Source organism: Lissotriton vulgaris, chromosome 5 (genome assembly GCF_964263255.1).
Source record: "Lissotriton vulgaris chromosome 5, aLisVul1.2, whole genome shotgun sequence".
NCBI lineage: Eukaryota > Metazoa > Chordata > Amphibia > Caudata > Salamandridae > Lissotriton > Lissotriton vulgaris.
Window position 1 is genome coordinate 1010825879 of NC_141693.1, and position 566297 is coordinate 1011392175.

General features: G+C 46.2%; 3 protein-coding genes across 4 annotated transcripts; 1 reads left to right on the plus strand and 2 right to left on the minus strand.

Moving 5' to 3' along the window:
* Positions 1-11161: 11161 nt before the first annotated feature.
* ZDHHC16 (zDHHC palmitoyltransferase 16) lies at positions 11162-242589 on the minus strand. 2 transcript variants are annotated; one of them, XM_086922626.1, is made up of 11 exons: positions 242440-242571; positions 115227-115479; positions 97484-97678; positions 91695-91783; positions 89953-89981; positions 64409-64542; positions 56495-56542; positions 44922-45007; positions 34527-34650; positions 30933-31003; positions 11162-16704 (listed from the first exon to the last, which is right to left on the minus strand). In XM_086922626.1, the coding sequence occupies exons 2-11, from the start codon at positions 115470-115472 to the stop codon at positions 16590-16592; spliced, it is 1137 nt and encodes a 378-aa protein (XP_086778752.1). In that variant the 5' UTR covers positions 115473-115479; positions 242440-242571; the 3' UTR covers positions 11162-16589. The 2 variants fall into 2 exon arrangements, with proteins under 2 accessions (XP_086778752.1, XP_086778754.1); XM_086922628.1 differs by lacking the exon at positions 56495-56542 and having other exon boundaries at positions 242440-242589.
* A 1236-nt stretch (positions 242590-243825) lies between these two features.
* EXOSC1 (exosome component 1) lies at positions 243826-376480 on the plus strand. The gene is made up of 8 exons (XM_086922629.1): positions 243826-244010; positions 249459-249574; positions 260476-260550; positions 293192-293280; positions 320524-320557; positions 326397-326447; positions 350406-350490; positions 375991-376480. Exons 1-8 carry the CDS (start codon positions 243983-243985, stop codon positions 376095-376097), a joined length of 585 nt encoding a protein of 194 aa, XP_086778755.1. The 5' UTR covers positions 243826-243982; the 3' UTR covers positions 376098-376480.
* An 85772-nt stretch (positions 376481-462252) lies between these two features.
* PGAM1 (phosphoglycerate mutase 1) lies at positions 462253-483767 on the minus strand. Its single transcript, XM_086922630.1, has 4 exons — positions 483479-483767; positions 468618-468892; positions 466393-466573; positions 462253-463718 (listed from the first exon to the last, which is right to left on the minus strand). The coding sequence occupies exons 1-4, from the start codon at positions 483615-483617 to the stop codon at positions 463549-463551; spliced, it is 765 nt and encodes a 254-aa protein (XP_086778756.1). The 5' UTR covers positions 483618-483767; the 3' UTR covers positions 462253-463548.
* Positions 483768-566297: the final 82530 nt, after the last annotated feature.

The window sequence follows — 566297 nt, forward strand, 5'->3', positions numbered from 1 at the left end:
AAGTGGAGATCGGAGGTCTCTGGTGCACGCTTAGCTCCCTATCAACCTTCTGAATCTGAAGGCCATCTGCTTGGCATTGAAAGCCTTCCTCCTATCCATCAAGTTGAGGCTGAAACAGGTGCTCACAGACAACTCCGCGGCTCATGGACAACTCCACCACCATGTGGTATTGCAACAAGCAGGGTGGGGTCACAGACCCTGTGCCAGGAGGCCCTGCACCTCTGGAAATGGCTGGACCACCAAAGAGTTTTCCTGGTGGTGAACCACTTTGCAGGATCTTTGAATGCCAGAACGGACAAGCTCAGCTGTTAGCTCCTAGCGGAACATGAGTGGCAATTACATCCAGAGGTGGTGCAAGGTCTCTTCTGTTAATGTGGAGATCCTTAGCTCGATCTGTTCACGACTGTTGAGAACAAGCAATATCAGCACTTCTGTGCGTTAGCCTTTTTAAGGCATCTCTTGATCGGAGGCAAATTTCGCCTAGAACTCTGGACTCTTGTGTGCCTTTCTATTGATACCACTCCTGCCCTGAGTTCTCAAGAAAATCAGAACTGACAAACCCGTGTTATCCTAGTGGGCCAAGATTGGGCACCAAATGCGGTATCCAAAACTCCTGGGCTTGAGCATCTGTCCTCTGTTCAGGATGCCTCTCCGTGAGAACCTGCTATTGCAGTAACAGAGCAGGGTTCTGCACCCAGGCCTTCGCGATCTTTACCTTCGTGCTCAGAGATTGAGCTGCGGTAGATGAACACCTTCGACCTTCCTTTAGAGGTGATTAATGTATTCTTGGCAGCCCTCGACAAAAAACTGTATACTTCGGTAAGTAGGACAAATTAGTTGCTTGCTGTGATGCTCAGCAAATAGCCCCCCCCCCACCCCTTCCAGGTGAAGTTATCTGATTTTTGTTTTGTCCCTAGCCCAGAGAGGCTTTGCTCAGGACACAGTTAAGGAGAACTTTCGGCGTTTTCAGCATTCATGGTTTAAGTCTCCAGCTATGCGCTTTTTGAAAGGTTTACAAATTGTTTTCCTCCCTCTCTGCATTCCTCACATTTCTAAGTGCACTCCTTTTGAGCTACTTCACAGTTGTCATGTGTGTGTCAACTTGCCATACACCACCTCCTTCCCAGATAAACTGGTTCAGCAGACGTAAGTATTCTTCTTGCCAAAGGTTGTGTTGTCATTCCATTTCCGTCAAAACATCACTGTGCCTGCCTTTTATGATCCACCTCTCCATCACTTCCTTTGGAGGTGATTGATGTATTCTTTTTTTTAAATATATATTTTTATTGAGAGTTCATATACGTAAAAACACAGTACATATCAATTTCACATAAGATTTAAGAAAAAGTGTAAAATACAGAATACATACAGGGTAAGATAGAAATATGGCATAGTATGACTGCAAGTTCTGGGAGAAGATATTTCTATTAAAGTACATTGTGCAAAATATTGATGTAAACAGACTTAATCAACCCTGTACAAGCGAGGCAGCCTAATATAGCAGAGATCCGATTTCGATAAGATAAAAAGAATTAAGAACCCACAGTGACTAGCTTTCAAACACACTCCAATGTTTATCGTATTTTCTAAGTGCCCCTGACCTCAGTGCATATTTGTTTTCCCTTTCCTGAACCTTAGATATTTTAGCTTTCTATGCGTTAAAGGTCGGTACTTTGTCTGTTTTCTAGAGTTGTAGAATAAGTGATCTTGCTACGAGGGATGCTATAAATAATGACTCATCGTAGGGAGTGGAATTAGGTGAGAAACCAACAACAGAGATGAAGTCATTAATTAAAATTTGGGGATCTATAGTAATTCTAAGGTATTTTTCAATATCCTTCCAGAATTCCTGTATTTTGGTGCATTCCCATATAATAGGTTTCCAATTACCCTTTTCTTCACAGCGAAAACACCTATCCTCTACTTGGGGGTATATATTGTGGAGGAACGAAGGTGTTCTATAGATTAACCATTTAGTGAAGAATTTTATCCGTTTAAAATTAGCACCTCGGAATAGAGATTTATTAAATTTGTTAACTTTGTCCCAGGTGGATCTGTTAATCTCAATATCTTCTCACTTTCTCCACCTGTCTGTCGCCTTACCATATACATTGAGTGATTTATCTTCATTGAAAATTTTAATCCAAGTGCTAATCTTCCTCTGAGTCTGGCTATTTAATGCTTCACTTATATATGTTCTATAAAATAAGTTATCTATATCTATTTCTCTCAGCGAGGCATGGAAGCTGATAAAAGACCAATTTAGAATTATGTTTGAATGCTGAATCTCTCTTTCTACTACTTCCCAGGATTTCCAGCTATTCCCCAGGATGAAATCCTTGATTTTCTCAAAACCATTTTCCTTCCAAAGTCTCAAAATGTTTTTATCCAAAGTACCCATCTCACCTATACTTAAATTCATTAAGCTAGTTGAGCTATTCGTTCTGAAAATATCAAAATATTTCAGGAGCTGGGTTTTTTGTTTAAATAGCCATTGTATAGTCTTATAACGTACCTTCTTTGGGTATTTGGTCACTCTCACTGGGTCGTTAATCTTAAATTCAATTAGGATCTTTCTCATAAAAAAATTATCTGCCTCATAACTATCTAAGAAAAAAAAACTAAAACTGTGATGTGCAAAAGTTGCGTAATAATGGTCTCTAATATTTGGGAGAGATAGTCCGCCCTCTGTGATCGAACAGTTCAAAGTGCTGAGTGCCAACCTCAGAGACTTATTTGCCCACAGAAAAGAAGAGAACATACCGTCCACTTCTTTAAAAAAAGAAGCCTGAATTGCACATGGGGCTGCACTAAAGAGGAAATTAAAAAGTGGTAAGATAGACATGCGGATTAAGGCAGCACGGCCAATTATTGATAGTGGGAGTTGATTCCAGCGAGCTGGTTGGGAGCCAAACCTTTTTAATGGTGGTGTATAGTTTAAGGCATAAAGGTCTTCCAGCTTTTCTGTTATATAAATTCCCAAATATCTCTTAGGAACGGTATTGGATATTTGCCTAAATTCTGTTAATAAAGTATCTACAGTGCAATTGCATAAAATTATTTCTGTTTTATTCGTATTTATCTTATAGCCTCCCAATTTCTGGAAATCCGAAAAGATTTTTAAAATTTCCAACTGACTGGTAGGCTTTGAATTTAAAAAGAGCACAATGTTGTCCGCATAGAGTTTTATATTAGTAATTCCGGGTACTGGAACAGTGCGGGCCTTTTTCCCCCTGACTGCAATAGCCAAAGGCTCAATAAATAGGGCAAATAAAATTGGGGATAGAGGGCAGCCTTGCCGAGTGCCTCTTTTTATATAGCATGTCCCTACGTTTACATTATTAATTATAATCTGTGCCCTAGACCGCTCTGGTCTGAGTGTGATCCTTCAAATAAAAACCTCACGTGTTTACCTATAAGTATGTTTACACCCCTCTGTGCCAGCCCAGATACTGACGAAAAACTGTAACCTGCCCAGCTCTTTAAAAATTTATCGGAGTTTGCTAGAACTCTATGGTGAGTTTCTTGTATAAAAATTACATCAGGGCAGAGATTTTTTAACCAACATTCTATAGCATTTTTTTACGAACATTATTCAGACCGTTTGCGTTAAAAGACAAAAAAGTCAGATTATTTCTCATTAATTTTCAAACTTTCGTACAAAATAAATACTTCTAAACAATCCACAAAGAGATCCCCTTTGATAAATCCTTGCTAGGTGTACAAGATACGCAGCCAACCGGGTTAGGACTTAAAACATCCTTCCAGGTTATAGATTTCCTATGTGCAAGTACGCAAACATTAGATCAAGCAAAAACTGAGTCAATCCGTGCAAGTTAACATCAAAGTGCAAATAGCGCAAAAATGTGCAAAATCCGCCTTAAAGTGCATATAGCATAATAATTCAACATTTTGCTAAGTACAAAATATGCATGCCTTAGATCTAAGAGACAGAATGTGCAAAATCAGTGTTAGAGTAAAAATAGCATAAAATTCAACCGTTATTTCAAGGGGTATACCTTCCATTAGCAGGGGAAAAAAATCTGCATTAATGTGCAAATAACATCCGCTTCGAGCATCCGGCTGTGCAAAACTGCAATAAAGTGCAAAAGGTATTCCAAATATTTGATTGTTTAAGACTTCCAACATACTTTATAAAGTGCTAAAAGTGCCTTAAAGTGCAAAGTATATGCCTGATACCTATTAACTTCTCCCATATAGGTATTCTGCAACATATTACCAGCATGAAAATTTGCGCTATGAACTCTCTTTTTTCCCCCTGCTAAACCCCCTTTCACCAACCCCCCCTCCCTACCCCCCCCCCCCGAAGGGAACGGACATCACCAGTGTCCCACTTCCGTCCCCATCAGTTTGTTTTTCTTCTTTCTGGATGCCATCTTATGGCATCCGTGTGCGCTCCCTGAGTCATCTTGCTACCGCTCCCTTTATTCCAGTATCTGTGTATATATATATATTTATAAGGTCATGGATTTTCGGGATTTTCTACCACCCTTTAGGTATCTCCAGCCAACTTATATATTAAGGCCCTCCAAAAATTACTGTGCTTCTTGAATATCTGTGAATATAAAAAAATGATCCTTTGGCCAACACCTTTAGTTTAGACTGTTGAACAATCATTGCTTGAGCGCCTCTAGCCTTAAAAGAGTCAATCATTTTGACAAAGTCCCTGCGTCTGTGGGCCGATGCCGCTGACATGTCCGAGAAAATCCTGAAACTCTTTACTTCATTAGTATTAAAAGTTCTTCTTGAAAATGCCATATTCAAGATTTTCTCTTTAACCAGATAGTCTGAGAAATTCGTTAGTATAGTTTGCGGGTACTTAAGGTTATTAAGCTTGTGTGCAGGCACTCTGTGTGCTCTTGTGATTGTTAAGTCACCTTGAAGTTCGGGTATTGCCTTTTTTAGGAGTGACTCAGACCAGTTTACGTGTCTGTGCTCTCCAATCTTTCAGGGACGCCTACTAGTCGTAAATTGGACCGCCTGGGGTAGTTTTCTAAATCCTGTAATTTCGCCTCCATTTGAAATTTATCTTTGTTTGCTACGTGGAGGTCTTTTTGCATAATGGTAAGAGTATCCTCCAAAGTTGAAACCGAGCCTCAGCCTCTGTTAACCTTCTAGGCAGGGTGCCGAAATTTTCTTCCATCTTTGCAAGCCTACTATTGAGTTGCGATATTTCCTGCGCTTGGGTGATTTTAAGATCCCTTATCTCCTGGTGAATAATTGTCAGCAAATCCTGTACCGAGCTTTCTTTTGCGACTGATGTTTTCGACAAGGTGCAAAGAGCCTCTTCTTGTGTCTTTTGTAGACTTGGGCCTGACGAGTCATTTAATGGATCCTTTGGGGATGATGTGGTTAGAGAAGGGAAGATATTTCACGTTGCAGTTGCAACTTCCACCTGTACAGCGGATTCCGCGAGCTCATCAGAATTGAGCTTAGTGTGAGGTCGCAGTGCAGATTGGGTCGTAGCCAAGGAATGGTGCTGTGGCATCTCAGTTTGGCGAACCGGGGGATGCACATGGACGTTCAGCGCTGCCACTGCCACTGGCTGTGTTTGTAATACTTGAGCGTTTGTCCCATCCCCGTCTTTCATATGTTCTTCCTGCTCTTTTGACCCCTTCAGCTCCTCGCGACTTGTCCGGGGTGTACTCATGAGTTGCCCTTGTAGAGCCAGAGGTTTGGAGAAAAGAGGGTATTGTTTAGCACTTGGAGAGATGCCATCACTTGCCCCCAAAAAGTGCTGAGGTTTCATATTGATCATACCAAAGAACACTCAATCAATCAGATTTAAAGAGTATGACTGCATCATCCGTGAGGGTCTTAAGGCGCTGAGAGAGCAATCTGCCGGTTCTCCTCGGTTGAACATCCAGGTCTTGAGATCGTTCCTGAGCTGCTGGAGCGATGGAGATGCTCTGAGGTGAAGTGAGCAGTTGTTCCAGGTTTTAGCTGCCAGGTGGGAGAAAGAAAGGCCTTCGCTGTTGGTCTGACGTCTGGCTGCTAGGAAAAGGGATTCCGAGCAGAGTTTCCTTGTGGGTAGGTGGAAGTTCAGTAGAGAGTTTAGGTAGGCCGGTCCTTCTTTGTTTAGTGTCTTGTAAGCGCAAGCAGCTTGAACTGGCATCTCTCCGCAACTGGTAGCCAGTGAAGTTTACTGAGGTGAGGGGTGATGTGAGTCCACCTGGGTAGGTTCGAGGAAGAGTCTGGCCACCGTGTTCTGGATAGTCTGGAGTTTCATCACAAGTTGGGTGGTAGTTCCATCGTAGAGGGAGTTGCCATAGTCTAGTCTCCTGGTGACGACAGCTTGTGTAACAGTTCGCCTGGTTTGGATGGGAGGCATCTGAAGACCTTCCAGAGCATTCAAAGGCAGAGGAGACAGTGCTGACCTGCCTCCTTTCAAAGAAGAGTTCAGTTGGTTTGGGAGTTGGGCCTAGCTCAGGTGGCCACCATTCGTTGTGCCAGAGGGTGTCCTTGCCTTTCCCGGAGAGGAGTACTTCTTTTATGTCGAGTTTGAGACAGTTGTTATTCATCCAGGTGGCTATGTCTTTCATGCATTTTTTGGAACTTGTCCTTGGTGGTCGTTAGCCAGGGAGAGAATGAGTCTGGAGTCTTCCGCTTAGGAGAGTATGTTGAGTCCGTGGCTCTTGACGACATTTTCCAGTGGTTTCATGTATATGTTGAAGAAGGTTGGCTAAGGCATGAGCCTTGAGGTACACTGCAGGTGATGTTCTTAGGGAGCGAGGAGTAGGGTGGGATAATGACCTTCTGCATTCTTCATATGATGTAGGATGCTATCCACTTGAGGGCTGTTCCTCGGATGCCGATCTGGTGGAGTCTGTTAAGCAGTGTGTGGTGAGATACAGTGGTGAAGGCTGCTGAGAGGTCGAAGAGTTTGAGGCCTACTGTTTCCCCATGGTCCGCGGGGGGGGGGGCAAATCAGCTCTTGGTGGTTTTCTCTGGACCCAAGAAGGCAAGACTGTTCAGAAGAGAACCATCTCCTACTGGAGGGTGCTCTGCATTTAGATCTGCTATGCATTGGCTAAAAAGCAGCCTCCAGAAGGAGTGCATGCTCATTGTACTCGGGCAACAGCTGCTATCACTACATTATCGCGCTGAGTCCTTGTCCGGGACATTTGCCAGGTGGCTAAGTTGGCATCTCTCCATACTTTCATGTAGTACTATTGTTCAATAGGTTTGCCAAGAGGGGCATTTTGCCTGCTCAATTTTGCAGGACTGTCTGATTTGAGTCCAGCCATAGGTTCACCTCTTAAAAGCTACTGCTTTGGTATCTCTTTGAAAGGGAAGTAATCTGTGGCTGGAGGTCTCACAGAAGAAACAGTTACTTATCTTTTGTAATGCTCTTTCTGGTAGTGACACTATCTCGCTGCAGATTCCTCACCAACCCTCCCGTCCTTCCGATTCTGTCGTTGGACTCCATCCATTAATAAAATCCAACATCTAGGAATCAGTACACTGGTCAGAATTAATTTGCTATTGAGGCTTTGTGTTAGGGGGTTGCGGACAGTCTCAAAAGCAACTGATATCAGCGCGCAGGAGTGGCAACTATATAGGTGTTCACACGCCATTTCTGGACCAGAACAGCGTCCGGACAAAGATCCACAGAGCCACTTACCAGCACGCAGAAGTAGTGCTGAAAACTTCCAGATCCTGTCTGATGACAGCAGAATATTCAAAAAGTGAGGAATGTGCAGCTAGAAGAGTGTTACAGAAGGAGAGTAATGTGTTCTTCCGAACGAAAACCACATTTTGAAAAGCTCCAATCTTACCATTAAAATTTGGATTGCTGTATGCTATTTTGTGAATTAAAGAAAATATTTAATAGTTAATTTGTTTGATGAATCCTTGTTTCTCTCTTTGTATTGTTTTTTACGGTTCAAATCATAGGAATTGCTTAGGCAGGCATCCCTGGCTTCCAGGAGCATTTCAGTGGGGGTCCACAGAAGCTAAATTGTTAAGAGCTGCTGATCTAGGAGAAGGCCCATGGTAAGACAGCGCAAAGCTTGTGGCTAAACATTCTGTGCTCTCTGGCAGTGGCCCTTGGAGAGTTTTCCAGACAAGCGGTATAACATCAGTGGGGCCAAAGACAACATCTACAGATTGCACCGCTTGCCTGGAGAAGTAAGCGCTATATAAATGCAATTACAATATTACCTGGAGTAGGTATGAATTTCTGCTTCAGAGTCTGCTTATGTGGAACATGTGAATCTGAAGACTGGTGTAACCGGAATGCTGTTAACAGCTATGGCTCCTCCGAGCCTATGAAAGGCAATCGGATAGGCTTAGCGCGTCCCCCAGCTAGTCAGCACTGGTTTCCTTAGGTTTTATGTGCATGCACGTGGAAAATGTGCTTGTGACACAGCATCAGCTTACTATAAATTCTGTTAAATGGTTGCACTGAGCCTTCATAAACTGGACTCCTTGTCAGTGTGCTTTAGGTCTGGACCAATGGACTGACATTGTGAAGACGTTTGGGTTAAATTCTGCTACCGCCATTATAAGACTGATCAATTGATAACCAAGGAAGCTCTGTGGTGTCTTCTGAATACCCCAGCAGAGGAAACAAAGGCATTGTCAATGCTTGCTTTTTATGCTCTGTGACCCAAAATTGCATCTGTACTTGAAACCCAGGGACAGATGTACTATTCTTTCACACAATGCAGTGCCACAAGGCAACTTGTGCTGCATTGGGTGAAAGGGAGAGAGCAGAAATGTGCCATATATACTAAGATATGGTGCACTTCTACCCCCTCATTGCATGATGCACTTCAGGCAGCCTAGCCCTAATGCAGGCACCCTTGCACCAAAGGAAGGGATACCTTCTTGCACCAAAACAATCACGCTAGGCATTTTCCTCTGTGTCACACACAAAGGCGGAACGAGGAGAAAAAAAGATTTTTTTCTTTCTCCTGGTTACACTATCCTCTGGGAAGATTAGCGAATTCACGTAACCCCAAGTTACAAATATTTGTGAATCTAGGATTTTGTGAAAACCATGGCTGGATGCACATGAATGCCCATGCTCCGCGAAAAAAAGCCTACTAGAACGCAATGCAGCGCAAGCCATTGCGTTACATTTCTTTACAAAGCCATGCACTGTGGCACAAATTGCCCTTATCTCCTAGCATCTTGCGTTGTGGCTGTGCCACAAAAGTGGCACAACCATGACACAAAATGTTAGTAAATATGACAAGTATATATCTACAGTTAAATGTGCTACAATAAAGCCTAGAGTAAACTGGACGATCCACGTGCCAAACAAATCTGAAACTAGAAACCCAAGCTACCATAATCTGTACTGCATCATAAGAAATTTAATATCATATGGCACTCAGTCTACCGTAGAAAGTTGGTGCTACCTACTAAGTAAACCTATGCCGTGGCCGCTGCCTGCGTCTGTTTCTTCGTGAGATTAACAGTGCTACTACTGGCCTGATGCTCATCTAAAAAGGGGGTCTGGGTGGAACTCTTGAGTTACTTTCACTATACACCTGAAAAATGAAAGAATCCTCCTCATTCCATATTTCTTGCAATTTATGATAAGGCTACTAACTGGATGTTAAATCAACTATTTATTGCCATGCATACATTGTATTGCATCCATGAACGCTTTGTATGCCGTTTCCATGTTTTTGCCTCTGCCCGTTCACTCAATTCTTCCCTGTATTCCTTCCTCACCTCCTTCCCCCCCCCCCCCCCCCCATGTCTTTGGTTGAATCATTGGAATGCAGTATATTCTGTTGTAGCCATTAACAGGCATTACCAGCAATGCCAACCTCTGGTTTCGCTCATGAATAAACAGCTCTGGTTCTTGTCGCCTTACTTAGTCTCTGATCATTTTTAGGTCAAAGCCTACCAAACAGCACAGTTGTCTGGTTTGCCAATGACATCTTGGGGACATTCGGAAAGCTTCCCTGGGAAACCATTGCGCTCATTGCTTACCATTGGCTTTGTGGTTTGTAACTCACATTTACTTACTTTTGATTTGCGGGCTTTATTTCTTTTTGGCTGTTCAGCCAGTCTTTGTCCATCCTGTGGAGCATCGCCCGTTTACCATTGCTCCTTGTATTCTTCCACCAATGCTCACTTTCAGTAAAACAGGCCTTTATATTTTGGTCTAATCTTGTCACGTTTGGTGTGCATTCAAAGACCAATCAGATGTCAGGCTTTGTCTTGCAAAGAGTTTGGTATTTGCATTTCTTTCTCTAACTTCAAAGTGATTAGATTTACGACACAATCCTGCTGAGTACCCATGTGAGAATAAAGGCTGTTATTCTTTTTTTTCTAGCACACAACACAATGTAAATGTTTGTAAATTAACTGCAAATACTTCAGAATACATTGGAATCAGGAAAGCACAAATGAAGTACATTTTTTGTAATTCTGAAGCATGGCAGAAACAAATATTTTAATACTATCAAAACAATACACTTGTCAAAGCCATTTCCACACAATCCATACTCCACTTGATACCACCTTACTCCACTATAGGCCACTTAATACCCCGCCAATCTACACCACTCCACAACACTTTACACCAACACTCCACGCTTCTCCACAAACTTTTAGCTAAGCTGAAAAGCAGCCACCCAGGTGTACAACAGGACTAAAACACGTTGGCAAAGGCAATACTCGTATCACACTTGAATTACTCGGGATTCTGAGAATTGCTGTGATTCCGTTTCCAGTATTTCCACACCTTCAGGACTTTAAGCAGATTCATGAAGCGGAAATTGGTACTGCAACAAATTTGACACGATAATTCCTCACACTTCAGGAGCAAACTCAGAATAGTGCAGTAATACCATTCCTATAAGTGACTGCACACCAAGTTAATTAAAGTTGTGCGTGGAGTATCGTACATTGGGAAATTTCACTCCACTTAAAATAGGGCACTGAGTGCATCCCTCACACCTAAGAAGCTGTGCAACAAATAACTACATGTGAATCAGATGGCATAATGCTGCTGAAGACCTTTTCTTGAAATTATTTGTGCACTTGCAGCATTATGGGAGTAACGCACAATGGGGGGTGGGGTCAATGATTAAAAGTAATTCACATATCTACTTCATATGGAAAGCTATTGGTGAAAACATTTATAGAGTAACAAAGGTACATGGCAGCACTCACATTGGTAGAAAACATTTATTTTAAAACTACCAAACACTTTAAAAAAAGAAATGTGCTGTTCAGTACGCCGGAGAATGAGATTTTGTTTTACAGCTTTTATAACTTAATTTACCATCTTAAATTTGGGTACAACAAAAAATATAACCAACAAATGTCATTAGTAAAGTACATGGCGTATTACGCAACTAGTTTGCAGGACAGGTCTTGGCTGTGAACGAGGACATAGTACTAACGGTTCTATAGCAATCATTGTAAAACAAACACCTGTGAATGTCACTTGTTCATTGGGGACAGTCTTTATTTTGTTACATTTTACGAAACCAAAGTGATGCCATGATGCAATTCTCCTGATTCACACTTTGTGTGGATCATCCACCAAGAGAGAACAAAAATCCTCAGTCCCTCTCTGGGACCCATGTTTCTAAAGGCAGTGGTACCATCTATGCATTCCTGTTGGTCACACTGTGACCAATCACATTGGTAGAAACATTCAGAAACTTAGAAGAGGCGATGGCAGTGGGGAGACTGAAATCGTAAAGTGATGCGAACATTCGGTCTAGGGTGGCAGAGCCGAATCCAGGCACCATCCTGAATACTCTATGGAAGACAATTAGGCCCTCATTTTGAGCAAACTCTTTGACTGCAATTTATACAGTACCTCCTGGTACCTCACACATCGCAATTATCAGTTTTATGATAAATATCAACAGGTTTAAGATGCCAGTATTTATGGGGGGAATGGCCAGTATTAACTGGAACATGCAGATTTTGTTGCGGTAAACACCAAGACCTGCATGGTATTCCCCCAAAAACTCGTAATTGGGTATTTATCATACCCGTTCTATTCCGATTAAGCAGAGTTAGATTTTGTGGTATGCAGTAATTATCAAACCAGTTCGTTGCTGACCCTGCTACCTCAAAGGGCAATTTATGAAATCAGTACTTGAATGCTTTCACAATGTTTCTGTGTGCTTTGCTATACCAGCTACTTACCAAAACCTAATACTCAGTGTGCTAAGGTACACAATCGAACGGTAGGGTTTTGAATTAAAATGCACCCTGTGATGGATGGTTGGCAGCCAAATGGCAATAAATAGGGACGATTACCCAATTGTCACCAAAGGAAAAAAAATCCCTCCCCTGCACTTAGATGTACCATGCTGTAACAGGCTACGAGTGAGGCTGGCATTTCTAATAGGGGTTAAGAAGTGTCTAAAATTGGAAGTACAGGGTCTTCTGAAAATGTTCGTACAAATCTGCATGGCACAAGGCGTGTGCGGTTCCATGCTTTGAGACTAAAGAAAATGCGGCATGAAGTCCAGGCTCTATATCCAACCAGGAAGTGCATGCCTGGTTACACACACAGTATTGAAAGGAGGTCAAGTTGTTTTTACATGCAGACTGATAACCCGAAATCGTTCCAACCAAACTGTCTACAAAAGGAATTTAAGCAGAGAGGAGTCTCTTTAAATGTCTCTTTGATCGACTATAAGATGTAACAGCCCTGGTTAGAGCAACTGCACCAAAATGCTTGGATCCAGTGCCTCCTTCAGTCGATGTAGTTGTATGTCTAGATGCCACCTATCCTGACTACCCTTTTGCTGGGTTCCAGCCCCATAGGGTTGCAAGTAATCCTACAGCATCACACCAACCAAAGTATGCACACCGAGAGAAGCAAAATCCTTCCAGAAAATCAATAAAGAGAACTGAAACACAAAGAAGAGACTGCAACCAAGACTGAAGAGCAAATGAAACATGCATGATCTGCCAAAAACACTTTGAAACTGCCTTCACATAATTCTAACCTGTGCTTACAAGGCTAAAAGTACCTGAAGGGCGGGAATGGGAGACTGAAATGTTAGGAGTGGTGTCATCAACAGTGCCTGCCTACCCTAAATTAGCTCCATCGGGAAATCAAAGTAGATGGTTTACAAACTGAGTTTTTATTTCAACTTATCTGACATTTTGATGCCATGGGCTGTGACTGCAGTCGCCCCAAAGTATTGGTAATCAAGTTACGGTTTTAGTTTTTGAGGACTAAAGAATGTCAGTCAAACTCACAACCTAGATTCACACTGGTCGTTTTATTTTGGACTGGGCAAAAAATCAAACCTGAGTATCAATACAGTGAAGGGATTTGAAGACTTTCAGCTGGTAGATAAGTGTGCTTATTTGTTGTGCTGTGTTCTATTTGGTTTTGTTTTACATGAAACAAAACCTATCACAAAGCATTTTCCCAAACAACAATGATATTTAGAACATGCCCTATGGCTTACAGACTGACATCAACTAACAGCCACTAAGAGACCTACTGCCAGCAGTAGATGTCATTGCCAGCAGTAATTGTAAGAGCTACGAAGAGTGACTAAACCACTCCGGCAGCACCTCCTCTTTATGTAGTCCATTTCAATCCACACACGTTGGATGGTGGTGTCACTCTATAAAAGCGACAATAAATGGTGCATCCATCCCAGCTATCCAGTATAAAATTATTAGGTAATATTTATCCAGCAAGGAACTAAATGAAAAGTTCCGGATTTATTTCAACTGCACTCTATCCCTTGCCAAAATGATCAGCTTGATTGTCAATGTCTGCATGAGAGACCCTAGGGCAGAGAATACCTTCATTTCTCCAACTACTCCAGACTGTGGACAGTGACACAATAGTATATGGTCATATTATTCAATAAGTGCTTATTCCCCAAATTAGACGAAAAATGGGTCTCTACTACAATACAGAGAAAGCAACCACTGGTTGAGAATACAGAGTTCGCTTCATTTGATTGTTAGTGGTCTCAGCTGTTTCCCAGTTTGGGAGTGAGTAAATACATTGGACACGATTTCATAGTCGAGGCTGGAGAGGGCGCTCAAATCGCAGTCAATTGCCAATCAGACAGTCCTGATCCTTTAGTACATGAATGCTAGTGACATTAAGGGCTGTGTAAGACCGGTGTTCACTAAACATCCGTACCTACAGAACCTTCTTCTATGCCACTACAACCATACCTGCCTTAAACAGACATTGCCCAATCATATTCTCTCAAATCCCTGACTGATTCTGCGTGCCGAGGCTTTCACCAGTGACATTCTGCTACATGCACCAATCTTTCCCCTTATGTGTGACTGTCTACAGTATGACTTAGTTCTTTATTTTTCCTGTGGTGGTCTTGCCAAATGCACACTATAAAATAAATACACAAATAATCAAAATGATGAACTGCAGTACAGAAAAGATAATTTACCGTACTATGTTGTCTAGCTAAGAAATAGCAACACTAGAGGAAGCACCTGTGGCACGGAAGAACTGAGCTTTACATTCCCAACTAATGCTGACGTCATTTGGAATGTCTAGTTTACAATGTTACATTCACCTCATACAATGTCACCCACTATAGGTTCTTACATGATCAATTATACTTTACCAATTACAAAACTCAAAGTACTAGTCAGCAAAAGCGTGTTTGAAGCAACAACAAAAAAAAAAGACTGGAAATAGAGAAACACAGTGGATGGTACTTCGTGTAAGTAATACTGAGGCTCAAGAGTGCACCACTCTTCACTGACGAGTACAGATGGAATGTCTTTTAGCGTCCAGAAGAGCTCAACTATTCAAAGCTATGGTGCCGGTGAGGTGAACTGCTCTCAATATACAACAGAGAGGACTCAAAACCAAGAACTCGGCTCTTGCTCACCAATATATGGTATACACAAGTCCATTGGAATTAGAAGGTGGAATGGCAGATGACGTCTCTTTAGACACATCATTTATCGATTTACCATTTTGAATGTAACACCATAGCAGTTGCTTCAAGATGGAGTCAGCAACAATAGCAAAGGTTATGGCGACTCACCCTTAAATATGGCAGCTACTTCAGCGTCATTATCCTACACAGTAGTGTGCAGGTAAGGGAGTATTTCTGTCTACAGCAAAATGTTTTTGCCTGCACAAAAGAGTCGGCACGTTTGCCATTTTCAATCACTGGGGGAAGGTGTAAATACTTGGTTTCTAGACATATTACCATCTGTAGGCGCACCTATCAAATCTAACTTTAAAGTAGCATACTCCACTTGACTTTTCAATTAATGTATTTCCCAACAGAACTGAACTGGTGTCAGTCCATTTCTGATGGCCATCTACTCCAATTTCATGGCTGACGTTCACTGTGTAAGATACAAGTATACACAACACTAGCTGAAGACAGGAAGAATAAGAAAAAATTCTACAGTTAGGACTTTCCTAATTGACAAAACAGTGATGAAGGAAGCATCAGGTGGTAATGAAGTAGCGAAAGTCTACTGCCAGGAGTTCCCCAACACACACGCAACAGGCAATAGATGCACAGGAGAAGAAACCACAAATCACCTGCTACCACTTCGGAGCAGAGCACACTAGCATCATCAGCACAGAAGTGACGAGACACCTGAGGACTCCAAACCATGTCACTTCCAATGGTCTGTATCATTAGCAGACAGCAGCTAAAACAGCAAATGGAGAACTCAATACTCAGAAAGTAATTTGCAATGAAAAATATCACCGGTGACATGGCAGGGAGAGCAGACTGCTTGTTGTCTAGTGGCAGTTTATAAAGGGCTGTCCTTCAACTGGTGCCCGCTGGCTCGCGAGTCTCATATTTGGAATGCAGGGAGAAGGCTAACAACACGGACTCCATGCTAAAGCACATCTTCAGTGCATTTCACAGATGAAAACAAAATAGCTCTCTTTTCTGATACAGAATAAAACCTCGTTTGTCAGACCATTTCTAAATTAAGGAGGTTCATTAGAAAAAGAATACATCTCAGTGGATGTGTGTAACGTACTTGTTGACCTGGATTTCAATTGACAAATCTGATTTCTGCGATAAATATGTTGGTTTAAAAAAAGTACAAATTAATTAACCCTCCCAGGGAATTCACATAAAGTATAACTAATCTACAAGGGCTTTCCTTTCCAAACTACTCTTTCACCCGAAATAAAACTATTGAAAGTATAAAACAATGCTTTAAAGACTGGCAATGAAAAAGTGCTTTTCGTTCACACATTCGCACTTGTAACAACCCATGATGATCATATTTATAAGACATAAAATGCTGTAGGTTGTTGTGGTGCATTTTCTAGGCCCTCGGAGTACTGTTTTGTGTGGTTTTCTCTTTCAGTACTTAGCCCCCACGTAGCAGGCCACTCCGTCGCAAGGGTTAATGTTCACCTTTATAAGGAAATAACGACAGATAACTTGGTCCTGCGCACGGATGTACAAATAACACATGATTTTTCAATGACAGGATTCAGAGACATAAGCATCCTTGCTTATTTCACAACACTGCAGTAGCACCAAAACCAGCTAAATGCCGGGAAAGGATTTCAGAGACAATGTGTTTAAAGCCGTTGTGAGAGCAGCCAGAGCTCGTCCGCTTTCAAATCCTTGACGGCATCAGATCGCTAAAATGGATGCTGGCTTGGACGATATGCAGGAAGGTGTGTTCCAGACAAGCCCATCTCCATCAGGTGAGTGAGCAGACGGTAGCAGGACGCGGGTCAGCCAGTGCCTAAAAATGACAAAACAACAGATTCACTCACATACAAATGCTGCCCCAATTAAGTGATATTGCTAAAAAATACCTTGGTAGGTCAAATCCCTCACCTATAGAATAGACCAGACGTCAAAAGCATTGCTACTACACCTTTACACAAAAAATATAAAATGCTAAACCTGTTTGACTGTCTTCTCTAGTTCAGTGATCTGTTGTTTCAACACCTACAACTGAAATGACTAGCTTCAAAATCTCCGTACACATTTCTCACCTCCTCCATCAGATCCACCCGCCCGCTGACAATTCCTATCACGGAGCTTACGCTTAATGAGTCTGCAGTGATTTGCCTCAGGACAAGCAAAATATCAATGGGTGGAAAAGCTTTGAATATCTAGAATGCTTGCACTTTTTGTTTTTATCTCTGGGGTTTCTTGTATTACGGCTTCTATGCAAAAAGGATCAGCGGTCCAAATCTACCGTTTTAATACCCTCCAAGAGTGTTCCTTGAAGAAATGAAAGTGATTGCATCCAAGGTGGCGGAAGAGGAGAGACTGCCTGCATGCCCATAATCAGAAGATGTGTTTTTGTGATTTATTTATTTGAATGGCCAACTCAAGCATTCTGTTCAGTACAACACGTTCCCAAATGTGGACACCCGTTTCCCTGGGGTAACTACTGTTACCAGAATGCAGCTTACCAAGGCCAGTGCAAGAATGTTTTGCGCACTCGGCAGGGAAGTTCCTGCAGCCACGATATTGGGCAAACGTTTTCATTGCTTTTATGGGCAATATGGCATCCCCTTGCTCTTAGCACCACAAATGACTGCTTAATTTCACAACTCCCTAGAATTTGCCCGGGAGAGGAGAGTGAACTGAAAATGAACTCTAGTTTTCTGTGTATGGCATATGGACAATGACAAAATGTTAAACGCATAAGTTGGCACCGTAGTCCAGGTCACCTGTGTGAAGAGATGTGTTTTATTAGTCTGAATTACCAGACACCTTTCCTTTACTTGACAGCGAAAATAAATGTAAAATATTACGAGCTTCGGGGGGGGGAGTACACTCTGATATATGTAAGCAAGGTATATTACCGGGAAACAGTTAATCTTTACTTACCTGCCTTTGCATTAAATCCATTTTCTGGATATTACTTGAGATTTAAGATACTGTTGAAGAACAAGCCTTGGTACATGTGGGCTTGGGTCCAACAAAATCCATGTTAACAGATCTCGGAGCTCTAGATGTCTGGTTTTAAATTGGTCAGTAGCTGGGGAAGCACATGGGGGTGTATGGGTCAAAACACGGGGAAGTAAAGCGAGACAAGTCGGAAGGCTTCAATAACCTCATACTCCTAGCAAAATTGCTGTTTAACAGAGGAACCTTTATGGATGACCAAAAACAACAGCATACAAGATTTTAATCTTTGGAGAATTTACAAATCTACACAAAACTATCCTATGTGTAATGTACATTTGCAAAGATGGTCAGCTTAGATCTTCAGGTGTTAGGTTTGCGGCAGAAGGCGAAAAGTACTAGCTCTAGTTTCAAAGGCAGGTGGAAAGATACTTGTGAATAATTAAATGCACCTTTCCAAACGTGCATTAAATTAAATATCAGATTTCCGCCCCCCCCCCAACGAAAAGCACAGGCTGTAGTTCGAAAACCAATTTCAAACATACCTATGAATAAATTACAGCAGACAGAAAGGTTTAGTCGAAAGACCTGAACAATGCGTTACCATAGCATACGCCTCTAGGTCCATTAAGGAACATCTGGGCAGTACAATAAATATGTGAAACAAACTATTTCTGGATAAGGCACAATACTGGAGGCTGGCGTTACACTTATCAAACTATGGCTGCTTTTTTTTTTTAAAGCAAAAGGTTTTACAAGGTTGTACACAAGATGCTTTTGTTCATAAAGGAAAATGTACTTTAATGTTGTGTTGACTTCTGTTCTCACATAAGGCACAATTGAGCAGTATGAAGAGACTGCTAGTTAGCATAGACAATTTTACAGCATTGAGAGGGCAGCAGCCCTTTTTTCTATTCATTTTTAATCTAGTACAATATGAAGGTATACAATTTTATTTTGAATTAAGCTTTGCTTCATAGGTATATATCCCTTGGTAGTGCTCTTCACTGAGACGCTGTTGCATCATGCAATCGAGTCAAAACAGACATTCATCACTTAACCATATTTTTTCAGGCCCCAGTTACTTTGAAAGTATTTGCTACATAATGGAAGGATTTAATAATGATATGATCAAGGAGAATACAACGAGCTTCACAGTTAAAAACCAGATACTTATCGCATATTCCTTACCTTAATAACATTCCTCAGGCACCAGGCTGATTCCTGATGAGGAGGAAGGGGGCAGGTTGCTATCCCTTCAATACGTGGAGAAGTGTGGCTCACGGTGGAGAAGTGTGGCTCACGGTGTAGAGCAGGCAGACCCGGAGGCTGAGGTCAGACCCGGGACCAGGGTTCAATTCCCGACGCGGCAGGGTCTTGAGCTCAAATGTCCACGGACTCAATAATTCTCGCTTCGGTGCCTGCTCTAATCATGGGTTCTCACTCTGCAACTCTGGGCATTAAGCTTGCTTAATCTCCACAACGGCCCCCCTGCGGCGGGATGCCTGGCTTTCACCTTGGGGATGCCCTGTAGGGGCTATCTCACAGGGAAAAAGCCAGGACGGGTTCTCAAGGCAAGCGCCGGGAAACCTCCGGGTAGCTGTGCGCTCAATAAATGCAATAATAATAATAATCATACATCAATGATTTAATGTATGTAAGGTAAAATGTTAGTGGGATAGATGCATTTCCTGAAATGGAGCTAAATTCCCCACTTGAAAAGCAACAGAAAAATGCACTTCATTTGAATCAGTGGTTCGAGGGGCAGCTAAGGCGCTAAAAATGGAGGTGTAGAGTAATCCTCAGAAAGTTGCTCCAGTGCGGAAGAAAGGTGAGATGGGGAGGAAAAGAAGAGCCGGGGATAGTCCCTGTGAACAATCTGTTATATCCATCTTTCAGACGTTGTGAGTCCCCAGTCGGGGACGAAATTATGTATTCTACTTGCACCCGGCCAGGCATGTAACTTAGAGGACAAATTAAAGCGGCTTGGTAGACCTCCTATTAGGGAAGGATGCATTGGAGGATTGTCCCTGCTGAAAGGAATGGTTTCTGATAGTGTACGTCCTCAGCTTCCAAAGGTCTGGGTTGGTTGCTTTACATACAGGCTGGGGGGAATAATCATTCAACCACAGCCAGATTCATCTGAGCTGTGATTGCCATTTAATGAAATCCTTACTGATGCCCTTCTGGCTACATGGTCTAAGTCTTGCTCATGGCCACTAGTCAGTCGACCTGTGGCTAGGCGATACAGACAAGCCCTCAATGACCTGGACTTCCCAACTGAGCAGCTGACACTGTACAGCCGGATTGCTCAAGCCTCGGCAAGTAAGGCTAGTCATTATTCGTTTCTAACCCACCTTCCTCGTAGGAAATGGAGAATAATTTATGTTTTTAGAAAGAAAACACCCTCCTGCCAGTCTAGCATTCAAATCTAGTAATGCTGTGTGTCTTCTTGGAGGTACACTCATGCCCGATGAGACATGGCCAGCAAAATCTTGCAAGCTGTCCTGGAAGACCTCTGGGCATCACTAGCCCAAACTATATAGGATGGTCAGAATGCACCCATGTATGTACTTGGAGCTAGTCTGGACGCTACAGACTGCATTGGCAGAGCTTTTGACACCAGTGTTGAGCTCAGGAGGGACATTTGAATGCGATCAAGCTGGTTTTCGGGAGGCATGCAAGTTTTCTTGATGCACATGCTCTTCAAAGGCTCAAGGTGATTTGAAGGAAAAGATGTTTCAGCATTAGAAAAAGTTAAAGATAGTTGCACCAGAGCACAATCCTTGGGGTTATTGGTGTCAGCCACGCAATTTCTTCATCAATACAGGAAATTCAGAGGTTGTTCTAGGGAGCTTCCTTAAAGACAACGCCATCCCTCCCAACGTGTATGTAAAGCAACCAACCCTGTCCTTTGGAAGCTGAGGACATACACTAACAGAAACCATTCCTTTCAGCAAGGACAATCCTCCAATGCATCCTTCCCTGATAGGAGGGCTACCAAGCTGCTTTAATTTGCCCTCTCAGTCACATGCCTTGCCGGGTGCAGGTAGAATGCAGCATTTCCTCCCCGACTGGAGACTCACAACGTCTGATAGATGGATCTAACAGATTGTTCACAGGGGCTATGCCCGGCTCTTCTATTCCTCCCCATCCCATCTTTCTCCCGCACCGGAGCAACTTTCCGAGGATTACTCTGCAATTCTGATGCAAGAAAAATGTTTTGTTGTCCAAAGAGGTCATCAAATGGGTGCTCGACTCGGAGAGAGGGGAGGATTCTACTCGTGTTACTTCCATGTTCTGGTGAAGGACAGCAGACTTAGGCCTATTTTGGCCCTCTGTCCGTTAAACGCCTTTCTGAGGCAGGACAGATTGAATCTGTTCAATCAGGCTCAAATGCTCCCCATGCTCTAGATACAGGAGACTGGATGGCATCCTTGGACTTGCAGCACATATATTTCCATATACTTTCCTGCAGTTCAAACTGGGCCAGGAATACTGTTTATTTGCCATGCTTCCCTTCAGCCTTACCTCGGTCCCTCAGGTGTTCACAAATGTGATGGCAGTTGTCACTGCCCATCTTCGGAGGTACATATTTTCACATATCTCTCTGACCTGATGTTTCAGGGTCGGTCCTGGGTCTTGGCAAAGACTGGCACTGAGCCTTCTCGTTCTCCTGGCCATTTTCCTCATTCTAAATGACAGGTGGCATATGCGAGTCCTGCAGTGGCACCTAATATCCAAGTGGGCTCAGCATCAGGGATGCTCCAACTTCATCCAGATATTGCAGGAAAAAAAGATCAAGATCTTCTATGGTGGCAGACAACTCCAGTCTGACTAGCAGCAGGCCAATCTCTCTCTCTCACCCAGATCCATATCAATCGCTGGGTGCATTGGGCACTCTGTCTAGTCCTGAAAGTCTTTCTGCAGTCCATCAAAGGGATGCTGGTGTAGGTCCTTATGGCACCATGACCGCTCTATGGTATTGCAACAAGAAGGGCGGAGTGGGGTCCAGGATTCTATGTCAGGAGGTGTTACACCTCTGGGGATGCCAGACAAGCAGAACATCTCCCTACCCGTCAACCACCTACCAGGGTCTCTGAATGCCAGAATTTGCTGAACTAAGCAGGTGTTGTCTGGTGGACCACAAGTGGCATCTTCATCCCCCAGGTGGTACAGAGGGTCTTCAAGCAGTGGGGTACACCGTGGCTAGATCTGTTATTATCGAGAACAAGCAGTTTCAACAATTCTGCATGCTGTTGTTTCCTCCAAGGCACATGTTATCAGATGTGTTCCGGCTGGGATGGAAGAAAGACTCCTCTATGTATTTCCACCTTGCCTCTTCTACTAAGAGTTCTGAGAAAGATCAAGGCAGACCAGGCCTTGTCATTCTTATTGCCAGTCACTTGGCAGGAGAGTGTGTTATCCAGATCTTCTGAGCATTTGCCCTCCATAAGGCATCTAGTTCTCCACAAACTACACCTCTAGGGGTGGATGTTGAGTGGTGGCAGCTAAATGCGTTAGACTTGCCAGCCAGTGTGGTAGATGTCATCCATGTGGTCAGATGCCCTTCCATGGACTCGTTCTACGCTGGGAAAAATTTGTTGCTAGGTGTGGTATTTGAAACTCTAACTCCTTGCAAGCTAGACTTGTATTCCTTTGTTTGCTCCTTCATTAGCCCAGCAAGACCATATGGAGGGCACTGTGAAAAATGTATTGTCAGTCATAGCAACTTTTCTTTATTTACCTGGCCAACCCTCTTTATTTTAGTCACCATTTATAATGCATTTTATAATAGGTTGACTCATGTTTCCCCCAGTCTTCACATTTGTCACGTGCATGCCCTTCGCTCCAATACACACAGCTGTTCCTTAAGACTTTTGACACTTAAAATTGTCTACCTCATTGAAATTACGCAGCATGATTGAACTGAAGGCGCTTTTGGTACAACTGCTCTACACGACATTCTTTCTGGACAAATCTGTACTGGGGACCCAGGTGTTCTTCATACCAAAGGTCATGACTCTCTTCCATATTGGCCAACCAATTGCTCTACCAGCAGTTTTCTTTTTGCCCCACCATAACACTCAAAAGAGCAAGAGAGGCTTCATCACCTGGGCCCTAAGGGGGTGCTGAGCTTTTACATTGACTGAATAAAGGAGCATTGTGTGGATGATTTGCTCTTTGTGGGATTTTCTGTGCAAAGGCAAGGCAGTGCAAAAGAGGACACTTTGAACATGGATAGTTCGCTGCATCAAAATCTGCTAGATACTGATCAAGAAGCAGCCCCCTGATGGCCTGTGGGCTTATTCCACCAGAGCCAAGGCTGCCACAATTACTTTGACAAGTCTGGTGTAGCCATTTGCCAGGCTGCGTTTTGTATGTCAGTGCATATGTTCATAAAACACTACTGCCATGACAGTTGGGTCCAGTGGGAAGGTCACTTTGCCTGTTCAGTTCTGCAGGACTTTTTGTCCACACCTAAAACTCTTCACCTTTGAGAGATACTGCTATGGTATGTATTCTAAAGGTTGGGAATCTGCAGTTAAAAGTATCCCATCAGAAGAATAAGTTACTTGAGTTGGTAATGCTCTATCTGGTGGATACTCTAGCTACAGACTCCTTACTACTCTTCCCACCTCAACAATTCTGTGGAGTGCCTCTTTACCATCCATGAAGGTCCCAAGTTAGGAATCAACACAGTGCCTTGCACAATGTATTTTACTCTCCGTGTCTGAGGGCACCAAAGGAAAACATGCAAAAAACTGACGTCAGCGTTTAGGGCTGGCGCTTTTTTAAGGCTTCCTTCTGTCACCTCTAGTGTGTTAGGGAGCCACATATAGCCACAGGGGTGTCACTTACCAGCACGCCAGAGCAATGCTGAAGAATTCACCAAATCCACTCTGGAACATGGGGATATTCTAAAAGTAAGGAATCTGCAGTAAAAGCATCCATCAGCATGAAGATGTTTAGACTTAAGACAATTACATTCACAATACTGAAATAAAGTCAGACCACCCCCAGTTCTGGTTTCGAGGGCTGAAGCTGTATGTATTTTCTTTGATCATATAGTTATTAATAGCTTCCTTTATTTAACCCCCCATTCACACTAATTAGGACTGAAGATAACATTTGATGAATTACTAATTTGACTAGATTGTACAATGCAATCGTGCCTCAGAAAAGAGACAGGCTAATAATATATACCAATAAAACAAAGTTTAATTAAAAAATCACTTCATGATGTGCTGGATTAAAAATTAATATAATGTAAGTTGGTAAATAAGGGCTGCTGGCCTCACAGTGCTGAGAAACGCTGACTGCTAGATAGTGGTTCCTTCGCCTTATTTTAGAATAAGAGTTAACACAAAATTAAAGCACATTTTACTTCATGAACAAAAACCACTTTTAAAACCTTACCAAAAATAAATAAATAAAAAGCTTTCTTTTTCTGCTTTAAGAAAAACAGCCATAGTTTCACGATTATAACATAAGTATTGTGCCTTATGCCAAATAGTGGTTTACCCCCCAAATGCATTGCACCTGCTCTGGAAATGACGTGCGGAGCTCTTATAGGCGCCACTTTTGTGCACTGACATCAGTTACTTTTGAGACTGTACATGTGCCTAGATGCAGAGCCTCAAAAGCAAATCGGTGTAACCAGTGTGCAGATTTCTAGACCTGGATTCTTATTAATGGATAGAGTCCAATCACAGAACGGAGAGGTTGGGAGGGTCGGTGATGACTCTGTGGCTAGATAGTCTTTACAAGAAAGAACCTTGGCAAAGGTAAGTTACTTGTTCTTCTGATGGAGACTTTCAGCTGCAGATTTCTTACCGTTGGCATAGATACCAAAGCAGGACCTAGATGGAGGCAAATCTGTGAATGGACTCAAACCAGAAAGTTCTGCAGGACTGAGCTCCCGAAATGCCCTTCTTGGTGGACCCAACTTTCCAGACAATAATGCTTGGTAAACATATGGTGGAACACCCAATTAGCTGCCTGGCAAATATCTAGATAGGGATTCCACGTGCCAACATAGTGACAGCAGCTATAGCCCTAGTTGACGTTTTGACAGACGTGGAACAGCATTATGACTTTTGGTAACAAGAATGCTTGCCTCTGCAGAACCAGGTTGTCTGGAAACAAGGTGGTGTATGGAAAGTTGACACAGAGAGCCTAAAGCTCACTCAACTGCCACGTCGATGTAATGGCGATGAGGAACACTCTTTAGGGTAAGAAGCTGTAAAGAGGTTCGAATGGAGTGAACATGAGAAATGTAAGGATCAAGTTATGGTCCCACTGTGGCATTACAACAGGAGAAAGCGAGGACATATATGTTGTAACCCTTTTAAATGCATAACATCTGAGGAATTAAACAATTAAATCTGATCCAGCAACCAGAAAAAATCTGAAAGGTACCCTTTAACTGTGCCCAGAGAAAATCTTGCTGGGCTAAGACCAACACAAATAACAAAAACTCAGACAGCTTTGCCTGGATGGAGTTGTATATGGTGAGTGGTGCACCAAGCCATAAATGAGTTTAAATGGCAGGTGTGTACAGTTTTAGTAGGACTCCTGGCTGCCATTATGCCATCAACTATCTATGGAGGAAGGTTGAATGTGTTCAGCTGTCGCTGTTCAATTGCCAAACATTAAGGTAGAGATTGTGAAGAACAGGTGCAGAACCCAGCTCTGCTGCTGCGACAGCAGGTCCGCCCAGAGAGGCAGCCTGGTCGGAGGACAACATACTCAAGCCCGAGAGTTCTGGACACCATACTCTCTGTGCCCAATCTGGAGTCACTTGGATGACGTGGGCCTGGTCTGTCCTGATCTTCTTGAGAACTCGTGCAGGTGTAGTATTAGCAGAAAAGCATACAGGAGTCCCAAATTCCACTCAAGGCAGAAGCAAGAGACGCCTTGTAAGTTGCAACATCCTGAAGTGCTGACATTGCTTGTGGTGAACAGAACGCGCAAAGGTTCTTCATAAAAGAGATCTTGCATCAGCTCTGGATGCAATTGCCACTTGTGATCCTCTAGGTGGTGTCGACTGAGTTAATCTACCACCCTAGCATTCAAAGAGCCTGCCAGGTGCTTCATCACCCCTTTGTGGTCCAGTCACTTCTACGACCCCACCCCACGCTGTTTGTTGCAATACCATATTGCAGTGGTGGTGTCCATGAGTACCTGAAGCAGGCTTTCCTTAATGGATGGAAAGGAGACTTTTAATGCCAAGCGGATGATCCTCCGCTCCAGAAGGCAGATCTGGAGTGGGGACTCTGACGGAGACAAGAAGTCTCTGATCTCCCCCTCACCAAAATGGCTGCTGCAACCCCGAAGCGATGCATGTGTCACCTCTATCAGCTCTGGGTGCGAAAGGGACAGAGATCTACCGCAGACCTAATTGCGGTCCAGAAACCACCACTACAGATCCTGTGCTGTCTTCTCACATCACAGTAGTTTGGGACGGTCGATGTCGAATGGAGACCACACGCCGAGTTCTCGACAATAAATTCTCTAGGGAAGGCTCAGATGTCACATTAAGCTCCTCCTACATTCAAACTCCGCCTTGCTGATTTTTTTCATGCCCTTTATTGATGACTTGACACTCGTTTCTTGCAGTTACAGTTCTTGGTTCCTCTTGTTAATTTCTAATTAAATCAACAAACTTTTTTGCTCACGTTGAAGACAAAGACTAAAGAGGAGTTTCAGGCTGAACAGCTTTTTAAAGAAATTTGTGCAAAGTGGTCGCTTCCCACTCCTGAAGCTTTTAGTCCTGATGATGACCCCGAAAACCATCTGGGGTTGAAACGCCGTCGACGCCTCCAACATGGCCTAAATCATTGAGGACATCAATACTTTGATTATAATTTGTGTTGATTGTCGTATAAGTCTTTTCCTCTGCCATTGTGTGTTTTATGATTTTTTCACATGTTTGGTTTCATATATTGTGTAGGAGTGTAATTGTTTTAATGATTTTTGGGTATGATTAAATCTCTTTATACATTGTACATGGCTTCTTCTGATATTATGGTTTTCTCTGGCCTCTCATTATCTGTTACTTTATTCCTTTAATTCTTTTTGTATGCATGATGGACATTTATGGGTATCTATTTTAATGTGTGTATGAGTATTGCTCAAGAGCCACTGTTTGGACAATTATCTTTATAACCCCTGGCTCTTGTACTAGGGTTGCCCCAGTGTTTTGGAAAGAGGCAACCCAAAATCGATGCATGTGTCCCCTCTATCAGCTCTTGGTGGGAAAGGGACAGAGATCTACCGCAGACCCAATTGCAGTCCAGAAACCACCACTGCAGATCTTGTCCAGTCTTCTCACAAGTCTGAAAGTAGTCAGAGAAGTCCTCTTGATGTTGGGCTCACTGAGAGTTTAGATACTATGTTACAGCCCGCATATGCCACCAAGGGCTATAATATAGAAGTGCCCCTGGGGGGCGCAATGGGCATTTGCGCCCGCTTTGCGCGCCTCCAGGTCACTTTGGTATTACAAAAGGGGCTGCAGATGCTTGTGCATTCCCTTCTGTAATACCGATAGCGCTGGTGCACATAAAGCACCAGTGCCATCTTCAGAGGGCATTCCCACATTTGCATGGGGGTGTGGCCCCATGTAATAAAGGGAATCTCTTTGCCTTTGTGCATGTGCCGTATTATAGAAAAGGGTGCAGAGGCAAAGAAGCCCTCAGGAGGCGCACTGACACTGAGTCACCTAAAAGATGGCGCACTGTCGGTGCGCCACCTGATTACAGGCCTCTGGGGGTAAAGGGGACCCATAGACCCCCCAGACATCCCCTTGCAGGTGGGTACAGTAACTCACTGCGCCCGCTTGCAAAGGGATCTCTATTCCCCTTCAATGTGCAAGCGGGTTGCCGACTGCACTGTAAAAACACAGCGGCTTCAAAGCAGCCGCCCTGTTTTTCACAGGAATGCCCTGCTACGAGGGCAGCACATGTTTGTGGTTGCCCTGGGGTCAGCATATTCACCATAATGCAGCGATTTTTCATTGTTTGCGCCGGGCGCGCCTTTTAAATTGTGCGCCCGGCCCAAGCAATGAAAATGCGCCGTTTGCACAAAACGGTCCCTGGTGTGCTCGATCAGCAGGATGCAGGAGGCCGGAGGCAATTAAGCCCAGCAATCTCAGAATTAACTTCACTGAAATCCAGGACCGAGGCTGAAAGATGAGGATCATAGCCTGAATGTCCTGAACTCTCTTTCCTGAACGGTGCCCAGATTTGCTCTGAGAAGAAATCAAAGATGAATTTGTCATGTTGATAGTGAACCACAAAGATGACAAGAGGTTTGTCATTGTCTGAGGTGGTTGATGATTGCCTGGGATGAGCCTTCCTTCAACAGCAGTCATCGAGGTAGGGGAACACTGGTACCTCTGACCTCTGAAGTTGTGCTGACATCACAGCAAAAGGGCATTGGTGAAACCAAAGGGGAGCACACCTCGTTTAAAATGCTCTTGTCCCACCACGAACCGCAGTTAGTGATGATGGCCCAGCAGCACAGGTATGTGTAAATAGAGGTGCTGCAGGTCAAACACCACCATCCAATGCAGAGAGCAGACAAAACCTGGACCACAATAAGCATTTTGAATTTCGTCTACTGGAGAAAAGTGTTGAGGGGGCAGATCTAAAATAGGATGTAGGCCTCCGTCCTTCTTGGGCACCAGAAAGTAGTGAAAATAACAACCACTACCTACTTCTGGAACTGGCACCTTCTCAACAGCCCCTCTGGCCAAAAAGGCTTGCACTTCCTGCCTTAAAATGGAGAAGTCGTCCTCTGTCAGTTGCTGGGGTGACAGTGAAAGGTGTGGCGCAGAAGCAAGGGAGGGTAAGGCATTTCACCTACGAATGATGTGCAGGAACCACCTGTCTGATGTTATGGCTTGCAACCCAGGCAGAATCTTTGGATCCTGCCTCCCACCGCTGGCCGTGCTCCCCTAAGGGCACGCTAAAGGGGCTTTGCAGGTGAGGCTGCAGTGGGGGTAGTGGTCAAGGGTCAAGGTTTGGCCCAAGCCCCCAACAAGGTATCAGTTAGTGCCTCATTTATAATTTGAGGGGTTCAAATGATATCTGTCATGGCTGAAGTACTTCCTTCAACATATTAGCCTTGACTTCCAAGGTGGGGAGCTGGAGATCAAAGACTTTGGCCACCCTATTCATTACTATGGTGCAGGATACTGATTCCTCATGGCTGGACCTGGGGTGAGAGAAAGCCCATTTAAGTGGAGGTATCATGACAACTAGCCTGCAAGTCATCATACTAAGTGTCATCTTGATAGGGCTGAGCAAACTCATCTCAGCATCGTAATTACTGTCCGAGTCCGTGCTAAAGAGGAAGTGTACGGTATGTGTTCTCTCTTGTGGAGGCAGCAGATCAAGTAGGGAAAGCTACTCAACAGTTGGAGGGCACAGCTTCGGCTGAGGTTGGCCCGGCACCGACTTGGAGTTGGAAAGTACTATGGGCATCTCCTCGTCCAGCATCGAAGGATTCGGTACCAGTGACAAAGTTCCAAAGCCCGGCGTAGACCGTGGCTCTGAAGGTGGGGTCAGGATTGGAGGTATTGTGACATGCTCTGAGGTCCAACTGGCGCCAAGGGTACTCCAGATGGCAGGACTTTTGGCACCCTGGGGCTTGAAAAAACATCAGAGGAAGTCAGCAAGGGTCCAAAAAGCCAGAGCATGGCAGGGCCGATCTGTTGTGGAGAGGCAGGTGGCCCTGGAGACTCAGGCTATGCTGGAGCTAGCTGCAGGATCAGCTTCGAAGTTGAGTGGGTCTCAATCAATCAGGATTTATAAAGTGTAGTTAAATTACCCAATAGGGCATCCGGGCGTATCTGGTGTAGCGATATCGAACCACCCCTGTGCCTACTCAAAAAAATGTGAGTTGGGGCAGAGTCCTGCTATGATTTTTTTTTTAATGTTTCTTCTTCAACTTACTCATAGATTTAGATTGCAACAAAGACCGACCTCCTGGTGTGAGAATGGGGCCAAGAATAAACCTTGACCTGCACCCTGACTTAGACCGTTTCGTCACAAAGACTTCTTGTGCTTGGGAATGTGAAGCTTTGCACTGTGGTCCAGGAGCGCCTTTGGGTTCATCGACGTGCAGTCACTGCAGGCCTTAGAGTCATGACATGATCCAATGACAAACACTCCTTACGGGGATCTGTCACAGAAATATGTTTGTGACAGTCTCTACGGGGCTTAAAACCTGTAGTTTTTGGAGGTGACATTGCTTGCACTCTGAGAATTGTGGACCAAAAATATTGAGGTATCTCTGAAAGAAGAGAGCGTTGCGGATCCGCATCTGGTGGTGCGTAAAGAAAGGAACTGAAGTCAGGGCCTAAGAGTGGAACCTATTTAGGTTCCTCACTTTATTTCCAGGGTGCAATGGCATAGGTGCAGAGCCATATGGGGCCATCTACTAGCAGGCAGCGGTAATGCTAAAAAGATTTAGAGTCCAGTTTGACAACTGGGGAATATTGAAAAGATGAAGAATCTACAGCTAGAAGTCTCCATCAGAAAGAGCGCTACCAAATGTAAGTAACTTGTTCTACAGTGGTACAGGGACATGTAGTGGGAGGACCAGTGGGTGGAAGAAGTGGTCTACAGACCAAGCATTTGATAGTGGACTGATGAGATCCTGGACAGAGCCACTGCACCGTTTTATGAAATTCTGAGCAAATAGGTTAATCTCCCACTGCTTCTTATTCATCATCCAAAACAGATTAATAGAAACTAGCGATATGAAGGCCCTACTTGCTAAACAACATGGGGATCCTTTAAGTAGTATTACAATAAAGATCCATGCCTGTCCAAATATCCTCTGTTGGACAGATCCATGAAGGTTTTTAATGAGACGTGATTGGACACCGCTCTAACTTTAGGTCAAACAATAGCGCTGTAATTTGAACAATGAAAATGAGGGAAAGCAATGAAGCTCTGCAATCCAAGCAGCTTTTGTCCATAAGTGTTTAAATATGAGCACACAAGTGATTAAATAGGAGCATGCAATGTTGAAAGCTGATGCTGGCTTCAAGTTATGGCACATTACATGTTCAAACAAGTATCAGGAGCCACATACCTTTCTGTCTCTACTCCTAAGAAAACCCTCCAGTTATTGATGCAGCCATAGCTGTATGGATTCTGGAACACCTGCAGCCAGAGACAGAGCACAGTATTAGCCTTCTTCCACCTCAAATCATTTTTGATCATCTGTGAAAGCCCCCTAACACATTGTAGCGTAGTTCCCATTTCCCTTATAGGCTCTGCGCATTGGAATAATATACACTATAGTTTTTGCTTAGGACTGAGGTCAGTATGCCTCTATCAAGTATATTAAACTTAATTACTTTGTGTGCCAGCTAACTCAGAGGTCACTAGAAACTTCTCGAATAAAGAAGGGAGTAGTTTCTGACAACCGCATAATCATTAAAGGTGGGCGGACATTTCCGTTCCGCCCACGGAATGTGCGATACTTTGCGCCTTCCGCAAAGAAGGCGGAAAAACGGGGAAAATTTCCGCACATTCTCGGGCGGAACGGAAGTTGGCCTCCAGCCCGCCTCCCGCCTTATTAAATTAGATTTACAGGCTACAAATCAAGTTAAATAAAACTTACCTTATTGACCTGCAAACTTCCCCATCGCGGCTTCTTCTTTGAAACTGCGCATGCGCTGGAGCCTGCGCATGCGCATTCCTCGCCAGGAATGCGCATGCGCAGGCTCCCGCGCATGCGCAGTTTTAAAGAAGAAGCCGTGATGGGGACGTTTGCAGGTCAATAAGGTAAGTTTTATTTAACTTTATTTGTAGCCTGTAAATTAATTTATTAAGGCGGGTGGGAGGCGGCGGGAAGCGGGAGGCGGGCGGGCACGCGAAACGAAAATATCGCGGAGAGGCACGGAGATTTGTTCAATCTCCGTGCCTCTCTGCGATAATCCCTTCCTCGACTTCCGCCCACCCCTAATAATCATGACAACTTTGTTTCCCTTAGAATCGGAACAGTTCTCAGAATCGTGGAAACAACAGATAACAGTTTCACTCAGTCAATCGTGCATGCTTAGTTTCTTCAGAGTTACACAGAAATAGATAGACAGGCGTTTCAATAAAAGGATTTACTGAACAGTCTTATTTCCCGTGCAAGAGATATGAGCTGTTACAATCGCAAGACAATATGCGAAATATAATACGTACAGCGTGAGCAGTAAGAAGAAATAATACTGCAATTGCATGGTATTTTAGCTATGACATTTATTCAAATAAACATACATAAATAACACAGGCTGAAATGTGAATACTCGTCTTCTAAATAGTTCTATCCCAGTGTAAATAACCTAAGTGTAGTACGAGGTAAGAAGTAGTTGCTGTTTTCTATAGTATAGCCGAGCCGTGGTAAGTAAAGGTATATTTATACCTGGAAGGTGCCTAGGAATGCTAGCATGGACGTAAAGTCAGGCAGAGGAAGAAATCATGAACGAACTCCTAAAGAATAGTTGTTCATGCATAATAAATGAGTTTTTGGAGAAATCAATAATCCAAGCAGGGAAAGTCCCAATGGCTTACGGGTCTGGTTTCTCAGAACTCGTTGTGACGTGGGATGGACGGATATAGGTGACCATGCCTGTATGTGATAGCATGGCTGATGCCTAAATAAGGACTGGGATGCTATGCCTAAATAAGGGCAATGTGAGTTGTGCCTATAAAAGGGCATGATTCGGGAAACCTATGTACGCGTATCTAAATCGAAACACAATAACATCGAAAGGTGACGCTAATGCATAACCTTTTACTTTAGTCTACTGCCAAAAATGATGTATGATCATTTTCAAAAATCTTTCACCCTTCAATGCATTCTTAAAAAGTGACGAACGCACTTTAACATTTGTCAAAGAGTTTTCTCTAAATAAAATACACATACAAAAAGCATGAATACTTATGGAAGTTATCTAAATATGCAATGTATATCTCCCAGCTAAACCCATAGGAAAGTGAAATAATGCATCGTCCATCGTACGTTCAGGGTTACTTCTGCCAAAGCATGCCCTATTAGACTCCCCTTCTATCCTGGTAAGTCAGTGAAAGTGAATTCAAGTCTATGAAAAGTATGTCACACTAAGTAACTGGCACCAATTTTTATTTTAGTTTCTCACTTTCATAGCTGTATTATTTGTAAAACATATTCTTTCTTCCATATTGCAGTGCATGGGGTCAGCAATCACTTTTAGCCTTTATTGTTGAGATAAGAGTTATTATAATGTTCAGAACAAACCGTGAATGACATGAACATTTCGACATAGATTAAAATTGGCAGAACTTGATCTTACTGCTTAAAACAGAGCACTACTCCCTGGCAAATAAACATTTTCAAAAGCTCTGAAGCAAAGAAAGAAGACCGAGGTGTACATTGTATCATTTATTTTAATATATAGACCTGCATGTCAATTTATAGATAGTTCAGAGTAGTGGAAGTGAGTGAGCGTCTGGATATTGTGATGGGGCTGTTAAAGTGCTCTCGGTATGAGGAAGGACTGGTCCAATACTTTTCAATCCCAATGTATGTACTGTGTTAAGAAGATGGCAATAGAAATAGTTTGTTTTTGTCAGGGCTTATGTATACTGCAAACGATAAGGCTCTGCTCTCAGTTATAGAGTGCATTCCATAGTGTAATCTGCACCCCTATCAAACCTTCTTTTCAGCGTTAATAAAGACAGTGGCAATACCCGACTGCCTATACTCTGATCATACCACTCACTCCTACAAAATCTCTAGTCATGGCATGATTTGACTACTGCAATATAAGCTATACGTTCTTCCACAAACTATGTATGGCAACTCTGTTGTGTCTTACCATAACTCATACCAGCTTATACACATCTAGTTTGAAGCACACTTTCTGGTGGAGACACGTGAATATTTAAAGTCCTCTCTATAACACAAATGGTGTAGTCAACCGATAATATTAAATGACTAAGTGTTGGAATGGACACACCAGACACCTCAAGTCTTATAATTCCCAGACAAGCTGCCATGTGAAGATCAAGTGGTTTTACCAGGGCTAGGCTTTAGTAGCAAAAGGTTCAAGTCAATGCACACATTTGATCTTTGGGAGAACAGTCGACCTGACTGTTCTTTGGGAATGTGAATATTGCTCTGTAAAAAGAAGCTTTTTAAAGCAACATTACTGTAAGCTAGAATATCGCTGAATAAAAAGCTCTACTCCCACGCATGAACAAGTCTATCAAATTGATTCACCCCATATTGGTTAAAGATCATTTATGTGTAGACATTAACTTTGGAACGGCCTCAAACTCACAAGTTCATTAAAGTACTTATTTGCTGCAAACCAAAGGGGGGTCTACATTTATTAACTGGATCCGAAGGAGCTAAATATCTTCCTCAAATCAACAACCCTCTGCAGAGCTACTGCATAAAACAATCGGTGCTTGTAAATCTTTGGACCATAGTGACTAACAACGAGAGTCTGCAGTTGGTGAACCTGCAGAGTATTTTGCGTAAAGCAATTAAAGCATATGAGATTACAATAAATCAAAGTCTCAAAAAAGAACTACAAGAATGTTCTGGAAGAAAAAACATTACATCATGTGGCCCAAACCGGGTTTGTGCAATTGTTCTTTGTAGCATTCATTTTTAGTACAGGCAAATCTGGTCATTTGTAATCACCTCTCCTTTCTGCTGGAGCCTCTGCTTCTCTTTCTTGTTGATATGCCTCTCAATACTGGTCTCGCCGCGAGAGACGAGGATGACATGCCAGAGTGTAAGGGCTCCCAGAGCAAATGCCACAGAGCTGAATATTACATGAGATAACAAAGAGAGAAATAAGACACGACTTTTTGAAATACCTTTTGATGATCTTTAAATTAGCTGTAAAAGGTTCTACATTTATTGATTAAATTCCAAAATACAATGAGACTTTGGCAACAGGTCACATCAGTACAGCATACTGCTTCTTAATGAGGCTTTGTATTTAATGAAAAAAAATCCAAGAGTTTCTAATTGTGTGGGAACCTCAAAGATTCAGACTCTCTCTCCTGACCTCCCACAACTCTTCTAGAACATTTGCCCATGCAAGACGTTTATAAGGCAGGACAGGATTATTAGATAAGCAGATACTTTGTAGTCAGCCGAAGGTTATTTCTCCCTAAGATACATACTCTTTAGAACTGCCATTGCCAACCCTTTCAGGTGCAACAGCAGTGACCTCTCTTTTGAGGATCCACGACGCGAAAGGTCTTGTCAGAGTAACTAAAATCAGTTTGTAATAAAAACCTAGTAGGCTATGTAAACACCTAATAGTGATAGATAATTGAAAACATGCAGAATTTGGTTGTTTATCTTATGTAATAAATAAACAAGGCCGGTCTTTAATGTGCTAACAAATACCCACCAACGTGTGGGATAAAGAAACAGTTCACATTCATAGGAAGCACAAAAAGAAGCAAGTTGCAAAAATAAAGGCTCAAATGGAGCACAGCTGTGCATGCCTGTGTTTGCACGTTAAAAAAAGACTTATTGGCTCTGTCAATGCTCAGCAAAGTCAATAGTTAACAAACAATAGTTAACAAACATTAAGAACAGTTCTATTTTGAACAATATTAAAAATGGCAATTTAGCACTCACTTCAAGCACTTTTAGTCCTTAAGCAATGCCATATAGTGCTATGTTTAGTGTCTGTGCAGAAACACATACATTTCTAAACGCCAATAACGGCAAACACAACGCTACAACACTAACAAAAGAAATTGGCAACACAGGACATAATCCTCTGCTGCGTCATTGCAAAGCAAAAATACATATTAAATACATCATATTACCTAAATATGTGATAATATATATTGCCAACAGGGACAAGCAACATGATGTGGATGGAGGGACAAAAACTGGTACCACTCTCAACCCAAGCCCCAAACCAAATGCACAAGATCGGATGTTTGCACATAACTAAAACTAGTAAGAAACAAGATGGCCACCATGTCTATTTCAAATGTGGCAGGAACCTTATAACAGCGTTCATTCTACATGTGACTGACATCTTGGAACAGTGTTGTACATAGTTAAATAGATAATTTTATTGCACAATTAATTAAAATCATTGCAAGCAGGCATATAAAAACAATATAAAGTGCATATTTATATATTTTTTTTCACTCTGTTGTTCTGAATTTCAAAGGTCTTATCACTAATTTAGCAGCTATAAACATGTTGTACATAGTGTATCCTTGATTTACTGTTCCAAAAAGATCAACTAGTCAGGCCAAAGTAGAGACCAAGACAGATAAGATAAGGGTGTTGCTGAAGGGCTTATATACATGGATGGTCGCAAAGGAGCACATGCAAGGTACAGAACCTCGTCAAATAATCTGGCATGACCTGAGAATGCCAAATATAGATAGCAGGTGTCAAAGCAGAGTCAAAGACCCAATCACTGAACAAAGGGCAAGAGACTGGAAGAACTTTCATATGTGCAGTTAAAAACGGTTGCTGTGCTCTTGGAGGACAAAAACTCAAAATGCAAAAACACAGAGCAGAGGGAAGGGGCTCATGTTTCAACATCAGGAGGAAAAAAAGGTTCCCATTTCTCTTTTGAAGAAAAGAGATTCAAGGACCCCTAAAGGAATCACTCCATTTTGATGTGAGGAAGAGCCCACATGTTGTAAATGCAAGACCTTAGAGTCCAGAAAAACCAACAAGAATGCCTCAAACTCAGGCAACACATCAACAGTAAACAATATGCCACATCCAAACACCAGTTGCTTACAGCTTAAAAGTCCAAAGTAGAGTGCAACCGAAGACACAGACAGAGCAGACTTTCAATGCAAATCTTTCACTTTTAGAGAATACAGAAAAATTACTAGAAGGGAAACAAAACTAGTTAAGCTGCAATGAGAGTTTGGATCAAGAAGAACTTCGCTGCCAAAAGGAAAACCCAAGATCTTTAGATGGGTCCAACACAGGCAGAAACATGGAGCTCAACCACGCATTTCTGCCCACTGCAACCCCCAGTGTCATATGCCGAAACCATTGTATCATCATGGTAGAGGGTGTAAATAATCTGAAAGAGGCAATCATTATCAAAACATGCTCATACTAACTATTGTGTGCCAAGCATCCTCAGAGCAAAACAGTTCATAATAAATATTGGCCATGTAGAATGTGGCCACGGGTGATGCAAGAATTAACTCTTCAATAAGGAAAATGCTGATATATAATCCTGTCTAATCCCTCAAAAATGCCAGTGGACCCCATAATAGAAAAATACTAAAAGGAATCTTTTCTTCCATCATCGATGGTCAGATTAGGACTTTGAACCAAACTGAAGAGAATAAGAAAATGGAAAAAGCCTTTCATGGCAAGACTCAAATCATTTAGGGCCTAATGTACTGTTATTCAATTTGCAAAATGTGGTAACAAATTGCTGACTGACTTTTAGAGACTATAATCTTAACGCTTTGCAGCTGGTTTTTTTGTAACTCCGTGCTCCGTTTCGGAGTGCGAAGTTAAGCAAAAACTCTGTGTTCCATGGCGTGGCAGAGTTTACCGGCGCCCACGGGGCACCCAAGTTCTTAGAACTCCACGGAATTGCACTGAGTTTTTCGGTTACTCCATGAAATTACGTGGAATGAAACACTGCGAGCTCTGCCAAGGCATAAATATAATTGTATTTTTCAAAACAAGCTATGTACAAATAGGTCAGCTCGCAAAACACTGAATTGCACGTAACCGAATGACCTCAAAATAAATATTCATTATGCAGGTCGAAATTTAGGACCCCATGCGATTGGTCACCATCAGAGGGATGGTGGCCTGCAAGGGTCAGCAGACAACCATGTCTGTGACTAGGTTTAAATAAAAGAAATACAAATAATAAATAATGCAGCATTAAAGGAAATGGACCACTGCCAATTCTCCCTGAAACGTTTTTTCAAGATTCCAAAAGGGTAGGGAGTATAATGTGGACCCCTCCCCTTTCAGAAACAGATAGATAAGGGTTTCATGCTCGTTTTGAACCTGTAATGCTATGTCTAGAATATCAAGCTCACTGGAATCTTTAAAATGCAGCCAACTCTCTAATGTTTAATAGACAAGCACATACCCAACCTTTGCTGATTTTCACAAGGTTTATGAAACATTTATTGATATGAAAAATGTATTTTGAGGCTACCATGTGCTGCATTGCTCCTCACTCACTGACAACTTAGAAGCTCTCCAATTTGCCCAATTCGTACATGCTCCCATGCATAGGCTTGGACATATTTTGGATCCTATATTTTCTGATTCCCCTAGTGTGAGCGTGGCCTCCCCACTACCTGTGGTATAGTTAACCAACTTTGTCCTTTCTTTCTTGATTATGATGTCCTCTCCTCAGTCATCTCTGCCCAGAAGTCAGCAGAATAAAACGCGGGAGTGGGCCAAGGTTACATCGGCCTCATTTACGAAGGCTCGGACTACTACCCACCCTATTCTTAGTGATTGTGCTAATACAGCTAATGCTCATCTTGAAAACGTGATCAGCGAGGCATTGGACGGTATCGCACCAATGACTGTTGTATGCTCCAAACCCTCGGCTGAATGGTTCAATAGAGAACTGCTGGCACCTAAAAAGACCTGCAAACAGCTCGAGCATCAGTGGTGTAGGAGCTATAGTGCTATAGATAGAATTAATTATCATACGTCCTCGAAGGACTATCACAAATAGATCAGAATCTCACTGGGTCAGTTCTAAGCTCATAAAACTGAGCAGGCCCAGAACTCCTCGTGCATGATCTTTTCTATAGTAAAATCTCTATCCTCAGAGCGTGTCTCAGCTCACACTGTCCCTACAGTGGGCAACTGTAACCAGATCGCCCAATTCTTCTCTGAGAAAGTGCTACATTCCCTCAGGAATCTTAGTTCACTCCCCCTGAATCTCGGGAGGGCTACATCAGAATTTAAGACGCTATCTCTGACAGTATTACAAACTGGTGTACTTAAAGTAAAATCAGGTGCACCGACTGATCCCTGCCTCACTCATGATTTTGGAGAGGAGCATGGAGGCTATTCTTCTAGGACTTTGTATTCTGCTTAACCTGTCCTTTATGAAAGGTCAGGTTCCCCTGAGGAGGAAACATGTCACTGTTGTCCCTTTTCTGAAAAAAACCATGCTAAATCCATCCAGCCAAACCAGGAAATTTCAGACCTAATTCTCTGCTCCCGCTCTTTTCTACAGTAGCAGAAAAATATATAAATCAACAGTTGACGAACTATGGGGAGACCAAAGATCTCAATTTGGTTTCAATCCTCAGTACAGCAGGGAATCTGCATTGCTGTTAGCCTCGGAGTCTCTCGCACTCACTGCAGATGAAGGAAACACTGCAGCTCTGATAATGCTGGACCTAAGTGTAGCTTTTGATACCGTATCCAACTGCCTTCTGCTCAAACAGCTGTGGTCATATGGTGTCAGTGGTACAGCTTTGAGATGGTTGTCCTCCTTCCTTCAGAACCGTACCTTCCAGGTAGTACAACAGCCCTTCTCACCTGAGGTTTTTCCACTGCAGCTGGGGGTGCCACAGGGCTCAGTAATGAGCCCAATGCTGTTCAATTTCTATATGAGCTACCTAGCTGATGTGAGCGATTGTTTTGGCTGTAAAATCGTGTCATACGCCAATGACACTCAGCTGATTGTTAATCTAACTCAGGAAGAGGGCTTTTCAGTTGCTAGTTTCAGATCCTGTCTGGTTGGACTGGCTGAGTAGATGGATCATAGCTGCCTCAAGTTGAAAGCTGAGAAAACAAAGTTCATGGTGTTGGGGAAACAGCCTCTATCTGGTCCACAGCATGGTGGCCTGATGTATTGGAACCTGTTCTGATTCCTAAACAGAAAGTCAAGAATCTCGGTATACAATTTCACATCAATCTCACCTTTGATAATCAGATAACCTGTCTTGCCGGTACCTGCTTTGGCATTTAAAAATACAACAGAAGATCTTAGGTTTCCTACCAGAAGCTGCAAGGAAAACTGTAGTCCATGCCTTGACTACTTCAAGACTAGACTACTGCAATGTACTTTATTTAGGCGCTACCAAAGGCACACTAAGAAAACTTCAAAGGGTGCAGAATGCTGCTGGACATCTGTTATTGAATATGCACAGACATTCTTCTATGGGCCAAGCTCTTGTTAAGCCTCATTGGCTCCCGAATAGGAAGAGATTGGCGTTTTAAAGCTCTACACTTTTGCCACAAAATCTGGAAGGAAAAAGGCCCCGCTATTTTTATTCTCTGATTAACGCCTAATGCCCTTGCAGAAGTCTCAGATCTTCTGATGCAGCACTAATGATCGTTCTAAGAGTGAACGAGCATTTGCGATGCAATAGGTCTCGCATTTATGCAAGTTTGAGCTATTGGAATTGTAAATGACAATGCCTTTTATTTATGTTTTGGTTTTTAATACATAAATAAAAGGCATTGTCATTTCCAATGCCAATAGCTTAAACTCGCGTAAATGCGAGACTTACTGCATTGCAAATGCGTGTTTCCTATTGCATTCATTGGCGAGGTGATGATAAAATACAGATATAAAATTAGACACCTCAGATATTTCAAAAGATTCAGTTTGCCACATGTTGCATGACACACAGATAAGGGCACGCGCTCACTTCCTTAAAGTGCAAAGAATTTCTAGTAACTAAAATAGAAGGCTGTGTTAACAAACTTAAGGGATCTGGTGAAAAATCAATGCGTCTCCTTAAAACAAAAAAAGCCCCATCACAATTTGTAGATTCTATGAAGATGCTGCTGGAGTTCTTGCGAAAACAGGACAAGTGCTTGCAGCTTTCAAACTAAATATTCTATGCCCCACTCGGTAACGAAGAGCACATTTCCATCTGTTGCAGACAGGCCTTTCATCCATCATAAATCGATGAAATTAAAATGACTAAAATTTTTTTTTAATATGTTACTTCTGTGCAAAAATACTTTTTTTGCGGCACGCGGGGTATAAATAATAACAGTGGTTAAAGTACAGCTTGAAGTCAGCTTTTGAAGCTAGCTGACAATTGAATATGTGATCAGAAATTTCTATTTAATTCATAATATGCATGATGTAAATCAAAAGCACACTTGTAGTGACGTCAAGCGAAAGCTACCAGTGCTTTATTGTGCCGCTTTTTTTAGTTGTCATTGTTTTACCGGTTCTAGATTGTGAGTATTTCACAAATGGTGTATTTTTTTCGGTGCTTTCTAGAGGCAACATTGCTCGGTACAATATGAACATACTGCAGGAGAGAAGCAGATTTGGATCTGCGTGTTGTATGCTGCCACTGACGTGCAAACCAAAAGTGGAATCCTGGTAAAGACAGCTCGGCCTTCCATCTCCCCTAGGTCGGTAAATTGAATACCATCAAGTTAGACAGTAGTACTGCCTGTTATTTATATAGTCACGAGACCACAAAAGCGTGGTAGGAAGGGCTTTGTAAAAAAAAATGCGAGACCTACGACACTGGAATACCTCCTGCCATTGTCCTGGCTGCTTACTGCAGGCACGATGTGATTTGCTTACATTCAAACACATTGTGCCTGCAGTAAGAGAAAGTCAATAAAGTAAATAGTGCTCAAAGACTAAAATGAAGGTGGTGGTGTACAGCTGCAGTGCACGGTTTGAACAGAGGAGATGCAGAGCCATGTGTGTGCTGTGGGGTGCGACATTTCTGTCCCCTGCTCTTGCTGGCTGTTATCAGAGAGGCACCGTGTACACAAACACAGCGTGGTGGAAAACTAACACGTCTGCCCTAGAGATATTTCCCTCCGATAAACAACTCTGTGCTGTTTGCTGAGATCCCAAATAATATTTGCCAGCAACCTACACTGTGACTTACGGCTCTTTCACTGCACTTGTGCTAAACCACAATAGGTTGTTTTTTAAACCCTTAGTCATGTGAAGGAATGGAAAGCTTTTATTGTGAGCTAGTTCATGCCGTAGAACAGGGGCACTATAGCAGAAAGTTTGGTGGCATTTCATTTAAAGGCTTTTTGCAGGGTGTGGTCAGCTGTGCAGACAGAGCCTTCTGTGGCAGCTTGTGAGGGCAGTGCACATGCATGTGAAAAGTTCTCCAAGCTCCGCCCTGTCCAGTGTGACTCCATAACTTGAGGGCGCCGGGGGTAGTCCTCGCAGAGGCATCAGTTGCCTGTGCTCTGGCCGAGCCTGGAAGTGGTCTAAGCTTCTGTCTGACGAGACGGCTGTTCCTGTGAGAGCTAAATAAGAAGTGCTTTTGTCTAAGTGGTGGAAATTTACGGACAGCGGATTGCGGGCGGTGGGAGTGGGATGCGATGCAAGTCCTTACCTTTTTATACGGTCTGTGAAGCTCCCGGTGGATAGGAACAAAGCAAACCCGACCTGGGTACCCTGGAGGATTGAAAGCGGCATCGCCTGCATGCCAAGTGTCCTGCTGAATTCCACCGTAGTGTAGCAGAGCTTGTCTGAGGTGAGCTGTGGAAGGCTCACACCGAGTGGGGGTGGGCGGAGGGGAGTGTGAAAATTTACAAAAGGCAGAGACCCCGTTGCAGCAAGCGCGCACCCTATTCGTGCACATCTTCTGTCCAGGGAAAGTGAAAGCGCGCCATGCGCGCGCTGTGTTGAAACGCCGCAAGCCATATGTGCAAATCGCCTGTCCGGGCTGGCAAACCGAACAAAGACAGGGAGGGAACCAAACATGTTTCCCTCCCAATAGAAAGCATGGATTTGGCAGGCGCGCCAATAAGAAGCGTGCGTGGAGCTTCCATCATCGCTTCGCAAGCTAAAATGACGACAATAGATCTCGCCTGGAGTGAACAGTGCATGCGCTGCATCGCTAGGCGAGACCTAAAAATGCACGCTTGGGTGCCGCGCCTTCAGTTTCCTGGCCTCCATACTGAGGAATACTCTTCCTCATAAAAAGTTACAGACGGGCTTTCCATGCAAGTGTAGACTAGAATTCTATATTCCCAGCCCTTCGTGGTGTATGAATCCCTAGAGTGCTGACACTCCAAATGGAGTAACCAAGGGCTCTATAAAATGTTAACGTAACATTTATGTGTTGGATTTTCTTCTTAGAAATTGATAATCTAAAACCGCATTTGTTGCATTTTCACATCCACTTTCTGTCACAAACACTATAATAATTTTTAATTCAACAAACGTGATGTTTGTTTTGTTCATCTCTATGCATTTTGGGGGGAAAATCAGTTTATCAGAAGAACAAAAACTTCACTGTATAAGTAATGTTTCTGTTAACAAAGGAACGGATCTGCTTCATCATGAATGAACAGCATAAACTAGATTTTCTAGCAGCACTCAAGGAAAACTTTGCAACTTTATTACAACTGACCTGGATACCACTGGCATAGGCAAAATGCTGAAATCTTTTTTCTTTTCTTTTTTTACAGAAACATTCTACTCTTACCTGGACCACAGCCCACGTTAAAGCATGTGATCAAATTGCTAACTTCTTGTTTAAGACTTTCTACAATACCTATGTAGTCTTTACAAGTCTACAGATTTGAGTCCTTCATTTGATCCATCTGGTCATGAATATTTAGTTGATTAGTCCAGTCATTTTCCAACCTCCACAATAAATTACTTTTGTCCGCCACACAATTAATTGGAAACAAAGCTGATGTAAAAGGTCTTTTGTCTCATTAAAATGATTAGCCATAGACGGTTTATATTACTTGTTCTTATGTTACTCTAATTTTCTGTTGTTCTAATTTTCACAGTAAGACATAGGTTTGAAGGTGTTTCAAGCGGGAGGCGTCCAGTCAAAACATCAGGAATTTGCTAGAGAGTCCGGGCGATAAGCCCACTGGGGGAATAGGGTGAGGGGGGTCAAAGTATCCAAAGAAGGAACCTCCACTGAACCCCCATTGAATAGCTCAGTATCATACCCCTCAGGCAATCACTGGTATAATGCTTGCAAACTGCTTTATTGAGAACTATCAAAAAGACCTAGAAATTCAACCATGGGGAAAGAGGGATGTGGGTCTGAAAGGCAGTGAGCATGGCAAGGGTGATGTTTGGGTTGCGGGTTGGGCATAGCCTGGCCATACATGAGCTTAGGATTCTAATTTCATCATATTTTTTCTCTGCAAAAATAATTTCCATGCTACTCCACATCGATCTTGATTCTGCAACACTGGAAGTACCAACAGTGTACACTACACGTGCATACATACATTTCATCTGTCAGCATGTATTTATATGAGTTTCTTGTTCTGTGTGCCTAAAATATAAATAAAAAAATTACTATTTTGATCAGGCATAATTCGGATGTACTTCAGGGAAAAGCTTTGCTATGTTCACCCTACAAATACATACATATATATATTCTCCAAGGGCCAGATTATGAGGTCAGGCGGATCCCCACAGACAGGCTGTAGGTGAAGATCCACCCGACATCGGACTCAGCAGTCCGAACTCCGCATTACGATGCGGAATGTCAGATCGATGCGGCCTGGAGGAAAGACCGACACCTCAGACAGGATCGGAGATCCTGTCAGGCCGTCTATCGGGTAGATAATCCCCAAATGGCGATGGCGCCTGCTCAGGCACCACTGTTGGGATTATGATGTCCGTATCCCACAGGCATCGAATGTCGGCCTTTCTGACATGGAAAGGCTGTCGGAAATGACTTTGGGGGCCACTAGCTGGGGCTCCTTAACCACTGGCCCTCCGCTATGGGGCCTGGGGGGGAGGGCACCATGTATCTCTGCACCATGTGGCAGGCACCGCAAGGTGCCTGCCATTCGGTGCAGGGATGTTTGAAAACATCCAATATTCGATTGCAGCTTGTGCTGCAGCTCTTTTACGGTCGCCACACAAGCTGCTATTGAAAAATTAGCCTATGGGCTGTTGCATCCAAATTCGGCGGCTGGAACCGTTGACTTATTGTCGGGTGGTTCCATTCCATAGAATTGATTTCCTTTTAAGGATTTGGAGGATGCACTCCTTCGTACAGTGACAAGGCAGAAACCACAGCAGAGAAAAAATATGAAAAAATGAATATTAGACTTCAATATGCATATTAGGTGCGATATGGGGAGATAACTTACCTGCAAAGGACCCATAGGTAAACAATACACTTATGGAACATTTTTTCTCTGAATGAATACACAGGAGGTGGAGTCTGGTAATATGTCTGAAATACACAAAAACAGTATTTTAATCATCTAAACCATGGGAATTTTAAATATGTTAGCAACTTGAATGAAGGCCATGCTCAGAGACCCCCTAATACCGCTTCCCTGGCCTTCTGCACATCTACTTCAGAACCTCTCTGTAGTGTATCCAGCTACCCCAAATCTTGTTGAATTTACGGAAGCATCTTCGACCTTGGTATACCTCGAGCTCCGCTATTGAACACCAATCAAAATCTTTTCCCAGTCTTGGACAGTCAGGAGTCTGCCTGCCCCCCACGATCTGGCTACATTTCACCTTACGACCCCTGATGCCAATTTGAGCCACAGGGCAGGATACTTGGGCCATTTCACTTTCCCAGTGATGATGGACTTTTAAGCTCCAGTGGGTGTGACGCAGAGATTTTTAGATGCTATTTTTAGAGCTGCTCATACATTTATTTTTATTTTATTTATTTATTTAAACTTGTATCGCGCACAGCTACCCACAATGGGTTTCCCGGCGCCAGGGATAGACTGTAGAAGAAAGGAGGGTATGTCCCCTAACTTGAAGCCACAGCCGACTATTGGCCACGCTGAATAAAAACCAAAGTCTTCAGAGCCTTACGGAAGCGGAGTAGGTTGGTCTCTGATTTAAGTGCCAGTGGGAGGGAGTTCCAATATTTGGGGCCCAAAGTAGAAAAGGAACGGCCTCCCATTTTTGTCAGCTTCCATCTTGGCACTGTTAAGTTGCCCATGTCCGATGACCTTAGTGGGCATAGGGGTCTGTAAGGTGTTATCAGCCCTTGGATATAGGCTGGGGCGCTGCCCTGCTTAACCTTGAACATGTAGCATAGTGCCTTAAATTTAACACGTTCAGGGATGCTCAGCCAGTGAAGGTCACGTAAGGCGGCATTGGCTGAAGTGCGTCTCGGGATGTTTTTTAGCAGGCGCGCCGCCGCATTTTGCACTACCTGCAGCACATGTAAGGTGGCTTTATCTGCGCCCAAGTAGAGAATGTTACCATAGTCCAGGCGAGATGTTACAAGCGCCTGACTGCAAAGGGACCAATTAATCAAATGTGCTATGTGTGTGAGAGATCATTGAATCCAGTACTGTTATTAAAGTGCAACTGATCACTATGCAGGTTATGACATCATCCAACCAGAATACCGATATATTTGATCGGGATCCTATTCTTTGGACTTTAAACTGATTGATATTATTTTTTCCACCGCTAATTTCTTAAACGGTATTAGAGGTTTCTTCATCAGGAAAGTTCGACAATGAGGTAAATCAGCATAAGACGCCTTAATCATCAGTTTTCCTCTATGTGCTCCAAGTCAACTGTAACAGGGCTACATATTTACTTACCATAAAAAGGAAGTATTCTTCGGATTTTGATGCAGACTTGGAATTGGTGAGCCTGAACAACATTTTGGCAATTACACCCTGTGACTTTATTTTAGACTTGTTGTGACTTCACAAGTCTCTAAAAGCAACATTATTTCCAGGTGTTTATTCACAATGAAAAGTGTAGTGAGTCATATGCTATTAAGATAGCATCCTCTCTTTGGAATCTTTTATGTACATTTGGAACCAACAATAGTGTTCTGCTGCTCCAAAACAGTGCTTGCTTCAAGTGAAACAATCATAATAATGTGTGGCTTCTGGAGGGTGGGATGCACCAATATGCTACTTTTACTATTCTGAGAAGCTCGGAGTTGCAGTTAAGAACTAGGCCTATTTCCCTTTTCTCTGTAGCCGTCATCTGATTTAGATAAACGGTAAGCATCTTATTTATTTGCTTCCTTGTCCCAACTCAATATTATCAAGATTGCTATCAACATTTATCCACAAATGCCTTTCAATTCTATGACTCATGCAAAAACAGTAATAGACTACATGCAACAGTAAACCATTTCAGAAATTAGGACATTTAACATTTGAAAAGGGAAAGTATACAGGAAGCAGGGAGGGAAAGGGGAAACAAGCAGAATCTTGCAAGTTACCACATAGTGAACTTAAGACTTAGGAAGAGTTGCGAACATCAAAGACAAGGTACAGGTTCTGCTACCAGAGGCTAAAGAGTTTTAAATAATAAACTGTGGTGGCAGCGAGATGAACTAATAGAAAGAGGGGAGCATACAAGAGCGCGGCGCTATAGTGGAAAGAAGAAGGTCACGAAGAAAAGGATGGTCAGTCGAAATGTAATGATTAAGAACTATTTGAGATTTGCATCCTTTAGTTAAGGTGTACACAATCTTTTAAATAATCTGAGTTTACTTTATTTTTAACTGCATATTTTCTTATTTACGAAGGAGCTTCAAAAATATGCATTCTGATAGAAATTCGAAATGCACATTCCTCACTTTGTGAATACCCCCAGGCACCAGATTAGATCCATAAATAATTCTCAGCAATTGCCGCATGTGCCAGTAGTTGGTCTGGAGGCGACATCGGGCCACATATAACCACCAACGCCGCAAGTCAATGTCAGTTCCTTCATTTCTGCACCATCCAGCACATAGATGGAGAGCGCTCCCTAAATTCTTTTATAAATTTCCTGTGTGGAAGGGACATGCATTCCCTCAAAACTACAAGATTGAAATCCCGCACGGATCACCACAAATGGATGTGGTGACTGCAATTTGAGCACTTTACTTTCGGAGACAGACTCCTTTATGAAAATTAAGCCAAGCTTCACTTCCACCATAGCAATAGTCAAGGGAAGGTGGGAAGATTCTCAATAGTGTGCACGTTGGAGTTCCAAATGTGAATCTCTCTTAGAGATGCCCTTCAATTTTTACGGAACTTGGGACTCCTGAACACCTTCTAGCCTCTAACTCTCGTGTTCAAATTTCTCAAGAAGATCAGAAACGACCGAGCCATCCTCGTGGCTCCAGATTGAACCAGTATAGTGTGGTACCCAGATTGTCTGGGCCATGAGCATCAGTCTCGATCCAGCTGCCTGTTCTAAAGGAACCTCTGGCAAACAAGCAGGGCATGGTCCTGCACCCGAGCCAGGACTATTTACACCACCAAGCTTGAAGATTGAGATGCAACAGTTAACTGCTTTTGTCCTTGGACACCCCTCATTGTAGTGAAATCATTCTGGCAGCCAAGCATCCCCCCACCAACACCATATATGTGGGATGCTGGGAGAAGTTTTCTGTTTTTCTCAGCACATATAACCATTGCTAGCCCAGTTATCTAATGTTCTCTCCGTCTTTAGCCCATTAAGGCCTTGCTGTGGCTGCAGTTAAAGGTTACTTGTCAGCCTTATCTGCTTTTGTATGACTACCTGATCAGCCAACTCTTTTTATATCACCTGCTGTGATGCATTTTCTAAAAGAGCAGACCCACATGTTTCTATCAAAATATTTTGTAATGCCCCAGTGGGATCTGAATTTAGTTCTCACATTTCTGATGTGCACCCTATTTGAGCCTATGCACAGCTGCCCTCTGAAGTTACTAAACCTTGATGACTGTGTGCTTCATAGTGATCATGTCAGCTTGTAATGTACGTGAACTGCAAGCATTCTCTGTCCAGCAACCTTATACTGCCTTCTTTCCGGACAAGCTAGTGCTAAGGACAAGCGTTCTTTGCAACACTGGTGAAGCCTTTCCACATCGGGCAGTCTATCAAACAGCCGGAGTTGTTTGCTCCACCTCGTCCGTCTAAGTGTGAAAAAAAGACTCCATCTCTTGGACCCAAAGAGAGCGTTGAGATCAGTTGCACTAAGGACCATTGGGTTTACAATCAGCTTTTTGTGAGGTTCTCTTAGACAATAAAGGGAAAAACAGCACAGAAAAGGATCATATCCAGATGGAATGTGTTTTGCAATAAGATCTTCTATGGATTGGCCACGAAACAGCCTCCGGAAGGCCTCTGAGCTCATTTCACCTAACCCAAGGTTGGTAGTAGCACGCTTGTACATGTAGAGCTGTCTTGGAAATCTGTCAGGCTGCGAGGTGAGCATCAATTCATACAATCATGAAGCATACTGACTGGCTAGCCAAGTTCGGCGGGAGGAGCACTCTGCCCATTCGGTCCTATAGGACATTTTCGTCTGAGCCATTCCACAGACCCAACACATGGGGCAGGATTACTTTGATATCAATTCACAAGTGGAGGAATCTTCGGTTTGAAAAATGCAACAGAAAAACTAGTTTAACACTTTTTGATGGATACTCTAACCGCACAATCCTCACCAGCCCTCACTCCTCCGCATACTGTGGACTAGACTCTATTTTTTCCTGCTTTTCTAAAAAAAGTTTCAATTTGAGATCTGCACATTGTCAAATCTGATTGCTGAGGGTTCAGCGCCCAATGGCACGGATAGATATCAGAAAGGCACTCACGTTGATGCGAGGAGTTGGTGGTTTTCCAGGGCAGGGCGAACCCAACACAGAGCGGCCCTATGCCATCTAGCAGCGCGTAAGGGGTCTGTTAAGAAAACTCTATGGACCAAGTCTGGAGCCTGGGGATATTCAGAAGGTGAGGAATCTGCAGTTAGGTAAGAGAATCCTCTAGAAATAGCATTAGAGATGGTAAGTAACTTCTTTATTAACACTGTAACCTTACACAACCCTTTCAGTTTCCCACTGGCTGACAAGATCTTTTTCTGGATCATTTGCAAGTCAAGACCAAGTTACCTAAATGTAACAGTGATATTCATACACAACTGTGGTCAACAGGGTATGACACTGCGCCTCCGAACTAAAGATCAAGGGCAGTTTACTAGTAATATTAAAATGTCCAAGAATACTGTGCAACATGACAGTTTATTGACGATCTCCTCCAAGGGAAAACAAGCACTGATTTACTGGCGAGCATGGAAAACTGTTCAAAGAAGGACTGCATCTGTACCACTTAAAAGTAAAAACAAAGCCTTACGTTTGAAACCCAGCACAAGAGAATATATAAACGAAAATAAAAGCAATAAAAGGCATGCACAGAAATTAAAGGTGCACTTTCAACGTCGCAAGTCAACCAGTGGTAGTGATGCTTAAAATACACAGCCTGATTTAGAGTAGGGCAGTAATGGGACCGCTTTCCAAAAAACTGCAGAGGTCCAGTCTGCTCTCGAGTTCCAAACCCAAATATGCCCGCTGTAGTATGCTTAGAGTGCTCAGCCTAATTACAATGAGCCGAAGTTACAATGTGAGTAACTTAGTTATCTAAATGGAATGACTAGTGCCTACAGCAGTGGTACACCAGTGTAAACAATAACTGGCATGGATACTGCACACAAACCACTGAACGTCCAGGGAAATGTACGCATTGAAAATTTATCAATGAAATTCTGGTTTGTTAATGTTTATTAAGTGATCGAAAACATAACAACCAAGATCTGTTTATTGGCATTTATTTAAATGCATCTTACCTTTCAAAACACAAAGAAAATAAATGCAGATTGCATGACTGAATACTAGAATCCTTAGGACTTTGAGGGCTTCTATGGTTCAATACCAAACAATTGTGAATCACCAAACAGAAAACTGATTGCAGGTACATTAATTGGTTCCTGTTGTCCAGAGAACAAAATGTTTTATACATTTGAGTTAGGTGGCATGCTACAAAGAAGTTACTTTAGATTACTGTACTTATATACGTGCTGAAAACTTAGGTAATTGAAATGTTTTCGTTTTCTGACCTTGCTTGCAGCATTCTGTTCCTGAGTTGCAACGTAGTGATCTGGCTCTGGGCTACACAGACTCTCCAAGACGTTGAACGGACACAGTCCTGACATCAAGCAACTTGTTGAAGTAGAGGCTCTTAACGTTGAAGCTGAGGACAATCTGTGTCTCAGCATCTAAATCCCTGACATCAAACCAGATCTTGACAGAAAAAGGTGTCTTAACCTTTACCATCTTGATGGCTGACAAGAGACTCAGGAATGGTGGCAATGGCACGTGGGCGCTGACGAATCTTTACAGGTATCCAACTGGGTCCAAGGTGGAAACATTACTCTTGAAACTGCCTCGCAATTAGATCTTCGGTATGAAGCATTTCTATCAGTGCACTACGAAAAAAGCCCAGTTTTGAGCACAGGCAAAAAGAAAAACCCTGTTTGTCTTAAAATAACAGTGTGTTATATTCTTCTAACAAGGTTGCTGGCTTCCCGATCCCATTTTTCCCATTTTCTTCTCTTTCAATAAGAAATTAAAAAGTGCTCTGAAGCAAGATGCTTGTTTGAGTTAATTTCAATTTGGAATGGACCTGCTTGGAGAAATTTTGCCTTTCGATATGTACATTTGTTTACAAAATGATGTCTATATATTTTCTTTTTAGAAGGAGAAAGTTTGATTTAAAAAAGTATCAATATTCCTCCATTAGGCAGATCAATTCTATGTTTATGAATAATTATGATTATCCCATGATTAAGAATGTACCTAAAAAAGGATAATATAGTAATTACAACAGACCATTTAAGAAACGTTTATTCAGACCCTAAAAACCACGCCAACAGGTGTAATCCTTGCTTATTCGTCCCAACAAATATGGAATTGACGTCTGTATATTGAACATGACAGTATCGTTTCAAATTTCAATAGGTCTTTCAAGTGATGCATGTAATAGTGTATCTCCTAGGATGTCTATCCGTGTACAACAAGATAGACATTCGCAATACCCACAACTTTATTGGGAATTGCATACCCACTAAAAAGAAGACAAACCTCCAATCAAGATATGGATTTAAGTACAACTAGAGAAGCCCTTTGTTTATGAAATTGTTTGCAACTTTTAAGTACATTTAAGTACTGTATTAATCCAGTATTTACCTGTGAATTACAAATACACTTACAGTATATCTAAGTAACATCTTAAAGCATACCAGAAAAACACAGCCTTTAAAGTGCTTCAAGAGCATTTTAAAGGCTGTAACAACAAAGATTGTATGCAAAGCTAGAAAAAATAGATCTTTAAAGTGATCGTCATAGGATTCTTAGGATCCAAAGACCCATGCTAAAATCGGAGTGAATATGGATTTGCCAATATCAAAGTGGGTGCAACAGATGCATGGTGTGTAGGTGCTTGAATGATGGCTTGTCCCTTCAGACCTCTGGGGCAACTTTGATCTTGAAATAAACAACTATGGAATGACAAAGTGCAAAAGTCAACAAAGCCTGGTTTTACTGAATGAAAGTTGGTAGAAGCTAATCTTTGAAACATTTAAAGAGGCACTTCATCCTGGAGCATTTTCCTCTTCTATTTTTAACATTGGTGAAAGTTATTTAAAAGGCCCCAAACATTTACCCAGCTTTTGCAGATTAACGCTGCTCAATAGGTTAATGAACTCTACTTAATGTGCAAAAACATTACATTTCTTTTACTTGACTTTACTTTCTCTCATCTTTATCGTCTTAAAATAAAACAGCAATTGGCCTTATGATTGTATAAAAAGACCAATATAACTGGCCTTCTAAATAAAACCAAGATAGAAACAGGTTTATTTTTGGCGATGAGCTAACAATGTTTTTCTGAAACCAATTGTAATTGTGAGATTGAGCCTAATTAACACCTTAGCTGCGTGTAAACATTTCTCCCCAGTGCTGCGCTGTCCATTAGAACTAGTGCTGAATGGACGTTCAATGGTCGTGCGCAGCACTGGGGAGGTAGCGCTGCTGACGACCATTGGCCGTCAGCAGCACTTAAGGGGTTAAAATGCCTGTTAAACTAACATGTTTTGTTAGATCAATCCACACAAATCACTTACTATTGCTTGGGACTCTGTATTTTAACAAAGTCAATAGTGTTTATTTATTAGTCTAATTATTTTTTTTTAAGTATTGCAATATACTACTTTTAAGCCAATCAATATGTAAGCTTTCATAAAATACTAAGTATAGTAATACATGTATCAAAGTGATAGTTTTGTTTTCAGGATCATGTCCAAACAAATGAAAGAATGTGTCCAATGCAACTGGCAAAGTTTAAGATTAATTTAAGCATTAAAACGTACTCCTTTTTGTGTTTCTCAGTATTTACCCATCAAGGTATGCTACGAAATGTACCCTGTAGGACGTTAGAAGGATTCAAGATGTACCGCAATGAGGAGGCCAAACAAGGCTGAAATACATTTATTTACATTCAGGGATGTATTGGCGTAATGGTTGGGGCTGGATAGCTCTTTTTAGGATGGAGCCAATACAGATTTGCATTGGATTTATGCCTTTGTCTACACAAAACACAATGTCCTGGGTTAGTAGCAGTTCTTATCCAATATCTAAACAATGGCATTAACGTGCAATGGAAATCACTGTGGATCTAACTCCATGCACCAACTATAGCTCCATCCTAGTTGTAAGAGACACCATTAAAAACAGACATCAAGCAGCTTATTAGATAGGAACTAAAGGTAAACAATAGGCAACAATGATCATCAAAAATATATTCAGCATCTGTAATCTCTCTCTCAGCATGGCTAGCATACCCTCACACATTAGAACATGTTCTTGGCAAGCAGTCAATAATTCATTTGGATATATCCTTGTTATCTCCCGCAGAGTAGAGGGCAATTAGGGTCAGTGAATTAAATCATAGAGAAATAGTTTGCATGTTTCAGTACACACTTTGAAGATATCAAGTTTGGACTTGTACACCAAACTTAAATTCATTGCTAGGTGTGAATTCTCTTGTATGCTATATTAATCTCAGTTTCACCCCACTAAAATTTAGTTATCCTATCCTAGAACTGCACTTTAAAATCTAATGAGCATTATTAAGTCCTGAAGCTAATGTCTATGAGACAAGCTCCAATCATGTACACTGTTCAGTGTCCATCATCTTATCTGAGCAACCATATGTATTCTTTCTGCACTGAAATATGCTGCGAGAGACCAAGTATTTTTTCTGGAAGAAAATTATATATTTCTTGGCGCAAAATTTAATTTTTCTCTTCATCAGTTTGGCCACTTTCATGGGTATTAGAGTAACTGACTACATCGCCTCCAACCATCCATGGCAATTTCACTGATGAGTTAAACCCTCCACTAGTATAATCATGGTTTTGAATGTAAAACGGATGAAACAGAATTTATGGCTATGTTTTACTTCCAATCATACAGCTTATAGGAGGTGGAGCCTAAATTCATGCTGTGAGTTTGCATAGACACACACACCTTTTATAAAGCTCCTCACAATCTGGTTGACTGATTGGGCTATGGACCTCAGTTATTGTCGTAGACAACACACAGGATACGGTTTTTTCTGTGTTGATCTGAAAATTTCAGTATACCCTCCCTGTGAAGCTGCATTAATTAAAGGATAACACTGTAAATATTAAAAGGGGTGAAATTAAATTGTAAAAGAACAAAAGAGTGAAATGCATCACACAGACTGAGCCATTTAACAGATGGAGGATGATGAGCTGCTTCAAGTCAAAAGAGGCATGGGAAGAGGCAGCCATAAGGTCACATAAAAGAATGCACCCATTACATGGCTATTGCCCACAACTGCACTTGCCACACGTCCAAACATGATCGAAGAGTGATTAAAAATGTCTCTCACAGGCTTCAAAACTCTTTTGTCTGCATGGTTTGGAACAGGGAACCGCACAGCAGTAAGAAGGTGGAATTAGCTCTTCTTTGCTAACCTTTTGGTTGCACAAGACAAGCAGTATGAAATCATCTGTGAAGGCTCATGCTCTGAAAGCTATTGCATTTTTCATCCATGCATACAGAAATACCTTGCAATTAAACTTTTGTACTTTCGAAACCACTTTTGCCGGTGTCAGGTTTTTCCTTCTAGAACACTTGTCAACCTAGTTCAAACCTCAGATCGGTTAGTTTTGTGATATTATTAGAACTTTGCTAAAACCTTTGGTTGTCCTTGCCTGATCCAGATCACACATTTGAAAAGAGGTAAGCTCGTCTTTAGAATTATAGATTCCATCTTCTTAATTCAGGTCATAGTCATTTCTAAGACGAACTACAGCTACGCTCTGATTAAAAAGAGGTATAGCAGTCTTTGGAATAACATACCTCACAGAAATTGAAGGCATTTACACAAGCTAATCAAATTTTTCACAATATTTATCCGCTCTCAAATCAAAATCCCTTCCAGGATATTATCATTTATATCTCTTTTCAAAGTTTCCCAGGTGCTGGTGGTGTCACAGCCTGTATGCATCTACAAAACCAACCAGGACCTGGCCTCTGTTTAGAGGATATGGCAGATATGCCAAACATATTGATTAGATTGGGATACACACCAAAAGTATTTGTACTCCACTGTATTCCAGATAGTCTGCATTTGTGAAACAAATGGGCCTCAACAAAGTAACATGGATAGAGAATTTGTATTCTCCCTTTTCACAGTGACATATATGGAGATCATTGTTCTTGCTGGTGCTGAATTTACTCTTTTGTGCAATTTTGGTATTAACTTTGGCACCCTATGCATTCCTTGCCTACCTGGTAAAGTAACAAACATTTTCTGCTTTAACAAATGTGAGCCAGAAAGACTTGGTAAGGATGCTTGCTTTAGGAACGCAGAGGTCTCTACAGCAGCTGCACAAGGATTAACGTTTCCATGCAAACATCCACTGGTCTGCTCAAAAAGGGCAAGTGTGATTTGCTGAATGAGACGCATTTAAAACACTCCAGCGAACTTTCAATGCACAAAATATAAGTCTTCCTGTTTCTTAATAATATTGCTGCAATTTCAAGTTGACATTTAAATTGTTAAACTGATTGTCAAGGGAAAATGAAACTTAGTTGTTTTAATGAACGTCTTATCTCCCAGGCCACTAATTTGCTAAATCAGGAGATTTACCTTTTAAAAATATTTTTTACTTTAAATGGTAAAACACATTTCTGTGAGTGAAACTGCTGCCATGTAACCTCTGGCTGATATTTTGTTAGTCAAGTAAGTCTGGGAGTTAACACGTCTGAATACACTTTGTAGTTTGTGATCGGTGTTAACCCGCTACAGGCTACCAGTGGCCGCAGATGAGACCGCGCAAGTTACGCTGGAAACGAGGTTCTACTTTACTGAGGCGACAACAATCAGTAAAGATGTCATGATGGACTGACAGTATGTGGGCTGTGGGTCAGAATGACTATGGAGCAAACACACTGATGACATGTAACACCTGACTAAAACACAGGACTTACAGCAAGGACATGCATGTTTGACAATGGCCAAACTGGACAAATTTATGTTTTAGGTTGTCTATAAGAGATTTCAAGAGACAGAAGGTCACCTGAGACAGTATCAAAAGCATTTAAAGAGCATGATTCCCCTTTTCATACATAATTGATTGACACAAGCAGTTGTGTTTAATAGTTAACTCACTTTCGATGTGTATGTAATTAGGGGCCTCGACATAAAATACACATAACCCCCCATACTGTATTAAGGCAAACAATTTCACAGGGACTAATAAGAATGTTGAAAGAAACAAACAAAGATGGTCTTATTCACACAACCTTGGCCTTAATCGCTGCTTTGATACTGTCTCAAGTAACCATTCTCTTGAACCCCTGAAAGGATAGCCCACCTGATTGGCCGCAAACTGAAGTCTCTCCTTGTCAAGAATTTTCATTTTCTATTGGAGAGGAATAAAATTACTGCAGTTACCATTCATACAGAGCTGTAGGTGGGCTGGTGGGGGCAAATGGTTCCTGCTCATAAAAACAACTGCACACATGTGATTAATTATTGTGTATGTAATATGTGTATGATGGGGACCCTTGTAACAGACCTGTATATCACTTCTTTCCATTTAATGTATTGATAGTCCTTCCAATGTTTTTATATGTTTTAACTGTGTGCTTTTATGGCTTTTGGTAGCCGAATAAAGTATTTTGAGTTGACATCAACTGCACACATGCTGACTTTCATGCACCCAAATACTACAAGCACATCCAGTGAGATGACACAAGTCTGTAAAGTCTGGTTAAGAGAAATATCAGAACTGAAAGTCAATCAATCAGTGTTTAAATAAATGTGTGCCGTCAGTGCTAGAAATTAAAGGGCACCTAACACCTTTGACAAGTCGCTAGGGTCTTAGCCTGTCAAACTGTTCTTTTGTTATAAAACCAAGGTCTTTTTTGGGCTGTTAACAGACACACACATTTCCTCGTTGAAAACACAGCCTGATAATTGACTGTTTGCAACCTCTGACGTGCAAGCAGAAATTAATAGGTTGCAATCGAGGCAACCATTTGCAGCGCAGTTTAGAAAGCATATAGTTAGAAAACATTCACTTTACAAGTTCATGCTTATTTGTAATCTAGAAGGAATGTCATCCTCAGACGCAGCATTTTATTTTTACATGTCTGTCGAGGGCTGCAGGAGTGGTTCCTCTCAATGATCCATAAAAAGGGATGCACATGAGTGATACTACACAAGTAGTCATAGGGCTTTATTTTCTGGCTGAAAAACCACCATAAATTGTCACTGCAATAAATGTATTCTCCAGGCGGTTACGAAAGCATCTGTGGTGTGCAACTGCCCTTACAATTTCTCTGGAAGGACCACTAACAATATATACACATCCATTTAGTTCTCTGACATTCTACAACAATATTTACCTCGCTCATTATTAAAATAAGGCAAAGCATCTCAAATATGGTTGTTTTTGCTAAAATGACTTGTGTCATATGAGAAGACTGCATCGAATTGTATCTACCATAACTAGGTGCGTATAAATTTCGGTAATCATCAAACTAGGCTGTTCTGTAACCAGCATCCACTATCTATGAGTGAGATTCTCTGTCCAAGTCTAGAACTCATGACCCACAGGTTCGATGCTGCAGAATCCGCCAAATCCAATGCACTGTTAGTAAAACACCAGCACAAGTTACTTATTTTCACAAAGTGAATGTAAAAAGGTACAGAATCAACAATTTATATCCATTGTTGGCTGCTAAAAGTACAATACAAGTTTAGTGAAAAAAAGAATTGGATTGTTTCTTAGCTGATTTCACTCCGATCGCTAACGTCTCTATAGACCGCTGCAGTTGTCACCTGCTTTTGCATCCAAAGTTTTAGAAACAAGTGTGAGTGTTTTCTCCTCACTGGCCATAGTCGTGAAACTCATTTCTGGTGGATGCTTCTAACCGCAGATTCCTCACCTTTAGAATAAATCTAGGCACTAGACTGGATCCTGGGAACTTCAACCCCAGAGCTCTTGTGTACAGGCAGTTGGCTTTGTGCTCCTCTTCACTGGCTCCACACTGCCCGGAAGTGATGAAGTAGAGCAGCACACAAGCGTGACCCTGCTTACAGACATCAGTATCTTTCTTACTTCCAACATAAAACCAGAGCTCTGCTCCCAACTTTTGTCAGTTTCCAAACCTATTAGACAGTGTGCGAGGGGAAAATGCAACTCCACAAACAGACTTCAAGCTCTACTGAAACCATATGTCAGTCATGGACCTGCACCAGGTGCCCGGGGTTCAGTAACAATCTTAAGTCATGTGATAAGTGTTCCCTCATGCACTAGAGAGTGATCCAGGTCCTGGAGGATAAGCTCTACACCGTCAAATCCAAGAACAGATTGCACTCGATGCGAAGGTCTTGCTCCCAATCCAAGTTACAGGTCCAGTTTCTGTCCCAGTTCTGTGGTTGCTTGCATGAACGATTTACAGCCAGTTTGAAGTCTGCGGGTAAGCTGAATTCAAAGCACAAACATAAAAATGCAAAGCCGGACTCAACCCCATCCCCTACATTCTATCTTGAAAGAAAAGGCACAAGGGCATCAAGATGAACATTACACCCCTTCAAAGTCCAATGTTTCAGAACATATTACTGGTCTGTTTCCAACATGCAATACGTTACCCAGTTTTGTCAAAGCGGCAGCAGGTTATAGCCACAATAGAGGGCATGCTGCAAAATGTTCATGTTTTTACAGCTCACTGTGGTGCACCTTTGGGCCACCTGAAGCTGCAGGCACTTTAAATACCAGTACACTGGTACAGTCTTACACATCAGCTACAAGATTGACACAAATTCCCACCACACCAATGTTGATACGGACTTCACTGACACTAAAGTCCACGTCAGAGCTAGAAACAACATCAGCCCAAGCGTGAAAGATGTTGCTCTACAAGATCACAAAAACAGACCCCGCTATTGCAATGAAACTACCATCAGAAGGTCCACACTCTTGTTGATTATAATGCTGACCCTATAAAGCAACAAATAGGGCCCCTCAGGACACTGATAAAGAAGGTGATTGGCTACTCCACCCTCAGTAAAGCGATCATTGATTATATTTGCATTTACAAAATGCCAGGTTGCTAGACACCTCCCCTGAAATGGAGCGTGACTCTCCATGTGGGCCATTAACAGAGGAAAGTCCCTAATTTGCAGCAGTGGTCTAGAGGGCAGCTGAGCTACTAGGTCTACAGTTGCCTTCGAATGAGACAAAAAACAAAATTCTGAAAGAAATGTCATTTTTGTCCTTAGTATTATTTTGTGATTTCTTCACTTGTGCTTAGATAGCCACATGGTCCAAGAATTGTTCTTGCCTGTCAGTCAGCCAGCCAGTAAACCGGCAACAAACACCTGCGTCCAGTGATCTGGACTTTCTAATCAAGCACCCTACACCGGAGAGTCTTATCAAGCAGGCTTCCACCAGCAAGTTCAATCCAAACTCCATTCAAGTAATCCTCCGGATAGGGAATCCAAAAGTATTGACGCATTTCATGAAATAATGTTTTTTTTTGTCAAGCTAAGACTTTAATTAATGTAGTCAGTTTACTGGGCAGGTAGACACTTGCTCTGTGAGACATGAGCAGCGAGGCTCTGCCAGCTGTACCAGAACATCTCACAGATTCAATGCTTCAGACAATATAAAATGGGCAGGATGCAGCAAAATATATAATCCATGCCTGCCTGGATTCTACTAACAGCAATGGCAAGGCTAAGGATTGTCAATTGGTCCTCGGAGGTTCATTCTGACGTATGGTCGAAGATGAGGCATGGACAACATGAAGGGTAGGGTGAAGCACCTTTGAATGGTCTGTAAGACCCGTTTGTCTCAAGTATCTGCAGTGGTGGCTTTCAGGTGCCAATCAGACCTGCTGCAGGACACTCTCGCTTCCCTACTCGGAGCTCACAGTTGTGACAGATGCTTCATTGCTAGGCTGGGGGAGACGGGTGTTCACTTAAGGAGATCAGAAGCTTCTGGTCTCAGACGAGAGCAAGCTCCACATCAACCTGATGGAGCTTCAGACGATGCTACAGTCCATCAAAGGGAGGCAGTGCAAGTTCTCCTGGACAACCTTACTGCCGTATGGTACTGCAACAAGAAGGGCAGAGTGGGGTCCTGGCCCTGTGTCAGAAGGCTCTGAGCCGTTGGAGACAGCTAGAACAACAAAACATCTATCTGGTTGGCAATCACCAGAGAGGGTCCCTGTCATCTAGTAGGTCAGGAGTGGTTGTGCAGAGTATCTTTGAACAATTGGGGAAGCCCTGGCAACACCATCAGGAAAGTGCACTGTCAGCAATTTTGCATGCTAGTGTTTCCTCCGGGGCACTAGTCAGACACATTCCGATTGAAATGGAGCGAGGGACGCCTGTACCCCTTTCCCACTGATGCCTCTCTAGCCTCATGCTCTGAAGAAGATCACGACAGATTAGGGACTTGTCATCTTGATTGCCCAGACTGGCCCACTAGAGTGTGGTACCAAGAGCTTCTAAGTCTGAGCATTTGTCCTCCGATTAGGCGTCCTCTTCGGGGCGACCTCCTATCTCAGCAATAGGGCAGGAGTCTGTATACGAATCGCCACAATTTACACCTCGAGGCATGAAAATGTAACAGTGGCAATTCAATACAATTGAACTGCTGACCGAGGGGTTTAATTTACCCTTTCTTCCAGACTCCATTCCACAAAGTCCAACTATACTGAAACAAATGTATTGCCTGGTGTGGCATTCAAGACACCAACCAGAATTTTAGATATTCTTTTGTTTGTTCTCTCCTTATCCCAGCAAGGTCTTGCAGTGGGCACAGTGAAAGGTTACTTATCGACCTTTTCAACCACTTTGTGTATACTGCACCAACCATCGTTGTTTAAAATCACCCGTTGTGATGCGTTTCATTAAAGGGTTGAAACAAATGTTTCTTCCCAAAACACTTTTGATGTCCCAGTGGGACCTTAAGATGGGTTTGACACTCGTTATTTGCACACCCTTCGAACCTGTGCACAGCTGCTCCTTAAGGTTATTGATGCTGAAAACAATTTTCATTGTCGCCATCAAGTTGGTACACACACCATGTGTACAACCACCCTACATTGTTGAGGACCCAGGTTGCTTTCCTCCCTAAGGTCGTAGCAAACTTCAATGTTGGCCAATCAATAACTTCGAAAATACAAATGGAAGTCCGCTGCCTGAATTAAGGCTTTTCTTATAACAGTACTTTATCGGTATTGTAGAAAATGTAAAGCTTCCTTTGCTTTTGTTATACCCTCACCCACTCTAGTAGTGCCATGCTTCATCATCGGATCTAATATGGCCCGTAAAACACAGGATGGGCTTGACCATATTTCAGGGAGTACTTAGGATATTTTTATTGCCAGGGTACCTAAACAGATAAAAATATCCCAAACCAGCCTCAGTTTCCCTTTATTAAGGGCTGTTTGGGTATGCGTAAAAAAAATCTCAAAAAGTGGGAGGGGGTGATGGGCGAGGGGAGTACGGATATTACGGTGCTCTGAAGCTAATAGTTTGTCAACCTATTTCAGCCTATATACTAACACCACTTGGGTCCATGGCGTTCATCAGGACATCACATACACACTGTCCCAGATTCGCAGTCTATTCACTCAGAAGGCATGCAAGGTGACTTATTACTCGGTTTTCAGTCGCCGTAATAGGTCTTGAGTCCCATGATATAAAACAGCTGTACTATCAGCATTAAGTATTTTAGAGGAAAGGGGAGAATCAAATGTGTTTATGATGGTACATCCTTGGTGGTGATTAACCATGCCATCGCACTCTGTGTCATACCTCTGGTACACATGTGAATCCGAGGCAGTGTGTATGTGATGTCCTGATGAAAGACTTGGACCCAAGTGACTTTAGTATAGGGGCTGAAACATGTCAACAAACTATTAGGGTCAGATGACCATAATATCCTTAATCCCCCAAAGGTGGGGGGGGGGGGTGGGGGGGGGAAAATCGGGGGGATTCCCCCCCACCTTTAGGAATTTTTAAACCATACCCAAACAGCCATTATTAAAGGGAAACCGAGGCTTGTTGGAGGTCTTTATATCTTTGTAGGTTCCCCGGCAAAGAAAATATCCTAAGTGCTCCCTGAAATTTGGTCGAACCAATCCTGGGTTTTAGGGACTAGAGGAGACCCGATGATGAAGTATGCAACAACTAGAGGTGGTGAGGGTCTATCAAAAACAAAGAAAGCTTTTCCTTTTCGCTCATACCGACAGGGTACTAGTATATGGAAAGCCTTATATTCAGGTAGGATACTAATCGGTAATTTTTCTGATAGTAATACGGAGATTGTTTACTTTGGCCTATTGTTTAAAGGTCTCTCTTCCCTTTCTTAGAATAGGGGCCGGCGGGGAGCCTGCCTCAGGTCCGTTGTTTTAGACGCAACCAATAACCTTGTCTGCATTCTTCACTAAGCCACATACCTCAAAAGAAGAGGAGAGGCACCATCCAAAGAGGATGCAGAGTTTTTACATAGACCAGACAAAAGAATATTGGGTATATGGTCAGATCTTCAGGTGCAAGAATGGCAAGAAGGTGCCAAAGAGGATCCTGTCAAAGTGAATAGCCCTCTTCACTAACATTTATTATGCAATGGCTAAAAGGCATGACATAAATGGCCTCAGCATCTAATCTATTAGGGTCAAATACACTACAACAGCACTGGCACGAGGGATTCTTGTTCTTGATATCTGCTTGGCTGCAATGTGGGTGTCAGCACATACAATCACAGAGTGTTACTTTCTTGACAGGCAAGGAAGGAGTGCTTGCTTGCTCGGTTCTGCTGGATGTTTTGGCCTGAAATCACTCCCCAGAGCCTCCACCTTTAGGAGGTACTGCTTTAGTATCTATATTCGCAGATTCTTTAATGCCCTCCCACCTCTGTGAAGTGGCCTCTTTATCATCTAAAAAGGTCGCAAATTAGAGACTGGCTTACTGTCACCAACATTTGTTCTGCACTCCACGTCTGAGGGCACGGAAAGTGAGAGAGAAGGAACTGAACTCAGTACACTGGGTGGTGTTTGTGCGCAACTCACTTCTGGGGCGATGCGGAGATAAAGCAGAGCCACACGATGCCACATGCTAACGCACTGGAGCGCTGCTGTTGAAGTTATCCAGATCTAGTTTTGCACCTTCGGATAGTCTAAAGGTGAAGAATCAGTAGTTAGATAGAGCACCCAGCAGAAAGAGCACTACCGAAGGAAAGTAGGTCCCCATCAGACCACTGCGATCATCAAACAAAAATCGTCTGGTTGTTCCAAGATACAGAAGGGCACGATGGGGAGGAACAGCCTCCTCGGTTGCAGCAGGAAAGCTTTGGAACACCTTTCCTTTATCCATATCCAGCTTAGAGTTACATCTTTCTTTCCGTAAGGCTCTGAAGACCTGGTTCTTTGCCTTGGAAAATTGATCTTCCAGACTCTGCCTCACCAGTTAGCTGTAACTGCATTTGCGCCTAGACGCCTTAGGGTATTTGTTCGCGCTATATAACTTGTTCATTCATTCAAAGTAACTTGTTCTTTTTCACTAAAAAGGAAATTCATAGATAAAGGTACACAAAAAAGACCCAAATTATCCAAACAGGTTTTTTTTGCCACAGTCTCCGTTACACTGTTATTTTTCATTGCTCATCGTTGCATTTTATGTCTGCATACACTCAAAACTTCACATACATATGAGAATCCGAACACAACAAATCAGCCCAGCAAGCAAAATTCAACATCGGAAATGGCTAGAACAAAACAAGCAAAGGCATCATTGGTTGTGCAAAAGATTCCAACATGGGTATGTGGGGTTATTGGCCAAGAAAAAGCACGTGTGTTTTTCAATATAGAGTAAAAACGCCTTTTAAACCGTGTGTATCTCATCCAGTCTACACATTTGCTCCACTAGGCATAGTGAAAGAAGCCTACATCCTAATTGCTGTAAGCATACTTTCAACTTCTGACTGTTAACATGCAGTGCTGATGTAAAGAAAGCACACTTTGTGCGTCTTTGTTGCTATCCTATAATCATTCACTTTTCTATATCAAATGCAGAATTTAAATGCCTTGGGGAAATGCAGCTTTTAAGTGGATGGTGAAATAATTTCTACCACTATATTGTTCCTAGAGAGAGGAACCAAATCATTACTCACATGAAGCAAAAGCCGGAATGTAACATGTTATCAACATATTTACCTTCTTTTAGGACAGAAGTAATGACTTCTAATGAAAGGCTTAGGTTTTCTCACCTCGATAGCCGCATAAGCCTCTCGAAACATCTCTCGGCTGCTGATGCTGCAGTACACACAGCCCATGGTCATGAAGACACAGAAGGAAAGGAAGTACCGGTGGTTGAAGTGTCCAACACAGCTGTTCAACCAAGCTGTTGCAAAATGTTAAAGGCAGATAACTGTACAGGAAGGCAAACGTGCAAAGGCTTTGTAAGCCATTCCAAAAATGCATCACCTCCTCCTACAGCAGCAATGACTCAATAACTTGCAAACAAACTCCACTGCTGGAAAACAACAGTACAATGTGTTAATGGCACTTTATCTCTGGAAAGAAGGCAGCTTCATGAATATGGTGGCCTCCTGCTCACACCGCTTAGTCCGCTAGGTGGAAAGTTAAACACCAAAATGCACATTATTCTTCACTGCAGTGCAAACCAATACAGGGGCGTGTTTTTACATGTCCTTACCAAAACGAAGGTATCCCATGGTACTGAGTTATGAGTTGCTTTTTGTACTCTGTCCTTTCCCTTCTCAGCATCTTTGTGTTTCTCCCTACTCCCTCTTAATAGATTTAATTTCATATCAGGATATGGAGTCATTGCTTTATCTGCTTTATTACTAAATACATCATTTATTCATTTGTATAGCTGCAAAATTTTTACCTTCATCAGCTGTCAGAGATTCTAGGTTTATGCTTGATATTACGGTAAAAAGAAAAACACCACATGTGCACAGAAAGGCATGCCCGAGGCAGCACCGCAGTTGATTTGTAGTATACCAACATGACACCTTGCAGCCATTTTACAGCATGTGAAAATAAGTTTGTGCAGATGCAGCACTTTACCTTCAAGGGGACGGGTGGGGTCGGTGACTGGGGTTGCTGGGTTTGATGCATCAGAGCTCCATCAAAGAGGATTTTGAAAATGCCTGAGGGCATTTGATGGGCCCTCGCCCCTTTTTAAAATGGAAAGGAACCAGAAGATGGATGCTGAGTGGATCTATAAAACACATTACGAGGAAACCATTTCTACATTACTGTTTGTACATTTTGCAACTTTTATTTTGGAGTGGAGTGTGAGGGAGTGTAATTTTTATGGCTACAGACCTGTAGCAATATACACTTTTTCAGAAGGCACGTACGAAAACCCTTGTAGGTCTCATCTGGCGTTTCATCTGAAGGAGCAGAAACGAACTTCTCAGCATCATGAGCTGAAGGGTTGAACTGGTATTTACAGAGGTGGCTTCAATCAACTGCAATCCATTGTATACAAGATCCTAGCTTTTCGCATTCTATGTGGAAAGGAGGGTCAACTCAAATTCCAGCAGTGACGTGTATGGGAATAAGATCTTGGGAGGGCCACTAGCTTTCCTAGTCTCAGGGTAGGTGCTGTTCAATCGCAGGTATTTATCCTTCAATCAACAGTAAATAGAATTCCTAGAGTTTGTGATCCTGTTCTAAAGTGCTCTTGGTCCCCAGTCAGATGGGCGTGGTGCAGTCATTCACGTGCATATATTTGGAAACGCAGCAGAAGTAACACTATTGTATATGCCAAAGACAGCACACAGAGGTTGAAACGTTGGAGCCAAACTGATTCCCTATGCGGAACAAAGTAACTGATAGGTTAGGCCAATGAAATGGTAGAGGCAGTTCCAATCTATTGGCTTCTGCCTGAGAAGAAAGAACGGAACCAATGAACATTTGTTTCAGCTCGTCTGTGATATCTGAAGTCTTGATACCCCACAAGGCTACATGGCATTTCAGATCATTTAGCATCTATTCTTACTCATTGGTATGGTCCTTTAGGATGCAGAAGTGACCAAAGAGTGAGTGTATTGGCTATAAATAATGCTGGTGTTGAGCGTGATCTTCACATCTGATGTCACTCTATACTGTCGACCAGGAACCAGATGTGTGCAGATAATCTGAAAAAATATCTTTCCTTCTTATTGTTCAAGAGACGTGGGCCCACATTTACTCTCTTACTAACTGTCCAACTCCAGTCATAATCATTGTAGCCCTTTTATGAAAAAAGTGATTAATTTGCCACAATTGATTTTGCTTCGATGTTCAGGGTTTCTTGTTTGTATCTTGCAGGTGGTCATTTCAATGTACTTCAGTTTACAATGGCCCTTCGATAAATAAATAAAGTCACTGTTACAGTTAGTGTTCACTCTCTTCTGTCAAAGGTGTTTTACTGAACTGTACCTTGCACAGTTCAGTACTGAACTGTGCAAGGTACATTGACACATGCCACAGCTCCCAAATGAAAATGGACTACAAATCTATGCAAATCTATGCAAAATGCATATGTTCAATTCGGTTGGAACCTAGAGTCCAACCTTGGTCCGGCATGAACCAAGTGGTCGCCCAGGTTTCTGCTGTTCTTAAAAGCAAAACACGTTTTTTGATAGCTTTTGATATTTGGATATTTAGAATTCTCTAATTTGTATGTGTAAACTTCATGGGTATATTTGGAGATGACATGAATAAGCTGCCACCTACGATTCCGTCTGTGTGTTTTGTTTGGATGTACATCCAAGGAGAGTTTTCTTGTTAATATTTCTTGTTCTTGTCTTGCTCTTACTCAGTATTCCTCTGGGGCGGTTATTTTAAGCTAGTCCACTAGTTAAACTTTCTTCTTGTCCTTCATACCTTGCTTTCTTAGTTCAATTCCTTCTTATTCTGTAAAAACTGTCCAAAGTACAACTTTTCGCACAGAACTCTTGAATGCTGGCTGTTGAAGACTAATATTGAGTTTTGGTCAGTAGGTTTGATGTATACTTCACTGATAGGTCTATCATCTTTAGCCTGGATCAATACATCAAGAAGATGTATTTCCTGTCTATCCATGGCTAATGTTAAATGGAGATGTGGGTCTAGTACTGATCGAGTCCTCAAACTGTGTTGCCTTTTCCTCAAGCCCTGTCCGGATTACACAGTCATAGTTAATATAATGTATCCCTGTAATAATTAATGTCTGTGTACATTATTTCTGTCTCACATTTATGCATCTACAGGCAGGCAAGGCTTGGAGCAGTGGTACTTCCAATGTCCACGTATCGGATCGCAAATTGGCTCTTCAAACCACAAGATGTTTTTTGTTAATGCTACCGCCACAAATACCATGATTAAACTAATGGGGGTTTCATACTGCAAATCAAAGTCTTGTAGTAACTGTTCCAATACTCTTAGTGTTGCTTGTTGAGGAATACTGTATAGACAGCCTCTACTTCCAGGATAGGAAGGATTTTCTCCTCAGGAGTTTAAGGTTACATCCTTAATGAGGTTTAACCTTATTAGTATCTTTGAGGTAAGAAGGCATTTCCTATACCTACAAAAGATGTCACAGGACAGGGAAAGTGGTTGTAGAGTAGCACCAATGCCTATCAGGTGGGGGGAGACACCTCTTTGTGCATTTTTGGAAGGATATAAAAATGGAGTATGTAAGTTTTTTTTTGCTTTCAGAAACTCCATACTGTTCGGTGAGCCAGACAGCTAGCATCCCTTCAGAAACCAAAATGTGTGTATCAATCCTGATGTCCTCAGTTGGATCTTTTGGCAAATTCTTGTAATATCTTTCATACCTTAAAAAGGTGAAGACATTCTCTTCTACACTCATCAACGGACAGTATGATTATTTTCCCCCAATATATGCTGGTTTTATCATTTGTTTTTATTTTCTTCATATGTACTGATCTCTTTCCTGTAGTAGGATTATTGAAAGTCTTTTTTTCCAAGTTCTTCAATCTTTAAGTACAACCTTTTCACAAGCATTAAATTCCAAAGGAATTGAATGTGGCAGAGGGGATAAGTAGAATGTCTTCCTTGCCTATGTGCACGATGTAGCAGAGTCAATGTTCTCCCAGGAGTACAAAACAAATCCTACTGTGATTAGTCAAAACATTTGCAGAAGTACTGATCTAATACTAAAGTGGTTATCATTTTGGATAGGGACAAACCCAAGTCCCTCGTTTAGACTTTTATATGCATCTCAGTAAGACGTGCTCACATCGACTACAAGGTCTAGTCTTGCAGTTGGGTTGTAGGGTCTTTCCCAATCCCATGTGTCATGAATTAGGAGTCTCTCATCCATTCATTCTGGTATTGGTCATTGGTTCTATTCGAGCCTCTGCCTCTTCCTTCGGCTCATTTCAAAAACACTTCTTGCTGGGAATACCACCCTTGGGCTAACAAGCCCTACCAATACTGTATTGTATTGCCTGACACCACCAGGTGCTAGGATTATTGTCTCTATTATTGCCATTGTTGGAACTGAATGTGGTAAGTCACAAAAAGAAGAATTAGAGTCAATTCCTGAAATTGTCTGTAGTAATGGCGACTGCCATCATCCTACTGTGAATTTAGAAAATGGTACACATTAAAAACAAGACTTTCACAGTGAAGATGATGTTCTACTTAATAACCGAATAGCATAAGCTATCTACTGATTTACTGATGTTATCACAATATATGCCTACAAGGAGAGATCAAGTATATGTATTTTGATGATTAGATGACTTGATTTGAGCTTCCAAAACCAATCAGAGGAGCCAAAGCCTGAGGCCAAGTATTTCATTTTCAAAACCTCCCTGCAAGATGGTGGTCCAGAAGCTTTGCAACACAGCTCTTCAGGATTTCTCCCTTTTGTTTTAATTTACAGCACTCATCCGCAAGGGATCAAATTCTGCTGCAGTCATGTACTAAATGTGAGGCAGATTAGATGAATTGTCAGAGTAAAGACCAGTGTGTTGCAGGAGGAAATCAAAGAGCAAGGAAACGGGAGTGGAAAAGATAAGTAAAGTGCGAGCTAAGAAGAATAGAGAGAAGGGAAGGATTACAAAACAGGAAAAAACGAGTTGGCCAAACGGAGGGAGGTTGGAATAGGAACAGTAAGATAAAAAGCAGTCGAGCTGGAAGGATAGAGAATAAAGATGGAGAATATATGATTTACAGAGAGCAGGAGAGAGAAAGAGAAAGAGAGGAACAGGCAACAGGCAACAAATAGAGAGTGACACAGGACTAGGAAGAGTAGAAAGACAAGAAGGGAGGGGAGAGAATATAAAAAGAAAGAAACAAATAAGAGTAGAAGGCAATAGGAAAGAGGATGAGGAAAACAAATTGGTAGAGAACAGAAAAAGGGTAACAAATGGATGCACAAAAGTGAAGGGAGAAAGGAGGAAAGCTATATTATACAGTTATATACACGGATCAGCCTCTTACACTTATCATGAATAGGTTTTTAAAGGAGGAAAGACACAGTAAGAGACTCCCTTGATCTATTATTGGGAAAGCGGAGACCTTTAAGATCATCTTTCTTTGGGATCAACAAATTCACTGGGAATACTTTTTTTTTTAATAAATTTGTTTTTTTTTAGTATTTTACAAAAAAATTGAGAGGAAAGCAAAGAAATTATAGAAGCAACATTCCCGCAATATTCCCCACACAGGGGGTGCTGTAGTTGGCTTATAAAGGAGGCAAAGGGAGGCAGCATAGTATATCAATAAAGTTCAGTTCTCAGAGTCAGTGCATGCCGAAGGGCACAAAGTAAAACAAGCTCAAACCCCTTCACGGTCAGTCGACCGGTAAAAGTCTTGCAAAGAGGGGTGGCGAAGCCCACATGGGGAAATGGTGCTGCATTAAGCTCAAAAATCTGTCAACCTCCACAGGCTATGCGGTGCCGCAACAGGTAACACACTAACATACCCAACTGAGTCCCCCCCACTCCCCACCCCTCCCCCCCCCCGCGGTGGTGGCGACAACACACACATTCATGTAAACCCCTCAGTCATACAATCTGATCAAATCTGGAAAAGGCGAAGAGCGCGAAACGCGGATGGGCAGACGCAGAGGGCAAGCCCTGTGATGAGAAGCGGACTAGGGGACCCCATCGGAACAGGAAATTCTTAAAGTTGCCCAGGAAGATGTCCGCCATTCTCTCCATGCTCAGTAATCTCCACAGTCTCGCGTGCCATAGTGATATAGCTGGGGCAGTCGGTTTCTTCCATGCTGCAGCTAGCGTGAGTTTGGCGGCTCCAAGGCAGAGCCACAGGATAGGTTTATCCGCTTTTGTTTGATGTTCTAACAACGGGTCGCGGAGCCCCAAAAGGACATGAGCCATCGATTCCGGAATCAGATAACCTAGGATGTCCTTGATGTGGGATTGAATTCCAGCCCAGAACGGGCGGATGATTGGGCAGTCCCACCAAATGTGGCGGAAGTCCCCCAGCAGACCACAGCCCCTCCAACACCTGTCCGAGGAGGCTGGAAATATTCGATGTAGCTTGGACAGGTAGAGGTACCAATCGAGCATGGTTTTAAGGTGAGCCTCTCTGAGATCTACCGAATGGCTGTGTGCCGTGATATCTCGCCAGAGACCTTTCCATTCTTCGTCGGTAATGTCTCAGCCTAGAAGGACCTCCCAGTGTTCCATGTAGCGGGGACGGGGAGATACCGCAGTGGCAAGCAGCAGCCCGTACAAGAAGGAAATCGTCCGCTTCATAGTGGAGGTGCGCAGAATAAAGGCCTCAAATGGTGAAAGCGGTCTCCTAGCGGCATCTCCTATTCCTGCTGAGGTCGCCCAGTGAAGGAGCTGGATGTGACGGAAGCGTTCAGTGGCCGGGATCCCATAGTCTCGCATACAGTTATGAAATGTGAGAGGTGCTGATCCGTGGAACAAATGCGCGAGAGCTCTACATCCTCCCACTCTCCATAGTCGGAAGGGTCCCTCCTGCATCGCCGGCGGGAATGCCGGGTTGAAGTATATGGGGGTAAAGGGGGACGGAAACGTGGTCCAGCGGTCATCACCGATGACCGTATCCCACACCTTCAAGACAGTGCTAGTGGGCGTGCCGATGTAGGCATTCTTGGGCTTGTCCACCCCAGATCGATCTCCCAGCCACACTCCTATCCATATGCAGCCAATGTTTCTCTGAGAGCTGTTGGGACCATTCCACCAGTACTCGTAGCTGCGCGGCCTTATAGTACAGGTGCATGTCAGGGAGCCCTACTCCTCCCTCCTTCCGCGGACGTCGCAGCGTCGTGAAGGAGAAGCGCGCTCGGCCACCCTGCCAAACAAATCTCAACATCAAGGTTTTAAGGCGCCGGAAAAAAATCCACCTCTATTGGGATGGGGAGGGCTTGAAAAAGATATAGGAATTTAGGGAGGAGGACCATCTTGAGAGCATGGATCCTGCCAAGCCATATGTGCCGGCTCGAGTAGCGTTGACAAAGATGATAATGTTCCCCAGGCTCCTCTACTTTTATGCTAACCTTCCGGTGTATGTGCCAACGCGTATATTCAAGGGATTGGAAGCCCTCACCAGGCGCCTGATTTGGAATAAAGGGCGCCCCCGGGTGGCATTGAGGACCCTCTACGCGGCTACGGAATCTGGAGGCCTGGCGGTTCCCAATCAGGAACTATATTACCTAGCGGCCCAACTGTAGTGGGTTGCCTATTGGCTTAGTGGCAGGAACCTGATGGACACAGCCACGGAAGACACTACCCTGACCCTGACTCAGGTGCTAACGCTCTTCCACTCCCTGACGCGGGGCCGGCCTCCCGACCAGATCTACTTAGCTGTCGCAAGACAGTGCTTTGTGCGAAGCCTCAGACTTACTAAAGACACGGTGCCATATGCCCCGAACCTGCCGCTGCTGGGGACCCCCTGGAGGAGTGGCGTGATGTCCTCATCCGTGCTACGCAGTTGGACTGCGGCGGACTTGGACAGTCTAGGTGACTTATATAGTGATGGGGAGCTACTGTCCTTTGAGACTTAGACCGCCGACACAGGTCTGCCGGCGGGACAGTTCCTGACACATGCTAAGCTTCTCCGAGTACTGACGGGGACGTGGGGAGATCTGACTCAGGAACTGACCACACATATGTTAATGCAGTACCTGCACGTGATGGGCGATGGTTCCCATCTGGTGCACTGGCTGGCGCAGGCGCTGCACCATCATACCCAGTTCTCCTCCCAACGACTGAGAGAGAAGTGGACGGCCGACCGGGGTAGTGAATGGTCGGACAAACAATGGGCCGCAGTGCTGGCTGGCGCAAGGAACATTCCTCGTAATGCGAGATTTAAGATCATCCAATATTACATAATACACTGCGCGTACTTGTCCCCGGACAAACTGAATCGCTACTTCAGCCTTGCCTCTTCAGCGTGCCCCAGGTGCGGACTCCTGAACTCTGATCTGCTACAAGCACTCTGGAGTTGCCCTCACCTTACCATGTACTGGTCGGCGGTCACTGACACATTAGCGACAGCCAAGGGCGACACTCTCCCTAAGACGTGGGAGGCATGCCTACTGGGGCTCTACAAGAGGACCAAGCAGACCAAACTGCAGGCACGCTTCTGGGACCTGGGGCTCATAACAGCCAAGCGGCTCATCACGAAACGCTGGAAGAATAATGCCCCCCCGCGACCGGTGGACTGGCGTCGCTCATTCGCCAACTGGGCTAGCGCAGAGAGCGTGACATTACACAGAGGAGACGGCGGGACTTCGTATGTACCCAATTGCCCAAGGGTGGGACACTACTCTGACTACATACCATCAGGCTTGTATCCAGGCTGGTATCACGTGAACGCTTAGTTATGGAGCGGTGATGGACCCGTCACCCTTACATTTCCGGAGTCAGACCCCTTCCCCCCCCTGTTGTTTACCCCCCGCCCCGACATGCCTCTCCCCCCTCGCCCCCCGGCCGCTGGGGTAACGCCCGACAAAGTCTGTTTGCTATTATTCCCCCCTACCGCCACATGGCCGCAGCGATCCTCAATCCATGACCATTCCCGTCCCCACACTGTCCACATACAGCGTTGCATAAAACATTAGTGTCACTGATACACTGCTGTACACGCATACACTAGTCCGATTGTTGTTGATGTGTTTTCCCTCCTACTTCCGTTATTTCCCTGGTATTTATTTATTTATTTTTCTCCTTTATTCTTTTGATTGGCAGTTGGCATTGTTTCTGCTGCGCTCATGATGATGTTGATTTCTCCCGTTCCATTTAACTTTTCTTCAATGTTTATTAAATACTGCCATGATCACACAACTATAGCCCTGTATACCATATGGTAATGTGGGATGTGATTCCTGTCTCTGACATCGTCCGTGCCACCCAGGGAACACAGCCTGGAACAACTGCTGTTGACTATCATGAACACTTTGGCCCTTCTGCAGTGACATACGCTGCAGGCACTGCAACCTGAGATTTCTCCTGAGACTGAGAATTGAGGACTAATGCATCTTCCCTGGCTACGGTTTATTTTCACCTATATACGACCGAAATGTCGAAACTGTTACCGACTGGGTAATGATTGTCGTTTATATGACATTGTATGATCTACTGGCTTGTTCTACGTTTTGATTTGTGAAATTAAAAAAAAATTTGGGACCGTTGGTCTCAAAAAAAAAAAAAAAATGGATCCTGCCAAGCCATGGGATATACTTCGGTTTCCACCGATCTAGGTCCGCTCGCACCGCTGCTAGCATTGGGGGGAAGTTAGCCGAGAACAATGATATTATGGTAGGGTCAGTCAAACTCCCAGGTATAACAGAGAGGTAGACGCCCATGACAAAGGCGTGAGCAAGCGCACTCGCTCCACTTCCGCCGGAGGGAGAGTCAGGTTCAGTATGTATGATTTGTCAAAGTTGACCTTGAACCCGGCCACTGCTTCAAATTAGGATAGTACCGTTTGAATATGCAGCAATGAATGAGCCAGATCCCCCACCGATAACAGCACATCGTCCGCAAAGAGGGATATTTTGTGCTGCTCACCCGTAAAGGGAAGGCCTTTGATCTGTTCCCTCTCCCGCACCGCAAGAGCTAGAGGCTCGATACTCAGGGCAAAGAGGAGAGGGGAAAGGGGACATCCCTGCCTCGTTCCCCGTGAGTGAGGGAAACATGCAGATCGATGCCCGTTAATCACCACCCTAGAACTGGGGCTGCTGTAATTTGCACGGATCATTGTTATGAATTGGTGCGAAAAAGCCGAAGGCGTCCAGGGTGCGGAACAGGAATCCCCAATCCACACGGTCAAAAGCTTTTTCCGCGTCAAGCCCCACCAGTATCGCCGGGATGTGGAACCTAGTGGCCTTCTCTATCAGGTGTATCACCCGCCTTAAGTTGTCATGTGTCTGTCGTCCCTTAATGAACCCGGATTGGTCCGGGTGAATGAGTGCCGGCATCAAGTCCTGGAGTCTGCAGGCGATGATGCAAGAGTATAATTTAATCAACAGAACAAGAATGGCTGGATAGGCAAAGTTATTATCATTAATGACAGTGACGTAGTCGAAATGTACTACGTTACCAAGGCCTTTTGTACCAAAAGCAAATTTATTTAATTTTTGGTTTTTAAATTCATCAAAACATATGGGCAAACCAAAAGACTGTCACGACAGTGAGTACATGAATACAGTATTTACAATTATACACAACTACCACTGTACATTATTTACAAAGTGAAAAGCACACAATTTAAATGAGCACAGTTGTGAAAGACACACCAAGAAAAACAGTAACATTAATCAATATCCAAACATAGATTGTATTTATATACAGTGAAAAAGTTCCTACAAACAAAAATACAACCAGTCCATGGGGGTATGAAACCAAGAGACAGGCGGGAACAGATGGAGTAGTACCCCTGCCTGCCTGACAACCCTGTGGTTGCGATTTATATTGGGTTACACGGCTAGGGTTCCAGGTGGTATTTTGTTTTCACTTCCTAGGTGCACCCTTTTTGAATGACCACAGGGTAGGTATGTCGACGCGTTTCGAACCGGATTTGTTGACGGTTCTCTTCAGGACGGGGACTGGGAACAAAACGTCTGCACGAGGCAATGAATATGCCTTGGTGACGGTAATTCGCCGGTGTAGGGATAATTTCTGTAATTAGCCGGTTATGGTTCTTTCAAGTGTAGTTGTCCGCCACGCGGTACACACACGGGGGTGGAACTGCTCACATAGTGACAGTGTTTCAATTCAGGCTGAAAAAGTGGCTTGTGTAGCGCGTAGCTATAAATCTCAAGGATCACTTCAGGACCGATATGGGGTATGCCTGTACTTTGTCGGGACGATTCAATCACTCGAGGTCTCTCTGGCAGGAACACGCACGGTCTGTCAGTGTGTCACAGCCATGTGAGCAGTTCCACCCCCGTGTGTGTACCGCGTGGCGGACAACTACACTTGAAAGAACCATAACCGGCTAATTACAGAAATTATCCCTACACCGGCGAATTACCGTCACCAAGGCATATTCATTGCCTCGTGCAGACGTTTTGTTCCCAGTCCCCGTCCTGAAGAGAACCGTCAACAAATCCGGTTCGAAACGCGTCGACATACCTACCCTGTGGTCATTCAAAAAGGGTGCACCTAGGAAGTGAAAACAAAATACCACCTGGAACCCTAGCCGTGTAACCCAATATAAATCGCAACCACAGGGTTGTCAGGCAGGCAGGGGTACTACTCCATCTGTTCCCACCTGTCTCTTGGTTTCATACCCCCATGGACTGGTTGTATTTTTGTTTGTAGGAACTTTTTCACTGTATATAAATACAATCTATGTTTGGATATTGATTAATGTTACTGTTTTTCTTGGTGTGTCTTTCACAACTGTGCTCATTTAAATTGTGTGCTTTTCACTTTGTAAATAATGTACAGTGGTAGTTGTGTATAATTGTAAATACTGTATTCATGTACTCACTGTCGTGACAGTCTTTTGGTTTGCCCATATGTTTTGATGAATTTAAAAACCAAAAATTAAATAAATTTGCTTTTGGTACAAAAGGCCTTGGTAACGTAGTACATTTCGACTACGTCACTGTCATTAATGATAATAACTTTGCCTATCCAGCCATTCTTGTTCTGTTGATTATATTGTTGAGATCCGGGCTGGGTAGACGTAGGATCCACAGCCTTCGTTGTTCTACAGCAAGAGTATAATTTAGCATCGATATTAAGAAGAGCTATTGGGCGGTACGACGAGCATTTGGAGAGATCTTTCTCCGGCTTGGGGAGCACGGTTATCATGGCTTCGACCATAGTCCCAGAGGTCCTCCCAGTGACAGCCATTTCATTGAAAAGGGAGACCAGATAGTCGCACAGTTCCGTCGCAAATGATTTATAAAAAAGGGCAGTGTAGCCGTCCGGGCCCGGCGCCTTATGGAGCTTCAGGGCCTTAATAGCGTCCAGCACCTCCGTTCTGGAAATGGGGGCAGCCAAAAGCTCATTCCACTCTTTAGAGACCTGCAGTATGGGGAGGTCAGCCATGGACCTGCCTTGAGCTTCCTGGTCCAAAGAGTCGCCCTCGTAGAGTGCAGCATAAAAGCGGCCAAAGATGTCTGCCTTGTCCTCATCCCGATGCTGCAGGGACCCCCGCCGGGTCCTGGATCCCTCCGATGTATTCCCTCTCTCTCTTGTCCCGGAGCTGACGGGCCAAGTGCCTTCCCACCTTGTTCCCCTGTGAGTATGAAACACGCCGAAGCCTCAGGAGGGTGAATTTGGCTCGATTGTTGTAATGGGCCTTTAATTTTCCCCGCACAGTCGTTAGAGGCCGAAGGGTCGCCCTAGACGGGTTCGATTTGTGCGCCTGTTCCAAGATAGCATGTTCTGCCTCTAAGTCCTCCCGTTCCTTCCTCCTCAATTTATTGAGGTTTGCATTGAGACCTAAGCGAGTGCCCCTCAGCGAGGATTTGCATGCGTCCCACGTGTTGAACACTGATGTGTCCGATGCCGGGTTAAGAGCCAGGAACTCCCTGATGGCTTTCCGTAGCTCCTTACAGGATGTATCGTCCCGGACAAGCGCAGCCGGGAAGTACCATTTCCGCAAACCGTCCCCCCTCACTGACCAATACAGCCCGAGGACCAGCAGGCTATGATCTGACACGGAGAGCGGAAAGACGCTGGAATCGCGGACATCTCCCCTGAGGGCCCGGCTTAAAAAGATATGGTCTAGGCGAGAATAGGAGTGGTGGACGTGGGAAAAAAAGGTATAATCTCGGGCCTGGGGATGCAAGGAGCGTCAGCCGTCAATCAACCCCAAATCACCCACCAGGCGTTGCGTATCGGCGGAGAAGACACCGGTATCCGCCCTCTGGGATCGGGAGCTATCTAGGTCCTTGTCCCAGACCATGTTGAAATCACCCATTAAGAACACATGCCCCTCCACAAAATTCCCCACTTTATCCAACAAGTCCTGGAGAAAGCTATTCTGCCTAACATTGGGAACATACACCAACACAAAAGTGCATAGTCGGCCGTATAGCAACTCCTTAACCATCAACCAGCGACCTTCCTTATCACAACATACCCCCATAGGCTGGAAATGAAGGGTCGCCCGAAAGAGAGGAGCCACCGCCCTGTGTTTAGTGGAGGCAGAAGACCTGTAAATGAGGGGGAAGTGTTTGTGTCGGAACCGGAGCTCATCCTTTCGCGCCAGGTGGGTCTCCTGGAGACCCACTACATCTAAGTGATGGTCAGACAAGTATTTCCAAAGTTTTTGGCGTTTCTGTGGGGAGTTGAGACACTTCACATTCCATGTGCCGATACTAAGAGGCATGAGGAAACATTAGGTCCCATCGCGTTGGCCTCATTCTATTAACCTGCCCTTGCCTCCTCCCCGCCATAGGCAACCAGGCGTCCCCTCGTTCCCCATTCCCTCCCTGCATATCCCCATCCAACCCCCCCCCCCCCTCCCCCCTCCACACCCGCACTCCCGGCACCAATCCCAAAAGACCCGCAAATCCCGGTCCCACAGCAGCAAGAAAGTGTTTTCAGCCATAGCACAAACCCAGTGGTTGCGTCCGCTTAATAACCCGGCATCCAAAGGCCTATGTGACACACCTCCAGAGGGGGTAAGACTCATAGCAAGCACACAGCGGTCGCCACCACCACCCTGCCCATCCCAACCCAGACCCCAACTACCCCCCCACCCAGACCTCCCCCAAAGCCCTCCATTCCCCACCCCCCCAACAAGCAAAGAACCAAGAACAATGTACTTAGCAGTCCCAGTGGATAGTAGTTCGTAGAGTTCTCCCTGGGCTGAGGTCGGGACACCACTGATGGGTCCCCCCAGGGCCACGTTCCGGGGTGTCTTCTCAAAAAGTACAAATATACCCACGGTACCCGAGTTCACGTGCCCCTCTGGCACCATACGGCCATCAGCTCAAGGGTCAGGCCGCTCCGGAGCTCTGCTGGGAAGACGCCAACAGCGCTGAGGCCACAGATGCCACCGCCTCTCCCCTCTCCCGCAGGCTAGTTGTGCGGTCAGGCCTTATACGCTCCGTCTCCGGACCCACTCTGTGCCATGAGGAGAACCGTTGTCGCCTCCGCGATGGTGAACTGCCAGCCTCTGGAGAGGGAGTCGAGTCATCAAGGCCCAGAAGATCTTTCGCCACCTGGAGAGAACGGATCTGCGGCAGTCTATTTTGCCACCTAAAGATGATGCGAAAGGGGTGACCCCACGAGTAGGAAATGTTACGTTCCCGCAGAAAGGCGGTCACTGGGTGGAACTCGCGTCTCTTTTGGAGTGTCGACGCTGCTAAGTCCTGGTAAAGTTGAGGGCGGTGCTCTCGGAACTGCAAGGACGGAGTGTCCCGCGCTTTCCGCAGGATACGCTCCTTTAACTGGAAGTCATGCACGCAGACTAAAATGTCAGGGGGCGGCCCTCCTCCCCGTTTAGGTAGACCTACCCTGTGAACTCTGTCCATCTTAATATCATGCACATCCTCATCGCCCAGTATCTGTAAGAAAAGCTCCTGCACATAGCCTCGTAGGTCCCCTGCTTCGCCGTCCCACGGCACCGCACGTATGCGGATGTTGTTCCGGCGGGAACGGTTCTCCAGATCCTCCGCGTGGGCCTGGAGGTCTAAGTTCTGCTCCGTAAGCCGAATTACATCCTGCTGCAATTGGTGGACATCGTTCGCCATGCTTAAGTCTTGATCCTCCAGGGTAGCCACTCGCTCTCCGATGCCATCCACGTCCCTACGCACCTCGCGGAGATCCGACGCTAGTTGAGAGCGGAGCTCAGAGATGTCCACCTTGATTGAGGCGAAAAGTTAAGTCATAAAGGCCTTGGTCGCAGGGGCCTCATCATCTTTCTGCCCGGGCGATGTGCTATGACCAGGGGATGCCGGTTGTTTGGATCCTTTGGGTGGGCCATCCTTGCCGGGCTTCCCCTTGCGCAGTGTGGAAGACATCACGGCACCCCTGCTCTGTCGAGTATTCAGGGCGGTAGATCGCCTTTCAACAGTACGCAGCTCCGTCGAGGCGACTGCACACTTTCCAAGTCCAGGTCACCGCCCAAGCACTCACAGTCTATTCCAATGGCCCTTCGACAGGTCCGGAAGACCCAGGCGGCATATGGCGTCACCACCTCGCACCCTCTGCTGTCGGCCGAGCAGGACCCTGGAAAATGCGGTCCCGGGCCTACAGTCGCAATCCCAAGGCCTCAGCTACACAGTTGCTCATGGACCAGTAGTACTTCGGTGCAGGGAAAAGCACAATGTCCAGGGGCCTCTACACCTCGCGGCGCCACCAACTCGGTCCCTAACTGCCGTAGATCCGTAGGCCCCAGTTCAAACTACAGCCCGGTAGTACCCCCAGTGCACCGAGCCGTCTCTCCTTCCACAGCTGGGGGGGACGAGGTTCGCTCCAAGAGGGCCGACCGGCCCACCAGCAGTCCGCCACGTGGCCCAGGGTTCTTCGGAGAGCACTCGCGTCTCCCAACCGTTTCACCGCACTGCGCGCAGCGGAGCACCGCGCTCATTCACCACACCCAAACTCTCCGTGGGTGCAAGGAGTCCAGCAGCAGGGTGAGCCGCAACGTACGCTCCTTTCCGGCGTGGTAACCAGGCCGCAGTCCTCGGACTCGCGTAGTTCGTAAGGTCGGGTGGCGCAGTCCCCACCACTCTGGGCCTCGCCTCCTCGCTCCCACCAGGAGCCGTCGAGATATCCCGGGCAGGCCTCCGCTACTCTGGGCAGTTGAAATCGCCTCTTACATGCCCCACGGCACGTTCCGTGCCGCCACTGTGTCCAGGCCGCAAGCCTCGGGGTCGCGTAAGCAGCAGGCCGGAAGGCGTAGTCCCCCTCACGCTCGGGCCCCTTCGCCGCACTTCGGCCAGGATCCGTCCGATCAGGCCATAACCCCGAGGGGCCGCTCAGCGCTACCGCTCGTCTGCGAGGCACGCCCGCTCCAGTCCTGTCGCCGTTCCCGGGGCGCCTCCGCAGCCAGTTCGGGGCCGATAGTTGGACACGACCCCCAGGAGATGCAGGGGTGCCCGGAGAGCCGTAAACTAGCCCGGGTGCTTTACAAGGCTATAGAAGGCCCAGTGCCGGAGGAACTCAAAAGCACGTCCTACTCCGCCGCCATCTTGGCCACGCCCCATAACATACTTTTTTAACACAGACAACAGGAGAAAGGGAGAGGATGCTACCAGTGTCAACCTGAGAGCTTGACCGGAAATGCTTACAATTAATTGTTATCAATCCTATGACACCTGTTAACCTTTCCACTCTTTCTCCCACTTCTACCGACTGCTCTATCCGTATCAAGAGTTTAGACGGCATTCTCAAAGAGACGACTGATTTTTCAAATCCAAGTGCGAGGCCATGCAACTTTTCAGAAAAATACGATTGCATTGCTTTGATGCCAAAATGGATGCTAGAGGTTTCCGAGTTTCCTCCACATTTAATCATCCTACACATAAGATGTAATTTGAAATAAATTCCCCTGAAAATATTTTGATGGAGGAAATATGTACTAAAAGCAATACCTAAGCATCAACGGCTGTTAATTATCCTCCCACAGTTAAGGACTCGAACCTCAGGAGAAGGGGCATATGAAGGGTAATTTGCAGGCGTTATTGATCGGCAGTTAAGGTGAATATGGCTAGCAGCAGCCCTCAAAATATATATATAGATAGCACTGAGGTCGCAGGTACAGACTCTTACTTGAAAAACAGGTTCTCCTCAATCTTTACTGAAGCACCCAGATGATACACGGCTGTCTGTGCTTCTTCCTTGGTTTTTGCTGCGAGGGAAGCCGAATAAGCTAAAAGAATGTAGAAAAGCACCACCTTGAAGTGAAAATAAGGCACAATGAAGATAGCAATAGTGTTACATTGCGAAAAGAAGAACACAAGTGGAGTCTCTTCGCGGACCTTATAATATTTATTTGAAGGGAGCCACATACATCTAGAACTGATTTATTTCTGATTTCAAAAAGGTATTAGGATTCAAATTAAATATACAGAAATCAGAAATGCAGGACTTTAACTATGGACAGGGAAAAAGACATGCTCGAGCCTCATGTGTGCGTCTGTGGGAGAGGTTTGAAATACTTGGGAATTAATTACCATAACCAGAGACATTGACAGTTTATAAAAGTAAACTACCACAGATTGAGAGTCCGACTGACGAAGAAGAAGCACTATATTTCACTGCATAGGAGGAGTTCTGCAATAACAATGTTGATTCTTCCCCACATTCTATACTATCAGGTATGGCCAACAGCCATGCCAAAACATGTGAAAAAAAGCAGGAACGTTTAGGAAAATCAAGATAACACAAAAGGGAGGCTTGGCTTGCAGAAACAAAGAGGAAATTTAGAGCTCCGCATATGGGGATATTAATGGACTGGATTGTCGCAAAGACTAAAAAGAGATGGTTCTTTACGAAGCAGGTAGTTGCTCGGGAATATGGTGGCTGTCAAAGCCCAGCTCGGTTTATATAAACCGAGTTACACAGAGAATGGCAAACTAGAAAGCCTGTGTCATTTTCAATGTTGATTGTGGTAGGGTGTGAAGATTTATATGAAGACGAAATATAAAATCATCTAATAGCTGCATGAAAGTATTTAGTTTACATGAGAACAATAAACACTGTTACTATCAGCTCAGCCACTGGGAATTTTGCCAGGAAATGAGGGATGGGGCAAGAAGGGATGTCACTGTTTGTGAAATGTATTCTAAAATGGGAAGGTTCTAAAGGTTTAAGTCACACATATTGAAATTAACGTAACATAGAGCAGAGCCTTAAGCACTATACAACATCAGGGTGTGAACCAAGGAATTGGGAATGAAAGTTATAAATGTCATCCATAAATGTCCCTAACAGAACAAGTGGGAGAAAATAGACTATCCTAATGAAAATAGCATTAATAATCCATATTTTATGTGCAAAACACTGTCCACCCCAACAAATTCCGAGAGGCCACCAAGACAGTCACATGAATTTGGGATAAGGCACACACTGTACAAATGAAAGAAGTGCCTACTTAGGCAATACCATATAGATAGATATAAAGTTGTTAGAAGTAAACTTGCAAGAGGGTTTTCATAAGTGGGTGATATCATTCATCAGAGAATTATAAATTAATTAAAGATATGCAAACATAATTTCACCTAGACGAAATTCAACTTGCACTTCATCAGGATTCATGGTAGAATCTCTCCATGAAAGTAGGCATACATGACCGTGATCTGCAGGAGGCTAAGACACTGAAGAGACAAAATATAGAGCAGGTTTTCCAAATTTACAATATATTAGTGCACTCCAAACCATGTAAAGCCCAGATGAGAAGGGACAGAATGAATCCCACTAGGAAAACAACAACCAGAAATATGCCCTGTAATACCCAACATAAATAGTCCAATATCTACTTCACATTCACTACTGCTCAGAGAGACTGAAAAATAGGGTGGAGCAAAATCTAAACCGGTCAGTAGTTTCTAGTATAAAAGGGAGATATTTTCCACATGATCTTGTCGTGTACAAGAACACAGCACTGTGGGGAGGTTAGGGTAAGATTAATTTGGAACATTAAGAGATGGAACTTTCAGATAGGTCCCATCAGGGTATCTTAGTACTGCTGAAAGCCATGGAAGTGACAATATAGGTGAAGATCTTTGTTACCTTGCTATTAGAGCTGGCTAAGAGTCATTGACATGACACATAATGAGACAAAACCACAGACACGATGAATGTGGTTGGGAGGCATTGATAGATCATGGAGAAGCTTATCTAAGAACCCAGTGTGCCTAAAACAACTAGGAACTTGGATTGAAACACAGTCACATTATTCAGTGTTCCACACATGAGAGAAAGCTCCAGAGTCAAAAACACATCATCATACATTGATGTATACAGAGGTTCTTCAATACACTTGTATAAAAGTCAATAGATTAACCATTCAATGTAATGCTGACTTGCTCTGTTTTATTAGTCCTTGCTTGTGATTATTATATATGTAGAAAACTCAAAGTTTTTCACATAAAAGGCTGGCACTCTTAATATAAAACTATCCTCAAAGTTATCACAACTTGCCCTGCTAAGTTACAGAGAATTTGCAAGTCAAACACCACCCATCGCTTGACTGATTGGCATCACCTTAACCGAAAACCCCAGAACAAGCATTGGCATAGCGAAAAGGTCTCGCCTTTGGGACCTTATAAGGGTATAGCCAGAGCTATTGGGTTTGCAAATGTTTTTACCTAAAGAGAATATGTTATGTAGACAAACAGTGACCAAAACGTAACTTGTGGTGCCAAATAAATGTTTTAATTAAAGAGACGAGATTCAGAGTGAAAAGAGACAAGCGCTAACAGCGCTATACAAACATGGAAGCCCGGATCATAGCACGCCAAACAGAACTTTAGAACTCATTTACACTATTCCTGAAGTCTCCTTAAGAAACCTCTAAAATGAGGCGTGTTTGCAGCCCCGTGCTCCAGCTGCATTTGGATACTTCAAGTTTCCAAACAATAAACCGGTGCGAAATGTATAATGCTGCTGTGCTTTCTATGCGGGTTACCGGTTTGAATATAGGTGGAACTGACTGGCCTTTCATACGCTGCGGCGACAAACAGAAAGCCTTTTGCTATGGGTATATGCTGTGTTGAGTTGCGAAAGTTCTGCGGCTGTGACAGGAAGCACCACACATTGCTAACTCGGAAGATCTGCGCCAGGAGTTGGCCAAAACATCAGTAAACTTGGGCCTAATCAAATTCAAAGTCCCAGTGTCTGGATAAAATACCAAGAGTACCTCCCTTTTCAAGCACACTCGAACTTGTGCTGGCATCCGCCTTGCGGGAGCGAGCAGCGGTGGCCCAAGAGACATATGTTTTCAACGTGTTGTTATATAAAACTATAGAAAGCCTGCTGTGCCCACCCACTTCTCAGCATACAGAAATCCCAAAATGGCACCCCCACTTAGATTATGTGACAAGATGGTATTGTATCGTATCGTATCGTATCAAATATTTGTATAGCGCATATCTGTCACGCTACAGGTATTCTGGGGCTTGAACATCAAAAGAATAGTAGGACTAACTGGTCTACCATTACAACATGGGGACTAGATATCACCCCTTGGGAACAGCCATGTTTTCAACAGCTTTCTGAAACCGATTAATGTGTGGGACTGTCTAATAGGCTGGGGTAGCTCAATCCAAAGTTGCAATGCTACCACTCCAAAGGCTCTGCCCCCCTTCCTAACTCTCTTAAAACTGATGGTCTTTATCAAATTTGTATTGGAAGAGCGAAGCTGCCTTTCAGTGTTACACCAAGAAAATCTTTCCTGTAAAGGAATGGGGCCCATGTCATGCACCGCTTTGTATACGATGCATAAAGACTTAATGTGGATCCTCTCCTTAATAGGCAGCCAATGTAAATCTCCCAAGGCTGCAGTCGTTGAGGTCCTCCGTTGTCTATTTAGGGCCAATTTGGCTGACATAGACTGGATTCGCTGTAGTCTCCGTATGATATACTGTGGGGCTCCGAGATACAGCGCATTACAGTAATCCAGCCTACTAAGAATTACGCTCTGTACCACGATGGAACGCATGTCCTTAGGCAGGAGCGGGAGGATCTGACGTAGCATTCGTAATAACGCAAAGCATACGTTAGTCGTTTTATTGACCTGGGATTCCATCTGGAGATTACCCTCCAATTGTACCCCCAAGGTACGCACCGTTTTGGTCGGAACTAAGGGGTCATCCTCTGGGGTGAGCTTGAAGTCTGGCATTAATGGTTGGTGCACTCTGGAAGAGGGACAGAACAGCACCTCTATTTTCCCCTCGTTAAATTGTAGAGAGCTCTGCCTGAGCCATCCTGCTGTCTGGCGCATGCACTCTTGAAACTTGTCCATCGATATCGCCCATTTCCCCTTCAGGGAGAACACCTTGTCAATCGCATAATTGGCAAGGTCGACATTGAAGGATTTGATCAAGGAGAGGAGAGGGCGCAGATAGATATTAAAAAGGATGGGATTGATCGCTGATCCCTGCGGAACCCCGTGCGCCACTAGCGACTGGCTCGCCTCATATGGGGGCAGTGACACTATCTGTTGCCTTCCAGTTAGGTAGGAGCGCAGCCATTTCAGGGCACATCCTTTTAATCTCTCCAACAGTACTGTATGGTTCACAGTGTCGAATACGGCCGACATATCTAGTAAAACTAAGACGGAGGATTCTCCCTTGTCGGCTCGCATCCGCAGATTGTCCATAACGGTGACCAAGGCGGTCTCAGTACTGTGGCCCGGACGGCAACCAAACTGATCCCGGTCTAGCAGAAGATTATCCTCCAGATATCCCGACAGGCTTTTACTGACAATTTTTTCCAAGATCTTGACCGGGTAAGGAAGGAGAGATATTGGTCTAAAATTAACTGCGGCCAGGGGATCAAGGGAAGGTTTCTTAAGTAATGGAAAGACTATCACCTTCTTCCATGTTTCAGGAACTACTCCTTCTAAAGATTGAATACAGATTTGGCGCAGCCAGGGCAAGGTCTTGCCATAAGTTTTCCATATTGATGGGGCAGGGGGTCCCTAGGTGAGCCAGAGGTGATACTCATGGCTAGCTCATTAAACCGGTCTTCCGATGGAACCTGGAAGTTTTCCAAACAGGAGATCACTATAAATTCCTCTCCTAAGCTTCCAGCCTAGTCAGGTGCATTGTTATTATTATTGGGGCCTAACTCGCCCACAATCTTACTGACTTTTTCCTCAAAGTGTACTGCAATTGAGTCACAAAGTTTCTGTGAGGCGATCACCTTACTGTTAGTACAGGTAGGGTGTGAAAGACTCCCCACAATGCTAAACAAGGCTTTGGTGCAGTTTGGAGACTGCAGAATATAGTCAGCAAAGTAGTCTGCTTTAGCCTTCGCGATGCCTTCCTTGTAATGAGTCTGGGCTACTTTAAATTCCTTTCTGTCTATTTCTGCATAGTTTCTCCTCCATTTCCTCTCTGCCCTCTTACGATTGGAACGAAGAACTTTCAGTTCTGCACTAAACCATGGGGCAGAGGCTCAATTCCTGTTTTTTAGTTTCTTAAGAGGAATTACCTTGTCCAGGGACCTATCAATAAAATTGCAGTATTCCTGATAGTTTTCCACAGTGGATCTACATGTAATAAACAGATTTTGGGTTTGATTGGGGGGTGTTAGGTATAACTTATCGTTAATTAGCTTAGCCCATTCTCTTCCCTGTCGGAAAGTAATCTGCCTACTTCTGCTTGTCTCCAATTGGGGGATTGTGATATGGAAGTGCACCAAGAAATGATCCGACCAGTTTTGCAGCCGTATATCAATTATCTTGGTATCCATCTGATTTGCGAATACCAACTCCAATACATGTCCTCCCTGATGTGTCGGTTCTTGAACCAGTTGATTTAAATTGCAATTCTTACATAATTGGCTCAGTTCTCTCAGGTGCATATCAGAGATCCCGTTATCCCACACATTAAAATCCCCCAGTATAATCATTCTGGAATGAGCCAGGGAGAGCTCCGTGATGGTGTCGAACAACATTTGGTACTGAGTATCTGATCCTGGTGGTCTGTAGCATATCATACACGTAACTAATCTCCCCTTTGTTTCCTGCAGAGAAAAGCCCAGCATTTCGATTCCTGTCACCGCCTCTATCTCCAAGGGTGAGAAATCCCATCCTTCCTTGAAGATCACCCCAACTCCTCCCCCTCTTCCTCCAGTTCTAGGTTTGTGAAAAATTAAAAAACCCTCCGGACAAGCAAGACCCAGTTCTACCAATGAGTCAGTGCGGGTCCACGTCTCTGTAAGGACCAGGGCGTCTAGGTCCAGGTCCTCCACCAGACAGGAGATATCTGTATGATGTTTTACCACAGACCTACAATTCAGTAACCCACAGTTTAGGTTAGTCTGGTTGTCCCTTGTAACTACAGGAAGTTCAGGTTCCCCTCCTCCCTCCCTCCCTCTTACCGATACAGAGCAGGATCTCCCTAGAGTAAGTTATCCGTCCTTGATCTGACTCTGGTAGGGCAGCGTAACCGGCACTTGGCGCGCCTGGGGCGTGCTTGCATTTAGCCTGTTTAAATATGCCTACTCGCGCCAAAAAAGCGTGTCTCTGCACTAACACTAGTGCGCTACCCCCTGAGCAAACTCCTTACTCAAGATGGCGGCCGGTAAACATTCCCGACACTGGATTCTCGTTAAAACAGCGAGTGGTGTGAATCAATTTTAAGTGCAAGTAAGTGAGCCAGGTAACCAGCAATTTAAACGATAAAAAGAAGCAGCCCTAAAATTAAAAACGAGAATTCTTTCCAGGATTATACAATTAGCTAAAAAAAAGAGCCTCGATATGAGCGTACCCTCGTAGCAGATCGTGGCGCACAATTCAAATCATACAATCTTTAGTTCAGTTGCTATTCACTGTGTATACTTGCTCGTATGTTCCCCTGTTGCATCTACGTGCTCCGTGAAGTATTCTTTTAAAGTCATTCTTTTTATGTCCGCCACCTTCATTGTTTAAAGCGCTACTTCACACTCAGTGGTCAGAGCTATATAATCCACCTAAATAAATAAATACATGGAACTTGTACACAGGGACTGCATTTATAGAAATATACGCCCTCTGTTCCAGAGAAAAAAGAATTCTCCTGAATGCAACTAATTAAAAAGTCCATCTAACTTATTTTCGGGGGGAGGGGGGCGCGCTTCCTGGTCTGCAGGGTTTGGATAAGCGACTTCTCGGAGACCTGATGGGATTATGAAGAGGGAAAAGAAGAGATTTCTGGGTTCTGATTGTGGAATCTCAGGGCCGGCAAAGACCAGAAGAACCGGCGTTGCTGATGCTTAGGTCACGCCGAGGGCCGAGTGTGTGGTGCCACGCGGCAGTTTACGATCGCTGCCTGGGTCTCACCTTCTTCTGGTCCCGGTGGGAGACAGTCGTACACGTAGCTCGAGAGTGAGACAGTTTGACAGCCGTTAAACACTGCTTCAGAGGGAGCCTTGGCCCAACGGCGAGACTTACTCAGAGGATGTGGGCAAAGTTTTAGTGTCTTAATTATTCTTAATTAATTAAGGAAGGCCTGGCACTGACACATGCCGCATAATTAAGGTGAGGCTTAAAACAGCGTAGCATATTGAACGCGTTTGCCTCCTCCTTCTGAAAAAAATCAGGCAGGCGGGGAGCATTGAGAACAAACGTACTTTAAGCTAAAATTGCGTACATCTGATTCATGTTATAAAAAACACAAAATAGAACAGTGGTATCCCAACATATCGCCCTTTAAAAGTTTCTGTTTGAGACGCTGAATTAAAGAAATGTAGCAGTCCCAGATTTAAGACTACAGGTGGTTTTACGGTTGTGCTGAGTGAGACCCCTCACATCCACCCAAAAGAAAGCGATCACAGCTGATATCATTGGTGAAATACACTTCTGCCTCGATGGTATCAGCAAGAAGTCATTGCTTCATAGCATCGCCAAACTTGAAAATCAGAAATGTTCCTGTCTGGTTTGTCCCACCTCTGAGTTGATCAGACCTGAGACAGATATTCATTTCAACGGCAGCTCGAAGACATTGGGTAGCAGGCACATGCGTGGAGTCCACCGCCCGGCAACACAAGGGCTGCCCAGCGCCGGCCACAAGAGTCATATGTTGTGAGAGAGAGGAGGAGCAGGAGGTGAGCCAGCGAGTGGTGCGCGCGTCAGTGAGGGGGGGAGCAGGAGGTGAGCCCACAAGTGGTGCTCGTGCGCACGCTTGGGAGAGCAGTCTTCACTTTTCAAGCACTGCACTCGTGCTTGTGGTGCGCCACTGCTCGCTCCCGCAAGGTGGATGCTGCTACAAGCATGAGTGCAGTGCTTGAAAAGTGAAGGCCGATGGCTAAAGGCCCTCCTAGAGCAGCAAATGCGCGCTGCCTAGGTGAGACCTAAAAAAGCACCCACAGGCAAAACCTGAACATGACCAGAGCTCCTTGCCCTTTGATACGCAAATCCCTGAATCTGCCGAAAAAGCCTCACTGTGTCTAAGTTTTAATTCAAAATAAAGAGCAAAACAACAAGGTAGTAGACAAAGAGGTCACACAGTTTTATACTAGTCTTGCTCATACCAAAGAGAACTCAAAAGCGTGTGCTATATGCAGCATCACAGAAATAGCAGGAGTCAGCTCTGTAGCCCTGTGATTAGTGTGTACCACTGGAATAAACATTTATCTGAATTACTTAGAGTTGTGAAAATGGTCAAAAAGAACGTGTATACATCTCTGAATATGCTTAGAAACCTGGTGACGTTTTAAAAGGATACGACAATGGTGATCCATCTTCAATATGCACCTAAGAGAAAAAACATTGAAAAACGTTTACCACTAGTTTTGCACAAGTTAGTGGATTTTGGTGATGTTCTGTTTCCATTTATTTCAAAGCTAAATAACATTTACATGCAGATATGTTCAATGTTTATATGCTAGAAGAAACAAGTGTACACATACCTGCCTTTACTTGTACTGGTTTATTTAGGGGGAACTGTAAATTCTTGGCAAAAAGAGAACGTTGTTCAGTAAAGTAGAGATGGCCTTGTCCTTTCAGTCTTTCTTCAATTTAAAGAATAGATCTGCCGAATAGTTTCTGTGCATCTCCCTCAGTTTTGCATCCTTCATTTTATTAAAAGCTATCCTGGTGCAGTGTTGTCTAAAGTGGTGTGGTCCCTGGATGTTGCTGAACTGATCCATGAATGCCCATGCCCTCAACTGCCTAAATGGGATAACAATTTCTTAAACCTATATGCATATTCCTTAGAAGCCCACTGTCCCCAACATCATATTCGCTTTTGTAGAGCTTTATTGTGGAACAGTAATGCGTCAACTCTGTGTTTTATCTGCTCTTGCTGGAGTTTTTGTATTTTAGAAGCTTTACTATGTTGGTCTATTCAATAGCATATGCCGATAGCATGATGTGCCCAATATTATAATACTGTATTAATGGGTAAAAATCTTAATAAACATTTATTTAAAAACATGTTTAAGTACATTCTGCAATAAAGATAAATCACACATGTTAATGACAGTTTAACAGGAGGTGTAGCTCTGGAAAGTTCTCAATAATCATATTGGGATGATATTAACCCCTTCCCTGCTCATGACGAGCTCAGCTCGTCATGAGGCACGGTTGAGCTGTGCTTATGACGAGCTGAGCTCGTCAGGTATAATGGTATTCAAAGAATGTTAGCACAGGAGGGGAAAACCATTAGCAGCCAAGGTGTTAACATTACCAATCACACTTCTTTGTAAAGACATGCATATTGTGTGTACTGTTGAGAGGCGACTTGTTCTGGGATCTAATCTTGCTACCTGGTTTTTCATTTTTCTAAATATGCTTTTGAGCATTTTTTCTTTCTTTAAATTTACTGCTCCACGCGTCAGTGGTAAATTAAAAAAAGCCAAACTGGTTGCCATGTGATGATTCATGTGCAGCAACATATGGGCAACCACCTCATCACGCTAGGGTAAAAATCCTAACTGACCGTGGGCATTCGTCATCAGACAAGTGCTTTAATTTTAGCTTTTTTTGCTGATGGTGTTCAGCACTGACAACAAGATTCTATTTTTTATTTTTGCTGATGCTGAAAGGCATCTGCGACAAGAATTGGCAAAGCCAGAAGGTAGTCTAAGGCATTTCAGAGGAAAGACCTATTGACTTTATTTCTGGCTTAGATGGTTCACTTTTATCAATATGTTCCCTCCATTTGTTCTCCACACTCACAGGTCAAACATTTATCTATTTATGTATTTGTTTTTAATTAAATTCTCACTTGACAAACCAACCTGGAAACTAGTCCCAAAGCAACAGATTAGTAGAAATATTTGTTTCCATTCTTTAACACCCTTTCAAACTAAGAATACACAGTGTGAGGGAGCTCAAAAGCTTGGATTGGTTGAAAACCAAAGGAGAAGTCTTCAATTTTGGGGTATTCCGATCCTTAGAAGAACAGTCTACAGAAAAATGAAAAGTGAATGGCAAGTGCATAAACAAAAAAAATCACACACTTACCGGTTGCAGATGCTGCAGTGGTGTGTCCGAGCTGGTTTGGGGGAAATGCATTTTCTACAAATTGACACAGACGGGATCTCGGTCTTAGCCTGAAGGAAACATACAAAACTATTTGCCTTTCTTGACAATAGATTTTGTCTGACAGACCCCAGGAGATGGGACACAGAGTTAAGCAGGTACCAGACAAGATGAAAGAAAGAACAAACTACAGCACAAAATTAAAATATACAAGATATATATGTTTGTTGCGTAGGAGCTCTAAAAGCATTACAGATAATGATACAGTCAGAAAACTTTATTTCGCATCAGTTAAAATGCATAAAAGCACATACAAAATATGTTTTGCTGCTCGATCACTGAGAGCTATACATACAAGTTAAAATAGTAGAAATTAAAATCCATTTGACTATATAAATATACAATAAAATAACATACTCAAATATGCCACCTATTTCGGGAAAGATAATAATTCATCTGAATCCTTTCTTAAACAAATTCAATGCTATAATTAATACAGAACATTGTCCTACTAAAAATTCCAAGCTTTGTAAGGATCGACGGCGTTTTAGAGCTGCCCAGAGAAATGATGCATACCTGGACATCTTCCAATTGCTCTATAAAACAAGCATTTACAATGCAATGGTTTTGCCTTTGGAAAAGTTAGAGCTATTGGCATTGTAAATGACAAAATTTGTATTTATGTGTTGGTTTTGAAAACAGATAAATAAATGGCATTGTCATTTACATTGCCATTAGCTTAATCTCTCGCAAATGTGGACACTTAAGAGGGGGTTAGATACACGCACTAAGGAGGCATGTACCCTAACCGTGCACGAGGGTATATAAACACGCATGGTTGTGGACGGCTACGCAAGAGCAGCCCATGTTGCCCACACACTGGGGAAGCACGTAAGATAGAAATTAGATAAATACAATGAAGCTAGAAGCAGCACATACGAGATACATTAAGAAGCAGAGAACTCCTCCTTGCGTTTTGGAGATACAGGGACGAAGTTCGTGTTCAGATATTTGACAAAAGGAGAGATGGCCCCAACTGAAGCAGAGAGAGAAAGTAGACACCAAGACAAACAACACAGGGTATACACGTGCATGCATGCATGCAAACACAAAGAGCGGCACACTCTTCCCATGCACAGGATATACTGAGGTACATATGAAAAGGTTCCGTGTATTGACACTATGCAGCTCAGAAAGAGAATGACGGTCCCGCGCATAAAGTCAAAATGCCGGCAACTACTGACCTCGAGGCAACCCTCGAGACTGACAGGTGTCCAATGTGGGCATACAAATCACCTGAGACACAACCGCCTCTTCTAAAGCAGCTGCCCACAGCGACCCCTCCTCCCCGCCTTCACACACAACCAAAGCCCCTGCAGACACACGGGTGTGCGCTACAAACAAGCCAGTGCTTTCCCAAGGTAGCCAGATGCGCCGTGCGGTATTTTAGACCACAACATACGGCTTATATAGCATCACGCTATCTCAGATATGGCGGATACATCACCCTCATTTAATCCCAAGCCATAGCTCCTAGAAACAAGCACATGCAAAGCAATGGAGGGGGGGTGGGAACGGAGACACGGACAGCGGGAGGGGGGGGCGGGGGAAGGCAGGACAGGTGGGAACGGAGACACGGACAGCGGGAGGGGGGGCTGGGGAAGGCAGGACAGCACATACACTATTTTATAATGTCTCGCATTTGGGTGTATTTGGATATGTTATCATCTTAATTCTCCTTGGGGTCCTAATGCTGTGATGTTTGGGTGATATAAAACCAACATGGGTGAGATATGTGAACAGAGATCCTGCAAGTTCAGGGAGAGTCGAGCTTTCCTCATGGCTGGGAAGAGCACGCACGCGACACCAGGACCCTTCCCTCCTCAGCAGTTACCCACAGCTCCCCCAGACGAGCCTGTCTTTCGTAATAGCAGCATGCCAGTGGGAGCATCTTTCGAAATCTATGGCGTGTCCCGTAAACCCGGGGAGAAATGCCGCGGCTGCGTGTCCTCGGCTCTGGAAGGCCAGGGAGAAGCTGCAGGAGGTTCCTGACAAGAAAGGAGCATTACGTGAACCACCCGCCCTCCATAGCTCCTAGAAACAAGCACATGCAAAGCAACGGAGGGGGGGTGATAAAGGAGACACGGACAGCGGGAGGGGGGCGGGGGAAGGCAGGACAGCAGCAAGCACTCACCAGAGGTCAGGGCAAATGACAAAATAAAAGGCTGCCCAAAAAAAAAAAAAAAGTAAACGCCCACCGCCGCATGACGTTTAAAAAGGGGCGGGATGAGTAAAAATCTACGGAACGCCCACAAATCTGCTCCGAGACTTACGGACATATCTCTCTTCCAATGGCTAGCCTCCATTTATGGAGCTAGCCAATGGAACAGAGAGGCGGGACAACACACACATACTGTTAACATAAGATTTCGCCTGCGCGAAACGCTGCTGCGCAGCTGTTCGCCAGGCAAAACCTAAAAATAGGGCTGGATCATGACAACGCTTATGAGCAGTGGGGAAACTGCTCTTGAGCTAGTTAAAATGTTCGTGAAATGCATGGAAAAGTCACTGAAATGCAATGGTGAATGCAACAACAGCAACCAGAGACAGGCACAATGGAACAATTGAAGTCAGAAATCTATATTCAGCTGTAGGAGTTGTGCTACTTCAGGGGGCAGGTAGGTCGGTAAGGTGCTCTGCATCTGTTGCATTTTATGTTTCTGAAACAGAGTGTAGTGACAAAGGTGAACAACAAATATGTATGTATCTTAATTGTTTATAACCAAGGACAGAGACTTGAAGATAGTTTAATATAGCTTTTTTTCAGTTTCACGTACAGTTGTTTCTGCATTCATAATTTGAATTAACTCCATCTTGGCACTTATAAGGTTCAAAATACCTTTAGGAGTTAAGCAAATTATGTTTTAGTACCCTACAATTTTCAACCCTGCTACTGGCTGCTACCTATACAAGTTATTATTTTGTGTGTTTTTCATCAATGCAGTTGGTAAACAACAAATGCTTATGTATGCATTGAAGCCATGTGCTCAGGAGGTCACAGACAAAGTGTCCTAGTGAAAGTGCACATTAGATCAGTGGTAAAGAACAAGATAGTGGTATGCGAAGTATCTGACTTTAAATTAGGTAGGAGAGGGAGAGAGGGAGAGAGGGAGAGAGAAAGAGGGAGAAGCCCTTCTGGAATGCCAGTGGCTCAGCTGTGGTTACTGCCATTGGCTCCAAGTCACTACGCTATCCTACTCTTGCCTCTACTGAGGCTATTCCCATGGAGGCTGAAAAGAAAGGGGTTAAGTGTTTAAGTATCTATCTCTCTCTCTCTCTCTAAATATTTGCTAGGGCGGCCATTTGGCAGCCTTATGGCCATCAAAGAGCATTTATTCAAAAAGCGAGTCAGCTTTGGCTATTGTCTCCTTTGCCATGCGACTCCTGGTTGGTGCTTCAGTGACTGCAAGATGGTTTTAATGAGGACTTTGCTGTTTTGAACTTGCACGTGCAGATGGCTGCCTTTTGGGCCTTTTCAACTTCTAGGAGTGGTCTTCCGCTCCGTCAAGACATTGCTGGTTATTTATTCTTTGGTTTTGCTATGTTTAAGCCCAGAGTTCGGGTTTTGCCACCTTCCTGGGATCTCCTACCGCTCTTATTTGCGTTATAAGTTTCTTCCTTGAGCCTTTGGAGGTAGTCCCTTAAACATTTTCAGCCCTCAATGGTTTTTTTTGGGTGAAATTGGCTTCGTAAGGCTCCAAGCTCTGCCATACGTAGGTCTTTTTGAGGACTGTATGGTGTTACAACTAGTTCCAATGTTCTTATCGAAGGTCAGCTCTGCCTTGTCAGTAGACAATGGCCATTAATACCTATTCCCCAAATTTAAGGTGGCAAAAATGGATTGAAATCATCTGTAGCAAATGTGGGTCGAGGGGGAAAACTCCAATTTACTTTGCATACTGTCATGTTGGGTTGTCAATCACTATTTCTTTCAGAACAAAGTATGGTGGTCTCAAGGGTGTACGCTTGTGGGCTCTATTTCAGACATTTGCAGGGTCTCTAGATGTTTTACTGTTTACTTGTATTATCCACCATAGACTTGACGTCTCACAAGTGTGTGAAATAGTTCGCACTAATGCCGTGTCTGGCAATACTGTGCGCTGATTGTTTTTTGGCTTTTTACTGATAACAATGTAATAAAGACTTTTGTCCTGCATTACTCTAGGCTGCTGGTGTGGCTTTCTCAGGTGTGGTGGATCCTGACGAAGGCATGCCACTTCTGAATATCAACACTAACATAGGGAATGGAACGAGGGGATGAAGAAGTAATCGCTGGATTGCTTACCATAAATCTTTATTCATCATATTTTCATTTCTTTCTCCCGGTGTGTACAACAATCACCTTCCCTCCCAAAGGTGCTTCATCACCGATCTAGGCCTTGAGGATTAGCACCATAATGGGAAGTGGCCTCAAAAAACATTTATGGCAATCACAGTTGCCAGTGTGGCGTTACAGTCAACAGGAAAATAAAAAGGTTTGAATGGAGTGTGCTAGGTAAGGGTGGCTCCTCAGCAGTGTTATGACTTGTTACATGGCCAAAATCAGCAAACGGGTAGTGATAGGATCAAAAGAGAACCTGGATACGACTAAATCTTAGGTTTTGGATAGTCTATATAACCCAAGGCCTCTGTTTTCATCAAGACCCTAACCGTCCCATAATGCAGTGCTTAATTTGTAACCTAATGAGTGCCGGTGCACAAAGCACTGCTCAAAAGATAGCGGCCGGAGCTATTAAATGTCCTGAGTCGAATACCATTGCTGCGTACTCCTGAATCCACCTCATGTCTCTTTAATCCACTGCCAGACACTCCCTGCCCCTATTATCTCACTCTTGCAGGCCCCTAATTTCTCCCTTGTTAACAGTTTTTCTGTCTTGTCTTGCTTTTTCTTTCCCATTTGTGTGATTTCCCCTCTCTTATTCTCTGGGAATGCCTGATTAAGAGAAATAAGTGCCGGTGGGGCCCACTGGCCCCAAAAATGAGTGCTCTTGGGCCCCACCAGCAATCACAGGCTCAAATTAAGCACTGCCCTACATACCTATTATTGATTCCAGCATTATAATAATTCTTTGTGGAAGTCTCAACAAGACGTACCAATTAATGGAGGGTTTAAAAAGTATTTCTGTTGTAATTTAATGAACTGCTTTGTCCAGAAACATGTCATTCATATTAGTTGATATCTTCAATAAATGTAAATATACAGATGAGACAAAATATTTCCTGTAATGGTGTAGTAACCATTTCGTTCTTCACTAGTAAGCCTCAATACACACTGTATTCACAGTGGTTCAGAAGATACCAACTGCAAGCCACAGGTAAAAAGCAGCACGTAACCTACCTCGTCATCCTACAATCTCCCAAAATGATGATATCCTGGTCTTCACTCTGACATACATGCCTAAGTTTTAGAATCTCCCAAACTAGCCCCGGTCAATTTTCAAATATTTGTCAGTACACTAAAGAAAAGCAAACAACTATGCCTAGGTTTTTGTTGAGACATGAAGTTTTTAAAACTAAGCAGGAAGGTTGGTAGATTCTTCCCATATTTGTCATTTGCACAAATTAACACGTGTATAATCACCCTGTGCTATATATGTGCAGTTTCAAGGAAGACAGTAAGTGGTTTGTGTACCGCACCATGAAGTAAATAGCATCTGGGCACAATTACATTTCTGATGTTGAATGACAAAAGTAATAATACCCTTTCTTACCTGTGGGGGATAACCAGGGGGAGTGGATATGGCTTTGTAATAGTGGAAGACAATCATAATAAGGTTCCAATGTCCATATGTTATGTGCCAGGAAATCCAGCTGACAGAGTAAGTTTGCAAAATGATGGGTAGAACGCAGAGGTACACTATCAACACAATGGAGCTCGTTAGCACTAGAACCAGAGCTACGAAAACCTGCAAAACAAGTACATGAGTTAGACGGCAGGTGAAAGAATAGTGTAAAACAATAAGAAGAAAAGTTAGCACCAAACTATTAAACTGGACTTTGTTGACACCAAAACAAATGAGTGGCAGAGAACCAATCTGATCATGAGGGAGATTTTGTGTAAAGGATCGGTTAGATTATCCCCATACACAATGAACTCAAATTCAGACAACACAAACGCACAAACCAAACGTCAAAAGTGGAATTTCGTTTGGAAGCACAACAAAGCCTGTGACAAGTCTTCAAAATCCAATCCAACAGCCACCTTTCATGATTTTGAATCAAATTATTGTTGTCAACTGTGAATAAAGTAGATGAAGGTGATTAGATACACTAGAGGGATATAGGATCTGCCGGCTCGGAGTGGACAGCTGTAAGACGAGTTACAAGACCCATGGCGGCAGGGCACTCTTTAATGTTAGTTATTCATTATCCCATTTCTAAACTGAACATTACAAACTTAATAACTTCAAGGAGTAGAAACGAGTGTTTGTCTGCACCTAGCAAAGCAACAAAGTTGGGTGTGAGGGGAAGGGGTGTTAGTTCCAGAGATGAGGAAAGGGAGGTGTGCACAGCGGTTTGCAAAACAGTGACAAAATCTAAAGTTGAACAGACACTGCAGATCAATTTCCACAAATTGACAAGGCTATCTATAGCAGTTCTCGGTTCCTGATGGAGGTCTGCAGGTAGGCCTTTTCTATTTAAGATGACAATATTTGGCTAACATAAATCCGGTCTTTAATGGCTTTCTTAACAGACATGATGGTATAACATGTTTAATATTAACCAGGAGCCATTCCAGGGTAAAAGCCATTTTACTCTCTGTAGACATCTTGAAATTTGTGGACCAATTTGCAGATCTAAGAAGTTGTAGATGGGATCAAGAGGTTGGGGCCCATAGTTGTTTGGAAAGATATCCCCAAATTGTCACGTTTTTTGCCCAACTTGAAGCGTAATGAATATGCTACTTACCAGTATGCATCTGTTCTTGGCATAGAGGGCTGCAGAGTGGTACATTATGAATAGATCGCCATCTGGTGTTGGGCTCGGATGATTGCACTTTGTTTTTCTCTTGGAGAGTCTTTTGTCTCTTGGTGACTCCTCCCTTGGTTGGTAGTGCGCATGGGCATCGGCTCCATCCTTAGATTGTTTTGCCATAGTAGGGTTAGATGGAGTAGTATAGTAGAATACAGATAAGAGTGCCCATGTAAGTGTATCTAAATAAGATAATGTTGGAACAGACACAGGTTTCCGGGGAGGCTGGGAGGGCATGTACCACTCTGCAGCCCTCTATGCCAAGAACAGATGCATACTGGTAAGTAGCATATTCCGTTCGAGGCATATGGGCTGCAGATGGTACATTATGAATAGACTATATAGCAGTTCTCTCCCTAGCGGTGGTCGCCCGTGTCTGTTGCAACTGTCTGAAACAATGTTTTTAATACTGCTTGTCCCACTCTAGCTTGTTGTGTTGTGTGCACATCTACACAATAGTGTTTTGTGAAGGTGTGCGGTGTAACCCAGGTAGCCGCTTTGCATATGTCATCTAGTGGAATGTTCCCCAGAAATGCCATAGATGCTCCTAGTTTACGTGTAGAGTGAGCTCTAGGAGGAACAGTTAATGTTCTCTTTGCCTTTAAGTAGCATATTTGAATGCATTTTACAATCCATCTGGCAATGCCCGCTTTGGAGATGGGATGCCTTTATGTGTGGGAGAAAACGCAACAAATAGCTGTTTTGTCTTTCTGAAAGTTTGTGTTCTTTCTATGTAGTACAATATGGCCCTTCTAACATCCAGTGTATGTAGGGCTCTTTCAGCTACTGTTTGTGGTTTTGGAAAGAAAACCGGTAATTCCACTGACTGATTGATGTGGAATGCTGAAATAACCTTCGGTAAGAATTTTGGGTTTGTTCTAAGAACCACTTTATTTTGGTGTAGCTGCATAAAAGGTTCTTGAATCGTAAAAGCCTGCAGTTCACTTACTCTTCTAAGTGACGTGATAGCTATGAGGAAGGCTACCTTCCATGTGAGGAATTGTATTTCACACCTATGCATAGGTTCAAATGGTGGCCCCATTAGTCTGGTAAGCACTATGTTGAGATTCCAGACTGGGGAAGGTGGTCTTCTTGGTGGAATGACTCTTTTGAGTCCTTCCATGAAAGCTTTAATTGCTGGTACTTTGAACAGTGACAGATGTTGTCTGTTTTGTAGGTATGCCGCTATGGCTGCTAGATGCACTCTGATAGAGGTATATGCTAGGTTACATTGCTGTAAGTGTAACAAATAGCAAATGATTTGTTTAGTAGATGCGTCCAGAGGGTTGATGTGTTTACTGTTACAGTGTATAGCAAACCTCTTCCATTTTGCTGCATAGCATGCTCTGGTGGTAGGACGTCTTGCTTGTTTAATGATTTCCATGCATTCTGGTGGTAAATCTAAATACCCAAACTCTATGACCTCAGGAGCCAGATCGCTAGGTTCAGTTGTGTTGGATCTGGGTGCATTATTTCTCCATGGTTCTGTGTAAGATGCATGGGTAATAACCTTAGCTTTTGATGTGGTACTTGTGAGAGTTGTAGCAGCGTGGTGAACCACGGCTGTCTTGCCCACGTGGGTGCCACTAGTATCATTGTCATTGAATGTTGCTGCAGTTTCCGAACCAGTAATGGAATTAGTGGTAGAGGAGGGAACGCGTAAGCAAATCTGTTGGACCAATTTATCCACAGTGCATTGCCCTGGGACCTTTGGTGTGGGTACCTGGATGCGAATTCTTTGCATTTTGCGTTCTGATGATTGGCAAACAGATCTATCTCTGGTTGCCCCCATTTTTGGAAGAATGGCTGTAGTATTTGGTCGTGCAGCTCCCATTCGTGTACTTGTTCTGACTGTCTGCTTAGGATGTCTGCTATTTGGTTTTGAACTCCTGGTAGGTGTTCCGCTAACAGGTAGATCTTTTGAGGAATGGCCCATCTCCATATGTCCTGTGCTAGTCTGGACAGTTGGAGAGAGTGTGTCCCCCCCTGTTTTTGAATATAATACATTGCAGTCATGTTGTCTGTTCTGATCAGGACTGCTTTGCCTGTTATTTGTATTTGGAAAGCTTTTAGTGCTAGAAATATTGCTAATAGCTCTAGGTAGTTGATGTGCAGTTTCTTTTGCTGCACACTCCACTTCCCCTGTACTGTGTATCTGTCCATATGCGCTCCCCATCCGGAGAGCGATGCGTCCGCTGTTATTATCATTTGTGGAATTGGCTCTAGGAACGACCGTCCCTTGGAAATGTTTTCTGTGTTCCACCACTTCAGAGAGCGATACGTCCGGTCGTCTACCAACACCAGATCTGTAATCTGCCCTTGAGCCTGATTCCACTGTGTCGCTAGACACTCTTGTAGTGGGCGCATTTGTAGTCTGGCATGTGGTATTAGCAGTGTGCAGGAGGACATCATGCCTAATAGTTGCATAAACACTCGTGCTGGTAGTGAGTGTTGTGGTTGAAATCTTTGTATTAACCCGACCATTGTCTGTACTCTGATTGGGTTGGGGTATGCTATTGCCTTTTCTGTGTCTACAGTAGCCCCCAGGTATTGCTGAATCTGGTTTGGTTGCAGGTGTGATTTTTTGTAGTTCACCGTGAACCCTAGGTGGTGCAGCAATTGAATTGTCTTCTGTGTGTTGTGAAGACATTCTTCCTTTGACTTGGCCTTTATTAGCCAATCGTCCAAGTATGGGAAGACATGTATTTGTTGTCTTCTTAGGTGTGCTGCCACCACAGCTAGGCATTTTGTGAAAACTCTCGGTGCTGTTGTGACACCGAATGGAAGGACTTTGAACTGATAGTGTTGTCCTTCTAACACAAACCTTATGTATTTTCTGTGGGCTTTGTGAATTGGGATATGGAAGTAAGCGTCTTTTAGATCCAGTGTAGAAAGAAAGTCCCCTTTCTTCAGTAAAGGGAGTACTTGTTGGAGCGTGACCATGTGGAAGTGCTCCGAATTTATGTAAGCATTGAGAGGTCTGAGGTCTAATATTGGTCGTAGGGACCCGTCCTTTTTGGGGATCAGGAAGTATAGAGAGTATACTCCTGTGCCCTGTTGATCTTTTGGGACCTTCTCTATTGCATGCTTTTGTAGAAGTGCTAGCACTTCTTCTCTTAACAATGTCAGATGATCTTGACTCATTGGACGCTGTTTGGGGGGGATGTTTGGTGGGGTAGCTGTGAGTTCTAGGCAATAACCATGTTGGATAATTTGTCTCACCCACTTGTCTGACGTGATGTTTTCCCAGACAGGTAGGAACTGTGATAGACGTCCCCCGACCAGTGTTATGTGGTCTGGGGGGAGTTCTATGAAGTCACTGTTTTGGTGTTGAGGCGTTGCGGTTGTTATTATTTCCGCGGCCTCTTCCCTTATTGTTGTTACCTCTGTAACTGCCTCTTGAATTACCTCTGGGTGATGTTGGTGTGAAAGATGTGGATTGCTGATTCGTTCCTGTGTTCTTTGAGCCCCCTCTATAGGTGGATCTACGAAAGGAACCTCTGTGTGTTGGCTGTTGCAATGCTCCCATTGACTTAGCCGTTTCCGTATCTTTCTTCATTTTTTCTAATGTCTCGTCTGTGCTTGAACCAAACAATGTCTTCTGATCAAATGGTTTGTTCAGTAGGGCTGTTTGTACCTCTTGTTTGAATCCTGAGATTCTAAGCCATGCGTGCCTTCTTAGCATGACACTAGTGTTAATAGACCTTGCCGCAGTGTCTGCTGCGTCTAATGCACACTTAATGGAAGTATTTGTTATTATTTTACCTTCCTGTATTAGTTGGTCTGCCTTCTTCTGATGTTCTTTTGGGAGATGTGTAAGAAGTTTTTCTAACTCATCGTAATGTGCCCTGTCGTAACGTGCGAGTAGTGCTTGTGTATTGGCTATACGCCAGCTATTCGCTGCCTGTGATGCTACTCTTTTCCCTGATGCATCTATTAATTTTGACTCTTTATCTGGTGGAGGAGCCTCTCCTGTAGATAATGAGTTTGCTCTCTTACGAGCGTTGGAGACCACCAGCGAGTCTAGCGGTACATGCCCTCTAATAAATATTGGGTCCTTTGGGGCCGCTTTGTATTTTTTATCAATTCTTGGGTTTAACACCCTGGCTCTCACTGGGTTTTCGAATATCTCATCTGTGTGAGTAAGAAGACCCTTCAGCATAGGAAGAGTACCTGATGTTCTCTGTGCATTAGGTAGAGTCTCTAACAAGAAATCCTCTATTTGAGGTTCTGTATGTATATCTACCTTATGGTATCTTGCTGCCCTATTAATGAGCTGCACAAAACCTGTGTTATCATCAGGTGGTGAAGGCTTTGAGGGATATAGCTCTGGGTCGTTGTCCTCATCTGACCCTACATCATAATTTTCCCATGGATCCTCCTCATCTGGGATAGTTTCGTCATCCCCTTGAGGTTCTCCCTCCCCCAGATCACTGTCTACCTCTGACTGAGGTGTAGCTGGTCTTGGTGTGGAAGGTGTAGGAATATTTGGCCTATTGTGAGGAATAGGAGAAGAGGGTGTTACTCTAGGACGAGGAGAAGCAGGAGGAGTTATATTCGTCCCCATTGTTCTCTTTTTTGAAGGAAGAGGTTTATCTTCTGACTGTTCACTCTTTCTCTTCTTCGTGACCACTTTCCCAGTTTGTGGATCAATAAACAAGATCTTTTGTTTGGGATCTGTCTGTTGCTCCTGAATCGGAACCGAGGGTCCTGGTTCCGAGAGGTGCTTTTGTTTTCGATCGTCAGATCTTGTTGTTTTCGAAACCGAATGTTTGCTCGATTCCGACTTTCTTGGTATCGAGTGTCTCTTGGGCGATAAGTCATATTTATGTTTCGACATGGAATGTTTCGATCCCGAGCTGTCCTTTGTATGTAGCCTCGGTGCCGAAGTCGATGTCGCCCTTTTCTCGGATCCGACATGGTGGGAGTCCGAGTGTTTCGGTTTCAGTTTCGGTTTCGTTGCCGGGCCTGAAGGCGGGGCGTCGGAAACTTTTTTCAGCGGTTTGACCGGGCCCGAGGGCGGGGTCGTTACCGCACGGGGTCGGTTTTTCGGTAAGGGGACGTCGTCACTCACGGTTTGTTGCTCGATGAGTTCTTCAACCTCCGACTGGTCCCCTTCCGACCCCGACTGGTCCTCTTCTTCCTCGATTTGTTCTTCTCCGAACAGCTCCGGGATCGCTTCCGCCTGCATTCTGGAAACCTCATGTCTTCGAGCTCGACGATTTCTAATCGTTAGCTTGGAGGAGAATGCTGCGCAGGCTTCGCAGTCCCTGGATTCGTGTTCAGGCGATAGACAGAGGTTGCACACCTCGTGTAGGTCCTTGTGTGGGAACTTAGCACCACACGTTGGACATTTTTTGAATGGAGTCCTTTCCATGGACTACGGGCTTGACTGCGTCGAGAAAGGCCTCCTGTTCTTCGACGTAGCTCCAAGTTTTTCTCTTCTATTTTGAATTTGTAACGCGTCGGAATGGAAATGAACGCGTTCGAATAACAATACCGTCGAATTGGAAAAGGAATACGCGCCGAAAATCACTTTCTTGCGAAGTTGATCTGGAGCGTCTCGATCTTCATCCGAACCCGATGGCGGAAAAAAACAATCTAAGGATGGAGCCGATGCCCATGCGCACTACCAACCAAGGGAGGAGTCACCAAGAGACAAAAGACTCTCCAAGAGAAAAACAAAGTGCAATCATCCGAGCCCAACACCAGATGGCGATCTATTCATAATGTACCATCTGCAGCCCATATGCCTCGAACAGTTTGTTTTAATATGTCAAATGGAGGCAGGTAGATCTAGCATGAGCAGAACCTAGAATTCTAGCTCCTATTTATGAAGACAAACATCAGTCAGCCTGCATAGCCTTAATGGTACAGAGGGGAGGCGGGTGGCCAGCCAACAATGAATGTTCTCATTTAAGACTAACATGCACAGATACTCTGTCAGCTCGCATAGCTGAAGGGGGTCAATAGTCTATTCGTTTTTCAATATAAATCACTGTGTGGCTATTAACAGTGCAGACTAGGGGCCTGATTTACATCTCAGCAGACAGGTTACTCTATCACAAAGGTGACGGATATACCGTCTGCCGAAATATAAAGCCCATAAGATATAATGGGATTTTTATTTCGGCAGACGGGATATCCGTCATCGTTGATATGTAGTATCCCGTCCACCGAGATCTAAATCAGGCCCTAAGCCTGCAGTCTTCAACTGAGTAAATGAAAACCATCTCAAAATGGCTTTCAGCTGCAGATCATAATGTGAAGGACACTCGCCTATTATGAAAAGTCAGGTGTTTTTTTCTCTCAAAAAAAAGCATATCAGTCAGTCATTCACTCATTCATTCATTCATTCACAATCAATTTATTCCTTTGCTATTAAATCACTGGATGTAAAAACTGAGCTTCCCTGCCAGTGGTCCGATGGATTTTTTAATGAATCTGTGAGAAAAAACGGTGGTTTTTAAAAGTGTCTATTAATCCTTTTACTATAATACAGCATCACTATTTATTTCATATCCATACCAACCCCCTCTGAAATAAATGCCAAATAATACCAATCTTCTAAAATTAAATAAATAATTTTGCAAAATTTCAATTTCTTTTATAGCACTTAAATAATGTCCTAATGGCATAATTAATTGTTACAATTAAGGACTATAATAAAGATTGTGACTTTCATTTGGGTCCTTCATGCTAGATATGTTTTTTTCTTAGAGAACTTCTGAAAGTATCTTCTCTGGAGCACAAATCAAGGGTCCCCTATTTGTCTAGTATTTATTTCATATCCTTTCAGGTTAGTGCAATTAATAATAATCACCAAAGAGTTCTCAAGATTCAAATGATCAAGTCAATATAATTGGATCGTTTCTACACTCTGTAGAAGAGATCAATTGATTTGGAAGTGCAGTTCAGCTTTACTTTTTTATTCATCATATGTGATAATTTCAGTAGGGCAGAATATTTTCTACACAAATAGATGCTTTCCATATTTTCAAGGTCTCCTCCCCTTGATGCACTTTGTCACATCATTCCCATACTTTACCACCCTCTTGCTTACATCTAGGGGTACCCATCCACTCTTAAATTGGTACCATGTACACACACAAAGAACCATAAACAGGCCTGGCTGGCACTGTTACCTTCGCTTGGCACCAGGTGCCAAAGGGACACAGAGACAAATATGAATGACGCAGTATTTACATTCATTTTTAATTCAACATCATATTAATATCAATTTCTACCCTCACACTCCAGGATTCATGATCAAATATTTTTAGGCTGGCCTCAAGCATAAATCATATTTATTATTTGTCTTGTTTTTTGCATGAAATCAAATCTTTTAGCTTTCTCTGTAACCCTCAGGGATATTTATCTCTCCTTTCCCCAAAAATGTCTAACGTTATCTGCTGAACCAGAATTGTTTGGACGTGAGAAGTTTGCTTATAAGTGTAAAAGAAAAATTACTTAATTAAGTTAGTATTATAATTTTCTCTTTTCCAACATGTTTCCTCTCACCTGTTAAGTAATCTAAGCTAATTGTGGGTTACTACGTTTTTGGGAAGCTTAGTACAGGACTGTTCTCGGGTGCCTATAAAGTCCAGATGAGTCTAGATATTTTTATCAAGTTGGCAATAATTTTAACTATTCAGGACATTCATTTTTCGTGTTCACTCTGAATCCCTTAACCAATTCCTCCATCTTGTCAGACATAAGGCTTTGTATGCGTTTAATATTTTAATATCAGAAATGCATTGTTTCACTTTATCCACCAATTTCACAACACATACACATGTTTCTACTATTTTGTTACATCTTGTCCTGCTAATTTTCTTATTGTCTATACTTCATTCAATGTTTTTTCTTTTACATTAATCACAGCTATAATTGATGTTAATTTTGATTTGTCTGTGCTTTGGGGTGGGATTTGCCTTTCTCATTCATCTCATATTGGGAAGATTCTCTCGTAAGACACCTTCTGAGAAGCAAATGCCAAAATCTCTGCAATCAGTAGTCATGGCATGCACTGTAGCGTTAGGTGTCTTTACTGTGTCCTGGGTACTGGCTATACAATGTTTAGTTCAATTAGTGTTCATGCACTACTAATCACATATGTATGGCCCCCTCACTTAATTCCTATACTTGTCTATCCCCTAGGCAAAAATTATGTTCTATTATAGGAAATGACATGGAAGGATGCTAAACCAGGCAGTTCACTCAAGCTATCTAGCTGGATTCAGAATAAGTAAATTGGGTTCTACCAATAGGCCCCCATTGCAATATGGCCTCAGTTCCTAGATAAGGGGACAAGAAGATTATTTTTTTTCCTATAGCTTTGTTTAGCTATCCTGTATGGACATTGAACTGTGTGCACAAGGAGGCCACAAACACCAATGCCTATGGTATATGGCATGATGAATGTCTACACACAAGAAAATGAAAGCCATATCTCAACCAGGTTCTCCCACCCCAGCTTTTTTTGATTAAATACGTTTTAATGAATTTTCTTTCAATCAAAGATTTGAGAAGCAGTTGTCCTCAATTTCCTATTACAGCAATTAAACAAAAACCTCAACCTTCCACCCATGTCTTGTGGTCCTGGTCTTATGCCTCTATTACCATATAGCTCTGCATCTCCTATGTAGCAAGTAAGACTAGTCTGTTGTCATCCCTCTGTTCTATAAAGGCACACCTGTTGTGTCACTTTATCAACCATGTTACATTGTTGCAATCCCTCATTAAAAACCAGAGCAATGGTCCCCAGATTTTCTGAAACTATCTTTCCCTGGAATCCATCTCATAAGCTAGCTTCTCCGTACTCAGTAATGCCCATATCTTTTGTAACAACATTCTTCATACTGGGGCCTACAACTTTTTACAGATTAAGAGAATTCCTAGTTTTGCAGCTTGAAAGGATGAACAAGATCATCATTACTTTATTTTCATGCAGTGAGTAGATGATTTCTGAAGGGAGTCCTAGTGAGATCATTAAAGAGCTTCTAGCTCCGTTTGACCCACAAATCGCATGCATTCCCTCTGGCACCTCGTTCCAGTATGAATGTAAAAGTAAGCATTCCCACAAGGTATGTGTGATTGTGTCTTGCTGTCTGCACCTCTCCAGAAGGTATTTTGCCTCATATAATACATTTTATTTATTCAGCTTGACCTGAGTTTAATGCCATCTATACATCATGTAGGATAATATTTCCTTCGCCATGTGCATTATGGCAAACTTATTTTGTCTTCTACTGTAATCACTAGTTCTTTTTCTCATTGTTCTGAAATGAATGTTGACTTGGCCAGACGTCTGTGTCAGAACTGTATGTGTAAATAGGATTTCCAGGGTTTGGCTGGTATTTGGTCTCAGCAGATTTTCAAATCTGCATTTTTGCAAATTTGTAGTTTCCCCTCTTCTAGTCTGCAGGTGCAAATGTAAAATCTCATTTGAAGTTATCTGAAACTCTCCCCCTCTTGATTGCCTTAGTCTTCCTTGATCTGATGTAATAACTTGATTGTGCCTTTGTGGAACCGAAACCCCACAGGTGAAGGGGATGGGTAGGAAGTCAAGTTCATCCTAGTACCAGTTTTGTCCTAAATCTTCAAAGGGGCTCCAAATACAGGAGAAAGATAAAAAGCGGATCCTATGGGCCTAGGCTGCAACACCAACTCCTACACCACAAGGAGCAAGAGTATATGAATGTGACCATTCCACCAGATAGCATGAGTGAGCTGCCTGGTAGTATCTAAGCAAATATGGAGTTTGTCACCCACCCTCCTTAAGTTATATGTTCCCTATTTCCATCTTATTATGCCTCATCCCTGCCCAATACGATTCAGGCAAATGCTCTGTAGCTGAATATTGACTTTCAAGATTGCAAGCTTAAGTCTGCGAAAACAAGTACTGTATCATGGGTAGCACGGTCATTCACACTGAGGCTATCTGCCCAATCCACAAGATCTGATTTAACTGCACAGCTGAGCACTGCATGTTTCTCACTATGGTCCCTTGTATCGTATAAGCAACAACTATGCACAAATATTCTATCCCTCTCTCAACCCAACTAAATGGAGTACCGGACTAATGGGTAAACATTGTGTTAGTCATTGCACTAACAGTCCATCCTTCCGATTTAGGCAAGTTAAAATTAACTTGAGAATGGCATCATAAGCAAATGCTGCTGCTTTAAAAATATCCAAGCAAAGTTTCAGCCCCATTACGTTTGGGATATCCCTTATCTGCTGTAGTAGTGATTCAAGTGTCAGTGCATAACACCTGTAATTTTTGACAACCTTGAACAGTAGTTGTGTGGCTGAATCCAAAGTAGATTTGCCCAATTTATTGAGAGATATGGATTCAAGAGATTGAAGGTTACACAGTGAAATGAGTCCTAGCAGTAGAAGTACTTCATTTGGCATCTTAACTAGTTTGCAACTGCTGCTATAACCTTGGTGAAAACCCATAGAGCACAGGTTCATGCAGAAGAGATGCGCTGTGTCCTGAAAGTCAATTGTTCTCTTAGCCACAAACTAGAGGCAATTTCCTTGAGTTTGCCAGATGGTGATGCAGTTAAAAAAACATTCTTCAAACCTATATCACCTACATAGCTCCCTTAACTAGATAGACAATTGGATCTTTATCTGGATGGCCATTTTTATAGGATTCTTGTAAAATAAGAGGCTGAGGAGGAGGCTGGCCAGAATAGTACAAAATCACCAGACCTCTTTTTTACTGCAATGGATCAGAAGAAAAACTCCTGGTAAATTTCAACAAAAAGATCAAGCAGCTTGATTAACACATAAAGGATATTCTTGATGCAAAGAGTCAAATTGAGAAGCTGGACGGGGACATGCGAAGAAGGTGGGAAGAACAGATGGGATCAGAAGGCTATGTCCTTGCCTGTCCGCTGATGGAGGAAGATTAGTACAGACCACTTAGATCCAAGTCTGAAAGCCTCTTGCACTCCACAGATCTACCAAATCACAGTTGTACTTCATTTACTCTCCAGATACAGCAGAGTTGAAAATCACTCCACTGGATCTGCCTGACTCTTTTATGTACTGGCAGACTTACTCTGGCTGACCCAGTGACTGGGAGAGCAGTAAAACCATAGAATGATCTGGATTTGTCAAGTTTATCCAGGCCTTGAGAAGCTCGGATGGCTTGTAAGAGAGGCGTGGGACAAACAAATGAGAGCTAATCCATCACTGTTATACAGCGAGTGAATGCCTCACCTGCTGTGGGCGAAAAAGGATGCTTCCAATAAGTGGCAAGACAACTACCAATCTTTAAGACTTTTAAGTCAGATAAGAGTAATACTGATAGCGCTCCCCCGATCAAAAGAAGTTTGCTTAGCATTTGCTATTTATCAGTCATAGTTCCTCTACAAGTGTGCTGGGGCACAGTGGGAATGTCTCAATTTCCTTCAAAATGTGGAGCTTACAGCAAGGCAAGTCAGGCTCTGCACTGCCTGAAGCAAATGGAAAGGAATTCCAATTGAACCTCTTGTCAATGGCTTTCATATACCTTTTCTTCTCGTGCGCAGAAATGGAGAATGGGTACAACTGCACAAGTGATGGGTGGAGGCCCAAATAACCCAGCAGCAGAGATTCTGATTGTGTAGTCGCATTTTTGGTAGTCGCATTGGAGGAGCTCAGTGTATGGAACAATTTCAATGCCAGGCAGAATACATCACTCTAGAAAGGTTAAATCCATTCTAACTAGAGGTGCCCAGGAGAACTAGGGCCATTGCACCATTGTAATTGTGGTAGGCTCTGCCATCTTAGGACCAATCAAGATCAAGGTGAATTCTTAAGAACATGGACCATAATCACATATCCATCTTGGACAGGTCATCTTGCTAAATCTTGGTTTCAGAGTAAACAGAGAGACAATGAAGGAAGGCAAGGGTCAGAGGGAGTGGAGGAAACAGGCTCCTACTCCTCTTTGCTTTGGATGAGAGGGGTATCAGAAGGTCCAATAAGAAGACAGCGTTGCAACATAACATGAGCTGTAAGCTCAGTGCAAACCCCTCAAATATAGGAGACCTTTTAAAGTTGTACAACAGTTCATCTTCACAAGCCACGTACAATAAGACTTGTGATGAAGTCTCTGGAGGAGTCTTACACTCGCATATTGATAAAAATGAAAGCCTAGGGTCTCTATTTCATAAGTAGTGATTCCTTGTGTTGCAGCATCAGATACAGCTGCTTCTAGCAAAGTATTGGGACTGGGGGATTCTGGTTAGTTCTGATCTGAACCACCCAATCCAAGCACTCCCAGTAGGAGAGTCTGATTGACTTCTCCAGGGCTCACGACGCAGATAAATAGTTCCGCCACGGAGTAGCCTTCTAAGGCAAACAGAGTGACAGTCCCAGATTTGTTATGGCCCTTCTGCAAACCTCTAGATCACAAGAACGACATGGAGGTCTACTGACATGAAGCACAGTGGGTTTTCAAACAGAGTATATGTGTAAAGCAACTGACCAAGGAAATACTCTGTAATAGGCCTAGTCAATCTCCCTCACAGGGCAAAGTCTTGCCTCGCTCATTGCTTTTGCGGGGTGCAACCTGGACAGGAGTGTGTTAGACAAATCTTGTCAAGTTTCAACCACAAAGGAATCAGCATATTTTTCATGAGACGCCTGAGGCTAATCATTTGAATTCTGTGTGGATCACTTTAAACTCCATATCTATGCAGTGTACAATCAGAAATTAAACTGCTTGTTATGAAGATATGTTTACATGGTTCGTATAAAGTTATGCATCTACTTATTAAAGTGCTGCAGTTCTTCTGTAAAGAACTGAATGATAATCTCTACAATACCACTTTTTGCCACATAAAATCTTGGATTTAAATGCCAGGCTTTCTCCTCTCTTTCACGTCCATCTCAATGTAGACAGTAAGCTCCTGCTGCAAGAACCGATCCATTGCAGCAGAGGTAGAATTTATAATTGCTTTTATTTGAAAGGCTTTGCCTTTCTCTTCCCATACCTATTATAAATTATAAATAAATAATTAGGATACAGCAAGAAAGGGAGGCATATTTTTTCTTGAGAACAAATACCATGAGGTCACTAGTGAAAACAGCTAGAGTAGATTTAGAGATACTATTTAATTTTATTACAAGATCAGAGATTTATATAATTTAATATCCTTAACAAGCAGACACTAACAACAGCAAAGTGCAAAAGAATCGACAATTTATATGCACGCATGTGTTCTACATTGTACAAAGACAGCTACAAAGCAACAGAGCGCTGTCACAAAGTGATATATGATGATAGTCCTGTAGGGGGAGGAGAGGCTAATGGGTGAGGCGATGGATGGGATCCAGCAGAGAGGAATGCAGAAAGAGGGGAATGAATTCTAGTAGAGTAGGGAAAAGAGGGTGTGAGGGTGACCTTAGGGACAGAGGAGAGGTGGGGGAACAAGTATTATTGCCACATTGGGAGTTTGAGGAGTAACAGAAAAGGTGAAGAAGGTGGCATTGGTGAATGTAGGGTGAGAGGAGACTACCAGGCAATAGAACTAAGAGGGGATGGAATATATTATGGAAGGGCCCAGAAGCAAAGTAGCTATACTACAACATGGTATTTATTTCTTGCAAAGAAGAGTCTTCAGTTCTCTCCAGGAGTGGAGAAGATATGAGGCTTATGGGACCCTGAATGGGATGGAGTTCCACATCTAGAGGGGCACAGCTTTCTATTTCGTCTTGAGTTCTAGTCTGCCGATTCTGCAATTATGTGTCTTGCATGTTTTACTTGAGGTCATGACATTGGCCAGCATGTATTGCGGGGTCTTGCAGTTCACTGCCTTGTGGATGATGCAGAAGGTCTTGAATGTGAGGCGGGGAGCCAGTAGGGGCTACTGGAGGGCACACTGATTACTGCTGTGATCCCACTGTATTTCATAAGACATTTAAGGAGTGGGTCTGCTCACCGTACGACTCTGTTAAGCGATGTTCGGCAGGTCTCAATGATACCAGTTGGCAGATAGTTTACTCCATTATACTGACATAGTACCAGCTTCAGGACAGCTTTTCTAAAGTTCACTTCTTGTGGGAAGGGTATCACTTTCCAGAGCAGGATCAGCAGTATTACTTGGTTTTCGTCATATATGTGATCAAAAGAGCCATAATTTCGAGTTGTTGTCTATGTAAAAGCCCAATAATGTGGCACTGTCAAGTCATGGAGCAAAGCAGTTTAGATTCATCTTTGAGAGAACTTCTTCTACCTGTTATTTGCAGCTGCTGGTGAGTAGTACATATGCTCGCCTTGGGGGGGTTCAACTTGCGGTAGGTTTTGGACAACCGTCCACAATCCTGGTATTCAGACAGCCATCCTGGTACTTTGACAGCCTCTTATGAGACTGATGTTGTGTCAAACAAGTGATTCTGGTAAATAATTATCTATGCTAGCCAGCTGGACTCTTAGAGGCTTCATATAAGGCTTAAGATAACTGATGAGCAGATGGATCCTCTGCTAATGCCGCATGTTAAGGGGTTGTACCTGGACATGTAAGACAGTTGAGTTAGGATTCTCAGATAAGCTGCAAATGACTGCAGAACAATTACAATGAAGCCCATTTAAAGTTTGAGGATGCAGTGGATGGCACAGTTGTCGACAATTTTTCAGAGCTGAGGAGAAGTCAAGCAAGACAAAAAGACACTGTTCATTATTGTCAGAAACATAGAGAGTGGCATTTATCACTTGATGATGAGTACTATGCGATGCTGCAATCTAAATATTGTTTGGTTGTCTTTCAGGAGGGTGCTGCTCTGGATCTTCTTGGAGAGCTTGTTTGTGACTGCGTTCTCAATGATATTTCAAAGGCATGGTTGAAGAGTTAGTGAGGTAGCTACAAGTTAGTCTTCTTCAGAAGAGAGGGTCTGTCTGGCCATGGCATTCAGGAGGTTTATCTTGGGCAAGTGTTGCTTCCATGTTGTTCAGAAGAGGTGACAGGGCTTCAGCCAACATCTCCTTCAATACTGATAATGGTATGTTATCATGTGCATAGGATGTGATCTTGAAGAAATCGGAGGAGTTGAGCCAGGTCAACATCAGCAAGGGCTTTGTAGGGAGTACCTTAAATGTGATGCAGGATGAGAAAGTTGTGTTTGTTTCAGGTGTGATTGTAATGTGAAAGGGTTGGTAGTTTTGACATGCTTACCTACGAACTCTGAAAATGAAGCTACTAAACATATGACATTAACATCCAATTACCAGTAACATTATAATCAAGTCTCTAATTTAGCTTTTCCGGTTTGCTTTGATGCTGCTGAGAAAAAAACAGCCTTTTTCTACAGTTAATGTATTTATTTGAATTTGTAGGATTTAAACTACAATATTCCAACGTGTGTGTCCAAACAAGCAGGAAAAAGAGACTGAGCCTTAGGAGATCCTGATTACTGACAGGAGGCAGAGTACTAAAGTTTAGACCTAAATCATATGAAAGAGGTACCTTCCAAGAGGAAGAGATCCTCTCAACAATCATGCAAGTAAAGCTAATGGTGTGGCCGCACAGATACCCACTCATTACCTAAAAATCTATTTAAGGTGCATCAGAAATATATTTGAATATTAGCAGCTTTCCCAAACTTTAAATCCTCAGGCCAGGCATGTGCCAAATAGGCATTTGTGGAACACACACTAAACTACATGTTACAGTAACATGTGACAATTCTAATGAGATGCATAAAATCAAACTCTAAATGAACAAGACTAATGGTTAAAATTTAAAAAGTGATCTGCCCTTCGGAAAGGTAGTTTATCAATTACATTTTACCAATAAAAAGCTTACTAATCAGTGTGGACACTGGTCTCTGATTCTTAGTACAGGAGAGAATAACTAACATCAGAGTCTTGAAGCAACAGAAATAAAGGCAGGTCTACAATGTCATAAGCGCCTAGTGAGTAGAAAGAGTTTCGGATCTGTGGCAAATTCTACCATATCTGGAGTAAAAGGATGAACACCAACGTGAAAGCAATAGAGATCAATGGAGTGAAAAAACTATTGGCACTAAGCATTGACGGTTTGGGTATTTGCCCTATCAGCTTGATTTTAAAACATCAAAAAAACGAGCTTTATTAAATTGTAAGATCGAAATGATGTTTATCAATGCTCTAAACATCAATGGAAAAGTCTTTCTTGAGTAATAGGTTTTTTATGTTTTTTTAAGGAGCAACTTGGTCACAATATAATAGTGAGTAGGTTACCTTCCCTTTCTAAAGCATTCTTTAATGTGAATTAGAAAGCTAAGGATTAAAGGGGAAGAACCTGTAACAGAGAAAGGGGACATGCATTGACGTTTACTCAAGGCAATGTGTTTTTTCTACGGTCCAATGAGAAAATTAAGTAATACAGGGAACAGTTTCTCAATTCAGAGAACAGAAATTTCACACTGCTGATAAAACAGTTCAAACTCATACCATTTAATACAGTTGTATTATTAAGAAATACATTTTCTAATAATACTTACCACACCAAACCACCTTGTAACATGATCCACAATCCAATAGATGGGCTCAAAGAGGGAGTCAATGATGACGTCACTGTTGGTGAATGAATTGTACACCAGGGAGTGGTAGGAGAGCCGCCCATACTTCCATAACTCCCGTATATGCTTCAGTAACCGAAGCCTCCGTCGGCGCCCAAGCCGCAGGCACCTCAAGAAGAGGCGCATAATGCTGGCAAAGAAGCGCTGACGGCTTCGCATTCCAACCATTCATAACCTGTGAATAGAGGAGCATCAAGGGTTAAGAACAGTGTGCAAAAAGATTTCCTCTCAAATTGCTCTTCATATTGATAAATCAGGTTTTGTTCAGGAGTGTACCCAGTTCTAAAGCAGGCTTTTCACTACAAGATAGTTCTCTCATCTAAAACTATCTGTTCCGGAAACAAAAGGGGGTATTAGATTACAGAACAATAAATAATTTTACAGACTACAAGGGATGATGGGCACAAAATAAATGTGGTCAGTTTTGCAGTAAAAATACACGCATACAAACATTTTTGCATGTCATATCGATACAGAAAAAATTGGACTGTGGTTGCTATATTTGTTTTTGTAACTCTAACTTTACATGGCAGAAAGTAAAGGACTCCTGGGTACAATTAAAGGTCACACTTATCTCAGAGTTTGCAAACATTTGGATATCTGAAATGCATGCTGCATGCCGTTCTCCCGCCTCGCCCACCACCTTCCAGAGCCCCTCCCTCTTCACAAGACCAATTTAATGAAAGCCACAGGTCACACGCCAAAGGCAAGCCCGTCTGAGCCCATTTGCACCTGGATCGCGCCCAGTGACAGGACCTCAGTCAACCCATTGCCATGACCAGGCGTCCTCCTAGCCCGGAACACCGGACGACCTAGCGAACACTGCTGCCACGTTGCACCGCCCTCTACGGTAGGACGGTTCTGCACCAAATGCACCTTGTCTTACATCAGCATTACCACCGTCACACCGCAAAGCACCACCCTGACCTCTCGCAACACCACACTAGAAGCGACCCATTGACTTTACTGCCTACTCCTCAACAAGCGCTCTATTTGCAAGCACCCCAGCAAGTTATGGGACCTCACTGCCACCCTTGCACAAGACATAATCTTTCTCCCTGAGATCTGGCTCAACCCTGCAATTGCCCCCGACATCGCCACAGCAAATTACGACAGATATATATTCACTCACCAGGACAGGGAGGAGAAATAGCCATCATCAACAAAGAGACAATACAGTGTGCCACCACCTCTGACAATACCACCACCCCCATGGCACACATCAACTTCAAGCTCCACACAGACAACATAACAGAGCCTCCCTCGCATATCAACCCTGGGACAACACTCCAGCCCCAACGGCAACAAAACAACCCACCTCCTCAACAGTATGAGCAGCATCGGACTGACCCCTATCGTCCACAACCCCACACACACACGCAGGACACATGCTGGACCATATTTTCAATTCCAACACCCACGTCAAACACAGCAATGTCACAGAACTCACATGGAACGATCACTCCATCGTCCACTTCAGCGTCTTCAGACCCTGCATCGCTACCCTCCATCTGGCCAGCACCCCTCAACAGAGCAGATGGACACCTTCAACACCTCAAACCCATCTCCCACCGCCAACCTGGAACAGGAAATTAGGAACTTCAATGCCTGGATAACCAACTGCGCTGGCAGCATCACTCCCATCATGAGCAACAATCAGAGAAGATCCTCCATAATGGACAGCTGGTACTCCCAAGAACTCAAAACAGTGAAACATGACAGCAAACAGCTGGAGAGGAGATGGCGCACCAACAAGGACACCTCCGACAAGGCAGACTTCAAGCCTCCCTCAACTTCTACCACTGCCTGCTGAGGGCAACAAAGATGACTGTCCTAGCCGCACACATTGAAACCAGTGCCAACAGGGGCAAGGAAGTTTTCAGCATCGCTAAGCAATTCTCCAACCTGGGTGCCAGCAAAAACAACATCACACCCTCACAAGAGCTGTGTGACAGGATCACTGAGTTCTTCCATGACAAGATCGCAACCATATACAGAAACTTAAAATTTCATCCCAAGGACTTCCTCAACAGATCCACCCACACCACAACAGACACGAACCACAGACTGACCACTTGGAATCACCTCTCCACCCAGGACACTATCTCCATCATGTAATACATCCACTCTGGAGTTCCCACAGACCCATGCCTGCACCACATCTTCAACCTCGGTAACCAAAAGATTGGCCAGGAACTCAGCACCCTGCTCAACATCTCAATCACCAAAGCAACGTTCTCTGATGCCTGGAAACACGTCAAAGTCAGACCCCCTCCTCTAAAAACCCTCTGCTTACTCCAGCAAACTAAAAAATTGCAGCTCATTCTCCTTGCTCCCAGCCAAGACACTGGGAAAGACTAGCAACAAGCAACTCACAACACACCTTAAACAGAACCAGCTACTCAACACCTCCCAATCCAGCTCCCACAGCAATCACAGCACCCAGACCTCCCTGATCGCAGCCACCAATGACATTCAAACTCTCCTCAACTGTGGAAAAACAGGAGCTCTAATCCTCCTCGATCTCTTGGCAGCCTTCAACACCGTATTCCACCATACGCCGATTGAAAGACTCCACCACATCAGCATTAAAGGGGAGACACTCAGATCATTTACCTCCTTCCTCACCAGAAGAACACAGAGGTTCCGCCTACCACCTTTCACCTCCGAACCCAAGGTTATCATCTGTGGTGCCCCCCCAGGGCTCATTTCTCAGCACTGCGCTCTTTAACGCATACCTGACCCCACTGGCAACATTGTCAGATCTCAAAGCCTCAATATAATATCCTACGCAGATGACACCCATCCCATCCTCTCACTCACCAAAGTTCCTACCACTACCAGGACCAACTTCCACAGATGTATGACAAGAATTGCCAAATAGATGAAGAACAACTGCCTGAAGCTGAACACGCACAAGACAGAAGTACTGATCTTTGGCAACAACAGCAACCCATGGAACAACTCCTAGTGGCCATCAGACCTGGGACCTGCACCCACACCTGCCGCCCACGCCAGAAACTTTTGAATCATCATTGATGAGAAGCTCACCATGAATTCACAAATCAACGCCTTCTCCTCTGCTTGCTTCCTTACTCGGCACATGCTATTTAAGGTCTTCAAATGGCTTCCCTTGCAAACAATATGTGCCATGACACAGGCGCTCATCACCAGCTGCTGACCCATGCACACAAGACTCTACACAACCAAGGACCCGGCTACATTAAACAATGCCTGAACTTCCTCCAACCATCAAGAAGATTAAGCTCTGCCTCCCTTTCACTTTCCCACACTCACCGCATCTATCGGAGCACAAGTGGAGGACGCTCCTTCTCCTACATCACAGCCAAGACCTGGAACAGCCTCCCCATGCAGCTCTGGACTATCACCTCCCTTCCAGAATTCCAAAGGGCCCTTATAACCTGGCTGTTCGAATGAGCCTTCCGGGACCTGCAAGCTCCGGGACACCCTATCAGGTGATTAACAGCACTTTATAAATCCGGACTGATTGATTGATTGATGCTTCACAAACATTATTATATCCATATAGATGAGAAGAATATAGACAGAAACAAGCAATGGTATTTTATGTGACAATTTGTTAATGCTTTACCATCAATGTACCCTTGCCCAGGAAATGTTTCTATCTAGTGACAAAGCTCTGACAGCAGTGGAAATTTTTTAAGTCAAGTAATGTGATCAACGTACTCATCCTGAGATGAGAAAACCCAACTCGATGAATCTACCTCTGTAAGAGATTGCAGTCTTACATTAGAGTAGGTTAAATGTGATCAACATTTCAACCTCATTACTGGTAGGGTTAGAGATTTTCATCCAGAGAGTGATAAGGGGAGGTGTCCCTGGAATGTAAACTGTATAGATAGACTCGCACCAACAAAAAACAGGAGAACAGACATCAATAACTAACACCAATAAAGAAAAGAGCTCTAAAAGGCATCTGGAGTCGGTATTAACAAATTGTTTAAAGTATCAATTTTCTGTGTTTATTACTTACTAACTAAGAAGGAACTCTTGCCCAGGCTGCACAAAATATTAGGCCCGGAGTAATTTTGTCAAGATGAAGTTTCCCACTTGAACAGTGTCTGAACAAAAAATCAACTACTGAATATGACAGTCATGTTTGCTAGAAAGCCAAGCCACGACTCTTTGAGCTGATGATATTTCGAGCAAGTGTTATGCATTTTTGGATTTTGACAATGCATCATTAAAATTATTTAAGCGTTGCAGATACATCTGTGCACAATGAAAAATAAGTTTGCATATGACCCTAGGGTTCAAACTGTAATAAAGTAAGAGACAGAGCTGTACCTCCTTTTCCCTACCATTTTTCACTGCTATGGCACTGTGGGGACTGGTAGTTGGTGGTGAAATTAATGTGAGGAAGGACCAGTTCCTTTTTCATGGGGTTTAGCTGTTTTTTTCTTGCTTTTTATGCAATATACCTGCACCACTTGAGGAATATCCCAAAAAGGTCGGAAGACCTCTCATACTTCCCACTAAACTGTTGGAGGACTTAATTAATGCTATCTGTGGCATATATATTTTCACTGAAAGAAAAAAAAAGGTTCAATTAATGTTATAGTTAGGTATGGTAATAAGATCTTAGCTTATGTATAAAAAAAACTAGAAATCCACTGAATAAAACTAAGTTAAAGTGGCGTTCTAGTTAAGTGCTGAAATAAAGTAAAAAGATTACGCTTAAATATAAAAAAAACAATCGAAATTCACCAGTCATCATAATTTACTGAGCTAACCAAAAACTTGGGCCCTGCCGTGCACTGCTTATGACCTCACAAATTACATCACTCATGACATGTTAATTACATTGCTTATGACATCACTGATGACATCAGCGATAGCACTGTAGTCATATACAGCATAGGGTTACTGAGTGTACACATTCCGGTCTATAGTGTGGAAACAACAAAAGTCTTGGAGGCAAGTGTGGTTGTACTTGTTGAAAGTTTTAGTGTGCGCCATTTACAAATCCCTAAAGTTTAGGTTGTAAGTATTAACCCGTTTTAAACAAGGTAAATGGTGAGGATGTGGGTTGCAGAGGTATGTTTCAAAGTAAGCTATGGCTGAAAGCCTATTGTAAAAACGTTGTGAGTAAAGTTAGAGCTTCTATTGGCAACAAATTATTAATCAGTTGCTATCTGGGCACGTGCTCATGTTAAAGAGTTGGACTACAGAGCTATAAACAAATTATATGTAGTGAAGACGTTTAGAAAGTGTGGATATTTATTTACAGAACTTCACTTAATGTTTTAAGGCATTGCAGATTATTGATTAGAGTAGAATATAGGGGTGTCCTAGTTAGAGGGGCCTTACATCACACAGGTCTATTAAGCATGTGTTGTATCTGGCTTCCGTACTATGCATGCTTCTCTGCCTTGCTGCTCAGCCAGAGTGTGTGGGTGCTGTAGAATGTTAGTATGAGTGATGAGGTCATAGAGTGTTGGGATGCCTGGTTGAGTGGCAGTTGAGAGTATGGGCTGAGCAGCAATGAGGCTGCTCCTGGTGGGGTTTCTTTCTGTACCTTGTACATCCTTCTTACCATCTTGCTTAATAAACCACTTGAAGATACCACTTGGACCGGACTTTATTTCAATTACAACACTGGCAACGAGGATGGGATGTACCTTACACACCTCTTGCTATTTGAGAGTGCTTTTCCTGTTTCTTTTTCTTCTCATTTCCTGTTTCTGCTTGCCATCTCCATGCTGGTCTGGCAAACTGGTGTGCCCTGGTGGTTAATTGGAATGTCAATTCCTTATTTTCTGTCGGTTGCGGTACCATTGTTGCGCAATTGTTATCCTTCATTACCTTGTTCGTATCTCCTGCTTTTTTTTCTTCCTCTGCCCTTCCACACACGATTTACATTTGAATCTAAATTTGTATTGTTTCTATTAAAGGGGGAAGAAGGCTGTGGGTTATTCCTATTATTTCCTTGTCAATGTATGCATTGTCTTAATCTTCTATAATTCAGTGTTGCAGAATGTTCTTATTTAGTTACTTAAGTCTTTTGACATTCTGACTGCTTGCTTCTTCCATTGTAATGTCGTTATTTTCCTTATTCCTTGCATCTTCAATTTTGTATTGTTATTAAAGGGGTAAGATGTGTTGTATCTGGATTCAGTGCTATGCATGCCTCTCTGCCTTGCCAGTGTGTATGTGCTGTAGAATGTTAGTATGAGTGATGAGGTCATAGGGTGTTGGGATGCCTGGTTGAGTGTCAGTTCAGAGTATGGGCTGAGCAGCAATGAGGCTGCTCCTGGTGGGGTTTCTTTCTGTACCTTGTACATCCTTCTTACCATCTTACATCTTGCTTAACAAACCACTTGAAGATACCACTTGGACCGGACTTTCTTTCAATTACAACAACATGGCTCTAAGGTTGTATGCCATTGTGTCCATCTGAGGAATGTGGGAGTGCATTTTACTTAACTACAGAGGGTTGTCCAAAGGGTCTGGCAAAAGTTGTCTTTTAAGTGGCAAATATATACTTGCAAACCTCTGGAAGTAAATTTGCAGTCTTTAACAGAGGAGGGTAATTGATAATTAAGGTGAATAGAAAATTGTCTTCAAGTGTTGAATCACTTCAAATCCAAAAAACCTTTAGGACAGTGTCCAAAATGATTGAATGAGGTCATCAGTGTGCATCAATGCCTAGCCAGAGACCATGCCCTATGCCCACCTCTGCTGCACACAGCCTTCAGCCACCCCACCCCTGAGGGCAACCAAAATCCCAGCTGCGCATGTGCTTTGGCTGTACATAACGTAGGGCTGTGGCAGGGCGTGGCCTACAGCCAGACCCTGCACCCAATCTCCTGTGGAAACCCATCCCACTCAGACACCACACATTTCATTTTGAATTTTTTTCAGGTACAGCGGTACTCCTGCAGGTCCGTTGTTCAAGCTTTAGAACATGATAAAGCAGTACCATGCAAACTTCCTGTGCAAGCTTGCGCTGTACTGTGGTATAAGTGTGGATAAAGATTGAGCGGTGGCTCCCGCGGGGTACCATGGTACTTCACCTGTTGGCTGGGTTTGGCCCCATATGAGTACCACAGGGCCCGCAGCACAAAGACGTTTTAATTTTGATGTTGGGGCCTGGTTTGTGGTTCCTCTGCGCTACACTCCCGCATACTCACCAACCAGAGCTTGAATTTCAGGGTGTCCTTCCCCTCCCGCTTACTCCCTATTATAAAACCTTTTTCTGCACATGGAGATGGCTCAAAGTATTGGGCCTTAGGCATGGTAACTGGCTGCTACTACAGGTGTGAAAAAATTAGCCACACATGTCTCTGAAAAGGGTGCGGAAGACCTTCTTCTAATAACTCTTATACCTCTGTCTGGCCCTGTGCTTCCGCTACCTTCGACTTTCAGCTCCATGAAGCCTTTTTTTGTTGCAGTGTAATTTTTAAATGTGGAAACACTAACCTGGTGCCAATGATTCCACAGGAGCAGAAGCACTTTTCCCTGCACCCCTAATAAATACTCGTAATTACCTTATAAGTGAAATTATTCTCCCGTGGGAAGGGGATTGGGAGAGAAAGACGAGAGACTGCTTTGAAGTTCCAGGTAGTGCACTTAGATGCATCTCACTATCTGACTGTGTGAGTTTTCACTGACTGTAATGTTATTCAAATAGACAATACCTCAAGAGAATATCGACATGCATAAATAAGTAGTTCACATATGAAAGCCTATTTCTCAAATTATATGCTTATAATATATACATTAGTCGAAATTATATGCATATAATATATACAATAGTTGTGAAAGATGAATTATGTAACTACTAGTAATACCCATAGAACCTTCAAAAACTAGACGAGAAATAGTCTATTATTTCTTTTCCTTAGTAGAGTTCTTCTTTTTTTCTATTTAGTTTTAAATTGATGAGGGAGACGCGTAGCAATGAGTTAAACACCCTATAATTTGCCTTCCTTGCAGGTACTGCTTAAACACTAGTTCAGGAAATTATAATCTAACTTGGCTGTCAGGAAAATTCAGCACAATAGCAGCACCTTACTTGGTTGTCTGAAAATTCAGGACGGGTGCGGAAGTAGACAACTCACTTAATGTATTTTTTCTTCTGAAGAAATCTTCAAAGAGACAAAGGATCCAATAGCTCATTAAGGCGGACAAATGGAATAAAAAGAATGACAGGAAAAAACCCTCGGGTATGCACAACAGCCATTTTAGTAGGAAGACTGTGAGAGGAGTAGCTTCGGGCAAAAAATGATCTGTGAAGAAATCAGGCGCAAAGTCGAGACACTGCTCTTCAGGCATCAAGTTCAGTTGAAGTGTGCTGTTAGCCATGCGCGATGATACCTAGAAGTCTATTGAGGGCTTGCATGTGGAGTAGAGCGCTGACCAGATTGAGATTCACAAGGACCATGTTGAATTACAGCGAGGCATCGGGTACTCATAATCTTAAAGCGTAGAAGAAAAAGGGAGAAAAATTACTGAAATCTCCAACGGGGATTCCTTTTAATCTTGAGCCATTTTCTGTTGCTTTTCACCTTTTAGCCAGAAATCAAATTTACTTTCCCGACATTAAGCCATGTCATCAAAATCAAATCATATATCCATAGCCAAGGTCAGTCCAATAAATATAAAGAGACTAAACAAGTCTGAAGAAAGAGGTAGAACTTCCTCTGTATTAAGTCACAACCCTCCACTACTATTAGAAATGATCTACACTAAAGAAAACCTCAGAAGCTGCAAGGGTTGAGGCTGTTGCGCGTACTGCCTCCTGCAGAAGACTGATGAAATGCAAAATAGCAAGGAAAATATATGAGAAGTCACTCAAATCATGGACACATCCTAGATCCCTACTTCACATCCTTCAACAATATCACGATTAACACACCAGGATCCCTCGCATGGACAGACCACATTCATAGTCAGTTTCACAATCAATATTTATCAACACAGAAGAGATCACACATCGGGCCCAGCATGCAGACATTGGAACAATATAAGAGGAAGACTGCCTACCAACCCTACCAGAACAACCCAGAACCCATGGGACTGCTGGCACACAACATAGAAAACTTCAACAAGTGGATGACAAACTGCACCAACACAGTGGCCCCCAACAAAAGAAGCAACACAGCAAAACCTGAAACACAAGCCAGCTGGTACAAGGAAGACCTCAGAAGGACCAAGCGTAGCTAGAACGGAAATGGAGAACCAGCAAAGGGGAAATTGAAAAAGATGCTTTAAAAGCCACCCAGGGAAAGTACCATCAGCTTATCTGAGAAACTAAGAGGAAGGCCTAAATCAAACGAATAAACACTAGCTCCAACAACAGCAAAGAAACCTTTGCAATCATCAAGGACTTCACCACAACCTATCAACCTCTCACACTGCTTTTGCAGCAAGATCACAACCATATGCAGCTACTTTGCTGGGTTATCGAACACACTGACTCTCTGCAGAAGACTCCCAGTGATGAGCAAAGACAACACAATCACAACACAGGCCACCATCAGCACAGAGGAAACCACAATCATCATCATGAAGACAATACACTCCGGGACCTGGTGGTCCTCTACCCCAAAAAAGTGATCTTTATCAGCAAAGCCCTCACCCCCATCCTCAACACATCCATCAGTACAAACACCTTTCAAGAATGATGGAAATACACAGCTGTCAATTCCCTCCTAAAGAAACCCTCGGCTTACCTGACCAAACTCACCAACTACTGACCGATATACCTCCTTCCCTACCCAGCTACGGTCTTACAAAAAGCCATCAACAAGCACTCCTCCGACCACCTGTCAGACACTAGCTCCTTGATACCACACAATCAGGAGGTAGACCCAACTGCAGTAAGAAAACCTTCCTCATAGCAGCAACAGATGACATCCAGATCTTCGACAGATGGAAAACCACAGCCCTCATCCTCCAGACTTATCAGCAGCCTTCAACACTGTCTACCATCTCGTTCTAGTCTGATGACTCCACGAAGCAGACATCCAGGGATATGCTCTTGAATGGATGTGCTCCTTTCTCACCAGAAGACCCCAACATGTCCCCCTACTCCTCTGAAGTATGATAACTAATCTACAGAGACCAGCAGGGCATGTCATCAACCCAACACACTTCAACTTCTACAGGACTACACTTGCTGATGTCGTACGGTCTCACAACATACAAGTTCCCACATACGCCGACACACAAGTGATACTGTCCCTCTCGGTCAAAACATCCAACACCAGGAAGAAGTTCACCACATGCATGATTAAAGTGGCCACCTAAATGAAATCCAACTGCCTCAAACTGAACTTGGACAAGATATAAGTGGTGGTCTTCGGGAAAGAAGCCTTGATATGGGTCTCCACCTTGTGATCCAGAGACCTTGGAGCCAACACCACGCCTTGCTCACAATCAAGAAATCTCAGAATCATATAGACAACAAACTGGAAATGGCCACCCACGTCAATTAAGTGGCCTTGTCCTGCTTGAACACCCTACGAATGCTGAATAAAATCTTCACTGCGATACCAGACAACACGAGGAAAACATTCATCCAAGTCCTAATCACCAGAAGACTAGACTATGGGAACACCCTGTATGCAGGGATAACCAACCAGCTCACAAGACAACTGTAGGCTGTCCAAAATGCAGCAGTCAAGACTAGTCACAACCTCCAACATCACACCACTGTAGGGAACTCCAGTGGCGCCAGATACAGAAGCGTATACTGTTCAAAAACCTCACCCACAACTTTAAAGCACTCTACAACACCGGCCCTGCCTACCTGAATAGCTGTATTAAATGTCCAACAACCTTCTGGGCACTTTTGGTTTGCCATTACCTTACTAGCACACACCCACAGACACATGAGCAGAAGGCCACGCCATCTCACACCTGTCTCCTAAACATGACACAACCTCCTAAAATGCATCAATGTCTTCTATTCTCTTAACTTTCACAAGACGCTTAAGACCTGCTGATGTGGAATTTTGGTTAAAAAATATTTTGCTTTCAGCATTTAAAAAAAAATATTGGTGAAGATCTGGCAGTGTTCCCACCAAAGTTTTAGAAAAGCCATGGCAAAAACAAAAACCAAGCTTCAGAAAGCCAAAAGGCTTCCGGCCTACACCAGACCTACTAGCTTTGTCAGTGCTTGTTTGCATTCAGGACAAGGACTGTACATAAAGGTACACCCTGCAACATGGTCTGGCTGAAGCTACCTACTTCTACTTCCCAAGTCTGTTCAGTGCACCAGCGGTCCTGACCACACACTTTATGTATATTCACAACCCCTACTTTAAAGCACCTCTATAGGTCGACTGTTCAAGTTCCCCAGACACAGGAATATTTTGCAGACTGCATTAAGATGGTGTATTTGGGCAGGTTCCTTAACATTACATTCAGTAGGCCTCTGTTATTTAATTCATCCACAAGGATGCCCTCAGTTGTGGGTGCTCTTCTCCGGATGTTATGGTTCATGCATGATGCACAAGTCCTTAATTTTTGCTTTGGCCCTTTTTGTGTTGGACCTTTGGTTTCCTCTGCTTTTGGTTCAGATCTATAACTGGACATTGGATCCGTATTTATTAGCCCCTGGATTCCTACTTCTTTGTTTCTAGGCTTCTGTTTATCAGTTGACAGTCAGAATTTCTCCGTTGATCCCAAACTCAAACGATAGCAACAGCGAGCCCAATTTCCCAAACATCTTTACCTGAAGACTATTTCTTTGCTTCATTCAAACATCAGGGATCAAGTCATCCCCAAGTTTCTTACAAAGTCTCACTGCTCCTGCTGAATTACAAGCTCCTCAGATCAAGAGGATCCATCTCCTGTGATGGATTGCGCACCTTTACAAGATGATATCAGTTCAAAGTGGAGGTCAAGAATTGCCTGCCAATGAGGGAATTGAAAGTGCGGTCAACAAGGCTGACTTCGGAGAACAGGCATTTAAGAGACTAAGATGTGACTTCACTCGGGAGGGAGATTTAAAGAAGATTTTATCAGTAGGGAAGGGACACCCATCTACATTCCAGTCACCTCCAACTGCATTACTGTAGATCGTCAGTGGAAGTAACGTCTTTAACAGCAGCACATATATACAGAAAACCGCAAGAAGATAACGATGCTTAAAAATTTATGTTCCCCTATGCTTGAGAAATGAAAATTATAGCATCTGTGAAGGTGTCACAAAACACAATATGATGGGGCCATGGACGGAATTGGGGTGCCCTGAAGGTTTGAGGGCCCTCTTGTTCCACAGAGGCCGGTGTTACACCCCTGCTGTGTAGGTGTTCTTGGACTCCATTTCCCCCCTCTGACGTAAATAAGAGAGGCTTACAGGGTGGAAAATAGATGGGTTCTGAAAGTGTGTCCCTCAGCTAAGTTTAGCCTTCTGTACAGTAATGGAAGTAAGTATAATACAGGTATCAAATATTGGTTTTATGCTTGCTAACAATTATTTTTCCAGAGATGTATAGGATTTAGTGTAGTAACAATAGCATCACACATCTTAGCTTAAAGTCAAATTCTCGGTTGACACAGAAGCCACAGAAGAAAAGTCACATTGGTGCTGCATGAAGGCATATGCACAGGTCTTTTATTGGATGAACTATAGTATTTTTTTTTTGTTTTGGAATTTGCAAGACATAAGATGTCAACAATCAATAAAACTTACAGACCATTGCCCAACAACATCCTTCATCCTGATAATTAATCTTACATTATACTGCACAGTTTCTTGCATTTCGGTAAAGTCCATACATACAATTAGCCAACTTAGTGTGATTGCAGGTAGTCAAAATTGAAATGTCCAATAATTACTTGGCCGTGAGCCTGCAGGTAATTCTTCCTCATAAGTCAGCAATGTGTCTTTAAGGTACGCTAAATCTCAAATCCATGGTCTAATCTTCGGTACCTTCCTCCCACCCCAACATAGTGAAACTCGTCGTTTAGCCATTAGCAATGCAATTGCACAGAATTTCTTCTTAGTGGCGCGCACATTACGCACCAGGCCTAGCAAACAGACACGCACAGTACATTCTATGTTCGCTCCCACCATAGTACTCAGCACCTGAGACACTTTTCCCAATATTCTGCAATTTCAGGGCAACTCCAGGCCAGGTGTATAAAGTCCGCTATTTCCACCTTGCAGTGCTGGCATCTTGAATCTTGTCTTAGACCATTCCTATGAAGTCTAGCTGGCGTGTAATAGGTATGATGGACATATTTATAATGTAATACACGCAAGTTGCCATTAGGTGTTAATAAACTTGTTAACGAACAGGTGTTTGTCCATTCTGCTACTGTCAGCGGATCAACTAAACAGTCATTCAATTTCTTTAGTGCATTTTGTGTAGTTCCCGCTATATCTTCTTGTAATGCAACATATAATCTACATACCAAGTGCTTGGCTGTGGGAGTGGTAATCATTAGTTTTAATGAGGATAGTTGCTGTGGTTCTGTTGGGTAAGATGTATATAATTTCTTTAATTGCCCCCTGTAGTCTGTGATACGTGAATTTAAATAGCAGCGTTTGGTTGGTTATATACAAGAGATCGTCAAGTGTTTTGAATTGGCCATTATGGTAAAGGTCGTCCATTGTGTCTGTACCCACTTTGAGTTAATTCATACCCACCTTTTGTTGGGCGACTCAAATTTCTGGGTGGTAATGCAATGGCAACGCGGGACCATATAGTGGAAATTTGTTTGCTTTTCGCCACCATCGTTCTTCAAGCTTTGTTTGTGGTGTCTAAGGGATTTATGTCTCATTCATGTAAGGGGGGGGTCCTTGGTGCGTAATGATCGCTGTTAGTGGTATTGATAGAGCATCCCCTTCCTCGAATGCAACATGTGTAAGGAAGGGGACCTTGTGATACCAGAACTGTGCATATTGCGCTTGCGCACATAAGTAGTATAGCAAAAAATCTGGCACTTTTAAACCGCCCTGCAAATATGGTAATGTGAGTGCGCGCATTTCAATCCTGGCCCGGCTATCTGCCCATACTAGCTTCAGAACCATGGCATTGATCCTACGAAACCCCTCCATTGGGGGCTTGATTGGAATATTATTAAAAAGGTACAGCAATTTAGGTAGGATGATCATTTTCACAATGGCCAAACGATCAGCCAACGACGAACAAATCCACCTTTTAATTTTATCTTCCAGCGCACAAATCGCTCTCCCGTAATTGGTGCGGATAACTATTTCCGGGTCACGATGATACCAAACTCACAAATAACTCACCGGTTCCATTTGCCATTCTAATGGATAATCTATAGTATGCGGAATTGTAGAATCTGTTAGTGGTATCATTAGGGATTTGGACCAGTTTATTGTAAGTCCCGACTGCTGTCCAAATGTAATATACTCCCTCAGCAGCGGGTTTAAGTTTTGCGCGGGATCAAGGATTTATAGCATCATGTCAACTGCATATAATGATATATGTAGAAGCCTCTGTGAGAATTGAAGTGCCAAATACTGGTGTCTGTCTTATTTTACAAGCTAGTGGCTCAAGTATTATGGCAAATAGTAGAGGGGACAGTGGGCAACCTTGCCTTGTCCCTCTAGCAATGTGCAGTGGTTCAGATATATATTTATACATTTTTACCCGTGCTGTCGGAGCAGTGTATAGTGTTTGTATCCATTGCATGAACATAGGGGGGAATCCCATGCGGCTCAGCACCGTGTGGAGGTATGACCATTCTATGGAATAAAATGCTTTAGCCGCATCTAATAATATCACAGCACCTTTGGTATTAGGGATTAAATAATGTGACAATCCAAAAAGAATTCTGGTATTGCGCGCTGTAGATCTTGATGGAATGAATCCTGATTGGTCCGGTAATACTAATTTGGACATCAGCAGCTGTAAACGTATAGCCAGTAATTTAGCTAATATTTTTGTATCTACATCTATTAAGGATAGGGGTCTATAGGAAAATATTCAGGATCTTTTTGTGGTTTTAAAAGGGCAATTATCATGGCTTCCCTCAGCGTTGGTTATCATGGGCATCTCCGTACATCTCTATCGGGTAGGGTCCTATCGGATCTACAAACGTTTTATAAAATTTGCACGTGAAGCCGTCGGGGCCCGGCGCTTTACCATTTGGCAATGATTTAATGACTTCGGTGACTTCCTCAACAGTGACCGGTAATGAGAGTGCTTTTGCATTAAACCTCCAACTATATGGTGGAGGTACATATAATGGTATAGCGAGTGAAAGCAACACCGGATTATGATCGGATGGTGTACGAGGGAGGTGTGTAATGGACTCTGTCCACAACGCTATATCATCAGTGCCTAGCCAGTAATCTATACGTGACCAGCTATGGTGTGCTGCTGCTGCGTGTGTGGCCTCCATGTGGCCTGGATGTCGGGTTCTCCAAATGTCATTAAGTTTTATGTCTTCCATGATATCTTTCAATTTACCCTTTATGTGGTTCGATTGATGAAACTGATCTGTCTAGGACGTCATTCAGTGCTATGTTAAAGTCCCCACCCCAAAGTAGTGGGATGCCCTGTAAATCCTTAAGTTTTTGCCATATTTTGTGATAGAAATCTGGATCATCTATATTCGGGCCATATGTGTTTAGCAATGCAAGTTTCTGCCCCCTGAGGACACCTGTTAACAGTACATAGCGCCCCTCCACATCCGTGATGACGTCATTAATATCGAACTGAAGCCCGTTTCTGACCAAAATGAGCAACCCCCTTGAGTATGACGAGTAGGCGGAGCAATGGGATGATTCTGCCCATCTACACCCAATAGTGTGTGTTGCATGCGGGGCACTGTGTGTTTCCTGTAGGAGCGCAACGTCTAACCTCAACCTATCGAAATATGCAAAAATGTGTCTGATCTTTTTTGGATTGTTTAAACCCCTAACGTTTCAGGTTAAAAAGTTAATATGCTTAGGTTGTAACTTGTCAGTGATCGACATTGGTATACATTAACTATCATAGTATAATGTTTCAATTACAATCTGTACGGCGTGTGTGATTGCTTGAAAAAACATAAGAGCAGTACATATAGCGATATTGGATTAGATTTCAGCGATGTTTCTCAAGTGCAATGGTCTATAACAAAAACCCACATCTCTCCCCCCCCCCCCCCCCCCCCCCACTTCAGCATCCCAATTATGCCAAAGACATATCCCTACAAACTCCAACAATAGAACCAATGTTCGACGGGGTGCACCCACTTGGGGGGTCCGCCCGGTACGCACATACGCATCCAACATAGTGGATGTGGCCAGGTAAACATAAATTATGCAGACTAATCATAGTCTAACTGACAAAAGGAGTAATAAGATGTTAAGCTACTCATATATAATACAGACTACCATAATTGTTCATATATCTCCCACAGAAAGGAATCTGCCATTAGGCGCTTATAATTGTAAGGTGAGGTCATATAGCCACAGTCAACCCCCTACACCGTATACATATAATACACAAATTATGGAGTTCTGTAGAATAAACACATGTCTACATTATTAAATGTATCTGACACAGCTTGCAATAAGAGAGCAGTGCATGCATTATATGAGTCTGTTTGTGCAACGCCAGTACTTGTGATATTACCGTTCGGTGCATTGTAAAAAGTCTGATGCAAAGAGTCCCTCATCACGTGTAGTAGGTAGTGATATTTGCAACTTTTAGTGCTAGGTGCTAGATCGGAGTCTAAACATTCGATGTAGCTCAATGTAGCATGTTCTGGACGGCAGAAAGTGACAGAGCTGGCCGTACGGAATGAAACCCCGACTGTCAACATTTATACGGCCTTCTCTTATGTTTGCGAGTGTCAGTAAATCACTTGTGTCTCATTATTTTGCACATCCTCCTTACCAAATTCTGAGTGCTTGGTCTTGGTTTCTCCCACCCGTTCAGTGGCTGTTCAGTCTGAGTCTTGGTGCTGGTCATCCTGGTTCTGTTCTTTGCGTCTGTGATGCAGCTTCTTTATTTATTTATTTTTTTATTTGACTTTACAGATTTGTAAAGCTCATGGCTGCCCGTGAGCGTCCCAGCGCTAGTGATAGATCAGAAGAGTTTGAGGGGGACGTGAATTAGGGAAACAGCCAGGTCTTAAGTAATTTGCGAAATGGAAGAAGGTTGGGCTGGGCCCGGATGTCTGAGGGCAGTGTGTTCCACAGCTTGGAGGCATTGTATGAAAATAGTCGGCCTCCAGAGCGGGCCTTCCTAATCCTAGGTACTGATGCCAAGTTTGAGTGTGAAGAACAGAGGGTTCTGTTAGTTTTGTAGGGGGCAATAAGGTCCTTTAGGATGGGTGGGGCCTTTCTGTGGAAGATTTTATGGGTGGTGCAAAGAACTTTAAAATGCACCCTTTCTTGGATGGGCAGCCAATGTAGTGATTTAAGGGCTGGTTTGGCTGAGCAGCGGCTGTGTGTCCTCGTGAGAAGACGGGCGGCAGTGTTTTGCACAGCCTGGAGTTTTGCCAGCACCTTGTTGGGGGCCCCTAGATACAAGGCATTGCCATAGTCCAAACGGGACACCACAAGGCCCTGAATCAGTAATTTTTGAGATTGTGCAGGGAGCAGAGGGAGGATTTTTCTGGGAGCAGAGGGAGGATTTTTCTGGAGGTCCGTAGGAGACCATAGCAGGTTCCGGACGTTTTCCTGGCTTTAAGAAATCCTGTGCTGCCTTAGGCATTTGTAGTACTATGGTGCGTCCCTCATGTGACACCTTCAGGCGGGCTCGGTAGAGCATAGCATATTCTATTCCCATTTCACGTAGCTTCTTCTTTGCCGGATTGTATTCTTTACGCGCAAGTTGAACTGTTACCGTGAAGTCTGGGTAGAACTCCAGTGTGTTGCCTTGATAATTTACGTTTCCTTTCTCGCAAGCCAACCTAAGGAGAGCGTCGCGATCTCTGTAGTTGAGAAGACGGGCGACAATAGGTCTCGGAGGTGCGCCAGGCTTTGGCCTCGGAGCTAGCGATCTATGCGCGCGTTCGACTATTAGGACAGTTGAGAAGTGCTCTGCGCCAAATATGTTGCGACTCATGTCCTCCACGTAGGTTTCCATTTTCCCCGTGTTGGTAGATTCTGGTATGCCCGTAATTTGGATGTTGTTGTGGCGGGATCTCGCTTCTAAGTCCTCCGCTTTATTCTTGATAACATCCAAAAGTTTATCCAAGTGGCTAAGTAAAGCTTGTAGTTTTCTGCTGGGGAATCTGGCCACGTCGCAGCAATGAGGTATAGGAATATGAGCAGTCACAAGTACCATACGGGTCTCACAAGGGAGGGCGCTTTCCCAAATCCTCCCCGCGGTTGAAGTGAGTCACAGAGTCACCGAATCACCATGTGGAGAGACACATACATGAATATATATTTAAAATCCACCTAGATAGCATGGAGTATGTCGAGTGCTACACACAATGGATAATCAAGGCAAAGTAGACAGGATGTTCAATATGAGGTGATTTCTTTTGGGGTTGGGTCAACAGTGTAGGGTGCTGGACTGTTCCTTAGAGGAAGGAGTGTGTGTGTCTGGCGTGACCGGAGGTGAAGATGTAACACCTTTGGGCATCCATTTTGTTGGATGTTTTTGCCTCACACACCCTTGCAGGTGCCATGCTTCATCATCGGCGTTGCTCCTCGTCGGGGAGGTGGTGCAATCCCCAACGGGCTCACCTCAAAGAGGGGCTCTTTGGCGGAGATCTTTTAATCCAACTGCCTTTTGGTGAAGTGCGGGTGTGAGGGTAATGTAGTATGTAGCCTGGGTGGTGATTTAAAATGTAGTAGAGGGTACCGGAAACAACTTTATTCTGGATGTCCCCTGCTGCAATTAAAAACGTGAATCTAACTCACTAGGTGCCAGAAGGTTAGGTGTACTGGCTCTAGATTAGATTAAGACTTAAAAAGGTTTGGTCGACATGTTTCTCGCCTGGGTAAAGTACCCGCGATTCTTCAGGACCTATGATGGATGGAGACAAGGTCTACAAACAATCAATAACATGCTAGTGTCATGTGCCTAATACCAAAATGCGGATATTATTACCTCTGTAGCTTTATCCTATGCCTCAATGGGGAATAAGAACACAGGGTTAATAACGTACAGTAATCACCAGAGTTACTACATGGTTCAGGACCAATCTTGCACACAGTGTCATGCTAGTGATAGTGAGTTTATACTAGCTCCAAATAAACATGAGTGTTTTGTGACAACGTGAAGTGTACCGTCACACCAACACATTGTGAGTGAAAGAACAGTTTAAAAACAACAGCAGTCCATCAGGAGGATCACTCTCCTTCTCGTTTGATAAAAAGGCGTAGTGTGTGGAGAAATTGCTACCACTCAATGTGCGCGGGGCCGCTATGGATGGAACCCGACTCACCTAATGGTCTGGAATTATTTACCACAACAAGGCTCAGCGGGTTGGTACATCAGGGTGGAACCCATCAGGTATGGCTAGGGAAAGTAGACGTGTAAAGGGTCAGTTTGTGGCATGGTCAGAAATGCAAAAGCCCTCTTCAGGATCCGGGTGGGATCCACAGATACTGCCTTAAGGGAACCACTCCTCTTAGAGAATCCCAATTCGCCCCTTGGGGGTTCTCCTTACCTCTCTACTCCAGTGTCCTTACTTCTTCACCTACCCATCGCCGCCGAGCTCGGATAGATACTGGAGCTCAGTGGCGGTTGCCATTTCAAGGCGGAAACGCCTGGACGGGGTCGTAGCTCCGCCCTCTGTGTTCGGTCAGGTGATTTACCTGGTTACTGTGGCGGCCATTACAGAATGGAGTTAAGGACTAGCGTGACCAGGTGTCGGACTAAGCTAGCTAGTGAGTCCGTGATTTTATAGAGGGGTGGACTATTGGGGCAACGAGGTGTGGATGGCCTCATCACCGTTGCCTTTAGGGGTGATGTAAGGTGATTAAAGGTTTGATGTGTTCGGTAGCGGAACTAACCCCATGTTGGGATGTCATGTCTATAGCATTGTAGTGGTGGCGACTATTATTAAAGTGGAGGAACGGACCAAGTGTGGATTGAGCCGCAGTATACAGGGCTTGGCTACTCGTATCTGGTTCAGTATAAATACATGTATATAGAAGGTCTCGTGCTACAAGTTCATAATGAGTGCCACGGAATGTCCTCATTCAGGCCCCGACTGTCTGATGATAATCGTTGGACCCACCTTTGTTCTTTGTGAAATAAAGCTCGTTTAGAGCAATTGGGACTGGATTCTAGTACCAACCATTTGAGAGAGTCTGCGGTGTGATTGGTCTCCACATAGTGTTTGCACATATTGGTGTTTGTCTTTCTACAGCGGAAGTTACTGCGGTGTTCAGTGATGCGGATTTTGATGGGGCGTGTCGTCATCCCAATGTACTGTAATCCGCATGGGCAGGTAAGCATGTAGATACAGTGTGAGGTGTTACAATTAGTGTGTCCCCTGAGCTCCCAGTTGAAAGTGTCAGTGAGTTGTATTGTCTTATGCACTGCTGTGTATGCACATGCCACACAGGAGCCACATGGGTAGTGACCCTTCACAGGAGGTAAACGCCAGAGTGTCTGTTGGACCACCTTCTTAGTGACTTTGGGTCTCGTGCTGATCAGAATGTCTTTCACATTCTGGGATCTCTTGAACGCAAACCTTGGTTGTTCAAAAGTTAGGTTGCCTGTGTTCAGAATTGCCCAGTGGCGCTTGATCGCACTTTTGATTTTGGTTGACACAGGGGTGAACGTTGTGACACAGGTTATTGGTTGGTTCTCGACTGGTATTGGCTCCCGTTGTTCGAGGAGAGCTTCTCGGTGGTTGTTCCTGGCTCGTTTCTGTGCTTTAGAGACATCCCTCACGGGATATCCTCTGTCCAGTAGATTCCTGGATAGGATTGCTGACTCTTTCTTGTAATCAGTTAGGTCACTACAATTTCGCCGGATACGGAGAAATTGTCCAATGGGGAGATTGGTACGTAAGGCTTTTGGGTGGTGGCTAGTATAATGGAGCAAGCTATTGCGGTCGGTAGGTTTTCTGTACATCGTGGTACTCAGTGATCCCTCTTTCAATTTGATTGTCAGATCAAGGAAGGCAATTTCATTGGGTGATACTGACATCGTAAAGTGTAAATAGGGGTTAAGGGTGTTGACCCACTCAAAAAAGGCCTCGTGCGATGTTGGTGGTCCTGTCCATAGGATCAGGATGTCATCTATAAATCTCCTCCACATCTTGATGTTGTTGAGGAAGGGATTGGACTTATGTTGTATGTGTCTGCCTTCAAAATCAGCCATGTACAGGCATGCCACTGACGGGGCAAAGGTGCTGCCCATCGATGTACCTTGGGTTTGGTGGTAGTAGTTCCCCTTAAACTCAAATTAATTCTCCGTTAACGCCAGGGTAGCACACTCCATGATGAATGCAGGTGGAGTGACTGAGTCCCAGGTTTCAAGCCCAAGTGTTTCCTCTATTACTCCTAATGTGGCCCCCTGGGGAATGTTTGTATAGAGGGCCTCCACATCAAGGGTAATCAAGAGGTTGATCTGTCCGGTATCCTGGAAAGTATCCAGTATGCGCACGACATCAGAGGTATCTTGGACATACGAGGGAATGCGCTTCACTAGAGGCTGCAGAAAGTGGTCACAGAATTGTGAGAGTGGTTCCAGGACAGAATTGATCCCCGAGACGATGGGTCGCCCAGATACCGGTCTTGTCCCTTTGTGGATCTTGGGGAGAATGTAAAAGTAGGGGACCCTGGGATCTTTTTTCACAAGAAAGTCTGCCTCTTTCTTGCTGATCCACTGTTCACATTCTGCACTATCCACCAGACCTGTTATTCTGATCTGTAGGCGTAGTGTCGGGTCACAGGGGATTGGTGTGTAATAGCGTGTGTCACTTAATTGCCTTGTGCATTCAAGGTCATAATCAACGGTGTTCATAAGGACTGTAGCGCCGTCTTTATCCGCCTGTTTGATGGTAATCAGGGGGTCATCAGCAAGGGACTTCAGTGTGCGCATCTCATTTTTAGAGATGTTGTGGTAGCTTCCCTGCCGGTCTAGTGTTCTGATGTCTATGAGCACTGCCTGCTCATAAGTGAGGATTTAATTCGGAATCATCCCATTGTGAGGGGTGAAAGTGGAAGGATTGTGGAGGCCAGAATCTTCCGTTCAATCGCTTGGTCTCCCCTCAAAAAAGGCTTTCAACATGATTTTGCGGAAGAATGACTGTAATTCTCGGATTTGTTGGAAGAGGTCGGTTTTTGGAGTTGGTACAAAACCCAGTCCCTTTTGTAGAACCTTCTCCTCTCTCTCGGTTAAGGGCCGGTCCGATAAGTTTACCACCAAACTCATTTTTGTCCAGACCTGTTCGTGTTCCTCGTGTCCATCCCCTGGGGGGGTGCTTCCTCCCACTGTACTCTTTTCTCTGGTACGTTGCCTCGCTTTCGCCCTCGCCCTCTGCCCCAACCTCTGTCTAAAAAAGGTCTGTTGGAACCTTGTGGGGCATAGTAGGGATTCTGGTATGCCAGTAATTTGGATGTTGTTGCGGCGGGATCTCGCTTCTAAGTCGCTTTATTCTTGATAACATCCAAAACTTTATCCAAGGGGCTAAGTAAAGCTTGTAGTTTTCTGCTGGGGAATCTGGCCACGTCGCAACAATGAGGTATAGGAATATGAGCAGTCACAAGTACCATACGGGTCTCACAAGGAAGGGCGCTTTCCCAAATCCTCCCCGCGGTTGAAGAGAGTCACAGAGTCACCGAATCACCATGTGGAGAGACACATACATGAATATATATTTAAAATCCACCTAGATAGCATGGCGTATGTCGAGTGCTGCACACAATGGATATTCAAGGCAAAGTAGACAGGATGTTCAATATGAGGTGATTTCTTTTGGCACAATCCTGCAGTGGACACTTGCAATACGCACCCCACCACAACGCAAAGTCACAATCATTCGCACTGCAGTGTCACAGCACTTCATATCACTGTCCACATTCCGCGCTTGGACCGCTCTCAGCGTCGCTCAGAGGCACAGTTTGGTGTATTGGTCCGATGCTATCAATATCTTTGCAACCACATAGTCGAGTTATACAGTCCCAGATTCTGAGGCAAAACGCACAACATCACATCGCTGAATACTTGCGGCGTCAGGAACGGAAACCTCCTTCATTGCAAACCGCCATTTTGCGCCGGTTATTCACATACTGCACGTCGAGTTAGCACACAGTGGTACACGGGGTCATCAATTCAATCTGAGCACCCATATGGTGAAGCGCCACACACTCTAGCCAGCCAGCGATGCGGTGCACATGCCACGTAGCGCTACAACGTTCGGTCCCGTACCTTTTCTTCTCTCGGGCAAGTTCACATCAGTGCTCCGCCATTTTGTGCCGGTTATTTACATGCCGCATATTGGGTTTGTGCACAATGGTACATGGTGCCTTCAATTCAATCTGGGCGCCCAGATGATGCAGCGTTACACACTCTAACCTGCCAGCGATACAGCGCACATGTCTCGTAGCACCACAGCGTACAGTCCCGTACCTCTCCGTCTCTCTGCAAAGTTCGCATCAGTGCCCCGCCATTGTATTCGCGCCGTGGTTCGATCAGCGGTCCACCTTTGGTGTAAAATATAGGGCTGCCCCAGCGATATTCCTGCTTCAAATATGCTCAGACGTGAGGCCCTTGCTCACTTTGCCACTGGATTCAAGCAAGCCGGGCTGAAGATGGCTGGAATGCCAGAAACCGGTCCTCGGTAGCTTGTTTCCGGTCCAGGGAAGACATGGCTTGGCAGTTTGGGCTGGACTGTTCCCATGAGGCACAGGGTCAGACTGATTTGCATATAGCCATGTCTGAACTGGGGTGGCAGAGTGGGCTAAAGAACGGTGATGGATTAAACCCAGATTTTTTGACTGGGTGTGAGTGTTTGATTGATTCAGATGCCCCGTCCATCACCACCCCCTTTAGGAAACAAAGAGCATCCTGGAAGAATGAAAAGATCAGCGCAAATGGGAAGCAAACGAAGAAAGGCTTTGAAGGAAAGGGGTGATGTCTCAGTTTTAAAGAGGAGGGCATAAGAAACAACGAGCGAGAAAGAAACAAAGAGAAGGGAAAGGAATTAAAAGTCGAAGAGGGAATAAAAGAAACAAGCCGGTACGTTAGGAGGGAGACAAGCTCTTGGCATTGCTGTGGGGAGGGTGGAGGAGAAATGCGACACGGCCTGGCGGAAGTGAAAAGTGCGAAATGAAAGCCTTTGATGCAGCAGGGGGCGGAGCGGAACCCTTTCAAGTGAAGCTGCTGGTGTCACCACGCTGGGGAAGCAACAGATGGCTGGCTTTCATGTGCACGCGCTTTTTAGGTCAATGCGCTTGCACATTGAGCTTGCTTTTCACGGGCACAGCATCAAATCGCCCGATGGTTAAGCTCTCGTTAAGCCCCAATATCTCTCGCAAGCTCAATGCGCAAGCGCATTGACAGGCGAGACCTAAAAAGGGGAGTCAGGCCAGAGTGTAAGCTACGTCTACCTGTGACAGGGGTGTCCCTTTTGAAGTGTATAATCCCCAGACTATCCTGTTAAGGGAAGGCAGCGTCTACCACACCCAAGGCCTTTTGTCCCTAGGAGCAGTTTACACCTAACCTCAGTGGACCCATGAAGCTGGCAGTTGATGGTTAACTACTCATAGAAAGGCCTCCAGAGGCTTAAGCAGGCAAAGGGTAACTTTTCCAACAAGCATTGGAAATGCAACAGGTCTCGCAATAGGAAAGTTGGAGCTATTGGTCTTATAAATGACATTTTTTTTATTTATGTGTTTTTTAAAATAGCTAAATAAATAGCTTTGTCATTTACAATGCCAATAGTTATAACTTTCGCAAATGTGACACCTCTAGCATTTGTAATGCAACATGTTTTGTATTTACGTGACTTAGAAGTATTGATATTACAAATAACAATGGCTTTTAAATAATTAATTTGTAAATAAAAGTGATTTTATTTTATAATTGCAATAGCTTAAACTTTTTTAAATATCTTTAGTTAATTATGTTTTGTGTATTTTATTGTGACGAAAATCCAAGAACAGAAGTGAAATATTAACATCTTTTTTGTCATTTGTAATAAAGCTTGAAACATTGAGAGAACATATTTGAACCAGTGATGCTGTGGTGATGCTGAGTGAGGCTGTGGTTGCGCTGAGTGAGGCTGTGGTTGCGCTGAGTGAGGCTGTGGTTGCGCTGAGTGAGGCTGTGGTTGCGCTGAGTGAGGCTGTGGTTGCGCTGAGTGAGGCTGTGGTTGCGCTGAGTGAGGCTGTGGTTGCGCTGAGTGAGGCTGTGGTTGAGCTGAGTGAGGCTGTGGTTGAGCTGAGTGAGGCTGTGGTTGAGCCGAGTGAGGCTGTGGTTGAGCCGAGTGAGGCTGTGGTTGCGCCGAGTGAGGCTGTGGTTTGCGCTGAGTGAGGCTGTGGTTTGCGCTGAGTGAGGCTGTGGTTTGCGCTGAGTGAGGCTGTGGTTTGCGCTGAGTGAGGCTGTGGTTTGCGCTGAGTGAGGCTGTGGTTTGCGCTGAGTGAGGCTGTGGTTTGCGCTGAGTGAGGCTGTGGTTTGCGCTGAGTGATGCTGTGGTTTGCGCTGAGTGATGCTGTGGTTGCGCTGAGTGCATCCCTGTAAATCAATATGTGCATGCAAAAGTGTGGGGTTTTGAGAATGTATTACAAATGTTCAACAAAGGAATACTCAAAATGTATTTATAAACACTTGCAAACATCTAATGTGCTACCACTTGCACTTCTGCGAAGGATTACTGCAGGTCAAGGGTCAACGTATTAATGAGAGTGTTTGGGATGTCTGCTGCCACCAAACAAAGTGGAAGCTTGTTTGATAGTTAGAAGGCTGAAGGCAGAAGAGCAACGGAGAAAGCAAAGGTCATGGAGCAATTTCCCTTCTCTGCATGTAATGACCACACGCTGTGAAGCAGCATAACGTAGATACTATGGATCAATACAGCAGATGCCCTGCACATTGTCACCAGTAATATAAACGCAAACAGATCTAAAGTTGCAGTTGTTTTTGTCTTCAATTGACACGACTAATGTGTGGTACAGAGATGAGTTAAGGGATACGTTTTGAGAGGCACACAAACCGCATGTGCTATTATTCTTTCTTACTAACGCAGGCATTTTCCTCTTTCCAAACTTCTAATGGCCCATTTTCGCCATTCTATACTTTTAATTGTAACGTAGATTGTTTTACACTGAAATGTGTCTCTTTGCTCTCCTTAAGAATTAAATTACATAAATGTAGCCACTTGCTCGTTTTAGTTTACGTGTGAAAAGTATTGCTACGTGTCACCGTGGGCTGAGCAGACTGTCTTTGAGATGTGACCAGATATCTATTTGGTTTTTTTCGGTTTGGTGTGCATAAAATCCAGAAGTTCTATGGTGGAGTTGGTCATGCTTCTGTGCTCTCAGGTGAGTTGTTGTCGGCAAAGCACTTAAACACAAGATTGCCTCCCAGTACATCTGTGCGGATGCTTTTTTATAACCAGGCGCCATCACTTAGGACCGTTTGAAGAACGGCGTGTACTGGATGTGTAGGCAAAGGTATGTGCTATGGAAGCATGTGTTACTTATGCCCTATGCTTAGAAATGGTTTCCCCTAAGAAGTTATACTGAGATTTGAAACGTTGCTGTTGTTTTAAGATTTAATAGTATTATTGTTCTCTCACATGAGTCACAGTACAGGTGTAAAATTAACTAACTTGTTGAGCAGCAGCTAGTGACGGTGACCAGTGCCGAAGCACTAAAATTAACAGGCAGCGACGAGCGGGAAGTGGTGGTGGTGGTGGAGGGGAAGGCACGGGGATCTTAAGTGACTGCAACGGGTGCTGCAGCACTGAACAATAATAGGCAGCGATGGGCGCGGAGAGGGGGGACCACGGCATGGGATATTAAGTCACGAAGCATTGAAAATAACAGGCAGTGACAGGCGGAAAGGGGGTGGGGCGGCAGAGGGGCATAATTCCTCAAAAGAAGATTTACAGACATGTTTTCAAGCCGGGGCAAGCTTTGCTTTTGATTGTAAGAAAAATCGCTGCGTCCATGAAGCGGGCTGATACACGAGCCGAGGGAAAGAATAACAAGCAGTAGATTCAATTAAACTCCAGACCGTGTTTCTTCAGGCTGGGGACAACTGCACGGACACTCGCCAGGAAATAGGAAACTGCAATCAAGGAAGACCACTGAACGGAGTGTCACTTGCGAAGGACATAGTTTACCAACAAGCATTGGCCGTGCGGCCGGGCTGAAAGGAAATAAAAATGGCGGCCGTGAAACTGCAGGGAGAGAGAGGGGAGGCGCTGGCGGCTGGGGAGGGGGGAGGAGAAATTCGAGCGAGGGAAAATCCATGCAAGGCAGGCGGCTGGGGGCATGTGCACGCGCTTTCAAGCTCAATGCGCATGCGCATTGAGCTTGAATTTCACGGGCACTGCAAGGAATCGCCACGATTCCTTGCAAGTTAGTTAAAGAGTGTTTAAGCCCCCATAGTCTCGCAAGCTCGATGCGCATGCGCATCGACAGGCGAGACCTAAAAAGGCCACTTCGGCCGTTTTCATTATCTTGACAAGAGTAGAGGTTTCTATGTGTTAGGAGTCCCCAACCTAAAACAAGTATGGTTTTTCACTGGTGCAAATTCTCATTTGAAACAGGTCTAATGCAATGATAATGCCCAAATTGTTTTAACTGTGTCCTAACCAGCTATTTTGCTCGTTGTAGTCAGTTGTGACATGCATTGGTGGCATACCATACTAGTTTTGATTTTTAACATTTTATGTAGTCACACGAAGATCGCAGTCTATTTGGCATCTCATGTTAAGATTCACATTTCAATTTCAAGACAAGTGGTTAGCTGCAAGGTCTTCTGTTTTGTGGGTTTTCCCCCAACAACACAAATATAATTTTGGGTCTGTGGCACTGTTTAATGAGGTCACAGAATGGCTGTAAAGAGAAACTGAAAACAACAGGTGTAACACTTTGGGATATTAGTTGAGGGGAGAGTAGCCTTCTCAAGTAATAATCACATTCCTTATCAGGGTGAACCACTAGAGTCACTAAATAAATCTGAGATCATCCTCCTGATAGTTATGGTGCAGACAGGCTTACATTAGAGGCAATGAGTGAAGTATTTATGTAATACTAAAAATGGTAATAAAGTTGAAATCCAAATCAATAATCGCCTCAGGCCAAGTGCAAGAGTCCCAATGAAGATGATTTACACATGTTTTTGTTATGTCCAAAGATAAGAGAATTTTGGAGGCCGTGTGTAGCTGTTTGTCAAAAGCCATAGGCCTGCAGATCAAGGTAAGCCCTGAATTGATTATAACCGGGAGAATGGATCTGCAATGTAAGGGTACAGATGAGAACGCCAAACTCATGTTCTATGCTATATTGTTGGCTCTGAGAAAGATATGTAAATTATGCTTTTCTTTGGTACCTCCAACAGAACTGGAATGGTTACGAGCCATGAGATCTACTGCCAAGTTAGATATTTCGGATCAGACTAAAAAAAAGATATAGATTTTGGTCCCCATTTTTGTCACGTTTCGGGTGAGGGAGAAGGTTTTTGCTTGATTTTCTGTTAAAATATAAATCCAATGATTAAGCCTTCGCCTATCTCGGCTGGTTTTGAGTCTTCCCAGGCTGGGTAAAGACCTGAGGATAGGTTGCTTACGCTTTGGAGGAAGACTCTCTGTCCCACTCATAAAAGGGGCCATGCCCGGAGGAAGGTTCTGACTTTAAGAAGCGATACACAAGCCTTTTTCCTGTACAGCCAGTATATGAGATAAAAAGCCCAAGGGTGGCTTTGTTGAGTAATGGGCGGCAAGAAGGCCAATGAGGATAATAATAATAATAATAATAATAATAATAATAATAATAACAACCTCAGGATGCGACTTTATATGTTTCTCACGTTTCTCACTGACTGCACGTTGTTGTAAGGGTATAGTCGATAATCAGGGGATCAGAAGTGAGGCATCTGCCTAGGTGGCTGCGCATCACACGTTCCCAAGAATTAAGGCTAGCAAAAGTTCTTAGTAACGCATTGCACAAGAGTTGGTCAGGCAGTTGTTGAGTAGTTTTGTTTAGCCAAGAAGGTTTTTGCATCACAACACTGCCCTTTACTTGGACAACATAGTCTGGTCAGAAGTTGTATGGGTCTTTAAGGCAGATGCCATCAGCAGGAGTGTTACTGGAGCTTACAGCATGTATAACTTAGACAACATGAGATGGTAATATAAAGATTGGTTGCTCTGGAACGGTGGTCATCTAGGGTGAAGAAGGTTCTTTCACTAGGAATCGACAATCCATCTAAAAATAACAACTGTTGGGTACTATCTTCACAATCTGTTTTTTGGATGGCATCTGAACACAAAAGTTCCGACGCTCTGATAACCGGTAAAAGTTTTCATCACCGCACAGCTTTCAGCCAGATATGTGAAATTCCTCAGAGAGGCACTCAAACTACTGAACTTGTGCTATTCAGGTTGCTAAAAGTGGAAATCTTCCTGCTTTCCCATCATTCAGAAGCAGTGCCATCCATGTCAATCCTATAAGGCATTGCAATTTGTGGCATGCAGTGGCTAGGTCAGTGAAGCCTGGTATAGTCTGGTTAATTCTCACCCGACCCTCTTCCATCCCAAAAGAATCGTACTGTTAGAGCAAGCCAAAACCAACCCGCCACATGGTGTATCATTTGCGCTTTATCAAAATCAAACTGACTGCAGCATGCAATTCAGCCACTGGCCTCCCCTCAATAGAGCTCGCCTAAATTAACATTGCAGATGACACTGCACCATGCACTTTATCAAACTCAATCTTAACACTGTCTGCACTTCACTCTCTGGTCTCTTCAGCATAAAATAACCTGGTTGCTAAATAGGAATCATCAGGGCTTGCAAAACTTGCACATTGTGATTGCTGCCTGCATTTTACTCTTTGGTCTCTTCAGTATAAAAGAACCTTGTTGCCTAAATAGGAATCATCTGGGCTTGCGAAGCAAAATAAAATCGCCTAGCACATGGCACCAACTGGCCTGCCACGATTTACCTGACCTAGGACAGCTGGGGTTAGAGCAAGCAAACATTAACATCTCATACAATATGGCAAGCAGCACCTTAGTATAGTCAAAATATTACAGGCTGCACTTTACTCACTGGCCAGTGTCCGGGTGAGGTGAAACCACAGGAAATGCCCCGTGCACGGTAGCCAACGGCTCTAGAACCGGTAGCTCCTGGACAGCAAGCAACAGTGAGTTGAAATCAGTATTTAAAGATACAAGGCACTGGCACTTTTAGGACGTACTAATTGATAGAAGAAATAATGGCTGAGCTAAGCAAGACATCTTCTGACTTCATACTGGTTTCCTATAGGTGTTTGTTATATTGTGATGGTTAAATAACTTTAAACAATAAAGATGTATCAATCCATCTAGCTGATGTACGTTGTCACATGCATGTTCAATAATGTCTTAGTGCAAAAGCGAGTGTTTTTAGTTTTCTGGATCACTATTTATTTGAAGAGGGTAAAGCTGCTTAAAAAATAACATCAAACTCTTGTTGTTTGTTTAAAGAAAAAAAATGGCGACATCTTTTGTGACCTTGCTTTCTACGTTCTCTTCATGATCTGGGGGTGTGCAGGGTTACCCACTACTTCAAATAGGCAGATATTTGCTAGCTACAAGTCTCACAAAGTCACCAGTCCCAATGCAACGAAAAGTTACTATAGCTGGTTCTTTCGATTTGCATGTTTTGGTCAAAAAATTATCATACGCATAAAATCGCATATTTTGATTCAGATAAAAGATATTTTTCTGTCGCCGTTTCTTCCTTTGCCTTACTGAATCCACCGTATCCATTCAGACCATCAGGGAGTAAGAAAATAGTGATAGAACAAAATAAAAGGTTACTCCATGGAGGGTTGTAACAAAGGAATACTTACATGTTAGTGTCTATATCCCAAAAGTGTACAATGTTGAGCGTTTTCAACAATTATCATTAAAAGAAAGAATTTCTCATTGGTCGCTTTTGTAGATATTTACAAAATGAATGTACAACATTTTTCTAGTTTCTAGTTTTATGGTTCTTGTAACGCACCTTGAAAACTCGTGCTTCGGCGTCACTACATTAAAGCCATGAATAAATAATCAGAGTCCCAGAACTGTCAACCACAAAGAAATATGCATTAAATGAGGCTCTTTGTGTGAAACCTCACACCAGAGCTCTGGTAAATGAGTGGCATTCACATTTATTGCTGGTATCACATTGCTCTCTCTCTCTCAGTAATTAGAAGATATGGGTTCAAAAGAGAGGATGGTTCCTCTCCTTTAGTTAACACATGAAATAGATGGGATTTGGAATTTACCCTAACTCCGTGCACTCCATACTTCACTAAGTTGTGCTGGACCAGCACAGACAGTTGTTGTAAACAGTATTAACTACATGTTTAATACGTTCACACATCATCCTTAAATGCACTTTTAAAGTGCAGGGCTCATATTCCAATAGATATGCAGAAGATACACATGAAGACAGCACAGCACAGAATAGAAACAAGTAAAGCTAAAGGCAGATTTAGAGAAATACACAGCTATTAATAGAAGAGCGAGTGAGGGATGGGTACAGAGTTGGCCTATCGAGGGTTAAAGATATAGTTAGAGAATGAGAGAGGGAGCAAGGGAAAAAAGAGAAAGTGAAGAAATGTAGATTAATAAATAAGATATAAAGAAAAAGCAGAGAGATATAGAGGCAGAAATACTTCAAGAAAGCAATGTAAGGGTATATATTTCCAATGAAATAAAAACAGGAGCGCAGGAGAATTGAAGACCCAAAGATAGATAATAAAAACAAAACAGACAGAAAGAAAAACTGACAGACCTTACCTGCAGTCTCCAGTTAGTAGCAATCGCAAACACAGACGAAATGAAGCCTGGAGAGAGGCGTTCAGAGCACATATTCCACCCCACTGCCCTAAACGCTCCACTAACCAGCAGCTCAAATGTTCCACTTCAGCTTTTATCTCATCAAGGAATACCGAGGCGGAGGAAGGTGAGTGAGAGCAGGTAAGGAAATAAGGGTAGCAATGTCTTCGAAGAAACAAGAGATACTATAGACTACGAAGAGGGGATACAATCCTCAGATGAGCAGCTCGATTCCTCACTCACTCTTCTCAGCCATGCGTACGTTTTCTTCCTCATTCCCTATGATCAACTTCATGCCCAGCTCAAAAGATCCACTTATGAACGATCTTAGAATCTTTTTCAAATTCCTGGGGTGAGAGTTCCCTGTACATTGCCAATCTGAAAAATGGATTTACTCCTTTGTGCAAATCCGTCCAGACCCCTTTATTCCTCGGCCCCAATTCAAAAAGCCATTCGTAATTCCAAGTTCCACTTAAGAGAAGAAATAGCAGGGTTTACGAATGTAAATTTAGTCTGGAAGTCAGAAAACGAATTTATACTTGCAAAGTGAAATCTCAAAGTACAATTATATCACTATATGCAGGGAAGTGTGTGTTTCAATGCAAAGATGCCATCAAAGTTGATAAGCATACATAAACCTGCGAGCTTGTGGGTATTCACAAACATTTTCAACCCAACAGCCCCAAAACTATTAAGGAAGTGAGGGTGGAATTTCTGCATCAGGAAAATATTTTCTTTGCGGAGAAAAAGAAATAAAGTAAGGAAATGCATAAGAGCTTTCGCTAATCATTTATTACACAAGTTTATAATGTGCAACTTAGCCAAATTTGTTATTGAGCTAGACAATAATTTACTTATCACTTCTAGATGTCTTAAGTCAAATGGGGTTGCGCAGCTCAAAGAGTCCAGTACGACAAAGTAAATGGAAAAAGTCACTTCTTTATTTTGATAAATTTTAGGAACATTCCAAATTCATAAAATCAGCCAGTGCATTTCGCTCCCATGCGGAGAGCTTCCTCAGGGTGAAAAAATGTTTTGGTAATTTTATCTGTAATCACCATGTATATGTGTTCAGAAAGTATCGGTGCTCTCTGTGTCACAGTTTATGAATGAATGAATGAAGTGTGATTTGTGACCGCGCAACTTAGCCCAGTGGGCTTCCATTTTCGGACTGCTCATGGATTTCCATAGTCTCCTGTTAAATCTTGTGAAGTGTCCAGTAAGGTAACTAGCCAATTCGTAGTCAACAGTCCAGAGATGGTCAGGTCTAGTAATTTCCAAAGTTTCTGGTACCAGGGTGTCACCGCCACTAATCAATTGTGGTAGTCGTAAGTAGATATTGATGAAGCACGCCCCGTTAGTTCTGCATCGGATGTTAGAGCTGAGATTGTTACTTAATCGGTCTAAGGCGGAAGGGTAGAGTGGCAGTCTGTTCTGCAACAAGATGTAAGGGCTCAGTGGGAGCAACACGAGAACCAATATCTAGAATAGGTTCATCAGGCCTCTCCCGACTGCAGCTACCGTTTTAGCAAGGCCACGTGTATTCCATCGTGTCTTGTTGATTGAAAAGTCTGAGAGTCCGTAGTGTCCAGGACCGCAGAGTTTCGATGCCACTTCTAGATCTCTTTCCAAGCAAAAATAAAGCATTTCAAAACTAGGACAGAACTACTGCAAGGGTTGAATGTTAGCAGTTTTTAGGTTTTGCCTATCAGCCTGTGAAAGCTATCATGTTGCGAAAGGCCTATTGTGAATCTACAGTGGGCTTACAGCCTGCCCACTGCTTACCAGTGGTTGGCTTTAAAGATTTACTGTGGGCTTACCAAGAACATAGGGGCCTGGAGACCAACCATTGATTGCCATTGGTTGGCTTTCCTCTCACTCTCATTTTTCCTGCTTCTTATTCCTGTCCTTGTCAAGCTTGTGTTTGACCTTTTATGGAGCCTAGTGTTTTTTTCATCATTTTAGTCTGGCTAGCTTCAGCAGTTTCACTGCTTGCTTTTCAAGCACTGTTTTTTTTACTTTTTGTTTAAGTGCTCTAGGGGTGCAAGAGTTTCCCAGCTGTCTCTCTTATGTAATTCACTCCACCTGTTCTGTGTTGCTCTCTGTCACTGTGTGCTTCTCCCCACTCCCATCCATGTTGCGGTGTTCATCCCAATGTTGCCTTCTCACATGTGTTTCTCCTGCACACGATCCATTTTACTCTCATGCCCCTTGCTTCTCCTCCCCAGCCCCACCATCTGTTTTGCCTCAATATCCCTATCCACCCTTTAGCTTCAACACACCCTCCCTGTCGCCTATTGCTTCTCCACTCCATCACCGACCCCATATTGCGTCCCTCCTCTGCCCTCAGTGTTGTTCCCTTCACCTGTACCCTCCTCTGTTTTCCGGTGCCTCTCTTACCCATCCCCACGTGAGCCAACCATGTTGTTGCACCACCCAGGCTCCTCTCATCCACGCCCTATGGGTTGCCCACGTCTGTGCCTTCCATGTTGCTCTCCACATCCGAGCTTCAAAAAAACAATTTTGAACATTTCTTTATTTGCTGATCCAACTCAGATTGGCAAAAAAAAATGCTGCATCATTTTGTAGGCTAGAACATGCATGGTGCGCATGCCTACAAAATGATACAGCCGAATGCTCCATAGATTTTTTTCCCTTAATTAGACATGCTGCACATCATCGGGAAACCTGAATAGCATGGCTTCATACCACTGAGAAAGCAAATAATTTTACTCCAAATATAGTCAATCTAAAGGAGTCCATGTATATTTTTGTGTGAATTAAAACCTTGGTGTTCAAGCTCACTGTTTTGACTGTATTCAGTGTATCCTAACGGCCGACACCATTCATAAACCTCATGGATGCCACACATATCTCTAACAAGCAGAACTGCACAACTCAACAATCAAGGGAGAAGGAAAGACCGCAGTTAAGAGGGCCACTGATCACTTTGGGTGGGTTCATCTCCTAGTCCAGTAGAACCTAGTGCTTTCCTGGCGAAGCAAAAAAAGAATGTGCAGCACCATCACTTAGGTTAAGGTTTGAGAGAATCAAGGGGGTGGGAGTGGGAGAATGGGGGGAGACTGTAGGAGAGGGGAATAGAGGAACAGTTGGTATTCGGTTACACTACATATTTCCAGCAAGTCAAGACTAACTCAATCAATGCACAACTTGTCAAAAACTCAGAAGTACATCAATGAGAATGTGCTAATGTTTGTTGCCAGAACTGTTTTCTCTATACAAGAAAATCCAATAAAATAAATATAAAACAAAGAATGTCATGGAAGCTAAGCTGCAACAGTGCGCAAACTGTCACTCCAACAATCACTTAAAAAATGTACAAATTAATTTTTTTTATAAAGGCAGAGTAAAGCAGTTGACACTAGTATGTCAAGCGCAGCACAGTTTCCAAACTTTCATACTCCATTTTTTCTACTATTATTAAGTAGAAGAGTAAGTTGCCATTAAGGGTACCTTGGTCTTAATATTGAGTTTATTAAATATATAATAAAGCCAAAGCGCACCTAGATAGAGGCATTAAACAAGACAGCTGTCTTACAGAACAGAGTGGATTAGTCTGAAGGGTAAACCTACTCCTGTTCGGAAATAATTTGATCCTTTGTTTTCCTTCTACTTTTGGATGTGTTACAACCTGATTGAACTAAGAGCTTCTAAAAACATGCCCTCGTTAAATATGTTATGAGCCAGCTTACACGCGCACACTCAGTCATCCCTGTTAATAATAAACATCCAATGTAAAGTGATCAGTTCTAGGTGGTGTGAAGATTAACAAGGGAAACCACAGTCTGATCCCACTCCACAAAGGGCTTTCCCCATCATAGATGCAGGGAGGCACATGTGCCTTTTCGTATTCTCGCCTTCCATTGCACAGTGTGGAACCACCCAATACACTTGACGTAGGGTGGATTTATACGCAAATGGAAATATAAAACAGGCATTTGCTAACCAATACGTTGTGCTGCACTGCTACAACCTGCCTTTTTGTAGGCATGTGTACCATACATGCGGACGCCTACAAAATAACGCAGCTGCTTTTTTTTTAGGTTCAGAGTTGGATGCAAAAACATTTCTTTTTTTAAAAGCAGGTGGGGAAATTAACACTGTTGGGTTGGGGGTGGAATCAACACGGGTACAAGGGGTCGAAGCAACATGGAGAACGGATGGGGTGGGTTTTTAAAGTGGGTAGAGGAAGCACCACAAGGGTGGCAGCAACATGGACATGGTTGGGGGATGGGGGGTGTTGCGTAGCAACATGAGGTGCAGGTGGGGGAATGTTACTATTCTCCCAGACCACCAAGTTGACTAGCTGAAGAGAACAAATTAAGTAATGAGGAAAACAATGACAGAATTAGAACTCAGTAAAAAGTTTAGCATGTCATACTTTATGTTTATACATTAACAAGTTAACACATTTATATATTGTATTCGCAAACTGTGTTAAATAGGTAGGCAGCCTATAAGTGCAAATTCACATTATCTGTTAACAAGGGCAGAGATCACAGACACCAGTGCGGAACACTTAGCTGTTTAGTGTTAAAATAACACTAAATTTTACAAACAAAATTTCCACCCACAGTTTAAAACAGAAACAGTAAGACATAACCATTAAGTTAAAACAACATTGAGGTTTAAAATTTCACATACGCGTCCTCTACCAGTCTGGGGTGCAAATTATGAATCAAACGTTTTTTGTTTATACTAACTGCATTTAGCAAAAGTGAAAAGGTAAAGTGTTAGGGAGTGACCAAGTGCTTATGCATATTTTTTTTGTAGTTCTCGATTGCAGACCTTCACATAGCTTTCAGAGGTTCCTGCTTGCAGTTAGCTTATAAATAAGGTTAAGCGAGGTTAAGCTACCAACCTTTTTAATTCACCTGTACACACCATAACTAATAATAAAATTGTAACTCTGGTGTGTCGGTTGATTTTAAACACTTTTGTTTCATATCAAGGAGTGATTCCTTGGATGGTTTTTGTCTTGTACCTGTTTGTATGCACACGACGCGTATGGTTTTGCGTTTGGACACGTTTTCTTTGAGGAGGTAAGGCAACCGATGATGAGAAAGGGGCAAGAATTGGGTACTCACCTGCCTAAAGGCCCCGAAGGTGTTCTCCCGTGAGGTGCCTTCCTCCTCACCACACATTTTTTACGTTTTACGTTTATTTCACGATAAGTATGGATGGTGTACTGTTTCAGTTGATCAGTCACTGGTGGTTATGTTGAGTTGAAAAACATTTCTGGATTCTCTCCCGTAGTTTTTATGTTTAAAGAAACAATGATTTGTTTTTAGACGGACTGGCATGTTTGAGGACATACGCCTAGAATGACGCTTTCAGTGGGCGGATGCTTAGGAATTAAAGTATATAAATTCCAGCATAATGATATGCCTTATTAGATGAACACTAATCCGAGTCCAGGGTACAGGGATCTTTTGGTATTGAAGCTTATAAACAAGCACAGTATTTTTCACGGGTATTAGCTGCTGTTCGCACCTCGCACGCTTTATCTAATCAAGTGCATACCTTGCTTTGCATAGATGTCTTCCTCGAGGCAAGGAGTAAGGGAGGCAGCCACCTGCACGAGTCACTCAGGCACACACGCCAGTAGATTGCTAATCTTCTTTTTAGCACGGTTAACCAGGTTGAAGAAACATTTGTTGCTGCAATTTTTCCTTTGAGAACCCTCAGACTGTGATATATTAAGACTATTTTCTCCTGAACTAAATTGTGAACACTGATGCTAAGAATTTAGGGCTTATTCCTACTCCTTCCACAAAGATTTGATGCCCCTTACACAACAATCTGGGCTCAAAAGGAAATACCCAAGTTTAGCTGAACCAACGTCTCTAAAATGAGACACCTGTGCAGCCATGGATTAGATTAAGGTTTAGAATAATAATGCTGTTTGTCATTTATTAGAAATCAGAATAAACAGGGTATTGAAATATCAAAAGCTTTTCAAACAATATCACAGACTGTGAACGGTGAAATAATTTATTTAGAATAAGTTGTGACAGGGGTCACTGCCATCATACAGCGCTTAAACTGGTTTGGGGAGAATCTGGACCTAAAATAAAATTGCATAAATCATGTGGGGTCCCAATCAGGTCAACACAACCTGTTAATAGAGTGGGGAAGGATGAGAACCGGATTAGATGGGAACAACAAACATTTATGTGTGTATGGATACAGGTATAACAAGAAGAGCTGGATGGGACTAAAGCACATTTTAGCAGAAGTATTTCAACCATTTGTCCAGCACTGCAAAAGCTGCTGACGCGTGAAAGTAAAAACAAGCAGTTACTTTACTATTTAAAGCCATTATGGGGGCTACCAAAAGAGACCTGGAGGATTTTAGGGAGAAATGAGCAAGTTATATTGGAAAGGTAGTTAGCCACTGAGGAACTGGTTAGTACACTATTGAGTACATTAAAGGTTGTTTTAATGCAAGACTGCTGCAATTTAATTTCTTGCATAGAACCTATTTGACACCAAAGAGACTGAATAAAATGTTTGCACACGGTAATCAGGGTGCTCGAGATGCACTGCACCAGAGGTTGACTCTAAACATACAAGTATTGTAAAAGCCAATATGTATTTCCTTAGAATCTATTTACTTTACCAATGTTTTAAGTATTGCTGTACTTTACAGCAGCGCTAGGTCATTGAGCGCCAGATCAGAAAGAAGCTGGCACTCTAAACAGAGATGCACTGCCCGAAAGGAACAGACACACACCAGATACCCTCAGCTAGGAAAATCAATATAATGAAACGCAGAGCACTCTGCAGGGCTCTCATTTACAAGTGAATCTCGTCAAGCCTTCATGACGGTGCCTGCTCTACTGATAGAGGCAACTATCAAGCTATTTCAAGCAGACCCTGCCATTTAAGTTCCACAGTTCGCAGTCCTGATGATACCCTGAACAAACAGATGGTCGAAACATGTCTACATCAGAACCCAGGCATACTTAGGCATAAAAGGAATTGTAGAAGGTATTAACAGAGGACTCTGACAATTAAACACAGTTTCCACGCAACCCTCCAGCCAAGCTCCTTGGCTTATTTTGTAAACTACTGTACAGAATAAATGAGTAAGAAGGACACTTCCCATACTATCATACAAAACAAAATTGATCTGGAGCTCCATTTTGATTATGCTTCACTACGAAGCAGATGTTTGTCAACCGAACTAACACTACCGTAGTTTACAGTTGGCTGTGCACGGTCTTCTGGTTCTATGGTCTAGCCTCAATCTAACCCCACACAACCAAGCTGTTTTGTGTACCACAAATCGTGTCCAGGATGATCCTGCTCGCATTAAAAGTTTTTATAGCTGCTTCATTGTATCAAATTTCTAAATACATAGTCAAACATTCTAAATGAGACCTGCATATTGCATAAAAAATCCTAGCAATAACAGAAAAGGTAGAAAACAACTAAAACATACCCCACCATAGAAACCATGTCCTACAGTGGGACAATTCCCCTTTAATCAACCATTGGTAAAACTGCCACCATTCCTAAAACCCTTAAAGAATCCAATGAAGCATTTGGTAACTACTTGCCAGACACCTCATCACTTGTTAACCATACATCAGGTCCTATTACCACATGCACCTCCAATTCACACAATCAGATCACTGGCACTCACATTACAAATGATGGGATGTGGACTACCATTTGTTACTTCCAGTACCCATGTCCACCAACAAATGATTTTGAATGTTTACATGTGGTTATCTTCATGATGTGCAGTCATTCTACTCTCTACAAAGAGTTGAACTGGAGCATTCTGATGCTCTCACAGAAGGAAGTCTATATTATCTCCTACAGGGCTTTGGCATTCTCTCTTCTCTGTACATATGTTTGAGGGGGTCAGTTACAAAAAAGCAAATCCACAGACTTCCTGGAAAAGCACTCCTCTAAATTATTAAGCTACACATCTCATTAATGCAGTGCTTTGAAACTCAGGCTGTTTGTTTTCAACACAAAATACAACCTTCATGAATTTCCCTTTCAGCAACATTCATGTTATCTAGAGCGTTGCTGAAAACTATGACGCACCACTCTCCAATTATAGGACACTAAAAACTTGAAAAACTGTGTTAATGCTCTGGTGACAGCAAACAATGTAAGCCTTTGCAATAAATAAGCAAATGCATAACAACAAATGCTCCTTATAATATTGTAATGTTAGACAGTCACTGGGCAGAAATGTTATTTTTACTTGAAAACATCCTACTTTGAAGAATCAAAGGGTGCAGCTGCGAATCAGAGTACCTCGGTGTGGTGGTTAGTTCAAAGAAACCAACTGACTGTTTTATGACCACAATACCAGAGGTTTTAGTACATTTCTTCTTTCCCTCACATCAAACTTAAATGAAGAGTAAAAGTACATCTTTGTATCAGGCTTTTTTTTCAAACTACCTTTAGAAGGATAATTCATTATGGGTACAAAACGACACTGGATTCTGATATTTGGAATAATCTCACATTTACACTAACATAACATTTTGCTGAAAGCCTTGGAGAAGCAATTGTGGCTATAAAGCTGTTAAGGCATGTGCCAACATTAAACTGCTAAAGGCAAAAGGAACAAAAGATGGATAGAATGCTCAACAATGCAAACCAATCACCCCAGTCACAAAGATCTTGGCTTAATCCATTGTTCTTTTGCTCACCACGCCACCCCAGTTTGGACCCAGCCATATGCAAACCAGTCTTGACCCTGCTCCTCCTGGGAAAAATCCAGCCCGAACTGCCAAGCCAGGTTCTCCCTGGACCGAAAACAAGTATCCTGGGACCGGTTTCGGGGCATCACCCCTCATCTGCCAGTCTAGCGTGAATCCAGTGGCACAGTGAGTGCGGGGACCCACGCCTTGGCATACCCTTCCCACTTAGGGTGACAAAAGGAACAAAAGATGGACAGAATGCTGAACAATGCAAACATTCACCCCCTGTCACAAAGATCTGGCTGTATTCAAACTCGGGTGGCGTGGTGAGCAAAAGAACGATGGATTAAACCTAGATCTTAGCGACTGGGGGGTGAATGTTTGCATTGCTCACCTATGAGGCCTTAAAGCATATAAGCATATTGCACATTCCCTTTTATAAATCCTTGTTCAGATTTAAAACGATGCAGTCTGTGCTGCGGAGATGGAGGAACAGCTATACATTGTGATATTATACACATAGTGTACCCCAACACTGCACTCATCCCTGTGTTGCTAATAACGAAGGTTGCTCTTTACTTGCTATAGGCCACACAAAATACCTAAATGCATCACTGCTGTCGTTTTAATATGAGAAAAAGTAAGCAATCATATCGGAAAGGAAAGATTAACATCAGCTTTTGTGGGCCCAAAGAAAGTTTAATGATATTTTGGTGGTGATATTGCCATCAACTCTACAGTGAATAGGAAAACGAATCCTTATGTAACCTCTTCAGCAAACTGAATACTGAGGCTGCAAGAAAGCGGATACCTTCTAAGGAGCAAGCTGTACCTTCTCTAATGAGCCACAATGCCTCATACACCACAGGGAAAACTAAATAAATTACAATTAACACACAAGAAGGTAAATAAAGCCTAAAGAAATTGTTACACGCTTTGTGTGGAAATAAGACCCATTTTCGATACAATTTGTATCATATCATTTTTTTATTTTGAAAATAAATATTAATTTATTTCAAGAAACATTATTTACCGGAAAATGAATTTCTGGCTGCGCTTCTACACTCTCAATGTGCAAGCAAGTCACAGTTTTCAGTTTAAAAAAAAGTGGAAACAAGGTCTAACTTGGGACACTTGGAGTACTGTGTATTCATGCAAGAAGGGTGAACAAGAGGAACATGCTCAATGGCTCATGACTGTGAATGACTCTTGAAGTGCTGAGCACAGCAAGAAGCCCTGCGGGTGGACTCGGCTGATGCTTCTTTGTGAGTTATGTGCTATTCGTTTTAGATTCCACACAAAAAGAAACAGCACAATCATAGACGCATTCAACTTCTCAACAAAATGGACTCAACTTCACTAACAAAGTCAATAGCTAAATACATGAATCAATAATATAACCACAGAATGCTTAGTCATGGCCAGATAATTTAAGAGTAAGGCCAAGAAGGAAAGCAGGATTTGAAACAACTGAAATGCGGGCAATATACTACATTTATAAGCCAGAAAATTAAAAACTAGTGGCGACCAAGATGCACGGGTCAGCTCTTGACACACTCATGGTCTGCGAGGTATAGGGGTGGATATTGGTTTTTGAAGGGGCTCTGTTAGTTGTGACAGATCCTGGTGTTTGGAGGGTATGGAAGCCAGTGATGGGTTGGTATTTTGGGATCAGCCTGTAGCAAATGCATGTCCCTCATCAGGTACAGTGTGTTCCCCATTCCAAGATGGCAGCCATGTTCCTCTTTCACCATAGAACCGATTTGTGGGCTTCCCAAAACAATTTAGAGTGGCATGTCAGCTCTAGAACAGGAATTACATCTGGGTCTTGGTGGGGTTGTCTCAGCTCAAATTCATATTCGCTACACCATGGCCTTCTCCCTGGCCTCATTGTATATTGGTGTTTTCCCCCCACTCGTGCCAGCATGGTCACCTGGCTTACCCTTCGTCTCCACATTTGTTTACGTCTATGAAGCCCCCTCAACCTGTGTTTGTTTCTCTCTGCTACCCATTCCTATTTATGCATGTTTCCTTGGGGTATGATCTCTACATGCTTTATTGAGTGCGAGGTGTCAATGTCCACAAGGAAGCATTAGGAGCATCGTGGTGATCCACTGTCTGTGTACGAGCCCATGACAGTTAGCCTATACCACATTCCTATTAATTGAAAGCTAAAATGCTTGAAATAAAACACACGTTTTATTTGACTATTTCCTCTTCTCCAAACCTTTTTTGACCACCACTATGAATTTCTCTACTGTTAAAGCCTTCCACCATGTCTGCTAATTCATCTATGGTTACTGTAAACATCCACAAAGAGGTCCAATGAAAGCATTACATAGTAAAAGACCCTGTGTAATAGAACAAAACTTCCATCTCAAAACCAAACAGCCGACTAATAATTTACAATATCCTGGGCTGGATGGTGGGATCCTTTAGCTTACAAATTTGAATAAGAAATCTCCAGCCGTTGAGTGTGTATTCTATGCTACTAGAGCCGAGCCTTCAATCCAACACTGGCAACAGGTCGTTCAAGACAATGACCAAATCTGGATCCATGATGACTCCAAATCAACAGCAGGCATTTATTCTGTAAAGGTGCATAATTCAGGTTACTTTAAACAACAGATATTAACTAGTATTTGACACTAAAAAGGCAGTTAGCAATATGGTTGGTAATTACTCTGCTGTATCTGGGGGCAAATATGCCGGTTAGGAGATATTCTTCTGCGGTAGATTTCCCAAAGCTATTTTTAACGCTACTATGTATTTTCTTGACCATAACTGTACTTTGATAAGCTTGTGATAGTGGTAGCAAAGCAAACATTCTAATTAGCCACGCCAACTGTGTACCAAAACTTCCTTGCTAAAACGGAGGAAAGTTATAGAAAAATCCTCGCTGTTGAACAACTAGTTACTTTCACTGTGTCTGCCAATAGAGATAGAACTGCTTATTAGCACATTATGACTCCTTGGGAGTGAAGACTGGAATCAATAAATACAGTAATAATAAGAATAGTCATCTGAAACACGAAGCAAATTAGTTCATACAGTACGTGCCACCAACAATCCAAATTGCTCATTAAAAAAAAAGCCAAATAGTACATTCATAAATGAAGGGCTAATAACCACTAAGGGGAGGAACCTGGGGACTGTAAAGAAAGGCAGCTATCAGATTCAGCAACTGTGCGATTTTAAAACGGTCATGAGTACTGTGGGCACTGGATCCCCATTGCTGGCAGAAAATGACAGCAATGGCCGAGGAATCCACCTGCCAAAACGTGAAGTTGGCCTACTCCAAAATACTATCCTACGTATCTTACCCATGGACTTGAATATTAACTTAAATAAGAGGGGGGAGGGGGGATCACTTGTCCTGTATAACCTGGGTACAGTTCGTACTAGAATGACCCTTGTTAAAAGACCCTCATACACGTGTATTCATGTTGGTATGGGCGGTGTATCTTGATTCTCCGCCTTCGTTTACACGTCTGTGCAGAATCACGGGGTCAGTTGGTATGCACCCTCCACCCGGAGGAGAACACCCTAGGTTAAAACAGTAGTGATCAGTGATTATTTGGTGAAGTGAAGGTGACTTAAAAACAATCCAATCTTGCCGGGAACGAAATAATTTTATTTGACCGGGATTGAATTGATGGTAGAGGATATGGTTGAATACGTTTAGAGAAATTATTAGGATTCACACATATTCAATCCTCCTGTGTACAAAAATGGTCGACATGTTTCAGCCTTATCGCCCAAGGGGTCGGTGCGGCTTTCTTCAGGACCAGGTGAGTTCGGTGTAGGGAGTGGCTTAGGCCTACTCTCTGATAGAGGTCAAAGTTGGACCTGTAAGTGAAGAAAAAGGTAGTATTGCTAGGGTGCGGGTCATAGGGATTAGTGCTAAATTAAGAATAGATTGGTTACTCAAGAATTAAAACTACGCTATTAGACTCCCTGTCTTCGGGGGACATAAACCACATACTCAGTACTGGGGAACAAGTCATGGCTGGGAGCTTTTAATGATGCTTTGCAGGCGGTATAGGTAACACTAGAGTACATGCATCCCTCTAGCGTTCCTTAAAAACACTGATAGTTCAGTGAGATACGTAAAGATCTTAAGTGAAGAAGACAGCTATTCAAGTTACAAATACTAATTTAGGGTATATAGAGTATTGTAACTATTTAACAACCGTGTCAAAAAGCTGTTTTCGTTTTACCCCAAATCCCGAGAATATCCTCAAAAACACATACCTTCCGTTAGTTACTTTTCAAACATTTCACGGGTACCCAGAGGCTCGAAGGAGGGGCTCCTACAGATACATAAGTGAATTTAAGTTAAAAGAGCGAAAGGATACTTATCTCCGTTAAGTTGTTCGGGTGTTCGATCTTTCGGCGCCATACCTCGTAGCTCCACTCGCGAACCTGCAGCTTGTGCTGTCTCTGCCTCTCGCGGTCCCGGATATGGCAGTAGCCTACATTGCCGGGTTAAATGGTCATTTTCCGCGTAGAAATGGAGAAAAGACTCCTAGAGATTAGCAGAGTGATCGCTGATAAAAGCAATTCAATAGAGGCAATATTTAATTACGAAGTATAGAATATATTCGTGAAATAGTGGATTTATGTAAGCTGATGGTAGTTGTTAATTGGGGAATGATATCACCAACTGAAGATAGACTTCCGTATTGGGGTCTGTTATAAGGAATGGAAGGGTATAGTTACTGAGGTATTCTTGGTAGTGTTACGGTTGATGGTATTCAAATTATATTTGTTAGATCTTATTTACAGCTGTTAGTGAAATTCTCAGAGGGACATGTCATCTGTAAAGGCTCAGCCATGGGACACTGTCGTTCAAACCCCATTGGTCTGTCTTCAGACGGTGAACCCATCTCTGTTCTTTTTCGAACAAGATGCGTTCCGCATTGTGATCTTTATTGCTCTAAGTCTCTAAAATGACCCATTTCAGGTCTTCCACAGTGTGTCCCTTCTCCAAATAATGATTGGCCATTTTTGTTGTTGCCTTCTTGCATTTGACATTGCTTCTGTGTTCACAGATTCTTTGCCGTATCTTCCTGCATGTCATTCCAATATACTGCATATTGCAGGGACAAGTGATCATATAGATCACGTGACTGGAATTGCAGTTGGTATGAGTTTTTATATACCATTTCAGATCTGGTGACAGTTGTATCATTTTCGTGGGGGTTGTTAGGGGGCATACCGAACAATTCCCACACGGGAAATGACCTTGGACAGGTGGAAGGTCCCAGAGTTGTGTTTGTTTTGCTCTCTGCTCCAATTGCGGTCTAGTGTGTACTAGAATGTCCTTAAGGTTCTGTGTCCGTTTATTGGAGAATCTCGGTTTAGGCCATGATAGATTTGCCGAGGTAAGGATTCGCCAGTGTTTATTGATTATTTTCTTGACATGATTAGAAGCCGGACTGTATGTCGTGACACAGGTCATGAGATCTTGGTCTTGGATTTTTGGATTAGTCTCTAGGAGGCTTTCACGGTTCTGATTCCTAGCTCTTTTTCTGCAGTTCTTAATCACTCTCCTGGGGTAATCTCTGGCCGAGAGTTTGGTACATAAATCATTGGCTTGGCGTTGATATTCATCGATTTTACTGCAGTTCCTCTGTAAACGCAGAAACTGACTGAATGGGAGATTCTCCCTCAGAGGTCGTGGGTGGTGGCTGTTGAACGACAACAAGCTGTTCTTAGCCGTAGGTTTAAAAAAGGTCTTCGTTTGTAACATGCCCTCTTCCACGTAGATGGTGATGTCCAGAAAGTCTAGACTCTCTTTGCTGGATGTGTATGTGAACTTGAGCCACTGATCTTGTTCGTTCAGCCATTTGTGGAACTGTGTCAGGCTGTCAGCACTGCCTTCCCAGATGAGAAGAATGTCATCTATGTAACGCTTCCAGAAATGAATCTGTTTCTGGAAGGGGTTACATAGATTGTTGACAAATGTTTTCTCAAAATCACTGACGTACAATCCGGCCACACTCGGGGCGAAGGTGCTGCCCATCGAGGTTCCATGTCTTTGTTTGTACATGGTTGTGTCAAAAAGAAAATAGTTTTCTGTTAATGCAAGTCTGCAACACTCCAAAATGAAATGCCTCGGTGTCTTATAGTTCCAATCAATGTTGAATAGGATGTTTTCCAGGGTATCCAAAGTTTTTCCTTGAGGAAGACTCTTATAGAGACTTTCCACGTCTAATCCTACAAGGATCATGGATGTTTCACAGAAGGTCACGGTGGTCAGGTGGTTAAGCAAGTCTCTAGTATCCTTGAGATACGTTGGAGTCTGTTGAGTCAGAGGTTTTAGGTATTCATCTACAAACTGGGATAGAGGTTCCAGAACTGAACCGATTCCGGACACTATGGGACGTCCCGGGGGTGGGCTCCTTGCTTTATGTGTCTTCGGTAGAGAATAGAAATATGGTATTCTCTGGGTATCAGTACGTAGGAAATCCGCTTCTTTTTTAGAGAGCCAGTTGTGTGCTTCAGCCTCTTCAATCATCAGGGTTATGGTTTGTTGTAGCCTGGGTGTGGGATCAACAGTGATGATTTCATAGAAGGTGTTATCAGACAGCAATTCCAGACATTGTTCCTGGTATCTCTTTTTTGTGAGCAAGACAATCCCTCCCCCTTTGTCCGCTGGTTTGATCACCAGATCCTTGTCATTTTTTAGTTCTTGGAGAGCGAGTTGTTCTTTCCTCGAGATGTTCTGAAATGGTTTCTTCGTTAGAGTAGTTAGATCATCAAGATCGTGCATCACCGCTTGTTCAAAAGTCTGTATTTCTATTGGTATCTGTGAGTTCAAAGGACAGAATCTCGACTTTTTTCTGAGTGTAGTGTCGCCATCCATAGTAGCTATTCCTTGTTCTCCAAAGAAGGCTTTTAGTTTCAATTTCCGACAGAATTCAGATATCTCACACTTGGTTTTAAAGACATCCAGGTTTGGTGTCGGTACAAAGCCGAGGCCTTTATTGAGTACCTTCACTTGATTTTGATTGAGTGTCCTTTCTGTTAGATTTACAATCAGGTCGCTGTGCTCGGCCCCGCCTTGGCTTTGGTGACACTCCTGGTTTGTACTTGGCGTGGTTGGTCGGACCATGTCACCCCTCTGCCTCTTGGTCTTTGTGGAGCACGGCCTCCTCCTAAAAAAGGACGTTGGTTGAAATTGGGTCCTAATTGTTGTTGTTGTTGATGATTTATTGGGGGACCTTGGAAGAAAGGAGGCATCCAGTTCTGAAAGTGTGGGTTGTATGGTTGGAAGGGCATTGGAGGGCCCATTTGGTAGTGTGACCACATATTGTTACCTCTACGGTTGCCTCGTCTGTTAAAGTTGCCTCTTCTCCTGTTGTTGTAGTGGTCATCCCCACCACTGTCAGACCCATCCACTGAAGAGCCACTGTTGGTGCTGTGGTTAGAAGCATTATCATTGCTCTTGAAATCTTTGCTACTATACGGATGTATCCGTTCGATCGAAAACCTCTTTAGCTCCTTAGATAGTTTCTGGAGTTTTTGTTGTGTGAGGTATTCCTGGTTATCACTCATTTCCTTATTAATTTCATCCAGCTTCCGTTTGTAGATGCTTATATCTACCATGGTGTTTAGTTTGGTCTCGATTACTTGGATTTTGACTTGTAGTTCGTCTGTTAGTCTTGTAGCTGTCTTAATAATAAGTACTAAATAATCTCTGGTACATTTCCACGAAATCGATGACCAATCTTTCCTAAAGGCTAAGTCTTTAAGAAAGATTCGTGGGCTGTTTGTCACCCAAAGGCCTCTAGGTGCAGCATTTACGCGAAGATATTCTGTCATAATGATACCATGAACAGCGGTTCTTATCTGTTCCTTCTTTAACTCTGTGAGTTCATCCCATTCATCTTTGTTCACCAGGGTTTGAGTCAGATTCGCGTCCGCCAGAAGTTGGGGTCTAGCGAGTATCTCGTCTATCTCCTCTATTGAATAGCTTAGGCCAAAATTAGACGCCATGGTGATCTTGGTCCTGCTATTTTAGAGTCCAGAGTTCTTATTAACACCTACAGAAGTAGTGTGTATCTGTGGATCAAATAAAATTATTTCGTTCCCGGCAAGATTGGATTGTTTTTAAGTCACCTTCACTTCACCAAATAATCACTGATCACTACTGTTTTAACCTAGGGTGTTCTCCTCCGGGTGGAGGGTGCATACCAACTGACCCCGTGATTCTGCACAGACGTGTAAACGAAGGCGGAGAATCAAGATACACCGCCCATACCAACATGAATACACGTGTATGAGGGTCTTTTAACAAGGGTCATTCTAGTACGAACTGTACCCAGGTTATACAGGACAAGTGATCCCCCCTCCCCCCTCTTGATTAACAGTATTCAAAGCCAAGGAACTTGGTGGGATCACAAATTTTCCTTCTCCCCACTTTTTGATTGCTACATGTTCAGCTGCGAACAGCAGTGGGAGCCACAGATACACACTACTTCTGTAGGTGTTAATAAGAACTCTGGACTCTAAAATAGCAGGACCAAGATCACCATGGCGTCTAATTTTGGCCTAAGCTATTCAATAGAGGAGATAGACGAGATACTCGCTAGACCCCAACTTCTGGCGGACGCGAATCTGACTCAAACCCTGGTGAACAAAGATGAATGGGATGAACTCACAGAGTTAAAGAAGGAACAGATAAGAACCGCTGTTCATGGTATCATTATGACAGAATATCTTCGCGTAAATGCTGCACCTAGAGGCCTTTGGGTGACAAACAGCCCACGAATCTTTCTTAAAGACTTAGCCTTTAGGAAAGATTGGTCATCGATTTCGTGGAAATGTACCAGAGATTATTTAGTACTTATTATTAAGACAGCTACAAGACTAACAGACGAACTACAAGTCAAAATCCAAGTAATCGAGACCAAACTAAACACCATGGTAGATATAAGCATCTACAAACGGAAGCTGGATGAAATTAATAAGGAAATGAGTGATAACCAGGAATACCTCACACAACAAAAACTCCAGAAACTATCTAAGGAGCTAAAGAGGTTTTCGATCGAACGGATACATCCGTATAGTAGCAAAGATTTCAAGAGCAATGATAATGCTTCTAACCACAGCACCAACAGTGGCTCTTCAGTGGATGGGTCTGACAGTGGTGGGGATGACCACTACAACAACAGGAGAAGAGGCAACTTTAACAGACGAGGCAACCGTAGAGGTAACAATATGTGGTCACACTACCAAATGGGCCCTCCAATGCCCTTCCAACCATACAACCCACACTTTCAGAACTGGATGCCTCCTTTCTTCCAAGGTCCCCCAATAAATCATCAACAACAACAACAATTAGGACCCAATTTCAACCAACGTCCTTTTTTAGGAGGAGGCCGTGCTCCACAAAGACCAAGAGGCAGAGGGGTGACATGGTCCGACCAACCACGCCAAGTACAAACCAGGAGTGTCACCAAAGCCAAGGCGGGGCCGAGCACAGCGACCTGATTGTAAATCTAACAGAAAGGACACTCAATCAAAATCAAGTGAAGGTACTCAATAAAGGCCTCAGCTTTGTACCGACACCAAACCTGGATGTCTTTAAAACCAAGTGTGAGATATCTGAATTCTGTCGGAAATTGAAACTAAAAGCCTTCTTTGGAGAACAAGGAATAGCTACTATGGATGGCGACACTACACTCAGAAAAAAGTCGAGATTCTGTCCTTTGAACTCACAGATACCAATAGAAATACAGACTTTTGAACAAGCGGTGATGCACGATCTTGATGATCTAACTACTCTAACGAAGAAACCATTTCAGAACATCTCGAGGAAAGAACAACTCGCTCTCCAAGAACTAAAAAATGACAAGGATCTGGTGATCAAACCAGCGGACAAAGGGGGAGGGATTGTCTTGCTCACAAAAAAGAGATACCAGGAACAATGTCTGGAATTGCTGTCTGATAACACCTTCTATGAAATCATCACTGTTGATCCCACACCCAGGCTACAACAAACCATAACCCTGATGATTGAAGAGGCTGAAGCACACAACTGGCTCTCTAAAAAAGAAGCGGATTTCCTACGTACTGATACCCCGAGAATACCATATTTCTATTCTCTACCGAAGACACATAAAGCAAGGAGCCCACCCCGGGGACGTCCCATAGTGTCCGGTATCGGTTCAGTTCTGGAACCTCTATCCCAGTTTGTAGATGAATACCTAAAACCTCTGACTCAACAGACTCCAACGTATCTCAAGGATACTAGAGACTTGCTTAACCACCTGACCACCGTGACCTTCTGTGAAACATCCATGATCCTTGTAGGATTAGACGTGGAAAGTCTCTATACGAGTCTTCCTCAAGGAAAAACTTTGGATACCCTGGAAAACATCCTATTCAACATTGATTGGAACTATAAGACACCGAGGCATTTCATTTTGGAGTGTTGCAGACTTGCATTAACAGAAAACTATTTTCTTTTTGACACAACCATGTACAAACAAAGACATGGAACCTCGATGGGCAGCACCTTCGCCCCGAGTGTGGCCGGATTGTACGTCAGTGATTTTGAGAAAACATTTGTCAACAATCTATGTAACCCCTTCCAGAAACAGATTCGTTTCTGGAAGCGTTACATAGATGACATTCTTCTCATCTGGGAAGGCAGTGCTGACAGCCTGACACAGTTCCACAAATGGCTGAACGAACAAGATCAGTGGCTCAAGTTCACATACACATCCAGCAAAGAGAGTCTAGACTTTCTGGACATCACCATCTACGTGGAAGAGGGCATGTTACAAACGAAGACCTTTTTTAAACCTACGGCTAAGAACAGCTTGTTGTCGTTCAACAGCCACCACCCACGACCTCTGAGGGAGAATCTCCCATTCAGTCAGTTTCTGCGTTTACGGAGGAACTGCAGTAAAATCGATGAATATCAACGCCAAGCCAATGATTTATGTACCAAACTCTCGGCCAGAGATTACCCCAGGAGAGTGATTAAGAACTGCAGAAAAAGAGCTAGGAATCAGAACCGTGAAAGCCTCCTAGAGACTAATCCAAAAATCCAAGACCAAGATCTCATGACCTGTGTCACGACATACAGTCCGGCTTCTAATCATGTCAAGAAAATAATCAATAAACACTGGCGAATCCTTACCTCGGCAAATCTATCATGGCCTAAACCGAGATTCTCCAATAAACGGACACAGAACCTTAAGGACATTCTAGTACACACTAGACCGCAATTGGAGCAGAGAGCAAAACAAACACAACTCTGGGACCTTCCACCTGTCCAAGGTCATTTCCCGTGTGGGAATTGTTCGGTATGCCCCCTAACAACCCCCACGAAAATGATACAACTGTCACCAGATCTGAAATGGTATATAAAAACTCATACCAACTGCAATTCCAGTCACGTGATCTATATGACCACTTGTCCCTGCAATATGCAGTATATTGGAATGACATGCAGGAAGATACGGCAAAGAATCTGTGAACACAGAAGCAATGTCAAATGCAAGAAGGCAACAACAAAAATGGCCAATCATTATTTGGAGAAGGGACACACTGTGGAAGACCTGAAATGGGTCATTTTAGAGACATTGAGCAATAAAGACCACAATGCGGAACGCATCTTGTTCGAAAAAGAACAGAGATGGGTTCACCGTCTGAAGACAGACCAATGGGGTTTGAACGACAGTGTCCCATGGCTGAGCCTTTACAGATGACATGTCCCTCTGAGAATTTCACTAACAGCTGTAAATAAGATCTAACAAATATAATTTGAATACCATCAACCGTAACACTACCAAGAATACCTAAGTAACTATACCCTTCCATTCCTTATAACAGACCCCAATACGGAAGTCTATCTTCAGTTGGTGATATCATTCCCCAATTAACAACTACCATCAGCTTACATAAATCCACTATTTCACGAATATATTCTATACTTCGTAATTAAATATTGCCTCTATTGAATTGCTTTTATCAGCGATCACTCTGCTAATCTCTAGGAGTCTTTTCTCCATTTCTACGCGGAAAATGACCATTTAACCCGGCAATGTAGGCTACTGCCATATCCGGGACCGCGAGAGGCAGAGACAGCACAAGCTGCAGGTTCGCGAGTGGAGCTACGAGGTATGGCGCCGAAAGATCGAACACCCGAACAACTTAACGGAGATAAGTATCCTTTCACTCTTTTAACTTAAATTCACTTATGTATCTGTAGGAGCCCCTCCTTCGAGCCTCTGGGTACCCGTGAAATGTTTGAAAAGTAACTAACGGAAGGTATGTGTTTTTGAGGATATTCTCGGGATTTGGGGTAAAACGAAAACAGCTTTTTGACACGGTTGTTAAATAGTTACAATACTCTATATACCCTAAATTAGTATTTGTAACTTGAATAGCTGTCTTCTTCACTTAAGATCTTTACGTATCTCACTGAACTATCAGTGTTTTTAAGGAACGCTAGAGGGATGCATGTACTCTAGTGTTACCTATACCGCCTGCAAAGCATCATTAAAAGCTCCCAGCCATGACTTGTTCCCCAGTACTGAGTATGTGGTTTATGTCCCCCGAAGACAGGGAGTCTAATAGCGTAGTTTTCATTCTTGAGTAACCAATCTATTCTTAATTTAGCACTAATCCCTATGACCCGCACCCTAGCAATACTACCTTTTTCTTCACTTACAGGTCCAACTTTGACCTCTATCAGAGAGTAGGCCTAAGCCACTCCCTACACCGAACTCACCTGGTCCTGAAGAAAGCCGCACCGACCCCTTGGGCGATAAGGCTGAAACATGTCGACCATTTTTGTACACAGGAGGATTGAATATGTGTGAATCCTAATAATTTCTCTAAACGTATTCAACCATATCCTCTACCATCAATTCAATCCCGGTCAAATAAAATTATTTCGTTCCCGGCAAGATTGGATTGTTTTTAAGTCACCTTCACTTCACCAAATAATCACTGATCACTACTGTTTTAACCTAGGGTGTTCTCCTCCGGGTGGAGGGTGCATACCAACTGACCCCGTGATTCTGCACAGACGTGTAAACGAAGGCGGAGAATCAAGATACACCGCCCATACCAACATGAATACACGTGTATGAGGGTCTTTTAACAAGGGTCATTCTAGTACGAACTGTACCCAGGTTATACAGGACAAGTGATCCCCCCTCCCCCCTCTTGATTAACAGTATTCAAAGCCAAGGAACTTGGTGGGATCACAAATTTTCCTTCTCCCCACTTTTTGATTGCTACATATTAACTTAAATAATCACAGTAGCACTGTGTACATTGGAGACCTGAGCTGAGCTAAGGGATAAGTATGTGAATAGTAAAAGAATTTCTTTAAAACATAATTGCAAAATAATATCAAAACGTGAGTGTTTGGATCTGGAATTCTGAAAACAATGTTCTAGATGGTTCTATTTAATCAGTTGATTTAGTCCCCAGAAAAGATTTTTCTTGCCCAATCGAAATCGTGGTAGTAGGATAATAGGGTAGGTCCATACATTTATATGGTAAAATGAAAATGTTCTTAATTCAAACTTCATGCAGTGGCAGAACTATACGGTCTGGAATATAATTTGTTTTCAGCCAAGATATTTTTGAAGGTAAAATAATAGGAAAATCCCCGAGTCTACTCTACAGCATCAAAAATTACCCCTCAGTTGTTCACAACAATCTTAGGGAAGCTACAAATATTCTTAACCTCGCACCTGCTTTGCTTAAAGTAGACATCAACTTTGAAAAACCAAAGGGGATGATGGACGGAGCGTTGACAATACAAACACTCACCCCCAGTCAACTGATCTGGGTTTAATCCATCACCGTTCTTTAGCTCACTCCGCCACCCCAGTTCAAACATGACCATATGCAAATCAGTCTGACCCTGTGCCTCATGGGAACAGTCCAGCCCGAAATGCCAAGCCATGTCTTCCCTAGACCAGAATCAAGCTTCCCAGGACCGGTTTCTGGCATTACAGCCGTCTTCAGCCGGGCTTGCTTGAATCCAGTGGCAAAGTGAGCAAGAGACTCACGTCTGAGCATACCCAGCCAACTTAGGGCGAACAAAGAAAAACCAAGGGGGATGATGGACGGAGCGTTGACAATACAAACACTCACCCCCAGTCAACTGATCTGGGTTTAATCCATCACCGTTCTTTAGCTCACTCCGCCACCCCAGTTCAAACATGGCCATATGCAAATCAGTCTGACCCTGTGCCTCATGGGAACAGTCCAGCCCGAAATGCCAAGCCATGTCTTCCCTACACCAGAATCAAGCTTCCCAGGACCGGTTTCTGGCATTACAGCCGTCTTCAGCCGGGCTTGCTTGAATCCAGTGGCAAAGTGAGCAAGAGACTCACGTCTGAGCATACCCAGCCAACTTAGGGCGAACAAAGAAAAACCAAAGGGGATGATGGACTGAGCGTTGACAATACAAACACTCACTCCCAGTCAACTGATCTGGGTTTAATCCATCACCGTTCTTGAGCTCACTCCGCCACCCCAGTTCAAACATGGCCATATGCAAATCAGTCTGACCCTGTGCCTCATGGGAACAGTCCAGCCCGAACTGCCAAGCCATGTTTTCCCTGGACCGGAATCAAGCTTCTCAGGACCGGTTTCTGGCATTACAGCCGTCTTCAGCCGGGCTTGCTTGAATCCAGTGGCAAAGTGAGCAAGGGACACACGTCTGAGCATACCCTGCCATCAACTTTGAAACATACTGGGGCGTGGCCGGACCAGAGACCGTAATGGCCGCTTAGAGCTGAAGCTCCGTGCAGACCCTGCGCCTTCTGACCAGAAGCGGCACTTTGCCGCATGTAATTCCCGACATCTGCGGTGATTCAGCAGTCGGAACACCTGGAGAGGATGAGAAGCTGGATACCGACTCCCGATGAAGGTGTGGAGCCGAGAAATATCGAGTGATATGCCGGGACGTCGGAAGACAATATAGCGCCTGCAGAATAATGAACCCAGGCCTGCGGTGTTGGAGACGGATCTGCCCTGCCGAGCTGCCCAGACTGCCGGAAGAAACCCCTGCGCGGATAATCGGCAAGTCTCTCTATGCCCGCCTGAACCCCAGCGCGAACTTTTGGGTCCTGTGTTACTGTGAGGAGCTCTGCTTTGAAGGAGGCATGGTGCCGATACATCACGGTGCGGTGGAGCTGACCGGAGGATATTGAGGACGCCGCATGGAACGACAGCCCCCGCCCCTCTCTGCCTTTGCCCGAGGAATGGGACCCTTTGAGAGAAAACGGTGAGTGCGGGAGCCAGCTGCAGGGGGCCGTATGGGTGCATGGAGAGGTCCCTCTGAATATCTGGGCCAGAGTTGAAAGGCGGAGGAGCCCTGCTAGAGCTAAGAGGCTTTCCCGAACTGGCTCAGTAACTGGGCCTCCGAGTGGTCACCCAGGTCAATATACCCATCAACGATTTTGGTGCACTTGTGCACCCAACTGGCAAGCTTTGCGTTCACCCCCACCGGCACGACACATGAGGGACTAGAGAACCCTGCTAGAATTACCCAAACGGCAACCATCGGGCAGAAGGAGGCGGGACTAACAGGAGGGAGGTGCACACCAACAAGCGAATCCTTGTAATAAAAACACTGGCTACACTGGCAAAAGCAGTTGGGGGTGGGGGGATAATACCAAACCGGTGATAGCCCCCCACTTGCCGGCTAGCCATTACATCGATATGGAGGAGGTGGCTGGAGATCGCACGGAGACCCACTGATTCGTTGGTTGACCTCATGGTAGCACTGTGGCCCACTGGGAATGTTGTGCAAGGAGTTTCGACAGAAACAACTGCAATTCGAAGCGCTCAAGAAACAGGACAACCCGCAACCCACAAAGATGGTGGCGGAAACGTCCACAGGCGCTACAGGAGGAGTGTCCCCATCAGACAACGCAGCACTAATGCTGGAACTTAGCTCAGGGTTGAAGTCATTAGATACTACATTCGATGCACTGGTCCAGCATCTCGACGGCCAGGGGGAACGCATAGACCGACATGACGCCCGATTGGACATAGTGGAGGGACGCACATCGGACCTGGAAGATGGGCTGGCTCAAACTACTAAGCGGGTGGAGCACCTGGAGCGCATCTTGAAGACGGTCGCCGCCAAGAACGAATAATTAGAAGCAAGAAGCCGGCGTAATAACACATGCATAATGGGAATTCCTGAATCTACCAACACTGGAAGATTGGACCAATTTGTAGAACGATTGCTGACGGATCTGTTCGGGACTGAGCATTTTACAAACCCGTTCATTGTGGAAAGGGCACACAGAAAGCTAGGGTCTAGACCAAATCCTGGATGCCCACCGAGACCCATCATGGCAAGACTCCTAAACTTCAAGGACATAGACGCCGTGATCTGCCTTGCTAGAGAGGCTGGAACATTGACATGGCAAGGATCCAACATTTCTATATACCCAGACTTCACTGCTCTAGTACAAGACACCAGGCACAAGTTTAAGGGGACAAAGGCAGCGGTTCAAACACTGAGCCTGCGCTACCCCGCGAGACTCAGAATCGATGTCAATGGAAGGTGAAAATATTTGACAACCTTGAGGAGGTTCAGAACTTTTGTAAACACTATGCAGGAGCTGGCGATGCAAATGGTGGTTCTACCCCAGGTGGAGTCTCGCTGGAAGCCCTATCGGGTACGCGTGCTCACAGCCAATTAAATGCACACAACTGGGAGGCCAAGCAGCAAATATCAGATAACTAAAAACAGACATTGCCAGATCTTATAAGCTACAGGTAGTGATTTCGGACTGCGGTGAGAACACTTGTTATAACTAAACAGAGGCTAGCAGAGACAGGACACATTTTCAGATGGTGATAGTGCTCGGGCCACACGTGGAGTTGCCACCCCCCCTGTGGGTACACAATGTTACAGACTTGGGGGAGATCACCTTGTAGGTGTGATGAGAAACAACAGTTGAAAATGAGGCTCGTAGGAACAACACCTGACGGACAGCTGCCAGGTGAGGGTGGGGGAGGGGTGTAGAGCTGTTCGCAACATTGCAGAATGCAGGTTTTTCGTTTAAGATGTTAGCCAGGTAGATCATTTATAGGTTACAGGGACAGCACATACAAACAACAAACTTGCAATGTCAAACAAGGTAGACGTACGTGGTAGCACAAATATCCCCCTACTGACCTGGAATGTCCATGGCCTGAATAGCCTAAAAAAATGTAGACTAGTGCTTCAGTATATACCTCAGCACACCGTAGACATAGTGTATATACGAGAAACGCATTTATCACCTTCCTTCCCATCTAAATTTGCGTCTGCTTGGGGGTCACACAGATTCTTCTCTAGCTATAGTTCATACGCTCGAGGGGTAGCAATACTGATCAGTCGGAAGCTACCCTTTATACACACTGGCACAATAGCGGCCCGGGGGGTGTGGGGGGGTGGGCGGGGGATTGGGGATTTCTGATAGTGACAGGAACAATGGCATAACACAAATTAGCATTAGCTCCCCAAATTCCGATGAACCAATCTTCTATGAGCAATTCCAGGAGCAATTAGACAATCTAGCGGCTGACAACATACTGCTGGAGAGAGATCTCAATTTTTTGCTGGAACCCCGTTTAGATAGTACGGCAAAGCCCCCAGTTAATAAACCTCGATCCCACACGGTCATAAGGGAAATGTGCCAAGCATAGGATGTGGTGGACGCATGGCGATATCTTAACCCTTCTAGCACTGAATTCACACATTACGCGCAGCAGTATAACACATGGACGAGACTAGATTACTGGCTGATAACAAGATCATTGATCCCATTGGTTCAAACAGTAAGACACATACCCCGCACATTATCAGATCCCTCCTCAGTGACCCTTTCAATACACTTACCAGCTGAGGGGGGGATTCGAGAAACAGTGGAGGTTCCCCTCGATGGCACTGAAAGACAGTTTTTAAAGAACTGCGTACAGCTATAGTGGACTATTTTGCCAACAACACATGGTCAGTCACCACATACAAGACCCTCTGGGAGGCCTTCAAAACATGTATTAGGGGAGTATGCATCTCTACACACACAGGAGTGCATAGGGACCTGAAGCGCCGCTTAGCTAAACTGGAAGGGGAGTTGGCTTCGCTTGATAGAGAAAACATGACAGCTCGGGTTCAAGACAATGTGCAATATATGCATCGTAGGGTAGAGCTATTAGCAGTGTATACAGAAGACGCAAACGCGAAGCGCTCTATCTAGGGAAATATGCGACAGCCCGCAAGTACGGTGAAGGAGAGCGATAGGGCAGAGCTATTAGCAGAGCATACGGAAGACGCAAACCGCGAAGCGCTCTATCTAGGGAAATATGCAACAGCCCGCAAGTACGGTGAAGGAGAGCGGCCGGGTCGCAATTTAGTGCGTCTACTCAGGCCCCGTTATACGCAGAACAACATTACCAAATTGCGTAATGAGAACGGGCAGATACAAGCGGGAATGACTGCCATTAAGCAAACTCTACTGCACTATTACATCGACTTATACACCACCAAATCTGCGGCTGGCATGGATGAGATCAAGAAGTATCTGGAAGGGGTTGCCATGGTTTGGCTTCCTGATGCGCATAAGAAGTTCCTAAGTGAACCCTTCTCATCTGAGGAAATAGAACAAGCCATCAATGCCATGGATGGCTCTAAAGCCCCTGGCTTGGATGGTTTCTCCAGAACTTTCTACAAAACTTATAAGACATTATTAGCCCCACACCTCCTAGAGGTATACGCAGAAGCATTAGAAGTGGGTATAGCCCTAGACTGGATCACCTCCTTCCTCACTGACAGAACCCAGAGAGTCCGCCTCCCTCCATTCCAATCCGAAGGGGGAACATCGTTTACGACGCGGTTTTTAAACCGCAGTGCCTTTACCCAGCAGCTATTACAACGCAAATCGTTACTACGACTTGCGCTGGATGGCGCTGTGGAATAAGGAATCTTGCAATTTTATATTCCAACACCTTCCCTACTGTTACGGGAACTAGTGTTGGAATATAAAATTATAAGATTCCGAAATCCATGCCCTCCAACGCAAGTCGTTGTAACGACTTGCGTTGTAAGACTTGCGTGGTAAAGGCATGCGTTGTTACAACATGCGTTGTAACAACGTACATCCAATCCGAAGCCACCAAGATCACCTGCGGCATACCTCAAGGATCATCCTTCAGCCCGACCCTCTTTAACGTCTACATGACAACGCTCATCAACATCGTCCAATCACATGACCTCAACATAGTCTCATACGCAGACGACACCCAGCTGATCCTCTCCCTCACCAAAGACCCCACCACCGCCAAATCCAACTTCCACGAAGGGATGAAGGCCGTCGCCGAGTGGATGAAGGGCAGCCACCTGAAACTGAACGCTGACAAGCATGGGGTTCATCCTGGACTCCTCCCTGTCAATGACCCAACAAGTCAAAGCGGTCTCTTCCTCCTGCTTCAACACCCTCCGCATGCTTCAAAAGATCTACAAATGAATCCCCACAGAAACCAGAAAAACGGTCACCCAGGCCCTCGTCACCAGCAAGCTAGACTATGGCAACGCCTTCTAAGCAGGAACCACGGCCAAACTCCAGAAGAGACTCCAACGCATACAGAACGCCTCTGCACGCCTCGTCCTCGACATCCCCTGCCACAGCCACATCACCGCCCACCTGAGGGACCTGCACTAGCTCCCCGTCAACAAGAGGATCACCTTCAAGCTCATCACCCACGCTCACAAGGCACTCCACAACACCGGACCAGCATACCTCAACAACCGACTCGCCTTCTACACCCCAAACCGCCAGCTCCTCTCCGCCGACCTCGCCACCGTCCCAAGCATCCCCAGAACAACCGCCGGCGGCAGATCTTTCTCCCACCTCGCCGCCAAGACATGGAACACCCTCCCCACCAACCTACGACAGACCCAGGACCTACAGACCTTCAGGAGACTCAAGCCCTGGCTGTCCGATCAGTACCTGCTCACCCCCCCCCCCCCTCAGCTCCTTGAGACCCTCATGGGTTAGTAGCACGCTCTACAAATTGATTGATTGATAGATAGATATACTCCCCCCTCCCCCCACACGTTTAGAGAGGCGGTTTTGGTACTGCTCCCTAAGCCTGGTAAAGACCCCGAACAGTGCAGATCATACCGTCCGCTCTTGTTACTTAACGTTGACTATAAAATCCTAGCCAAAGTGATTGCGATTAGGCGGTCTCTCTTAATGGAACAAATTATAGCACCTACGCAGACTGGGTTCAAAAGACACAGATCTACGGCTCTTAATCTGCGGACCTTCTTCTCTGTAGTCAATAGGATAAACCCTACTACGACTGTGGTGGCAGCTTTTTTAGACGCAGAAAAGGCGTTGGACTCCACGGAATGGCCCTTTCTACATGTTACACTGGCCAAAATGAGCATCCCGAAGGGATTCGCAGACCTGGTAAAACTATTATACACAGGCCCCTCTGCCCGCATTCGATTTAACGGTACAATAGCAGAACCGTTTGACATAACCAGAGGCACCCGGCAGGGATGCCCTCTATCCCCTTTACTTTTTATAATAGCGATATATCCACTTATTCGATACTTCCAGAAAGAGTATCTGGATAGAGGCCTCCAGTTTAAACATGTTCCTGTACTAGTGACATTATACGCGGATGATGTGGCACTGTATGTTAGGAAAATGAAGATATATTGCAACCCTTATTAACCGAAATAGAACGATTTGGACCATTGTCCGGACCCATATTAATTGGAGTAAATCGGAGATATTCCCCCTAACGGAAGTACAAAACCGCGTCTGCGGAGAATTTCCCCTGAAATGGTGCGAAGGGGAGACAAAGTACCTCGGAATCCACTTACACAGGGACAGAGAACTGGTGTTACGCCTCAACTATGGTCCAGCACTAGACCACCTACAGGTACAAGTGGAGCAATGGGTCAAGCTGCCGCTGTCAATGGCAGGGCAGATAGCCATTATTAAAATGGTGATACTACTGAGCTTGCTCCATTTATTCACTAATATACCTATCCCATTAACAAAGGCGTTTTTTACACAGAACCGCACACACCTAATAAAACTAGCATGGGGAGGGAAGCAGCCAAGAATTAGCTGGGATACATTAACCCTTCCTTATGAAAGAGGGGGTTTTGGGGTGCCAGATATGCAACTCTACTTTCTGGTTGTGCATTGTACGTATGCACACCATTGGTATAACTCCGACGCATTGATACCCTATGCCAAACCTGAAAGAGATCTGGCAGACCCTACGCCATTGAATGCGGTACTCCCCACTTGGATCCAGCAAGACCCACATGACATACAACCACTCTCCACTACTTTCTGGGCATGGAAAAAATTACTATTGAAAACAGGGGGGGGGGGGGGCGACATTATACTCGTCAGCACTGCCACTATCGGCGAATCCCTGGCTCCCCCCCAACTCTGGAAGCTGGGACTCAGCGCACTCTCTCCCGCATAGAGTTAGAAAGCTTTAGAGGGTTGTTCCCTGGGGGGTGGGGCATGTATTTTCTCGGACGGAAGACCCACGTTTTTCAGTGGCCTCATTTATGGATCACTTTGTACTGACCCAAATGCAGAGCGCATTGAGAGAAGCTATTGCAACCTACCCTTTAGAACCAGCAGGTTCGGTCCATTCACTCTAATCATCACAAACACAAGAGGGGAACAGATCACCTCTAGACTATACAAAGCATGCCTCACACTTATGCCACAAAACGACACCAAGATTAGAGAAGCTTGGGCAGTCGATATAGGACAACCGCCTACAGATAAAGTATGGGAAGGGTGTTGCAAACAAACCAATCATGCAACCATAGACACAAACTTCTTCACTTTAAGATTCTCAGGAGAGCTAATGTCACACCACAGCAGATGGTTAGGACAAACAACTCCAACTTCACACACTGCCCTAAATGCAATTTGCAGGCGGCATCTTATACACATGACCTGGTCGTGCAGTGTAATAAATGCCTTCTGGCAGGATATATATGGCCTAGTGCAACAAATGGTTGTGACGCAATTGATAACTTCCCCCTTACTAGCACTGATGGGTTATGTAGACTCACTGCCCGAAAGCGTATGCAGATTTGTAGCAATAGCAATGCTTCTGGCAAAATGTGAAATAGTAACCCACTGGGACACTAGACAGAAGCCCAATATCAAAATATGGCATTGCGACACCACAAGTGAACTTTATGCTTAACTACAACCGCCTACATCACGACCTAGGGACATATGAGAGCCTCTAAGGGAGTACCTCCGGCTTCAGGAGGAACGGGACGCACCGCCAAGTCATGAAGGGTGGGAAACACACCAAGATGTATAATTAATGGGGAACAACCGCAGACCCCTACAGGGGAAGAAACACACATACCGAGACACGGATACTAAAGGCCAGGGAAAGGATACGGGAGTAGAAGAGTGGGGAGACATAAAACACGCATTATGACAGATCAAAAGCTATAACGGAGAAAACGATATAGAGGTTTTGTTGTGCCTGTTATATTATGTTCTTTTTGTCCTAATAATGTACCTGCGTATTAACGTGCTATAATCACTTTGTATGTTGTTGACGAAATGACAAATAAAGTTGTTTTTTTTTTTTTTACTTTGAAACATATTGTTACTATCCAGGGTCGACCCGAGCGAGTAGGTATTGTTATTTTAACACATTTTGAATTAGACGAAAAACACTATGTCCTTAGACAGAGAGTTACACAGCAGGAATCCTATGTAGGAGAACAGAGAAAGTTAGTTAAATAGAATCGTCTTGGGTTCAGAGGAGAACAACGCTGATGGACACAAATTCATTCAATGTACGCCTGTGGAGCCAAATGCCTAAAACACCCATGCGCATTACAATACACGGGCCTTCAGAAGAAGATACTCACCTTTCCATTAAAGTAGGGTCCATGGAAACAAGAAAGAGGCCATATAGGGAAACCAGAGGGTAGCAGGGTCCACTAGGGCCCTCTACAGTGAATTCTTCTTTACTTGTGTCATTGGTCTGCCCGGTGGCCTCCACCCAGTCTTTCCCTGTTGCCCCCCGTGGCCCCTCACTACCCCACATGGCTGCGAATTCAAGACGCATCTAGCAGAGCAAAGGGAGATTTCGCCCTCACGGCTAAGGACAAAGACACAAAACCGTTCAAACATGGGGAAATTGACCGATATATGAAATCAGAAGGACTCCAGCCAGAGGGTCCTAGCGACCCTTATGATATGCCGGACAATGCCGTGCTACTCAAAGCGATCCAAACCTCTAGATTGACTCTAGAATCCAAAATCAGAACGGTGCGATCCAAGGTCTCCCTCTTGAGGCGGGACTTGCACAACATAGCGGAATGAGTGACAACAGCTGAGGGTCGCATATCTCAACTCAACAATGTGATCCACAGGTTACAGAGATCACAAGGAATCTTGTTGGTGCATGGATGAAGCGGAAAACAGAGCACAGAGAAACAATTTGCGGGTTATAGGTTTCCCTAAGGATGTAGAGAGGCAACATGCTGGACTTTCTGTACCACTGGTTCCTTCCCCACAGGAAAGTTCTCCACTTGTTTTGTCATTGAACAGCTGGTGTGAGGCCTCCACTGGGCACCTCTCCGTGAGCCATCATTGCACGATTTTAGAATTTCCAGGACCGTAACATGATCCTTAGATAAGCGAGAGTGAAGGGAACTATTCGCTATGATGCATCTACAATCAAGATCTTTCATGATTATTCAGGGAAGTGCAGAAACAGCGAATAACATATGACGCAATTAAAACTAAACTTCGTGCACCTCAAATATAATATATGAAATATCTATGGCAAGATTTAAAGTGAACTCTCAGGAAAAAAAACCCTAGTCTTCCAAACACCGGAGGAGGCATGACAGTGGTTGGAGGAACGCCCTTTGCTTGAGGCACCGGGAGAAGGGTCCCTGGCGCCCTCAAAATGGATGGGAGTTTGGGCCTGGTTGAAGCTCTGGAGCACAGGGAAGCAGAGGAGGAAGGCACGGGGGCAGGTGGACCAGAGGGGAGGCTGTATCAAGGCTGGGGGACACTTAGCTTGGATGACACCACAGCTTATCCTGACACAGCTGAAAGACTTACAGTAGAGGTGAAGGGTCTTTAGTCCCTTGGCATTTATGTTAACCCACGCAGGGAACTAGGTTGGACTAGGTACCTGGGACAGGTAGCTCAGAATTTTCAAGAACACAAAGAACGGTGGCATGCACTGCCTTTCACGATCCTAGGAAGGGCAGCTATCTTTAACATGATCATGCTCCCAACTCTTTATGCCCTTCAGAACAAATACTACAGCATTCCGGAGTCTTTCGTCAAAATAGAAAGAGAGATGGGAACCCTCTGTGGCAGATGGGACACTCCAGAGTTGCCATGAGGACACTACAGCGCCACTTCTACAATGGTGGATCGCTCTCCCGGACATACAGGCACACTGTTGGGCTGTGCATTTGGTAACCATAAATGATGAGATGTATACACCCCAGGATCACCCGACCTATAGGCTGGAATGAGACCAATTTCTGACAAACACACATATGCACTACATATATGGAGGGACGGGAAGCCAACAGGTGGTGCTGGAGGCATGGACGAAAGCCACCAGATGTATAGGATGGGCAAACAAGGTGACCAGAGAAATGCCCCTGTCAGAGGGGGGGATACTGAGGGAACTGGGGAAACTGCTGGGCTTTGGGGCCTGGGACATGATTGGGATTTCTAACATTGATGACTTCTTGGATGCTGAAGCCCTCATGTCATTCTCCTCCCTTCAAAGGGACGATCAACTACACTCCAACCAATACCTAAAATGCGTGCAGTTGCGTCATGCATGGCAAGCCGAGAGATTAGGCAAAACAGACATACCTTAATATGCTACCTTGGAAGGGTAGGATACTTATGGGAGAGAATGAGGAAAATGTGGTTTTGTACACATATAGAACACTCAATAACAACATGCCGGACACATTGATTAAGTTGAGAGATCGGTGGGTGAGAGACGTGGGAAAACTGGATGACACTGACTGGGAGGCAGCCCCGATGCATACACGAGAAGTAGCTATTAAGTCCCGACTGATACAGTACAAGATACTCCACAGGGTATACTATGACTGCGAATTTCTGTATAATATGGGGAAGGCGCCGTCCCCCGGCCTGTTTGAGATGCAATGACACACCGGGATCCTTCTGAATATGATATGGGGGTGCCCAGCTATTCAAAAATTTTTGATTTGGGTAGTGCAGGAGCTCCACAACATACTGAATGTTGAATTTCCTCTTGAGCCATAATACACTCTCCTGGGGTATTCCGACAGAAGTGGATGTCCCAAGTGCTAAACACCTACTTAGTAAGCTGGTGTTAATTGTGGCAAAGAGAGACGTGGCCAGACATTGGTAGCTGAAGTAGAGTCCGACTCTGACAATGTGAAGAGCGGGGAAGGACATTTACATGGTGGCAGAGGTGGTCACTTATAAGAGGAGGGGGTGCAGGGGGTGGCCACGTATATTCTACAAAGTCTGGGGACACTGGTTACAATACTACGACCTTGAACCCACGGATGACAAGACCTGTATTGTGACAAACCCACACTTGATACTGTAATGTCAATATGTTTCTTGTAACCTGTATTTACCAGTTTCCATGCAGTCGGAAGCCCTGTATGATGTATATCGATGATGATGTGCTATTCTGTCTCCCTCAAATGTTTCTTTATTGTTGTGAGGGTGGATTAATGCCCTACTTTGTTGTGCATATATACAAACTAAATATACATATTAAAAAAATAGAAGAAAAAGTGAAGCAGTAGTGCTAAGTAAGTAAGCAAAGTCAGGGAACATGCGTATTGAGAGAGCTGTGAGAAACTGTTAATTGGAAAGCAAGATTGGACAGGAATAGGAACTATATTAAGGAGGTACTGGATGAGGAAACAAAAATTGAGAGTTGAGAGTAGTAATGGTATAGAAATTGCGTTCTACAAGTTTTTCTGAGACCTATACTCAGAAGACCTAGTTATAGTTAGTCCAGACCTAGAAAGCTAGTTGAGGGACACACAGTTACCCAGGCTCACCTTAGAACAGAAGCAATACTTAAGCCACGTAGAAACAGGAAATGAAATCTTGCTGGCAGTCAAGAAACAAAAAGATGTAAAGCTGTATCCCCAGATGCAATCCCAAATGAGCTATATATTTTATTGGCAGAGAGGGGATTTCCTATTTGGCTAAACCAGCTCAATTCCATATTACTATAGGGTTTACTCAGACCAGGGTCTTGGATGGAGGCAACAAATTACTGATTTTAAAGCCTGGCAAGAACCTAGCAGAGTGTCAGTCATACCATTGACTATTATAACATTATTCACAGCTAAAGTGCTTGTTCACGTTAATTTGAAATATCTAATGTTTATATTAAAGCACTTTAGGATAGGGGACCGGTTCTCTGGTGTATTGTGCCAGATTTACATTCCCCAGTGTGCTTGGGTGTTGGTTAATGATAATCTTACTACACCAGTAAGGATAGAAAGGTGGACCAGGCAAGGGTGCTCCCTCTCCCTTATTCTTTTTAATTCAAGATTGAATAAGGAAATTAAGCCTTTTTCCCCAAACGCACGTTCTTCACTAAAATAGCACGGCATGCCAACGACTTAATGGTTTATGCCTCCGACATGGCGACTGCCATGCCACAATTAACATCAGAGGTGAAGCGTTTCGGGGACTTCTCAGGCTATGAGGTAAAAAAGCTCAAAACAGAGGTCATGACTTAGAATCTAAATTGAGAGGGTCCAGAAAGTAGGGGCGAAATAAGATACATAGGAATAAAAATAGGGCAAGATCCAGAAAAGATCCCAAAAGTAAATCTAGAGAGGCACAGCAACAAGATGGAAAAGATAATGAAAAGATGGCATAACTTGCCTCTCGCATTACACGGCCAGATAACTATGGTAAAAATGTCTAATCTACCTAGATTCACTTATCTGTTCAGAAGATCCCGCTAAATTTCAATATGAAAGAGCTTACCAAAATACAGGGGGAAAGAATATATCTTTTATATGGGCGGGTAAGGGTATAAGATTATCCTGGAAAAGCTGAGGAGGGTGGAAAGAGAGGTATAGGACTTCCTGATATTCATGTGTACTGCTGGGCTTTTCAGCTGAAGAATAGTAGGATGCTGCTTCTTTACCCAGATGAGTCACTGCTGGAAGTTAATTTAGGGGCCATGTTAGCAGACTTAACAGATGAGGGTTTTTCTTAAAAATGTGGGGAACCCAAATATTTTAAGAAGGTGTGGTTAAAGTATCTACAGTCAGCAGCCAAAATATTGTATGGGATCAGGCCGAACCTGGGGATCCCGTACTCTAGTAAGGTGTGAGCAATACCCCTGAAAGATAATGGTAAATCGGGGAAGCTGGTGGTACAGGACTGTCCTGGGACACATGGTATAGGATACTAACTGGGACACTATCAAATGACTGGATGGCTCAGAACCCAGAACCAACGGACTACGAGACAAACACCGTGGACACGGAACTTCAGGAGCCAAAGACAGAGGTATCTTACTGGTATCGGCACTTCCTGAAGGCAGCCAAATAAAGCAAGAAACTTCCACATCAAGTTTGGGATGGATACTTGCCCAACACAGAGCTAGAAGAGGTAAGGTAAGTATCAATGCATATGCTTTATTTCGTAGATAAATCTGCTTCACTAAGAAAACAAAATAACTTCTTTACCCTCCACAGAGCTTGTAGGATCCCAGTGAAACTTTCTAAGAAAGGAGGGAATGAGGAACCCAGGTGCAGGATTCACGAAGCCCAAGATGCCCCATCTGTGCGACAGATACATTGAATGCAGCATGCCAGACAGAATGGTGTTTTATTTGCCTCCGACCACTTGACTCAATTTGAAAACCGACAAAGCAACTTAACTCAACTCGAGTGAACTACTGGAATAACGAGGACTGGTCACTGGCCACCAGGAGTGCCCAGTAATTTGTTTAACAGACTTCATTCCGAGCGCAGCGGACGGCAGGAACCGACTATGACCTCTTCCTGTGCCAGATAATCCACCAATAACACAAATCCCTGCATGCCCATAGAATTCACACTGGCTGGAAGCATCCCTACGCATGAGGCTTGACTACACCACTAAAGAGAACAAGGTTCAACTCTCCCCATGGATAGTGACTCCGTATTGAGATTTCAGATTGCTCACTATATGTCATGAAGATGATCTTAAATAATTAAAAGATCGAAACGCCGTTGACCCTTACAGCAGGAACCCCTTTCATTGTACATAGTCATGTGGAGTTCCAATCTTGTTGTCAATGTGATGTTATGTATTTAGTTCACCCTCACTGTCACATTAGGCACTTTTTCCCTCTATGAGAGCAACTGACAATAATTTGAAGTATCAAATTCAAATCAGTGCAAAATAAACCTCCCATTTTACAAACCTATATGATTCCCTACACATCCTTGCTCCCTTGTCGATTAATTGTCTAGTTTAAATTGAATTAGCACTGCCCCCTTGGGGTTTTCTTGCTCTGGACCAACTAAGGCCAACCTTGAATCATTGTTCTCTTTAAACATACTCTAACACCAGGTTCACATTTCGGGGTACCCTTGTTCTCCTACACTACATTAGAATATGAGGACATAAAAGAGAAAAGATAAAGAACTCCATCCCAGTGTAAATCCAACAACACTACCCCTCATTCAATCCCAGAAGGAACTGAAGGCATCTGTTCAAGCAAGTCGCATCTGTGTGTAATCATTTTTCAGACATATTGGATGATGATGGATGAGACACCCCACGACCTATATTGTCCATTAATTTATCACTCCCTCTTGTACACTGCACTGCTGTGTTACAGGTAGGCTTGAGCTGTATTTATACCTTTCCTGAGGTCATATCACCATCAAACTGGCTGGTTTTCTGTCAAAGTCAGGGCCATATACAAGCCATTTTCACTTGAATACAAAGCAACTAATGGCACTGCCCCTCCACCCTACAACCACACCCATATCCTATTCTGATCAATTTCAGCACAGAACCTAAGATAAGCTAGCCTTATTCTCCAAGTCACGCTGAAGTATAAAGTGATCTAGCTCTTGATTTTTTTCCTTTTGCTTTCTTGGCTCTGTGCTGCAAAGGAACACTCTGACACTAAGATGTTTTGTGTATTTTCAGATCAAAAAGGCATTGAAATATTTTCTCTTGATATTAGAAGGGCAAGAGTGAATACTTTCTACTTGTCCCTAATCTCAGTCTTTTTTTTTAAATGTCTGCCTGTATGGTCTAGCTACTGATGTGAATTTAAAGGTGTGCCCGTCTTCACCTGTGATATCCACATAATTAGAAAATATAACCCTCATCTAAATGGTTAATGTTGGGTAAATGTCAAGCTTGCTACCAGCTTTGTTCTACATACCTGCACTCAGATCTTCTGTACAGTGTTTCTGATCAGAATGTAATGGCTGCTAACTAAATTTAAAAAGGAGTTACATAAAAGGGTGCACAAGTATCTGTAAAAACTTTTAAACATTAACTGAATTAATGCAAACACAAATATCTTGATTTATTGATTGGACGGTGTTAGAAATGGGGGTCTCTAGTAAATGTCTATGTCTTTGTACTTGTATAGCGCACAGCTACCCGCAGTGGGTCTCCCGGCGCTTGTACGAATACCACAAGGGAACCCTTCCTGGTTTTCCGTGTGAAGTGTCCACTCCTCGGCACCCCCATGGTGAAACCAGGCATCCCCGGCGCTGTGGGGGCCGTTGTGGAGACTAAGCAAGCTATTGCCCAGAGTTGCCGCGTGGGACCCATGATTAGAATAGGCACTGAGGCGAGAATATCCAGTTAAAGGAATTTATGAGCCCAAGACCCGCCGAGGCGGGAATCGAACCCTGGTCCCTGGCCGGAGCTCTGCATCAAGGTCTGCCTTCTCTAACCATTGAGCCACACTTCTCCACAGTTGTCAGAGGTAGGTACCTTTGTCCAGATAGGGACCCTTGCTTCTAGTCAGGTTAAGGGGGATACACACTTTAGATAACCCCTGCTCACCCCCTTGGTAGCCTGTCACGAGCAGACAGGCTTATCCCAAAGGCAATGTGCAAAGTATTTGTACCAACACTCACGGTAACACAGTGAAAACAGCACAAATGGGCACCACACCAGTTTAGAAAAATAAAATATCTTTATCTAAACTAAACAAGACCAAAACAACAAAAATCCAACATACAGAAACTCAGTAGAATGTCTTTAGAAAGGCTGTTGCAAAAATAAACTTGTAGATGATGAAATGCGACACTTTACTCATAAAGTACCTGGGATGCGTAACGCAAAACAATCAAAAAAGGGTCGCAGAGAAGGCGATGCGTCAACTCTTCCTGCACTCCGGTTCAGATGCGACAAGATGGCGCCTCAATGTGTTGCGACAATCCGGTGCAATGCGAGAAAATGGCGTCTTGACTGCGATGTGACAACGTAGAGGTGAAGCGTGAACGCCTGACGGACGTGCGGCGAACTCAGTGGTTTTCTGAGCCGTGACAGGCCCTGCAACGTGCTTCTCCGGTGAGGAGACGACACCCTCTGTGATGGCGACACGCTTCTCCGGTGTTGCAGCGACAATCAGCAGCAGCGCGCTTCCTCATCTATGCAGCGGCCCTGCGACACACTTCTCTGGTGATGCGACTGCACCCTCATTAGGGCGGCACGCTTCTCCGGTGATGCGACAGCGGCTGCTGCAGCGGCGTCACGCTTTACCATTGCGTCGTACTTCCAGCTCCCTTCAGCAAACAAGCATTTACAATGCAACGGTCTCGCCTTTGCAAAAGTTAGAGCTATTGGCATTGTAAATGACAACATTTTTATGTGTTGCTTTTGAAAGCAGATAAATAAATGGCATTGTCATTTACAATGCCAATAGCTTAATCTCTCGCAAATGCCACACACAAACACACAGACCCACACCCACACACACACACACACACACACAGACCCACACACACACACAAACCCACACATAGAGCCCCAGACACAGAGCCCCAGACACAGAGCCCCAGACACAGAGCCCCAGACACAGAGCCCCAGACACAGAGCCCCCCCCACACACACAGAGCCACACACGCACACACAGAGCCACACATGCACACACAGAGCCACACACACACAGAGCCCCCCCACACACACAGAGCCCCCCCCACACACACAGAGCCCCCCCACTCACAGAGCCCCACACACAGAGCCCCCCCCACACAGAGCCCCACACACACAGAGCCCCACACACACAGAGCCCCCACCCACACACACAGAGCCCCCACCCACACACACAGAGCCCCCACCCACACACACAGAGCCCCCCCCCCACACACACAGAGCCCCCCCCCACACACAGAGCCCCCCCACACACACACACAGAGCCCCCCCCCCCACACACACAGCCCCACACCACACACACAGCCCCATACACACACACAGAGCCCCCCCCACACACACAGAGCCCCCCCCACACACACAGAGCCCCACACACACACACCGAGTCCCACACACACACACACACACCGAGCCCCACACACACACACACACCGAGCCCCACACACACACACACACCGAGCCCCACACACACACACACACAGAGCCCCACACACACACACAGAGCCCCACACACACACAGAGCCCCACACACACACACAGAGCCCCACACACACACACAGAGCCCCACACACACACACAGAGCCCCCCACACACACACAGAGCCCCCCACACACACACACACAGAGCTCCACACACACACAGAGCCCCACACACACACAGAGCCACACACACACACAGAGCCACACACAGAGCCACACACACACATACACAGAGCCCCACTCATATTTCCGCTATGTATGAAGGTGTGCGCTAGGTTACTTAAACCTCTTACAACACTGGCATGCTCAAGTGCATCAACGAGCCCGCTGCTACACAGCTTGTACACATCTCTGACCTTTATCCCGCAGAGGCCAACTCCACTGTGCACGCATTTCTGGGCACTAGGGCAGTTCTTTCCACCCTTTCCACTCAAGCAGCTCCGTCACCACACAAACAGCTTTAGATGTAGTAACTTACCACAGACGACGGGGGCACTAGAGAGACACCAGACAACTTGAATTGAACTTCAAAGCGGCGAAGAAAGGAAACAAACATTTGCAAGATGATCGAGAATCGGAGACTGCGGATCACACCAAAGGAGGGGCTACATCTCAGACGTCGGATATAAACAGTATTCTACAAGAAGTAAGGCAGGGATTTGCGACGGTGGTAGACAAAGTAGATCGGCTGTCGTCCAGGATGGACGCAATAACACACAATCTAGATGGCCACGAAGAACGCATCAAAGAAGCGGAACGACGCATATCTGATAACGACGATGTCACCACTAGCCACACAACACAAATCACGAGATTGGATAAACTATTGCGTATAATAGCGGCCAAGAATGAGGATTTGGAAGCTTGCAGTAGGTGCAATTACATCCGCGTAATAGGGATTCCAGAATCAACCGTGGAGAAGTGTGGCTCACGGTGTAGAGCAGGCAGACCCGGAAGCTGAGGTCAGACCCGGGACCAGGGTTCAATTCCTAACGCGGCAGGGTCTTGAGCTCAAATGTCCACGGACTCGATAATTCTCGCTTCGGTGCCTGCTCTAATCATGGGTTCTCACTATGCAACTCTGGGCATTAAGCTTGCTTAATCTCCACAACGGCCCCCCTGCGGCGGGATGCCTGGCTTTCACCTTGGGGATGCCCTGTAGGGGCTATCTCACAGGGAAAAGCCAGGACGGGTTCCCAAGGCAAGCGCCGGGAAACCTCCGGGTAGCTGTGCGCTCAATAAATGCAATAATAATAATAATAATAATAACCAATACTGGTAGAATGGAAGACTACGTTGAAAAAAGGCTGCACACGGCTCTCGGGAAAGACGAATTCTCCGTGCAGTTTATAGTAGAACGGGCCCATAGATCGCTAGGACCAAGACCGATGCCAGGTAACCCCTGCGACCCATCATCGCAAGACTGCTGAATTATAGGGCCGGGATGTGGCTCTTCGAGCAGCCCAAAATAAGCAGACGCTTACATATGATGGCAACACTTTCTCGATATACCCGGACTTCACGCCTATTGTACAGGAGGAGAGGCGCAAGTTTATTAATGTCAAAAAGAAACTGAGGGCGGCATAAATAGATTATGCGCTACTGTACCCAGCGAGACTCAGGGTAACGCATCAGGGGAAGCAAAGATTTTTTACTAACCCACAGCAAGTGGAAGACTTCCTTCGCTCGGTGAAGCGTGTGAATCAGGGTGGAGGAAACAAAGAGGCCCCGCAGCAAGCCAATTCCGACACACATAATGATGACTCGCAATGATCATCCCACGACACCGACATTATACGCCACAAGGTGATGGTAAGCAGATTGAAGCGTGATGGCGAGCATACCGATTGTTCAGAGGTGAGACACTTTCCAGTTGACTCATTTGACCTACCAATACTGAGTTCCAGGCTCCACTCCCTCCTCCGAGCCCTGAAATGTCATCACATGAGGGCCTGAGGAGAGCGGAGTGTCTGCGCTGATGGCTAGACATGACCCCCAACGGGTATTCCCCCAAGGATGAACACTGCACAATCTGTGCGGAGACTGTAAACCAATGTTTGAACAAGTTGGGAATTGGGGTGGAGGGGTGGGATTTGGTTTCTGGCAAAATTGGGTTGCTTCAGTGGGTGGGGGAGGAGGGGAACACGTGTGGGGTGTTAGGTTTTTGAATACAAGGAGGGTTCGGGCCACCTCCTTTAGGGAGGAACCGTCGGAAGGCGGGGCGGAGTACGGCATCAAAAATGTGATGCTTACAATGTAAACGAACTAAGGCCAGATTGGTGTGATATTGCATGGTTGGTAATAGAGATGCAGACAGTGATTAGTGATTATGGCTGAGGCACACGTGGGTACAATTAATATTATTACATGGAATGTACGAGGTTTGGGTGAAAAGGAGTAATATACTTTCATACCTAGACAGACACAAGGTGCATATCACTATGCTGCAGGAAACTCATTTCGACCGCCAAAAACCGCAAACCTTCGCCATCAGATGGGCGGAATATATAATGTTCTCCTCCTACTCCACGTATGCATGAGGATCAGCGATACTGATAAAAAAGCAGGTCCCCTTTCAGATGGAGGGAGCCTCATGGGATTTGGAGGGAAGGTATTGTATAGCGTGGGGTAGACTGGACACCACAACCGTCATGTTGGCGTGCTGTTATGGGCCGAACACAGATGCTCCAGGGTATTTTGATACACTGTGGGCTAAGATATTTGAGATACACTCCACCCATGCTGTGTGGGGAGGTGACTTTAACGTGACTTATTGCCCCGGATTGGACAGATCGCACCCCGCACCACACCATTACACCAAGGCGCAGGCAGTGCTAAGAGATATCATATTCGCCTACCAGCTAACCGATGCCTGTCGACACACACATCCAAATGCACAGGAGGGCACGCATTTCACAGCGCAGGCATGGGCAAGATTAGTCTATTACCTAGTGACCAGAGGGATGACACTTGCGATACAGGCAGTGAGGCATCTAGCTAGAACTTACTCGGATCATGTGCCGGTGGTGATGGAGCTCTCTTCTGCTGAATTTAATGCACTGCGCAGCCCATGTCGACTCCACGCTTCCACAGTATTCCAGGAGGAACTGCGGGAGGAGATAACTGACTTTTTTCAGCGCAATACGGACTCAGTGAAACGTGTCGAGACCATTTGGGAAGCATTTAAGGTGACAATCAGGGAGTATTGCATAGCTAAGGGGGCCGGGGTCCTTAGGGATATAATTCATACCCTCCAGAAACTAGAAACAGAGCTTAAAAAATTGGAAGAGGAAATTGCAAGGGAGCCGAGGGGCACCGCACAAGAAGCATTTAGGGATAAACTAACAGAGTATATGGAAGATGCTCGCACAGAGGCGCGGTTCCGGGGCAAACACTGGGTTGCACGACAATACTGAGAAGGTGATAGGCCTGGGAAGGCATTGGCGCAGAAAGTGAAGCAGCCTCGCTGCAATAACTGTAATGGCAGTAGAAGATATGGAGGATAGGACATGCCTGGAAACAACTAGCATACTTAACGCCTTCCAGAAGCACTATAAACAACTCTATACCACAACTAGAGCGACAGACCTTGATTTAGATGGATTCTTGGGTGATGTAGCGCTGGGCTGGCTCAGCGATGTGAAGAGGACCTTTTTATGTGCGCCATTCTAACTTGACGAGGTGAAGGATGCCATAATGGGGCTGCAGACGGGGAAGGCCACCGGTACCGACAGAATCCCAGCAGAATTTTAGAAAACATATGTAGACCTGATGGCCCCTATACTCAGAGAAGTGTGCACTAGAAGTGGGTTATCTGCCGGCCTCAATGAGGGAAGCGCTTATACTGTCGTTGTTAATGCCAGGGAAAGCACCAGAATAATGTGACTCCTATAGACCGCTATCGCTCCTTAATTGTGATGCGAAAATTTTGGCTAAACTGATCGCGACACTCCTGAGCTTGCTTATGGAAAACTTGATCTTGCCCGATCAATCGGGATTCGTGCCAGGCAGGGCTACTTCTCATAACTTGAGAACGCTATTTGCTGTTCTAAACAACGTCTCACCAGATCTCCTAAAGGCGGCCATCTTTTTAGACGCCACCAAAGCGTTCGACTCCATAGAGTGGGACTATATTTTTGGAGTGATGTTGCACATGGGGTTCCCCCTGCTGTTTTGGTCATGGATTGAGCTGCTATACTGCAGGCCAGTGGCGAAGGTCCTAGTAAACGGGCATACGTCTCAGACTTTTAGCATTACTAGAGGGACACGGCAGGGGTGCCCCCTTTCCCCAGTGCTTTTCGCAATAGTGACGGAGCCGCTAGCTGCGGCACTACGTCAGCGCCATAACGACAAGGAACTAATATGTAATCTGTGCCAAATACTGGTCTCACTATACGCAGACAACATCACTTTATACGTGCGTGACCTAAAGCAAAACCTCAATCCGATTCTATTAGAATTAATAGTTTTTGGGCAGCTTTCGGGGGTCCAGATAAACTGGGGAAAATAGTTTGTTTTCCCGCTAACAGCAGCTACAACACGTTTCTCACTGGACTACCCACTTGAGTGGTGTGAGGAGGAACTGAAATACTTGGGCATTGGAGTCACCAGAAATAAAGAGGAACTCATGCGAATGAACTATGGAACGGCCATGACTAAAATAGAGGACTGTGTCGCGTGCTGGGTAGCGCTGCTCCTCTCCATGGCGGGGTGCGCGTCCTTGATTAAAATGGTGATACTCCCCCGGCTGCTATACCTTTTCTTGAATATCCCTTTTTATCCAGGAGCGCACTTTTTTTGATCACTTAAAGCGGAGATGATACGACTGGTGTGGGGAGGCAAGCAGCCCAGAGTGCAGTGGGAAGTGATGACAAGGGTTTGATATACCGAATTTTGAGCTTTATTTTTTGAGTGCACAGGCCCATTACTCCTGGTTCTGGGTGAAGCAGCCGAAATACATGCCACAAATAGCAGCGGAACACTGGCTTTCGCACCCCACGCCACGGGAGGGAGCGCTATATGTCGCGATAACAGACAGAGATAGAGCACCCAATGCACTCACGTGCACGATCACGGCAGGGCAGCGTATAGGACGTATGCTGGATGTCCCTATGGTATAATCTCCTTTGCTACCTCTCGCCTACCACCCTGCTATGCCGTTGCTACAGGAGGGGTTTTTAAAAGTTTCCAAAAACGGACTTGTGCCCATACGTGGGGGGGGATCTATACCACGAATTCCGCACAATTGATCACATGTTCCAAACAGAATAGAGGACGCCACTGGATGTCTTTGTATATATTAGATTGAGACAGGGGATAAGAGCACTCACTCCTGAGTTCCCAGCGGAATCGCAAACGCTTGCTCCACTGCAACGCATCTTAGAGAGAGATACAGCTAAAAGGCTAGTGTCAATGATATATAAGCTGCTGCATTCACAAACAGCTGCCTCGCCCCCGCGAGCGCGTAAGAAATGGGAGGAGGAACTTGGCCACGAGCTGACAGACGAACAGTGGGAGGAATGCTGTAGGCAGACCGAGCGGGTATCGGATAGTAGCAGGCTACAGTTAATTCATAATACATTTTTACACAGGATGTACTCTACACCAGCCAAGATGTACAGATTCAAGTTGAGGACCGATGATAGATGTGATCAGATTTCGAATGACGGGCGCAGATTTTCTACATCTAGCATGGTGGTGTCCTGCGGTACAAGGATACTGGGATCAAGTGTTTCATGCATTGCACAAAATGATCGATACGCCTGTAGAGGCCGCGCCACTTATGGCGTTACTAGGATATGTCAAAACACTAAGGGCTGAGCATCGTAAATTCATTCTGCTGGCGCTACTCATGGCTAAAAGAAGGGTGGCTTGCCGATAGGGCAGGGGACGGGCGCCCAAGTTCAAGGAATGGCTTTCCGACTTAATAGTGTGCCAGGAGCGGCTCTCAGACTATGCAGAACTGTTGCCCATGGCCTCCAGGCCCAAGGATGTATGGGCCCCACTAAGGTGCTATTTGTTAGCTCAACCACGGGAAGAGGGATAAACGGAGACAGAGTTGTTGGAGGGAAGTGTGGGGGGGAAGGTGCTCCGAAAACATGTAATGCGGGTAAGGGGGAAGAACAGGCAAAGTTGCACATAGGATGTTGTTAGACCTGGCATCTTTGGTGTGGTTTCCCCTGTCTTTTTGGCCTCTACCTCCTGTATTTTTTGATGCTGTGCTGGATTTCGTTTTTGCTGGTTTAGATGCTTTGGACACTCTGCCACTGCTGATCAGTCCCAGAGTGTAAGTGCTCCCTGTGTAACTTATTATTGCGATTGGATCTACATGATTGGCATATTTGTATCACCATGAAGTCTCTAGTAAAGTGCACTGAGTGTGCCAGGGCTGGTGATGACAAATGCTACTAGTGGGCCTGCAGCACTGATTGTGCCACCCATATGAGTAGCCCCAAAATGGTGTCTCAGGCCTGCCACCGCAGTGCCTGTGTGCAGTCTGTGAACTGCCATGTCCTCCTGGTCAGTGTCCCCACTGACCAGGCCTATCCCTTCCCTTTTTGTGCACATTGGTCACCCCTATGGAAGGCCCAAGGTACCCCCCTATGCAGGGTGCAGTGTATGTGAAAGGTAGAGCATGTACTGGTGCAGGTGACATGCTCTGGTAGTGAATTACAGCCATTTTCCTTTTTCACTGCTGCAAGGCTATCTTGCTCCATAGGCTATCGTGGGGGATGCTGGCTACAGTGGCTACCAGCATATCTTCCCATATGAACAAGATAGGACATAAAAGTCTGGTATCCCTGAACTCAGAATTTAATAACATCTTTTAGGAAAGGTTGTTTTTAAATCCTGTGTTTGAGAACAGCACTTTTAGAAAGTTGCTGTTCTCTTGTCTGACCTTTCTGTGTGCCTTGGCCTGTTTGTATATTGACTGTCTGGTTTGAGTGACAGGGGCTGGGAATACCCCAGGAGGCTGGCTGAGTCAGCCCTAGGCTGAATGACTGCATTTGCAACTTGAGTGGTGGGAGGAGTAGCACCTGGGCCTGAATAGGGCTGTGCCTGCCTTCCACAATGCTGGCTCCACCTCCTGCTGGGCGGCTGATGACCCTGCCCCTCACTCCGAAAGGAAAGGAGAAGCCAGGAAAACAAAGTGCTCAAGAAACACCCAGAACTGGTTCAGACCGGGCTCAGGGCCCACTTGCACAAAGAGAACAGAGACTTTTAGGGGTATAAGTACAGTACCCCTGACAACAGAAAATTAGATCATCCTGGAATCAAGAAGGAACCTCTGCCAAGGAGAAAGCTGAAAGTGAAGAAAGAAGATTGTCCAGCTGTTGCTCTGCTCGATTGCCCTCCTGTTGCTTTGCTGCCAAGGAGAGGGGAAGGACTTTGCTTTGTGCTGTGTCCCCTTGCTTGAAGGAATCTCCAAGGGCCTAAGAAGAGCTGGCTCCCTGTTTTGAAGTCCCAGGAACAAAAGGACTTAACCCTCAGCTTCCCCTGAGCTCTACTGAGAGAGTTCGGTCCTTCCTGGAGTGCGTGGCCCATGTGTGGTGCCTCTGGAAGTTGTACCTTTGCTGGAAACCAGGAAACCAGGATTTGAGAGACTTTGCTACAGAAAAGTTATTGCATCGCTCACTGCGTAGCGCATCCCCGACAGTACGAGGAAATTCCCGCCGCTACGAAGGCCGAGATCGTCGCAGCGCCTGTTGCCGCTGCCAGAGCCGTCGCATCCTTCGTTTGCGGGACGTACCAGACCGGTGCGGGAAGACTAACATCGCTGCGAGTGTCGTCGCAGAGCCTGTCGTTGCTGGGTGAGATCGCTGCACCGCTTGCTTGCGGACCGCATCACGTCGATGCGAACATCGTCGCAGAGCCATCGCATCGAGGAGCTGCGAGAGAGAGATCGCCGCTGGATCGCGCATCGTCGCCCCGGAGATCGCCGCGGCCCCTACGAGATCGTCGCATCGTACCTTTGCGAAAACAAACTTCCTACGGAACCTACGCACCGGAATCCATACAAGTGGCCTTCCTCCCCATACAGACCGGATTCGTCGCAACACGCCCGCTGCTGCAGCAGGGCTGTCGCATCGCCTCACCAGGGTCTCAGGAGCAAAGCATTGCTTGTTTTCTACCGCACCAGCTTCTGCTTTTGGAACTTTGTCGCAACTAAAGGTACTGTGTCTGAAACGTGACGCGACTGAACTTTTCACGCAACTGTGGATTATTTTATCGCAACCTAAAGAACTTTTATTGCAACCTTAAGAACTCTTTTGAAACCATATTCTTGAACTGTGTATGTTGGATTTTTGTCGTTTTGGTCTGGTGTAGTTTAGATTAAATACCTTTATTTTTCTAAAATGTTGTGGAGTCAGTTTGTGGTGTTTTCACTGTGTTACTGTGAGTGTTGGTACAAATACTTTACACATCGCCTTCTGATTAGCCTTGACTGCTCGTGCCAAGCTACCTAGAGGGTGAGCAGGGGTTATCTCTGAGGGTTTCCTCCTTACCCCGACTAGAAGCAAGGGTCCCTATTTGGACAGTGGTACCTACCTCTGCCAACTAGAGACCCCAGATCTAACAGATGTGAAAGACGGTGGATCAAGGGGAAGGATAATTCAGATGGAATAAGATCAAATCATCCAATATGTTCTAGATATGAGAGACGTAATAGGAAAATATATTGAATAAATGTAGAGATGGGATGCCTAAATGCCTTACGATACGCACAGCCCTGTCAATAATGCTGTACCACCACCGTCAACTGCATGTAACAAAGAGAAATATGTTCAATATTGCTATGTACCTACTCTGAGCCAAGGGAATTTGTAAGATGCTGATAAAGTATTGTTATCATGTCTTGAAAAAACAATAAAAAGAGGTTTTAAAAAAAGAAAAAACAAAAACTTACCACAGACAACACAATCAGATCACATCTTCTGTCCTCATGGATCACGACATGCTCGTCACACACAGAACATCTCCATGCAACCATGCACCTCCAATGCACCTCGTGTTGATCCAGCTACCTTCTATACTAGCATGCTTAGCTTCGTATACTTCAAAAGTATGGAGAACTCTACATCGGCACAAACACTATCAATTCATACCATACACTTCCCCTAACACTGATTTAGACTCTAACCTGCACCCGTTTCATGAAAAAGCAACAACGCAAAGCAGTGAGATATACAGATAACAGAAAACATAGCATAGCGACACGATTTATGTATGGTAGTATCCTCATATGGCCACCGTTCAGTGCGTGAAAGTACCATCACATAAGCTAAGGAATAGTTACGTTCAGTACAGCGGAGCTTAGGAAAGCCACACGCCCAGGGTGTGGCAGTGCAATCACACAGGTATAACAGTTTTATTGTTTTTTTTTAGTTACAGTTGTCAGAGTCGGTGTACTAGCGAACCTCCAAAGCATAATTGCACTTAAAGCAAGGCCCTGATCAGGGTACAACTGCTGTTTGATGGTGCCCTTACACGGGCACTTATGGAGCCTTTTAGTCCTTCCTTGGGACAAGTGGCAGCATGGACGAGCTTCCACGATTTGGGGAAGGTGGGGGGCATGGGGGAGTAGGAACGTTTTAGGAACACACCTGCCCGCGATTGGCTGCGGTGATACCCTGTGGGGATGCTGTACTACGACATACCTGCAGAACAAGAGGGTCCAGGCCGTGATCCCTCAGCGCTGAGCGACTCAGCTTCTTGGTGTGGGGATGGCAAAGAGCTTTAATCGCACACTAGCCATGCACTCACTTTTTTACTACACCGGTCTTGATCTTAATCTGCCTGATGCGTGGGTCTGCCATTTCTGTGTGGAATAATGGTTTGAAGAAACGGACCGTACTGCAGTGAAGCTAAATGAGTGCACAAAACGTGGAATATCGAAAGTACCTCAACACGCACCAGCGTCTGAGCATGGGCGTGGCAGTGTCACTAGAGTTGCCACCTTAAGGCCAGGCCGTTTTCATTACAAGGAATCAGCAGAGAACGATCGGTCTGCTTGATACTAACATGGCATCCGCGTCAACGCTGTGCCGTCGATGTGCGTGAACTACTGTTTTAAAGCCTTCAATGGTTTGCATATTGCATGGAGTGTGGGATTAGCCTGCATGCTGCGTTCAAAGTGATTAACGAGCGTTCAGTCAAGTCAATCAATCACACAGCCTTTTGTCTGTAAGTCCCGTCCTTTTCAGACTGGGGGGCGTGTTTTTGACTATTGTTTACATTCTTTGATGTTTTTAGGTCTTCGTCAGCTCGACTGCGCATGTGCGCAGTCTTTCGTAGGCGGAGACCTAAAACATAGAATGTAAACAACAGTCAAAAACGCCCCCAGTCTGAAAAGGACGGGGCTTAGATAGAAAGAAGAACATCACTAAGACCTCTTCTCCAATGGCTGGCCACCGTTAAGGAGGCCAGCCAATGGAGAAGAGGGGCGGGGCTTTCTTTCGTAGGCGGAGACCTAAAAAGGCCTCACACTCAGTTACAGGCCCTACTGGCAGACTGGAACTCCCAGCAAGGAAGTTCAGGGAAGCTTTTGTGCCTGGGACTTCAAAAACAGGAGGCCAGCTCTTCTCAGGCCCTTGGAGACTTTTCTTCAGAGGGACACAGCACACAGTACAGTCCCTCTTCAAGCAGGGGATACAGCAAAGTCCTTTAGTTCTCTCCTCAGTAGAATCAGCAAACTGCAGGCCAACCCCAGACACACAGCAAGGGCAGTACTTCCCCTCAGTCTCTTCAGCTGATCTTCTTTGGCAGGGACTCCTCTTGATCCCGAAGTAGTCTAACTTTCAGGCGTTTCAGCTCTCATATTTATACCCCAAATGTCTTTGTTCTCAATGTGTGAGGGGTCCAGGACCCAGTCCAAACCAGTTCTGGGTGCACTCTGCCAGTGCACAACTTCTTCCTTTGTTAGTGTGGGCCAGGGTCATCAGACGCACCACAGGTGGAGCCAGCATTGTGGAAGGCAGGCACAGCCCTATACAGCCCCAGGTGTTACTCCTCCCAACACTCCAAATGCAGATTGGTTTATTCAGCCTAGTGCTGACACACCCAGACTCCTGGAGCCACACCAGTCCCTGTCACTCTCAAACCAGACAGTCAATCCACAAACAGGCAGAGGCACACAGAAAGGTTGAACAAGAATATAGGCACTTTCCAAAAGTGCTAGTTTCAAACACTGAATTTAAAAACCACCCATCCTAAAAGATGTGCTATTAAATTCTGAGTTCAGGGATACCAGATTCCAATTTGCTATCTTGCTTCTATGGGAAGATATGCAGGTAAACATATTACACAGCATTCCCCATGCTGTCCTATGGGCAAGATAGCCTATCAATAGTGAAAAACGAAATTGGCAGTATTTCACTATCAGGACATGTTACCCACACTAGTACATGTCCTAACTTTCACATACACTGCACCCTGCCCAGGGGGGGTACCTTGGGCCTACCGTAGGGGTGCCCAATGGTTAAGAAAAGGGAAGGGTAAGGCCTGGCAAGTGGGCGCACTGGCCAGGTTGACATGGTAGTTAGCAAACTGCGCACAGGCACTGCGGTGGCAGGCCTGAGGCCTCTTTTCAGCGCTACTCATGTTGGTGGCACAATCAGTCCTGCAAGCCCACTAGTAGCATTTGGACTACCAGCCCTGGCACACTCAGTGCACTTTAATCGGGACCTACTGGTAAAACAAATAAGCCAATCATGGATAACCAATCACAATAATAATTTACAGGGAGAGCATATGGATTTTAGTACTGATCAGCAGTGGTAAAGTGCCTAGAGTCCTATAGCCAACAACCACGGGTTAGGAAAAACAAAGGAGGAAGAAGCAAAATGTTTGGGGATAACCCTGCAATAAGGACCATTTCCAACAGGCGGCAAGAGCAGAAACAAGATTACTGCTTTGGGACAGCTAATGGGTAAACGTAGAAAACAGAATCTACTTATTCCATGAATTAAAAGAGGAAAATATTTAAATTCGCTAAACAACGTGCCCAGAATGCAGCAATCCAGGAAGGATTTCCTCTTACCCAGATGTGATAGGATCCAGTGCAATGTGGATAGTAGAGGTGAAAGGGATGGTGCACACATGACACCATCAATCAATCAAGTGGGTAGAGTGCTACTTGCCACCCGTGAGGGTATCCAGGCGTTGGCAGAGTTCCGTTGATAGCAGAAAAGCCAGCTTTTCAGGAACTTTCGAAAAGATCAGGAGGTCCATAGATGAAAGGGTAGCTCATTCCATGCCTTCGCTGCTAGGTAGGAAAAGCAGCGACCTCTCCATCTGCTACATCAGATGTGGGGAGGTGAGGGTTAGAGAAAGGGAAGCGGAACGGACGTGTCTGGTGGGCTGATGGAAGTTCAGGAGGTGGTTCAAGTTGTGAAGGGCTTTGTATACATGGGTCAGGAGCAGGCAGGGTTGCAAGAAGGGAATGAGAAGATTAAATTATTTGTTTTCCTCACCCTCAAACAAAAAAACTGAAATCACCTACTTGAAAGTGACGGTGAATAGCCCAATGACCATGGTCAGTCATTCTAATAAAATGACATGTTCATCCATCAACTGTCTGGTATGCTGTGCCCAGTATGCAAACCAGATAGAGAAAAGAGACTTTTCGGTCACACGACGACTTGGATAGAAACCTTAAGAAACCTTAAAGAAATGGGTCCCTTTTCATGCAATTGGGCACCACAGCTCAAAAAGTAGGGAAACGTTGGTAGTGCTCATTATAGGTTTCGACATTTCCTCACCAACAGATTAGCAGATCCTTTCTGAATAATTTGACTTAAACAAACCATGTGCCACCCCACTGAGTCAAAGCCACATATCTGTTATTGGGGCCTTGTGCAGAATATCCTTAGTACATGTAATGGACAAACAGGTATTCCAGGCCAACAAAATAAACAATTAAGTCAGTTGACACACAAACGATCAGTGTGTGATGGTTTGAGGAAACACTGATCGGAGCCACCCAGTTACAGCTTCCTTATCAGCCAATCTCGCCTTCTCCCAAGCTCCACTTCAGATGGCAGAACAGCCGGGCTGAAGTGTGGTTGTTGTGCTTTGAACACCAGTCCCAAACAAAAACCACCAACTGAACAGTATTTGAACCCACCTCAGGATTCTTGAAAGATAACTATGGCAGGAGTTTGATTGGGGACCAAAAGATGGCCAAGGAGCCACTCTCGTGAAGAACTGGTACTACTAGTCGCAATTCAGCACATTGCGCTTTAGAGAGCTATTTGGGAACATCAGTAGTGAAGAGAAGGTCCCAACACAGCAGGGTTCCCTGCTCTGGGTATCATGCAGATGCAGTATGCACCAGCAACTTCAGGATCTACCTGGCCACAGAGGTGGAAAGAAATGCTCTTCCGGTCCAGATGGTGACAGCAAGGAAGACGCGCACGACAAAAAGGGGCACAGTTGCTCACCACAAGTCTTTGAAGTGCCAAACTCCCCATGGGACTTTGCAGTGAAGATGTTCCTAGAAGTACTTGATCAATCCTTTCACTGGGCAGCTCCTCTAATAGGTATTTTCCACCAGTCCCCCCTCTGGGCAGTCTCATCCTGCAAAACCACCTCCAGTACTTGTGCCTCAATAGCAAAGATGTCTCTAATCAACACTAGCAGAAATCCTTGGATTCTTAGGTGATTTGCCCTCGCCTGGCTGAGTAGATGGCCGTCAGCAACACCAGCACTGGGTCACAGAAGTTTTTCCAACACACTAAGGGGTTCTTTGGTGGCCCTGGACAGTGAAAAGCCTTCGAACATTGACTCTGGGTTTCAAGCCCATCATGAACCATATTTGAAGGCCGGGTTTATGAAATCTAAAGGCACAGTTCTAAGAATGGTTCCAATAGCTCTGCCATTTTGTGTATGCCTCTCCAGACAGGCCAGCCACAGTATTTGTCTTCAACTAGAACCAGGACGAAATGGTGGGGCTGGGAGGTCCCCCTGCTTAGAGAAACCTAAAATATGGGCTCAATAGAGAGGTAATCTTCACACTCTACACCTATAAACCTATTGGTGGCAACACCTCTTGGGAAACAAAAGGGCAGGACATGGGCTAAGACTGCACTTCTACATAACCGGATGTATAAGATTCTCTCCTAGCCTAGACTCCGGCTTCTAGGAATGAGCAGCAGGAGGCCTGAAATATATATTGCTTACTTAGCAGGCTACCTCTAGCCTCAATATTGGCCACCATCCTCACATGAGGTATCTAAAAGGAATTCCACTACACCCATAGACAACAATGACATGTATACTCCCTGGTTCATCCTGCCATGCACATACACAATCTATGTACATCTGGATGCAACAAAGGAGTCGGTTCCCTTCAGACAACCTGAAGGGAAGTAGCCAGCAGCTGACTATCCTTGCCCAGATCACATGAAAATGAAAAACATTATTGCAACCACTGTCAGTACACTGCAGCCTTACGAGAACAGTGGTCAGAGTCCTCGAAAACAGGGGGCACTTGGAATGTCCCTCCAAACTTCAGAGCTCAGCTCTGGGTCGCATATTTTTTAAACAGCCAGCCATAAGAGTTCACACATGATGGTTGTGTGCCGAGGCCTAGAAAAGGGCCAACATTTTTGACAGAAGTACTCTCTGGGTCACTCAGAGCATGTGTGCAAGCTCGCAAAACACTGTAGGGAGCATTCTGCTTCCAATAAGGGGAGAGGATGTGGCCGAACGGGCTATGGCGGTCGATCTCAGATCTGGGGAGCATTGTTTCCAGTCTCCGCAATGAAGCTCAACATCCAGTGCCCAACAAAAAGGAACGTGTCCATCTGATACCCGATACCGTTGGGTCAAGTTTGCGCTACATAAAACTCCGAAAACAATAACCAAACAGGTTTTGTGAAGGAGTGTAAAAAGGGAATTTTCCAATCGAGTTAATAATGTTTCAGGCAGGCCTTAAGCTCACAGACTTTCTAAATCGTAATGCAAATATTGTTAAAAATAAGTATTTCAGTTGCAATTTTAGGTCTCAGAGCTGGGACATTTAAAATGCAAACTTTCGTAGCATCCTAAACAAGCTTTGGCATTGTCAGTTGGTCTCGCCTATGAGACCGATTGGCAATGATTTTTAATCACCATACTATACAGCAGTGTACAGTGTAGTTGTGAGCATGACTAAAAATAACGTTAAACAAGCATTTGCAATGCAATAGGTCTCGCATTAGTTAAGTTTGAGCTGTAGGTATTGCAAATGACAAATTATTTATGTTTTGTGTTTTTTAAATTAAATGAAAGTGTGTGGCCTGGTCCCGATGGGTCACCAGGACTCTAACGCGCACAGCAATTAATTCAAATTCTCCAATAATATGTTTCAACAATTTTATCAATAAATTCAAAAAGCATTTAAAGTTTTACTTCACTGGCATATACATTGATTGTTTTCAAAATCAACAATTACATTTTCATCATTTCAATATACATTCAAAACATGATTCCAAATAAATGCGTTAAAAAACCCAATGCATTTCGGGGCTGGAGCCCCTTCGTCGGGGGTCTGTTAGAGAGAAAAAAGAATAAAAGTAAGGGAACTCAATTACTGATGGTGCTGCGTAGGTTTTAGTTTGTATTTTTTAATTTAAGCGATTCTTACCACGAATGTAAATTAAGTCCTATTTCGAGGTGTTTATTCTCATAAGTCGCGGTCAATCTATGAAAAAAAGGATTGCATAGGCATCTTATTTTATAAAATATATATAAAGAAATAAAATTTCTGATATTTCATTTTTTGGATTTGTTTACCTGAGCCTTTACTTGAGTACTCTTTATCTGTAAAAGAATAGTCATTTACAGAGGATGTCCGAATTTAGGGTATCATTAACATGATGCATTGTTTGAAAATACCAACATATGCTCACCTGCGATTCTTTTTTGGATTAGGGATAGTATCCTACGGAAAAGAGAAAGTGCGTGTATACTAGTAAATATCGTGCTGTTTGTTAAAGATCTCACACTCTAAAGAGTATAAATGGAGGTATTTACCTGCGAGCCTTAAAGTCAGTTCAAACGGTCTCGCTTAGTTATCCGAATGATATGGCTGCGGATAAAAAGTAATAGGAACATTTAGAATCCTGAATCTAGGTTCGGGAACGGAAAAACGCATAATAGTGCGTAATCGAAGTCTTACCGTTGCGGTGTTATCAGCGGGTATGTCGACCGGAGGTAAACCACTCTGTTGTTGGTCCTTTTTTTATTGTTTATCTATCGCTACTGGGTACATAATAGTGAACGAAGGACTCATATTTTAACGTTCTGTGGCCGCCATTAGTAAGAGGTATTCTATTTAAAAACGGAAGTTCTAAACCTGGTCAAAGACGGAGGTTTAAACCAGTTTACACTGAACGGCAACACCCATATTAGTGCTTTCTCAAAGTCTTACCCGTTCAATGTTTTCAGTGGGTATGCCGACCGGAGGTGAACCACTCTGTTGTTAGTCCTTTTTTTTTTTGTTTAACTATCGCTACTGAGTACATAATAGTGAACGAAGGACTCATATTTTAACGTTCTGTGGCAGCCATTAGTAAGAGGTGAAAAGTGATTAATAGGTATTCTATTTAAAAACGAAAGTTCTAAACCTGTTCAAAAACTGAGGTTTAAACCTGTCTACACTGTGTGAATCACACAATAATGTTACACGCAAGTGTTCTTTACATGTGGGAAACATAGAAAAAATGTATCAACAATATCCAAATCAGAGGGGCGTGGCTTGGGCGCCGATGGCGATGGTCGCCTGAGAGCTCGGCTCCGGGACTGAGCCCGGATTTATCCTGTAAATCGGTGGCTGCGGGGCACCTCAGACCCCGCACTCGGCTGAGCGGACCGACGGAGACCTGCCGGGGCCCTTGGTGGAGCTCGGACGAGGGTTGCTCCGGAGCGCAACCGAAGTTTGCGGAGTCGCGGAGTGCGTCCCAACATGGCGCCCGGACTTCTTTGTCCCCCTGGCCGGACCCACTGACTTGGAGGAGCGTAGCGAGCGGCGACTTGCGCCCGACTTCGCCATCCCTGACTGCTCTGTGCACTGGCTGTCTATTGGATCGGATCTCTCACGACGACTTTGCACTCGGCTGGGTGGCCGGGCGGGTGCCCACGTTGTAGGGGACCCCGGGAGCGGACGCCCTGTGCTCTGGGCGGTGGCCCGTCTCGCGACTCCGCACCTAGCTACATCTTCCCGGCCAGCCCACTTCCATGGGAGGCGCGACACCTTGGCGCTACACATCGTCCAGTGGAGTTGGGGACCCTCACCCTGGATCCCTAGCGGGTGAGCGGGCTTGCCTGGCACGACGACGGCTGTCTCCGCCCCCTCATCGGTGCCCTCGGACGCCGTGGCGGTGGCGTGAGTCGAAGCGGAGAAGTCTCCACAGGCCCTGGAGACGGAGATCTCCTGTATTCGATCTGAGGACCAGGAGCCGGGAGGGTCGTGGTCGACACCTGCGCCCGGAGACGCCTACTCCGGGACTTTCACGGAGTGCCCCCGGCGACATGGGGAAACCTAGGGGAGCCAAGGGGCCCACCCCGACCGCCTCGGACTCGGAAGCCCAGGACAAAGAAGAGCTTGGGGACCCAAAGAGTTCTGATGGCGCGCCGATGCAACGGCAGTTTGACCGCGTCCTAGAGGCGATAACGACTACGAGATCGGCCCTCCAACAAGACATCGCCCAGGTGGCGACGAGCCTTGGTCTCCTCAGAGCGGACCATGGCAAACTTTCGGACCGGGTCAAAGAAGTGGAGGGCTCGGTGAAGACCTTGGAGCCGGCGCAGCGAACCTTGGCTGCGACGATGAAGGATGCCCTGTCCCGAATTGCGTCCCTGGAGCAGAGGGCGGAGGATGCGGAAGGCCGCAACAGGCGGAACAACATTCGTGTCGTGGGCCTCCCGGAAAAAAATCGAAGATGGCGATATGGTGACATACTTGGAGGCCTGGCTCCGCGACACGGTGGCTCCGGAGGGGCTATCCTCCTTCTACACTCTGGAGCGTGCCCACAGAGTCCCGGCGCGGCCGCCGCAACAGGGACGCCCCCCGAGGCCGGTGGTGGCGCGTTTATTACATTTTCGGGACAGGGATTTAATCCTCAACGCCGCCAGGCGTGATGGTCCATTCAAAGTAGCGAACAGTCAGGTGAACATCTTTCCGGATTACACCTACGAGACTCAACGCAAGCGTTTCTCCTTCCTGGCGGTCAAGCGCGAGCTCAGGAGCGAGGGCATCCAGTACTCACTTCTCTACCCTGCGAGGCTCCGCATCATAATAGACGACAAAACTCAGTTCTTCGACACCCCGGAGGATGTCTGTGCCTGGCTCGAGCTATATAGGGCGGGGAAAGATGGTTTCGGCTCCTCGTCCCAACAGGCAGATGAGCCGGAACAGAGGCGACGATCCAGGAGGATCAGGAATCGCCGCGGCCGCACGGGAGGGCCCTCCACTGCAGAGACATCATCGGAGCGGAGGGGAGTGCTGGAAGTGTTGTCGGAGTTGTCGGGTGCCCGGGACGAAGCCATCGAGGAGGAGGAACACCCGGGTGAGGAGGTGGCACCATCGGACTCGGAGGACTCAGTAACTGATAGTGCCCATACTCCGGTGATCACACCGAAATCGGTGGAGGACCTTTTGGATGGACAAGGGTAACGGGGGTTTGCTGCCTTCTTTTGGGTGGGGGCCCGGCAGGGGGGAGGCGGTTGCCGTCTATAAGTTGCTGACAACGAGGGGGGGGCCCTGCTTCTGCCCCGGGAGAGGTTGTCGACACTGTTTAGGGCTTGCAGTGGTCCTGGTGGCCTAAGCGTCTAGGGCCCACTGCCTCCGCCCAGCCCGCACCTGGCCCTTAAGGCCTTCCCACGGTGGCGACCGTGGGATTAGTTGGGGTTATTGGGTTGCTGGAAGGCGAGGTTTGGATGGGATCTGGATGGCATAGTTTGGGTCCTGTTCTGGGGTGGGTGGGTGAGGGTTTGGTTCGTTCTTGGGTGGTTTGGTTTTGGTTGGGGGAAATGGCCGCCATCAGCGCTGGGAAGAATGATGTTTTTCTATTGTGGGGACCCGGATGGGGAGACTGTGCGAGAACATTATGGGACAATGGCTGATGTTGCTAATTTGAAATGTGTCACTTGGAACGTAAGGGGGCTTCATACTATGTCCAGGCGCCACAAGGTCCACGCTTACTTAGTGCGTAGGGGAGTGCAAATGGCGCTGCTGCAGGAAACTCATCTGAACAAGGCGGAAGGGGCGGCGCTACAGCGTAGATGGCGGGGGCAGGTCTTCTCCACCTCGTACTCCGCTTATGCCAGAGGGGCGCTAATATGGATCAGGGCGGGGGTCCCCTTCCAGGTCACGAGAACAGTGGTAGATCCAGAGGGGCGTTACGTGGCCATCTCGGGAACACTGGGAGGGAGGGACTTGAACGTTTGCTGTGTGTATGCTCCTAACGTGGACCAGACTGCCTTCCTTTCCAGGTTATCGGGCTCGTTGGCCCACTTCTTCTCCGGGCCCCTTCTGCTTGGCGGAGACTTCAATTCCGTAGTGGACGTAGACATTGATCGCTCGCATCCACCGCTTCCCGATTCTCCGGTTCGTCGCACAGCTAAGGGCCGCCAGGATTGGCAGACTCGCTGGGGTTTGACGGACATCTGGAGAGCGCATCACCCCGCAGCTCGGGATTATTCGTATTTCTCGAGCCTTCATGAGCTACATGTCAGACTCGATGGCTTTCTGGGGTCGCCCGAACTGGTCTCGGCGGCGCTCCGATCCGAGTACCTATCCAGGACCATCTCGGACCATAACCCCCTCCTGCTGGACCTTCGCTGGTTCCCCGGGAGGCCGGCGGTGCCCACCTGGAAGCTGCAACCCGAGACCCTTGAGGACAGTGTTTTCAGGGCGGACCTGGGGGACAAGGTGGTGGAATTTTTTGCGTCCAACGGCGGCACCGCGAGTACCAGAGCGTTAGAGTGGGATGCTTTTAAGGTAGTGGTGAGGGGTTACTGTATCTCTAAAAAGGTGGGCATGAGGCGGGTTATCCTGGCTGACTTAGATGCAGCGGATCGGAAACTCCGCGAGCTTGAACTTCGGCGCCCCGGGCACCCGGAATTGCAAGTACCCACGGCGGAGGCGAGGGAAAAGGTGGCGGCAGAGGTCGAACGGCTCCGCTGTTTTGACTATAAGGCCTACACGGTCCGATCCATTGCAGAGGGGGACAGATCAAGCACGTTGTTGGCGTGGTTGGCGAATCCTACGCGCCAATCCCAATCGACGACGAGTATGCGACAGGCGGACGGCACCGAGGTGCACACCCAACCCGAGATTCTTAGCTGCTTCCGGCATTATTACGAATGTCTATACCGTAGTCGCTCCACTCGAGACCCTGACCGACTTGAGGATTATTTACGTCCACTGGAGCTCTGCACGGTGGAGCAGGAGGTGGCGAAAGCCCTGGGATCCGACATTGAGTTGGGAGAGATCCGTGGGGCCATCAAACGGATGGCGAGAAACAAGACCCCGGGCCTAGATGGCCTGCCGGTAGAGTTTTATGCAGCTTACGCTGACCTCCTAGCCCCTCGGCTATTGGTGGTCTACAGGGAGGCGAAGAGGCTGGGGCGACTCCCGAGCTCGATGTGTGAGGCGTTGGTGGTTCCTCTCCTGAAGCCAGGCCGCGACTCATCCGACCCGGGGTCTTACCGTCCTCTATCGATGCTGACGGTGGACTATAAAATATTGAGCAGCATCCTGGCCTTGAGGCTGCTGGGACACATGAGTTCCCTAGTACATGTGGACCAAGCTGGTTTCATCCCACGACGGAACACGACTATGAATATCCGCAGGTTGTTCCGTTTGCTAGGGGAACCTTTTGTGGATGCCCCATCCCCGGTTGTCCTGTCGGTGGATTTAGAGAAGGCTTTTGATAGCCTGGAGTGGGACTACCTCTGCGCGGTACTGCGGAGATTCGGCCTCGGAGAGGGCTTTATCAGGTGGACCACGGTTCTGTATGCCTCCGCGTCGGCCAGGGTCCGGGCGGGGCCGCTGATCTCCTCGCAGTATCCGGTAGAACGAGGCACGCGGCAGGGGTGTTCGCTGTCCCCACTTCTCTTTGCGCTGGCGGTGGAGCCACTCGCGCTGCATCTTCGATCGGGAGCCCATTATACGGGCTTGTGGACACCTGCGGGCCCGCATTATGTTTCACTGTATGCGGATGACCTGTTGCTCTTCCTGGAGGACCCGATCGACGCTTTACGTGGAGCGGCGGAGGCGCTTACGGAGTTCGGGGAGGTCTCGGGGCTCCGTGTGAATTGGCCCAAGACCTGTCTTTTTCCGGTGCGCAGGGGCACTCCTGCCCCTGCTCTAAGTAGGGAGATTAGGTGGGAACCCGACTGCTTTAAGTACCTTGGGGTGTTTGTCTATCACGACCAACCTGACCTCCTAGATGGGAACATTGCCCGCAGCATTCGGGCACTCCGAGGCTGCATGGCCTTTTGGGCCACGCTGCCGCTTTCGGTGGCGGGACGGATCGCCCTGCTTAAAATGGTGGCGCTTCCTCGGCTATTGTACTATTTCCGGACTCTACCGATCTGGGTCCCACCGGCCACGTTTCAACTGTTACGCTCCATGGTGGTCGAATTCCTCTGGGGATCGGGCCGCCGGCGGGTGGCCCTCAAGACCCTGATGAGACCGAAAGACGAGGGGGGGCTCGCGGTGCCGGACTTTGAAAAGTACTATCTGGCGGCACAGCTCCAGACCTTCACCCAGGAGGTCGCCAGGGAATTCCGGGGCCCGGAGGATGGGAGGGGGACGGGCATGGCCAGGCATGTTCTATCCTTTATAGCGCTGCGACAGCGACTGGCCCTTCGGGACTTGTCGATGGAGGAGCGGACTATCCGCCTGTGTTGGAACCGGGCCCACGCCCGGGGCCAATTGAGGATCCCGTACGCGCCTGAAATACCGTTGGGGATGTTGACGGCCCTCCCCCACGGCGGGGATTGGTCGCACTTGGCGGCCTGGGAGGATGCCGGTTTACAGCTGGTTGGGGATTTATACGAGGACGGAGCGCTCTTATCCTTTCAAGATCTTATTGACCGCTTCGAGATCCCCCGTGGTGACTTTCTGCTACACTCGGCCATTACGAGAGCGATCCAGGCCCACTGGAAGAACGGGCAGGAGGAACCCCCCTTATCTCAGGTGTGCCAGTATGTGATGATGTCGGCGGGCACGGTGAAGGCGGTCACTTGCCTCTACGGCAGGTTGATCAACGAAGGGTTAGCCCCTCTCACCACTCTCAGACACCGCTGGGAGGAGGACATTGGTAGGGAGATCCCAGAGACGACTTGGTCCCAGTTGGTGAGACGAGCCTGGAAGGGCACTCGCAACGCCCGTTTCCAGCTGGTGCACTATTACGTTCTCCATAGAGCGTACCTAACTCCGGTGAAAATCCGGCGATATTTTGCCACGAATTCGGCGGCATGCCCTAGGTGTCCGGCGCCGGAAGCGGACCTCCTACATATGTTATGGGCCTATCCAGGTCTGTCATCTTACTGGCGGGAAGTGGAGACGACCCTGGAGGAGGTGACGGGGAGAGCCTTGTCATTCGATGCGGCGGTGGGGCTCCTGCACTGGTTCCCCCATACCCCCAGAAATAAAACTTCTAGTAAATTTATCGACCTAGGGCTCCTCCTGGCTAAGCGAGAGGTGACCAGGAACTGGAAGGCACGGGTTGGTCCGACAGGCAGCAGATGGCACAGTGAGCTTTTGAAATGGGCGGCGGGGGAGAGCGCGCTGAGGTATCAACTAGCTTGGAGGCAGCGTAATGAGAAGGCGCAGGAGGCCACGTTGGAATGGGAAATGTTGGTTCAGGCCCTCAGGGATTATTGTGCCCCCAGCGACTCGGAAAGTGAAGAAGCGACTCGCCCCGAGTCCCAGTAAACGATTGTACTGATGGTCCTATTGCTTTCCCCGTGGGTCCCAAGGCAGATCCTATATAGGTGACTCCCTAGCGCTGGTGGTGGGGTGGGGTTTCTTTGCTTAGAATTTTGTGGGTGGGGGTTTTCTTTCCTTTCTTTTGGGTTTATAGGCTTGTTTAGAAAAGCAGATGACGGACAGTGTATCATCCGGACCAGCTCAAGCATCCTACGGACCCCCCTCTGTTTTTTCGCCGCCCGACCCCAGGGTTGTGGGCCGGATGGCTGTGTTTGGGATTGAAGGTGGGGGGCCAAGGGGTTTTCTACTGTTGATACTGCCTATGATACAAAGCTGGTCGATACTGTAACGATTTACTAATTCCTGCAATAAAAATATATTTAAAAAAAAAAAAAAAACAATATCCAAATCACTGTGCATTGTGAACGATAGCTCTATCAAAACAAGGAGAGTTGCAATACAACCATAAGCGAATTTGTTGTTTTCAAATCCAAAAACATAACTTACAAAAAATAATAATTACTATATTTATCCATTCCTGCCTATTTACAATCTTAAATAGATGTTTTCGCTGATGCGCTTATGTGTGTGAAGGATATATCAATCTCCCCTTGTGTCATCTATATCTACGTATCACTGTGGATTAGAAGCCCGTGAGGATCTCTTAGGTTATAATCCAGTTAGTTAGGGGCCCTTGGCGATTTATTAAGCTGAAATTTAAGGATTTATAGGAAACATATCATTTCCATTTTGTCGTTTAGCCCATTTGGGCCCAATGTCTGTAATTTGCGTATCCAGAAGGCTTCTCTTTGGAGCAGGATTCTAGCATTATCCAATCCTAGTCTTTGTGGAACGAGTTCAATGATTTGAAATCTTAATTGGGCTATTGTATGACCCGTCTCCATCCAATGTTTTGCAAGAGGTGAAGTAAGATTCTTATTTCGAATTCGACTTTTGTGTTCTGAAAGTCGTAACTTGAGTTTTATTTCAGTCTTGCCAACGTACAGTAATCCGCAAGGACATTTGATGGAGTACACTATATGCTCAGAATTACAGTTGGCGGTATGTCTGAGTTGTATTTTTTCTCCTGTCCGAGGATGTAGTAAAATGTCACCTGATATAACATTATTACAATTCTTACAATTGTAACATCGCGTGGTGCCTTTATACATTTCTTTTTCTTGACGACTCTCCTCGTATCCTGCTCGTTTACTAAGTAGCTCTTTCAAGTTCTGCGCTCTTTTGTAGGCGAATAAAGGTTTGTCCAAAAACAATGATCCAAAGTCTCTCTCGACCTGTAGAATCTCCCATCTTTTCTGTATGATTCTCTTTATATCCCGCGACGCTGTCTAGTATTTTGAGACAAAAACCATCCTCTTGTTTTCAATTTTCAGTTTCTTCTGCAAAAGTTCAATCCTTGGTATGGTTTTGATTTTCTCTATTAGTGCTTCTAGCAGTTTTTTAGGGTATCCCCTGTCAAGGTTTCTTTGTTTCTGTTCTTCTAGACTCTTCTCACATTTTGTGCTGTCTGATGATATCCTTTTTTTTTCATGAATTGTGATATCGGGAGATTGTTAATTAGGTTGGCCGGATGGAAACTTCCATATAGCAATGCTGTATTTTTGTCGGTTGCCTTTTTATATAGTCTTGTTTGAATGGTATTCTCTACTATTTCTACCATGGCGTCCAGCGATGTTGGGCTTGTATTACATGTGAATTGAATTCTTGGGTTGGCTAAATTTAGACTTCTGATATTTTGCATGAGTTCTGAAACTGGCCGTTTCCAAATTATGAAAATGTCATCTATGTATCGTTTATAATACACAATGCCTTCTTGCCAAGTGCAATCTTCTAAAATGTAATCCAACTCGAATTTTGCCATGAAAATGTTAGCATATATACATGCTCCAGGAAAGCCCATGGCTGTTCCACTAAGTTGAGTGTAGTATTCATTTTGCCATGAAAAATAGCTATTTTCTAAACAAAATCCCAAAAGTTGCATGATCACATATTTGAGTTCTTCAGGTTTGTCAGTTCTCAATAGAGCCCATTCCATGGCTTCCAAACCTTGTTTATGAGGAATCGACGTGTATAGGGAAGTCACGTCTATAGTGCATAATGTCCAATCCATACTCCCTTCAGTTTTAATAGATGAGAGGCTTCTTAGGAAATCTGATGTGTCTTCCAAATATGTTGGCCAGTCATGAATGAATGATTGCATGTGAGCGTCAATGAAGATTCCTAGGCTTTCAAAGATTGAAGAACATCCAGATACTATCGGTCTGATTGGGGGGATTCTTTAGATGCTTATGTACTTGTGGCAGAAAATATATTTTCTGTCTTCTTGGATAGATTTGTTTTAGGTAGCGTCTCGTTGTGTTATTGATCCAACATAATTCTTCTGCTTTTTCCAGAATCTTGTCCAAAGTTTGAGAGATTTCCACCGTTGGATCTCTCTCCAATTTAGCGTAGGTGTTCACATCTTGGACATGTTCATTGCCCTTTTGCGTGTAGAAGTCCGAATCCATAATGACTAGTCCTCCCTCCTTGTCCGCCTTCTGGATCACAATATTTTTGTTCCTCGCCAAGGATTGTATGGCACTACGTTCTGCTCGTGTTAGATTGTTCAACTTTCTCCTATATTTTATTTTGCTCATGTCAGCTTTGACTAAGGTCTCAAATGTATCAAGGCTTTTGTGCGAAACTGGAGCTAAAAAATTGCTTTTGGGTTTGAATTTCTCTGTTGTACTCTCCGTTGTGTCAATGGGATTTAATATTGTGAAGAAATGTTTCAAACGTAAAGTTCTCATGAATTTGAAAAATGCTACTTCGGTCTCTAACTCATTTGTGTGGTAAGATATTCCTTTATTTAGCAGTCTCTCTTCAAATTTAGATAGTGGATATTTAGAGACATCGATCACTAGGTTCTTGTCTGGCTCCGTAAGCCCGTCTTCTTGGTCTGATCCTTTTCCTTTTCCTTTTCGCGTCTTTTGTCGCTCAATTGATTTGACAATTGATCCTGAAGTTTGTTTTGGGCTTGGCCCTTCTCTAAAAAAAGCATCAGATGGTGATGTAGATGCTAGATCAATCGTGGTGGGTGCTTGGTGTCCCGGTTTACGACATTGCTGCTGAGCAATAGGTTGTCTCGAGGCACTTGCACCGCTATCTGAAACCACATTCTCCTCGGATGAGGTTGTTTGTTGTTTTTTACCAGTGTATCTTCTTGTCGCATAAACCTCGGCCCAAGTATAGGCTTCATTCAACTTATAGTCGATAGTGTCGCGCTTAAACTTACGCAATTTTGTTTCCTGGAACTATTTTCCGTATTTATCTAATTTCATTTCCACTTCTTTCTAGATACTTGCTCCATGCTTCTTCTTCCATCTTAGCAGATAGTTCTTTCTTTACGTTGAATATTTCCTCTTCTAAGTCTCTTATTGTTTTAGCAAGCTCTTCAATCAACAATAATATCAAATCTAAGGAGCATTTATTGAGCATCGCAAACCACTTTTCCATAAATTGAGGGTTATTGTTTAGTCTGTAGAGCATTGGACGGATAGCCAGACAGTAAATGAGTTCCCTTACTTTTATTCTTTTTTCTCTCTAACAGACCCCTGACGAAGGGGCTCCAGCCCCGAAATGCATTGGGTTTTTTAACGCATTTATTTGGAATCATGTTTTGAATATGTATTGAAATGATGAAAATGTAATTGTTGATTTTGAAAACAATCAATGTATATGCCAGTGAAGTAAAACTTGAAATGCTTTTTGAATTTATTGATAACATTTTTGAAACATATTATTGGAGAATTTGAATTAATTGCTGTGCGCGTTAGAGTCCTGGTGACCCATCGGGACCAGGCCACACACTTTCATTCATTACAGTAAGCAGGCACTAATCTAGCGCAGCATGCTTACCGAATAAACATATCATTAAAAAGAACAAGTAGAGTGCAGTACCCACACACATTCATTGTTTTTTAAATTAGCAAAATAAATTGCTTTGTCATTTACAATGCGAGTAGTTTTAACTTTTGCAAATGTGACACCTGTAGCTTTTGTTTTTTGCGCTGGTGTACTTTGTGCTAACACGCAGATGTGCGTATTATAATCCATACAATCCATTCATGTTATCGACCTCAGAAGGATGAAAAGTGTATGTGTCTTCCATATTTGAAAGTTGAAAGCGCAGAATGCGTGCTGGCTAAAATGAAAAGGTTTTTTTTTCAAAGCGAGTGCAGTGTGACAGATACAGCATGTGTAGTCCATTGTTTTCTAAAAGCATATATAGTTGTTCCCAGCTGCAAAGGAGAGATAGGCGAGATGCAGGTGTGTGTTTTATTTGTGTGAAATGCGTCAAGTGTGCTGAGATATGCTTGTGGCGCTGTGAATATTTATTTTTTTGTTGCTGAATTACCGGGGCTCATGTTATCGACCTCAGAAGGATGAAAAGGGAATGAGCGTGGCATATTTTACGTTTGAAAGCGCAGAATGTGTGCCGGGTAAACTTTAATTTTTTGTTTGAGACAAAGGAGTGCGTGCGAGCAGTGCCTGTGTGTGTGAGCAGTGCCGGTGTGTGTGTGAAGTGCCTGTGTGTGTGTGTGAAGTGCCTGTGTGTGTGAGCAGCGACTGTGTGTGCGAGCAGCGACTGTGTGTGCGAGCAGTGACTGTGTGCGCGAGCAGTGACTGTGTGCGGGCAGTGACTGTGTGCGAGCAGTGAGCAGTGACTGTGTGTGCGAGCAGTGACTGTGTGTGCGAGCAGTGGCTGTGTGTGCAAGCAGTGGCTGTGTGTGCAAGCAGTGACTGTGTGTGCGAGCAGTGACTGTGTGTGAACAGTGCCTGTGTGTGAACAGTGCCTGTGTGTGAACAGTGCCTGTGTGTGAACAGTGCCTGTGTGTGAACAGTGCCTGTGTGTGTGAGCAGTCTGTGTGTATGAGAGCATTTGTGTGTGTGACAGTAACTTGTGTGTGTGAGAGCAGTGTGTGGCAATGCAACGGGGCTCATGTTATCGGCCTCAGAAGGATGAAAAGTGTATGTGTCTTACATATTTGAATGTTGAAAGCACAGAGTGCGTGCTGGCTATAACAAAAAGGTTTGTTTTCAAAGAGGGCGCGGTGTGACATAGACAGCATGTGTAGTCTATTGTTTTCTAAAAGTATATATAGTTGTTCCAAGCTGCAAAGGAGAGATAGGCAAGAGGCATGTGTGTATTTTTTGTGTGAAATACGTCAAGTTTGCTGAGATATGCTTGTGGCGCTTTGAATATATATATTTTTTTTGTTGCTAAATTAACGGGGCTCATGTTATCGATCTCAGAAGGATGAAAAGTGTATAAGTGTATGGGTCTTCCATATTTTAAGTTTGAAAGTGCAGAATGCGTGCTGGGTAAACTGAGTGTGTGTGAAGCGCCTGTGTGTGTGAGCAACGTCTGTGTGTTTTAGCAGTGTCTGTGCGTGCGAGCAGTGACTGTGTGTGAACAGTGCCTGTGTGTAAACTGACAGTCTGAAGAAGAGTGGCACTATGTTTTGTAGTAGGGGCACAGAAGCCTTCTCATTTTAAACAAAAGGATACTCTTATAAGTATTGAAAAACAAGTGCAAATTTCTTTGAAAACCATCCCTATTTATACATTTTCCTTGGCACCCTTGGCTGTGTGTGTGCGCGCAGTGCCGGTGTGTTCGCGCAGTGCCGGTGTGTGTGTGATGTACTTTTTAATTTAAAAATGGCGGACGCAATTTTGTTCCTAAATGCTAATTACATTTTTTATGTTAACGTTCTAGTCTTTTTTTAGTTTTCCTTTTTTGTTTTGATTGACGTTTATTTAACCCAATCTCATTGCTACGTTTTGTTACGTAGCGTTGCGATAGTTGTGCGTCAACGAGGAAATTCCCAGATCTTCGAGAACAGTCGTGTGTGAAAGGCGTCATGTTTCCTGTGTTGTTGCTGCGTCGTTTGACATGTAAGTTTTCATTTTAATATTTTTATTTTGTTTTTGGGTATGTATTGTGTTTATATTTATTGTACGTTTATTATGTGTTTATAATGTTTTATTACCTTTGTGTATTCCGACTATCTGGGTTTGCGGATGTACTTATTGTATAGCTATGGAACGTTTAAAATTTGATGTGATATGTGTTTATGTTGTTGTTACTGAATATATTGCAATGTATTTATTGTATTTGATGTACTCCCGCCTTTTTTTGTAATACTGTTTTTTATTGACTATGAGTTTGATCGAACTGTTGTATTATATTCACTGTGTCTTTCTTTCGCTTTATTCTTTCTTTAAGTTGACAATGATTTTTATTAATGAAGGGTGAGATGAATTTACACACTATCGGTATGCAACAACCTTGATGCTTTGGTTTTTTTTTGCTTTGAGGTAAAAAAAAAAAATTGTAGAAGTCGTTTACAAGGATTTAGGCTATGTTAGTCTGTGAAGTGTTTTGGCCTTGTGAATAGGTACTTTTTATTATTTTTAATAATTAAGGGTGAGATGAATTTACACAGTATAGGTATGTAAGAACCTTCATTAATTTGTGTTTGTTTAGCGTTGTGTTTGAGGTAAAGACTTTTTTGTAGTTGTCGTTTATTTGGATTTACGTTGTGATAGTTTGTGAACTTCCTTGTGCTTGCGATTAGGCACTTGTTTATTTTTTGTTTCTTTTGTGTGTAATTTTGGTTGTTGTTGATACGTATACTTTGTGTTTTGATCCCATTTGTAAAGTTGTATACTTATTGCAATGCTAAGTTGTTTAGATATTTCTTGTTGACTTTAACAGGATAGGTTTAGATGTGTTTGATCTTAAACTCCATATTTGTTTCTTCTGAATTTTTTTTTTTTTTAAAACAGGCAAGTATTGTTTTTAAGCTGAAACGCGTCCAAACATGTATGTTTCAAATATACCATAAATGTAATCAAATATGAACATTTGGGGGGTGTTAGGTTTTTTTTGCAGTAATAACATGGAGCTGCGCCTAAATCCCAACAGTGCAAGAGACTTTGACTGTTATGCTTTTATCCACTGATTATCGGCCCAACTGTGTGTCTTTTTTGTGGGTTTGGGTCATTTGACCGAGTTGAACATGTGTGTGTGTGTGTGAGAGTGTGTGTGTGTGAGAGTGTGTGCGTGAGAGAGTGTGTGTGTGTGAGAGAGTGTGTGTGCGTGAGAGAGTGTGTGTGCGTGAGAGAGTGTGTGTGCGTGTGAGAGTGTGTGCGTGTGAGAGTGTGTGCGTGTGAGAGTGTGTGCGTGTGAGTGTGTGCGTGTGAGTGTGTGCGTGTGAGTGCGAGTGTGTGCGTGTGAGAGTGTGCGTGTGAGAGTGTGTGCGTGTGAGAGTGTGTGCGTGTGAGTGTGCGTGTGAGAGTGTGTGCGTGTGAGTGTGTGCTTGTGAGTGTGTGTGCGTGTGAGAGTGTGTGCGTGTGAGAGTGTGTGCGTGTGAGAGTGTGTGCGTGTGAAAGTGTGTGTGTGAGAGTGTGTGTGTGTGTGTGAGAGAGTGTGTGTGTGTGAGAGAGTGTTTGTGTGTGAGAGTGTGTGTGTGAGAGTGTGTGTGTGAGAGTGTGTGTGTGAGAGTGTGTGTGTGAGAGTGTGTGTGTGAGATTGTGTGTGTGTGACAGTGTGTGGGCCAGGTGTAAAAGCGTGGATTGACGGCTGGTGGTGTGTGTCTGGTTGAAAAGCGTGCACTGATGGCTGACGGTGTGTATTGATGGTGGAAGCGTGCACTGCCAGCTGTGTGTGTGCGTGGTTGAAGTGTGCACTGACAGCTGGTGGTGTGTGTGCCTGGTGGAAGCGTGCCCTTACAGTTGGTGGTGTGTGAGAATGTTTGAAAAGTGTGCACTAGCGGCTGGTGTTGTGTGTGCCTGGTGGAAGTGTGCACTGACAGCTGGTGGTGTGTGTGCCTGGTGGAAGCGTGCACTGACTGCTGGTAGTGTGTAAGCCCGTTTGAAGCCTGCCCTGATGGCTGTTGTTGTGTGTGCCTGGCGGATGCGTGCGCTGACGGCCTGGTTGTGTGTGCGTGCCTGGTGTAAAAGCATGCACTGGCTGTTGGTGGTGTGTGTGCTTGGTGGAAGCATGTACTGTCGGCTGGTGGTGTGTGTGTCTGGTGGGAAAGCGTGTACTAGCGGCTGGTGTTGTGTGTGCCTGGTGAAGTGTGCACTGACAGCTGGTGGTGTGTGTGCCTGGTTAAACCGTGCACTGACCGCTGGTGGTGTGTGTGCCTGTTGGAAGCGTGCCCCGACGGCTGGTGTTGTGTGAAACTCCTAAAATTTTAAGTTAAATAAGTCCGTCTAAAGTAACAAAAATTAAAGGAGGAGTATTGTCTTTTTTTTCTTTCGTGGCGCCAAGAGTAACTTTACTTGTAACACTTGTAAAAGTGCCTTTGTCAAGCATCAGCAGGGACCTGGCGCCAGCAACATTTGTGAACAACCACATGCACTTGGCATCAAGTTCACCCAACTTAAATAAAACAATGATTTTTTCGGCGAATATCTCCTGAAACAGTTAAACTGTTCTTAATGCCTTCCTATTTTTAAAAAAAAAAAACGCATTGAAACGACTTACGTTTGTTTCTGGGAAACGTGGAAAAGGTAAACGTACAAAATTATGTACTTAGTCTTTGTTCAATTCCTTAACATACTCATTTTGTAAAGGCAGTGTGATGTTGTAGTGTAGAAAAAACATTGACGAGATGGAAGCCAGTGTGAGGTTGTAGTGTAGTGGTGTGTGTGCCTGGTGGAAGCATGTACTGACGGCTGGTGGTGTGTGTGTGCCTGGTGTGGAAATGTGCACTAACAGCAGGTGTTGTGTGTGCCTGGTGTAAAAGCATGCACTGGCTGTTGGTGGTGTGTGTGCATGGTGGAAGCATGCACTGATGGCTGTTGGTGTTGTTGCCTGGTGGAAGCATGTACTGACGGCTGGTGGTGTGTGTGCCTGGGTGGTGTGTGTCTCTGGTGGAAAAGCGTGCACCAGCAGCTGGTGTTGTGTGTGCCTGGTGGAAGTGAGCACTGATGTTGTGGAGAGCAAGACGCGCACTGGAAAGGAGGGAGGGGGAGGACTGCCTGCAACTGTAACAAAGAACATAGGGAGGAGGGCTTGTGTCACGTTGCAACAAAGAATGGTGTGCGCTGGGGAGAGAGTCTGTGGGCTGAGTGTTGGCGTTTGTAAACAAATGGAGAGCGAGGCGCGCGCTGGAGGGGGAGGGGGTGGGATGACTGGGAAGCTGAATGGAAGAGAGGCTGTGGTCTGCGTGTTGGCGCGCTGGAGAGGGAGGGGGTGTGATGAGCGAGAGGCGCGTGCTGGAGAGGGAGGGGGTGGGATGACTGGGCAGCTGAATGCAGCGTGCACAAAGTGAAGAGCCAATGAAAGCTCTTGAAAAAAATGCCCGAGGGGAGAATGCGTGTGATTGTGTTCACATGAACTGTACTAAATCCGAATGGTTCAAGAGCTTGTTTTGCCTACTATACTCTCGTCTATTTATCCCTGCGGGATAGAATAGTCGAGACCAAAAAACAGCAACTGGTGGATGGAGGGAGGGCAAGGGGAGAAAAAGACAAGTGAAAAAGAGGAACATGAAGTACATAAGGGTGACATCTGCAAAACATGCACTATCAAACAGTGCTTAACAACGAAGAAAAAAGAAGCACCTGAAGAGGTAGCAGTGGAAGGACCAAAGTACAAAATGGGTCAATGCTCTAGAGGATGGACAAATACCAGAAGAGAAAGGAAAGACGACAAAAGCTACAGAATAAGAAGCAATCAAACAATGGTGATAATAAAGCCAACAAATGGTAAGCAATGGATGGACTTTAATCCCCTGTAAGCTAACAGTGTGTCATGTAACGGGCAGGGCAAGGCCTGTCTTAGGAAAGACCTAAAAACAACTGAAACCCTCACTCTATCACTAACATGGGCTAATATCCATCAGTGCCAGGAAGCCAGAGGGCAACAAGTGCATCAATACTATTGAGGATGTATCTTTCTTACTTCTAGAAAAGGTGAACACAGAAGCAAATAGAAGATAGTTCATAAAAACAGGAACATGGGTCTAACCTACCGCTAGCAAAACAATTCTCCAGTTATTCAAATTGAAAGTGTTGTTTATTTTTTTTTATTTTATTTTATTTTAAAAAGTTTTATATAGAGCTGGCTAGACCCGGAGGTATCAGAGCGCTATACATGAGCATCAGATCATAGTTACAGGTTACATCGTTACAAAGGATACACAGTTCTTAGAGCATGGCAACATAGTTACTTGTAAGGTCGAGATAAACAATAAGCACAAATACGTAAGGGGAAAAGCAGGCAAGGTGAGAGATTCAGGGGAGGGGGGGTTGGAGCAGGGGAAGTAGACAGATAATGAAGGCGGGAAAGAGGAGGGGAGGGTGATCGAACCCAGCATGGGGAGAGGAGGGGAAGAATGACGGGGACACAAACCGGTAGACGAGTCAAAGCAAAGTCCAAAGTCCAGTAAGCTGTGATCCCCGGGGAAGTGGTATCCCTTCCCTATCTCTATTGCGAGAGGCTCCCTTTACGCAGTGAACTCTCTCAGAGGGGTCTCTGAGACTCCAAGGCCTACATACTGGATCCTTCCCCAACAAGCATTTGCAATGCAATAGGTCTCGCATTTACGAGAGTTTAAGCTATTGGCATTGTAAATGGCAATGTCTTTTATTTAGGTTTTAAAAACCAAAACATAAAAAAATGCATTGTCATTTACAATGCCAATAGCTCAAACTTGTTTTGTTTGCTGTGTGAAAACTGTGTCCTGGGGCAGGGCAGATCCCCGTAGACAGACTCTTTACTGGCGTATTTTCAGCAATCTTTGTCGTCATTTCTTTGCGTTGTTTGAGCCCCCAGGAACCCGTTCCTTGGCAGCCGTTCATGAGTTGTTGCTGCTACGGTTGACTTGAGGCACATACATCCCTGTTCTTAGGGCGCAGCAGCGCTCCCGGAGCCACGCCTCTTAACAGACCAGACAGAATTCATATACGGCCTGTCGCCAGGGCTGTAAGTGGGATGAATAAACTGGGGGACTCAAAGGTACGTGTCCGATGTCATTAAGGGTGTGGTTTAATGACACATAAGCTAAAAATCTGTGCTTAGCATAGTGTGCCACCCAACGGGTATTTTGCTGCTTCCGTTATTGCATCCAGATGTATAATACAACACGTAACATTGCACTTACAGCGAGCCAAGACTAATGGCTTTATCAATGGTCGTTAGTTGCATAAGACAAATAGGCAAACACTATTGCTTCGTTGTATATAACGTGGAAAAGGCTTACGTTGTGAAATGATGGGACTGTGGAAGAACTATAGCGAGTGTCGATGAAGTTACATCAAAGGCAGCGGAGGGTAGCACTGCTGCAGAGTTCAGATTTTTTCCACCGAGAATGAGGGCAAAATGGAGGGCCAGTAGGGACCCGTCTCAGCACCTGGGTTTTATAACTGCTGCTGCTCCGCACCAGCAGGACCCGGCCCACTTAAATCGCTGCCTGTCATTAGTGACGGTTGAACCGGTTATTACAGTTGCATATTAAAAGACTCCCCAGGCAAAGTAGGGTGCCAGCCCCTTCCTAGCAAACTATGATAGGCGCATTTCACCATCTTCTGGCTGTAGCTCGAGTTGTGGAGCCAGAGCGCAGTCTGGTGAGAAAGAGACCTCTGTCAGATACATTTGTCCCTTTAAAAGCAGCGTAGTAGTCTCTTGTCCTACTGTTAATAGCTGCAGAAGCACTCACCATTTTGTCCCTAAACGCCCTAACGTCCCTACTTATCTGCCGAACACTTGTACTGCCCCACTGACCCATTTCTGTAATACCACACTGGCCCTCCTATCTTCTCCTCTCTACTGCCCCACTGATCCATCTAGTTGACAACCAGTCTTTTGTTCCACAATCCAACGCTCTTGACCTATTTCCCCGTTATTGACTGTACTGCCCCACAGCCTATTACCCAGGAATGCTATTGTATATATTGTTTCCCTTCCACCTCGTGCTTACTTAAGAGATGAAAAACTGATGCACTGTCCAAAAAGAGAGGGAGGAGCGACCAGCATGTGGGAGATGGGAGCAGCCACGGACATACCTAGCGAAATGTTTCTTGCACAGATAAATATGGGAAGGAGGCCACGGTCATTTTTTTAGGTTTCGCCTGACCCAGCGAACCATTAGGGGGAGTCGTATACCGTCTGCAGATGTCTAGCAATCACTCCCTTTGAATAAAATCTTGGTTTGTAATCTACCATGAGCCCAGACCAGCAATAGACATCTTACACGAAAATTACTCCAAAAAAATTGAAATTGGTTCCTTCTCTGTGGAAATATGCTGACTGCGTGGTCCGAGATGTAAACAGAAAGGGAGAACAAATGTTGGTGGTTAAGTAGTATGACAGTTCCCCACAAGTCACTTACAATGGCCTACTTAGCAGCACACCAACTTGTTTTCTTTTTTACACCTGCATACACCACACATTAAGTCCTCACTTTACGTGTGGCATGCAGCACTCGATTCTATTAGGTGCCAGAGCAGACAACGTTCTGCGAACTCCACCCCCATCCTCCCTCCTCCGGAAGGCGCGAGCAAAACAAACCTCCAAATCCCTGGAGCATAATCGATGCAATGCACAGGTGGACTATGTAAACAACGCCATTTCCATGTCTGACCTCGAGGCTGTCAACAACGTTCATTCAATACCAGGTCTGTGTTGACTGAAAAGACACTAACTTGTAAACTCCTCTCCATGTTACTAGGGAAAAGAAGTCTGTGTAAAATTCAAAAGGAAACGTAAACAAGCAGGCTTCCACACTAGAAAGCACCAGAGAGTTGATGGTGGCGTATAAAAGTGCCCATCAATCATTCATTCATGGACTCAGTTTCTAGAAATAAAACTTGATTTTCATCATGTAAAGATGGTCAAATAGTGTAGCTACTCATCCCCGGGAATCGGTTATGATCGTGCGAAGCTGGCAACACTGCAAGCTACGTCTCAGAGAAAAACAAGACGTGAGCGAAACAGAAACCTGTTGTGGGGCGGGACTTCCGTCTTCTGAAGCCCGCGCCCACTGAGTGGCTGACACAGAGAGGAGCAGTGGTGACGCGGGGCTCCCATGCCCGAAGGAGTGCCCCGCGGAGGCTGCAGAGTCCGGAATGGCGCCGATGCGGTGAGTGGGGTTAGTTGTAGGGGGGGACGGGGTGTCTCTGTATGTGTGCGTGTGTGTGCTTGTGTGTGTGTGTGGAGGTGGCGGGGGGGAGAAAGTGTGGTGTGTGTCTCTGTATGTGTGCGCTCGTGTGTGTGTGCGCGCATGTAGGTGCGCTTGTGTGTGTGTGTCTCTGTGTGTGTGCGTGTGCGAAAGCAGGGGGAGGTGTGCCTGTGTGTGTTGGAGGCTAAAGGAGACAGGAGATGGTGAACGAGCGCGCGACCTGATCCGACAGGCTGCGCGTGCACATCTCATCTCCTCTTGCCTCGTTGTAAGCTAAGCTGACGGCTATAGGTCTAGCGGCGAGAACGCACTTTGCGCGCTTTCGCCAGGGCGAGACCTAAAAAGGGGAGAGGGTGTGCTTTGGCAAGGGGTGCCATACCATACCTCAAGTGTGAGTGGCTCCCTTGGCGCAGTGGACTCACTCAGCGGGTTCGCTGAGACTCCAGAGTATAAATATTGGATCTTTCCCCAACAAGAGGAGGATTGCTTAGTCAAAGGGCACAAAGGACAGGGGGGTAGGCAGAGTAGCAGGCAAGGGGAGAGATTTAGGGGAGAGAGGATAGGAGCTAGGGAAGAGACAATAAGGAGAGACGAAAAGAAGTCTGTCTAAAGACCGACTAGGTAGGTGACGACCAAGCAGCTAAACCAGGTAGCTCCAGCGGGCATCAGACAAAATAGATCAGTCTCAAGTGGCGAGGGAAGAGGTTCACAGAAAAACAGGGTGGGGACAAAGGACAAGGGCATGTGAGGGCAGAGGACAGAAGCTGGAAAGAGTAGGAGCGGAGAGGGGGGAGAGTTGGGGGAAGGTAAGGTCAGGAGAGACGCGGGCGCGTTAGCCCGAAGTCCGGCGGGGTTGGTGATAGTCAAAGGAGGGAGCCCAAAGTCAATCTCCCCCATAGCTAGCGAGGTAGCTCCACCGGGCATCATACAAAAAGTATGAAGGTGGCCCCTCAATTCGTATGCCCAAAGTCCAGCAGTAGAGCTCCAGTCTGCACTCATACATTTGCATAGGAGATGACAATGAAATAAGTGTTTGTCAAAAATTCAACTGCTTATCCAGAATGACCATTTATCAGAGAAGGACAGCTTTTTCTCACTCCTACTATTTGTGATTCAGCAAGAATGGATTTTATGCATTGCACACAGATTTTTTATGGTCTAAATGCCTGCGATTTCACGTACAGCAGCCGAGTGACCTGCTAAAATCTTTGTACATCTTGCCCAGCCCTTTTATCAGCAATGATAAAGATGCAGAAAAAAGGAGTACTAATAGCTTGGTAAAAATGTGCACAAATCCATTGAAAAAAAAATGTTATGCTCCATTTTTAATCCAAAAATCTATTTCTGGTACAAATCTAATCAATGACGTGCCACAATACTTATGCTGAGGACTTTTAGCACCCCATTTAGTCCAAAATTATACATGAGGCACTTAGTATGGTGAACTGCGAGCAAATGGATTTTAAACTATAGAAACCCATTCAAAGGGTGCCATAGATAGTAATTGTGCTAAAAATGCTGGTCAGAAAGGATTATATATATATATATATATATATATATATATATATATATATATATATATATATATATATATATATATATATATATATATATATATATATATATATATATATATATGAAAGCTCCAAGGTACCCACAGGTAAGGAATGCACTCATCCAGCTGCCCTTATTTAAGCGGGTAAAGGACATCACTGCATCCCAGTCTGCAGCTTCTCATGTCTCGATTGAAAGCCTGACGCGTTTCTGAGCCTACGCTCGTCTTCAGAGGCTCGACTTGAGTTGACGCTTTGACACTCCCACTCGCACTGCTTTGTGGGACTTATAGTCCGTGTCTCTTCCCTGTATGGGTGCGTGTTCTGCCATTTCACAGCCCTGGATGGGCCCCGGGATGCAGATGTCCATTGATCCCTGGCTGCTGCTTCACAGTAGGCTCGGCGACTTCCGGCCCATGACCCCCTGTGGTTTTTGAGCGGGGGGTGCATACCTTCGCGGCTGGGCTGCCGCGTGTAAATGAAAGCTCCAAGGTACCCACAGGTAAGGAATGCACTCATCCAGCTGCCCTTATTTAAGCGGGTAAAGGACATCACTGCATCCCAGTCTGCAGCTTCTCATGTCTCGATTGAAAGCCTGACGCGTTTCTGAGCCTACGCTCGTCTTCAGAGGCTCGACTTGAGTTGACGCTTTGACACTCCCACTCGCACTGATTTGTGGGACTTATAGTCCGTGTCTCTTCCCTGTATGGGTGCGTGTTCTGCCATTTCACAGCCCTGGATGGGCCCCGGGATGCAGATGTCCATTGATCCCTGGCTGCTGCTTCACAGTAGGCTCGGCGACTTCCGGCCCATGACCCCCTGTGGTTTTTGAGCGGGGGGGTGCATACCTTCGCGGCTGGGCTGCCGCGTATAAATGAAAGCTCCAAGGTACCCACAGGTAAGGAATGCACTCATCCAGCTGCCCTTATTTAAGCGGGTAAAGGACATCACTGCATCCCAGTCTGCAGCTTCTCATGTCTCGATTGAAAGCCTGATGCGTTTCTGAGCCTACGCTCGTCTTCAGAGGCTCGACTTGAGTTGACGCTTGAGTAGGCGTGATGAAGGTACTGCTATCCTGTCTGTGTGCGAGTGCAATCCGTACCAGTGAATAAAGGTTAAGGGTCATACCTTTGCAGCTGTTCGAGTGTTTCCTTGTTTGTGGGTAGACCCAGGAGCAGGAGATATATATATATATATATATTTTTTTTTTTGGGGGGGGACCAGCAGATCCCCAAATACTGCTACCTAGATGTCGCTTCCTCTCTCCCAGTGTGCAACATCACGAAAAAGTAGCTCAACAGTCACTAGAAACGCAAAAGGAGCTCATCCTTTTTAAACGTATTTTTTTATAGAGAACAAGATTCCTATTCTCAAGAGTTTACCTTACTAATACCAGTTTAAAATAATAATGGTAATGCAGTTACACCTTCTAAGTGCCCAGAAAGACATCTTAATGGCCGTCAGATAGCCAAAAGAATTCTTCATCTTGAACTGTTTAGTATTTCTCAACAGTTTAAGGTGAAAATAGAGCCACATTCTACAACTGCAGCATTACACTGCATTAAAACATATTTAAGGATTCATCGCCCTTGTGTAGCAGCTTAGGGTGAGCACAAACTGCACTGTAACAAAGTAAGCTAACACGCTGGATTTTCTTTGATTTCGCTTACTTTCTAAGAACTAATGATTATACTTTTTGGACAAGAGTGTAAAAATGTAGAACTTAGTTACTTCCTGGTCTCAAGCAATGTCATCTAAATTACAATGATGTAAAGCAGTACATTGTAGTTACGCTGATTTCATTTGACATGTGAGACAAGCACGTTACAGCATATGCTTGCAAAGCAATTAATACCCATTTGCTAAGGTCAGGACTACTGGCTTTGTCAATACTTGTTGAAGAAGTTAGTTAGATTGTAAAATACTGCTAAACGTTCTATAACAGTTCTAAGGACTGATAAGAATCCAAAAAAGTAAACCTGTAACATACATACTATGATATACAGTGCATTCTTGTTGGAAAAGGATGCTTATAGCAGATGCACAGTGGAAACATAGAATTTAAAACACATTTGGCCAGAAGACAGTTTAAAATGTAGCTGTCTTGGTTCTTACATAAAATATATCCACGGTAACGCCTCAGTCGTGGGTTCATCTAGCTCTTTCCTTCCTAGGGTCTTTAGTCAATTATTCCAATCATAAGGCTCTTTTACCAGGGCCACATTTGGTAAAAACAGTTAGGGGCCAATTACGACACAGCCCGCAAAGGCTCCCGACCCCGCATCGTAATGGGTAGGTCGGTTTACTTTCTGACCGCCTCATTATGTTGGAGGAGGTCAGAAAGTAAACCTGCTGGTCTTTTCGGCTGGCTTCCGACGGGCTCGGAGAGCCTGTCCGCCAGTCAGAAGGCAGCAAGTAATCTCAAAGGCGGGTCTTTCCGCCCCTGAGATTACGATCACGGTTTCCGACATGGTTTTCATGCGGTCTGCTTGGAAAGCTTGTCTGGGGGCCCACAGCAGGGCCCCCTTTGGTGCAAGGCCTCCGGTTGAAGGCTGAAGGGGCACCTAGGGTGCTCACCAGTATATCCCTGCAACTTGAGGTGCCTGCCACGTGGTGCAAGGATGAACCGCACCTCCCATTTCACTATGGGAGCATGCATTATGGCCGGTTTACAGCTGTAATACATGCTCCCATAGTGAAATATAGGAACACGACCGAACAGTGTTTGGTCACATCCTAATGAGGTGGCTGGGACCGCCGACTGGGTGTCGGTCGGTCCAATGACCAAGTTGGTGTTGGGCAGAAATGATTCCGCCTAACATAATAATAGCCTCCTTAGACTCTTCAGAATATGAACCTAAAATTCCAAGGATTGTTTGATTCGTATGTACATGTAATCAACATCCATTTCAGTTTATTATAAAACTGGACATTAATCATGCAAATATCCATAAACAAACTATTCCATTACCATACAAGAGTGTAAAATGAAAGAACATAGCTGATAGTGAATATTAAAACACTAGGAACGACTGAGAAGATACCAGCAGCAATAAATTGAGTACATCACCAGTGTCCACAGAACAATATTAAAATAACCTCATTACTTCACTAAATATCATTATGTCGTATTTGATCATTCACATCTACTCAGTTAACTATACTGAAATGTGATCACTCTTATGAGCTTTAAAACATTACAATTGTGTATATATCAATTACTTCTGGTTGACATACTACATGTTTGTTTTCTATACAATCTTGGCCATCATCATGAACATTCTGCAAGTCGAGTCTTATGAGGTTCTAACTCTCCTCTCGTACTTTTGATCAATCACCAATTAAGGGGTGAAAGAGTAAAGCTATAAAAATAGTCTAATTGTGGAAAACGTGTAGTATTTTATTTGGCATAAGCAGCAGCCATTTTGGCTGTGGTGTCCATTTCCTTTCCTTCGTAATTCTCCCGTCCTCTGCTGCTCGTCTTTTTCTGCCTGTGCTATCTATTTTAGTTAACTTCCTGACTCAGCTAAAAGCAATGTGCCTGCTGAGAGTTTGTACCTGCCAGTACATCTGTTGTCTGTCAATAATTTCTGCTGCCATAAGCACACCTGCTCCCCCTCCCACTTCACTGACCATGTAGTTGTTATCTGCCCTTGTTTGCTGATAACTATTTCTAAAACGGTTCTTTCCATTTCTGTTCACATGCTTACGGAGCAGAAAGCCTGTATAAAATACCTGTGTTTTATGACTTCAGTGTACTACCTCCTCCAGCACTTGAGAGTGCTGTGTGGACGTGGTCCCACTCATGAGTGATTAATAAACTTGTTATTTATTCCTACTTCAGTGTTGATCTCTACTTTGTTGGTTTTTGAACCAGTGGACAAAAGGGTGACCCTGCACCAGTGTACCCCTAAAAAAAGGGGTACATTTCCACATCATAAGCAACCCCTTCTACAATAGTCTCCTTTTGATCCAGTTTAAAGCAGCCAAGTCGTCTTCAAGTTGTTAAGTGTACAATTTGCCTCTAATAGATCATCTAGGTAGAGTTTTTACAAGCATCTATGTAATGGGTTGCATAGATTTTGGTCATGACTGTCATGATTAGCAGCCTGAAATGCAAATGTGAATTAAACAGTCCCAGCAACAGAACACACCAAGACTACAGGCTCCTAGACCAAAAGAAAAGGCACAGTGCGTCTGTCTAGTCCAAATCTCAAAACATAAGAATATTAAGCAGGATATTAGCAAAATGAGCATGGACAGAATGATGGATGTCCACTTTTTATGGCAAACTGTACGTAGACGTGGGTTGTATTCCATGCTTTACAACTAATTTACCCTGAGAGGAATAGAGGTCTTGCCTAGAACAGCATTCAAAAATTGATGTTTTATTGTTTCCTTACAACACAAAATTATTAACTATTGGTGGATGATTATTTTCTATATTATTTAACATTACCAAGTAATAACTGTCAAGGGGCCGGGCTCAGATTCAGACATAACATATGTAGCCATTCATGACTCTTTAGCCACCAGTACCTCCATGCAGGGATTGTTAAACTTACGCTTATAATGCTGAAACTGAAACTACAAATTTCCTGCAAAGGGCACAGGGCTATAAAGCCAGGACTGGCTGAAGGTATCACACTTAAGATTGTTTCACTTGTAACCTATATAAAAAGAAAATAGCACTGAAAATATGTTTCCAACAATGCCAGAGACAGCAACGCATAACTCCCAGCCTGGCAGGTTCGTGTGACACTGAAATACATGTCCAACTTGAACTTTTTCTCACTGACCCCTGTGCATTTTGCAGGTCGTAAGAATTTAGACATACCAATGGGCGAACTGTGGAACCCCCTTTTCTGCTTGCATTTCACAGCCTTCTATCCCAGTATGATAATTAATTGGACTGGTTTACTGCTTCAAGAGAAGTAGGGTTGTGAGAGAGAGCGCAAGAGAGGGAGGGAAGCAAGAGAGGGAGGGAGAGCTAAAGACAGAGGAACGAGAGAGGGACAGAGCAAGAGAGATGAGAGATACATTTGTTTGTGAGAAGTCACAGAGAAAATCAAAAAAGAGGGAGAACAATGGGAACCTAGGCAATTACTGACAAGCAAATTACACCTCTAACATGCAGATACGGGTTACCAGAAGGAGTTACAGTGCTAGAACTTAGGTTCTTTCCTTTGATGTAAATAACTGTGCACTCAAGCGATCATATAATGTGTCCTTTAAATCCTGCTTTACTAATATCCTTAACTACATTTCCAAAAATATCCTTCGAGAAGTATTTAGGTAGACTTGCTTTTACCAATCTGCCCAAAAAATCCAGAATGTTCCACCAAAAACAGCCGAGTAAACGCTGGTCGCGGACCCTTGCAAACTAACATTTCCCGCCGGGGAGCCGCGAGGCCACGCCCACTCTGAGGCCACGCCCCCCCCCAATCTGCTCAAAAGCGCCAATCTCTGCGCCTGCAGTTAGAAGCACGAATCCTCCTGAGGCGTTAGCCGGGAGTTTCCCTGTTGTATTTTTAAAAATTATCTGTCACTTTTGCTGATTTTAAAAGTACTCACTTGTTTGTAACTTCAGGACTGTCTTCTAGCGCACTGTACAGCCGAGTAAACGCTGGTCGCGGACCCTTGCAAACAAACATTTCCCGCCGGGGAGCCACGAGGCCACGCCCACTCTGAGGCCACGCCCCCCCCCCAATCTGCTCAAAAGCGCCGATCTCTGCGCCTTCAGTTAGAAGCACGAATCCTCCTGAGGCGGAAGCCGGGAGTTTCCCTGTTGTATTTTTAAAAATTATCTGTCACTTTTGCTGATTTTAAAAGCACTCACTTGTTTGTAACTTCAGGACTCTGTCCTCTAGCGCACCACACAGCCGAGTAAACGCTGGTCGTGGACCCTTGCAAACAAACATTTCCCGCCGGGGAGCCGCAAGGCCACGCCCACTGTGAGGCCACACCCCCAGGCCACTAGCACTCCTTCTTTAACATGTGCTTGTACCGTAGGCGCAGCGGACGAGCGCAGCGGGCGCGCCGTCTGCGCGCCGAAGGCACGCCTAAGGCAAGCCCGTCTGCACCCGTCATCGCCACGACATCGCCTTTCGCCAGTCCCCCTGGTCGAACTCTGCCTCAGGTACCCCTTCATTACGATAGAGAACGCCTCCTTGCCTTAAACCCTGGGCAGAGATGTGTTGACATTACAGATATTCTTGGCCACACGAGCCTCCAATGTAATTCCTGCCATTTTACCGCTGCTAGCCCTCGTCGCACTCAAGAAAAACGATACTTACCTACAACTTCACCCCTCACGATTCTTCAACTCAATGTCAGGTCGCTCATCAAACATCATCTTGAGGTTAACTCCCTCATACTTGATGAGAACCCTGACATTCTTTTCCTCTGTGAAACCTGGCTACGGAACGGCACGTCTGCCATTTCCAACCTCACGCTCCCAGAAGACTACAACATGTCAACTTTAAATCGTGACGTGAGAGGCGGTGGCATCACGGTAATTTACAAAAAGCAATTCTCTTGCTCATTCACCAAAGAAGATCTTCCTGGCTGTGAATGTGCCCGCTTTAAAATTACAACTAGCCCACACTTTGCCTTGTCTGGCCTTTACATCTACCGCCCACCTGGATCTGCCTCCATGTTTATCGAAGCCCTTCTTGAGGTAGCAAACACACTAGTGACCAAATCTGCTAATTTCACCATTCTAGGTGACCTCAACCTTCACTTTGATCTGTCTAGCGACTCCACTATTAAAAATCTTCAGCAGATCTTTCTGCCCTACAACTTAATTCCCTTATTCAGGCCCCAACTCATTTAGCCGGACATACTCTAGACCCGGTTTTTACCAACATCCAGGAGGACACAACAGAGATGCCTATACCAATGGGATGGACGGACCACTATCTCATTAAACTGACTATCCTAGTCAATGGTCAAGCGCATAAAATTGAACCAACCCGCCGCCTTAAAAGACCAAGGCACAAACTATCCACCGTTGACTTCCACGCCACCCTTGGTGAATTCCATCGGGGGGCCAACCAAAACATCAATACGACCTATAGCGCCTTTAATGACTGGATTACGGGAGGTCTAGACGCGCTCATTCCAGCTAAATGGTCCAAAGGGCGCACCTCACTTTCCAACCCTTGGTACAATGGCACCCTTAAATCCATGCGCAAGGAATGTAAAAAAGCCGAGCGTCTCTGGAGAAGAGAATTCAACAGTGGGGACAAAACCAACTATATATCAAAACAAAAATTGTACCATAAAGCTATCCGCACGGCACGCGCAGCTTTCTACGCAGACAAAATCAATTCGAGTCCCAACCCTGCTAAAATAGTTTTCAAACTAGTTCAAGAACTTCAGAGCACTAGGTCACCTTCCCCCAATATTTCGTCTGCGCAACAATGTGAGGAACTCGCCACGTACTTTATAGAGAAAGTTCAAAATATTTACAAAACATTCTCTCAGCACCCCCTCAACCCTATCAATCCCATCAATTTCACCTCTAACTCAAATCCCTGATATTTCTCCTGACGACCTTACTAAACTGTGCGGAAAGGTGAAATCAGGCTCCCCTGCGGATCCTATGAGCCCTACTCACTTCATGGACTCGCTCGATTTCTTCTTGCCTCCCATGGCTGCCATACTCAACCTCTCCTTCTCCTCTGATAATGTTCCGATAGCCTGGAAACAAGTGTGGGTTTCACCCATTATCAAAAAACCCACCCTAGATCCATCTAAGCCGGAAAACTTCCGACCGATATCTCTGCTCCCATGGCTGTCCAAAATTGCAGAGGCCCACGTAAACAGTGTCCTGTCCCAACATATGGACCTCAATAACATCCTGGACCCATCCCAAAATGGGTTCAGACCGGGCCACAGTACGGAGTCTGCCCTCCTGGCTACTTCCGAATATCTCCGGACGATCTTAGATTCCGGTCAAAGTGCTGCGCTGATCCTTCTCGACCTCAGCGCAGCCTTTTACACGGTATCCCACGACATCCTTCTTAAGCGTCTGGAGATGACTGGAGTTTCTGGCCTTGCTTTGACATGGTTCCGCTCCTTCCTAGAGGACAGATCCTTCCGGGTGTCAGCTCCTCCATTTTTATCCAAACCCCGCCCCATTGCACAGGGAGTCCCTCAGGGCTCCGCGTTGAGCCCCTCCCTCTTTAACCTTTACGTGCAGCCACTTGCAGCAGTGGCCAAAGAGTGGGGTCTGACGCTGGTGTCGTATGCCGACGACACCCAGCTGGCCATCACCCTCACGGAAAGCCCCTCCATCTCGGCCTCCAGATTCAGGGATGGCCTTGCGGCAGTGGCCCAATGGATGACGGATAACTATTAACAGCTTAACGCGGGAAAAACGGAAGTGCTGCTCCTTGGCAAAAACACCAGCCATTGGAATGAGCACTGGTGGCCGTCATCCCTAGGCCCCATTCCCCCCCCTAAGTCTCTAGTAAAAAATCTAGGAGTCTGGATGGACGCATCACTCAGTTATCAGACTCACACCAAGAAAGTGGCCGCCACTTGTGTTGGTCTATTGAGGAGTCTCAGCCCTATACTTGGTTTTTTCGACGCGAAGGTCCGCCAGCTTATCATCCAAGCGACAATCCTTTCTCGCTTGGACTACGCCAATGTCCTCCTCCTAGGCGCCAACAAAGGAGAAATAGCAAGACTGCAACGCGTGCAAAATGCGGCGGCAAGAGCTTTAGTCGGCCTTCCCCGCAGATGCTCAGCCAGAGCTACCATCCGCAAACTACATTGGCTACCCGTTGACTCCAGAATTCAATTCAAAGCCCTCATCATGACTTTCAAAATCTTTAAACTGGGAAGTCCTACTCTCCTACAAAATCTCCTCACTCCTTACGTTCCACGACGTGATCTGCGTTCCTCCAACCAGTACCTCCTGAACGTTCCCCGCACAAAGCTTTGCCGCATTGGAGGCCGCTCCTTTAGGGTCTTAGGACCTAAGCTTTGGAATGCTCTGCCTCCTAATATCCGTTCCCTAGAAAGCCTCCCCACTTTCCGAAAGGCTATTAAGACCCTCCTGTTCCCCTCTGTTTAGTTCACCTTTCTCCCTCCTTCCCAGCTTAGGTGGGATTCTGTGATTCTTCTTAGCGCCGGGACGCCTCTTCGCTGGGGCAGCTGTTTGCGCTTTACCAAAACCTTAGAATAGAATAGAATAGAATGCCTCACACACACTTCTTCCTCCTCTCTTTACCGTTCTCATTTACTTCCTCTTTAGCTATGCAAAATGTCAAGAAAATCCATGCATGTACTTAGGAAGGAGCCAGGTTCTACCGTTTAAAAAAATTACCTTCGTTATGCTGACACTGTGGACTAAATAGCGGTGGTGAATGGGACAGAATAAATGAGTTACAGTTTCTACAGACACTACATCACATTTTAGCAAACATGTGTGACAGCATCAGGAAAGATTTAGAAAAATCTTTCATCCAAATTATGTGTGAAATGCAAACATATCCAACCACCACCCCACCCTTCCCAACCCCACTGCAGAGGAAAAGAGAAATTGAAATTTTATGTCATACACTGGGTTTAAATCCCACCTGAAAAAAAATGTGATCATGGTTTCTAACGTCATCCTGCTCAGCGATGTGGCTGAGCTACCTTTAGAGAGCTACCTTTAGATAAGGGGTCTGAAGAAATACTAGGCTAGAATAAAAGTAATAGTTATATACAACTGTTTTTCGGTATTATGCTTTTACTTGATACAGTGAAAACCGCCACCAACTATTATTGTTTCTGAAAGGATTTACAAAACAAAAACGTGAAAGATTATACCAGGCGAACTAGAGGGAGAGGGTATGTAGCATCATGTCTTTCTTCACTTAATAATAAGCACTGCGTAACACGTGTGTGTGAATATATACATTCATAATAATAATTTAAAACATGTGCAGAGGTTTGTGGCTAGCACGTAACTGACTGAATATTTTTCAGCATCAGAAATTGTCACTTAGTTGCATATTACACCAGTATTCCTACAACAACTGCATAAACCCACTGAACTATCTCACTAGGATTTGAACCTGAGACTTCCAGGACACAGGTATTGTTGTGCAGAAGACACATTAACATTGCAGCTAAATTGCATGTCTATGGGCAAAAGTTGTCTCAATATCCCTTGATTTGGGGCCAATCGCTTAAACTTCTGTGCTCAGTCAGTCAGTCAAAATACTTTATTTTGATAATTCAATATTATAAAAAGACGGTGAAGCATACTACACAATCAAAGACACTGTAAAAACAATTACAATTCATATATTTAAAAATATCCCACAAATTTCATAAAATTGTTAAATCATTTTACAATAAATATAGCTGCCATATTACATTACTCTATTAAAATACCAATATATACAATGCAGAAAGTCCAACTTTATAAAAATACAATCACTTACAATTTATCATTCTCTTGTTCCTAACCCTAACAGCACCCACCAAATAGCTGGCAACATGGAAAATGATCCTGGGGCTGTTAAGTAATTGCAGATATAGGAGAGCGGGCTTAACTTGAAAAAACCCTGCCTCCTTCAGGATAGGAACAAGAAACTTAGTCCTGATTACCGTGTAATGACCACAAAACATAAAAAAATGCATTGTGTCCTGCGTCGAAAAATTATCGCAGGAACACAGTGGTGCCTGTTCAGGACTACTCCATTCAGAAAAGGGACTTAAGTTCAAGTGGATCATATTAAAACGAAAACGTGTTAAAGGAAACCTGTGGTAAGAACAATTAACTAAAACAAGGTAAAGTTCAGGTCCTGGGGGGATTAGCAACAATAAGGTTGGCCCTTACAGTGGGTTTTCTAAGCTCAACTACCTCTCTGTTTAACATCAGTATTTGTAACATATCCCCCTTTATTAGTGCTATGTCCTTGCGAGTTATTTTGTCAGGTGAGAAAATGAGCTCAGGTCTCCCTAATTTGTAAAACCAATGTTTGACATAAGATAACCACTTAATTTTATTTACATTGTCTAATGAGAGGCAATCTTTAATAATGACATGATTCAGAGAGAGTTCATCATTCAACCAAGTCTTCAACCAGGATATTAAGGGGGCCACTCTTATTGCGTCTGTAATAAAACCAGCCCCTAGCTCTGAGTGAATCGTATAAGATGGGGTAGACTGTGGCACTGATAAAATAGTTCTCATAAATTTATTTTCAGTGACTTGTAGACAGTCTATTGCACTGTACCCCCATAGTGAGCACCCATATGTGGCTACCGTCAAACATTTCGCTTTATAAATGTTCAGCAAAGCCTTTATGGGCCTAGCCCCCAGTTTTCTACTAAAACCCATGATTGCGGAGGAGGTTCTAGCAAAGGCCGCATTTCTGTTTTTAATCTGCGGTCCCCAATTCCCCTTTTCCTCGAAGGTAATCCCCAGGTACGGGAATGTAGGGACTCTGCTAAGTTCCTCCTCACAGCAGAAGAACGTTTTCAGGTTTGTCTTTCTTTTGCCCCTTCCCATAATCATGATTTGAGATTTCTTTACATTTATTTTAAGGTCCAGGGAGGTCATAAAAAGGCCAAAAGCGTCCAACAAACGTTGAAGGCTGTCACCGGTCCGCGCTAGAAGGACAGCGTCGTCCGCATACAGAAGAACCGGTATGCCAAGTTCCCCTATATGCGGTATATCAGACACGGCCTCCCTAAGCACGGGTTCAAGGGCGTTTATATAAACTGTAAACAGAAGTGGGACCATGATACACCCCTGCCTGACCCCCCTTTCTGATTTAAATGACTAGAACAACGCCCCTCTGCGTTCACCCTGACAGAGGCCAAAAGACCAGAATGTAGATCAGCTAAAAGGTTTACCAGGGCAGGGTCAAGACCTAAATCAATTAGGATCAGCCAGAGTTTAGTACGATTTACAAGGTCGAAGGCCGAGGACAGGCCCATGAACTCCAGGTATAGTGACCCATCCAACGGCCCCTCGCGGCGGGATGCCTGGCTTTCACCATGTGGATACCCTGCTGGGGTTATCTCACAGGGGAATACCAGGACGGGTTCCCTAAGCAAGCGCTTAGATACCGACCTCGGTCAGTGATTTGCGCTATATAAATACATGTACATTTTTACATTTTTTTTTTTGGTATATTTATCCACCAGCAATTGTAAATTAAGGCACTGATCCAAAGTACCGCTTTTGGATCTGAATTCCATATTGCGCGTTTGACAATATCCCTTGATCGTCAAGCCACTCCTGCAATTTGTGCAAAATGACCCGCCCCAAAATTTTAACAGACGAGTCTATTACAGAAATTGGTCGGTAACAGGCTGGGTCTACCCTGTTACCCTTTTTAAAGACTGGGACGATAATGGATTCTTTCCAAGATGGTGGGATATTATCATGATTTAGTGCATTAAAAACCTTGCATAGGATCTTCGACCACAGTTTTGGGGCATATTTGAAAATATCGGCAGGGACCCCATCAGGACCAGGTGCCTTGTTTATCAAGGTCTGATCTATCGCCCTTTCCACTTCTTGCACATCGAAGGTAACACAAGAACCCTCTTTTCTATAGGTGGTGTCATTTAATGGGTCCTGATGGGCAGTGTTAGCGTATATATTCCCAAAATGTTTGATCCATGCATCATCAGGAATATTAGACTCAAGGGGGCGATTTTCCTCATTTGAGAAAAGTGGCTGGTTTACTACTTCCCAGAACTGACTACTATTTTTTAATGTCTCGGGATCAAGTAGCTTTAACCAGGCCTTTTCTTTTAGCTCGTTCTTCCTAGTTTGCATAGTATTTTTATAACATACTCTTAACTTAGCTATTGGGGCGCGGTCTTTTGGACTAGTCTTCAAGGCCCTAAGTAAATCAGCATGGGCCTTTGAGCACGAATGATCAAACCATCTCTTTACATGATGTTTGGGGGGCCCTTTTGCCCCAGTTAAACTTTGGTTGATCTGTTTGCATATGTTATCGAACGCCACAACTACTTGAGTACTTAGTGCCCCCGAGCCAAGACAGATAGCTACGTCATCCTCCGCCCTAGCCAGAACGTCCTTTACAATAATTTCAGGATTAATATTCGACCACTTTAACCTACGGCCTTGGTCTATAGGGATTACATTTTGGCCACCCTTATGTAACAATAATTTCATGGTTAAGAAATCCCTGGACAATACCTCCACCACGACTGGGTTATGGTCACTAAAGACTGAAACCACTGTTTTATACCTTACCACTTTACGTAATATGTAACAGGACATAAAAATAAATTCAATAATTGTGCCATCACCAGATCCTTTAAAAGTAGGGACCCTATTTTCACCCTCACCGCATCCAGATTCATACAGATTCCACACGGCCAAGAAATCCTCAAGTGCCTCCCCTCTTTTTGAATGTTTAAAGTGCGTACCTGTAGAACAGGGCGGACCCTCTTCTACTGAGTTGGCACAAGGCTGATTACAGGGGTGAATATTAAAATCACCTAAGAGAATTATCTCAAAACAATTTACTTTAGTTCTGTAAACCGACAAAAAATTATCAAGGTAATCCAGGTTATGTCTGGTACTTTCATTAGCATTTGCATTATAAAAATTAATAAACAAAATATTTGATGAATCGGGGGAATTCAGTTCAACAATTAAACAATTTTGACAACCTGAATCAAGCTGGGTTAACACTCCTTTTAAATCAAGTTTGAACAAGCTTAGTAAACCTCCTTTTGATCTACCTGCCACGCTAGTTGTGGCCGGAATAGAAAAATGTCTATAACCATCTAAGGAAAAGCTGTTCGATATGTCCCAAGTCTCCTGAAATGCCAAGATGTCAAAAGATTTCAAAAAGTCAATCCATATTTCCTTTTCACCTTTGCCCCTAATCCCGGCAATGTTCCAGGTCATATTTCTGCAGGACTGTGGATTAAGCCTTGAGTTGTTTACCAGTCAGTCATTTTCCTCCAAAGATGCTAAAGGCGCAAACCGATTACAGAGTGGAAGAATTTGTTCAGCTTGAAAATTTGGCCTACACAAAGTATAACAATAAGAGTCCGATGACAAAGAATTTTGATAACCAGGATGGGCACACAGGCCAGTGCCCTGCATAAAAGGAGATGTTAATGGATTTTGTTGAACAACATGGGGTTTAGAGAGGTTACTAAGATGATTGTAGAAAAACCCAAGGGGGCGCGCACATATAAAATCATCTATAATTGGTAAGGAGGCCGCCCTCAGCAGAACAGTGGCTACATGCTGTGGGTGCCTAAAGTTTACAATGATGCAGTCCCCCTTGGTCGTTTTTCTAGAGTTGCCTATCCGGCCCACTCTGCGTGTCGATATAATGTCATTTCGAAATGTAACAGGAAAACCACAGTATTTACTCAGCCATGCCAATACTTTATAGTTCAAGGAATCCATTGTTTCCCCCCTTGCGTCATTTAACCGTGAGTCTACCCCAGGGACATTTGTTAGCACTACTATATATGGAGCGCAATCTGGTGGTAGATTAACTAGGGGTCTTTGCTTGCCTTCCCTCAACCCTAAATTATTTACTGCAACAGTAGGGACCGAATTAACCTTCAGAATGGGAGGAGGAATAGGTTGATTACCTGGGGGCAGTGCAGGTGTTACGGCTGGCACTATGTTTGTTGCATTGTGACCCCCACTGCAAGAGCTTGTGGCCCCCTCATTTACGGCAGTGCCCGTGTTAGTGTTCCTATCTGCTTTGGATGATGACAAATGTGCAGATAGGAGAACACCCAACCTAGAAACCTCCTTTGAGACCTGATCCATTTTGTCCCCAACCCTTTACTGAGAACTGCAGTCTGGATACCTCTTTTGTAACCTGTTCAACTCTGTCTGCCAATGGTCTGAGCATAGTCTCCATTTTCAATACAAACATGTTGATCAGGGAGTCGAGTTGATCACTATTCAATTTAATCGTACCCCCCTCATTTGGACTATCAGGGAGGACTCCCCCTTCATCGTCCGGTGTGATGGCCACCTTCTTGACTCTCTTGTACCCTCCTCGTTTATTTTGTGACCCTCAACAGGCTCTCACTTTCCTTCGTGCCTGTGGGGGTACCGGAGAGGGTTCCGGGGGCGAGATTGGTAAAGGTTGAGTAGTGGAAGACAGGGAGTTATCTAGTAACGCCGCAGTAGGTGCTAGGCTGACAGATGTGTCTATATCCACAACTGTTTGAGTGCTTGGAGTGCCCCCTGGAGCTAGATCACAGAACTCTGTTAGTACTGAACCATTTGTAGGTGAAGCAGGCGGGCTGAATCGGCCTAGAGACATGCGGCGTGCTGTATTGATCTTGCTCACCACTTTTACCATATAGTTATCTAGTGGCCCAGACAAAGAAGGAGTCTTTGAGGAACGCAGTTTAGCCATGACAGACCGACTCAATTAGCAACCGGTAAAACACACTCAACAATTAACACTCACGGTTCTTAAAAGTCCCAAAGTCCGTGGCCCAGCCCGGCCTCCTCTGGCCTCTGACGGCTGCAGACAGCCCCGCCCTTGTCCCGGCGCGTTCCCGCGGGACGAGAGACCGACACTGCCTTTATGCGCCTCCTGGCGCTGCACAGGGCGTCACTGGTGGTGGGAGGGACCCGGCGGAGCCAAGCCCGGCCGGGGAACAGGCGGAGCTAAGCCCGGCCCTTTGCTGATGGTGCTGCGGCTCAGTCAACGCTGGAACCGTGACAAACAACCCCATCTATTTATTCCAAATATTCATTTATCCAAACAGAAGAATCGTGCTATTCCAATTTGATTATTGGTTGCACAAGTGTAACACAAATCACAGAATATCAACTGTAGACATCATCCTTCTATACAGTGCATATTGACCCCGATGCATTTCGAGCCTAGCTTGGCTCTTCTTTAGGGGGTTAGATGTCAATGCACAGTGTACGAAGATAGTAGAACGCCCTGGAACAAACCCGGATCCAGGAAGCGTGTGGAATCTTCTGTGATCATAAAAAAAGGAATCTGACATTGTGTAGTGTAATCTGGTGGTCATGTAAAGTACTCCAGTGCCCTTTGGCTGTGTTCGCACTATATAAAACTGATATATATATATATATATATTTATTAATTCTAAAATGCACTACTGAACCTCGTTATAACACAAAAATGGGTATGAACCTTTCACCATACTCTGCTGCAGAAGGGGTGCCTCAATTTAGTTAAAATCACTGGTATCAACACGAAGACTTTTCATAAGCCTCGTGGTTTTAGAGAATAGATGCCACAAGCCAGCACCCACAGCTGATATGTGTCCCAGCTCCAGGATTGAGTGCAGTACACCATCTGCCACTTTTATGGGCAGATCAATACCTTGGCAACAGTTCTAAATCAAATGGAATGATCAAGGTTGTGACTTTTACAAACAAATGCTGTTATTATATTTTTTTAATTGCCAGTCTCCGGTCTATTAATGTTAGATGGGTTGCAAAAGTTTGTGATTATAAAATGTTTGAGAAGCACTGCTAAAATGCATTGATATCCCAAAACTGACACTGCCTGATTTGCAAACTGAACCTACATAAAACGCCCTAAACAAAAGCCATTCCTTTTTTGATCAATTACTGATAAATGGGACTGAAACATGCACCATGGGGGCAGATTTTGGAGATGAATCCCTGGAATCCTCCTTGTGAAAGATATGCTCAGTTGTGTGACTCATTGACTGGCAAAGATATTGTGACCTTCCGCACTACAACCATGAATATAGGTGATTCCTGTGTTCTATATGGTTCCACGTGAAAGCAATGGGATTTGCACTTGATATTTGTAATTTGCATTTGCAAAAATGCACTAAAACTGTATTAAAGTGGAAATAATGAAGTGTTCTCACCAACGAAATTACATTACTGCGACCAACGAAACCAAACAAATCTCCAGCAAAAAGGATGTTACTAAAACTAAAGGCACTCCCAGAACTTCGACTAGAAGGTCTTCTTTAATTCGCTCACATGTTCCTATAAAATATACAACCTTTCTTTGGTGACCATCCTACATTCGTCCTCATTTGACGCCAAATGGATAATGGGTATATTAATCCAATTGCAGCACCAATGAATACCCGTTAAACCCTTATATCTTTGACTGGGCGGAGCAATTTAAGGACCCAGGTTTGACACAAGCCTACCTCAGCTGCAGACTGTTCCTCACATGTTTCCAACCTCCGAACCGCCTGCTGTACCCACATACACCGGGTATGGGGTACCCATAAAAGCCATTACCTCTCGCCTTCAGTAAGAGCCGGCTACGGCTTAACCTCAAGGAAGAAGGACTACAAATAGTGTCAAATGGAATATGCACTGACACCCTTGCCAGGGAGGCGGCCATCTTTGAAGAGAACAACTACTTAGAGAAGCGGAGTCCACAATAAGTAGACTAATTATTTGGGGGGGGGGGGGGACTAGTTAAACTATAAAACGTTTTAGAAAATGTAATGTATACATTCATAAGTCTGCAATGAATGCACCCGACTAACAGTTGTGCTCAATATTTAAAGAATTATAAACTGCCAGTTTTAGTATACATCTGAATATGACAAGTATTTTATAACTGCTCCTTTTCTACTGGCAGTGTTGTGTTAGATAGCTTGTCCTTTTACGGTATTTAATTACTTACCATTTTTTTGATTGCTTCTATTCGTGCTAGACGGAAGAGATCTCATATGAGCCTAGATGGAGTTAATGTAAATGTATGTCCATACCTGGTAGTATGAATTAACTTCCAAGCTCTGCTCCATCTTTCATATACTCTTAAAAACGGGTTCATGAATTATTTAAATATAACAATGAAATTCCTGTGCACTGGGTCATATATGCACTGTTAATGAATTTTAAAATGTACAGTATTTTTAAAGTTTTGTATGATGTTTTATGTACTTGTATAGCATACTTTTATGATTTTTATTTAATCGAATAAAGTGATTTTTGACTTGACTACTTACCAGTACGAGTTTGTTCATTATTTTTGCACGCAGCAGGCAGTGAACGAAAAGGGCTAACTGGTTTACATGAGTGGTATTATTATGTAATATTTACTGGAGGAAGATTATTAATGACTGTCATTATTTTGTCGGATATTCATTGGTCTGCCAGGGAAACCTTACACGCATGCGTTACGCGGTTGTTTCCTGGTACTTTCAAGTGACTTTTTGGATGCCGGGGTTAGAAACAAAAACATCTAGAGCCAACACAAATTAACTGGGTGGGTCTGTCCTGGTGTAGGCAACGCTTAGCTCTGTTCAGAGGTCATCCAAGACTCAGCCAGGCATTTTCAAACTGACCAACATAGATGTGTTCCTTAAGATCGACGTACAGGAACACGCCAATGAAAACACTATGATTTAAAGCTATAAAAGCTTACATTAAGGCCTATAAGTAAAGTGTACATTTTATTAAGGTGAAAACGATGATTTTTTTTATCGAGTTTTTAATGAAAAACTGCATCATTCACTCCCTTTCCTCAGAATAATACGTAGGTACTCTATTATAAAATGGCCGCCACCATGTAAGGTGCCACACATCCCAAAGTATGTGAGTCTAGCAGGTTATGTGACGTTTTAGCTAGAGTGTTGCTTTGGTATTCATCCATTTACAAAGTGGTTGTGTGACAGAGCCAATCACGTTGGTTTATGCTCGTTAGAGTGTTTGGGACCAGCAGAGCGGTTTGTGGTCATGGCTCCTGCACGGTACTGTATACCTGGTAAGAATGTTTCTTACTAAATTGTCCATCAAGTTGGGCTCGAAGTTAATCTGGTAACGAGTAGTGCAGGAGGTGGCTTCGCGGCCAGGTCATGATGTGCCTTTAGATCCAAGCTTTCGAATGGTTCCCAACGATGTGGCGCTGTCAGCAAAAACACGTGTGGTGGTCATCAGTACACCGCGTTTTATTGAATAACATATTCACCTTCGCTACAAGCCTCACTTGGTTGCCTCGCATACTTCCTTGCCATTTGAGCTTGATTTACAACGTACGAAAGACGAACGTTTCTTGGGACGGAAGCACCCACCCCACATTTATAGATTCGTAAAATTAAGATTTGCACAAAAAGGAGGGGATTTAATTTCCCCATTAACTACAATTTGAGTGGAGTTGTTTTTACAGAAGGAAGGTAAAATAACTTTTTTTTAGCTTTGATCTTGAGTTTCCCGCGACATAACACTGACGTTGAAGGTTTTTCATTGGGACCCTTTAGCGTGTTCTCTCTCTCACGAAATATGTTTTTTTATTTTTCTAGGAAAAAATATAAAGTTAAAACGAAGTTAGGGTTGATGGGGTTGTCACTAGTGGCTACAGCACAAAACTCAAATCAACTAGAAATTCACAAGTTGTACTTTCCTGTCGCCCAACCCCATCATACTATTTTATCTCTCGCCCCTGCACCTACTTGAGAAAGGTCAAACTGAGATGTTAATGAGAGATGGAATGAATTTGTACAATTTTGTATGATTGTGTCAATATGAGGCTGGATTTACATGTTACTTAAATACCAATTGCAAAAAAATGTTCTTTGAGAGAAGGTATTGCTATTTTGTAAAAGTATCTAATATTGAGCACCTGATTCGTCAGTTTGTAGTTTTTTTGGTCTCGTCTGAGCCAGCGCATGTGTTACTCTGGCGAGACTTTTAGTAAGTGGGCTTTGAGAAGCAGACCACAGCTTTTTGTGTGGCCTAGTGTGCGGTTACGCGCACAGGCGCCATGTGGCTTTCGTCTCAGGGCCTTTAGCCGCCGCTCTTCTAGGCGCGCGCGCACCACTCGTAGGCTCACCTCCTGCTTCCCCTCTCAGTTAACAGTTAAATTTTGCGGCCGCGGTGCCTCGCTTGTGTTTTAGTGCTTGTTGTTGAATACTCCTTCTGTCAGCTAACTCAACATATAGGGCCATATTCCTATTGGGCTACGTTTTGAAATCAGTAATTGTATATGCATCATCTTTAGCTAACAGAGCGGCCAAACAATTGCTCAGAATCATATGCCCCTGATGCTTGCTTTTTATTTTCCTTTTTTTTCCTCACAAAGTCAGTCGCTAGTTGAAGTACATTAACATTTGCCAGGCGCCCGTTCCTTTTTACATAATCAATGCAATCAAGCCTCCTCTTCTCTCTGGCAGCCTGTTGTTTATTTACATTTATTCTGCACATGTCAGTTCCCATCAAGAGCGAAGCCGATTTTTCTTGTCCTGCACGTGCTCCCGGAATCACCTTAATCCACGTGAATACATCTCTGCCTCCAGTAGTACGTATGGTATTGCCTGTTGTTTGTTCCTGTGTTTAAAGGCCTGTGTGTCGAATTTTTTGCCTAGTGTGTTGGTGTGAGTGCCTAGAACTAGTATACCCTTCAACTCACTCTTGTTTGCCGGGTGCACCTGCCCAAGAATTGTTTCACCCCCCAATATGCCAACTTCTTCTCATGCCCGCAAACCTTCCTCGCCCTCCAAAAACGAATTCCTACCTTTTGACTTCAAAAGACTCCCCCACCACAAATAAGTCACTTTATTCATTAACAGGTATGGTGTGGTGTATCTGTGTGTCTAAGTCTGAAGGAGAACACATATTTGTAGGTATGTGCCACTGTAGATGCACTTGTATATCGATTTGCAAGAATGCTGGTGTGTTTTTGAGATTACATATCTGCTTTCGTGTGTTTGTGTGTATATCTGCCCATGTCCGTTTTGCATGTGTTTGTGCATTTGTGTGAGGTTTTGTATATATGCGTACCTGAATATCTGTGTGCGTTTAGGCTTGTGTATGAGTTTGTGTGTGTGTGCTGTCTGCAGATACAGTCTTTAGTGTAATAAAGTGTGAGTGGTGAGGCCGCCTTCTTTGATGATGCTCCCAGCAGCAGACCACCTCTGTTTATGATGTGATGCATTTGTGCCCCCCCTCTCCCTCACTCATCAAGCGCATTATTCAATGGGTACATTTGTCAGAACATGCGTGTGTATCGGGGGATAATGACCCGGATGAAATGAATGGCACCATAAAGAAGAAAAATCTCCTGTACATGTTGCTGTGACGGCGGCTGCGGATATTTATAAAGCGCAGCAGAAGCATGGCCCTGCCCCCTATCCAGACTGCATCTCTCTGAAAAGGCACTCGTACACAAAGTTGGTTTTATTAAAACCGATTAATTCAGTCATTAAGGGAATCATACGGCAAGTGTCTCGCAAAGTTGGGACCTCCAGTGTAACACATTGATTAAATGACTGTGTAATAGTCTCTTTGGAACCAATCTACTGTATACCTGGTAAGAATGTTTCTTACTAAATTGTCCATCAAGTTGGGCTCGAATTTGTTAATGCATGGTTTGTGTATCCATTGGTTTCGTAAACCTTTAGTGTTGGTGTAACTGCTGGGCTCACAGCAGTATTAAAAAAAAAAAAAAAATAGCTCAAAGCAAAACTATATTATTCAGATCTCAAAAAGCATATAATGGATTGGTAGTCAATGGCACTGAAGGGAACTACTTTGTATATGGATGTGTTTCTTGTGAAAGAGCAGAATGTTGTCACGCACAGTGAAATTAATTAATGGCTAAAATAGGCTAAACCATTGACCCTTGCTGTCTGCAGTAATAGGCACAAGACAAATGTGAATGGGCCAACAGACCACTGAATGAAGAGTACAAGCTGAAAGTGTATTGTCTGTATAATATTAGTAAAAATCAAAAGTGCTTGGTTAGCACCAGACCTATACAAGCATTGGCATAGTCAATACGTCTTGCCTTTGGGACTTTATAAGTGTTTAGTCATCCAGCACAATATCCTTGGTGCAACAACATCAACTGTTGCATGGCTAAACACTTATAAGGTCCCAAAGTCGAGACCTATTGGCTATGCCAATGCTTGTTTATGAGGTGTAATCAGTTGTCGAAGTGGAGGGGAAAAAAGTAGGGGGACTGTGGGCGGAGAATCGGAGAGTAGGAATAACCTGAGGATTGGGTCAGTGGGCGGAGTCAGAGGTGCGACCAAAAAGAGCAAAACGTCCCAAGTTTTAGTATTGTTTGTCATTTCTCCCGACCAGTTACATCTTATTACGTTATTTAATTCTACCAATGGATACACATTTATTTAAGGTTTAATATGAGTTATTGACATTATAATACAGTCACAAGGTGGGATATGTTTCCAATCACAGAATATCCCAAATACACTTAAAAGTAGAGTATCAGACAATTTGTCTCCGAGCCATGCAGTTTCTGTCATCAGCACTTCTCCCTTTTTCCACCAGAACAGTTCAAACATGAATGGCAACATTTTCTAGTTTGCAAATGTTTTCCACATTATTATGGCGCTGCCACATAATAGCTCATTTGTTGCATAATCTGGTAATTTTAACAAAAAAATTTTGTAGCTCAAACTGATGAAAAGCTACTTAAAAATGTGACTTGTGTTTCTTTTAATTGGAGGGCCCTCTGCAAAGGTTGACTGGTCACCTTTCTCACCGCTGTATTTGCATATTACACTGGTATTAACCCCTTCTATGCTCATGACGAGCTCAGCTCGTCATGAGGCACAGTTGAGCTGTGCTGATGACGAGCTGAGCTCGTCATGAACAATGGAAAATCTGGGAATGCAGCGCAGAAGGAAAATAGCGCTAGCAGCCAAGGTGTTAATAAAGCAAACTCTTTTCAGCAACTGTTAGTATGTGTAAAAATAATAAAGTATCAAAAAATGTACCACATTACGCTGCAGCTTTTTTTTCTTTGTTGCATAATTTAGGCAACAATGCAACATAATTTTGTCCTCCATTGCTGCATAATTCCAGTGGCCCCAAAGCTGTCCGCACATGTTAAAGGTGCTTGTGTATGAAGTAAGGAGATTCTGAAGTTTGAGCACTTAGTTTGGCGTGTGTGTAAATCCTGCATTGCTGACCCCTGGTGAGTTGCACTACTACTGCTGAAACAAGGCCAATGGAGGTACCAATGGGTGAGGCGGACTGGTCTCAAGGTCCTGTGACATCAGTGACAGTCACTGTTGCTCTGGGGTGTGTTGCTTCGTATGCCTGTCCGCACAACTGGAGGTGAACTTCGATATTGTTTGAGGTGGACAGGCCTTCATGGTTAACCCACACGTGTCACCACTAGGATCCACCTGCTGGTGCTAAGACACCAGGGCTTCTAAGGTCTAATGGGGCCTTCTAAAGTCTAGCATGGGAATGTACTCTCTCAGGAAAGTGGTCTGGTGGACTTGTCATGAAGGCTAAACCTGGTTCTCCAGTTCAAAATAGGGCAGCTCTGGCCATAGTACCGCATCCTCTCCCCCACTGAACACCATACTGCCCCACTGAGAGCAGTATAGTTTAAAAAGATCACATCCATGAACACTGTTACCTAGTTGAGTGAATTTAAGGTCTATTTTTAAGGTGTGTGCAATGTATTAGGTAACATCCTGGCAGGCTAGAACCAGTCTGCAGAAATGAATACATTGAGTTAGTAATACTTACACTTGATATGTGCAGCCCCATAACATTTTCACTAGACCACTGTTGTAATAAGCGCTATGTAAAAAGCTGTTAACTCAGTTTTTACTTATTTTTTTGATTTGTAAAGCATTGACCTATGACATTACCACTTTGTTTTTAGGGATGTAACGTTGAAAACAGAGCAAAGGTTTTGCCACAGTTTGCACGTTTAGGCAAAGATCAGTAGAATTACCTTACCTTTGACAAGATCACTGCCAAGTAAGATCAGTATATATATATATATATATATATATATATATATATATATATATATATATATATAGGTTCTGCTGATTTCCAGTGAAACACTGTCTGTGTTCTATAAGGTAAAACTACTTTTATATTTTTATAATAATCTGAGAATGTAATATTTATCTAATTAACCGAATTCAGCCTTGTTCAACTCAAAATATGACTCTTAAGATTCTAAAAGGTGCTGAAAGCACCCAACTTATCCTAGTGTCAGGTTTGCCTATCGCATGATGCAGGCTGGTAAATATCTCTTTAATATTCACAAGGTTTGAGTCTAGAAATGATCAAAGCAAAATAAATGCTCACATTTAAAAATGGTAGAAGGTGTTGGAGAGGAAATTAGAATTGATGACCCACTTGTTTTGACAGTAGCAGGAGTTTTGGCCCCGTTAAAAGTCTGAATATCCTGGTCTCTGATACAATTTTTTTGCAATTTTAGGAGAACGGTTGTGCAGTCTTGAAGACTTTTACCCTGGCAGTGGGACATACAGCAGGCATGGGTATATTTATGCCTCCCTCTCAGGGTATGTGATGAAGAAAAGTGATAATGGAATGGTAAGTAAAGACCAATAGGTTTGTTGTGCTTTGAGTCTGTAATTTGTGTTGGTGGGTAGGTGCTTATGAATCGGTTATCCACCTATGTTCTGTGTGTTGTCTGTCATACTTTGGATGAAAGCTAACCAAAGAGAACCAGTTTTGTGTGGAAGGCCGATTTGGGGTACCAAGATAAAACGTCGTTTTTAAATAGTTCTTAATACCACACTTCTGCGGTTTGAAAATGCTGTAAATACGATTTTCTCTTTCCTTGCTCCCCAACTGAAGGATGCTTCTCTAGCATTGTAAATACATTAGCCATTAATTAAGAAGTAATAAGACATTAATATCTGTTATCACATATCTGCTGAAATTCATTTGGATAGTTACACCAAAATAAGAAGAGTGTAGTTGAACTGGATGTCACTCTTTAGTGCTAAAAGGTTTAGACAGGATTGTGGTTGTGCCTTTGAACTCCACTAACAATAGAAAATCTCACAATGGGATATGTTCACAAAAATCGCTATTACACAATAATTTCATTCTTCATCTGGTAATGCCATAATGACAATAAATAAAAGGGCAACTTCAAAGATACAACTGGATTTAGCCCTATGTACTGCTGGAAACGGTCACAGCCACCATGTATGTTGAGGATGTCGAGGTGACTACTTTTCTAAGCTTACTATAAGTTATAATATTGGTTTGATGTATAAGATCCCTGGATTTCAAGTGCCACAATCTGTGATACGTAACAACTGGATTAGCAAAAACCTGCAGTTTATATCAACAAGTAGACCGGGCGTGACTAGGAAGATAACATGACTAGTTGACTCCATTTATTAGTTCTTAGTTCAGGTTCACTTCAGTTGCACTGCAATTCCTAGTGCTTCATAGGAGAACATGCTGGACTGGCATATGGTTTTCACGATGACAGTCATGTTGTTCACAGAGAGGTAGGAAGTGGTACTTTGGGTTTTCATTCCAAAGGTCTAGCAGACACTAGGCAGTGCTTACTTGCTACTGTCTTTGAGCGATAAGAGACTGTTTCATACCTGCACATTGTCTTTTCCTTGCCTCCTCTCCACATCCCCATATACACTCCCTCCCTCTTTTCAAACATAAACTGCTCCTCGATGAATGGGTGTGCAAATTTGTATATTGAAGTAAAAATTCTTTGTACTCCGTATTCTCAAAATAAACAGTTATCATAAACACCCATTAAACTATAATGCATCAAATACAGAAATGTAATTACATTGAGCAACCAATTATACAATTAACCAATGTGTAAACATTATGAATAGAAAGCTTCATTGCAATCAATCGCCATTTGTTGAGTGCAGCACTGTCACCCTTGGGAGGGTGGGAGGGGGTGTATCTGGATGTTGGGGTGCAAAGTCTCAGTCCAAAAGCCAGGTCTTGTGGAAACTGTGGGAAGAGGGTCGAAACAAGCAAAAAAGGGAAAACCGAGGGCAGAAAACGAGCAGAAAGGCACAACAGAGGGCAGAAAAACGAGCTGAAATAGGCAAAACAACAAGAAGAAACGAGCAGAGGAGGTTCAAACGGAGGGCAATAGGTCGGCAGGCAGCAAAGGGTACCGGCTGAACAGGAAAACAATCGCAGTGGGAGCTGGCATGACCTGCTCAATGGGGTTGCACTGCAGCCTCCGTTAAGTAGGTCCTCGGGGAGGGTGGGGTGGCAGGAGGAGGGAAACTGCTGGAAGAGGAAAGAGACTAGCAGAAAAAGGCAAAACAGGGGGTAGAAAAAGTAGTGAGCAGAAAAGGCAAAACTGGGGGCTACAAATTAGCAGAAAAGGCAAAATAGAGAAGAAGAGGGCATAACAAAGGGCAGAAAACGAGCAGAAAAGGCATAACAGAGGGCAGAAAAACGAGCTGAAATAGGCAAAACAAGAAGAAGAAACGAGCAGAGGTGGTTCAAACGGAGGGCAATAGGTAGACAGGCAGCAAAGGGTAGCGGTCTGCAGGCGAGCTGGACAGGAAAACTGTTGCAGTGGGAGCTGGCACGAGGACCTGCACAATGGGGTTATTATGTTTCTTATTATGTTTCTTATATAGCGCCAGAATCGACCCCCGAAGGGGTATCTCTGCGCTTGCCTTGGGAACCCGTCCTGGCTTTTCCCTGTGAGATAGCCCCTACAGGGCATCCCCAAGGTGAAAGCCAGGCATCCCGCCGCAGGGGGCCGTTGTGGAGATTAAGCAAGCTTAATGCCCAGAGTTGCAGAGTGTGAACCCACGATTAGGTCAGGCACCGAAGCGAGAATTATCGAGTCCATGGACATTTGAGCTCAAGACCCTGCCGCGTCGGGAATTGAACCCTGGTCCCGGGTCTGACCTCTGCTTCAGGGTCTGCCTGCTCTAACCAGTGAGCCACACTTCTCCACCATTAAGTAGGTCCTGGGTGGTGGGAGGAGGGAAACACCTGGATGAAATGAACTGAAAAAGCTAAACAAAGCAGTAGAGGGTAAAATAGAGGGCAGAAAAACAAGCAGAAAGACAAAACCGAGCAGCATAAGGAGCAGAAATGGCAAAGTGGGTAGAAAAATTAGCAGAAAAGGCAAAACTGAGGGCAGAAAAAGGAGCAGATCTGGCCAAACAGAGGGCTGAGAAACAAGCAGAAAAGGCAAAACAAAGGGCAGAAAAGGCAATACGGAGGGCAGAAAAGGCAAAACCGAGCAAGAAACGAGCAGAGGCACAAATGGAGGACAGCATGTAGACAGACAGCAGAGGGTAGCGGACCGCAGGCAAGCTGGACAGGAGAATTATCACAGTGGAGCAGGCATGAGGATTATTTCTGTTTATAAAAGATATAAAATATGTATTTGTGCATGCCTATTTGAAATTGTTCCTCTTAGTAACCAGACATTGCATTAGACCTAGCATGGTCTTAACCAGAACTTACAGTCTGCCCATTGCTTACCATGGTTTACTTTATTATCATTCATTTAATTGCTTCTTTCTTGATGGCTTTTCTTGCCCAAGCTTGTCCATCTTGTGTTTGTCCCTCCTCTGGAGCATAGCCTCGTTACCATATCTCCGACTGATGGGCTTCTGTCCTTCCACTGTTCACTTTTATGGAACATTTCTTTTATCTTTTTGCTTATGCAGTCCAATAGAGTGTATGCGTGTTCCAGCTCTCCATCGTGTGCCTCTCCCATGCCAGATGAACACCCATGGTGCCATCGCCGTCATGTTATAAACAAATTGGTTTTTCCCTTCCAAGCTCCCTCCCTCTTACACACTCCATGTTGCATTTTCACTCATGCACTTTTTCCACACCTGCGGGTGGCTCTCAAGTGTTTTTCTCCCCCCACACACACTCCCCATTGCTACCCCAAACCCACTCTGCTGCCCTGTAAGAAGCTGGCTCTCATTACAGTCTACCAAAATGAGGTACACTGTGCAGAGTGTCCAGGCAACCCTTATTGGTTTACAGAGGCAAAAAAAGATAATGCTAAATGCTCACTTTTGTGGAAGTGTGGGTGAGCAGTTTAGGCTTATGAGAGGGTAGTGCTAAGCATTTGTTGTACTCACAGAGATAATAAATGAGACACACCAAGAATAAATTCAAGACCAATTTAGAAAAATGAATCCTACTTTTAAATCAATGTTGATACCAAGGCTTTCTTAACCAATTAAGTATTTTTTTTTAAAATATTTACTTTTACATGTAAGTAAAATGTTCACTTAAACGCATCTTTACAATGGAAATTTATAAATGTTGCAGCGAGGAACTTCTACCTACACTTTGCTCAGTGATCAACCAAATTGGAAACACAGGCAAAATCCCTAAATCCTGGAAAACTGCTAAAATCTTTTTTTAAAGAAGGGTAAATCACCTGTGGAGTGTGGGTCTTATCGGCCCATCTCCTTGATAAATGCTGACGCCAAGGTTTATTCAAAACTACTAGCTATGAGATTAGCCCTGCTAATGCCTAAATTAGTTAGCCAACCCCAGCACGGCTTTGTGATGGGTAGAGACACGACAGCACATGTCAACACTGCCATTACTGCATTTGACGTTGCCAACACCAATACCTCCCCACTCAGTATGGTGTTATTAGATGCAGAAAAAGCCTTCGACCGAGTGGGGTGGGATTATCTTTGGGCTTTATTAAGGAGGATGGGCTTTGGGAAACTGTTTCTTACCAGGATTCAAGCCCTGTATGACTCACCTAAAGCAAAAATAGGTTATGCTAATTTAATCTCCAATAGTTTCCCGGTTCTAAGAGGCACACGTCAAGGGTGCCCCCTGTCGCCCCTCTTGTTTGCTCTCGCAATGGAGCCTTTTATTAATTCAATACTGACCCAAGAATGTATTATTCCATTTACGCATGGCAATAACTCCCTCAAAATTACTGCTTACGCAGACGATCTTGCAATTTATACAACCGATGTACCTAAAGCCATAGCTGGGTTCATTAAGGAAGCTGACGAATTCGGCTTGGTCTCTGGGTACAAATTAAACTTAAACAAAACGCAAATCGTTGTTAACCAGAAGCTCCCGGCTCCAGTTTGGGGGTTTGCCACACTGCGAACTACTTGGGTATTAAAATAACATCCAACTTAAAAGAAATTATGACCCTAAACTACGATACACTATTGAAGGTGACAACAGGGACCCTTAAAAAATGGCATAAGGTTCCCTTAAACTTAATAGGACGAATCAACCTTATAAAAATGAACGTTCTACCAAAATTTTTGTATTTGTTCAGGTCCATCCCGCTATATGTCAACAACTTATTTTTTTTTAAACTGGATGGTATTCTAGGAAGCTACATTTGGGGCTACAAGAAAAATCGCAGAGCTCTGTCTCTTCTCAAAATAACTACTAGTAAAGGTGGCCTAGACTTCCCCGAATTTAAATTTTATTTTTACGCTTCTTTCCTGGGTCGGATACGCAGCCTTTTTTCTCAGAAATATGGATAGTTAGATCACCAATTTATGTTAGGCGCAAATTCTGTACAATTTTTAGCTAGAAGCAACTACCCAAACTACTTTAAACGAGTGAAGTTTAAGACCGCGAAAGATGTAGTACATATATGGTATACTATTATGGCTATTATTAAAACTACGTTCTTTCACCCAAAGCTAAGCATATGGTATAATCCGGGTTTACCTGAGATTTTTAGTGATCCGATAGTTAGAATATGGGCTAATCACGGTATAAACCACCTCTCCGATTTATACGGATCATCAGGCTTTTTAACATTTGATACCTTAAGAACACTTTATAAACTACCTGCAAATGCTCTTTTCAAATACACACAGATACGTGATTTCTTCACGAATAGAATGAAACTAAGGGAAATTTTAGACTCAGAAATATGGATTTGCATTTACGGGGAAACAAATAGCGAACTAATCAGCTTGGGGTACAAATGTCTCTGTCTATGATGACTGTGTCAAAATCGCACAGAAGTGGACTACTACTTTAGGACTGCCCATTTCTTCAAATAATATTTCCACTTTTTTTCATAACAGTAACTCTTTAACTAATTCTGCTAGCTTAAAACTTCAATCTTACAAGACTGTATGCCAGCTATACTACACGCCGCTTCATTCTTTAAGTGGTCAGGGAACAATGCATTACCCGAGTGTATAAAATGCCCAAAATGCGATCTACTAGCAGCAGATATAGTACACATAATTTTTTCATGCCCTGCTCTACAAACATTATGGGATGAAATAGAAAAAGTGCTGAAACTGCATAAATTGTTCTTTGGTAAAATCTCCGCCGAGATGATACTTCTGGGAATACAACCAAATACTGCTATTTATAAGGACCTAATGTTTATTCTAATTTCTTGTGCAAGATTGATAATTGCTAGGGCTTGGATCTCTGATAAACCACCAGTGGTAACCGAATGGTGGCTACTGGTAAATGAGATATATGATATGGAACTTTCAACTGCAAGAATTCGAGGGATTGGTTCTTTGAAGAAAGTTGATAAAATTTGGGGTAACTTGTTCCCTATTCACGATTTGTGAATAGTTCCTGGTGTATTCTTTTTTTAATTTTTTTAATATACTGTAGATCTCCTTGCCTATTTTTTATTTGATTAAGTTTTCAAGGAATTCATGTACTTTAATTTTCTTCTTTACTTTACTATTGTGTAAAATGTTTTATTTTTGAAATGTAAGTTTGCTTGTGCTGTCAATAAAAAAAGTAAAAAATAAATAAAAAATAAACGCATCTTTACACGTAATGCTTTCCTATGGGAGAAACAGACCTGTACGGTATACAGGTACTTGCAGTATATTTCCGAGGGCCCCCTTCAGGACAAAAGGTGGTAAGGTCCAAAGTGCTTCCCGCGGTTAGTATTCTTCTTTTTTTTTAATAAACTTTATTACATTTTTTGCATAATAACATAATACAGGTGTGCATTCGTAGCCAGCAGTTGGAAGTTGTGAATACATACCTCATAGTGGTTGCAGTCCCATGCATTGGACCATCCGCGAGCCCCTCCCTCCCGTCCAACCAGCAGTCCGGATTGGACTTAAACAGGCTTTGGTTGCTGCAAGGGGGCCGGTACCCGGTAGGTCCTGGCATTTTCTCACTTGGTGGAGAGACTGATCTGACTTTCCAGAGCACGGTAACCTCTTCCTGTGCAGCTGCGACGTTGGTATGACTGGGCAGCGGCAGCATGGTAAACCGAACTCTGCTGTTTTGGTGCAGACATCAAGGGAGTATTTCCTGTACTCCAATAGAGGTTGCTGACAATTTGCTGAGGGCTGGCAGTCTATGGGTGTTTTTGGTAGAGATTAATCTGCAGGATGAGTCTGTTTTTTCACGATTGTCGAGACTGGTGCAGGCAGGCAGGGTTTGCCGCCAGAAAGTCCACGGCAAGTCTTCAGTTCTCGTTCTTCTTTGTCCTCTTCTTCTGCGTTAGTGAAATCTGAGTTCCTGGCATCAGAGGTGCCACCTAAATACTCAATTTAGGGGCATTAAGGGGAGTGACCGGTGGTAGTCTATGGGCTACTCCCGTTTAGTGTAACCACATCCCCTATATGACCACTTCCTGTAGGAAGTGGCATAATCCTTACTCGGGGAATTTAATTCCACCTAAAACCAAGATAGCAGAATTTTAGTTTTCGTGTTCACATTAGGTAGCCCACATTAGGGGTGAAACTAGCCAGATAGTGAACACTCCTCCTGACTAGCTGATTTTTCTGCCTGTCCTGGTGCCAAATAGGCCCAGAGTAGGGGGTGGCATTTCCTCTGTCCAGGGAAGATGGAGTCTTTCATCAAAGGAAGCAGAGGCTTTTGAAAGCTCTTTCCTTGATATGCTGATTATTATCCATCCTGCTTGAAGGAGGTGACAACACCTCCGGCTGAAGCTGGAATTTTTTTGTGCCCTTGGAGACCATGGGCTGTCATCTGCAGGGAGTCAGAAACTTGTCTGTGGTGGCAGGCTGGTTTACACCAGTCAGCCAGTACACTAGAGGTTTTCAGGGGATACCTCTAATGAACCCTCTGGGTGCTTGTACTAATAAATCCATCTCTGGAATTGGTGTGAGCTTTTAATATGAGCTGTTTGATACTAAACATCTTTGGTTTCAGTATTTATTTATTTATTTATTTATAGTTTTGTAGAGCGCGTAGTCACCCGATGGGTATCCCAGCGCTGAACCTTGTTACTCACTGAGGGGTGTAGTCAGGAGAATGCCAGATTAGGGGAAGAGTAGGGTTTTGAGTGCTTTTCTGAACCGAAGGAGGTTGGGTTCTGTTCTGATGCTCAAAGGGAGTGCATTCCACTTCTTGCCAGTGTTAACCGAGAAGCGGCGGCCACCTATGCGGGCCTTTTTCACCTTAGGGATCATGATGAGGTTTCCATGCTCCGAGCGAAGCGCTTTCGTGGGTCTGTAGGGACTGATCCAGTTGTTAAGTATAGGCGGGCCGGTATTGTGGAGAACCTTGTGGGCAAGACAGAGGGCCTTGAAAGCGACCCTTTCCCTAATAGGGAGCCAGTGCAGCTTCCTAAGAGCGGGCTTGGCAGATGATCTGGCCGGGGTGTTTGTTAGGAGTCGGGCTGCGGCGTTTTGGGCTTTTTGCAGGGTTTGAAAGGTGGATTCAGGGGCGCCCAGGTAGATGGCATTGCTGTAATCCAGCCTGGATAAAATTAGGCCCTGGATCAGCATGAGACGCGACTGGAAAGGTAGTAGTGGGATTACCTTCCTGCAAGACTTAAGTAGACCGTAGCATATGCCGGCTGTCTTTCTTGCCTGGGTCCCAAAGGTAAGGTCCGTCTCAAGCCACACTCCGAGACTTTTTACCTCCTTCTTGGGGGTGGGGGGTTCCCCCATGCAGGCGGGCCAGATGTTAGAGGGGAGGCTCATAGTTTTTTGTCCTAGGAGCAGGATCTCCGTTTTGGAGCCGTTTAGCTTCAAAGCGGAGTCGCTCATCCACTTATGTACGTTGGAGAGGCAGTCGTGGAGATTGGAGGGCTCAAGCTTGGGGTGGGAGAGTGTCACCACCAGCAGTGTATCGTCCGCATAGCTGACGATAGTGACTCCAAAGGGTGAGACGAGTTCCTCCAGTGGGGCCATGTAAACGTTAAACAACGTAGGGCTCAGGGAAGAGCCCTGAGGCACACCACACTGGAGAGGGATAGAGGAGGAGCGGCTTTCGCCTTCCCATACTTGGTAGGAACGTCGGGAGAGAAAGGACGATAGCCACTTCAGTGCTCTGTCCTTGACCCCAATATTCTCGAGACGGTGGGTTAGGACCTGGTGACTGACCGTATCAAAGGCCGCACTTAGGTCTAGGAGGACCACTGCCACTGATCCTCCTGTGTCGATGATTTCCCTAGTGAAGCCATCATGTAACTGTGGAACTTGTAATCGGCAGTACATATACTCAAGATGGCTTGACTGTTCACTGGCAATGTTTTGGAATAAACATGGACATCAACGGGTCATATCTGCTCATGCACATATGTTCTCACCTGTAATAAACTGCTCCCTGTGTTAGGGTTGAACGGCCTGCTGTAGAAGTGACTTGCATATATTGAATACAGTGTTTGCAGGCATAGTGCACAGGAGGTGTGCCATGTTGTGTCTTTACTTTTATCATGCAGCCTGCAATGGCAGTTTGCCTTAGTGTAGTGAGGAGTCCCTTAGGGTGTCACTCTTCATGCTGCGTTCCCTAGGGTCCCTCCTTAGTCTCCTTGCCCTAGGTACCAGAGGTACAATTTACTAGGGACTTGCAGGGAGAGCTAAAAGTGTGCCAATTGGGGAAGCAATTGTACAGTTTTGCGGTAAGAGATCTGGCACTGAGGACCTGGCTAGCAGGAACCCAGTTCTTTTCTGTCAAAATTGCATCATTTACCAGGTAAAAAGGGTGACACTTTCCTACATGCTCCCGCCATGTTTATACATTTCTTTGTTATGGGAAGGAAACACTCAGGCAGCAAATAGCTGTCAGCCTCTCCACCTTAAATTTGCACTTTTACATTTATTTTGTTTACCAGATCTATCTCGGGTAAGTAGAAAGAAAAGGAACCAGAGTTATTTTGTAGGCACACATGCGCCGTAAAGAATGCACACATCTACAAAATGGTGTGGCTGCATCTTTTTTTCTTTCTTGAAGTATTGACAATGCTGCACAGCATCTTATCGATGTTGTAGAGCATTGCCAAAATGAATTTACAAAGCCAATAAGTCCCAAAGGCAAGACCTATCGCTTTGCCAATGCTTGTTCTACTTGTGCTAGCCTGTGGTAAAAATGAAGTGCCAATGCAGCATATATTCATCCCTGGGCTCTTTTGCAATATAGACTTCAGGCTTGTTAAAGGGCAAACGTAATCATGAGTGAGAGCACATGGATTTCTTGACCAAATGTTGTAATTTATAGTCTTCTATTTCCAAGCAACATTAAGCTGTACTTTGCTGTTCAGACGACTTGTTACACAGGAAGTCCAAAACTAGAAGAGAAATGTATTGTTTTCGTAACTGGGTTCTGTGATGGCTATTTGTGATTCCAAACAGCCTTAATATCCATAGTAAATGTTAAAGCTCTACGCAATACAGCATCTCCGCAATACAGCATCTCCATAAACTGTTATCTTTATTTGAAATTCCTGCATTTTCTTTTTTTATTTTGAAGTTCGTTTTTACCTGCTTCTCCATTTAATTTATTTGTATAAAATGGCAGCCATTTAGCTCTGTGAAACGCACAAAAGATGATAGGAGGCTGCTTGCAATAAGTCTAACCACTGGCAGTAGCTTGGAGTAGCACTCCAACCCATCTTCTTTTTCTCACTATGCCACCTCAGCTTGGACCCAGCCATGTGCAAATCAGTCTTGACCCTGCTCCAAGTGGAACAGTCCAGCCCGACATGCCCAAGCCAGGTCCGCACGGAACCGGAATACAAGCAGCCCAGTAATTTAGCTCTCACCGTCACTTAAACTGGATTTTACTATTTTTTTACATGCAATGTGCTCTTTATAAACTTATATGTTAGGTAGCACTTTTACCCATTAATTAAGACTTATTTTGTGTTCTCCTGTCTGGTGATAAAAAACCCTTTCTTATGTCCGGTATCTGTATTTTACTGCCAGTTTTAATAGTGCAACTTCTTTGTCTTGTAATTCATGACCTTGTCTCAAGTGAGAAGTAATTTCCACCTCCTACATTATTAAAGTCAGAGTTCCCTCATCCCCTTGCCAATTCTTTTCGTAGACCTGCAACATAAATTTCTTCATGCAGGATGTCGTTTCTCCCAGGGCTTGTTAGTTTGTAAAGTGGAGCTAAAGTGTTGCTAGAATTATTAAAAAATAATATTCAGACGGGGAAGGCTCCAATTTAAAGGCTGTGCTCCTAGTTGATAAATGTATTGTCTTAACTTTGTTACTGTTTAATGCCACTCATTTTGTCTGTCTCTTATTTCCTTTATCAAGTTGCCTACAGTTTCTGTGGTGAGAGATGCGCAGTCTCAGCTCCTACCTGATGTGGGTGCAACTGTCACTTGTAAGGTAGGTCTCTTCCTAAGAACAATTCATTGCATGTGTGTCAGTTCGGTCACAGTATCAACAAGAATTTTTCATTCGATCAAATTAGTGGAAGCAATGCCGTTCATTACGTATGTCTGAATTATTAAGTAGGAAATGTCTCGATTTTGTACTTTTGCAGCAGTAAAAGAAAAAAGAAAAATCATTTGATAATAACCTCTAACGTGTCTGTGGGTCATGATGAGAAAGGAGACTGTATAAAGGAGAAATATACTTAGTGTGGTCATAGTGATACAAACACTAATATAGGGAGTATTTTATTTTTATTCCTTATCATTTCAAATTATTATACATACCGTATAACCAAGGTACCATTTTCGTATTTGAGTCTATATTACCCAGGTACCGTTTGGTCTAATGGGTTTCCCCTGTCATACATAGAGCAGTACTTTTTTATGCCATGAAAAGAGAATGTAAGTATTTCAGAAGTTAACCCATTTTATTTCTGATCATTTTTGTGTTATGTCCTCCAACGTGTCTCTCTTAACCACCCTCCTCATTTGTGCAGTGGATTTTATCCCACCATCCATCTGAACCGGAAATATCACATTTTCCAGCATACATGTCACAAGAAGACCCACTACTAGTTTCTTGTCAAACCAATCTTTAAAAGAAGAAGCCAGGCAAGCAAACATTAGTGCCTAGCATCCGTCTGAACAGTAAGCCACCTCCGAGCATCCACCTCTACAGGAAATGACTACTGCATTTCCCAACATCAATCTCTGCAGGAGGCTTCCATGTTTCATGTCCTGACTCCTCCGATATTTTAATCAACTCTTCAGGGTGTGCCACTGCTTGTGCTTTTTCAGGTAAGTGCGGACACAGACATGACTGATTTGCACCTAGAAGGGACTAAGACCAGAATACCCACTTAAGGTAAACTAGCTTTATCACAGAAACTATTCTAATGCATTGACCACGTTTGCCCACCGAACACTTCTAAACTCGTTAACAGAAAAATTTGAAATATAGCCTTCCATTCCCATCTGGAAAAAAAATCGATAAAGAACTAAACAACCTACCAGGACCCGTCTTGCCTACCACAGATCTCAGTACTCTCCTTGACATCTACAACACCACTATGAGAACTAATGTTGAACCGCATGTTTACTTTAATACCAATCTACCAAACCAAAGCATTCTTTCACCTGTTATATGCAAGAGCTTAACAGAAATACACCTACCATGTATAAACAGGAAAAGAAACAAAGAAGCTCATAAAAACTCTCAGACGATCTCACCCTACTCAATTGCTCCACTCTAATCACTGATCATCCTCGCATCTGAAGCTTCTTTTTGCCAGACCACCATTAGTGAGGCAACCAACAGAAGCAATGCAGTCCTCAAGGCTGTCGCTGTACCTGTCATCTCCCAGAACCCACAGTTCCTGCTTCATTTGACTCATGCAATGCCATCAACTACTTCTCTAAGATAACCACAAAATCAGATCCAGAATTATCACTTACACCACCCCCTCAGTTCCAGTCATCCCCCCTCAGTTCCAGTCATCCCCTATCGCCTCACCACCTGAGGAAATATAAATTTTATGGTCAAGTGATGTTCCCTAGCGTGTACCCCACCGTCTCCATGTACCAGCTTAAAGTGCATGTAACTTCCCTCCTGTGCCAGCTATGAAGACGCAAATACATTTGCGTCCAACGTTAACATGTCCTCTTTCAGATCCACCCTGAATGGGTTGAATATTCCGTTTCTAAGTATGCTATGCCAACGTCTTTTTGTAGTGTACTTTACACGTTTTTCAGCTCTGGCGAAGTAGGCCCTGAATTCTGCCATCGAGCCTTTTTCCTGGCTTCTGACTCTGAAAGCCTCAGCCCAGGCTGTCTCTGTACCCGTGACCTCTGCCTTACTCCCTGTGCGGCTCATGGCGCTTAGCTCAGCCTGCTGCCTGCCAAGACTGACTTCAACCTTCGAATTATCTGTTCCGCTCCTCGAAAATGCATTCCTGCCTACTAGTTTAAGTAAACATCCCCCCCAGCTGCAGAGCAAAGGGCCCGGCCTCACTGTCTCCATGCAAGTAATTCATAGCCTCTGTTACCATGGTAGGCCCATGCCCCTCGCATTCTCATGTAGACACTTAGGCGCTTATACACGCACTCACAGTCAGTATAGAATAGCTTCTGCCCCAGAGACCTTTTCCGTTTAGATAATATGGTTCCCAAACATCAGATATCAGATATGATAGAAGTACAAGTTGATCTGACATGCCAGACTTCTGTCTCTTTCCGTCAAGTGTAAATGTCAAGTCCCCTGCACCCTCCAGTTTCCACGTCAATCACACGTCATGCAGCTGCGCGCGCATCCAGGCCTCAGATTTCTGCTGACATTACAAGATTCTGCTTTGTTGCCACCCACTTGTGACACCTATCTGTGACGTTTCTAGCACACACCTCTATGTTCACGCCTAGTTCACGCCTTCTAATTACGTATCACTACCACGTGGATGCTGTTATCTTGTTTCTCTCAGCTGTTACGCCTACTGTATTGGTTTCTATAATATGAATTAAGTATATAAGCTATGTATTGTCAATAAAATATTGCTCTATCCCTTCCTGAACCCCTGTGGTTGCAGGAACATGATATCCAGTTCTAGAACCATTCCTTTTTAAGGAATAAAACCCCTAAGAACTCTAACACCACGGACTCTGCCTTTTTCTTTCCGATTGAGTTATTATTGATTAAGTACTTACCTGCATAGAAATTAAGACGGTAAATCAAATATTTACCACACACCAAACGAGCCTTCTTCAATCAAGATTTGTGACTGTATCTCTCAGATATCCTGAACTTTCTATGCAACCCCTTATGAAGAAGACATTCTTTCTTTAGCAATCAAGAAATCACTCCAGAGAAAGCCCCCTCACACTCCTTCACATTGTGAATACCACCCTAACCTAAGGAACATTACCAGATGCACTCAAGATATGTCTGGTCCTTCCCTGTCAAAGAAAGCATCTCGCCACTCCACTCATATCACCGGCTTCTATCCAGTTAACCCCTTCTCATCATCCAGAAAGCAGTCACCATTCAGGTACAGGGCTCCAAGTAAGGCTTAAGACCATGCTACAGCACTGATAAAGCCATAATCCAGGTAGTAAATAATGCACTTCTCAACAACAGGAAAACTCTGCATTCTGTTCCTGCCTGGCCTCTTTTCAGCTTTGAAATGATTCACACCCTACCTCGCCAACAAACACTGACTCATTCACATTGCTTTCACAACATCCGGGACAGTTACCTTCTACTTTAGAATATCCCAGTGCTCCACTCTGTCTCTTATTATCTTTTACCTCTACACAGAACCCCTCTGATCTGTTTTTTTTTCTCACATAACAGCATCAAGATCCATCAATATGCAGATAATGGCCAACTCTACCTAAAACCATCCTCACACAACAGCATACAGAGACTGAAATCCAGCCTTCATTTAATCTAATCCTGGACGTCCACTAACCAGGAGGTAGCCTTACGGCTAAATAGGTCGACGTTGAATCTGGGGAACCAGGTTCGAGTCTCGGCAATGACGCTCAATAGTCATTGATTCTGGACAACTCACATAATCTCCCTGTGCCTAACAAATGAATGTGTCCTTTTTGTAACAACTTTTGCTAAGTAAAGCGCTCTGATACCCGATATCTTCAGGACTAGTTTGCGCTATGAAACTCTAAAACAAAAACCTCCTGAAGCGAAACCCCACAAAGACTGAATTCCTCCTGTGCCATCAGCACCAAACAACTTCCGGGTCCAGCCCGACACTCCAACCTAAATCTACCTGGCCGTTATAATCTTCACACATTTTCTATTGTAGATATCCCTCTTTTTTGAAAACTACATGTTCATTTATTTCGATGTGTATTTCAAATATAAATGCACAATTACTAATGTCATTATTCTTTGCCGCATGATAATTCAGCTTGATTGAACATATTAATGTTTATTTTTGCACGGATTGCATTTCTTTTTCTACTTATTGTTTTTAAAGAATGTTCAAGCCTTCATAGAAATAGATATTTGATTTCTCAGTTATTGTTTTTAAACCATAAGCAAGGTTTAGGAGAATATAAGTAACTGAAAAGTTGGAGGGGAGTTAATGTTAAATATTTATTTTGAAAATGTTCAAACAGAATATATTGAGGGATATTGTAAAGAAAACATACTGCATCATTATATCACAATAGTTTCTATTATTCTGCCTTCTGATAAGTATTATGACCACTATAGCCGTTACTATTCATATTGTGTGCACTAGGAAAGGATTTTGAGTTTTAATAACGCTTGAAATTATAATCCTAGTGTTCTTGAGTATGCCTGTTCGTGATGCACAAGGGTTTAGGTTCCACTAACTACCCATGTGAAGTCGTACAGTTCTTTAAAAAAAAAAAAGTTTTTATTTTTGTTTTGAAGATTGAACATAATATCAAACAAATCATGAGTACACAATACAAATTAGATGTCAATCCATAGCATTCTTGAGGGCAAATATAGTAGCAACATTTACTCTGAAGGTGAGCATGTAGTTGGACTCTAACGCCGTATGCGTACAAGTACAGAGGGTCACATTTATGTTATTCACAGTTATCAACAGTAGGGTCAAACGTTACAGTATTTAAGGCTCTTCACCCGATCTTCCCAGTGTCAGTCCCCTTCCCACCTCTTCTCTCTCTCCCCCCCACTTCCAAACCATAGTATTTTATCCAAGGAGCCCATATCTTCCGGAATTTCCGAGGGCAACCCCTAGCCCTTTATGTCACTTGTTCAGCAATCATATATAAATCAAGACTTGTCCTCCATTCATTAAGTGTAGGACGTTGTTGGGCACCCCCGTATTTGGCTATATCCCGCTTAGCTACCACCAACCCCAAGTTAGCCAATGTGCGATTATGTCGTGGGATGTCCACTTCCATAGGGAGTCTCAAGAGGAGAAACGTAGGTTCCAACTCAAGTGGGACCTCCAGTATACTATTAAGCTCTCTCACCATCTTTCCCCAGTAGGTTTGAATTCTGTTGCACTCCCAGAGGGTGTGTATGAATGTTCCGCACTCAGTGCGGCATCTGAGACAATCCGGGTTTGCAGAGTGCAGCATCTGAGACAATCCGGGTTTGCAGCTCTCCCTATTTTATGTAACCTTGCTCTATCAAAGTAAGTAACCAGCGGTTCGACGTCGTACAGTTCTGATCATTACCTGAAACACACCTCATTTAAGTAATGATCGGTGGGTTGCAGGGTGGTTGCAGTCCACTGGTTTCTGTTGATTGCTGGTACATTGACTACGTCCTTAGTGCCAGAGGGTCTAGAAAGCTTTATTCTGGGTGTTCTGGAAAACGTATGAAGGCTTGATCCTTCAGTTGATAGTCTAGGTAGGATCTTTGGGCTTCATCCTGTGCACATACCTCACATTCAAGCAAAACATCCCCAGGAAGACCAAGATAGCTTGGTTGGAATTATCCCTCTTGAAGAACGTGAAAAAGTTTATTGAGCAAGACCGCTTCAGAGCAACTTTGCAAGTCTTAGTCCTCTCCCCCTTGGATGGAACCTGCTCAGTGGTCTTGATGATGTGAACCAAGGCTGTAAAGGTATCCTATGCACATTGGCACCACTAATGGAAATTCAACCACATCTTTCCGCTGTTAAAGTACTTACACTGCCTCCCCCCCCCCCCCTCCAACCCGATCATCTTCAAGACGAGGGGCATCACTTAAAAATCTCACAACAACAAGACCCCAGCTCACCTGGCAAGCAAACTAGCCATTCCCTGAGGTACAGTGCCTGACCAGGGGCCTGGCTATTGCCAGACCATAGACCAAATATTGTAAGAAGGAATCATGTGTTGGAAAAGCCAATGGGTCTTATTCTTGGGACCTATTGGATTTTCCACTGCATTTTGGTGATGATCTACAGTTTATGTGTTTTCCCTTTGTTGTGTAACATAGTTGAATACAATAAAAAACTAAAATTCCCACTTCTGACAGGTGCGTTATTCCACTAACACGTGTATTTGTTTGATCGGTAAATAAAGACATGTAGATATTTTTTCACAAAATTCCAAATAAAAAACAAAAAAGATCATGTGAGTTGGGAGGGTAATGGAGCAGCAAATGTGGGGAGCAGGTGGAGGTGAGGAGGGGGAAAGCATTGCACGAGTCAGACGGCAACAATGGTGGGTGGGGGGGGAAGTGGCAAGAAGAACACAACACTGGCAGCAATGGAAAAAAAACAGAGCCTGGGGGTCCAGGAGATAAGGTCACTAGCAAGTAAATGAATGCAACATCAACATGGGGAGTGGGGTAGAAGCACATAGGTACGAGCACAACAGAGTGTGAGGGGTTTGGGGGCAGAAGCACATGAGGGAGAGAACCACAGAAACGCAGAATGTGGGGGTGGCCATTTGAGGGGAGCACATGGGTGGGAGCCGGAGAGAGCTGGAAAAACCACGCACCCTCATGGAGTGATTAATCAAAAATGGGAAAAAAGTGGGGGCGTGGCCAAGGCAGCCAGCATGGCGGACGCGTCTTAAGTGAGCTCCGTCCCTCCGTTTTGAAATCCGACTGATTCTCCTGCTCCTCCCCTGCCCTGACCCGTCCCGACGGAGTGCCCAGCTGTTCCGGTCAGTCGGCGATTCTCTGGAGAGGTTTGGGGTCGTTAGGAGCACCGGACGTGGCAGAGCGGAGCCTAGACCGGCGGGGCCTGGCTCGCCTTGAGAAACTGAGACTTCGAGTGCTGGAAGACTGGGTGGCGGAGTGGCGCAGCTGCGCGGACCTCGGGCTCAGCCGCAGAGATCTGGACTGCCGCCGCTGTGAAACGGCCACTGGGGAAAACGGCCGAGCGGCGCAGGAGGCAGGGAGGCAGTGCGACCTGGAGGATACGACACCGCTGTGACCTCAAGTGGGTGGCCGGAGCGCCCTTCATCAGGCCATCTGGATCCCCCCACGAGGTGAGCGGGCTGAGAAGGAAGACGTGAGACCCAGTAAGGTGGTGGCCTGAGCGGGGGAGGCACTAGCTTGTCGGCGGGGGCCTTCTCTTGCCCCCCCCACCCCCGTGTACGGCTGGGTGCCCGGACTGCGCGACCCCCCCCTCGTGGCTTCATAAGTGACACAGCAGCCTCGGGGACCTTTTACTTGGCGAGCCTACCTAGACCGTGGACTTCGGAAATAGGACAATAACAGTAGCGGCTGTTGCACAACCCGCCAGCCTTGTACATAGGGGATTACAAGCTCCCCATCTGGCATCAGTGGAGACGGGCCTTGCTGGTGCTAGATCATTGGGACATGACATTTTATGATTGCAACGCCATTTTGTGACTGCTGAGGGGAAGCTGTGTGACACTGAAGGTGTGGCTGGCTGGCGCTAGCAAGGGATTACTGAGGCAGCAAGCCTTGAGTGCGACTCGGACGGCGGGCTACGGCCGCCCTTGGAGCCCACGAGCAGTGTTATAACCCTGGGACGTGACCCCCCTCAAACGACACAGCCGAGGCAGAGTGCTACACCAGGGGAGGCCGAGACGAGGATACCCGACCGAGACCAGCCATGACCAGAGGAGGAAATAGCGGTGGGGCTTCAAAACAGGGGCCCATGGACAGGTTTGCGGGCCCGAGCGGGGGATCAGGAGCCTCCGGAGGCCCCCAGACAATGTGGCCCTTATGGCGGCGATTACGCAATCCAGAGATATGCTGGACGTAAAGATCGGGGCGGAGGGGGCTGACGTTACCCTCTTGCGCCAAGACCTACGGAATGCTGTGACCCGCATTACCGAAGCCGAATCCAGGCTTTCGGAGGTGGAGGATAGCATAGTGACCTTAAAGAAAAAAGTGGCCAGTATGGTGGGGGTTCAAAACGGCCTGGTGCTCCGAGCCGAAGATGCAGAAGGGCGGGCTCGGTGCAACAACTTGCGATTTGTTGGCTTTCCAGAAGGCTGCGAGAAGGACAACATGGAGGCCTTCCTGACCCGGTGGTTGGAGGGTTGGATGCCGACGGACTCCCTCTCCCGCTGCTTCACAGTCGAGCGGGCACATAGAGCGCTCCTCAAGAAGCCACCGGTTGGCGCCCGCCCAAGACCTGTGATAGCTCGGCTACTCAACTACCACGACCGGGACACTATCCTGCAGCAAGCACGAGCGAAAGAACCCTTCATGTACGACAATCAGAAGATCCTAATATTTCCGGACTATACTAAACAAGTACAACAGCAGCAGCAATCCTTTACAGCGGCCAAGGCGCGGCTGCGAGACCTGAAGATTCAATACGCCTTGCTCTTCCCGGCCTGCCTACGGGTGGTGTATCGGTCCCGTACCCTTTTCTTCAACACACCGGAGGAGGTGTTTACCTGGACCGACGAAACTGTTAGAGTTCGAGCACACACTCCACCTGGACACGACTCAGATTCATCCTCGACGGCTGCGCCACGGCAGCCATCCCAGAGATCGCGGAGTGCGAGCAACTGGAGGTCCCGGCCCAAAAAACGCTCTCCTTGTCAGGAGGGGCTAGACGAGAGGCCTGATGCACCAGACACTCGGAAGCCAGATCCTTGAAAACCTGGACGGACCAGAGGACACTTTCTACATTCAATCATATATGGTGGGCAAGTGGTATTACGTAGCTCCTACTGGAGACGACGGAAGGATTGGGGATTCACCACATCCGATGCTACACTGTTCCAAACAAACTAAGATGGGATGGGGATGGGTATGGGGGGGGGGGGCAACGATCTGACGGGCGGACACGTTCCTAGAGTTCAGAGACTTTTATTGCCCCCAGGGGGTAAGTTGGGAGTTGGGTGTGTAGTTCATGGGGATCCATTGGAGTGGGTGGCCTCCGGCCTCCCATTGGGGGTCGGAGCGCACTACGCCGCGACAGGTACTTCAACGTTGCTGAGGTATGGGGAGGGGGGGCTGGGAGTTGAGAAGTTCCTGGGTTGGGGGTTGATGGGGGTGGGGGGAGGCAAGGGCTCGGGGGGGGGGGCAGTTCTATACAGCACGATGGCTCATCAGGTTCTTTTATGGGCATGTATGCAGTTACAATCCCTGACACACGGGGACTTGGTGTTTCAATTGATAGATGGCGGTTAGAGGTCCTGAGCCAGAACTCCCCAGGGCTTCGCTGCGAATAGTGAGCTGGAATGTAAGGGGCAAGCTGGATAAAATAAAGAGGGGCGCTGTTCTGCGACAGGGGAAGAAAGAGAAGGCAGATATCCTGCTGTTGCAGGAGACACACCTCCTGGGCACCAAAACCCTTAGTTTGCAGCGCTATGGATATCAACAGGTGTACTATGCCGGTTTCGTTAGGGGCTCCCGGGGAGTGGCTGTTTTGATTCACCGCAGGGTGTCTTATGTCCACTCGACACAATGTGTAGATGCTCAGGGCAGATATGTCTTTGTCAAAGGAACGATTGGGAATAAACCCATGGTTTTCGGAAGTGTGTATGCTCCTCCCCCGCTGCAGTGGTCGCTTGTTGAAAAACTATTCACCATCTGGGCCGAGATCCCAGACGTGATGGCTGTCATCGGGGGTGACTGGAATGATGTTATGAATAGTCAGATGGATCGCCACAGACCTGGCGGTGAGCAGACGATGGGCACCTCTACCAAGTTGAGCGATATGGTGGGAGGAATGGGCTGGATAGATGCATGGCGCTATCCACATATGCATAGCCGGGAATACACATGTTTCTGCGGTACATAAATCCTTCTCAAGATTAGATTACCTATACGTCACCTGCGCTCGGATTGGGAGCGTGGACTCGACGGCTATACTGCCACGTGGTCTCTCTGACCACTCCCCTATCACTATTAACCTCCTTCTGAACAGGAGGCGGCAACCGTTTCGATTGCGTCTCTCCACTTGGCACCTGCAACAAGACGACTACCAGTCTCACATGAGGGAGGCCATATCCCACTATTGGGAGGATAATGATGGGTCTGTGACAGATGATGTGACCCTCTGGGTGGCTCTGGAGTGGATATAGCTTGATGTGCGGCGGCCCGTAGGACGCGTGGGGAGGGCCTGGAGAAGGCGGCAGATCGGGTCCGCGACTTAGAAGAGCGGTGCACGGTGACCGGGGAGGACGAAGACGTGCGACGGCTGTTGCAGGTGCAGCAGGATTCCGCATCTCTACACCTTGAGGAGTCACGGCAGGTGTGGCTTGCTACGCAAAGCAGAATATACCAATGGGGGGATAAGTCCAGCACGATGCTGTATAGGCTCTGCCAGGACACGTTCCAGGCACAGACCCTGCCGGCTCTTCGAAACGAGGCCGGAGATCCTTTGTTAGCCCCGAGGAGCTTGCAGACAGTTTTGCGCGCTACTATGCTACGCAGTATGCCCCTCGGGAATCCCTCCCAGCAGAGGCTACTGATAAATTCCTCGCAGACCTCCCGCCACGGGCGATATTGGAGGAGGGGCGGGATCGTCTCGAGCTTCCGTTGTCAGCAGAGGAATTAGGAACGGCCCTTGGGGAATTGAATGCAGGGAAGGCCCCCGGACCCAACGGGTTCCCTTGCTAGTTCTTTAGGAAATACCACCTCCAGCTGGGGGCGTATTATAAGAGCGCTGGATGTGGCCAGGGAGTGTGACCGCTTACCGGCAGATTGGAGACATGCCGAAATAGTGGTCTTTTGTAAGCCCGGGAGACCCCCCGAACGTCACAAATCATATGGACCCATATCGCTTCTAAATGTTGAGGCGAAGATATTGGCTAAGGCCCTCGCCAATCGCCTCCTTCTATATATCACTGACTTGGTCCATCCGGACCAAGCAAGATTTATGCCGCATAGAGCGACGAGACACAACATTAGGCGTGCTCAGGTGGAGGTAGAGATGATGCGGGTCACAGGCACCCAGGCGGCACTTCTACTGGCCGACCTAGATAGAGCCTTTGACTCGTTGAGTTGGGTTTACTTGCGTGCGCTCCTGCCTCGCCCGAATCTTGGACCCCAGTTTTTATCGTACCTAAAGCTGCTGTATACTGACTTGACGGCTTCGGTGAGAGTGGCTGGGGCTGTATCCGGCGCCTTTCCTATCGGACGGGGCACCCGACAGGGGTGTCCCCTCTCACCATACCTGTTCGCCCTTGCCATGGAACCCTTGGCGGCGTGGGTGCGAATAGACGCACAGATGAGGGGCCTCGAATGGGAGGCCGGGCCATCTGACAGGATCGCGCTATACGCCGATGACGTGCTTTTCTTCCTCACGGACCTCAATAGGTCAGGACAGAGGGTCCTGGAAATTATGCGGGTGTTCGGGGAGATATCGGGGCTCAATCTAAATGTGCGGAAGTCCACACTGTGGACACTGGGGGACGGTACGGAGTTGGGTGCCTGGGCATTGGCGTTGCAGGGGGCGACTGGGGGCCTTAAGTATCTTGGGGTGTTCCTGACTGACATACCTGGAGTCTCGTGGGAGCGCAATGTTGTCCCGGTCTGGGACCGGGTCCGGTCGGAAATGAAAACATGGTCCCGTATGCCCCTGAATCTCTATGGCCGCTCGGCCATTTTCAAGATGGTGGCCCTCCCGCGCCTACTCTTATCAACTGCAAAACCACCCCTACCCTATATCGGTGCAGTGGTTTCGTCAGGTCAATTCGGCACTAGGTCAGTTCCTCTGGGCCGGGGGTGCGGTGAGAGTGGCGCTCCGTACCTGCTTCCTCTCCACATATTGCGGTGGATTGGCATCTTCGGATGTCTTGTCCTATTATCAATTTACAAAAGGGGGTGGTGATGAACAGAGTGTCTGAATTGAGCAGACCACTCTTACCCAGTCCAAAGATCAGGGCTTCATCCATCACCGTTATTTATCTCACTGCCCCATCCCAGCTCAGAACATGGCTATATGCAAATCAGTCTGTCCCTGGCCCAGTGCATCATGGGAACAGGGCAGACTAAACTACCAAGCCAATTCTTTACCAGAAAGGAGACAAGCTACCGGGGACCGGTTTCTGGCATTTCAGCCTCTTCGGCCCGGCTTGCTTGAATCCTGATGGAGCAGTACCCTAAGCGTGGAAGGGTATTCTCAGATGTGAGACCCTTGCTCATTGCACCATCAGGATTCAAGCAAACCGGGCCGAAGACGGCTGTAATGCCAGAAACCGGTCCCCGGGAGCTTGTTTCCTTCCCAGTGTTCCACCCTAAGCGTGGAAGGGTATTCTCAGATGTGAGACCCTTGCTCATTGCACCATCAGGATTCAAGCAAACCGGGCCGAAGACGGCTGTAATGCCAGAAACCGGTCCCCGGGAGCTTGTTTCCTTCCCAGTGTTCCACCCTAAGCGTGGAAGGGTATTCTCAGATGTGAGACCCTTGCTCATTGCACCATCAGGATTCAAGCAAACCGGGCCGAAGACGGCTGTAATGCCAGAAACCGGTCCCCGGGAGCTTGTTTCCTTCCCAGTGTAAGAATTGGCTTTTGTAGTTTGGTTTGCCCTGTTCCCATCATGCACTGGGACAGGAACAGACTAATTTGCATACAGCCAGGTTCTGAAACTGGGATGGTGCAGTGAGCTAAAAAACGGTGTTGGATCTAGCCCTGATCTCTTGACTGGGTGAGAGCTTTCTGCTTAATTCAGAGACTCTGTCCCTCACCACCCCTTGTTGTAAATATTTTTGTCCTATTATCAGGCGTCCCACTTGTTGGTATTGAATGAGTGGTGGTATGGGGATCGGGGAGATCCGGCGTACGCCCTGGAGAGGTATCTGATGGAGCCGGACACCCTACATACTATATTGTATTCGGCTGGGAAGAGGAAGAGGCTCCCGGTGGTCACACGGGTGGTATTCCCGATCTGGTGACGGGCGCTTCACCACATGGGATGGTGGAACAGACTGACCAAGGAGACTCCATTGTGGCAGAACGGTCGTTTACCGGCTCTGGCGTCCTTACAGGGGTTCCGCGGCTGGGACGCGATAGGAATCTCGGCGTTGGGCCATGTAATGAAAGGCACAACCCTAAAATCATTCCAAGAGCGGAGGGAGGAATATAATATGCCCCAAACCCAGTTCTTTAAATATTTGCAGTTCCGACATGCCATCTCCCCTGCCCTAGAGGGTCTAGCCTCCTTACCTGAATTCAGCCCTCTGGAGGCTAAGGTATTCATCGGAGAATTGGAGGATAAGAAAATATACCGCATTTACCAATCATTGGTTACACACTGTTCCCCCTCGCTTGATAAGCTGCGGACCACATGGGAGGGTGACGTTGGTGAACTAGAAGAAGAGGATTGGAGGGAGGCCCTTGCTGCCCCTAGAGGTGCGGCCGTTGCCATACGATTACGATTTATCCAATTCAAATATCTACATAGAGCTTACTATACTAGAGAGAGGCTGTGGCGAGCGGGTTTGATTGCGTTCCCTGAATGTCTGAGATGTGGTCGGGATGTGGGCACCTTCCTGCATACAGTATGGTCCTGTGGAGCACTGGAGAGATTCTGGACAGGTGTTTGGGACTGTATGTCTGAAGTATTGGGTTGGGAGCTCCCCCGTACGCTGCAGCTGGGCCTTCTCCATGTAATGGAACAAGTGGGTGGCAATATTTATAAACGGCATTTACTGCTCCTTGGCCTTACCATGGCCAGAGGGATGTGGCCCGCGCCTGGAAGGACCCCAGGGCCCCCCCGATGGGAGTGTGGAAAAAGGGATTAGATTACTGTATGGGGTTGGAGTGTCCAGTGTTTGAGGCCCGAGGCTGGCCCAGGAAGCACTACAAAATCTGGAAGAGATGGGCGGAGTACAGGGGATTGTGGCTGGAGCGGCCAGCACAGCGTGATGTGGATGCAGGACAGATGCATTTAGAACCTGGGTGAGGGAGAGTATACATTACCTGTTTCATAATTCTTTTCTTTCTTAGACCTGTGTGGACATCGTGCGAGGGGTTAGGGTGGGATCCGGGAGGGGGTAGTTAATAAGGGGGCAGGGGGGTGGGAGGGTTGTAGTAATTGTGCTTCTTTGAACTACTGTATTGATTGCTATTCAGTGCATTTTGATTATATGCTAGCAGCCCCTCCGGTGTTCGGAGTACTGTGGTTTACTTGCAATCTCTCACAAGAAAACAAGAAAATCTTGTTCTGAAAAAAAAAAATGGGAAAAAAGTTCCCTAAAAATGAGAAGAGAGGTGGTAAAGAGGCTATGTTCGAGGGGAGGGACAAATATAGAATTGGCAAACTGGGGCAAGGAAAGCCATCTAATAAGGAAGCAAGCAAAAAAGTAAGCAGTGGGGGGCTGAAATCCTCTATACGTTCTTGGTAGTCCCACAATAGGTCTTTTGCAACCAGAGAGCTTGCGCTGTCTGGTAGACTCGACCTAAAAACCAGAAGGCAAGCCTTCTCCAGTTATGCGCCCAGTATCTGCAACAGCATCCTGTTGGCATCAAATTAGCTCCAACTCACTAACAATTCAGAAAAGAAGGCACACCTCTTCAAGGAGCATTACCGCTGACCCGACAGTCTTTCCTTTACCCTTCCCCACTGTAAGAAAGTGCCCTCTTTTTGCATGGTTGCCCCCACCTTTTGCTAAACTGCTGATGTGCTTTGACTGAGTGTGCCCCAGGTTCCTGCCAAACAGGTACCCATGGCCTATGTTCTTTCCCTAAACTGCATTGCAATAAAATCCCAATTGTACTCTTTGGCCACAGGTCAGTCCCTTGTAAATGGTACCACAGTTCCCAGGGCACTGTGGCCAGGGAAGGCCTCTAAGTGCTGCAGCACATATTGTGCCACCCTTAGAGGCCCTCTACCTTTCCACACAAACACTACCTTTGCAGGCTGCTTGTTTTGTTGCAAAACAAAGTGAAGCATTGACATGGCACACATCCCTGTGTGCCATGCCTACAACCCACTGCCCTGGCATAGGTCATCCACCCCTGTAGCTGGGTGCACTATACCAGTGGTGAGGATACAAGTGCATGAGCCCAATACACCTTCAGTGTCTAAGTCAATTCTTAGACATTGTAAGAGCAGTACTGCCATTAAGCATTGATGGTGCTGGTAGTTTGTCATTACGAACTCCACAGTACCATAATGGCTTTACTGAAAACTGGGAAGTTTGCTATCAAACTTCTCAGTCCATTAAACCCACACTGATGCCAGTGGGGGATTTAATGAAAAATGCACACAGAGGGCATCTTAGAGATGCCCCCCTGAAACACGACCTAACACTCAGCTGCTACCACCAGACATGTTTCTGGACCCCTGGGTCGAGAGCCTGCTGCTCGCGGGGGTCTGAACAGTTCACATCCTGGGACGAGGTGCCAAGCCTCCTCCCCTAGGATGGACAGGGTCCATGAAGGGGAAGCTTCATAGGCATGCCGCCTTTGTGAGCTTCCCCAGGCCTTCTGCTGCTTCCAGCAACTGGCCCCTGCCGGTTCTGACCCCCACTTTGGGTGGGAGACTCGACGGGAAAATCAAGTGAGGAAGGGAGGTGTGCCCACCTTTGCCAACCCCACCCGCAGGTGGGGGAGGCGAAGTGAAGCACAACTCTCAGTTCTCACCATCTTGCAGATGGGAGGACCCAGCCAACCTGGGTAGGCATGTGCCCTCTCCCACTAGAGGGTGGCATAATAGGGGGTGTACCCACCCCAAGGAAGGGACCCATTGGTCCCAACCTTTACCTACCTGTAACTCCCGTAAATCTAGTATTTAAGGGCCACCCCAAACCTTGCTTCCTCAGACCAGAACCGACCAAGAAGGACCGAAGAGCCGTGTTGAAGCTATGAAGAGGAGGACGCCCACTGACTTTGCCGCAGCCTACCGGCCTGTCCCCACCTCGAACCTGCCGAAGTGAAATTCCGGTGTGTCCTGCAGCCAGCAACCTCAAGAACTCCGAGGACCTGCCCTTCCTTCCACAGAAAAGACTTTATCTCCCCTGAGCACTGGATTTGCTCACCTACAGACTCTGGCTCCGGCTAAATCTGTGAGGCTGCACCACTCTGCACCCAACACCTACGGCCTGAGTTAGAGTGGCCCAACATCACGAGGCGGTCTTCCTGGCAATCCTGACCTGAGATAAGGTGATCTCTGACCTGCCTCAACTCTCCCAGCAAAGCCTGCAGCCTCTTTCTGGAGGATCCCTCCGACCGCGACCAAAGCTGGTAAGACAACCCGACGTCCAAAGACACCCCTGCACACGAAGTTCCACGGCCTTGGGTGGCCCAACCAACGGTGTCCCAGGATCCCCAGGTATCCCAACTTACCTCTCCAACCGGTGGTCACCTTGAGAAGATCTTTGTCCCCGAGCCTGCAGCCTTTGTGGAAGACCGGAGAATCCCCATTGAAATCAACAGTGCACCCAACACCAAACCAGCACCCTCTGCCCATCCGCAGCTGCTGGTGTAGTTTGGGTGCTAAAACGGGTCCCCCTTTGCCCTGAGCAAAACCCCAGGAGCTTTGCTCCCACAACCTTGTGGTCTGCTTGTGAGCAGCCACCAACCGGAGGCCCCCTATCCCCCATTGGATAACATGGGGCCTCAGCACTCTGCACCCAGCCGCCCTAGTGCCACTGAGGGTGCTTTGAGAGTGCATCCTTGACCCTGGGGGAACCCTTGTTCTAACCCCAGAAATTCAGCACCAAAGACCGAGTACTTGCCTGTTAACCAATAACTTCATTTCCCTCCATAGGAATACATAGCCTGTTTTCCCTTGAAAAAACTTATACATGTGGAGTTCGTTTGTATGAAAATCTGAAAAACTACAACTGTGCAAAACTGATTTTACTTACCTTTTCTCTAGGAAATGCCCCAGAATGATATCTAGGCATATCACACTGAGTAGAAAAAGTAACTTAAAAAGTCATCTGAAAAGTAATTTTGACTTTTTAACTTGCCTGTATTTCAATCCATTGCATTTGAACCTTGTAAAACATTGCATAAGATTTTGCAAAGCATTTATTTCAATAACTTAATGTTTTTTATACAAACAAAATTGGTCTGAGTTTAGTCTTTTGAGTGTATGACATCACTTGCTGATTGAGTATGTACAACAAATGCTTAACACTACACTCTGATAAAGCCTTACTGCTCTCCTACACTACCACAAATGGAGAGTAAGGTGCTATCTACTTTTACCTCTGTCTATCTTTGGGGTTCCACTGGACTCTGTGCACACTATACCTCATTTTGGTATAGTATATACAGAGCCAGCTTCCTACACCCACTGAGTGTTTCTTCTTGGGGGGGGGGGGCTATGTCTCCTGTTCAATGTTCTGCTGCTCTCAAGCTATGTTCTTGTTTACAGGCCAACCTGTATATAGATCTGATTTTTATCTTGACTATAAATATTCACGTGCCTCATCCTCAAAATGTAGGACTACCTCTATTTTGTTTTGGACCCCAAATTGTACAGAGCTGCATTGTATTTTCTAGAACCATCAAGCAATATAATCTATCTGTTGACTATATTCATTTACATTTCAATGTTTATTAGATATCTTTAGCATTCTTTCATCTTGACCTATTGTTTCACTGTTTTTTATCAGCAGATATCCTTTCTGCTCATACTAACAGAGCATTATGGATGGGGCAGAAATAAATGAAAAGCCTCCTTACTTGTCTAGCTGCTAGAAAGACAACAATTGAAGCAGTTTTGTTATGCATATATATAGTTGCAGGATGGTAAATATATATTCTTGTATAATCAAAATAGGGGCTCCTGGCGCGATGTAGAAATTGGGGTGGTTTGCCCTCTATTTTGAAAGTTTAAACATAAAGCTTCATGGGGAACTAAAGAAGTATTAGTCATTCTAGTGAAAGATTGTAGGCAAATGATCTGTTCATTTCAAAACGTGGATGTTTTTGTTGTAATCCATAATTCACTTAAGGTGGGGACTAGGAGCATCTAGAGGTCCAGCATGTACGTTCCTAAAGGGAAATCAATAAACTAATAGTTTATAGTTCCTATAGTGTTATAGAGAAAGGGAGCTCCTACGGTATCGCCCTATTGTAAGGCAGGTCGAAGGAATCTGATAATTCAGAAGCAAAAGCCCTCACCCACCCAATTGGGTGGCATACTTCATCATCGGGCAGCTTCTCATTTGGCCAGTGCTACTCAACAGGCCCCACACGAGGGATCTTTGGGATAAATCTTTTGAATATCAGCCGTGATGAGTCCGTAGTGGGGATACTGAGAATGTAGATTGGAAAACAGGAGTAAGAGTTACCAAAAATATTTATGAGAAGTGTCTCTTGTCCTAGTTAAAAACAGATTAAAGCAATAAAGGAAATAATAATGATCCTTCAAGGCTCCAAGTGTGTGTTATAAGAAGAAGGTCATCATGTTTTTTGCAAATTAACAGCCACAACAGGCCTAGGCAATTAGTCAGAACCGTAGTGTACCTAATGTACATATGGATGGGTCAGTAATTGAGTAGGTGCCCAACCCAAAATCACCCAGTTAGTGTGGTGAGACCAATACCTTGTGTAATTTAAACAAATCAAGATCTTATTGGAGAGTAAATCTTTCCCCTTAGGTTTTACAGAGGAATCACACTAAGTACGGCTAGTACTCTACAACCCTTCTTTGTTATTTATAATTCAACATATGAAAAGATCACAACTTTTCCCATTGATTACCTTATCAGATTTGGCAGCATCTATAGTAGAGTTCCTCTTTGCGGGCCTTAGCCACTAGGTACAGTCATAGGCTTAGGGGGAGATGGGGATTTGCCTGAGATTTTTCTATATGAGTCAGACCGCTAGGGAGGTCAAACGCAGGGCGTGTAGGGTTGGCCTTAAACACGGGAGATCAGTGGAAGGCACAGGTGAGTTCCACAGCTGTTGCAGGAGTTAAATGGGATGTTGTTTGACCCAGTTGCGAGCACTAATTGATAAAGCATCAAGGAACTGCTCTAACTATATCTCTCTGTTACTTCTTCTACACTAGAGGCGTGAGGTAATAGCCATCTATTTACTAGGTGTCGGATCCTATAGTAGAGAGCCCTTGGATTTTCCCCTGTGAACCATCTTTTTTTTCTGAACTTGGCCTGGTAGTATTCTGGGTCACACTCCAGTCTGTCTAATATAACTGTTTTAATGTCCTCCTTGGCAGTATTGCCTGCCGGGTTGGCTGCCAGATAGGTGGCCTGCATATCCCCTAACAATAAGCTTTAAGTGTCTCTGTCCTTCCGCTAACTGGGTTATTATCCCCTCGATAGGCATGGGCTGTATCATGATGCGACACAATAGGACTTGTCCCCCTTCTGACACCATTGTTTCGAGTTATGCATATATTTATTAGACACAAGAAGAACAAAAGAGTAAAGGACGGGAGTACATTTTAAATCAGTCTCTCAAGGCTTCAGTTGTTGGTGATCAGTCTCCTTTCCATCAGGAATCGTCACGTCTTTCAGGGCTTCCAATTTAAACACACAAAAAAAGGAAAAATACAAAACAAGGAATTAGAATGGGTTACTCTTTCTAGGGAGTTCACCAGAGAGCCACCGTCACCAGGCAGGGGTGTTTACGTACAATACGAAGTTGTGGCTACAGCCTTTTGGTGATGGGATTCCCCTCCCTCCCACATGCACTTCTCTCTGCCCCAAGTGCCTGCTATTTCTTGCCGCCCGACCAGGCCCACCAAAAACCAATCGTGTTCCTAGGTACTTGCCTCCGACCACGACCCGTCTCCTGGGCTGTGGTATGGGCATCTGGGGCGTTCGTCTTGTCCCTCGAGTCACTGGGACCGTGATTGGCACAGCGCAACCATCAGTCTTCGGCTCCCCTGCTCCGGCGTCTCTGGGGTCCACTATGTTGTATACTCCTACCAATAAATCCTCCTCAGGAACCGCAGTCGCAGTTTCTAGTTTCGAGCCGCTCGCCTTTACGTCCTCCTGTACGACTCGTTCTAGAGTCTCTCCTTGCTGTCTTTTTCTCTCCTCTTTACGAGCCTCTTGTCTAAACCTTACCAGGGGCTTGGCAAGCCCCCACCCCCCCCCCCTTTGTTCAGGGAGTGCTCTCCGTTGTTGGGGCTTGGTCGAAGACGTTGGCCATGTTGGATTTCCGATCTTCCTCACACACGGGCATTTTGCTACTAACCTAGCATTTTTTGCGGCCACGCACTCTGGGGATCCTCTGCTTGTGCTTTTACACACCAATATCAATGAATGTGGATTTTCAGTTCTGTGTACTAGCCAAAACAAACTTCTTGACCTTCTTTCTGATACTATTGTTTCCCTCCAGGCACCTTTACCCTATATAAAAAATGCAGTAGGCCTAGGAGGCCAGTGCTTGAAATCTGTTGTTAGTTTTCAATGCCTCAGTTTGGGACAGCGAATTAAAAAACGAATTTGTTTGGAAATTCATATTAAGTAAACATATTGTTGAAGTTACTATAGAAATCTAATCCATTTACCTATTGGGGGGCTGGCGAGAAGCTGCATTGACACAGGTGGGAAGGAAAGTGGGGCAACAGTGGGTGTGTCCATTGCAATAGGGCACCAATCTGTGTTTCTAATTACGATGTCTATTTCTGGTTAAATAATAGAGATGTGATTTTAGATGATAGTCTGAGGTTATGATAATCTTATTTGACCCTTCCTCTATGTCACTTCTTCCAAGTGTGGTTAAAAAGAAAACAAAAGGTCTGCTTGGATTGCGTTGGATCCCCTTTCAGGGGTCCACGGGCATGCAGGGGCTTCTTGGCCCAACCTTGTGGTTGAGTCCTTTTACTCCTGATGTCCTAGGTCCTGACCTACCATGGATCCTGAGTAACTGTGCCAAGTACCGCTCTGTTCTTGACTCTGAGTGGTAGCTGTGGACGAGTAGTCAAAGGATCCCTGGCCGGGGGAAGGAGGGTTGTAGATAAAGGTGAGTGATCAGGACTCACAACTCAAAGTGCACACAGCTCTGTTAACAAAACATGCCCAGTCACAAAGTTGCTTTTATAAGAAAAGTATTCTAACTACACATTCAAAGGAATAACAACATTTGAAAACAACAATAACAAGCCTCTTAAGAGCCAAGCTCTAGTGTTTGTTAGGCAAATCTCTGTCCCACCATCTTCTGAGTAACATGAGTAGGGTTATTCCCCATTCACTGGTTACCACATCGAGAATGATCACTAGTAGGCTGTACTCGAGTTCCCCTTTGACTCTGTTAGGAATCAGTTAAGTGTCTATGGTGCCGCAGCACTGCCAGCAGCGAGTCCTCTGGGTCCCCCACAGGCCCAGTTCAAGTCTTACCCACTCCTGCTGTGCGGAAGCCTTTAATGGTGCTAAGAGTGCCCTATTTGAAGGCGTAAACAAGCCCTGATCCTGTTCGGAGAAGTCAGACTGCCCGCAATGCAGGCGGAAGCACCTGGCAGGTGCAGACTCACCCTTGAGTAGTGCTGCTGGCTTTTCCCAGAGATGCTCCCAACCTGTGATAAATGAGGTAAGTCAATCTTCCCCACACAGATGGGGGAGAAATGATCCTCCAGCTCCCGACCGGAGCCCAGCGAGGTTGCAACATCTTCCGTGGCATTCTTCACAATGTGCAAGGGGTCAGTCAGGGCAAGTTTTCGTGTTCAGGCTTGACCCGCCGGTAACGGCTACAATCAACTCCCATGCAACAGCCCGAGCTTTGTGCAGTCTTAGTACCTGGAGCCCATTCTAGCATACAGGGTTGCTGCAGTACTTTCCAGTCTAGGCGCAGACTCCTTCAGTGCAATCAACCACACCACAGCACACCCCCTGGCATTTGGGGTTGCAGCTAAGGCGGACATGAGTCTCAACATGCTGGCAACAGTAACTTCAACTGTGGCCTCCTTTAGTATTCAAGGTTACCGCAACAAGGTGGTATGGGTGTAGTGCTGAATACATGAATCAGTCCCCATCGGCCCTCTCCTGGCATACGGGGTTGCCAGATCACTCCTGCACACAGGCGATGACCTGACTAGTGCACAGCCGCATCCTCACGCCTTGCTCAAGGAGTCCTCACGCTAGCGCTCCACACTAGACCTCACTCCCTCCAACACTGTCCTCTCCCTCACAGGTCACACTGTTCTTGGCAATCAGGCAGGCGCTGGTGTTCAAAGCTCCATAGCTGGTGGCCTTGGTTTCCTTGGCTGATGTCCCCTCCCTCATCAGGGAGACTGGCAGATCTTGGAACCCAGTTCTGATCACAGGCAGAAGTCTTGTAGAGCTTCCCCTCTTCACACAGCCCATCTGGTTGCTTGGCAGATGGCACATTGTGATATCTCGGCCTCTACTTCTTATTGTCCATTTCCAGACTCCAAATATGATTCAGGGTCTCAGTCTTTGAAGTTTTATGTTGGGGGTTCTGCTTCTTTTGAAGATTACTCTTTTCTTTCTCTTCTTTTCTCATGAAAGACTGTCTGTCATAGCAGGAAAGACTCTGAAGCTATCTGTCCCTCAAAACAGACCACGGAAGTGAGCCACAGTGATATGTGCATCAAAGGAGTAATCCTTAGGCTCCCAGCCCTACTCTTATGATTCCCTTACCACCCCCACCTCCTTTCTGAGATGTGTCCAGACACCTTCCTTGTGATGTGTCATTGAATCAAAACAACCTTTTGAAGTGTAAAATGGGAGTTTATTTCTCCCTTCCTTCAATGTGTGTTCCAGCTAGCTCGCAGGAATGCAGCCAGTCTTCCTGGGGGAATTCCTTTACTCCTCATTGTAGGAAGGTGGATACCTGATTATGGTTACCCCAGATTTTTGGCCTAGTGTTTAGCTGGTTTTCGACTTAGTTGGCCTGGGATCCTGCTAATCAGGGCCCCAGGCTATCTGCTCTCTCTTTAAAATGGACTCCATGTACCCTAGGTACATCTCCAATTGGATACTGGGTCACCTTATGAGTCCCTGTACAGTGTACTATAGGTACCCAGGGCATAGGTGCATCCAAGGCCTACCAGGGGCTGCAGCATGTATTGTGCCACCCCTGGCTGGCCACCCAAATTGACACAACTGGCTGATCACTCAGCTGGGGCAAGGTCGTGTAATCACCCCTTGCTTAGATATAGTATACCTATATCTAACCTTATATCGAGACACATATACACCTATAAGTCACTCCTATGGCAGGCCTTAACAATTCTGGAGGCAGAGTGGTTGGTTTTATGTGAGATGGTGCTCTAGCATGAGCTGAGCCTGTCAGCAGCTTTCGGAACCATGTCCTTATAGCTGTTCTAGGATACTGCCATACCATATACTCTTAAGTGCACTATGAACCTCACGGTTAAATGCTAACTCTGGTTTGGCTTTATTAAAACATGTCGAGTAAGGTGTCATGCGATTTGGAATACTACCCCCTCGCCAGTTCTGGCGACGGGGGTAGCATTCCACCCTTCTAGAGGGAGAAGACATGTTGTTCCTACTAATCCCGGTTAAAGTTAACCAGAGCCTCAGCATCACAAAATGGATGCTGCTGCCACAGTCACAAGTCTGACCTCCTGCTGCTGGTAGTCCTTCCAGCGAGGGATGCTTGGACAATAGGTTTCCTGCCTTGGGAGGTGCTAGCACCACCCCAGACAGGATTTTGTGTATTGGGACAGGGAGAGCTGAAAGGATTGAGACACTGCCTGGGGCACACAAGGTGTCCCATGCATGGGGCAGTTCAAACCGGTGCTGGGGCACTCCAGCCCCAGCTCTGACGCGAAACTGGACAAAGGAAAAGGGGTGTAACCACCCCCTTACCTGGTCCCACCCATAGGAGGGACCTAGCAGGTAATCCAGCCCCTAAGATTGGTATATAGGTTGGAGCGGAGTCACAAGACTTTAGATTATCCTGACTGAAACTTTGAGACTAAACTCTGGACCTTCATCACTCTACTTGAAGAAGACGACTGAAGAATCTCCCTTGTGGTCAAGGTTTGACCACCCTGCACAAGCAGTCACCATCCAGCGATCGACGACTTGCTTTGCCGCCGCCTCCCGCCCGAGCCCAGAGCCTGACAAGAACCGGATTGCCAGACATCCAACAGCCCGATCCACAGTCCCTGCAAAGCTGAGACCCGTGGAGGCGACGAGAGACGTGGGACCAGCCATCTTGAAAAGTCTGCGACCTGCTAACTGTGCAGCCCCCGAGGCCTCCTCAAAGCTGTGCATTGTGGTTTGAAAAGCCTCAGCCCCGAGCAGCATCTGTACCAAAGATCAGCCCTGCACCCTCCACGAGTTCTGCGTTGGGCCCTTTTGCATTTTCCTGCTCGACGCGTCTGCCCGGTCACTTGCCCGTTGGCTAGTGGCCATCTTGGCGACGATCTTTTGAAACTACACCGCTGGTCTGGTTGCTCCAGACTGGCCCTTGCTTCCCTCAAAAGAAGAAGCCCCTCAGACCTTGCTGGTCTGAGTAAGAAGCCTACATCGTATCCTGCGTGCGTTGCCTTTGCCAAGGCTTGTTGACTCCAATCCTGAAGCCGAAACCGCCAACAGCGAGAGCCTTCGTGGGACAGTCCGTGCCTGACTCCTGGTCATCGTTGACGCCTCCTGGTCCACGTTGCTGCAGAGACAAGCTTCCCATCAGCACCTGATTGCTTCGCGACATCGCCTGGTTCCTTCCTGGTGTAGGAAGGTACCTCCTGACTATGGTTGCCCCCAACTTTTTGCCCTGTGTTTTAGCTGGTTTTTGACATAGTCGACCTGGGACCCTGCCAATCAGGACCCCAGGCCTACTGCTCCCTCTGTAAAATGGATTCCATGTACCCTAGGTACATTTCCAATTGGTACTGGGCCACCTTATCAGACCCTGTAACTCAGGGCATAGGTGTACCCAGGGCCTACCAGGGGCTGAAGCATGTATTATGCCACCCCTGGCTGGCCTCCTAAATTTGACACAACTGGCTGCATGACAGCTGGGGCAAAGTCGTGTAATCACCCTTTGCTGTAGATATAGTATACCTATATCTAACCCTAAAAATGGACACACAGATTCCTATCAGTCACTCCTATGGCAGGCCTTGACAATCCTGAAGGCAGAGTGCTTGGAATCGTGTGAGATGGTGCTCTGGCATGAGCTGAGCCTGTCTGCAGCTTGCGGAACCAAGTCCTAATAGCTGTTCCATGATCACGCATACCATATACTCTTAAGTGCATTATAATCCTCGCGGTTAAATGCTATCTTTGGTATTGCTTTATCAAAACATGTCGAGTAAGGTGTCATACGAATTGGAATACTAACCCCTCGCCAATCCTGGCGACGGGGTTAGCATTCCACCCTTCTAGAGGGACACGACATGTATGTAACTGTGAACCCCGGTTAAAGTTAAACGAAGCCTCCGCTCCACAAAATGGATGCTGCCACCACAGACACGAGTCAGACCCCCTGCAGCTGGGAGTCCTTCCAGCGAGGGGAGCCTGGACAAAGGGTTTCCTGTCGAGGGCGGTGCTAGCACCGTCCCAGACAGGGTTTTGTGTATCCTGGGTAGGCAGGGCTTTACAGGAAGGTGACTGCTGAGTGGCACCCCGGTGCTCACTACGCATAGGCCGGTCAGAACCAGTTCCAGGGGCACACCAGCCCCTGGCCTGGGGAAAGTCCGGCATGGGAGAGGGGTGTAACCACCCCCCTCCTAGTCCCACCCATAGGCAGGACCTAGTCACCGGGTCAGCCCCTTTTCTTAGTATACAGATAGGAGCGGGCCCCCTGTTCAAATTAGATCATCTTTGGAATCAAGACACGACTTTCTGCGAAAGGACATCAAGATTTCTTCTTCAAGATTCTCCCTTGTGGCTAAGGAGTAGTCACCCTGCATCAAGCGGGCACCATCCTAAGAACACTGCGGTCTGCTGCAAGTCCTTCCTCCGGAACCCGACTGCCCAGCTCGACGAGACCCGGCTTCCCTGGCACCTCTGACCTCTACTCACCTCTACAGCCAAGCTGAGAACCGTGAGTGCGACGAGACCTCGAGGGACCGACGATCGCCAAGACTGCACGACTTCTTTGCAACAAGCCCACCGTGTGCTCCACTGGTGAGTGCTTTGGGGTCCGAGAAGCCCCAACCCTGAGCAGCTCCAGCACCGAAGATCAGCCCTCCAGCATCTCCACGATCTGCGTGGGGCCCTTCTGCTTTTGCCTGCTCACCGCGCTGTGTGGCTACTAGCCGGCTGGCTTGTGGCCTTCTTCACGACGCCCGACGACATCACTGCTGCTGGTCTGGTTGCTCCAGACTGGCCCTTGCTTCCTTCTTCAAGAGAGGCACCCCGGACCCTCCTGGTCCACTCCAGACGCCATTTTGAGTCCACCGCGTGGGCTTGAATTTGCCAAGGCTTTGTTGCCCAATCCTGGGTCCAGCGACGCCGACAGCTTCATCCATCGTGGGACAGCTCGCTCCTCCATCCTGGTCGCCGACAACGCCTCCTGGTCCGTGAGATCTGCGAGCACAGCGTCACCCACTCACCTAGTCGAGGTGACTACCATCCGGTGCCCTCCTGGTGCCACCGGACTACTGGCTAGTAGTCTCGAACTTGGTCCCCTCTGCTTTCAGGTGTCATCTATCTTCAAGATCCAGGCTTGGATCACTTCGAACTCTCTTCACTGGTCGCCTGCCAGCATCTTTCTTCCAGGCTCCTGGTCCGTCTACGAGGATTCCCGACGTCTTTTGAGACCTATGCAGCTGCAGCCCCTGGGCTAGGTAACTTCGGCATTTCGGTGCCCCAGCATAGCCTCACTATCCAAGGGTCAGAATCCACTTTCGTTTTCCTCCTACCAGGTCGGGTTCGCCCGAGAACACTAACTCTGTGAAATCTAGCTACCATAGACTTTGTCCCGCATCACGCGTGAGAGTGCACACTCTGCACCCGAGTCCCCTAGGCCTCCTGTAAGTAATCTGAAGGTTCTATAGTCAAGACCTAGCGATTCCAAAGCCTATTAGTACTGTACTTACCTGCTAGTAATTTCGCATTCCACTTCCAGGGTATATGGTTTTCCGTGCCCCTCGGGCATTTGTATATACTGTGCTAACTTAAGTATTTTCGTAAGAGCTTTGTTTTGTGCTTAGTACCCTGTCCTCATAAAGAGTACAGGGCTGTTGTAATTTTAATAAATACACTGTTTATTTTCATAACACTTGTGTGGTGTCCTTTCACTTGGTGTTCAAGGGGTATATGTGTGGTATAACAGCTGGCTTAACACGCCCTCTCGAGTCTTTAGCCTTAGACTGCTCGTATCCACGCTACTAGGATAGCTGGTCTATAAGGTTGACTTACAACCAATCTTCAATAAGGGTTGCTGGACTGATACATAGTGTTCACTAGAATAGTGAGCACTGCATATCAGGCCACCTTCTCACACCTGGTTCCTTCCTGGTCCCTGGCTAGTGACCCAGACTCTGTCCCCTCTGCTTTCAGGTCCTCTACATCTTCGATCTACCCTTGGATCCACCCGGACTCTTCTCTCCTGGCCGCCGCAGCATCTTTTCTCCAAGGCTCCATAGAACTCCACGACGAAACCCGGCACACTTTGGGACCTATGCACCCGCTTCCTGTGGGTTAGGTAACGCGAGTACTGCGGTGCTCCTGTAAAGAGTAATTCTCCTAGTGTCCTAGTTTCAAGTGGTTTGCTTCTAGTCCAGTCGGAAGACTCCCAAACCTTTAACTTTCTAACTTTACGCACCCATTGACTTCTATGTGTGCATGCGTGTGCCTTTAGACACTGCACACACATCTCGTGGGCCTCCTGCTCCCTAACTATTGTTAGCCCAGTGTAGCCCCAGCGATTCCCAAAGCCCTAGGCCTTACCATTGTTCGTGACGTGGTTCTTATACCACTTTTTAGGTCGAGGACCGTCTCACTGCGTTAGCAGTGGGCGGAGCCCGAGATTAAATGTTTCTTAGAGGGGGCTTGGAACCCGTTTGGCTGGCCTAGTAAATGCTGGCCAGCCATTGGAGGAGAGGGGCGTCACTCCCTTTAAGCCCCGTCTTTTTCGGATTCGGGGGCGTGTTTTTTAGGTTCTTTCTATCTGTGACATCACCTGTCACTCAAACCTAAAAAACACGCCCCCCATTCTGAAAAGGACGGGGCTTACATGACGCACAACATTTCACCGGCCCGCTGAGGTAGGGTCGCACTTTTCATTTAATTAAGACTGCGCAGCTCTCCTCCGTCCCGCTCTCGCCCCCCCTCCTCCCTCTGCGGCAGCTCTCATCCGTCCCTCCTCCCTCTGCCGCAGCTCTCCTCTGTCCCGCTCTCGCCCCCCCCTCCTCCCTCTGCCGCAGCTCTCCTCCGTCCCGCTCTCGTCCCTCCACCCTCTGCAGCAGCTCTCCTCCATCCCGCTCTTGACTCGCCTCCCCTCCCCCCCCCCCCCCCCTTACATCGCCGTTGGAATAGAGTCACCGCCGCATCTGTCGCTCTAACTTTCATCTCCTGCAGTCAGTGAGCTCAGGGAAACAGGACCCGGATGCAGGAAGTGGAGCTCAATCCTTTAAACCTCCCACGGGCTTCGAACCCGCAGCTCTCCTCCGTCCCGCTCTGACTAAAGTCAGCCCTGAGCTCATAGTACTGCGTTGTTTACTACATTCTGCAGTATCAAGAATATCAAGACTCCTGCCTTCCCAGTCTGTAATAGGTATACCATATGTTATTAGACCAAGAATGTTCTTTTACAATCACTAGAGAACCAAAACCAAGCGCTGTATGCATTTCAAGACTTTCGAATTTTAAATTTCACTCGGAGATAGCCGCAGATTCAGATGAAGTCCTGGCTAGACTTACAGATCCAGCCACATTTATAGCATCAGTGCGCTCGATGCTCGGTTTCTAGTAGAGGAACTTTTTCACAGGCACGGGTACAGTATGTGGCTGTGGCGGATGGAACAGCTATTCCTTTGATTTGCTTTTTTTTTCTTAAATCAGACAGTTTTCTTCTTTGTGACAGAAGTCAGGTATTAGGTTTCTAAATTGTGCATTCATTAGGAAATGCCACCAAAAAGGTCTTTTCAAAGTCCTCTGGGAGTCAAGCTGGAAGCAGGCCTGGCTGTGCTAGAGTTCTGACAGCCCTTCTGGTGTAGACTTTTTATAGAGAAGTTTCTTTTCATAGCATAGAAAATGGCGGTATTCTTCGCTGTGCTCTCTCGTACATTCGGAATATCAGAGGCTGCTTTGCGGGAGACTATTTTAATTAATTTTGTTGCGCTATCATAAAAGAGTTATATGCAGCTGGTATCCTAGCCCAACGTGCGCAGCGGATTGCACTGCACTCTTCGTCGGTTACTTGTATGCCTCGGCTATGACAACCCTTCCTTGAGTGTTTGACATTGAACAGCATTTCAATGCTGCGCTCCCCCACTTCCATCTTCAGCAACCTCAAAACCTGTGCAATTAAATGTTGTCACCTTGAAAGCCTTTCTCACAGAACATTGCCCCAGCTGTTGAAGCATATGTAATTACATCCAACAGAACCCGTCCTGGGGCATGCAGTTTTCAAATCATTTTCATAATACTTTTTTTTCATTACTCAAGCAGAGTTAGAATCTTAAGGGCAGTTTAATTAGACTGCAATGTGAATGATTCCAGCCTCACACCGTTGCAGTCTCGAATTAACAATCTATTGTAGAAATTCAATGCTAGCTTTGGTCACAGACTCCAGAGTTTGCGGCCATTTTGGCTTCTGGGCGTCCGTTATCAACTTCCATTAAAATTTTCATGGGCATGTTGTTATTTTAATTTGGTGGAAGCTGTTTCTGATTAAACCAATGCTGAAAAACGTAATTGCCCGTCTCAAGATGTGGCAGACCATAATAAATTCAGAAATTCGAGTGGAAGGCTGGCATTCATGCACTTTATCTAAATCGTGCAATCTATGAGCGACAAATAGTGCACATTGGCTCTGATGTTTACATGTTATTGCTGAGACATATTTACATTGCAGGCATGGATACCATCATTACTGATACTCTAGTACAGCCTGAAAGTAAATTAAAGAACAAATGCATATCATCAGAAATCATTAAAACTGAATATACTTACAGGAGAGGGCCTTAAAAGGTGGGTTATAAATAAAAACTCGCTCGAAATAAACAATTGGAGTGCACAGATCCATTTTTCGAATATTCAAGTGATAAGTGATCACTTTCAACGGCGTTATATAGTGATAACATCTTTCGCAATGTTTTCTGTAGTGCTATTCTCATAAATTAAACTTGGACAGAAAACGTTACTTTCATCGGGAGAACCCCATAGCTTCTGAGACTTTTTCACTCCCAACGCTGAGCACTTTTTATGTTTTGGCACTTCGTTCTTAGGGCTGAGCCCTTTTTATGACGAGGACCATAGGCTGCGCTTGCGCAGTTCGGTCTGAAGATTTAATGTTTTTAGGTTAGGGGGATCAGAATTTGTAAAAAGAAAAGTGCTCCATATCTGGCACGGAGACCTCAGCGTCACCCCACCCTCCTTAAGTCTTCAACAGTTCCTAGTGGTTCATTTGCCTTCCCAACCCGAAGTAGAAGACCCTGTTAACAACAGCAGTGCCCCGTGTCCTGTGCTTGCTCCCCTGGCTGTGCTTGCTCCCCTGCTCCGTCTGTGCTTGCTCCCCTGCCCCCTTTCTGTGCTTGCTCCCCTGCCCCCTTTCTGTGCTTGCTCCCCTGCCCCCTGTCTGTGCTTGCTCCCCTGCCCCCTGTCTGGTCTTGCTCCCCTGCCCCCTGTCTGGTCTTGCTCCCCTGCCCCCTGGCTGGTCTTGCTCCCCTGCCCCCTGGCTGTGCTTGCTCCCCTGCCCCCAGGCTGTGCTTGCTCCCCTGCCCCCTGGCTGTGCTTGCTCCCCTGCCCCCTGGCTGTGCTTGCTCCCCTGCCCCCTGCTGTGCTTGCTCCCCTGCCCCCGCTGTGCTTGCTCCCCTGCCCCCTGGCTGTGCTTGCTCCCCTGTGTATGTGTGTGGCTCTGGGTGTGTGTGTGGCTCTGGGTGTGTGTGTGGCTCTGGGTGTGTGTGTGGCTCTGGGTGTGTGGGGGGCACTGGGTATGTGGGGGGGCTCTGGGTGTGTGGGGTGCTCTGGGTGTGTGGGGTGCTCTGTGTGTGGGGTTGGGGCTCTGTGTGTGTGTGTGTGTGTGTGTGTGTGTGTGTGTGTGTGTGTGTGTGTGTGTGTGGCTCTGTGTCCGCGAATACTCTCTACTACTTTCTAATGCTCACATATTGCCATTGTAAATGACAATACCATTTATTTATGTTTAAAAAAAATGTCATGAGCAATGCCAATAGCTCTACCTTTTTAATAATGCCGAGACCATTGCATTGTAAATGCTTGTTTAGTATATGGTTTAGCGGGCCACCCGGGCCTATCCATATTTGTGCAACTTTTGTATGTTATATTAAGTTACTTGTTATGCGCTTGTGCTTCTGTGCTCATAAAGAGTTCAGGGGATTGCTTTAGAAATAAATACATATATATTTTGAATATATATCCTGTGTGGTGTCCTTTCATTTGGTATTAAAGGGATTGCATATGGTAAAACAGCTGGCTTCACATGCCCTCTTGAGTTTAGCCTAAGACTGCTTTGTCCATGCTACCTCTAGGATAGCTGGTCTATAAGGTTGACTTTACAACCATCACCATAAGGGTTGTTTGGACTGGTGCAAGGTGCTCACTAGAATAGAGAACATCATATACCATGCCAACTTCTCACACTCGTGCCTTAACCAGGCAGGCCTGGGCTTCCAAACATGGACCTCCAAGTCCTTCATGTACTGTACCATTGTAGGCACGCTTGCACTCCCTGTACTTTCACAGCCCACATACTCTCCAGTACAGTTACCTCTGTTCATTGTACAACTGTAGACACACACAAATTCAGCATACAAATTCAATCTGTGCGCACTGTTCAGTAATGTAGCCTCTTTATATTGTAGCATGGTGTGCTGTTTGCAAGCACACACACTCACCATGTGCACGCTGCACCAACTCGTCACCCTTCATTAATTGTACTTGTTGCAAGCACAAATATACCCAGCACATGCATTTCATTGCGTACGCACTGCACAGCACTACATCGTTCATGTAATATATTCCTTGCAGGCATGCATACACTAAGCACATGAACTAATCCTACATATAATACACAGTACTTCTCTACCTCTGCACTACACCCTTCCCAGGCATATATACATCCAGTGCAGTTTCACTACTCCCGCGTATGCAGCACTCTACACCTGCCAGGTGTAGGCTAAATTTAAGTTAAGCACACAGCAGCAGAATAAAAAAAAAAAAGGTGAGTGAGCAGGTAAGTTTCACTCCAGTGACACAGGGTAAAAAGATCCTGTTCACTACTACTGATCTCTACATGGTATCTTGCCACCACTGTGCTCATACTGCTTAACTCTTGGTGCCCGTCCTGGTCCAACAAGACCGTAATCAGGGTAACAGGCCTAGGTCATGGCAAACACGCTTGATCCATGTTTGCCAGTGACAAAAAAATCAGCATTAGTGACCCGGACCGTAGTAATGTTGGGAACTCAGGGCAGGGGGTAGATGCCTCTTACAACGCAGAGGACTTTCCATTCCAACTGTCAGGATATTCTCTTTAAGCTCCATCTCTTCAAATGTCAAAACCTGAAGAGACGCCACTCTCAGCTCTTGTGAGGGGAGAGCTCAACACCTAATTTTTACATCTGAGCAGTATGGCTGCTGATAGAATTGCCCGCCATAATCCTGCAGGTGGTATGTTTTTGGAAACCAGTGGTCTCATCTGCCTATTCTTTCTTACAGGTGTGCAGCATTAATTCCCGCTTTGCCAAAGTTCAGATCCTCTACATTGCATCCACTCCATTGAAGAATACATTCAGAGGAACAATACGGTATTTACCATGCATTAGTTGTTTCTTTATAGACTCTATTTTACAAATGTCTTTTGAAAACTTGTATACTACCCACCTCTCTAAAATTGTCCCACCTTCCCCAATTAATATTTTCCTTTTGGTGCCACCTTTATGTTGTAGGCACCATACTTAGGGCTCACAAGTCTATGCTGATTTCCTTATGCTGTGTAGAATAATCCCTTACTAATGATTCATTTTACCCCACTCTTCTCCCCTTTTTCCATTATGCACCTTCTGTTTTCCTCTCCACCTCCTCATACTCTGCAGTGTACATAAGGGATCATTAACTATACCACTGCTAGTGGCTGCTAGTGTAAACTTGAATAATGCATGTAAGGATTGAAATGCAGCGTGTCCGCTGGCGGTTGGATTATTTTCTGCAATATTTGCGGCTATTTACCTTCTCCTCCATGATGTTTCCCCCTACCACCCCCAATCATGATTACTACTTTACCCACATGCTGTGATGTCCTTAATAATATTTTTGGTGTAATCTCCCTGCTGACTTGCTTGCTATAGTTTTGCAACATCATCTGCTGCAGTGCCCAGAATACAGATCACTGGAATTATGTGGCCTTGGAGAACCAAATTATGAGACTGGATTAATTCTATTAAGTGGGACTAGGAGAAGCAAAGTATGTGCACATTCTGTGGCAGTATTCTCTTATCTATTTTGTCAAAAAGAGTCCCAGTCCTATTCAAAACATGAAGGATTTGTAAGCAAAAAAATATACACATTGATCAGACACTACTGAAATTGTTATTCACCAACCAATAAAGATTTACTGTTGCATGGAAGCACAAGAAACCGATTTTATAATTAAAAACCTAAACATAAAGTGTTGCACTGGCAGAAAACAATCCTGCATGTACACATTTCTTCTAATAAAAGATTCACCTCTTTTATTCTGCGTGTCCCAGTTAAGTTTTAGAACTGGTCTTTAGTTTTGTTTTGAGTGAGCATAATATGGGCAGACAGGTACACCTCTTTCCATTAGAAAAAAAGCTGTTCATTATTGCACATCCTTCATATACAATTTGTGTCTTGCCAGGAGATGCTGTAAGATTAAATAATCAGATTAAAGAATTAGACCTTATTCAGTGTACTTTTGAAAAGTTTTTGCTTTGAAACCAATGTATGAGGTATTTGCACAAACAACAACAGCAAAAACATTTTCATATCAAAGAAGGAATCGTTATTTACCCAATGGCTGAATTGCATTCAAAAGTGAAAGGATTTATTCATATCGCAAACAAAATCTCTTCTCCAGTCCATTATTTGGGGATATTACCACCTCATCCATGTTCCTCCATATGTACGTGATGTGAGTGTTCTCAGAGACCAATATTCCTCTATCGCAAACCTGGGACAAAAATATTTTTCACTTTTCCACGTAGTCGATAAACGTATTTTCCCTTTTTATTCAGTTGCCACAGCCTGTGAAAAGGAATCTCTGATGTGGGATCAAACTTGTATAGCGCTGTCTAGCCCTGGAAGTGCGTCTTGCGAGATCGCTATGTGTACGTCCAAGGTAATGCACCTATGTGGAAGTCTGTGCTTTAGTGGAACGTTTACGGCATTCTGTTAGGATAGTCGGTGTTTGAGAAGCAGCATACGGCCTCTGCCTCACTCAAACGCCTCACAAGAGTTGTTCAGGTGGAACTCTAGAGAGTGGTTGGGGGAAGGGGGAGATGATCCTCCCCTGTGTCTTTTCAAATTGACTTTATTTTGATGATTCCTAGGTTCTAACTACCTCTTTTACTCCTTCCAAGTGCTTGGTGTTTAAAGTGGGTCCTGGTGCTGACTAAAAGTTCTGGCATAATGGTAAATATTTGCAGGGGGTACAGATAATGGCATTGACACCTATTCAAGACAGGTTAGGGTTCTAATATGAGCATCCTCCTCCCTCCCAGGTCCCTTCCTTTCAATTGTGTCATTTCGACATCCTACTCAATAAGTGGAAGCATGTGGATCAAGATGAGTTCTGTTTCCTGTCCCAGAAGTAACAATTGCAGAGGGTTCGATGAGTTTCCTGGATGTCAGCTCTGTTCTTCCATGCCTTTTGAGGAGGCTACATTGACTGACCCTCTGGAAAAGGTAGTGGAGCACTGCAGCGCCCTTTCCTAGTGGCCAGAGAAAATGACTTTACAAACTGCTCTCGGAGTACCTTTAGTGGGGTGATGATGCTACAGAATTACTTGTGGCTATGAAATTGATGGCATGATTGTTGTCCAGGGCCACCTTTGGGCGCTTAGGCTTGGGGCCTTCATTGCAGCACATGTGAATGAAATGGGATCATTGTGCACTCATCAGTTGCCCGACTGCCCAAATTGTTAGCTGTCTGACCCTCTGCTGAATAATTGCCTAGAAGACCGCAGACTAAAAGAGGCAGCAGCATGTTCGGGTTGCCCTAATTGGTTCCAGCTTTCTTTCCTTCCTCGTGCTTTCCAGGACAGTGCATGAGGTCAGACAGCCTTTCTTTGCCCGGCTAATGGCGGTTGTCACTTTGGAAGAACCGTTCCGTTTCCCATAGCAACTCTCACAGCAAAACCCTACAGTGACTGTCTCCTCCCTGTGAGAAGTTGGCCTGGCATATGCTGTTTGCTATTCTAGTGGGCACCTTACACCAGTCCAAACGACCCTTATTGATGTTAGGTTTAAAACAACCTTTATAGAAAGCTATCCTAGTGGTAGCTGTGGACAGCAACCTTCAGGCTAAGTCTTGAAGGAATGTCAACCAGCTTGTTTTACCAGTCTATAATCTCGTGAATGACCAAATGAACTGAGAACCACACCAGGTATATATGTGTGTGTGTGTATATGTATGTATGTATGTATGTGTGTAGTATGTGTGTGTATATATATATATATATATATATATATATATATATATATATATATATATTTATTTTGAACAAACTGAGAAAGGGTGCAAACGCCCATTCAGGGCTCAATTTCGGGGACAGAATTCTGCCAATATGTAATAACAACATAGCTGTAGTGAGAAAATGCACTATTGCACAATAGGCAGAATTTTTAATGTTTGCCAATATATAATAACTTGCATGCACTTTAGAAAACTATACTCCTTGATCACCTTATGTTTTTAAACTTGCACTGAGCACTTTATGTGTTGTTTACGCCATGAAATGTTTAATTTTTGCGTTATTTGCACATTACAAGATGGCTGCTACATATTGCAATTCAAAATAACATGCCGTCATTGATGTCTATGACGAGGGAGCTTTAAATGGCGTTTGGTATTGTTACACGGGTGAACACTGACGAAGCCTCCGGGCGAAACGCGTCTGTTGTGGGGGTAGGGGCTCTAATTTAATAAACTTTTGTGAAGCCGAAGGTATGGTGTGCTGGTCTTCTGTCTAGCCTTACTGGAGTGGACTGTTCGGGAATTTGTAAGCGGCTCACCACCGCTGACCGAGCACCCGGGACGAAGAGGAGCGACGGCGGTGAGGACCCTGTAATGCAAATTTTGATGGCCGTTTGCCCCGGAGCGAGGAATATTCAATTTGAACATTGAGCGAAACGAAGTGCTCAATTGTAAAAGCGGAAAACGGAAAGAGAATCGAACATCGCGGAACCCTGGAAAAACGGCGGAAGACTGGGACGTATCTGCTGGGATTACGGCAGACGGACCGAGACGCCCGCCAGGATCTGGGTGAGTGAAGCGACGACGATAATCACGCTTTAGACTAAATACGCTCCTGTCCCGACACCACATACCAAGATGAACTTTTGAACATTGAAATAGCCCCGCAAGTGTGTAGAATATTGCAACACCGCCCCCAAGCAAATAACTGTGTGCATTGCATGTTTAAAAAACGGCAAACTTAACAATATTAACACAATGTCAAATACTGGAGATTGGATGCGTGAAAGAGAGTCGGCAGCTGAAGTAATGTTTAAAACTAACAAAGATAAACAAACAAAAGCTGGGAAAGAAACTACAATCCCAGCGCCAACGAACAATTTAAACATATTATTTCAGCAGCTTGAGAAATTGATGGAAAGAGAAGTAAGAAAGTGGTGGGAAGCCACATCCCTACAACGTTATGTGGACTGCGACCGAGTTCCAAGAGGTCTCCGCATATATACAGTACCATCTTACGAAAAACCCAATCCAGCCTTACTAAAAGAATGGGCAGAATATACAGCTGAAAGTGCTAAAGGAATGGTGAAAATGTTAATAAAGTATGCGTGGATAGACAGAGATGATTGTCTAAAGGAGATAGCAGACCTGGAACAAACGATTTCAAACGAAAAAGATACCAAAACTAGTGAAGAACTCAGAGCCACAATGATGAAGAGAGTCAAGGAGTATGAACTTGGCATTAGAAAAAGGAAACAAAACAAATTCTTAAGAGATGAACAAGACTATTTATCTGGGAGAATTTTGACGTTTGCTCGCAAGTTTGATGCGACCAGGAAACGGCTGGCACAAGGGGCTCCTGCAACAAACACCGCAGAAACTTCGGAATCTGAACTTTCGGACGAAGAACGTGCAGGGGCACATGGTGACAGTAATGCTACAAGTGAAGATCAAGAAGATAATGCTTTTTTCGACGAGTTCCAAGTAATAAAAGAAACCAGACAGAGGCCACAACAACGCAACCACCCTCCAAATCTAAGAGGAAAACGAGGAGGGGCAAGAGGGGGAAATGTGGCTACCGCCTCGCCAAGAGTAACCAGGAGTGCTTCCAGACGCACGAAACGGTAGAAGATAAAACCATTATCAATCTCTCATCAAGAAAACTAACAAAAGATGAGGAACAGATACTTAAAAAGGGTTTGAGCTTCTGCCCTACCAATGACTTTGACCTGGTAGATACTAAAATTGACCTCTTTAAATTTATTAGGAAACTCAAATTCCAAAAGATCTTCGCTCTACATCCCATGAATGTAATCAATGGGAATGAACCAACACAGAATGAAGGCGATGAGACTGTCACACTAACACAATTTGTTGAGTCATTAAATGACACTGCCCAAAATATAACAAACGACCAAGACACTGAAGCACAAACTTCATACAATGCAAGTAAACAGATAAGGGACCCAAGCAACATGAAAAAGAAATCGAGGAAACTTCCCAAAACACAATATGATGCGATAGATGTTTTTAATGACGCAATACTCATGGACTTAGAAAAACTGGCAAAAGAGAAACTAGATGTGAAAAAATCTAACATAACTAGAAAAGAATGGGAAGCGATCAAATCCTTGAGCAGCGATGAAACAATTGAAATCAAACCCTCCGATAAAGGTGGAAACATCGTAATCTTTTCTAAGGAAAAATATCAGGAGGAGGCCCTGAGACAACTAAGGGATAAAGACTGCTATGAAACAATCAACAGACAGGAATATAATAAGAGCATCCTGGAATACAACAAATTACTGGCATCTTGGAGGGAAAAGGGGATGCTGAGTATTGATGAACTGCAATATTTACAATCCGATTCACTGATCCTTCCTACAATTTATCATTTGCCAAAAGTCCACAAAGACCCCATTAGACCACCTGGGAGGCCAATAGTTTCGGCTATTGGCAGTTTGCTGGAGAATGCCTCCAGATTCATTGATGGATATATCGCACCTATTGTGAAAGAACTCCCTTCCTATGTGAGGGATACACAGGACTTTCTTCGGTTGATAAATAACATTGCTTGGGAACCTGGTTTCCTACTAATAACTCTGGACGTTGTAAACCTCTATACCTGTATAGCACATGATAATGGCATTTCGGCAGTCAAATGGTTCCTTGATCAAAAACATGTCCAATATCGGGACCACAATAAAATGCTTGTACAATTAATAACTTTCTGTCTGAACAATAGTATATTTTTGTTTGCAGGACAACTGTACAGACAGGTTAGAGGGACTTTTATGGGCTCGTGCTTCTCTCCCAGCTACGCAAATCTTTTCGTAGGCTGGTGGGAGAAGCACGAGGCCTGGGGGGTGGCAAACGACCGCTGGACAGATAATTCTTCTATGGACTAGATACATAGATGATCTGTTTGTGGTGTGGCGCGGTAGTAGATCCTCGGCTGAGGAATACATCGCAGAATTGAATAACAACAACTGGAACCTCAAATTCACCCATGAAATTAGTGACACCAGGGTATACTACCTCGACCTGGAAGTTTATGTAGATAATGGCAAAATACAGACCAGGCTGTATAGAAAACCGACGGCCGGTAATGCTGTCCTACATGCAGCAAGCCAACATCCAAAATGTCTTGTAGGCAGCATACCATATGGCGAATTCCTTCGCCTGAAAAGAAACTGCTCGGCTGAGGAGGAGTACATTCAGGCCAAGGAACATGCCATAAAAAGGCTCCAGATCAGAGGATATTCTCGGAACGCATTAACCAATGCGGAAGAGAAATCAAATAAAATCCAAAGGGATGACCTATTGATACCCAAACAGGTGTTGAAGAATGAGGATAATCCTAGAATGATCACCACATTCAATTCCAAGTCAGGTAGGATTATGCACATTTTTCAAAAAAATTGGCATATCCTTAAAACAGATCAGGTAATGAGCAAAATCCTTCCAGAGAGACCCATTTTAACATACAAAAGGAGCCAATCTCTGGGGGACCATCTTGTCCACAGTCATTTTGTACCACATAAGAAAAAACCCGTCCAAATCACAAAATCTACGGGGTTCTTTCCATGCAGAGCATGCAAGGCATGTAAAAACAGTAAGATAACTAAAACCTACCCAGGGAAAACTGATGAAAATGAACCCGAGAGATGTATTAAGAAATTACTCAATTGCAATTCTGAGTACACTATCTATTGTCTTACCTGTCCCTGAAAAAACGCTATATAGGCAGTACGATCAAGCCCGCAAAAATGCGAATATTAGAACATCTTCGCGCAATTACCAACAGGGACAAGGCCTACCCCGTAACGAGACACTTCGCGGAGTTCCACAAAAGCGACAGGGACCTGTTAAGCTTTTATTGCATAGATCAAGTGGAACGCAACGAAAGGGGTGGGGATAGAGAAAAAAGACTCCGGACTTTAGAGTCAAAATACATAATCGGGCTAAAGACCACAGTCCCCTGGGGTTTGAACAACAATGAGGAGATGTGGATACATCTGGAATAAGACCTCAAGTATTGTACAACATTTTACAATTCCCACACTCCTCAGGCACGGCCTTGCATTTCCACATTCTCTGCACTCTGTATGACATCTCTGCATCCGATAACATGAACAACTCCCTCCCCTCCCTTCCCCTTCTGAACTCTAGCCCATCCAGGGCTGTATGTTTGAACAAACTGAGACAGGGTGCAAAAGCCCATTCAGGGCTCAATTTCGGGGACAGAATTCTGCCAATATGTAATAACAACATAGCTGTAGTGAGAAAATGCACTATTGCACAATAGGCAGAATTTTTAATGTTTGCCAATATATAATAACTTGCATGCACTTTAGAAAATTATACTCATTGATCACCTTATGTTTTTAAACTTGCACTGAGCACTTTATGTGTTGTTTACGCCATGAAATGTTTAATTTTTGCGTTATTTGCACATTACAAGATGGCTGCTACATATTGCAATTCAAAATAACATGCCGTCATTGATGTCTATGACGAGGGAGCTTTAAATGGCGTTTGGTATTGTTACACGGGTGAACACTGACGAAGCCTCCGGGCGAAACGCGTCTGTTGTGGGGGTAGGGGCTCTAATTTAATAAACTTTTGTGAAGCCGAAGGTATGGTGTGTTGGTCTTCTGTCTAGCCTTACTGGAGTGGACTGTTCGGGTATGTATATATATATATATATATATATATATATATATATATATATATATATATATATATATATATATATATATATATATATATATATATATATATATATATTCACTTAAAAAACATAGGTTTCAGGCCTTATATAGTTACGAATTAGCATTTAAAAAACCATTGAAATTGCTCCTATATAGTTAGTTGTACTAACTAGATTTCGCTGCTGATGATGTCACATATTACATCATTCATGACATGGTCAGTGACATCACTGATGACATCACTGATGACATCTCATTTGACATCACTGATGACATCATCCAGTGACTGTGTGTTTCTGTAAAGTTTAAATATGTTTTACATATTGAAGAATGAATGGATATATAAGTGTCTGGATGAATGATTTAGTAGGCGCGTGACTGACTGTATGAGTGAGTGATTAAATGTGTCTTACTAAATGCATGGGTTAGTGACTAAACTGTCTGAATGTGTGCATCAGTATGTCTGTTGTTGTGTAAGCTGCTGCATGTGTTGATCAGTAGCTATATGAGTGGCTATATGGGTTATTGATTGGTTGCCCAAGTATTTGAATGGGAGACTGAGTGTGTGTGGGTGGCTGGGAGGTGTGTGACTCTGTGCATAGATGTATGAGCAGTTGATTCACTAGGTGTATGAGTTCAAGAGTGCATGTGGAAACAGCTATATGGGCGGTTGACTGTGTGCATGGGTGTGTTGGTGAGTGAATGGATATCTCAGTGCTACATGTGCAAGTAAGTACATATGTAAAACACAGTGCATGTGAGAGTTGGCATATATAAATGACTATACATGAGAGCCAGTGAATGTGCGAGTGGCTATATGGATCATTGTGTACTTGTATCAGTGATTGTATAAGAGAGTAAGTATGTGTTAGCATATGTTTGAATAAGTAAGGTGTTGTGTGTGTATAACTGTATAGTCGAGGAAATGGAAGTGTGATTGATTCTTTGCATGACTGACTAGGTGTGTGAGTAACTCCATGGATGAGTGGAAGTGTGTGAGTGTCTGTATAGGTGTTTGAGTGCATATGATAGTGTTGTATTGATGAGTGACTGTATGTATGAGTGATTTTATGGGTGAATGAGTGAATGTGTGTGTAGACCTAGGAATCAGTGAGTGCGTATGTAGTAACTGGTATTGGTGTGTCAATGGTTTCAAGAATGGTAGTCTGTATTTAACACTGGGTGAATCAAAGGGTATGTTAGAGTGTGAGGAGGTGCATCGTATTATCACGTGAACGATATCATCAGTGATGTGATCAGTGATGTCAAATGAGATGTCATCAGTGATGTCATTTGAGATGTCATCAGTGATGTCACTGACCAGGTCATGAATGATGTAATATGTGACCTCATCAGCAGTGGATTGCGGGTGCGCGAAATATAGTTAGTACAACTAACTATATATGAGCAATTTCAATGGTTTTTTAAATGCTAATTCCGAACTATATAAGGCCTGAAACCTATGGTTTTTTTAAGTGAATTTGCAAGGTTTTTCAAATGCTAATTCCTAACTATATAAGTCCTGAAACCTATGGTTTTTTTTAAGTGAATTTGCAAGGTTTTTTAAATGCTAATTCCTAACTCTATCAAGCATGAAACCTATATTTTTTTTTCAATAAATTTCAAAGGTTTTGTAAATGCTAATTCTATTAGCGGATAACGTTCATATATGTTATTATCCTTCTGGGACCACCTGAGCAGCCATAATGTTTCTCATGAGAAGTGAGGCACAAGAGAGCACAAAACAAGAGTGGAAAACGCGAAAAGGGGGCAGGGTTGAGATCCCCTGACCCCCTAGCCCTTCTCAGGGGGTCCCAGGAGGACCACCAAGTGCAAAAATGTTTTTTTTTTTTTTAAATCACGGGGTACGCGCACCCTACGCGTACGGTGCGCGTACCCTGCGGTTTTTTTTGTTTGTTTTTTTTGCCCTTGTGGGTCTTCTCCCTGAGAAAGGCTAGAGGGTTGGGGGGGTCTCTACCCTGCCCCCTTTTCGTGTTTTCCACTCTTGTTTTGGGCTCTCTTGTGCCTCAGTTCTCCTGAAAAACAAGATGGTGGCCAACACTTCCTGGTTTAGGCAGTTTGGAATGTTGACAGTCGACTGCCAGCCAATCAGAAACTCGCTCGCGCACGTAAGGGTACGCGCACGTACGCCTACCGTACGCGTACGGTGCGCGTACGGTGAGCGCATATAAATATATAATTTGATCAAATTCAATTGTCTCAACAACTACTGGAGGGATTTTCACCAAATATAGAAACGGCACTACTGCATACCTGTCCCTACCATTTTGCCAAGTTTGGTGTAATTCCGTTCAGCCGTTCGGGCTGTAGACGTGTCTAAAGGTCCCATAGAAAATGCCATTTGAAAAATTTCAAATTCAATTTTCTCAAGAACTACTGGAGGGATTTACACCAAACATACAAAAGGCGCTGCTGCATACCAGTCCCTACCATTTTGCCAAATCTGGTATAATTCCGTTAGGCCGTTCGAGCTGTAGCCTTGTCAGAATGTCCCTATGGAAATTAACATGGGGAAAACACGTTTTGGTACCCCCCTTTTTTCTCGGCCCCCGCTTGACGAATCCCCCCGAAACTTTCAGGAAAGGAGCGGAGCGCATCGAGGCAAATTTAAGGAAAATTACTGGCAGATCCCTCAATCGGCGTCAAAGTTATTCTCAATAGAATGTTCCGGATTTCCTATGGTAAATAGGTCCTAACTATATATACCTACTGGCGATATTTATTCTAAACATCCATCTAGTTTCTATATGTGGCTAGAGGCAAAAGTACATTCAGTAAACTTAGTTTGCACACAGTAAATTAGTACAATATACGTTGAGCTCTAGGGGCATACCAAACCATATATTAAGAAAGTGGTATAAGAACCACGACTGTCATAGAGATAAGGCCTAGAGCCTTTAGAACCGCTGGGCCACCAGGAACCACCCAAGGTAGTGACACAGGGGACCCATGGGGGACGCGTGCAGTGTCTAAACATAGCCGCGAATTATGATTAAATTCTATTGGGAAAGTCGTGGTTGGAATTTCAAAGATTAAGGACACTTAGAAGAGGACTTGGAACAAACTCCTTTAGAACTAGGAGGTTCTAGAGTCAACACCCACAGGAGCACCGGAGTACTCGAGTTACCTCACCCAGGGTAGCCGGCTGCATAGGTGTCTTTTCATGTCTGGTTTCGTCGTCTATTTAAATGGCGATCTGCTGCAAAGTGCTGCTGGCGTCCAAGTGGAAATTGTCCGGGTGGATCCAAGGCCCGATCGGAGATGTGAAGAACCTGAAAGCAGAGGGGAGCGAGTCTGGGTCAATTGCAAGTGACCAAGAAGGCGATGAGCGGATGCCCACCGATGTCGGGTGATTTCAGATGAAGAAGGTGAAGCTTGACTCTTCAGCCAGGAGGCGTCGACGACCAGGTGCTGGATTCGAGCTGTCCCGTGCAGGATGTGGAGTGCTGCGGTGTCGGTTTCCTGATTGGACCCACAAGCCTTGGCAACAGCAACCCACGCAGAAAGCAGAGATTGGCTTCGGTGCAGACCAGCAAGGTCTGAGGGACTCGCCACTCGGCGGGGAGCCAGGGAACAACCAGGAAAAGTAGAGTTACCTTTGTGGGGACCCACCAGTCGACAGACCAGAAATCGTGAAGGGGTCTCAAGCAGAAATGCTGCTGGCGGGCTCAGGGAACACTCGTGGAGTATAGGCCCACTATTTGTGGTACAGATGGTGCTCGGGGCTTGGACTACAAATAGCCCAATGCACAACTTCGCGAAAGCTCGGGAAGTCGATGCACTTGCAAATGTGCACAGTGTCAAGGAGTTCTGGTTCCACGTCACTTGTGAGGGCTGCGGGTCTCAGCTTTGCTGGGATGTCTGGAAGTCTGTATCCTGAGTCGCAAATACTTCGGAGTCCGGCGGGTGCTTCTAAAATGCAGACCGGCAAGATGCCTCTTTGGTGCCTGCTTGAGCAGGGGTGTCACTCCTTGACCCCAGGAGATTCTTCAGTCCTCTAGTCGATATAGTGAGTTGAAGTTCCAGGATTCAGCTTCAGAGTTTCGTCCAGGTATAATCTAAAGTCCTGTTGCCAGGGGTCCCTTACTTATACTAAAGAAAGGGATTTGGACATACTCTGGGGACCCACCTATGGGAAGGTCTGGGGAGAGGGGTGGTTACACCCCTTTCCCTTTGTCCAGTTTCGCGCCTGAGCAGGAGTGCCCCACAACCGGTTTGAACTGGGGTATGCACAGGGACACTAAGTGTGCCCCCCAGCACTGTCTGAAAAGCATTCTCTGAATGCACCCACCCAGCCCTAATACACTAAAGTCATTTTGGGAGGTGGTTACACCTCCCTGTGACAGGAAACCTATTGTTCAGGCCTCCCCTGCCGGAGTTTTGTCCAGCAGCAGGAGGTCAGACTCGTGTCTGTGGCTGCAGCATACATTTTGTGATGCTAGGGCTCTTTTAAGCTATTACCAGTTAGGTCAGTTTGTACATGTCTTCTCCCTCTAGAAGGGTGGAATTCTTCCCACACCGCTAGGACTGGCGGGGGTTGGGGGGGGGGGGGGGGGGGGGTAATATTCCAAAGTGTTTGATACCAAACACGATATGTTTCCATGTAGCCATTCCAAAGTTAGCATTTACCCCGAGGTTATAATGTACTTAAGAGTATATGGTCTGGCTGCATCACAGAACGGCCTCAGAGAATAGGCTCCGAAAGCTGCAGAGGGGCCCAGCTCATGCATGGGCACCCTCTCACACAAAAAACAATCACTCTGCCCTCTGGATTGATAAGGCCTGACATAGGAGTGACTGATAGGCTTATATGTGTCATTGATTTAAAGGTAGATATAGGTAACCTATATCTTAGTAAGGGGTGCATGCACCACCTTACCCAGGCTGCAGTAGTAGACCTGAAGTGCCATTTTGGAAGGCTTCTCAGGGGTAGCACAAAACATGCTTCAGCCCCTGGTAGGCCTCTGGGGTACCTATGCCCTTGGTACCTAAGGTACTATATACTAGGGACTCACAAGGGTAACCCAGTAACCAATCTGGAGTGTACCTAAAGTACATGCAATCATTTTAGAGGGGAAACAGCTAGGCTGGGGTCCTGGATAGCAGGGCCCCAGCCAGACTAAAGTCGTGAAACACCAGCAAAAAGTGGGGGTAACCATAGTAAGCAGATCCTACTCTCCTACACTCCCATGGTAGAAAAATTAATGGATAGGTTTAGCTGTTTATTTATTTATTTATTTATTTTGAAAGTTTTATATAGCGCGAACAAGATCTTTGCAGATATCAGAGCGCTTTACAAAGCAGGGAATACCAACAAGAGAGTGAGTGGCAGGTCATCAGGTATAGTGAAATTATATGTGAGGGAGCAAAGTAGAACAGGTACATCAATAATGCAAGAATTACAGATAAATGTGTGCATAGATAGTCAGGTAAATCAATAATACAGGTAAAACACATAGTCGTAGAGTTCGAGCAGCATAGTACAGATCGGTGTAGAGTCTTTACAGATCCACGTTAATAGGTTAAGTGCATTTGGCCATGAGAATAGCTTTTACTTCTTTCTTAAAGAGTGTGATGGAGGAGATGAGCCTGGTTTCAGGAGGGAGTGAGTTCCAGATCCTGGGTGCCATTCCTGAGAAAGAGCGTTTATAAGTTTCTTTCCTTCCTGAATCTTCGAGGTTTTAGCAGAAGATTGTTTGTGCCTCTAGTGTTTCTAGAGCCACCAGAGATTGACAGCTTCTGAGTGAGGTATCTGGGAGAGCTCAGGTGTACAGCCTTGTGTGTCATGCAGGCGATTTTCAGATGTATTCTGGCTTCAAAAGGCAGCCAGTTCAAGGATTTCAGGTCAGGGGAGATATGCGAGTGTTTTTTTGACCCAGTGATGAGTCTCGCTGCAGCGTTTAGAGAAGCTCTTAGGGGTGCAGTAGTGGTTAACGGGAGACCGCAGAGGGCAATGCTGCCGTATTCAATACGCGGGATTACTAGCGCTTGTACTGCAGTTTGGAAGTCTTTGGCTGGTAGGAAGGGTTTAAGTTTCCTCAGGGTATTGATTTGGTAGTTCGCTCCCTTAGTAGCCTTGCTGATATGGTGCTGCATGTTGAGATTGGAGTCGAGGGTTATGCCTAGAGATTTTGCTGAATCCACTATGGTGGGTTGCACATTGAGTGCAGTTAGCTGTTTAAGCCAGGTTTGAGTGGTAGAGATCTTCGCGGGAGGTGAGATCAGAAGGAATTCTGTTTTCAGAGCATTGAGTTTGAGATGATTATCGGCAAGCCAGGATTGGGTGCTTCTGATCGTTGAGTTCAGGAGTAAAATGTCATTGGGGGATTGTAGTTTGAGATATAGTTGGGTGTCATCTGCGTACATGTGAAAAAGTACATTGGATGCTTGTAGCAAGGTGGTGAGAGGTTCCATAACTAGGTTGAACAAAGTTGGTGATAGGGAGGATCCTTGGGGGACGCCTAACGAAACAGGTATTGGCGCGGACATCTGCTTGTTACTCTTGAATTTCTGCGACCTGTTGTGTAAAAAGGAGGTGAACCACTTGAGAACAGTCCCAGATAGACCCATTCTTGTGTTCAAAAGATCGAGTAAATTCTCATGTTTAACAGTGTCGAATGCTGAGGAGAGATCAAGAAGGATGAGGAGGCAGGTATCATTTTGATCTAGGATTTGAAGGGCGTCGTCAATTATGTGAGTCATAGCAGTTTCAGTACTGTGTCCTGCTCGGAAGCCTGATTGATGAGGGTTGAGGAGATCAAACTGATCAATGTGTTTAGTCAGTTGTAGTTGTGCGCATTTTTCCAATAGTTTGGCGAGAGTGGGAATATTGGTATTGGGGCTGTAGTTGTTTAGGTCGCATGGGTCGGCAGTAGGTTTCTTTAGTAAGGGTGTGACTTGTCCAACTTTGAGGGAGTCAGGGATGGTTCCTTCTTGGAGCGAGCTGTTGATAATTTTAGTCCAGAGTGGAAGGAGCAATGGGGTGAAATCTTTGACAGCGTTAGCAGGAAGGGGATCCGTGAGGTGATTGGAAGGTTTCAAGGTGGTGAGCAGTTTGCCTATTTCTTCTTCGGAGTAGGTGTCAAAGGATGACCATGTTGCATTGTTTTTTGGTTTGGTGGGTGTTATGCAGTTGGGTGTGGTGTAGAGGCTTGCGTCAGTGTGGAGATCACTCTTTATGTTGTCAGTTTTTTGGGTAAAGAAAGCGGCGAAGTCTTCACCAGAGGGTGCTTCGCACACAGTACTGAGAGGTAGGGGTTCATCCTTGGCCTGTGTTCTGATTAGCTCAAACAGTTTTCTTGGACGGTTTTTTGCTTGGTCGAGCTGGAGGCTGAAGAAGTTTGCTTTTGAGCGCTTTATTTTCCTGAAGTAGGCGTTTCTCTTTTTCTTCAGGGTTTTCAGGTGCAGTGCAGAGGGAGCTGTTCTCCAGGTGCGCTCTGCCATACGCATGGCTCGTCTATCTTCATTGAGACTCCCGTCGTACCATGGATTGGAGATTTTAGCGGAGACTCTTTTTAGCTGCATGGGAGCAGCCTCATTAATTACTGAGGTCATGGCGTTGAGATAGTGGTCAGTCAAGGATTGGACTTCTGTAGCGCCCGTAGGAGGGAGCAGGAGGTCGTGGCTGTTCGGGGGTAGGGAGTATGGGTTGAGTTTTTTCAGGTCTCTTTTCCAGACTTTAGGTCTGGAGGATTGAACCGTGTTGAGTTTGACTTTTTCATTGATGTGGAATGTGACAATATGATGGTCTGACCAGTCACAGGGTTGGATAGACTCAAGTTGAATACCGTCCTCTTTGGCGATGATAAGGTCGAGGATAGAATCTTTCTCGTGGGTCGGGCTGTTGCATAATTGTGTGAGGTCCAGGGCGTTGAGGAAGCTTTTAAGACTATTTACCACCGCATCATTGTGATCGTTCCAGTGGAGGTTGAAGTCACCAAGGTATATATTTGGGTGAGCTGTCGTCCGGCGTTGGTTGAAATCATGTCCATGATTTGTTGGGCGAAGGTGAGGTTGTCTCTGGGTGGGTGGTAAATGCCGTGAAGAGAACATATCGGTTTGCCCTCACTGATAATATCGAGGCAGATGTATTCGTAGGAAGTTGGGGAGGGTAGGGAAGGTGCGGAGACTTTCAGAACAGAAAGGCTGTTCCTGTATATGCATGCGATTCCACCACCTATCTTGCCAGACCTGTCAAGCCTAATGATGTGGTAGTTGCGGGGAACCAGAATGTCCATTATAGGTGTAGAAGATTCGGTAAGCCAGGTTTCAGTCAAGATGATCAGGTCAAGGTCCAATGTTAGGATGAGATCAGCGATGGCGGAGGAGTGTCTAGCAGCCGATCTGCAGTTTAGGAGAGTGCATTTGAGACTGGGTGTGTCAGGGGAGGTAGAGGGTACTAGAGAGAGGGGGACTTTTCTAAGGTTATTCGGGACGGAGATTCTGTTGTTTAGTGTGGAGGGTCTACGGGGATTTGAGTGTATCGTGGGAATGGGCAGGTGCGAGGCAGTTGTGTGGTTTAGGGGAGTTGGGTCGTAGGAGTGGAGGAGGGTGAGAGTGTCGAGATCCGAAAGAATGTTGCATGTGCGACGGGGGCGGTTGTTGCGATTGTGGGCAGGGATCGCGGTCCAGTGTGGGCGGCGGGTGCGGTTGTTGCGGTTGTGGGCATGGATCGCAGTCCTGTGTGAGGGATGTAACTTGGGAGCGTCATAAGGACGGGTGGAGAGCAAGTTGAGAGGGGGGGTGGTGGTGGGTGAGGTGTTTCTAGGGGGTGTGATAAGTAGTTCTTTGATGGTGTGATTTTCTTTTTGATGGTGTGAATGTCTTCTTTGAGTTGGAGGAGGGAGGACATCATCTTGTCCAGCGTGGGATAAGTGTTAGTGCTGGGGGTGGAAGTCATGGGTGAGTGGCTGACCAGGTAATTATCGTGCGGGTGGGGGGATGGGTTGGTGTTCATGCAGGGCTCCGCAGTGTCGGCGTGTGGGTTGGTGTTAGGGAGGAGAGAGGGTATGGGGGCGATGGGCGTGGATGAAGTACAGAAGAGGTTGGTGGCGTAGAGGAGGGAATTGGTGGCAGGCGGAGAGAGCGGGATGAAAGTGGAGTGTATGATGGTGGTGATGGGGGAGCCTGAAGGGTAGTGAGGGCTGAGAGTGGGGGGGGAAATGGGGTTGGAAATGGTCCTGTCGTGGGGCGGGGGGGTTATAATAGTAGATGTGGTGCGCTCTGCGTGGTTAGTTAGCGGGTGGTAGTGGGGACTGAGAGAGGGGGGGGGACAAAGTGTGGGATTTGTCGTTATGCGTGTCGTTCTGGTGCTGATCTAGGTTAGAGGGGTTGTGGGTGGAAGTTGTGATGTCAGGGGAGGGAGGAATGGGAGTGGTATGTGTGGGGTCCAAGGGTTGGTGTTAGAGGGGCGGCTAGTGTGTGAGGGGGAAAGATTTGTGACTGTGATTGAGGAATGTGGGGTGGTAACAGCAGGTGGGTGATTGACTAGGGTGCTGGGGGTAGAGGTGAGGTGCGTGTCGTTCTGATGCTGAGCTGGGTTAGAAGGGTTGTGGGTGGGGGCTGTGACGTCATGAATGATAGTGATGGAGGAGTTATGGGTGGAGGACCGAAGCTTGGAAAGGTGCTCTTTGAACTTGGGAAACAAGTTGTCAAGTAGTTCCAGGTTCTTGTCTGTGGATTGAATTAGGACAATCCCGTTATTGTAGATAGTAATGGTGATTCTGCCAGGGAAGAGTTGGGATGGCGTGATGGAGAGAGTTAGGCCATGAGCGGTTTTCCTGGTGGTGGAGATGGTGAGTAGGGTGAGGAACACTTTTCTCCATTGAGCTCAGCGTGAGGTGTGGAAGATGATATCAATGTTCAGGTCTCCATTAACCGGTGAGAAGTAAGTGTCGGCAAAGGGGGTTTCAGGGTGGGACCTCAGGAAGTTGTGTTTAAAGCGTTTAGCAGCTTTTTTGGTGAGAGTGGATGGGTAGTTGATTCTATATGTGTGCTTGCCGATGAGATCCATGTTGGGATGGCTGTAAAGGTGGGTATGGGAGGAAGAAAGCTAAGGATACACATGTGCAAAAAACAACTGTCAGCCGTAGGTTACATGGCACAGAAGTGACACTAGTGAGTGGCCAAAAATAGCCAAAATATAAGAGGTAGCAATCGGTGCAGACCAGGAATAGACAGTGAGTGGGTGCAGCTTACGAGAATGAACAAAATATATGAGGTAGCAATCCGTGCATAATAGGGATAAAAGTGAATTGGGTGCAGCTTACAAAATATACAGTATACAAATAAGAATAAAATGCTAAAGATATACTGGAACCAATATAGCATGCAAATAGGAATAAAATACTAAAGATATAATGGAACCAGTATAGGTGCAAACAGAAGGCTACAATAGACAAATATAACACTAGTGAGCAACCGGTAAAATATGAGGTAGCGATCGGTGCACTACCGGTGAGGAAAAAAGTGAAATAGGTGCAGGTTACACAAGATGTATAAAATACAAGTAGAAATATAATACTGCAATAAAAGGTAGACACTTGATCACACGAAGTTGTAGATACAGAGCTATATAAAGTCTGTGGTAGGAGAGATTGGTCTAAAAAGGCCAGCTCTAAGGGTGTGTTCAGATAGTGGGAATGACTAGTCCATGATGGCCGCCAAAGCGAGAGAGAGACCATGCCAAGATGGACGCCAAAATAGGGGAGATCGAGACGATAGTCCTCTTTTAGGTGTTGTTGCTTTTAGAGCAGGGGAGGGCAGTTTCAGATTCTATTTGAGCAAGCCCAGGTCCTAGCTTGCTGGGAGGGAGTCTTATCTCTCTTTTGCTGATCCCTGACCGCGTTGGTATGTAGCCTCATGGTCATCTGTTGGGCAGAAGGGCGATTTTATGGTTCCAGTTTATGGCCCCAGCCATATTGGCCAATGGTGAGTGAAGAGACCACAGAGCCCGCAAAAATGCAAAGATGCAAAGCCTACAGTGCATTCCGGGCATAAAGTGAAAAACAGGCATGAGTGATTAAAGTGGTAGTTTTGCGTGCAAAATTCCGGGCAGACAGTGAAAAACCGGCAAGAGTATATACTGCAATAGCTTTGGCATAGTTTTGCGTTCAGTTACCTTCCGCGGCGTCAGTCTGCATTAACGCTGCTCCAGTCAGGCACCTCCAAAGCAGAACGGCGCCGTGGCCGCCCAGACACGCAGACCGGGCACACCGGAGACGCTCTAAAGGTCGATTGCTCCGTTCTCAATGATCCACTGGGAGGGGGAGTGAGGGCATCCAGCCGGAACACCCTCTATCCCCCGCGCTGGGTCGGTCCGCACCAACTCCCGTCCGCTTGTCTCCCGCTCCGGCGGCTTCAGTGGCACTGATTGTGGTGGGGGGCGATGAAGCCTCCGCTGCAGCAGGGCGCCACCCTCTCCGTGAGCCACCGGGGTGCGACGCTCCAGGCGCCCACCGCTCCGTTCTCGCTGATCCACTGGGAGGGGGGGAAGCCTCCCGCCGGAACGCTGCCCAAAACACACCAACAGGGCACACCAGAGCCACTCCAGGTGCCCACCGCTCCGTGCTCGCTTATCCACTGGGAGGGGGGGAGGGGAGGAAGCCTCCCGCCGTAACGCTGCCCAAAACACACCAACAGGGCACACCAGAGCCGCTCTAGATGTCGATTGCTCTGTTCTCGTTGATCCACCAGGAAGGGGGGGGGGGGTGAAGCCTCCCGCCGGACGCCCTCTGTCACCTGCGCCGGATCGGTCAGCGCCAACTCCCGACCGCTTGTCCCCCGCCCCGGCGGCTCCAGTGACAGGGGAGCTGCAGGCGGTGATTGCAGGCAAGCAGGGCACCTCCGCACTCAAGAGGGCAGCGGGATGCAGTCGTCCATCAGGAGCCTCCCAGGCGTCCCCAGCATGGTTCCAGGCTCAGGTTCAGGTCCGTTGCAAGCGATGGTGATCTTCAGGCGGGTCTCTGAAGTCGGGCACTCAACTCGGCTCAACTCCAGCCGTCCTGGGCTCCGCCGAGGCTGCAGGGGTCCCATCCGTCACTGCTGCCTAGGAGCTCCGGACCAGAGCGCCTACCAGGCGGCCATCTTGGTACTACGCCACAGTGGCGACCTTCATCCAGAATGACTGGGTCTGCGAGTTGTAGCTGATGGGCATTTTATTGACTTTCACTAGTCTCTAATTGAGCCACACTTCTTACTCTGCTTCCTAGAATGCCTGTATGCCACTAGGTCCTGTGAACTAGATTTACCAGCTCCTCTCCAGGGGTACTACTACACTAGAGTCCCAGTGGAACTAGAATAAGGGCTTCATCGCAGTCTCTTATCTCACTGGAATCTGAAGAGCCAGGATTCTGATGTTTAGGCCTCCGTGACATCCGATAACATGCAGGCTCTGACCCAGGGGTTAGTGCCCACTCACCCGTGGGTGGAGGGGTCCCTCTGTTCCCTCCCACAGTGGTTCCTCTAACATTAGAGGCTGGCTGCTATGGGGGTGTAGGACATCTTTAAGGGCAGGGGGCACAGGGCCAGGGTTGAGGGATATCCGTGCTTGATCTGGTGGCAGTGTTACAGAAACAGGGATAGTAAGTAAACATGGTTTTTGCAGGTTCACCCCCCACATCTTGCCTTTTTTGGCAACTAGGCGCTGGTGTAATGACTCTGCTAATCAGGACTCAGTGATTGTTCTCTGACCCTTAAAACAGTATATGGTTGATTGCTTATACCCAATTGGTCCAGCTCAAATTACTTCTGAGTCCCTAGTATATGGTACCAGGAGTACCTAGGGCCTAAATGTTCAAGTGTCTCTTGTGGACAGGAGCACTAGTTGTGCCACCACGGGTACGACAAGGTAAAACATGTCTCCCATACTGCCACTGCAGACTGGTAGAGCAGTTTTAAACAGCTAACTTAACTTTGCCATTTAAGGTAATGGCAAAGCCCAGTCCTCCACCTTTAATATATGTCACCCCTAAGGTAGGCCTATCGAGTTTTAAGGCAGGGAGCTATGTATTAAAAGGTGGAACATGTACTGTTATATGTTCCAGCAGTAAAAACAGTAAATATTAATTTTTACTGTGGAAAAGGCTACAAGCCCCATAGGCCACTATAGAGTTACAGGCTGACAACTCAGCCCAGCTAACTGGGACTACTAAAGTTGGTACTCAAAAGTATGAAAAGAATCCGTGCATTCAATCTGAATTAATGGTTAAATCTAATTTAATGTCCCTGGTGGGCAAAGTGCAACATTAGAAGTTCAACACTCTGTCCATCATCCCCTTTGGTTTTGCAACATTAGAAGTTGACACTTTAGTTGGCTAAGGTATCCAGTGCCGGTTTTATGGTTGCACACAAGGACTGTCCTCACAGAAAGCCTTCTGCCCTCTTTGGGAGGTGTGTGAACAACTCGCAGGGAAGGACACAATAAAAACCTGCGTGAGGGAGAAATGTTACCTTTCCCTGGCAGTAAGCCACACAGGTGTTAGCCCAAAAGTTGAGCTTCAAAGCAGAAGCCGCCTTTGAAAGGCAAATAGGAAACACTTGGGAGAGGGGCTGCTCTATTGCTTAGGCAGACAGGCCGGGGTTAGGGACAGAGAGGGAAAACCAGCTGTCAAACCCACCGGTGGCATGTAGCCCCCTTGGTAGCAACACCTCTGAGTTAGGCTAAGAAACATTATACACGAGAGAGGGATACTACAATCTTCAGAGTGGGCAGAATAGAGCACTCTGTGATGACTAGATGCCACACTTCACCGAAAGTAGTCGGAGGGGGGGGGAGGGAACCTGGCAGCCCATTGGCTAGTGACGCAACCTCCCATGAAGGCATTTTCTGGGCATAAAAATGGCCCCCCTGGCACCCAGAACTCGGACAGGAGAAGATTAAAGAAGTTCGACCTTGCTGAACCAAGGACTTGGCGAAGATGAGCTGCACCAACATGGTGGCTAGCAAAGGAACAGGGACTGTGCCAGCTGTGTCCGACTCGTGGAGAAGTCGACTCCTGGGCCCAGCCAAAGCATGACACTCCAAAGGTCAGTTGGCTGACCTATTTGCAGCACTGGTCCACAACGGTTTAAGAAGCCTGCTGGGGTTAGGTAATATCCAGATTCCTGAATCACTGCTCCTCGCTCAACTGTGCAGCCCAAGGGACCAAAACACAACACTCAAAAGTTGCCACTAAGTCTGCTGGACCCCAAATTGTCTTTGGAGTGCAGCTAGGTCTCCCAAAAATCAAGTTACTGCCAAAAGAAGAGAACAGCTGAAACGGCCGTGCCGCGCGACTGGTAGCTCAGTAGCGACTGGACGTCTGCCAAGCTTGAGATGACTTTGAGGGACTATGATCTCTGTAGCCAAGATCACCTCCCCAAGCCCATGGGCCGAGGAGTAACCCCAGTAAGACCTCCATCAACCGCACAGCATCCTTGAGCATCCTGTAGCTCTTGCTTCAGGACCACTCCATAGAAGGCAATGGCAAGGAGCCACTGATGCTGAGGAACTGAACTGATGATTGCTTTTCTGAACAAGTTAACCGTCTCTGTGGACCTTGCTGGTCCCCCTGAATGGCTCCCTACCAGATTTGGTTGCCTACAGTAACTCTTAAGTAACTACATTGAAACTTCTCAAAGTTTTTCTTGAAAACGTTCCTATGCTTGTTTACGGTGGAGTCCAGTCATACTACACTTTGTAAATTTTGTATTTTCTGAACCCTCCTGTGTTTCTTTTTAGTTTTGGTATCTAATCAAATCTATTTTTATAAATTGATGTCCGATATCCTGTGTCTCTCTAGTATTTCTGCTTCAGTTGTTTTGGTGCTGTTTAAATGCTTTACACGTGTTCCTTTGTGTAAGACTGACTGCCCAGAGCTACAGCTACCCAGGACTGAGCTAAGGGTTTACAAAACCTGACTGGTCCTAAAGGGATTTGCAATGTATTACACGGTGAGGTCACACAACCACAACCAATACATCCCATTTCTTCAAAGGGATGTTCTAGAGAAGTTGGACTGTCTTTATAGGATTCCTGATGTCAATCTACTGTTCCTTGTTACTACACTCGCTCTTCTACTTTGAGGTTTGGTGTCAGGGTAAGGCGCTTTACACAAGGTCCTGAGAGCTGAAATCCAATATGTAATACAGAATGCCAGGGGGGAGGTTCCTCAAGCAGCTGCCATCCATCCTCCCTCTGGTCTCAATATGTGCTTTTTAGCGTTTCTATGACTCCATGAAGTTTGGTGCTAAGATTGTTCCCTTAGCTGTCAAGTTGCTCTGTATTTTCCAGAAACCTGTTATTCACTGTCTTAACCATCCTGGGATCTACTTATGTGTGGCTTTCAGGTCCTCCGTTTTAAACTTTCTATTCTGACCCTCTTAGCTTTAGGCTACATTTGCTGTTTTAGTAGTCTTCTTGTTGGCTTATCAATTAGGTGAGCTTGTATTATGTTTGATTAATATAAGCATTGCCCACTCAAGCTCGTAGACTCTGATAACACAGAGGTAGTGTGCAAAAGTTGCGTGGTAGACTTAGGATATTAAAAGGTGTGCATTAGCGTGTAAGGAATGACTATGAATGCCATGGTGGAATCCGTAAGGTTTACAGTATAGGCTGCACTTGTATAATTATATATTAGCAATGTGTATACATATGTGAAAGTATGACTGGAAAAAGGAAGAAAACTCAATAAAGTTGTGTTAAAAAAATCAGGCATGATAGTCTTGCCTCTCCCGAATTTTAGTTTAATCATACAACGTGTGCTTATTGGCATAGTGCATCCCAAGCATTCAAGCTCTATAAACACTGACCATTTAATCCATGGCCTCTCTGCAGAGACTACCAACAGTGTACCATTCTTTGTGAGCATTACCTGAAGGATAGCAATACTGTGCTCTGATCACGATTTCTCACCGGCCCCTCCCCTAATTCGAACCGATATAAAGTGTATAGGCGCAACATGTCGGCACTACACAGAATACCAATGAATAAATGAATACACACCTAACTAATGGAATGTGTCTCTGCTTCGCAAGCGAGATCGTGGTACGTACCTTGCGTTTCATCAATCGTTGCAGGCTATCTAAGCGCACTGAAGTGCCTGGAAGGCAGCATGTTGGCGCTACGCAAAACACCAATAACTGCATTAATGTGTCTTTTACTGGGTAGGAATACAGCATGGCGAGCCTAGCTCCCTCTATCACTCTAGATTCTCAAAATATTCTGATGACCATGTTGACGCTCTACAAAATACGAACCAGTAGTCTAGTAATATTTATGTGCATCCTGCTGGAAAACATCAGAGTGCACACTGCTCTTCTGCTATGGAACATCGTTCGCTTTGTTGGCGCTATACCAAACAGCAACATACAGTTGAATCATATGCAGTGCGGGGATGGATGGATGGAGTGCGGGGATAGAGTGATGGAGTGGGGGGATGGATGGATGAATGGAGTGGGGGGATGGATGGATGAAGTGGGGGGATGGATGGATGGATGGATGTTCACTCCCTGCTCTGTCACAAAATTCACTTCTGCAAAGATCTTTTAGTTCTTCGTATTAATGGGATAAAGTCTCACTGGATCAAAATGTCTCAGTTATAGTGGGCAGCTGGTTCGTTTTATATTTGCATGGCCTGTATGTTAATGTCCAGCATGACCTACCTGTATGTTATTGTCCTGCAGGTACAAAAACTAGAAAAATTACCATAAAGACAATATTTTTCCCTCTTATCAGTAACATACTTTGAACAATAAATAAATAGATGTTCTACATCTGCCCTAATGAACCCTAAAGACAGAAAGGCCATTGTAAAAGTAAATGAAAACGGTAGTATATTAAAATGTGAACAGATGACGAATATTTGCCCTGGGAAAGGCGGCAACCCCTACTCAGAGGAGTAGCAATCAATAGTGCAGCAGGAGCAGTGACACCGCGGCCGAGGGCTGTGAAGGACCACTAAACCACAATTAGTGGCTGTTCTTCTGTACAAACAAGCTACTGGGAGGTGGACCCTATTTAATCACTTGCATTGTGGCCCATGGCACGGACCCTTGTTACAATATGTGGATGCTGATTCAAGACACAATGTGTAAATGTGTATACAGTAAAATACTACGGCAGGCAGGAGCCAGGGCCCGGATTGAAAGGCAGGATGTGTTTAGGGAAGAGCCGATGTACAGGGAGGGGAGCGAACAAGGGCCGTATTATAAGACAGCTGTGTCTGGGGACGCTCCGTGTCCTCATGTGCTGCTGCGGGTCCATGCACAGTACATCGAAGATCTGAATACGCTCACCATCTGCTGCTTGCCAAGATGATCCTGCGTCACTGTGACATTACCAGTACACGGTCCACGTGGGCAGCTAGGGGGAAAAAGACTAAGAAATTAGAAAATGTTTGGTAACCGGTTTTGCATGTGGCAGACTCAAGACTAAAACATTAATAAAAACGGGCCAGTAAAAACACGAAACAAGCTCTTGGCATTGCTGTGGGGAGGGGGGAGGAGAAATGTGAGACACGGCCTGGCGGCCGTGAAAGGCCGGCCGGCCGGCCGGCCATGGGAGGAGAAATGCCTGAGGCCAAGCGCACGCTGTGGGCAGAGCCTTTGAAGTGAAGCAGCGCACGCTGTGGGAGGAGCCTTTGAAGTGAAGCCCTTTGAAGTGAAGCTCTAGGAGGCAGGTGGCTCGGGGAGAAGCGTGTTCACGAGCACATGCACTGTTTAAACTCTGCCGTTGGTTTGAGAACGATTTTGCCCACCAACATTCTCCCCTATCCATTCCTTGCGGAAAGGGATAGGCGAGACCTAAAAATAAGTGTTAGTTCCATAAAGTAATATGTCCGATTGTCCGATAATTACCAAGTAAGAACTGCCAATGTAATTTCAACGGCATATGGATCAGTGTAGTACACACTGTACAAACACCAAACACACTGCAGCAAGGTGGTAACAAAAGCATTTGAGACAAGCCCGGCCGTGAAGGTGAAAGCAACCGTAACATGATCCAAAACAATTGGCAATCTGCGCGCCCCTGCTTGATCCCGCAAGCTGGATGCCGTGGGAGGAAACATTTACTGGAAAAGGTGGGACATGCACCCGCCTTTGGCCAATTGCGTGATTTCATTTTTGAAAGCCACAATCAAAGGCCAATACAATGTGTGGAAAATCGAAACAAACACACACTCATTTTCATACAAGCTGGAGTGATTCCAAGAGGCTCTCTCCTAGAGCAGCGCTGCGCTAGGCTCAACCTAAAAAGGAAAAATGATTTCTTACCAGCTTTAGGGTTATCTTTCTCCTGGTGAGGATTTGCATATGTAAAGATTGTGACTAGGAAGACTAAGATTCAAGTAGTGAAGATTACCGTAAGTGACTGAAAGTTGCTTGGTTACTATTATAAAGTGTCTTACACAGCACAGTACCACATAACCTTTGATCTGTTTGAGCTAGATACAATAGTCTGTATTATTGTAGCAGAGGGTGAATATGTGGCACGGGTAGCAAATACATAATTATATGGAGTATGCCGCTGTAGTAGAACCACATAATTCCAGAGGCCTTTCGGATTGATTGAAAGCAAACATGACTGAATAAATGTACACCCACACAGGTTTTGTTTGGCCGCACTGTTCTGTCCGTTACTAAAACACATTTTACTTGATTCTCTACTCGTGCACATGTTTTGCAGTACCTGAAGGACCTGGTAAATTTAGTTACTTAAAGCTTCATATTTCTCACATATCTACTACACTAATTGGTTGTTTAATCGCTGGCCCAAGGCATTTTATGTGTAGTTACTTCTCATCGGGGTGTCTTAGGCCACTACTGGCTGACGTAAAACCAGACTATCATGTTATGTTACCAGATTTGTATAGCACTACTTTGTCCTTAGTATTGCCTCACAATGCTGTAGTGTTTGGATACCTTCTAGCCTAGGTTTCGAAGATTCCGTCACAGACCGCACTCTATTTTTTGTTTGAGTAGGGTCATCATTTGTTAAGGTGTAGTTAATATTAGATGCGTAAATTTGGCTGTATTGTTTGTGTATGTAGCATGAAATCATTCTAATTTTTCACACTTCAGATCAGAGGTTTGTTATACACATTGCCTGGCTACTGGGCTTGTAGGAGGTAATCAAGACTGTTGTGTCTTACTAGGTTCCACATTATCCCTTTACTCTTTAGAGAAGTACATTGTGTGAAGCCACTATCTAGTCACCTAACACACCAAGCACAAAGGTGATCTCTTCCTCAGGTTACCCTGGGAATTGATTGAAATGTTATGCCAGTTGCCCATTTACTGCTTGAGGCATCACTCTGAATTCATACCAAAAATGTTTAGTGAAGGTATTTATCAGGATTAGAGGGGGTCACTTTTAACCATATGTTTTTCTCTTGCAGAAAGGAAGACATTCGAGCCACTGAAAAAGACAAGGTTAATTTTTCATTGAGATTTTACAGCTTATGAGTTTTTGTCATATAGTATACTCCCAACTGCTGTTTGCAAAATGTTAGCTGACACTAGCTTTAATACTGTTCTAGGGACCTACTGTTCAATATTTTTGTAATTTGGATCTTGGTTTGATAATTGTTTTTCCATCATTGCCCTTGTGGCTTAATGCGAGGCGTTTGAGATTTTGTAAAGCAGAAGCTGGGTTTAAATCAGCCCTGAGGTCAGCATGTCCGCTGCACAGAAGAGAAGTGATACATTCCTTTTATTATTTAAATGGCACACAGCCATGAGAGGATTCTTTCTAAATACGTCTCATGTAATAGCTGATACAGCTTAAAGTCCTTTTGGATTGTTGAAAGAGAGGCCTTGCTGACTCAAGGTCTAAGTCTCAAATGAGATTTATTGTGCACCGTTGTGTAGTGGAGCTGGGAACACATACGCGTAAGAAGTAGGAGTGGAGAAGCTGCCCTTGGAAGAGAAAAATGTCCATCGATGAGCTTGACTAATTGTCAAAAAGTACAATCCTCTGCAATAAAATGTTTTAACTTCAGAGTGGCCAGTTCACTAACACCTTTAAACATGGGTATGTATCTATGGCAAAATCACAGTATTTGCAGGGTGCAACATTAACATTATTCTGCACTTGTCCATAAGAAAATTGAGAAATTCCATATTTAGCAATTGCAGAAAAAACTTGAATGCCTTCAAAATGGGCAAAAAACGGACATTTAAGTGAATTTAGTCTAAATATTTAACCCAAATTAATTGTTACAACCAAGAAAGCAGCTATTTTAGATGTTCCTTTTTGGGCAATGTAGGAAGCTGGCTTTGTATATGATATTGCCACTAGGAAGAAATGCCATGCAGAGAGTCCAGGGGTTCGCCAAAAGTGTACAGGTCTCAATGTAAAACTCAAAGTGCTCTATTAGTGGTGGTGTGGGCGATCAGCCTTAGGCCTAAAACAGAGGAGATCATACCAATTTTATAAAATCATACGTTGTTTGTACTTTATTTTAAGACCCAGGTCTTCATAATCAGTTAAGTACGTTTTTAATTAAAAATACTTTCCTTTTTGAAAAATTGACACAAACTTTTTCACACAGTCCTATGTTATCCTAAGGGGGGGGGGGAATTATTGCGGTTATACAGGTAAGAGTTTAACTTACAATCTCAATCTTCGGAGCCAAAAGTCAGCAAGGGACAGGTGTCATGTAATTACCAATACTACACCACCAGTTTCACATGGGCGGCCGGGTGCATAGGTCATAAACGAAGTTCGACCCAATGCTTTCCAATGAAGTCAGGGGGTGCCTGGAGCAACACTGCTTGCGGGTAAGCAAATCTGTTGCTGGGATCAAGCTTTGGGGTTAGCACAAGCACAGGAGGGGCCAGAGAGCAGCATCAAACATACACCACCAGCTGCACAGGGGCGGCCGTATGCAGGGTGCAATGTCGACGTCTGGTGCCCAATGCTTTGCCATCAGAAAGATCCTTATTGAAAAGAGGCTGCAGGTCTGGCACTGGAGGTTACAAGAGGAAGACCAACGACAGCAGAGGTATGTTGGGATGTAGGGGGTCATAGGGGCACTATCAGTTCAGCTCCCCTGGGCTTAGGGAGCAGGGGTGCCTTTTGACATCAGACTCTTCTTACCGGTCGCGGTCGGGGGGAGTCTCTTGATTCACACTGAAGGTTCTGTTGTGGAGGTCCGGATCGGTCGGCCAATCCTGGGCACACGGTCAGGATTGCCAGTGAGCCACTCGGACTCGGGCTATGGGCATCGGGTGCAGAGTGGGCTGGGGACACGGATCCACCTGGATCCAGAGTCTTTGGGGTATATTTATTCTGAGCAGGTCTGGTGTCCGCGGGAGATTGAAGTCTTTATTGAAGGCAACAGTCCTCCCTGGGGTTTCAGAGGTCTGTTGCAAGACAGGTCGCACGGTTATCAAAGCAGGAGACAGGCCAGTAGGGCTAGGGCCAAGACAGTTGTTGGCTTCTGCTGCAGGGTGTCTTCCTTCTTCTTTGTTCATTGCAGATCTGAGAATCCGGTCTGGGGCATCCAACTAAAATACTTAGGAGGCGTTTTAGGGGAGTAGAAGGTAGGGCCAATGGGCACCTTACCCGGGGTGACTACACCCTCTATTATTCCACCTTCCTTTGGGAGGGGGCATAGACCTAACCCTGATTGAAGGGGTCCCCCATCTTTAAGATGGTGGGGACTGAAAGTTGTGCTTCACCTCGCGTCCCCCACCTTTGGGGGTGCCCCCTCTGCCAACCCCACTCATATCTTTAAATTTTCCTGCCGGTTTTACCACCCAAAGTGGGAGTGTATACAAGGATCTGCCATCTGCGGCTAGCAGCAGAGGTTAAGGGTCACATTAGAAAGGCGACAGGCCTTTGAAGCTTCCCTCTTAGAACACTGTCCCATTCTAGGGGAGGAGGCATGACACCTCTGCCCAGGATGTGCATTGTTCTGGTCCCAGAGAGCAGGGTCTCTCTACAGAGGGGCCCAGAAATATGTATGGTGGTGGCTGGTTGCCTGCAGCTGGTCCGAGACCACACCAGGGTAGGTAGGATTTCAGGGAGCACCTATGAAGTGCCCTCTGGTACATGATAGAATAAATACCACACTGGCATCAGTATGGATTTATTGAAAGGAGTAGTTTGGTACCAAACACTCCTGTATTCAGTGAAGCCATCATGGTGCTGTGGAACTCGAGTTGTCTAGTTCCAGCCCATGTGCTTTCTTATGGCTTCCCTGGCTCTTACAATACTACGCAATGGGGCCCAATATTGTAGAGGCATATCTGCTTATGCAGATATGCCCTCAACTGTAGTATAGTGCACACTGACTTAGGGCTGTGAGCCTGTTAGAGGGGGTGGCTTACCTATGCTGTCAGGCAGTGGTAGCTGGCATGACACCCAGGCAGGGGGCCATGTCGACTTTGTCGTTTTCTCCCTGACAGGGGCATGCAGGCTGCAAGTCCCGGTGAGGGGGTTCCCAGGGGACCCTCTTCAGCATCCAGACCTAATGCACCCAGGGTACCATTTACTAGGCACTTACAGTTGGTGGAAGTACCAATTAGGGGTTTGTTTTAGGGAATGAGCAGTGGCACAGGGGGCCTGGTAGGCAGGGACTCTGTGTACTACATTTGAAACAACATAAAACCTGGCAAAAAGTGGGGCGCTAACCATGCAAAAGAGGCAGATTCTCACAGGTAACCATAATTAAAATCACTGTTTTGTGCATGCTAGTAGACAGGATAACTAAATGAGTATCACAATTAAGGCAGCCAAGATTAAATAGTTCGGTTAATTGTAAAAAATAAAATATCATCTGAGATCTCTGTGATGCTTGCAGAATCGCAGTAGTGTGAATCAGAGCAGTCTGGGTTAGTGAGCTTACAGTTGTGCACTGTGTGCTGCCAAAGTACTCTGCTTTAGAGCTTACAAGTGGCCCTCACACCCTGACAATCCCCAGTGTGCCCAGGTTATGTAAAGTCTCTAACTAGTCTTTAAAAGTTCCATAAATGTCGTTGAATTGTACATGTAGTAAAATATTTCATTTGTCGGCTTATTTCAGTCCTCTGTTTGTGCCCAATCTTTCTAATACTGGAATCCTGAGCTATGGTGTTTTGTGTGGGCCTAAAAATGGATTGTCCCCATACATTGTTTTAGTTTGGGACAGTGTGTTGTTGCTCTTAGGAAGGCAACCAAGATTTGGCTGCTAAAATTGAAACTCCAACATTCATTGTTTCAGCTGTTTGCCATTAGTTCCATGTGTGTCCCATAGAATCCTTTGATGTTGTGGCCCAGTGGCTGAGGTATTGTTGTTTTATAAAGGCCTCCACCACCTCAGTGGATACTGTCAAGTGTAACAAGAGGATGTTCTTCATTTGTGTGGTACTTATTGTTATTGAGAGAGCAGTCTCATTTTTCACATGTCATAATGGAGTTGTTGTTTTATAAAGGCCTCCACCACCTCAGTGGATACTGTCAAGTGTAACAAGAGGATGTTCTTCATTTGTGTGGTACTTCTTGTTATTGAGAGAGCAGTCTCATTTTTCACATGTCATAATGGAGATTGAGCCTCGTTGGCACTTACACTGATGTGTCCACTTCAAAACGTGGCAGTGCCCACTTTGATGAATGGGTGATTTCACTTAGCATTTTCTCCCTAAGCCATGAAAACTCAACCATAAAGCCTCTTAGAAATTGTAGTACAAAACGGACTCTAGCCTGTTTTGCCAGAGGGATAGCTCAATGAGCTGAACCCTCGCCGCTCGGACAAAGCAGTGATCAGGAGGTCACTAATTTGGAATCCTAAGGCTTGCTCATCCTTCCAGCTGACCGAAGGTCGGTAAACTACACACCATATGTTTGTAATAGTAAGATCTGTTATATGCAGCACTTAGAAATTGTAGAGGTGCGATTAGATATTGGTTATGAAGCTGTGTGTAAAAAATAAATAATTTGGGATCTTCACACCCCTTTACTTTCAGTAAACCCATGATTATGTTTCTGAAAAGCTCCTTGGATCTATTGCAGAGCCAAGGTTGCTACAAAGAAGAGATACATTGGCCCCCATGTTTTATTCTGCCTTTGGTATGTTCAGTTCGAAGTGATTAATTTGGTTGCACAAATTTGATTTTATAAGCATTAAGTTTATATTTAAAAACAAGGGTTGCCATATTCTTAGAAATATTTAGAGCTTTATCTCCCTGCTCTTCTGGAGTTTTTAATATAAAAACCCTATTGTTGAACTGTGCAAGTTATGCTTTGTTAATTGAATTAATATAGTAGTATACCCTAAAGGTATAAAAGTGTTTGTCCCTGTGATGTTGCTATAAAGATATCCGTCTTCACGTGTGTCTTTGGTGCTGGAATAGGACAGTTTTCAGATTTCTGTTTGAACACTTTATATGTTCTGTTCTCGAGGTCCACATCGGTGCGTGCTGCAGAGTAGGCAAGTGATTTTCTGTTCCTGGGGTCCACTGTGGAACCCCTATTCCTGGGGTCCACACTGGGGAAATCAGATTACTTTCCTACATGGCTTGAAAATGAAGATTAGCCTCAAGCTTGAAATGTTTGTGGGTTATCGTGGTTATTTAAAAAAAATATTCAGCTATAGGTCTTTATCTTCTTCTATCTCCACTATTCAGCAAGGTGTCCCGGTTGTGTAAATCACTATGTGACAAGATTGAAGTGGCTGAGGTTGGTGGATCTTGAAATTGGGTAATTTGAAAAAGGGAGCATGCAGAACAGGTTTAGGTGTATAAACGTTAGTCTGCTTTGGTCTTCATCATTACTGTTGTGTTGAATCAGTTATGGCCTTGAGTACTCAGACATTTATTTTCTCAATAGGTGGACTGTCAACGGACACTAAGGGATCAGCCTATATTTACTGTGTACTATTGCATTGAATACCTAGATGAACATTATATCCTGCCATTGCGCCCTGTGGGTCGATCTATCTGTCGTACTGTGATATAATAAAATTTGTTTACAAAAAAATTAAAATCAATACTGCTGTGTTCTTGATCTCTTGTAATCATCTTGGGTCCTTTTTTGACTGTCAGTCGTATTGAACCTTTGCAGTAGTTGAGCTAAACACCTACAGTGAAGTGATGACTAGAAGGTTTATCCTTTAGAAAAAGCTCAGTTATTCACATTAGTGTCTGGTAGCAGTACCCAGAATGCATCAACTTATTAAAGCTATTTAACTAGTAGGCAGATGTGCTTTTTTTAATAGTTACCACAGTTCTTATTTATTGTGGCAAAATGTTTTCTCTGTTAATAACTATATTTCTTTCTATTGTTTAGGTTGAAGTGTACAAGAGTTTCCGACCTGGTGACATCGTCCTGGCTAAAGTTGTATCCTCTTTTTCTTGCAAATGAGAACTATTTGGTTCAATTTCAAGTTCCCTTTCACTTTGCCCTAGAAGAGTCATTAACAGACTGTAAAATTGCTTTTAGAAAAATGAAGGACACTATATTGAAACCAGAGTCCTTTAGGCAGCTTATCACACACACCGTTTGGAACTTAGATAAGCTGTATAAGTCACCACCTTAGAATTGGCCTTTGTTCCTCTGGAAATGTGAATAGTGACACCCTGGGGTGTAAAAATCCCATGATATCCAGGATTCGAACATCCAAGACTCTCTGGCAGGAAACCAAACAAAGCAGCTTTGCGAGTTTCACGATACTTCCTTAATAGACAAAAACGAATTTCATTGCCATGACGAAAAAGATGTAGGACTCTATTAACATCCCTTAGGGAGGAGTATCTGGGTTATGGGGCAATGCCAGACATATGCCTCTTACCAGTTTAATCACCAGCTGGTGTTCCCTACCTGAGAACCCGGTATTGGGGCGGGACCTGCAGAAATGGCCAACTGGTATGTGTTAATGTTCAATAAGCCAAACCTTGCAATGACAATGATAAGAAATTAATTATAGGGATAACCTCAAACCCCATGGGATTCTCAACGTTTCAAACACACCAATGAACCTATCTTGGCTATGCTGACCTGCCCCATTTGGTGGTTTTGTGTACCCATGTTGCAGCCAGCATTCTTACAGCTTCTTGTGAAAGTCCCGGGACTTGCCATTTTTCCCAGTTATCCTCCAGGCCATGAGAGGCATTCGCTCTTGTAGGATTAATGGGTGTAATTTGCCCAGAAGATCCCAAAGGTGATCTGGAGCATGGGGTAGACGTACTGGAGAATCCTAAGAAAATTCCAGAACAACTGTAAATCACACAGAGACCTCCAGAATGGTATGATCAGGGCTACGTTTGCCTGCTGCCATCTTACTTGCATGAACAACCTTATGATTATCATGAATTGGGGAAACACATATCCCTTTTTCCTGGACCAGTCCTGCAGAAAAGCATCCGTCGCCACTGCCAGAGGGTCCGGCTTCTAACTGAAGTATCTGGTCAGCTGGTGATCTAGACTGGAGGCAAAGAGGCCCATTGTGAAAGACTTCCAATGAGTGTCCAGTTTTCTGAAGTCCCAGGGATCTAGCGTTCATAGGCTCATATCGGACCACTCTCTGGAGCACCAATTTGCTACCTCTTTAGATGCTCTGGGAAGGTACTCTGTTGCGACTGAGACATTGTTGGATAGGCAGAATGTCCAGAAGTCCTAGGCCAGGTCCACCAGGACTTTCCATCTGGTCCCCCCCGATGACTGATGTAGCAAACTGCCGAATTGTTGTCCATTTTAGGAGGACAAAGCAAATCACCTTCTCCTTGGTCCAACATTGACCTGTAGAGGACTCCGCCATCAGCTCCAAACCATTTATTTTGGGTTGTTGTTCTGGGGCAGGACCATTTTCCTCTTGTGAAAGAGTCCCCACGGCATGTCCCCATCCAGATATGCTAGTGTTGGACATGATGACAGTATCCGGGTCGGATCCGAAAATGGCTCTCCCATTCCATTCCTCTGTGAGCCAATCACCAGCTCATCGTGTCCTTGTCTTTTTCCGTTCTGAGGGATATGCTCCGAATATTGGAGACCTTTGTGCAGGTGGAAGGCTGTGAGCCGTTGAATTGCCATGTAATGCATTGGGCCCAGGACAATTGCCTGGATGGAGGACAGAAGGCCTACCAAGCGAGCACAGTGAGGTTGCAGGTCTAGATAGTCTTTCTCAAATGTTTTTAATTCTTTGCCACTTTCCTGGAGGGCAGACTTAAGAGTATTTTCCAATGAATCAATGACAAACGTCAGCGGCATTTGGATGGAGTTAAAAGTGATTTCTTTTCATTAATGACGACAAAATCCAAGCCTTCCAGCAGGTGAATTGTTGATTGCAACTGGTCCCTCAATCAGTGTGGGCATTGGCCCATTAGAAATTAATCTAAATAGATAATCTGGTGAGAACACTGAGCTGAGTGATTCCATCTGTGGCTTCAACACCTTGGTGAAGCACCAGGGGGCGGACGAGAGTCTTGAATTTGTACACTTGACTTTGTCACCGGAGCTGCAAGAACCTGTGATGGGGTGCAAAAATAGGGACCGTCGGATATGCGTCTTTGAGATCTAGACGCACCATCCAGTCGTCCGGGTGCAGCTGATTGCCCAACAGATGGATACTTTCAATGTTGAAATGGCAATAGATCAGCCACCCATTGAAATCCATGAGGCTGATCATGGGTCACTCTTCTTGTCCCGGTTCTCCACCAAGAAAATATTGCTGAGGAAACCTCGCGAATGTTAACATGTCAGGGCAGTCATGTCTTTTTTCAGAAAATCTGCCACCTTCTCATCTATCAAGGCAGCCTGATCCTCTGAAAAAACCTGCAGGCGTGGACGTGAGTGTTCAATGTCAGAGCCTTAAAACTCGATCTGAAAACTTTGAATCGTTCACAGAACTTATGAGTCTGAGGTAAGCGCCTCCCTTGTGTAAAAACATTACCAGTCAACCTCCCACCCTTTGTTTGGAAGAAGAGCGAACACTCACCTGATTGGGCCCAGTGGAATTTTCCTCTGGAGGAGCCTCGTGCATTGCCTTGTCTTGGGCCTCTTATTGAGGGGAAGAATGCCTGGAGTGGAATTGGTCCCATCTTCTACAATAGCCTTGACCCAGAGGAGGGCCTTGGGTGTAGAAGGGGATGGCCGAGCGCCCCGGGCCCGCACATCTTTCTCTAGCGGCTTTCTAAGGCAGCTCTCCACGTCCTTGGTAGAGGGGAACTAATCCATGGAGCAGGGTGGATCAGATCATCGGTATCTAACATATATGAGGAGTCCTCCTGCCCATGGTCTCTGAGGGCCCTGAAGGGGTAGGAACAGGAGAGGGCTGTGAAGGCCTCGAGGGGCCTGCCTCACAATTCAAGTCCCCGTCTGGGAGGGAGGTGACAAAAGCCAAACCATCCGCTGAACATAAGGCTTCCGCCAATCTTTCCAGGTCATTTGGGCATAGGGCAAGAAGGAAAAGCCATCTTCAACCTTTCGAATGTTCTCCTCAAGTCCACTTCTGAGTCCACTAAACATTTGGGAGGGCGCTGTGCGGATTTGGTAAGTCCTGTAAGGGCATCCGGGGGCGGGATTGATCCAGGGACAAGTTTAGTAGGACGGGACAGGCGTATGCCAATTGATGCAGGCATCTTTCTAAAGACTCTAGTGTGGAAGCCACCACCTGATGGATGGAGGCATCCACCACCTCGCAGAATTAAATGTCCAGAGGAAGGACTGAGATGGACTCTTCTTCCATGTATTCACCTTACATGTCTGCCTGCATGTCATAGACGAGTGAACACAGGCAAATAGTGAACTGTGGGATTTATCAGGGCAACCTTTAGGCGTTCATTATGTTTTCATCTACCCAAAGGGTGGCATTCTTCATCACAGGACTCCTCCTCACACTGATATCTTGGAGAGTATCCTTGTAGGCTACAACACTCAAGAAGAGGCGAGCTCTTGGAAATAGATGTCTGAGATGGATGTGTTCCCTATAGCTGTTGGTATGGTGTATGATGTTTGTGCAAAGAGCAGAGGGATATAGTTAAACCTCTAGAAGACTGAGGTAACTACCACCCTCAGGCTTCACAAATGGATCACTATCTCTTGATTAAGATATCGGGCACCAAGCTGGTACCAGCAAGGTAAAGAGGGTGTCATTTGAAAAAAGAAGAGTGACTAAGAACACAGCACTGTCTAGAACCATGATCCATACAATGCATGGATTCCTAAGTCATGGAACATGGTAGTCCTTTTTTTTTTCTTCAATTCACAAAATAACTATGATTAACTTAATAACATTTTTTTGGGCTGGTAGTGATGTATATTCCTGACAGTGGTGTGCAATACTTAAGGTAGTTGGTCGTTGCTAGCCTTGCTAAGTTTAACAATATTACTGATCAAATCTAATCAGGAGGTAATTTAAACCTTATCCTAAACACCAGTATCCCCTCTGCTCTTTGCACAAAAAACATACACACACACACCAACATCTATAGGGCACATTCTGATAACATCCATCTCCTAGAGCTACCCTCTCCTTGAGTTTTGGAGCCCACATTGATCCCAGGCGTGTATCAGTGTGAAGAAGAGCCTACTAAGAAGCATGCCATCTTTGGGTGGTTGAGGGCTTTCGTCCTATGAAGTGTAGACTTTGTGGTGCTTCTTGTTATTGAAAGAGCAGTCCCCTTTTTCACATGTCATAATGGAGATTGAGCCTTGGCACTTACACTGCTGTGTCCACTTCAAAACGTGGCAGTGCCCACTTTGAAGAATGGGTGATTTCACTTAGCATTTTCTCCCTAAGCCATGAAAATTCCAACCATGAAAGCCTCTGAGAAATTGTAGTACAAAACTGACTCTACCCTGTTTTGCCAGAGGGATAGTCCAATGAGCTGAACCCTCGCCTCTCGAACAAAGCAGTGATCAGGAGGTCACAAATTTTGAATCCTAAGAAGGCTTGCTCAGCCTTCCAGCTGACCGAAGGTCAGTAATCTACACACCATAAGTATGTAATAGTAAGATCTGTTATATGCAGCACTTAGAAATTGTATAAGTGTGATTAGTTCTCCAGGGGATCCTCATCAATAGTCATAAGCACTGAATATTCCCAGCCATGTGCGGGGACTAATATAAAAATTATATATGGAACTCACATATATACAGCTCTACATACATGTATGTACATATATCATTTTTTCTCATAACAATGCAGCTCCCCGTAGGAGGCTAAACAATGGACTTACCCATATAAAGATTATTTGCAAAGATATAAAAAACACATGAGGGCAAGTGACACTTCAACTCTGTTTTTTAATGAGCCAAACACTCATATATCATCAAAACTTCAAATAAAGTAGACATTGTTAGCCTACAGGCTGCATTGCAAACCAAAAGCATAGAAAATGAAAGCATTTTCAACAAAACAGGCACCGTGCCTTTAAGGCAGCCATGACCCCAGGTTTCCCATCATGCCTCAGGGGTGACAGTTAGGTCAGTTGTTCTTTCCGGCTCCTTCAGTCAGGACCCTGGATTTTCAGCTCCTATCTTTTTTGACTTTCTGTCAAAAATATCTTGATAATCTTCAAGTTTTTCCCTTTCACTCGACGTCTTTTGACTTCAGAGTGCAGGTGCTGCCTTTTTTGTTTTACAGAAAAAGTTTATTTTTGTCAAAAATGTCTTCCCTTTTCGACCCTTGCCCTTCCTGTGGCAAGAAGAAGGCCAGGACTGATACACGCCCTGTGTGTATCCTCTGTCTCCCTGAGACACATTCTCCAGACAGCTGTCGTCATTGCAAGAACTTGTCAAGGAGAACCCTTAAAGACAGAAAGAGAATTTGTATCGATGGCCTCTCTGAAAGAGGTAGGTCTCCTAAAAGGTAGCAGAAGAGGAGAACCCGGTCTACGTCGAGAGAAGTCCCGACCTGTTCTTCATCGGGATCGGCGTCGAAGCTGCCTATGACAACTAAAACAATGCCGAAGACTTTGATGACGGCGCATCATCACTCGGCGGCGAAGACTTCGTCGTCAAAGGTACCGGTTCCTCCATTGACGTCAACCAGGCGGCCTTCAACGTCGAGAGGCAGGTCTCCGTCGCCGCCAGGTGGGCATACGATGTCGAGGGAGATCACTCCTAGGCACAGCGCTCCGTCGTCGCACCAGCGATCGACGATGAGGCACAGAGCTCCGTCGGCGCCTCATCACCGGCGTTCGACATCAAAGCAGGCTACCCCACCGCTGAGGGCAGTACACCCATCTTCGGGGTCGAGGCACAAGACACCTCCGTCGGCGTCGAGGCAGCAGCAGCGTGTGTCCTCGTCGTCAATCCAACATCCCCCGATGTCGAGGCAGAAGACGCCTATGAGAACGACGTCGAGTTTGAGAGCCCTGTCACCGGCCCATCACCGGTCGACGTCGAGACAGAAATCGGCTGAAATAACGTCGAGAAAGGAGGCGGCATCGGAGAGGCGTTCAAAGTCCAGAGAACGTTCTACCGTACGTTCAAGCCCCCCATCGAAGAAGAGGAGGCATTCATCGAGGCAGATGTCTCCGTCAGGATCCCAGGCTGCACGTAGACGCTCCATATCTCCGTCTAAGTGCCCTTCCGGAGAGGCCTCTCTTTCATTGAGCTTATCGTCATCGCCTTCAGGCTCTCATGATTCACACCGAGGGTCAACATCCAGATCCCCGGAGGTTGTGATCTCGTCTTCTGACAGCACAGTGTCAAGACAATCACCAGCAAGGTCATTGCATCAAGAGGTTAATCCATATCCTCCGGCACAATCTCCTGAGAGAAGGGCAGAAGTCTCCTTCCATCAGCTGGTCACCTAGATGGTACAGACCATTGTATCACTGGGCTCCTGAAAAGAACACAGCAGCTCAGGAGTACTCCAGTCCCCAACACAGGTCTCCATTGGCCCGTTTGATCCAGGCAGCAGATCGGGATCGATCCCCTTCAAGAGCCAGAGAGCGAACACGCACCCCGGTGCGTTCACGCAGACGGAGGTCCAGATCAAGGAGCAGGAGGAGAGAGTGCAGATCTCCTACTCCTTCCTCGTCTTCTACTCACAATTCACATAGAGACTATTCTCCAACTCTAATTGCCAGTCCACCGTTGAGAATCTCTCCAGTGGATGACATCTACACATTTCAGGACATTCTGGGCAGAGGTTTCACTTAAGCTGGGTATTCCTATGCTAGCCTGCCAAAGCAAGTCTTCCGTGATCCTTGAAACCCTGCATCACAAGACAGCGGCTAAACCTCTGCTTCCCTTGGTTCCGGGCGTCATAGAAGTCTTCCTCACACCAGCGACGATTAAATCCGCTCCAGCGAGGATTCTCAAAAAATATTGTTCACCAGAGGATGATCCATTCTTCCTCAGAGCCGACCCTCCCCCGGATTCAGTAATAATTGCTGCAGTTAGAAAGGCCCATGCCGTTGCATCTTCATCCGCTGTACCACCAGACAAGGAGAGCAAGAGACTAGATTCCTGGGGCCTTTCCTTGCTGAAAGTATCCAAAGTGGAGGCGCTCATGGGCCGCTACGATAGATCCCTGTCGGATTCTCTACAATGCTTCATTGAGAAGCTTCCTCAGGAGGATCGCAGGGATTTTGAAGAAATCCTTATGTAGGGCAGCTAGGTTTCCAATCAGATAATTAGTGCTGCAGCTGATGGAGCTACCCTATCGGCGCATGGATATGCTCAAGGGGTATGTGCACGGAGATCATCTTGGTTGCGACTCGCCGCGCTAAAACCAGAAGCGCAATCACGTATCCTCAACCTGCCTTTCTCTTGGTCATCTTTGTTTAGTTCACACACTGACGAGGAAATGCAACGGATGAAGACGGAACTGGACACACTAAAGGCTGTTGGCCTAGAAAAGAAAAAAAGACTTCCGTAAGAGATTCCGCCCCTACAATAGGCGATCTTCCCAACAGAGGGCTCAAACTCCTCAGTGGCAGAAGAATCAAGATCAACAGGGGCAACATAAGTAACAATACAGAGGCAGGCGCTCCTCAAGAGGTGGAGGAAATCAGCGTCAAGGCAACAACTTCAACAAGACTCAATCCAAACAATGAGTTCTCCCTTCCCCCAGCGCCGTTGACCACTCCAGTGAAGGGAAGCATCACAAATTATATCGAAGAGTGGCGAGCGATCACAAAAGATCGTTGGGTGTTAGCTACGCTTCAGAATGGATACTCTCTTCGTTTTCAACATCGATCTCCTCCCATCCCTCCAATGCCAACATCGGGTCACCAGTTAAAGCTCCTGCAAAAAGAAGTGGCCACCCTTCTCAAAAAGTCAGCCATCAAAAGGGTACCAGTATCTCAAAGAGGGAAAGGAGTTTATTGAAGATACTTCCTGGTCAAGAAAAAAGGGCTACAAAGCAGAGTACAGACCCATTCTGGATTTGCGGACACTCAACCTTTACATCAAGAAGGAAAAGTTTCGCATGTTGGCACTTCATCAAATATATCCACATCTCAGGCAGGGGGATTGGATGTGTTCGTTGGATCTACAAGATGCGTATTTCCATGTCCCGATCACCCACCGGCACAGACCATTCCTGCTGTTCCGGGTGGGATCCACTCATTACCAGTTCAAAGTCCTCCCATTCGGGTTGAAGTCAGCCCCTCGAGTGTTCACAAAGTACATAGCGGTGGTGGCAGCCGTTCTGCGACGCAGGGGTGTCTTTTTTTACCCCTACTTGGACAACTGGCTGTTGAAGGGTCCTTCCCTGGACAGTGTAAGGAACCACTTCATAAGATGCATCGAGCTATGTCAACGGCTGGGTCTACATGTGAAGTCAACTTCACAGCCGACACAGAAAATACATTTCTTAGGAGCACTGTTAGACTCTGAGGTAGGAAAAGTGTTTCCTTTGTAGGCGAGACAGTGTTCCATCATTCAGAAATGCCAACTGGTGCTGCGCAACAAGGAATTGCCGGTGCGACGGGTTGCCTCCCTGCTAGGGTCGATGGTATCCTGCATCTTCCTGGTCCCCAATGCCAGACTACGGATGCGTCTTCTCCAGCAGGATCTGGAGGATAAGTGGGACCAGCAGTCAGCTCGCTGGGACGACAAAATAACTTTGTAAAACGCAGCTCGAGAGTCCATACCTTGGTAAATGAAAAGGCGAAATATGCAAGTTGGAATTCTGTTCCTTCAACTTCCGCCTGCCCAGACACTGATCACAGATGCCTCGCTACAAGGCTGGGGGGCACACATGGGACATCTCCAGACACAAGGACTGTGGTCTCCCAAAGAGCGCTCCTACCACATCAACATGTTGGAGCTGAGGGCAGTCCATCTAGCCCTCAAATCTTTCCTACCCTTGATTCAAGCAACATCAGTGTTAGTACAAACGGACACCACAACCACAATGTACTATTTGAACAAACCGGGAGGAACAAGTTAACGCACCCTTTTCCTGGAGGCACAAAATCTGTGGCATTGGCTCCTGGCTTGGACTCGGTCAGTCACAGCAGTCCATCTGCCAGGAGAACAGAACGTGAGTGCGGACGCTCTCAGCCGTCATTTCGAAGACAGAGAGGACTGAGTTCTCAACGATGAGGTCGTCAAACATCTTCCAGTCATGGGGTCGTCCCACCACAGATCTCTTTGCGGACGACAAAAACACCAAATGCCGAGACTTCGCCTCACGGTTCTACCGACAAGGATCGAAAGGGAATGCCCTTTTGATAGACTGGTCAGGGGCATTTGTGTACGACTTTCTACCCCTTCTGCTGATCCCGGAGGTGGTGAAAAAGCTAGCTCATTCGTACACGGAGATGATTCTCATTGCCCCAGACTGGCCGAGGCAGTGGTGGTACCCGGACCTTCTACATCTGTCAGTGTCCTCACAGGAAGCTGCCGTGCAGGCCGGACCTGCTATCCAAGATGAACGGGAGGATTCATCATCCCAACCTTCCCTCACTGAACTTGGCAGCTTGACTCTTGTGGTCTTACAATACCACCTAGGACTCACGCAGGACTTCATGTCTATCTTGAAAGAGGCAAGAAGACCTTCCGCGAGGCATTCTTATGCATGTAAGTGGAAGCGCTTTTACTTGTGGTGTATACAGAAGAATTATAATCCTATCAAGGGTCAGGAGGAGGACATTCTCCCTTACCCACTGTATCTGGCTAAAGCAGGGTTGAGGTTTAATTCCATTAAGGTTCATTTGGCAGCTATAACGGCTTATAGACACTCACCCTCTCAACCCTCTTTAGGTCTCGCCCTGGCGAAAGCACGCTCTCGCCGCGAGAACTATAGCTGTCGGTTCAGCCGACAACGAGTGGAGACCAGAGCTGGCCACGCGCGCAGCATTGTCAATGGCAGAGGCAGATTCCGACTCACGCCTTCGGATTAGGTCGCGCGCGTGAGCTTGTAACGTAGACAGCGCACTCGCGCGACCCAATAACAAGGCGTGCGTCGGAATCTTCCTCTGCGACGGCGTCTCGTGCGCTCCCACCATGGTTTCAGTTTTGCTTTTTCTTCTTTCTCGTTTGCATCTGTAATGTGTAAATATGTAAAATTATTCTCCCTGTGAAACGTACTTGGTACTATTACGAAGCGCTTTGACACATTTGGGTAAAGTCCGATCTATGTAAAAATGCATTAAATAAAATTAAAATAAATAAATAAAATGCGGAGCTCTGACTTGTGTCTCCTGGGTGTATTGGGAGGTGACAGTGGTCCTTCTACTCTTTCCACGGCTCCGTCCGTGCTCGTCCCTCTTCGATGTTCACTGCATGCAGAGTTCAGTTTTCTTCCTGAGCGTGGTAGGGATAGGTCGCGTGATGCTGCGGTTCGCGCTCAGTGTTGTCCGGCGGCCGCCCTTGGCTCTGACCTGTTGTCAGGTCAGTACCTTCACGCTGCTCTCAAAGCCGTCCCTTCTGCCGTTACCTCGAGCATACGGCTATGCCGACATCTCGAAAGTATGCCCACGGCAAGCCAGATGCTTCGGTGATTGTCGAGGCACTCCTCTGCTGCCCTCTCGCTTCGGGAGAGTTGTTAATTTCTCTATGGAAAATCACTAACCTCAGTTGTATTTTAAATCTCCTTTCTGACTGCTTTGCCCTCATGCCCTCCACGTGCTCTCCAGCGGTGCTAAAGGTCAAGACTTTATTTTGCTTCAGGTTTGGCATCACCCGAACTCGTCTCCTAAGCGCCCGCCACCCTAAAACCACTTTCTTTTTAGGTGGTCTTCTATCGACGCCCTGTCCTCTTCTTTAGTAATTCTCCTGCCCACTTCATACCTGTCCTGGCCGCCCGCGGTTCACCCCTTTCTCCCTCCATATCATCATATCGCATCTCAGTGTGGTTCATGTCCCCTCTTCCGTGATGTGTCTGCTGTTCTCCTGGCCACATTACACCCTTATTTCCCAGTTGTGCTTGTTCTCCGACAAGTGTCTAGTCTATGGTTTACCGATCTTCTCCAATGGAATATTTTTTAAGAGTCTTTTAGTATGGAATTTTAGTGCACTCCCCTATCTTGGGCTTGTTTTTTTTGATTTCAAATCATATTTTATTTATTAATCATAACAGAGATGATAGCGGCAAGAAAACATCAAAAGAATTACAATCATGTTGCCAGAGTACCGCAACCAGACATGGGTTATTACACAAAACAATACGTATACAGTAAAGAAAAATAAAGTACCATCCTTGCATTCACATTTTTGTACATAGTTCCGCAGAGCCCTCTGTCCAAGCCAAGTCATATCACACCATGTATGTTGCACCATTCCTGCTTCATGGTTCTAAGGTTGTCAAGCCCGTGAGCCCAAGATATAGCCGTCACAGTTCACGCAACACAGAGCCCATAATTCACTGAGAACGGACCTCATCGTATGGAGCTTCAAGGTGGGTCAAAGATGAAGGAGGCTCGGTCCAGTGAAGACCATAATTTTTTGTTGGTGACCTGCCATGGTGATGAGTGTAACGCGGGGTTGTCAGTGCCCCTAATGCAGGACAGCCATTCCCTCCAGGCATTGAAGGAGACCTCACCCGTTGATTTCCAATTACACAGGATCACCTTACATGCTAAAGTCAGTAGGAGATCCAGGAGCTGGCGGTCATGGTCACCTTTTAGTGATGGATCTAATGCCCCTAGGAGAATGTAGATGAATTCCCTCGTAGGGTGTATGTGGAGCGTGTGTGCAATGTAGTCAAAGATTTTTGCCCAGAAGGCGTGGAGCATGGGGCAATCAAACAACATGTGCGAAAGGTCACCAATACCAGAGGAGCAGTTCCAGCAATCCGGTGTGTCCCGTAGGCCAATCTTAAATAGCCTCTGTGGGGTCCAAAATGCTCTGTTGATAATCATATATTTCGTTTGTGATAGTATCGGCGATACCTTGTGCGTGAGTGCTGATGCATGTATCCTGACCCAGTCTATACTTATGCCAGTGTTGTTTGTTTCTGATTCCCATTTCAACTCATTGCGCTTCATTGATTTGCTGGCCGTTGGCGCGAGTAGTTTGTATATTTTAGAGACAAAATGTCCAGTGGATTGAAAGTGGGGTAGCATAGTTTTTAGCCAAGGCTTCACTAGTTTGAATGTTTTAGTGGATAGGGCCGATTTTAGTTTTAAAAAGGCATAAAAGTCTATCGGCAACAGGGAGTGTCTGGCCTGTAGAGTCGAGAATGGCAATGGCATATTATCTTCGTACAGATCAGAGATCACATTAAGACCTTTATCGGACCAGTGGTCCCATACGACAGGTGATCCACTGATTTTAATGGACGGGTTACGCCATAAGGACGCAGAGGAGGAATTGTGGAATCGTTGACCATTGGCATGAGCGCGATCTAACCGCAGGAGGGCTCTCTTGGTATTGAGCATTATGTATTTAGAGTTCGTGAGATGTGAGAGGTCCATTGTTAGGACTGCAGATAGCGGGGTTTTGCCCATAATGGACTTTTCAATGTTGATCCATAAGGGCGTGTATACAGGATCCTCGATAAACCAGGAGGCTCCTTGCTTACAGAGAAAGGCGGTCTGGTAATTCCTGAAATTTGGCAACCCTAATCCCCCTTTAAGCTTTGGAAGTTGCAATTTTTTCATGGCAATTCTCGGCTTCTTACCTTTCCACAGGAAGTCCGAGATCAGTTTTTCAATCCTATGTAAAAAGTCCTCCGTGAAGGTCATGGGGAGCATACATGCCATATAATTCACCAAGGGACTGATCATCATTTTTAGTGTTTCAGCCCTGCCCCACCACGAAAGAAATTTAGGGGACCACCCATCCAACAGTTTTTGTATTTTCTTGTAGAGTATCTCCTCATTAATTTTTAAGGTGGATATCAAGTCTTTTTCAAATTCCATGCCTAAATATTTAAAACTCTTCGACTGCCAGGTAAGCCCGGAGTCGCCCAGGATGGCTTTATCACATAGATTATTCAACGACTTCACCTCAGTTTTATCCTTGTTCAAGGAGTATCCAGAAACAGCTGAGAAGTCATCTATTGTGGACATTAGCGCAGGGATAGCCTTAGCAGCTTGTTCGCTCATGACTAACACGTCGTCTGCATAAGCCGTGAGTTTAATTGTACAGTCAGTGAATCGGATTCCAGCGATGTCAGGGTTTTCCCTTATGTAGTACAGAAAAGGCTCAATAGCCAGGAGGAATAAGGACGGGGACAATGGACATCCCTGTCTAGTACCCTGCTCTAGACCAAATGGGGAGGAAAAAGCGCCGCCAGCTCGTACTCTAGCAGAGGGACAGGCATAGAGGGACATGACTAATTTAGTGAATGTGGGACCCAGGTCAAATTTATGTAGTACAGCATTTAAGTAACCCCAGTCTACTTTGTCGAACGCTTTTTCAGCGTCTAGTGTGATGGCGATGGTGGGTGTAGCTAAGAGTTTCGCCTTCTCAATGACATGAGCCAGGATTCTCGTATTGTCGCTCGAGAGCCTGTTCTTCAGAAAACCGGCTTGCGAGGGATGTATAAGAGACGGCAGGACTCTTTGAATGCGATTTGCTAGAATTGATGCTAGGAGCTTACAATCTAAATTTATCAGTGAGATAGGCCTGTAGTTTTTGGGGAGTTTGTGGTCCTTGCCTTCCTTGGGTATTACCGCAATCACAGCCTCTGCCATAGTCCCCTTAACTTTACCTGTATTGGTGATTTCATGAAAGACCTCTAGGAGAGGGGTGGAGAGAATATGGCCAAAGGACTTATAAAATTGTGCTGTATAGCCGTCAGGCCCAGGGGCTTTCCCCTTTTTGAGAGACTTGATCGCGCCAATAACCTCAGATTCAGAGATTGGTTCATTCAAGGAGTCTCTTTCCGCAGCCGTTGGTGTTGGGAGCGTGCAGTTGGAGAGGTATTTCTCCATTTTTACGCTGTCTACATGCATGTTCTTAGCATAAAGTTTCTCGTAAAAGCCCTTGAAGATATTCGCAATCTTAGTGGGGTCAGAGTTAGGAGTCCCATTGTCATCGAGTAAGGATGCAATGGTATTCTTTTGGATTTTAAATTTAAGATAAGCGGCTAATCCCTTCCCGGCTTTGTTCGAGTCACAAATTTTGAAACGCTTCCTCCTGTCTAACCAAATTCCCGCCTTTTCACTAATAAGTTTGTTATAGGTGTATTTCTGGTTGGACAGTTCAGTAAGAACCTCAGGGTTTCTATTTCTCAAGTATGTGTGCTGGAGTTTTGCAATGTCCTCCTCCAATTTTAACAAGGCTGCAGTGCGGTTCTTATTAATTGCAGACGACATTTTTATAATAACCCCCCTTATGGTGGATTTCAACGCATCCCATCGAGTGGTGTCTGAAGTGTCCCCTCTCTTGTTTAATAACAAAAAGTCTTTTATGGCAGTGTCAAGGGTTTCTTTGTGCTTTGTGTCAGTGATAATGGTGTCATTGAATCGCCACATAGATTGACGGGTGGTCGGTTTAATATTAGACAATGTAAGGGAGATGCAGGAATGATCAGATACTAATCTGGGAGCAATGTCCGCGTCCTCAACTCTTGCCACCGCATTATTAGATATGAGTATATAGTCGATTCTTGAGAACGAGTCATGCGGTGGGGAATAGAATGAGTAATCTCTGCCATCAGGGTGCATCAAGCGCCACGTGTCCACCAAATGAAACCTATGGCACAGTTTCATGAATGCCTTATGGGCCTTCCCCGGGCGAAAGGCGCATTTAGAGTCTCTATCTAGTATTGGGTCGTGTGGGAGGTTGAAGTCGCCCGCCAAAATATGGACTGCTGTGTCGGGGATGGAGTTTATCTGCTTCGTTAAGCCTAACCAGAAGGACGGATCATGTGTATTTGGGGCATAGATAGTCGTGATAAAGAAGTCAGTGTCATCCTTGAGTAGTCTCGCTGAGACCCATCTGCCTTTCGTATCTGATGCACTAGAGACTATTTCCACATTCGCATTTTTAGCCACTAGCATTACCACCCCATTCTTTTTTGAAATCGCCTCAGAGCCTATCACTTCGGTATAATACTTATTGCGTAGTGTGTGGAATTGCTTTGCTTCCAGTTTCGTTTCTTGCAATAAGGCTATATCTCCATGCTGTCTTCGTAAATAGTCAAGTATCTTTTGGCGTTTAACTGGCTGGTTGAGTCCTTTTACATTCAATGATAGTATTTTAAGGTTAGTTACAGTTGTCGTTCCTATCGGAGTGTCTATAACAGCAGCCATCAACTAAGCATCCAGTAATATCGTCTCATAACACATGTGTATACATAAGGACTAGGCCGTGGAAGCAGTCTCATTCCCCTTAAGGAGTCGACAGCATCTTTTGACAGACATGATGTGGGGCTAGGACAGTATGCAGGATACAGAGGTACAGAGTATAAGCTTCGGAACATAATGTGGTACATTGGATGTAAGCTAGTATGCAAGGCGGACAGAATTAAGCAAAACCATATACAAAATAACAAAACAACCCCTCCCTTCCTCCCTTCCAACCTCCCACCGCCCTCCTCCCTCACCCACTTCCCACCCCTCCCTCCCCAATAGTAGATACAACAGAACATGGCGACTCAGGAATGACGACCAATCGGCCGCCTCCAAGCAACTTACTCTTAATTACGATTCTACAGGCTGCAATCCTAATACTGAGGAATTAGCCCAAATGTGTTAGCAACAACAAACAATAAACAATAAACAGCGCTGGTGCCAGAACATTAAACACAGGTAAAGCACTGCTTTGGGTTCAGTGTCGGGACCAAATATATCAGTACTTGCAAAGAATTATCGTAAGCGGGGTCAACAACAGGTCAACAGTACAGCAGGGCATAGTGCCTCTTTAAGGCCCATAAGGGGCATGAACAGTATCATGGTAGCATGTTATCATATCATCTTATCATCTTATCACATTAGCATTAGCATTAGCATAGGTATGGTGTCGTGGTTGCGGTAGCAAGGATAGAACCATACTGAGGCAGCTCATAATGATATTTGTTTCAAGGTGAAGGTTCATCCGAACGTTCAAGGGATCGGTCTAATAGTTCTAATCTAGATATCTAATCTATCTAATCTAGATATTTCAGGTTAAGGGTTCACCAGATAGTTCAAGGGCTCGTTCCAATATAGATCTGTCATCAGGTGAATAGCTGAGATAGGGCCCAAGGGTACAGAGTACATTACCGTGTCATTACCGTCCAAAGGCCACTAATGCTCATCAACCAGGCATCAAGTCCAAGACAAGAGAGCCGCATATCAGGTCCAGTTCAGATAGGCACTTTTATAAGAGTTCCGGAGTATGCGATTGGTAGAACAAAATTTCAAAATCAGAGTTTATCCGAGGCCAGACGCAGAGGCTCCCTGTTGTTCTGGGGGGGAGACTTCCATATTGCCATCACCACGGTCAAACAGGAGTTGTCGTAGTTTTCGCGGATCTAAGAACACATGGGATATGCCTTGTATCGTCACTCTAAACTTAGTTGGACCGATAAAGCCATACAGATGACCAAGTGACTTTAGTTGGGGTCTCATTGCAAGGAATGCTTTTCTGATCTCCATAGTTTCCTTACTGAAGTCCTGTGAGATGAAGATTTTTTGGCCTTTCCATAGTACGTGGTTGTGTTTACGAGCGAAGGCGAGTATCTGTTCTGTATGCTGGTACCTTAGTGGTTTGCACACAATCGCTCTTGGGCCCTTTTGGTCCTTTGAGATTCGCCCTGGCACCCTATGCGCCCTGTCAAACTCCAGTGGCTGAGTGAAAGTTAGATTTGTGGCCTGCGTGAACCACTCCTCGAGGAAGGGTATGCAGGACTCATGTTTCTCCTCCGATTTCTCCGGCATACCAAAAATTCTTAGATTCCCTCTTCTGTTTCTGTCCTCCAACTCTGCAACCTTCCTCACGAGATGGTCAGAGCACAAGGAAAGGTTCTTGACAGCTCCACATGTTTTATTTTCAAGGTCTTCCAATTTGCTTATCCTTGTCTCGGTGTCGGTTAATCTCGAGTTGATGTCCTTAATGTCTTGGCGGATAGCGACAACCTCTTCCTTGGTAGATTTGGCCAAGTCCCTGACTTCTTCTAGCCTGCTCAAGATTGTTTCGACGGCTTCCTCCATTTTTTTCCCTTTGATCGGTGTCGGTGGGTTAGATTTCAGGCGTTTGGCAGCTGCACCATTCTCCTTTTCTCCCATATTGTGAATGCTTAGGCGATGGGTTGTACAGGCGTCTTGGGGTTACAGGCATGTAGCGATGAGACCACGTATGTTTGGATTGCGGAGTATACGCCCCTCCCTTTTCAAAGATGTTCTTTATAGCTGCTCCTTGTGAATATCAGCTCGTGAGGGTAATTACAGCAGTAGACCAACAGTAGACAGGCAGGTAGCCACAAGTAGGTAAGCACCTAATACGCTGCGGGGTCCCCTACTCGAAGCAGCAAACCCTTGCTCTTTATCCAGTGCCGCACGTGGCTTCACTTTACTCAACTTCCTGCATACGAGAAGTTTATGCTTTTCGCGGCAGGGTGATGTACCATTCAGTCTGCCATCATGGAGATAGATGAGTTAAAGAGTCTGTGGTTGTACGACCCGTAGTACACACAGACAATCAATGTGCCGCAGTGAGGGGGGGGGGACGTGTAAAAGTCATCAGATGCAGACGTGCACTGTGTTTTCCAAGAACGCCCGTAAACACTATGATGTTATGAGGGCAGTACACTACTTGTGAGGGCGGTACACTACTTCGCTGAGCCCCACGATCAGCCGTCAATTTGTTGGAGCGCTTTGGGTTTTCAGATGCTGCGCTGTTGTGTGCCGGTGTTTTCGCGCTCTTTTCACGCCTTTTTCTAGCGTCTTAGGCTCCCGCTGCTGCCCCGGTGAGCGAACTTGGCGCCCTGGTTCAGTCGCGCTGTCGTTTTATACATTAACACATTTCTTGGCAGAGATTTTTGGCATCCATATTGATCTCACAGCTATCTCAGGCATCATTCCAATTTACGCAGTTTCAGCTCAGACCTTCAATCATCGTCATACACCACCTAGGCATTGTGGGCGCTGACAGACTTGAGATTAGTGGAAGTGTTCAGTTACTTAAAGCGCTAAATTCAATGTAGAGCGCATGATGGGCAGAGTAATTGTGGAGTTCAGCTCCTCGTGGGTACAACCAGAGGCAACACTGCATTAGAGCCCTGGATGGCTCGAGCGCGGTAGCAGACATGCTGGGAAGCCGCCATTTTAGCTAATTAGCCCCTACGCTGCATTTTCACGAGCTGCACGTTTTGCCAGCAGCATGTTACCAACAGCGTACTCCTGTGAGGTTCTTCTACTCACGATTCCGTTGCTGTAGCTTGCATTTCAATGCGGGCGGGCGCTTCCAATCAGTGACTCATGATGAGACCGGGGCCCCGGGAGACCGCGTGGATGTGTCCGGAGGCGGGCTCCGGCGTGAAACGCACTTCCTCCGGTCAGGGGAAAAACGGTCCGTTTAATCCCGTTTCTCTCGACGGATCAAGCCCAAACTTCTCCCATTTGTAGTTCTGGCGTTCCGACGGCCAGGCACCCGTTTTGGTCCGGGTTGGAGTCGGATCGCAGCCCTTGTATGGCAATTGCTCACAGTCGCTTGGAGGAGGACAGGATTAAGCCGCCATTATTCCGGCGTCCAAGCCACGCCTCCTATCTTGGGCTTGTTAACAAGAGCTCTTCCTATTGCACACTTCCCATTTCCAAGCACAGCTTTAATTAATGTATTGGTATTCGAGTCAGTGACATAATTCCGTTTTCATTGTTAGCTACGTATTTCAATATAGAAACGCCAACTTGTAATGTGCTTGTCCTTTGACACACACAACCACCACACACACACACACACAAGCACAACCACACACACAAGCTCACAGAGTACCACACTCAACTACACACACAACAACACACATTTTATCATAAAAACACATACTTACAATATATGCTTATAACTGCAAAACTAGCTGTCTATATTATTGCCAACTTTGCATATTATGAGCAACAACTGACAGTTTGCAATTAATCTTTCTCGTTCCCGCCCCCACCCGCTGTCCGTGTCCTCGTTCCCTTTGCATCCCGCCCGCTGTCCGTGTCCTCGTTCCCGCCCCCCTCCCGCTGGTCTGTGTCCTCGTTCCCTTTGTATCCCGCCCCCTCCCGCTGTTCGTGTCCTCATTCCCTTCGCATCCTGCCCCCCTCCCGCTGCCCGTGTCTTTGTATCCCGCCCCCCTCCCGCTGCCCGTGTCTTTGTATCCTGCCCCCCTCCCGCTAATATGAGTCGGGGGTCGTTAACGCAGGTCTAGAGGGCAATTCATTTTTTTTTTCTGTGTGCAGTTTCTGTTTGAAGTATGTATAGATAAGGCCTAGAAATACAGTAAGTTGCTGTCTCCTAGTTTGTCAACTGTTGCATCAGTCAGTTTGCTGGATCTCACTACCTAAGATGGGATAAGGCTGCCCCTTTCGCTTGAGTACAGAAGGTAGGACACCACCCACTACAATGAAATGAGCGGTGCATAAATGAGGCTAGTATTTATATACACTAGTGGAGGGGGCCCCGTTTTATTTCTATCCTTAGATTCCTCTTTTTAATGCACACATGAATTCCATCCCCCCACTCCATCCATCCCCCCACTCCATCGATCCATCCATCCCCCACTCCATCGCAATCATCTTGCAAATCATCTTTATACACCAATACAGACTTTGCTAAAAAATTTAATGCAACACATTGTCATATACAATGCCAATAACTCAAACTTTAATGCTGCGAGACCTATTGCATTGCAAATGCTTGTTTTCCAGTTGCAAGCTGTTAAGGATTTTCTGCAGGGTTTGACAAAAGTCTACCCTCCGGTACGACCTCCGTCGCCACCCTGGGAGCTGAACCTGGTGTTATCGAAATTGATGGGTCCACCTTTCGAGCCCATACACAATTTGAAGGCTGCTTTTTTGGTAGCAATTACGTCAGCTCGCAGAGTGAGTGAGATACTGGCACTATGTTCCAAAGAGCCCTATATAGTTTTCCATCTAAATAGGGTGGTGTTGAGGACACATCCCTCTTTTCTTCCTAAGGTGGTGTCAGATTTTCATGTGAACCAGTCCATCTCTCTACCCACCTTTTTTCCCAATCCCTCTACTCCAGCTGAGAGGGCTTTGCATTCTTTGGACCTGAAAAGGGTTTAAAAAATATATCTAGATCGGTCCAAATCTATAAGAATATCTGATCAACTGTTTGTCAACTATGGATCGATCATATCTGGTTTTGCAGCTTCGAAACGTTCCATTTCCTGATGGATAGTTTCATGTATCAAACTTGCTTACCAATTGGCGCAAAAGCCCCTGGGCTTTTCTCCCATACCACCAGAGGAAAAGCGGTACTACAGCTTTTTTCCAGAATGTGCCCATGTCTGAAATCTGTAAGGCGTCGACCTGGAGGTCTGTCCATACGTTTACCAGACACTATTGTCTGGAGTCAGACACCAGAGCAGATACACACGTAGGCCAGGCCTCCTTGCGGAATCTGTTCAACAGCTGATTTCGGCTGTTGCATTTTTTTGGGTCATGGTTTTTCTCATTTACCTGCAGGTGGTTGATGGGCTTGCTATTCTATTCAGTGCTTTTGTCTATTGATCAGGATCCCCTGGAAGAGAAGGATAAGTTACTTCTGTAATCCTAGTTCTCTTCCAGGGGTATCCTCATCAAAGTCATAAGCAACCCACCTGCCTCCCCAGGTGAATGAGACACTGTCTAAGTGTTAATGGATGATGTTGAGCCCTGACTTTCAGGGTTATGCAAAAAACAACTGACCTAACTGTCGCCCCTGAGGCATGATGGGAAGCCTGGGATCATGGCTGCCTTAAAGGCACAGTGCCTGTTTTGTTGAAAATGCTTTCATTTTCTATGCTTTTGGTTTGGAATGCAGCCTGTAGGCTGCCATTGTCTAATTTATTTGCAGTTTCATTGATATATGAGTGTTTGGTTCATTAAAAAACCGAGTTCAAGTGTCACTTGCCCTCATGTGTTTTTTATATCTTTGCAAGTAATCTTTATATGGGTAATTCCATTGTTTAGCCTCCTATGGGGAGCTGCTTTGTTATGAGAAAAAATTATACATGTACATACATTTATGTAGAGCTGTATATATGTGAGTTCCATATATAATTTTTATAATATTTCCAGGGTCCCCGCACATATTCAGTGCTTATGACTTTGAAGAGGATACACCTAGAAGAGAACTAGGATTACAGGTAAGTAACTATTTAACATTATTTATTTATATATATATATATATATATATATATATATAATATATATATATATATATATATATATATTCTATAAATCCTTCATTCATTCATTCATCCATTCATTCATCCATATTGGTTATGAAGCGGTGTGTAAAAATAAATAATTTTGGATCTCATCAAAAGACACTGCCATGTCTTTTTAGCATATAAAGCCAATATTCTTGTCCCCTTCGTCTCATTCAGATTCAACTATAAAATCAGAGATCACCTGGTACAACCCTGTAGACCACTTACAACCAATGAAACTGTATTGCTCACTGGAGAGTACCACAAGTAGTGGGAGCATACAAATGTGGGAAATGTCTGTGATCCTATCTTCAACACCAAATTCCTAAATCGCTGTCTGTCTTTTTTTTTAAAATTTCTATTCAAATTGCAATATCCACAAGGTTACATGTTACAAGGTTTTTACCACATTGTACCTTTACCATGCATTTTTTACCACGCATGTTTTTTGAACACGTATGCTTTACAACATATGACTATACCATGCCTTTAAGGTATGTTCAGGGGTGTGCCCCCCCCTGGCACACACACACATACATTGTTTATATACACAAATATTTATATAAACAATGTGTGGTAAAGGCATACGTTGTAAAAGAATATGCGATCTAAAAAAATGTGCTAACAGCATGCAGAGTATTTCCCTGCACTGTACGTCATACAACCCCAGAGCAGGATTTGCTGCAAGGTCCTAAACAACCCACTGTTCACTCAGCTGTACTGCATTTGCTGGGTTTACAATGGAAGCTACTGCCACCTACCTGGTTGTTCTAAGATGAGCCTGCCCTTTCTAAGAGGACATTCAAGTGTAGTTTATGTACAAACTCTTATCTTACTTTTCAAAATTGCTTGTGATCATTTACCCCATTTGAAGATTTAGCATATGTGCAATATTCACCAGTCATCCAGACACTTATTCACACTAACCATCAGTTGCTTTTTTTGGTACTCTACTTCCCTAATTTTTCATTATAACTAGCAGCCCGTCCCGACGTTGTCTGAGAGCAATTAGGCTTCAGGGCCCCCGCCCGCCCCGACGTTGTCCGTAGGTCCCCCGGAGCCTTCCTCTATATATTGCAGTATTATACCTCTATGTTTACTTTGTACGCTTTTGTAACCTGAACACATAACTTTTTCCTCCTGTAATGCACCGTTTGGCTCACTTTTTTAATGCTCCGTTTGCTTCCTCTTGCTACTTGCACACGTCACTTTTTCCTCCTATACCTCTGTTTTACTTTCTACGCTTTTGTAACCTGCACACGTAACTTTTTCCTCCTGTAATGCACCGTTTGGCTCACTTTTGTAATGCTCAGTTTGCTTCCTCTTGCTCACGATGTACGCTTCTGTAACCTGCACACGTAACTTTTTCCTCCTGTAATGCACAGTTTGGCTCACTTTTGTAATGCTCTGTTTGCTTCCTCTTGCTCACGATTTTCATTTTTGCTTCATTTTTCCACCGCTGATGGCACCTAAATAAATAAATAACCTACCTCATCCGCCGCTCACCGCTCCTCCCCGCCTGTCCACCGCTACTCACGTCTATCCGCCGCTCCTCACCGCCTGTCGGCCGCTCCTCACCGCCCCTCCCCGCGCCATGTCCGCCGGTCCTCCACGCGCTCCTGGACGCCGCTCCTCCCCACGGTCCTCACGTCGGGCACGCACGTCGCGGCCGGCGGTTCTTCCAAGGGACTACTTTTTTTTCTGTAAATTGTTTAAATAATGTATATTTATTAAGTTTATATAGCCTATGTCCATCTGCACACCCTGACGATTACAACGATGTATCGGGTGTTTGGATTGGGGCTGTGGTTCCCGAGTTTACCCGCCTCAAAGGTTCAAAGTTCTTCCTTTATAATAGTAGTATAGATTTATACTCACTCCTTGAGGCTTGTTTTTGACCCATCTTTGTCACATTATTTTTTTCTTTGTTTTTTGGCTTTGTGTGTGTTTTTATTTATTTTTTATAGCACTATAAGGGCCTTCTTCGCTTTTGAAAACAAGGCCTTATTTTTGATAATTTGTAACGCACTTTGGCAACGCCATTCTCTTCCATCCAATTTGTTTTTACTAAATTGTACAGCTCGCTCGAATGCTTGAAATCTTTGTCTTAAGGCTGACTTATTGTTTGATCCAAACGAGTTGGATCGTCCACACTATATAATTGGTTTGTTGTACCTCAATTGGACTAATTTCCAATGATGTATAGGGTCCTTTGTCCCAAAAACTAGCCTGCTACATGTATATATTAAATTAGTTCTAGGCTAAAATGTAAGTAGAAAATGTAGTACACGTTGTTTTTTTTACCTGTTTCGTCTTCACATTCTCATCACAATTTTTATAATGTAATACTTGATCTAATACATAACGTGTTTATTTTTCACTGTATGGTTTCGAGTGTGTCAAAATTTCACCACTACTATTATATAACTAGAAACCATGTGGTGTTCCTATTTGTATATATACCCAGGTTCCTCCTTTCGTGGACTTACCCTGTACTTTAGTTTAATACTGTTAACATGGCTTTTGGTACTCCACATCCAAGCCAAATATGTTTGTTAAAGCAAGTTTCTAAGTTCTGCTTTGATTTTCCTTGACTGGTAGGTTAGATTTCTCTCGGTGATGCACAGTCCAACTATCTGTTGACAACCTCTGAGAATGAGCTGGGCGTGGTGGTTGCCCACAGTGAAGCAGGTGAGTGTACTTTGTGCATTGTTTACATGTCCACGAGGTAATGTCCATGTTAACCCCTTAACTGTGCCTTCCCACACCCCTTCCCTGTGCTGAATTCTTTTATGGCAGTTTTTGGTAGATTGTGCTTAGGGTTCAAGGCAAATTTGCGTCCTATTTTTTCAACATTCTGGAGATTCTAAAGGTACCCAGGGTTTGTGGATTCTCCTGGAGGGTAACAAGAAAATAGGCAAAAAACAGCAAAATCTTTTTAGAAAAATTGGGGGGAAAGTACTCCAGATAAGTGTCTGGTTTTTCTCTCCCTAAAAATGGCATCAACTAACTGTTTGCTTTGCCAATGTCACCATCTTCCCAACTTTCAGGAACATGCACAGCTGAATAAAAACACACCACTTTTGTGCCACAGTGTTGGCATTCATCAAAGAGGTAGTCCTTTTTTCCTATTGTTGTGTTCTCAATCTACTTACAATTTGTGGTAGAAAAAATTATGAAACCCATGGGTGATCCAGGAAAGCTGTAGATTTCCGAAAAGTAGACACATTTCCAAATGTAGCAAGAATTCATATGTGTAGATCCCTCAAGGTTTTCCCAAGGCAAATAACTGGTGAAATAAAGAAATATTGAAAGTGAGTAGGAAAAAGCTGCCATTTGTGACAATGTTTTCATTTGTAACTTTCTGTCACAGTGGCCGATTAACAAAAGCAATATACCATTACATCCACTGGATCCTTCTGGTTGCGGGATATAAAGGTTTTGTAGGTTCTCCAAGAATCCAAGGTATCCAGAGCCAACAACTTAGCTAAACCGTACAATGGTTTTTCATTGTGTATAGAATATAGACCAATTCATATGGTGAAATATTTTGAGAGAAAATAGGAATCAAGGAAACCAATGTCTTTTTGAAATGGGCACAAGATATGAATTTTAGCAGTGGTTCATTTGTACATCTCTGAATTTGCGGGTATCCGTACTAGCGTACGATTTTGAGGGTCTTTTTCAAAATGTCTTCTTTCTTATACACTGGCTTACATTTGAAAAACACAAATGCAGTGAAATCCAATTAGTAATAACAAATGTTCTAGTATTCTATGCTCCTACAAGTCTTACGATAAAAATGGTACCTTACCTGTGTGGGTAGGCCTACTGCCTTCGACAGGAAATCGGCTAAAAAACAACATAGACACATCACTGGAGTGCAAATGAAGGGGCTTGAGTAGATGTCATCTGCTTGTGATAGCAAATGCCCCTTTGAAGTAAATTAAGTTCTTGGGCACTACCCAACTGGTCCTCCTACCAGAAGAAGGAATACCTCCCCACACCCCACCCTGCTCTGGAAACCGCACTCCTCAACAGTGCCTTTCAGCAGCTGGCTGGCATTTGGAAGCTAATACAAATTAGCCTCCAGGAGCTACAGTCAAGGAAAAGGTAAGTTTCAAAAACAGAATTTTCTTTAATATTTATTAAAAATCTGACTTCATCATTGGGTTGGGCTTTAAAAAATCTTTAAAATAGTTTTTGAATTATGTTTTGTAGCTGATGCCTAGCCTTAATATTACTCCCCAGTGTTTCACAATGGGACCAGCCAGCCTTTCTCCAGTGAAAATAGCTTTTGGGGTTGAGTCACTGCAAGGACATGTTAATTTTGAATATCTATATGTTCCTTCATTTGAATTCGATCTAAGTTTGTTCTTTTCCTTTTCTGATTATAGTTATTTTGCCTTCTAACCGAGCTATACTGCCAATTTCCTATTCAGCAAGAAGCTTTGTGAGATTTTGAGTCTAATTAGAATATTAAAGCAGAGAGGAAGGCTCAGAGATGCTATTTTTTTCATTCTCCCAAGTTCTCTTTTTAGAGTACTTTGAGTTTCTAGACAGTGACCTTCAATTTAACCAAGATTTATCACAGTTCTCCGCTTTCCTAGCTTCTTTTACACTCCTTTCTTTGAGCAGAGGAAAATAATTTTGCCAAAACGTCTGTCAGACATCCTCATTAAATACATTTTTATTGAGTTTAATACATATAACCATAGTAATAATGGACAAACATTCCATCCCTAACTCTCCCTCTCGTGTCTCCCTATTTTATCTCTCCCAGATTGTAAAATAGAATAGAAGTAAAGAGCAAAACTCCCCATGAGTGATATTTTTTATTTAGACTTCTCATCCAACCCCATCCAGGAACATATCCACCCAGTGGTACTATCTGAACCGCTCTTGGGTTTGGGAGCATGTGATGTTTTCTAGCATCTTTTGTAAAGAGCTATAAAAAAATTCCATTCTATCCTTGTAAGAATAGGAGTTATATTATCCATCCCCAGAATCTGCCAAAGTCTTTGGTAGTAGTCCATATTTGGGTGTATAAATGATGCTCCTACATTTGCTTTAAATAGATTGTTTAACAAACAGTGTCACTATGTTAACAGGTTCTTCTAACCCTTTTGTCCAGCCAGATTTCATCATCGGCATCTACCCCAACACTATCCGTGTGGGTGAGGGCAGCACATAATCAGCACTTATTCTGAGGCGTACAAGTGACATTTTCCAGGATTTCTCCACAAAACGTCCACAATGTTTTGTAATGTTCAAGAGTATATGAAGGGGATCCCAATCCTCCTTAGGTTTTCCAATACAGATCAAATTCTACTTCTTACATACTATGTCAGCATTCTGATTTGTTGTGTCATCTTAGAAGTCGTTTTAGGACAATCTTTCCATTGTGTATGTGGAGACCTTGGCAGCCGAGGAAATTGTTTCTTCACTAATTCCTTTGCCCATGTGGCCTTGAACTGCCATTTTGTTGGAGAGGCTGATTCCTTCAGTATTTTGTGTGTGTATGAAGGTAAATGTCTGTCAGTACTTTTGTTTCAAAGGGGGGTTGGTAGTCTTGTTGTTACAATTTTGAAAGGGGGTTGAACATGCATGTTCTCCCCTATCTAAAGCAAAATCTTGTTTACCCTGTTCCAAGGGTTTAATCTACCCTTGAGAAAGCAAGTCACCTAGTTCAACACATCTTCCTTCAGACTATAGTTGTAAACTTTTCCAGTCTAGATCCGAGTAAAAAGCAGGATTGTGAAATAAAGAAGTAAATGGCGAAGGATAAAACACAGTCCACATTACTCAAGATTTCCCTTTTATACCATATTTCTTCCCTTCTGATCCATGGGATTACACACATGGAGTATCTTGTCAATCACACATACTGATTACCATGAAGCACCTACACTCTGAGCCTTTATGATTCCAATCTCACACCAGTCACATACTTTTTTTTTTTTTTTTAAACCTTTATTTGGAGACAAGCAGGGTCAAGGGAAGTGCATACACAATACATACAGACATTCATGGCCATTACAATGGTACGTCAGAACCAAAAAAATGATATACAAGTCAATGCAGGGCTGTAGACCAGTCGATACAAGGAGCAACATCGGAATGCACAGCGCAAATTAGAGAGCAATGATCCAGCATGTACAGGCAAGCGAATGAAACAATACAATACGGACACAGTCGATTAGCGCACAATAAAGAAAAGCAAAGGGAACACAGATGCAAGGGACACATATAATAAGGGTACCCGACAGGGATACGGCCTCAGTCACCATCCATACACTTCATAAGGGGAACTACAGCCCCCAATAGCTCGCACGTAAAGGAGACAGCGTAGCCTCTCCCCCAACTCTGGAAGATCAGCAGGTGCAGTGTAAAATCCCAGCCCATCAAGATGCCATCACCCAATCCCCTCACGGTCCCCTGAATCAGAATCCGAGTCCTGCACAGCTCTGGAAAGGAGGTACACCTGGAGCGGGCTCCAAAAGTCCTTCGGTCTGCATCGGACAGGCATAAGGTCAGAATAGATGTTGTATTGATCCTGACAGTATATGAGGTCAGTCATCCAATCCTGAAAGCGCGGCACCCTGCCACGACCCCAGCAACAAGCAACCCTACGCCTAGCCAGCAACAGGGCCACGTCGACAAATCTACGGTGAGAGGCAGGCACGTCCTTAGAGTAGCCCAGCAACATCACTAAGGGGTCAAATGCTACCCCATCCTCCGCCATAATCTGCAGGGCCTCATGAACCTGAGTCCAATATTCTAATACACCCGCACAACTCCAAGCCAAGTGCAGGAAGTCAGCGCCTTCCGCGCGACATCTAGCACACCTGTCATCTTCCGCTAAATGAAACCGTAGTTTCCTCGCCGGGGTATAATAGTACCGCTGAACAAACTTGTAGTGGATAATTTTAAGGCGACAACTAGAAGAGACATTGGCCGTGAGCCCACAACAGTACTTCCACTGCTCGTCGGTAATAGGAGTGCCCAACTCGGCAACCCACTGCTCGCGCACCCGATTGGCCGGGACCGATCGCTGTCTGCGAATAGCCCCGTATAATTTCGACACCAGGTGTCGTCCATCTGAGACCAACAACACGTGGAGGGGGAGGGTAACCCCAGGCTCCGATGGGAAATCTGAAAGCAGAGCACGCATGCCCTGCCGTAAGCGGATGAAATAGAACAGCTCTAGAGGGGAGCAAGCAGCAGCTCCAAAGAAATGAGCCTGCGTACGGAAGGCACCCGCATGAAACAAGTCGCCCCACGTGAGGATGCCCAGCCGCTTACACATTCGCTGAAACCCCGTTTCCAACAACAGCGACAGATCAGGATGATAAGATAGAAGCAGAGCCGGCGAATAAAGAAAGGAGACGCCCAGCAATTGAGCCACCCGCTTCCAAGCATCCACCGTGCACGTCACAGTCGTGCGAGGTGTCTCCACGTCGGACACCTTTCCCAAAACCATCCCCTCCAGTGGGAGCGGGTGGGCAACCCAATGTTCAGCAGCAATCTGGGGCATGAACGGCGTGGGGCGCATCCAGTGATAAGCGTAATGCGCCTGAGCGCTGAGATAATAAAGCTCGAAGTCAGGGACATCGAATCCGCCATCAGCATAGGGCAACGTAAGGGTAGCCCAAGCCACCCGTGGCTGCTTGCCCCCCCAGAACAAACGCAATAGCTCGGAACGGAGCCGGCGGAAGAAATAAGCACCCGGATGATACGGAAGGTTTTGAAAGAGGTAAAGAAAGCGGGGTAAAACTACCATCTTGATAAGGGACGCTCTGCCGGCCATGGAAAGAGGCAAGGACATCCACCTGGTGACATCATCTGCAAGCTTGGCAATAGCCACCCCATAATTAAGCCGAACCGATTCTTCTCTGTCCAAGGACACGACAATGCCAAGATAACGCAACTCCGAATCACACCATTCCAGAGGGTAGTCAAGGGGAAACCTAGCTACAGCAGCAGTGAGGGGGAAGAATTGAGACTTCCGCCAGTTAATATGGACACCGGAGACCCCCCCAAAAGCAACCAACTCTCGTAAGAGCGAATTAAGATTGTTCTCAGGGTCTTTGACATAGAGCGTAACATCATCGGCGTATAAAGAAATACCGACCTGTCGCTGCAGACAATTAAAGGCGCTCTGCTGGTGAAACTGACGAATCCTACAGGCCAGTGGCTCAATGGCTATAGCAAACAAGAGGGGCGAGAGGGGGCATCCCTGTCGGGTCCCTCTCGTAAGAGGGAACGAGGGGGACAGCACCCCATTCACCACCACCTTCGCCATCGGATCCGTGTATAAGAGCTTAACCCATGAGATGAAGATCCTGGGGAAGCCCATTCGACAAAGAACATCAATAAGATAGCCCCACTCAACAGAGTCAAACGCCTTAGTGGCATCGAGAAAGATGGAGGCGACCGGGACAGTAGGAGCAATGGTTGACACAAGCGAGAACAAAGTGCGAAGATTGTGGGAGGTAGCACGGCCAGGCACAAATCCCGACTGGTCAGGCAGCACAATAACGGGCATGAGTTCGGCTAGGCGTACTGCCAATACCTTCGCGAGAATTTTGACATCGCAGTTGAGCAATGAGAGGGGCCTATAAGAGCCCACATCTAACGGATCTTTACCCGGCTTAAGCAGCGACGTAATGGCGACCTCGCGCATGGAGCCCGGCAAACGCCCCTCCTCCAGGGACTCCTCAAAAACCTCACGCAGCACAGGGGCCATGATGTCCACATAACACTTATAAAATTCAGCAGGAAGGCCATCCAGACCGGCGGCCTTCCCATTAGACAGAGACATGATGGCATTCCTGACCTCTTCCACCTCCAGGGGCCTGCCTAAGAACTCCCGATGACCATCCGATAACCAACAGTGTGCCAGCTCATCAAGAAATCCGCCGTATCGAGTCTCACCCGTCTGCTGAGTCGTGTAAAGGTGCGTATAATGGTCAATAAAAGTACGCTGGATCTCCGAAGTGTCTCGGCAGCGAGTGCCATCCGGCGACACCAATTCCAGCACGTCAGACCCATGCCTTGGATGTCTAGTAAGGGCAGCGAGGACCTTACCGGGCCGCTCCCCTTCACAGTATCGCCTCGCCGTCCAGTATTTTCCCCTATGCTTAGCCTCTCTAGCAGCTTCCTCCTCATAGTCGGAGAGCTTAGTACGGAACTGCACCAGAAGGTCGGGATCAGAGTCAACCTGCATCCTACGCTCTAAGTCACGCAAGTCAGCCTCCAAGCCCTCGAGGGTCCGAACAATCAGCCGAAGTACTCCACAACTTTTAGAAATAGTGACACCCCGGATAGTGACCTTGAACGCCTCCCAGATGACCTCGACGCTGTCCACAGAGCCTCTGTTCCTAGGGAAGAACGCCTCTACCTCCACGCCAAGCTCCTCCTTGAACACCGGGTCAAGCAAAGCAGTCGGAAACAGCCGCCAAGGTGGGCGCGGCCTATGCAACCCGGGGACGGATAGAACAACCTTCACCGGACAGTGATCAGAATACGTCCGAGCCAGATGTGTAGCCTCCCGTAGGCCAGTTCCCAGCCCCCTAGAGAGAAACACATAATCCAGTCTTGCCCATGAGCGAGCATGTGTGGTGTAATGAGTGCCCTCCTTGGTGGCAGGGTGGGCGTACCTCCAGCCATCGATCAGCCCGGCCTCTTCCACAATCCCCCGTAACACTTCTCTGGCATGTACATTATACTGAGGGCTCCCCTCCGATCTGTCCAACTGGGCATGAAATGCAAGATTGAAATCACCTCCCCACACAATGTAAGTGGCATCCACAGCAAGAACATGACCCCACAAAGTAACAAAAAAACTTGGCGTATCAACATTAGGAGCATAGCAATTAACAAACAAGACAGTGTTCTGCCCAAGCCGCCCCCACAGTAGCACATATCGCCCCTCAGGGTCCCCAACAAATCCCAGTTCCTGAAATGCGAGCGATCTTTTAACAAGGATAACAACCCCCCGAGCATAAGAAGAATAGGAAGCAAACCTCCTGGCCGCAGCCCACCTCCCGCCAAAATTGGGGGAAGGAGCGGGACGCAGATGCGTCTCCTGGAGGAGAGCAACATGAATAGCATGCCTGTCCAAGTACTGGATCACACTACGACATTTCCTGGCATCATTAAGTCCCCGTACATTCCAGGACAGAATCGATATCTGATCTATAACAGCAGTCGACATTACCCAATTTCAGGGCCCAACGGGACCCAATAAGCAAACACAGGGCATCCAACCACCAGCAACAGCCAAAAACAGGTCCACACCCTAGGGCGCAGACACCCCCCTACAGACACTCCGCACAGTCCCCAGCCATCTCCGAACCAATCAACCAAAACCACAACGACCCCCCCCCAGCCAAACCGCCCATGCAACAAGCACTCAGAACATACTGCACGCCGCATGCCATCAATCCATCTCACGCGACCCACAACTCGCACACGTGTTTCTCTTACATAGCGCACCCCGTCACGTGGCAGCCTAAAATGGCGGCCAGCGCATCCGGGCCCAAGATGGACGGCAAAACGGCCCACATGATCAGTGCCGCCAGATAAAGAAATGAACCAGCCTAGATAGCGGGCATAGCACCACACCCATACATCCAGACAGCAGCAGCACCTATCGTACCGACCCAGAGATTCTGGGCAATCAAACATGGACAACTTCACTCCCGTCCCATCCACCCACCTGAGAGCACCCCAACAGTCAGGCCATACGCGTCCCCACCCCCCCCCCCATTCCCCAACAAACATCCAGTCAAACAACAAAGGACTAGAATCCAAACCAAAGGTACACATGGGGCACACCCTCCGGGGAGCCTTCCAGAGGTGCACGACACCACTCCCTCACGCCACGCCAGTGTCCGTGCCAACAAGCGTCAGACGGCCCCAGGCGCCGCGCGGGGGGTGGGTGCCCGGAGCGCAACATCAGATAGCACCATCCCGCGGTGCCACCCCGACCCCAGGAAACAGCAAGAACTCACGCAGCTCATGAAAGACATGACCCCCACTCCAACAAAAGTAAAAGCGGGCAATAGGAAGGCCGCAAGAGCGGAGAAGGAGGGCAACAAAACTAAATATGAAAGACACACGACCAGAACACTCCAAAAAAAGAAAAAAGAGAGACAAAGTCCAAAGTCACCACAATCAGGCGACCTCCTCCTCAGCCGCTGAATGTTCGTCCTCAGGACCTCGATCGCCTTCCCGGTCCGCAGCTGCCCGCTCGCGCTGGAGGCGCTTCGCAAAATCCTCAGCATGCTGTGGGTTGGTGAAGAAATGTTGTTTAGCCTGGTGCGTCACTCTAAGTTTAGCAGGGTATAGCAGGGCGTAGTCCACCTGCAGGTCCCGAAGCTTCTTCTTCACCCCCAGGAACTTACGACGCTGATCCTGCACCATAGGCGTGAAGTCAGGGTACATGGTGAAAGACACCCCTTCGAACGAGAGGGCCCTGTTAGTGCGGGCGGCTTGGAGGGCGGCGTCTCGGTCTCGATAGTTCAAAAGGCGCGCAATAATGGGGCGCGGTGCTGCCCCAGAGGCCGGCCGAGGCCCCAGTGTCCGATGCGCTCTCTCAACGATGAACTGGGATGAGAACACTTCCGCACCAATGGCGCCCACAAGTAGCCTCTCCACATAAGTCTCCATTTTGCCCACATTCGTGGATTCCGGCACACCAACAATGCGCACGTTGTTGCGCCTACTCCTCGCCTCCAACTCCTCATTCTTAGCGGCAATGACACGCAGGATATTGTCCATTCTCGCCAGTTGGGTGGTATGGGTGGCCGCCGTGTCATCATGGTCCGAAATGCGCTGTTCCGCCGCCGTCAAGCGCTCCTCGTGCACATCCAACTTCTGGACAACCGCATCCATGCGTGACGAGATCTTGTCCACTTTGTCCACTATCGTGGCAAACCCCTGCCTCATCTCCTGCATCATTTGGGCAAAGTCTGGCGGCGGCGGCTGCGGGACACTATCAGCGACATTCGGGGGGGGGGACCGCGAAGGTCCAGCGTCCTGAAGCAATCGCGTCGCCCGCCTAGCCCCTCCAGAATCAAAGGACAGTTTGGATTGTTTAGTGTCCGGCTTCCCCATAATGGTGCGCTAGAGATGTAATGGGGGACAAAAAGCAAATAGGGTCGAAAGCGGACCAGGGGTACGGCCACAAGCAAAAGGCTCAAATCGTGGGGGCACGAGCAGGCCAGCGCGCCCCGCCACACCCAGCGACGAGAGAATGGCCGTCCCCGCTCCAAGGCCAAGGGAGCGAGCCCCCAGAAACCAAAAAGCAGATCCGTGGCGCCTCCGTGTGCAATGGTATCCGGGCAGGCAGATGCAGGAGCCAAGAGATAAGTCCGACAGCAAGGAAGAGCCAAACGGCTTGCCCAGCGAGCGAACGGGCCCCGATGAAGAGGGGCGGAGCAAGGCCTACACCACACGTGCAGAGCCCCGGACTGGCATGAGCAACGACGCCGGGCCAGGGGGCATCAGACTTCCAGAGCGCAAGTCGGGGAAACTTGGGGTCCCCGTAACTTCGGCCAGCAACCTCCAAATGGCCCAGGAATTGGACCGTGGGTGGTCAGTCGGTATCCCAGTAGATCCGCGGGGTCAGATCAGGGCGCAGCGATGGTCATCAGGATCTCTAGGCGGATAATAGCTCCGGGCAGCGGGAGCCTCACGACAGTGCGGCCATTCCGCAGTGCGCCCTCTAGCGCCCCCACCAGTCACATACTTAAAGTTCATTTTGGAAGAGTGCAGTGCACAATTTCCCTATATGTTCTCCTTCAGGCTACTCTTACATGTTTCTTATTCTCACAATGTCACGCAGGCGGTCTCCAGGTCATTGCACTGGTCTCTACTATCTTTCAGCTGTTCCATCATGTTAGTTACAGTTGATTGAGTTTCATCCGGGATTTTGCTCACCATAGAAATATCCTCTTATTGCTCACTCCTAGATCTTGGATATCTTCAGCTGTGTCAATCATGGTTGCAGTTATTTGTGTTTGCACCACATAATATTGATATGTAAAGTCTTGCTCCATTTATTTTACAAGTCCAACGAACAAGAAATCTTCCTTTTATAAGAGGGGCTTGAAGTGTATGGCAAGGCTTCTGTAAGTATTTTTCATGTTACATTCAACACAGACCATGCTGGATACAAACATGATTAATGTGTTTGCATTTAAAATGAATGGAATGTGAGGTTCAAGTTCAAGGCCTAGAAAGAAGGCAAATGTTATAGTTTGTGAGGTTAATAGCTAGAATTGCCATGGTTTTCTGAACTCATGTTAATGAGCGAGAGGAACATTTCCATTCTGTGATGCACACTCTTTTAATACACACTGCAGCTGCGATATGGAAGAGAAGGGACAATGACTTTGTGTGTTCAGCCTTGGAGTAAAAAGAAAGAAAAATGGCATGGAGTTTCTCAGTATATTTTAAACAAGAAGCTTTGCTCAGATATCCTATATATATTAATACAGGAGCGGAGCATGAGCCAACCTGTCTTCGCCCATAGAACACCATGCTTTAGAAAGCTATACGAAATACTGGCAAGAGGGACTATGGGCATGGACAAATTCCTGGAGGGGACGCTGAAATGCAGAGGCCTCTTTTTTTCTGCCTCAAACTTGACCGTCTCTCCCTTGGCATCCGATACTTTGACCTGTGCCACCTCTTCGCCTAATTCATCCTCTTCTTGGCTCGACAGCCTGAGCTCCCTTTCTTCCGGGTCTTCTTTGTGGCGTGGTGTGCCTGTCTCTGCTTCGCCCTAGTCCATAGCGTCTTCTGAAGGGACTCTGTGCACGACTCAGAGCCTTTGACCATTTGGTCTCTTGGCAAACAGATGTTGCAAACTTGACGGTTGCCCTTGTGGATTAATTTATGGTGACGCTTGAGATAGAACCTAAAGGCAGTGTTGTCCATTTATCTTGACTGTTCCTGCCCATGCATTCTCTGACGGCGTGGTTGTTAGCCCACACAGTCCACCTACTTTTCAGTAATCTTCAGTGTCTTTTGGTTATTTCTCTCTATGAGTGGATTTCCTTTGTGAACATTGTCCCCATGCTGTCCTCAACAATTCATCGAACGTATTGCTTTTCTTTTCTGGCGTCTTCAGAATTTGAGCTGATGCTCCCAGAACCAACAGTGGGGAAAAAAAACTGAAGATGGTGTACATGCCTACGTCTGACATAGAGGAACGAGAGAGTGCCAAATGTCCACAGAGGACGTCAAATAAAACAAAACAAAAAGGACTAAAAAGTGTTCCGGACCTAACCACTATATCGCAAAATAATGCAGTGCATTTGAATCCCGAAAACGTTTCAAGCTGCAAAACTGCTCCTACTAGTAAGAAACCATATTGTTTTGGCATCTGCAAACTGAAGGAACAATAAGGTACACAGGGAGCATCACATGACTTGGCATATAGTGAAGAATTAGTGCAACCAAGCTATTGCTGGGTAAAACGAAGGTAGACTAATAGGATAGGGAAAAGTGATTAAATATAATTGTGGGGGGTATTAAACCTTCAAATATACTTGAGGGGGTATTAAACCTTTGCCATAATTTGAATTATTGCTGAGCTCTTTATAATACTTAAACTCATTCTAATATTCATTCCCTGTAGACATATAGTCTATAATAAGTAAATATATATATACTGTGAAATATGAACTATTGCATGTGCATACCTATTTTGGGGTATTGGAGCTGGTTCCTTGTACACCATCTGCAGATTAGAGATTCTGTGACCAGTAAGTCTGACTCCTAACACTATCGCCTCCCTTAGCATAACTCTTTGCGAGAGGAGTGTGAGACACCTGCCAGTTCTGCTTTTGCCTGAAATGGAGACAGTTACCTTTTGTGGCTTGGAGGATCTACTAGGTGACCCAAAAAATCATTCTTCTTAGCAGCCATTGCAGTATCATTTTCAAAGATGGATCATCCACAATTTTGTTTTGAGAGCTCTTCTACGTGGGGATTTTTTCGCAAGATGAGTGAAGGTTGGCAATCTGTGCTTTATTTATGGATAAGGTCCGAAGCATAAGACAGTCAAAATATTGTCGGACCTTTTGAGTGGCTGTATCAAGTAGTATTATGCTTTTAGTGGCAACTATGACGCCTAGTGAAGTATAGAGCCAGAGGGAGTCAAACAGCCACACACACTGGGCCACTGACTGCCTACTTTAGGGGAGAAACATTGCGACGGATATAATCCTCTACTATCTTTAGAAATGTATTGTGGTTATTCTAATATATCGGCCAGCACAAATTCATCACTACCCTTGGTGCACTGAGATAAAGATTCTGTCTTCAACATTCAGTCCTTGCCAGCTTGGGTACCTCACTCATTCTAACATTTGTTATGATCAGGGATCATATTGGTGCATGCTAATGGCAGATCCAAGCATCAATTTGCAGCAACTTTTGGCTCATCTTCCATATCCATAATAACTCTGTGCAGAGCTCTGCTTCATACATAGGTATGGAGTATGTATGTTCTTCAAAAGCATTATTCCATTCAATATTGAAACTCTAAATGCCATGGGTACCGGGTCCAGTGATCCATGCTTTGAGCCCCAACTCTCTGCCACCCTATCCCCCTCAGCATAGTTTTCCTCAAGAGTGTCCACCCACCTCCTGCCCCGTTCCTCTCACTCTGTCTGCACCTCCAGAAGCCTAAGACTTCATTGCCCTCCTTTCAGGATTCCAGGCTTCCCTCTCCATTTTTTTGGGTCGATTCACTCAAGCGAGTCCTCCATCTTCTCCTTGTGGATGAACCCCAGTTCAGCTCCTAGCTAAGTCACTCACACCAGGCTGATGTGTATACTCTGCTTTCTTTGCTCTTTAAGCACTATATTGATGCTAGCCGTCTTCACAGGACGGGTTCCTCTTACTTCAATTGTTTCACACAATTAAGTGAGGGGCTTCATTGAATCCCTCATTGCCTCCACCTCTTGGTATGTAGTGTTTTAACTAAGCAGCAGCAACAGTGTGGGACAGGCTATTTGGGTGTTGCTGTTTGTCCGCGTGACCGACTGGGAACTCCCCACCAGTGTCCACATCACTCCGACGTTGGTCACTCTGACTTTGTCTTTAACCTGCGGTGTGGTTTTGCTGTACAGTTTCTCTGTTCTGCTCTCAAGTATTTATTATTTAAACATTTATTTGGATTGTATCACAAGATGAGCGAAGCCAGACTTCCAGACTGAAACTTGTATTGGACCTGGCAGTCAGGCTGTAAGTCAGAGGATCTTCAAAAAGTGTGAACTTGGCATAGGCTAGTAAAAGTGCCTTGTTCCCACAAAAAAAGAGGGAATCACTTGAATCTCTCTGTCAGTAGAAAGACTCTTTGAATTGGCTGAATTTCTGTAAACTAATGAGGGCTTATGAGAATTCTCTGATCAGTTAATGGTTAAGGTATGATGGGCTTTGGTGTTGGTTACGAAGGATAATCAGAAGGAATAGGTGGATGAGTAGTAGCCGAGTTTGTTAAGAAGGGAAATTCCAATTTCCTTTCCTAGGTACTTTTTTCTGCTTAGTGTCTTAATAAAGCCTTCAGATGGTATTGACGTTCCTTTTGTACAGAACTTGCTAGTGTGGAATATAAGTGAGCCTTGCAGCTCCGTATTGCTTTGAAAATAGGTGGGACTCTTTCTTCTCAGTGGAACAATTAAATATGGTATTGCAGTATTATTCACTACAGAATAAAGTTGTACATTTATTTATCCTAGTTAACTACTTCACGATAAAGCACATCTCAGGCCCTCATGCCTGTCACGAAACTCCTCTCATGTAGAACAGCCCTCCTCAATACAGCGCTGTCTATACCTGCAAGCTCCTGCTTGGTACACCATCAAACAAAGTTGAAGTGCTGGTTGGTTCCTCCAGTGGGGCCGGAGCAATACACAGTAGTCAGTGGTGTATTTATTGTATGTAACTAGTTTTCAATGAGAGGTATGGTCACAGTGGAGCCGACTTAAAACTAATACATACATACATTTGTCTCAAATACTCTATTGTATCACTTACGGTGTTTTTATCCACTCTGCCAGTTTGGGACAAGCTATCTCCACCTAGCTCTGGCAGTTTGGCTCCTTGAGGGTTTGATCCCGGTGAGAGCTGGTGATGCTCCTGGCGGACGGATGTCGGGGTACCCTATAGACCTGGGCGCCCATGTGACCTTAAGTTAGTGGACCTGGCTTGGGTCTGCCATGGAATGCTGGACTTGGTTATTTTGCTCTATGGGCAGGAATGTGACTGGCAGCACCCCTATCGTCTACCCCTCACTGGGGCAGTCTGTGATTTGGCATCTTGCTCTGTGAAGCTCACTAAACGCAATGGGTAGAAGGGATCATAAACAGTCCAGGCTCCTCTGACAAGATATGGGCGCACACAAAGTGGGTGCTTCTGCCCCCCAGGAGTTATCTGATAACACAGTATCAGATGTGTTGCAGGAGATGAATGCCTGCCTGCAATCTGTCAATGCCAAAATAGACTCTCTGGTCTCTTTAATGGATAAGTTCCAAGAGCAAACGGATGACCAGGATACCAAACTTACCCAGGCCGGAACTCTGATTTCCAATCTTGACGATATGCAAGATGAAGCTGAGAGGCATCTATCTACACCACAACAAAACTCTGAAGACATTCTGGGTGAGAAATGAGGACTTAGAGGGCAGGTCTCGTCAGAAGTGTTCACATCCTAGGTGTCCCTGAAACAATGACAACTGGAAACGTGGAGCTCTTCATCGAAAAGCTGTTGTCCTCACTGTTTAGCATCACAAGTTCTCAAGTGTTTTCATAATCAAGAGAGCACATCTATCCCTCGTACCTATATCCAAACCTGGCCAGAAAACTAAAACTGTAATAGCACACCTTCTCAGCTACAAAGACAGGATACTGAAACTAAATAGAGCTTCCCCAGATCTGCAGTATAAGGGCTCAAAGATCTTGTTCTACCCTGATTTCACTCAGGCCATGCAGGAGGATTCGGCGAACCTTTGCAGTTCTCGAGACGTCTTCGTTCTATCTGTCTTAAATACTTGATGCTCTACCTGGCAAAACTGAAATTGGAATGCAAAGGTAAAATGTACTTTTTTCTGTAGCTTGGCTTGGCACTTATTAAACATAACGTGCCTGCAGCTGGGAGCTCCGCATCATCTGGGCGCAGCAAAAGGTATGATGCTCTGGGCCTTAGTGACAATGAATACATGTTTTTACCTACTGATAAAAGTGCTTGACCTGATATTCTGTTGACTGCCATGTTTGAGTGTACCTGTAACAGCTGGTACCCTCTCTGAACATATCTCTGCACGTGTACAACAGTACGCTATCCAGTACTGCTCCATGAGGTTCAGATTTAGTCCCCATGTCCAATAGTAACATGAGCATCGGATTTGCACTGATATATGGTGTATATCTGAACATGTAACTGTATGGTAATGTATACTTACTATTGTTCATATGGTTGTGCTCCTTGAGGCTTACAGTCTGGAGTGCGATTTTTAACACTACCCTTCCTACAACACTAAATCGAACCTCTACAAAACCGCATCCTACACAAAAGGTCAGTAAGTCTTTATCTCAAGTGATGCAGTTGTGCTATTTTGTAGATGCATTGCACGTTTTATGCCCCTATAACCCTGAATATACATATCATTCTCTTGTATATGATAAGTCTGCCCGACTGGATATGAGTAGGCCTGGGTGGTATATTTCATTCCGCTCGCGGAATTTGGGTAATTTTGCGTTCCGCAGAGAACGCGAAATGGCCAATAATTCTGCGATCCGCGGCTTCGGAATGTTTTGCTTGTTCACCCTTTCAAAATGCGTGTTAGTGAGATTTCTCCCGAGCACACAACAAGCAATTCCACATGTTCGCGGAACGATTGTGTGCTCGCAGAGATTTTTTCCCGTTTCGTAGAGCTTTGCGTAGCGCGACTATGCAAAATCCGCCCACCCCTATATATGAAGCAGATTTTACAGTCGTTTTGACCTGTGGTTAGACGCACTTAAGTGCTCCCCATACTCTATTATACCATTCCCTGGTCAAACGGGTTTTTGACTGCCCAACGAACCTCCTGGCTAACCACCCCCACCCCTCCCCCCGCTTTGGTCACTGTTTCATTAACTGCCACCTGCACGGTACCGGATTACAGGACACTGTTTTCCAAACCAAAGTAAGGGAAGCCATCACCAAATATTTCAGTCTAAATGAACACGCAGTCAAGGATATAGCGATTCTGTGGGTGGCCTTGCGGACATCCTCAAATTCATCTGCTGCCACGAGTTTCAGCTGCGTACCCTTGAAAGCTAATATCTGACTTCCAAGAATAGTGGAATGCTGGCTCAGCTGCAGGAGACCCTCTGTCGCTAGATGCAATCAAATAGCAACTTTTTTTCAGAATAAAGTCACAACCATCCTACAAACCCTCCCCCCCAAATCTGACAAAAACCCTGCAGAAACCTCTTCACTTCCAACGACCGGTCCTATCCTTGACCGTTTCAATCAGATGACCAATGAAGAGTTTCTAAAAACCCTCTCAGGCATGAAAAGTGGCTCCCCAAATGATCCAGCCCCCATTCATATTCTCAAACAAGTGGGACCCACCATCTCACACCTGGCCACTAATCTTATTAACGCCTCTCTTAGCCAAGGAGTGGTCCCCCATAGCTGGAAGCACGCAGTAGTGAAAGCCCTACAGAAAAAAACAGGTCTTGACCCACTTGACCTCTCCAACCTTCGCCCAATCTCCCTCTTGCCAGGGATAAGTAAGATCACAGAGAAGGTTGTCAATCAGCAACTATCGGCTTTCCTCGAAGCCAACAATCTTCTTCGCCCCTCCCAAACTGGGTTCCGCCCTGGTCAGGGGACCGAGACCGCCCTCCTACAAGTGGTGGAGAAAGCCAGATGCATCTTGGATTCAGGGGGATCAGTGTTACTGATCCTCCTGGATCTAAGCGCTGCATTTGACACGGTTGACCACGAGATCCTGATCCAGCGGCTGTCCAACTTAAGAGTAAGAAACACAGCACTTTGCTGGCTCGCATCCTTCCTCAGAGACAGAACCTTTCGGGTCTGTGAAGGTAATGAGCGATCTGATTTTTTTCCCCCTCCAGTGTGGGGTCCCTCAGGGCTCTTCATTGAGCCCTACACTATTTAATACTTGCATGGCCCCCCTGGAGGAAGTGGTTACCCCCTTTGGGATAAAAACCATCACATACGCTGATGACACCCAAATGGTGGTCTCATTCTCGCTAGAAAGTGCCCAACTCAAAAACCTTCATGACTGTCTCGAAGGGATCTACCAATGGATGTGTGACTCAAGGCTGAAACTGAATGGCTCCAAAACCGAGCTTATGCTACTGGGACCCCAAACATCACCCCTACCCAGCGCAATGTGGCCATCCTGCCTAGGTACCCTTCCTCAACCCAAGACGGAGCTCAAAAGTCTGGGTTTCTGGCTGGAACAGGACCTTTCACTTAAAACCCAGGCCAAAAAAACAGCGGGTACCTGCGTAGGCCTACTCCGCTCGGCCAGGTAAATCCTCCCTCTGCTCCCAGCACCTTCTCAAAAACTCCTCATACAAGGTCTGATATCATCTAGGCTAGATTATGCCAATGCCCTCTTTTTGTCAGCCCCTGAAGCAACCATGAACATTCTGCAGAGAACTCAAAATGCCGCGGCAAGGCTCCTGACAGGTACCCCCCGTAGAACATCAGCCAAACCTGCCTTGAAGGCACTTCACTGGCTGCCAATCCGTGAAAGGGTTAAATTTAAGGCCTTATGCATAACACACAAGGCTCTACAAGGCCAGGGTCCCCCGTTGCACAAAATCATGCTCTTCCCATACAAACCCAACAGGTCTCTGCGTTCCTCCCATGGCAACTTGGCCACGGTACACAGAATTAAGAAAGCCCGAACTGGAGGACGCCGTTTCTCAGTTGCAGCCGCAATATCTTGGAACGCCCTACAAATCCATCTACGCGCTGAACCGAATCACATTAAATTTCGTAAGTTACTCAAAACTCACCTTTTCCCACAATAATCTGCACACCCCCCCCCCCCCCCCCCCCCCCCCCCCTTTCCGTTTCCCCCCTCAGTTGCTAGTACAATCCCAGCGCTGGGATGCCCCCGGGCAGCCATGCGCTTTAGAAATCCCGTTTTCATTTCATTTCATCTGAATTCAAGGATGAGGCTGCGCAAGAGGTTTTCAAGTTCCCCACACATCAGTTTGATGAAGTAGACCGACCAGATAGAATCCTTGCCTGGCTCACTAGAGGCACTAGACCTTATAAATGAGTCACTGGTATCTGTAATTCCTATGGCGATATTCCTGCAGACTTTTCTGAATTCATGTCAGTCTTCTGTAAGTACCTTGAGGATCTATGCATCTCCTCCACTCAACATGTTGCGGAAGAAATCTCCTGTTACTCTGATCGTGTTACTCTAACATGGCTGGAGGCTCCAGTCCGAGAGTTGCTTAACTCTCCAGTAACAGTAGATATGAATAAAGCCAGTAGCAAATCACTGGAAGTGGGGGGCCTCCTAGTGTATTTTTATAAAGCTTATATAGACCACCAAACTGCTGGATATGTACAACGTAACAACTCTCAAGGGCAAACATAACCCCCATCCACTGTGCAGGGCTCTGTTAAAACCCAATAAAGATCTGGCTTGTCGTACAGACCTCTATCTTTGCTAAATACTGATACTGAAATATTGGCGAAGATCCTGTCATAGCGCCTCCAGCCTCATGCAGTTCCTAGTCTTGCCAGATCAATCTGGTTTCATTCTCCAAAGATCCGCCGCCTTTAATCTCCAAACTCTAATGCCCATCTGTCATAGGGTGGACCCAATGCTACCTTTAACGGCGGTCCTGCTTGAGAAAACGTTCAGTACTCTGGCATGGCCATGCATGATTCATGTGCTCCGTCGGCTGGGCCTAGGTAAATATTTCTTCTCGTTAATCGCTCCCTTATTCTCTTGCCCTAAGGCCAGAATCAAATCCATTGGTTGTACTCCAATATCCTTGCGAAAACCAGGGGAACCCTTCAGGGATGCCTGCTATCGCCCTTAATTTTTGTAATCTAGATTGAGCCCCTTGCTTACTGTATACAAGAACTACATTTGCTTCGGGCTTGAGGCTTGGTGGTGGATCCTTGATTATCTATCTTGCTGTACGCAGATAACATGACTCTATGTCCATGAACCAGAGAAAAATCTTTCACCCATTGTTTGGGGGCATTCTGGCCTTCAAGTCAAGTGGTGTAAATCAGAACAGTTTCCCTTCACAGATTCTGCCTCTGTCCCTGCCATGGTCTACCCTCTACGGTGGAGCCCAAAGGGGATAAAATACCAGAGAATATGGATAACGCATGACCATGCTGAGCTGCTAAGGGGAAACTTTGGGACAGCTATAGACTGCTTACAAACGAGAGGGGATAGATGACTCCTCTGTATGATGTTGTATCTCTTTAGTGAAAATGTTGGCTCTACTGACATTTTTATACTTATTCACCAAGATTCCAGTGGTCTTTGCGCTCTGCTTTTTCAAGCAACTATGTCAAACATTACTCTGGTTGGTAAGCGATGGGTGACAGCCAAGAATCCGATGGGAGGTACTCGCTAAACCATCGCAGCAAAATGGGTTGGCAGTCTCTGCTTTCTATAGCTATTATCTTATTGCACAACCACACTATCTGGGATACCAGAGACACTGTCGGAAATACTGAACACCGACCCAAAGCACTGTACCCCATATTAGAGCATTCTGACAACTTATTAGGTGCTCTGTCCCACCACGCATTGTACATGAGGACATTGACGTGATTGCAGCTACATGTCGCCATTGGTGGCAGTTGGTAAGGGACTCTTGGCTTGAGAGACCCTATTCCCCTCTTATATTTCTTCTGGACAGTGCAGCTATGTTCCCCCCTCTCCCTCACCCCACCCCTCCCACCAACCCTCTCCCAGGAGGGTGATATAAAATTCCTGCTACAGAAAGTTGGTCTATCGGTTTTGGGCGACCTGTTGGAAATAAAATATTCCTAAAATTGAACAGTTTTCTAAATAGGGGTGCAAAAACCCTACTAGCGATACTTGCTCATCACAGAATTCGCCTGGCTCTTATGGCTGGCCTCTCCACCTTCCCCCGCAACCCCCCTGGAATTGTCATTCCTCACCACATACATTGTTCAAAAAGACACTGGGCGCTCTATCTCCTTCTGATAGACATTTGTCATGGCCACTGAGACACACCTCCTTGTGAAGGCTAAACAGAGATGGGAGGTAACATTCGGGTGCAGCCTACCTGTTAAGACGTGGGCATACTGCTGTGCACAGGTGTAGGAGACGCCTGTCAACTATAAACACAAATGGATTCATTTCACATTTATACACCAATATTGCTACACTACTGAACGGATTGCTGAACTTGGGGGATCTGATGGCAAAGCATGTAAACATTATGGGCTATTTGGATCTGATTTTTACAAATATTTTTTATGTAGCCTGGCAGTGTGAAAAGTGTTGCTTTTTTGGTACAAGATATTTCAAGTGCTGAGTGACGTGTTTGAGTTTGTAACTAACCCTTCACCACAGGTTGCCCTGCTGGGTGACAGATCTGCTGAACCCCTGGTGTCTACACGTCTAGCCTCCCTGATGTTGTTTGTAGCCAAACGACAAGTAGCTATGGTCCGGATACAGAAAAGAACTCCAACAATCTCTCAATGGCTCCAGGATGCTGCCTACTTTGGCAACATGGATGAGCGGATCCCGGAGGAACTCACTCTATGGCTCAATCAAAGGACATTTGGGAGCACTATCCAGCGTAATCTTCACCATGCTAAGTTTAAATATATATATTTTAAAGTACACCGGTTCTATAGCCCAGGTTTCCTGCAGATATATTATATCATAATGTTAAAAAAAATCTACATCTACTACATTCCAAAAAGGTACATATCGTATATGCCATTGGGGGTGTTGTTCCGATTGTCTTCCTTCTCTGTGAATTACCTGTTTTGCTGATGTGAACTACTTGTAGTCTTAACGTCCAAGTATCGTAGACAAAGTAGGAATGTCGATGCATATTTTTGACACCAGGTCAATTTTTATCTAAATAAAGAAATCTTTAAGAAGAAGTAAACAAGCATTTACAATGCAATGGTTTCGCCTTTGTTAAAGTTAGAGCTATTGGCATTGCTCTTGACATTATTTTTATTTATGTATTTTTTAACATAAATAAATGGCATTGTCATTTACAATGCCACTAGCTTTATCTCTCGCAAATGACACACACAGAGCCCCCCCCACACACACAGCCACACAAAGCTCCCCACACACACAGCCGCACAAAGCTCCCCACACACACAGCCGCACAAAGCTCCCCACACACACAGCCACACAAAGCTCCCCACACACACAGCCACACAAACCTCCCCACACACACAGCCACACAGAGCCCTCCACACACACCCACATGGCACAAGCAGGCAACAGGGGCACACTGAGGCACAAGCAGGCAACAGGGGCACACTGAGGCACAAGCAGGCAACAGGGGCACACGGAGGCACAAGCAGGCAACAGGGGCACACGGAGGCACAAGCAGGCAACAGGGGCACAAGCAGGCAACAAGGGCACACGGAGGCACAAGCAGGCAACAGGGGCACACGGAGGCACAAGCAGGCAACAGGGGCGCACAAGCAGGCAACAGGGGCACGAAAACTGAGGCACAAGCAGGCGACAGGGGCACACGGAGGCACAAGCAGGCAACAGGGGCACACGGAGGCACAAGCAGGCAACAGGGTCAGGAAAACAAGCACAAGCAGGCAAAAGGGTCACAAGCAGGAATTGTAATTTAGACGGGGCTGAAGTGGAGAACGGTCAGTAGGGAAGTAGTGTGGCTGGTGCAGTGGTACCAAGTGGTACCAATTATTCTGCAATTGACACTTGCTTTATTCCCACCTTTCTGTTTACAGACTACACTCCGAGCTACTGTAGTGGCAGTATCCTCTGAGCTCGTGTCGCAGAGCTGCCAGGTGGCGCAATGTATATTCAAGAGCACGTATGGGCCCCTATGTATAATATAGTCTCGGCGTGAAAGCAGCAAAATACAAAAAATATGTATGATTACAGCTTTACAGATGAACAGCAGTAAAGATGCATGATTAGAAATAGTGAGTTTAAACTACTAGTGTGAACTTTTTGGGTGTGTTCCTGCCTAATCAAATATATGAAGAATGCTACCTTTTTTTACTGGATCTGTACTATAAATGTATTAAAATGTGTTTTATTGGAATACAAATAGCTTAATTAAATCCCTCCTTCAGAAACAAAAAGAGTAGCTTTGGGTTCAAAAAGTATAAAACGAGCGTCTTCGCTAATTTCCATACTGCGCACTTAAAATATTCCCAGGTGAGTGACAAGAGAAGGCTAGCCCGGCTCGGAAAAGGGCACAGAGCCCCCTTTCTCTTTCTATCTCTGCATCTCCTGCCGAGCACCACGCCCTGCCCCGGCGGCCGCTCCACCCCCCACCTCCTAATGAGAAGAAAGTCCCTCGCACATTCCCGCATGACAATGGGGGTCCCTGGCGAAACGCGCCCTCGCCCCTCACCGGCGGGAAGCCACGCAGAGAGGCGTTTGTTTTTCTAAGCCCTATTTGTTTTTTTTCCAACATACACCGGCCTTTCAGCAGCCTGGGGCTTTCTCTCGAAGTAGTGGGGCAGGGAAGCAAGCACAGCGAGGGGGCAGGGAACTAAAAGTAAAATACTAAAAATAAAATATTCCATGTCGCAATTAAAGTTACCATCACCCAGTCACTCGTTAATGACTGTAAAAACAGCATCATCGCCTATGTACTAAAGGGAGGAGTAAAGAACCTCAGGATGCCCTTCAGTGTAAAAGTCTTCATTGGCTTAGGGTGCAGGTGAGCCTTACTTTTGTTTGAGAAAATGATTTGAGCAGGCCCTGTCCCGTCCTGATGCTCTATTCATTAGGTAAAGACAGGCACCAAGAAACAAGTTAAAATAATACAATAAGATGCACACATGCCACATCAAAATGTTGCTATGATATTTTTCATCTTGGGGTACATGATTCATAAGCTGGACTTTAGTGCACCCAATAAGTACCACTGAGTGGCTGTCAGAACCTGGTGAGCCTGGTAGAACATGGTGGGGTCAATGCGGTTCCCAGTAAACCAAAGTCACAACTGGTCCTAACCGGTACTGCCTTGGCTGCACAAGTAGAGGGGTGGAATAATCTGCAGGAATTCAATATGGACGCCTGCGCTCATGCATTCCAAGTATTTTTGCTAAAACAAAGGTGTACTTGCTGCATGGCTTCACAGAGGTGTCCGGAATACCCTATGTGGTACCAAATTTGGGGCACTTGAATTTTTTGGAACTCACAATTGGCTCATTACAAGCTACAACCATTAAAATTTGCCACACAGCCCCGAAAACGCGAGCCTCCTATTCGCCTACGTGAACACACAATCACTGAAATTAAAATGTAAAACTGCCGGCCCTCTCTATCCTAGAACACCCGTATGCTACCAAAAAAGTGCTGTTATACTAGTAATATACGTGCATCACCTCTTCTGAAAAGTGCTGGTACTCTCAAATTATAGAAGTGCCTGCCTGTCCATCGTAAGCAATGTGTGTTACTAACACTGCCGCTGCAGGGTGTAAATACTACACATGGTTTTTCCCTGTAGGGTGTCAGAAGATAAGTCTGTTGTACTATCCTGTGTACAAGTTACTGCTGGTGCTGTCTTACAAGAAACCCTGCTGCTGCCCCTGTGAAAGCTTGAACTGTAGATGTGTGCTAGTCTGCACTTGTACAGCGCTCTCGACGCAGCAGCAAGAGAAACATCTGGAGAGAGGAAGCCAGCTCCCAACAAGCAAACAGCACTTAACCCGGGACATAGGGCAGCAACGAGCCAGGTCACTGCCCTCTGTCCTTGGGACAGACAGAGAGCCGCCTGCACTTGGAAAGCCCTTCCAACCTACTGGGAACAAGAGCGAGTGGTCTTAGGTTACGAATGTTCTTAGGTCTGACAAAGAACGTATAATGCAAGCCTTTGCCTACTTGAGACACGATGCTCTATTAGAGACGGGCCCATGTGGAACAGCAGGGCTGAAAGAGGCACGCCAAGCGCGTGAGCTTACCCCATGGTCCTGCCTTCGGAAGCAGCCGGACCAGCTTGCAGCTCTGCCCAACTTTCTTTTCCTGAAGTCTCGAAGAGCCGCTGCGAGCGAAGTGAAAGCGAGTCACTTCCTGAAACAGCACGCCCGCCTCCGCGAGCTCCGAAGGGGTGGCCTCTGCCTGTCGTGACATCAAGGCAGACAGGGCGCACCTCGCCGCTGCCGAGGCTGCCTCATGGTGGGAGGCCGTCTTAAAGGAACATTGTCATTTCCACCGAGGTCAGTATCTGCAGGAACACACTGATGCTTCAGTATGAAGAAAGAAACCTTTGTTTAATTTCCCACACCAGGAAACAAGCGGGAGGGGGAGCAAGGGAGGTGCCGGCAATGCCGGACCAGACACGGGGGCGTTCCCGGCGTCCCGTGACGTCGGCAAAAGCCAAAGAATGTCGGGAACGCCCCCGTGTCTGGTCCGGCATTGACGGACAGGCCCCTCGTCCAATGGCAAGGCTCCGTTTACGGAGCCAGCCAATCAAGGACGAGGGCCGAACAAAAGCCACACTACGGTTCTCAACAGGATTTCGCCTGCGCGGAAAAGCTGCGCAGAGCGCAGCTTCCGCTAGGCGAAACCTAAAAAAGTGTGTAGAAATGTCAGTCTGTTTTTGCCTGATAATCTTATCTAATAGCCAGTTCCTGTTGACAGAATTTGAGCAGAACGTTGCCGATTGCTAACAGTTCTTACCTTCCTCGTTTATTTATGCAGACGACGAATTGATGTTAACATTAACTGGCGGCTTGTTTGTTAAGTGTGTTAGCTTTGGTTGGGAGAAGCCAATTAAACTTTAACAATGACATGCCCACATCATGCTATAAAGATTATGAGGTCCATACTCCTATTACACCTCTAACTGAAGCAATCCGTGTTCGATGAGCATGATCAACATTCTTGCTGGAAGACGTTGCTATTTGCAGTGAACTGTTTCACTGACTCCTGCTTTTCCCATTCCTAGGAGTGCAGATGGTGCCCATCAGCTGGTGTGAGATGCAGTGCCCGCAGACGCACATGAAGGAGTTCAGGAAAGTGGCCCGGGTGCAGCCAGAGTTTCTTCAGACGTAGTCCACTTGAATTTCTCAGCAGTGTTGTTTCCCGCGCCTCTTGGTGCTGTGTTGCACACTCCGCACTGTTGGCAGCTCTCCTGTCGTAAATAAAATCTGTTGTTCTATGACATGTACAGTCTTGCTGCTCAATGTGTTGTCCATGACAAAGGGTACATTGGTTGACGGAATAGATTGCATATCTGCAGATTCATGTCCAACAAAAAATTGTTTCCCAAAATTCTTTGCTCCTCAGTGCCTAAAGTGGTTATACTGCTCGGAAAATGGTTTGAAAGGGTCCGATTCGGCACAAAATTAGTAATGCCGTTTATTTTTGCAGGCTTTCATAATGCAAGTAAAGTGTAATGTTTGTATTTAAAGAAAAATAAAGGTACATTCTAATTATTGCTGTTTTTTTTTTTATCCCACTGCTTGTTCGGCTTTAGTGTTTTTATGTTCTATAATTACCAGTCTGGCCCACTGGCTTTGAATACGTGATTATTATTCATTAGCCAGCCAAGCGAAGGGCAAGTAAATGTGAAAAAGAAAAAAAGCTGCGCAAGAGGGTCTTTACTTTTCTCATGGACGCCACAGCCTTTTCCAGTTCTGTACTTCGACCATGTTGAGACACAGCCCCTTTGTATGCATGCACGTACAAATTTCGAAAATGATGCTCAAACAAATCTGTTTGTGACCAAGGAAAGGGAGGCCTCTTTGAACTTTGCGGCCTGCTATAAACTCGTTGTACATCAACTGGCAATATTGGAATCCTCTTCAATGCATTTTGCAATGTAAACCATTGTTGAGAACTTCGCAGGGGTTCACCTAAAGAGTGTCCTGAACCGATTTTACTTCATGAAATTGGGCAGATTTTCTCCCAAAAATGAAAACAAGCCCGCTATTCTGTTCACTTTTGCTTTGCAGTACTGATTATTTATATTCCCACAGCAGCCCCACACGGATGTGATGTAGTGAGTCTCATTTCTATTTAATTCTACTTTTTTATTGTATATAAAAAAGTGTTTTACATAGAAGCAACAAGCATGTCGATTAAGTTCATACTGTATTTTAGTGTCACACTATGTACTTTGATGATCTTTGTTTTTTAAAGAATAACAAATACTTTATTTACCAATAATTTAGCAAATTAAAGACATCTTGCACAAATTGCAACTAGTCAGTGATCTTCTCTGTGGTATATGTTAATGTACGAGGAGTCACTAAAATTCTTGTTTTTTTAGGTCTCGCCTATTCTATCCCGTGGGGATTGATAGGCGATATTATAGTAAGCGGTCCGAAAAGTCTACCTAGCTGCGTATCGCTCGCGCACAGTTCATGTGAGCCAGGCACGTGCACATCATCGCCAGCCACATCACACACCACCATTTGTCTGTGCCTCGGCATCAGACTTCAAAGGCTGCCGCTCCCCAGCCCCCCGCATCAGACTTGTTTTCGAAGCAATCTTTTTGTTTGAGCTACAGCTCCCCCCGTGGTTTACATTGATGCTGTGTACTTGCCGATAATATTTCTATACTTATGAACCTAAACAACGGACTTACACAGAAGCTTTCTTTGCTTTCCTATTTCATTCAAAGCAATGTTTCTGTTTCAGCTACAGCTCCAGTGCCGTTTTCTGTTTAATTCTATATTATATTTCCTAATACTATGTTATTTGTTAGCCAAACACGTCATATTTGGTAATGTCTCATGTTTTTCTCTTTCAACGTGGATCTCTTTTTTTTATGGGGACTTGAAGGGAAGCTTGGTTGACTTAGGAATTTCGTTCGAGCCAATGGTTTGGTTTAGAACAGCTCGTCCGCTGTACCAACAGCTTTGCTCTCGATTTCGCTACGGCATTTGTCAAATTGCAATAGTAGTGCTCTGCGACTCCTCATAAAAACTGTGGCGTTTTTTTTTTTTTTTTACATTCCGTTTCTGCTCTTGCCGTTCCGAATGGGCGCGCGTGAGGTAGGATTTGTAGTCAAAGCACCTGAGGCGTTCTACTGTCACCGCTGCTGATTCCCTCGCCTCGAGTAGGGCCTCATGAGTATCTGGTCGCTCAGGTCGTTCTCGCTCCAGTGAGCGCAGCTTCTCGTCCTCTCGGTGAATTTCATTAAGTAAGGTCTTCCGCACCCCGATACCGTCGCAATGCAACGCCCCCGCACCACTGTTTGAAGGCGTCCCATTCAACGGTGGCCGATCCCGCTGTCCCCGCATTGATCTGAAAATATGACTCTATACTCGAGGCTATCCCGGTCCGGAAGACTTGATCGTCGAGCTTCTCCGGACGTAGTTTCCAGGTGGAAATGCGTGGGTGACGCTGCGACCAACGCATCTGCACCAGCAGCGGGTTATGGTCGGAGATCGTGCGCGTAAGGTATTCACTGTGGCACGCCTCGCCATGCACTTCCGGGGAGCATACGAAGGCGTCCTATGCGGACATGGAGTTCGTGTAGGGAGGAAAAGAAGGAATAATCCCTGTCCAATGGGTGGCCAGCTCTCCATGAGTCAATAAGCCCCCATTGACGTTGCCAATCAGAGCGCGCAATCGCTAGTTTTCTCGCCGGTGAATTTGGTAAGGGGGGATGTGATCGGTCCAGTGTGGTGTCAGTTACGCAATTAAAGTCCCTGCCCCCCCCCCCCAAGGAGCACTGGTCCCACTAAAAAAGGGGCGAGTGTGCAGGACAAGGATGAGAAGAAGGCAGGCTGTTCTATGTTCAGCGCATACAGACATCCCAACGTTAGGTCCCTCCCATCCAGTTTCCCCCTCACCATTGCGTACCTCCCCTCCGGGTCAATAAGCTGTTGTATGCATTGATAGGGAACCCCCGCCCTTATCCATATGACCACCCCCCTAGCGTAGGACGAGTAATCAGTGTGGTAGACCTGTCCCCTCCACCTCCGCTGTAAAGCTTCCCCTCCTGTGCTAAAAGATGTGTTTCCTGTAAAAAGGCTATATGAATGCCCCGCCGAATTAAATATGAGTGAATTTTGTGACGCCTATGCATGGTATGCATCCCCCTCACATTCCAGTGATACATTTGTAACCTAAGTCGGGTCCCATGACAGTTCACATCTCAGCTCACAAGTCTCCTCACAGAGCCCTCTGACCCCCCACAGCCACAGCCACAACCAAATAACCCTACCCAACTCCCACTCCCCAGGACAGACAACCAACGTGGTAACCCGATCCAAACCTTGCAATGCAGCGTAAATCAACCAGAGCAGGCTAGGCTGTTTGAGACGTGAATCGTGGTAAGTTCCGAAGCTACCCCCCCCCCCCCTCCCAAGTAGCAGCAATCCACAACACACCTCCCCCCCCCCCCCCCATTACAGGTATTATCAACAGGAGCGAGCTGCCCCCCACCTCCCATCGCCATCCGGCAGGGCTTACCCCGCAACCCATTTCGTGCATCAGCGTGTCCAATGTCCTCACAGCCACATCAACCAAAGACGCCATCCGCCCTTTGTGGAGTCACCACTGGTAGGTCCGCCTCTGAGAGATCTAGGGCGCTGCTGGAGCCAGGACTGGAATCCAGATTCTTCGAGCGCTCCGAGGTGTTACTGGAGGGGCTGACCTCACCCTGGCTGATGGCCGCCACCGCCAGCACCGCCTTATTCCTTTCTTGTTGCCACCCAGCTGGGGAGCCAGTGCGTCGCGTCGGTGTCACATCAGTGGAGCTTAGTCTAGGCGTGGTCGCAGGGGGGGTGTCCCCTCCAGCCTCCCCCCTGGTTTCTATCCAGTCCCAAGCCGCTTGCGGTGTAGGGAAGAAGTGTGTGTCCCCTCCAGTCATTACCTTCAGTCGGGCCAGGACTAACATGGCATAGGGTAGTTGCATAGTTCTCAATTTTCGCTTGACCGCCAGGAAGGAAGCTCGTTGCCGCTGAACATCTCTGGTGAAGTCCGGGAAAATCATGACCTTGCTGTTACCAATGATCCAGGTTCGATAACCCCATGGCCGCTGGTAGAATGTGGTCACGGTCCCGGTAATGCAATAGGCGTGCCACCATCGGGCGCGGTGGGCCGCCAGCTCTAGGTGGGCGTGCCGTGACTCTGTGGGCTCGCTCCAGGGCGAAAAACGGGGAGAGCCCCTCTGGCGTAACATCTCTGCCCGCAACCAGGTTTCCAAGAAGGACCCAGCATCCTGGCCCTCCTCTCTCTCCGGGACACCCACGATACGGAAGTTGTTACGTCTGGAGCGCCCCTCACTGTCCTCGGCCCTAAGCTCCAGCACCCGTACCTTCTGCGCCACTTCCGCCAATGAGGCCTTCATGGCAGCCAAGTCGCCAGGAACGTCCTTCATGTTTGCTTCAGACGTCGTCACACAGTCCTTCAGCTTCCTGTGGTCATCATTCAAGAGGGACAGGTCCGACCCAATGGTGTCCATCCGCTTCTCCAGGGCCTCACATGATACCACAATGGCCTGCATAATGTCGCTCAGGGAGGGGTCCTGTGGCGGGTCCGGGTCCCCAGAACCAGGCGCCGTCCCGTCTCCCGTCATGGAATGGCCCGGATCATCGAGCCTCAGCACACCGAAGCCCTTCTTTCTGGTCCCCCTGACCATCTTGTGGCAGCTTTCAATGCCCACTTCGAGCGATGATGCCGAAACCACAGGCGTCGCCCACCCTGGCCCAGTACACCCGGTTCGCTAGCCCGACGACGACACACCAGCTTATCGCCAATGCTGGCCCCACACTCCTCCGTCTCTTGTGGTAGGTATATCCACTCTACCTTCAGTGGGCGCAAGGGCAGTGCAGGGGAAACGCACCAGGGTCAGCTTCAGGCCGTCCGCCGCAGTGGCCAGCAGGCTAATGGACAGGCCGCAGGGATCCTGCTCCGGTCCAGTGAGCAGCTCTCACCGGTCCACAGACCTCCCTCCGCAGGTCCACATTGGGCCACGCTCACAACACAGCTCCTGGCGCAGAAGGATACAGGGGTCCCAGGTCCCAGTGCTACTGGGGGGCTCAGAGGAAGCAGAAGCCACAGTCACCTCCGGCATCCAGGGCACCAGTCTCCCGACATCCAGCTCATCGGCGGTGGCAGACCCCCACGGGTGCCTCGCAAAGGCGCTCCTCACCACTCCTGCTTACAACGCAGGGCGGACCCCTAGGCATCCAGGAAACTCAGCCAACGGTCAGTACTGCCCCCAGGGGTAATGGTCGCTGGAGTTCTCGCTCCAATAGCAGGGTGGGTCCCTCACGAGGGGAAGCTGCGGGCTCCCCGATGTCTGCAAGCTATAGGCCGGGGATTAACTAATTTGCGCGGGCGCTGCCATCTTAAGGTCAGGCAGCTCGCCGGATCTCCGCTCCCGGGGCTCGACCACCCCGCAATCCCCGGCGGCGCTTCCCACCTCAAACTGCTCGCGGGCCTCTCCGCTCCAGCCTCAGCAGGTCTTCGCCACCGCCAATGGACTCCGGTCGCCGGCAGCTCGGCCGTCAGGCATCACGGTCAGGGACTCCGGCCGCCATTTTGCGAGCCAGTCTCCCCGGCCGCAGCACTCGGGGGGGGGGGGGGGGGAAAGGAATTGTCCAGTGGTCGTGGGGCCCCCAGCGCCTCCAGCCTCCTCCTCAATGCTCCCCAGGATCTCCAATGCGCCTGTGGAGGTCAGGGGTCCAGTATAGGGGTCAGGATATGTGCGGGAGAGGGTCAGGTACGGAGGAGCTCCGGAGTCCCGCTTCTGCCTACATCGGCGCTCAAGCCACGCCCCCTCTGCTTTTTCATTATGATGCTATTTTAACAAATTTATATTGTGTTTTAAATAATTATGAAACTGTACCATATATGGTTTTAAAGATTGTTTTAAAACTGAAATAAACTTGAGGATGATGACGAATAGTTGCTAAACAAACGATAGTCTGAAAAATGATAGCGGTGAATTCACATTTTTTTTTTTCTTGGTTTGTTTTTTGCCTGCTCCCCTGACTGTTGGCTCTATGGCGTCGTTTGTCAGTGTTTTCATTCTGTTCCTATCTTGGCTCGAGTCTTGCTTCTGATAGGCTTTCAGTGTTAGCTGTTAACTTGCTGATCTGAAGGCTCGAGTACCCATTAATGTTTGCAGCAAATGGCGGTTTCTCATGGTACACAACATGTTGACTCCCCCTCTATTCATGTTTAAAGGTATGTTCTGTAGTAGGGGATCTCTGTGTATAGTCATAATCTAGTGAATAGTCCCCCCCATGTGCGTGGACACCGGAGCAATCAAAAATAATCTCTTAAGTGTCTATGCAAGACTGCAATGAAGGCAGCTTAAGAGAAAATTAAAGACAATAATGCAGCCTGTACCTACAAGGCTACACTGTCCAGTACTTAAACTAGAAATGCCAAGGATATTACACCAATAACACATTCAACACAGTCTGTCAAGTTTCCCCCCTAGAGAAACTTTCCTCTCCTCACCAAGTCCTTGAAATGATAGAGAGGAAGGAATGGACAGACAAGCCTCCATAGGCTGCCATTATGTGTCTGGAAAAGGGCTACTGTGCCTTTAAGGAACTCTCTAGAGACCCTCAGTATCGAAGCATGCACAGCCCACTCCTTTTACTTTTAGTTATTTTTTCCGGCTCCTGCTAGCAGGACCCTGGAGCATTGAGCTCTCCCTTTTTGGGTGTTTTGTGTAATTTTTGGCACTTTTAAAGTGTTAGAGTGTGTTCACTTGACGTATTTTTGCTTCTTCACTTTGCTGGAGTTTTCTGGTGCATTTGGTCGACTTTTTATCAAACATGCCTGCCTTATTTGATAAATGTCCTGAGTGTGCCAAAAAGAAGGCAAAATCAGATCCACACAGGGTGTGTATCCTGTGTCTACCTTCTTCTCATGTCCCTGAGACTTGTGAGATCTGCCAACAGTTCTCCAGGAGGACCCTGAAGGACAGACAGAAAATCAGGCTCCAAGGACTAGAGCACAGAAAGCAGCAAGGTCAAGGTGGGTCTGGGCATGATTGGGCCTCTTCCTCTGCCTGTGCTTCGGCCTCTGGGGGGCTCCCAAGTAAGGAGAAGGCCAGAAAACGCCACTGGTCTACATCGATGTTGATAGCCTCGACGTTGGCGTCGAGAGGAATGACCAAGGTCTGCTCCCCGTCTCCCCAGGGCTCTGGGTTGCAGCGACTTTGACATCGAGGGGATTGACGTTGAGACCTGCTTCGTCGTCGAGCTATCATCGACGTCGAGAGGGTTCAAGAAGGCACCGGCACTCTTCGTCGAGTCGGCACTGCCGTTCGATGTCGAGAAGACTATCATTGACGTCGAGAAGACTATCATCGACGTCGAAAAGGCGCTCAGCGTCGAGGAAAGCATCATCGTCCAGGAGGCGTTCCAAAGCCAGGACTGAGTACTCTGTGTCCACGGTCGCAGCGGCGCTGTCGCTCGTCTACCAGGGGTACGGCCTCGAGGTCTCCCCCTTACGTCGGGTGAAGAAAAGGAGGACAGTGGAAGAGGCTCCGGGCTCGGAGCACTTGCAAGTCTATTCGCCCTCCAAGCTGAGGTCACCTACACCTCCTACATTACCCAAAGACCCTCCTCCGCGTAATCCTCCACCTCCTCCTCCGCCTCCTCCTCCTCATCATCATCCTCCACCACCACCTCCGCCGAGGTCTGTCTCGTTGCCACCTCTCCCGACGCCGCCTACGGGGCCGCCACAACCTAGGCTCCTGTTTCGTTCTCCACAGCTCCTCCTCTACGGCCAGTGGACCGTCCGAGGCTGCGGAGGTCGAGATCTCACTCCAGACGGAGGGATAGATCCAGGAGTCGCCGTCGCTCTTCTACGAGATCCAGACGGCGCCACAGGAGGGACCGGTCAAGGTCCCGCCACACGGAGTCATCCAGTGCCAGGGACTATTCACCTACTCTGTCGGACTCCCCTCGGACGAGGGTGTCTCCAGTAGACGACATAGTCTCCTTCCAGGACGTGTTGTTGCGAGGGGCGACTAAGCTGGGCATCACGCTCACTGAGCCCGCACCATCGACTTCTGTCATTTTCGAAACTCTGCACAAGAAGCAGTTATCTCGCCCTTTGCTGCCCTTGGTGCCAGGGCTGGTGGAACCTGCCATGGAGCTATTCCTCACCCCTGTGGCTACGAGATCGGCACCTTCCAAGCTGCAGAAGAAATATAGGGCTCCTGACTCGGTCCCAGTGTTTCTTCGTTTGGATCCCGCGCCGGACTCTGTAATTGTGACGGCAGCAAGAAAACAGCACGCCACCACCCCATCATCGACAGTGCCTCCTGACAAGGAGAGCCGCTAGATGGGTTCGGCAGGCAGGAAGGTTTGTGGGACGGCCTCCACGTCAATGAAGGCCGCAAGTGCCTCATCACTGTTGGGACGCTACGATCGGGCTCTGTGGGAGTCCCTCCAACAGTTCTCGGAACACCTTCCCCTGGAGAAAAGGGAAGATTTCCAAGAGATCCTTGCTGAAGGACTGCTGGTCTCCAACCAGGAGATGAGCTCGGCTGCGGATTCCTCCCTCTTGTCAGCCCACGGGTACTGCCATGGGGTCAACCTGAGGCGCCACGCCTGGTTACGTCTTACATCCTTGAAGCCCGAGGCGCAGCAGAGAGTTGCCAACCTACCTGTCAGAGCCCCACAAGTCTTACCTCTGCTTGTGAAGCGATTCCGCAGAGACGACAGGAGCCACCGCCCCTGTACCCAGCTTACCCGTACAGAATGTACAACACAGTAAGGATGAGATGGGAACAGGGAAGGGAGCCAGAAAGGAACAGCAAGCCTGGGTTGTGTGGAGTTCGGGCAGGGATATGACATCAACTGGTAATTAGCTGCAAGACAAAGGAGATTACATTAAGGAAATACCTCAGCTCCCCCCTTTCATTACAGACCTCTAGGCACACACAGAAGGCCCTTTCACCCACAAACTCACCAGTGTAATGCAGGCTGCTGTACCCAAATGAATGGCTTGTTGCTCCAAAGTAAAGAAAACCAATGAATAGCGCTCCTGCGGGTAATATACAAAATAATGTCCTGCGCACTGAATAACCCCTAAGCAATGTGCTCCTGCATGTGTCCAAAACCCAAGGATAGCGCTTCCTGCGCGTTATTTCCTCCTGGCGTCACAACTGGCAAATCAACTCAGGCAAAGCGCTCCAGCGCTGGGAAGGGTTTACAGGTGAAACAAAAGAAAGAAGTTAATTGCGCTGCAGCGCGGGACACCAGAAGGGGACAGCCGCTCCCTCACTGCGGCAAATTAGGATCAAACGGAAAGCGCTCCTGCGCTGCGTAGGGTCCGAGGCAAGGTCACTTCCAGCAAGGGAAAGCGTGGATAACTCGCGCTCCTGCGAGCCGTAGAGTCCGAGGCAAGGGATATCTGCAGCACTCCTGCGCGGCAGAAACATGGCGAAATATGGAACCAAGTCGAGCGCTCCTGCGCTCTGATGCTGCACGAGACAGCAGCCGGGAAATGATAGTTCAAACTTGCCAGAATCCAAAGCGCTGCTCCGGCGGGAGAACGCAGTATTAAGCGGTTTCCCCCGGTAGCGCTAGCCTGGTCTGTGAGTGAAAGACTGAACCGGGACTCGACTTCCGCCGGAAGTGAGTATCCCGGTCCAGCGTATGTGCCCAGCAGCCTCCAATGACCGGCAAAACGCCGCAACACAACACTACCCTTCTCGGGCGAGACCCTCTTCAGGAAACATGCGGACGACGAGATGGCCCGCATGAAGGCGGAGGCGGAAACCCTGACGGCTGTCGGGTTGGAAAAGCCTAAGGAAAAGAAAAAGACCTTCCGCCCGTTCCAGAGGAGGTACAGGGCGCAAGGCAGAAGGTAAGGTCGACAGGCTGGACAGCCACAGCAGCAGCAGCAGTTCCAGCGGAGACCGTTCCAAAAGCGCCAGAGGGGCCGAGGTGGTCAGCAGTCTTCCTCCGTGACTAAAGGCCCGGCTGGGTCTAGGCCCTGAAGTGCTACTTTCCCTTCATCCGTTGCCCGCTCCGGTGGGGGTAAGCATCCAACATTATCTGGCACAGTGGAATAACATTACTCAGGACAAGTGGGTGCTGAATATTGTTTGCAATGGATACAGTCTTCGTTTTCTCAGTACACCTCCAGCGATTACACCGGTTGGCTCGCAGTTCCAACTGCATGAGCTCCAGGCGGAGGCCGATACCCTGTTAAGAAAAAGGGTGATAGAAGATCTCTCTCTGTCTCAAAGGGGAAAGGGTCTTTACTCACGCTTCTTTCTAGTACAGAAGGACAAGAACGAGTTCAGACCCATTCTGGATTTGCGACAAGCAAACAAGTGGATTCGCAGGGAAAAGTTTTGCATGCTGTCTTTGCACCAGATTTATCCTCAGCTGCAGAGGAGACTGGCTGTGCGCGATAGATCTGCAAGATGCGTACTTCCATGTGCCCATTGCACGGTAACATCTGAAGTTCCTGCGCTTCCTCGTCGGCACCAATCACTATCAGTACACCGTACTACCATTTGGACTGAAGTCTGCACCCAGGACTTTTTCGAAATGCATGGCTGTGGTGGCAGCGCACCTGAGAAAGAACAAGGTGTTTGTCTACCCGTACCTAGACGATTGGTTGATCAAAGCCTCCACCTTCCAGGAAGCGCAATTGCACTTCAACAGGACGGCCGTCCTGCTGAACCGACTGGGGTTGCACATAAATCTGTCCAAGTCTGTCCCGATTCCTGTACAGTGCCTGCAATATTTGGGAGCGTCCATCAATACGCTGTCGGCAAGCGTGTCTCCTTCGGAGGAGAGACGCTTATCTATCCTTCGGAAGGCTCAGGCTCTCATAGCTGCTCCATCTACAACAGTGAGGACGGTGTCTTCTCCACTGGGATCAATAGCCTCTTGTATCTTTCTCACTCCGCACGCGTGCCTACACATGAGGCCGCTACAGGAATGTTTGGAGGACCAGTGGGAACAGAGGAAAGGGTGTTGGGACGATTGGATCCTGTTGTCTCTTCACGCCCAACAGTCCCTGAGATGGTGGTGCTCGGCAGAGAATCTCCTCAGAGGGGTTCCTTTCCACAAGGACATCCCGACTCAGACTATTGTGACGGATGCGTCTCTCCTGGGCTGGGGAGCGCATTCAGACCATCTACAGATCCAGGGAACGTGGTCTCCAGCGGAGTCCAGGTATCACATCAATTTCCTGGAACTCAGAGCTGTTCACTTGGCACTGAAAGCCTTTCATCCGTCCTTCCAGGCCAACTCCTTCCTTGTGCAGACGGACAATATGACCACGATGTATTACCTCAACAAGCAGGGGGGTTCGAGATTGCGCGCACTGTCACAGAAAGCGCAGGCGATCTGGCACTGGCTGTTAACCAGAGGACTGACGATAACGGCGACTCATCTGCCAGGTGTGCAGAATGTTCATGCGGACGCCCTCAGCAGGTTGCGTCACGAAAACCACGAGTGGGTCATAAACGACGAGGTGCTCGACGACATCTTCGCCATGTGGGGCACTCCAGAAGTGGGTCTGTTCGCCACCGCCGAAAACAGCAGATGCCGCGACTTCGCTTCGAGGTATTACCAGGCGGGGACTCTGGGGAACGCGTTATGGATCAGCTGGTTGAACAGCTTTCTGTACGCTTTTCCACCCATTCCCCTGATTCCGGCGGAGCTCATCAAGCTGGCCCGGTCCCGTGCGCGGATGATCCTCCTTTCTCCGTAATGGCCCAGGCAGTGGTGGTTCACGGACCTGCTTCACCGGTCGATCCTGCCTCATCGGCGTCTGTCGTGTCGACCGGACCTTCTCACTAAGTTCGGGGGGCAAATGGTCCAACCCAACCTCTCATCGTTGAGTTTGGCGGCATGGCTCCTGAGATAGTGCAATATGACCACTTGAATCTTCCTGAGGATTGCATGGACATATTGAAGGAGGCTACGAGGCCGTCTACTAGGACCTCCTATGCTTACAAGTGGAAGAGATTCTGCATCTGGTGCATGTCTAAGAACTATGATCCAACGACCTGGAAGGAGGATGTTATCCTTCCATACCTTCTGCATCTAGCTGTCGGGCCTTAATTTCCATTCCATTAAGGTTCACCTGGCTGCATTGACTGCTTACAGGAAATGCCCTTTGCAGGCATCCTTCTTCCAGATTCCTGTGATTTATAGATTTTTTGGAAGGGTTGAAGAAGGTGTTCCCTCCTGTTTGGCTTCCTTCACCTTCGTGGGAACTGAATGTGGTGCTGTCCAGGCTGATGAAGGAACCTTTCGAGCCTATTCATAAGGCTTCACTGCAGCACCTGTCTTGGAAGTCGGCGTTCCTCGTGGCCATTACATCGGCCCGCAGGGTGAGTGAGATTCAGGCATTGTGTTGCCAGGAACCTTGTACTGTATTTCATGCTGCTAAGGTTGTTATGCGTACTCACCCTAAGTTCCTTCCCAAGGTGATTTCTGATTTTCATGTTAATCAGACTATAACTTTACCAACATTTTTCCTGAATCCTTCCACTCCAGCGGAATAGTCTCTTAATTCCCTGGATGTCAGAAGGGTGTTGAAATTCTATCTGGATAAGACCAAGGGTATTCGTAGGTCCGACCAATTATTTGTCAACTATGGGTCAGTTAGGACTGGTCTGGCTACTTCGAATCAGTCCATCTCTAGGTGGATTGTGTCGTGTATCCAGCTCTGTTATCAGAAAGCGAATAAGTCCTTAGGGGGTAAGCCTAAGGCTCATTCTACCAGGGACAAAGCAGCTACAACAGCTTTGCTTCAAAATTTTCCCATTGCAGAGATCTGCAGGGCGGCCACTTGGAAGTCGCTCCACACCTTTGCTAAGCATTACTGTCTGGATTCTGATGCCAGAGCAGATGCTCAGGTTGGGCAGGCTTCGCTGCGAAATCTGTTTGCACAAAGTGGTGTTGTCTATTTTTCTCCACCGCCGGGTTGTTTTTTGGATGGGCTGGCCATTTTATTGACTAGATTATGACTATACACATTGATCCCCTACTACAGAAGGAGTAGTTTCTTACTTGTAAATCCAGTTCTGTAGTAGGGGTATCTCTGTTATAGTCATAAGCGCCCGCCCTCCTCCCCGGTGGAGAAAATGGTACTGTGATGTAGGCTACAGGCCTTGCTTTATGCACCTTCAAAAAGAACTGAAAGTAAAAGGAGTGGGCTGTGCATGCTGGGATACCGAGGGTCTCTAGAGAGTTCCTTAAAGGCACAGTATCCCTTTTCCAGACACATAATGGCAGCCTATGGAGGTTTGTCTGTCCATTCCTTCCTCTCTATCATTTCAAGGACTTGGTGAGGAGAGGAAAGTTTCTCTAGGGGGGGGAACTTGACAGACTGTGTTGAATGTGTTATTGGTGTAATATCCTTGGCATTTCTAGTTGAAGTACTGGACAGAGTTGCCTTGTAGGTACAGGCTGCATTATTGCCTTTAATGTTCTCTTAACCCCTTCGATGCTGATGACGAGCTCAGCTCGTCATCACCCACGGGTGTCGTGTGCTGATGACGAGCTGAGCTCGTCATGGTGCCACTAAAATGGCATTTTCCAGCACTGGGGGGGAAAACGCCTAGCATCCAAGTGGTTAAGTGTCTATGCAGGACTGCAATGAAGACAGCTTAAGAGATTATTTTTGATTGCTCCGGGGTCCTTTGCACATGGGCGGGACTATTCACTAGATTATGACTATAACAGAGATACCCCTACTACAGAACTGGAGTTACAGGTAAGAAACTACTCCTTATGTGTATTTGTAGAGTGCTCCACCACCCACAAGGGTATCCAGGTGCTGTGCAGTTGTCCAGCCTTGCCTAGAGGACCTAGGGAGAGTTATTCGAAGAGCAAGATCTTCAGCTTGATGTGTGGTGGAAGTAAAACACAACTTGTAGTTTATCCATCACATTTGTTTCTTTTTGATGTATGTGTAAACCACTGCTAATCGCCCAACAGTGGCCTCCGAGCACCTTGTGGAGTACATACAGAGCTGGCTTTTGGGCGGTATGACCAGTGCAGCTGCACCTGGTGCTGACCTTGGTGGGGGGCACGGAGTTTAAATTACTTCTTTTTAGATCTTTATGACAATGCATTTTTTATGTTTTAAAAACCACACATTAATAAAAGGAATTGTCATTTACAATGTCAATAGCTCAAACTCATAAATGCGAGACCTATTGCATTGAAATACTTGTCTTTATACAGCTATGCATGCTTGGGATGAACAGTTCAAAGGCAGAAGCTTTTAAAACTGCGTTGGGTGATTTTACACACTGAACTGGCATGCGGGGGCATCGAGCAGGATGCTGAAAGAAGATGGAAAGAGCAAGGGAAGATAGAAGAGCAAGTACCTTCAAGTTGGGTGACAGATGACCCTCAACATGGCATTGCTTGTTCAATGTACCCAACTTTACAACCCCTTACCTCCACTGCCGTTCCCTCCATATTACTGAGCCCCACCGAAGGTCGTGCTCTGGTTGCGTCTTCTGTGGCGTTTTGGCACACGTGGAGGCACTCTGGAGCGATAGACGCAAGACGCCCGAGCCAATACAAATGTTTCAGCCCGGACCAATGTGGCGAGGAGGCTCCGGAAGAGAAACTGCTAGTGCTGGGGTGTTGTAGTTCGCTCTGAACAACAATTGTTACTAAGGGTAGTGTCTCATAAGTTAAATGCTGGCCACGGACAATTGGTCTGATCTGCAGCAGACTAGTTCAGCAAGGTCAGGTTGTAGTGTCGCGCTCTAGTCGTTACCCGAGAGCGCAGTGATGTAGACCGCGGCCGCCATTTTGTGGGCGCATTGCGTGCTGATATCGGAGCAGTCCGAATGCTTTTCCCGGCTCTCTCCTGTGTTAATAATAAAACTCCTTAATGGTTTACCCCTCATTTAAGGGATATACCCCCAACTTTACAGTGGCGTCGAGGCTGGGACCTGAGCAGAATGCAACACAAGGACCCACCAGAGAGCACAGCAGGGGAGGCCACGAGGAGCATTGGCCTAGGGAAGTTTACACAGCAGCAGACCGTGGCAGAGGACAGTATTACAGCGGACAAGCACCCATAGTGAAGGTAAACCCGACCATGGGAGTATAAACGGCCCATAATAAAGGTGGAGGGGGAGACACCCAAACCCCACAGTGAAGGCAGAATCAGAGTCGCACAGGGAGGGGCCAATACCGGTACACCCAAGAATAAAAGAAGCGCTGATGCAGCGAAGAGAGAAACTACTGTGAGGCCTATGGTCAACAGAGTCACTGAGGCAGAACCGTCAGAGAGAAGCAAAAAGACGGCGATGAAAGGGAAGGTGCAAACCAAATGGACTCCATGACCAACACAGGCGAGGAAACTGAATAAAGAGGGCACAAACACGTGCTACAGGTGCGGCAGTCCATCCCATGCAGCATATGATAAACGTTGCCCTGCTTTCCGGGCAAAATGCATGTACTGTGGAATCGTAGGGCACTTTGAAAAGGTGTGTCGCCGTAAGGTGAAGAGGCCAACGGTCAAGTACGTAGCACAAGACATGGGTGTGGAAGAAGATGGAGGAGAAGAGGTAGAAGACCATGTGCTATGTGTCGAAGAACAAGTACTGGGCATAGACTGCAGACGCTCCAAGAAACCACAATGTGACATGGTGGTGGGAGGAGTTCCCATCAAGATGGTGGCCGACTCCGGATCACCGTATACCATAATACAACAGACGGTGTGGAACGAAAACTTCAAACCCAGCCTGGGTTTGCATCTCGAACCTCCAGACATAGGTCCGGTCACGTTCACGGGGGAACCCATCCTGATGGTCGGATATCGTGTCCTAAAGTTCGAATTTAACGATCGCAGTGCAGTGTGCAAACTATATGTGGCTGAAAAGGGACCCTCTGTTCTAGGATGGATGGACCAAGGCGACTTGGGCATACAATTGAACCCAGGCGGGGTCACGCAAGTTCTGATGACGAGTATAGAACATCAGCCAAACTTCTCAAAATTGAAAGGCAAATTCCCCACCGTTTTTGGAGGAAGAGTGGAAAGTCTAACAAAATTCACACACAGAATCGACCTTAAGGAGAACGCCAAACCAGTGTCCCACAAGGTGAGGAATATACCACTAGCTATCAGACGCAGTACAACAAGAGCTGCAGAGATTGCAAGACAATGGGATCCTCGAACTGATAAACAGTTCAGAATGGCTGGCCCCGTTGGTGGTAGCAATGAAACCCAATGGAAAGGTTTGTTTATTTGTGGATCTACGAGAACTGAACAAGTGCATAATAGTAGAGAAATTCCCATTACCAAGGATAGATGAAATGCTAGCAAAAACAAAGGGGATAAAATGGTTTTCGACCATCGATCTTGCCTCGGCCTACCATCAGATAGCCCTGCATCACACAAGCCGGAAACTGACATCCTTCATAACGCCCTTTGGATGTTACCTGTTCCGCCGGATGCCATTCGGCCTGGCGTCAGCAGCAACGGTGTTAAAAAAACGGATGCACAAACTGTTCAAAGATATAGAGGGAGTACAATACTTACAGGACGACATCTTGGTGATGGACAAGGATCAGACCGACCATGAGAAAAAGCTGGCGATGGTGTTGCAAGTCTTGGAAAGAAACGGCCTGACGGCGGAATGGGAAAGTGCAGATTGGGAATGGTGTCAGTCACATATTTGGGGCATGAGATCAGTGATCAAGGCATCACGCCCAAACACACCAATGTCAAAGCGATCTGTGAAGCACCTGCACCGAAGAGCAGGAAAAAATTAGTGAGATCATTCTTAGGGATGGCTGAATATTATAGTAAGTTCGTGCAGAATTTTGCCACCAAGACACATCACCTACAACTACTCATACGAGACAAAACAGCCTTCGGGTGGATAGAAGAGGCACAAGGAGAGTTCCAGAGAATCAAGGAGGACATCAGCAAAGCAGTTCCTCTTCAAGGGTATGATCCGCAAGAAAAATCCATATTGACCACCGATGCGTGCGAAAAAGGACTAGGTGCGGTCCTCATGCAGGAAAAGAAGGATGGAGAGATAGCAACCATCAGCTTTGCGTCCAGGTCACTGTCACCTACAAAACAAAAATTCAGTGTGATAGAAAAAGAGATGCTGGCCGCAGTGTGGGCCATGGGGAAATTCCGCCAATTTATATGGGGCACGAGATTCCAACTTAAGACAGACCACAAACCCCCGGTCAAAGTACTCGCGTCCTCTGGTCACGCGAGCGCCACTCCTCGCATAGCCAAAATGACACTGAAACTATTAGACTACAACTATGATGTCGAGTATATTCCGGGGGCGAAGAATAAGGTGGCAGAATATCTCAGCCGGGATTCAGCTATGGAGTATGGAGGAAGCCCCGACGGGTGCGGATGAGGATGAAGTGCGGGTGGCGTTTACGGAAGATCATGAGAGAGTGATAAGTGGTCAGGAATGGAAATAAGCCTATGAAGATGACCCAGATATCAAAGAAATCAAGAGCTTCATATTGCAAGGATGGCCAGAAAAAAGGCACCTGAAAGCAGAACACAGGAAATTCTATGAAGATGCGTGAGGAGTTGTCCTTAGGAGACCAGGGAACATTCCTATTTAGAGGGGATAAAGTAGTCCCTCCAGCGTCGTAAATACCACACTTACTAGCAGTGTTGCATGAAGGACACTTGGGCATTGTGAAAACAAAGATGAGAACCAAGCAGATGTACTGGTGGCCGGCAATGGACAATCAAGTTGAAAGACATGTTCGGGAATGTGAACAGTGCCAAAGGGCAGAAAAATCACAAACCTTAATTCGCCCATCATTGGGAAAGTTCGACAACCCAGCCAACCCGTGGGAGGAATTGTCAATAGACATTCTTGGTCCAGTGCTGGATGCACAGGGATCCCCGAAGTATGTAGCAGTTCTCATAGATAGATATTCGAAGTGGCTAGAAGTAGACATACAGGAGGAGATGGACACAGAGACAGTTCTCAGATTTCTTACAGCCACCTTCCTTAGAGAAGGCATCCCCCGCTCCATTCTGAGTTATAATGGACCCCAATTCATATCGGAAAAGTGGAACAAATACATGGAACAAAATGGCATCAAAGTCAAACACACATCTATCTACCACCCGGTGGGCAATGGTCTGGCCGAAAGGTTCAACCGTGTCATAATGGGTTCCATACAATCAGCCATAGGAGAGGGGAAGGACTGGGAGAAGGAAGTGAGGAGTATGTTGTGGGCCTACCGAATCACACCCACTGGCACTGGATACAGCCGATTTCAAATCCTAAGAGGACGTGATCCTTTCACCAAGGACAATCTGGCGTGGAAGGAAAAGACAGTCACAAGTAAATGGTCACCGGCAGTAGTTCACCACAACTTAGAGAGAGCCCAGAGAATATACACAGAGCACTACAATAAGAGACGCAACGTGAAGGAGACATACTTGGAAAGAGGAGAGTGGGTGAGAGTCAAACTTGCCCAGTTAAGGAGGAAAGGAGCCAGTAAATACAGCTTGCCCATGCAAGTGTAAGAGGTATATGACAGAGCAGCATTGCTTAGTGACGGAAACGTCTGGTTGCTGGATCGCATGTCCAAGTGCAATAAGATACTGCAGTGGGCCCAAGAAAAAAGATCAAGCACACAAGAGAACCAAAGTTCACCTACGGACAGTGTATCACTATGCGAAGGAGAGAGGGACTTAAGGGCAGAAGGAAGAGGAGTTGAGCAGGAGGAGGAAGACAATCTCATTGCAGATGAACATCAGGAGATTACTGGCAAGACTCCCAAGAGAGAGAGCCCTAAAGGAACTGGAAAGAGACAGGCAAGCATGGCTGAGGACAGAGTGGAGAGTCCCACCTCTACTCTGGTAAGACGTACAAGGGCAGGGAGAACAGTGGTAATGCCAGCCAGATACAGAGACTATGAACTAGGAGAAGTGAAGTACCTTGCTTCCCAAGAGACTTAGAGACTTTAAATTCATGATTGTTGTTTATATAAAGAAGGGAGATATGTAGTGTCGCGCTCTAGTTGTTACGCAAGAGCGCAATGACCGAGCGCGGCCGTCATTTTGTGGGCGCATTGAGCGCCGATATCGGAGCGGTCCGGACGCTTTTCCAGGCGCTCTTCTGTATTCATAATAAAACTTCTTGTAAACTCCTTAATGGTTTAACCCCTCATTTAAGGGATATGCCCCCAACTTTACACAGGTATACGTGACGTCATTCACAGACAGATGCACTGAGTGCTGTTAACGTGGGTAATATGATATAACGTTTTTTTTTGTTTTGTTTTTTAAGTTTGGGGAAAAAGTAGGGCTATGGCTAATGAGGTAAAAAAAATTAAAGGTTATGGGTAAGGAATCAAAAATAGCATTGTATATTTATATTAATAAAGGCACGTAAAAGAAATATAACAGGTTTAGGATGCATAGAAAGTAATTTCAAAATATAAATAAGGAAAGGCTTGGATAAAATTATGAGTAAAGGTACACACGTTAAGGGACGCAGGGGTTTTGGGGCATTTACCCCTTGAATAAAGACAAACAAATATAATACATTTAATATAAGTATATAGTTATACGGTCAGACTAGCCAATAGAGCAATCTGACAGTGTCAGAAAGCCAGTCAGACAGGTTAGTGTGTGGGTTTCTTGCTTTGCTGTTTGTGGGCCTGCTTTACGATCTGGCCGGCCGGTTTGTGCCATTTCTTTCCCTGATATTACCAGTCATTCGCTTTGAGAAGCACCAATGCATGCTGTTTCCCATACCTTGGAATAAGTACGCATACAGCATGTGTACAAGTTCAAAACTACCCTGATTTTCAAGCGTAGGCCACATTTGTATTAGCTATCTGATTTGGTAATCAGGGCCACTTTTATTTTGGTGCCTAGGCCTGTTTTCTTTCCCTTTGAGACCCTGGATGAATGCCTATGTTTCGCTGACCCTGGGAGCTATATATCCCCGTACAATCCTCTTCTGGGCGTTAGCCACAGAGCTATGTTCTCTCTCGTGAGCCTATGTACACCCTCTGCTTCTCCTCACCAGTGTAGCACATTTTCCGAATCGATTTTCTTTTGAGCCTTCGTGCATGCACACACACACATCCCCCTGCCCTTTGCCTGCCTGAAAACTGTTTTTTGACCCTTTGTACCGCAGTGTTTGCACTTGTTCCCATCCTCCTTGTTGATAGTGGTTTTACGCGTTTCCCGTACTGTTGAACTGCAGGTGTTACATGTTGGGAATTCCCTGATTTATTGCGCGGTTATTCGTTACCGATGCCTTTTACTGCACCTGCTTTTCTCTTTTACTTTGTAAAAAAGGCTACAGGAGAGACCCGAAGATCAAGTAAAGACAGGGTGATTGCATGAAAAAAACCAGTCCTACCAGATATAATCAGTTACTTAATAAGTCTCAGTAATTACTCCTATCTGTTGCAAAGATTTCTTATAATAAATCTAGTATTACGAGACCATATGCATTTAACATGGTTAATATTACAGATACATATGCAAAGGGAACAAACATTACATTAACCACAAATAATGTTTGAAGTCTCTAGATCAGGGGTCTCCAACATTTTCTGTGATGAGAGCTACTTCTCATCAGTGAATGTCATTGTGAAATACTGAAGGCTAACCAACTTGCGCATTGTAATACCCCCACGCCCAGCTACATTGACTTGAAGCCTAATGTCCATAGAGCCAGATACTATAGTTTGAACTAAATACCATGACTAAGGGCACTCGGAAAGGGCTGCCATGTGTATCAGTGAGAGCGTGCTCTTTGGGGATGTATGAACTTGCGTGTGTATGAAGGGGATATATACGTGTATGGGTGACTGAGAGCCTGTGAAATGTAAACTGTGTAATTTATAATTATCAGTTTCTTTTTTCTTCCATTTAAAAGCATTCAGAAGCAACATTTTGTTCACAACTCCAATTTAGAGTTGACAAGGAATGTTTTCTAAGAATCCAATACCGCAGGGCTTCGGTTGTTCACCTCTGCGACTCAGCCCGGCCCACAAAAATGACTGAGCACTGGTCATGGTCAGGCCCTGCTCTCTGCAACCTGATACTCATGTCACATGAACACAGCCTTCCCTGAGCTTTGAAATGAAAATATGACCTTCTGCTCATTTGAAAAATAACTGAAGGCTGTGAGCTACTCTGAAGGTGTCTGTGAGCAACTGGTAGCTCCCCAAAAACTGGTTGGAGACACCTGCTCCAGATAGTGCTCTGTGCATTATTTTATTATTATTAGTATTTTTTTAAATAAAGTTTTGTATAGCGCGAACATGACCTAGGCTGGTATCAGAGCGCTTTACAATTAGGGTAGGTAGGATACAACAGTTGGAAAAAAAGATTTGCTACAAATAAGGGCAAGGCGTGAACATGACCCCGGCGGGTTTCAGAGTGCTTAACATTTATGGTCGGACGGATTCAGTAATGGGAGAAGAACATTCAATATATACAATACTAATATGTGCATAGCCTGCTAACACTGTTAATCACCGGAGTACAACCATGTAATAGACAATCAAGGCATCAGAAAAGAGGGCAGTAATGAGGCAGCAGAGCCCAGGCCTTAGTAGCAGAAACTTGAGCATTAGGACTTTTTTTTCCCACTTCCTTTTTGAAAGAAGCGGTAGATGGGATTCGATGGACTTCTGGTGGAAGAGAGTTCCAGATATTTGGGGCAATGCCTGAGAAAGCTCTGTTATACGTTCTTTCTTTATGGAAAATCTGGGGTTTCCAGAGCAGTGAATTGGCCCTTCGAGATGGTCAGCAACCCCATTTGTGAGCCAGATAAATGGGGGTCTTGCAAGCAATCTTTAGCTTTAGTCTTGCTTCGTATGGTAGCCAGTTTAGGGATTTTAAGGCTGGGGATATGTGATAATTTCTTTTTGTACCAGTAATAAGTCTGGCTGCGGCATTAATAGCACTAATTGGGACCAAGTTTTGTTTGGGAAGACGACAGAGTGTGGAATTCCCGTAGTCTAGCCTTGGCAATACTCGAGCTTGAACCACCAGTTTGAAGTTTTCCTGTGGAAGGAATGTTTGAGATTCCTTTGTATCCTCATCTGGTGTTTAGCTCTCTTGGTTGCATTACTGATATGATTCTGCATGTTTAGGTGCCTGTCTAGGTTGATTCCGAGGGATGTAGCAGACTCAATCATGTGTGTGTGTGGGGGGGAGGAGGGGGGGAGAGCAGTTAAAGGTTGTAAAATGATTCATCCAGAGGTCAATCTTGAGAGCGTGGTTAGGGGGAGTGATGAGAAGGAATTCTGTTTTGGAGGTTGAGCATGCCGTAGTTATCAGTGAGCCAGTTTTGAGTGTTCATCATAATGGAGTTGAGTGAGATGAAGTCTTCCGGGGAGGTGACTTTCAGTTAAAGTCGAGTGTCATCCTACATGTGAAATAGAATTTTCACGGAGTTCAAAGCATTTGCTAATGGTTTCAAGAATAATTGAAGAGTATGGGTGAAAGGGAGCACCCTTGTGGAACCCCCAAAGTTACTGTTGAGGACTGAGATAGGGATTGATTCACCTTGACTCTTTGAGATCTGTTTTGGAAGAAGGAAGTTCATTTGACTCATGCAATGCCATTAACTACATCTCTAATAGAACCACAAAATCAGATCCCGCATTATCACTTCCACCACCCTCTCAGTTCCAGTCATCCCCCATCGCCTCACCACCAAATGAGCCTTCTTCAATCAAGTTTTGTGAGTGTATCTCTCCGATATCCTGAACTCTCTAGACAAACCCTTATGAAGAAGACATTCTTTCTTTACCCATTATGAAATCACTCCAGAGAAAGCCCCCTCACACTCCTTCACATTGCGAATACCTCCCTAAGCTAAAGAACATTCCCAGATCCACTCAAGATATGTCTGGTCCTTCCCTGCCAAAGAAAGCATCTTGCCACTCTGCTGACATCATCAGCTTCTACCTAGTTAATCCCTTCTCATCATCAAGAAAGCAGTCACCATTCAGGTACAGGGCTACAAGTAAGGCTTAAGACCATGCTACAGCACTGATAAAGCCGTAATCCAAGTAGTAAATAATGCCCTTCTCAACAACAGGAAACCCCTGCCTTCTGTTCGTGCCTGACCTCTTTTCAGCTTTGAAATGATTTACACCCTATCTCTCCAACAAACACTGACTCATTCAGATTGCTTCCACAAAATCAGGGACAGTTCCCTCCTACTTTGGAATATCCCAGTGCTACACTCTGTCTCTTATCTGTTACCTCTACATAGAACCCCTCTGATCTGGTTTTTTTTCACACAACAGCTTCAAAATCCATCAATATGCAGATGATAGCCAACTCTACCTAAAAACATCCTCAACCAACAGCATACAGAGACTGAAATCCAGCCTTGATTTAATCTAATCCTTGATGTCCACTAACCTGGACGTAGCCTTATGGCTAGAGCAGTCGACGTTGAAGCTGGGGAACCGGGTTCGAGTCTCGGCAATGACACTCAACATCCTGTGATCCTGGGCAAATCACAATCTCCCCGTGCCTAACAAAAATGAATGTGCCCTTTTTGTAACGAAACTGGTGCTAAGTAAAGCGCTCTGATACCCCATATCTTCGGGTCTAGTTTGCGCTATATAAAACTCTAAAACAAACAAGCAAGTAAACCACTGCAACACCAACCCTGATAGTCCCATCCTGTGTTCTAGAGTGGATAGTAGATTGATGTGTGTTGGACTTGGTCCTTTCTGCAGGGTCATCCCTGAACTTTTTGCCTTTCTCTTAGCCTTTTTTCTGACATGGTGTTGGTAGTTTTAGGACTCTGGGCCCTTTAGCACTGCTGTCCAGTGTAAAGTGCGTGTGCTCTCTGTGATAAATATGGTAAGATTGGTCTACACCTGTTTGGAGTATTTAATTTACCTGTCAGTCCCTTGTAAAGTGGTATCTCATATACCCTGGCTGGTAAATTAAATGCTACTGGAGGGGTGGCAGCGCTGATTGCGCCACCCACCAAAGTAGCATTGCAAACCTGTCCCAGGCCTCTGCGATTGCAGGGCCTGTGCGTGCAGTGTTACTGCCGCTATGACGTGGCACCTAAAGAGTGTGCCATGTCTGTGACCCCTCTTTTACTACATGTCATTCACCCCTAAAGTAGGCCCTAGCTAGCCCTATGGGCAGGGTGCATTGTAGGTAAAAGGTAGGACATGTACCTTAAGTGTGTGACATGTCCTGGCAGTGACAGACAGACATTTTAGTTTCTCACTACTGGGAGGCTGTCCTCCCTTAGGAATGCAATGGGGATTCCGTGATCAGTGTTTCAGTGGTAATTCCTGATATGAGAGGAGCAGCGTATTCAAGTTTGTTTTTTTTGGAATAGGATAATGAATGCAAAGCAATGGTGTGCACATATTTATTATAACTATTTTAGAAATTGCACTTTTAGAAGTTGGCATTTATGTGTGCTATGTGTCTGCCTGCCTGATGTGGATTACATGTCTGGCTTTGGAGTGGGAGGGGCTGGTGAGGTGTGTGTGGCTCCTGGAGGGGCAGGGTGAGTCAGCGCTAGGCTGAATAGGGCATTTGCATTTGGAGTAGTGGGAGGAGTAGTTCCCTGACCCTGAATAGGATTGTGCCTGCCCAGTGAATGCTGTCTCCGTACCCTGTGGTGTGTCTGATGACGAGCCCCTACCTGACAAAGGGGAAGAGGAGCCTGGTCAACAAAGTGCTCCAAACCCCCCCCCAGAATCAGTTTAGGCTGGTTCCCCCAAGCCCTGTGCCAGGACAGACAAAGCAAATATGTGATATAAATATAGGGGCTGTGACCCCATGAAAATGTTGTGCTTTTGGGCTTCCAGTGGACTGCTGCTGCTGGGCCCCAGGAGGAACCACCACGAGGGACTGCCTCCCTGCTGGAGGGCCAGGTACGCTGGCCTGCCTGGGCCCCAACTTTGCCTCCTGGAACTTTGACCTGAGCGCCCTGTGTGCCCTAAAATATCTCTCCCAGGATGGGGAGAATGCTGGGGCTTTGCAGCACGGAGCTGCAGCCTATTTGGAGGGAATTCGGATGTGGGGAATCCCACTGCATTTTGCCAAACGGAGTGGGAGCCTACACCGCTTTATGCATATTTTTTAAAAAAGGGCCCTCCCCGCATTGCTGTGGATTTAGTTAGCGGGTGCCCACCCAGCTGTGGTGTTGGATGCAGGCAGGAGCCCACCCCACACTTCGCCTCGGAGGAGAGGAGTGCCGCACCGTGAATGCGAGCCGGAAGTCAGACAGATGTTGCCTGGACTGGGGCGGAGCTTGTCCCGGAAGGAGGGCGGGAGTCTACCCCGCCTCCATGACTGCAGGATGCAGCCAAGCTGTCTCAGTGCCCCAGGAGACCCGAACCAATCTGGACAAGCACGACCGGAGTCACAAGGGCTCTCCCTACCGAGCAGTCTTCTTCCCGACCGGCAGCAGGAACGAGGAGAAGCCTCGCAGGTCCCTGCAGCAGACCAGAGAAGACCCGGCAGAGCCCCGGTGAGTGGGACTCAAATGGTTGGTGCCATTGGGGTATTGTCTTCACAGCTGCACCCCAGTTGCGGGCAGTTGCACCAAGTTCGCATCCCTTGTGTTCTTAAGTCCCTGAGTGGGACAAGAGCTGGTTGGCTTTTACAGCTGTGTCGCCGTTGCGGGCAGCTGCAACGTTTGGGCACCTTTGGTTTTCAGGGTCCAAGTGGGGCACAGTGAGTGCCAGTGCCTGTTTGGTTCTTCAGCTGCACCGCTGTAGTGGGCAGCTGCAACTTGGGGGCCATTTGCTTTGAAGAGTCCCAGTGGGGACCCTGGAAGCACAGTTAGTGCCAGTTCCATCATTTCTTTGGGGGCATTTTGGTTCTTGAGATAAAGGAGTGGGATTTACTCCTCTGCCCCAGCGCCTTGCGCTCTTTGCTTCGTTGCATTTGCAGCTACACCCTGACATTTTGAACATAGGTCATTTGAGCCCTAGTGAAAGGCCAGTTGGTCTGGGGCCAGTTTCAGCGTATTAGGCCCCATGATTATTGCATAATGTGTTTATGCGTGTGATGCCTATTGCATGATGTGATTTATTGCATACTGTGTTTGTGCTGCTGATTACGCCTGATCTAAGGGGATTTACGCATCATGTGTTTATGTTGCCAAGGTGACATAATGCTGCACACAGTATTTTACCAGTAGTAACTGGTTGTGTTTTCTGAGGTCATTATTATACCAGTAGTGACTGGTTGCGTTATTTACTACTTGTTACTTGTGCTTTCTGATGGTTCTGACAGTGACCAAATTGGTCCTGGCTTGTATATAATCCCCTGGGAATATTGCCTGTAAATGTGTGATTATGTTTCTAATGTGTTTATGATAATACAAAGGCTATTTGTGATGTAACCTGGTGTGGAGTTTCTTTTGTGGTGTGCCTAGTGTGTAGCTGGTGTGTGTGTGTGTTGCGCAAACGCTTTACACATTGCCTCTGGGAAAAGCCTGACTGCTCTTGCCAAGCTACCAAGGGGGCGATAAGGGATTATCTCCAGTGTGCAACTCCCTTGCCTTGACTAGAGTGGTGGTTTCTGCCTGGCTTAGTATGCCCTGGCCAACCAGAAATCCCATTTCTAACAATGTGGTTAACCGTTTTGAAGGAAGGAGATAGGCCAAGGAGAATCAAGAGGCAGGATTCATTTTGGTCTAGCAACTTTAAAATGTCATCTATGATGTGAGTGTAGATTAAGTGTTCATACAGCACAAGTGAAATAAACAAAATCCTAAACAGCCCAGTATAAGTGATCAAATAAAAAATTGCGTGCGATTTGAGACAAAGCAGGAAAGTGTATTTCAAATTCATTCCAATGCTGCATTTATATATCCAAGAAAATCAAAAAGTTCAATGCTCCTTTTCTAGCCAGTTGGATCCCATACAGTCTTAGCACCTTAAGTCGTTGACAACGTTTCAACCCTTACAGTGGCTTCTAGAGCCTCATCAGGACGAGAGCGTTTACAGAGAAAAACTTAGGTCCTGGAACCAGAATTCAGCAAAGAGGCTGTGAGACTAACAGGTGTTTTCCAGCAAAGAGTCTGCGAGAGAAACGGGTGAAGATTGTGACAAGTTGGTAAATGTGTGAAGGAGACGATAATCAACAGATTTGTCTGCTCTGAAAATGCTGTTTTTTCCCAGCATGCTGTAGTATCAGAAAGTGGTAGTAATTAAAGAAGGCGAACACTGAACCATTGTGCTGGGTGATCTTTTGAGAGTTTATAGTGTGTTTGGTGTAATTAGTAGTGCTCTTTACGTGGGTATGCCTCCTGTGCCAGCAAGGCAGTAGCCAGAAAAATATTACCCCATTTTGCACCATTTCCCAAATTACACTGCGGAGGAGAGTGAACGCTCATTTGGTTGCTTTCCCAATCGAATCCTACAAACATTGTGGCCAAATCCTGCTTTTTGCACCTCCATTCTCAATTAATGTAATCATCAATCCTTCTGTCCATCCATTCTCCCTTCTGTCCGTCCATTCTCACTTCTCTCCATCAGTCGATCAATGTATCAGTTCATCTAGCTGCTCTGCCCCCAAAGAATCAGGAGAGTCAGAATGGGCGGCCGCTCCTTCTCATATCTTGCCCCCGTTTATTGGAACAGACTGCCAGAGGACATAAGAGCCTGCTCCAATTTCAGACATTTCAGGAAACGGCTTAAAACTTGGTTGCGCTGTCATTAATTCGAAATCTTAGATCTGCTACTCTGTTGCCGAGAGATCCCCCTGGGGATGAGTCGACTGCGCCCTACAAATCAAAATAATAATAATAACAATAATAATAATCCACTTCTTTCATCCATCAATCTCTGCATCTGCCCATTCATCATGCTCTCCATCCATCAATCCGTTCATCATTCCTTGTATACCTTTGTCCTTCTCTTCATTCATCCAGCCATCTCTTTATCCATCCAGCCTTCTCTCCATGCATCCCTTCCTCCCATGCTCTTTTTTTTGTATGTGGGCCTCTGCTCGCAACGGCTTCATCATGCTGTTCTCTCGCATGGTATTTGTGAGCTTTTGTTTAAGAACCACTGTCTCCTATCAAACTCACAGGACTCAAACAACATTTTAAAGGTGTTAAATTACACACACTGGTTAGTGGCATCCATCTCTCCAAGAATCTACATTGGGGGCCTCATGTCACCCTTGCATACCAGTGGCGACAAACTTTAAGTTAAATGCCACTGGTCTGCTTAGCTCGATGATAAGAAGACAATTACGTGTCCCCCAACATCTGTATCCTTGTATGGTTTCAGAACTTGCCAGCCTGGAACTTCAATGTGATGCCCCTGAGCTGTATGGACCTCCTACCTGACAATGGCAGCATCCACCTACCAACTTCACGTTACTTTCCTATTTTCACAATACTAATTCATCACTAATCACTTCTGGGTTCCGAAGTAGCATGCCACTCGCCGAAATAGCGCTTAAACACCCCATCAAGGGTAGGCAGCGCTATACAAATGCAAACCTTTTTCCCTCTTCTATCCCTCCACTATCCTTCTCAATCCAAATAACTGACTAACATATCCACCACTCAAATGACTTTCATATTTTCTCTATACTAATTCATCACTAATCCTTTATGGTTTCAGGAGTAGCGTGCTGCTCTTCGAAAAAGCGCTCCGACGCCTCGTCAGTGGTAGTCAGCGCTATATAAATGCAATTACAATACAAAACATGATTATTGCCGCCTGTCTCCGCGGCCGGCCTAAGAAGACTGCTACTCTGTGGCACTCCATATCAAAGTGGCTGCCTTGTTCACCATGCTTTCCACATTGGCACACGAGAACTAGTGCAGTTAGGAAAAAGTACTTTTTGGATTGTTCTGGAGTTTGATAGAGTGTACGCTGAAATTCCAGCTCGTGGATCTAAAAATAGGCAAATGTGCCGGGTCTGTACCAGACTGAAAGAGAGAGTGGATGGCACGACAGGTGACCTGACTGGATTCTGCCAGGATAACCAATTTCTTCCCATCCTGCCTGTGTGAGATCCAAGAACACCAAAGCCTCAGGTTTGCTAGTGGCATAAGGATTTTAATTCAAATGGGATTTTTTTTATTGTGAAATGGGGAAAGGGATTAAGAACTGGCTAAATGATAATTCTCTTTGCTTGAAAGTTTTATTAGAAAAAATGTTCTGAAGGTCAGTCTTGGGTGATTAGAAATATAACTATCATGAAACTGAGGCATGGACAAAGTGGTGACAGGTGGAGGAGAGCAGTAGCAACTGTCAGACAGCTTCAACATATAATCCAGTACACAATGCCGGCATGCACCACCTGAACATTCTAAGGTACCTGCATGCAGGCAGTATCCAATACATATTGTTTCTTGTGAGAAAGTGAGTTTCTGTTGTAGTACCCCCCCACTGTTTGCCTGATACCTGATGCACTTTTCCTAGGTGTGCCCTGGGTCCCTGCCAATCAGGTACCCAGGGCCTGTGTTCCTTCCCTAAAAACTATACTAAAGCCTAAATCCAATTGGCATCTCTGGCCACATATCAGCCCCTAGTAAATGGTATCCAGGGCATTGTGACCAGAGAAGAACCCTAAGGGCTGCAGTACTTATTGTGCCACCCTTAGGGGCCCTGTACCTTGACACCCACACACTGCCTTTGCAGGCCGAGTGTCTAGGTGCAGAACTAAGCAAAGAGGCGATATGGCACACATCCCTATGTCAAGAATTGTGGGGTCAGTGGACCACTGATCCCATCCTCGTATGCACACTATAGTTCCTCTATGAGTCACAGAGGTTTCAGAGACTTTAGGTGATGATTGCAATTTTAGGTTTATTCATGAACTTCTTTGGTTAGAATCATTGACATTCTTCATTTGCACAATGCGATACAATCCTTATGTACATCCAATGCATTTCGGGGTTGTCGTACACCCCTTCATCAGGGAAAGGACACTGTAATCAAAAACATAAGCATCATAAATAGTATCCCTATAGAGCGTGGGTTCAGCATAAATGGAAACATGACCTGAATCAAAGTGGGTATTGGCGCTAGTGAAAAGGCGATGGTAGTTTATGGGGTTCACCTTAATGTAACCCAAACGATCCCGTGTAAAAAATATAACGTGCAAGGTCGGCGGAGCTATGCTTACGTGTATCAGTTTAGTCAATTGCGCATGGTCCTGTAAATCAAGACGTAGGGAAAAGTGCATTAGTCATCGGTTAATGGTGCGCAGAGTTAAACCGCGATAACGTGATTCCCGGTGTTTACAGGGTCAGACTAACCTGTGAGTTGTTAGTGGGTTCCTCCGTTCGTGAACGCTGGTTCGGGCGGAAACGCCATTGACCGCGTTTCGTATCATTAAAAGGACGCGATCACGTGTGCTATCCAGAAGAGGATGGGAGTGTTCCCGAGTGTTAAAGGGACAGTGTAGTATTAGTGTGAGTTCGGGTGAAATCTAAAACGCGGTGCGGGTTGGAGATTAGTGTTGTGGTAAGGGGACTGATGTATAGGAAGATCGAGTGTGGGGTGATATAACCAAATACAAGCCAAAAACTATAATAATAGGGAGTGAATTGCTCAGGTAGAACAGTCATGTACATAATCAACCAAAGTGATTTAAATAATTTGAAGGTATCCAAAAGGTAAAATAAGATGAAAAATTAATAAGTGATCCTTAAATTACGCAGGAATTACTAACTCAGTCCGTGGGCAACTTTAGAGATAACAAGAGAGTTCAATTCTTTCATTAAGCCCAAATGGCTTCTGTGTGGACAGTCTTTGGATCCATGTATTTTCTCTTTGGAGGAGAAATTTGGTATTGTCTCTACCCTCCTGTTTGACGATTGTTTCCAATATGGTAAATTTTAGTTGGGAAATGTTGTGTTTCTCTTCATGAAAATGAACTGCCAGTGCTGATTTGGTATTCTTCAGGCGGATGTTGGATTTGTGTTCTGTAAGTCTGGTTTTGATTTTTCGTTCTGTCTTCCCGATGTATAGTTTTCCACATGGGCATTTTAAAGCATAGATGACATTGCTGGTGTCACATGTGGCGTTGACCTGGAGTTTTATTTTGTGGCCTTTCATTGGATGGTTAATTGAATTGCCTCGAATGATGCTGTTGCAATTTCCGCAATTGAAACATGGTTTGGTGCCTGAGTAGTTAACGAGTTTGCTTGGTTTGTGTTGTACAAGTTCTCCTAGGTTGCGAGATCTGGTAAATGCGAATAATGGAGGTTCCTGGAAAATCTGATTGAAGTCTGGCTCCAGATTCAATAACGGCCAGTGTTGGTGAATGATCCTTTTGAACTTTTTGGTAGCAGTAGAAAATTTGGAGACGACCACTGTGCGTGTCTGTTGTTTCTTGGCGCTTGGTTGTAGAAGTTTATGTCTCTCTAGGTTATTGATCCTCTGTATGGAATCTTCGATAATAGTTTCGGGGTAACCTCTGTTTCGAAATTTACCTGCGATTTCTTTAATCCGTTCTGTGGCATTGTCTGGGTTTGATGTGATTCGTTTTGCTCGTGCCATTTGTGAAAATGGTAAGTGTGTTTTTAGGTTAGATTCATGAAAACTGCTATAGTGTAGCATATTGTTCCTGTCGGTGGGTTTGGTGTATAAATCGGTTTCGAACACTTGGCCCTTGATGGAAACTTTGACGTCCAAAAAGTTAACGCAGTCTTTTGACATTTCCCACGTTAATTGTATTCTTTCATCGATCTGGTTAAATTCCGTCAATCGGTGTTGTAGTTCTTCCTGTGTACTTTTCCAGACGATGAAGATATCGTCTATATATCTTGTGAAGAGTAATAGGTGATCCGTCCATTGTTTGTTGTTGAGTATGTGGTTTTCTTCAAATTGTTGCATAAAAATATTCGCATACGCAGGAGCCGCTGAATTGCCCATTGCCATTCCCACGAGTTGTTGGTACCATGTATCATGATGTTTAAAATAACTTTGGTGCAACGTAAACAGCATGAGTTCCATCAGGAACATCTGGAAGGTTGTTTCCATGTCCGATTTCAGTAGAGACTGTTCAATTGCTTCGATCCCCAAGGAGTGGGGTATCGACGTATACAGTGAACGTACATCAGCTGTACATAGGATAAGTTCGTCGTTTGTATCTAACTTTAGATTCATCAATTTCGAAATGAAATGTGTGGTATCTTTGGTATACGTTCTCATGGTTTGTACCATTGGTTGGAGGTATTTGTCCAATAGTTGCCCTATGGGTTCGTGGAGGCTCCCGCATGTGGAGACGATTGGTCTCATGGGGGGGTCCCTTAGGTTTTTGTGAATCTTAGGAACCATTCTCAGAGTAGGGCTCTTGGGGTTAGGCTTGGTGAGGAAATTCTTGGTTTTTTCATTGATTGTTCCCATCTCATGTGCTCTGTCCAATATGTTGTTTAGAGTTTTCATGTATTCCATTGTGGGATTCTTGTCCAGTTTCATATATGTTGTTGTGTCACTTATGTGCTCCATCACTTTGGATTCATACATATTCGTGTTCATAATTATGAGGGCTCCGCCCTTATCAGCTTTTACGCACGTGATCGTTTGGTTGGTGGATATTTTTCTCAATGTACTTAAATCCTTCTGTGTGATGTTCTTGGTTTTTTTACTCGTGTGATTGATTTTAAGTAGGTCTTGTTTGACTCTATTTTCGAATAGATCCAAGGTTTTGTGACTGACTGGTGATTGAAATGTACTATGTGGTCTCAGCCCCAGTAGTTGGTCCGGTTCGACTTGCGGATTAGGTGGTAACACATTGTCAAAAAAATGGCGAAGTCGGAGTTTGCGCATGAGCTTAAAGAAACTGACTTCAAGTTCCAAGTTATTTGAATCGGTCGTGGGTACAAACGATGTTCCCTTTTGTAAGAGTTGGGTTTCATGTTGGGTGAGCTGGTAATCACTGATGTTAATGACTAATTGTTCTGTGTTTTCTTGGTCTGCTTGTCCTTGATGGTTCCCGTTGTGCTTCTCGTGGTAGGTGGATCTTTCCTTGTTTCTTTTGTTTTGTCCTCTCCGGGGTCTCCTTTTTGTGCTTGGCCCTGTTCTAAAAAAGGACTTGGATCTATCTGTTGACTGGTCGTTGGCTGTTGTGCCCTAGTTATATCGGACTCTGTGGGTGTAAGTCGGTTTCTCCTTGTTCTTTGACTATTGTCACTGTCCGATGAGGAAGTCTCTGTCTGCGAGGTGTATGGTTTGTTGCGTCTTTTCTGGGCGTGGACTTCGGCCCATGTATAAACCTCTCCGAGTTTATAATCAAGAGTGTCCCTCCTGTATTTGCGAATCTTACGTTCGTTGATGTCATTGGTATGTTTGTCCATCTGGGTTTGAATGTCATCGAGTATGTTTTTGAGTTCGTCCTCGGATAACATTTTGGACAGTTCCGTGGATGTTTCATCTATTTCCCTGGTTAATTCGCCCAGTATTCCAGACAGTTCTTCGATGATTAAAAGGATCAAGTCCAGTGAACATTTGTTTAGAATTTCGAACCACCTTTCTTGGAAAGTTTTAGAATTTTTGCAGAGCGATGGTCTTAAGGCAATTCTGAGACCCCGCGGTATGCGTAAATTGCGATGGTATTTAACCAGTGTACTCGCGTGTAATTGTTGGTTAATTCGTCTCTTGCTTAAATAAATTAGTTGTTTGATATGTTGCTCTTTGGAGCGGGTAGTAGTTTCCTGCGCATTTTCCTCCCTAATGAGTGCTTAGATCCGGTTCGCTTCGTCTTGTTTGAAGGCGAAGGTAGAGGCCCTAGCCTCGGTGCTTTTGGATATGTCGTCAAAATTGCTCATGTTGTCTAGTCTGCGTGCAGCCGGTCCTGTGGCGGACGCGAAAACGTAAAACTGAAATGTAGGTAGGGCTGGCGCACAGCGGTTTTGAGCAAGGGTTTTCCTTTAGTTTTAAGGTGCTATACAAGTGATGTCAGGCGTCCCTCGACATCTATTGTAACAGTCAAGAATTGTGGGGTCAGTGGACCACTGATCCCATCCTCGTATGCACACTATAGTTCCTCTATGAGTCACAGAGGTTTCAGAGACTTTAGGTGATGATTGCAATTTTAGGTTTATTCATGAACTTCTTTGGTTAGAATCATTGACATTCTTCATTTGCACAATGCGATACAATCCTTATGTACATCCAATGCATTTCGGGGTTGTCGTACACCCCTTCATCAGGGAAAGGACACTGTAATCAAAAACATAAGCATCATAAATAGTATCCCTATAGAGCGTGGGTTCAACATAAATAAACGCATAAATGGAAACATGACCTGAATCAAAGTGGGTATTGGCGCTAGTGAAAAGGTGATGGTAGTTTATGGGGTTCACCTTAATGTAACCCAAACGATCCCGTGTAAAAAATATAACGTGCAAGGTCGGCGGAGCTATGCTTACGTGTATCACTTTAGTCAATTGCGCATGGTCCTGTAAATCAAGACGTAGGGAAAAGTGCATTAGTCATCGGTTAATGGTGCTCAGAGTTAAACCGCGATAACGTGATTCCCGGTGTTTACAGGGTCAGACTAACCTGTGAGTTGTTAGTGGGTTCCTCCGTTCGTGAACGCTGGTTCGGGCGGAAACGCCATTGACCGCGTTTCGTATCATTAAAAGGACGCGATCACGTGTGCTATCCGGAAGAGGAGGGGAGTGTTCCCGAGTGTTAAAGGGACAGTGTAGTATTAGTGTGAGTTCGGGTGAAATCTAAAACGCGGTGCGGGTTGGAGATTAGTGTTGTGGTAAGGGGACTGATGTATAGGAAGATCGAGTGTGGGGTGATATAACCAAATACAAGCCAAAAACTATAATAATAGGGAGTGAATTGCTCAGGTAGAACAGTCATGTACATAATCAACCAAAGTGATTTAAATAATTTGAAGGTATCCAAAAGGTAAAATAAGATGAAAAATTAATAAGTGATCCTTAAATTACGCAGGAATTACTAACTCAGTCCGTGGGCAACTTTAGAGATAACAAGAGAGTTCAATTCTTTCATTAAGCCCAAATGGCTTCTGTGTGGACAGTCTTTGGATCCATGTATTTTCTCTTTGGAGGAGAAATTTGGTATTGTCTCTACCCTCCTGTTTGACGATTGTTTCCAATATGGTAAATTTTCGTTGGGAAATGTTGTGTTTCTCTTCATGAAAATGAACTGCCAGTGCTGATTTGGTATTCTTCAGGCGGATGTTGGATTTGTGTTCTGTAAGTCTGGTTTTGATTTTTCGTTCTGTCTTCCCGATGTATAGTTTTCCACATGGGCATTTTAAAGCATAGATGACATTGCTGGTGTCACATGTGGCGTTGACCTGGAGTTTTATTTTGTGGCCTTTCATTGGATGGTTAATTGAATTGCCTCGAATGATGCTGTTGCAATTTCCGCAATTGAAACATGGTTTGGTGCCTGAGTAGTTAACGAGTTTGCTTGGTTTGTGTTGTACAAGTTCTCCTAGGTTGCGAGATCTGGTAAATGCGAATAATGGAGGTTCCTGGAAAATCTGATTGAAGTCTGGCTCCAGATTCAATAACGGCCAGTGTTGGTGAATGATCCTTTTGAACTTTTTGGTAGCAGTAGAACATTTGGAGACGACCACTGTGCGTGTCTGTTGTTTCTTGGCGCTTGGTTGTAGAAGTTTATGTCTCTCTAGGTTATTGATCCTCTGTATGGAATCTTCGATAATAGTTTCGGGGTAACCTCTGTTTCGAAATTTACCTGCGATTTCTTTAATCCGTTCTGTGGCATTGTCTGGGTTTGATGTGATCCGTTTTGCTCGTGCCATTTGTGAAAATGGTAAGTGTGTTTTTAGGTTAGATTCATGAAAACTGCTATAGTGTAGCATATTGTTCCTGTCGGTGGGTTTGGTGTATAAATCGGTTTCGAACACTTGGCCCTTGATGGAAACTTTGACGTCCAAAAAGTTAACGCAGTCTTTTGACATTTCCCACGTTAATTGTATTCTTTCATCGATCTGGTTAAATTCCGTCAATCGGTGTTGTAGTTCTTCCTGTGTACTTTTCCAGACGATGAAGATATCGTCTATATATCTTGTGAAGAGTAATAGGTGATCCGTCCATTGTTTGTTGTTGAGTATGTGGTTTTCTTCGAATTGTTGCATAAAAATATTCGCATACGCAGGAGCCGCTGAATTGCCCATTGCCATTCCCACGAGTTGTTGGTACCATGTATCATGATGTTTAAAATAACTTTGGTACAACGTAAACAGCATGAGTTCCATCAGGAACATCTGGAAGGTTGTTTCCATGTCCGATTTCAGTAGAGACTGTTCAATTGCTTCGATCCCCAAGGAGTGGGGTATCGACGTATACAGTGAACGTACATCAGCTGTACATAGGATAAGTTCGTCGTTTGTATCTAACTTCAGATTCATCAATTTCGAAATGAAATGTGTGGTATCTTTGGTATACGTTCTCATGGTTTGTACCATTGGTTGGAGGTATTTGTCCAATAGTTGCCCTATGGGTTCGTGGAGGCTCCCGCATGTGGAGACGATTGGTCTCATGGGGGGGTCCCTTAGGTTTTTGTGAATCTTAGGAACCATTCTCAGAGTAGGGCTCTTGGGGTTAGGCTTGGTGAGGAAATTCTTGGTTTTTTCATTGATTGTTCCCATCTCATGTGCTCTGTCCAATATGTTGTTTAGAGTTTTCATGTATTCCATTGTGGGATTCTTGTCCAGTTTCATATATGTTGTCGTGTCACTTATGTGTTCCATCACTTTGGATTCATACATATTCGTGTTCATAATTATGAGGGCTCCGCCCTTATCAGCTTTTACGCATGTGATCGTTTCGTTGGTGGATATTTTTCTCAATGTACTTAAATCCTTCTGTGTGATGTTCTTGGTTTTTTTATTCGTGTGATTGATTTTAAGTAGGTCTTGTTTGACTCTATTTTCGAATAGATCCAAGGTTTTGTGACTGACTGGTGATTGAAATGTACTATGTGGTCTCAGCCCCAGTAGTTGGTCCGGTTCGACTTGCGGATTAGGTGGTAACACATTGTCAAAAAAATGGCGAAGTCGGAGTTTGCGCATGAGCTTAAAGAAACTGACTTCAAGTTCCAAGTTATTTGAATCGGTCGTGGGTACAAACGATGTTCCCTTTTGTAAGAGTTGGGTTTCATGTTGGGTGAGCTGGTAATCACTGATGTTAATGACTAATTGTTCTGTGTTTTCTTGGTCTGCTTGTCCTTGATGGTTCCCGTTGTGCTTCTCGTGGTAGGTGGATCTTTCCTTGTTTCTTTTTCTTTTGTTTTGTCCTCTCCGGGGTCTCCTTTTTGTGCTTGGCCCTGTTCTAAAAAAGGACTTGGATCTATCTGTTGACTGGTCGTTGGCTGTTGTGCCCTAGTTATATCGGACTCTGTGGGTGTAAGTCGGTTTCTCCTTGTTCTTTGACTATTGTCACTGTCCGATGAGGAAGTCTCTGTCTGCGAGGTGTATGGTTTGTTGCGTCTTTTCTGGGCGTGGACTTCGGCCCATGTATAAACCTCTCCGAGTTTATAATCAAGAGTGTCCCTCCTGTATTTGCGAATCTTACGTTCGTTGATGTCATTGGTATGTTTGTCCATCTGGGTTTGAATGTCATCGAGTATGTTTTTGAGTTCGTCCTCGGATAACATTTTGGACAGTTCCGTGGATGTTTCATCTATTTCCCTGGTTAATTCGCCCAGTATTCCAGACAGTTCTTCGATGATTAAAAGGATCAAGTCCAGTGAACATTTGTTTAGAATTTCGAACCACCTTTCTTGGAAAGTTTTAGAATTTTTGCAGAGCGATGGTCTTAAGGCAATTCTGAGACCCCGCGGTATGCGTAAATTGCGATGGTATTTAACCAGTGTACTCGCGTGTAATTGTTGGTTAATTCGTCTCTTGCTTAAATAAATTAGTTGTTTGATATGTTGCTCTTTGGAGCGGGTAGTAGTTTCCTGCGCATTTTCCTCCCTAATGAGTGCGTAGATCCGGTTCGCTTCGTCTTGTTTGAAGCCGAAGGTAGAGGCCCTAGCCTCGGTGCTTTTGGATATGTCGTCAAAATTGCTCATGTTGTCTAGTCTGCGTGCAGCCGGTCCTGTGGCGGACGCGAAAACGTAAAACTGAAATGTAGGTAGGGCTGGCGCACAGCGGTTTTGAGCAAGGGTTTTCCTTTAGTTTTAAGGTGCTATACAAGTGATGTCAGGCGTCCCTCGACATCTATTGTAACAGTCAAGAATTGTGGGGTCAGTGGACCACTGATCCCATCCTCGTATGCACACTATAGTTCCTCTATGAGTCACAGAGGTTTCAGAGACTTTAGGTCAACAGATAGATCCAAGTCCTTTTTTAGAACAGGGCCAAGCACAAAAAGGAGACCCCGGAGAGGACAAAACAAAAGAAAAAGAAACAAGGAAAGATCCACCTACCACGAGAAGCACAACGGGAACCATCAAGGACAAGCAGACCAAGAAAACACAGAACAATTAGTCATTAACATCAGTGATTACCAGCTCACCCAACATGAAACCCAACTCTTACAAAAGGGAACATCGTTTGTACCCACGACCGATTCAAATAACTTGGAACTTGAAGTCAGTTTCTTTAAGCTCATGCGCAAACTCCGACTTCGCCATTTTTTTGACAATGTGTTACCACCTAATCCGCAAGTCGAACCGGACCAACTACTGGGGCTGAGACCACATAGTACATTTCAATCACCAGTCAGTCACAAAACCTTGGATCTATTCGAAAATAGAGTCAAACAAGACCTACTTAAAATCAATCACACGAATAAAAAAAACAAGAACATCACACAGAAGGATTTAAGTACATTGAGAAAAATATCCACCAACGAAACAATCACGTGCGTAAAAGCTGATAAGGGCGGAGCCCTCATAATTATGAACACGAATATGTATGAATCCAAAGTGATGGAACACATAAGTGACACGACAACATATATGAAACTGGACAAGAATCCCACAATGGAATACATGAAAACTCTAAACAACATATTGGACAGAGCACATGAGATGGGAACAATCAATGAAAAAACCAAGAATTTCCTCACCAAGCCTAACCCCAAGAGCCCTACTCTGAGAATGGTTCCTAAGATTCACAAAAACCTAAGGGACCCCCCCATGAGACCAATCGTCTCCACATGCGGGAGCCTCCACGAACCCATAGGGCAACTATTGGACAAATACCTCCAACCAATGGTACAAACCATGAGAACGTATACCAAAGATACCACACATTTCATTTCGAAATTGATGAATCTGAAGTTAGATACAAACGACGAACTTATCCTATGTACAGCTGATGTACGTTCACTGTATACGTCGATACCCCACTCCTTGGGGATCGAAGCAATTGAACAGTCTCTACTGAAATCGGACATGGAAACAACCTTCCAGATGTTCCTGATGGAACTCATGCTGTTTACGTTGCACCAAAGTTATTTTAAACATCATGATACATGGTACCAACAACTCGTGGGAATGGCAATGGGCAATTCAGCGGCTCCTGCGTATGCGAATATTTTTATGCAACAATTTGAAGAAAACCACATACTCAACAACAAACAATGGACGGATCACCTATTACTCTTCACAAGATATATAGACGATATCTTCATCGTCTGGAAAAGTACACAGGAAGAACTACAACACCGATTGACGGAATTTAACCAGATCGATGAAAGAATACAATTAACGTGGGAAATGTCAAAAGACTGCGTTAACTTTTTGGACGTCAAAGTTTCCATCAAGGGCCAAGTGTTCGAAACCGATTTATACACCAAACCCACCGACAGGAACAATATGCTACACTATAGCAGTTTTCATGAATCTAACCTAAAAACACACTTACCATTTTCACAAATGGCACGAGCAAAACGAATCACATCAAACCCAGACAATGCCACAGAACGGATTAAAGAAATCGCAGGTAAATTTCGAAACAGAGGTTACCCCGAAACTATTATCGAAGATTCCATACAGAGGATCAATAACCTAGAGAGACATAAACTTCTACAACCAAGCGCCAAGAAACAACAGACACGCACAGTGGTCGTCTCCAAATTTTCTACTGCTACCAAAAAGTTCAAAAGGATCATTCACCAACACTGGCCGTTATTGAATCTGGAGCCAGACTTCAATCAGATTTTCCAGGAACCTCCATTATTCGCATTTACCAGATCTCGCAACCTAGGAGAACTTGTACAACACAAACCAAGCAAACTCGTTAACTACTCAGGCACCAAACCATGTTTCAATTGCGGAAATTGCAACAGCATCATTCGAGGCAATTCAATTAACCATCCAATGAAAGGCCACAAAATAAAACTCCAGGTCAACGCCACATGTGACACCAGCAATGTCATCTATGCTTTAAAATGCCCATGTGGAAAACTATACATCGGGAAGACAGAACGAAAAATCAAAACCAGACTTACAGAACACAAATCCAACATCCGCCTGAAGAATACCAAATCAGCACTGGCAGTTCATTTTCATGAAGAGAAACACAACATTTCCCAACTAAAATTTACCATATTGGAAACAATCGTCAAACAGGAGGGTAGAGACAATACCAAATTTCTCCTCCAAAGAGAAAATACATGGATCCAAAGACTGTCCACACAGAAGCCATTTGGGCTTAATGAAAGAATTGAACTCTCTTGTTATCTCTAAAGTTGCCCACGGACTGAGTTAGTAATTCCTGCGTAATTTAAGGATCACTTATTAATTTTTCATCTTATTTTACCTTTTGGATACCTTCAAATTATTTAAATCACTTTGGTTGATTATGTACATGACTGTTCTACCTGAGCAATTCACTCCCTATTATTATAGTTTTTGGCTTGTATTTGGTTATATCACCCCACACTCGATCTTCCTATACATCAGTCCCCTTACCACAACACTAATCTCCAACCCGCACCGCGTTTTAGATTTCACCCGAACTCACACTAATACTACACTGTCCCTTTAACACTCGGGAACACTCCCATCCTCTTCCGGATAGCACACGTGATCGCGTCCTTTTAATGATACGAAACGCGGTCAATGGCGTTTCCGCCCGAACCAGCGTTCACGAACGGAGGAACCCACTAACAACTCACAGGTTAGTCTGACCCTGTAAACACCGGGAATCACGTTATCGCGGTTTAACTCTGCGCACCATTAACCGATGACTAATGCACTTTTCCCTACGTCTTGATTTACAGGACCATGCGCAATTGACTAAAGTGATACACGTAAGCATAGCTCCGCCGACCTTGCACGTTATATTTTTTACACGGGATCGTTTGGGTTACATTAAGGTGAACCCCATAAACTACCATCACCTTTTCACTAGCGCCAATACCCACTTTGATTCAGGTCATGTTTCCATTTATGCGTTTATTTATGTTGAACCCACGCTCTATAGGGATACTATTTATGATGCTTATGTTTTTGATTACAGTGTCCTTTCCCTGATGAAGGGGTGTACGACAACCCCGAAATGCATTGGATGTACATAAGGATTGTATCGCATTGTGCAAATGAAGAATGTCAATGATTCTAACCAAAGAAGTTCATGAATAAACCTAAAATTGCAATCATCACCTAAAGTCTCTGAAACCTCTGTGACTCATAGAGGAACTATAGTGTGCATACGAGGATGGGATCAGTGGTCCACTGACCCCACAATTCTTGACTGTTACAATAGATGTCGAGGGACGCCTGACATCACTTGTATAGCACCTTAAAACTAAAGGAAAACCCTTGCTCAAAACCGCTGTGCGCCAGCCCTACCTACATTTCAGTTACACATCCCTATGTGCCATGCCCACAACCCCACTGCCCTGGCATACATCAGTCACCCCTCTAGCTGGGTGCCCTATTGCCAGTGGCTTGGCACTGTAAGTACAGTGATGCCAATAAGAGTATATGGTGCTGGGAGTTTGTCATTATGAACTCAGTAGCACCATAATGGCTACACTGAACACTGACAAGTTTGATATCAAACTTCTCAGCACATTAAACCCACTCTGATGCCAGTGTGGGATTTTATGTAAAATGCACTAACAGAGGGCATCTTAGAGATGCCCCCTGAAACCTAACCTACAATCCACGTCTGGGCTGAGTGGCTGCAGAGGCTGCCACACAGCAGACATGTTGCTACATCCCTGGGTGGAGAGCCCCCACTCTCCTGGGCCTGCAACAATGCGCATCCTGGGCGAGTTGCTAGATCTCCTCCCCCAGGATGGGCAGGGGGAAGCTTCAAAGGCATGCCACCTCTGTGAGCTTCTCCAGACCATTTGCTGTACCTAGCAACTGGCCCCCACCAGTCCTGACCCCCACTCTGTCAGGAAGGGGGTGTGCCAGTCTGTGCCAACCCCACCCCTCAGGTGGGGGAGACGAGGTAAAGCACGACCCGGGTTCCGGCCATCTTGAAGATGGGGAGCTCTGCCCAATCACAGCTAGGCTCCTGCCCCCCCCCTGCCCCAGGAGAGGAGCAGGCTAGGGGGTGTACCCACCCCAGGACAGGGACCTATTGGTCCCTGTCCTTGCTCTACCTGTAACGCCCCTAAATTCAGTATTTAGGGCTCCCTGAACCTTCCTTCCTTAGATCCAGATACCAAAACAAGAAAGAAGAACAAGAAAGAAGAACAAGAAACAAGAAGACCAGCCGTGCTGCTGCCAAGAAGAGTAAGACACCAAATGATTTGGCCCCAGCCCTACCGACCTGTCAACCCTCAAACCTGCTCCTGCTAAACCCCGGCGTCTCCAGTGGTCAGCAACCTCAAAAACCCCGGATGACCTGACTGCCTTGTGACTCGGACTACCTGGGTCTGCCACAAGCAGTGGTACTGCTCAAAGCAAGTAACAAGCCCTGGCATCAGCCCGGAACCGCAAACCCTGCACACTCTGCCCCCGCCAAGCCTGGCCTGTGCTGGAGTGAACCAAGACCCTGAGGACATCCCCCTGGCGATTCTGACTTGGAAGCCAGTGCCCAAGGACCCTCCTCGATGACCCAGACGACACCTGCAGCCTCAGGACAAAGGACCCCTCCGACCGCGACCAGCAGGGGGTAAGATTTCCCAACCTCAAAAGACACCCCTGCACCCGGCGCCCCACGGCCCCCTGTTCCCTACTCCTGGGTGCCTACCTATCCTCCAAGATCAAAAACGTACCCCTCGAAGTGTTGGTCGCTCCTGAAGATTCACCGTCCCCGAGCCTGCAGCCTTTGGTCCCTTTTCAAGATCCCCATTGGATAACAATGAGCGCCCGAGGGCTCAAAAGCACCCTGCACCCAGCTGCCAGAGTACCCCTGAAAGTGCAACCTGTACCCTATTGTACTTCCCCATTTGCCTTGAGTATGTGACCAGGAGCCCAGCTCCCACAGCCGCGTGGCCTGCTAGCCAGCAGCCTCCAACCGAAGGCTCCCTGCCTCTCATTGAATAACATTGGGCCTAACTACCTCTGCACTCGGCAGCCCCTGTGCCACTGTGGGTGTACTAACTGTACCTACCTGACCCTGGGGGACCCCTGAGTCTATGCCCAGAACCTTAACTTCACCAGTCGAGTACTCACCTGAAAACCGATGACTCACTTTCCTGCCATAGGATAACATTGACTGGTTTGACTTGAAAAATCTTCTAAGTGTGAAGTTTTGAAATGTTAGAATATTCATCTGAAATCAGCGGAATATCAAAATCCGAAGTACTCACCTGTAATCAGGAGAGAAGCCAATGCTGTATCTTTTAGCCAGTGCTGAACTGCAAAAGTAATCACAACCGTGGTTACTAGTAATCTAAATTTCGTCCATAGGAAACCATTGCCTGTTAGTGAAATTTCTTCTGTCTACTTTTGAAAACTACAGATATTCCTTAAAAATCGTACCTACTACTGAAACATAATTGCTTACCTGTTTTAAGTAGAGACCCCAGTGCTGGACTTAGGAGCCCAGTCCTGGATTACAAAAGTAACGAGAACGTACTTTAACTGCAACTTGATTTTCCTCAGATTGGATAACATTGCCAGATTTTCATTGAAAAGTTTCTAAGTATGAACTTTTGAAATAGCTTTATATTTCTTAAAAATCATAGCAATAGCCAAATCGTTTTTGCTAAACTGTTTCCAGCTTAGACCCCAAGATTGAATGTATGATCCAGTCCTGTGACTACAAAAGTAATCAATAAAGTAACTAGCTGCATTTATGTAGAAAACCCATTGAGCTCAATGTTAACTTGTGTTTAGAATTGTTTTGCCTACTGCAACCATTGTACCTATTGCGTTTACAAATTGTATTGCTTCTTGTCAAAGTAATTATATGAGAGTACTCATATAGAGAAAAGTACATTTTTATACATGTTGGTTCTAAAAAAAAAAAAAACTATATCTTTTGATATAAAAACAATTGGCCCAGAGTTCAGTCCTTGAGTGAGTGAAACCTTTTGCTGACTGAGTGTGTACAACAAATGCTTTACACTGTCCTCTGGTACTGCCTTACTGCTCGACCAAGCTACCACTTTAGAGAGTAAGGTCAAACCTGGCTTTAACCCCTTTATACCTCTGGGGTTTGTGCACTCTATTCACGCTGTACCGTATTCTGGTACAGTATATATAGAGCCACTTTCTCACATTTCTTAAAACAATCAAAAATCTATTTGGGTTTAGCAACATAAACCAAAATAGAGTTTAAAAAGAATGGAAACTAATAGAACATTTCTTAGTTTGCTTAAAAAAAAGAAGCAAGGTAGAATACACCCAGTTGAACCCATTTGTAAAGCTGGGGTGCATTAACCATTAGGATCAAATCTATCCTTGGCATGCAGAGATGCAAAAAAAAAAAAGGGTGTTCCTTATTTCAATAAACAACCCATACAGTACTGAGGGCCGGTGGCTATTGGATTACCAGTAGCGCTGCTCTTTCCTTTAATGGGATGGCAGTTACCAGTTATTCATAAACAAAAGATTTATTCTTGTTAGAAATGTGGTTTCTAGTTGGCTAGGGTATGCACCATGGCCAGACAGAAGCCACAACTCTAGTCATGGCAAGTCAGTTTAACCTGTGCTCATCCTCTGGTAGCTGGGCACAGAGCAGGCTGTCTTATCGACAGAGGCAATGTGTAAAGTGTTTGCGCAGCACACTCCCACAGAAACACAATGAATACACCACAAAAGAGTCCCCACACAGGATTATATAAAAACAATATAAACTATGTTCATAAAACCAGACCAGAACGACATGAATTATAAATACGGTGCATACTATGCATTCATTTATATAGTACTCATTATCCTGAACAAGGCAAAAACAACATATCAATGAATACTTAGGGCATGAAATGCAGCAGATTATTTCAGCGGAGAGCACGATTAGGTACCAGCTGGCCCGACGTAGATCAGATGAGAAGGCTCAGGAAGCAGCACAGGCGTGGGAAATACTGGTTCAAGCTCTCAGAGATAGTGCAGTGGAGAGTGAGGAGGAGGGGGAGGACGCAGACCCAGGGACCCTAAGGGAGGTGGCTCCAACCCAAGCTCCGACACCGGACACACAAACACAACAACTAACTCAAGACTCCTGAGACTTCCAACATAGTCATGCATCTCGTCTCCAGCCACAGGTACAAACACTAGAGGGGGGTGGGGGGGGGGGGGGGCGGGGGGGCGGGTGGGGGGCTGAGAGGGAGAGACGCGCTTCAATTGCATTTGCAGACATTATAAACGTCTAATGGGTGTTGGGGGGGGAGGGGGGTGGAAAAAAGATAAAAGCAGAGAGCGATAGACTACTTGGATTACCTGCACGATCCAGCTGACACTAAAGGATGCAATCAAAGCGTGAAACGCCACCCGGCCTCCGGGATGTGGGTTGTAAGGCTGTGTGCATAATGGCCGGATGGAGCCTGGGGGCCTACGACCCCGCAACAAATTACTTGCAAAAATGCTGTATTGATTATCCTGAACTCTGCAATAAAAATTGTTTAAAAAAAAAATGAAATGCAGCAGATTATGAAACAGCACATGAATCACATCATTAGTGCAAGTAATGTAACTTTGTTTAGTGACAAAACACATGCATCATACAAAACCATAGGGCGCAGGAACGCCAGCACTCTTACTTGGCTGGTTGCAGTGAATTTTTGTTGTGAGCTCTTCTGAAAGGATCATAGGGAGGCAGGAGCTCATGCGCACCTTTTTTACGGTACCAGGTGAACTCCCTGTTGTAAGCAGGTCATCTGGCGGTGCCTCTGCGTTTCATACCAGGACGAGTTCCGAGTTGCCAGAACTGCAGGCTTGTCAAGGCTTGCCACAGTTGAACTACCATAGCGGGAGCGGCTACGCACCGATCCCAATACTACAGGTTCCTTATCACTAGCATTTTTACGATCGTTTCTTGAAACTCTTCTACCTTGGAGCCATGGGCGTAACAAACGCCCCCGCAGTGCGGGGGGGGGCTCACTCTCTACAGTTAATGAAGGGGGCCCCCAGGGGGCCCGGCCCCCTCAGCTCTTCTGAGGGCTGTGAGAGAGGCCTGCGCTGAAGCAAGCCTCTCTCCCTCTGTGTCTGAAGCAGGTGCAGCCTGCTCCGTTCCCCTCACCCCCTCCCTCTGACTAAAGAGAAACAAAGTATCAACATTGTTTCTCTTCAGTCAGAGCCGGAGGCAGGCCCGGGACAAGGACGGGCCCCAGAGACAGCAGTCCACTGCTCCTCTGAGGCAGCACAGAGCCCGGCCCCCCACTCTCTCCTCTCGATAAGCAAAGCCCACCCCACAAGAGAAGAGACAGGGACGGTGGGGGCCCCACCCCACAAGAGAAGAGAAGAGACAAGGACAAGGATTGGGTGGGGGCCCGGCCCACCCCACTAGAGAAGAGAAGAGACAGGGACAAGATAGGGTGGGTGCCCCATCCCACAAGAGAAGAGACAGGGACAGGCCCCCACCGAGAAGAGACAGGGACAAGGATTGGGTGGGGGCCCCACCCCACAAGAGAAGAGAAGAGACAGGGACAAGGATGGGGTGGGGGCCCCATCCCACAAGAGAAGAGACAGGGACAGGCCCCCACCGAGAAGAGACAGGGACAAGGATTAGGTGGGGGCCCCACCCCACAAGAGAAGAGAAGAGTCAGGGATAAGGATGGGGTAGGGGCCCCATCCCACAAGAGAAGAGACAGGGACAGGCCCCACCCGAGAAGAGACAGAGACAAGGATGGGCTGGGGGCCCCATCCCACAAGAGAAGAGAAGAGACAGGGACAAGGATGGGGTGGGGTGGGGGCCCCAGAGACAGCACTCTCCACTTCCCCTCTGAGGCAGATCAGAGCCCGGCCCCAACGCTCTCCTCTCCATAAGCAAAGCCCACCCCACAAGAGAAGAGAAGAGACAGGGACAACAGTGGCGGTTCTTACATGGGGGCGTTTGGGCGCCGCCCCCCCTGCTTTCTCGCCGTGCGAGAAGGCAGAACAAATGCTAGTTATCATATTATATAAGTTATATAATATGATAACTAGCATTTGTTTGTGCCTTCTCGCACGGCGAGAAAGCAGAACAGTTTCCTTGTTTACAGTGGGAGTGTGTTACTCGAGGGCAGGGGGAGTGGCTTGGGGGAGTGGCTTGCCCACTATTGTTAATACTGACTGTTTGGACAGCCTGAGGCCGGCGCCCAAACAGACAGTATTAACTACAGTGGGAAAGCCACTCCCCCAAGCCCCCCCGCCCCCTGGCCTCAACTCTCCCTGTTCTCTGTATGCTGCAGCAGCAGCATACGACAGAAAATTACGTCACCTGGGGCAGCCGGCCGCACCAATCAATCTGCGGCAGTGGAGAGGGAGGCTGCCTGCCGCGCCGCCTTCCTGATGACGTGCTGCAGCGCAGGACAGGACTTGAAAACGAGGACGGCGGGAATCGGGACGGAGTCTCTGGTAAGTTTATACTATTTTATTTAAAATATATTGGTTGTCGTACCCCATTTCCAATCCCCCCCAACCCGTAATGCCGGCGAATTAGAGCCCGCCATTAAAGGCTGTTCACCCTTGGTTTATAAAATGTGAATCAAAAGTTTTTTGATGCAAAACAGTAGAATTCTGTTTCAAATCGTGTATAAACTGTGTACATCGATCCGAAGAGTCATATATGCGCCGTACAAGAGCATGCATGTCTTTTAACCGTCATAATTTTTTTTTTTAATGGTTGGACCTTTTAAAACCTCTCGGCTGAAGTCCCTTCTCGCTCTCTCATGAATACAACTTACAAGCATTCCGCCTCGCGCAGCATCGGTAGCATTTCTAAGTGTATATTCAATGCCAGAGTGAGTCACGCGCTGCGGAATGTTGGATAGCCAGCTCGCCACCCCCCCTCGACACATACCAGAGATGTCCCTCCCCCGGCATCGCGCCTGGTTCGAAACCCCGAGGCCATGGCGAGAAATGATGGAAGTCGTCGGCAACCCGATTACTTTATTTCACAATTATTTAATGATAACATTCGTTCATATTTTTATGGTGCAGAAAACACACAGAATGGAAGTTTAGTTTGCATACACGCAATTAGATATTACACGTCTCTTCAGCATTTGTGACCTTAAGGCTAGTGGAAGCCATTTGCTGCTCATCATCTGTTTGAAGGGATTGGAGGCGGCCCACCTGGCGCGGGGATTAGAGTGGGGTGGGGGTGTCTGTGGGGGGAGGGGGGGCCCTCACACCTCCAGATCCATTAACACCAAGGTCCAGTGTCACCTCGGGAGCCCTGCGCTTTGGGGAGGGTCCCGCTGTGTGTGCGCTCCGAACGCTATCAGGTGACCAGATCAGACACTCACAGGCCCGGCTCCTGACCCCGGCTGCATGCACAAGTAAGCAGGGTGCTGATGAGTCAGAAGCCAATCAGTCACTTGAACTAGGCATTCAGTAAAAACTGTACTCATTGTTTATACGCAGTTCGAACGGCGCGCGGCGATAAAATTTTAAGATGAATACAGATTGCAAAGTTGCCAGAACAGGCTGAGGCATGACCATTGCAGGTGCCCCAATGTGTAGCGCGTGAAACAACAGTTGAAGTGCAGAAATGTTATCTGATGCGATGGGGGTGGCTGTGCCCAAGTAACAGGTGCCAGAGCTCACCAGGGAGGGGTGCATGGCAGGCTCATGAGCCGACTCGTGTCATTGTAAAAGTCAAAAGACCAAAATCACGAGGCACTTGTAGGAACTTTTAATAGTTCATGTTTCCTTACATCCTTTCGCCTTGTTATTGGGGTCACCTTGTATAGGGTCGTGGGCTTTTCACACACACCTGCTTGCTCTCATATCAGTTCTGAAGGAATGCAGTGCCTTGCGCATTGGTGCTTTTAATTATAATGTGTTGTGAGCAGAGGCGTACAGCTACGGTGCAGTAAGACTTTCATTTTACGCCTCACCACTTTCAAATGTCACCAGCCGCCACTGAGGGACAAGGATGGGGTGGGGCCTCAGAGAGCAAGAGCAGGAGACAGCACAGAGCAGTGCTCGGGACCCTGACAAGGGTGGGAGTGGGGGCCCCCAGAGAGAGCATTCTCCAGGGCAAAGCTCACATGAGAAGGGACGAGGCAGCAAAATGGTGCCCTCAGGTAAGCCCTCTTGTTAGAACACACCATGGGCATCCGCAGGAGGGGAGGAGGGGGGCCGAGAAGGGTGCAAGGCAGAGGGGAAAAGGGTACAAGGCAGAGGGGGAGAAGGATGCAAGGTAGAGAAGGGTGCAAGGCGGAGGGGAGAAGGGTGTAAGGCAGAGGGGAGAAGGGTGCAAGGCAGAGGGGAGAAGGGTGCAAGGTGGAGTGGAGAAGGGTGCAAGGCAGAGGGGTGAAATGTGCAAGGCAGAGAAGAGAAGGGTGCAAGGCAAAGAGGAGAAGGGTGCAAGGAAGAGAGGAGAAGGGTGCAAGGTAGAGAAGGGTGCAAGGCGGAGGGGGAGAAGGGTGCAGGGTAGAGGGGAGAAGGGTGCAAGGCAGAGAAGAGAAGGGTGCAAGGCGGAGGGGAGAAGGGTGCAAGGCGGAGGGGAGAAGGGTGCAAGGCAGAGGGGAGAAGGGTGCAAGGCAGAGGGGAGAAGGGTGCAAGGCAGAGGGGAGAAGGGTGCAAGGCAGAGGGGAGAAGGGTGCAAGGCAGAGAGGAGAAGGGTGCAAGGAAGAGAGGAGAAGGGTGCAAGGTAGAGAAGGGTGCAAGGCGGAGGGGGAGAAGGGTGCAAGGTGGAGGGGGAGAAGGGTGCAAGGCAGAGGGGAGAAGGGTGCAAGGCAGAGGGGAGAAGGGTGCAAGGCATAGAGGAGAAGGGTGCAAGGCATAGAGGAGAAGGGTGCAAGGAAGAGAGGAGAAGGGTGCAAGGTAGAGAAGGGTGCAAGGCGGAGGGGGAGAAGAGTGCATGGCAGAGGGGAGAAGGGTGCAAGGCAGAGGGGAGAAGGGTGCAAGGAAGAGAGGAGAAGGGTGCAAGGTAGAGAAGGGTGCAAGGCGGAGGGGGAGACGGGTGCAAGGCAGAGGGGAGACGTGTGCAAGGCAGAGGGGAGAAGGGTGCAAGGCAAAGGGGAGAAGGGTGCAAGGCAAAGGGGAGAAGGGTGCAAGGCAGAGGGGGGAAGGGTGCAAGGCGGAGGGGAGAAGGGTGCAAGGCAGAGAGGAGAAGGGTGCAAGGAAGAGAGGAGAAGGGTGCAAGGTAGAGAAGGGTGCAAGGTAGAGGGGAGAAGGGTGCATGGCAGAGGGGAGAAGGGTGCAAGGAAGAGAGGAGAAGGGTGCAAGGAAGAGAGGAGAAGGGTGCAAGGCGGAGGGGGAGAAGGGTGCAAGGCAGAGGGGAGAAGGGTGCAAGGCAGAGGGGAGAAGGGTGCGAGGCAGAGGGGAGAAGGGTGCAAGGCAGAGGGGAGAAGGGTGCAAGGCAGAGAGGAGAAGGGTGCAAGGCAGAGAGGAGAAGGGTGCAAGGAAGAGGGGAGAAGGGTGCAAGGCAGAGGGGAGAAGGGTGCAAGGCAGAGGGGAGAAGGGTGCAAGGCAGAGAGGAGAAGGGTGCAAGGCGGAGGGGGAGAAGGGTGCAAGGCAGAGGGGAGAAGGGTGCAAGGCAGAGGGGAGAAGGGTGCAAGGCAGAGGGGAGAAGGGTGCAAGGCAGAGGGGAGAAGGGTGCAAGGCAGAGAGGAGAAGGGTGCAAGGTAGAGGGGAAAAGGGTGCAAGGCAGAGGGGGAGAAGGGTGCAAGGTAGAGAAGGGTGCAAGGCGGAGGGGAGAAGGTGTAAGGCAGAGGGGAGAAGGGTGCAAGGCAGAGGGGAGAAGGGTGCAAGGCAAAGGGGAGAAGGGTGCAAGACAGAGGGGAGAAGGGTGCAAGGCAGAGAGGAGAAGGGTGCAAGGCGGAGGGGGAGAAGGGTGCAAGGCAGAGAGGAAAAGGATGCAAGGTAGAGAAGGGTGCAAGGCGGAGGGGGAGAAGGGTGCAAGGTGGAGGGGGAGAAGGGTGCAAGGCAGAGGGGAGAAGGGTGCAAGGCAGAGGGAGAATGGTGCAAGGTAGAAAAGGGTTCAAGGTGGAGGTGGACTAGGGTACAAGGGGAGGGGTAGAAGGATACAAGGGGGAGGAGGGAGGGCAAGAAGGGTGCAAGGCAGAGGAGAGAAGGGTGCAAGGGGGATGGTGATGAAGTTAAAAATGTGCCCCCCCTGGAAACATTTCTGCGGACACCCATGGAACGCACACTACTTTGTGAGGGAGAATGGGAGAGAGTGGAGAGAGAGTGGAGAGAAACAGTGGAGAGAAACAGTGGAGAGAGAGAGTGGCTAGAGAGAGAGAGAGAGAGAGTGGAGAGAGACAGTGGAGAGAGAGTAGACAGTGGAGAGAGAGTGGAGATAGACAGTGGAGAGAAAGAGAGTGGAGAGAGAGTGGAGAGAGCATGGAGAGACACTGGAGAGAGTGGAGAGAAAGAGAGTGGAGAGAGAGAGTGGAGAGAGAGAGAGAGAGAGAGTGGAGAGAGAGAGTGGAGAGAAAGATAGAGTGGAGAGAGAGAGAGTGGAGAGAGAGTGGAGAGAGCGAGTGGAGAGAGCGAGTGGAGGGAGCGAGTGGAGGGAGCGAGTGGAGAGAGCGAGTGGAGAGAGCGAGTAGAGAGAGCGAGGGGAGAGAGAGAGTGGAGAGAGAGAGTGGAGAGTGGAGAGAGTGGAGAGAGAGAGTGTGTGGAGAGAGAGAGAGAGTGTGGAGAGAGAGAGAGAGTGGAGAGAGAGAGAGTGGAGAGAGAGAGAGAGAGTGGAGAGAGAGAGAGAGAGAGAGAGAGTGGAGAGAGAGAGAGAGAGAGTGGAGAGAGAGAGAGAGAGTGGAGAGAGAGAGACAGTGGAGAGAGAGACAGTGGAGAGAGAGACAGTGGAGGGAGAGACAGTGGAGGGAGACAGCAGAGAGAGAGTGAGTGGAGAGAGAGTGAGTGAGTGGAGAGAGAGTGAGTGGAGAGAGAGAGTGTGGAGAGAGAGAGTGTGGAGAGAGAGAGAGAGAGAGAGAGAGTGGAGAGAGAGTGGAGAGAGAGTGGAGAGAAGAGAGAGACAATGGAGAGAGAGACAGTGGAGAGAGAGACAGTGGAGAGAGAGACAGTGGAGGGAGAGACAGTGGAGGGAGACAGCAGAGAGAGAGTGAGTGGAGAGAGAGTGAGTGGAGAGAGAGTGAGTGGAGAGAGTGAGTGGAGAGAGAGTGAGTGGAGAGAGAGTGAGTGGAGAGAGAGTGAGTGGAGAGAGAGTGAGTGGAGAGAGTGAGTGGAGATAGAGTGGAGAGAAAGTAGAGAGAGAGAAGGGGGAGAGGGTGGAGAGAGAGGGAGTAGAGGGAGACAGTGGAAGGAGACAGTGGAAGGAGACAGTGGAGGGAGACAGTGGAGGGAGACAGTGGAGAGAGAGATAGTGAGAGAGTGGAGAGAGAAAGTGGAGAGAGAGACAGAGGAGAGACTGTGGAGAGAGAGACAGTAGAGATAGAGTGGACAGAGTTGAGAGAGAGAATGGAGAGAGAGTAGAGACTGACTGACTGAGAAACTGACTGAGAGAGAGAGTGACTGACTGACAGAGAGAGAGACTGATTGAGAGTGAGACTGACTGACTGACAGAGACTGACTAAGGTAGAGAGAAACTGACTGAGAAAGAGAGACTGAGAGAGAGAGGCAGAGACTGACTGACAGAGAGATAGACTGATTGACTGTGAGAGAGACTGACTGACAGAGAGACTGACAGAGAGAGACTGACTGAGAGAGAGACTGACTGAGTGAGAGAGTCTGACTGACAGAGACTGATTGACAGAGAGAGAGAGAGAGACTGACTGACTGGGGTAAAGAGAGAATGACTGACAGAGAGACTGACTGACTGGGAGAGAGAGAGACTGACTGGGAGAGAGAGAGACTGGCTGACTGAGAGAGAGAGAGATTGGCTGACTGACAGAGAGAGAGAGACTGACTGACAGAGAGAGAGACTGACTAAGAGAGACTGACTGACAAAGACTGACAGAGAGAGAAAGAGACTGAGAGACTGACAGAGAAAGAGAGACTGACTAACAGAGAGAGAGAGAGACTGACTGACAGAGAGAGAGAGACTGACTGACAGAGAGAGAGACTGACTAAGAGAGAGAAACTGACAGACTGAGAGAGACTGATTGAGAGAGACTGACTGAGAGAGAGAGACTGACTGACAGAGAGAGAGACTGAGACTGACAGAGAGAGAGAGACTGACTGACAGAGAGAGAGACTGACTGACAGAGAGAGAGACTGACTAAGAGAGACTGACAGAGGGACTGACTGAGAGAGACTGACTGAGAGAGACTGACAGAGAGAGACTGACTGACAGACAGATAGAGAGCGAGAGACTGACTGACTGAGAGAGACTGACTGAGAGAGACTGAATGACAGAGAGTGATAGACTGACTGACAGAGAGAGAGACTGACTGACAGAGAGGGACTGACTGACAGACTGACAGAGAGAGGCAGAGAGAGAGAGAGAGAGAGAGGGAGAGAGAGAGAGAGAGGGAGAGAGAGACAGACTGACTGACTGAGAGTGACTGACTAAGAGAGACTGAATGACAGAGAGAGATAGACTGACTGACTGAAAGAGAGATACTGACTGACAGAGAGAGAGACTGTGATGAAATTGGGGTCAAAGTGTGTATGAAGCTATGCAATGCCTCTTAAGATTGCTATTGTCTAATAAAAATAAAAATGTATTATCAAAATGTGCTCTTTGTAGTTATAGCTGCTTTTGAAATACTGCATTGTCGCTTTGTCCAATGTTTTAAAACGGAAACGGGAAGGAGCAGTGAATGCACTTTTGTCAAAACTAAACGATGAGTGGACCCGATGTTGTATATCATGACACGAGTCTGCATCAGGAAACCCACCTAAAATTGGGCAAACTTCCCCGGCCTACTGATGGCAGAGACCCTGTAATGAATGGACCACCACCTATGACAGCCTGCTGGCAGACTAAGCCCAACCTTTAACTCCACCATCCAGTGTTACTTATAACGGCTGTATTGGTGACAGTGGCCTAACAATCGCCCGCATCCCCTGCAGTATGGCGGGTCGCTGGCCTGAGAGCTCTAGACAGGCATGGAGGATGGGAGGGGGGCCCCCTCCATGTAGTTTGCAGGGGGGCCCCCTCATGTTTCGTTACGCCACTGCTTGGAGCTACGACTTGCCTTACAAAAATTTTTTTTATTGATGGCCTTGAGAAAGTCCTTTCGGATGAAACACGTGTCCGCTGCCTGTTGCCTATGTAATGGATATTGGCAAGAAAATAAAGGACACATAAAAGGAAATAAAGAACATCTTGTGGACATCCTCTTTTTCATGATGATGGCTAATGCCTACTGTACAGACTTCGACTGACTTTGGATATGCCTCGGCATTTGTGTAACACAAAAGCAGGACCAGTAGTTCCCACTCTACTTTGGGTTTTACGGTAATCCCACAATGATCCCTGTCCAGGATCGACAGTCAGACTGTGTCGTTGCGAAAACTGTTCTGCAACTCTACCACCAGCCCTGGAGTCCTGGTTCGGTCTTGGAGAAACACACGCCGTAGTGTTAAGCAGGGAGGCCTCGCTAGGTCCCCCTGTGTGTAGAATTGCAGCCTAAAACACAGAGGGCCCACAGTATCCCAGTAGCAGTGCTGCATCGGGTCCACTGCAGGGCCGGAGGCTTCTCTTCTCCCAAAGCCCCTGTTGAAGTAAGGCTGGTACGACTTTGTCGGGCCGTCAAGCCACTACCCACCACTGGCGAAGGTCCTCCACTCTTTCAATTTCCCTCTTGCCTGCGGTGGCTCTCCTGCTGGACAGGGCAAGTAAAACGAAGGGTGAATGGGAGATCCTTAGACACAAAAGAAAGCATTTGACATGTGTTTAGCAAATAACTTTTTTAAAGGCAAAAAAGCTTCGTCATGCTATCTAGGGAGCCTGGGAGAGCACTAAACACACACTGATTAAAAAGCTGGTGATGGTCGGACTCACTAGTTCACAGCCGTTTCTAGATTTTGGCTTAATGGAATCCTCGGAGATCCCAAAAGAACAAGGAGAGCACGGGGGTACAAAGAGCAGGTAGGCAGGCAGTATGCCAGCATACAAGGCAAGATGCAAAGTGTCAGCTTCTCCTGCAGCCCAGCAGGCTAACACAACAGAGCAGGTAGTCCAAATGGCAGTTCCTCCTGCAGCACAGCAGTCCTTTGGCAATTTGTAGAGACATCAGCGTCTGGTTACAAGTCCATGCAGTGTCTTAAAGTATGGGGTTGGAGCCCTTGTACCTATGCAAAAAATGTCTTTGATCAAGGGGATGACTTAAAAGGAACACTTAGAAGTGTATAACAATCCCTTTCAGCCAAGCCCTGGCTCCAGGCGATCAGTAGGGGGGTAAATAAGCCCTTTGTGTGAGGGCAGGAAACAACCTATACAAACGTAAAGTGCGAATCACCTCTCCCTGTCCCAGCCCAGGAAGACTATCCATGTGCAGATGAATGTCCTGCCCCACCCAGCCCTTCCTGTGTTGTGGCTGTCTAGAAAGTATGCACCAAGTGTAGCTGTCACCATAGCTCAGACGTGTATTGGTGTCAGTCTGCAAAACACAGAGTCATAAGAACAGAGAAATGTTCACTTTCTAAAAGTGCCCATTTCTAAAATAATAATGTAAAATCCAACTACACCAGTAAGCAGGATTTATCACCATATCATCAACATACCAAACATGGCAACGCCACTCCTTTCTGATCAGGAATTACCACTTCAAAGTCTATAAGAGAATAAAAAATGCTAGCCTATGAGAGGAGTAGGCAGCACAGCATGGAAACTAGGACATGCCACACATAAAGGAACATGTCCTACCTTTTACGTACACATCACTCTGCCCATAGGGGTACATAGGACCTACCTTAGGGGTGACCTATGTGTAATGAAAGGGGAGTTTAAGGCTTGGCAAGTATTTTTAAATGGCAAGTCAAAGAGGCAGTGAACTGTGCACGCAGGCCCTGTAGTGACAGGCCTCAGATAGGTTTGAAAGGCTACTTCTGTGGGTGGCACAAACAGTGCTTCAGGCCAACTAGTAACATTCAATTTACAGGTCCTGGGTATATTATATACAACTTTACAAGGGACTTATAAGCAAATTAAATATGCCAAACCGGTGTAAACCAATCATACCTTGCTTAGAAGAGAGAGCACATACACTTTAGTACTGGTTAGCAGTGGTAAAGTGCCCAGAGTTCTAAAGCCAACAAAAAGACAGTCAGAAAAATAGGTGGAGGAAGGCAAAAAGTTTTGGGATAACCCTGTAAAACAAATGGGCCAGGTCCGAAGCTCCCGTAGACCTTGGCATTTGAAAAACAGGTAAGCGGGTGGCTCACTCCTCCAGTCAACTCTATGTTATGTTATGTTATGTTAGGTTTATTTATATAAGGCGCACAGATGCTCCAGCAAAGGAGCGTCCTGGCGCCCGACAAGGTAGCAACACAACATAACTGGTCAGAACAGAGCAGGGAAAATTCAGGGAAACAGAAAAGTTTTTAAGGCACGACGGAAAGAAAGCAGATCCCTAAGGGCACGAATCGCAGGGGGAAGAGAGTTCCACAACGTTGCGGCACAAACTTTAAATGAACGGCCGCCTGCCCTGCAGCGCTGGAAGCGGGGGACAACCGCAAGTTCTAAGTCCGACGATCTGAAAGCCCGGGTCGGAACATAGCGGGACAAAAGATTGGCAAGGATCATTGCAGGGGATCCCTTGAGGATTTTATAGGCTACACAAAGGACCTTAAACTGGATCCTTTGCGCAATCGGAAGCCAATGCAGCGTACGCAAGGTATTAGCAGTAGGGCAGAATCTGGGAAGCCCCACCACAGCTCTCGCTGCGGCGTTCTGAACACGCTGTAAGCGGGTGATTTCCGATTGATTAAGGCCCGCTAACAGGGAACTGGCATAGTCAAGCCTTGAGATCACGGTTGCTTGGACCACAAGTTGCCTGGTGGTGGCGTCAAAAAATTTGAGTACGGGCCGCAGTCCGCGTAGAATACCAAAACAGCAGGCCGCCGTGCGTTTGGTATGACAGACAAAAGAAAGCGTTGGGTCAAGCCAGACCCCAAGATTTTTTAACTCGACGACTGGGGTTGGTGTAGGTCCCAGATCCGCTGGCCACCACCTGTCTCCCCAGAGTTCCGTTTGTTTGCCAAAGACCATCACCTCCGTCTTGCTGGCGTTCAGCTGGAGACAGTTGGACGTCATCCAGCTGGCGACCGCCCGTAGTCCTTTCTGGAATCTGGGGGCATCCACATCCGCATCCCCGCTGATCGTGACCGCTAGCTGGGTGTCATCGGCATATGACACCATTGTCATACCCCATTGCCTGACCACCTCAGCCAGCGGTCTCACGTACAGATTAAAAAGCGTGGGACTCAGCGAGGAGCCCTGTGGGACCCCCAGATCCAGAGGATGGAATTTGGACTGATGGGGCGGTACGGCCACGCAGAAGGAGCGGTTGGCAAGAAAGGAACGGAACCACTGGAGAGCAGTTCCCGTGACACCAGCTTCCTCCAGACGGAGCAGAAGGATGGGGTGGGACACGGCGTCAAAGGCAGCGCTCAGATCTAATAGTACAAGCGCCGCCGTTTGACCCGCATCCAGCACGGAGCATAAGTGCTCCACCATATACAGTAGAGCAGTTTCCGTGCTGTGCCCAGCCCTAAACCCGTTCTGCGTGCTGTCCAAGATGTTTGCTTGGAGAAGATGGTCCGAGAGGACAGTGTTGACATGCATCTCCGCCACTTTGGCAGGCCACGGGAGAAGAGAGATTGGACGATAGTTCTCAGGCTTGCCGGCGTCCAGCGATGGTTTCTTAAGAATGGGCATGACCATTGCCTGTTTCCACTTCAGCTGGACTACGCCGGATGCTAATGAGATGTTGATCAGAGAGCAAACCGGTGAGAGGCCATGGGATGCTAGATCTTTAAACAAAGCTGGCCGTAAAGGATCAGCCGGAGACCCTGACTTGACCTGCTGGGCCATTTTACTAAAAGTTTCCGGAGTGAGAATAGGAAAGGATTGTAAAACCTCCAGAGTGAGGGGCTCAAGAGGTTTACCTTGAGGAGGTGCCACCGACGGGAAGGCTCTGTAAATGGCATGAACCTTTTCCAAGAAAAAAGCCGCCAAAGTTTCACAATGTGCGGTGGAGCTCTGATAGGTAGAATTCACCTTTTTGGCAATAAACTCTAGGTTGAGACATTTCTTATTTAAGTGAGCAGTATAGGTAAGTCCAGGCCAGGCACAGCTCATGGAGCAGGTTGTGTTGTATTTAAAAAGTTGGACATGTACTTTTGAGTTTTACATTACCTGCGTGTGAAAACACTAACATTTCTTTTTCACTATTGCAAGGCCTGCCTAATCCCATAGGCTAACATTGGGTTACCTTATTACATTTAGTGATAACTTTTGTTTGGGAGTAGGGAGCAAGCAGGAATGTGATGTTTGGTGTCTGAGGAATTGTAATTTAAAACCCTCTTTAATGGAAAAGCAAAGATTTTGAGACAGAATGCTGAAAATGGCACTTTTAGAAAGCTGGCATTTTCTTGTCCTGAGCATCTGATACATGCAGCATGTTTCCTGGGTAACCTGGCTAGGGGCAGTGGGCTTTTGTGTATTCTTTCCAGCCACCATCGCGATAGATGGTCTGGTTGTTTGCAGGATGGGCCATACTGGTGTGATGGGGGTGCAGACCACATTTGCACTTCAAAGGCATTGGCCCAACTCACACACGAAGGACTTCACACTAGCCTATTCTGCCCCCAGACAGACTGGTAACAGGGAAGTAAGGCAAATAATGCCAGACTCTTCTGGAGGGGAGGGGTGGGGGATGGAACTCCAGAAACTTCTTCCACTTCAAAGGGGGCACTAGGTATAAATATGGGATCCTCAGACCCATTCCTTAGAATCCTTCAGGACTTGCGGAAAACAACAGAAGAAGTACTGCCCTGCTATATTAGAAGGAAGTAAGTCTTCACCTTTTACCCCAAGCCAAAGTGAGTTCAAGGGTCACTGAACTGACCTGTTCTGAGCTACAGGGACACAACATGCTCTAGAGGTCTCCCAGCAATTGCCCAGCTGGCCTGCTGTAATGGACCGGAAACTGGACTTGCCTAATCCCTGCAGGAATGAATTCCTGATCCACAAATGGTACCTCCCTGATCCTGGACCCTTGGTCTGGTATCAGCTGAGCTCGTCCTTAAGGAAAGGAGAAATCCTGAAGTTTTGGACTCTTCACAGACACAAACGGGCCTGTTCATGCTAAGATCTTGCCGCCCACACTGACTGGCAAAGCGACGCTCAGGTGAATTTGACTCTTCACGCTCCAGTGACAACTATTAATGGGAGATTTGCACTTCGCGCTACAGCATCGATAGCCCATGGTGACCGTGAACGCCAATGCGTAGTTTCACCAACAACCGTCTGAGGCGCTCAACAGGATCCTCACACTACAACGAACAATTGGGAGTCTGGCCTGCTCTTCGCGCTACTGTGACAACCATCTGCGACGCTCTCCCTGCTTCTTATGGTCTCCTCCACCGCCAACTGTATTCTTTACGCTGGATTTTAGACGGTAACTTTTTCAGCGGGACTAACCTGGTCCCTGTATCCGGCCCATGTACCATCACAGACAGCCTGACCTTGTGACTTTCACCCTGTCTCCCTTGACCAAATAACTGAATGGCGCTTTCTGCTTTTACTAAACAAAGAAGATGAGCCTTCACAACCACTTAGTTTGAACAATTATTTTGAATGGAAATAAACGCAAATTAATCCGTTATTCCTAGCCTTTGACTTAGGCTACTTTAGTATTTAATTATTCAACATTTTTGTAAAGAGAAGGACATGTAATCAACTCAACAGAGAATACATTTTGATGATGTCCTGCTAGAAAAACACAAAGCAACTAAACAGATAACAAATCAATTATACCATTTACAGAAAAAAATACACAAAAATCACAAATCTTATCCACAACAGCAACTATAGCGTGTAGTGATCTAATCAACTACCTGACGAAAACAGTTGAAACATGATGAGACCATTCTTGCGTGTTTACACAATTCATAACACAAAAAAATGCAACTGTTATGAGTACAATTACAAATTGATGCAAAGATTTCTTGTCATTCGAGATTCAAGCTGTACTTAATCTAGTGGCCGACGCGTTTCAAGTCTCGGTTTTTGGAATTACCGGACTCTCATCAGGGCTGGATGAGTCTTTAGGAAGTAAGCCAACTGTTTACAAGAAAAAACAAAAAAACTAATTGGAACTAATCTTCCCAGACAGTCTATAACACAAAGCAGTTATTTAAACGTAAAAGAATACTTCGTACCTGGTCGGTGACCAGCGAGAGTTATGCGTCTCAAGTTCAGCGTTTATGCAGTGCTCACCTGTAATTAACAAGGTGACAGAGGCTAAGTCGGTTTAAGGACAATCTGGATGCCCAACGCAGATTTAGTAATAGGCGGGGTTTACCTAGTGTAGGCTCACGCGGGGTAAACCTTCTCCAATTCTCTGTGCTCAAAGGGACAACGTGGCAAGTTTTTCATCGACTCAGGTGAAGAATAAAGCCTCACGTTAAAAAAGTTACATGTGACTGCTGAGGGGCGCGTGAAGCGCTCAACAAGCCAGTACTTACATGAGTGAATAATGAATTTGTATCACATGTTAGGTAGGTGCGGGACAGCGCCGATTTTGAAGTTCTGAAAAGGTAAAAGAAAGCGGGTTGGAAAAATCAGCCACCCGAAAAGCGGAATAGTCAGCGTGTGCGTTGTTTAATGAAAGCGGCGAGAGGCGCTTACCATTAAACTGTGATTAAATCTCCGAACTGAATGTCTCCTATTCCGTGGAAGTGAGGACCGACCTTCCTGCTACCCTCTTCGTTACTACTTGGTAACTACAGGTTGGGGTCACGTGGCGGGGGCGGAGCTACGCTACTTAGTCATGGGAGTGCATTATGGGAGTTGTGGTCCATAGATGTTTGGGGCCTGATAACTATTGTTAAATATATCGCTGGTCGCCAAATAGTTGCACCCATGCTCAAGGTGATCGGTGAAAGGGGTCCAAACAGTGGATTATACCCTATTCAGCTCGCTCATCGTATTCAACCCTTTGTTTATGCTGTCGAACTTCATGATTAGGTACGCCTCTTTGCGTAGTAAGGCACTGTCCACGCACACTGATCCATGTTTAGAGTCAATTGTGGCCAGAACAGTCCACTTGAACTGATTTTCGTTATGATTTTGGCTCACAAAGTGTTCCACCATCGGTGCCGATTGGACCTTTTTCCTGATTCGCGACCGATGTTGGGTTATTCTTGTGTTGATTTGTTGACTCGTTTTGCCTATGTACACCCTGTCGCACGGGCAAAGCACTGCATAAACCACATTTTTAGTTTTGCAATTAGTGAAGTTGGTATGTTTCCAAGAAATTCCTTTGTGGTCAAAGACCTCCCCCTCCAGGGTTGTTGGGCAAGCAACACAATTCCCACAACGATGATGGCCCACAATGGGTGGTAGGTTCCATTGTGTTGTCAAATTACTTCTGGGTTTAGCGATGTAGCTGTCAGCACGTATCAGTTGCTGCCCAATGCTAAGGTTTTTCTTCATAGCGAAGATGGGCTTGGGCATGGGGCAATTAAGGTTCTCCAATAAATGCCAATTTTTAAGAACAATTTGTCGAAATTTGTTAGTATGGGGACCAAAAGTGGTCACACAAACAAGTTTGTTAAGGTCAGGCTTACTCTTTTTCTCTAACAGAGACTCTCTCGGTGTACATCTTGCTCTTTTTGTCGAATGTTTTAGCAGTTTTTTGGGGTATCCCCTCCCTTCCATTTCTTTACAGAAAAATTCAGCATGTTTATCAAAATCCCCCATCTCAGTGCAAAAAAAAAGCCGCCAAAGTTTCACAATGTGCGGTGGAGCTCTGATAGGTAGAATTCACCTTTTTGGCAATAAACTCTAGGTTGAGACATTTCTTATTTAAGTGAGCAGTATAGGTAAGTCCAGGCCAGGCACAGCTCATGGAGCAGGTTGTGTTGTATTTAAAAAGTTGGACATGTACTTTTGAGTTTTACATTACCTGCGTGTGAAAACACTAAAATTTCTTTTTCACTATTGCAAGGCCTGCCTAATCCCATAGGCTAACATTGGGTTACCTTATTACATTTAGTGATAACTTTTGTTTGGGAGTAGGGAGCAAGCAGGAATGTGATGTTTGGTGTCTGAGGAATTGTAATTTAAAACCCTCTTTAATGGAAAAGCAAAGATTTTGAGACAGAATGCTGAAAATGGCACTTTTAGAAAGCTGGCATTTTCTTGTCCTGAGCATCTGATACATGCAGCATGTTTCCTGGGTAACCTGGCTAGGGGCAGTGGGCTTTTGTGTATTCTTTCCAGCCACCATCGCAATAGATGGTCTGGTTGTTTGCAGGATGGGCCATACTGGTGTGATGGGGGTGCAGACCACATTTGCACTTCAAAGGCATTGGCCCAACTCACACACGAAGGACTTCACACTAGCCTATTGTGCCCCCAGACAGACTGGTAACAGGGAAGTAAGGCAAATAATGCCAGACTCTTCTGGAGGGGAGGGGTGGGGGATGGAACTCCAGAAACTTCTTCCACTTCAAAGGGGGCACTAGGTATAAATATGGGATCCTCAGACCCATTCCTTAGAATCCTTCAGGACTTGCGGAAAACAACAGAAGAAGTACTGCCCTGCTATATTAGAAGGAAGTAAGTCTTCACCTTTTACCCCAAGCCAAAGTGAGTTCAAGGGTCACTGAACTGACCTGTTCTGAGCTACAGGGACACAACATGCTCTAGAGGTCTCCCAGCAATTGCCCAGCTGGCCTGCTGTAATGGACCGGAAACTGGACTTGCCTAATCCCTGCAGGAATGAATTCCTGATCCACAAATGGTACCTCCCTGATCCTGGACCCTTGGTCTGGTATCAGCTGAGCTCGTCCTTAAGGAAAGGAGAAATCCTGAAGTTTTGGACTCTTCACAGACACAAACGGGCCTGTTCATGCTAAGATCTTGCCGCCCACACTGACTGGCAAAGCGACGCTCAGGTGAATTTGACTCTTCACGCTCCAGTGACAACTATTAATGGGAGATTTGCACTTCGCGTTACAGCATCGATAGCCCATGGTGACCGTGAACGCCAATGCGTAGTTTCACCAACAACCGTCTGAGGCGCTCAACAGGATCCTCACACTACAACGAACAATTGGGAGTCTGGCCTGCTCTTCGCGCTACTGTGACAACCATCTGCGACGCTCTCCCTGCTTCTTATGGTCTCCTCCACCGCCAACTGTATTCTTTACGCTGGATTTTAGACGGTAACTTTTTCAGCGGGACTAACCTGGTCCCTGTATCCGGCCCATGTACCATCACAGACAGCCTGACCTTGTGACTTTCACCCTGTCTCCCTTGACCAAATAACTGAATGGCGCTTTCTGCTTTTAGGCACTATACTTACTTAACCCCTTCGCTGCTGATGACGAGCTCAGCTCGTCATCAGCCACGGTGGTCGTGTGCGGATGACTAGCTGAGCTCGTCATGTAACGCGGCTTTTGGAAAAAAGCCGCACAGCACAAAAAGTACCGCCGCAACAATGTGGTTAAATCTTTAAAATTACTTATCTCCTGTTTTACAGATTAGATTTTTGTCATTTTGGTGTCAAATAATTTATTACATTTTAGTCTATTTTTCTAAATTGTTGTGGGATTTTCCTTGTGCTGTGTTTTCACTTTATTATTGTTTGAGTGTTGCATAAATACTTTACACATTGCTTCTAAGTTAAGCCTGAATGCTTTGTGCCTAGCTACCAGAAGGTTGACTTTGTGAGCCCATGACCATACCTGCTTGTAAAGCTACACCATGGCTGAGCGCAGAGGATTCAGCAGGCACAGGGGGCTTACAGCAAAGCAGGAACTGCAGAAGGTCCTCTGGGTCTGGTGGGAGGCCCGCCAGTTACAGGCTACAGAAGAGGAGGGGGTGGACATTGAGGGGGGAACAGAAATAGGTGAGGGAGGATGGAAGCCCTTTCATCATGTCTCAAGAGTAAAGATGAGAACCCAGCAGAGTGAGGTCCCCTGCCAGATCCAAAGCCAGAAGCAGCGTCTCAGCCTACACCCTTTCCCCAGCAGATAGGAAAGCAGAGAGATAGTTCAAGCAGCAGAGGGCTAATTTGAAACTGGAGGCAGCCAAGATGGAGGCAGCATGCAAAAAAGCCCTTGAAGAAAGGTAATTGGCCCTAGGAGAAAAGAGAGAAGCAGAGGAGGCTGCTTTCCAGAGGGTCCTTGATGGCCAACTTCTTTCATCTAAGACAGAAGAATAGTCCATGAGCTCAGTCTCAGAGAGCTGGACATCAGGGTCAAACAAGCAGAGTCTAGCAACAATGGTGGCAGCGTACCTACTGTGCCCACTGGAGACAAGAGGGTCAACAACCCCTAGTATCTGGAGCCTAACTTTGTTGTTGAGGATGACATAGATAACCGGTTCGAAGTCTGTGAGGTTGCCCTAGAGATGCACAGGGTCCCTGAAAAAGATTGGTTGGCAGTCTCTGGAGGCACATACTCTACTGGCTCTAAGGCAACAGGATGAATTAGCCCCCCTCCTTGAAGGGCACCCTTATCAGAAAATATGAGCGTACCCCAGAGAAGTATAGGCAGAAGTTTAGGGACAGCCTGAAGTTGCCCTAACAGTCCTGGGTGGATAATGGTCAGTGCTTTTGGAAGGCACTGGATGATTGGGGTAAGAACAGTATTGTGAAGGATTACCAAGGCCGCCACAATTTAGTTGCCAGACAGCACTTGTTCAGCAATTGTTTTCCAGAGCTACAGCAACACCTAGGGGATAGTACGCTCACTGGTCCCAGGGAGCTTGCTAAGAAGGCGGACCACTAGCTCAGCACCAGGGTCCATAAAACGGAAAGGTATCTAGAATTGACCACAAGAAGGGGGGTTCAGTGCCTCCCTGCCCCTACCCCTATGGACCCCCCTCCCCGTGGAGTGAGGCGGGAGGGCAAGGAAAACACAGACGACCCAGAATTAGGTGGGAGGAAAGGGTTCCCCTGCCCCTTCTGAAAACGGGAGGAGGTTCTTGTTGGCTTTGGTCCAGGGACCCCAGTTTCAGCCCTGTTGCTTCGATTGTTTTGAGTTAGGACACATGGGGGAATGGGGGGGGGGGGGGGGGGGGGGGGGCTCCGTCTATCCTAAGAAACCACTCACTGGTGAAAACTCAACAGGGATGGCCACTGTGGCCTTAGGGGAAATTAGTACACTGGGGCGGGTGCTAGACCATGCCTTAATCTACCTTAGATGAGAGCTGGGCTCAGAGTGTAAACTTGTGATCCCTGAGGGTGGGAGTCCTCACTTGCACCAGGTCACAGCGAATAGGATACTGGTCACTGCTCTGAGGGATGCCAGCCAGACCATGGTAGTGGACAGGCTGGTTACCCCATATCAGTACACAGGACTACTGTGTAGGATAACTCAGGCCCAAGGGCAGAACTTTTTCCACCCCTGGCTCTGGTATTCCTAGAATGGTGTGAGGAGGTGACCCAGAGGAGGGATGTGGTTAGTCCCCAGATGCCCACTGAATGCAGTCTGGGAAATGAGTTGCCACCAGTATTGGAAGAGTTCGGAGGGGCGGCCACCCAGGGTACCCCAAAGTCTCAGGTCTCTGGAGTACCACTCCCAAACGGAGGGTTCAGGGGCCCAGATAGAGAAGCAGGGGTGAAAGGATAACCCCTGACTCCTGTTCAGCCTCAAGGTTCAGACCCTAGGCTGAGTGTAAAAGGTACCATCGGCACCAAGGGCACTGTGACCAGGGAAGGCCTCTAAGGGCTGCAGCACTTATTGTGCCACCCTTAGAGGCCTTGCACCTTTACACACATACCGAGATTGCAGGCTGAGTGTTTTGGTGCAGAACAAAGGGAAGAGTCAACATGGCCTACATCCCTGAGTGCCACGCCTACAACCCACTGCCTATGTCATAGGTCAGTCACCACTCTAACTGGGTGCACTGTGCTACTGGTGAAGGTACAGAGCTCTGTACCCCTACAGTATCTAAGTCGATTCATAGATATTGTAAGTGTAAGCTGATCCAGCCCTTTGCTACTCCCAGCATCTGGCCCCCCCACCGGTTTGGTCCCCGACTTTAGGCAGGAGAATGGGGGGAACCAAGATAGGAGGAGAGATGCGCCCTCCTTTCCCAACATCACCCCTCAGGTGGGGGAGGCGAGGCACAACTCTCAGTTCCGCCATCTTGAAGATGTGGGGATCCAGCCAACCAGAGTGAGGCTTATGTCCCCTCCCACTGGAGGGTGGCATAATAGGGGGTGTACCCACCCAAATGTCCCAACCTTTACCTACCTGAAATGTCCCTAAATGTAGTATTTAGGGGCAACCCTGAACCTTGCCTCCTCAGACAAGAGGATACAAGAAGAAGAAGGACCAAAGAGCTGTGCTGAAAGAAGAGGAGGAGGAGGACATCAACTGACCTGGCCCCATCTCTACAGGCCTTTCCCAACCTTGACCTGCTCCTGCAGAATACTGGTGTGTCTTGCAGCCAGTAGCCAGTAGCCCCCCAGAACCCAGTGGACCTTCCCCAACTAGACCGTCTCCCGTAAACACCTGATTTGCTCACCAACAGACTCATGCCAAATCTGCAAATCTGCACCAGACGCCCACAGCCCGAGTTCAAGTGGCCCAACACCACGAGGAGGTCTCCCCCACCTATCCCGACCTGGGATCTGGTGATCCCTCACTTGCCTCAAGTCTCCCGATGATGCCTGCAGTCCCTTTCTGGAGGATCCCCCGGACCGAAGCCTGTAAGGAAAAACCAATGCCAAAAGACACCCCTGCACCAGACGCCCCACAGCCTTGTGTGGCCCAACCAATGGTGTCCCATCATCCCAACTTACCTCTCCAACCAGTGGTCGCCTCCAGAAAATCTTCGTGCCAGAGCCTGCATTGTTTATTCAAATCAGAGAATCCCCATTGAAAGTAACAGGGCGCCCGACGTCAAAACAGCAGCCTGCACCAGTCTGCCGCTGTGGGTACACTGTGTGTGCTAACTCGGATCCCTCTTTGCCTTGAGTTTAAGTCCAGGAGCTTTGCTCGCACAGCCTTGTGGCCTGCTTGCAAGCAGCCACCAACCGGAGGCCCCCTATCCCCCACTGGATAACATTGGCCCTCTGCATTCTGCACCCGGCTGCCCAAATGCAGCTGAGGGTGCTTCGAGAATGAATCTTTGACCCTGGGAGAACCCTTGTTCTAACCCCATAAAACGAACTCCTAAAACTGAGTACTTACATGTAAACCGATAACTTAAGGATTGCATAGGATTGCATTGACTGCTTTTCTGTGAAAAATATTCTATGTCTAGTCATAGCACACAGTAGAAAAAGTAACTTACAAAATAATCTCAATAGTAACTGAAACGTAATTCCAACTGTTTATGAACAAGTGACTTACCTGCAACCAATCCAATTGCATTCATCTGGCTTCAAACTAAACTGTATTTAACTGCATTATTCTGGCAAAATACTATTACACTTACCTGTGCCAGGCCTGGCTTGGTCCTAAAAATAAAATATAACTAAATAATATTCTTATACAAAACAAATTGTCAGAGTTCAGTCTTTGAGTGTGTGACATCATTTCTTGCCTCAGTGTGTACAATAAATGCTTAACAAGATCCTCTGATAAAGCCTTGCAGCTCACCCACACTACCACAGATGGAGAGTAAGGTATTGTATACTTTAGCCTCTGCCTACCTTTGGGGATCCACTGGGCTCTGTGTCCACTATACCTTACTTTGGTATAGTATATACAGAGTGAGCTTCCTACAGTGCCTTTGCAGTACAGGGCATTTGTACATGTTCTACATTTGATGCAAGGAAGCCCATCAAGGTATTGATTAGTCACCCTTGGCTTTCGGCTGGAGATGGGTCATGGTAGATTTGGCCCTCGGTCCGGGGTCACCACAAAATATTTTTCCTTCACCCAGTCTGTTTTCTCAACTTGTTTTTCTTGGCTTTAGGACTTTGCATACTTTACCACTTATAACCAGTGCTAACATGTGTGCTCTCTCCTTTAAACATGGTAAAATTGGTTTACACCCAATTGGCACATTTAATTTACTTGCAAGTCTCTAATAGGGGTATTACAGGTACCCAGGGCCTATGAATTAAAATGCTACTAGTTGGTCTGCAGCACTTATTGTGCCATCCACTTAAGTAGCCCATTATGTGTCTCTGACCTGCCATTGCAGCCTGTGTGTGCAGTTTTAACTGCCATTTCAACTTGGTAAAATAAACCTTTTGCAGGTCTAAACATTCCTTTTTAACACATATATGCCACCCTAAGGACAGGCCCTAAAAGGCCCATAGGGTAGGGTTTTTGTATTTATAAAGTTGGACATATACCTATATGTCAGAGAGTAAAAAAAAATCTCAAATTATTTTTTCACCATTGCAAAGCTTACGGCTCGCATAGGATAACATTGGGTTGCCTTATTACATTTAATAAGTGATCTTTTGTTTGGGAGCAGATTGGAACATCGCATTTGGTGTCTGAGGAACTATAATTTAAAATGCTCTGTAATGATAAACTCCAACAGCTTCTCCCACTTCATAGGGGGCACCAGGTATAAACATGGGACCTTCAAACCCACTCTCAGCGCACTCCTGGACTTGTGGATACTACAGAATGACTGACCAACTGGCTGACGACTACCGTGCTGTCTGATAAGGAAGACTGGACTTGCACCCTTCACCCAGGCTCAAGTTAGTCCAAGGGTCAGCTGACTGACTTTCTGTTCTGAGCTACAAAAACACAACATGCTCCAGAGGCCTCTCTGCAACTGTTCTGCTGCACTTGACCCGCCTAGATCTGCAACTGGACCCGCCTGAGGGCTGCTGGCCTCTGCTGGAATGAGTTCCTGATCCCAAAAAGGTGCCTTAAGTTCTGCTATTCAAGCTAGCCTGGCTGATGAGGGGTGAAACCCTGAAACCGGTGCTAGGATGCTTGTTTTCCAGTCCAGGGACAGTTCGAGCTGGACGGTTCCCATGGCGAACAGGGCCAAGACAGTTTCATCTGGCTGGGTTTAAACAGGAGTGGCATGGGGAGCAAACATACGATGGATTTAGGCCCAGATTTCTGTAACAAAGTACTTAGACTCCCTTTCGGGGTGGAGAGGAGCAAACAAAAATCATTGGACTGTTTAAACAAACTGTATCGACACCAGCAAGCTCTTGGTGTAAAGAAAGCGCTCAGATATTTGTATTCTAGGGGCCATATGAACAAGTTACTTACCTTCGGTAACGATATATCTGTAAGAAACAGTAGTTAGTATTAGATTCCTTACCTTGGAATATCCCCAGGCGTCAGTCTGGATCCGGAAACTTTTGCGTAGCAGTACCCCTGCGCGTCGGTAGGCGTCGTCTGCAGGCGTCTCCTGCAGCTCCGCGTCCGTCGTCGGCGTCGTGTGCCGTGATGACGTCGCTGGAGTATATAGACGCCGCCTCCGCGCACTGACGTCAGTTCTTTGCACACAGCTTTTCAGCGCCAGAATACGCAGAGCCATGTGAGAACCAACACTGGTGCCATTTGAAACTAGGGCCCTGAAAGGGATGTCCTTAACCCTAGGTATCAGTTCGCAGAACGGGGAGGATGGGTGGGGCAGTAAGGAATCTAATACTAACTACTGTTTCTTACAGATATATTGTTACCGAAGGTAAGTAACTTGTCCATCTGAAAGAAACAGGTTAGTATTAGATTCCTTACCTTAGAATAGATACCCCAGCAATACCAACCCCGGTGGTGGGTCTGCAAACCAATACAATTCTACACCAGAAAGTCCTGGAGGACAGAACGGCCAAAGAAGCCATCCCTCCGGACTTGACTGTCCAGGCAGTAGTGCCTCGCAAATGTGTGTAGCGAGGCCCACGTAGCCGCCTGGCAAATGTCCTGCAAGGGGACTCCCCGGCCCAGGGCAGTAGTAGCTGCCGTGGCCCGAGTGGAATGGGCCCTCAGCCCAACAGGAGGCTCCTTCCGAGCCAAAGAGTTGCACGCTTTGACGCACAGAACGACCCACCGAGAGATGGTCCGTTTATGTACCGCCCGTCCCTTCTTCGCACCCACGTAGCCAACAAACAGTTGTTCATCCACCCGGAACTGGCGTGTGCGATCCATATAAAATGAAAGCGCACGTTTTGGGTCCAGACGATGGAGCCGCTCTTCATCCTTTGAAGGATGCGGAGGCGGGAAGAAGGAAGGGAGGGTGATGGACTGCCCGATGTGAAAAGCAGAGACAACTTTGGGCAGGAAAGAAGGTCTAGTTCTCAGAACCACCTTGTCTGGATGAATGGACATGAAAGGAGGTTTGACAGAAAGAGCCTGGAGCTCACTCACTCTCCTGGCAGAGGTGATGGCAACCAGGAAGGCCGTCTTTAACGTTAGGAGACGGAGAGGACAGGAATGAAGTGGCTCAAAGGGAGCACACATCAAGAAGGTTAGAACCAGGTTCAAGTCCCACTGAGGCATCACAAACGGAACAGGTGGATACATGTGTGTGATGCCCTTCAAGAATCTTGTTACAATGGGGGACTTGAACAAAGAAGGTTGATCAGGTAGCCTTAGAAAGGCCGAAAGGGCAGAAAGGTAGCCCTTGATAGTGCCCAGAGCAGAGCCCTGCTGGGCAAGAGAAAGAAGGAAGAGAAGAACCTCAGAAAGAGGGGCAGAGAGAGGATCCACAGCCTTTGCTGTGCACCATGCCACAAACTTGTTCCACCGACAGGCGTATACCGATTTCGTGGAGGAACGCCTGGCTGCCAGAATCACATCACAGACTTCAGGAGGCAAGTCAAATGGCCTCAACTGTCACCGCTCAATCTCCACGCATGGAGGTGGAGGCTGGACAGGTTCGGGTGGAGGACCGTCCCCTGCTGCTGCGACAGAAGGTCCTCCTGAAGGGGCAGGCGGATCGGGGGACCGACTGACATGCTGAGTAGCTCGGGATACCAGTACCTTCGAGCCAAGTCCGGAGCCACAAGGATGACTTGGGCCTGGTCGCGCCTGATCTTCTTCAGCACTCTGGGCAGAAGTGGTATAGGCGGAAAGGCATATAACAGACCGCAACTCCACTCGCGCCGAAAGGCGTCGCCGTGCGAGTGCCGTCTTGGAAACTCCAACGCGCAGAACTGATGACATTGCGCGTTCTCTTCTGTGGCGAATAGATCTAACCAAGGCTCTCCCCATTGCCGAAAGAGGCCTTGCGCCACGTCCGAGTTCAGACGCCATTCGTGATCCATCGAGCACCGACGGCTGAGTTCGTCCGCCCTGGCGTTCAGAGAACCTGCCAGGTGTTGAACCATCAGAGTCACGCCCTGACGTTTCAGCCATTGACAGAGGCGCAGAGCCTCCTGGCAAAGGGTCCACGACCCCACCCCGCCCTGCTTGTTGCAGTACCACATGGCGGTGGTGTTGTCCGTGAACACCTGCACTACACTCCCGTTGACAAAGGGGAGGAATGCTTTCAGTGCCAAACGAATCGCCCGGAGCTCCAACAGGTTGATATGGAGCCGGGACTCCGCCGGAGACCAGATGCCTCTGATCCCTGCCTCTCCCAAGTGGCCTCCCCAGCCCTGGAGGGACGCGTCCGTCACAACAACGTGCTCCGGGTGGGGAAGGGAGAGGGATCTGCCTCTGACCCAATCGCGGTCCGTAAGCCACCACTGCAGTTGCCTTGCAGTGCCCTCTGAGATCAAGACATGGTCGGACAGGTTGCCCTGATGCTGGGCCTACTGAAACTTCAGGTCCCACTGCAGAGCCCGCATCCCCCACCGGGTGTGATGCACCAGAAGGATGCAGGAAGCCATCAGCCCCAGCAGCCGCAGCGTCAACCTGACCAAAACCCGGGATAACGGCTGAAAGATGGGAATCAAAGCCTGTATATCCTGGACCCGCCGTTCCGGAGGATAAACCCGAAACTGTGCCGAGTCGAGAACCGCTCCGATGAAAAGGAGCTTTTGAGATGGACACAGGTGTGATTTCGGCACATTGATGGAAAACCCCAGCGCGTGCAGGAGGTCTGCCGTCATCTGAAGGTGGTGGACGACTGTCTGGGGCGAGCCCGCCTTCAACAACCATTCGTCTAGGTAGGGGAAGACAAACCCCCAACCTGCGCAGATGGGCTGCGACCACCGCCATCACCTTTGTGAACACCCGTGGGGCGCTGGTAAGGCCGAAGGGGAGCACGATAAACTGAAAGTGCTCGTGGCCTACCGTGAACCGCAGGTAACGCCGGTGGGCCGGCAGGACGGGGATGTGAAAATACGCATCCTGCAAGTCCAACGCTACCATCCAGTCTTGCGGGTCTAGAGCAGCCAAGACCTGAGCCAAAGTCAACATCTTGAACTTCTCCTTCCGGAGGAAGCCGTCGACGTTCCTTAGATCCAAGATAGGACGTAGGCCCCCTTTGTCCTTCTTGGGTACCAGAAAGTATTGGGAATAGCAACCACGCCCTACTTCTGGCCCAGGAACGTGCTCGATGGCCCCCTTGGCCAAGAGGGCCGTAACTTCCTCCTGCAGAAGTGTCAAGTGGTCCCCCGACACATGGTGGTTCTACGGTGGCATGGCTGGAGGAGTGGTATCGAAGGGGAGGGAGTAGCCCCTTCGGACGAGCTGCAGCACCCACCTGTCCGATGTTATCGTGCGTCAGTGGGAGAGGTGATGGCGAACCCTGCCACCCACCGGCGTCACATGGGCCGGAAAGCACGGACTAGGAGGATTTAGTGGCGGATGCTACGGGGGGAGGTGTGGTCTGACCTCGCCGCTGTCCCCGACCGCCACCGCGTTGATAAGTCTGTTGCGGCGCACGTGTGGGACCGCCCCTTCCTTGGCCACGAAAGGAGCAAAACGAACCCGTTTGCTGGCGCTGGGTCGAGAGACCCAAGGACTTGGCCGTGACCCTGGAGTCCTTGAAGGGCTCCAGCGCGTGGTCCGCTTTGTCGCCAAACAGGCAACTGCCATCAAACGGCATGTCCATTAAAGCATTCTGGGCATCTGCCGAGAAGTTGGCGGATCTCAGCCAGGCGTGGCGACGAATCGCCACCGTCGTGGACATCGCTCTGCCCAGCGAGTCGGTCTTATCAAGACCACACCTGATGGAGTATCTTGCTGCGTCTCGGCCTTCAATCATAGCCTTACCGAGCTTAGCCCGTACCTCCGGCGGGCATTCAGGCAGCAGGTTCGCGACCGTATCCCACAGAGAGTGGGTGTAGCGGCCCAAGAGGCACGCGGTGTTGCAAGACCGCAGTCCCAGACTCAGGGACGAAAAGACCTTTTTTGCCATACTGGTCATACCTCTTTGATTCCCTGTCGGGCGGGGCCAACGGGAATGCGGTTTGGGAAGTTGAGGCCTGGATCACCAGACTCTCAGGGGTGGGATGGGTGGACAGAAACTTGGGGTCGTCCGAACACGGACGGTTGGCGTCTGGCCACGTTCCTATCAACAGGCGAACCTGAAGCGGGCCTGGACCACGTGCCCAAAAGAACGTCAGTTAAGTCCTCGTTGAACGGCAGCAGTGGCTCCTGTGGGCATGACTGCGGTTTGAGGACCTCAGTGAGGATGTTAGTCCTCACGGCCGCGGCGGGGAGCACAAGGTTTAGGGCCTTGGCAGCCCTCATCAACACCACTGAATAAGCTGCCCCCTCCTCCGAAGCCACGGTAGGAGGCGAGACAAAGCCAGGGTTGGGGGGAGTCGTCCAGACCACTGGCGTCACCAAAGTCACCCGTCCAGTCCACGTCGTACTGACATTCACGTGTCAGGGGGTCCTCAGACCCCTCCCACTCCTCTCCGTAATCTATATCTTCACCATATTCGGAATCAACAATGTAGACCGGCTCCTCGGGGTTCACAGGCCCCATCGGCGTCGAACCCGGCGTCGGACGACGCCGGTCCGACTACGCGTCCGGAGTCGGAGAGGGAATGAGGGCGGCGCCGCCCGGAGGCGGCGCCAGGGGTTGCCCCGATGGAATCGGCGCCGGAGAGGCCGGTAGACCAGCCGGCGTAGACCCTGAGGGCCCCTGCGGCGCCGGGGCCGGAGCACCCGACGGCATCGAGGCAGGGGCACCCGAACCGCTAGGGCCCCCGGACGGGACCACGGGGCCCGAAGGCGCTGCGGAACCCGCCGGAGGAGACAGAGCCCTCATGGCCATGAGGAACGCCTCTATCTCCTCGGGCGACGCGCCTTTCCCAGGGACCGCAGGGTATGGGGCAGGCCGCGTCAGCGACTCACGCGGAGCCGCAGGGGTGGGGCCACCCAAACCCCCGCCCGCATCGGGGGGGAGTCGGGGGTACGATGACGATGCCCCGACTTCTTGTGCTTCCTACCTGAGGAACCAGAGGAATGGTGACGACTCCCGGAGCGCTCGTGACGGCTCCGCGACCGCTCCCTCGATTGCTCCCTTGACCTCCGGCCTGACTAGGACCGCTCTCGACGCGGGGCCGACACCCGGAGCTTGAGCAGCTTGCGGGACCGCTCCCGTCTAGCTTTATTCGTCAAGGCCCGGCAATCGACGCAGGCGTCCACGTCGTGGTCGGGGCCCAGGCACCGGATGCAGAGTCGGTGATGGTCCGTGACCGACATCGTACGGTCACAGTCGTCACAGTTCTTAAAACCGGGCATCCTACCGGCACCGTAAAAGGAGTCAAAAAGATCAAAACTTGGTCAAAAGACCGGAGTACTGCACTTCTCGGATCTGCGCTAACTGGCGCGGAAAAAAGAAGAACGGACGTCAGCGCGCGGAGGCGGCGTGTTTATACTCCAGCGACGTCATCACGGCGCACGACGCCGACGGCGGAGCCGCAGGGGACGCCTGCAGAAGATGCCTACCGACGTGCAGGGGTACTGCTACGCAAAAGTTTCTGGATCCAGACTGACGCCTGGGGATATTCTAAGGTAAGGAATCTAATACTAACCTGTTTCTTTCAGATACCTGCTTTACTCTGTTTTATAATAAATTGACACTGACTATGCTAAGAAATGCAAAAAAAATTATCATGCTTGGTTTTTAATGCGACTGATATATTTGTGTCTTTTCTCCTTAGATTTCATTTTGCATATTATACACTGTTATGTCTGCACTTCACGAATGACGGTCACCTGACGAAGGCCACAGGCCGAAACGCGCGTAGTGTTTAATTCCACCGCATTACCTACCTCAAGCCTTGTGCTTTGTTCGAACTTGTTGCCATCCTCAGTTTTCCATCGACCTAATTTCATGTCTGTTCACAAAAATTCTTTTGTTTCATGTATGTTATACAATCATTTGTATTCTGTGTCCATATAATCAATTCCATTAATATTTTTTCACAAATAATTTATGTATGTTTATATATAAAAAAGAAAGAGTAAAAACTATTTTTCTATACATCAAAGATAAAATATATACAATAAAACCAAAAAATATAAAGGATAAAAAATGTTGTTTTGTTTATTAATACATAATTGTCGCAATGCAAATTTCAGATGTTGATTATTCAAAGGGCAGTTTTGAGATAACTGTTTGCTATCGAGGGTGTTTCACTCTCCATTTTTTCCAAAGTTTCTTTCAGATTTACCACCTACTCACACAGCAGCCACATATGCTGCACTGCATGAAAAGGAGAGAGACGGGTGCCATATTTACAGAAATATGGATCTCTCCCCCTTTCATTAGCGCTGGAGCTGAAATCAGCTACCGTGCTCCACAGTGACACCTTTGCCCCATAGTGCAAGGGTGCCTGCATGAGTCTAGTATAGGTTTTGTACTAGAAGGGTATCCTTCCGGTACAAATACTATGTGTAGACTCACGTATTCCTATTCCCTCTTTGTATGTGTGATGTCAAGTGCAGCACACGTAGAAAGTCGGAAAAGGAAAGAGAAACAAAAGCATTTCTACTTTGTTGCGCCTACTTCAAATGGGTGCAGTTTTTTTATGCTAAACCTGGTCTATTTTATTTAGTCTATAGGGTTTAGCGTCAGAAACCTTGGATTGTTGCATTAGAATGCCCATGCCCCAACCTTGGTACGCCCTCTTGGCACTACGTAAGGCAAAGTAGCACTATGCTCTGCTTTGCGTTACTTTTTCAAGTTATTTCCAATGCTAAATCAGTGTTGCGCTGTAAAAAAGGTTTTGTGCCAATTTGCGTCACTTTTGTGATACAAATACAGCATCAAATCTTAGTAAATCTCCCCCTGTGGGTCCTGGCCTCTTTTGTCACCGGCTTACATGCAGCTAAATGTTTCCCCACACAGCCTTAATTAGATACGGAGAGGAATGAAGAAAGAAAAAGATCAGCCTTTTGTCTAGGAAGCCCCAAGAGCTCAGCAAGAGGATTCATTGTAACTTTGGTGGAGGACAGAACGAAATGTTGGCAGACTTTTTATTAACCACTGCCGAAAAGGACATTGCACCAAAGATACCCACAAAGTGCTTGGCTGTCCACTTCAGAATACATTTATAGCGACATGGCCAAAGAGTAGGCATCAGTATCCGTGCAAGTATGAAGGCTAATTTTGAATCACCTTCCTCCTCGGCCTACCTAGAAGGCTCAGCAAAGGAAATTACTCATAATCGGAACAAAAGGTGCGTTGTAGTCCTCTGAAACACTGCTAAGACGCTCCTCTGACAAGAGAGGGGTGGTAGTCATAAGTCTCACAGGGCTGTGGGTCCAATGGTTGGTATACCTAAATTCCAAATGACAAAATCTAAGCCAACAGATACCAAAGCCACATTGGTAGTGGACTTTAGCTCAGTCGTAGAAAATTCTGGCACAATCTTTTTCTTTACGCTATTGGGACTTGTATATGTACCTGAAGTGTTCCTGGAGCAAGCTGGTGCCAGACCAGACATCTGCCTAATTTGGACATCCAGCAAAGGAGTGTCTGGGGCAGTTTCAACAGAAGGAGGCCCATTTGAAGCATTGCCTTACATACTCCTTCCATCAAAATTTGTTTTGCAAGGCACTTGATTGTGACAGTTAAGATACTTTGTAGCCCTGCTGACTGTTTGGTAACCACTTACAGTTTGACAAACCTCCGTACAGGGGGTCATGACCTGTATCCAGTGGAAGAGAGGTGCCCTTGTGTGAATCTTGAGATCTGCCCCAAGTGGGCCACGAAGGTGTTGTTCCAGTGGACTCAGGTGGGAGTGGATGTCTCTTTGAATAATAATTGATAATTAAAGTGAACATCTTTGATTCATTTTTCTTTATCTAAGATGAGCATGTTCCAGAGCTGTTGAAGTACAAGGCCAAGAGTGCAGAAGGTAAAGTGGGTTTTATTTCATAGTAAGTAGAACACCACGACCTAGAGCGTGCAGCAGCTATGAATCCTGAGAGCAACTGAATAACGTTGCTAGGATGCGCACTGCTGCTATCCAGTACCGAGCGTGGAACACAAGTTAAAGACAAGCATTTGAAATGAAATAGGTCTCGCATTCACGAGCGCTTGAGCTATTGGCATTGTAAATGACAATGCCTTTTATTTATGTGTTGTTCTTAAAACATATAAATAAAAGGCACTATCATTTACAATGCCAACAGCTTAAACTCTCGCAAATATGAGACCTTTTGCATTGCAAATGCGTTCGGTGCCCGTGCTTTAAAGATTTTTTATTTTAAAAACATTTGGAGAGAGCGGGTTCTGCCTGCAATAGCAGACAGGACAAAGCTATTTGAGAAAATGGGAGGAACTACTAAGCCTATTGACTAATGAAAAACCACAGTTTACAGTGAACAATGACACAAGCCAATAAAAAACATGGGTGGAGAGTGGGCGGAGCTTCAAGTCCATACCTGAATACAAGCTGCCTCGCAGAACAGCGCATGCACTGTCCATGCACTGTCGACCTAAAATACAATGGCACATAATAACAAGAGTGGTCTAGCATACATGCGAGACCACAAATTATATCAAGTGAATGTGGTCATGCAATTAGGAGAGACCATTGCATCTGAATGCATGCTACAACATTTCTCACTTAAACAGCAGAAAGAAAAGCTGTAACAAAAAGCATACTACAGCTGTGCGCCAATAACCTGGAACATCTGGCCTCTCAGTTGAATAGGACAAGTGCAATTAGGTTTTCATTGCTGGACCTAAATTTGTGCTTATGAGTCTTTTGGGCCATGGCTCTCTTGCTCTTTAAAGACTGCAAAGTAAATTTGAACTGAACGTTATTCTCTGCCCCAGTGGATGCTATTAAAGGTCCCCGGAAGCTGTGGTGATAGGAGTTAATTTCTTTACATCTATGCCGCTTTGGTTGCTTGGGTTTGCAATATCTAGTATTTCAGATTTGATTTCTCGGAACTGGAGTCTAGACAGTGTTACACTAATCATGCAGAGACAACACCAAGACCCTGTTAAGCAGAGTGTGATTAGGTAACTGCAGCACCAAGATCGTTTGGGTCAGAGGAGTATGGAAATGTGCCGAAATTTGAAACAAATGTTTTCCTCCAACAAGGGCTACAATGGAATTGAATATGTTAGGGATAAAATCCTGTGTTGGTGTTGCGCTGAATTAGAACAGACGTTTTGATTTTACTAAAATGCAAGGGGCATATTTATCAAGGTTTTGTGTTGCCCTTGCGCCACGCAAGGGCGACGCAAAACCTACTTGAGATTTATATAGCCATGCAAGGCCACTTGGTCCTGAGTGGCTTGATAAATCTAGAGTAAAATCGCTGCCTTGCGCAGGGAGGTGTTGATTCTGACACATTCCCAGATTGGTAGACTTGGGAATGGTTCAGAATTATAGCCTCCCCACTAGAAGTGGAGCAAGGGGAAATACCTTCATTTCTCCTTGTTGTCTCCTTTCATTAACTGTGTTGCACTCTGCTGCAAGATGAAAATACCTCTGATGATTGTTTTTGACCAGGAAGGTGCCCCTTTCTGCCCCAAAACAATCCTGCCTGCAATGCAGGCACCCTTGTGATTTGACGCAAGGGTGCCTGCTTTTCTCGGTAGGCAGGCAAGAGTGCGCCATCGCAAGGAAAGTACAGGAACGCACTGTATAAAAGGTATATACAGTAAATTCCTGCTCGGTCCCTTTCATGCAGAGCAGGTGGCGTGAATCTTTTTTTATAAATATGGCCCTCAGTGTACTATACAAGGACGGGTTATCACCCAGCCCTTTGCCTCCATTTCTTTGATATTGTGCAATTCACAAGTTTTCCTTCCAAATACAACATTAACATGGAGCAATGGGTCAGCCTACGTAAGCATTTAGTTAACTTCACTGGAAGGGACAGAATTCTTCCCTTTCACAAGGAGCACATTCACAAACAAAGTAGTTCCCATCAGTGCCAGGCTATGCCATGGCAATTTGTGCTTAGAGACCCCAAAAATATTTCAGCTGTTAGCCACTTTTTATTTTTTTAAATTGACATGGGCCTGGCAGCTTTCCAAGAAATTATGTTTTGCAAATACCATGACTAAACAAGTATGGACACAGAAATAGGATGTCAGTCAATATCAGGCCTATCCTCTTTGCCAATGTTTGTTCTATTATTGTAAAAACAACAGTTGATGGACAGAATGCAGAACAATGTCATACATTCACCCCAGTACAGAGATCTGGGCCTAAATCCATCGTTATTTTGCACTCCGCACCACCCCAGTTCAGACATGGCCATATGCAAATCAGCCTTGACCCTGTGCCTCATGGGAACAGTCCAGCCCGAACTGCCAAGCCATGTCTTTCCTGGACCGGAATCAAGCATCCTAGGACCGGTTTCTGGCTATCAGCCGTCGTCAGCCAGGATAGCTTGACTCCAGTGGTGTGGAGAGCATGGGACTCACGTCTGAGCATACCCATCCCACTCGGGGTGAAAAATGCAAAAACAACAGTTGATGGACAGAATGCAGAACAATGTCGTACATTCACCCCAGTACAGAGATCTGGGCCTAAATCCATCGTTTTTTTGCACTCCACACCACCCCAGTTCAGACATGGCCATATGCAAATCAGCCTTGACCCTGTGCCTCATGGGAACAGTCCAGCCCGAACTGCCAAGCCATGTCTTTCCTGGACCGGAATCAAGCATCCTAGGACCGGTTTCTGGCTATCAGCCGTCGTCAGCCAGGATAGCTTGACTCCAGTGGTGTGGAGAGCATGGGACTCACGTCTGAGCATACCCATCCCACTAGGGGTGAAAAATGCAAAAACAACAGTTGATGGACAGAATGCAGAATAATGTCATACATTCACCCCAGTACAGAGATCTGGGCCTAAATCCATCGTTTTTTTGCACTCCACACCACCCCAGTTCAGACATGGCCATATGCAAATCAGCCTTGACCCTGTGCCTCATGGGAACAGTCCAGCCCGAACTGCCAAGCCATGTCTCTCCTGGACCGGAATCAAGCATGCCAGAAACCGGTCCTTGGATGCTGGATTCCGGTCTAGGAAAGACATGGCTTGGTAGTTCGGGTTGGACTGTTCCCATGAGGCACAGGGTCAAGGCTGATTTGCATATAGCTATTGTCTGACCTAGGGTAGTGTGGAGTGCAAAAAAACGATGGATTTAGGCCCAGATCTTTGTACTGGTGTGAATGTAAGACATTGTTCTGCATTCTGTTCTGAATTCTGCCCATCAACTGTTTTTTTTGCAATTTTCACCCCGAGTGGGCTGGGTATGCTCAGACGTGAGTCCCAGGCTCTCCACATCACTGGAGTCAAGCTATCCAGGCTGAAGAAGGCTGATTGCCAGAAACCGGTCCTTGGATGCTTGATTCCGGTCTAGGAAAGACATGGCTTGGTAGTTCGGGCTGGACTGTTCCCATGAGGCACAGGGTCAAGGCTGATTTGCATATAGCCATTGTCTGACCTAGGGTGGTGTGGAGTGCAAAAAAACGATGGATTTAGGCCCAGATCTTTGTACTGGGGTGAATGCAAGACATTGTTCTGCATTCTGGCCATCAACTGTGTTTTTTGCAATGTTCTATTATTGTGCCTGCAAGAACATTAGCAGGGGATAAAGCCTAGACAGTACTATCAATCGAGTTAGTTGAGGGACAATCGGACACACGAGCACAACAAGCCTAAACAAAGAATGACGGGCGATGATTTCTTTCTTGCGGAATTGGTGATAAAATGAATTACAAGCAACTTACAAGAAATATCCTGCGGTTGCGTTAGCTTTGGCATCGGAAAGCGAGCACTGCAAAGACATTTGGGAAAATCTCTATTGGAATCAACTAAAAAAGCACTTCTTTAAGGACGATATGTGTGAAGTTGATATCATGTTTAATCTATATGCAATTGTTTTTTAGTGTAGCATTAGTAACTTAAGGTATTTAGAGGGATGTTCAGGACCAAAGGCATATATGCAGACTACTATTGATTTCAGAGGTATCTGGTTTTATTATATTGATGCTGTAAATTGGTTGATTGTTGATTACAATTCACAGTCAAAATATTTTTCTAGAATCCAGACTTGTTGAAAACAAAGAATGCTTTATTAATAAAATTGTGTAAATGTGCGGTTTTTTAATAGGAATTAAATCAGCCACTTTACTGAACAGACTGTGCTAGCAGAGCTAAGCAGTACACTCAAATAAGTGTTATGAAAACGAGTCAGGAGATAAAATGTGTGTTGTATGTGGTGAACTTCAAAGGCATACACAGTAAAATATTACTTTTAGTAGATCCTTTTGACAAACGGCTGTATTTCAGCTGCCTCTGTGTGGGCAAGTCGTTACTTTTTGGATTTAAAAAAAGCTTTACAGGCCACTAAAGATACATGTTTTTAATTCTAGTACTCGTTAAAAAGAATGCAGGCAATAGTCTGCAGACTACAAGAATACAAATAACAGGCCCATTGCTTTTCATCCTCCGTGTGTAATAGCAGAATTTAAAGTATACAACAGTATAAAATTGGACTATCCCACCTGGAGCATGGTGCCATTCCTTACAGGTAAGCTTCAGAACTTTTAGTCCTACTTGCTCCAGTCACTTCAACACGAGCTGAATCCCATCCCCAAGACAGTGAACAGCCTCCACCGAGCACTATACATGGTAAGTTTACACAGCCTCTTCCGGTTATCCCCAAGCACTTATCAAAGGCCTGAAGATGTGGGAGGGGCTTAATGACTGGGACCAGGACAAGTAGAGCTAAGAGTAATGAAGATTACCGGTAGTAACCAGGACATTATCTCTAGGTCCCTCATCACAGTCCCTACAACAAAGTATACCAATGCCATCAGGTCTTTAATATCAAAATGAGTCCAACACCCCAGTTTTTAATGCGTGTTAGTTAACAAACTTTCACCAAAACAGAAAAATTAATGTGTTCAATCCTCAAAACCATGTAGTGCTACCGAATGCAAAAACACCAGATCCAACTAACAAACCATCCGGGTCACAGATATTCTGGAGAGAGTAATTTCTTAATTATAAGGGCAAAACTGGTCTTGGGTTGCTTGTACTCTGGTTCAGAGAAGACCTGCATGGCAGTTCAGGCTAGACTGTTCCTATAGGAGCAAGGTCAGGACTGATTTGCATGTGTTTGGGTCCAAAGTGAGGTGGCATAGTAAGCAAAATAACGATGGATTGGGACACAGCCCCAAATTACCAGTGGCTAAGATCGATTCAAACCTTCCATCCATCACTTTTTTGTGTACTTCTTGAATTGTCTAAGCAAAGTTTCCTCTTAAGTGGTAATTCAGCTGAAGGAAATCCTATATGTTCTGTTACATGAGCTAACAGTTTTGCTCAGAGAAAGACTCATCACTACAGTCAGAATATAGCTCATCAAGGTAAGAAGATTCTTTACTCACAGCTTTCTTTTCGTTCCTTTATTTATTTATTTGCAGGTTTGTATAGTGCTAGGAATAAACTCCCGCAGGAGTATCTCCACGCTTGAGACAGCCGGCACGCAAGTATAGAGCAGTAGCATTGTAATTCTAAAACCCTCTGAAACAGTTGCCTAATTCTAAGACAAAAGTCTGGCTTAGCTAGTATTGACTAAACAAGAAAGTTTTCAATTGTTTCCTAAAAAGGAGATGGTCGGGGCATGGTCTCAGTAGGAGTGGAAGCGCATTCTACAGAATAGGACACACCACAGACAGGGCCTTACCACCCAATCTAGTTCTACTGATCTTAGGTACACTCAGCAACAGCTGTTCACTAGACCTAAGAGTGCGAGTAGGGACATATGGTACAAATTTTCTGGCCAGATAGTCCGGTCCTAGATCATGTAGACCTTTATGTATAATACAGCAGGTCTTAAACTTCACTCGTTGGCGTATGGACAACCAGTGAAGTTTATTCAGCAGAGGTTTAGATGGAGATCTATGGGGGGCGTTAAGAACCAGCCTGGCTGCTGTGTTCTGCACTACTTGCAAGCGGTCTAGTACCTCTTCATTTGCACCTGCCAGAAGACCATTACAATAATCAAGACGGCTGATTACTAAAGCCTGAACCGAAGTTCTTCTGAAGGAGTCCGGGAGGAAAGGGAATATCCTACGAAGGAGACCTATCATATGAAAACAGGATCCCACAATGTTGTTCCCATGTTGTTTCATAGTCAACTCCGGTTCCAACCATACCCCCAGGTTCTTGATTATTAGCTTAGGTTCGGGGACTGGGCCTAAGTCCAGTGGCCACCAATCAGGGGACCATTGGACGCTGGCTTCACCGAAAAGCATCACCTCGGTCTTACCAACGTTACATTGAAGAAAGTTGGAAGACATCCACCGAGATACTGCTTTCATCCCCTCGGAGAAAGATTGTATAACCTCCGGTGTTAGTTGTTTAAAGGGAAAAAGCAGCTGCGTATCGTCAGCATAGGACACTGGACAGAAACCAAAGGCTCTGGTTATATCTGCCAAGGGGGCCACATAGGTGTTAAAAAGAGTCGGGCTCAAACAAGATCCCTGAGGAACCCCCTTGGTGATCTTAACCTCTTCCGAACTGAACTCACCCATGGTGACATTGGGTGCGGTCGGAGAGAAAGCTCTTTATCCAGTCCAGTGCCTTGCCTCCGATTCCACTCACAGTCAGCCGTTCGATCAAGATGTTGTGTGAGATGGTATCGAACGCTGCCGATAAATCCAGCAGCACCAGGACAACGGAGTAACCACTGTCCAGGTACATGCGGAGATCTGTTATCGACAGCAGGGCCATTTCAGTGCTGTATTTTGGCCTGAAACCTGACTGAGGGATCAAGGCTTCCCGATTGTTCAAGGTAGTTGGACAGATGTTTGTGTGCTTTTCGATGATTTTCCCCAAAAAAGGTAGCAGGGAGATCGGCCTAAGATTAGACATATTGGTCCAAGGGGAGGAGGTGTTCTTCCTAAGCGGTCTGTCTAGGGCCTTTTTCCATTCCCGTGGGACACTTCCTGTTGTTAATAACTCCATCACAATCGTGTAATCTTCTCTTCTTCATCATCGCTTAAAACTCTAACTCTTTTTGGAGAATGGCAATCAGAGAGAGTTGAGGAAGAGGAAGAAGGGAAATTTTTCATTTTTGGTAGAATGTGTCCCTATGTTGAGCAGACCAAAATACTGCCTTCCTCCTGCGTTCCCTTTGTCTAAACATGTTTTTCTTTTTTTTAAAGAATGACAAAGTGAGCTCTTTAAGCACTGAATTTAACAGGAAGCAGCTATGGCATGAAAAGGGCTTGGGCTATGCATGCAAAGTCCCTATAGCCGAAGGTCCTGCACTTGTGGAGACCAAAGACTCTGCTGTGCATGCACAGGGACCAGACTGTGCAGAGCCCCTGAAGCAGCAGTGTGCATCCACAGGGAACCAGGTCATCGTATGTATAAGAAAGGTGCCAAGGAAAGGCCTATGGGCACAAGAGCTGCACACACCCTCCTAGGCATCTTCCCCTGCAAAAATATACAAACGTCAACAATAGCCAAATACTCAGTTTTGTTAAAAGGAGGCATATTCAATCAATCAATCAATCATGACATTTGTATAGCGCGCTACTCACCCGGAAGGGTCTCAAGGCGCTTGGTGAAGGGGTCCGCTACTGCTCGAACAGCCAGGTCTTCAGTTGCTTCCTGAAGGAGAGGTGGTCCTGGGTCAGCCGAAGGTGGATGGGGAGGGAGTTCCATGTCTTGGCCGCCAGGTAGGAGAAGGATCTGCCTTGTGCATGCGTGCAGGGGGAGGTGTGCCTGTGTATGTTTGCGCTTCCCAGGAGACAGCCACGGCGAGCGCGTTCGTGCGTGCGTGGCCTGCGCCGATCGCCTTTTGCGAGATGCCCACGGCCAGGTGCTGTCTCCTGGGAAGCAGACCCAGCGACAATAGATCTCTGGCGGAGACAGCGCTTACGCGCTGTTCAACGCCACGAGACCTAAAAAACAGGTAGAGTCTGTGGAAACTATGTCCATTTACAGTGCCCAGCTGAGGGTGAAAGGGGTTTATTGAGCATTCCTGTTCTTGGTTCCCCGGTTTGGAGGTGGGATTTCACCTTATTATGTACTAACTAGGACGAGGGACGTAAAGGTATTTTTATATACCCAATTTTAGCATTCCACCAGGCCTTTTTTTTTTGCTTGGCCAACTGTCATTTAAAATGTAACAAATGCTAACAGTTTTTGGAGTAATAATTTTTCGTGATCTAAATAAAATACAAGCAAATTTAATTTCATTTGAAATGCTGTAATCTGATAAGGGGCTTTGGAGTTTTTTTTAATGAACATGTACCATATCCAACACAGAAAAAGTAGGCCATTTTTATGATATGTATCAAGTATACCGGACAATTTTGCAATCATGTCACCATTTAACAACGTTAAACTAGAGGACAACATACGACCACTGCACAAATATTATTGCACATCACTCTTTTATTGGACTGATTAAGAACAAGGAAGAAATAAACCTGCATTGGAATAATTCAAGTACAGTAAACTGAGTGCAAAGTCCTCTGCTCACTAAATGGTCTAATAAACAGGCAAAGACCAATGGTGTAGGCTCAGTGAGAGAAAACCTAGCACCCGGAGGAACAATGCACATACCTACACATTTATACAGTATCTTGATGTGCTCCACTCAACAGCAGTAAGGGAATGAAATGTGGTTACAACAATGCATAAGAATTCCAAAATACAGGTCTAACGTGTTGGTTCCTCTGTGCGCTTCTTTTACTACATTGGCCAAATGACATTAAGGTTATTGGTTTAAATGTGCGACTGGAAAGGAATAAACCGTTGAGAAAAGTGTACTAGGTGCATGTATAAAAGTCACTTCAGTGCATTTTCTTTTCAGACCAAAAGCAAACATTCCATTTGAAGTAAGTGCTGTAAATAAGAACATGGTTTCAAAAAGTTATGCATCTGGTCTGCAACCAAAATTAAAAAAAACAGTATTCACTCAAGGTGAACAGTAGAAAGAACATATAAATTAGAAGTGGCTAATGATCTGACATGCAAACATTTCAAATATAAATATTTAAAAAGAAACTGCTTATTGGGTCAACAAAAAAGGAATGGTTTATTCTTTCTTGTACAAAGAAGCTAAATAAATAGCAAACGTCCTGCTGAAAACCATTTAAAATGTACAGCCTCCCTCGCAGCAGTGTCTTTAATCACAAGACTGGAACCTAAATGAACCCCTGCAAGTACGAAAATACCAGTAATTTAAATAGTTCAATAAACCATCTTAAGCAGCTGTATCACCCAGAATGCAAATTGTCTGGCCTAACCACTGAATGCAACTGTATGGAACACGTTCTGAGTGTTACTGGTTTAGTAAGTCGATACTGATCTTACGATGTGCAAGTATTTAAAATAGACGGGGAAGTTCAATGCCCCACTGATGGTGTCAATATGTGATATGAAAAGAACACCCAATTTGTATTGAAGTGTAAATACTGGCCAAAGATCTATGCATTACTGGCAATGCAAACTAGAACTGTTAGGCATGTGTCTGGAACAAACATTCTAGCATGAATGAAGGTGCTGTTTCTCAAGTCTCATGAGGTGTAATGTGTGCAAGCATTTTTGTTCTAGCCAAGTTACTTTTCTTTTTAAAGGAGGGTCACGCAAACATCTGTATCTTAGAGTTCCTAAGCTCGTGGCGCTTGGTGGATGCAAAGGTTAGGAAGTATCCGTCATGAGCCACATTCACTTTTTAGCTTTCCCTTGGGCAGCAACAGCCTCCATGGCCTTGCGGACAGTCTCCTCATCGCCCAAAAACTGCATGGGCTTAATTGGCTTCAAATTCTTGTCCAGTTCATAAACAATGGGGATACCTGTGGGCAGGTTCAACTCCATGATCGCCTCTTCCGACATACCTAGGAACGGAGAGCACAATTAAAGCAGAACAATTATAAATACATGGTTTTCATTCTGACAAACATCTCCCGTGTCATTTGTCACTCTTACTCCGATGCCTCAAAATTTAATTTTAACATATTTACGGTTTAAAGAACATTTTAATGTACTCTATTCATAGTACAGTGATACACAGTCTCGAGCAATAATTTTAAGATGCTGAAACTGCACACAAACCTTTGTGAGATTACTTATATATAGCTAGTGCAACTTTTTTTTAGGTAATCCTCAAAGTATTCTTGTCTGAGACTTGTTGATGGTCAATGCATTAGTCCTATCCTCATAATATCAATTCCTTACAATGTGATATTTTTTCCTCCACCTTTCCTGCTATTTTCTAAGCCAACTACAAACAAAATTAGAAAATATTTAGGTAAAACCCCACAAAAAGAACAAGGAGGGAATAATGTAGTAGAGTGGTGAAGTTCATTCCTTCAGTCAATGTTCACTCATTGGATTTACAGGGTTTTGACCACACTATCTCGAACACATATCAGATTTCATAATTTAACTAATATCTTCTTAAACCGTGCCAGTTTAACTAGGTCACAAGACAATTGGGCACTGGCAGATATTTGTATGGTTTTCATATTCCTACACTGCATCGTCTTGATTGTAAGAATGCACTTGTGGGAAAGTGTGTTTTGAGAGGACTCATACTCAATAGTTTCTTTCCATCGCTCAGTTTGGCCAAGGATAGTTATTTGAAGAGTTCTTAGTAGGGACCATTAAAAAACAAGCATTGGCAGCCAATAAGTCTCGCTTTTGGGACCGGAGACGAGTGTGCACAGGAGTAATAGAGGAGAAGGAAATACAATTTAGACAAGCACAGCCGCAAAAGGACGAGTGCATAAATTTAAAAAAAAAAAAAAAATGTAGACCATGAAACTGGGCGCCGTGGTAGGGATAGTGGCGTCTGAGTGCGATAATTTAAAAAAAAAAAATACAATTAAACCGGGCGCCGTGGTAGGGAGAGCAGCGTAAGAGTGCATAAATTTAAAAAAATAAACATGAAACCGGGAGGAGTGGTAGCGAGAGCGGCGCCCGATACCTGCTGTTCCACTATTGTGATATTTGTAAGAGTTCTTCTGAAAGGTATGTCCTCCTCCAGTGAGCCTAACAAGTGACACATCCGTAAGCCGCGTAACGTTTATGACAGGGCTACTGCAGTGTCAGAGGCTGAGTGTAAATAAAAACAACGATAATGGTTCTACTTGAAGGGCAATGCTCGGGCTTTCTACACCAACCTTGTTCATGCCATGGAAAAATCTCCTGAGAATAGGATTCGGGGGTGAGCGGAGGGAGGAGAAAAAGTAGTTTGTGGAGGCGAAAGTAGCAGATTTGCTCCCCGCAAAACAGCTAACGTCGGTCAGCACGACCCAGAGTAGAGTTAACCGACACTGTTACAACTAAAGGAAAGTAGTCGCATGCGTCTGCCAGTTTATGAAAGACACCAAAACACGAACACGCCTGGAAACAGTAACATGGAATTAAAGATATACACATGCGAACACACAGAAAAGACATGCGCGGCTGCGAAAGTGACATGTCTGAGCGAAAGTAACATGATCCCCAACAGATGGCACCCTGCGTGCCGGTGCTCGCTTCCGACAGCAGGAGGCCGGGAGAGTGAACATTTACAGAAAAGGTGGGACATGCACCCGCCATTGGCCTATTGCGTGCTTTCATTTTTGAAAGCCACCCACAAAGGCCAATAGAATGTGTGGAAAATAAAAAGCCACACATACACGAGTTTAGCGAAAGTCTGGAGTGATTTCAAGAGGCCCTCTCCAAGAGCAGCGCATGTGCGCTGCACTATGCTCGACCTAAAAAGAATTGTGCTTAAAAACAACAATTGAGACACATGTGAAACCAAAACATCAGCAGCTCTGTAGGGGCCGTTAATATCTGCTGCACAGCAATCTCAGTATTACCATCATTCATGGGTGTATATAAATGCAAGCTGATGGCAGCGGTGGCTCCTCCCTTATGGCGGAGTTGCATTGCCACCAGCAGCAAAACTAAAAAAATAAAAACGATAACACAGGTTTATTATTGTTTTCTTTTTTTTGAGTCTTGGGGCGTGGCAGACTATGACATGCTGGAGGTGGAGTGTTCCAGCACTGCTGTCAGTGTGCATGTCGGTTTGGCCAAGCTGCATTGCTGGAGACATGCAAGGCCAGGCGTCAAGTCTCTCTGGGAGCACAACCTGAGGGCCCTCGTGCCAATCCTGATGCTGCTCTCATGCATGAGAGCAAAGTCAGGATTGGTCGCAGGGGAGTCTGGGAGCCTGTGCAGTGCAGCAGAAGAGCACCAGGTCGGCGATACGGTGAGTGCAAATTACGTGGTTGTCTTTTCTTTTTTCTTCTCGTCGCTGTCCCTGCCCCGCTACTCTGCCCTGATACTAGTCGCCACTGGCTGATGGTACCCGGAAGTGGAGCCTCCAAATATTGACATAAGTGACTTGCATTAAATTCATCACATCACTGCTTTTTTAAAATCATTAAACAGTTGCATTTTGTTTGAAATTTTTGCTTCAGGGACTGAGCAGAAGAAAAGAGCCTCACATGACTGATAGGCAAAGTCACTCTGATGGTGTTATTTTCCTGGCATGTTAACATTAACTCTACAAACCTTCCAGGTGCTTGACAATCCCTCGCAAACTGTTGCCATGAGCTGCAATCAGAACTCTCTTGCCCTCCTTAATCTGTGGAACAATCTCCTCATTCCAGAAAGGGAGAGCTCGAGCAATGGTGTCTTTCAGGCTCTCGCAGCTTGGTAGCTGATCTTCGGTTAGATCACCATAACGACGATCCTTGGAAAATAAATAAAAATTAACGAAATTTAAGCTATGACTAAATCAAACAAATGTGTGATGAACAGACAACTTTTTAATGAGCACGAAACAGATGATTTGTAATAGCACAATGCAAAGATGAAAAAAGTTACCTTCAAAACTCATCGTCCTGGTTAGATACCTTACTAAAGATTTATATGTTGTGTGGATTGACTCTCTAATTTATTAATTAGGCTCTATGAACAATATTCAAACAAGGTGTGTGTGTGTGTGTGTATATATATATATATATATATATATATATATATATATATAAAAAATACAAAAGAAAGGTTTGCCACTCCGGGTGGTTGCACTCGCCGGAGGTCAGGCCACAGGCAGGGCTGCTCCTGCAGGACATCTCCCCATTAACGCGCCGCCAACGCGTTTCGGGATGGCTCCCTTCCTCTGGACGGCTGTCATACTGAATGAGGAACACCAGCAGTTTTACAAAGGAAAATCCCATCTTTATTTTCAAGGTAGCACTGATAGGAATCAGGTGTGTAATAGAGCAGTGCATGATGGGATTAGAAGTCCTTTTTAATTTGCATATCCATGTGGACGCCGGCGTTTCGAAGAGGAGACATGGGACAAACAATGTCTTTAGGTGCTTCCCTGCAATTTAAACGGCCCCTCCAGCTCCGCTATACTTCGTAAAGTTACAAGGCTGCAGACCCACTCTGGTCTTGTGGTGGTGCAAACGGTGGCCTGGGCTTGGCTGCAAATATGTGAAAGAAACAGGTTGCCGCTCCGGGTGGTTGCACTGGCCAGAGGTCAGGCCTCAGGCAGGGCTGCTCCTGTAGGGCTTTTCCCCATTAACCAGGGACATCTCCTCACTCCACTACCGAGTGGTGGAGTGGGAGCAATTGGAGCAATTGGAGCAATAGTTCGAAGGACTATCAGCCATCCTCTGCTCAAAAGGTCATCTAAAAGGAACACTGTCTCCCAACCTACCACACTTCAGTGTGTGGAACTACTCCAGGAATGCAGCGTAGGCATCTGGGAGTCACATTCAAACTGAACTACATGAGTGAACCAGTAGCCATCACACTACTGCAGGAAAAGGATATGTTCAGTGCTCTTAATACACATCCCTATGGTCGATAAAAAGGGCATGACTGGAGAGTGCTTCCAAGTCTCAGAACAGGTTATGGACTTAGGCCTTGCCGCACATGCTAGATTTGGATGGAGATTGGGCTAACAAAGAAAGTCACAATATCAGTTTTGCAGGTCACATGCTCATTTATCATGCAGGAGACATTCCTGTTCCAACACCATGCGCATAAAAGAAGACCGGTTTCCATATTTTCAGTGTTGAAGTTCTTAGTCTCCTATCTGGTAAAGTTCTACCTTTTTGTAACGTGTTGAACACTTTCAGATGTTCCATTTTACTGCCTGTCGAGGAGGGTGGAAACTATGTTTTCACTTTTGGGCAGAATGCCTCTATACATACATGTTTAAATCTAGGCCAGGTTTTATTGGAGAGAGGCACTTTTTCAATCGTAGGAAAATTATAGCTTTTCTGTTTTTTAAGCCTTTTGTTAAACAAGTAATTCCGGTTAAGGGAAAAATACACTACCTAGAACTACAGTTCTAAAAAGGATCAAAAGACCTTAAGACTTGAATGCACAGTTGTCAGAAAAATAAACATATTAGGGAGCATGGGTCTCAGATAAGCACAATCCCTAGAATAACACAGATGGACAGGCACCATGTAACAGAAAACGTTAAATCAGTAAATATGGGTAAAAAGCAAGGCACAAAGTGATAAGCAGGGGACCTATAAACGAGAACATAAAGCAACACTGCTTGGCCTTACAGATTAGGAAAGGACCAAACAATAAAAATGTGGTACGCAGAACTGCAAACTACAAAACAACACATATCATGATAACAGCAAATCATGAAGAAATATGTTGCCACAAAGAACAGCTAACCAAAAAACAGTTCAAATGGCCCACATTACAAGTTGCATATAATTAAGCACGTATCCGAGGACAGGTGTCATTATACTCTGTCTCACCTTGCTGATTGTTTGGTAGTAGGCATGATCTGGGTCCATGGGTGGTGGTGGAATGTCAAATGAGCGCCTCCATATCTTCACCTGCTCTTCGCCATGTTTGGCTGCAGTCTCTGCCTTATTCAGGCCAGTTAGCCCCCCATAGTGCCGCTCGTTCAGGCGCCAGGTCCTCACTACAGGTAGCCACATCTGGTCAATGCCATCAAGAACAATCCATAGGGTACGGATAGCCCGCTTCAGCACAGAAGTGTAGCACATATCAAATTCATAACCTGCATCTAGAAAACAAACAAGAAACAAAAACATGCAATTTACCAGCAATCAAAAACGGTAATTACTCCAAGCAACATTGTCAGAAAAAAAACATTTTCCAATAAAAGAGAGATCAGAATGGCGGGACAATGATGGGCAGGGAGGACAGAAGAATTATGCAAGTTACATTTTATCAACCCACAGAACTTTTTCCCTGCATTTTCTATTGCTAGGTACCTTAGAAAGGGGCTGTATTAAACAAAAAACAAAAAACAAAAAAAAAAAAAGAAAAAATGCACATTTTCTGCTGTTTGTCATCACAGGAGTCAGATCTTGCTTGGGTCCTTTCAAATTGGCAAACAGCATTGAAAATGCAACAAACATATTGAGGAGCAATTATGCATACACTCACACAGGTTTGTGGAGCTACAGTATCACCAGAACCCAAGAGATGTCTTTTAAACATCTGGGAATCGACAGATCTCAACCATGCGACGCAAGACTGGGCAACACTAGGTATGCTAGCAAAACGCAACATCGCCAAACACTGGGGAGCACAAGTTACTCCAACGCATTGAGCGTGGTGTAACGATATGGACAGAGCTATGGTGTCGGGAAAGGCAGTATATACACACAGAGGATGCCCTAAGAAGTGGGAGCGGGTATGGGGAAAGTGGAACAAATACAGAGGGAATATCTGCACTCCACCTCCTGTTGATTCGGCATCAGACACTAGTTGAGAAAGAATGAGGAACAAGTTACTCAATTGACCACAATTCGCTGTAATAATTGTATATGCCTCCCGAAGAGGCAGTTTGTAGTGTGAAGCATGGATGTATAAGCTTTCATTCTCTTACTGAACTGTCAACGTTTAATGTGTATTCAATAAAAAGAAAAGAAAATGCAACAAACATGCTCCCACAGTAAGCTCCTGCACCAATAGCCCCAATATACATGCAGCGCATTTTCCTTCACTGGACCAGGCAAAAGGTGCCCCAAGCGCAATGAAGGAAAATTTGCTGCATTATGGTGAATGTACTGCCCTCAAAACAGCCGCGAACTCACACTGCCCTGGGGGCAGTGCATTCATGTGAAAAACAAAGCGGCTGCTTTGAAGCCGTTCTGTATTTTTAGTGTAGGTGGCAACCCACCTGCACTTAAAGTGGATCAGAGATCCTCTTGCAGGAGAGTGCAGTTAGTGACTCCAGAGGGCTGCTCTCAGTGGGCACAAGGACAGTGCGCCCCCTGAGAGCTTCTTTGCCTCTGCGCCCACGTCTGTAATACGACACAGGTGCAGAGGCAAAGGGATTTCCTCATTTACGTGGGGCACTCTCCAATGCAAATGAGGGAATGCCCCCTGAAGATCGTGCTGGCGCTTTATGTGCGCCAGCCCTATCGGTATTACAGAAAGGGCCACACTACTGTTGTGGGGCAGGGTACAGGGCCTGCCTGGTAGACTGGTCGCTTGCGCAGGGGTGGCAGCGCGCAGCAGCAACCAGTGAGCCTCACACTTAGTGCCAGTCGGAAGTGACGTGCCCGAGCGCACGCCTTCCATTTATTCAACCCCGCAGGCCACGCCTGGCCTGCGGATGTAGGGATGCGTGCAACGTGCGTCCACTAGAGTGCTAACAGCACTACATCTCTATCCAACTATATAAACTTTTGCAAAATGTCCAGACCAGAAGTGTCCATTACATTATAACCACTTTTAATAAATTGCTCTGTACTTGCGTGTCCCTTCGATGACGGTTTCAGGGTCTCAGCTGACAGGCATAGTCTTTTAGTCTCTGACTCGGGGGTGGATTGGGCCTCAGGTTGTACCGTGGGATGTTATCTGGCCCTTGTTCTCTGTTGCGGGATGGATTCCTGATAGGTGTGGACATGGTTGGGGTTCCACACTCAGACTCCGGCACTGGCCCTCGGGTGTCAGCTGTTGAGTTACCTACCTCCTCTTGTGTCGCCGCTCGGGGTGACTCATTGACTCCATCCGCGACTCCTGGGTTCGTCCTCGGCCCAGAGGGGACCACTTTGAACCACAATGTGTTCCTCGACACCTCCTCCCCCTCTCTTCTAGCAGTCACCATGGTCCCTTTTGTGGCCGTTACAGTCCATGGGCCTGGTTCGTAGAAGGTCTGAAATTTTCCTCCAGGGCGTCTGTTCCTTATGACTACCCGATCTCCTCGACATAGTTGTTGTGGTGCTGCTCTGCGCCGCTGGCTCGCCCGCTGATTGTTTCGGCGTCGGCGTTCCTGAGTCTCACTCATGTTATTCGGAATCGGCGCCGGCTCCGGGGCCACAGGAAGGAGGTCTCGGCGTCAGCCCTGGAACATGAGGGACCACGGGCTCTTCTGGGTAGTGCAATGGGGAGTTCCTTGATATTCCCTTTAAGAACTCATGTAGTCTTTGTTCTGGATCGGCCTCCTCTACCACCGCTATCCGGAACATCTTATTGAGGGTCCGCATGAATCTTTCAGCCTCCCCGTTGGCTTGCGGCCATTGGGGTGTGATGAGTCGGTGGGTGATACCTCTGGCTTTTAAAAACGTGGCGAACTCCTCTCCCTGGAACGGTGGTCCATTGTCGCTTTTTATCTCCTCCGGGTAACCAAACATGGAGAACAGTCTTTCTAGCGCCGGCCCCACGTGTGTGAATGAGGTGGAAGGAACCCTCTCAACTAGGGGGTATTTGGAGTACGAGTCAATAGCTACCAATGAGTGTCCCTCCCCCGGGAAACTCCCAAAGTCCAAGCTGATTTTGGTCCAGGGGGTTGTGCATGCTTCCTCAGTGATTATCGGGGGTGGCCTCTCGGGATCACTCGTCAGTTGGCAGGACATGCAGTTTTTCACGTAGTCCTCCACCATTGCCTCCAATTCAGGGAACCACACCTTTTCACGCATGCGTGCCTTCATTTTCGTGGAGCCCTGGTGGCCGCCATGCGCAAGTTGTGTGGCACGATGTCTGAGGCGTTTTGGTATCACCAAGCGTGTTCCTCTCAGCAGTACACCCTCTTCCGTGGCACTGAGTTCGTGGCGGACGTGCCAGAACTTCGTGAGGGCTTCCTTGTCTGATGCAGCCCAGGTGTCAGGAGGGTGTAGGTAGTTGGTCCAGGATCCTTCCCGTACAGCTTGCAGCGACCTCATGTACGGGTTATCATCCACTGTCGCTTCCTTGATCTCCTCGATGGTCATGCATTGGGGGCAGGATGTGAGTGCTACCCACTGGGCGTATTCCTCGCAGTCATCGTCAACGGGCTCCGGTTCTTGAGGCAGCGGGTGGCGCGACAGGTAGTCGGCCGGATTTTTGGCTCCCGGTCTGTATACCACTTCCACTTCGGTCCGTTTTGCGGGGTCAAAGTAGGACAGCGTCGCATTTTCAAGTAGGGCATCCTTTATCCCCTGGAAGGCTTCATTTTCTTTCGGGCCCCACTGCCACTTGGAGTCCGTTTTCGGGAGTGCTCGTAGGGGTTCACTGCGCAGGCCTGGTATGAATCGGCCACAATACGTAGCCATCCCAAGGAAACTCCTCACCTCCGTTGGTGATTTCGGCGCTGGAGCATCCTTTCTGGACTTGGACTTCCTTGGGTCGATTTGAACCCCCTTCTTGGTTAAAAACGTAACCAAAAAACTCAATTGAAGATTGAAAGAATTGGCATTTGTCTCTGTGGAGGGTTGCTCCATGTGTGCTCAGTCTTTTCAAGACATCCCGTAGATGTTTGTAATGATCAGACGCGGTGGCAGAGTGTATTAAAATGTCATCGCTGACATTAATTACCCCCGGTAGACCTGACAACAGCTCTCTGATGGTATTTTGAAATACCTCCGCCGCCGAGGATATTCCAAAGTTGAGACGCTTATATCGCCGGCGGCCCAGGTGCGTACTGAATGTAGTAATGAAACGGCTTTCCTCTGCGAGGGGCAGTTGATGGTAGCCTGCGTTGAGATCGATTTTCGAGAACCATCTCGAGCCATTTACGTCGGCCACAATGACGTCCATTGTGGGCGTCAAGTGTCTTTCTCTTCTGATGGCAGTGTTTGGCAGCCGCATATCGATACATAGGCGGATCTCGCCCGGCTGCTTGGGCTTTTCGACTATGACCATGGGAGAAACCCATGGGGTGGGCCCTGTTACCTTCTCGATAACTCCCAGGTTCTCAAGTTTTTCGAGTTCTTTTTCCACTAGCGGCCGCAGGTGGAAAGGTATCCGCCGGTGACGTAGTGCTGTGGGGGTGACAGACTTGTCGATATGGAGTTTAATGGGGTCGCACTTGATGCAACCTAGTCCTTTGAACAGTTCAGGGAAGCGCTCTAGCAGCTCATCCACCTGATGGGTTCTGATACGGTTAGCGAATGCGATCAGTTTTAGGTCCTCAGCCGTGTGGCTGCTCAGCAAGGTGTCGGCTTCCCGGTCAATTATGTGTACAGTTGCTGTTATTTCTGTCTCATCTGCCCGGATAGGTATCACAATTTTCCCTTTTAGAGGTAGTGGTGTATCCGCTCCATAGGCGAAAATCCTTGTCTTGGAACGTAGGACCTCAGGACGAGGGCGTAGCTTGTTAAATTGTTGCAGCCCCATAACATTGACGGTGGCGCCTGCGTCGATGATAGCTTTTACCTCATTCTCCCACATTTGTACCACACATGTCGGCTGCGGCCGTCGTCTCTGTTTCAGTTCCCGGGCAAAGGAGATCACATACGCTTCCTCATCCTCCGAGTCCGAATCGTCATAGATTGTTGGTAGATGCTTTGCAGTCCTCTCCGGGGGCGGGTCTGTTAGTGATAGCTGGCGGACGGCTTTCGTGGGCGTCCATGGCTTCTTGGGGTTCCTGGGTTGGTTCTTCCTCCGGCAGACGGACGCAAAGTGATTTGGGATCCCACAATTCCCGCAGGTTTGTCCTTGGGCTGGGCAGTCTTTGGCCGCATGGGGTTCATGGCCGCAGTACCCGCAGCGAGCTTGAGGCGGGTCACTCCGGTATCCCTTTTGTGCTTGGCTACGTGTCAGAGGACGTACCGCGTCAGCACGTTCTATCTTGACGGATTCAGTTTTGGCGGGAGTTTTGTGTAGGGCCTGTTCCATGGCCGTCGCTCTGGCGTCCGAGAGTTCGTGAGCTCTAGCTAGGATGAGGATGTCTTCCAGGGAGATCCCCGGTTTTCGCAGGATGTGGCCCCTTAGTGTTTTATCTCGGCACCCCTGGATCAATTGACGTCGTATAGCCCTTGGCTGGTCCTCATCAGTGAAACTGGCCAGCTCCCTCACACGGGTGTGGAACTGGTCCATGGACTCCCCTTCCCGTTGGCGGGCTTGCCCTAATTTGAAGACTTCAAAGTCTACATTCAACTGGGGGTCGAAATGGTTGTTGAGGGCGGTGACTGCAGCCTCATAGGTGGTCGCCGCATTCGGGTTGGGGAGGAGTTTGAAAAGTCTGAAGACCTCGTCCCCTGCGTAGTGGAGCAGTAGGGACCTTTTTACTGCGTCATCCGTCTCCCTTGTGACCACGAAGTAGTTCTCTAACCTCTCCAGCCAAATTTTCCATCGGGGCGAGGCCGTGGATGGATCACTCGCCTCACTGAAAGGGGGTAGGACACCAGCAGCAGTGTGCTGGAATGGAATGTTAATGATGGGTGCCACAGCGTCAGCATCCACCATGGTGGCGACTCCCAATAGTAGGTAGGGCAGGCTCCCAGTTCACCCAAGTCCCCGCGCGGGGCCGCGGCAGGGTGCGTACCTTTGAATGCAGTTATTCTCTATGTCCTCCTCTTTCTGTGTTTGCCACCCACGTGCCTCGTGGCTGGCAAGTGAGGGGCGGTCAGGGCTGTACCAGGGTCCACTGTCCGGGCCGCCAGCGTCGGCTGTGTCTTCCCCAGGATTCCACCAGGCCTCCCCTGGCCTCAGCATACAGCGTCTTCCCGCTTCTCACTCCAGAAGCGTGAGGAATGGCAAGGTGCGGAGGCCTCGCGTACCACGCGAGATGCGTGGCAAACAGCACCCAGTCGCAGCGAGAGGCTCGACGGTCGATGGCGGCGGCAGCCGCTCCCTTCACGGAGCAGTGGGGTGACGGGCGGGCACCGTTCAGCAGACAGGAGGCTGGCAGGGAGGAGCGTGCCGGCTCCCGTGAGGCAGGTGGAACCGCCGGGTCACACGCGGTGAGCACCGCGAGAGCGAGCAGACTGCTCCGCTCGATCAGAGGTGTACAGGCGAGGGTTGGGCCCCCTCCGCTCGTCGCCAATGTTGTGGGGCCGGGTACAGGGCCTGCCTGGTAGACTGGTCGCTTGCGCAGGGGTGGCAGCGCGCAGCAGCAACCAGTGAGCCTCACACTTAGTGCCAGTCGGAAGTGACGTGCCCGAGCGCACGCCTTCCATTTATTCAACCCCGCAGGCCACGCCTGGCCTTCGGATGTAGGGATGCATGCAACGTGCGTCCACTAGAGTGCTAACAGCACTACAACTACCATCTGCAGACCCTTCTGTAATACCAAAATGTCCCTGGGGCGCGAAAAGCGGCGCAAACGATCGTTGCGCCCCATGGGCACTTTGTGTAATACGGCCCCAGATATCCTCATCTAGAAAAACAGTGCAGGTGTTGTTGCCTTATATTAGTAGCCATTACTATCCTTTCCCTCACTGCGTATGTATGAGTTAATCTATGTCGTGAGCACAGTTACTATCACTGGGATCCAAGAATCCCTTAATCTGCTACCCACTCTATTAGAAATGTGCATGCCAAGTAACATTGCACATTTTGTTCTTTAAGTAGGCAATTCTCAAGTTTAGGTACTACCTTGATCTTATCGCCCAGTTATGCAGTATTAACATTGCCTCAAATTGCTCACAGGTCATACACTGAAACCAAAGTCAATCATGCTTTCACACAAACAATACCACCTAACAACATACAATACCACAAATTACCTATACCTTCTTTCACAAAGAAACAACTTTGCAATTACCGTTTCAACTCTGTGTTATTCCATTTACTTAGTCACACAATTAAACTATTCCACATTAATCTACCCATCGTCTCATTGATTTGATTTTCATTTTGTAAAGCGCAGCGTCTGCCCTAGGGCGTCTTGGAGCGACCTGTAGTGTGAGGGAGAAAGCCAGCATTTAATAGTCTACAGAGGTAAAACGTGTTTTTAATGACTTTCTAAAAGGCAGGAAGTTAGAAATATTCCTTAGGGGCTTTGGCATTTGGTTCCAGAGGCGAAAGGTGACGTAGGAGAAGCTTCTGCCTCCCCAAGAGGCTTTATGAATGCACAGCACAGACACTTTCTTGGCTGAGGATGAGCGCAGAGATCTATATGGAGTTTATCATGAACATTTGTTTTTAAGGAAATTAGGGCCATGAAGATAGTGATCTATGCGCGATACAGAGTGCCTTAAAGGCATCTCTCTTTTTAATAGGTAGCCAATTGAGTTCTTTCCTCGATTTAGAAATCGGTTCAAACTTTTTGATCTTTTTCAGAACCCGAACTACTGCATTTTGCAGGCTCTGGATTCTTCCCAAAACATACTGCTGGGCTCCAACATACAGGGCATTACAATGATCAAATTTTGATAGTGCCAGAGAAGGGACCACTGTCTTCTGTAGGTCGATTTACATTAGAAAAATGACCAAAAAGTAGGAGGGATTTACAAAAAGGGGGTGGTGATGAACAGAGTGTCTGAGTTAAACAGACCACTCTTACCCAGTCCAAAGATCAGGGCTTGATCCATCACCGTTATTTATCTCACTGCCCCATCCCAGCTCAGAACCTGGCTATATGCAAATCAGTCTGTCCCTGGCCCAGTGCATCATGGGAACAGGGCAGACTAAACTACCAAGCCAATTCTTCACCAGAAAGGAGACAAGCTACCGGGGACCGGTTTCTGGCATTTCAGCCTTCTTCGGCCCGGCTTGCTTGAATCCTGATGGAGCAGTGAGAAAGGGACTCATGTCTGAGTATACCCTGCCACACCTATAGTGGCCAAAAACGATTTACAAAAAGGGGGTGGTGATGAACAGAGTGTCTGAGTTAAACAAACCACTCTTACCCAGTCCAAAGATCAGGGCTTGATCCATCACCGTTATTTATCTCACTGCCCCATCCTAGCTCAGAACCTGGCTATATGCAAATCAGTCAATTGGCTTTTGTAGTTTGGTTTGCCCTGTTCCCATCATGCACTGGGACAGGAACAGACTAATTTGCATACAGCCAGGTTCTGAAACTGGGATGGTGCAGTGAGCTAAAAAACGGTGTTGGATCTAGCCCTGATCTCTTGACTGGGTGAGAGCTTTCTGCTTAATTCAGAGACTCTGTCCCTCACCACCCCTTGTTGTAATTATTTTTGTCCACCCTAAGCGTGGAAGGGTATTCTCAGATGTGAGACCCTTGCTCATTGCACCATCAGGATTCAAGCAAACCGGGCCGAAGACGGCTGTAATGCCAGAAACCGGTCCCCGGGAGCTTGTTTCCTTCCCAGTGTAAGAATTGGCTTTTGTAGTTTGGTTTGCCCTGTTCCCATCATGCACTGGGACAGGAACAGACTAATTTGCATACAGCCAGGTTCTGAAACTGGGATGGTGCAGTGAGCTAAAAAACGGTGTTGGATCTAGCCCTGATCTCTTGACTGGGTGAGAGCTTTCTGCTTAATTCAGAGACTCTGTCCCTCACCACCCCTTGTTGTAATTATCAAAAAGTAGGAGGGGGCGGAAGCAAAGGATTAGTTGGGAGATCATCACAGAGATCCAGGGGGGCAAAAATGTAAAAGGGTAACGCAACACAGGGGAGAGAGCAAGAAAACACCTGCACTACAATGGAGTGCTAAAGCCGAAACACGAGACCGTGAATGTGAGCACTGGAACAATGCAGCTCATCCAACCAGAAAGATCGTAAAGAAGCTATACTCCAGGGAAGGGACAAATATGAGTTAAGAAAAGAAAGCCAGCAAATAAGAATCAATGAAATGAGGACACGAAAGCCATCCAATGCTCAGTTAGTAACGGGATGACCTAAAGTACAGTGTAGTGGCTACAATAGGTCTTTCACAACAAACAGCTAGAAGCAAAAAATGTAGGTGGGACTTCCCCCAAAGTATGGTTGAAGAATGGAAATAAGGAGGGCGAAGCCCTTGGAAAAGCACCCATCCCGACAGACCACGCACGGAACCTAGGCGTCATCCTGGATTCTTCACTCTCAATGAACAGACAAGTCAGCGCCGTATCCTCATCCTGCTTCAACATTCTTCGCATGCTCAAAAAAACATTTCGCTGGATCCCCACCGAAACAAGGAAAACAGTCACCCATGCTCTGGTCACGAGCCGACTGGACTACGGAAACACCCTCTACGCAGGTACTACCGCTAAACTCCAGAAGAAACTCCAACGAATCCAAAACGCCTCAGCCAGGATCATATTGGACATCCCGCGCAACGAACACATCTCTGGTCACCTGAAAGACCTCCACTGGCTACCCGTCAATAAGAGAATCACTTTCCGACTGCTAACCCACGCACACAAGTCGCTCTACGACATCGGACCAGAATGCCTCAACTCACGACTGTCCTTCTACACCCCCTCCCGCCAACTACGTTCTTCCAGCCAAGCCCTCGCCACTGTACCTCGCATCAACAAGACCACCATGGGAGGTAGATCCTTCTCATACCTGGCTGCTAAAACATGGAACTCACTCCCCGCTTACCTTCGCCTTACCCAGAACCACCTAGCATTCAGAAAGCAACTTAAAACGTGGATATTTGACAAGTAATCCTCCTCCCCTCTCTAAGCGCCTTGAGACCCTCTGGGTATGTAGTGCGCTATATAAATTCTCTGACTTGACTTGACTTGACCTAAAATTCCTATATATTTTACACACAGTATTTGATATGCCATAGGGCAGCATAAATACAATTATAAGAAAACTTAATTGAACTACTATATTGCATAGGAAGTCATGCACTCAATTCCTTAAAAGTGCGTATAAGTCCTAAAGGTTTTCCAGTAGGTGTCAACACTCCTTTTTTAATGGATGCTACATGTTTATCTTCTAATAGTCCTCAAATGGTCAGTTTAGTTGCAGAGCTAAAAACCCAATAAGAGTGAATGATTGATTCAAATGCAGAAAAATCTCTTTTTAAGCATGCACTACAGATCCAACGAAATCTCAGCAATCTGCTTAATATCAAGAAAACTAAACTTCACATAGTGCACATGTACCACGTATTTGTATTCCCAAAGAAAAAGGGTTGCAAGCTGAGCACAGTAATAATGATGCTAGACGTGACTGGGTGAATGAGGAAAGAGGAACACTTGTTTCTTCAAGAACAGTGCTGGAAACATATGGGGTGACTCACAACTTCCGGTGGGTGACTGGGCCCTCTTGAGGAGCCTTAGGCTTCACAGCAGATTTCCAGTGCAAAAACATTCAGTGACACAGGGCAGTGTAATCTACTCATAAAATGTGGAGGCTCATATGGTCTCTAGTTCAAAATCCTACGTGTTAAAAGACGTTAATCTTCAGAAAAAGATATATTTCTGTTAACCTCATGCGCGCTAGCAGAATTCCGCTCGTACGCTGAGATTTTTTAAAGCGCATGTTACGTGACGAGCTGGGCTCGTCATCAGCGTGCGAGGAGGCTACGCCATGACGAGCCCAGCTCGTCATCAGCGTGGAAGGGGTTAATCTAACATTTATCAATTAATTATATAAAAAAGCATTGGCAAAACGAAAATGTACAAATTTTGACTTTGCCAATATTTTTTTTCAATTTCGCTCAGCATCAGCAAAAACAAAACAGGCACTGGCAAAGCGCATGGGTTTCACTTTTTATAAGCAAAAGTGCTTAGTGATTGATGAACGAGCTTGAATGCGCATGGTTGTACGAGTAGATGGGTCAGTGGATGTGGGTGGTTGAAAAGTGTCGAGTTAATGAGGGGAAATATTTAATGCAGGAAGGTGAATGAGACGCGTGGGCAGGTGGATGAAAGTAGTAAGCCACTTGCATATGTACGCTGCATTCCGTTTTGTGTACCTTTTCTACACGTGCATGTCTCACAACATGCTTTGTATGGTTGTTTCCTCTCTTAAACATGATCACAGCCCCATGGATACTAATTATTAATGCATTTAGACATTCTCCTTTTCCACAATTGTGAAGACATAATTTGTCACTCCAAGATCATGCAAACTAAGACAGGCAAATGGTACTTTCCAATACATTACCCAGCTTGCTTCTCCTCAATTATGCAATTGGCAGTTTTGCTTTTTAAACATATTGATATCCTTTGCCAGTCATAAATGATATCAACCCCCTGAAAATTACGTGCATTGAACATTTCTATAGAATACTTCACCTGCTTTGTATATTACCACTTTAAATAAAAAGGAGCCCAAATGACCAAATTAATTATATTTTTTTATTGAGTTAACGAAAGGCTAAGGTGGCATCCTTCACCAGGTTCTGACTCAAAACCTATTTACGGATTTTTTTTTAACACTACAAATGGGCTGCTTGTATCTTTTCATCAGAGCGCATCATTTATTATTATTTTTTTCCCCCCAAACAAAACATCCGAGATGGCTGTCCATGCATGTGAATCCAAGGGCGCCTATCTTTTCATATTTTTAACTCGAATGAAACCAATTCAAAGATGGCCTATTACATGTTCACATGCGTGTACACGGGCAGACATCTTTGAATTGTATTACAAATGTAAAAGACATTCAAATATGGCAGCCGTGAGTGTAAACACACGAGCATGCATAGGCAGCCATCTAAGTGCGTTTTTTTGGATTACTTTACTATAAAAATGATTTCCTGATGGCTCACTTTCCTTGTGCAGGAGTTTACGCACACACAAAGGTTGCCTAATAAAGTTATAGAAAAACCATTAAAAAAACAAAGAAAAGAATTTGCAAAGCCAAAAGGGTTGGCAGCTAATTAAGACCCATTGGCTTTACCAATGCTTGTTCCTTCTAGCACCAATGTTCTCCAAGCTTCAACTGGTTGGCCTTTCCTAGGCAATGAATAATAGTGCTGCCGGCCTTTCTTAGGAAATGAATACTAGTGAAGCCGGATCAAGCATGGTGATGGAAGGACTTATATTAGCTACAAAGTTTCTTTCTGTAGCTCTTCCTTACAGCATTTTTCTGTTGCATGGTCCCTTTTCTTTGTCTGGGCCACAAACAATAATTGTCACTCCCAAATAATAGGTCTGTCTGAAATGCGCCAAACCACTGTAGGTTCATTATTATTAGACGCATGTTAGTCTATATCCGGAAACATCTGGAGAGCTGCTTTGGTGCAATGAGTTATTCTGGGCGTAAAAAAAGCCTTTATTTTAAGGTCAAACCGTCCACATTTTTGATAATGAAGTTAAAATGGCTTGCCTTCCTTTAGAAAGGCTAAATGATATGCAGCCCACCATTAGATAACTAAGCAGATGCTCCCAGAAAGACTGAGTTTTTGCAGGCAACCATGGTTGTAATAAAGCAGATAAACAGATCTCCTGTACCCATGCTAGGAGGAGAGGGGGGTGCAGTGTCCATAGCAACCAATTTCCGAAAGAATGAGAATCAGGATGAAGAACGACAATGCATATGGCAATTTTTCAGACCAGATGATGAGCAAGGTGTTCGACATGGAGGCAGACACTAGCACACCAAACAAACTGGCAGCAGCTGCAATTCTGCTAGATCGCATGACAACCCTAGTACAAAAAACATCAGTTTCAGGGCATCACAAAAGTAAATTAAATGGCACACAAAAATAAGCCTTCCCCAGACACTTAACATTCTGCTCCCATTAGGCTCTTATTCTCCTCTAATATCTATCAATCAATCGACCAGCATTTATATAGCGCAGCACTATCAGCCGTAGGGGTGAACAACCTTTACAACGAAACTTTTACAACGCACTACCATTACAACGCAGGCATTACAACGCAAACCATTACAACGCATTATGCTGGGGGGCGCTCTCGGATAGGGAATAAGTTTAATTTTCTATCCAACACCTTCCCTAGTGTCCACGGGGACTGGAGTTGGAATAGAAAATTAAACTTTTCACTATCCAGCGCCCCAAAGCGTTATGCGTTGTAAAGGTTTGCGATGTAAAAACCGCGTTGTAAAGGCATGCGTGGTAAAAGTATGAGTTGTAACGTCATACATCCGCCGTAGGGGTATCTGGGTACTGAGGGTGCCGTGTTTTGCACGTCAAAAAGGCAGGTCTTGAGATTCTTTCTGAATTCTGCCAAGGAGGGTGCTATTCAGAGGTGGAGGAGCGTGACATTCCAAGTTTTGGCGGCGAGGTAGGAGAAGGCGTGTCCCCTGCGGCGGATGCAGGTTGTGTGTGAGAAGGAGAGTGAGGAGGAGCAAAGGAAGGTATCTTACATGAAGATGGAAGTTGAGTTGATGGTTGATGCAGGACTGTCCTTGAATCTGTAGAGCTTTGTAGGTGAGTGAGGTTCTTGAACTGGCATCTCTTCGGGCTGGGAAACCTGTGGAGGTTCCTGAGGTGAGGGGGAGGGGTGAAGTTGGTCTGTTTGGGGAGGTTAAGGATGAATCTGGCTGCAGTATACCATATGGTCGAGAGACTTCTGATGAGCTGAGTGGAGATTCCAGAGTACAGGGCATTGCCGTAGTCCAGGCGGCTTGAAACAAGGGCTTGTGTGATGATTTTTTTTGTGTAGATTATGATCCATCTGAAGAGTCTGCGACGCAGGAGGAGGCAACTGCGTTGATTTGGCATATCATGGTCAGTTGGCTGTCAAGGATGATGCCAAGGTTGCGAGCGTTGTCGGTTATCCTCTTCTTACTTACTTAACTAGCCCGGTTCTCTAATGCTAGCCTTTATTTGGAAATCCTCTCCTCGTGATGCATACCTGCATGCCGCACGCTGCCTCCCACACATTGATGACAACCTCTAAAGAATACTTAGCCATCCTCCATCATACTCGAGGACACACACAGTGCTCCAAGAGACACTAGCAGACTGAATGATTCAACTCCTACTGTTTTTTGTGAAGTATTTACTTGCACAAATTGGAGAAGGAAGGGGAAATAGTGAGGTAGGGAGCTGTTGCAAAACAGCCTTCCCCAGCCAGCACACAGGATCTCTCACCAGCTTTCTTTTATTTATTTTTGACATACGAGACGGCGAGTGTTTAGGTATAGACAAGATCACCTTTGCTTGAAGGCGTGTAAATTATTGTTATGCTCCAACTATAGTCTAAATATTAAAATAGACCAGAGTGGACTCTTTCAGTAATATTTTTTGACAGGGTGAGCACTCAGAACAAAGACTACCCGTCGCACATTTTCATCCTAAAGAACCCCTGTGTGTACATCTGTAACCCGACAGCCTCCTCAATGAACCACTCCTCGATGCACGCCGACCTCCGCTGCACCATATAGACCAACACCCGCCCTCCTCCCCAATGCCCTGTTTCTTCCTACCCCCTCAGTTCCCCGAAACACATTCAGTGACCCTCTATCCTGGGCATAGTCCCTCAGATCACCTTAAAGATTACAAAACACTCCGTTAGCCTGATAACCCGATATTTAAGCCTCAAAACCTATCTGCCCCCTCCACAGCCCCAGAACATCGGAAAGTCCCAACATACACGTATCTCTCGATACCTTTCAATGCCTGCGCGCCTCTCTCCGCCTCCTGCTGCCCACAAGGGCTCAGGTCGGCATCGAACCAGCCGCAGAAACGGTTCTCTTGATTCCAAGAACTCTCTCCATGTCGAACCAGTACTAGCTTATAAGCGGCCATGGCTACTCGATGCTGCTGCTGCTGCTGTTGCCTGGAGCACTGCGGCTGTCACTTGCTTCTAGGGTACCCTTCGATTCAGCACGCGCATGGGCAGACCGGCACCCACGCCTATAGTGAGAGAGCGCACGCGCGCTCAAGTAGTCACGCCCTGAATAATTGGTATGCAAATTAGATATCTACAATGCGACACCAGGAAACGTTACAGGACGAAGGAAAAGGCTATTTCATACAAACAGCTGTTTTATCTACACAGATTATTCCCGATGCTGGGTAGTATGGCGGTAACTCTAAAATAAGTATTTTAGTACATTCACAACCATACAGTTAGCTAATATTTACCAATATTTGTATTTTTTTCATTCACTTATAATTTCTTGCCCTTAACACTTAATGTGAAATCGCCGGAGATTGTCCGTATATGATGGAGAGGAAATGCGCTTATTTCAAAATGGCTCGCGTATTTGCTGTAGTGTAAGCGCATCAAACCAATACCAATGCTCTTCTTGTCCTTTCCACACTCAAGTGAAACTTGAGCATCTATCGCTGTATCGACCGGACAACGTACTGCGCACGCGCACTCCAAGAATGACACACAGTTATGTTAGAGGCGCCATAGCGGACGAGACGATCATGCACGTAGTAAGGGCAAGCTGACCTTGAGTCCTGCAGGTCGTTTTTAGGCAGTTTTGAGTTTGAATACCGACTAGGTTTAACTAACACCGTTTTGAGTTCATTTCCAGTGATAAACTCGTTTGTGTGTGTGTGTTTTGAGTTCATTTCCAGTGACAAACTATTATTCAAACTAATATTTAAGCTAACAGTGGTGGTAGATTTAAATGCAAGCAAGTGTTATACTTAAATGCAAGCAAATGTTATTTTTAACCTTTTACCCTAAAAGCGGTGCTTAATTTGAGATGATGATTGATGATGGGGCACACCGTCGGTGTCATATCGTTATGCTTGACGTCTGTCTAGGGACAGGGCAGGCAAGCAGGACGGGGCGGGACCGGAAAGGGAAACAGGGAATGAGGAAAAAGTTATTACGAGCATGGTAGTCAATGAATAAAGACGTACCACCACATGCTCCGACTCCGGTGTCTTCTTTATGGGGTATGCGACACTGGCGACGAGGATGGGATGTCGGGACATATAGTCAGCCGGATTTTCTGCTTTTCCCAGCTTGTGGACCATGGTATAGATGTAGTCCTGGAGACGTAGCCCCCATCGTTCAATGCGCGGTGGCATCTTGGCGTTGGGGTTGCCAAAGATGGTGACAAGGGCTTGGTGGTCCGTGATAATGGTGAAATGCTTCCCGTACACAAAGAGATGAAAATGTTCGCACGCCCACACCACCGCCAGGCTTTCTTTCTCTGGTTGGGAGTACACTTTCTCGGTATCTGTAAGGCTGCGGCTGGCATACGCAATGATGTGGCGTTGATCTGAGTCCTCTTGATATTGCGCCAGGATAGCACCTAGACCTACAGGGCTAGCATCAACGGTGATTTCCGTTCTCTTTCTGGTGTCAAAATAAGCAAGATTGATGGCTGAACTGACGGCCTGTTTGATCTTGGCGAATGCCTGTTCATACGCAGTTGACCACGTGAACGGTTGACCCTGACGTGTGAGTTCTCTTAAGGGATAGCTGATGGTAGCGTAATCCCGGATGTAGCGTGCGCAGTAGCTTGCCATTCCGAGGAAAGAGCGGAGATCGCTGACGTCTCGGGGTGTCGGGGTGTCAGCCAGAGCAGACACCTTCTCTGGGTCTGGTTTCATTCTGTCTCTGGAAAAAATGTGACCGTAGAATTTCAAAGTGATCTTATGAAAATCGCATTTGTTTGCATTTAATGTCAGGTTGGCGTTCAGCAAAGCATGGCATACTCTGTCCAGAGCGGTGTCATGTTCAGTCTGGTCTTTCCCAAAAACTAGTAGGTCGTCGCTGTAATTGAAAGCGTTGGGAATCCCTTGGATGACTCGCCGAATGGCCTCTTGGAAGATTTCAGCGGCCGACGAGATGCCAAAGTTCAGTCGCTTATAGCGAAAAAGGCCTTGATGTGTTGTGAAGGTCGTGATATACCGCGACTTGTCATGGAGCTCTAGCTGGTGATAACCTTTGTTAAGGTCAAGCTTGGAGAATACTGTGGCTCCATTGAGGCGAGTAATCATATCGCTTATGTGTGGCCACGGATGGCGCTCCCGCTCGATGGCAGTGTTGGGTGCGCGCATGTCCACACATAAACGCACTTTATTATCTTGTCCTTTCTTGGGTACTACTACGACCGGTGACACCCATGGGGTCGGTCCCGAAGTGCGCTCAATGATGTCCGTCTTTAGAAGATCTTGAAGTTCATCGTCTACAGATTGTTGTAAGTGAAAGGGCACCTTTCTGTGATGTTGAGCGACTGGGTCACACGTTCGTCGATGTGCAGTTTTACTTTGAAGTGATTGAGTTTACCTAGTCCTTTGAAGAGGTTCGGGAATTTTGCAACGATGTCGGGGGCATCTTCAGTCATGTAGAGAAGTTCCACTAGCTTTAGTCTTTCAGCTGTTGGCAAACTGAGCAGGCAGTCAGCTAAATCTGGGCCTTCAACTACATGGATATTAGCTGGGATCTTCCGGTCTTTGTATGATAGAGTCGTGTTAAAGCGACCTAAGCATGGCAGTGGTTTTCTTGACATCCATGTGAGTATGCGGACAGCTGCTGGCTCTAGCTTGGGTCGTGGTTTCATGATCTGGTACTCAAGAGCGCAGATGTAGTTTAATGACGCTCCTGAGTCAAGGACAAACTTGGCCGGGTGATCTCCAATCCGGATGTCCAGCTTCGGGTACTTCTTCAGGCGATCAGGGTCTGACACCATACAGATGTATTCGTCACTGTCTTGTGACACAGGTGTGTGTGATAATGACTCGCTGGGCGTTGATCTTTGTGATCGATACGAGCTTGCTGACCGGCTTTGTGATCGATACGAGCTTGCTGACCGAACACTTGACCTGGAAGAGCTGGAGGAACGTCCTTCCTTTCCTTTTACTGCGCGAACTTGGTGTCGTGTGGTAGGTCGGGTTTTGGAAGGCCTTCGCCTTTACCGTTGGGTCTGACAAACTGTCTCAAAGTGATTTTCTCTCCCACAGCGATGGCAGGGCATTGTCCTGAGTGAGGGTAGTCCTGTCCACACCTGTAGCATGCTGGCGCAGTTTTGCTGGATTTTGTATGTCGTGACTCGTGTCGGGATGATGTCCTCCTAGAGGTCGTGAAATGAGCTGGTTTGCTTGATCTGTGAGAGTCTGTTTTGTACCTTGTGTCATTATGTGCTTGCATCCGGAATGCTTGTTCCTTCCTTTCAGTCTTGTGGGTTTCCATCTTCTTCGCGTGGTCTTCTGCTTGGTCGTTGATTCTCGTTAGTTCCTCAATTTCCTCAAGAGTGTAATTCTTTTTAGTAGCCGCCGGCGTAGCGACTCAGATTGGCAGCCTTCAATTATGCGGAGTCGCAGCGCATCTTCAGTGTTGAAGTCATCGAACTCGCAGTGGCGCTAGTCTTCTGATGCGCACGATGAAATCACACATGCGCTCTTCTTTCTCTTGGGTGGCTAAATTGAACATGTAGCGTTTGTAATCCAAGTTACGCTTATGTAGAAATCTTCTGTTAAGGGCTCCCTTTACGTTGTCATAAGGGGCAGTGGCTGCATTCGGCAGTTCCTGATTTTTTTTTTTTTTTAATAATTTTTATTGCAGCTATGCAGTACAACATTACAACACAGGGTGACACCTCGTAGCTCTCCCCTTCAACCGTTTGCGTTAGCTTCTTCACACAGCCTGAAGGCCCCAACCGGAGGTCGGGCGGCGGTAAACATAAAAATTCTCGTTGCTTGGCAAGATGTAGCAGGTGTAGCCCTCACTCTTAGATACGTGCTCGTCTGCTTTTCTTCTAGTCCTCCCTCTGAAATCTCCTATCCGAATTTCCACCACCTACTCAGGAGTATGTGCCACTACCTCTTCCATGGGTTCAATCAGGAGTTCATGTCTAGTGTCTACCTAGATTTGCGATGTCCCCGGTGTGTCGCGGGGGCCGCTCCCAGCTTTGCCCAGTGCAGCCTCATCCTCCTGCAGTGTGCTATCTCTCAGGGCTTGGACCAAAGTCTCCCAAGCCGCCGCCGTGTCCAGTGCCCTATCACTTGGCTTACGGCGAGCCATCTGGTATCGGTGTGTACTGTCACAAGCGGCCCACTTCAAGAGCTCACTGGCCCATCTCCTGTATGTGGGATCTACTCTCGCCTTCCAGTGACGTGTGATTTCCCTTTTGGCTACAATCAGGCCCATGTCTATAAATTTACTTGTGGTTTTGTTTTTAGGTGTGTGGGGGAACCAGTATAGTAAGCAAACTGCTATATCATATTGGAACGTCCTATCCGTCACCTCCGTTAAAGTATCGCCTATCGCCTGCCAGTACTCCTGGAGGCCAGGGCAGGACCATAACATATGGTCCAGCTCCGCTCCCTCCAAAGCGCATCTCGGGCACGCCGCGGTGACTGTTCCAAAATATTTCTTCATTTTTCCTGGGGTTAAATAAGCCCTATGCAGCACGTAAAAATGGATCTGCTGAAAGCGCGCATTTCTCGTGCTGTTTCTGGCTCGTCTCACTAAACGGGCCCAAGTCGTCTCGGGAATCTCCCTGTCAAGGTCTGCTTCCCATTTGGTCTTTAGCGCCGACAGCTGTGGTAGATTTTCCCACAGCATTCTAGAATATAAGCAAGTTCCTGCTTTATAGGTTCCGGCTGCCATCATGGTGTACTGGCAGGCCATTGTCGTCTTTGGTTCCACAAGTCCCTCTTTCCAATGTGTTTGGATGGCCCTAGTCACTGCGGCGTGCAATAAGTACCCTCCTCTAGGCAGGTCATATTTCTCTTGCAGCTCCAAAAACGGAACAAGTACCCCATCTTCGTAGAGGTCGCCTACCACTTGGATACCCGCCTCTTCCCAACTCTGCAACTGCGACCAGTCTCCGCCGTGAGGGGGTGCTGTCAGCATTCCCAAGGGTATCTCCGGGGCATATGGGCGTTGCTCTCCCGCTCGGCACCGAGACCGGTTCCAGCAAAGTCTGAACGTCCGTTCCTCGGGGGTCAGATCTCTAAGAGCAATTCTCTGCTGTAAAGCTATATAGGCCAAAATATGGCGCGGGGTGCCCTTATCTCTCTCGTTCTCCGGACCACGATATACCCTTGCCACCTCCTGCGTAAAGATCTGCAGTTGAGCAGCCAAATAGTAAAGTTCAAAATCGGGGGCCGCCAATCCCCCCTCATCCTTCGGGCGGGTGAGTGTCGCCAGTGCAACCCTACACCTGCCCGTCCCCCATATGAAGGAGGCCATCTGAGACTTCAGTTGGGAAAATAAGGATCTCGGTATCCAGACAGGAAGGGTGCGAAAATAATATAGGCGGTGCGGCAGGGCGATCATTTTCAATAATGAAATGCGCCCAGTGACTGTCAGCGGGAGCGTGGACCAAAAGGCCATGCAGCGCTTCAGCGCACGTATGCATCTGCCTTTATTACCCTCCAGTATGTCCGCTGCCGTGTGGTATATGTATACACCCAGATACTTCAAGCAAACGGGCTCCCACCTAAGCTCAGGACGGTGGTCGGGTCGTGCTGTGTCCTGTCGCAGGGGGAACAGGCAGGTCTTGGACCAGTTGACTTTCAAACCTGATAATTCTCTGAATCGCCCTAGTAGGCGTTCCGCGCCCCTCAGTGCTTTCGATCCGTCTTCTAGGAATAACAGGTCATCCGCATATAAGGAGATGAATTGTTGACCCCCTCTGCTATCTATGCCTCGAAAATGCCGCGAGGGGTTCGATCGCCAGGGCGAACAGGAGGGGGGACAAGGAGCAGCCCTGGCGGGTGCCCCGTTCCACCGGATATTGGTGTGAAACAAGGGGCCCTATCCTCACTCTAGCCACCGCCGCCGTATACAGTACTCGCATCCACTTGATATAACGTTCCCCCAGTCCAAAGTGCTCCATGGCCTTGTATAAATATTCCCACTCCAGGCTATCAAACGCCTTCTCAATATCTATCGATAGAACCAGGGGCGTCTGGGCTTCCATGTGTGGACTTTCCACCAAGCGCGTAAGTCTCCTTATATTAATCGTCGTGTTTCGAGTAGGAATAAAACCCGACTGGTCCGTGTGGACTTGGTCGGGCATGTACTGGAGGAACCTCTCTGCTAATATGGCGCTTAATATTTTATAATCCGTGGTCAGCATGGATAACGGCCTGTAGGAGGCCGGGCGTTCGCTCTCCCTCCCTGGTTTTAGCAGTGGGATCACTAAGGCTTCACGCATAGACTGGGGTAGATGGCCGGCTTTCCTGGCCTCATTATATATCGTTTGTAGCCTAGGCGCTAACAAGTCTACGTATTTGCTGTAGAATTCAATGGGTAGCCCGTCTAGGCCCGGCGTTTTGTTGCGGGCCATCCGTTTAACCGCCCCTCTAATCTCCCCCAGTTCTATGTCCCTTCCCAATTCGTCCGCTTGTTCCTTCTCTAAGTGTGGCAGTTGAAGGGCCGCGAGAAAGACTTGAATGTCGTCCTCCTGTCCCATCAGCGCGCTCCTATATAGGTTCGCGTAGTAGCTCTGAAACCTGGCCAATATCTCCATCTGGGAGTATTGCAATTGTCCCTCTTCACCCTCGATCGCCAATATCGGGGAGCTATGCCTAGCAGGATTGGCTAGCCACGCTAGTAATGCTCCAGCTTTGTCCCCCTCAACGTGGGCCCGAAGCATATATGCTTTGTGATCGAAACTGCGGAGGCGTTCTACTTCTACCGCTACTGCCTCCTTGGCTGAGTTGACCTCCTCCTGTAACTCTGGGTGCCCCGGTCTCGCTTTCTCAGCATCCCTCAGCTTAGAGTCCGCCTTTCATAGATCCTCTAACAGCACTCTCCGCACACCCACATGTTTCCCTATGCACTGCCCTCTGACTACCACTTTAAAAGCGTTCCACTCCATCGCTCTAGAAGCCGTGGATCCCTCGTTCTCCGCGAAGTACTGAGTTATACCCTCCTCTAGCGCCGCGTGAAAAAGCGGATCTTCTAATGTCTCGGGGCGCAACCTCCATGTCGGGACCCGCGATATCTCCGAGACCCAGTCCAGACCAATCAGCAGCGGATTGTGGTCCGAGATTGTCCTTGTCAGGTATTCGGTCCGTGTCACCGTCTGCATTACCACTCGAGAGCACAAAATTGCATCAATTCGGACGTGGAGGTGGTGGAGGCTCGAAAAAAACGAGTAGTCGCGCTCAACTGGGTGATGTGTGCGCCATGCGTCTGTCAAACCCCATCGCTCCTGCCAATCCAGTCTCCCTTTCGTGAGGCGGTGCACGGGGAATCTCCCAGTGGTGGGTGGGATCTATCTAGTGTCGAGTCTGCTACTGAATTAAAATCCCCCCCAATTAGGACTGGGCCCGCTAGGAAGTGTGCTAGTGTCCCCGATAGTCCTGTGAAAAAGGTCAACTGGTCAATGTTTGGTGCGTATATGCTACACAGCATTATGTCCCTGCCCCGCAGCCTGCCCTCCACTGCCACATATCGTCCTTCAGGGTCTATTATGTGCCTGGTCGCCTGGAACGGCGTACCTGCCCTTATCCATATCAAAGCCCCCCTAGCAAACGCTGAGTAAGTGGTGTTAAATATCTGGCCCCTCCACCTCTTTTGTAGCGCTATCCCCTCTGATTTCGTGAGATGTGTCTCCTGCAGCAGAGCAATATGCACCCCCCTGCGGACCAGATAGGCATGTACTTTGTGTCTGCGTGCCATTGAGTGTAGCCCCCGCACATTCCAGGTTATACATCGCACCTCATTTGCACTAGTCATTGTCCCATAGTTCGTAGTATAATCTCTTTGGCAGGTCTGTGGTGCCATGAGTGGTGGTGTCTCCCCAACTAAACTTCAAACCGTCTGGCATCGTAATTCCCTCATGTTTCAGAGCCAATCTTTGCCAAAAATAGGTAACAACCCCAACAATACCCTCTGCCACCCCCCCCAGAATAGGCCCCAATATCAAACTATCAGTACCCATCCAAACTAAGTCAATCCCCTCAACTTCCTGACTAGTTGACGGTCGTAACCGTGTGTGCTTTAAGGGCAATCAGGTTGTGGCCTAGGTCCGAAGGTGGAGACAGCCGCCCACCCCGCCCCCACTTGTTAGCAGCGGTCCGACATCCCGAGCGATGACCCCCCCACCGCAGTGCCTTACAGTTCATGAATTCTTTCCTCTGCAGGAATGTCCCCCTATCGTTAGGTGCGTATCAATTGTTCAGGATCTCCTCTGACGTTTGTGGTGTCACCAGCGGGCCCTTGGTGCTGCGTGTCTCCGAGTTCTCCGACTCCGACCCTGTGTCTTTAGTCTCCGAGTTTGAGCCCTGTTGCGATGGAGAGGCGCCCGATCTCGACAACGATTCTACTGCCTGCAGTGCAGCCTGCCGCTCCGCCTCTGTCTGGGACACCGATGGTTTCTTCGATCCCTGTCGTCGCCAGCGCAGCCTCTGTGATTTCCGCGTCTGCGTCTTTGTTCGCTCCCTCTCCTCTTGGACTCTGGCACCGTCCGTGCCCGCTTTATACGTTTCCCACCAGTCCTAGGCATCCGCCGACGTGGGGAAGAAGTGTGTTCTGTCATCTAGGACAACTCTTAGTTTAGCCGGGAAGAGCAGAGAGTATCGAATGCCCGCGTTTCGCAGTTCACGTTTTATGGATTAAAAGGAGGCTCGCAGTTTCTGCGTCTCGAATGTGTAGTCAGGGAATAGGGTCACTTTACTGTTCGCTACTTGGAATGGCCCCGCATCGCGGGCCCTCTGGAGCAGAAGGTCCCTGTCCTTGTAGTGCAGCAGTTTGACCACGACTGGTCTCGGGGGTAGACCAGGCTTGGGGGGCCTAGCCGGGACACAATGAGCTCGTTCCAGGGTAAAGAATGGCGATAGGCCTTCCGGCGCCACCGTGGTCTTCAGCCAACTGTCCAGATACCCAATCATATCTTCCCCTTCTGTTTTTTCTGGCAGACCTACTATCCGAACGTTACTGCGCCGGCTTCTATTTTCAGCATCCTCGGCCCTCCTTTCCAGCGTTTGTATCCTGCCCAGGGCGTCCGTGAGCCTTTCTTCCTCGTTTTTGTGGGCTGGGGCTAACACCTCCAAAGTGTCTTCAACCTCTTTGATGCTATCTTTGAGTTTGTCGTGGTCAGCTCTCAGGAGTCCCAACCCCGATACCACCTGCGCAATATCGTGTTGCAAAGCGTCTCTAGTTGCCGCAATAGCCTCCAGTATGCGGTCCTGAAGCTGCTGCAGGTCCGACGGTCCCGCAGGGCCACCCTCCGATGACTCCGGGGTCGCAGCTCCCTCGGTTTTACCTTTGTTTTTCACCATGGTGTAAGGTCGGGTCTCGCACCAGTGTCCGTGAACTGCAGTGGCTGCCTTCCGGTCACAATAACGTGTTGCACGTCCACCCCAATTTACTGGCTCCGCAGCCAGCCCATCACCAGGGGGGTCGAACTCAGTTTCGTCCCCAGACAGGGTTCCGCGGACTCCGCTCCACCCTCAATCCGCGTCTTCCTTGTTCTTGCGGCCGTTTCGGCTGCAGGGCGTCCTCTCCAGGCCCTCCGGGATTGAGTAGTTCTCTCACGCACACCCACGGGTCTGCAACCTCGTTCGTCAGTTTCAGGGAAAGGATTCTCGGGCGTAGGTCTTGCCCTATCCGTGGTTAGATCTTGCTCCTTGGCGGGGTCTACTCAACAGGGAGTCCCGCTTCGCAGCCGCAGTCCGCTCCGCCCCAGGGCCCCCTCAGCGGATCCGAGGCCGCGCCGCAGTCGTCTTCAGCCCAGGTTGGCTGCACAGGCTCCCGCCCTCGCTCAGTGTCTGCTCTGTGCTCCAGAGAAGACAGATAGGCCCCCGATATTTCCGCCTGGGACCCTAGATCTCCTTAATGTCCCCAAGTACGGACGAGGGTCCGCCAGTCGCCGCCGGAGACCAAAGCAGCAAGCCCCTCCGTCTAATTTGCAGTGCAGGGCCCCATCGAAAGCATCCGCCTTCCGGTTCTTACTCTCTGCTCCATTCTGTGTGGTCCGGGTGCAGGGCCCTCTGCTGTCAGCCTTCACAGCTTTCCCGCCCGGTCAGCGGCGTCAGCTATTCCGCCATACCCTCCGATCCCCGCGGGGCGGCCGCAGATCTCCCGGTGTCTCTCAGGTCTCCCTGCCGGCCCAAGATAAAGCCGCTCCTATGTGCCACGGAGCACCGTTTCCCCCGATGGGGGCAAGCAGCAACCCTCCGGGGGCGGTCTCCTGCGGGTCTCTCAGGGGCCTCAGGACTCGCCACAAAGTCGTCCAATCACTCGCTCTGTGAATCGGTCGCCTCTCCCCGTCCGCTTGGCTTCCGAAGAGGCGCCTCCCAGTCAGACGCGCTCTCCAGTCTCTCCCGGCCTCCGAGACGTCCGCCATTTTGCGCACCTCCGCATTCCGACCTGCGATCGCCTCTTTCGCCGCTGGTAGGTTAGCTCACCGCTCCATCGACCGCACCGAGGGTGCAGTTCAGGTTTACACTGCCTCCGGTGTGCGAGTGGAGGTTCTCGTGGGCGTCGCCACACCGTTTTGCAGGATAACTGCGGGGATCAGGCGCGGAGCTCCGAGCTCACGCCACCATTCCCTTCGGCTCCATAGCCACGCCCCCCTTCGGCAGTTCCTTAATGATCTGCGCGATGTCCTTTCCTACTAGGTTTCGTAGGGCTATAAGCTTCTGCTTGGGGTCCTGTACTTGAGACCCAGTCATGTAGTCTTCAAAGTCCTCGGCCCAGCTCTTCCATTTGGGTCCCATGCTGTTGCCGGACGTCAGTTCTAGAGGTTCCGGTGGCCGTAGGTAAGGTACTCCCATGTGTGTCTGGGGGATCGGCGCTGGGTTGCCTGGGGCTGCTGGGCCCGGTGGGTTGCCTGGAGCCGTCGTTCCTCCTGAGGCACCTGTAGAGCTGGTGACAGACATTCTGGTCTATTCACGCCACCTAGTGAGCTCCTGTGACTTAATTTGCAGTGTCTCTGAGCTTTCCCGATTCTACTTAGTGGCTTAAGGGTTGTAACTTGATGACGCCTGACTTCAAAATGGCCGCCTCTCCAAAGTCATGTGGGGTCTATGGCCAGTGCCTGACCTTAAGATGGCCGCCTCTCGGGATGCTGCACTGTATTGGGCCTTGCTTCCCGCCCTTATGCCTTGCTTCAATGTCCCTCTTTCACAATGTAGACTCACCCCAGTCATCTCGTGCCCACTCGCCAGGGCTGGGGTCGTTATTGGCACTTCCGTCCGCTTCGCGCCGCTTGGTGTAGCGCACTCCCTGGCAGAAGAATACATTCATTTTGTCATTGGCACTGCCATCCGGGAGGCATCAGCACAAGATTCAGTCCTGCAAGATGTCATGGACCGTGTACGCAGCAACTCCTGGCGCCATGTAAAGGACACCTCACAAGACTCCAGTCAGCACATCCGTGACCTGGTAGCATTCAAACATGTCCAAGAAGAACTGTCCATCAGTGAAGACGGTTTACTCCTGAGAGGGGGAAGGATTGTGATCCCACAAGGACTACGACAAGGAGTGATCAACCTCGCCCATGAAGGTCACAGAGGCATAAGTGCCACGAAGAAGGCGCTACGGGAACGTGTCTGGTTCCCCACACTGGATCAGATGGTGCTGACTACCCTCAAAGACTGCGTCCCATGTCAACTGATGAGTCGCGAAGAACCACCCGCTCCCCTCCAAATGTCAGAACTGCCAGAAGGGGTATGACAACAAGTCGCCATCGATTTCTTTGGTCCTCTAAAATCAGGTCAATACATTGTTGTCGTCATGGACGAATACTCCCGATTTCCATTCGCACACTTAGTGTCATCCACCAGAGCGACCACAGTGATTCCAGTGCTCGATGAAATCTTTGCAGCATGGGGCATCCCGACAACGGGCCCCCATTCAACGGCCATGAATTTGCAGAGTTCGCAGAACACCTCAACTTCAAGCACCAGAAAATCACACCATTGTGGCCTCAAGCCAATGGTATGGTGGAACGCTTTATGGGGACTCTAAAAAAGGCAGTTCAGCAAGCAGAGTTAACTCATCGAGACATCCAGCAAGCCCTGAACGAAGTACTACGGGCATATCGCACCACGCCGCACAACACCACTAATCAGTGTCCGGCCACTGTGATGCTAGGAAGGACTCCCCGCACTCGACTGCCCACGCTGGATAGCACACTCCAGCCACGGACTGTGAATATTGATCATGACACACTAGTCAAGATAGACTATGAAAAGAAACTACAAATGAAGACGTATGCGGACCGACGCAGACGAACCAGACACACTGACATCCAAGAGGGAGACTGGGTGATGGTCCGGGGTGACCGAAGAACAAAAGCAGACAGTCGCTACCTCGCTCATCCTCTTAAAGTCAGCAGACGAAAAGGAACTATGATCACAGCGGAGGCTGACCACAAATGGATTACTAGAAACATCTCGCACTTCAAGAAGTGCAATTCCAATAGCCACTATGAGGCTCAGCCACGTGAAGCCTCCACTGACTCAATGAGCCAAAGTGAAAATAGTGACCGAGGTCACTATAGCCCGGCGAGACCTGGTGACATCACGGATCTCCACGCCAGGACACCAGAGCAATCAGGCCGCCCCAGAAGACAAGGGGAGGTGTCATATCGTTATGCCTGACCTCTGTCTAGGGACAGGGCAGGCAAGCAGGAAGGGGCGGGACCGGAAAGGGAAACAGGGAATGAGGAACAAGTTATTACGAGCATGGTAGTCAATGAATAAAGACGTACCACCACATGCTCCGACTCCGGTGTCTTCTTTATGGGGTATGCAACAGTTGCTTATTTGTCCTCTGATCCAGCACAAGAGAGAGAAAAACTCAAACGAAGAAAAGGAGAAAGAAGTAGATGGAAAAACAGTGAAGAAAACACGAATGAAATGGAACGCACAAGCATGAGACTCACTGGCGTAACGAAAAGTGAGGGGGCCTCCCTGCACAGTACTTAGAGGGGGCCCCCTCTGGGCTCAATCAGGAGCTCTCTGCCCAGAGTGCAGTGCTGAGGGGGCCGCTTTGGGCCCCCCGCACCGTGGGGGCTGTGGGGGCCTGTGTTCTGCCCCTGATGAGACTAAGAAGCAGGGAGTGTGAGGTGGAAGAATAAAAAACGTGAGGCATTATCCGGTATACTAGGATTGAAATACTGCACCTGAACCATAAGCAGCGCCAGCCTCAAGCTTCTTAGTAGAAATATGGGCACCAGCACTTATTATCTTTCAGGTTAAGCACTGACTACACATGTCTTGGGCCAAGTTTCCTGAGATGGGCCTGAAGCTGGGACAGTGGCGGAACCCCACATATGCAATAGGGGGTTGCTACCGTAGCTGCCCTGCGTTGTGTTTTTTGCTGCATGATGATCACAGTAGAAAACTGTCTTGGTGTGACCCCCTTTCCCAAACAGCGCCTCACTAAGACCTGTGGGATGCCTGGGATCATGGCGAACTGGAATGCCGCAGTTCCATCGGCCCACCACGACGCCCACAAACTGAGAAGCTGGACTGAGAAGCCTTATAGAGCCTTACGTGAAGCGTTAAAAGTTCCTTGCTGAGGTTGTAGATGGACGCAGTCGCAGGAACAACTTCAGAGTCATGGGATTGCCAAAAAAGATAGAAGGTACTTATATGGTGGCTTTGCTCAAAGTCTGGCTGCTGAAGGAAGTAACACCGTAAGGTCTATCCCAATTTTTGCTCTAGAGAGAGCTCACAGAGTGCCCGCTAGACCCTGCACCCTTGGGGGTGCTGCTCTGGCCTGTGGCGGCATGTTTGCTGTACTATAGGGACAGAGACTTTATATTGCAATGTTCCCTCATGGTGGGCTGCTTCCAAGTAGGAAACATGAACATGGTGATCTTCCCAGACTTTACCCTGGAGGTGCAGACTAGACAAGCCTCTTTCTTAGAGGTTAAAACAATGTACTGAGGGAGGCAGACCTGCGATATGCGTTGTTGTTTGCTGCTAGGCTCAAAATCATTGTGGATGACCAGGCCTTGTTTTTTGATAATCCCAACAGCGACACCACTGAGGCAGAGCCGGCCCTCAAAGGCTGTCCTGGGACCAGATTGTAAGCAGGGAGAGGAGGCGCTAGATCAGCCGCGGCCCGAGGAGGGAGTTCGGTGGGGCAGAAAGGTGGGGCGGGGGAGGGCAGGGTGGGGGGTGCTAAAAACCGGAATATGGATAATTGGAGCTAAGTAACTAATTTAATAAATAAAACAAATTTCGTAGCGCGCCATGCATCACATTTTGCGATGCAGGGTGTGGTACGAAATTAGTTTTATTTATTCAACTCCTGCCACAGGCCGCGGCTGCGCTAGATACATCAAACTCGTTCCGAGCTCTATCGTGGATGACTTTCAGTGGTCAGGATTCATAGATGCACTCTATAGCTCAGACTCAGAGGTGAAACTGGGAGATAAACGAGCACCTGCATGTGTAATGCCACAGATTGCAGACAAACTGTGAGGCATGTATATCGCTATTATTTTAAAAACCCCTTTTTGACATTGTGGTTATTATATTATTTGTCTTACCCCCTGTTCTTAATGGGTCATCTTAAACGCCCCTTACCTGCACTTTAAATTGGATCCCCCACCGCTGTTTGGCGGGCCAGGCTCCTCGGGTGGGATTGGTTCTGGGCGCCATATTGAAGTGGTGCACTTATGGTTCAGGGTACATCGTCGAGCGCTCTAGCGCTCTGGCTGAGGCGAGGGACGCCTACTTAAGGCGAGCAGAAGCGCGAGCGCCTAAGAAGGTACATGCGTGCTGCATAGCGTCAAGCGCTTCCTGTATATCGCTATTATTTTAAAAACCCCTTTTTGACATTGTGGTTATTATATTATTTGTCTTACCCCCTGTTCTTAATGGGTCATCTTAAACGCCCCTTATCTGCACTTTAAATTGGATCCCCCACCGCTGTTTGGCGGGCCAGGCTCCTCGGGTGGGATTGGTTCTGGGCGCCATATTGAAGTGGTGCACTTTTGGTTCAGGGTACATCGTCGAGCGCTCTAGCACTCTGGCTGATGCGAGGGACGCCTACTTAAGGCGAGCAGAAGCGCGAGCGCCTAAGAAGGTACATGCGTGCTGCATAGCGTGAAGCGCTTCCTGAATATCGCTATTATTTTAAAAAACCCTTTTTGACATTGTGGGTATTATATTATTTGTCTTACCCCCTGTTCTTAATGGGTCATCTTAAACGCCTCTTACCTGCACTTTAAATTGGATCCCCCACCGCTGTTTGGCGGGCCAGGCTCCTCGGGTGGGATTGGTTCTGGGCACCATATTGAAGTGGTGCACTTTTGGTTCAGGGTACATCGCCTACTTATAGCTCCCTCAACCGCGCAGCGGATCAGCGCAGCGGGCGCGCCTTCCCTGCGCCTGAGTCGCGCCAGAGTCCTGCCCGTCTGCGCCCGTCAGCGCTAAGGAAGTGCGGGGTGCGGCAGGACTCTATCGTCTTCGCTTTTCATCATGCCTACATCTACTATCAGGTATTACAGGGATGACCTGTTGGCTATTCGAGAGCGTCTTCCTACCTGCTCTTTACCTCTAGTAGCACCGCTATGTGGCCCTTACCGCTGCACTTGTTGCAGCTGGCGACTGCCTTCCCCTTCCCGTATCTGCTCTTTAGAGTTACCATCCCGGCAGAATCGCGTGCCTGGGGTGAGCGTTATTAGCATATGCAACCTAAATGTCAGGTCTCTGGTTAAACATCATCTGGAGATCTTTGGCATTCTTAGCAATGACTCCCCGGATGTGTTTTTTATGACAGAGACCTGGCTACAGGATGCAGATACTTCTATATTAAACTTAGCTTTTCCCCCTGATTATGCCGTGTTTACCCTCAATCGCGGCTCGAGAGGGGGCGGAATTGCTATGGCGGTGAAGCGCCGTTATCCCTGTGAATGGAAAGAGTTAAAGCTTTCGGGATGTGAATGTGCCCGGTTTAAAATTTCTTTTAGTCATTGCTATACCTTCTCTGGCCTTTTAATATATCGTCCTCCGGGCTGTGATGCTGCCTTTAGGGCCGCTCTCCCGGATGTTATTAGTTCAGAGGCTCTTGGATGTGCGAATTTTAATGTGCTAGGTGACCTTAACTTGCACTTTGACTGCCCTCCATTCGTAGCTGTCTGGCCGATTTAGAAGCCTTACAACTTTTACAGAGGGTGACTTTCCCCACCCATCAAGGCGGGCATACACTGGACCCGTTTTTTTACTAATTTAGAGGAAATAAGTATATGCCCACCTATCCAGTTGACCTGGACTGACCATATGTTGGTTAAAGCAACCATTCCTATGTCTGAACCCCTCTTTATACTTCAGAATAAAACCACCTACATACGACAGTGGAATAAATTAAAGTTAGAAGACTTTTATCTTCTATTGGAGAAGGTGCCCTTGCCCCCCTTCTCCGATGTTAACTGTGGCTACGAATCATTCTGTAATTGGATTGTCACTGCCCTTGATTCCTTAATTCCCTTGGTCCGCTCTAATTGTCGGACTAAAGTTCACAGTCCTTGGTATGATGAGACCTTAGCGTCTCTTAAGAGAGACTGTAGGCAGGCAGACGGTGGAGAAAATCCTTTGACCCTGCGCTTAAAATCTGCTATTCAATCCAAACTAAGTTATACCATAGAGCGGTTTGCAGAGCCCGCGCCGCCAATTATGCTCAGGAGTTTCGGAATAGCTCCAACCCTTCCAAACTGATTTTTAAGGTCCTAAAGGACCTTATGTCCAAGAGGGCCACCGCAGCGGAAATATGCACAGATTCCCACTGTGAAAGTCTGGCATCTTTCTTTATTGAAAAGGTGCAAGCAATTTATCGTACTTTCCCGATCTATCTGCAAAACTCAGACTTAGCTGGCTGCCCTATGGGTGATGATGTGGTCCTGGACCTGCTGGCCCCCCTGTCCGAGGAGGCGTTCGATTTACTGAGCCAGAAAATTAAATCTGGTTCCCCTGCGGACCCACTCAAACCTGCTCAGTTTAGGAACATGCAGGCGGCATGTCGTACTCCAGTGCTAGCCCTCATCAACTTGTCGCTGGTCTCAGGGACCGTGCCCACCAGGTGGAAACAGGCGGTAGTCACACCCATCTTAAAAAAGGCTTCCCTAGATCCTGTAAAACCTGAGAACTACCGCCCCATCTCACTGCTGCCTTGGGCCGCCAAAGTTACTGAGGCCCATGTGAATGGGATCTTGGCTGACCATCTGCCAAAGCTAACATCTTGGGTCCCACTCAAAATGGGTTTCGTGCGGGCCACAGCACGGAGACTGCCTTGCTGTTTATGGTTGAACATCTGCGCTCCGTGCTGGATACTGGTCGAACAGCGGCACTCCTGTTATTAGATCTGAGTGCCGCGTTCGACACGGTTTCACACGAGATCCTTTTGCGGCGGCTAGAGGAAGCGGGTGTTAGAGGGTCCGCCTTGTGTTGGTTTCGGTCCTTCCTCTCAGACAGATCATTCCAGGTTGCTATCCCACCCGGCAAATCTACCTCTTACCCGCTGACACTGGGGGTCCCACAGGGATCATCTCTGAGTGCCACTTTATTTAACCTGCACGTTAGACCGCTGGCTGCGGTAGTCAAGCGTTGGGGCCTGACAATGGTCTCGTACGCGGATGACACGCAGCTGGCGGTCACGTTGAGTGGGGACTCAGATGTGGAGGCCCTCAGGTTTTGCGAGGGTTTACGTGCCGTGGCCAATTGGATGAATCTGAACTGTCTCCAATTGAACACTAAGAAGACAGAGGTCATGGTTGTGGGAAAGCAGGCAGGATGGTGGAATGATAACTGGTGGCCGTCGGAATTGGGAATGACCCCCTCTCCTGTAATGGAGATAAAAAAATCTTGGGGTCTGGTTGGACCCTACACTCAGTTTCACCTCCCATACCAAGAGAGTGGCAGCCTCTTGCTATGGCATCATTAGGGGCCTTAGACCAATACTTACATTTTTCGATGCCCCCACCAGACAGTTAGTGGTTCAGGCTTCAGTACTATCCAGGATAGACTATGCCAGTGCGCTGCTGGCAGGAATCAACCAGGCTGAACTTACGCGGCTGCAGCGAGTGCAAAATGCCGCAGCCAGAGTGGTGGCGGGGCTGCCCAGGCGATGTTCGGTTTCGAGAACATTGCAATCGCTCCACTGGCTGCCTGTTGGCCAGAGGATCAAGTTCAAGGTGCTTTGCCTGGCTTTTAAAATTTTAAAAGGCATGGCCCCCCTAATCTTGGCGAACCTCTTGACCCCTTACGTCCCCTTGCGATCCTTGAGATCGATGGGTCAGAACTTATCGGCGGTCCCACGTTTCAGGTTGAGTAGGACAGGCGGCCGCTCCTTTCGTGTAGTGGCCGCAAAGTTGTGGAACTCCCTTCCCGCTGAGACTCGGGCACTGGATGATCTACTCCAGTTCAGACGGGCTATCAAAACTTTTCTTTTTAATAAAAATTCCTGATTGAGTCTCTTTTAATGCTGTGTTGTGTATACCTTCTTGTGGCGCCAGGACGCCCCTTTGCTGGGGCAGCTGTGCGCGGTACAAAAACAATTAACATAACATAACATAGCATTCTTCCTACATCAGGACAAATTTGTCTAGTGCCTATTGTCGTGCCTATGGCTTTAACTGGTTTGCTTAAAGCTGTGTTAGTAACTATACAGCGTACCTGAGGAAGGGCTCCACTTGCATGCTTCACCCCAAGGCAAGGTCGACCCTAAATTCAATTATACGTGAGAATGACCTGATAGATGTTTGGCGTCATTGGCACCCCAGGGGGAGGGAGGGCACATGCTTAAACGCCCAACATAATGCCTGGTCTCGACTCGATTTTTGGCTGGTCTCTAAAAACATAGTGACCTGGACGACCGACATTAGACACTTACCGCACACGCAATCTGTCCATGCCCCCAGTGCTCTCCATCTCCCGATCCCCATGTCTCCACGTCGCAAATTTAGTTGGCGGCTCCCTCCTCATGCTACATCGGACTCTGCCTTCAGAGAAGAAATGCGCAAGGATATAGTAGAATACTTCACACTTAATGAGGGATCAGTTTCTTCCTTCTGCACGCTCTAGTAGGCGTTCAAGGTGGTAATTTGCGGAGCATGTATTGCTAGACAAGCGGGCATATTGAAAGCTATTAGGCAGACTCTTGGGAAGTTTGAAAATTCTATCTGCAACACTGAATTATTATTTTACAGCACCAATAAACAGACGCACTCGACGGCCCTACCAGAAAAAATCTCTGAATTCAAGGATGAACCTGGGCGGGAATCGCAGTTCCTGGGGAAATATGCTACTGCTAGACGATACGGAGAAGGGGATTGCCCAGGCAAAACCCTAGTCACTATCCTTAGGTCACAATGCATCCTATATAACTGAGTTAATGGACGAGGATTCTAATTTGGTGAGAGAACCACAGGATATACTAAGGCACCTAACGAACTTCTATTCCGCATTATATACCTCCAACTCCCCAGACATGTCAGAGGAATTGACTATCTATCCAGATTCTATTGAGCTACTATGGCTAGGCAGGGCACATTGCGCGTACCTAGATGAACCCTTTACTATGGAAGATATCCTTCATGTCATTAACAGTCTACCAAGCGATAAGGCCCCCGGACTAGATGGACTGACCGCATCCTTTTATACATTCTATGCACCAATTTTAGTGCCATGATTTCTTGCGGTCTATCAGGAATCCATTACGACCAGGTCCCTCCCACGAACCATGCCAGAAGCAGTAATATTAACATTGCTGAAACCAGGGAAGTCCCTGAACCTTTGTGATTCTTACCGCCCACTATCGCTTAAAAATATAGATAACGGGGGGCGTGGCCAGCAGCCGGGAATGAGTGCCGCACACTAGCGTGGATCTGGCCTCGATTGTCCTTTTCCAGTGTTTATCCTGTCAATAATCTAGCTGCCTAAGGCACATATCCAACGGAGAAGGGGCACAGAGCCCGGAGACCAGTTCCGGTAGCAGTGAAGGGACTCCGTGCAGAGAAAGAGAGACAGGAAGGTCGCGGCCTGCCACCATGAGCAGCCGCAGTGTCTGGTGAATGGAGACCACACCCACCAAGCGAAGTAGGCGAGCCCGCTCTCACAACGACTTTAATAGAACTCTCCTCTGTGACTGCCTGGGGGCTCGGGTGGTGGGGGAGGTTCGACTTGGCAGCGGACGGAGTTCTGGCGAAGAACATACCTGCCCGATGCTTCCAAAAACAGCGACTCTTCGCCGAGGAGTGCAGGATGCAGAAGCAGGCCGGCGCTGTGACGCACTTAACCACTTGAGGTAGGGCGCGCTTGACAATCTTAAAGTGAAGATCGTGACTGCCCGCCTCATCTTTAATGCAACCCAGCATTAGCTATCACAAGTGACGGGTCAGACATTAAGAACCGAAGCCGGCACGTCGCTACAACGTAGTTGGCTGGCCAGAGAAACATCCGCGGCCCGGGGTGAAGTTTATTACTGGCCTTCTCCGCCGCTGAGGTGAGCCGCGATTCTGTTGTCACCTGTACTCAATTAGTGACAGGCCGTGTGGGACAGTTGCACGTTCCCGGCCGGAGCTGCTTCACAGCGCACTCACAGGCATCAACTTTCACAGCTGCCACGAGGTGAGCATATTTCTAAGGCCGAAAGCCAACCCAGTGAACCATTGGAGCGGCGGGACGCATAGGTACCTTCCCTCAATCTGACAGTGCATACAGCATAAAGGACCTGAATTTAAGAACTGTTCCACGGAGCACCAAAGTTCAAACAGTGCCACACACTCGGCAGGAATTGGAGTAGAGAGGGGTGGCCACAACAACAAGGTACTAACATCAATCAGAAGGAGTTGTACCCGATCAGTTACACCTGGTGACCCAGAATTTAACCGTGGGAAAAGCTAAGGACCTGACCCATAGCCCTGGAATACTGCACCCCTGGAACAGGATCCTATAAATCAACCACAGCTTCCAAGGAGGGTGGGCCCGGCGCAACGGTGGTCAGCACAGATAAACCCCTACCCTGAGGCCGGAACTTGGCAGTGGGGGGCAAACCGACAGGTCATGTGAGAGTTAACATGGTAGGCGGCGGTGAGTACCCATCCGCATCTAATCACTGGCTTTAATCAAGAAATGGCGACACTAAAGGTGGTTGTGGCTCGCAACAGCCGAAAATTGATAAATATGCCTGGCAGAAGTCACAAGAGGGGGGCCCGCATGCTCCGAGGTGGGCCAAGAAAACCAACAAAAGCCAGCGGATCAGGATTCCCCTACACTCCAGGACGTCATGAAGGCGATTCACGGTGTTCGCACATCATTAGAAGGGCGCATAGACTCCGTCTTCACTGATATATCTCTGCTTAGAGCAGATCTAATGAAAATGGGCACTAGAGTCAAGGAAATGGAGGACAGCATCCAGGGACTCATCACAGACACATCAATGCAATTTGCTGAGTTGTAAAGACATACCAAATCGCTAGCAACGCAGCTCGCCAATTAAGAAGGAAGATCCAGATGTAACAACATCCGCATTCTGGGAGTACTGGAAATGGCAGAGGGGCCAGCAACAGATCTACTTGTTGAGGGACTAGTGACCAAATACTTGCGGCCCAAGAACTTATCCAACTACCTCTCTATTGAACGGGTGCACCGCATACCGGGGGTAGGCCCAAGTCTGGGGCACCCCGACCTATCCTGGCTAGGGGGTTTAATTTTAGAGATCGAGATGTCATCCTCCAAATGGCTCATAGCGCTCCCCCACTCAAATAGGAGAATAGCACAATATCATTTTTCCCTGACTTCATGGCCACCGTGCAGAAGCAAAGACGCTCCTTTCTGGAACTCAAAAAAGCTCTCAGGGCGCAAGACATCAAATATGCCATGCTCCTCCCAGCGAGGCTGCGAGTGGGAGTGGATGGCAAGGCCTGGTGCTTTGTGGAGCCAGAGAGGCACGGATTGGCTGGAGGGATGGCGGAGAGTGGGAGCCGAAGGAAACCCAGACCAGCATGAGTGACGAGTTGGGCAGCAGCATAAAAGGCAAGAACCTACACAAGGGAATGGGGACCAATATGCTGCGGGGGTGATCCTGAACTCCTTTGAAGGGCTCTGATTTAGAATTATGGTGATGCATCTACCTGCTGGAAAAGACAAAGATAATCACAACTAAGGAAAGACATCAGGGACTAGGAATGCAACTAGAAAGCCAACCGCAACTTCATAGACCTCGAAGAACTAATAGAAATAAAAGATATGAACCCTCGAGGAAACAACACTTTAACGATTATCAAGGAAAGAAATGAGTATAAAACTAACTGTATATAATGACTTAGGTAGCAGAAAGTCCGATTGACTGGGGGAGGTGGGGGGGGGGGGCAATGTTGAGCAACGTTTTCTCCATACAGGGTGGGGAGGGCGGCAGGCACTCTGCGCAGTAGGGAAAGTGGGCCGTTTGATACCGTTCTGCAGGGAGGCAGGGGGTGGAGGGAGTTTAGGGAGGGGGGGAAATAGAACAGTTAATTGTCCTATGGTCACATAGCACCTAGGTACGCCACATAAAGTAATGTAAAGACCAAGCATACAACCACATTCCCTTAGGGAGCGACAACCTAGAACAGAAACATAATTACATAGGCACACTACACAGTCAAGAGGCCTCGAGAGGGGGGATAAACCACGGCTGACAAGAAAAGCAGACAAATACCACACTACGCACCCATGAACAGTACACGCCCGCAGCTATGGCGGGAAACTTGGTAGGGACCTGAAGATCCTCACATGGGACGTGAATAGACAAATTGAAGAGAGGAATGGTCCTGCAGTATATACATTGACAAGCCCCAGTGCAAGAAATGCATCTAATAGGTAATACATGTAAAGCATTAAACAGGTGGGGCTACCGACTGGTCACACACGCAGGCATCACTCGCAGCTGCCAGGGGACCGGTATACTTCGCTGTAAAAATTACCCATACATGATCTGATCAGTAGAACATGGGTGGGTGACCTGGGCCGGTTTTCTGCAGCCACTGGTAGATGGGAAGGGAGACTCTTAACTGTACTATCAGTATATGTTCCACCAACACTGCAACACTCAACACTGCAGGACCTAAGCAAGTTCATATTAGACCTGCCAGTGGACACCTTGGTGATTGGGGGTGACTTTAACCTTTTTCTTAATGGACTATATGACCGGCAACCCCCGCAGAGACCCAGTCACCGGGTCTAAGTTGGCAGACTTTCTCTCAGCCCTTGGCCTGGTTGATGTATGGCGACAACTTAACCCGGCGTCCAGCCAGTTTACCTTCAACTCGGGAGCCCACAATAATCAATCCTGCATTGATTATATGCTCACTCACGTGGTCGATATTCCCAATTTTACAGAGCACAGTGTTTGGCATGGGGCATCTTGGACCACTCCCTAGTACTGACCAGAATGACTATGGGTCTTCAGCCCAGACAAACTGTGGGAAAGTAGGATCTGTTTCTTATGGTTACCCCCACTTTTTGCTGATGACTCACTGTTTTTGAACAAGTCTGACTGGGATCCTGCTATCCAGGACACCAGTCTATCTGCTTTCTCCCTTAAATTGCTATGTACGCACTTTAGGTACACTCCAGATTGGATACTGGGGTACCCTTATAAGTCCCTAGTATTTGGTACACCATGTACCCAGGGCATAGGTACCCCAGAGGCCTCCCATGGGCTGAAGCATGTATTATGCCACCCATGAGAGGCCATTCAAAATGACACACCAGGTCTGCTACAGGAACCTGTGTAAGCTGGGGCTTGCACCACTTACTTAGGTATAGCTTCACTATATCTATTTTTATCATTACACTTAAAAACCTATCAGTCACTCCTATGGCAGGCCTTATCAATCCTGAAGGGTGCTGGGATTTTACGTGAGAGGGTGCCCCTGCATCAGTAGGGCCCCTCTGCAGCCTTCGGAGACCATTCTCTGGGATTGTCTGTGAAGCAGCCAGACATACATGTCTAAGTGCAAAATAACCTCGTGGTAAATGCTAACTTTAAAATGGCTGCTTAGAAACATGTTGTGTTTGGTGTTAAACACCTTGGAATCATACCTCCACACCAGTAACTTGTGTGGGAGGTATGATTCCACCCTCCTGAAACCACTACTGTGGGTCACCGGTCTACCCGGTAAAAGGTTTCTCGACCCGGGCAGCACAAAATGGGCGCTGCCAGCCACAGACATGATTCTGCTCTCCTGCTGCTGAGCCAAGCTTGCGCAGAGGAAGGCATGACAATTGGCATCCTGTCACAGGGAGGTGTAACCACCTCCCAGACAGGGTGTAGTGTATTGGGGCTGGGTGGGTGCACTCTGAGAGTGCCAGAAAGTCTGCACTGGGGGCATATTTGGTGTCCCTGTGCATAGTCCAGCTCAAACCAGTTCTGGGAGCCATTGGCTCCTGCGCGAAACTGGACAAAGGACATGGGTGTAGCCACCCCACTGTCCTGCCCCTCCCCCAGGAGGGTCCCTAGAATCTTTCCAACTCCTTCCCATGGGTATAAAGTGTGTTACCTGGCCACAGGACTTTAGATTTTACCTGGACAAGATTCTACTAAGAAGAAACTAAGTACTTTGAGTGCATGCACGACGATTGCACGACTGAAGAATCTCCCTTGCAGTAAAGGACTTACATCTCTGCAGTAGCAGGCACCTAAGCGCATCTGACCGGCTTGCTTCTCCAGAGCTCCTGAGGACTCTGAAGATTTCAGCAACACAGGAGGTAGGTTTCCAAAGGTCCCTGAGGTTGATCTGACCTCTCAGCGATTCTGAGACCAGTATCCCTTTTGGGGACTTTGCAAGTGCATATGCTTGTTGGCAATGCCCGAGCTTGTACATTGGACTCTGTGTAGTCCTGACCCCGAGCAGTATTTGCACCCAAGAAATCCCGCCTCCTCGCACTGAGTGCTCCGTGGGCTGGTGTTTTGTAAATTTGCTCAACAGAGAGAACTAGTAAAGCGTATTGAACAATTGGAGGAAGAGATTTTACTAGGTGAGAATAACCTGGCCCAAGCTCCTGACGAAATAGCCCAACAGGTGCTAGCGGCCAAGAGACTAGATTACAGACAACTACTCACTGAGTCAGCTAGAGCCAGACAAAAGAACATATACCATAGGAAATATGAGGAGAAAGAATAGGTAAACTGTTGGCATGGCTTGAGAGGTGGGAGCAGACGAGAAGGTGGGTTCATCAGCTAGAAGGCTCGACGGGGGAGGACATAGTTCACCCACAAGAGATAGCTGAGACATTTGCTGCCCCCTCGAAACAATTTACACTTCTGCAGTGGGAGCAACATTCGCCAATAACCAAAATCTCCTGGCTACCATCCAGGTCGCGAGCCTTTCTTCTGAGGAGCGGGCTTCCCTTGAAAGGGATCTCACAATAGAAGAAATACAACTAGCGAGCCGAGACATCAACTTGGGTAGGGCTACGGGGCCCAATGGGCTCCCAATCAAAATTTTCAATTCGGCAGCAACCAAGTTGACACCCTACCTTCATCAAATGTACCTGGAGAGCTACGAAACAGGTCTTCTTCCAGTAGAGATCTGTTTATCCACAATAGTGGTAAAATATAAGAAGGGCAAACCAGTAAATGATTGTGGGGCATACAGACCCATTTCCCTCCTCATGGCTGAGGCCAAAATACCTACAAAAGTACTTACGAAAAGACTCATTCCACTAATCAGTAAATGAATACTCCCGGATCAAACAGGCATTATGTCCGGCCGAAACACTTGCCTTCAACTTACATCGACTACACGGAGTCCTGGGAAGGGAATACACACTAAGAGAGGATGTAGCTCTATTCTTCTGAGATGCCAAAATGGCCTTTGATATTATCGAATGGCCATACCTTTTTGCCGTGTTGGGGCAAATGAGTTTTGGACCCAGATTTATAAAAGGGATCGAGCTCCTATATACTGACCCAATAGTACAAGTCGTGGTAAACGGTCACACAGCACAGCAATTCCGGCTGGGCAGGGGAACCAGACAGGGGTGCCCACACTCGCCGTTGATATTTACCTTAGTGTAGGAACCCTTAGCGGTATGGGTCCGGGGTGACCCCTTGATACAGGGTTTGAAATGGACTGAGCAGCACAAATACAGGATATCTCTATACACAGATGACATTTTATTATACATGGCGTCCCCTGCATCCTCAATCCACAATATCCTTCATATTTTCCGCATCTTCAGTAACCACTCGGGATACACAATAAATTGGTCTTATTCTCAATTATTTCCAAAAGATGCCCCAAGGCCCAGATTGCCAACAGGCTACAACATACCCGTTGCAACAAGCGGATTTAGTTATTTAGGGATATTCATAATGATGGACCTGGCAACATTTTACAAAACCAACTTGCTGGGCCCCCTGAAATGCCTATGAACCGATGTTGGGCACTGGTGTGGCCTCCTGCTGACTCTGCTGGGTAGGGCAGCTCTCTTTAAAATGCTAGTGTTGCCACGTTTCCTGTGCGTACTGCAGAATACCCCCTATAGAATCCCAGAGTCCTATTTTTCTAACATTGATAGCGAAGTGCATACATTATTATGGGACAGACGAGAATCGCATATTGCGTTGCAGAAGCTAACGGCAGGATGGTATGATGGCGGGTTTGCATTGCCAGATCTTAAACTTTATTACTGGGCATCGCAATTGACAGTTATTAATCATTGAGTGTATGGCTCCCAGATAAGATGAGCCTCTGCACGGATAGGTGGCTGATGGGTCTAGGAGGATACCAAAGAGCATTATACACAAATCCCAGCGGCTAGGCCTAATGGGACCCACACCCCGAACAGTAGAAATTTGGCATACAGTCAATAAAAAACTTGGTTGGGATAAAAAAATATCACGTTAGTTGCCCCCTTCTGGGAGCCCGAGCGGTTGGGCGGGTTGAGCACCTGCCCCGGGTTCGATAAATTAGACTTAATAAGCATCTCATCAGTAGGAAATATGTGGAGTAAAAAAGGATTGGTTACATTCGCAGACCTCCAGAAGGAATATCAGCTTGCACAGTCCAAAACTTTTCGATACCTGCAAATCAGCCATACCCTTAAAGCAGCAATACCTGAGGGAGGCCCACTGCCCGAGGCATCTCCTCTTGAAGACAGTTTGATAGCAGATCCCATGCCCAAGAAAGCCATTTCCCTAACATATAAAAAACTGATTAACAATTAACCGGATCAATTGACACGATTGCAGCAGCTATGGAAGGCAGATTTGGGTGATTTAGAAGATGGTGATAGGCGCAACGCTTTGGCTTCCCCCAGGGAAATAGCCACCCCCATGAAACTGATTCTGATCGCAGGAGGGGAAAAGCTGAAGTCCACCCCGATTCTCAGCCTATTAAATATATGGGAAGCCACGGAAAACCCAAACAAAACAATTATGGATTTCGCTGGGATGGGCACTAGCGATAAGTAATATAGCACAAAAATTGATAATTGGGGAACCACCGCTGCTACGGGGATGGGCAAGTAATATGGATAGAGCTATGATAGCAGAGAAGGACGTGTTCAAGAATAGAGGGTGCCCCAAAAAAAAGGGATTGAAAGTGGGCGGCATGGAATAAACACAGAGGCAGGATATGTCTGTCCCCCACGTTGAACTACGCGGGAGGGGCCACAGTACTGGGAACATGAGGAGGGTTAGGGATACGACAATAAACTATGGTCAAGAGGGCTGTTCGGCATAAGGAATGTACTCACATTGTGACTAGACGTTATCAAGTGGCTAACTGTACTGCAGTGATTTTGTTACTTAGTTCAATAAAAAGAGTTTAAAAGAAATAATATAGCTAACAAAATTTACACAAACCTACTCACGACCCGACTGCAACCACTGCTCCCCCTCATTGCCAGGCCTGACCAGTCTGGCTTCATTCCTGGTCGGTCTACAGCACACAACCTGAACACACTATTCACTGTTTAACACCATCTGGCCCCCCCATATGTGCGCTCTTGCTGCCCTACTGGATGCCACAAAGGCATTTGACTCCCTGGAATGGCCTTACCTTTTCACTATTCTATCTAGACTTGACTTAAGCTCTTAAGCTCATTATATATACAACAAATTCAGCTCCTATACCCATGACCCAGCTACATGTAAATGGCTTACTTTTGGCTCCATCCCCATTACCCGTGGCCTGAGACAGGGATGCCCCGTATCACCCATTCTCTTTGCTATTGCTATGGATCCGTTAGCGGCACGCTTAAGACAACACCACCTGGCCAGAGATATAGGATTTACTTCTAGAGGACTGATCATCTCATCTTATGCTGACAACATCACACTCTACATACATGACCCTAAGTGGAACTAAAACTCTGTACTACGAGAAATCACTACATTTGAGGGTTTGTCTGGTATCCAAATTAATTGGTCCAAATCAACATTATTTACTCTGACTGATCACATCCATCCACTTCCACTGGAATATCCCCTAGCATGGGCCTAAGGCCCTGTCAAATACCTGGGGATCTGGCTAAGCCGCAATGAGCAAGAACTGTGGAATATGAACTACGGACGCCACGATAGCCTGACTTGAGGAGAAGAAAGCCACATGGTCCAAACTTCCATAATCAGTAGCGGGCAGGATAGCGATTGCGAAAATGATTGTCCTTCCTAAATTACTATATTTCTTTGTCAACCCTCCCCTCCCGCTGAATCAGGCTCTGTTCAGAAGGCTCCGCTCTCTCATGATCTCCTTAGTCTGGGCTGGCAAACAAGCTCATGTCTTCTGGGAGCTCCCACACTCCCACTCCAGCAAGGGGATATGGGTGTGCCAGATATTCCTTTATATGCATACTGTACACAGGCTGAGTTCCTTCATCAATGGCAATATACGACCCCATTTCTAACTCATGTAGCGGTTGAAAAAGGCAGAGCTGACCCTATCCCCTTGCAAGTCGCAATATACCAGGCTCATAAACGCCTCAGAAACTACATTAATACAATTGAAACATTGTGCTTGTCCTGGGAGAGTTTCCCCAAAAGAGCTGGCTAAATGGAACTATATGCTATGTCAATCGAGCTGGCTAATCACCTTCAATTACCTCCATTGGTCGATAGCGGCAATGAGAACAAAGCACCACAGCTAGGCCTCAAAACCTTCGCAGATTTATATCCCGGGGGCACATTTCTGGATTCTCTAGCTTTTGCTGGGAGAACTCTGCCTACCCTCTTGGATTTGCTACTCTATTATCAAATTCGTGCAACATGCTGCCAAATACACAGTACGTTCCCGAGCCCTCCCCTACCCTCTCGGCCCTTGAACACATGCTGACCTACCCATCCCCATGCATACTTATCACATTTCTCTACAACACCATGCAACACTCCTCCCCAGTGGCACATTGAAAGGCACTCGAGGGTTGGCACTCAGAGCTACAGCCACCTGTGACCGATGAGCAATGGTGCTATTGCTGCAGCCAATTAGAACTTCTCTCCCCCAATTACAAACTAAGACTAATTCATTTTACATTTCTCCATTGATTCTACAGAACCCCTTTGCAACACTGCCGTATGGGGCTCAGACCAGATGCCAACTGCTGGAGATGCCACACCCCCACTAGCCTCGTTCCTACACATGGGTGGGACTGTCCCCCTATAGCTCAATTCTGGAGGGAGATTTCTAATGCTATCTAAGAAATTCTGGCCATATCTCTGGAACCCAGACACTTGTTAGGTCTGCTGAGATACACTAAAGATGATGGAATGGGGACAACCAGAAATATTCATTCTATTTTCCGGTCCATGAACAACGCCACACATATAGAATACCTAACCTGCACTGTGTCAGATCACAACTTCCTGCTTATGAAGACGAAAGGGGGCGCATGTTGGGCCCCATCCCCTTGTGGATTTAGACGAACCAACATTTAAGATTTCTTTGGGGGACGCCATCAGAGATTATTTCTGACCAATGAAGGCACAATCTGAAATACCAATACGGAAGGGGAAGCATTGTATTTGGTGGTGCAGGTATTTTCTATTGGACAGGCAAAGGGGGTTCATAAGGGGTTGAAGTAAGAGCTAAGGGTCTTGAGTTCTGTTAGACCTGTCAGACTTAGAGTGGTCTTACCTCAAACGTTTTGCCTTCTCTATTCTTGTTTCACTGAATTCGTTTTTGATAGCCTTAACACTTTGTGCACTTTACCTAACTAGTGCTAAAGTGCCTGTACTCACTCCCTAAAACATGGAAAAATTGACTTACACCTGAATGGCGTATTTAATGTTCTTATAAATTCCTAGCAAAGTGGTATACTATATACCTAGGCCTGCTAAATTAAATGCTGCTAGTGGCCTCTGCAGCACTTATTATGTCACCCACTTAAGTAACCCTTTAAAACATGCCCCAGGCCTGCCATTGCAGCTGGTGTGCAGTTTTAAACTGCCAATTCGACCTGTCAAATAAACCCCCTTCCAGGCCAACAACTCCTTTGTTAATAATAATGTCACCCTTAGAGTAGGGCCTAATCAGCCCATAGGGCAGGGTGCATTGTATTTAAAAATGTGGACATGTACGTTAAAGTTTTACATGTCCTGGTAGAGAAAAACTTTGTTTTTCACTGCTATAAGTCCTACTGCTCCCATAGGATATCATTGGGTTATCTTATTAAATTTAATACGTGATAAAGTTTGTTTGAGAGCACGTAGAAATGTCTTGTTTGGTTTCTAAGGAATTTTAATTTAAAATCTTCTTTAAAAGAAAAGTCGGATTTTATGTCACAGTTCTGAAAACGCCCCTTTTAGAAAGTTGCCATTTTCTTGTCCTAACCGCTTAGTGCCTGTAGCCTGTTTCCTGGGTCACATGACTAGGTGTAGTTGGCAGTTGGCCATTATGTATTCCTTCCAGAGAGCCACACAATAGGGGGACTGGGTATTAGCAGGATGGACCATCCTAGCAAGATTGTGCAAATCCTCACTTGCACTACAAATTAAGACACACATGCACACACACACACCCTCTTTTCACACTCACCTTTTGTGTCTCCAGACACACTTGGACCAGTGCAGGGAGGCGGAAATTCAAGACACGTCTGTGCAGAGAAACCTCCAGAAGTTCCTTCCACTTCAACTCTGACATCAGGTATAAAACTAGGACGCTCAGACCTACTCTTCAGTTCACTTCTGGACCTGTAGAGGACTCTCAAAGGACTGCCCTGCTGCCTGTGGCCTGCTGCACTTCAGAGGAATACCCTGCTGCATCAGGATGACTGTTCTGCTGATTAAAGCCTGCCTTGTGCCCACGGAGGACTGCCCTTCTGCTTGAGACCTGCTTTTCTGCCTGTACACAGGAATACCAGAGTGACTCCAAGGGCTAGTTGGGACCTAGAGCCTCAGGGACAGAAAGGCTGCAGCCATCTTGAATCTGCACCTGTATCCAGCCTGAGAGAATATTGACACTCCTAGTGGTGCCCGTGCAGTCATGGACCCTTGGAAGAGGTGCTAAGGGTGGACAGATAGCCCAAATGCAAAATTTACAACTTGAAAATGTCTGCCAAAAAGGGTCCTGAGAACCGAGAAGAGACCAGCATCTACCTGCTCACCCATCTGCCCAATGTGCATCACCAGTCACCTGACTTCACGGCTGCTGCAGCTACGTTCTTCTCTGCAGCAGCAAATCCCGATAAGTGGCTCCTTGCAGATGGGGAATCCAGCCTTGTGAGTCCTACTTGGCTACAGCCTGCAGTTTTGTCTCGCTGAAGATTTTCGACTTCCAATAAAGAGGCTACGTCCGAACATAGAAATCTTCACTGCAACTTTGTTTAGCGAACTTCCCTCTCCTCCTTCTGACAGCAATGACTCCTCCTCAGTCAACACTGGCTGCCTTGCCACACTGAACTATACCTTTGAAGATATTTGTCATCAAAAATTCTTCTAAATCGAAAGGTAAGTTGAGACCAGGCCCACTCAATATTGTGTATCTGAACCACGCTCCATCATGGTCGGCCATGACTTTCAAATTTGCACTGATCTCATGCGACTATATATCCATGGTTGGTGCTTTGATCATTTAGATGCTGGTTTTCACTTTAAGTTATAAAAATTCATAACTCCAGTACTATTGATTAGATTTTTGTCGTTTTGGTGTAAATTTCTTTTTTTAAATGGCTCTTTTTTTCTAAATTGGTATGGAATGTGTTTTATCAGCTCAGCTGCAGTGGTTAGCTAGGCAGTTGGCTGGACTTTATATGACAGATATAGAGGACGTGGGAGACCCATTCTGCAGGGATACCTTAACCACACTGCTGTTGGACGTGCAGCTGAGGACAGTGCAGCGACCTGATTTGCTCTCCATCGCGCTCCACTGCATGAAGCTGAAGGTCGGGAAGATTCTACATGGCCCATTGTACATGACTGCTCTGCCTCTTGTGGGCCTGCCCATACATGGTGGATGATTCTTTACAGAATGTAGGTTGCAAGGGTGGACTGCAGCAGGGCTTGAAACTGTGGGAGAGTGCTACTCAGAAGGAATGGCCCGAACCCTAAACAATTTGGTGCTACAGATGCTATTAGACTTTTGCTGTGGACACAGGCTTGTTTTATGGATATATCTTTTGTCCATGTTGATGGACACACTACCAACACCACAGACCAGGTGAGAGACACAGAAGGAAGAAATGGGAGCAGACTCTGTAGAGAGGTGCATAAGGTTTCAAAGAATACCAGATACAAATATACTCAATTCAATTACTTACATAGTACATACTTCACTCCACACAGGCTAAACATCTTACTGAAGACAGATACCATGCGGCAACCTTGTAGATGCTGACTTTACACACATGGTATTTAGGTTCTCCATGTTGCACATTTTTCGACCAAGGTGGTGGTGAATATGGGGCGCTCATTGAACAGGTGGGACCTACATCACTAGAGATTTGTATACTGGCCCTTAACTCACAACAGAAGGATAAGAAAGTGGGAAATAGATTCCTTGACCTGGCCCTAGCTATTGACCGCAGAGGCATAGCACCACATTTGCGATCCCCAGAAGGGCCACCTCATTCTAGCAATGGAATGGCCAGTGGAGAGTTGGTATATGGCTGAAGGGACCACTATATCCCCTTCCGTGCTCATGACGAGCTCATCTCGTCATGAGGCACGGTGGCAGTGTGCTCATGACGAGCTCAGCTCGTCATGACACGCTCGGCGCTCACACGCGGGGCTTATTCCCCCGCTGTGCTGAGCGTTCCATTAAACGGGCGTGGTCATGACGGCACAGCGCCACCGTGCAGCCTGACGAGCTGAGCTCGTCACGAGCACCGTGGCACTGCGCGCGCCCCCCTCCGCCCAGCGCCGCGGAGGAATTAGCCCCGCTGCAAAGATGAAATGGGCTCAGGAATTGAGGGGGGCCATCGTAAACCTATTGCAGTCGGGTGGACATATGTTTTTACAACTTTCACGGATGCGGACAACTGGATACCCCAGTGATACCCCACACCATAGGTGCAGTGAAGATCCATGTTTCTGATACTCCCAATACAGGCTAATTTTCCATCATTCATGGCTAATTAATGACTATCTGATTATATCTGTAAACTGCGGATGTATATTCTAGATGTGTTTGATAAACTGCTAATGGTGAGTGTGCAACTTTAAATAACTATTGCACTAGTCGTTGTGGGCTGGAAATGTGTTCTGCTTTTGTTACTTATAATTAGAATTTGAACATTCTCAGTAATAAGGCGCCTTTTTATTTATCGGTCCCATGCAATAGGTGTTGCAATTATATGTGCATCCGTGTTAGAACTGGGGGTCTCTAATTGGCAGAGGTAAGTACCTTTGACCAAATAGGGACCCCTACTTCTAGCCAGGGTAGAGAGTTACACACTGTAGATAACCCCTGCTCACCCCCTAGGTAGCTTGGCACGAGCAGACAGGCTTATCCCCAAGGCAATGTGTAAGGTAGTTGCACTTATCACACACAATAACTTCAGAATACACCACAAACTGACACCACACAGGTAAGTATATCAAAAAATATATCTTTATCTAGCTTTAGGCAGATTAAACCAATGGCAATACAGGTACAAACTCAATTAACTCTTCTCGAGGTTTTCCACTGGGTTAGGAAGTTATTTGCGATATCACAGTTCAGTCTCAGTCTTTAAAAATAGTAGGAAGGGAAAGAATCTTAATTGAGGCTGTGAATACTTGAAATAAGCAAATGCTTTATCCTGAGCGCTGTTCCGCTGAAGCGCCGGTATTGTGCTCGCCAGGGAGAGTCTCCCCGCGTAGTACAGGCCTTCCCACGGCCTCGGCCGGTCCCGCTAGCTCTCCGCCCGCTCCCGACAATCCAACGAGCGGCGGGGAGCCAGAGGGCAACTTTAGGGCTGGGACAGCCACTCGGGGGCGAGACACACACTCACGGATCCTTCGGCGACGTCGGGTCTTCTCGTATTCTCGAGCGTGGCTCCTGGCACCTTTCGGGTCGTCTCTTCCCACCAGCCAACCAGTGCGCGGCCCTTCAGGCGAGCCCCTCGTGACGTCGAGACTCCTCGCGGGTGTCAGCCACTCGCAGCGCGGCTCACGGGACAAGCCCCTGGTGACGTCGAGGATCCCCCTAGCTTCAGCCACTCACAGCGCAGCTGGGCGATGATGCGACGGACCGGGACCAATCACCGCACGGCGTTGCTGAGGGGGCTCGGCTCCTTCGGTTTCTCTCTCCGCAGCCCCGGCAAGGGACGGCGAGATTCACAGACTGCCTCAGGCCCCGGGCAGCGGCGGTGATAAGCGGCACGGTGGTTTTTAGGGTGAAAGAGGCAGGCAGAGCGCTTCTGAAGCCACCAGTTCCTTTTGGGGGATAAATCACGAAGGGAGGCACAACAAACCTCCGATCCTCTGCACGCACCAAGTATCAAATAAAGCACGATCTTCACAGCGTCTTATAGTTTCTGGGGAACCTTTTGACCCTTTTTCTAAGACAGGAAGCCAGCTCTTCTCAGGCCCTTGGAGATTCTTGCAGATACAGCACACAGCAAAGTCTGGTGTTCAAGCAGGCAGGGGTCACAGCACACAGCAAAGTCCCCTTCTCCTCTCCTTCAGTTGAGCAGCAAAACAGGTCAGCCCCAGAGCACACAGCAAGGGCAGTCTTCCTTAGTTTCTTCAGCGGTTCTTCTTCTGGCAGAGGTTCCTCTTGATTGTAGAAATCTCAAAATCTGTGGTCAGGGGTCCTTCCCTTATACCCCTAAAAGTCTTTGAAGTCTTTGTGCAAGTGGGCCCTGAGCCCAGTCTAAACCAGTTCTGGGTGTTGCTGGAGTACTTTGTTTTCCTGGCTTCTTCCTTCTTTTCAGAGTGAGGGGCAGAGCTGTCAGCCGCCCAGCAGGAGGTGGAGCCAGCATTGTGGCAAGCAGGCACAGCCCTATTCAATCCCAGGTGCTATCCCCTCCCACCACTCTAGTTGCAGATGCAGTAATTCAGCCTAAGGCTGACTCAGACAACCTCCTGGGGGCTCCCCAGCCCCTGTCATCCTCAAACAAGAGAGTCAATCCACAAGCAGGTCCAGGCACACAGAAAGGTCAGACAAGAGAACAGCCACTTTCTAAAAGTACTGTTCTCAAACACAGAATTTAAAAACAACCTTTCCTAAAAGATGTGTTATTAAATTCTGAGTTCAGGGATATCAATCACTTATGTCCTATCTTGTTCCTATGGGAAGATAGGCTGGTAGCCATTGGGACCATCCTCCCCCATGTTAGTCTATGGAGCAAGATAACCTTTTTTTTTTTTTTTTTTTTGGGTAAGACATTTATTGCACATTGTCACAATAATAATACAATCAATTACGCCTACAACCTGAGAAGGCCGGCTATGCATAGCACGCATGATCGAATCAGAGACTTAGTCATACACAGCCCATCAGCCGACAACCATGGGTCCGGCGGCGCTCGCTCGGTATCAGTGTAGTCTCGGTCTTTATGAACAATGCATCCGCATAGTATATACGCCAGGTCAGTCTTACATTTTCAGTATTTTCAACCAAACCCCCCATAAACTAGGGAGGATGATGCTAACAACAAAGTAAGAACCCCTTACAAAACTCAAAGCACTGTGTCACAACATTCTCCCTCCCTCATCGCCCGCCAATAGTATCCCAGAGTGGCAAACATCTTGTGGCAGTTGAGCGCTCAGCACGCGTCATTGACAGTGGCCACTGACACCAGGTACTGTTGTAATGGTTCCCAGAAGTCTCTGGGGCGGGATCCCATAGGCAACTCTTCCTCGTACGTGACTAAAGTGTCTCTACAGTAGGCCAAGTCCTCCAACCAATTTTTTACTGTAGGTTTCCGCTTACTGTTCCAATGTATGGATATTCTCCTCTTCGCCATCAGTAGTGCAATCACACAAAGTTTACGCCGTCTCGCCCTCAATTGTGGCACTAACCCCAGGAGACAGACCTTAGCTGTACACGGCAATTGTGCCCCCAGTATAGCGTTGAGCGTCTGCACCACCTGATCCCAGTATTGTGCCACCGCATCGCAGTGCCACGCCAAGTGAATGAAATCTGCATGTTCCTGTCCGCACCTAGTGCAGTTAGAGTTGTCCCTCAGACCATATTTGTGAAGCCTAGCAGGCGTGTGGTACATGTGGTGCAAATATTTGTAGTGAATCAGTCTAAGATTCCCGTTTGGTGTCAGCATCCCCGTTAGAATGCAGGTGGCCTCCCATTCCTCTTCCGTAATGTCATCCCCCAGTGCTGCATTCCATTTCTCCCTGGCTCTGGTAGTGTTGCCCCCATTACTAGCTTGCGCACTGCGGTATAGTCGGGACACCAAGTGTGACGCTGAGGGGGTGTTGAGCACAAGTGTCAGTGGTGCGAGTGCCTGTGGTTCTGCTGGGAAAGTCACATAATGCTCCCTCACCGCCCTCTGTAATCGGTAATAGTTGAAACTAAATAACAGAGTTGGATTCTGAATGTATGTCAGTTGGTCCAGTGGCACAAACAGCCCATCTTTATATAGATCACCTAGGGTGTCTATGCCAGCGCGTTTCAGGAGGTCCATCCCCACCTGTTCTTGTGTGACAGATAGTGCCGGATGGTGTGCCAACGGAAGTGCCGGTGCGTAGATTGGTGTGCAGCGCGCCATCTTACTCAGTGTCTGCCATGCCTCTATCGTGGTGTTTACTGGGTTGATGTCATGATCGTGTAACCTGGGACGTTTGTGTGTTAATATACTTGTTAGTGGGATGGGATCAGCGTCTCCATGTTCTACTGCTACGTGCGTTAAAAAAGGAATCTCATGGAACCAATAGTGCGCGAATTGCGCCTGAGCGCACTGGTAGTATAGGTAAATATCTGGCACCTTGAAGCCCCCTTTAGCGAATGGGAGAGTCAGAGTTTGCAGGTCCAATCTAGCCTGCTTCCCCGCCCATATTAAGGAGAGCATGAGGGATTTGATGTTGCGGAACACCTCGGCCGGCGGCTTAATAGGTATATTATTGAAGAGATATAAGAATTTGGGCAGGAGCACCATTTTCACAATGGCAAGTCTGTCTGCCAGTGAGAGCGGTAGCCCAATCCATCTTTTGACCTTATCTTCTAGCGTGGAGACAGTCCTCCCGTAGTTGGTGCGAATGACCAGCTCCGGGTCTCTGTGGAACCAAACGCCCAAATATTTCGTCGGTTCCTCCTGCCATTCCAGGGGGTAGTCCAGCGCAATGGGCCGGGTTCCGTCCGTCAGCGGGAGTATGAGGGATTTGCCCCAATTGATGTGAAGTCCCGAGTATTGGCCGAATTTAATGTATTCCCTAAGAAGTGGATTGAGATTCGTCTCAGGGTTTTTTACGTACAGGACCATGTCATCTGCATATAAGGCTATGTGTATGGGTCGCGTAGGCAACTGAATAGCTGAATAGTGGTGGTGTTGTCTTATTTTACAAGCCAAGGGTTCCAGTATAAGGGCGAACAGCATTGGCGGTAAAGGACACCCTTGTCTAGTGCCTCGCTCGATGGGTATAGGGGACGACAGATGCTTGTTAACCCGTATGCGGGCCGACAGGCCCGAGTATAGCATCGTAATCCATCCGATGAATAGCGGGGGGAATCCCATCCGGATCAGGACTGCGTGAAGGAACGGCCAGTCAATTGTATCGAATGCCTTAGCCGCATCCAACAAGACAGCGACAGCTTTAATATCCGGGGCCAAGTAGTGTGCCAGCGCGAAAAGGGTGCGAGTGTTGTGCGTGGTCGATCGGTCCGGAATGAAACCAGCCTGGTCAGGTCTTATTAACAACGGCATTAGTGGCTTCAGTCGGTCTGCTAGGATGCTGGCCAATATCTTGGTGTCTATGTTTATCAAGGAGAGGGGGCGGTAAGAGTCGCAGTGTTCTTCGTCTTTGCCCGGTTTCAGTAGGGCGACGATCAACGCCTCTCTCATGGACGGTGGCAGTGTTTGGGCCTCGTGTGCGGCCTCGTATAGATTCACCAGATGGGGTGCTAGCGTGTCTGCATATGTTTTATAGAATTCTATGACGAAGCCGTCTGGGCCCGGCGCCTTGCCATTGGGGAGTCGTTTGATAGTGTCTATGATTTCTCGTGTCGTGAGAGGCCTAGCCAAATAATCCCTGTGCCCGTCAGCCAGCCAGGCGATTTCAACGTCAGCCATGTATTCCAAAATTTCCTCCCGAGATATTTGAGCTCTGGCCTCATACAGTGCCCCGTAGGTGTCTCTGAATTCACCCAGAATGGTCGGCATGTCATGCGCACGAGTGCCCTGTTTGGTATGTATAGTCGCTATGTGCTGTGGCGCCCTCCCCGAACAAACCTTTTCTGCTAGGGCCCTGCCCGGTCTGCCTCCCTCCCCATATCTCCTAGCCGTCGTTCTCCTGAAGATATATTTAAGTTCGTCATCAGCAAATGTGTTGTATTCTAATAGTAGTGTCTGAATGTCACTGAGCAGTGCCGTGTCTCCAGTGTTTGTGTATCTCTGCTCCAGGTCTTGAAGCATCTCCTCCCTTCTTTTTAGTTGGTGACGAATATCTTTTAATATGACAGCGGACGTGGTAATGCACACGCCCCGTATTGTTGCTTTAAATAGTAGTGTCTGAATGTCACTGAGCAGTGCCGTGTCTCCAGTGTTTGTGTATCTCTGCTCCAGGTCTTGAAGCATCTCCTCCCTTCTTTTTAGTTGGTGACGAATATCTTTTAATATGCCAGCGGACGTGGTAATGCACACGCCCCGTATTGTTGCTTTAAATGCTTCCCATAGGAGGCACGGGTCCTCCGTGGTGGGGGCATTCAGTTCAAAGTAGTCAGTGATCGCTTTTTGGACTGTGTCGACATATAGCGGATCACGCAGGGCCTGTGCGTTAAAGCGCCAGGTGTAGGGTGGCGGGACATAGTGTGGGATCCGCAACCTCAAAAGTACAGGGCCGTGATCCGATAGTGTTCTCGGGAGATGTGTTATCTGCTCCACCCATGCAAGGACGTCCTGTGTAGCCAGCCAAAAGTCCAACCTGGACCAGCTTCTATTTGCAGCATTTATGTGCGTGGCAACCTGTTCCCCCGGGTGTAGTAGCCGCCACAGATCGCTTACATGTAAATTGGACATTGCGTCCAGCAGCATTTCCCTCGCCTTGGTATGTTGCTCAGGTGTGTGTGACGCTCTGTCGAGCCCGTCCCTGAGTGTCACGTTAAAGTCCCCTCCCCAGATGACATTGTCCGCTTGTATATCCGCTATAGTGTGCCACAACCGTTCAAAAAAACCCGCATCATCCACATTCGGACCATACACATTCACAAGGGCTAGTTTCTGGTGTCTCGTCTCGCCTGCCACTATAACATATCTCCCTCCTGTGTCAGTGTACGTGTCTTTAATCTTGAAGTGTGTACCTTTCTTGATCAAGATACTGACGCCACGGGAGTACGTCGAGTAATATGCGCCTGTGGCTGATTCCGCCCATTTTGAGCCCAGCCTGGATGTGGAATTGGGTGCCATGTGTGTTTCTTGTAGAAATGCCACATCTACCTGAAGTCTGTCAAAGTACGCAAACATCTGTCGTTTCTTTTTCGGATTCCCCAGCCCCCTGACATTCCATGTGATGAAATTTAGTGTGTCAGAGCGTGTCATTAGTACGTAGTCAGGTGAAATTGTGCGTCGCGTGTTCTATGTGGCCACCTGTGGAACAGCTCATTTACAGCATACATAAAACAGGCAATAAAAGAGGTCGCAATGCTTCTCAGACACAGTGCAAACATATTAACTCTACCCAGCTTCCCCAACCCCCCGCCTCCCACTTTAGCGCCCAAACTTTGCCAAAGCCATTCCCCCCCGAACTTCAGAACTGTGATTAAACATGTTGTGGGGAACACCCTCCTGGGGGTGCCGCCCGAAGCACACATCTCCACCCACATAGTGGATGTGGACGAGTGCGATCTCTAGTTAATGATAGCGTCAATAAACACCCCCTAGTCCCCTCCTCCCGCCTCCAAACCCCCGCAAATATAACATGATCAGTGTCATTCCCTCCATGTCCCTCCGAGGTTTCAATACCCGTGCAGGCAGTGTCACAGACCCTCGAAGTTAGTGTCTCAGGGTAGCACGGTGATAAAGCAGTCAGTACAGCCAGCCGGCCGCATGTCTCTAATCTGGCGAGACCCAGAGCACGTGTCCGGGTTCTGCATCAACACTCCCCAAGTGTACTCACTGCGATACTGCCGATGGCGTCTCCCTTCCATAGTTCATCAGCAGCGACAACATCAGTCCTGTGGATCTCGACGTGCGGGTGCACTTTGTCAGAAGTGTCCGTCGCCCGCTGCCAGTTCCGAGAAAGTACTCCAATGTCGCGCACATAGCAGTTATTTTGTCTTCAGTCGTTGTCGCTCATTCTGGCCGCAGTCTCCTCATTCTTCCGACGTTTGGTGAGGTTCTTGATGTAATCCTGCGCGGCCTGGACCGTCGTGAGAACCACCGGCTTGCCATCCGTTAGGATTTTAAGTTTTGCTGGGTACAGCATCGCGTATCCAATGTCTAGCTCCCGAAGTTTCTTCTTCACTGGAGCAAACTCCTTCCTTGCCTGCTGCACCGCCATGGTGTGGTCTGGGTAGAACTCCAGCGAGTTGCCCTGGTGGGTGATGGCGCCTTTTTCCCTCGCCATTCGAAGTACGGCGTCCCTGTCCCTGTAGTTGAGCACTCGAGCGATGATTATCCGAGGCGTAGCCCCCGGTTTTGGAGTGGGGGCCAGGGAACGATGAGCCCGTTCGACCAGGAAGACGTCAGAGAAGCTTTCAGCCCCGAAGATATCCTTCAGCATGTTCTCCACGTACGTCTCCATCCTGCCTGTGTTGGTGGATTCCGGCAGGCCCGAGATGCGTACGTTGTTGCGGCGGGACCTCGCTTCCTGGTCCTCCACCTTCGCCTTCAGGGTTTCCAGGGTCTTTTCAATGGCGCTGTGTGTTTTCGCTATGTCTCTGGAGTGGTCCTCCACCGAGGAGATCCTCTGCTCCGCCTCCACCAGCCGCTCGCCGTGATTTTCCAGCTTGTTTGACAGCGAGTCCACCCTTGCCACAACGCTGTCCATTTTGTTGTTCATGTCGTGCAAGCTCTGCTGGATAGCCCTTAGTACTGCCTCCATGCCGGCGCCGTCTCCCAGAGCCTGGTCTCCGTCAGTGTCCAGAGCAGCTCCCGTTTTCGCCGTTTGCTTTTTCGCCTCGAAAGGCAGTTTCGTTTGTTGTCTATCGGGCTTCCCCATGGCGCCCGCGGGTGCGGCTGGGCTAGCGACTGTCGGGCTCGTTGGGGCTGCTGGTTTGGTCGTTGTCCGTGTGCGTCGCAATTGCGCTCTAGCCACCCCCTGCGTTGGGGATCTATTCATTGGAATGGCCACTTAGCCACATACTGGCCCAGGGCAGCGTCCGGTGACACGCAGGCGTGTCTCGTGATGGTGGATATGTTTAGGGGACTGCAGTGCGCTTCATGTAACAGCCTGTCCGTGTGAGGCGGTCCCGTTAGTGCCGGCGGTTCTGGTTCGCGCCTACTGGTGCGGCGCGTTGTAGCGTTGGGAAGCCTCGCACCACCACACCTCTGCCGGCGAGCCCCCAGCCGCCTATCTCCTCTGCTCGCCCCCTTAGCCGCGCTGTGTAGCTTTCCCGTACCTGTTCACTTGCTGGCGCCGTAGAACGGGGGGCCGGCAGTGCCTGGGGCAGAGTCACCAATCTTGCGTGTCACCGCCGCCGCCATTTTGGTCGCCGTGGAACGCACAGTGCATACTAAAAGATCTGTCCAGAGTACACTCACATCGCAACTGATTTACACCTGTTCCCGTTTCTCACCGACTGTGCGCCGGGATGGGGAGAGTCCTGTGGTCCTCCGAGGGCGACAGCGCTCGGTTTCAGCTGTGGTCGCCGCGACCGCGCGCCGCCATCTTGATCAGCCTACCAGCGCCGGGAGGATTTTCGCCGATTTCTTCGTCGTGCTGCATATTTACTGGCCGGCGTCAATACATTACGGAGCCGGATCGTTTAAGCATCCATTCCGCTGTTTTTTACGGAGAACAGGATGAAATTGGGGCCAAGGGGTCCGTGAAAACGCACCCGTCCGGCGGAGCTGACTTAGCAGTCAGCCATCCCGCAGTGCGCCCTCTAGCGCCCCTTCATGGAGCAAGATAACCTTGCAGCAGTGATCACACAAAATGGCTGCTGTTCACTACCAGAGCATGTTACCTGCACTAGTACATGCTCTACCTTTCATATACACTGCACCCTGCCCAAGGGGGTACATTGAGCTTTCCATAGGGGTGACCAATGTGCACAAAAAGTGAAAGGTTAGGCCTAGCCAGTGGGGACACTGACCAGGAAGACATGGCAGTTCACTGACTGCACACAGGCACTGCGGTGGCAGGCCTGAGACTCCATTTTAGGGCTACTCATGTGGGTGGCACAATCAGCGCTGCAGGCCCACTAGTAGCATCTGTCATCACCAGCCTTGGCACACCCAGTGCACTTTACTAGGGACTTCACGGTGATCCAAATATGCCAATCAGGTACATCCAATCAATATGATAATTTCCATAGGGAGCACTTACACTCTGGCACTGATCAGCAGTGGCAGAGTGTTCAAAGCATCTAAATCAGCAAAAACGAAATCCAGCACAGCATCAAAAATACAGGAGCAGAGGAAAAAAGATAGGGGAAAAACCCCGCCAAGGGTGTCAGGTCTAACAATCCGTGTTTGTATATAGATTATGAATAAGATATATGCTTACTTTAATCAAATAAAACATATTTAAAAAATTTGTTGTGGCCAGGTGCCCCATTCTATTAAAATATTTTCCACAACACTCTATAGACAAAAGAGTGTGTGTCCAGATTTTTTTATCAGCAGAATGCAAACATAGCAGTTCTGAAAAATAGTTTTATTACAAGTTAAATTACTAAAATAATACATTTTCTAAAGTAAATGTGAACAGACATTAGGTCTGGTTTTAATGTACTTACACATGCGAGCATAGACACGAACAAAAACGCACATGCTACTTTTGCTTTGACTGTAGCAACCTCTCTCTGTCTTTTTATTCCTCAAGCTTGCTGTCCTGCAGTTATTTATTTATTTATTTTTTAATTTTCAAAAACCTTTATTCTTTTGCAAAATATTGTACATGGTGTGCAGCCTACGACCCTGGGGCCGGCAGCTGATGCTCAACAAACACATCCACTTTTACCTGGAAATTCCCACACAGCCCTTTAGCCGACATCCCGGGGGCTCGGCGGCGTTCAATTAGGACATGATGTAAAAGATTTCCAAGTATATCAACAGTATCACATCCACAATATCGTCTCATGTCACCTGCTACCATACAGTCGCTAGCTTACAGGCAATTTTCACGCCAAACCCAGCAAATCGCAGGACAAACACAGCCTACATTTGAATAAAAAAAAAACTAAATCCTTCCCCAACAATCCCTCCACCCATAACTTGCCAGCAGTTCGCCTGTCCAACCCACGTCCCAGGGAAGTATTGTCTAGTTCCCCTCCTTTAGGTATAGGAGGGGGAGTCAAGTGCCCCGCTTGGATTCTAGTCTTCTACCCCATTCCTGCAATACCTCTCAAAAGCTCCCCTCGAAGGTTATCCCCTGGTAACCGTTAGTGAGTGCCGTGCACTCCGGCTCCGCTCTCCCTGCTGACTCAAAACACCTCCGTCCCAATTCCAGGTTTACTCTGTGCGCTCCCCATTCCCAGATTCAGTCCCCACAGCGTGTTCCTCAGGTGTAGCAAGCTCATCAGAGTCCCCATCCTGCTCTGTCTCCTCCTCTACCTCACTTGCGTGGATATATGTCTGGTACAGACTCCAGAAGTTCTTGGGGCGACTCTTAGGCAGGAGCAATTCATTGTACGCCTCAGATTGAGTGCAGCAATACAGCATATCTCTGGCCCATCTCTTCTTTGTGGGTAACGGACCCCTCATCCAGCAAATGGCCACGACGCGCTTGGCCATTAATAAAGCCATATCCGCCAGGCGCCTTTGTGCCACTGGCAGTGATTTCGAGTATCCAGCAGTGCCAGTACCGGGTTGACCATTATCTCAACGCCTAATATCTGGCTAAGTTCCGAGAAAACTTCCACCCAAAATTTATGGATGCCGGGACAGCTCCTAGCCATGTGGATAAAATCGGCCATTTGCGCGTTACAGCGTTCACATTCCGCAGACCGCCGCAGACCGTACCTGTGCAGCCTCTCTGGGGTATAGTAGACACGCTGCAGATATTTGAAATGCACCAATCTATGCCTCCCGTTCAGAGACAGTCTTTTAGTGCTAGTGCAGCAATCCTTCCACATCTCGTCGTCTATCTGTGTTTGGAGGTCGTTCTGCCATTCCACTCTAGCCTTGGAATATTGAAGCTGTTTGTGCCGGACCCCCAATTTGTTGAGGTTAGTAACCAGCTTGCGAAAGTACACCGTCTAAATCACGTACGTAAGTTCCAGTACCTCAGGCGGCTCCGCCAGGCCCGGGCCCAAAACGTCCTGCCGCGCACTTCGGACTCTATGATACTGGAAGCGCGTCAAGAGTGAAGCCTCTGTCTGCGGGGGGGTATCTGTTCCCACGTTTTCACCACCTCGTCAATGAACAGGTCCTCTAACTTTGAGATTCCCAACTTGTTCAGTGCTCTCGTAACCGTTTTCTCTTTCAGTAAGGGGAGCCATACTGCCCATTCAATATTCATTTGCGGGGAATACAGTAATTCGCAGCCCTGTGCCTTTGTCAACTCATGCCAAGCATGGTTCGTGGTCTTTATGGAGTCCAGTCTGCCAGCACTACGGTCAACCGGGAGGCAGACAGTGGCCGGCAATGGTAAAGGTTCCGCAAACAGACGTTCAAGGATCACATGTGGAATGTGTGGTTTTCCATGTATCCACGAATGCAGGTGAGCCGCCTGCGCCACCCTATAGTACCTCTCCATATCAGGGGCTCCCAGGCCCCCCATCTTGTACGGTAGTGTTAAGATCTTCCATTGGATTCTAGGTTGTTTACCCCCCCATGCAAGGGAAATGAGTACCTGTGTCAGTTGTTTGAAAAAAACCTTGGAGAGGACCACCGGGATATTTGTGAACAGAAACAAGAACCGTGGTAAAACCACAATTTTCATAATGGCGATCCTGCCTATTAAGGACAAGGGAAGTTTGCACCATATAGTACCTCTCCATATCAGGGGCTCCCAGGCCCCCCATCTTGTACGGTAGTGTTAAGATCTTCCATTGGATTCTAGGTTGTTTACCCCCCCATGCAAGGGAAATGAGTACCTGTGTCAGTTGTTTGAAAAAAACCTTGGAGAGGACCACCGGGATATTTGTGAACAGAAACAAGAACCGTGGTAAAACCACAATTTTCATAATGGCGATCCTGCCTATTAAGGACAAGGGAAGTTTGCACCATTTTTCAACGTCATCTACCAGCCTGGAGAAAGCAGCCCCGTAGTTCTCCAGAATCAGTATTTCAGGATCTGTATGTAGCTGTATCCCCAAGTATCGAACCGGGTCCGTGGTCCACTGCTCAAATGGCCTAGTAACTGGTGTTAACGGAAACGCCACTGACTTTCAGCCCCGAAAGGGCCCCAAACCTTACCACCTCTCTAAGATTTGTCACAGGATCGCGAACATACAGCAGCGTGTCATCTGCGTACGTGGATATACCTATTTTGTACGTCGGAAAGTTGATACCCTCTAAGTCATGGTATTCCCTGATCGCACATGCCAAGGGTTTTGCAACCAGCGCATACAATAGGGGGGAGAGGGAGCATCCCTGCCTTGTTCCCCTGCTTATTTCGAAAGCGTCAGTGACATTATCTCCTATCCGTAGCCTAGCCGTGGGTTTGTAATATAATGCCCCCAGCATTTGCAGGAAGGGTTCACCCAATCCCAGCTTCCGTAATACTCTCAGCATGAACGGCCATTCCACAGAGTCGAATGCCTTCTCCATATCCAGGAATATGGCTAGCGCTTTATTTTCTTGCCGTACGTGCTGCATTGTTCCCAATACCGTTCAGATATTATACGTTTGATTTCGATCTGGGACAAAGCCGGCCTGCTCAGGTGCCACAAGGTCTGGGACAAGCAGAGCCAGCCGAGTGGCTAACACTTTAGCATACAGCTTGGCGTCCACGTTTATCAGGGAAAGCGGCCTATAGGAACCGCAAGAGTTGGGAGGTTTCCCAGGTTTCAAAATTGTGATCATCAGTGCCTCACTCATGGAGGCTGACATACTACCCTCCTCGCAGATGTCATCAAAAAGGGTAATCAAGTGTGGCATTAATTTGTCTATAAACGTCTTGTAAAAGCCCACTGTGAGGCCGTCTGCCCCTGGGGCACTGCCAGCACGCATCCCCCCCCGGTGCCTCCCGAATCTCATCCTCTTGGATTGGCACCATCAAGAATTCCCTCATCGCATCAGACAAGAAGGGCATCTTGATATAGCTGAGATAATCCTCGATTTCCTCCTCCATCAGGGAGAATTTAGACCTATAGAGATCAGCATAATAACCCTTGAGCTCATCAAGAATCTCCATCTCATCCGTGAGCACCTCTCCAGTACCTGTTAGCAACTCATCAATCACCAAAGGCCTCCTCTCCTGACGCATTATTCAGGCTAATACTGAGCTAGGCCTATCCCCTTCCCCGTACGTCCGAGCTGTAGCATACTTGCCCATATGCCTCCTCATTATAGTCAGCAAGTAGTGTTTGGATCTGGTCCGTGACATCAGCATCCAAGGTATCATGCTGCCTCATCTCAAGGTCCTTCAGTTGAGTTTCAAGGTGTTTCAGCCTTTGTCTAATGGCCTTAAGAACACTAGAATGTTTGGCCATAGCCATCCCTCTGATGTAAGCTTTGAATGTGTCCCATATAGTCTGGAAACTATCAACAGATCCCAGATTAGTCTCAAAAAAGGTATCTATGTCTTCTGCCAATTCCCCTCTGAACACTTCGTCTAATAGGGAGTAAGGGGGAAATCGCCACGTAAATGGAGGAATTCTTTTCGTCGGGGCCACCAGGGTCATGAGCAGGGGGGAATGGTCTGAAAGCGTACGAGGCAGTACCACACAACTCCGGACACAATGAAGCACCGATTGTGAAGCTAGGAAGTAATCAATTCTTGTGTGCACGTTGTGAAAGGCTGTGTAGTGCGTATACCCCCCTGTGTGGGGTGCTTGGACCACCAGACATCGGCAAGGTCTAATTTAACCAATTCTGCCTGCATAAGGAGGGCTGCAGCTGCCGGCCGACGAGGCGGCCCCCTAGATCTGTCAAGTTCCGGATTGAACACAAAGTTGAAATCTCCCCCCCAAAGCATTTTAGAGGAAGCGTAGGATCTACCGTGCGCAGCCAGGGCCGCGTAGAACTCTGGGTGGTCGTAATTGGGCCCATAAATGTTAACCACTATGAGATCGTGTCCTTTACCAACACACCTGGAAATCAGATAGCGACCTTCCAAGTCCGCCTCAAGCGGCATCAGTTTCAATTGGGATCGAGGGTTGACCCATGTTACTACCCCTCTGGAGTGCGTGGTGAATCCCACCGCCAGACTGTTGCCCCCAATTCCCTTAACAGTGAGCATCTTACTCTGAAGAGGGAGGTGAGTCTCTTGTATAAGTGCGAGATCAATGTGATGCCTATGAAGGTAGTTTAACACCTTCCTGAGCTTGCGGTAATCATTCAGCCCTCTCACATTCCAGGTCAAAGCCTTCAGAGTGTCAGGACCGTTGTCAACATTTGCCCCACTCACGTCAGCCATTCCAAGAGCACAATTGAAGAGGTAGCAGACAACGTTCTCCCAGCACTGCCAGGCAGTCTCTGCAGGGCTATGTAAACATCAGTGGTTCTCCTATATGTAAAATCGGACAGCATTCTGCTTGGCTCGGCGTTCAGTGCCCCCTGTGCAAAACAACAACACCCAACAACACACATTCCCCCCCCACCCACAGCAGACCACCCCCAACCTGGCCTGACAGGACCCAATCCCACCCTCCCACTCCGAACTTGCAAAAATTCCCTGAGTATTCCCAGGTATAGCCCACCTAGGGGCGGTTAGTGCTATAAGCGCTAGGGCAGAGGTCGCTAGAAGAATCACACTACAGTGCATCAACATGGTACCGTGCAAAAACGACCCCAGGCGCCATCACCCTAGTCAGTGTCCATCAACGGGCGGCCAAATCAGGGTTCAGTAAGTGACGACACAGGGTGTCTCCCATACGGTCCCCCCCTCACTCGCGCCTCATGACTTATAAAATCAAAGTTCTGTGACAGTGTGTAGTAAGTATTATGCTGGTACATTGCCCCAATCTTTACCATGAAAGTCACATGTTAGTCACCTGGTGCACACATAATGAAATGATCTCACCAAATCGCCATACGTTGTCCAACCACTGGGCGTGGCTGTCTCTCCTCCACTGCGCTGTCCCGCACCAAGGAGTCTCGACACAGCAGTGTTCCATAAGTATGTACCGCTCAGAGTCAAGTGTGTCCAAAAGCAGGCAGTGTGGCAGATCGCTCGGGAGGTTATTCTTGTTCGTCCAGGTGGCTGCTTTCTTCTTGGTCTCCAGTCCTTTCTTTGGGGCTGTTCCTCTGTTCCTTGGTCCACTCCTTTAGCGATTTCTGAAGTTCCCTAGGATCTGTAAAGAAGTGTGAGTGCCCCTGCCTGTTGATCAGCAATTTTGCCAGATATAGCATTGCGTAGTCTAGACCAAGGTCCCGCAATTGTTTCTTGTATGGAGCAAAGTGTTGTCTCTCCTCCTGGACTTTCGCCGTAAAGTCCGGGTACAGGGAAACCTCCATGCCCTCGAATTGCAGCTTCCCTTTGTCTCTGGCTACCCTCAGCGCCACATCACGGTCTCTATAATTCAGCAGTTTTGCTATTATCGGCCTCGGAGTCGCTCCTGGGCGCGGCCGCGGTCCGAGCGTGCGGTGAGCCCTCTCAACAATAAACATCGGGGAGAAGACATCATCTCCCAGCAGGGTGACCAGTAGTTTCTCCACGAACAGTTCCATCTTCCCTGTTTGTGTAGTCTCCGCAATCCCCGTGATGCATATGTTCGAGCGCCTCGAGTGGGCTTCCAAGTCTTCCGACTTATACTGGATGACCTGCAGTAGTCTGGAGAACTGTTTGCGGTCCTTATCCTACTCTGTCTGCGCCTCTTCAACCTCAGTGATACGCCTCTCCGACATGTCGGGCCTCTCCGCATGTTTATCAACTCGCTCCGACATGCGATCCATGCGGTAGGTGAGCGCGTCAATCTTCGTACCAATGGACGCCATGCTTTCTTGCAGTCCCTTCTCCATAGACACAAGCATGTCCTTAATGTCAGTATACATTGTGCTTTCTGGTCCAGTGCTCCCTGGAGAAGGGCCAGGTGCTGAGTCATCAGGTACCTTCGTCCTGCGCTGGTCAAACGTCAGTTTAGACTGGGTCCTATCGTTCTTGCCCATATTGCGTTGCCGGGGGGAGTCGATGTCCTGCGTCTCTGCACGAGCTCTGAGGTTATGGGTGCTTTGACCAGTGACGTTGGTAACACAGTGGCGCTCTCACTTCTCAGTGCAGTCTTTTTGTCACTACCCACTGACCACAGACGTTAGTCCCCGCCAATAGTGCGACACAGCTCCGCTGTAGACGTTTTCCACTTTTTGCTGACAGAGAGACCAAGCCCCCCGATTCACAGGAAGCGCGCTTGCCGTCAATCGTCTCTCTGTGGGGTGTGCAGCTGCGTGTCTCAAGTTGCGCTGGAGTATTGCTATCCCCAGGCCTGCAGGCTGTATCTACCAGGGGTGGGCTGTCAACAGACCCCAAGAGTCACCAATTTCGCCAGACCTCCGCGTGCAATGCGTTATCACACCTTGCAAGGTCCACTTCAACCTCTGCAGCTCCTTGCTGTTGAAACGTTCAAAATGGCTCGCTCTCTCAAAGGTAACTGCGATCTACTCCTGCAAACCACCACGTAGATCCTTGGATGGGGGGGATTATACGTAGCCCGTGGCACCACTGTCCGGGACTCAGGAGTTGGAATCACCGCAGATGTTCCCGTCGGCTCCCGCTCCTCACTTCATGCTGAGCACTCCTAGCTGCTTCACGACAGCAGCGCCCCCACACCCCGGCTCCTCCAGGCCCCTCCGAGGAGACCGCAGAAATCGCCGGGGTAAGTGGGGGGGAGGGACCCGGTGCCGCCGAGCGCAGCACAGCTCAGTTAGTGGAGGTCCCACTGAGCACCTCTGCATCCAGTAAGGGGAACACAAGCTCCGGGGGGGTGCCCGTGCAGCGCAGACAGCGTCCGATGGTCACAGGGAGGGTCTCCGCCAAACCGCCAAACTGGACACACCGCGCGATAAAGGGTCTTCTTCTAGCTCCGGCGGTAACTCGAGGTCTTGCGTGTGTCCGCAGCAGACCGGAGCAAAGACCTCAGTATCTCACCTCAGGGCTCTCTGGTGGTGCTGTGTCTCGCTGTCCGCTATGCCTTCCACGGAGGGTGATTGAAGGTCTCCGAGTCTCCGCTCCCCCACTGGCCGCACGTCAGGGCACGTACGTCGGCCGGGCGCTCAGGCAAGTCCGCTGCTCCTGGGCCCTGAACAGCCACCCGCTCGCGGGCACTCCAACTGCTCCGTTTTTCGGCCGATTTCCGCCGGCAACCCCACCGAGTGCACCGGAAGGTCCGTGTGTCGTGTCCACACCCTGGTGGCTCTCAAAGTCCGTCGAGGCAGGATAATTTACAGGATTTATTGGGTGATGGTCCGGAGCTCAACGGTCACACGTCTTGCATCGACGCTGGTAAGCCGTCCTGCAGTTATTTTATTCATGAAGCATGGCTGGCAGAACCACATTCAGAGGGCTATATGGCAAGCAGAGTTTACTGGGCCAAACTGACATGGTTGGGCCGTTTACTCCTGATGTTCCGGGGCCCCCCTACTATGGATCCTGCTCAATTGTGTCAAGCGCCTCCCTCTGCACCTGACTCTCAATTGGTAACGCATCGAGAGCATTAAGGCTCCCAATGAGGGAAGTGTAGATACAGTTTAGTGAGAAGAAAAACAACATTAGGATATGGTCCTTGGGCTTGTTTACCGACACACCAGGTACATGCCCTACTAACACTAAACAACTAGAAATAGGTGTGGAGTCAAATGGACCAATTTAGAATCTACTTTGAAAACAACAAAAAAACGTATTGTGTAGTGATTAAAGCGACGTGACTATGTGTCATACTGTACACTGATTTTCCTTTTAGGAAAAAGTGCCCATCAGTTCCCGCCTGATTCCACCCTACATCATCTGGGCTCTCCTTACCCAGGAGAAAATGCAGTATTACTATCAGTATGGTAATGATAGTGTGACTTCGGAAAATTTCCAAAGTGTGCTGATAGGACCGTCAAGATGTTGTTGTGCGGGTAACTGGATTACAGTGCCAAAGTAAATGTGGAAAAATAGTGATGTTAAAATTAGGTAACTATTGGGTGTTTTCAAACAGTTTATTCAATTCCCTCATAGCTCCCAATATTAAAATGTGAAAAAAACCAACAGATTGACAAAATATCTGTTATTCAGTATGGTCAACATGTTTCAGCAAATGTGACATAATTTATCACTGCTTTCTTCAGGACCTTGATCTTATTGGCTACTGTGTAAATAAGTAAAGGAAAAATATCACCTGTATATTTTTCAACTTCGTTCTGTCTTCTCCACTATTATTGGTGAACAAGAAAAACAAAAGTACGAACAAATGTGAAGCAAAGTAGAGACATAAAAAGGCAAAAGTCTTAGCCACATGTTAGGGCTAAGCCAACATTTCTTTGCAAGATTGGTTACTTATTCACCATATCTTTTTTTATAAATCACAACAGAATTGCTAATGCTCTTACCTCTATTTTTTAGGAGGAAAAGCATCACCCCACCTGGCCGCTGCTCAGGTAAGAGGAGCACCGCTCTAGTAGAAACACAGAACATAGCGCTAGAACTCGCTCAGATAATGCCACGCTTCTTACACAGACTCAATTACTCTCAAATACATGTCACTTTCTTGTGTTCATAAGAATAATTGTTGTACTCTTATATAGGATTGGCTGTTATACAAGAGTTTAAATAAATGTATATCAATATATATACACACACACCTTCCATTATGCTGGTGTTTCAAGATGTTTTGAGTTTCTGCCCTTACGAAGGTGTTCAAATTTAGGGATATTATTATTTGTATATTATCTGAAGACATAATTATCGCGTTCCCAGCCGGAAAACGTCGATATGTTTGAATAGGGGTTTGCGCACCAAAAATGCCTTGCCACTTGGTGTGTCATCCAATGTTATGTTCTAATACTTGCAAGCAACACAACGAATGTGCGAAGCTTGGCAACTCTCTGCACTACATATTTTAAATGAACATTATGCATTTAGCCAAAAGCCCGATATTGGGAGCTGATGTACCTCTCCTACTGACTTCTTAGAGGACACCAATGGACTGATTAGTGGCGGATGCTGTGGATGTCAATTAAGGTATTACAATGACATCCACGGAATTTCTTCATTAAGGCCTGCCTTATCACTGTTTAATCGGTGCACAGAGGGACGCTTGGAGTATCGACGGAAAGGTAGGATATAATACAACAAGATCCTTTTGTGCGCTATAAATTACAAAACATGGTATGCGTGAAACATTTGTCTTTTTTATAAAATGCGGCAAGGAGTGTCAGAGTACTCATATTGCAGTGAAAAAGAGGTTTTTTTTTTAAAATTTTTTATTTTTGGTGCAAAACAAAGATAGTATGTACAGTTTCATCCATCGCGTTCTCACATATAAGTTACTAGGTGAATGAAGTGATACAGCATTTACAATGAGAAAACTTATAACATCCACATTAGTGCAAAGCATTTCAGGTCATATCGACGATGTGATGAATAGGGATATACTTGTGTCGTAGAAATACAGTTTGCGATTTTGTGTTTTGTTGGCTACTATTCGTCTGAGTTTCGCCTTTTTCACCTTGCAATAAACATAAAACAATGAAAACAGCACACTTAGTCCGGCACGTACTTAAAGTAGTAGCTTTCAGCACTCGTAGCACAGTCCATCTGTAAAGAGAGCAGTGTATTGTGTCAAACCCCCCAAGTCCCACTCCCTCCCATACCACCTCCCACGGCTGGACCCACCCACTTCTGTTGCGCACGCCCTATATACATTGTTATAACCCAATCAACGCTCCTCGTCACTCTCAGATCCTTCGTCGTCATCCTCCTCCAGTGGTTCGCAGATATCCCCTCTATATGTGTTCCAGGATTGCCACACCCCATTCCATTTACGTGGATTGCCCCTCAATTTGTACACCGCCCTTTCAGTCAACATAAGCATGTCCATGTTGCGGAGCCATTGGGGCAGCGTGGGGAGATCAGCTGACCCCCACCTCTGTGCTATGTCCCGTTTCGCTGTTACCAACCCCACTGTGACCCAGGTCCTTGCATAAAAGGTGAGGTCAGTCGGCTCCCAGATGTTTAGCAGGCAGAGCCGTGGGTCTAGGGTGAGGGTGGTGTGAAGTGTTTGGGCCATCGTGCGTACTACCCGTTGCCAGTAGCTGACTATCAACGGACATTCCCACACCGTGTGTATGAAGGTCCCTCCTGCCCCGCAGCCCCTCAGACAATACGGATGATCCGCCCTGCGCAGTTTATGAAGCAACGTACGGGTGTAGTAGATTCTGTGAAGGAATTTTAGCTGCACTAGGCGAAATTTAGACGATATGCCTGCTTCACGTGGGGATGCCATGGCTGTGTTCCAGTCAGTTTCATCCAGGTCACCCACTTCCGCCATCCATTTGTCCTTCAGTTTCCCCAGTGGATCAGGCATATTGTTAATCAGCTTGCGGTATGTCAGCGATGTCGCCCCTTCTTGCATGAAGTCGGTAAGTAGACGATCCTCCAGAGGGGAGGATTCGGGCAGGGATGTGTCGGGTGAGATCGCTGCCTGTAGCGCGTGTCGGACCTGGATGTATCTGTAGAGCTCTGTGTTCCCCAACTCATATTGGTCCTGTAAAGTGGCAAAGGAGATCACTCCTTCCCTTGTCCACATGTCCCCCACCGTGGAGATGCCGATGCTGTCCCATTGTGTGAAGCCCTTAGAGCGCCGCAAATGGCCCAACGCCTTTGCGTCCCATAGTGGCGTAAGTTTCGTAATGATGCCATCCCACTTCAACTTTGCCTGTGCCTTGTACCATATGCGGACTGTGTGTTCCGTAGGCCCGGTGAGTTTGGCCGCCACTCCACGGTGGTACAGTGGGGCCAATAAGGTGTTTGCACCCAGTTGCGCCCTGTCAGCCTTGAACGCTGGGTCATCCTGCGGGGCATGTATCCACTGGTTAAGGATTTTGAGTTGGGCCGCCCAGTAGTACAACTGTACGTTTGGGAGGGCGATTCCCCCGTCGTACCATCCCCTGTTTAGTTTGGCGTGAGAAATGCGGGCTGGCTGGTTGCCCCATAACAGGCCCGAGATCTGCGCCGTTATTTTCTGAAGGAAGCCATCTGGCACCAAGTACGGGGTGTTCTCCAGTACATATAGGAAACGTGGCAGAGCCATCATTTTAAATAGCGCTGCACGGCCAAGGAGCGTTAGGGGGAGATCCTTCCAATGGCGCATGTCCTCTCGGAGCCGGGCCAAGGGAGGTTGTAAGTTGAGCCGTGAGAAATCCGCCTCATTCCGGGTGATATGGATCCCCAGGTATTTAAAGGACGTGTGCGCCGGTTCCAGTGGGCAGGAGTCCGGGAGAGGCGGGAGTGGCCCCCGCAGTTCAAAAATGATGGACTTGGTCCAGTTAATGGTGTAACCCGAGACTCGCCCATGAGCTGTACAGAGAGCCAGGAGGTTAGGGAGACTCTCTTCCAGATCCGTAAGATAGATCAGCATGTCGTCTGCGTAGAGGGACACTCTGTCCTCCCATAACGGGGTCCATTGTATCCCTTTCAGGAGTTGGGTGGTGCGTATCGTAACCGCCAGCGGTTCTAGAACTAAGGCGAAGAGTAGGGGTGAAAGCGGGCAGCCCTGTCGTGTACCTCTGCCTAGGGAGAAGGTTCTTGAAATGTGGCCATTGGCCGTCACCTGCGCCACTGGGTCCCTGTACAGCATTCGTATCCAGGAAAGGAACACCGGGCCAAAACCCATACGCGTGAGCACTGCAAAGAGGTAGCTCCATTCCACCATGTCAAACGCCATCTTGGCGTCTAAGGAGAGGATGGCAGCCGGTTCTTGCAGTAGTGGAACTCGCGCCAATACACCATGCACCCTGCGGAGATTTAGAGCAGTGCTGCGGTGTGGCATGAATCCGGACTGGTCCGGGTGGATTAGGTGGGACAGAGTCGGCAAGATCCTGTTTGCCAACACTTTGGCAATAATTTTGGCCTCCGGATTCAAAAGTGAGATCGGTCTATATGATGAGCATTCGTTGGGGGGCTTACCTGGCTTCGGTATCGCCACAATGGTAGCCATCCGCTGATCTAGCGGCAGCGTACCCTGTGCTCTAGATTCCTCATACATATTGAGTAGGGGCGTGCTTAAGGATTCGGCCATGACTTTCAACCATTCAATGGGAATCCCGTTGGGGCCCATGGCCTTGCCTGAATGGAGGGCGCCTATAGCCATCTGGATCTCCTCCACCGTGAGAGGCGCGTCTATGTCCTCGGACATCTCTGGTGTCAGCTCTGGCAAAGGAACGTGTTCAAGGGCAGTCTGTACCTCCCCCTCCTCTACCACTATCTCTGGGGTGTAGACTGAAGTGAAATAATCGGCGAGGACGTCTACTATCTCGTCGGGGCGGGTGTGGTTGTTGCCCTGTAGGTCCGTAAGTTGTAGGATATTCTTCCCCCCCCCCTGTCTCCTGTCCAGCCACGCCAGCAATTTACTGGCCTTGTCCCCAATATCATATACCCTGTGCTGCGTGGCCGCAATGTCTGACATCGTGACCTTGCGCATGTGTTCTGTAAGGCGGTGCTGGTGGACCTGGAGTTCGTGAAGCGTGTCGTCTGAGGGGTTCGCCATATGGGCCGTGTTGGCCCTCTCTAGGCCTAACTCTATCTCGAGGGCCTCTTGCCTGTGCGTCCTTTTGTGATTTGCGATCACTGCTATGGCCTGACCCCTGAACACTGTCTTATACGCCTCCCACAGTATGGAGGGGGAGGCCACCGAGGATTGGTTTTCCTCGAAATACAGCCGGGTTGTCCTCTTCAAGTCCTTGGTAATCCGCGGTACTTTGAGGTAGCCTGGGAAAATCGGGAATAATCTGCGCCGTGCCATGGTCGTAGTGGTGAGTGTTAATGTGAGTGGCGAGTGATCGGAGACCCCCCGTGGTTGTATCTCGGCTTCGGCTACAGTAAGGTGACCATTAATCAAAGTAAAGAAGTAGTCTATCCTGGACAGGCTATTGTGTGTGGCCGAGTAGTATGTGTATTGTTGCTGAGTAGGGTGCAGAGCGCGCCATATATCCACCAACCCCTGTGCAGTCAAGAATGTCTGGAGCTTGTTGGGCCCTCCTGCGGGCGTACGTGGGGGAAAGCGGTCCTCGGAGTTTGTGAGTGTCATGTTGAAGTCTCCACCTATGAGCAGTTCCCCATCGGGGAGTGTTAGCAGGAATTTGCCCAGATCCGGCAAGGCCTCAGAGTGTAGTGCTGGTGGTATGTAGACAGAGACTACATTAAAGAGCTTCCCCTCCCACTGGCCATGAACTGCCGCGAATCTGCCATGGCCATCCGTTGCAGTAGACTTCACAATGAATTTGGAAGATTTTTTTTGCAGGATGCCAGTGCCACGGGACCCCGAAGTGAACTCAGCATGCACTATCATGTGATAGCCTCTCCTATCTAGGGCCTTCGTGGCCGCTCCCGACAAGTGTGTCTCCTGGAGGAGAATGAGAGCCGGTCCCCGTCTCCTTATCCCCTGCAACACTAGCCCTCGCTTAATCTTATCCCCCAGGCCCCTCACGTTCCAGGACATGACAATTAGTGAGTTCTTCGTGGATGGACTATCCGTTGCAGCCATTGCTAGTCTCCCAATCAGACCTCCCTGCGCCCCGAGTGTACCAGTAGTTCTTAGTTACATAAGACATGCCGAGATACTTAAGTGTGCATAGAACATAACCTTGTAGGACCGAAAAGTCCCACAGAGAAAACTTATTCAACTTTCCCCCCCTCCCTGCCCCCCTGCTATACGGACTCAAAACTGCCCGCCCCCCCAACTTAGCAGAGTGCATACCCCATCCCCAAAACAGTGTACTTGCGCGTTGGGGTGAGGGACTCTCCGCAGCCGGCAGTCTCTCATTCACACCCCCGGAGGCCCTTCACCCAGTGTCCAATAGCGGGAAGCGCTTCACAGCTTAATAGTCTCAATACAGAAGCAAAAAATGAATTGTTCCCAGGCGTTCATTGTTCCTCAGTCTCGTCCCCTCCGCCTTCAGCTCCTAAAGAGTCACTGTTGTCCGGTCCCCCTCCGGAGGCCTGTGAGTCTCGGCGATGGCCTTCAGCCCGATCTTTTCTGGAGCGATTCGTCCGTCTGTGGTTCTGACCCGGTCTCCATCCCTCGAGCCATTCTTGCACGTTTTCCGGGCTGTCGAAGAACCAGGTTTTGTTCTCCGCTACCACCCTTAGTCTTGCGGGGAATAACATTGAGTACGGCAGTTCCCTGGACCTCAATTCCTTTTTCACGTCGAAAAATGTGCGTCGCCGACGGGCGACTTCCGCGGTGTAGTCGGGGAAGATGGCGACGGTGGCGTTCTGAATCTTGAGGGGGGGGGAGGACCTGGCTGCCTGCAGGATTGTGTCCCGGTCACGGAAGTTAAACAAGCGTGCCACTATGGGTCGCGGGTTAGCCCCCGGCTTTGGTTGGCCACCCGGGACTCGATGGGCCCTCTCCACCGAAAAGAAGTTGGACAGTCCCTTCGGCTTTAGTTCGTTAGTGATCAGGTTCTCTACGAAGAGATCCATCGCCTTCACACCTTCCGATTCCGGCACCCCTATAAGGCGGATATTATTGCGCCTAGAACGCCCCTCCTGCTCATCCAGCTTCTCCCGAAGCATTCTATTGTCCTGCGCCATCTTCCCCATTTCACGCTGGAGTTCCGCGACGTCTTCCACCAGTGATTTTGTGATCACCTCCATACTCTTGACCTTTTCCGACATTTTATGGAGGTCCGCTCTAAGTAGGGTGACGTCCGTGGAGATTCCACCAACAGTAGTTTGTAATTGTGCCAATGCGACCATGACGTCGTCCAGTGTGGCCTTTTTCCCCCCAGGGGAGTCGGCCGTCTTGCCAGGCTGTTCCTTCCCTGCCGGGGATCCGGCGGGCTTGTCGGAGGTAAAGCGATCTATACGAGTCTGTGTGACGCCGCCCTTAGGGCCTTTCCCCGCCATGCTGCCGAGTGTCGTGCTCCTCGTGCCCCTACGCGCCAGGATGTGAGGATCGGTGCAAGCCTCCTGACCGGTCCGGTTCAGCAACGATCAGGTCGGGTGTGCGTCTTCGGGGCGCGAGGTGCTCCGTTAGTCGCCAAGTGCGTAGCGACTGTTCAGGTCACAAGATGGCGGGCGTCCACTCCGTCGTCGATGCCCAGGCTCTCGGCACGTTAGGTGACGACCTTTAAGGCTTTCAGGACTCCAGCGGCCCCTTCTGTAGGCACCGCTTCCTTGATTCGCATGTGCCGCCTTCTCCGACTTCCCGAGGTGCAGTCGATCTATTGAGTCTACCACCGCACGGGCACTTCCGGTCTAAGTGCTCCGGTCAGGATGCACTTCCGGCGGGGTGAAAGTCCGGGGAAGGTCCCGGCTCTGGAGGTGTTGGCAGGCCGGCCGGAGGCTTCGACGTATCTTTGGCTACGGACGTCGGATTTTCTCGCTGCTTGCCGCTGCTCACTCCGCCCGGTCCTGGGATCCGGTACCTGCCTTTGGGGCTTGTAATTGTGACGGATTTTGTGTCGGATCGACGAAGAGGCCGCTTCAGCCGCGGAGCTCGTCCCTTATGCTGCCGCCATGATCGGCTGCTAGCCACGCCCCTCGTGAAAAAGAGGTTTTGGTGAATCACTTTTATTAAGCGTAGTGTAATGTGCAGAAAATGTTATGCGATAAAAAGATGCCCGCCCCCCCCCCTCTTTTTACAACAAGCGGCAAGTGGCACTTCTTGACAACAAGCGGCGAGTTACGCTTGATGTATCTTCATGATTGGAGTTCCACGTAGAACGGGCGGAATTCAAGTGAAACACTCGGTGTTCCCGGCTGGGGACACGATGTATGATACATCAGATTTTGTTTATTGAAAACCAATGGCGCCATATCAAATTGCAGCTTGGTGTCCTCTAAGAAGTCAGTAGGAGAGGTACATCAGCTCCCAATATCGGGCTTTTGGCTAAATGCATAATGTTCATTTAAAATATGTAGTGCAGAGAGTTGCCAAGCTTCGCACATTCGTTGTGTTGCTTGCAAGTATTAGAACATAACATTGGATGACACACCAAGTGGCAAGGCATTTTTGGTGCGCAAACCCCTATTCAAACATATCGACGTTTTCCTGCTGGGAACGCAATAATTATGTCTTCAGATAATATAACAATTAATAATATCCCTAAATTTGAACACCTTTGTAAGGGCAGAAACTCAAAACATCTTTAACACCAGCATAATCGAAGGTGTGTGTGAATATATATTGATATACATTTATTTAAACTCTTGTATAACAGCCAATCCTATATAAGAGTACAACAATTATTCTTATGAACACAAGAAAGTGACATGTATTTGAGAGTAATTGAGTCTGTGTAAGAAGCGTGGCATTATCTGAGCGAGTTCTAGCGTTATGTTCTGTGTTTCTACTAGAGCGGTGCTCCTCTTACCTGAGCAGCGGCCAGGTGGGGTGATGCTTTTCCTCCTAAAAAATAGAGGTAAGAACATCAGCAATTCTGTTGTGATTTATAAAAAAAAATATGGTGAATAAGTAACCAATCTTGCAAAGAAATGTTGGCTTAGCCCTAACATGTGGCTAAGACTTTTGCCTTTTTATGTCTTTACTTTGTTTCACATTTGTTCGTACTTTTGTTTTTCTTGTTCACCAATAAAAGTGGAGAAGACAGAACGAAGTTGAAAAATATACAGGTGATATTTTTCCTTTACTTATTTACACAGTAGCCAATAAGATCAAGGTCCTGAAGAAAGCAGTGATAAATTATGTCACATTTGCTGAAACATGTTGACCATACTGAATAACAGATGTTTTGTCAATCTGTTGGTTTTTTTCACATTTTAATATTGGGAGCTATGAGGCAATTGAATAAACTGTTTGAAAACACCCAATAGTTACCTAATTTTAACATCACTATTTTTCCACATTTACTTTGGCACTGTAATCCAGTTACCCGCACAACAACATCTTGACGGTCCTATTAGCACACTTTGGAAATTTTCCGAAGTCACACTATCATTACCATACTGATAGTAATACCGCATTTTCTCCTGGGTAAGGAGAGCCCAGATGATGTAGGGCAGAATCAGGCAGGAACTGATGGGCACTTTTTCCTAAAAGGAAAATCAGTGTACAGTATGACACATAGTCACGTCGCTTTAATCACTACACTATACGGTTTTTTGTTGTTTTCAAAGTAGATTCTAAATTGGTCCATTTGACTCCCAGATACTATTTCTAGTTGTTTAGATACAGTTTAGTGAACTTGACACATAACCCAACGTGCAGGTAGCACCAACAATAAATCAATGTCCAGTCAAATACTTATTTTGTATAAAAGAAGTATTTTAATTCTAATTCTACAAATGCAAATTTAAACTACATTTAATATGCAATAGAACAGTCCCCCTTGAGGTAGGCACCCTAGTAGTTGTTAGACGATCCCCCGGGTTACTAAGTTCTCATGTAATTGGTGTGCTGTTACATCCCACTCGCATTCAGGAACATCCAAGGAATGTACACTACCGGGCTCTGTTCGCTGGGCTTCCCTCTCTTGGACTCAATCAATAAGATGTAGTCACTTAGAGTCAAGTGGGGTTGCAAAAACCAGAGGTGGTATATCCCCCGGGGCCTGGCAGGCCCAGTTCTTTGTTTACCCGCTCTGGCCGTACGAACCCTGGCAGAAGTACAGTGCATTCCTGGTCCGTATCAGCAAAGTTGAGCTGCACGTGTTCACATGCGCCATTCCTGGCAGGTGCCAGCTCTCTCTCCTTAGCCATGCTCACCAGCATTCTGATGATCGGAGTTACTCTGGCTCCAGTCACACGTATTAAGTCTTATTCTTCCTTACTTGGGGATGGAGGTAGTCTCCTTGTTCCAGTGGGGCTCCAGCAGCATCTTCTCAGTCCTCAGGCATCCTAGAATTCAAAGCCTCCCTTGTCCTAGTTGTAGTCGCAAATTGGAGCCATGGTCATCGGACCTCCGGCCGCAGCATTTTGAGTGCCCCCATTGGCATATAGGGTTACTCCAACGAACCTCACTGTCTAGTCATGCTGGTGTCAGGTTACCTCCACTGCGGCCGTTCCTGGCGTACAGGGTCACGATTTCAACAGCACAGCACATGGGCGATGGCCCAAACAGTGCAGCACTGTGCTTCGTGCGATGGCCTGATCGGTGCTGCACAGTTCTTGAATCACGGCGGCCCCTCTTGGCATACGGGGTTGCCTAAGGTCACAAAGCAGCACACGAGCAACGGCCAGATCAGTGTGGCGCAGTTCCTCACACCTCGCTCCGGAGTCCCACATCTCTGGATCTCGCTCCCTCCAACACGCTCCTCTCTGTCAAGGGCACACCGGTCTTGGCAAGCAGGCAGGTTCTGGTGCTTCAGATTCCAGGGCAGATGATCTTGGTTTCCCTGGGTGATGTCCCCTCACTGAGCAGGGAGACTAGCAGAGTGGGTCTCAAGCCTGGTCCCCTCCTTGTAGAGCCCTGCTGGCTGCTCGACAGATGACGAAGTATGGGATCTCAGACTCCCCTTCTTATAGTGCTTTTCGGGACACCACATGTGATTTAAGGTCTGGCTCTTTGAAGTTTTATGTTGGGTTTCTGCTTTTTTAAAAAATATATATCTTTATTGGCATTTTGAAAGGTGTATATATATATATATATTCCCACGAAAGTCTGCCCCACAAGAAGAAGACTTGAGGCGGCACTCGAGGTTCGTTCAATCCTTTATTTTCAGTTTTCAACCATGGGCATTGACGTGTTTCGGGGGTTTACTTTCCTTTATCAAAATGCCCCCCTGGTTGGTAAATCGCCACTGCTGCTAACAATCCCGTCTTAAAAGAAGTGTGTCCTTCCCACCACCTGAAGTAGCGTGGGTTACCTCCAAAACACGGTCTGGAATCGCCTCTGTGCTCGCAGGTGAACCACATTTCCCAGCATGCAGCATCCTTCTCATGCTGGCGGCGACCCCATCCATCGGTGCGTTTACCTGGTGAGTGACCGATAGATTGTGTAGGCAGGCAGGGAATGTAGCAAGTGTTCTCGGCATTTCCAAAAGTCAATCACGGTCCTCTCCCCCTGCCATGCACTTCCATCCGTCGTGGGGCAGAGAACACCGTTAAAGTAAAGGTGTGGTCCCATAAAGTATGGACTGCGCATCCGCAGCTGTATCCACTCCAGATTTCGTGCGGGGCAGTCAGAGGGTCTTCCATGTAGCGACCCCCTTAACACTTGCGGGGGGTGCCAGCCCAGCGCGCAGCCACACGAAGGATCGCATAGCTAACCACGCCATATGTTCCCACGAAAGCCTGCCCCACAAGAAGAAGACTTGAGGCGGCACTCGAGGTTCGTTCAATCCTTTATTTTCAGTTTTCAACCATGGGCATTGACGCGTTTCGGGGGTTTACTTTCCTTTATCAAAATGCCCCCCTGGTTGGTAAATCGCCACTGCTGCTAACAATCCCGTCTTAAAAGAAGTGTGTCCTTCCCACCACCTGAAGTAGCGTGGGTTACCTCCAAAACACGGTCTGGAATCGCCTCTGTGCTCGCAGGTGAACCACATTTCCCAGCATGCAGCATCCTTCTCATGCTGGCGGCGACCCCATCCATCGGTGCGTTTACCTGGTGAGTGACCGATAGATTGTGTAGGCAGGCAGGGAATGTAGCAAGTGTTCTCGGCATTTCCAAAAGTCAATCACGGTCCTCTCCCCCTGCCATGCACTTCCATCCATGCACAGGTAGTCATAAGGTATCCACATTTCACTTAATTTGAGATATTCTACTTTAGTTTCATACTAGGGTTTCTGCTTCTTTGATATGGCTGTCTCTCCCTCGCTTCCTTTCTTCCGAAAGATGTCTGTTACTGCAGGTATGTCTCCGAAGCTCATTAAACCACAATAAGGTTCTAGGGAGTGACCAGAGCTCACACCTGGATGTCAGCCACAGTGAACTATGCATCAAAGGTTCATCCTGGGCCCTCAGCTCTACCCTTTATGATCCCAATATCAGCACCATCTCCCTTTTCCTGAAATGTGTCCAGGCCCTTTCCTTGTGATCTGTCACTGAATCAAAAATCCCTTTGAAATGCACAGAGAGAGCCCAGCTCCCCCTCATCTAATGAATGTCTCAACCAACTTACAGGAATGCAGCAATATACTATTCTATTTGGGAGAGATTCCTTTACTCCTTATGTTTCCACCAGACAGGCCTAGGCTTGCCACTCCACAGTCTAGTATTGTGCCCATGTACTATGCAAACACCAACATTTTCAAATGCAGCTCACGCACTCAGTCTGCCCATTCTGCCCAATACTACAGTTTCACTGTACTGCACCAGAGTGTCACTTTAACCATACTTTCCCAGCCTACACACATTTACTATGTGTCCACTGTTCCACACTGCACTCTATGTGGAATGTATGATGTTACAACGCATACATTTACAATGCATGCTTTTACAACACAGTTTTTACATCTCAACATCTTTTACAACGCATTCTTTTACATAGCATGCCATTACATCGCATTTTCAGAAACTACCTTTGCAACGCATTCCATTACATCGCATTATACCTTTACAACGCATACCATTACAATGCATACCATTAATTGCATTTAAGGTAAGTTTTGGATAGTATAGGGGTAATAATTACTATTCTAACTCCAGTGAGTGCAACAGTAGGGTAAGTGTTTAATAGTGTAGGGGTCAAATTTACTATTCTAACTCCAGTGAGTGCAACAGTAGGGTAAGTGTTGGATAGTGTAAGGGTACTATGCGTTTAAATGGTATGCGTTGTAATGACTTGCGATGTAATGCCAGCATTGTAGTGACATGCATTGTAATGACATGCGTTGTAATGACATGCAATGTAATGTCTGCATTGTAATGACATGCGATGTAAAGGATGTTGCGACGTAATGGCTGCTAGGTAAAGGTAGTGCGATGTAATGACTCCGTAGTAAAGGTCATTCCCCTTATTGATCAAATAGAGAGACCTCAATGCAGCAGGAAAGCTGTTGCAGAGTTTCAGGGAATGCTCATTAGGAGATGCATGTTCTCGCTTAGGCTCATTTGGAATATAGTACCTGCTCCTCTATATCCCAAGAACCCCTCACTGGGCAGAGACACTCATTAGGTTTCACGAGTAATTGGCTTGTGGAAGTCCAGGCTTATAATCTTATAATGTGGTACCTTCACCCTTTTCCCATTTTGGTCATTGCTTGCCTATAACACCGCACCACCAATCCCATCTTTAAGTTCCTTCATCACCCTTTTCACAGCACTACACACCTTTTCAAGCACTGATGTGCTTGCTATCAAATGCTGCATTTAAGTAAAGGGCTGCCATTGTGGACTCTTGTAACTATCAACTCTTATACCTGCAGTGTACTGTTCAGGTTCTGTCCACATTTCCTTAATCATCAGGTGCCCTTGTGTACTGTTAAATTCACAATATTTGCTGCACCCAAAAGTTGAAGAACATTGGTTCTATAAGTGATATATGCGATCTAAACTCACAACTGGTTCTATAAGTGATATATGCGATCTAAACTCACAATGGACTGGGCACCTTGTCCACTGTAATCTCTATTAGACATGTAAAAAATATCAAAGTTAATAAAAAAATCAAAAAGAATGGTAATGCTTTCAGGCTTATTCCACAAACATTTACCGTGGCTTGAAAACCTACATGAATTGTTTTCTGCTACCAGCAAATTTGTCATAAACAAGTGGCACAATTCAAATCACTCTTTATGTAACTGTGTAATGTTTATATAATACTTAATGTTGGTGTTCCATTGTATGTTTTGTCATAGTGTTGGCAAAATGTATTGTAACAGCATAAGAGAGAGGCCTGATATATGACATCCCAATTAAATACCCCTTTGTGCTTGCATCTTTCCTCCTATGTCTGTGCTTCCTTTTTAGGTTGAGGCAACCGTCGCACTGCGTAAGCAGTGGGCGGAGCCGAAATGTTATGTGTGTAGTATGGGGGCCCGAACACGCCCCTCTTCTCCATTGGCTGGCCTCGTAAATGCTGGCCAGCCATTGGAGGAGAGGAGCGTCACTCAATTCAGGGCCCGCCTTGACGCGATTCGGGGGCGTTTTTCTCTCTTTTATTAAGCTCTGCCCCTTTTCTAGTGGTGGGCGTTACACCCTCCCTCTCGCCGAGGTCCCAGTCTGACCTAAACACACCCCTCAACTTAATACCTGGCAAATGGAAGTAGTGTCTTTAGATAATCATGTCCCGCCCCAACTACATTTGAGGAGTCCCTGCTCTTATTATTCCCCATTTGAAGCTCTGGGCTACAGCTGCGCTCTCTAGCCAGGCCATAACAGTGGAAGCAAAGCACCATGGGAGCGTGGGGATTTGCATGACACTTATTCATAGTCGCAAATATATCAACATTTATTTCATAACACTGGCATTTACAAGGTCCACGCCTGTGTTACTTGTCAATCGAAGTGAAATCCTGCTGGGAGATTACGTGCTGGATTAAAAGGTATGTGTGTGTTTTGCTAACGTAACGTGTGCCTGTCGCCTTTCACACCCGTGCTGATCCATTGCAGGAAGTCACATACACGTGTTGTGCAGTCACGCGTGGATTTTCGCAAGTGTAGATTTTCGCGTGAGTGCATATGAGCACAAGTGCAGGGAGCGGCTGAGAATGTGAGCCCTGGGGGTGGAATGTCCTGATAGTTTGGGGCAAACTCTGAATGTACACATTTGTGAATCTCCTCCAACCCCTTCCTACCAGGAATGGGAATTTACTTCTGACTAGGATGGAGGAGACGGAAGCACACCAAAAACGAACCACCAAAGGAGGAGGGTCGCTCCAGGGGAAAACTAGTTTTCTCAAGGAGAAAAAAAAAGGTCAAAGTTAGCCTGTCCTTTTGCACTGCTCGGTAGATTTACACGTGAGCAAATATATACGTGTATATTTACTCAACCAAAGATGGAATGCACAGAAGTTACCCTAGGTGCAGCCGGGTTTAGCCTGACAAGCCTTGAAGTGCAGGTGCGCACCTGACAACCTTTGTGACGCCTGACTCGACGTCCTGTGAAAACAATCTGCACAGGGGTGCTTGGAAGGGGCCAGTGTTTGTTTACAATGAAACCGAAGCAGTGAAACAGGTGTCCTGCTAAAGGCAGCTTTGAAAAAACAATTATTTTTCTTTCCGGTGTTGACTTTATCGGATCGAGTGCAAACACAAACACTAACAGTGAAGGGGCCCTGAACCAGCAGGGGAGGCCGGCACAAAAATGCCAGAAGTGCAATATCCACACAATTGTCACAGATTGGCTGGGAGCTGTAGCTTATTTTGGATCTGGGTTCCCAGCTGCTGACTTTGGAACTGGGAACCAGGTTCGAATCTCGGCGCTGCTTCATCATCCTGTGATTCTAGACAAATCCTTTTTCTCCCTGAGCCCCCAAAAAATGAAGTTAATCTGACGTTGTGTGATGTAATTTGGTGTTGACGTAGCGCGCTCTAAATTCCTTGGGCGTAAACTGTAAAAAATAAAAAAATAAATGAATAATACAGTTAACCCTCCACTTTGTGAATTCCTGAAATGTGTAAATCTATTCTACACCCTTGTAGGGTCGTAACCGCCTAGTTTCAATGTACAAAAACAAATTATTTAAAAGAATAGGTCCAAAAGATACCACAGAGAGTGATCGCTGATTCCACATTGCACATAAATTCAAAGGGCTCCTCATTTTACCCTAGTTCTGTGTTCCTTCTCTTCTCTCTGGGCGTGGTTTTGTCAGTTAGAAGAGATTCACTCATTGAAGTGGGAACTCCTTTTTAGGTTGGGGCTACCGTCGCACTGCGTAAGCAGTGGGCGGAGCCGAAATTTTATGTTGTGTAGTATGGGGGCCTGAACACGCCCCTCTTCTCCATTGGCTGGCCTCGTAAATGCTGGCCAGCCATTGGAGGAGAGGAGCGTCACTCAGTTCAGGGCTCGCCTTGACGCAATTCGGGGGCGTTTTCTTTCTTTTTTTAAGCCCCGCCCCTTTTCTAGTGGTGAGCGTTACACCCTCCCTCTCGCCAAGGTCCCAGTCTGACCTAAACACGCCCCTCAATACAAAAAATAATGGCCGTTTCTCCGAGCCATTTGTGAATGACCTCGGAGAAACATGGTGGTGTGGAGCGCTCCTCTCTTGCCTTCCGAGATCGTAAGGCAAGAGAGGAGCGCTCCACACCACAATGTTTCTCCGAGGTCATTCACAAATGGCTCGGAGAAACGCCCGTCACTCCTACTTCCTCATGCCGCATCCCTCATTCCTTGGTCCTCATTCCGCATCCCTCACTCCTAGTTCCTCATTCCGCATCCCACATTCCTTGGTCTTCATTACACATCCCTCACTCCTAGTTGCTCATTCCTCATCCCTCACTCCTTGGTCTTCATTCCACCTCCCTCACTCCTAGTTCCTCATTCCGCATCCCTCACTTCTGGTTCTTCATTCCACTTCCCTCATTCTTTGGTCTTCATTCCGCATCCCTCACTCTTAGTTCCTCATTCCGCATGCCTCACTCTTAGTTCCTCATTCCGCATCCCTCACTCTTAGTTCCTCATTCCGCAGTACCATTAGCTGTATCCATCGCGTTCTGCAAGGGAACTTTCTTGTTGCTAGCAAAAACACTTACAACAATGTCATTACATCTGGTATTGGGCGGAGAAGGTGAAGGAGCTTTGCTCTACCAAGAGTTACTTATAAGTGGTAAGTCAGGGGCGGCTGCTTCCTAAGGGTGCAGGGGCACTAAATCCCCGGCTCCGTGAACCCCTACAAACTTGAAGCTTAAAAATGTAAATGTGTCTTTTGCAGCTTCTCTTAATTGCATTGCTGGTCGGATAATCTACAGCTTGAGGGTGGAGTCAGGCTTGATTAACAGCACGGAGGTCTCTGAGGACTAGACGTGAAGTGTGCGTGTCAGGGTGGACTGGTGTTTTACTGTAGCCAGTCTGACATAGGCACTGGAAGGTTCTCTAACCCGTGCATTGTTAAGGAGACACAGGTCCAGGGTCTCCTTTGGAGCGGTTGTTTTGCTTGCTCCTATTCCTACATTTGTAAATTAGGGCAGTTTTGAACCGTTACACACAAGCTGTATATTATAAGCATGGGCGAATTTTGCGAATCTGGCGTTCGCGAATTTGCGTATTTGTGAACTCGCAATCCGCAAAATCCGCGAATTCACGCGAATTTGTGGATTTTTTTGATTTTATAGTGTTCGCAAGGGTTTCTGCCAGTTCGGGAGGATTTTGTACCAGTTCGCAATTGCGAACTTACTTGTCGGCACGCAACGGTCGCGACTATGTTGTTTCTACGCCTGGTTCATCATCACAGGTTCACAGCACCCTCTGTTTTAACACTGCCACCCTCTGTTTCACCCATGCCACCCTCTGGTACATCAATGCCACCCTCTGGTTCATCATCATTACTGTAGATTATGGGGGGAAAAAACAAGCACACCTGCCCTGCTTCAACTGACATGAATTAATTTGGGGTTGATTTATTAATGTGTCACTGTTTTAAAATTCCAGTCTGGCACCTGCTTCCTTATCTGTAATTTGCTTTCTGTTGCAGTGCAATTTTTTTTCCAGGACCTTTGTGGCTTACTTGTAGCTATTCTATGATCCGGCTGTGAGGGTCAGAGCAGGGTCATACAATTGTTGCAACTAGCAACTGAACTCTGGAGGGGCCCCAGTCAGGAAGCACTACAGGGAATGGTTACTAATGATGAATTTGAACTTTTGCACCTGCTGAGTGCTTTCAGTTTAGCAAAACTCGTTTTTCTGCAGAACAGCAAATGTAATGCCCCAAACAAACTTACTTGTGAAAGTTGATTTCTAATCCCAAAGTGATCCAAAGAAAGTCAAAAGGCCTCAAATCCAAAAAAGGGCAGGCAAATGTCAACCTGAGGAGTTATTCTGATAAAAATCATCATTTTCAGAAGGTCTATGCTGCTTGCTAGTGGATTTCTTGTGCAAAATTGCAAATATTGTAATTTCGCGAGTGCAAGATTGTTGCTGCCCGCCGCACCTACATGTTCGCAATTGCGAACTTACGCCGCACGCCGCAAAATTGTATCACCAAGAAAAAAAATCCGCTGCGTGTGAATTTGCCGATTTTCGGTAAATTCGCGAGCGTTCGCGAATCGCGAATTTACCGAAAATCCGCAAAATACACGAGCGGAACGGATTTCCCGCCCATGGCTTGCTAGAGATGGATGACTGCATGCATTTGTTGTCGCAACATTTGTAGTAATAGCAGAGGAAATATCAGCCCACCAGATCATAAAACAGGCCCACAAACAGTCAACAATCCGGCCCACACACTGACCTGTCAGACCAGCTCTTTGGGCACTGCCAGATTGACTTATCAGACAGTGCGACTTTGCCTGTCAGTGCAATGGATGATTACAGAGCTTCGTCAAAAAAGGTGAGCTCGGGGCGTGGCTAGCAGTCAAACAACATTGCCGCAACCTAGAGAGGCTCCGAGCACTCAACAGTGAGCCCAGTCTTTCCGCTTAGTGTTATCCGTGACCCGTTTTGCCCGCAAGAGTGAGAGGCGGTGGTGGAAAGTGCCCGGTATCGAACAACGCCAGTCTGGCTGCTGTGCGACGCTCCCCGGGACGGCGGCGGAATGCGGCATTTCGAGGCCTACAATGGAGACGGCAGCCGGGATCTAAAGTTTGAGGAGTGCCCGGCGGCGTCGGCCTGGAGTTCGGATCGGGGAGGAGCGGAAGTTGCGGTTGGTGGAGCGCTCCCCTCCTCTGAGGTATGGTGAGTGGTGGCGCCTGACTACACGGTCCTGCGGCTGGAGGTAGGTGTAGTGAAGAAGTCCAGACGAATATCGTATAAGAATAGAATATTTAATGAAAGGACAAGAAAAGGTAATACAACAGGTGGGAGCCAGGGAAGCGATGTATTCAGTCCTAACAGCTTCCTTAGAATGACTCCTAACATGGAACCAACATATTAACACCATTCTACATTCCTAACACGAGCTCTTAAAGGAATATACAACATAACACCCCCCCCCCCCCATACAATGAAAGAACAATATACACAAAGGAAATAAAAATAAAAATGAGGGAAAATAGAGCAAAATATGAGCAAATAATTTACATAACGAACCCCTTAAGCCAACCTGGCAAGACTGAGTATCACATACATCCAATTGAGCAGTTGTCTGAACATCTGAACTGCAACCTTCGCCCATTCCCCCCTCATTACACAAAGGAGAACTGGATTTTCTGAAATTACTTTGTTGTTCAGAATCTGAAATAGAATCATAAGCAAGTTGAGATTGTAAATGACTATTCTCAAAAGGATCTTCAATCCAATCAAAATCATTATCTTTAGGATTAGAACACTCCTCCATAAAATCCTGATCAGGATTCATGGCGATGCTTTTAAGATTCCACACCCTTCCATCCTCAAGTCTTACAGAATTTTTCAACACCTCAGCAACTCTACATGGTGGTTCAAAACAGCTCACGCCTTTAGGTACCTTGAAAGGTTTCTTAACCCTTACCCAATCTCCAACCTTGACTAGAACATTCTTAGTGTTATGATGACAATCATAAAAATCCTTGCTTTTAGCATGGGTAGACACCAATTTATTCTTAACTTCTACAGGAGACCAATTTGCTATTTCTCCATCAAAAAGCCACCCAGGGTTAAACTTACACCTCGCTGTTCTGCCCCTCATCATGATGAACGGGGACATGCCAGTGCTGTTTTGTACTGTAATCCTATACGACCAAACCGCCTTCTGTACTTGCACTTTCCAATCCAACTTCCTATGCACCGAAGCCTGAATAATGCCCTTGATCACTCTGTTAAACCTTTCAACAGTGCCGTTACCACTGGGATTATACAACGCCGTGGTTTTATGTTTGATACCACACTTTTCAAAATACTCTTTAGCCAACTTGGATGTGAATTGGACACCATTGTCCGACAGAATGCAACTAGGTAAACCCTCCATGATGAAGATCTTGTCTAAAAACTTAAGCACAGTCTGGGTATCAACTTTGTCTACAAATTTGACAATCGGCCATTTAGAGAAAAGGTCGATGGCAACCAAACCAAACTCCTTGGAGTCTCCAATTGGTCCAATAATATCAATCGCAATAGTATCCCAAGGAAAGTCAGGTATCAGACCATCACTCATTTCAGGTTTTAAAGTCCTAAGTGTCTTGTCAGCAGACTTGCAAACATCACATCTCCTTACAAAATCCTCTATTGCACCGTCAATACCTGGCCACCAAAACATTCCTTTAACAACAGATTTGGTCCTAACAATCCCAAAATGTCCTTCATGACAAAGTTGCAAAATTTTCCTTCTTAAAGACACAGGTGGAATGATTCTGTCACCCCTAAAAAGTATACCATTTTCTGAAGACAATTCCATACGGATCTGCCAAAACGCATCCAAACCAGGAATATCCCTTTTCTTGGGCCAACCTTTGCAAATGTAATCCATCACATTCTTCAACACAACATCCTTTCCCTGTTCAACCATCCATTCAGTCTTGTTTATGGCAGGTTCGCCACAATCATGTACTAACGCCACACAGTATTCACTCCAAGGATCATCATCACACTCCTCTAGAGGAGGTGGAAGTCTAGATAAGCAGTCAGCAATACGATTATCCCTTCCAGGTAGGTAGACCATTTTATAAATATATTCCTTCATACGCATAGACAGTCTAGCTAATCTTGCTGACGCACCTGAAATACCCTCACATGACAAAATACGAATTAACGGTTTGTGGTCAGTTCGAATGATCACAGGTTTGCCCCACACGAATGCCCGAAAATGCTCCAAGGCCCATGCACACGCTAGAGCTTCTCTCTCAATAATGGGGTACCTACTCTCTGCAGGAGAGAGAGCTCTAGAGACAAACAAAATTATTCTTTCTTTACCATCCAAATCATACTGCGATAACACGGCACCCAGGGCTTTGTCGCTAGCGTCTGTGGATAACAGTCAGTCAACATTGGGATCAAAACAAGCAAGTGCATTCACATTTTGTAGATCAACCTTAACCAACTTAAACTCTTCCTCACACAATTCATTCCACATACATTTTGTGTTCTTCTTTAAAAGTGCCCGTATATTGAAGACCTTTGCAGGAAAATTCTTTATAAACTTGGCACAATACTCAGCCATGCCGAGAAATGCTCTCACTTCATCCTTGGAAACAGGTGCAGGAAACTTTACAATATTCTCTACCAATGCAGGTTTAGGTTTGACACCTTCTTCACTTATAATGTGTCCTAAATAGGAAACACTCCTCTGACTAAATTTGCACTTGGATAACTCCACAGTCAGGTCTGCTGACTGTAAAGTTTCCAAAACCTGTCTCAGTTTTAAATCATGACCCAATTTGTCACTCGCAGCCACCAGAATGTCATCCTGGAAAAAGGAAATCTTGTCCATATTCACAAAAAGTTTGTGCATCAACCGCTGAAAAACAGCAGCGGCTGAAGCCAATCCAAAAGGCATACGCCTGAATTGGTAACAACCAAACGGCGTTATAAATGCCGTAAGACTCTTAGAATCAGGATCTAACATTACCTGATGATATGCGGCAGAGAGATCAACCGTGGAGAACCACGTTGCACCTTTAAGGGAGGATACAATTTCATTGATTTTAGGTAGGGGACATATCTCAACTACGAAGTTATTGTTCAGGTGGCGTACATCAATGCATAAGCAGATCTTTCCATTGGGTTTCCGGGCAACCACAATCGGAGAAATCCACTCAGATGTTTCAATTTCTTCTATAATATCTTTTGCAAGCAATCCTTGAATCTCCCTTTTAACCTCCTCCCTGATTAATATGGGTATAGGTCTTACTTTATGAACCTTAGGTTGTGCATTAGCCTTCAAAATAATTCTATGGTTCAAACCCCTTTAAAACACCAAGTTCACTGCTAAACACCTTTGGAAAGCTTTCAGACAATGATTCCCCCATTTTACTGCAGTCATCCAAAATCAGCACTTTTTCCTTGCTGTTGGGGTCCAAAATAATGTGCAAATTCTTCTGATCAAACCATCCCAAAACTGATGGTCCCAATTTTGCCACATATAACTTTCCTCTTGTGGACCTCCCTTTAAATAAAAAGGTAAGCCATCTAAACCCAATCATGCCAATCTTATCTCCTGTGTAACTGATTGGACAAACATCAGGTGTATTCAACTGCTCACCAATTTTGTTCACAAATTTCTTCTTCCAAACTTCTTCATTCACGATCGTGTATGGTGAACCAGAGTCTGCATACACACTCACAATTACTCCACCCAAAGATATCTCACAAATAGGTTTTCCTTTGAGGGAACTTTCCGAAATGTTAATAACATAATTCTCTCTAACATTTTTTACACAACATTCATCCTCTGTTTCCACCTCATCCACAACCTCTGCATCCTCCTCATACACATACTTCACATTACTACGTCTACGACACATCTTACTAAAATGGCCTAATAGTCCACATATTCCACATTTTTTTTTAAAGCTGGACAGAGTCTACTAAAAGCTAGATGTTCTTTACTATCGCATCTGTAACACCTCCTTTCATCTATGCTCCTGTTTTGAACTCTCATTGGTTGATTAGTCCATTTTCCTTGTTGTTGCTGTTGGCGAAAACTTCTCACAGGACCTTGAATTTTACAAACAGTTCCAGATGTTTTAGGTAAATCTTTTTCAGTTTCTTTCACTACGGTAGTGCACCTTCCAGACATTTCTGATTTCCTCATAATGGCTACCACATCATCTAAGGGCGCGTCTCCATTAACCCAAAGACGATCTTGTAGAGCAGAGTTGTTATTATGCATCACTAACTGATCGCGTATAAGGTCGTCATGTAAATTGTCAAATTTACAATCAATGGCAAGTTTTTTTAAATCATCCATCCATTCATCCACAGTTTCTTCTTTAGTTTGTTTTCTTTGAAAAAACTTATGCCTTATGACACCTATACACACTTTGGGTGCAAAATATTTATCCATATTTTTGATAGCATTCTGAAATTCATCCAAATTGGGGTCATCAGATTTACTCATCCTTGAAAAAATCTTTAAACCAACTGGTCCTAAAGAATGTAGCAAAATTCTCTTTTTCTGTTCTGATTTCATCTTTTTAGTTTCATCAACTGCTTCTAAATAATTAATAAAATATTCTTTCCACTCTATCCATTTAATATTTAGTTGAGTACCTTTAACCCAAAATGGTTCAGGAGAGCTTATAGAGAAATTCTGTAGTGCCATGTCTCTGTCTTTATCAGCAGTGCTTATAGTGCAATCACCTTCTTCCATGCACTATAGAGCACTATATAAAAAAATGGAATCAAAACAAATACAAAACAAATAAACCTTCCCCCGACTTCCTCACCTGTTGCAATAGTCGAAGTAAATACTATTTTATTTACTTTTTTGTAACCAGAAAGTTCTCCTTAATGTATGGCTCGATGTAGACACTTTAATGCCTTCGCGCTGTAAATATTCTCACGCTGTCAATTCCTCTCGTCGCACTGTCAATTCTTCTCGTAAACGAAAGATATCTGCATACAAAATGGCCGTCACGCAGGGTCACGCTGCGTGACCTTACGTCCGGCGTCACTCGCGTTAGTAGCACTACCACGCATGTGTTGTGACGCGCACCTTCTACTGACGTGCACCGTCTTCTGCGTGCCTGCTTAGCGCATGCAAAGCAGAACGGCAATGCAGGTTAAAAAATGCCGGCAACGCGATGCTCCAACGGCTCCAAGAGAACCAAGTTATGACGGGACAGCAGTGTCAAGCGTAGATTAAACGAACAGCAAAATTAAAAAATAATGTCATATAACTCACTGAATCCAGTTTCCTTTCCGATCCGTTTTTTTTTTTTTGCTAGAAACTTTTCTTCGAATCCAAACTTCACGTAGAATATCACTTCAGTGTAAAAAGGGTTAAAATGTCCAGTTTCCCTAATTTGTAGTGAAGAAGTCCAGACGAATATCGTATAAGAATAGGATATTTAATGAAAGGACAAGAAAAGGTAATACAACAGGTGGGAGCCAGGGAAGCGATGTATTCAGTCCTAACAGCTTCCTTAGAATGACTCCTAACATGGAACCAACATATTAACACCATTCTACATTCCTAACACAAGCTCTTGAAGGAATATACAACATAACAGTAGGGTACGGCGATAACCCTTTTGCGTGGCCCTAGAGTATTCCCCGTGGCAGCCGGGACGAGTGCAGACGGGAGTCCCCTGCCACCATTATCGGAGTGCGTGCTGCCGCTCTCTGTGAAGGGGCCCAATATCCAATGAGGACAGTGCTGGGACACACCAGGTTCCGTTAGTGGGTCACCTCTCACACATGGACAATAGATGATTTAACTATTGCGCGCTGCCTCGGGAACTGCTGAAGACGTCTGCTCCTGGGGTTGCTTCACCAGTTTATGGCACTCGAGGAAGGAAGGTCCGCACCCTATTTGCCAAGGGGGGTATGAGTTAGTATGGCACATTTGTAATCTGGACCGTCTGTCTGCACAGCAGCTACCCTACCTACAATCGAAATGGGCGCACCGATTATATCCTGCGGAGTGGTGGAGAACAGCGAGGGAGCGGGCCCCTCTGCTCTCATTGCCAACAAGCAGCGGCACGCATTTGGAGACACGCTGTTTCTGAAAGTCTCTGGCCGACCCTGAGGATTGGGGGTCTGGGTTACCCGGCAGGCCGCGGCGGTATAGTGTACTTTCCAACAGGCGGTGATGATCAACAGCCCTGATCCACGCGGGACCATCACCTGCACTGCTGCCATGAGCAACAGGAACACAAAGGGAACTAACCAGGAGAAGCTGGACAAATTCGCATTTACAAAATCGGAGGGGGACGCACAAGACAAAGATGTTCCGTCGTCTGCTGGGGCAGATGGTGGAGTCACGCAAGAGGTGACCTTACAGGACATCATGACCACCCTAAATAAGGTTGACTCACGCATTGGGACTCTCGCAGTTGATCTTGCCCTGATCAGTGCTGACTTTAATAAAATGTCCACCAAGGTGTCGGAGGTCGAGACTATGACGGCGGCCCTGTCATCTGACACTTCCACCCGTAAAAAACAGGTCCAATAACTGGAGGCGGACAACAAGCTTCTGACGGCTCGACTCGAGGACCAGAAGGGCCGATCGAGGCAGAGCAACATCCGCCTTATTGGCGTATCGGAGACAACACTGGGTCCTGCCCTAGATCTCTTTGTGGAGGATTTAATTTTGACTCACCTCCAGTCGCGAGGTCTGTCCGACTTCTTCTCGGTTGAGCAGGCGCATCGGGTCCCGGGTGGTAGACCGAAGCCGGGAGCTCCCCCGCGGCCCATCCTGGCCCGCATCTTTAATTTCAGGCACAGAGATGCAATCCTGCAGACTGCCCAAAAAGCCCATCCGATCCGGATAGACAATGCCACTATCACGATTTTTCCAGACTACACTGCAGCAGTCACAAAACAACGCAGAGGATTCCTCGACGTTAAGAAGGCTCCCCGGGAACGTGAAATAAAGTACTCCATGCTGTTTCCTGCCAAATTGCGAGTGGAAGCCGAGGGTAAGGCGTGGTTCTTCTCCACGCCTGAAGAGGTGCAGGACTGCCTGGATGGCTGGCGTAGGGCAACACGAACTGGCGGCACAGGGCACCGTGACGCACGGCGCAACGACCAACAAGCAGACATGGACCAAGAGTGAGCGCAAGTCTTCAATAGAGTGCAAGGTGTTGGGTGATGGAGGGATCTGAAGTACCATGAAGAAGGCGCTGCTTCACTTCCCCAGGACAATTTCATTTCTGGTATCTTTGAACTGTCTTACTGCAAAGATGTATAAAGGGATGACACTGATCAGGTACTTTTGGATATAAAATGTGGGTGTAGCCCGCCATGATGATACTAAAGGGCGCTTTTAACGAATATCTTCCTTTGGCTATATTGAAAGAAACTTGGGAGGGACAATGGGTCTATGAAGTTCTCTGGGTGGGGGGCTCTGGGGGGGCGGAGGTCGATTTCTCTTACCCCCTTTGTTGAAGAACTGGGAAAGGGTATTAAGCACTCTGCTTTGTTGGGGTGGTGGGTAGTTGTAAATCTGTTAAGCAGGGCGGCAGGGAGGGGGGTGGGAGGGGGGGCGGTTACTGAGAGTTGTTTTATGGTTCCATGTTTCTATGAATAGGGCAATGACAATCGAAATGTATACCTGTTACAGTTTTTTGGACATACTGCATTGGGGATTGTTTGACACACTACACTACTTATGGCATTAGGTACAATGTCAACACACTCTGGGGTTGGTTCTGGTGACCCTGTGACGTCACGCTGATAAAAAGGGGCTAGGTGTTGCAGTATTTAAGGCGAAATGCGCCAGCGGTGGCCCTGTTGCAGGAGACACACTTGGTGGGTGCAGCGTGTAGGGCCATGGATCGCTGGGGGTACAAAATGGTGGTACATTCTGAGTTTTCGACAGGCTCTAAGGGTGTGGGCATTCCCAATGATTGTACAACACAATTGGACGGATGACCAGGGGTGGTTTGCCGCCATATCATGTCAGTGGGAAGGGAGGAACTTTAATATTGTATCAGTGTACAATCCCCCCGCCCTTCAAGCCGTGGCCTTCCCGGCGCTTAGCGCATTTATACTGAGTCTACTGGAGGGAGAGCTGCTTCTGGGGGGCAATTTTAATACAGTATTAGGCAGCACTAGGGACCGCTACCCCTTCAAGACAGATGTAACAGGTGGTTCCCGTATGAAGGGATCTATTGACGCCCTGGGTCTCACGGACGCATGGAGGTATAGACATCCCACCACACAGCACTACACTTTGCAATCAGGGGTGCACAACAGCCTCTCCTGTATAGACAACTTCTTACTTTCCGCTGACAACCTGCCCCATTTGACGGAAACTGAGATTCGTCCCAGTGGCATTTCAGACCACTCGCCTGTCTCTCTGACCTACGGGATACACACTAAGATGCGAAGGTGAATTATCCCCATCTATCCGGGATATTTAGAAGTCCCCAGGATACGTAAAGATATTGCTGCAGTTACAAAACATTACTTCCAGGAAAATGTATCATTGGTGCAATCCCCTAGTACTTTGTGGGAAGCGTACAAACTGTGGTGAGGGGGCAGGCTATTGCCTCCATAGCAGGCCATAGACTGGCAGCGCAGGGCGAGTTAGATACCTTGGAAACTGACCTGGCCGAGATTAATGCTCGCCATGCTGTAAATCCCTCTCTAGCGACAGCACAAGCCTTACGCCTTAAACAAAATGAGCTTAGGGAGCACCAACGTGAACTGGTTAGGATGCAGCTGCAGGCTACCCGTCACACGGTATACAAAGTAGGGGATAAGGCAGGCAAGCTTTTAGCATGGCTGGACAGGAAGGAAATGGCACAGAGAATGATAGCGCAGCTGCGTACTCCATCTGGTGGTATAGTGACCACTCCGCAAGACATAGTGGATACACTGGCCGGGTATTTGGCGCAGGTATACCCTTCAGGCTCACGCATGACGACAGAAGAGGCTCAGAACTACATCAAAGATATCAAAATGACCGCTCTGTCAGCGGCTCTCTCACTAGAGGCCGACCTCACGATTGAGGAACTACAAACTGCCATCCATTCCCTGCAGTCTGGGAAAGATGTGGGGCCCAATGGAATACCCATTGAACTTTATAAAAGAACATCTGATCTAACTGCCCCACATCTCTTAAAAATGTTCTCGGACAGTCTGAAAGAGGTGGAGCTACCACACGATCAACAAATGGTTACCATAATAACGGTCCCTAAGCCTAGTAAACCCCCAGACGACTGTTCCTCATACCGACCAATATCTTTACTCAACGCTGAAGCTAAGATTCTTGCTAAACTGATTGCCATACGCCTGACCCCACACCTTGAGACCCTAGTTCACCTGGACCAGTCCGGGGTTTATGCCCAACAGGAACACTGCACTTAACATCAGAAGGTTACAGGCAGTGCTAGCGCGCATGCCATATCTTCAAGACCCTGCAATTATCCTCTCTCTCGATGCTCAGATGGCATTCGACATGGTGGAATGGCCCTATTTATTTGCGGTCCTCCGACATCTAGGCTTCGGCCCCAAATTTTGTGCATGGGTGCACTTGTTGTACTCGCACCCCCTTGCTCACGTGGTGGCGAATGGCCATATCTCAAGAGACTTCCCACTCGCACGAGGCACACGCCAGGGCTGTCCGCTGTCTCCATTGCTGTTTGCCCTGGCGCTGGAGCCACTGGCAGCTTGGATTCGATGGGACCCTATGATTCTGGGACTTAAATGGACAATGACCTGGGCAGACCGCATCTCTTTGTATGCGGATGATGTGCTCCTATACCTGCCTTCCTCTAGATGTTCCATTTTAGTACTTTTGAACATGTGTGAAATCTTCGGTCGGACGTCGAGTTACACCATCAATTGGTCCAAATCAATTTTATTCATCCTGCGAGGCCCGCCCCCACTGCTCCCGGCAGACTGCCCACTCAAAATCACAGGGGACTCCTTTAAATATTTGGGTATTACATGGGTGACACCCAAGTTGGAAGAATTTCTCCAGAAAAATCTGATGCCTCACCTCGAGCGGGTTCGACGCGATGTGGAACACTGGCATAACTTGCCGCTGACCCTGCTGGGCAAGGCAGCCCTTTTTAAAATTATGACGCTCCCTTGGTTTATATATGTTTTAGAAAACACTCCGTTTGCTGTTCCACTAAAGTATTTCAAGAAGATAGAGGCGGTTGTCTTTGGCCTGCTCAGGGGAAGCAAACCGGCACGCATAGCACGGAGAAAGCTAGTTTGGGTCTGGTACGACGGCGGAATAGCTCTTCCAGATATTCAGGTATATTATTGGGCAGCCCAATTGAAGATAATTAATCAATGGTTACATATGCCTCAGACGGAACCAGCGTTCCAGGCAGACAGACAGGTCCTGGAGGAAGCAGGAATCCTATCCGCACTATATGATAAGGGTAGATCTTCCTCCCTCATAGGACCGACGGTACACGCAATCGGCATATGGTACGCAGCGCAGATACGTCTCAAACGCAAAGGTACTATCACTCAAATGACTCCACTCTGGTCGGCACAACAGCTGGGGCGACTTCGAAACAGCAAGGGATTCCGGGCGTGGGATTTGATAGGTATCTCCATGGTGGGGGATTTATGGAAGAAGGGTGAAATGGTGTCAATTGAACAGCTTAGGATCCAATATGAGCTGGCGCCCACCGAGAGGTATCGGTACATGCAGATCAGACATGCACTAGGCTCAGTTCTCTCGCCTGGCAGCGATATACGGGAGGCCACCCCTTTAGAAGACAGGCTCCTGACTGAGCACACGGCCAAAAACGCGACCACGTCCACTTATCGTAAACTAATCAATAACATGCCAGACCCGACGATGACACTTAGGCGAAAATGGTCCACTGACTTGGGTGAGATCGACGATGCAGACCGGCAGATGGCGCTGTCATCCCCACGGGAAGTGGCCATACCTTCGAGACTCCATTTAGGGCAACTAAAGATACTTCATCGCGTGTACTATACCAGGGTTACCCTCCACACTATAGGAAGGGCCACACACCATTTTTGCTTGAGACTGTGGGGAGTTGGGAATCGTTTTTCATACTATATGGCAGTGCCCCCAGATTGCAGCATACTTGGTCAAAGTCATGCAAACACTATTACAGGTGGTGGAGGTGTCTGTTGTCCCAGAACCGAAGTGTTGTCTCCTGAATTTATGGGAGCCAAATGATCTTTCCCACTCTTCTCAAGGCTGGGTTACGCTGGGTGCACTGTTTCCCAAACGTAATATTGCCAGAAACTGGGGGTCCGGGAAGGTGCCAACACTCAGAGAATGGTGCAAGGATATGGATGCGGCTATGATTGCAGAAAGAGTGGTATACACACACCGTGGATGCCCCCGAAAATGGGAGAAAGTGTGGGGTGCTTGGAACAAATTCAGAGGCTATCTCTGTGATCCACCCGTGCAGGACATGGATGATGTGTCGGAATGAGGGGAGGGATGGGGTGGCGGGGTACCACAAAGTGCCAACAGTGATAACTAGGCTGCATCATGTATTAGCGATGTGTGTGATATCAACGACGTTGGTTGCAATCCATAATGCCCAATGTAGATGCTATGTACTTGTAATATGCCCTGCTTTCTTTTTCAATAAAAACAATTTAAAAAAAGGGCGAGGCCATGACAACTGCAATTGTGCCACAGCAGGTAGCACATCTGAGAGAACATTAAAAGACAGGTATTAATCAAATAGAGAGAACTCAATGCAGCAGAAACGCTGTTGCAGAGTTTCAGGGAATGCTTATCAGAAGATGCATGTAGTCTATACATGTTCTCGCTTAGGCTCATTCAGAATATAGTTCCTGCTTCTCGAAATCCCAAGATACCCTCACTGGCCCGAGACACTCATTAGGTTTCACAAGCAATTGGCTCGTGGAAATCTAGGCTTATAACGTAGTATGGCCTGTCTGTATGTTAAGAGAGTATGGTGACTTCTCCGAAGAACTTCTTGTTGAGAATCATTTTTAGTCGTACCCCAAGTGTATCCCAGTATCTCACAAATCTACTCAGTCTGAGGTAAGAGCAAG

Excerpts from the sequence above, each read along its gene's own strand:
- ZDHHC16 (XM_086922626.1), bottom strand. The coding sequence starts at position 115,472 with ATGGTTGGAATGCGAAGCCGTCAGCGCTTCTTTGCCAGCATTATGCGC. Across the intron at positions 97,679-115,226 it reads TTACAAGGTGGTTTGGTGTG|GTTTTCGTAGCTCTGGTTCT; the intron begins GTAAGTATTATT and ends CTTGTTTTGCAG. Across the intron at positions 45,008-56,494 it reads TTCAGTTTGCGGCCAATCAG|ACATATTACCAGACTCCACC; the intron begins GTGGGCTATCCT and ends TGTGTATTTCAG.
- EXOSC1 (XM_086922629.1), top strand. The coding sequence starts at position 243,983 with ATGGCTCCTGCACGGTACTGTATACCTG. Across the intron at positions 249,575-260,475 it reads AGAAAAGTGATAATGGAATG|TTGCCTACAGTTTCTGTGGT; the intron begins GTAAGTAAAGAC and ends TCCTTTATCAAG. Across the intron at positions 293,281-320,523 it reads ACATTCAGAGGAACAATACG|AAAGGAAGACATTCGAGCCA; the intron begins GTATTTACCATG and ends TTTCTCTTGCAG.
- PGAM1 (XM_086922630.1), bottom strand. The coding sequence starts at position 483,617 with ATGGCCGCTTATAAGCTAGTACTGGTTCGACATGGAGAGAGTTCTTGG. Across the intron at positions 468,893-483,478 it reads AGGCGCGCAGGCATTGAAAG|ATGCAGGTTATGAATTTGAT; the intron begins GTATCGAGAGAT and ends TTTGTTTTCTAG. Across the intron at positions 466,574-468,617 it reads ACTACCAAACAATCAGCAAG|GATCGTCGTTATGGTGATCT; the intron begins GTGAGACAGAGT and ends TTATTTTCCAAG.